General features: G+C 38.9%; 10 protein-coding genes, 1 long non-coding RNA gene and 3 pseudogenes across 24 annotated transcripts; 5 read left to right on the top strand and 9 right to left on the bottom strand.

Moving 5' to 3' along the window:
- Positions 1-3,807: 3,807 nt before the first annotated feature.
- On the top strand, positions 3,808-43,351 carry mapk8ip2 (mitogen-activated protein kinase 8 interacting protein 2). The gene is made up of 14 exons (XM_088339897.1): positions 3,808-4,255; positions 19,048-19,153; positions 29,023-29,262; positions 29,343-29,421; positions 30,732-30,914; positions 31,680-33,810; positions 34,455-34,663; positions 35,930-36,005; positions 36,082-36,254; positions 36,450-36,559; positions 36,628-36,750; positions 39,261-39,331; positions 39,406-39,504; positions 41,402-43,351. The coding sequence occupies exons 1-14, from the start codon at positions 4,191-4,193 to the stop codon at positions 41,472-41,474; spliced, it is 3,738 nt and encodes a 1,245-aa protein (XP_088196023.1). The 5' UTR covers positions 3,808-4,190; the 3' UTR covers positions 41,475-43,351.
- On the bottom strand, positions 21,633-29,394 carry LOC148362467 (uncharacterized). Its single transcript, XR_015850862.1, has 3 exons — positions 29,292-29,394; positions 29,010-29,214; positions 21,633-21,829 (listed from the first exon to the last, which is right to left on the bottom strand). It is a non-coding gene; the product is annotated as an uncharacterized LOC148362467 (long non-coding RNA).
- LOC148362466 (U2 spliceosomal RNA) lies at positions 36,972-37,096 on the top strand (annotated as a pseudogene).
- A 4,099-nt stretch (positions 43,352-47,450) lies between the features above and the next one.
- On the bottom strand, positions 47,451-62,776 carry arsa (arylsulfatase A). The gene is made up of 8 exons (XM_088339896.1): positions 62,488-62,776; positions 60,687-60,927; positions 58,934-59,152; positions 58,692-58,861; positions 54,381-54,505; positions 53,069-53,196; positions 50,705-50,807; positions 47,451-49,366 (listed from the first exon to the last, which is right to left on the bottom strand). The coding sequence occupies exons 1-8, from the start codon at positions 62,706-62,708 to the stop codon at positions 49,071-49,073; spliced, it is 1,503 nt and encodes a 500-aa protein (XP_088196022.1). The 5' UTR covers positions 62,709-62,776; the 3' UTR covers positions 47,451-49,070.
- Positions 62,777-146,674: 83,898 nt separating this feature from the next.
- Positions 146,675-439,285, top strand: shank3a (SH3 and multiple ankyrin repeat domains 3a). Of its 9 annotated transcripts, none has more exons than XR_015850861.1 (26): positions 189,319-189,814; positions 194,265-194,741; positions 230,198-230,401; positions 237,991-238,062; positions 283,424-283,532; positions 287,015-287,166; positions 292,906-293,073; positions 295,169-295,285; positions 303,985-304,062; positions 305,731-305,797; positions 309,431-309,666; positions 313,324-313,487; positions 324,766-324,947; positions 365,447-365,560; positions 391,372-391,447; positions 394,929-395,011; positions 397,979-398,103; positions 399,304-399,439; positions 401,319-401,399; positions 402,637-402,660; positions 407,946-408,073; positions 408,148-408,253; positions 410,632-411,158; positions 412,957-415,049; positions 427,123-431,051; positions 432,320-439,285. XR_015850861.1 is itself a non-coding variant. In XM_088339876.1 (26 exons), exons 2-26 carry the CDS (start codon positions 194,272-194,274, stop codon positions 427,592-427,594), a joined length of 5,859 nt encoding a protein of 1,952 aa, XP_088196002.1. In that variant the 5' UTR covers positions 189,319-189,814; positions 194,265-194,271; the 3' UTR covers positions 427,595-439,285. The 9 variants fall into 9 exon arrangements, 8 of the variants coding, with proteins under 8 accessions (XP_088196001.1, XP_088196002.1, XP_088196005.1 ...); XM_088339876.1 differs by having other exon boundaries at positions 194,265-194,287; positions 194,413-194,741; positions 427,123-439,285; XM_088339879.1 differs by lacking the exon at positions 432,320-439,285 and adding an exon at positions 415,147-415,193 and having other exon boundaries at positions 427,123-427,216.
- On the top strand, positions 292,171-292,287 carry LOC148362463 (U2 spliceosomal RNA; annotated as a pseudogene).
- A 1-nt stretch (position 439,286) lies between the features above and the next one.
- Positions 439,287-445,671, bottom strand: rabl2 (RAB, member of RAS oncogene family-like 2). The gene is made up of 8 exons (XM_088339889.1): positions 445,143-445,671; positions 444,985-445,014; positions 443,536-443,615; positions 443,382-443,461; positions 443,138-443,249; positions 442,963-443,060; positions 442,734-442,817; positions 439,287-441,662 (listed from the first exon to the last, which is right to left on the bottom strand). The coding sequence occupies exons 1-8, from the start codon at positions 445,247-445,249 to the stop codon at positions 441,579-441,581; spliced, it is 675 nt and encodes a 224-aa protein (XP_088196015.1). The 5' UTR covers positions 445,250-445,671; the 3' UTR covers positions 439,287-441,578.
- Positions 445,672-447,941: 2,270 nt separating this feature from the next.
- LOC148362460 (ciliary microtubule associated protein 1A-like) lies at positions 447,942-461,790 on the bottom strand. Its single transcript, XM_088339873.1, has 7 exons — positions 461,634-461,790; positions 460,254-460,332; positions 455,587-455,790; positions 455,400-455,507; positions 451,765-451,886; positions 451,552-451,692; positions 447,942-448,462 (listed from the first exon to the last, which is right to left on the bottom strand). Exons 2-7 carry the CDS (start codon positions 460,327-460,329, stop codon positions 448,346-448,348), a joined length of 768 nt encoding a protein of 255 aa, XP_088195999.1. The 5' UTR covers positions 460,330-460,332; positions 461,634-461,790; the 3' UTR covers positions 447,942-448,345.
- Positions 461,791-467,365: 5,575 nt separating this feature from the next.
- Positions 467,366-477,121, bottom strand: LOC148362459 (ciliary microtubule associated protein 1B-like). 2 transcript variants are annotated; one of them, XM_088339886.1, is made up of 7 exons: positions 476,978-477,121; positions 473,150-473,264; positions 472,484-472,690; positions 472,285-472,392; positions 469,883-470,004; positions 468,754-468,894; positions 467,366-468,170 (listed from the first exon to the last, which is right to left on the bottom strand). In XM_088339886.1, exons 2-7 carry the CDS (start codon positions 473,259-473,261, stop codon positions 468,054-468,056), a joined length of 807 nt encoding a protein of 268 aa, XP_088196012.1. In that variant the 5' UTR covers positions 473,262-473,264; positions 476,978-477,121; the 3' UTR covers positions 467,366-468,053. The 2 variants fall into 2 exon arrangements, with proteins under 2 accessions (XP_088196012.1, XP_088196013.1); XM_088339887.1 differs by lacking the exon at positions 476,978-477,121 and adding an exon at positions 476,620-476,956.
- Positions 477,122-477,272: 151 nt separating this feature from the next.
- On the bottom strand, positions 477,273-490,419 carry LOC148362457 (protein tyrosine phosphatase domain-containing protein 1). Of its 3 annotated transcripts, XM_088339884.1 has the most exons (13): positions 489,335-490,419; positions 488,979-489,184; positions 488,825-488,905; positions 488,627-488,745; positions 485,846-485,983; positions 485,503-485,774; positions 485,069-485,362; positions 482,974-483,177; positions 482,798-482,914; positions 482,636-482,737; positions 482,473-482,553; positions 481,563-481,673; positions 477,273-481,502 (listed from the first exon to the last, which is right to left on the bottom strand). In XM_088339884.1, the coding sequence occupies exons 2-13, from the start codon at positions 489,155-489,157 to the stop codon at positions 481,380-481,382; spliced, it is 1,821 nt and encodes a 606-aa protein (XP_088196010.1). In that variant the 5' UTR covers positions 489,158-489,184; positions 489,335-490,419; the 3' UTR covers positions 477,273-481,379. The 3 variants fall into 3 exon arrangements, with proteins under 3 accessions (XP_088196010.1, XP_088196009.1, XP_088196011.1); XM_088339883.1 differs by having other exon boundaries at positions 488,979-490,419; XM_088339885.1 differs by having other exon boundaries at positions 481,563-481,667; positions 488,979-490,419.
- On the top strand, positions 486,467-486,637 carry LOC148362458 (U2 spliceosomal RNA; annotated as a pseudogene).
- A 1,480-nt stretch (positions 490,420-491,899) lies between the features above and the next one.
- LOC148362456 (ADP-ribosylation factor 5) lies at positions 491,900-497,476 on the bottom strand. The gene is made up of 6 exons (XM_088339890.1): positions 497,275-497,476; positions 496,672-496,752; positions 495,554-495,663; positions 493,776-493,847; positions 493,532-493,657; positions 491,900-493,456 (listed from the first exon to the last, which is right to left on the bottom strand). The coding sequence occupies exons 1-6, from the start codon at positions 497,339-497,341 to the stop codon at positions 493,373-493,375; spliced, it is 540 nt and encodes a 179-aa protein (XP_088196016.1). The 5' UTR covers positions 497,342-497,476; the 3' UTR covers positions 491,900-493,372.
- Positions 497,477-520,567: 23,091 nt separating this feature from the next.
- On the bottom strand, positions 520,568-524,611 carry LOC148362455 (lithostathine-1-beta-like). Of its 3 annotated transcripts, none has more exons than XM_088339893.1 (8): positions 524,515-524,611; positions 522,578-522,629; positions 522,427-522,489; positions 522,288-522,315; positions 522,111-522,196; positions 521,835-521,969; positions 520,891-520,996; positions 520,568-520,821 (listed from the first exon to the last, which is right to left on the bottom strand). In XM_088339893.1, exons 3-8 carry the CDS (start codon positions 522,487-522,489, stop codon positions 520,742-520,744), a joined length of 498 nt encoding a protein of 165 aa, XP_088196019.1. In that variant the 5' UTR covers positions 522,578-522,629; positions 524,515-524,611; the 3' UTR covers positions 520,568-520,741. The 3 variants fall into 3 exon arrangements, with proteins under 3 accessions (XP_088196019.1, XP_088196020.1, XP_088196021.1); XM_088339894.1 differs by lacking the exon at positions 524,515-524,611 and adding an exon at positions 524,354-524,420; XM_088339895.1 differs by lacking the exon at positions 524,515-524,611 and adding an exon at positions 523,869-523,983.
- Positions 524,612-528,934: 4,323 nt separating this feature from the next.
- LOC148362454 (galactose-specific lectin nattectin-like) lies at positions 528,935-531,456 on the bottom strand. The gene is made up of 6 exons (XM_088339891.1): positions 531,394-531,456; positions 531,263-531,290; positions 531,024-531,109; positions 530,778-530,912; positions 529,171-529,276; positions 528,935-529,102 (listed from the first exon to the last, which is right to left on the bottom strand). The coding sequence occupies exons 1-6, from the start codon at positions 531,454-531,456 to the stop codon at positions 529,017-529,019; spliced, it is 504 nt and encodes a 167-aa protein (XP_088196017.1). The 3' UTR covers positions 528,935-529,016.
- Positions 531,457-551,107: the final 19,651 nt, after the last annotated feature.

Here is a 551,107-nt window from a genome sequence, read left to right as displayed (position 1 = left end):
CAGGAGTGCCCTGAGGAAACCCACGCAAGCACGGGGAAAACATACAAACTCCACACAGTAAGGCCGGGAGCTGGATTTGAACCCACGCATGAGGTTCCCACGACCTCAGAACTGTGCCGCACACGCGCTAACCACTGCACCGCCGTGCTGCACCACTAGACATTTTTGGTGCAAATCATAGATGCTTTAAAACACAAGAATGAATAATAATAATGTAATGTCTATTGAAAGTATTGTTAGATACATTAATCAAAACATGACACAAAACTAATGCTGAGAGTGAGCATGGCCAAATTTGGTCACCTTATGCCCGCATCCTTAAGAAAATTTGAAAAATCTATCTCTGCCAACCTTTGCTTAGAAGTTTGCACCGAATTTGCACTAACAACCCGGTCAGGCAAAAAATTCCAAACTTTTGGTATCCTGAAAGAAATAACATTTCCATGCAAGTTGCTGGTAGGTCTAGGCACCTGTAACTTATATCTGTGGCCACGTAAACCGTCAACATGACAGAACTCAAAAAATTGATCAAAGGACACATTGATCATTCCTCGTAGTACTTTGAACACAAAAATTAAATCAAATCGAATTCTGCGGAGCTCCAAAAAGTCCAAGTTCAGCCTTTGTAGTCTTTCCAGATATGACAAATTGTGCATCCCAGGTATCCGCTTCGTATACCGACGTTGAACTCCTACCAGTAGGTTGATGTCTTTGAGTAAGTAAGGGTTCCACACAACGCTATTATATTCTAACCCGGGTCTAACATGCACGCAAAACATTCGAACTAAGAATGCTGGGTCCTTGTTGTAAAAATTTCTGTAAATGTTTGATGCTACGTTATTGGCTATGTTGGTAATTTGGCGATATGCGTGATAAACTTTAGGTTTGAAGTAAGAGTGACACCGAGATCCTTATGTTCAGTAACAACATGCAAATCATGATCGTTAATGCTATACAGCGGAACAGAACCATGAAAAAACGACTGTGCTAAGCATTTATAAGATGACCGTTGTAGTTGCCACTGTTCAGCCCATAGAAAAACTGATTTAATGTCATTTTGAAGAGAATCAATTGTTCCTGCAACCTGGGTTTTTGGTAAGAAAGCCGACAGTTTAGCATCATCGGCAAAAATTGAGATTTCATTACTTTGAATGACCTCGGGTAGGTCGTTCACAAAAAACAGGAATAATAATGGTCCTAGTACTGAGCCCTGCGGTACCCCACTACAAACTTCCGACCACGCTGAAAGAACATCGTCAATTTTTACGCATTGTTTACGATTTGACAAGTATGCAGTTATCCATTGAAGCAGTTTTCCACTAATACCATAACATTTCAGTTTTTGTAAAAGCTTGACATGAGACACTTTATCAAAAGCCTTTCAAAAGTCTAAGTAAACAACATGACCAGCCATATTGCGAACGAAAAACATACTGGTAATATTATTCCAATGAGCTATCAAGTTAGTCATGATAGAATGTCCTGACCTAAACCCATGTTGCTTAAACGTAAAAAGATTGTGCTCCTGTATACATTTCCATATGGCATCTGAAATAATTCTCTCATACAAAGTAAGGAGACTATAAATGGACCAAAACATACCATCTGACATTTTTTTGTCGCGTATTGTTTATATTTTCGGGTTCCTGTGGCAGCAATAAAGCAGACAATTATATGAGTTCCCCCTCGCCTGGGCTCACGTTATGTTAAACGTGCAAATTTGTCGACCTACGACCATTTTAGATATGCCCACCTATGTTGTAGTTCATGTATTTTTGCTTATTGTTTAAATCAATAGAGTTTTTAAACTATTTTTACTGCTAGCAGGTTCTAATTAATACACACCAATCCTTAAAAACACATCTGTAAAACCCATGGTTCGCAAGTCAAATGTGGTCCGCCACATCATTTTGTGTGGCCTCCGAGACAACGCTGAGAGAAGCAGAAGAAAAAAATTAGCTGCATCGTGTCATACGATGACCGGTAATTTTAATCAATTCCACTAGATGTTGCCAAAACCAGCCACCGCTCGCAAAGCAACCACTGTAGCTCTATTTGCTGACTACCATTAAGAACCCTATATTGATACTATTTTACTAAATGAAATACACAGATTTGCTGTTTCGGGCAATATGAAAAAGAAAATAGCACCTTGGTGTGTCTGCAGAAGTTCAAGGACACATTAGCTCCTTTTTATAACAAATATCAAATGCAACAGGAAACACTCCTCATTGAGGTAAAGACCTTCATAAAAACAAAAAATAAAAAGTAGAAAGACTTTTAAATCATTGAATTCGTCATTTAAATAACTGTTGGTGTACTATTTTTGTCACTTTCCAGTTTGCATCCATTTCTCTGAGCTAACCAAATTGGTTTATTCTATTGTGTGTGTGTGTGTGTTTTTTTTTTTAACAGATGCGTCAAAAACAGTTGACAAACGCAACAAGATGTTTAAATATTTACGCTTATAGTGAAAGAAAAAATATTTCATTTATTCATTAATTTCAGGCAATTATATTCTCTATGGACACATGTTAATACAACCTAAATAATAACAGAATGCCTGATAAGGAGTGGAATGAAGACAACTTAATAAATCCCACCCCCTATTAAGAATAAGAACCCCCAAAATAATAGTTTTAAAATCAAATTTTACATCCCTGTATCATCATTTAATTGTGAGCCTGCGAAAAGACCACCAGCCCACCAGCGAAGGCACGCGTTTTGTGTCCTTAATATATTGGTCCGGTTCTAAGAATCTCATCTCATCTCATCTCATTAGCTGCACCGCTTATCCTCAGTAGGGTCACGGGGGTGCTGGAGCCCATCCCAGCAATCATCGGGCAGTGGGCAGGGGACACCCTGAACTGGTTGCCAGCCAATCCTCAGGCCCATTTCATTAGACTGTGTGATGTTTCATGATTTGATGATACAGTTTTCATCTTTTTTAGATGCCAACAGGGCAGTTCTAAGAATGATTTTCCTATAATGCTGCCCAAAGCTAAAATTAGTTTGACACGCCTGCTGTTTTTGCCATACAAAGTACATTTATTATGCATTTTAAGACGTGTACGACGTACAAGAAAATCTGTACGGAAAAACGCAAATTTGTCAATTATGGGTACCATCCGGTATACACCGACTATCACAAAACGGCAAATCAATCAAGGAGTTCGACGCGGTAGCCTCTATCTCGGTATCGTTTTTTTCATTGCAAACGAAGCGAGCGTTTGATGCTACTGTGCGCATGCGTCTGCCACTGTAGTGCCTAATTATGACTCCTCTGGATACCCACGCAAGCGCGGGGAGAACATACAAACTCCGCACAGGAAGTATGGAGCTGGATTTGAACCCACGCAGGAGGTTCCCAAGACATGAACTGTGCCGCACATGCGCTAACCACTGCGCCGCCGTGCTGATAACAATTGTTCCTGATTTTTTTATTTTTTTAATTTTATATTTTATTTTATTATTAAGGATATGTGCAGAATGATATAACGAAACACATGTACAATATAACATGTTAAACTACATAAATAAACACGTTTGAAAAAAATATGGTGTAAGATCTTTTTGTATTTTGAAATGGAAAATACGACAGTTTGTAAGTGCAGGGAAACTTGGAGGTTGACAGATATGTAATACTATTTTATGAGTCGTTTGTGCAGTGTATTTGGATAAAAAAAATCAATAATTTATATCTGATGACAAAAAAAACATCGTGGCTTTTGTTCTGGTGACGTCACTGATGCTAGACTATCCCTCCACTCCCTCTGCGTTCGTCCCACTTGGGCCGCCCCCCAACGGTTGGCGCCCCCGCCCGTCTCCACGCTGTTGCCTGCCAGCTTCCCCCGTGTGTCACCCGCAGCATCTTCGAGTATCTTCTCTCTCTCAACGCTCTTCGTCGCCATCCTCGATAAACCTTCGCCAAACCGGGAAGGAGACACCTTGTCCGACATATTGGAACCTAATTCGGGACATTGTCGTTTGTTTCCATGCAGATTATTTAAACTTGCCTCCTCCCTCCCCCCTCCTCCTGCAACATCCGCGACTGAAGGAGACGGAGAGAGTGGTGAGGTGGAGGGGGCCTTGAAAGGAGAAGAAAATCCACCGCGGACGCCTTTGCCGTGGATGGACTGCCGTTTCTCCTTCGTGTTCGTCTCCACGACATAGCGGGCTAGTCAGAGAAGATGGCGGACCGGGCTGAGATGTTCTCCCTCAATACGTTCCACTCCCTCTCCCCTCCGGGCTGCAGGTAAGATAAACGAAAGAGGGATAATGCGATGTGTTTGTGCTTCAACATGCTAGAAAATGGCGTTTGAAAGCACAAGTTAACGAAATGTAGCTAATGTGCTTCCTGTGTTGTTGTCTGGTGTGGTCGTGTAGACAGGCCCACGCCCTGGTCCTGCTGCTGGGAAAGGGATTGTGAATTTGTGATGATGCATGAAAGTGAGTGAGTGGGATGCAGGCAGGCTGCATCATCGCCAGGGTATCACTTGAGCGGAAATCCATAAACTGTGATGCGCTAGCTCATTTTGTCCTTTGAGATGCTTTTGAGCGCTACACACCGGACACAACGTGAAGGACGCTGCCCCGAGGCGAATTACAACCTAATTTCTGAGCTCAAACCAAATTATAAGCTCAAACGAAAATAATAATAATCAAATAAAACATCTCAAACAGTGATGTGCAGTGAGGGTTATATTTTCTGAGACACAGTAACATTTACAAATAAATGAACCTACATAGTATTCATCATCTGATTGGCAACAAATTACAGCAATTCATTCTTTTGTGGATCACGGCATTGTTTCCCATTGATTTCGCATGTCCTGAAAATAATCTCATCTTTAGAATTTTCAGTATAATGTGAAGTTTAAATCAACGTTTTACCATTAATTCACAGAGGCTATTGTTACTGAGCAAAAATTATACTCATTGACGTGCGGTGAGGTTTGTTTCTGGCGAAGAACAGTCGGATTTACAAATAAATGATCTTGCACCTAACTCATGATTTATTTGTCAAAGACATAAAGCAACAGTTAAACTGTAGTACATAAACATGTTTTATTGTCTTACCTCAACCTATAAATTGAGTATATGCACTGCTCCTTTAGAATAAAGCCATCAATAAACAGATAGTCATCTATTATGAATCCATGCAACAAGAAAAAATACTAGTTGGCTTGAATTACTGTTATCTTTTTAATACTATCACGAATCTTATTGTTTTGGGACGAGGTGTGCGGCAAATCAGAATCTCATGTCTCACTATTGCCCTCTGCCTTGGAGCAAGAGAGGTTTGCGCCTCACCCTTCATATGCAAATGCTCAGCACAGTATTACTGTACATTTCATACTGCTCCTTTTGAATAAGCATCAATAGATAGGTAATCTTCGATTCTGAAAGAAAATAGTCTACTCAACAAGAAAAAAGATTACTGGATGACTTGACTTGTTGTTATTGTTTAGGGCTGAGGTGTGTACCAAATCAGAATCCTTGTTCTAATGCCCTCCACCAAGAGGCAAGATAATTTCATGCCTCACTCGCATCTGCAGACACTGGGCAAAGTAATATTTTCCAAACTAATTGTATCAATGTTATTCATAATATAATGTGCGCCATGTTACTGGGTGGCAACCAGTCCAGGATGTCCCCTGCCCGAAGATAGCTCGAATGGGCTTTAGCACCCCCGTACCCCTAGTGAGGATAAACAGTACAGCAAATGGATGGATAGATAAACATAATGTGGAAATTCAGCTATTTCCAAAAATAATATCCATTAGTGTAAAGTTAAAAAAGAAATAACTTTAATAAAAATAAAATGTGCAACTTAGTTTAAATGGAATCCAAATGCCAAATATGATTGTATAAATGATAATAATATTGTAATGTAAAGTTCATACTCAGGTAAAAAACTATTTGGAGCTAGATAGCTAGCCAAAATAGTAAAAAAAGATAAAATGTTAGCTCGATAGTATGCAAAAAATGTAAAAAGCTAGGTAGATAGCTTGCTAAATAGCTAAAAATCTACGAAGATAGCTAGCTACAAAGCTAAAAAAGTAGCCAGATTGCTAGCTATGAAACCTGCACATTTTTTGCTCATTCACTTTACGAAACCCAATTACTGGATTGAAGTTTTTCTACCACTAGGGGGCAGTAAATATTAAACATGGTCCCTTCAAAGACTAACACTGCTCCAAATTTGACATTTTAAGCGCTCATCTCCACGACATTAAGGTTGATTGTGTCCAAGATTGTCCTTGGACAGATCAGGGTGACCTAAAACATAAGAAAGGAGAAAAGAAAAATGTGTCAATAAAATGAAGTTCAGCGAGTCTCAACGTCACTATATATTTATTTCTTAAAACTAAACCCTGCTCACGGGGGAAATAATCTGTTGCGAAAAAGGGATATTTTTATGTGAGCCTCATACTTGATGGAAAATATTTAATGTTGTTGGTTTTAATCCAGGCTCTGACTTTTTTCCCAGGGAGTTTGTACAAATTGGTATGTCCTCATACACGATTGGGATTTTCTCTTTAAATTTTGGAGAAAAAATATTATTGAAAAACACAGCAGTGACCCTAAAGAGGACAAGCAGTTCCAAAAAAGTGACATATTTAAGATACCCCATCACAAAAGAACTTTTTTGAGAATCACGAATTATGACATTTTTGTTTCTTTGACAAATTATAGAGCGGCGCAGTGATTTGCGCGTGTGCGGCACAGTTCTGAGGTCATGAGATCGAACTTCCTGTGTGGAGTTTGCATGTTCTCCCCGTGCTTGCGTGGGTTTCCTCCGGGCATTCCGGTTTTCCCCCTACATTCCAAAAACATGCATGTCAGGTTAATCGGCTGGTCCAAATTGTCCCTAGGTGTGAATGAGCGAGCGAATTGTCTGTCCCTGTGTGCCCTGGCTGACAATCAGTTCAGGGTGTCCCCTGCCCACTGCCCGAAGATAGCTGGGATGTGCTCCAGCACCCCCGCGACCCTACTGAGGATAAGCGGTGCAGATGACGGATGGATGGATGATAAATTATACGGTTTTGAGAATAAGAAATGATAAAAAAAAAGGAAAAAGTTAATGTATGCTGTACTAATTTTTTTAACTTAGGTTTTTTAAATTTGAAGAAGATACATTTATTTAATTTTATAATTACATATCATGAAATGTATGATAAAAAAATCTGACATTTATTTGAATTAAGATTAGATTTTAATGCTCACAGTTTTTGTGTAATTTTAACGTCACTGCAAAATGTCAGAGTTAAGTGTTACAGTGGTTAAGAAAATAATGTAATGTAAAAATCAATTTCAATTTTACGAACCAGCTCAGTGGCGCCCGCCCAGAGACTGGGTGGTTGCTGGTTCAAGCCTCGGCCGAGTCATACTTCAGACTTACAACATTGGTACTCATTGCCTCCCTGCTTGGCGCTCGGCATTAGGGGTTGGAATTGGGGGGTTTGGTCACCTAATGACTCCCAACAAATCAGTTGGGTTGAGCGAGTGGGCTGGGAATCCCTTCCTCTGTATCAATCTCCCAGAAAGAGTATGAAATGTGAATGTGTTCTTGACTCTTGCCACCTCCCACTAGGGGGATATGGCTCTGGTATATTGTAATACTTGTAAAATGTAATAAAGTGAATACTTTTTAAATGTTTCAGCTTATATATGTCCTTTTCACTTTGAGAATTAACAATCATGAAGATGTCTGTATGTGAATGTATGATCATACTTTATTTAACTACAAAATACTGAGCAAAGCAATACAACCGATAAAAAGAAAAAAAGTCCTACAATTTGACCTTAAACGTTTCCCAAACGTAACCCAAAAGATATCGTATAATTTTATGATACAGATTCTCTCATATCGCATGCAAACACAATCTCATTAGCCAACAAATTATTTGTTACCCGACACGGTGCCTTTTCGAGGGATTAAATTCTTCGCTGTGAAACCAATGCTCCACAAAACCACGTGACTTCGAGGCCTGGCGACAGCTTCCTGGTCGTGTTGCTCTGTGTTACTCTCTGCAGTATCATGTCCCAAAAATGTTCAATAAAATCATGCAGAAAAAGGACAACTGTTGTCATATTATCCCAGTGCTTTGGCCTAGTGCGACCAAAACATGCACCTTCCATGTAATCTGCTTTATGTAACAACTTGTCCCCAAAAATTGTATCAATATTTATTCTGATGCAACGAGATACATTATCGTTTTTATAGTTTTGGCATGCAACACTCAATAACCAGACCTACCCCCAATGGTACTACAAAAATAATTTTTACATTGCTTGGTTAAATATTAAGTTTTTATAAATGTACGCACACCTGAATTTGCCAAAAAATATCAGGAAAAGTCCACAAAATCATCAGAGCTTCATTTTGGGTTAACAAAAGAACCCTTTAAATATGATTGGGTAATCTTTAACCGATTTTTTAAAGAATGAGCCCAATTGTGTGTGTGCATGTGTTTTTGTGCGTATATATATATTTTTCCCCAGTAGAATTCTGTGAGACCCTGATTAGGTGGACAGTCTAGAGGGGTTCTCGGGGAACACTCCCCCCGGGAGAAAATAGTGTAAATTTGAAATTCAACTGACTGACAGATACTTACCATGGCGTTTGCGATCATTTTTACAATATTACAATTTTTGCTATAGATACAAGATTTAACTGTCTTTTTGATTCACTTCACTTTATTTATATGTACAGTATATACTATATATATTTTAGAATATTATTTGTTTTAAAACAATACAATTTTATGAGACTCGTGGGATCAATTAAACTTGATAGTTAAGCAGCAAATAGGTTTACTTCTTCTACAACAATGACTACTATTACTAACACGGCTAATAAATCTATTTGTTCGCGCAGAACATACACAAATATTTAACAAAAAATGCATGGATAGTTTTTATTTTACACCTTGCCCACTGAAGTTTTTTGTTATTCTGCACACTAATAGATGCAACAAAAATCTTATTTTGAAATTTGTGTTTCATATTAATGTCATTATTTTTTATCTCAATGTTTATTTTTTCAAATCCATATCAAAAGTCAAAATTATTTAATTTATCGTGGTGGATAAATAATATTTAGGGTCGGGCAATTGTAGTCATAGTTTTCTTCATATTTAGATTGAATGCACTTTTAGAAATTACAATTTTTAGTTGATTACAAAATTTCCAATCGGTTCAGACTGATCTTTATACTACATATTTGCAAAGTCAGAAAATAAATGGGCAAAATTAACTAAATAAAATTATACTACATGATGACTGTAGCAAAAAAAGGAAAAAAAAGTATGTGTTAATGCACGACTGAGTTCAAAGAGCCTTTATATATTTATTCATCTGCGCTTATATGCTTTGATCTTAATTTTACGGAGCTCATTACTCTGGAGGTAAGGAGGCGGAGGGTTGTGGGGTAGTTGAGTGATTTCACGCGCGTGCTCGCGCATTTCTTTTATTCCAGGATCAAAATGGGGAAAGCATAAAAGGGACTGTTTCAAATACAGTCCGAATGGCTGAAGACGGCGCCAGAAATGAGAATATTTTAAAGTTACGGTTATCCCCTTTGAGATATGCTTTGCTACGAATAATAGTTCTTATTGGTGTGGGAAAATAAAAATATGACTCAGAGTGTGCAGCTAAATTTGAGTCTATTTCAGGTTGTCATTGTGGCATACCATTGCTATTGATTTCTTGAAAAACACTCCCTGAAGTATAGGAAATCCGAAATTGACTTTGGAGTGCCTGAATGCACAAAATGAAAGGAAAGTCACAACATTACACTTGGGTATAGTAGTACAATTACAGGATCTGCTCTTGTCCTCGGTAAAACGGGGTGCGCCTGATAAAAGGACTTCTTCATTAGGTTAAAAGGCATGACTCAAACGTGTGTGTGAGCGTATGTCCGTGCAAATTAGTAGAGAGTGACAGCAGGGTGACAGGCCTGTGAAATTGATCTCTTAAATGACTCACAAAGGAAATGTCCTTGACTCTTTAAAATGATGTCATTGTGGAGCTGGTGCTCTGCTATTTATTGATGATTAAAGCCCTGTTCTTTGTTTGAAGGAATGATTAATATTTAACAAATCACAAAAATGTCGATATTCTTAGAACACCTACCTACCTATCTACCTTAGGTTTTCTAACTAACATGCTTATTAAGCTATTTTTGTTGCATGTCTACATAATTGTCACCCCTGGATGAATAAGGATCATACAGGCCAAGCTAAAACATTGAATTTGCTCTTGAAAATCGTATTGCTTTTGTCTTTGAGGATTTTATTAAAAATGGTAAAAACACTTACTATAGAACAGCACCGACGGTGTTTGTTTTATTCCAACATTGCGCACGGGCATGTGCAAGGTTTTTTGTTCTGGTTCCTTTATGTCAAATACAGTAAACCCATGAATATCACATTAGTCAATTGTGGGGTGGGGCTCGCTAGGTAAAATTGTCTTATGGTGGGATAGAAAGCTATGATAGTTACCTAATGTGCTCCAAACCCCGTTTCCCAGGTACAAACATAATGACCAAAGTATATAATCTTTAGTATGTACTACTACATATGATATGTATGAATATGATTAGGCAGCACGCCAGCTGAGTGGTTAGCGGGTCCGCAGCACAGTTCTGAGGTCATAAGATCAAAACTTCCTGTGTGGAGTTTGCATGTTCTTCCTTTGCTTGCATGGGTTTCCTCTGGTCACTCCGGTTTCCTCCCACATCCAAAAACATGCATGTCAGGTTAATTGGCGGTCCAAATTGTCCCTAGGTGTGAATGAGCGAGTGAGTTGTCTGTCTCTGTGTGCCCTGCGACTGGCTGGCAACCAGTTAAGGGTGTCCCCTGCCCACTGCCCGAAGATAGCTGGGATGGGCCCTAGCACCCCGCAACCCTACTGAGGATAAGCGATGCGGATAATGGATGGATTGATGGATGACTATGATTAGATAACATTATAAATACATAGAAAGTCATTTTTAATTTAGTTTACGTTTGGTGTAACGTGACTTGAGTTGGTGCAATGGAGTAGTGGGTGGATGCGGGGGGGGGATTACAATTAATACTAATTTTAAAACTTGTAAATGTTGTCAGGCTTTTAAAAAGACTTCAATGATTTAATCGCCTCTTTATTAAGAATAATGATTCCCGATTGTCATTGGTTACGGTCATATTATTTTAGGAAGGGTAATGATGCTTGTGCCCTCTACAGATTCCTTTTCATTTTAAGGCTTGTTTTCATGGTTATCATTTTCCCGCTTCTCCCGTTACCATCACCGGAAGTCTTGGGACCCTAGCTAAGTTTTTTACACACGATTCTGAATTGAATTAAGAGGGCACAGCAGCGCCTGTACTTCCTGCGGAGGATGAGGAGAGCCCACCTGCCCCCACCCTCCCTCATCACATTCTACAGGGGCACCATAGAGAGTATCCTGACCAGCTTTATCTCTGTGTGGTGTGGAGGCTGCAGCGCTTCCGACTGGGGTAGTGTGAGGAGGGTGACGAGGACAGCAGAGAAAATCATCGGGACTTCTCTCCCCTCCATTCAGGACATTGGCCAGAAGGGCTGCCTATCCCAAGCTAAGAACATTATCAGGGACCCCTCTCACCCCCTTCATGGACTGTTCACTCTGCTAGCCTCTGGGAAGAGGTACTGCAGTGTGCGGTGCAGGACCACCAGGTTCCACAATAGTCTTGTCCCCCTGGCCATTAGACTGTTAAATGGTCAATCAAACACATAGTAAATTTAAACTGCTGCTAATCTGTACATCTGTTGGTTTTGTTTGACTTTTTGCACTACTGGCAGTTCTTTATAGCTAGCCACTCCTTGCACATCTGTTCCTCTGCACTATTGTACTTACAGCGTTATTGTTACAGTGTTATCGTTACTGTTTACCTGACTTGTTTACCTGACTGCCCTTTTTGGACATCTGGTTAGCTGCTCCTCTTGCACTATTTGCGCTACTGTAAAATACTATACATAGCCATAATTATTTAGTATATTATTAGTACTCAATACTCCAAATCAATACAACATTTTATTTATATCTGTACATTCAAGGAAACTGTGCGGGTCAGATGTATCGACATTTCGTTCTGTATACACGTGTACTAGAATGACAATAAAGTAGATCTGAATCTGAATCTGAATCTGAATGAACAAAAAGGGAGCATTGTTAAAGTTCAACCAATTGTATTTTAGCATCTTCACAAAGCAATGAGGCAAACCAATAGCAGATCAGCATCCTATATGATGTCGACCAACAGCAGACAGTTATCTCAGAGATGTATAAGTAACTTGTCTCCACAGTCATACAAATAAACACCACAAAAGTTTGAAATTTGAAAGTTTATATGCAGACGAAATGGTTGTTTTTTGATGTTGTATGGTGGGGAAAATGCCGTAACGAAGGGTCTTAAAAAAACAACGTATTCCCTGTTATAATATAAAGATATTGTAATCCAGGAACACTGTAACCCAGGGGTCAATTGAAATCTTACCAGGACAGCAAGGAGCTTGGTACATGTCTCATCATTTTGATGGCTTGGTAACACCCTTGTTATCATTGCTACATTTCTCAAGAAACATAACAGTTGTGCAAAATGTATATAGGTAGCTGCCGACTCTGCCTGCTATTCAAATTCAACGCTCTATAAAAAATATATATATCCAATGAGCTATTTTAAAAAGCCTGATGTGTGAACCGTAAGCCATAATTTGTCCAACCCCTATTTGGTGGGATTCCACACTACATGCCATCTTTAATCAATTCTAGGGTTTTAACCAGCAATTATTTAAATAATTGATGAATCAGTCTATTGTTTTTCTGATGAATTGTTTGTTTTAATATTTTTTAAATTTCCTCCTCTTTATTCAAATATTGATAATTTAGACGGATCGAAACAGTTTACAAATAGATAGAATATTATATAAAATAAAACAAACAAAAAAAAACTACAAATGTATGCTACACACCTGCAAATTTGTAAGATACTCTTTTCCGACCATTTTATCTAAACATCATATTACATTTGAACTTATAATACAAAACAAAAATGAAGAAAGAACAATTAACTTTATTTAGTGGTATTTTTTAAATATTTTCAACATTTTTTTTATTTACAACTTTAAATATGATTAACATGCTCCTTGTGTTGAGATAAACATGTCATTGTTATTGTTTTTCTTTTTACTTGATTAATTTTATTAATTCATTTTCTGATTTTCTCCCTCTGTATTTGTCATGATTTGCCAATTGCTCTCACCTGCGCTCACTTGTTTAGCCACTCGTTTCTTAATTAGTTCTACTCCTATTTAAACACGTAATTCTCGTTCACGCTTTGTCAGTCCGTCAGCGAACCTCCGCTCATGCAAGGCAAGCATTTTTGACTCTGGCTCCCTGTTGCTGTTTCCCGGTCGTCTACCCCTGGCTTACCGATCGTCTCTGGTTACCTGACTTGTCCCGATTTCCGACCACGCTCCGTTCTCCCGTCCCGGCTGCCCGACTTGCTTCCGATCTGCGACCACGCTTCGTTCGTGAGGGCTTCCTGCTCCTCCTGCACAGCGAGCACTGGATCTCTTTTGTTTTTTCCCCCACGCCTGGCTTCCCCGATTGCCCAATAAAGCATCGTGTGAAACGTTACGCGTTTGGGTCCACTGCCTGTTCCGGTCGTGACAGTATTTCTTCATCACTCTCTGGTCCTTTGACATATGTTAAGTTTAAAACGGTTGCCTGGTAATGATGCAATGTTTAATAAAAAGCGTTTAAAAATGTAAGATACTGTAGTTTTTTTATCATAAAAATGGCCTCCAAGCGTCCTCTTCCGGACCAAAGTGGTACTCAGTAACCCTCAATGTAACAACAAATAGATGATAAAATTCATTGCCAACGTTTTTACTAATCGATTTTAATCAATTTTATCGATTAGTTGTGTCATCCGTATTAAATTTCTTCCTCTACTTTTGGCACTTTGGCTAATTAGTCAATAAAGCTATATTCATTGCGCTGACTGATTTCCTTTTAACAGCCTCTCAAAGTATCACATAGCAGTTTTCAAGAGTTCTCAGCATGTCTTTTTGCACACACACAATGAGAACAAATAAGGCATTTGTTAGTCAGTTTGTGCATCCCGCAGAGTCTGAATCGACACCCAAACGTTGGCAAGCTTTGAAGCCAAACAAGAGTTTTGATCCAACGGCTTGGAAAGAGTTTTGTTGACCAGTGCTTTGATTTCACTTCCCAGCGAATATGCCAGAGTTGTATCTAAGCGTGGATTTGACATCGTTGTTATCGTTGTGTGCTCGGTTTGAATATTCAGTAGTGACATCTCGGGCTGCATGATTAACTGGAATCTATTCAATAGCTTTGTATCATTTCAATGAATATTCATATGAATTGTTCTCGTCTTTTTTCTTTTAATGATTAATTAATTCCCCCCAGTTTAACTATTTTATGCTCTCCCAGTCTGATGCAGACATTATAATTCATGCGTTTTTTTACCTCCCCTCTTGATTACTGTAATGTACTATTTTCCGGTCTCCCGAAGTCCAAAATCAAGAGCCTGCGGATGATACAAAATGCTGCAGCAAGTCTTTTAAATAAGACAAGAAAATTTGATCACATTACCCCGACTTTAGCTAACCTGCATTGGCTCACTGTTAGCTTAAGCTGTGATTTTAAGGTTCTGTTGGTATTATACAAAATCATGCATGGACTTGCTCCCTCATATCTTTCAGATTTAATCTCCCCCTATGTTACTGTCCGGAGCCTTCGCTCTGAAAATGCTGGTCCACTAGTGATCCCAAGAGCCAATAAGAGATCTACATGTTCAAGAGCGTTTTCTATTCGGGCTCCGGTGCTGTGGAATGCTCTGCAACCTCAGTAGAACTGTTTAAATCTAGGCTTAAAACACACTTCTATTCTATATCTTATGAATGACCTATATTTCAGGTTGACAATTATCTGCCTACAGTGCATTTTACCATGCTGCCTCCCTGACAATAGTAACATTTCAGTCTTAGAATAAACAAGTAATTTAACACTATGTAATGATTAGGAATTCTAAATTTTTACTGTATGAATCTAGTTAAAAAAAAGGAAACTATTCCTTACAATGGACTATATGACATGGCAGATTACACTCATAATAATAGCGTTTATATTTTTGGGATAAAATCCTTTATTAGTTTTGTAGTATTATTTTTTTCTGTATAAAAAATAATACAACAAAAGCACAACGTCACCTCCTAAATCAAGATTATGCTACATAGAAGATGGAACTCCAGACTTGTAGTTTGAGATATCTTATTTTTTAGGTAAAATACAAGCTGACATAGTTTAGTGTTAGTTTTTTTCTCGAGCAAAATGGGAAAAATCATTTCAACAAAAGTGCAAAATTACCTGCTAAATAGGTCATGTTCAAATTATATATATTTTTTGGGGCACCATAGCAGCTTGATATATGTTTTCCCCAACTTCCTTTCCCCGTCCAGAGAATTTTAAGGGAGCAACCAATGTCGTTTAATGTACATTAGGAAAAGTGAGTAACAGTGCGCGATGCACTTTTAAAGATTGATATACAAAACAACGACATTAATCAAAATCTCCTGTAGGCCACTACTCATGCCTAGACACTCACATGCACTCCAACAAACATTAAAATTTTATGATGTTATTTCAAAGCTGTTCAGTCGATATTAATATAGTATGTTAGGTACTTGAATTAATGATATAACATAATGCCAATTTATTGTGTCATATTTTTAAAATTTCACTATTTTGTTTATGTTAGTCTGTCTTAGTTGTGCATTAACCAGTGCTTCTCAATTATTTTCTAAAAGAACAAAAAAAAGCATCTTATCAGCATAATTGGGGTGTAATGTCCTGAAGTGACAGCTTCATTTATTTGTCTTCATCTGGTCTGCTGCCAACAGTTTTAACATAGCAACCAATACGGTCTTTTTCTCTGAAGTGGCAAATAACGGAAACGGTCCTCTACGTCAAACTTCCTCATCTCGGGAGGAGATTGTTTTTTCCGTCTTTACCCCGTCTCACTTCAAATGCCTCCTCATACGGGTTAAACACTTTTCATGGGGTCACTTGAGGGTCTGCCCATCCTCTACTCAATGCTCATACTCTGCCATATGCTATACAAAGGCAAAATGTAAGCAAAACATTTACCAAGAGAAACCACTACTCCCCTAATAAAGTGGATATGCAATTGCACTTGATTCAAGGACTCGTGCCCCACCTAAATGAGCGCACCCCACTATTTCAGAACCACCGTATTAAACCGACATCATAAAATTGACCAACTTTGACATGAGCTTAGTTGCTCTTTGATGTTGTGCACAAAATCGGCTTGCCAGCGTGCTCAGTCCTCGCTATGTCCTTTCCCCTCGATTACAAGTACTGCAATGCAGCATTTCCTTGTGACACATTTGCAAGCTGCTGTGGAAAACGAATGCGGGGCACAGCTATTGGGACACCGTTGAATTTGAAGCTAACTATGCAAACTTTACGCGGCTCATTATGCACTGCTTCAACTTTATGGACTTTACCTGCTGTGACTTGTGAATGCGAGGTGGCACACTCTGGTTCTGGATCATCCTTTTAGCTTGTGCCAATCTAAAAATCACGGCAGAGAGTGCATTTGCATTAAGATAACGTTGTACGACTACATTGCAAAATAGCCATTTTTTATTTTTATGGAAAAGTTCATTACTTGTCCCCAAAAAGGTTTTTTGACAGAGAGTTTTGCTAACTTTAAGCATTAAGTTTGGTTTATTATACAGCGTGTTATACTCCATTTGCCCCCAATTCCTGACTACAACCTATGTAAAAAAATATTATTAAAAGGAACCGATCAATGGTTGGACAGACAGCTAGAGGGATGAATAGATACAGTGGGGCAAAATAATTACTTATTCAACCACCAACTGTGCAAGTTCTCCTACTTGAAAAGATTAGAGAGACCCGTAATTTTAAACATGGGTAACCTCAACCATGAGACAAAATGTGAAAAAAAAAATCAATTTTTTTGATTTTTGAAGAATTTATTTCCAATTTAGAGTGGAAAATAAGTATTTTGTCATCTACAAAAAAGCAAGATTTCTGGTAGTCACGAGGTCTACCTTCTTCTAACAAGGTCTAACAAGGCTCCACCCATTACCCGTATTAATGGCACTTGTTTTAACTCTTCATCAGTACAAAAGACACCTGTCCACAAATTTAGTGAGTCAAACTCCAAACTTCACTATGGCCAAGACTAAAGAGCCGTCAAAGGACACCAAAAACAAAATTGTAGACCTGCACCAGGCTGGGAAGACTAAATCTGCAATAGGTAAACCACTTGGTGCAAAGAAATCAACTGTGGGACAAATTATTAGAAAATGGAAGACATACAAGACCACTGATAATCTTTACATCTGGGGCTCCATGCAAGGTCTCACCCTGTGGCGTCAAAATGATAACAGAACTGTGAGCAAAAATCCCAGAAACACATGGGGGGACCTAATGAATGACCTACAGAGAGCTGGAACCACAGTAATAGAGGCTTCTATCTGTACCACAATGTGCCGCCAGGGACCCAAATCCTGCACTGCCAGCCTTGTTCTCTGCTCAAGCCTGTACACATTCAGGCCTGTCTGCGGTTTGCTGGATTTTTCAGAAGAGGACTGGTAAAATGTGTTATAGTCAGATGAAACCAAAATACAACTTTTTGGTCAAAACGCAGGTTTTCGTGTTTAGAGGAGAAAGAATACTGAATGGGGGCAGCACGAAAGTGCAGTGGTTAGCGCGTGTGCGGCACAGTTCTGAGGTCATGAGCTCGAACCTTTCTGATTGGAGTTTGCATGTTCTCCCCGTGCTTGCGTGGGTTTCCTCCAGGCGCTCTGGGGTCCTCTCACATTCCCAAAAAAACATGCATGTCAGTTTAATTGGCCGGTCCAAATTGTCCCTAGGTGTGAATGAGTGAGTAAGTTATCTGTCTCTGTGTGCCCTCGACTGGCTGGCAACCAGTTTAGGGGGTCCCCTACCCACTGCCCAAAGATAGCTGAGATGGGCTCCAGCACCTCCGTTACCCTACTGAGGATAAGAGGTGCAGATGATGGATGGATGGATGGATGGAATATTGAATGGTCTCTGAAGAACACCATAACCACACTCAAGCATGGGGGTGGGAACATCATGCATTAGGGCTGTTTTTTTGTTTTTGTAAATGGACCAGGACGACTGATCTGTGTAAAGAAAATAATTGGGGCCATGTATTGAGAGATTTTGAGTAAAAATCTCTTTTCATCAGCAAGGAAGTTGAAGACAAGACATGGCTGTGTCTTTCAGCATGACAATGATCTCAAACACACAGCCGGGTCAACAAAAGAATGACAGGAGTTGAAAGTCTTTGTTGCCTAATGACAGCCCCAAAACATCACTGCTTTAGAGGAGACGTGCATGAAATAATGGGCAAAATTATCAGCAACAATATGTGAAAAGCTTGTAAATAGTTCAAAAACGTCTGACCTCTGTTATTGCACACAAAGGGTGCTTGAAGTATTGGGATGAACTTTTGGTATTGACCAAATACCTATTTTCCGCCATTATTTGCTAATAAACTCTTTAAAAATCGAACAATGTGATTTTATGTTCTTTTCACATTCTGTCTGTCATGTGGACAATTACTTGGCCTTTCCATATTTATAAATGGGAGAACTTGCACAACAAGTTGTTGATTAAATACGTATTTGCCCCACTTTAGATAGCTAGATGATTGACAAACATTCAAACAATACTACCTTTACATAAGCAAAAATGAGCAAAATTACCTAATATTACAAATAAAATATATTTAGATTACTTTAAGTACTTATTTATAACACACAAATTTAAAATTTGGCATGACAGTCCTTTTCAGTTGTTGTTATCCTTCCCACTCCCCCCTAAAAACCAATACAATACAGTAAATGTAAGGGCTAAATGTATTTATTTTTCTTTGTGGTGACAATCGTGCGTATGCTGCATTTCTTTAGGCCGGCCCACGACATCAGCCTGGAGGAGTTTGATGACGAAGACCTCTCCGAAATCACAGATGACTGCGGGATTGGTCTCAATTACGACTCGGATCCCTATGAAAAGGTAAGGATACTGTGTCTTTAAACCTGATGTGAACCACTGGACAACTCAGAAGGTTTTGTTCTCATGTCATGATATTAATATGAACTGTAGATTGTTTATTCAGTTTCAATTCCCTATGGTAGGGGTGTCCAAACTTTTAAGAACGCGGGGGCCAGATTTGGTAAGCTGAAAATGTGTGAGGGCCGACTATTCAGCCTGGCATTCTTCGAAGGTCTTTTAAAAATTCACCTTCCGTGGAAGATTTGCAGTGCTTAGCGATCAGCATGGCGACCTTGTAGCTCACCATAGTATCCTTTTCATTGGACTCACTGAGTCCTGTGAAAATGCACTCCTGTGCCGTTAAAACAGCTTCCAGTTGCTTCACCTTTTCACAAAGATAATTTCTAGTTAGCTTTCTATAGTCGGCACGTTTTGTGTGGTGGCCACTGCCTCTTGGCAAATCAGGCAGACACATGTCCTTTTTTATTTCGGTAAAAATACTCTCTTGACCTGAAAGTGGCGGCCCCCGTAGTCAACTTTCCTTTTTTTATTTACATTCTTAATGTCAGAAATAGGGTGGGCTAAAAATCTAAATCGTTTTCTAAATTTGTTAATATGAGCTTTTTAATTCTTAAAATATTTTTACTTTACATTAAATCTTTTTTTCAACTCACCATTCTCCCAAAACATTTGTTATAAATATGTCTCTTTCCATTGGTCTGAGCGTTCACTCGTCTTTTTGTGTAACTACAGCAATCAACATCAGTCCTGCATGTGGAAATCAAATTATTGTCACACTTGTCCTAAACTTAACATCCAACTACATTGGCTTTCTGGCAACAGGATTTTTTTTTTTCTTCCAATTTTAATGAATTGGCTATTTTACTATCGGAAAGGCTCCCCAACTCTGAAGCGTTTGTTCACAACAACTTAAAAATGGGGTTTTAAAGTAAAAATTACGTGTCTTTTGCTCTATTTTTGTGTAAGTACAGCATGGTCATGGCATACAGACTTAAAATATGTTTGTTAAATCATTAATTGTAACATGAAATTTCTTTGGAACTTACAACCTAAGAACATTTTAATGTAAATATTTAATTTTATATACATTTTTTGTTTTATATTGGCTCAAGGCGGCAGCAGCAGCCCAACTACTCATTCTCCTGTGACAATTTTGCTCCTTTAAATCCTACATTCAATAATTCTAATCAGAGCCTGCCAATGATAATGTCTTTCTTTACTTGTCCCCTCTGGCTCAAATTGCCAGATGTTTTGGCATGGTCGTCGTAATTGTGCAATGAGGACATGAATGTGTGCATCACTTTTTAACTAGGGTTGTTCTTATACCTCCATTTGCTCATTTCAAATAACTATCTTCTCATATCCTAACTTCCTTGCTCTTTTTCGAATCAATCATGCAGTGTGTAAATGTTTTATGACGGTGGCCAAAAAGCCATGACTGCAGGAGTGGCCAACTGACCACTGATGCTAAAATATAAATCCTTTGAATAAAAATCTCTTCTCCGTCTCCCACTGTTCATTTAGCTTCTTATTCTCTTATTCCCCTTCTTGCGCCTTCTTTTTTTCCTTCCTTTTGTACATTTTTCCTGATCTTCTTCTACATTTCCTTTCTCTTTTCTTATTTATAAAAAAAATCTATTGTAAGATAATTTTCGTATTTATTTTTCTTTTTGCACAATTAATTATTTAAACTAGAATTTCAGGGAAAAAATATATCATAAAAAAATAATTAATAGTAGGTAAACTACGCCAAATTTTATGCAAAAGGGAAATGATCATTTTATTTGGAAAGGTTATTCCTCTGTGCATGCTTTTGCATTGTACATTCTTTTCAGCCGCTTAATTCCATAATTTAGGGGTGCAAAACAATTCAGGGATATTAGACCAAAAAGAGGAACAATTCTATTTGGTTTAGGTCGGTGGGATCGTAGCTCAAATGAATAAATTATGGTGACAGGCATTGATACAGTTGATTTTAGTTGGATTTACCTCTAACCTCCATTACTCCTTTAAAATCCTGAAAACCTTCTTCTGTACTCTACTCTATCCATTTTTTATCATGCTTCTGTAGCTATTTGTCTATTTTATAGCTTCCTCTTGTCCTTCTGTTCTTTCTTTTGGTATTCAACTGCCTCATAGTTTTTTTTCTTCGTTCCTGATTCCTTTGAATCATTTTCTCTTCATTCTCATCCTTCTATTCACTTTTTTGTCTGCAAGCATTGTCTCTCTTTCCACTTCTTCCATTCTTTTTAGTTTCCCTCTGTTTTGAGCTCAATTATCAGTTGAGAAAGTTTTAGCTAACGTCTTAACCTTCTGAATTCCAGGATTCGTATAGGTGCTTGATACACTTAAAAATGCTTGAATGTTAGTGCCTTTTCAATGATTGAAAAGTGGGTGAAGTGCATGTAAATGTTTTAATTGATGCCATATTTCTCAACAAGTACGTTTAAAAATGACACCAACACTCCTTTCGGGTGGCTTCACTTTTTCTTGTAATTGATGGTAGCTGGCATTAGCTTTGATGGTGTAGTCATGTGAAGTATCAGAGCCCCCTTGTAAAACTGGCTTCGAAAGTGTTTTTGCTAGAGGGACAGGATCCAGCGCAGAGTTGAAGGTTTCAATAACGGGGCAGCAGGATTGAACATAGGGTGCTCCAAAGAGGAAGGAATGAAGAAACTAAGAACAGAAAAACACAGTCCATTCAAAAACATGCTGGTAATAATGCAAAGTCTTGCATGACACAAAAGGCGTAGCTGGAGTACTTTGGAGGGGTATAACATCGGACGAACCAATGTCTCTCACAGCTTCCTTTAACCCCTATCGATCCGCCGTTGGTAAATGCCTAAACTTGCCCCGAGAAAAATGTTAAAGTACAATCTTTAGTTTTTCAGATTGTGATCATTATTTGACAAGGTACCAGGTAAGGCTTCAGGCTATTGTCTCACATGTTTTCCAGCTAAAATGCCTATGCTACACTCATCTGCAGGCATTTAATTAAAAAAAAATCAGGTGACGAATACTTTCTATTTCTGTGTCTTCTAACTCAGACTACCTAATGTTGGTAGCACTTACAGTTTGGGACAAAACTTCAGAGTCTTTCATTTTCAAAATACACCAAAACCGTCCATATTCTCCAAATGGTTCAAGAACAGCATTCAATACACTTTGGACACGTTTTGGATTGGGATTTTTGGACAATTTTACAGGAATATTAAGGAGTTAAATACTAAAGCCAGTATTAGCACAAGGTGTGCCCAATCAGTACCTTGACACCCTCTGGCTGTCGTAAAGTCGAAAGTCCTTAGAAAATGCTTGGATTTGGCCATAAATAAGGTGTACAAACCCTGGAATAATATGTGCTACTTAATAACCCCACTAAAGCCTACCAAGGCCCCAGAGACTTTTTCCTGATGCACAACACATGTGCTGCTCGTCCTACGAACAAACAAAAAATACAGATGTACCTGCAACACAGCTTGCCCGAGAGATCCATCTCGCTGACACGAGTTGGATCAGACTCGGACAGCAAAACCCGTACTAAAGGACACTGAAAGCGACAAAAGCGAGACAGCAAAATGCATGAGACATTTCAAGTTGGATTTGCAATTTTGGTGACACGATTCCCCGGCGGCAGTTATTTCACCGCACACCGACTCTGTAAAGAGTGACCGTCATAACAAGTTGTGATGTTTTTGGGTTGACAGAAGAGCCAACCTTGAGATTATCCTTTGGCCTCAATCCCTGGACCTGATTAATTACAATTAGTAAGAGGGGTTCTGTTTTTAATCCGTGCATGGCTGCTACTTTGAAAGCAGCATGTAAAAAAACACTAATGAACAAATGTTGAATAAAGACCATTTTTTTCCTTTCAATATTATTATACATTGTTCATGATAATAATTGATGATTTAATAGAATTCAGGAAAGATCTGACATTTGCTTCTCACGGATAGAGTACGTTTTTTTACTTCATTTACTTATTTTTGTTTTTCGGGTAAAAATGTGACTAAATACTGTAGCTCTGACAAGTAAGCGCTGTTTTAACCTAAGGAATTGAGAGGTAATTATTTTTCTTTCAGGTCATTTTCAAGAGGTCAATCTTCAACATTTTTCTTGTCTGAAAACATATGTCTTGACAAAGAAAACGTCACCTTCCTCCATTCTTTTAAAGTCTGCATGTACATAGCTTTTGTGTTTCTGTCAATAAATTTTGAAAATTTAGGAAATTATTTGAAACTACATCACACTAATCTAATGCATTTCACGGTTGAGGGACGTAAAAAAAAACAAAAAAAAAGCACAAACAAAATCTATTGTCATGGACTTATTTGCGTTCCTAATAGGATAAACACCCAGAACTCAATAAGCATACAATATCTGCTGATGGCCGACAGTTCAAGTTCATGTTTGGTGTACCTGATTTGCTTGTCTTATTCGCATAATTACAAGAAGCTGACATTCTTAATTGCTCTCAAGCTGCCAACAAATGACCCTTTAGACTGCAGCACACGCATAAAATTAGTCTTGCTGGCCCACTAATTGGGAAGCTAAAAGTTGTCCTGACTTTTTCCTTTTCCACTGTGCCTTGAGCAATTTGATCTCTGTCCATGGATGCTATCCTATCGAAGTACTTTTGAAGGCCACACATGAACAACCCTGTCAAATTATTAACTAGCATGACAGTGAAGCCATCTTGTTGTGCTTGTGTGATTTCATATAAATGACCTACCTTTGGGGTACCGTTATTGACTAAGGAATTTACTGTAGATTACTCTGTTTTAGATTGTGATCAGAGTTAAGATTTTTGAAACAATCCGAAAATCTTGTTTGGATTACAAGTAACAAACAAGAAACTGCCATTTACATGCCTTTTTATCGTCACGAAAATAGACATCCTTCCCACATTTAGCTTTTTATATTGAAAAAAGGATAGGTTAATTCATGTTACTAACCAAAATCAACAAAGTACTGTGCTTGCTTGCTCCTTGCAATAATAGTGGGCTAGAATTCTATGTTTCGTCTGTTGAGGAGCTGTATATACTGTATATATATATATATATATATATATATATATATATATATACACACACAGATGTAATGATTTAATGATACAATTGCGGAAATAAAATGGAAATGTCCCGGAGAAATCAACCAATACACACAAGGATTGTTTAGCGAGTTTGCAGCAGTTTTTGTGTAATATTAGTCTCTGTAGTACAAGTCTAAAGTGTTTTGCGGTAGCAATGAAGAAACGTAATATCCCTGATTGAAAAAAATGTGCACGCACAAAAGTATAAATGCACGATTAATCTGAAAATGAAAGGACTATTGTTTTCACCAGACTTAGGACATAATTGCATCAGACTTCACATTTACATAGCTTTAGATCATTTGAATGGTCCGATTTTATGAAGGGGCAACCAATAACCGATATGATCGTCCGAGAGTATTCGTTAAGTTGACCTGATGGGGCGTTTTGTTTTGGGGTTTAATTATGGATTACAGTTAAAATTTCAAATAATGTTTACTTTACAATCCAAACCCGGCTTCGTCTAAATTTTCAGCTATACTTAAATAAAACCGGCTTTGTTGCGAAATATCAAATTTGATGGCATGGCAAGCATGTACTGAATGTACTTATATTTCAGAAAATTCCAAATTCAGTTTCCATTTATAATTAGGCTCTTTGTGTGGCCATGCAAACAGATGCACCCTGACAGAACCCATTACTGTTATTTTGATCACCGTCCTCTGGATCACTGGCACGTTTGCAATGCAGCTGATGCTTGGAGATTTGTTGTGGTCCCAGTGGCTCTTATTGGAGGCGCATTGAATAAGAATTTCAACAAGCACAAGCATGCTAATATCAACTGAGAGCAAAGATTTGTTACTGTCCTTGAAAAGGATCGTTTATCTGTGCGGCATGTAAAGCCGGTGTCAGCAGGATTGTGATGTGAGAGATTTTGATTCGGCCATTAAAAGGACAGCAGTGCAAACGTTAGAGAAAACTGCTGTCGTGCAGATGCCAAACGTGATCTATCACGTCCTGTGAAAATAGACATCAAACTAAAAATGTTTGTAAAGTTGAATCTGTGTTTGCTTTGGTCGTGTTGTGCTGGAGCCCCCTCCCTGCCATCTTCAGGCAGTGGGCAGGTGGACACCCTGAACTGATTGCCAGCCAGTCGCAGGGCACACAGCGACAGGCAACTCACTCACTCATTCACACCTAGGGACAATTTGGACCAGCCAATTAACCTGAAACGAAAAGTTTTTGGAATGTGGGAGGAAACCACACAGGAAGGTTTGATCTCATCTCACCTTAGAACTGTGCCGCGGACGCGCTAACCAGCCGCCGTGCTGCCTTGGTCGTGCATGTTACCGTCAAAAAACAAATGTATTTGTCGTCCTGAAGGTTTTAGAGGTATGATGTTTATGTGTCAAGTATTATAATACAAACTGTCTTCTTAAATCTTATGATTTTATTTTAATTTAGTGCCAAAAGGCAAAGTGTCAAAGTCAAATTGACTGAAGGGCTGAATCACATAATTGACTACAAGCTGAGGGCCTTGATAATGAAAGAAGCTGCAAATGGTAGTTGCTAATGTTGTGCAGTTAACGACCCCTAAAGCATTGTTCGAGTATACTAAATCCAACATCTAACCGCTAAAGCTAAATATGTGCTCATTTCAGGCTGACGACAGCCCAAAATCAAATAAAAATAAAATCTTAATTTACAGTGCATTGATTCTCAATTTTCAAATTTTTTAATTGACCAACCCTAGATGCCAATGCTAGTTGTTGGTTCCAGTTGCTAATGATAATACAGCTAGTGATGGGATCTGTAATGTCAACTGAATAGCGAAGCTCCTTGCTAATGTTTTAATTGTGAAAGCTTGCGAGTAAAGACAATACAGATACTAAGGCTAGCAGCTAAATATGTTCTCACAATTTAAAATAATCATTTGCATCCATTTTCAATTTTCCATTTTTTTAATTAAGAAGATAGGTGGTAGAAGCTGTCTCATCAAAAACTGGCTTCTGCGATTCAAGCGCCATCACTAGCCTTCAGTTTCTAATTTAATAAGATTTGGCCAAATTTACTCCCCCCCCCCAAAAATAGCAGTTTTCTTTCATTTACTCAACTGAAATGGATTTTAAAATATAATAGGATTTAAATATAATCAAGTGCAAATATCTATTGATCAAAAACAAAACTTTTTACAAGAAGAATTAATGTACAGTAAATAAAAAAAATACACAAATATTCCTGGTGTATAAGACAATAACGTCTCATACATCTCATGGGCTGTAGAAAATCTTCTCGCCAGACATGTGCATTATATTATCCCTATTTCACCAATTATTGCAAAAAATTACCAATTTGAATAGTACATTTAATTCCCTTTTGCACAAAAATGAATGTTTAAAATAATGTAGCTATTGTAGCTATTAATCTCCATGCACATTTTCTTTATATGGGATTTAATCAGTGGCAATGTACCATTACTTCAATTCTAGGTTTTGGGTTTTTGAATGGCCCCTAGAAACCAGTTCTAACATCCTGAGTACGAATACTCCCTAAGAAGCTGGTATTTGCTCTGATACTAATAGGAGGCATTGGAACTCGTCATTGCACATGCAACTGATAATACAACAGAACCAAATTATCCAAATGTTGTTACATTATGACATTGTTGCTGCACTTAACAAAAAATGGAAGTGTTATCATGTTTTGATAGGAGAGTGCACGATTATAAGCTAGTCACTTGTTGGAGACAACACAAAACAGTGCAGCTCTTTCCCACTAAATCTGAATAGACTGTCTACACCAATACGAAGGAGAAGGTGTGGTCTTTCTTTCCATCCTTCCCGTAAAGCTTGTGAAACTTGATCAGTGTGTCAGATTGATCCACGATCCACCCTTGTCGGCTCTTTTGTTTTTAACTCACATTCTCTTTGGTCAGTAAATGCATCATTCTCAATGACTCCACGTAGTGTAGTCCAAGGATGGACAAACTTTTTTTAGTTGCATTGGGTTAAAAAAAGGAGGCATAGGAGCCAGGCTAGGAGCAAAAATATGATGGACTTAATATTTTTTTTGTGTGTCTGCCAATACAGTGTCAAATCTGATAGCTGTGCAGTACCTGATGAAAAAAAAGTAGACTTATCCAATTTTTCTAGTTATGAGTAAATATATATGCAGACAGCTACATATACATGTTATATTTCAATTACGTTTTGTTTAGAAAAATATTAATTTCATCAAATAAAAACGTGTCCCTGTATTTAAGCACTAAATGTGATACAATGCAACGACACCTCATAGGGGACGAAGAAAGAGACAAGAATAGCACCAAAACAACATTTTGTATTTGTAGTACTTTACTCACAATTGCATTTATTATCATTATATATTTACCATTTTCATATGGTGGGCCAGATTAAAAGGCCTGACGGCGACTGTATGTCGCCTTAGGCCATAGCTCGGTAGGCTAGATGGTAGGGCGCCCGCTCTGAGACTGCGAGGTCGCTGGTTCAAGCCTCGGCCGAGTCATACCTAAGACTTACAACATTGGTACTCATTGCCTCCCTGCTTGGCGCTCAGCATTAAGGGTTGGAATTGGGGGGTTTGGTCACCTAATGACTAAAATGGCTGCGGCCTGTTTGGCTGCGGCTGCATCGGCTCGCTACAGTTTAACTGTACGGGTCTGGTGTATCGACATTTCGTTCTGTGTGCATTGTTACAAAGAATGACAATAAAAGTAAATTCTATTCTATTCTATTCTATTCTATTCTAGTTTGCCCACTCCTGGCTTAGTCCAAGGATTGACAAACTACAGCCCGTGGGCCACACATGGCCAGTCGGTTTTCAGTTCGGCCCGCCGGAAAATTGTGAAGTTGTAATGATAATATCAATTGTGGTAAAAAAATAATACTATAATAAAAGTTTTTAATGCCACTCTTGTCCCCAGTGTCATAAAAGTATATTTTTCATGTAGCATTAATGTGCACTACTGCAAACATTCAAATAGCTGGCAACATTTTGCTGGACTTGCTATTATTTTATTATGTATTTGTTTTTGTCTGTCTGTCAGTCTAGTCTATCTAAAGACATTGATCAAATTTCATGGAAAAAAAACATTTGTTGCATTGTGAGTTTTTTTATGCATATTATCCAATTTAGTGCCTAAAAAAGGGACATCATAAACTATGTAAATTACCACCTGGGACGTGGCCAAGTGTACTCCCTCTCCAGGCCATTTTTTTAGGGTTGGTGTTTGCTCCACCAGACAAAAGTACTGGTTTCCATGGTTCCCAGTAGCAGGTGAAGCATCATGATCTGACTCAGATAGAGCACATGCATTATCAGGTCATTGTTGTTTTTTAGTTTGTAGCGTTATAACACTATGACCTCAGAATTGACAGGTATTGCTTCAATTGGAGTGGTTCAAAACCAATTGTATTATCCATAATCAAATTAAAAATACAATTTATGTGTATAAAGCTGTCCGTATGTATATTATAAATGTATCTCAGAATTAGGTCTACATTATGTTTTTTTTTCCTCAGATTCAATCAGATTCAGTACATTATCAGCAGATCCAAACAAATCAATCCATCCAGCTATCCATTCATTCGCCTGTCCATTCGTCTGTCCATCAATCAGTTTTACCAATTATTTGAACTAATGTGTTCTGGGACTCAAAAAGGATGCCCACCTTTGGCTTTGCTGAACAAAGTCGAGTACTATTTTACAGTTTTTGTTGTCTTCAAGAGCAAAAAACATGAGCCATAATGACTACAAAAGTGCAATTGTAAAACTGTGGACTGAATACAAATTCAAATGCAAACTAACTTATGCTTCACAGGACTCCCTAATTCTGGAGAAGAACGACATGCACCACGCGGTGTGCTCCTTCCAGGATGACTTTCAGGAGTTTGAAATGATTGACGATGAAGACGAAGAAGACGAGGAGGGTGAAGAGGAGGAAGAGGAAGCAGATCCCGATGCACCGCCGTCTCCCTCAGCGTCGCCTCCCCCTTCCCCCATTCTCGGAACCCTGAAAAGCAGACCCACCACGCTAAATCTTACCACGGCTGTGTCACAGGTACCTCCTATTGCCATGAAGAAGCATACGTTGTCTCCAAAGTTATCTCGATGAAGGTGGTTCTCCTTTTTTGTCTTTAGGATTCACTGAACAACAACAGCAGTCTGTCACCAAAGAAGGCAAGCTTGCAAGACTCAGTGCGCAACCCATCTACACAGGGTAAGACCATAATTTGTTTTCGAGAAAACCTTGGAAGAAAAAGAAAGCAAAGGGCGGGGTTTGTAACTTAGACTAATGTGCTTCTATTTACGCCGGGCCATTTGCTTGTAGGAATGCAAGAACAAAATTGTAGAATAATAATTACTATTAATACTTATTATTTTTTTAATTTTACCTATTTTTAACAGCAAAAATAACTGTAAATATAGTATAATGAGAAAAATAATAAACACAACATTTATAACAAGATTTGTATTGATTTATTTTTACCTACTTATTTATGCAGCTTGGAAACTCTTATTTATTCATGTATAAGGTGGACTCTTGCTTATAAGGCGCACTAATAAGATTGAATTCAATTCTTATTTTTTATTTTTATTAAAATGTATTTTTCTCATCTCCAACATTACATTGTAAGAGACATACATTGTTAAATACTTGCGCCCATGATTAGAATAAATTATTGACAATGTAAACTATGAACACAATACCTAGATTTTATTTATTTAATGTCCTTCAAAGTCTTGTTTCATCATCAGAAACACCAAAGAGTTGTTTCCCTCGTTGTGATGTTTTTGAATTCATATCTTTCAGAACAACCTTTTGTTTTCTCTATTCTCTAAAATTAGCCTCTGATACTATGAACACAAATAGTGTGAAAATGAGATACAATGTAATGCCTTTTTATATGGCATCTATATCACTGGTGGTCTAGCGGATTCGACGCTCACACCGTCCTGTTTTAGGTTTGACGCCAATTCTGTCCAATGTTTTGCAATTGTGGTCAATCATTGCACGAATACAGTAAAAACCTATTGTACAATGTTCACCCAAACTTTGAGTTAATTTTTTAGGTGATAAAATGCGTGTTATACACATGAATGTGGTAGGCTTGGCTTTATAGAACGGTGACTGGAAAAACACTGAAACGATAAGACCACCCAAACCTCACCCCGTCTTGTAAGTTGGAGTAAATAATCTACCATTTTGGTTTACTGAGGGCATGTGCCATAGTGGCCATGTGTTCTCATGTGTGTTTACATGAGTTGTGAGTGTACAGGTCTCCGAGACTAATGGGCAACCATTAATTGAGAAGCTTTAGATGCTTACAGAAATGATTGTGAATCGGTGCCATGTTTTAAAGCTTTAGCGTCCATTAGTTATTGCATTCATTTTTATAATCTATTTATTTAGTTTGGAATGAATGTTGAATTGAATATTAGCAGTACTTTCAATGCATTACGAACATAAATTCTTGCTGTGAAATTAAGTTAATTTCAAAGTGTGTTTTTTAATTTATTCCTCTACAGGACTCACTTCTCCAAACCACTCATATCAGGAGGATGGTAGCCATGTGACAGGCCAGTGTCCTGCCTTATCACCCTCCCAGCCGCCAGGGTCCCAAAGTCAAGGTACTCCACCAAAACAAGCAGGGGAGGTTGGCCCCCTCCTCTGTGACGTGGAGGGCAACAGGCGGGAAAGGCATGAATACGGTAATAAAAAGTGAGACGTACCAACAGATTTATTTCAACAATCAAAAACAGTTGGGTCAAAAATAACCCAATTTGGATCAAGAAGAGATTGATCCATTACTTGAGTTACTTTGACTAAGTATTTTGAGTTGTTTTACACAAACAACTTCCAATATGTGTCATTTTGTTTAAAACACTCGCCAGTCTTAATACAGTTTATAAAAGGCAAAACAACGAACTAGAATCCTATGCAATCTCAGGTGTCCAAATTTAAAAACAGAATAAACTTATCAATAACTAAACAACATTTGGTCATTTGATAACACCCAAAAAGTGTTTACTTATATCTGAGTGTTGGATGGGTCTTTTTTTAACCTAATAATCGTAGTGTTGACTCAAGTTTTTTATAGCGATTTTTTTTTCCCATTTAATTTCATGGTACCACCTATGGCTAATGAATTTTTCATTTAATGTTTGATTTTAATGAAATGAAATGATCTGCATTTATATAGCGCTTTTCAAGTCAATGACTTCCCAAAGCGCTTTACATTGTGCTTCACATTTCCCAATAGCGGCCGTGATCTGTGCAGCCATGTAAGGCGCTAACCTGCTTATTGGGGGTAATTGGGGGTTCAATGTCTTACCCAAGGACACTTCGACATGTAACACGGACAAGCCGGGATTCGAACTGGGATCCCTTAATCCTAAAACGATCGCTCTACCTCCTGAGCTACTGCCGCCCCATTTTAAGTAATTTGTTTTTCTATACTATTGTTATATTTTCAGGTTCATTTGGTCATCTTAAGTTGCGTCCCTGCTCTGGTGATATCAACCAACCAAAGATTGACTCTTCAGTCAACACCAACAGAGTACCTTCCATTGATGAGCATTCCCAGTGTTCGGACACAGAAGTGGACCATGACCTCAACAATGGCCACAACCACAAACATTTACACCGTCTGGCCACTGACACGTACACAATCACAACTGAGTCTGCAATGGAGGCTGGAAACGACCTGGATCCCGATGGAACCAGCCACTGCTTGTCCTCTACTGCTCCTCTGGGAGGCAATGACGGGACTGACACCCCCTTGTCCGAAGAAGAGTTGGACAGGGACTTTGAAGTAGAGTTTATGCATAAGGAGACGTATGATATGGTTTGCAAGGAGAACCCACTGTCGTATGTGGAGTTCCCATGCATTGAACCTTATGAGCAAGCCACCTTCTCCAACTCTGTATCTTCTAGTCACTCAGATGCTCATGAAAGCTCCAAACGTTCTGATTCTCCACCCCTGGCAGCTCTAGCGGCTGCGGCACCGGATTCCCACTCTCCGTCGTCAGATCCCGGAATTGCAGACATGAACCAGCAAGCTTACGTGACTTCGGACCTAGATAAAGAACTGAGCTCCCCGGGTTCTGACTCTGAGCTTGACGGGGAGGTTGAAGTGGCGTTTGGTTGCGAAGGAGGCCGGACCCACTCCAACATGATATCGTCCATTTCAGAAACGGAGCTGGACCTGACTAGTGATGAAAGCAGCAGCGGGCGCTCTTCTCATCTCACCAATTCTATCGAAGAGGCCAGTTCACCCACGTCCGACCAGGAATTGGACCCAGAACAGGAGTTGGAACAAGACAGCGGGATCGTTGGACTTAAAGCGTCTCTCTTTCTGGGACAGCCTGACCCAATTAAAGAAGGTTTTCTTTTACCATCACCATCACCATTACCCTCCCCAAACATCCCCACCCCAACCCCTGTCGATTCCCCGATATTGCCATCTAAGGCTTACAGTACCGATCAGGCCGTGATTGCGTTAAAGAATATGGATGACGATCTCTCAGGAGAGCACCAAGCTGACCCAGATGAGACCCTTCCTCCTCACCAGTGCGAAGATAGCATGTCCAGACAAATGGTGCTCAAAATAGAACCCGACCATAGCCTTGAGTGCTTCAAACGCTCCTTCTACCTTCCAGTAGAACCCGGGCTTATGCCAAGAGCAGATGATTTTGACGAAACTAGTGAAGGAGATTCAGAGTCTGAAAGTGAAGACGACCTGAGTGAAAACTCAGACTCACCCTGGCTCCTCAGCAACTTGGTTAACCGGATGATCTCAGAAGGGTCCTATCCAATCAGCTGTCCAGAGGAGTGTTTCAAAAAGGAGGTGTCTGTGTCTGATACCATTTCACCATCGTCAGAGATTGGCGAGGGAGATTGTTTCGCTGATGAGGATCAGGAAATGGTTAATTCAGAGAGGGATGGGGAAGGTCCCCGAAAAGTCAAGATGGAAGAAAATCAGAGAATGAAGACGTTGAAGAATTCAGCTGAAGGTGTTGTCATGAATTCTTGTGTTTACATGTGTAATCCCACCAATGACACCATCAAACCGCTGAATCTGGATCACTGTGCTGACAACTCAGGCCAACCTGCAGTTTACTCATCATGTGACAGCAGGTTCTCAAAGTTCTCCAAGGAAAACGGTGAACCAAATAATGAGTGTGACAAAGAAAGCGCACATGAGTCCGAGCCCCGAACGACAGGCCGCTCATCTGCCTCACTTGAACGGATCACTGAGGTCAAACATAGCCTGACCCTAGATATACCTAGCGCTCAGACAAACCGTTGTTTCAGCCTGACCTACTCCACAGACAATGATGAAGAAGATGATCAAGGAGACGCTTACCCATTTTTGAACAACTTGAGTAGACAAGCCCAGCGCGGTTGCGATTCAAAGCTCGACGGTTCACCCCTTACCAACTCCTGCATGCCGGACCAGCCCTGCCCGGAGCGTAACCTCCCGCCATGTGAAAAAGACCTATCGCCTAAGCCATCTAGCAAAGATGATGGACTGGCTTATGACTCCATGAAGTACACACTCGTTGTTGATGAGAACACCACTCTCGAGCTAGTGAGCTTAAGAAGGTATGTAATGCCAATGTCAAATAAGAACAACAATATAGAGAACGATATGCTCTGCCTGTCTGCCTGTGTCTGTATGTCTGTCCCCTAGTGGGAAGTGGCTAGAGTTAAAAGCACACTCACATTCATTCCCCTTTATTCTTCCCAAACTGAAACCGAACATTAAGCCCACAGCACAATGAGGGTTGAGTTTCTGTGTCATGCAACCCTTCATCAGCAGAGAGGCCTGACAGAATACACTGATTTACTCCCTAACAATCACATCCATTCGTACATCCATTATCTGCACCGGTTATCCTCAGTAGGGTCGCGGGGGTGCTGAAGCCCATCCCAGCTGTCCTCGGCAGTGGGCAAGGGACACCCTGAACTGGTTGCCAGCCAATCGCGGGGCAGCATCATCAGTCATTCTTCTCTTTACTTCGCCATTCACATCCACCCCTTGCATACATTCTTGCATCCATTAAGTCACCTGACCTCACATCCAGAGCACGTTTCACCCCATGCATCCAACCATATTTTGGCCTTCCTCTAAGAATAATTTCTGTAAAAATACACATTTATAAAAAGTAAAATGATCTGCCAACAGAAGGAGAAAACATAACGTTGCAGCCAGTGGGCTTATTTTTAAAAACCCTTTATCCTTTCAGGTGCACTTCAGTCCTGAGCGATGACAGTGAGCTTTCCACAATATGCGACGAAGAGCCTTTGAGGACGGGTCAGGTGGATTATTATTGCGATGAAGAAGGAGTGCAACCGGAACTGCTCAGCTCTTCAGAAGACTCGTCCCCAGAGGCCGACTTACCCTTTTCTAAGAAGTTTCTCAACGTTTTTGTCAACGGCACGTCACGATCATCTAGTGAGTTAAAAGCACACTGAGATTTTGTTTACTTAACTCTTTCACTGCCAAGTTCATTGAATGGAAAACAAAGGTTAGTCTTTACCTGTTAATGGCACTGAATGTGTTGAGTGACCATTGACATTGAATGCCCATGTATTGGTCAGATGGAAAGTTCCAATAATAAAAATATTGCAATACAGCGATCTTAAAATAGATATAATGTGAGTTTATTTTCTTGGCACAACAATATTAATGTATACACAGTATAGTTTTTAGCGTAATCAACATTAAGATTGTTGAAAAGACACAATTATTTAAGCAAAAATACATTTTATCCTTCTTAACATGAACCTTATATAAGTGGGGCTGACATAATTGCCTTCTATCTTGCTGTTACGCGTACCCAAAAACCTCCGAAAAGCGGGGCAAAAACACGAAAACTAAAATAGTGCATTATGGTCACTTTGAGTCTCAGTAGTCTGTATTCTTCCTTGTGCTTTATAGCATTTGTTTTCAGTTTTACTAAACTATGTTACTGTTTGCCGCAATCTCCTCCCTTAAATTCATGATCACAGCTCATTCAACAAATCTGTGCATTTCCTCAACGCGCTTGAAAAAAACTCTTCTTTATTTCATCTTTCTTTGTAGTATTTGAAACAGGTCTTTTTTTATTTCATGCTACACTAACAAAAAACTGATTACAAGCATAAAGTCCCTCTCCATTGCCATGAACTACGTCCCTCCTTTCTGATTCCTAATGCATTGCGCGTCCTTGAACAACTAAATGTAAGATAAAAGCAGATAGGTGTGGTGGAAAAATATATATAAATTCTCTTTGAACTCATTGTCAACACACACTTAATAAATAAAATATTACACTTATAACTTTTGAAGGAGACCTCAAACAACAAACCCCACTTTTAAGTCTTGTGAATCAGCTAACTGGCCCTATAACATTTTTTCATATTAATATAATCTGTCTTGTCTCGAAAGATGAGGATTTATTCCATTTTTGCAGTTCTAGAATCCTTTGGTGGCCAGTTTATTTGTGTAGTTGTTTTTTAATTGTACATGTTTTGGCACTCCTGTTATGTATAACTAAACATTATCGGGAGCTGTTTTTTATTTGGTCACCCTCCCCACAATATCCTCGGTTACATCCCTTTTTATTGGTATTTTTTAATTACATGATACAAGGGAACTTACTCTACTATATCAGTATTAATTACCGGTAGTTGTTTTTACACATTTCAAATAATTGCTGAATTTTCTTTTCTCTCATAGGCACAGAATCCTTTGGACTTTTCTCCTGCACCATCAACGGCGAGGAAAGGGACCAAACACACAGGGCAGTATACAGGTGAGCTACAATCCTCATCATCAACTATTTACTTTGGTGATTATGGTGTCATGATCCCTGAAACTCCGTGGTATAGGTTTATCCCGAGACATGCAGACGAGCTTGAGCTGGACGTGGACGATCCTCTTTATGTGGAAGAGGAAGAAGACGACTACTGGTACCGGGGCTACAACATGCGCACAGGAGAACGAGGGATCTTCCCAGCTTTCTATGCTCACGAGGTCATCGGTCAGTCCAAGGAAATGATGGGTGAGGGCAGAACTTTTTCTTTAGTTTTCAAGTTTTATTTTTCTTCAAAACAAGGCCAAAGAAAATAGGAGGAGATGAGGAATTGAATCGTGTCCTTGATTGTTAAAATTTGGAGGGGTTTTGAAGAAAAATCATCATAGAGAATTGTTGTGCAACACGCGAAAGCCAGATTTGATGATTTCTCCTGCCCTTTAGCCATGAAACGTAACCCAGCGTGGATCGAGACCTTCGACGTGCAGTTTTTAGGTTCCGTCGAAGTCCCTCAGCATCAAGGCAATGGGATACTTTGCGCTGCCATGCAGAAGGTAAGCAGCATTTTGAAACACTGCTTTTTCGTTATTTGAAGAACTTATGACTGTCTCCCGTGTGCAAGATTGCACTGTCCAGGAAACGGACTGTGCATGTACGGCCGCCCTCCCTGTGTGAGCTGGAGATCAGCTTGCAAGGAGTGAAGCTGATCATGAGTTTGGAGGATGAATATGACTGTCTTGACGAGGTGAGAAAAACAGATAATACCAAACATGTTTTACATAATTGAGACAGTATGTAAAACCATATAGTATGGTATGCTGTGAGCAAGCCAGCAGCCAGAAAAACCTTACAGAGCTCATCAATGCAGTCTAGAAAATCATTGGTTGCTTTCTGTTATGTCCGGAGGACATTAACAACTTCCAATACAGCAGCAGAGCCAACAACAATATAGCTGACGGACAGGTCATTTCTATAGTTTTTGAATTTGACAGTACTGATTTTTTGCAATCCGGAGATGGAATAAGAGCTTGCTCTGTCCACTGCACGCATCGGCCCAGTATTGCAGTACCTCCGGGAACGGTGCAATCGCACTGATCAGTGCATGGCTCTGTGGCTAGGACCTTGACTCGGCCTCTTGGCTGAGAGCAAGCGTCTCAGCCTCTTGGCTTTGTAGTGTATCATGATTTGACCGTTAACGGATAATGGATAATTGATTAAGATTATAGAACAATAAACCTCTACAAAATCCCCCTACAATCGTGGAACTTACAGCCTGGACCGGGTCAAACTTGTGACTGTGTCGCAAGCTTGACTGCGAGCGCCTGCGGCTTATACATGGGTTCGGCTTGTGTAAGAACAAAAGTGTCAAATCACTCGAAAAGTGATGGGTGTGGCTTATAATCAGGTGCGCTCTATTGTCCGGAATTTACGGTAAATAAAATGGGCAAAAATAGCTGAAATGGCACATGGTAAATAATCTGCTCATTTTAAGTTTTACTTTATCGCTGTCGTCCAAAAATAAGATACCTCCCAAATTAATTTTGGTTTTTCATTATCTAAATAATACCTCAATGACTTATTAAATGTCAACTGTTCAAATTGATTGTAGTGTTGCATCTCTAAAATTCATGTTTGGGTAATAATAGTGTTTTTCCATCCTACTGATGAACAAATTTTAGAGATCCCGTAAGTATTTTTATTTTATACTAATGAAATATTAGCAAAATTATTAGCCATCTGTTATATGAGTTGATGTTGCAATATTTTTTCCTTTAATTACTATTTACTAAGCATTTTTTAGGTGGTTAAATAAAAGCAGCAAATACAACAAGCAGAAATATATGATCTAATATATTGGCGTTAATTTGCTATTTTTAAGTGTTGTTTTTCCTATTTTAGTAAAAATGATTGAACTTACCATATTATCAGTGTCTTAAATACTGTCTGCCCGGACGCCCTTGGTGTGCATCTTTTACGTCGGGCGTACAACTTACAAAACGTCTTCGCCTGTTGGGCCGACAACTTTTTCAAGAAAAAAAAAATCTTTCGTATTTTTTTTACATTTTTTACACAGGATGGAATGGTAGCTTGTTACAAACGTTTGCTCTATTCCGATTTCGAAATGTTTTGTTCGGTTTGGAAATTTTGGTTCGTTTGGCAATTTGCATACTCTGCAGCCAATGAGAAGCCTGGATTGACTAACTTTGTGCTTCCGGACTTTCCCGAGCCTTATACGGTCGTGTATTTGCCTATCATTTTCCAAAGTAGACGCACAGACAACACAAGAAAAATGGTAAAGTGGTTAGGAATCAAGCCAAAACCTCAGCCCCAGAAGAAAGATTCAAAAGAAGCTAACAAAATTGATGACGCTCATTTATACGTACATTTATAGCATCGTGGAAAGAGGAGTCCACATGGTTTGTAGCAGACGACGCAACGCAAACATTGCATGAATGAAGATGAGTAAATACAGGTCCATACTGATGGCAGATGGAAAACAGCGATGTCATATACATGCAATGGATGTTATAAGCAGATTTATAATAAACTTAAATTTAAAGTTTTGTTCTGTTATATATACTGATTATTAATCCTTAATACAACGGGTTTTTTTTTGGGATTAGTCATCTTATTGCATTTCAAGTTGTGAATAATGGGGCAGGCAACTTTATGGCTGGGCAGGCAACTTTTCTGCCCTGGTGTCCGGTAACTTTTTGTCATGAGTTTCACAAACTGATATTTAATTTAAATTGAATAAATAAATTTACATAATTAAATGTTAAATGTATTTATTTTAAATAATTTTTGTCTTATTTTACTTGACATATAAAGCACAATTATTATCCATTTTAGGATTTATTTTCTTCTTTTAAAGTTATATCTGTAGTAAAATAAGATAAATTATATATCTTAAAGGTAGGTGGGAAATTGACAAAAAAAAAAAAAAAATTTTCTTTCTTTTCGGGGGGGAAGCAGTGGACAGACAAGAAAATTCCTCTTCAATATTATGAAAAAAGAATGTAATAACATGGCGTCGTGGACTTTTAGCTGGATTTGAAGGATGCCTATAATAGATTATTTTTTCATGTTATAATGTCAATCATGATTGCAGAAGAATCAATTTGACCTTTTCGTTGTGATGAAAGTGATTTATACAGGCGACGGCCATAAAAACCGAGATCGTATTATAATTTGGATTCCCAATTCGTGATTCATTTCTAGAAAATAATGCTTTGTCTCTCCCCCTTTTGTCAGTTCGACAGATGCAGTCACTTTTTCCAGATGAAGAACATTTCATTCTGCGGTTGCCATCCCAAAAATAACTGGTAAGCGAATATGCCTCGTCTTCATAAGTACTCCAAAGTAATTTCTAAAATTGTCTTTACTTTCTTTTTCTCAGCTACTTCGGCTTCATCACCAAGCATCCCATGCTGAGCAGGTTTGCGTGCCACGTCTTTGTCTCGCAGGAGTCCATGCGGCCTGTAGCTGAGTGTGTTGGGTGAGTTTTTTGTATGTACACGTATTTAAAATATAATATTTTGTGCAAGTTACCTGTACTTGTCTAAATAAATACATTCACAATGGCAACATCACAAAATAATTTTGAGCACCACTGCACTAGTACATAAAATGTAATTTCCCCCCAAACAGGACCAATACATAGTCACAATTACATGAGTTTTCCTAGTCTGTTTTATTTGTTTTCATCTGTTTTATTGTCCTGAAAATTTCCAATGAAACCGCTCAACTCCAGCTCTTGTTTTACCTTCACGTCGCACAACATGTATAATTAACGAACATGCGGAGAGGAAAAAAATTCTCCTTCACACGTTAATATCCCTTTAAATTCCAATTTCTAATTCCTTGTTTTTAAATGGAAACTCACAGCTCACTGATCCCTTAACCTCCGCTTCCTGTGGTGTGTCTTGGGCAAGTTCAGCCTGGCTGGGTTCAACCCTCTCCAGGCCAAATAAATATTCGACGGCAATTAATAAAATAGAAAGGAAAAGAATAAAATAGTCTTTATTGTCGTTTATATCAACGTGGTGACACATTGTATGCAACGAGATTAAACATGAAAATCAAAGGCACACATGTAATAAAGACTTTAGAGAAAAAAATAGGATACAACTATCAGAATAAATAGGCAAATGCTTCTACTCGGCACGTTCGCGAGTACCAATGATGGTATTGGCACAGTACCGACATCGGAAGCCTGCTCATTTAAGTATGCGAGCTACTTACAAAATGACAGAGTCAAAAACTGTATATAAAACTATACCACTGTTGTAGTTCAATGAATTGAAAAACAATAAATCAATACTCAAATGATGCAAATATACACATTTGTGCGAATCATTTAAATTCCAACATATACTGATAGTTAATCGATTTAATATGATTATTTTTCATATTCAAGGCATACTAACAAACTCCAACATCATAATTTTACGGTGTATAACTGTAGCTGCAAATGTATGTATAACATTTTATTTGAACTCTTAATCATCAAGTACTTATTACATCTTAAGGAAAACATTAATATTAACAACATATACATGTGATCAATTATTATATTTGGAAACACAATTTAAGACTCCTTGTGATTAAGGGAAATACAATTAAACATGACTTGACTTGGGGCAGCTCAACGGCGCAGTGGTGCATGTGCCGCACAGTTCTGAGTTCATGAGATCGAACTTCCTGTGTGGAGTTTGCATGTTCTCCCCGTGCTTGCGTGGGTTTCCTCCGGGAACTCCGGTTTTCCAAAAACATGCATGTCAAAACATGCATGGCCAGTCCAAATTGTCCCTAGGTGTTAATGAGCGAGTGAGTTGTCAGTCTCTGTGTGCGACTGGCTGGCAACCAGTTCAGGGTGTCCCTTGCCCACTGCCCGAGGACAGCTGGGATGGGCTCCAGCACCCCTGCGACCCTACTGGGGATAAGTGGTGCAGATAATGGATGGATGGACTTGACTTGAAATTTGGATGCGTGATTTGTTGTTTGACCTCCCCGCTATAATATTGGATTTGACAGCTAGATGGCACTATGTCCCAACTAATAGAAAGCACTTTCCCCACTCCGTTTCTTAAAAGGAATAAATTGAAGGCTAATTACACAACTCTAGCATGAACCCAATCCTGAGTCAGAAATGGTTATATGTCAGACTGGCTACCCTGTATGTCAATCAAGTTACTTATTTTACACTCAGTATAAAATATGTCCGCTTATTATATTGAGGAGATGATGGACTGACATTTATTTTGTTGATGCTATACAATCTAGCCACACTGTCGTTGCGATCGACCGGTAGATCGCGATCGATGCATTGGGCACCCCAGTCTTAGTCAATATTTACCAAACCGGCAGACAAAACCTTTCTGTCTTCTGTGCAGGCGGGCCTTCCAGGAATATTACCAGGAACATGTGGAGTATGCCTGCCCCACCGAGGACATCTATCTGGAGTAAGACGAATTGCCTTGTACCCTCATCCACTTTTCTCATCAAGAGGGCTTCTTCTTCTTTTCGCTCCTCTGAAACTGAGCTCTTCGCTTCAACAGCAAATCCATCTCCTCTGTATCTCAACGGAATGGTTCCTTTGACCGTTTTCTATGAGACAAACTAAATGCGTCGAGCTATCTGAAGGTTTCACTCACCTACCTACTTACTTACCTACCTACTAGTGACCATTCTCCCAATGCATGGCTCCTAGGATTTACCGCGCACAGCGACATTATTCAGGAACATGGGCGAGGTTTGTAAATATGTATTTGTTTTCTGTGTTGAAGACTGCTTGGGTTTCTACTGGTAGTCACGCAGCAGCAGAGTAGTGGCAGAGAGTGCAGTGAGCTTAGCTCGGTGTAACGTACAATACGGTGTGTTGTAAATATGTGTACAGGAAGTAGACATAAGAACAAGCGCCTCATTCCCACTCACGAGACAGTTTTACGGTAGTCCAAGGCTGAGGAACCTATCTGTAATTTCATCAACTGCAATCAAGTTAGGCTTAGGTGATATTTAGTTGCCAGGATTAAAAAAATCAATCAGAAAATACTAAGAAGGTAGTCAAAGGCTTACAAGGATCAATTTGTTATGTGATTGGACAAAAAGGTGTAATATTACAAGGGGAAATATCACAAACTACGTAGCAGGCAAACTGCGGCCGGAGGGCCACATACTTTTTAATCCGGCCCACTAAACACAAAAAGTATAAAAATAATGATAAAATATACAATGGATTAAAAACAACTGTTGTTTTGATGCTGCTCTTGTCCCCAGTGTGTCCCACACTGATAAATCACATTAATTTGAAATTAGGTTCTTTCAAGGCCAACATTCAAATAGCTGGCTACATTTTCCCGTAATTGTTAATTGATTTTATCATTTAATTTGTCAAAATATTCATCAAGGGCGGCATGACAGCTGAGTGGTTAGCGCGTCCGTGGCACGGTTCTAAGGTCGTGGGTTTAAATCCAGCTACCAGCATTCCTGTGCGGACTTTGCATGTTTCCCGGGCATTCTGGCTTCCTCCCACATTCCCAAAACATGTATGTCATGTTAATTGGGCATTCCAAAATTGTCCCTAGGTGTGAATGGGTGAGTGTATTGTCTGTCTCTATGTTCCCTGCAACTGGCTGGCAACCAGTTCAGGGTGTCCCCTGCCCACTGCCCAAAGATTGTTGAGATGGACTCCAGCACCCCCTCCTGAGGATAAGTGGTGCAGATGATGGATGGAAAATATTCATAACATTTCATGCAAAAAAACTATTGCAATCAGAGTCAATGCATATTTTCATACCCAGTGCTTAAGAACATTACATTCTGAGTGTTTGATAAGTTTAAAGTTAAGTAGATATTCAAAATAATGAGGGAAGACTTGAATGGATTTTTAACTTGCAAGGACAACATGGGAAGCCCAAACGTCAGATAACAAAACTCCAAACTGTTCTAAAAGCCCTCCCCTGAACCCTTTCTTTTGTTAAATCTCCTAGGTGACAAAAGTCGATCTGCCCGACAGGCGGTGGAACATGATTGGCCGATAGAGACAATGATATAAACAGTGCTTAATAGGCAAAACAAAAGTGCACGATAATAGTCAAAACAACAAACTGACATCCTATCTCCTTTGCTCAGTGTCCAATGATATATATATATATATATATATATATATATATATATATATATATATATATATATATATATATATATATATTGCGATTGGCTGGCAACCAGTTGAGGGTGTCCCCTGCCCACTGCCCGGAGATGGCTGGGATGGGCTCCAGCCCCCCCGCGACCCTAATGAGGATAAGCGGTACGGCTAATGAGATGAGATATATATATATATATATATATATATATATATATATATAATATAAAATAAAATAAAATCACAGACAGACGCTGCCTGGCCTACAACAAGTTACGTTTCAGACGATCGTTTGTCAGTTGACTTTGTTTGTAAGTTCCTTCAGTGCTATATTTTGTATGTTTAACGTGCATACAAGTATGTTTAAGGCTGGTATAAGTACCCTTTATTGTTTTATACTAAAAATTTAACATTTCATAAAATAATATGCTCAATGAAGATAAACAAAGCTGAGTTTAACTTACTTTTGGGAGATGCGCTTCAAGAGGTCATCCTCCGTGGTAAAAAGTGTCCGAAAAAAAGCGTTCCGACCATTTTCTCATCCGCATCAAGCTTTCCTATTCCACTTTCGTTTCAAAAGAAACAGCTCGCCTCTTCTTTACACCAACCACATTGAATGGATGCACAAGATATGAAACAATAAAAACGTCAAAGTTCTTAGTGCTCAAGCGATACAGCACACGTTGTCATTATTACACACGAACCAGGAAGTAGAAGCCGGATTTCTTCTTCGGGGTGGATGCTGGGTGAACTCTTACAGCGCCACGCGGCGGAAAGAAGCACGACAGTACTGTCCTCTTCTCGGAAAAAGGTGCACACAATACAAAATCTGATTTACAGAAAAAAACGTTCGTATTTAGCGTTTTGCGTAAGTCAAATGGTCGGGAGTAGGGGAGCGTCTGTGTGTATATATATATATATATATATATATATATATATATACACAGTATGTACAGTATATGTGTCTGGATGTATATTGATTGATGAATACATTGAATAAAAATTATAATAGTCAAAATAACATACTAGCATCTATGCATCTCCTTTGGAGTTGCCCAATATTACAACAAAATAAACCTGTTACTACATTCTTACATTTTTCTTGCCCAATAAACAAAACTTTATTTTAATAAAAAAACAACACTCCACCCCCCCAAAAAATTGATTGTGGTTCTAGTTTTTTTCCTCTCTGGCGTTGCCCCAAATCAATTTGGTACGACAACACAAAATAGACTGCTCGTGTCTTGATGCAATTGTTTGGTTCCTTGATTGTCAGCCAGGCAAGAAGCCCACTGAAAAGCCATACTCTCACACCCACGACTGTTCTGGAAAATGTCATGTCTGCGGTTTTGCTTTGAACAAGCTACAAAATATAAAAATGTTTAAAAAAACTGAGCAGGTTTATTTATGGTATGACGGTTCGACTCATACTATCATTTTTATTTCTTGCTTTAATCGTGGCAACAGAGGGAACCTATTATCTCCAGTGTGCGCAGTTTTCATTCTCCAAAAAACAAGCAGGGGGCACTCTGATTAAGTTTGAGCTTTTATTCTGCATCAATCATATCCACCTCAAGGTCCATCTTAAGGTTATTAATGAAATCATATGAATGTTCAAGCAGAATTGTTTTGTCAGGATTTTACCAGAGCTTGGCTGTTACTTCCATCCATCGCATTGCGCTAGTGTATATAAACATAGAAGCCTCAAGTAGTGATGTGTCCTTCTTTGTCTGTTTTCCAATTACTGAGTATGTCATGGATTCATAAAAGACTACAAATGACAAAAAAAGCTTTGATCTGCGATTATTGGACGTTTTACCGATTTCTGGGACGTAAAATTCTTGTTGGAGATGGAGAGGGGTGCTTATTGGCTAGGTTGTTTGTGTATTCTACGTACATTAGAGGAACAGTGCAGTATGTGACTGAGCGGCATATCGTATCTTTTACCTTTCAAAACCTGTACAACTCAAGGGAGGACAGAAAAACGGAACTTGCTTTGTCATGAATTTAGTCTTAGGAATAAAACATATGCTTGATGTCTTAAAATGTTGTTGTGGTTATTGTTTCGATGCAACACATTGAGCTACCATTATGTTTTTTTCACAATATCAATTTAATCACAGTGGTGTTTTTCTTAAAACTCTTTCTTAATTTTTGTAACAGTACAAAACATATTTAAAGTATTTTGCAGTACAGTATACCATTTTTTTTTCATTAGTAATTTACAACTATGTTTTAATAGAATTATGTTCTTATTTGACAACTACATTTTCCTGCTTTGTCTGTTGGAATATGCTTATTTTTCCTGGAAATTTTAGTACGAAGTGGATAAAAAAGGAAAAAAAAATACGTTTTGCAGGAGTTTTTAAGCTTCATGGTTCTCTCTTAATTTTTAGATTTCTCCCCTTAAAGAGATGGCGTGTATAATTTGTTGCGGAGTGGTCGTAAAAAAACCCAACAAGAATCTTATCAATTAAAAATGCACGGCGGCGCAGTGGTTAGCGCTTGTGCGGCACTGTTCATGTCATGGGAACCTGTCGTGGGTTCAAATCCAGCTCCAGACTTTCTGTGCGGAGTTTGTATGTTCTCCCCGTGCTTGCGTGGGTTTCCTCCGGGCACTCCGGTTTCCTCCCACATTCCAAAGACATGCATTTCAGGTGAATTGGCCGGTCCAAATTGTCCCTAGGTGTGAATGAGCGAATGAGTTGTCTGTCCCTGTGTGCCCTGCGATTGGCTGGCAACCAGTTCAGGGTGTCCCCTGCCCACTGCCCAATGATTGCTGGGATGGGCTCCAGCCCCCCGCGACCCTACTGAGGATAAGCGGTACGGCTAATGAGAGATGAGATGAGATTAAAATAATAAGCAAAACCATATGATTTGTGGCAGGAGGCCCCGGGGGCGGCCCAGGACACGTTGGAGAGACTATGTCTCTCGGCTGGCTTGGGAACGCCTCGGGGGTCCCGTCGGATGAGCTGGAGGAAGTGGCTGGGGATAGGGACGTCTGGGCTTCCCTTTTAACGCTGCTGCCCCCGCGACCCGACCTCGGATAAGCGGAAGACAATGGATGGATGGATGGCATATGATTTGTGTGGATAGGTTATTTTAGAAATGGCGGGAATGTTTTTATATTAAACTAATTTATCATGTAATTTGGTGAAATAAACACAATATAACTAAACTAAGTAAAATTATCTCATCTAACAAATTATTTTTAACTAGACCTCCTATTATAGCAGAATTTATTTTTTTAAATATGAGAACAGACCTAAACTTCAAAATATTCTACTTGCTGACGCCATCTTCTGGCTGAAATTGTCATTGCAGCCTCTGTCAAACTCCTTTGCCCAGTTAAACTATTCCTTCATTATTTTTGGGGTTTGGGTTGGCATTTGGACTATTTTAAGCAGTCCTTTTCTTACTTTCACAATTTTCATCCTAGAATGAAAGAAAACCATGCGAGTGTGCTTGAAATCACTCTCCTCCCCGATCTCTCACACTGACATCTATTAGTTTAACAATACACACTGTCAAGTAAGAATTTGGATTTTATATTAAGAATAGTAATTTGTTATCCTACTGATGTAATTCTAAAGTCTTAATCTTGGGATTAAAGTAAAAAATATTTCCCATTTTAAACAAGTCAAAACTCAGCCAAAACAGTCATGATTTTCACAGCAAAATTTGAATACATTTTAAAGAAAAAAGCAAGTATGATCAAGAAAAACGGACAAAACGCATACTAAGATGGTCGTGATTACTCATTGCACTCACCTGTGCCCGGTAGTTTGGCGCCAGGTGCTGCTGGTTACCTGATTGGTTCCCCCTCCTATTTAAGCTCACTGCTGTCACTCGCCCTTTGTCAGTCCGTCAGGGAATCTCTGTTTTCACAAGGCAAGCATTTTTGACTCTGACTCCCGTCGGTCCTGTTTTTTTCATCCGTATACCACTCGTCCGTCCCTGATTCCTCGTTTGTCTCCGGCTACGACCCGTTTTTGACCACCGACCACGTTCTGATCTCCCGTCCCGGCTAATGACCCTTTTTTGACCACGCTCTGATCCCCCGCTTCTCCCGTTTGACAAAGCTACGATCTCCCGCTCCGGGAGATTTACTTCGGCATTCCAAACATGATCCGATCCCGTGAGCGGCTTGCTTCCCTCATCCAGCGAGCACCGGATCGCTGGCGTTTGTTTTTCCACTATATCTCAATAAACTTGTGAGTAAACGTTACGCATCTGGGTCCTCTTCCTGTTCTGGTCCTGACAAAAATAATTGTTTAAAAAACAAACCACAAACAATATTACTTTAAACATTTATTACTGTTTCACAGTATCACAACATGCAGTGTTAAATTAAGAAAATTGATGTCGATACAGTAATGTTATAATCTTACTATTATTTTAAAAACAATCCCGAGGCACATTGGTCATAAAAAATATGTTTTAAATGTCATAATAGTCAAAGGTTCTTGAATATGAAAAAAAAACATTTTTGGTAAATAATTTAAAATGTAATTAGTTTTTTAAATTGTATTATGTTCATTACATTATATAACATTCTTATCAAGTAAAATGAAGATCATTTTTGAATTAAAATTGTCTTTATTGTCATCGATAACAATTTTGTGAACATTTTTTTTACAGCGACATTAGACATGACACTCCAGGAAAAACATGTACAGGTAATTAAACCCCCCCCCAAAAAAACAAAGAAAAAGATTAAATAGAATTTGAGGGTGGTCAATATTTATAAGGTGGTTAATCTAGACTGTAAGCGGACCAAAAATAGTGCAAATAAAATAATAATACCTAAAATTAGAATACCTGACAGTGAAACGAGACTTCTTCTTTTTTTTTCGTTGCAAGCTTGGCTGCCACCTACTGTTGCGGAAGAATATTGATTACTCCAATGATAATAATAATAATAATAATTTACTTGTATTGTCATTCTTTGTAACAATGTACACAGAACGAAATGTCGATACACCTGACCCGTACAGTTAAACTGTAGCGAGTCGATGCAGCCGCAGCCAAACAGGGCGCAGCCATTTTAGTCATTAGGTGAGCAAACCCCCCATTCCACCCCTTAATGCTGAGCGCCAAGCTACCATAACCTTAAGAACAGCACTGTTTTTGCAAAGAAATATCAATTTGTTGTTACCGATCAGAGTAAAGTGGACGACTCACACCAGACAAGGATTCAGAGCAGACTAGTATTGTTGTGAAACACGACAGAAAGTGTCCTCGAGCAAGGAACCGAACCCCGAATGGCCCTTGGATGGCTGATTCCGCTATTGGTGTGTGAGTGTGTGTGAATGGGTAAGTCTTTAGTGACTTGAAAAGCTCTATGCAGACCATTTATTATTTACCACAGATTATCATAAAGTTGGGGGCACGACAGTTAACCCGCAGTCCCACGGTGCAGAGGTTCAGGGTTTAAGTCCAGCTACCGCAGCCTCCCCGTGTGGAGTTTGCATGTTCTCCCCGTGTCTGCGTGGGTGTATCCTCCCACATTCCAAAATCATCCATGTCAGGTTAATTGGCTGGTCCAAATTGTTCCTAGATGTGTGAAAGTGAGTTGTCTGTCTCTGTGTGTCTCTGTGCTCTGCGACTGGCTAGCAACCAGTTCAAGGTGTCTCCTGCCCGAAGATAACTGGGATGGGCTCAGGCACCCCCGTGGCCCTACTGAGGATAATCGGTGCAGATGATGGATGAAAAAATACTCTTAGATGTCCCACTAGTGAAAGCCAGTATGCAAAAACAGTGCTTTTGCCGCGCCTTCATACCGAGCAAGTTAGGCACAGGCGGCCGATACACAAGAAGTGATTGAAAATAGCTGATAGAAATACTGCAAAATAACTAATTATAATTTAAATACTCCTTCATTGATTCTTACATTCCTTTTTTTTTATAACAAGTCCTCAACATCGACAGCAAAGAGGTTTTGGATTGCACTGCGGACTGCAGCAAGGTTCCAGCTGTGGGTCGCTTCCTTTCCCTATCTGACTCTCCCCAAATAACATGGAGGCTTCAAAGCGCTCCTTGACGGTCTTGATCCTTTCTAACAGCGCCGGGATGTCGGTTTCGCCCCCCGGCGCTAGCGGGTAGCGTTCAGACGGGTCGCATTCCAAGTCAAAGAGCAGAGGCGGGTCGTGCGCGGTAAGGGTGGTAAACATTGAGCATTCTTTGTCGGGTGTGGTGCTGCTGTGGGTTGAACCTGGTGGGTAAGGACGAGATTGAAGATTACAAAGTCAGGACACAACATTGACTACATTTATTTGCAAGGAACAGTCCGATTGAAATGCGGTTATATAAAGTCATATAAATGCCAAAAGAAATCTGATTAAACCAGGGGTACCAAACATACGACCCATGGGCTGGGTCAGGCGTGCCAATGGATCGATTCTGGCCAGTGAGACCATGCTGAGAGAAGCACAAGAGAAAAATGAGCTGTATCAGATAGATAGAAAGATAGATAGATAGATAGATACTTTATTCATCCCCGTAGGGAAATTCACACTTCTAGCAGTCTACCCTGTTGTTTATTAACAGATTAACATGATGCCCTAGGGGTGCTTGTAGCGGAGTGGATGACGTCACACGCTAGTCCAAAAGTTCGACATCCCTGCGGCAGATGGAAATCTTTTCTTTGTGTCCATGGATACACCACCTCGTGTTAGTGAGTCCACCTCCTCTCCGATTCCAGTAGGCTTTCGTGTCTCTGTATAGCGGCGCTGAAGCTGGATAGCTCCGGGTGGCTACACGTCAGCGTCCGGGGTGCTAAACGTGAGCCACGTATCCGCAAAACACAGCAACTGCGCTCCTTGTGCGCTTCGATATTTTCCACCAGCACTCGTTGGTCTTATTTGGTAGTGAGTTCACATTTACCATGATTACGGATGGTAGCGAAGACTTATAACGCCGCTAGCTGCTTAGCTAGCTCTGGCTCTTCTTCCACCATAGGCCCCTTCATCACGCCGGCACGAGAATTCTTCAGGGCAGGGAGTTGATTCCTCGAATAAACGCATTTTTGTGCGCTAAAACCCATGTCCATAGGATAGGAAGTCATCCAAAGTGTAGTTGTCAAACGGGAAGAAAAACACAGAGGATAGGAGCAGACAATAAAACAATAAATGACAAAAAGTGAGAGATAACAGGGGAGCTGCTGGAAAGGCAGCCGAACAACGACCTTCCACTAAAACTAGGCACCACTTTATAAGAAAACCACCCATTGTACCTGTACTTGCTGACTAGCATTTATCAACAAGAGAATATTGAGGAAACCCCCTGACCGATAACGGATAATGGATAATGAATAAAGAAGATAGAACAATAACCCTTAAAAAAATGCCCTTCCCCTCCCCCCATGAGAAAATATCTGTTAGTGTGATGACATTGCTCCAGCCCTTGTAATCGGAATACTCGCAAACGCCATGTAACTGTGGTTACATGATTATTGAGGATTGATTCGGATTGGTCCGAAAATCCATATTTTGATCCCAGTCGGAGTACTCCCTGCATATAGACTTAGTCGATCACCCTGGAGAACGCTTACCTCGTGTGTAGAAGTGTGCCTTGTACTTCCCGAGTCGAAGAGCGAAGAGGCCGAACTTTTCACTGGGATCAGTAGGGTAAAACATCATTGATTCCCTTTTGCCCTGCAGGGACAAGACGACAAACGTTTACCAAAAGGTAAAACAGCGTCTTATGTTTTGGACAGAACTTGTTACTCGGACAAAAGAGTTTTAGCTTACTATCTTTTTTTTCCAATACAAAATTGTGAGTGTTATCTGTGATAAAATTAATTTTAATTGTATTTTGATTTTTATATGACTTAAATATACTATAAATACAAGTACAAATACAGACGCTCCCCTGCTTACGACCATTCGACTTACGTGAAACAATGGATACAAACATTTTTATCCGGACATTGCTTTAAGTGAGATTTTGTATTGTGTGCACCTTTTTCCCGAGTGCAGGACATTACTGAAGTGCTTCTTTCCGCCGCTACCGGCGTGTGACGCTGTGAGAGGTCACCAAGGATCCACCCGGAAGAAAAAAAATCTGCTTCCTCTTCCTAGTTCGTGTGTAAACATTCTATACTGTCTATGTCTCAACTATCTCCTAGAACTTTGACATTTCTATTGTTCAATATCTCCTGCATCCATTCAATATGCTTGATGTAAAGTATAAAGAAAAGGCGAGCCGTTTCTTTTGAAACGAAAGTGGAATAAGAAAGCTTGATGCGGTTGAGAAAATGGTCGGCACGCTTTTGTTCGGCCATTTTCTGCCACGGAGGAGGACCTCTTGAAGCGCATCTTCCAAAAGTAAGTTAAACTCAGCTGTATTTATCTTTATAAAGAATATTATTTTATGAAAGGTTAATTTTTTTAGTACAAAACAATACAGGTTACTTTTACAAGCTTTAAACATACTTATATAAACCTTAAACATACAAAATATAGCACTGAAGCAACTTACGAACAAATTCAACTTACAAACGATCATCCAGAACTCGTTGGTAAGTAGGGCAGCGTCTGTAAACATTTTCTACTTCATTCTAAGGTAAGCAATTATCAGTAGTACAGTATGTTCCCCTCAAAATCTACTGTTTAGCCAGTAGAGTTAGAACACGTTTTAAAAATGAAAAAAAAAAGTTATTTTCATTTTTACTCCAAAGTTTGATACTCGTCTAATAATAAGAATACTGACATTTGTTTTCATTAAAGATATGTGTCAAATAAATACCTGCATTATTTTTTTGTGATAGAAAATTGTTCAGTCTTCTTACTAGTTTTTTAATCGGAAGACGTTGTTTCCATAAAAAACAGAGTTGACGATTCTGTCAACAAAATATCAATTAAAAAAAACAACAACAATTTACTTTTACTTCCTCCCAAAAATAGGAATATTCTTATCAGTCAGTGAAAAAGACTAAAATTCCTAGTAAGATTACAAGCCGTATATTTAATTTTAATTATCTTTAAAGTAAACTAATTCATATTTTGGGGGGAAAATTGTCCATCCTTAGAAAACACGAGGATGAACTAATAAAAGATAGACAAAAACACTTCCAGTATTTTTACCCTGAAGTCATTTACTGCTAAGCGGGCTTTATATGTGAAAAATTGTGTTTTGACTGGGTTGCCAGTGAATAGGTTAAAAGCATAGTGTGCATTACTTAGCACCTCCTAGTGGTATTACACGAACTATTATAGAAGTGCATTTTTAAAAATTCAGATTCAGATTCAGATTCAGATCTACTTTATTGTCATTCTAGTACACGTGTATACAGAACGAAATGTCGATACATCTGACCCGCACAGTTTCCTTGAATGTACAGATATAAATAAAAGTTGTATTGTATTATGGCTACGTATAGTATTTTTACCATAGTGCCGATAGTGCAAGAGGAGTAGCTAACCAGATGTGCAAAATGGGCAGTCAGGTTAACAAGTCAGGTAAACAGTAACATTAACACTGTAACAATAACGCTGTAAGTACAATAGTGCAGAGAGCAAATGTGCAAGGAGTGGCAAGCTATAAAGAACTGCCAGTAGTGCAAAAAGTCAGATTAGCAGCCGTTTAGATTTAGGTTAACTATATGTTAGATTGTTAACCTAACGACACTTGTAGGTGGAGAAATTTGCATTTATTTTACATAACATGAGCCTTACCGACAGTCAACTGACATAACTGTCTCGCAGTTTCCTGGTTTGGGTCCCCCCAAAAAACAAAAACTGGGAGGAAAATAAAAACGGCGCATACTTGGTCTTCTTCCTTGTGCTTTTTAGCACTCCTTTTTGGTCACACGACACAAAATAGTGACATCTAGTGGTCTAATAATACACACTCTACCTTTGATAACATTTGATAAATTGTCAGATCACCAGAATTTGTCCAGTAATAGGCTTACCTTTCCACGATTTATAAGGATTTCAGTCATATCCACGCCATCCAGCTCAACCGGCGGCATTCTAGCTCCTGCTAGCTTGGCAATTGTGGGAAGGATGTCTAAAGTGCTGGCCAGCTCCTGTGTCACACCTGAACGCATCAAAAAGAACACGAAAGCTTTGTTGACGGTGTAACATTTTCATGCTTTTTCATGCTTTCTATCTGAATTTTTTCAACAAGATAAAATGTCGGAGTGAGTACAGTAGAACCTCGGTTCTCGACCATAATCTGTTCCAGAACCCTGTTCGAAAACCGATTTGTTCGATCACCGAAATCATTTTTCGCATTAAAAATAATGTAAATCGTTTTAATCCGTTCCAACACCCTGAATGTTTACCTTAAATGTTTATCGTAAACTAAAGCTAACCCAGGCTAATCGTATGTTCGCGTTATCGTAATCTTACGTACGAAAGATTACGCTAACATGAACGTGTAAAAATTAAAAAATCAGGTCGTTTACAAGTCAGTTAGCACCCGGGTCTCCACAACAAGTGGCTAGCGGTTCATTGGAAAGGGGGCTTCGTTCCAACACCCTGAATGTTGGGCTCCGTTCCAACACCCTGAATGTTTAACTTGAATGTTTAACGTAAACAAAGCTAACCCAGGCTAATCGTACGTTTGCGTTATCGTAATCTTTCGTACCAAAGATTACGCTAACGTGGAAAAATAAAAAAAAGGATAAAGAAAATAATTATGCATAGGATTTCTTACATTTGTGGTGGTCAGCAGAAGGCGCAGGTGGATGGTGGGGTATTCCCTAGCAAGATCAGCACACCTTCTTCATAATTTGCTATTATTTTTTTCTTAAATGCAATAGTTGTACGTACTACTCTTCTTTTTTCACCTGTAGCAACTTTGCTGCTTGCACTGACTTTCTTCGGAGGCATAATTAGGGGCTAAAACACTTGGTACACCTATATTAAAACAAAACAAGTACGCACGCGATAACAGTTGGTCACAAAAAGAGCGATCAACACTCGTACGCCGCTCAGCATCGCACCCTAGCGTACGCACTCACGCATTACCGGCGTTCGAACTCCGATTTTTTGACCGAACAGCGAAGCAAGAATTTCTCGAAATTTTTCGTCGGACCCCGATTTGTTCGAACTGAGAGGCGTTCGAAAACCGAAGTTCCACTGTACTTGTCTATGACTGATGATTCCATACTTTTTGCTAGGGGTTATATATTACCTGCACAGCGGCGGCAGTCAGGGGAGGCTGGTGAGGCACAGCTTCATAAAAATAAGTATAAATAGAAAAGAAGAATTGCTGACCTGGGGCGATGGTGCCTGGCCAAAAGGCAATGGCTGGCTCCCGCATGCCTCCCTCATAAGTTGTGCCTTTGCCGCATCTCAGGGCGCCGGCGTTGCCGCCACGGGTCATTCGCATCAGGGAAGGTCTGAAAAAACAAAAATAACAAATGTTTGATACCATATTTTCAGACAGCCAGCGGTACTCAATTCTTGATTATTGAACGATACGGATATCGTAGTACCTTAAATTCTCTGCCTTTTCAACAGACTATAATTTTAATTTCTTTGTAAGTTAAAATACATTTCCATTCCTATGATATATTTTCACGTGATATTGATTGGGTAAACAATCCAATGCTTGGTGAATTGTGCTTCACAATAATAGGAAGAGCAAACATGGAAACCGAGCCCCAACCACGCTTAAGGCCCCACAACCACGAGGGGAGCCCCAAGAGTTGTTATCTTTTTTGGTGCCAACGTTCTCACTTTGCGTGTCCACTCAAAAATACTTCTACAGAAATACTACACAATAACTACAAAACTAAATATCAAATAGAGTGCTGAAAAATAAGGACCTGATTTTGCTTTCATTCTGAAAAGAAAAAATAGTATAACATTTCTATAAAAATACTACTACAGTAAAACTATAACAAAATACTTCTACATAATTGTTTACTCCAAAATACTACAAAAAACAACTAAAGTAATATTACAAACATACTAAAGAAATATGACAAAAATACTACTATGGAAATACTACAAAAATTCTACTAAAATACTGCTTTGGAAATACATCAATTATACTTCTACTGAAATACTAAAAAAACGCCAATACATAAGACAAAAATACTACTACAAGAGGTTTACAAAAGAAATTCTGCAAATTACACCTATAGCGATACTACAAAAATGTTCCTATGGAAATAGCACAAAATTACTACAAAAGTAAAACTACAGTAACACTGTACTACAAAAATATACAACAAACATTCTTATATGGAAATACTACAAAATACAACAGGGATAGTAGAAAAAATACTAAAAAATATATATACTAAAGTGATACTCCCCAAAAATACTATAATGATAAAACTACTGTAATAATACAAAGATACTATGAAAATAACACAGATGTACAAGACAAATAAGTTAAAAATAACAATCGAAATACAACAATAGTACTATAGAAATCCGAAAAAAAAAAAATATATACTTCTATGGAAAGAAAAAATTGCTTCAGAAATACTACAAAAATAAAACTACAGTAACACTACAAAAACAACAGAACTTCAATAAAAATCCAACTTCAGAAATACTAAAAAAAAAAACTAAAAAAACGTCCAGTAATACTTCAAAACTAAATAACAAATCAAGTGCTTAAAACAGGGACCTAACATATTTGTACAATTCGATGGAAGTACGTAATCTATTTCAAATGAAGTATAACATGTCACATGCCGCCCCCGATTCCATATAGTTGCCCCCCTCCTTGGAGTAAAACAGAATGAGTTCTAGTAGGAATGCAAATTAACAGGTAATAGTGGGGCCCAAATCTAATTTTGCTTAGGGCCCCATGAAGGCTTGGGCCAGTTATCCTGGTGTATAAATTTCTGACACCTCCTGCTTGAAACGCTTTCAAGATTGAAATATATCACATATACCACATTTAGTTATGATCAAATACTTTCGTCAATTGTAACTTCTTTATTTATTTACTGGTAATGATGTAACTTCAGTTGTGTTTTATTTTATAATATCCTACTTCTCTGAGTGGAAACACAACGGCAGGTAGGAGAGATCAATTTCAGATCGAGAGTAGATGTTTAAACAAGCACATTCCTGAGAAGATCTCAATAATGAAAGTCCAACTCTCGTCCGGTTTTAACAAAATACAATTGATTAAGCCAATGTCAAGCAGTTACTATAACCAATAGACCATTTGAGAGTTACGAAAACAGATTAGCCCCAACATGCTGTGTTTAATTGGGGCGATTCATTGAGCAATTTGGCCAAAATGCCAGTAGGGCGACAGAGGTTTGGGTTGCGAGACGCAACTGGCACCCCATCTCATTTTGTGTGTTTTATTGCCTTTTTTGCAGATTGTAATTCATTCCAGGAAAGTTTTTGATAATGAAATGTGGAAAACAGTGTCAACAACATTTGAGTCGAAAAATGAAATGAATGTGTAATAATAGTCTGTAGTCTGTCATAGTCTGTGCATCCCTTTGAGACTTCTTGAGATTAAGGGCTGTACAAATAAACTTGACTTGAGTTTTCTCACCAAGGAGAGCAAGAGGAGTAAAGCTTCCCCAAAATAATGCTTCATTCAACTGTATGTTTGACTTATAATGGATTTTCAATCACCTAATGGACTGCCCTTTTTTGTAAAAGAATCATCTTAAAACAAGTCAGCCTTGGCACAAGTGAATTGCTACAACTGTTGTCCGCTAGTTTATCAATGCAAAACAATATATTCCGTAAATAAAACTTTCAAAGGAACTGCTTATCCGTTTTCAGCCTCTATTTTGAAAATCTGCTGCAAACACGCTGAGGGAAAAAGACGTTCCTCAACAAAACCGCATAATCTAGGATTGTGAGGCCCCGCTTTCACACTCTATACTTAGATTGGCTACTGTAATTGTTTTTGTTCGCTATGTAGAATTAAACATTAGTGGGTTATTAGGGTGTCACCGAATGGTTGCGTCGCAGTGGGTGTGACGGGTTTTTGTGCTGCCCATTGTTGAACTGACCTCCCAATAAGGACAGACAAAGGCTGAGTTCTCCAAGCAGTAAGAACACTGGACCTGGGCTAATGCTGTGGATACTGTACTCAAAATGCAGTCATTGTCATGTCCTGCTCGGTTGTCATGGCGCCCAGCTGGCCCCGCCCCTTGAGACCAGCTGAGACGCATTGGACTGATTGCTTTTGGAGTACTTAAACGCTCCTTTTGGGACTGCCCATTGCCAGACCATTGTTTAACCCTCGTTGAAACCCTGTTCATGCCTGTTTGATCTGAGTAATGCCTAGTTTGTAATTTCAATTGCCTTTGAACCTGTTTTGTTTTGTGTTTGGTCCGTTTGTGTGTTGGACAACTTTTCTTTCCTAATTAAAGTGACAGATTGTCTACGCATATGAGTTCCGACATTTTGCTTCTCGGTCCGTTTCGTGACAATCATGTCCCGTGTGGTAGTGATTGGCTACCTTCTCTGTACTACGGACCAGTTCTATACATTTCTCGTGGTCAGGCCCACCAATAACACTAGTAATAATAACAATAATAAAAACAGTAGCAATGAAAAGCATAAATACAATGTGTTATCACTAGATCACCAGGGATCTAAATGACACTGGAAAAGGCTAATTTTCTATCCTCATACTCCTCATACTATGTTTAGTCACTGTAACACGTTGTCTCGCCTTTTTCATCTTGGAGGCACACGTGATTGCGATTCAAGCCTGTTTTGCGAGTACCATTGATAACACGGGAAAAGGCATTTGATTTTATCTCATCATCACACTATTCTTACTCTTAGTACCACGTTGTATCGCCTATGTTGTTTTGGCTGAATTCGTTCCCATTAAGCTCCATTAAAACGTTCTAGAATGTGGTATTGCTCCATTACAATGCCACGTTGTAGAAAGTTTTAACGGAGCATTATGGGGATCTGGGGGTCTCCAAGGTGGCTGTCCCCTAAAGAGAACCTAAGACGCCCGCAGACTGGTTCTAAAATATGCTCACCAGGGGTGTGTCATCGTGATTTATTTCTAACTGGCATTAATAAACCATTGACATCATCAGTGTTTTTCAAAACAATGTTTCAGTGGTTGACTTTGCTTATTTTAACACTATTTCTAATACTTACAACCTAGTAATAACTTAATAATAATATTGTAACAACATAATAATAACATAATTTGTTATTATAGAAATGCAACTCAAAGGGGTAGCCCTTCCCGCTAATCAGTAACAAAAAAAAGCTCCTGGGTTCAAAAAGGTTGGCGATCCCTGCTCCAGATGGCAATTTTTGTCTAAATATACTCTGATATCTATTCAATTAGCCTTTGTGTTGAACCAAGAGCACCATCTAGAGGAAAAAAACTAACATTGCTGTATTTAATTTTCGATTTTCATAGTTTCCATCACACGTAGATAGTAAACGAGACAAGATTAGTAGTATTTGGTAGCTCTGTTAGAATATTTGGTTTCTGTATCTTGATCGTGAAATAGCCACAAGTCTATTAAATGATACCAGGTTTCCTCCCTAGTAGAAAATGTAACTTTATAAGTATTAAAGTGAATTCATACTTTCTCCAATAAAATCAGAACCAACCCATTGTCTGATGTGAAGAAAACAAGCGTATTGTTTATCACTCCGCTCTCTTTCAAGGTGGCTAGCAGCTTTCCGACAGTGTTGTCGAATTCCAGCAGAGAGTCTCCAAACGGGCCTCGCGACGTCATCCCGGCGGCCCCAGTGCCCGCGTACTGGGGGTAGTGGGTGTGCTGATGGGATGCACAGAAAAACTGTTGTCTTACCCGCCTAAAAAAAACAGTGCACAGGTGACAGCCACCTACATGTGATGAATAGTAGAGGAAGAATGGCCGCCTCTTCTTTGCCGAAGCGGTTATGAAGCTGGTTGAGAAATCGCTGTACGCTCGTTCAAGATCCAGAAAGTTGACGGGTTGTTCCTTGATGACTTCATTGTGCAGCAGCGGCACCAGAACCGTGTTCAAGTCGCACTGCCCAAAGCATTTGATGTCCGGAGGGAAGCAGGTAAGGTTGTGGCAAGGGCCCTAAATGGGGAGAGCGACACCTATATGATTTTAACACTGAAAGAAATTTGTAGTCAATTATGTCTTAAAACCTTGATCAGAAATAAACAAAAATACATTTGCTTGAATACAGTTTTGTGCTTAGCGCTTGGTTGGTACCAGGCCACACAGAAAGAAAAACAAGTTGTATTTTGATTATTTTTTTTTGCTTATCATTGTTTTGTTGACTGCTACGGTCGCACGGAACGTGGCACGTTTTGAGGTACTGCGTTTGAATTAAATCTGTGTGATTAGCATGGGCGGGTGCAGTCACCTGCCTTATGGTGCATTGAAGGCGCGGATCCCTAACCGTGTAATATAGAATTAAATCGATTATCGCAGTTAATGGGGGGTAGCAGCACTATTACTTTCTCTCCTGACGCTGCCTCAGTCCCCTCCCGGACATAACAATCCACGTAGCACCCTCTGGTAAACACCATTATTTTGGGCTCTTTTGACTTTCCTCAGAGTCCGATTTAATCGATTAATTTCTTCAAATGTAATGAATTGCTGAAATACCAGCTAAAACTGTTCTTTGCAGTTTTTAGGTTGCACACATTGACTTGTGCGCCGGTAACCCTGACTGTTTGACTGACGGCATACACCAGCCTATCACAGTCGCGCACACAGACAGTCACGCCCACCTAATACACACACACGCACACAGCTCCAAAGACAGCATTCGCTGTGTGCTATATGCACAATGGACGATAGGTGACATCAATGACAACAAAGACAATTGAATTCAATTCAAAATCCGCAGTTTCAAAACTGCCAAAAAGTAAACTGCAAACAGCGGGGGATGTACACAACATGCGATAAATCAAACCAAATTACTTTACTTGTCGCCAATTGAAATCAATACTGTTGTATTGCAGTTCACAAAGTCACATTAGAAATATAGTAAACTTTTGGCAATGGAGTTTACAAATGTGTTACCCTCCCCCCTTTGCACTCATTCTGTGTAGCACAAAATTTGGCAAAGACCTTTGTGTCATGAACCGGAACTGGACGAGAACCCAAATGCGTGTCGTTTCTCACACAAGCATTTGATTTCATGGGAACTGGTGAGTCATGCACGTTAGGCAGTAGTCAGGCGTGGAATGTCAGGATTGATATCGAAACAGGATATCGAAAATAAACAAGACAAACTAGATGGGAATGAAAACTGGAGCGAATAATAAACAGGACAAAAATTGACTGGAACGATACCGGACAGAAAATGCAGGCAGGAAACCGGACAGAGTCAAAACCCACGTCTTGCGGGGCAGAGGTTTGTTGACGGACTGACTGAGTGAGAGCACTGAGCTTAAATAGTAGGAAAGCCAATGTGTCAACGAGCCGCACCTGCCGCCACACGGGTGGGGCCAATTGGGCGCCATGGCAACCGTGACACTTTGCCTTGCCTAAATCATGTTTTGTAATGTCATCCATTATGTAAAGAAATGTTAAGTAAATTTACCAACTCCCTTTTAACATTTATCTGCAACTTTCAGTCCCTTTTCTCAACACTGACCATGTCGTGCGAGTACGGGATGCCAAGGTATTCGTCAAAACCCTGCCTGGTGGGCAGGAAGGTGCCGTTGGGCCCAAATCCGAGATGCCACTTCCCCACGGCCGCTGTGGTATATCCAAGGGGCTTCAGCACCTCAGCGATGGTGGTCTCGTTGAGGGGAAGGCCGCCGATAGAACCGGGATACAGCACGCCCGGGTAAATGCCGGAACGCGTCTGATAGCGCCCCGTCAACAGCGATGCCCTGAACGCATCCAGACAGATAACAAGAACATGTGTTTTTAGCCACTGTGTTAATTCTAAAGAGAGTAGACCTTATTATAAGAATTAAAAAAATATATAAAAAATGTAGTGAGTACAATAGGTCGTAATTTGTGATCAAAAATATGCGTATGTTGTGAATTAAATACATGTGACCAAATAGATGCTTACAAAACCTTTCCACCCAAAACGTGGGCTAAAGCCTTGAATAATTAATAAAAACAAATGCATTTACAAAATGAGAATAAAGTAGAATAAGACACTGTTATAATTAAGTTGCAAAAGTGTACACACCCTCTTAAACTGTTAAGTAATAATTTAATATTTGTTGTTTTGTTTTTCGGACTGTAAAACTGCTTATATTTTCTTTGTATGAGGTAAAAAGGGGAAATGATAAGTACATAATTTAATGTGTTTGGATTTGTTGTATTCAGCTTTTTTTTTTTTTTACCAAACACCTGCAAAGAAGTTTTCTGAGAGTGCCACGATTGTTGGTTATTTTGACTGTTATGCTGCTGTTATTCATAATTTTGACTATTATGTGCTGTTTACATCATTGCCACTTTTGACGAAGCATGTTGCGATTCTTTAATTTCCACATCCATATGGGCTGATCTGATTTTTGTAACCTTAGAGATTTAATGCATTTATGGGTACAGTCCTCTCCTTTTATCCTTAAAAGTTCAAAAATCATTGATGTCATCACTCCTTATTTTGAGTCTTTCCTAAACTGCAAACTCATTATATCCCATTCCAAATTAATGTAATTAAAGTCTGCATCAATTTATCCAAAAATAAAAAATATACATATCGGATATATTTAGTTTATACATATATTTGCACATTGCCTTTTTATATTTTATAAAATCCATTACAATAGGGTATTTAGCATTATAATATCTTCAGTTTCCTCATGTTGAGGTTTTTCTGTTTTTTCTTGCCCTTATGTAGGTTTAAGATCAGGGGATGGTGTAGTAATAGTTTGAAGTTTGCATGGTCTGTGCAGCGCTTTGAGACTCCTTGTGATTAAGTGCTATACTGTACAAATAAACATGACTTGACTAATAGTAATAATAACAATAATAATGATAATAATAATAATGTCTGTCCCTGTGTGCCCTGCGATTGGCTGGCAACCAGTTCAGGGTGTCCCCTGCCCACTGCCCGATGATTGCTGGGATGGGCTCCAGCACCCCCGCGACCCTACTGAGGATAAGAGGTGCAGCTAATGAGATGAGATAATAATAATTACGTCACGTCCTATCTTAAAGAGTCAATGCGTTAACACAAACAACAGCAACAGAAGTAACAGCCATTCCAATATTAGGACTCTAATATGTAATCATGAACTATTATTATGTTAGTACTGTCATCATTATGACTACAGTGTGTAGTGTTTGTGTTTATTACAATCATTTTACATTTGTTTTTGTTTCACTAAGAAAGGAGATATTCATAGACACAAATGTATTACACAGAAACAAAAATACGTGATGTACACACCAATGTTTATCTATATTAACCTATAAGAAACGACATTGACCTGGAGGGGCTGCAGACGGGGCTTGTGCAGTAAAAGTCCGTAAAACGGAGCCCCCCGGCTGCAAGTTGGTCCAGATTTGGCGTATGAGAGCTAGGGTGTCCGTAGCATCCCAAATCCCCAAATCCAAGATCATCGGCAAAAATTAAGACGAAATTGAGCGGCGAAGTGGCATGTGCGAAAAGGCATAAACAAGAAACAAATCCCAAGCGTGCAAACTGCATTCCGAAATCTTTCACTTACATAACAAAATCAAAACAAACACAAACACACAAAAACTCGAACGGTAAAGTGTCGTAGGAATATGACGTATCAATATGCGGAAATGTAGTCCACTCGTTTAAACTACAAAATCAACACAAAGTGCATTTCTCCCACAGCGAAAACGATGTTTTCTTAAGAAATATATTCCTGCTCCATTGTTGTACGTTGGAATAATATCTAAAATTTTAAAACACGTTCTTAAAAATGTTAATTGAGTAATTATTTCATTTTCTGATTCACGTCAAAAATCACAAACTGGCACGTGTTTTACATGGTAGCACTCATTTATCAATTTATCGATTATTTAAACGTTTTCTTCCTGCAACGTCCATTTTGACATTGTGGTAAAAGTAATGTTGAACACAAGAAGGCCACATTGTTTTAAATATCGCTGAACTAAAGAAATTTGGATCGACGATGTCAACTGGAAACCTGGGATGATGGTGAGTTTAAGTTTCTCCTTTGTAATCCAGTAAAAAATGGATGAATAGAAGCAATATTCTATAGTTGTAAATAATGCATTTTTCTTTTTATTGTCATTCTTCTGGATTTCAACTCTATTAGTTTGTTTGGATGCCCTAATCCGGGTTTCAATCTCCAACTCTGTTAAAACCTTTAATATAGACAAATTTGAAACTAACTGCAAACCTAATTTCAAGAGATGTCGTTATAAACCCTAAACCTGTAAATCAATAATCCCCAACTTTTATAGCCTGAGCATTCCCCTATTCCTAAATTCCAATCAATCCCTATAATACCACTTTGTTGACATAACCATAGCTACAGAGAAGCAGACCACCTTATTTAAAAAAACAAACAAAAAGTGCATTGAAACCCCGATCTAAAGCTATCCATCCATTCATTATTTGCACGGCTTATCATCAGTAGGTTCGCGAGGGTGCTGGAGCCCATCCCAGCCATCTTCGGGCAGCGAGCAGGGGACACCCTGAACTGGTTGCCAGCCAATTGCAGGGCATACAGGGACAGACAACTCACTCGCTCATTCACACCTAAGGACAATTTGGACCGGCCAATTAACATGACATGCAACTCCACACAGGAAGGTTTGATCTCATAACCTCCGAACAGTGCTGCACACGCGCTAACCACTGTGCTGCCGTGCTGCCCTATCCAAAGCTATTCAACTGATATAAGGTTTACCCAGCTACAATTATTTAATTTACAATTGTTGAGCTATTGTAAGTATTGTCTGTTCTAATATTATCCGATCCAATACCAGCAAAATGTATTAATGCTGTTTTGGGGATTTTTTTTTTTTTTTAAATCAAAATTGGGTTCATCACAATTTCAATTCTGAGGATTCTAGTTCCTTGAGTAAGTGTCCAACCTAAAAAAACTTTGACATTGATGCTTAAAGGGACAATGTATATTTTTTTAAACAAGTCAAGTCATGTTTACTTATCTAGCCCTTAATCACACGGAGTCTGAAAGGGCTGAACAAACCACAGACCATCACAGACTACAGTCTAATATTACACCATCCCCTGATCTAAAACATACATGAGGGCAAGGAAAAGTTCAAAAACCTTAGCGTGAGTAAAATGAAGGAACCTTGAGAAGGCGGCGCACATGAGGTAAATACCTCCTTTCAGGATGACCAGGCTGAAATGGATGAACCATTAACGAACAATACACAGATATTGTCAACATAAAATATAGGTTATTAATATGCTATAGAATAGAAGTGTTTTAAGCCCAGGTTTAAACAGTTCCATTGAGGTTGCAGAACAAATTTCAGAGGACAGAGTATTCCACAACACTGGGACTCAAATGGAGAACGCTCTTGAACATGTGGATTTCTTCTTGCCTCTTGGTATCACTAGTAAACCAGCATTTCCAGAGGGAGGGCTCCGGACCGGAACAAAAGGGGAAATTCAATCTGAAAGATATGAGGGAGCAAGTCCATGCATGATTTTGTATGATACCAACAGAACTTTAAATTCACATCTTAAGCTAACAGGGAGCCAATGCAGGTTAGCTAAAATCCGGGTAATGTGATTAACTTTTTTTGTTATAGTAAAAGCCTTGCTGCAGTATTTAGTGCCTTCTAGTGGTAAAATGGAAATTCAATAATACAAAAACCCAGATTGATATGTATGAATATTAGGCAAAATACTTGAATTATAAAAATGTATTTAAAAAAAATGCTTGTTGGTCAAGAAAGTGTGATTTATTTTACAAATGTGGGGCTCACCAAGAAGGAGCTGGCATGATTGTCCGCCATCTTGCCACTAAGAATACCCAGAAACCTCAAAAAGGCTGCGCAAAAAATGAGAAGTAAAATGGTGCGGTTTGGTCACTTTGAGTCACTGTAGTCCTCATTCTTCCTTGTGCTTGTGATTGATTTTGGTTGCTCTACACTAAGGATCAGGAACCTTTTGACCCAAAGAGCCATAAAAGCAAAAAATGTTTTAAAAAGAAATTGAGAGAGCCACATCATATATTTTCAGACAAAATTGAAAAAACTGCCAAACACGCTCTCTAGACAAAAGCTATCTCTTCAGCACATTTTATTTCACTGTGTGTCATTTGATGATTTAATCAAATGTATGAAATGATAATAATGCCAAATCCTTTGTCCCAAATCAATGTAAATATGCCATTTACAATTTGTCTTCCACCTTAAGTTAAGACTGTTGAGGCAATTTTTTTCCATGAAAATTGTCCTTAATAACGGTTTCAAAACAATGTACATGCAAAGTTTTTTTGTAAAAATGTCACAAATTACTGCAAACGATAAGCATATTGTCATATTCACTTTCGGTGTAGACTGCACTGAGCAAGAGAGAGAGAAGGAAGTGCCTTGCGCTGTGTGCAGGGATCCGCCCACCCGTACTGCTCACCCAATCAAAGTCGTTTGCCAGCGTTTTTATTTATCAGTTTAGATGGTTTCACATCAGACTTCTGCATTAAGTTTCTTCGGCTTTCTATGGACCAAAATCGGGATGAAATCGCTTGACTTTGGAACGCCACGGATAGATGTGCAATAGTTACATTTTATTTCGGAGCCATATGTAGTCATGAAAAGAGCCATATATGGCTCCCGAGCCATAGGTTCCCTACCCCTGCTCAACACCGTGAAGCAATATCTATTGGTAAAATAATACACACTGTCCCTTTGAGCAGGAGTAAAATGGAATGGATTATTTGTATAGTAACCCCAATAGGGGAGATTTTGGATGGAGTCGAATAGAATTTAATATTATTTTTTGGTATACTATCCAATTAGGACACCCATTTTCTGCTACTTAAACCCCACCATTTGAAATTTTCTGGGTCATAGTGATCTTTAAACACGTTAAATTCAAGAAATTGGTCACGTCTTGATAACCTCACTCCTCCCTCTAAGTGTCTTTTGTGGCAACCTTGGCCTTGTCACCATGATTGGACCTGGCACTCACTCCATTATGCCAAGATGAGCAGAAATAAACGGGTGGCGAGACAGAATGTCACTGCTGGTTTTGGTGAAGACGACGGCCTGCTAGTGCATCTGCCCATCCATTTATTTATTGCAGGACATTCTATTCCCCTTTTTGGAAGTTCTGTGAGATGACATAATGCATGCTAAATTAGTCAGACAAGGCTGGGCGTGTAAATTAGTAGTGAAAATGATGCATTTTTGTCACTTTGAGTCTCTGTAAATTGTATTATTTCTTGTCACACTAATTTTCTTGTTGCGCTAAAAACTACAGCAACATCTAGTGGTCAAATATTGGAGGTGGCTTGAGTAAAAAAAACACTCATATTCACCAATGAGGCATACAACCAATGTTCCCTCTAATTTTCCACGGGTCTGAGCGTTCACACAAAGTCGGTGAGCAACGCTTGAAACAACAGCGAGCAACCATAATCCCAAGTGTGGCAAGAATATTAATTATCAAACATGTCCAAAACTTGACATCAAGTTACATTTTGCTGAGTTTCAAAATTATTTTTCTCTTTTGAATGAATTAACTCATGTGCTATTGCTTGCTTGGGTGTTGTCCATCGATTCGATGATGACCATCTTCTTTTAATTGTGAGTCTCCTGATGTTTGAAGAGTCCGATCCTGGATCCACAGATGCGGTTACAGACAGAGCATGTGAAGGGGGTGCTGGGGGGAGCAGGGGTGGCCTGGAGAGCATGTCTCTTTGCACGCTTTGCTGCACGGTGTTGCATGCGCTGTTCCTCCATGTAATCCACTCCCTGTGAGCAGTGGGAGCACCAGAGGTCTCGGCAGGAAGCAAGTTCCTCCAGTGAGGAGGGGTTTATCCGACATCTCTTCAGGATGTTCCTCATTTGGTCTTTGAACCGCTTCTTCTGCCCACCAGCACTGCGTTGGCCTAGATGTAACTGACCATAGAGGATACGGCGTGGCAGTCTGTGGCTGGGCAGTCGAACAACATGTCCCAGCCACCTAAGTTGGCGTTGGGCCATAATGGATTCCATGCTGCAGCTGCCTGCCCTCTCCAACACCTCTGTGTACGGCACTCTGTCCCTCCATGTGATGCCAAGGATCTTCTGAAGACATCTTACATGGAAGGTCTCGAGGCTCTTCAGATGGCGGCTGTAGATAGTCCATGCCTCACATCCATACAGTAATGTAGTGATGCATACAGCTCTGTAGACCAGCATTTTGGTGTGGAGTCTAAGGTTGTTGTTTTGAAAGACCCTTCTCCTTAGTCGACCGAAAGATGCTGATGCTTGGTTGAGACGGCTCTGGATCTCATCATCCAATGAGCAGGTGTCAGACACTATGCTCCCCAGATATTTGAAGGTGGGCACCATGAGCAGGTGTTGCCCTGCTGCTGTGAGGATTATTGGGTTTGGTAAGAGGTCAGCACTGGACTGACAGAGTACCTCTGTCTTCTGGGTGTTGATCGTCAGTCCCATTCTGGTGTATGCAGTTACAGCTGCCGAGAGAATGTTTTGCAGAGCCTCCGGTGTATGGGCAACCAGGGCACAGTCATCAGCATACTGTAGCTCAATGATTGTCTCTGAAGTCAGTTTGGTAGTTGCCTGTAGCCTCCTGATGTTAAACAGGTTACCATCAACCCTGAAGTTGATGGTAACTCCAGCCTGCTCCTCCATCCTTCTACGTAGCAGTGTTGTAACACAGACGAGGAAGTTGTTGAAGAGAACTGGAGCCAGCACACAGCCTTGCCTCACTCCAGTTTCGACGCCAAAGGGCTCTGAGCTGTGTCTTCCAACTACCACTCTGGCCGTCATCCCTGAATGGAACTGTGCAAGAATGGTGAGAAACTTGGGTGGACACCCAAATCTCTTCAGGACTTGCCACAGTAGGTCCCTGTTCACTGTGTCAAATGCCTTTGAGAGATCGACAAAGGCGATGAACAAGTCCTTGTGCTGCTCCCGGCATTTCTCTTGGAGCTGACGTGTCACAAAGATCATGTCGACTGTTCCCCTGTCCTTTCGAAAACCACACTGTGACTCTGGGATGACGCGTTCCGATATTTTGGAGATGAGTCTGCGGAGCATGACCTTGGCAGGGACCTTTCCAGCAGTGGCCAACAAAGAGATACCCCTACTGTTGGAGCAGATGGATTTATCTCCTTTATTCTTGATGATGGTCACAATGTTCGCATCTTTCCACAGTTGCGGGACACACTCTCGTCTCCACACCTCTGAAATGTATTGAAACAGTGTCCGTGTACAGAGGTAGCCTCCTACCTTGAGAAGTTCAGCTGGGATGTTGTCAGGTCCAGGGGATTTATTGTTTTTCAGGGTTTTGACTGCATGCAGGATTTCATTGAAAGTTGGCGGGAGGTCGAGGTCTGGCAATGTAGGATGTTCAGGGAGCTCTGAAAGGACAGTTGGGTCCACTGGGGTGGGCTGGTTGAGCAGGGTGTTGAAATGCTCAGCCCACCGCTCCACTATCATAGCCTGATCCTTGATTAGAGATGTTCCATCAGCAGATCTAACAGGTGCCAGGGAGCAGTTTCTGGGGCCATAGATGGTTTTTACTGCATCATAGAAACTGTGCATATCGCTTCTATCAGCGTGAGACTGGATTTCATTGGCTTTTGAGATCCACCACTCATTTTGCAGTTTTCAGAGAGTTCTCTGGGCCTCGGAACGAAGGGCTTGCCATAGTGTTTTATGGAATTGAGATTGTGGGTTGTTCAGGGTGGCTCTGTGCGCCTTGTGCATTCTGTCCAGGAGGGTTGAGATCTCTCCGGCATTCTGGTCAAACCAGTCCTGGTGTTTTTTAGTTTTAAAACCAACGGTTTGGGCTGCAGTGTCAAAGAGGGTGGTAGATATATAGGTCCACTTCTCATCCATCCCAGCCTCTGACATGACCAGCTGCTCAATGTTTGCCAGCCTCTCAGCTAGAGAGCAACGGACGTTGTCAAGGGTGTCGCTACTGGAGAGTTTGGCACAGTTGAGTGTCTTCCTCTTTGAACCACCCTGACGTGCATTCTGACCTTTGTCAGAATCATGCGGTGGTCGGTCCAACAGTCTGCCCCACGCATAGCTCTTGTAATGAGCACGTCCTTCAGGTCAGCCCTCCTCACGATCGCGTATTCGATCAGGTGCCAGTGTTTGGACCTGGGATGCATCCAGGATGCCTTATATTTATTCTTTTGTTGGAAGATGGTGTTTGTGATGGTAAGGTTATGTTCCGCGCACAGACTAAGAAGTCTCATGACATTGGAATTAACTTTTCCATTGCCATGGGCACCAATCACACCATTCCAGTTTTGCAAGTTCTTTCCGACTCTTGCATTGAAATCACCAAGCAGCATGATTTTGTCATTCCTCGGGATGTGACTGAGGATGTCATCGAGTGCCTGGTAGAAGCGATCCTTCTCTTCATCATTACAGGGAGTGCAGAATTATTAGGCAAGTTGTATTTTTGAGGATTAATTTTATTATTGAACAACAACCATGTTCTTAATGAACCCAAAAGTCTCATTAATATCAAAGCTGAATATTTGGGAAGTTGGAGTGGGGCTTTTTTAGTTTTAGCTATTTTAGGAGGATATCTGTGTGTGCAGGTGACTATTACTGTGCATAATTATTAGGCAACTTGACAAAAAACAAATGTATACCCATTTCAATTATTTATTTTCATCAGGGAAACCAATATAACAGCTCAACATTCACAAATATACATTTCTGACATTCAAAAACAAAACAAAAACAAATCAGTGACCAATATAGCCACCTTTCTTTGCAAGGACACTCAAAAGCCTGCCATCCATGGATTCTGTCAGTTCTTTGATCTGTTCACGATCAACATTGCGTGCAGCAGCAACCACAGCCTCCCAGACACTGTTCAGAGAGGTGTACTGTTTTCCCTCCTTGTAAATCTCACATTTGATGAGGGACCACAGGTTCTCTATGGGGTTCAGATCAGGTGAACAAGGAGGCCATGTCATTAGTTTTTCTTCTTTTAGACCCTTTCTTGCCAGCCACGCTGTGGAGTACTTGGATGCGTGTGATGGAGCGTTGTCCTGCATGAAAATCATGTTTTTCTTGAAGGATGCGGACTTCTTCCTGTACCACTGCTTGAAGAAGGTGTCTTCCAGAAACTGGCAGTAGGACTGGGAGTTGAGCTTGAGTCCATCCTCAACCCGAAAAGGCCCCACAAGCTCATCTTTGATGATACCAGCCCATACCGGTACCCCACCTCCACCTTGCTGGCGTCTGAGGCGGACTGGAGCTCTCTGCCCTTTACCGATCCAGCCACGGGCCCATCCATCTGGCCCATCAAGACTCACTCTCATTTCATCAGTCCATAAAACCTTAGAAAAATCCGTCTTGAGATTTTTCTTGGCCCAGTCTTGACGTTTCAGCTTGTGTGTCTTGTTCAGTGGTGGTCGTTTTTCAGCCTTTCTTACCTTGGCCATGTCTCTGAGTATTGCACACCTTGTGCTTTTGGGCACTCCAGTGATGTTGCAGCTCTGAAATATGGCAAAACTGGTGGCAAGTGGCATCTTGGCAGCTGTACGGTTGACTTTTCTCAGTTCACGGGCAGTTATTTTGCGCCTTGGTTTTTCTACACGCTTCTTGCGACCCTGTTGACTATTTTGAATGTAACGCTTGATTGTTCGATGATCACGCTTCAGAAGCTTGGCAATTTTAAGAGTGCTGCATCCCTCAGCAAGATATCTCACTATTTTTGACTTTTCAGAGCCTGTCAAGTCCCTCTTCTGACCCATTTTGCCAAAGGAAAGGAGGTTGCCTAATAATTATGCACACCTGATATAGGGTGTTGATGTCATTAGACCACACCCCTTCTCATTACAGAGATGCACATCACCTGATATGCTTAATTGGTAGTAGGCTTTCGAGCCTATACAGCTTGGAGTAAGACAACATGCATAAAGAGGATGATGTGGTCAAAATGCTCATTTGCCTAATAATTCTGCACTCCCTGTAGATGGCAGTGTTAGTGCATAGGCACTAACTAATGTGACATGTCTGCATTTTGCAAGTGGGATGCGAAGAGTCATTAGTCTTTCACTGACACCCACTGGTGACTCTGTGAGCTTCAGCAGTAGGGTGTTCTTAATTACAGATATTAAGATGGTGTCTGCCCATGGGGTATCCCTTCCAAAAGAATGTATAACCCTCCCCCTCTTCATTGAGTGAGCCTTCCTCAAGGAGTCTGGTCTCGCTGAGCGCTGCCACATCCACATTATATCGCTTCAGCTCGTTGGCATTGAGTGCTGTTCTGCGCTGTGGTCTGTCCAGACTGGTATCCAGGAGTGTCCTTATGTTCCATGCTGCAATTCTAAATGCTATTGTTTTTCGGCCGCATAGTGGAATGTCCCGACAGGCGCGGTTTCCTGTCCGGGTACTGTGCTGAGTGGGCAATCTTTAGGCCACCTTTTCTAGGCCTTTACCCAATTGGGGTGAGCAGTGCGGCCACTAAATAGTGCTGCTCAGACGCACAGGGGTCTGCCGGAAACGGCTGCCACTCAATCCCAGCTGCTAACGACCCTTGCCCTGTGCCACTGACGTGCAGAGGTCCAGCTAAGAGCTTCCAGCTCATTCAAACCTGCTCCCGTCACTGGATACTCCATCGCCGCCAGACTTTTGTGGTCGGAGACTCAGGTAAAAGAGGATACCTGCGCAATGATGGTTTTTAAAGTGGCGTAAGGGGTGCGCTTTTCCCAACGCCACTATCTTGATCGTAAAGAAGATGGTTCCAGTGGCAAGGGAGACCCTAGACGACCGGCATCTTCCTACAACTGCAGGGGGCTGCCGGGATCCAGGTCTGTGGGAAACCGCCTCAAAGCGTGCCGCCACCAGCTTTTGGGATCAGTCTTAGTCTGGACTCTACCCTTCGACCTGTTCTGCTTGGGTAACCCTGCCAGTAGTACGAGACTCCCACCGACATAGCTTTAGGGGTCATGGAGACGCACAAAGTGCCCCACCACGATAAGGTGGTGATCCGTTGGAAGGTGTTACGGCCTACAGACATTGTTTGTTCTTACAATTCTTTCACAAGATATCCATTTATTTTTGTTTCCTGATATATTTTGTCGCATAATATTAACATTTTTGGGGGCTTATTTAGTTGGTTGTAAGATACAGAACTGTACCTAATCACATTTTTAGTGGAAGTACAATGTTGACAAGATTCACTTGATATAATTGGAAATTATTTGAATGCAACACAAACTTTTTCTTCTTTTTTCCGTGTTTTTTTCCCCACTTTTTTTTAAATTCCTTTAAAAAAAATCTCATTGTGTTTATTTTTTCCGAGCTGTTACGTTTTTCTTTTTGTTCTCTATTTACCTTTTTCCTACATTTCTTTCTTTTCTTTTTTTCTGTCTTTTTTCTAAATGTTTCCTTTTTTTTTTCTTTTCTTTTTGTTTACTTTTTCTCAGCTTTTCACTACTTTTTCATTTTGGTATTTTTTTCTTTTTTGTTCTATTCACCCCTTCCTTTAAGTCATTTTGTGCACAATTTTCCACATTTGGTCATGTTGGGATTGATGAAGCAAAAACAACCTGAAGAGCCGTTTAGGACCCGAAAGAGCCGGTTCGTTTTAGTGGGCCGAGCCAAAAAAGCCGTTTCTCGACAAACTCTACTAACTTTACTCATGTTCGTTCTACTTCGACTCGACTTCAAAATACCGCATTTAGGACACAACGTCAGGGGAACCCGTGTATATTTACCTTCATGCACTGTAACTTTGACTTAAGTCGCTTCTTGATTAGTAATTTTGACCCCTCATTTTTGTGCGCTGGCTAGATTTTCTTGTGCGCTGAGAATGTGCGAGCAGTGCGCAATTGCGCACGCGCGCAGCTTAGAGGGAACACTGCATACAACATACACTAATAACCTCAACAGAAGAATAGAACCACCGCTTTTTACAATGGTGATTCATTGCTGTGCCAACCAACAAGGTTCTTTGCCGATTTGAAATTTTATTGTATCCATTTTGATGGAGACAGATGACGGCCATGTTTATCTGCAAATAAGACAGAGGGACTCGCGGCCCTCAAGTTACTCCAGGATTTGAAGCATTTTTTACACGGTATTTTTGATCTGATTTCAGATCAATTTTATGTTAAGTAGGTACACGTGTTCGGGCGAACTTCGACTTCCCAGTAGAAGTGTCTCACACACTTGAACATGAGCACGCACTTGGTTTTTCTTAATGCTTCTTAGCGCTGCGTTTTGACAGAACAAGTGTCAAGATCGTAATCCGTACAATGTGTTCATTAAGTAATATTGAATGGCGCAATTTAAACAAAAAACGAGTGCGCATTCGCGCGAAAGGGGAAATCAGAAATTGGTCACAACGAATCATGCCAAATACACTTAATGTAGCTACTACTAGCTAAAATATAAACAATTTGAACAGCTTCCAGTTTTCATGGCACCATGGATAAAATACGTCAGTGACCAACAACCGGTAATCCGACCAGCTACAAAGCACCCAGACTTTCATAACCTTTTACATCAGCACTGGTGTATGGGGATACTCTATCTACAAAATAGTGGTACAGGTGGTGTGGACTGAAGTCAGGCAGACCGGACGATTTGTTTAGATGTTTGACTATGTCAGGAGGAAGACTGTATAGGTCGGTAGTTAGCATTGCTAATGCTATCCTACATTTATCTAAATAGCACTTTTTGTTCGTTCCGAAACGTGAGCTGCCTCATCTGACAGCTGCACAATATTCGTTTGACGAGTAATTTCCATTGGTGTTTAGTAGTATAACTTTGTTGTTGTCTGTTTACTGGCCTCGTCCACTGTTTATAATGGGCTACCACCGTCCATCATGGAGTCGTCACGTGGTTAGGTCAGGAGTGTGCAGAGGGTCAATATGAAAGCTAGATGTAGGCAAAACACTACCAAGAGAGCACCACTGCTCCCCTAGTGTAGTGGAGGGGGAATTGCACTTGAAAAAATTAAAAAGAAAAAATATGTCCCCTAATGTCAAATGCGTCCGGCCACCAGGCGCTCGCCAGCGGACCCCACCTCCCATTTGAGAACCACTGCTTTAAATCATCTCATGTTTTAATATGATTCAAAATAAAGGGCTTTTAAAATAAAGTTCCTTTCTTGTTTAACACACACACACACACACAAGTATCTTAATTGCATCGAACTCCAATGAATATATTCAGGATAATGTGAGTAGAGTAGAAATATGCCAGACTTTCCACTCTGTTACAAGGACTTGTGATCAAAATGACCCTTTTGAAATCAATTAAATGCAAATTATTAATATAATCAGATATTTTGTACATTAAAGACATTGTTTTCTCTATTCCGGTAGGGTAAGCTACACTGTTAAGCAGAAATAAGAAGCGGTTATCTGAACTATGATGATGAATTTTAGATAATTTCAGGAAAAAAATAGAATTAAATTGTCTTTACTGTCTATGATATCAATGTATCCTTTGTATTCTGAGCAGACAGCAGAAAATGCCATTACAGGGGCAGGTTGTGTGTTGGGTGGGTGAGGCAAATGACGCAAATTAAGTTGGTGCCTCATTGTGCTGACGTAAATCAAAGACACACTTGCAGACTTGTACACATACACATTGGCACAGATCGGTTGGTAAGTCTGGAAGCTTCAGCTTTTTGGCTTCTACTATGGGCATCCTTTGATAAGTTGGCAAGTCTTCTGATTCTTAATTCCCTTGATAGAGTCTGTGAATCTTGAGTAGCTTTGGAACTGTTCATAACATCTGCTTTCACAGTTGTGTGAGCATGTGTGTGTCTGCGTGTTCATTGGCTTGTGTCTGCCAGGCAGTTGAATGCACTCTACAAAAAGGATGTGGAGACTAAACGATACGTCCTAACCGACCAACAACAAAATCATCCCTGGCTGTCGTTTTGTAGGGTTCCATTAGCGACAAAAAAACAGTTTATGTATAAAATCACGTTCCATTAGTGCCAAAATTCTACAGATATGCTGTTTGACGATGACACGCGACTTTCGTTAGTGATGCGCGTTGTTGCCGTGTGCACATGTCCTTGCTCGTTTTGACGATAACATTAGCGATCTGTGGGCTTGTTATGTGACATCCCCACGAAAACAACATGAAACACGTGCCCGCATACAGTATATGCTAACATAGGCAATGAAGCTTGACGTATGCTCAAAGCAACAACACGCAACATTAACAGCACGGCATGACATCGGCAAAGTACAGAATTTTGGACCTAATGGAACGTAGCCAGACGCGTGCAGGATACAAGTGCATATACACAATGGCAGCTGACATCAACATGAGCAACAACACTTATCATCTGCACACAGTAAGTACATCATGTGTGCAGAAGCCATGTCATTGGGGGCATGGACAGAATTTTGGCACTAATGGAACACCATATAGTTTAAAACCACAACCCTTGTTATTACCTCAGTTCAAAACCCTATCCCTTTTTTGAAACCCAAAGTTTGCTTTGGAATTCTAAATCTTGTCCCAACCAATGTGGCGAAACCCACGATTGAAACCACTATAATAATAATAATTTTCTCAAACTACCCCTTTAAAATCCTAACTCAGTTTTAAACCTTATCTACAGTATCTGTTAGCGCTCGTCTTGGGACCAAGAGATGGCAGTTCGAATCCCGGCTCCTCCGTGTTACATGTCGAAGTGTCCTTGGGTAAGACACTGAACCCCTAATGCCCCCAATAAGCAGGTTAGCGCCTTACATGGCTGCACGGCCGCTATTGGGAAATGTGAAGCACACTATAAAGCGCTTTGGGAAGTCTTGACTTGAAAAGCGCTATATAAATGCAGATCATTTCATTTATCTGAAACACCAGCCCTGTTTGGAGACTCTTTGTTGAAATATTTATCCTTAAATGTACAGTAAAATTATTAAAAATCACACCAATGAAGCAAACAATCACAGTGCATGCGAGATTTAAAAAAAAAAAAAAACAACACATTTGCTCACAAAACACAACTGTTTTTTTTTTATCACTGATTTATGTAGAGAAAATGGCTTTGAATTATATTTGTGTGGTTCGAAATCTAATTTGGTGGTTACCGATTCGTCCAGCAGGTGGTGCTCCAATTTTCTTACATGAATTAATTATGGCCTCATATTGTAACTATTGTGTTTATCATGAAGGAAGCAATGTTCTAAACATATTTTAACCTTAGCTTTTTGCAGTTAATTGCTATGGATAATGATCAGGGTTGGGTAGGGTTACTTTAACTAGATTACTTTCAATTACTTTTCGATTACTCCAATACCAAGTATGCTAATAAAAGACAAAATAAACTAAATATGAATAAAATTACTAAATTTTGTGCAGGTTTGGGGAGTAACGGAATACATTGAACGGGAAAAATGATGTTGGCAAGCTGTTTGGATTTATTTTCATTTTGTTTTTGTCTCATTTTATGTTAGTTTTGCCCTTGATCAAAGAGATCAAAGCCAGGAGAGAAAGCTTACCACGTGTTGTGAGTCATAATTGTATTCATATTTAGTTTCTTTTGTCTTTTATTAGCGTATTTGGTATTGGAGTAATCCAAAAGTAATTGAAAGTAATCCAGTTAAAGTAACCCTACCCAACCCTGATAATGATTGATCATTCACACACAAATAAATAATGCACATGGGTTGATTCTCACTATGTTTTATTCACATAACAAGAAAATTTGAATCAAAAGAAAGAATAATGCACATTTTTGACACAAGCACTGGAAGTGTTAGCAAGGGGGGAAGGAATTCTGTAATAGGTTAATTGTACTGATCAAAAAACTTGGTTTTAGGATAATCAACTCATTTAAATGTTTAGTACCGTATTTTCAAGACTATAAAGCGCACATAAAAAGTGGTGTCTTTATTTCAAAATTTTCTAATTGCTTGCCATCTTCTGGCTGAAACCATCACTTCAGTCTAGCATTGTTAACACATACTTAATAGAAAAAATATTTAATTTGATCATTTTTAAAGATTTCTCTAACAACGCACCAAATCTTTAACTCTGGCGGCCCCCAAGTAAATTGAGTTTGAGATGCCTGGGTTACACCATTATTCCAAATTTGAAACCTTGTCACTGGTTAACAATGCCTTAGTCTTTCCTTAAAAATCAATTTGCCTGTTTGCCACAGTCCGAAAGCTGTGAGTACATCAATGTCATGTTTTAACTGCTTGGCTGTGCAAGAGCAAATGAATAATTAGATTGAACACAAATATACCATCTACAAAAGTCAATTCCATTGAAGTTGGGAAAAAGTTTAAAATGTCAGTAAAATTAGAATAGAATGACTTGCAAACCTTTTCTAACCCATATTTAAATGAATACACCACAAAGACAAGATTATCCATGTTCAAACTCATAAACTTTATTTCCATGAGCAAATAATGATAAACTTAGAATTTTATAATTGCAACAAGTGCCAAAGTAGTTGGGAAAGGGGCTTCTTCACCATTGTGTTACATCACCTTTCCTTTTAATAACACTCAATAAACGTTTAGGAAGTGAGGAGACTAGTTGTTGAATCGTTGATAGTGGAATCCTTTCCCATTCTTGCTTTATGTACAGCTTCAGCTGTTCAACAGTCCGGGGTCTCCTTTGTCTTATTCTGCGCTTTATAATGCGCCACACATTTTCAATGGGAGACAGGTCAGGACTGCAGGCAGGCCAGTCAAGCACCCGCACCCTCTTACTACGAAGCCACGCTGTCGTGAGACGTGCAGTGTGTGGCTTGGCATTATCCTGCTGGAAGAAGCAAGGGCGCCCATGGTAAAGATTCTGTTTGGATGGCAACATACTTTGTTCCAAAACCTGAATGTACTTTTCTGCATTAATGGTGCCTTCACAGATGTGCAGGTTACCCATTCCTTGGCCACTCATGCACCCCCATACCATCACAGATGCTGGCTTTTGCACTTTGCGTGCATAACAGTCTGGGTGGTTCTGTTCTTCTTTGGACCGGAGGACACGACGTCCACAATTTCCAAACACAATTTGGAAAACTGACTCATCAGACCACAGAACACTTTTCCACTTTGTATCAGTCCATTTTAGATGGGCTCGGGCCCAGAGAACCCTGCGGCGTTTCTGGATGTTGTTGATGAATGGCTTACGCTTTGCAACATAAAGTTTTAACCCACACTTACGGATATAGCGTCGAACTGTATTGACTGACAGTGGTTTTCCAAAGTGTTCCTGAGCCCATGTGGTGATGTCCTTTACACATTGATGTCGGTTCTTAATGCAGTACCGCTTGAGGGCTCGGAGGTCACGGGCATTCAATAATGGTTTACGGCCATGCCGTTTACGCACAGTGATTTCTCCAGATTCCCTGAACCTTTTCACAATATTATGGACTGTAGATGATGATATCCCTAAATTCCTTGCAATTGTACTTTGAGGAATGTTGTTTTTAAACTGTTCAACAATTTGCTCACGCAGTTGTTCACAAAGAGGTGAACCTCGCCCCATCCTTGCATGTGAATGACTTAGCTTGTTCGGGTCTCCCTTTTTTATACCCAGTAACAACTCTCACCTGTTGCTAATTCATCTGTTCACCTGCAAATAGTTGGTTGATTTCCATTCATCCACTTTCTGAGTAGTTATTGACACCTGTCCCAACTATTTTGGCACGTGTTGCTGTCATCAAATTACAGAGTTGATGATTTTCTCCCAAAACAATAAAGTTTATGAGTGAAGACAATAAATATGTTGTCTTTGCTGTGCATTCATTTAAATATGGGTTGAAAAGAATTTGCAATTTACTTGGATCAATTTTTATTTGCAATTAACACACTTTCCCAACTTCATTGGAATTGAGTTTTGTACCTAAAGAACACTAGTGGGCGCCAAAAGATAGCAATAAGCAATTAGCAAAGGCTTTCTGCTCAGGAGGTAAAAAGCCCGACATTCAAACAGCTTTATTCTAAAAAAAAAAATGCATCAGACATGGAAATAAAACGCTCTTTTGAATGCAGAACACAAATGCAATGTGTGAAAACTATTGGGAATTTTGTGTTGCCAAAAATAGCAAATCGACCACTCGAATATGCCAAAACAGAAAACGAATGCTTTCTACTCTTTATTTCCCCCAGGAAATGGACTCGTTTTTATCTCCTTGGACAGTTATATTACATTGACCACACACCGATTTTATATTTTTAGCATTAACGAGTGGAGATAAGCATTTTTTTTTACTTTCCCACCAGTTTTGTAAACTATATTGGGTACTTTACTTTAGAAAAGTAATTGGTTATAATTACGTAGTACTTCTTTCAAGTAACTGAGTTAGTAGCTGAATTACTTTATACTAAAAGTAACTAGTTACCAGGGAAATTACTTATTTCCATTACTTTAAAAAGAAGTTGTCTGTCAAATAATTGAAAATGTTCTGAGAAAATACGAAAATCCTCGTTTACTTGTAGAGACGGGAATTACGAACATTTTTAGAAAACCGTCTTTTTCGGCTTGGCTCACTATAATGAGCCGTCTCTTTCGGGTCCCAAGAGGACAAAAGACAGAAACGGGGGAAGGAAAGCAACAAGAAGAAAAAATACTATAAAAAAAGAAAAATTCACGTAAAAGGAAAAAAAAACTTTTACATTGTATTTTCAGCACGTTAACAATGCAAAACCTAGGAAATGCAATACATTTTTTTTAATATACAAAAACATTTTGACTAATTGTAATATATCTATGTTCAACAAATTTAAAGTAAATAACACAGAATCCCCCCCAAAACCACATTGATAAATTTCTAGAGAAAAAAGGCACCTCGGTAGGGAACAGGGTTGGGTAGGGTTACTTTAACTGGATTACTTTCAATTACTTTTGGATTACCCAATACCAAATATGCTAATAAAAGACAAAAGAAACTAAATATGAATGAAATTATGACTCACAACACGTGGTAAGCTCTCTCTCCTGGCTTTGATCTCTTTGATCTCCGGCAAAACTAACATAAGATGCGACAGAAACAAAATGAAAATAAATCCAAACAGCTTGCCAACATCATTTTTGCCGTTCCATGTATTCCGTTACTCCCCAAGCCTGCACAAAATTTAGTAATTTTATTCATATTTAGTTTCTTTTGTCTTTTATTAGCATATTTGGTATTGGAGTAATCCAAAAGTAATTGAAAGTAATCCAGTTAAAGTAACCCTACCCAACCGTACTAGGGAACCAGGTGTTGATTGTTTGGGTGCCGGATCCCTCCTTTCACTTCCAAGAGCCGCTCATAGAAACGTTTCGTTTGCAAACGACATGAGTTGTGTGCCTTGAAACATAGGGCTCACATTTTTCGCGACTCAGCCCTCATTCGCCTTTTATTTCGGTGCATTAGTGAATACTACATTTGGAATTGTATCTAACTATATGGGAGTCGCTATTTTAAATGATGACACGATCCAAAAAGACGTGACGTAAACAACTCGGAGGAGAGCGGAAAACAGCGCTACGATTGCCGCTGTCGGCGTTCTGCAGCCAAAGTGACGCACCACTTTTGACCGTCCGTAACAATAACGGCGTTGTAACAGGGGGGGAAATAATGCTGGCCCCTAACCGCATTATTTATAACAGTGCTAGTCCAATAGTGGCAATCAGCAGAGCTTTAAAAAAAAAAAAAAAAAGCATTGTGAATGCATCAAAAAAAATTCAATTGCTGTAGCTGGACAAATTTAATGTAATTGGAACGCTATTATTCAAATAAAATTATAAATATTTGAGAATTGGAGTCAGCAGACACTTGAGATCCAATTTTTGTTTTTGGTTAACCTCCACTAAGGATTATGTTATAATGAAGCTCCTAGTGTAAAGGACAAGTTTGTCACCAAATTACTTTCATTAATTTATGTGTATATATAATGTATAGATAGATAGTTACTTTATTCGTCCCTGTAGGGAAATTCACACTTCCAGCAGTCTCCTTTGTTGTTTATTAACAGATTAACAAGATGCTCTCAGGGTGCTTTGTTGTAGTTTAGCCACAGCGTAGTGGATGAGGTCACACGCTAGTCCAAAAGTTCGACGTCCCTGCAGCAGATGGAAATCTTTGTGCCCAGGGATACACCACCTCGCGTTAGCGAGTCCCCCTCCTCTCCGCTTCCCGCAGGCTTTCGTGTTCTCTAACAGCGCTGAAGCTGGGTTGTTCCGGATAGCTCCGGGTCGCTCGACGTTAGCGCCCCGGATGCTAGACGCGAACCAAGTTTCCGTAAAACACAGCAAACTGAACTCCCTGTGCGCTTTGTCGGTCTTATTTGGTAGAGAGTTCACATTTACCATGATTACGGATTGTACTGAAGACTCATAACGCAGTGATTGTCTGAATTCATGACACTTCGTGTTTTCGTTCAGCAAAATAGTAACGTCTACTTCGTATCGATGACATGCAGGTCGTATGTATGGGTTTTGAGCATTCACACATTCACATTCCAAAATATCAGATATGTATCGGATCACAGCATTGATACCACTGACAATAAAAACAATTCTAATTCAAATTTAATACCACATATGAAAGTGGCCTGCGTCTAGTGCAAAATATTCGTATTTGTGCCGATCAGACGGACTTTAGCGGATCGAATACAGGTCGCGTCCGTGCTCCGATTTCCCTGCAGCATGAACATAGCTTTTGAGTCGCTGTAGTTTGTATTATTTTCGTGTGCTTTTCAGCGGACATTTTTCCATTGCACTACACAATACAGTGACATCTAGTGGTTGAACAATACACACTGTCCCTTTGAGGTCCCAATAATGGTAGATTGTAAGGTTTTTCTAATGCGCCCTCCGCCTGACCTCCAACATGTCATAATCAAATCTGCAACAACTAGGTGAACAATGCTACTGTTGAAGGGATAATGGGTTTTGTGGAAGTGAAAGTAATATGCCCGGCATAAAATATTAAGTGTTTTATCTATGTTAGAGAATCAATACACTACATTGTCATTCCAAATATTTGCTCCATTCTCTTTTTGTGGCCATCACTTGTTTGAGTGGAGATCAAGCGGTCCTTATAATGAAAACAGTCATGCGTCTGGCTTGTGCATCAAGGGACCGGTGACTGAGAACGTGCTGGCAGATATGGCGGCGTTGCTATCTGGCACAACAGACGCTGCCAGAGCGAGCAAGTGGAACCATGCGATGAAATCTAACAGGCCTCGGCGGAGCAACTTGAGCCCAGGAACTCATTAATGTTTGAAGAACAGTTGGGCTAATATTGACATCATTAGCTCGCACATTCTCTCGCCATGGTTCCAAACTCCGAAGGCAAGCTGGCATCACCCACATATTTGTCAATGAATGTTGCAATTGCTTTATAAGCATTTACTGTGGGGATTCCAGTCGCATGATTTGACTCCAGACAGACTGGTGCACAGAATGCTCTGCCCTCTGAGATTCGATCTGCAACCTCGTTGGAACTGTTTGAATCTAGGCTTAAAACACACTTACAGTTTATTCTATAGTTTACGAATGACCTATGTTTTCATGTTTCATGACTTTGCAACATCCATTGCTGCCTGTTCATCCTGACTCAAGCAGGGGTGTCAAACAAATTTTACCTCGGGGACCACACGGTAGAGAAAACATTCTCCTGGGGGCCGGACTAGGAAATGAATGGCAAAAATATTGTGCCCTAGCTGGAAGGCTACAATTTATTTAACTCAGGGAAACTCATGCAGACGGGAAAGTGACAAAACTAGCATAAAAAGTCTAATTCAAATGATTGATTTAATACAATTTCTTATTCTTTTATGAGATTTTTCACCTGTTATAGGAGCTTTGTTGTTAGATTTCATATCTATAAATGAGCTAAAGTTTCGTTAAACTTCTGCAAAGACACCCAGTTGTCACGAGGCGTGGTGGGGTCGAAGGAGTGATCGGACCGGAACGGAGGCAGGAGGCAGGAAGGGAGAACTCAATTGCGTGATGGTCCATAAGTTTTATTTAACAAAATAAAAGTTGTCCAAAAGTCAGGGACAAAACAAACAAAAACATTCTTACAACAGAATGGTACAGAGTTCCTCCGGCACGAACTCAACAGGACAGGGCTTAACAGACGGAAAATGTTTAAACCTAAAACAGGACAAGGCATAACAGACCTGGGATTGTGTAATGAGCCAGCGCCCGCCAAACCTAAAATCCAGCCTTAAATAGCAGACCAGCAATCAGCTGATCTGCTGCAGCTGAGTTCGGGGGCGCGGCAGACTGGTAGCCATGGCGACCGTGACAGAGCGCCCCCTTTAAGGGACAGCTCCTGAGGTCCCCAAAAAAGGAAAAAAAAAATAAAATACTACAAAACTCAATTCCAATGAAGTTGGGAAAGTGTGTTAATTGCAAATAAAAATTGATCCAAGTAAATTGCAAATTCTTTTCAACCCATATTTAAATGAATGCACAGCAAAGACAACATATTTATTGTCTTCACTCATAAACTTTATTGTTTTGGGAGAAAATCATCAACTCTGTAATTTGATGACAGCAACACGTGCCAAAATAGTTGGGACAGGTGTCAATAACTACTCAGAAAGTGGATGAATGGAAATCAACCAACTATTTGCAGGTGAACAGATGAATTAGCAACAGGTGAGAGTTGTTACTGGGTATAAAAAAGGGAGACCCGAACAAGCTAAGTCATTCACATGCAAGGATGGGGCGAGGTTCACCTCTTTGTGAACAACTGCGTGAGCAAATTGTTGAACAGTTTAAAAACAACATTCCTCAAAGTACAATTGCAAGGAATTTAGGGATATCATCATCTACAGTCCATAATATTGTGAAAAGGTTCAGGGAATCTGGAGAAATCACTGTGCGTAAACGGCATGGCCGTAAACCATTATTGAATGCCCGTGACCTCCGAGCCCTCAAGCGGTACTGCATTAAGAACCGACATCAATGTGTAAAGGACATCACCACATGGGCTCAGGAACACTTTGGAAAACCACTGTCAGTCAATACAGTTCGACGCTATATCCGTAAGTGTGGGTTAAAACTTTATGTTGCAAAGCGTAAGCCATTCATCAACAACATCCAGAAACGCCGCAGGGTTCTCTGGGCCCGAGCCCATCTAAAATGGACTGATACAAAGTGGAAAAGTGTTCTGTGGTCTGATGAGTCAGTTTTCCAAATTGTGTTTGGAAATTGTGGACGTCGTGTCCTCCGGTCCAAAGAAGAACAGAACCACCCAGACTGTTATGCACGCAAAGTGCAAAAGCCAGCATCTGTGATGGTATGGGGGTGCATGAGTGGCCAAGGAATGGGTAACCTGCACATCTGTGAAGGCACCATTAATGCAGAAAAGTACATTCAGGTTTTGGAACAAAGTATGTTGCCATCCAAACAGAATCTTTACCATGGGCGCCCTTGCTTCTTCCAGCAGGATAATGCCAAGCCACACACTGCACGTCTCACGACAGCGTGGCTTCGTAGTAAGAGGGTGCGGGTGCTTGACTGGCCTGCCTGCAGTCCTGACCTGTCTCCCATTGAAAATGTGTGGCGCATTATAAAGCGCAGAATAAGACAAAGGAGACCCCGGACTGTTGAACAGCTGAAGCTGTACATAAAGCAAGAATGGGAAAGGATTCCACTATCAACGATTCAACAACTAGTCTCGTCACTTCCTAAACGTTTATTGAGTGTTATTAAAAGGAAAGGTGATGTAACACAATGGTGAAGAAGCCCCTTTCCCAACTACTTTGGCACTTGTTGCAATTATAAAATTCTAAGTTTATCATTATTTGCTTATGGAAATAAAGTTTATGAGTTTGAACATGCATAATCTTGTCTTTGTGGTGTATTCATTTAAATATGGGTTAGAAAAGGTTTGCAAGTCATTCTATTCTAATTTTACTGACATTTTAAACTTTTTCCCAACTTCAATGGAATTGACTTTTGTACCTCACGCCCCGGAATGGTTCGACGCTCGGCAGGGTTGGGGGGGGCCGGCAGGCAAACTGGACCGGCAAACACAGAGGACAGACAGGGAATCAGAACCGGCAAACACAGAGGACAGACAGGGAATCAGAACCGGCAAACACAGAGGACAGACAGGGAATCAGAACCGGCAAACACAGAGGACAGACAGGGAATCAGAACCGGCAAACACAGAGGACAGACAGGGAATCAGAACCGGCAAACACAGAGGACAGACAAAATTGGCAAAAACAGGCGAGAGTCAAAATCAGGACCAGCAAAACAGGAGAGAGTCAAAATCAGAACCGGCAAAACAGGAGAGAGTCAAAATCAGAACCGGCAAAACAGGAGAGAGTCAAAATCAGAACCGGCAAAACAGGAGAGAGTCAAAATCAGAACCGGCAAAACAGGAGCAGCGGAGTCGGACTGGCAGGCAGCGGAGTCGGACTGGCAGGCAGCGGAGTCGGACTGGCAGGCAGCGGAGTTCTCCCCAAATCGCGCTGGGATCGTTCGCTGAGTTCTTGTCGTGGCTGGCTCATTCTTACAATCAGAACAGAACGGTACAGAGTTCCTCCGGCACAAACTCAATAGGACAAGGCATAACAGACGGAAAATGTTTAAACCTAAAACAGGACAAGGCATAACAGACCTGGGATTGTGTAATGAGCCAGCACCCGCAACGCCCAGAATCCAGCCTTAAATAGCAGACACAATTAGTTGAACTGCTTCAGCTGTTGCCCAGAGGGCGGGGCAGACTGGTCACCAAGGCGACCATGACACCAGTTGCCATTGAATTCTTGTGTCTGTTTTTGTGTCGCCTTAAAAGGCTCGCCCATGACTTTTATTCAGGTAAAAAAAAAAAAAACGGGATGGGATTTTTTCAATGTTCTTTGGTTGATTAAGTGAAGTCAGCAACTACAGGTACAGTGGGTGGTTTGCAAATGGCACGTGGCTTTGGTGACATCCACCTGACATACCACCATACCGCCATGTAACATTATGTGGCAAGACACATTCGCCCAATCGATCTTGACTGACACATATGACCTAAAGGATTTCCAAAAATGTGTTTTATGGAACTGTGCTAGTCTAAAAGCATAATTTGAATTTGTATTATATTTTTAGAATTTGGGCAGCCATTTGGATAATCCTGTCTAGTGAAGTTGATAGTGCAAACTCAGGTTCTAGGGCTATGTGTTAATTTAATATGTTTACTCCTTGCAAGCTGATAAGCTAACGATGACCTAATGTTGAAGCTAAACTCATGTAAACCTGATGCTGAGGTAATCTGAGGAGGTAATCATTCTGAGGAGTATAAAAAAAGTTTCCGTTAATTATATTGTTAATGTACTCAATGTTTCTGTAAATATGGAGAAAGTTTGCGTTTTTTCTGTGTGTGTACGCCTAGTCAGATAAGGAAGCTTCTCCTGCTAATGGTAACCATTGAAACCAGTGCTTTCTGTTTCATGTGGGGGATCAAACCCCAAACCCCCAATAAATTGGTCTGGAGAGGGATGGGCGCCGCCAGGCTGTACTTGCCCAAGACACACTACGTGATGGACAAATCTGTACTCATGTGATATCAATGACCTAATTGACTAATTGACTGAGAACAGGATTTCCAAAACTGATTTTCTCTCGTCCAGCACACATGATCCAAACAGTTTGTCCTAATTTTTTTAATTCTTTTCTGAGCTTGTCAATTATTTTATTATTTGAACATGTGTGTTAGTTAAGTGTATATCATAACATGCAGGAGCTCGAAAATGAGCACTTATGACTTGCACGTTTGTGACTTACTCCCCCTTCTGTATTTAACACACTGCCAGGCAAAATTAGCTTTCAGTGATCCATTGACCATCTCCCTTTGGGCCTGCCTGGCAATATTAAAAAGCAAAGCGGCCCGAGTCTCACATTCTCTGCCAGGCATCCAAGTTCCAAAAGTGATTTATTCCTTTTCAAACTGACTTGCATATCTGCCCTTATGTCTGAGTAATTGACAGTGACGGGTTCCCATGGAAAAATGAGTTTACTCACATGTAGATATATGATAAGTAGATTTATGCCCAAGAGCAACAAACTTAACATGGGTTAAATCGTAAATGTGGGATTTGAGTGTCATGATTGATGACAGACGTCACTGTGAGATTGACCTGTCCTCAAGTGCTTCAATTGTACCATAAACTGTTTTGTCACAACTGATCATCTTTTGCAATGAGTGTATCATCGACAAGACTTGTGTTATCCCTCCATGTCCAAAATACCTCTATTTTTAGAAGGAAATTGTTGGATCGTCTAATTCTTGCTAGCATTTGCTAATCAGGCTGGCCAACTGGTTCATTTCAATGAATGTGGCTATTTTGAAGCAAAAATACACACTTTTTGTGTTTTGTGAGAAAGATCCATTTTATATACAGCAGTAATGTTTTTGTAAATTCTTTATTTTTCATAATTCTTACTGGATTGGACCTGTGTACGACCATACCACCCAGAGAACACCTGATCTTGGGAAGCCAAGTAGAGTCGGGTCTGGTTAATAATTGGATTAGATACCGCCTGGGAATACCAGATGCTGTGAATCGGTCATTTGGCGCGTGTTCTGCTGTGACGGCACTGGCTGTACCTGGGGCCTAGGCGATAATACGATAATGATAAATATCGTCACCTAGTTTTTTCCACAATAAATAAGAAAAAAGTTTTGATGAATGTCAATAATTTAAACTGTAATTACCACCCCACCACTGGAGAAAATGGATGCACGTTCCAGACTATCATTTAGAAGAAGAAGTAGATGAGCAGGCCCACCCAATCATTTCGCAGGAATAGCAACTCACTCAGTAGAAGCAAAAGGACTACAGGTTGGTTCAAATGAGCGATAAAGAGACTGAGAATAACACCCAGCATACCCACTCAAATCATGCTGAAAGAGTCGTAGACAGAAGAGGCCCTCCATTTTCTTTTTTTTAGAGGTACTTTAGCCCAATTATAACATACACAAAATAGTGCCACTCTTAACAGTCCCCCAAAAAAGTGACTGTAGCTTTCAACCAGGAGAAGATGTCATCAGGTGGTGTCCAACCGTCACTGGGCGTTTCGACCCTGAACCATAACGCCCTCAAGTTGGCGGTCCGGCAGTGATGGCCAGTCACTGCCCATCTTCTCCTGGTCCCCATCTAAATTTCTCCCTCCTAATCCAGAGCCGGCTTACCCCTCCAGGGTTGTGTAACATGGGACTCTGTGGTCGAGGGGTGCGGCAGTTGCGGAGAGGTCTCCTGTACTGTTGGGTGCTTCCTGACTGGAGTCCTCCTACGTCTCACTGAGTGTTTCCACCATGTGCTGCATCTGCTTTCCCCTTTACCACAGATAGTCCTGGGTTGATGTATCTTGAGGCGCCATGCATTTTTGCTGATTTTCCCACAGTGGCACTTTGCTTCTAACAGAGCCCCCGGTAGTGTGGTTTGGGTAAGCCGTCTCGTCGTCTGTGTTTGTGCCATAGCCGTTGCCATTGAATCCGTCCTCCTGAGTCTCTCATCCTCACCCCCTCTCGGGAGACTCTGGGGGTATTAAAAAAGAAAGTGTCACAGCATTTGATGTCAACAAAATGATTTCGAACACCAATTAATACCTGCAGATATATTTACCGGTGGAAGATGTAAAGTTTACCAGGGCCCTGATTAGCAGCTTCAGCTCTTTGCTCTTCAAAGTATGCAAGCAGATCACTCTAATGATTACAGAGACGTGCAATATAATAAATGTAAAATGCAAGAGGAATTTTTGTGATTATTTTTGTTAGCGTAAGAGGTTATCTGGATCAACTGCTTGTTAACACCGCCAACTTTGTCGCTCATTTTGGAATTATCCTTTTAAAAGGGTATTCCGTCCAAAAGCCAATTTGTCAATCTGTGACATGACTAAATCTGCCTTGCCTTCCACAGTGCCAAGAATACAAATAATTAATGTCTTGCAAAACCACAGCTTCAGTAATATTGCTTTTAATGTTTGTTGCAAAGACAACTCTGTGGTTGAAATTAGACGTTTACGTCGGTAATAACTATAAAAATGGCTGTACGGCATCAAACCAGGGTACATTTTTTATCATGTATTTTTTTTCATTCTTTCCCCTAAATAGTGAATTAAATGCTAATAATCTCGCCATTAACTCCGGCAGAGGATTGAATTAGTGATGAAATTTCCATATACGAATTCCTCTGCTACATTACAAGACTCAGTCAGTGTCCCCGCTGACTCAAATAGCGTAGAAAGGCAGCTCATCATTCTTGTTGCAGTTTCCGGCGTCGGCCCGGCTTAATCACATGAAATTCATTTGGCAAGGAAGCCGGCAGCTTAATGAACGTAAATGAATTAGCAAGTATAGCATCTCAAAGTGTCTAATTGCATTCTTGACTCTGAATTAGCATGGCGGGCTATTAACCACGGGGACTCACCGAACAGCTATTCAGGTCATCGCAGTGCTTGTCAGCTGCCATACTTTGAATCAATTAGTAATGCCGTGCCCACAAAGTGACATCCTATGTCTTTGTGTCCCGCTTAATAACATCTTGGAACATTGTTTGTGTTGCGTTGCTGAAGCAGCTTCTCGCTTGTCTCACAGAGCTTTCGGGCACAGTCATTGTCACGTACTATTTACAAGTCCTGTGCGTTGGTTATATAGGACTGTCTCAGGAAATCCTAGTATTTTGATAGTCTCTGAACCAAAATGTCAATAGATTTTAGTAGATTCTTTATATATCAAGCTACATTTTCTTTCCACCATTAATAGTCAAGGAAAATGCTGACTGATTTCTGTCCCAGTTATTGTTGAAGAATCTTATCATCCAGCCTTCTTTTTGAAAGTGAAAAATGTGTGTTAACAAACATGTTTCCGTTCAGGTTTAGTTGTCGAAAATGACAGTATTGTTACAATACGTCTGAGTTCTGACTTAACAAATATTCAGGACATTCTTTTATGCCTCCTAATTTGGGTAGTTTGGAGTCAGGTCCTCTACAGGTTCTCTACATCTTTTCTAGTTATTAGGGGGTTTAGCATTCGATCTGGGGTCTCCGTGGGAACCATGTTACCTCTGAAGTGTTCCTTAGGTTCGAGAGCGTTCTCCATTTCGGGCACCGGTGCTGTGGAATGCTCTTCCCCCTGAGATCCGCTCTGCAACCTCAGTGGAAATGTTTAAATCTAAGCTTAAAACACACTTCTACTCTATAGCATATGAATAACCTATATTTTTGTTGACAATATCTCTGTACTATTTGTAATTGCAACATCCATTGCAGCCTGGTCATCCTGAAAGGGGGATTACTACATGTGCGGTCCCTTCTCAAGGTTTCTTCATTTTCCTCATGTTGAGGTTTTTGAGTTTTTCCTTGCCCTCATGTTGGTTTCAGATCAGGGGATGGTGTAATAATAGTCTGAAATAATAGTCTGTGCAATAACCTGTGCAGCCCTTTGAGACTCTTTGTGATTAAGGGCTGTACAAATAAAAATAACTTGACTTAAAGACAGCGGAGTTACCCGCCGACCTGTCCTGAAAATAGCTCACCCGCCCTGGGTACTTGTTATTTTCTAGTACAATTATGTTTTTAGTGGTTTACAGTGTCTGTTTAACCCTACATCCAACAATTAACTTGATAATTACACAGCAATAACATCGTAATAACATAAGTTATTATTTTAAAAATCTATACTAAACTGTTTTCCCTTTGCGCTAACAAAATGTAGCTTTTACATTGAAAAAGGTTGGAGATCCTTGCGTTAAATAATAGATAATAACGTCAAGAAATATTAAATTCATCTCTGCTGATCACAGTGAGCCTGATTGTCCTCTTTCAGTGTGAGAAACAACTCCTTTCTGATAACGTCCCACGTCAGTTTAAATATGCCGCTTCTTGACATTTTCAAACAAGAATGATCAATTGGCGTCACCACCAGAGAGGGCTGCGGCCTGGATAACTTTCTTCTGGGCACAGAGGCTACTATTGTCTTCTTTAGTCATAATGCAAATGCAGGCCTCTTCTTTTCGGAGAACATAGGCTTACTCGATCCCCGGCAAGACGGACTGAAATGTGCATCAAGTCATGTGCTGTCAAAAATATAAAAGCGTCGCACAAAATAACTGGAAAGTGTAAAAAGCTTCACAAGGGGATAAAGTTGTGATGGTGTGAACAATACAAGCCACTGAACAAAGAGCTCCATGGAGAGAGGTTGTGCTTTGGCACATTCGTTTTAAGTACAGCATTTTGCCTGAGAAAATCTTTTTACGACCACATACTTACATCCATCCATCCAATTTCAAGACTACTAATCTTGGTCAGAGTCATGGCCTATCCCCTGTAAAAAAAAAGATCTTGGCTTTAAAAACTACAAACTGTGGTGGGTGTCAACAGTGTCGTCCATGATCTTGACACCGAAGCTGCAGACAAAGCTTTTGTCAGTTAAGGCAGAAGTTTTCAGAATAATGGTTGGGAGCCTGATATTCTCCAAAGGCTTTTCAAAGTATTACAGTTTCAGTGCACATTTTTCATTATACAGTATGTGCTACCTGGTGTGTAATATCCCATCCTTTCTGTTTGGAGGCTTTCTCCCTTAAATAATTTGGAGGTCCTCTGCATTTATTCCGGTTCATGAAGCTTGGCTGAGCCTTACAGAGAAAATATCCTGTTATTTTAAGCCTGTTAATAGTGAACGATTGGCAGTGACATGCGGTGAGGTTTGTGTCTTGCAAGGCAGAGATTTATACATAAATTAAACCCATATCTCACCATTTGTATGGCAGAGAAAGAAAGCCCTTTATAAACTGTTTAATTGTCTTACCTTAAATCCTCCATTATGAAAAGAAAAATGGAACAAGCAAGTTTTTTTCCTCTATATATATTTGGTGGCAGACTCTCAGACAGGACGCAATGACAGGAAGCAATGTCACATTGGGGGCAATATTAATTCAGTCCAATTTAGACATGGAATCATCACCATCAACAGCCATCTGCTTCTGTAGTTGTGCCTTCAACTTTTCTGTGCCGCTTATCCCCACAAGGGTTGTGGAGGTGCTGGAGCCAATCCCAGGCATCTTCGGGCAGTGGGCAGGGAACACCCAGGGTTGTGGAGGTGCTGGAGCCAATCCCAGGCATCTTCGGGCAGTGGGCAGGGAACACCCAGAACTGGTCGCCAGCCAGTCGCAGAGTAAACAGAGACAGGAAACTAACTCGCTCATTCATACCTTGGGACAATTTGGACAGGCAAGTTACATGTGGCATGCATGTTTTCGGAATGTGTGAAAAAATCCGAGTGTCCGGAGAAAACCCACGCAGGCTCAGGAAGAACATGCAAACTCCACACAAAGAAGCCGCGGTGGAATGGAATCCCGTACCTCTGCACAATGGGGCTGAGCAGTAACCACCCAGCCGCTGTGCCGCCCTAAAGATATACCTTTGTTGATAAATATTTTTCATGTATTTCATTGAAATTGAGAATTGCTTCATCCATCCATTATCTTCCGCTTATCCGGTGTCGGGTTGCGGGGACAGCAGCCTTAAAAGGGAAGCCCAGACGTCCCTATCCCCAGCCAGCTCATCCGACGGGATCCCGAGGCGTTCCCAAGCCAGCCGAGAGACATAGTCTCTCCAACGTGTCCTGGGTCGTCCCCGGGGCCTCCTGCCGGTGGGACATGCCCGGAACACCTCCCGAGGGAGGCATCCAGGAGGCATCATGGATGTTATCAATTGTTTGTGGTATGGTGAAAAGCTGAAACAATTAGTCATTGTTGTTGACAAAAATATAAATATTTGAAAATGAATTCTACTGTCACAAGACATGTTTTTCCAACATGAATATAATCTCTGGTGAGAGTCACCTGCAGAATTGTTGGCGTCAACGTCAAGTACGCGTACCAAAACTTGTAAAGTTCGGGAGCATTTGAGCTTTGATAAGGTCAATAAAAATACTACTTGCAAAGTTTACAAAGTAGACTTTCCGTATAATGGTGGTGGATTAGTGATGCACAAACAATTAAGGACCACATCGGACAGTTAAATGAAACAGTCTGACTTAAGTTACATCAAAGACTGGCCTATATGGTTTTGATGTTGTGGATTGCGCATTTTTTACATATATATTTCACTAGAAAGGAAATATTGAGCGTTATCCCACTCTGTGCCTGACAAAGGTATTAGAGATTACATGCATGCAGTCCGGAAAACAAACGTAAGTTTTCGAAACATTAGAAATGTCCAACATAAGTTCTCTGATTGAGGGTCGTTAAAAATCCTTAAGTAACGTACTTTTGTTTCAGAATTTAAGATGACTTCTGAATATAGCTCACAAAATTAACACAAGTATATGTTTTGTTTACTGTTCTACTGCTGCTAAGAGCTAGGCTAATAGACTATTAAAATAGTCTTTAGTTGCAGCCTCAGTGTTGTGTTGGTCACTTTGTATTTTTTCATTGTATGCTTCAGTTTTACTCTGTTTTGGATATAAGTGGAGCTCGGACACTTGAGTCAGCGCTTTTTTCTAAGAGGAGTGGGGCTATTGCTAAAACACAAAGTGAGCAGAACACTGCTATTTTTCACGATACCGGCATTTTAAAATGGCTAAAAGGTTGATTCCTTAGAAAAAAAAAAATCTCAAACCTAGCAGTAATCAACTTTTCTTTAAAGGTGACCCTTACCACAGCCATGAATAAGTTATTTATTGTTTTTGTTTTTCGAGGGAGCTCAATTACAGGGCATATGAGTTTGGAGGAGGGCTGAATTGCAGACTGTTAAGCAGCCTCATTGCCATGAGTGGCAGGCTTTGCCCTTCTCAGGAGGGAGAGTGAGATGAATAATTGGACCCGATTGTTTATGTACGTGCACGCTTGTGTATTAAGTGTGTAACGGTGCTGATAACAATGTCACGCCATCACTTAGAGGTGGTAATTATCAGACGCAAATCCTTATCCCCTTAATTCGGATCTGGCAGACTGCCAACAAAGACGATAGATTTTGGTGATTTTTTTCTGTTACTGAACTACACACAACTGAGTAAGTGTGGGCGTATCGATGCCCAAATTGATATTATCAATAGTAAGCGAGTATATGAATTGAGTCAATACAATTGTCTTAAGATCGATTCTGTTTTCCCTTTTTAACTATCACAATGTTGTTAGTGGGTAATAAAATTTTCGATCCACTAGTGGTTCCACTTTATTTGCACTTCTGATTTTATTTAAAATATCGTGCAATTAAAGGTTCCATATTTTCCCAACTGAAAGGCGCACCTGATTATAAGACGTACCTTCAAAAATACCCCCTTGTGAATGATAATTCATATATGAGGCTCATTTGGTTTCACAACTAAAATGAATCAATTCATTCATAAATGGTTACTATATGTGAAGCATTTTATTATTTTTATGACTTTACACATGTTTTATTGAATTTACAGCTCTATAAAGGCGCACTGCAAATTTGCTGCTTTATGATTCTTTGAAAATACAGTATTTTAGTTGTCTTGTTGACATTGTTATAAAGTATTTGTATTTTTGTTACAGTGCTTCCTTTTTGGTTTGACTTTTGTTGTGAAACAGTTGCTGTCATTGACATTTGTATTTTATATACTGCTAAAGGGTTTTAGATCGCATTGTTTACACTATTTGTACTTTGACTTTATTTTCAGAAAATAGTGCAATGCAAGGTATTTGGTTGTCATGTTGCCTTTGTTATAGTATGTATTTTTTATGTTTGACTCTTTTGACTTTTGTTGAGAAACATTTGCAATAGAAATATTTATACTTACTTTTATACTGTTGAAGCTGGAGTGCATTGTTTAAGGTGTCCCGAAAAAGTTGAAAGTTAAATACTTTCTCTGTTCGAGGCAGAACAAATTAGGTTCGAGGAATGGGGCCTGGGGGGGAGTGCTGGAGAGAGACGTCATGCTTATCCCTGCAGTTTTTTCTATTGATATTTGTCAGATTAGCATGAAAATGGTGAAAGTAAGAAAAAGCCTGTTTCAAGTAAAGTACACTCAAACTCAAACCCTCAGAAAGGATAAAAAAAAAAGAAATGAAATGATCTGCATTTATATAGCGCTTTTCAAGTCAATGACTTCCCAAAGTGCTTTACAATGTGCTCCACATTTCCCAATAGCGGCCTTGCAGTCATGTAAGGCGCTAAACTGCTTATTGGGGGCATTAGTGTTCAGTGTCTTACCCAAGGACACTTCGACATGTAACACGGACGAGCCGGGATTCGAACTGGGATTCCTTGATCCCAAGACGAGCGCTCTACCTCCTGAGCTACTGCCTCCCCCCAAAAAGGGTTTATTTGAACATGTCTAAGAAACGTATGTACTTGCATACGCATTATAAATGAGCTGACTGAGGCTGCAACAATTTCACATGCAATGGGGAGAGTAACAAAGTTCCGAATTCCAAAGTTTAAATTTTGCGTTCACTTTATTTAATTCTAGTCCCAATTTTATTTTTTGTGTGTTTTTTGCTACTTTTTTCATTTTTTATTTTCTTTGCTTATTGTGTATGTGTTTGTCTTGCTGTTGGTCACCCCTCTCGAGGGATATGACCAGGGTACATAGACAGTAAATTTTTTGGGGGCGGTTTTATCATAATAATACACTCAAGGAGGTAGGGGTTCAATTATTCAATAATGATGAGCTTTCCAAGCAAAAGCAAACGTATCAGGTTCAATCGATGGTAATCTGTATTTACTTGGATCAGAGTGATACCAACACTCCCAGTTTCCCACCACTATCACAGAAAAAAACAAACTTGGTTTGCACATGGACATGCTAAGACACACTAATCAATTATTGAGGGAGGTGTGGATAACTTCTGCCTAGTGAGGGAGAGTTTACACAATGGTTAAAAATTGATCTCTTCATGCTGTTTACTCAATTTCCTTCAACTTTCATCTCCAAAAAGACCATTCTTCACCCTGTATGACCTCTGAACCTGCAGCGTAATATTGACGGTTATTATTGAAAGGTTGGTCTTCTGCACAAGGAAGGTGTAGTCAGTCAACACACACGCACACTTTTAATTGAATACACTGTCTGGTCTGTTCCAGACCAGCTCAGCATGACTCAGATGTGTGTTCGACTCGGTGAATGGCCCGATATTATTTCACCTGCAGGATCCTCTTACTGTGGATAACAAGGCCTTCTTACACACAAAAGCATGCACACACCAAACCAACTTCGGGTTTGCAGCCAGAGAGCAGCAGTTACATTTTGCACAGTTGTTCATCAGGGAAACTTACTTGCTGACATTGTAACTTGTACCTCTATTCCGGTAATTAAGAATAGGCAAAAACAATAATGTTTTCTTTTCTTTTCACCTGATGTACATTTTCAGCCAAGACTCAGAAGCTCTCTCGTCTTTTGATGTTCAGCTCTGCAGGTAAGAACCTGTAAATTCTTGATATTTCTTTATTATTCAATTTGTGAGTTCATTTTTTTTTACCTTAGGTTGACATGTGATCACCATTTCGAGGCAATGCTTTAGTAATATCTTATGGATCCGTTTCCGTTTCTAGCATCTCAGGGCCACAATGTTCATATTCTTATGTCATAATCAATATCGTTCTTATTTTTAAGATATTTGATCTTGTTCTCTTAATAATGCAATACTAAAATAACCAAAAATGTTTTACTTAGTTGATGGCAGATCATTTTGCTTGTTTTACTTATCATATTTTTTCATATCTCTGCAAAACATCTCCTTTATTTATTCCATTGGATCAGTAACTGCAACATTCATCTCTATCAGTAGGTGGCAGCAGGTTACTATTTTTTTTTCATTTTTATTTACAAGTCTGCTTTTTTGTTTGATGAAGCTGTATAAGCTTGTGCTACAAAAATAATAAAATGTAGTAAATAAAAGTAAAATCATCATGAATTATTTTCTTATTCTACAGAATAAAGGAAACACGCTAGATCTAATGTAACATTTTTGTTTTCTACTGGCAGATAAGGTTTGCTTGTTTAAGTAGTATTTGTGTTATTTTCATTTGGGAAAAAATAGATGAGAATATAGTCAAATTAAAATAGATATTTAATAATGTTGTGAAATCACATATTACTTGAGAATCATTACCCACTATTAATGTTAACTCCTGAGCCATGGTGATCACAAGCAGATGATCAATTTAGGCAACATGGCTATTTAAGCTTAAAACATGAAACTGGTGCAAGAAATACATGTTTAAATATTTTCAACCAGTTGTGTGCCTTGAGATTTTTTAAGGGATAAGGTGAGCCCTGGCTTAAAAAGGTTGGGAAACACTATGCTTGATAACAGTTCTGCCAATCTTATGTTATTTGAAAAATACCTATCTTAAAATGAGGAAAAAAGACATAAAATGAGTACAATTATCTGACAATGTAAGCTTTCATTTCTTGCACCGTATAAACAAATTATGTTTCCTATTGCATCAACAATATGTGATGCATAGATATACCTTGAGATAGCAAGTTGGTAATGAAAGTGCCAATATACAGTGTCAGAAGCCTGCAATATTTAAACAGCTGCTAAAGGATGCTGTTGAATGTTAAAGTAGCAGATGAGATGGACGGTGTTTGAGAAGCTGTGGAGAGACCTCCAATTATTTTGTCTCAAACAGGACCTGTTGACTGTTCCTGTGATATTGAACTGTATGAAAGAGAACCATCAATGGTTTCGTTTCAATACGTTTCGATTGGAGCAGTTCTAAGGTGGCAAAGGGTCTTGTTAGTTTAACGATATTGAACCAGTCTGGTCTCTAGGCTGAAGTAAATGGAGGGAGAGTCAACATTTGAAAAGGGGGAGGGTTTTGCGATTCCAGTAAACCCTAGAAAAATATATTGTTAGATGTTTCTTATTGAGTTGGATTTGAAGCTCTGCAGGCACAGAATGTTTTCCCAAAAAGCTGCAGATTGCATCGGCAAGAATTGATTTTATCATTGTTTTCAGATAAAGTCAGACACACACACACACACACACACACAGATAGATGCTGTGGTTTGTCCTGTGCAGATGAAATAACACAATTCAAGCATTCAAAAGGAAACAAACAACAAAGTGAAAAGAGAAAACCCATTCTTTCCGAATGAGTTTTTAATCAAAGTTTAATATGAAGAGACACTGTTATAATTACCAACATTCTAGCTGGAGTGTATGTATTAGGACAACTTTTCAACACAAAAAAATGTGGTTGTATTAGTTGGGTTTAAAACCCAAATGTTTGCTTTTTGCGAGACTTTGGATGGCTTCCAAAGATGCTCTGGTATTGTACTATGCGGGGATGTGCAGTCAGGGGATGCTGTGCCTCACCTGTACTCATGGAAATATAAAATTATAAATATCTTGTTATTTGTAGTCCGTGTTAAAGTTCCGTCTTAGATTTACTTTTTTAAAGTTCTGAGTTTTAAAATTACACAAACATTATTCATACAATTAGTATGTACCAATTACTGGGCTTAGGATCTGTAGGTGCAGAGTGAGTCACACAAGTTTCTTGTCTCATGGTTGAGAGCGATAGCGAGACGAAGAAGTTTGACATGGCACACACCTCAACTGAAACAATAGAATTAATGATTGGGCGCCAACAGGCTGTACTTGCCCTAGACACGCCACAGTAGATGGTGCCCATATGACCCTAGTGGTTAAGGGATCCAATACACTAATCAATACTTAGTCAAGAGCAAGTCAAGCCACCCAGTTTTTGTTTTTTCTTTGCATGCACTTGATGGTTTTATTCAAAACAGCACAAAATGTCATTTCTTCAATAAGGTAAGACAATCATACATTTTTTTCAATGATACAGTTTGTATATTGCTTTCTTGCTCTGTTAATCAAATGACGAATAAGATGTAGGCCTTTTTTTGTAAAACTGACTCTGCCTAACCAGTCACAAACCTTATTGCACATAACTGCCATATGTTTATTGTGAATGGGCTTAAGATAATAGGATATGTACCCTTCAATGCTCTAGTAAGCTTCATGAACTGGAATACATGCTGATAGTGATACTGTCGAAGTCTTGTTAATACACTTTCATGACATATTTTCAGAATTCTCACCAATTTAATTTCATTATTGTCAGGGTTGGGGAGGTTACTTTTAAAATGTAATCTGTTACCAGCCACCAGTTGAAAAATGTAAGCAGTACATAATCCAAATACCATGATATTGCAGTAATCTAATTGATTATTTTCAATTACTTTTGCATTACTTCAATACCAAATACATTAATAAAAGACAAAATAAGCATCATGCAAATAAAATTACTACACGTTGTTTAAGATAAAACAATGTAACCTTTAAAAATATGAGGAAACCAAGGTCAGGTAGTTGTAGTCCTACATTTTAACCGCATAGTATAGTGAATTGAGCAAAAATAAAACTTTCTCTTTCACATGGCAGATCAGATATGCTCTATTCTAGTCTTCTGTTAAAGGCGTTGTGTCCAGTACAGAACTACTGAGGCATCTGTACGCCAGGTAGATTCAGGCTGACTCGGTTGAGTGGCGTTATTTTACCTGAAGTGACTGGGGAGATCATTATTGTTGACATCGAGTGTTGTAGAGTTAAGGACGCTCTGAGCAATTGTCTTCATTCTAATGAATGTCCTTCAAACGCAGAATCTATCTATCTACCCTGGTCATATCCCTTGAGAGGGTTGACTGACAGCAAGACAAACACATGCAAAAACAAAAGAAAAGAAAGAGGGAAAAAGTAGCAAAAAACACACACAACATTTTTTGGACCTTGGCCAACCCAAATGCCCAAACATCCAAACAAGTTAAGCACCTCGGCACCCACGTTGGTCATGCCTTCGTCCCTCAAGATGAAATGGGACACAAGAAAGCGGCCATGTCACTTGGGTCAGGGTGACACAACACACTCTTCTGTTCAACAGCAGGGCCCGACAGCTTTCACTGGTTTAGCCCTGCCGCATCATACAGGTGCCCTGCCCATCCCTTAGAACGCGTCTAAACATCCCACTATCCTTTTACAATACCTCTTCACTCATTCCTATCACCAACAAGAGCTCTAGCTTCCACTATATTTAGACATCTTTCCTGCAGTGCACTCATAACACCATACAACGGATAAACAAGTCCAAGAAATAATCAACTAACAAGTTTGGCGTAGCGTCCTCGCTTAGCGATATGGTGGTTAAAACCCTTCCAGGATCGGATTCCTATCCGACAACACAAAAGTTCCTTCTTTTACACAAATTAATGTGCGCCACCCAATGGACTAAACAAGAATAACTTTCAATGAAAGAAATACATTTTGGCTCCTACATATACATTAAGATCGGAATAATACACCAATTGTATGGATCTTGAACAACAATATACTCCAACAAGCATTCAAATTAGCTTAATGACCCTTACACAGTGTGACAAACATGCAATCCGTTCAATCTGCGCAACAGATATGGATGTTACTACGATTCACGTGCAGGTCGTGTTTAACCCTCATTTCTCTCTGTCTCTCTAGTATCAGTGATTAAAATTATGATGGACACATCTCGCCTGTAGGGCAACATGTATATGCAGTGTTGGGAAGGTTACTGTAAAAATGTAATCCAAGACAGATCCTGCCCTACTTATGAACAAGATAGGTTCCGGATGATGGTTTGTAAATTTAATTTGTTCATAACTTTCTTCAGTGCTATATTTTGTATGTTTAAGGTTTAGATAAGTATGTTTGAGGCTTGTATAAGTAACCTGATTTGTTTTGTACTAAAAAAAAACATTTCATGAAATAATATGCTCTATAAAGATAAAATTAAGTTGAGTTAAACTTATTTTTGGAAGATGGGCTTCAAGAGGTCCTCCTCCTAGGTAAAAAGTGGCCGAAAGAAAGTGTTCTGACCATTTTCTCAACCGCACCAAGCTTTCTTATTCCACTTTTATTTCAAAAGAAAAAGCTCACCTCTTCTTTACACTTTACACAAACCATATTGAATGGATGCACGAGATATTAAACAATTTACATTAATAGGACATTGAGAACCAAATATTGTTTTAAACACACCAAGTGTTTTTACTTCCTTGAAGTGGTGATGCTAAAATAGTCAATTCTTCTCACAACATAACAATACAGTGGTCAAAAAGTGGATTTAAAAAAATAATTAAAGGCAAAATACAAAAATAAGATGATCAAATGTATTCAATATCCCTGAACGCATCACTAGCGCTGTCAAATACACAATACCCACACGTTAGCAGCCTCACGACACTGCAGGTGTACGCCAAAGTAGAAACACATTACAGACAAAAAGAAAAGTGATTTTACATGCAACACATTCTGACAAACACGCCAGTCTGTGCAATCTGTAACTGTAACAGAATACAATAAAAAAAGGATCCTGATTCCGTAACGCTGCTACCTGTATTCCCTCAGTCTGTATAAAAGTATATAGACATAAAATAAAATAACTAAAATAGAATTGTAATCCCGCAAGGTAATCCTTATTTTAAATAAGTGTACCTGCAATTTGATTGTCTTTTTTCTGTAACTGTATCAGAATGCGGCGGCACGGCAGATGAGTGGTTAGCGCGTCCACGGCACAGTTCTGAGGTTATGGGTTCCAATCCAACTACCAGCCTTCCTGTGCAGAGTTTGCATGTTCTCCCTGTGCCGGCGTGGGTTTCCTCCGCGTACTGCAAATTGTCCCTAGGTGTGAATGAGAGAGTGAGTTGTGTTTCTGTGTGCCCTGCGACTGGCTAGCGACCAGATCGGGGTGTCCCCTGCCCTCCGCTCGAGGATAGCTGGGATGGGCTCCCGCACCTCTGCAACCCTAGTCAGGATAACCGGTGCAGATCATGGATGTAACTGAATACAGTTGATTTTTTTGTGTCCTAAATACGGAGCGGCGTTACCTGTATTCCATTACTCTCCAAGCCTGATTATAATAGACGGTCCACCCAGAAGAATGCCTTTCGTACGACCAATTCCCATTCTGGTTCCACCAAAATAAAACAATTGTGAGTGTCAAGGTAATTTCACCAAATGACTTCTGATTGAAGCATTACTGCGACACAACTCTACCTCACGGGGATCGGTCAAATGCTAAGAACACCTGATTTCTGTGTGTGTGACAATGATTGATATTTTAAACATCATTGGGTTTTAATGGAATTGCTTAACCCAATAAAAACTAATGAATAACTGGATCAATAAGCATTAACACAGATGCAGTCAGCTCAATTTTCATTAGTTCCCATTCAAATTAAAGTCAGACGAGTGCCGATATTAGCTAATGATATGTCTGTTTTATTCAATCCTCAATTAGAAATAAAATTCCCATTTGTTGAATCTAATTGTATTTTGAGCTTGAATTATACAGTATTAGTATTGCCTTTTAAAATGTAAAAACAATCATTCCTAAAACTGTGTAAATGAAGGAATTTGAACATATAATGTAATTTGTCTCCTTGACTTGGAATGACATTTTAATTATTTTTGCTAAAACATGAGCTGTTTTCATTGGGCAAGTTTAGATGCAGGAAAGAATAGTCCAATTGAAATCAGACTTTTGGCATTGCTTCATTTATGTGTGGTCTGCGAATAGTCCAACTGTAATGGTTGCGTTAGTCCTTTAGTTTTCTGATTACTCGTGCATATATACAGTGTCTGAAACTCATGACAAGAAGTTACCGGACACCAGGGCAGACAACTCTGAAAAGTTGCCTGCCCAGCCATAAAGTTGCCTGACCCATTTTTCACAACTTGAAACACAATAAGACGACTAATCGCAAAAGAAAAAAAATGTAGCAAAGTATTAAGAATTGATAATCAGAATATGTAACAGAACAATACTTTAAAATTAAGTTTATTATAAATCTACTTATAACATTCATTGCATGTATATGACATCGCTGTTTTCCATCTGCCATCAGTATGTACCTGTATTTACTCATCGTCATTCATGCAATGTTTGCGTTGCGTCGTCTGCTACAAGCCACTTGGACTCCTCTTTCCACGATGCTTTTAGTGTACGTTTACGTTTTGTAGCTTCATCAATTTTGTTAGCTTCTTTTGAATATTAAATATTTAGTTTTTGGCTTGATTCCTAACCACTTCTCCATTTTTCTTGTGTTCTCTGTCTACTTTGGAAAATGATATGCAAATGCACGACCATAAAATGCTTGGGAGAGTCCAGAAGCACAAAGTTATTCGATGCAGGCTTCTGATTGGCTGCAGAGTATGCAAATTGACGAACAAGCCGAATTCCGAAATTTCTGAAAATTCCGAATAAGATTTCGAAATCCGAATAAAGCAAACTTTTATTTTAAAGTTTGTTTTTTTTTTAACCTTGAAAAAGTTGTCAGCCACCTGGGCGGAGACGTTTTGTAAGTTGTACGCCTGACGTAAAAGATGCACGTCCCGGGCGTCCAGGCAGACGTTATTTCAGACACTGATATATACCCGTTCGATTAATCTGTTTCCTGGTGCTCATTCCCAAGTATGAGCGGTTTTCCTTATCTGGGATATTTTGTTTCTGCATAGAATTGAGGACTTGGAGTTCAAAAATAGATGTGCCAAAAAGTGCCAAAAAATAATTGAAATGCACTGGCTTAAAGTAAGACAAAAGGTAATAGGTGCCATGGAAAATTAAGCATAAGGACGCTTTGAACTCAGTTGGTCATTGTTAACACTTAATTAATAGAGAAATATATTTACCTTGTTACATTTACCTTTTTGAAGGACACTCGAAACGATGTATCCCACCTTTAATTTCATAGATTAACATTTTTGTGCTTCGCCACATCAGATTGTCATTAGTCGTGTATCTAATTCCTTTAAATTGGTCCTAAAATCCAAATTCTGATCCCATTTGGACTATACCTTGATATGTAACCTCCCAACAAGTTCTCGCCTTTTCTTCTATCACTGTCCTCTGAAAGGATGTCCTCAAAGAATGTCCTCCTTTCGGCATCTCTGGTTCCTCCATCTGTTTCAATAAGGTTTGGTACAGGGTCAAGCATAGAGCTCGATAGCACGTGAATAGTAAGTTTTTGTACGCGCCTATCTGATAGGGCTTCACTGTTGGTTGTGGCTGAGTAAAACAAGGCAGCTGCCACAAATGTTTCCAAAATCCTAAAGGTAATTTGGGCCCACCGTGACAGGCAGTCGACTGCAATCTCCATGCAAGACACTCGGATGCTTTATCTGCTGCCTCGCTCACTTACTGTATCTCATTCGAGTTTGCCAGCTTCTCTTTCGTTCGTGCTGGACTTCTAATCCTTTATCGGTGCATTGTTGTGTGAGAGTGTTTTTCAGCTAGGTTGCCCTCTTATTGGATTAGTGGTAAATGTGTTGCCCAGAGCTGTATTCTGTTGTTACAGTATTGCCAATTAGGAGGCAAACGCATAAGTTATACAACACAAAAAGCATGCTCTGTTGGTCTTAACCGGCTAAATGAGTCTAGCTTGGAATATTTTTACTCCTCTTTTGCCATTTTCGTTTTATTTATTGTTGTGAAAATGTACAGTGTATGTAAATTTGTAGTCTCAGTCGAGAAAAAAGATGAGCGGAATTGACAGTTTTTTACAAATGGTATGTTAACTCCAGGGCGGCACGGCGGCGCAGTGGTTAGCGTGTGTGCGGCACAGTTCTGAGGTCATGATACTGAACCTCCTGTGTGGAGTTTGCATGTTCTCCCCGTGCTTGCGTGGGTATCTTCCGGGCACCGCGGTTTCCTCCCACATTCCAAAAACATGCATTTAAGGTTAATTGGCCAGTCCAAATTGTCCCTAGGAGTGAATGAGCGAGCAAATCGTCTGTCCATGTGCGCCCTGCGACTGGCTGGCGACCAGTTCAGGGTGTCCGCTGCGCACTGCCCAAAGATAGCTGGGATGGGCTCCAGCATCCCCGCGACCCTACTGAGGATAAGCGGTGCAGATAATGAATGGATGGATGGACGTTAACTCCATGCATTGTAGTTTTAACGTGTTTGCTCTATTGTGTATATTGTGTATATTGTTTTTTTTTTTTTTGCATATAGAAATTCAACCATCTGACGTTTATTTACACACTTAAAAAAAAAAAAACTTTTATTATCGACAACTTCCCAGAACTGTTCTATTCTTCTACTGCCTCTATTTTCAAATTTTAATCGTGCTTTGTTGATTGTCTCAGACATAGAGGCGTCACTGCCAACTAGTCTTTTTTTACTTTTTAGTTTAGGGTGCTGGAGCACATCCCAGCCATCTTTGGGCAGTAGGCAGGGGACACCCTAAACTGACACTGACACATGAAGGGAAACAGGATGAGATTGGCACCATATCAACATGTTTTGTAGTAAAAACGACTATAATTTTCACCATTTTCCTTTTGCGGGCCAGATTAAGAGTCTGACAAGTCCCCAGCCTGAGTTTGCCCACCCCTGATCTGGAGGAATAAAAGTATTTGTGACCTTAAACTACAATAAATAAATAAAAGGTTGACATATAGACAAAACTTGACGAAACAAAAACCTGGATGAAGGAAACAGTGTTATAAAAACAATGGTAATAGTTACATTGGAATAAAACTGGGACAAAACTTTAAAAAATGGCTAATAGAGTTAACGCTAGCCTTAATAACATTATGTGACCGTGTCTGTACTCAAAGAATAAGCAAAACAGGGCATGTGCACTGTGTTTTTAATTAAAGCCAGGCCATTGTAAGAAATATATCTTAATACAGCAAGTAGTTTTTGCTGGTGTTGTGCTAGTGTAGCAAAATGCAGAAAACCAAAATTGACACTATCCTTCATTTTGTAGCAACTTCCTCTGCGCCGAGAAGATGTTCACGCACCAAAATGGAATCACATCAGATTTATGTATTTGACTTTTTGCCCTTATCCAGTAAAATAAACCAACTATGGCCTTTTTCCCACAAATTTATTTTTACATATGTGGAAAGCAAAGTGGTCCTCGGACGTTGGGAAGACCAGTACGTGTGTTCGACGGCCCAGAAAACAGAAAGAAAAACAGCTGACCTCTTCTTTTCAATTCCGACCTCAGCTCTGCCGGGTTACCTCCGTAAATGAATGACGACGTGGACGGAGAGCAATAGTAATAGTAATGACGTTCCCTAAAGGAAGGAACGGATATGGAATAAAGGAACACTAATGACTTTACTTCTCTGGTCACCCGCTTGCCTGCCGACAGCTTGTTAAATATCACAGTGGAGGCGACTGGAGGCAAACATGGCACAGAATCACTGCCTCTGCTAGCCATGTGGGTGCCCCGAGCACAAATGCTTTATTGGGCTCTTTTGGTGCCCACCTGGGAACTCGATGCCCTACGCAGTGCTTGTTATGTGCATTTGCGGGGCTACGGCTCTGCACAGAATATCTGGCAATTAAAGGACAATTTGAACATGCATATCTTGTAAATGGGAAAATTTGCAACAGCCTCACTTGCAAAGCTTGTAATGATGATTGGATACCGTGCTTGTTTAACACTCATGGCATGCAGGTCCATATGATGCATATTTTCATGCTTTTTGCATTTTTAATCTAAAAGATAACATTGAAAACACTTTGGAGCTAAAATGTTCCCCTGGTTGTGAGAACGTGGAGATGTTCAAAATGGCATTGTCCGATACTACACACAAAACATACTATGTACATTATTTTGACGTATAGGTATTAATTGTAATCCATAATATTTGACATAACACAAACTTGGTGTATTTCAATGATTTTTCAATTTTTCTATTTAGTGCCATTGAGTCAATATTTGTATTACTTTTGTTGAGTTTTAACACCACTACACCAGGTGGTGTGGCCAAAGCCAAAATAATAGTGGTTTGCAGGGAAAAATACCTTCTAGAGTTTTTAGGAATATGGCCATTGCCAAAAAAGATGGGCATGCATTGAAAAAAATGTCACCACTTTTTGACTAATTCAAAGCTATAATTAGGTAATTATGTAAAATATGAATCTAGAAATGTTATGTAATGCATAATGTATGTAATGCAATGGATAATTTAATGTTACAAATAGTTACAGTTACATATACAGGGATCCCTTGGTTTTCGCCGGTAATGGGAACCAAAACCACCTGCAAAAAGGGAAAATCTGCAAAGTAGGGTCACAACTTCATAAAAGTCCCCAGAGGGTTAAATTTTCATCAAGGCTCAGGGTATACGACTAACAAAATAACAATTATAAATCTACAAATAATAACTCGCAACAAATAATTGCAGTTAAATAAACGGTTTTATTCTTATTATCCAAATTAAAAAGGATCGGAGGGCTTTTTTCGGTGTAAGAAAGCAATTAAGAGAGCAGCCGTCTAGCTGCAACTTAGCATAGGGTGTCCTCAAATGGAGACAGAGCTCCACAATGATTAAAATAAGACTGTCCCAAATGTGGCGGTTTCCCACAAACTGTTGCACCATGTGAAATGATCTGCATTGAAATGATCTGCATTTATATAGCGCTTTTCAAGTCAATGACTTCCCAAAGCGCTTTACATTGTGCTTCACATTTCCCAATAGCGGCCGTGATCTCTGCAGCCATGTAAGGCGCTAACCTGCTTATTGGAGGTATTGGGGGGTTTAGTGTCTTACCCAAGGACACTTCGACAAGTAACACGGACAAGCCGGGATTCGAACTGGGATCCCTTAATCCTAAAACGATCGATCTACCTCCTGAGCTACTGCCGCCCCATCAGCTCTTTCATGGCGAATAGACCCGGTGTTGGCAAGATTGAGTCTGCAGCAGTGACTTAGGAGAATTGTTAGCCTAGCCGTAGCAGTTGGCCGGATCTGGAACCTCCGTATAGCTTTCCTTCCAGACACCGCCTCAATCGATTTCCAGACCTGATAACATTCTATGGGGCCCCCGGTGGTTTTTTTGTATTTCCTCACTTTCAGAGTCAGATTTAATTGATGCATTTCTTTTCAATGTAATGAGCTCCCTAGAGCTAACTGTAGCTGTAGCCCTGTGCAAAGACCCAGGCTCTGCATGCCCACCCCGGCTGTTTGATTGACAGCACACACGAGCTTATCTGACTCAGGCACACAGATGGTCCCATCAGCCTATCATAGCCAGACAGTCACATCCACAAACAGAGTGCCCTCTGCGCTCTCTCTAATACATGCACGATACATTGATATTAATAACGATGAAGACACAATGAATTCATTTAAAAACCTGCAAAGGAGTGAACAAGCAATAACCGATGTACATAGTAGCCAGGGTTCTCTGTAGTGTAATATACGGTTCAGATATTTATTTTTTATAGTTACCTTCACAACTTGTACTGTCGCAAGGAGGCATGGGAATAAATGAAAAAGTATATATAGGTCTGATGTCATGGTACATTTTCAGTGTTTGGAAGTAAAAAAAAAATCATAAATGACTGGGTTATCACAGTTATAATTCAAGTCCAAACAATGTACACTACCATGAGTTGTGTGCGGTTTTAGGGGAAATTGCTATAGTTTGACTGATTCAAAGCTTTGATTAGGCCTCATCAACTATTCACCTTAAAATTGTATGTATACCAGTGTTCATTTTACCTCTGAAAAGTGATGGGTCCCGGGGACTCGTATGCTCAAAAATCTATGGGTCCCAACAGAGATCTATGGGTCCCCAAAATTTAGTGTGCTCCATGCCCTTACAAACTGTCGTATTTTCCCTTACAAAATACAAAAAAATCTTTTTTTTTTCAAGCATGTTTATTTATGTAGTTTAACATGTTATATTGTACATGTCAAGTCAAGTCAAGTCATTTTTATTTGTATAGCCCTTAATCACAATAAGTCTCTAAGGGCTTCACAGATTAGTACACTATGTTACACAGACTATTTTTCAGCCGACAAGAAGAGTAGGTTATTATTCATATGCAATGGAGTAGAAGTGAGTTTTAAGTTTAGATTTAAACATTTCCACTGAGGTTGCAGATCGGATCTCAGGGTGTTTCCTTATATCATATATATTGTCAATGAACATTTTGTTGTGAGACACTGAGTTGCTCAACATGAATGAGGTTTATCATAAAAAAAAGTTAAAAAATGAAGTCGCTTGGACATTCACTGTAGAAGAAAAAAATACATGAAAATATAATTAAGTAGAATAATACATTTTCTTATTCAAACTATTAATTCATATTCTGCATTAAATTATTGTTGGTAATATACTGATTAAAAGGGATCACCACAAACCTGTCTTTTCATTTTCTCCTTTTATACTTCCTTTTCTTAACTTCTTTATACAACATAATCATTCGTAATATAATGCATCAAAGCAAGTGATCTGTTTGAGAGCCGACTCTCTTTAATGAGTTCTCTAAAAAGAAATGGACTTTCTCTACACAACTCGAACTGGAGATCGGCGTGCAGACGAAAACTCGAATCGCGAGACCAAAACAACAATGGCGGATCTGCCTCTCAAAAAGTTTGGAGTGCGGTAAATCTTTGTTAAAAAAAAAGATAATGACAATTTCGTGTCAAAGAAGTTGTGTCCCGGGGACGCACGTTGATTTGACACGATGCGTCCTCAGCAAAAATAATGCGTCTAGGACGCAGGGACGCGGGCAAACGAAAACACTGTGTATACTTGTATACAGTCCAAGTACCGGCAGTTTTCTTTATGGGCACTTTTGGGACTTGTACTTTCCTAAGGGGTAATACATACATAAATGAAAAGCTATATATTTAAAGATAGGTCTGATGCAAACCTGTCAACCTCCACGGCTCCATGCCCGTACATACTGTCGTATTTTCCCGTACAAAATACAAAATAATCGTACACCAATTATTTTTTTTCCGGAATGATGCATGATGGGAAATCCCCAGGCAGCAGACGCATGCGAATGACAAATTTGCGTTTTTCAGTACAGATTTCCTTGTACGTCGTACTCGTCCTAAAATTCATAAAAAAACGTACTTTGTATGGCAAAACCGTACAGGTTGACAGGTATGCTGATGCAACCAAACATTTTGAATGATTGGAAGTCAACAGATTTTTATAAATGGCCTTAGTTATCACACTTTATGTTAACGTCCAAATGAGTTACACTGACATAGTTTGTTTGAGGTTTATGGGGAAACTGCTATTGTCAAAAGAAATTGGCATGTATTGCAAAAGAATATGGACACCACTTTTTTACTTATTCAAAGCTCTAATAAGGCCATATCAAACCTTTACCTGGAATTGTTTTTTATATGTACAGTATATACAGTTCAGTTAGTTTTCTCTACATGCGCTCTTACAGTTTCTTACAGTCCTAAGGGGCGGAGGGTGGCGGGCGGGAGGTAATACATAAATGAAAAACTATACGTCTATGGATAGGTCTGATGCCACCCAACATTTTGAGAGGTTGGAATTTAAAAATAAAATTGAAAATTCTTGAATGGCTAAGTTATTACACTTTTAAGGTCACGTTGAAATATTGTACACTGACATGCATTGTGAAACAATAGAAAACTCATACCATGAGGGTTAAGAGACATACAGTACATGTAAACCAGTGACTCCTATCCTTTTCAGTGTCACAATATCTTACAAATAAAAACCATGGATGCGATCTGATGTAGGATAATGGGTTGGTATTTAACTAACTCGGTGCCATACATACGTTTTCTGAAGCATTTTCCTTGAGTGCCAAAATGGAAAAATGCGTAGTTGTTGTTTTTTTTTTTAAACCATATTTAAGACTCCGGCACACCTTCTCTGCTAGTATCAAGCCTTTGTGAATGATATCATCATGATACATCACCATTAGATGGCAGGAGTGGCTTTGATCAGATATTTGTCAACAACAGTTCTGAGGTCTTGGGTTCAAATCCAGCTCCAGTACTTCCGGGAGCGGTGCATTCGCAATGATCGCAGCAAGGCTTTGGGGCTAGGACTTAGCTCGGCCTTTTGGCTGAGACAAGTGTCCCGGGCACCTTGGCTTTGTAGCGTATTATGAATTGACCGATAACGGATAATGGCTACGTAATAAAGAGAGTAGAACAATACCCCTTAAAAAATCCCTCCCCCCTCCCAGCCTTCCTCTGCGGAGTTTGCATGTTCTCCCCATGCTTGTGTGGGTTTCCTCTGGGTGCTCTGGTTTCCTCCCACATCCTAAAAACATGCGTTCAGGTCCAAATTGTCCCTAGGTGTGAAAAAGCGAGTGAGTTGTCTGTCTCTGTGTGCCCTGCGACTGACAGTTCAGGGCTCTCCCTTGTTGGATTGATGGCTTCTCTCCTTATTTTGAGTGTCTACTAAAATTTTAACTTAGCAGTTAAAGAATTAATACCTTGAATGTCAGTGAACTGTGAAATATGACATTTCTTTTAACAGGCAAGAAACAAAGTTTGATACAATTAAACTGATTCACTCTTGTGAAGAGTGACATATGGTCTTGGTTTTGACACTTATGATGTCAGATATCTTGGGTTTATCAAGATAACCCCTTAGAGCCAGTCCTGATGGACAGCGATGCGATAATGTCGGTGCCTCAGCTGGCTGGAGGTAATAACAGTCTTTATATAACACACTCGAGCAATTTTGTAATTCCCCACTTTCAGTTCCCTTCAAACCATTTTTGGGGGACATTTGTCCAAACAAAAGTGGTGGTTAAGTCACAATGATCACCTCACAGGGCTGCTGTTTGCGGTCCGGGCTGTTGGGTGTCCTCACCTGTCCCGCTAATGCAGCCTTCACTGTAATGATAGTGGTGACTTTGCCTCTGGCTCTATTTCACTCCACTTAGATGTCACATTTTCCCCAAAATATTTTATCGATTGTACTCATTTCGGAGCTTCTATTATCCTCTGTGATTTATCTGTAGTGAATAAAAAAGAGACTCTGCATAATTAATGTTATGATTGTATGAGTTTAATAACATGTTTTTCTTTCAATAGTTTGTAACTCCTTAACTTATTTGGTTGTAATAAATGCACTTTATGATCGTTCATATATTTAACCTTTTTGATCATTTACCTCCTTTATAATCTTATGACTTTGTGATATATCCATTAATTTGATTGTTATTCCGTCTCTGCGTTGTTTGAAGAGTTGTTTATAATTTGCAGCTATGGGAAGGCCTGGAGTTTCTCTGTATGTGCCAGACCCGGTCCAGACAAAAGTCTCGTGTGAGGTAGAAAGTATAGTTTTTGCCATAGCACGCCCTCTTAGTATAGAAGTGATTGTGTATTGAGCTTGTTAAAATCGGCTCACACGCAAACCGGTTTCTGGCATCCTTTTCAGTGTCACAATATCCTTAACAGAAATACCACGGATGCCGTCTGATGCTTGGCGTTTAATATTTTTCAGTGATGTCACATTGGAATATGTACTGGGTGTGAGCAAACTTTTTAACATACTGGTTGCTAAAATTTGGAGCTATAGGGCAATCACCTTTTTGCCTGCTGATTACAATGATTATTCTTTCAATGCTTTATGTATCCATTCATCCTGTTAAGGTCTGGCATAACTCCCACCACCAGAGGGCCCCAACTGGCACTTTGAACTGGGCACGCACAGCCAATTATTACACATACCTGTGGTCAATCATCTGGAACTCTTTAAAATGGCATTTTAACAACATATGATGGGTCATTTTGAGTTCTCCTGTCATCTTCCTTGTGTCATTTACACTTCCACATTTGTTACTTTGTTTATTCGATTTCCATTTCCAGTTTTGGTCGCTTTTCTTGTTTGAAAATTCTCGAGTTTGGTTTTTGGTTCAAGTTTCTATTTTGGACATCTAGTGAGTTGCTTCTTGCCCACTTATTTGTTTGGTACTTTGATCTTGATTTTTGTTAATAAACACTGTTTTATATTGGAGAACCTCAACCTGCCTCTACCTGCAGTTCCGGTGAAATAAAATGTGCTGAATAAACTAGCTTTTGTCTGGAGAGCGGGTTTGTTGAATTTTGTCTTCGAATATATTATGTGCCCCCCTTAAAAAATCCAAATATCTTTGCTTTTTTTGCTCTTCGGGTCAAAAAGGTTTCCAAACCCTGTTATGGCCCTTAATCACAAGACGTTTAAAAAAGGCTAAACAGACTACTACTACACCGAGTGATGTTTTTTGTTTACAAGTAAGAGAAGACCTTGAGGTAAACAGTATTTTCCATACCTGATGTAAAGTAGGAAGTTTATTTTATTGTCATACTCTTCCCTCCTGTTATAAAAGTGGTTGTCTGACATTTGTGAAACCATACAGCTTTGTTTCATACCTCACGTTGCCCAGTTTTAGGTCTCTGTTTAGTAAAAAGATCAGCTGTACTGCTCAACTCTAGTGCTTATTTTATTGTCAACACCTGGATGTTAAACGAACTCATGGAGGAAGATAAGTCATTCCTCTTGAGACCCACTTGACTAAATTTAGTTATTCCGTGCAAGGGTTTTAGCCGGGAGGTGGAAGCATATTCCTTCGAGAGACAATTGATTTGACTGTGAATTGAAATATAGAAAAATGTGCTGTCACAGGGCAGCATGGCAGCTGAGTGGCTCGTCCGCGGCACAATTCTGAGGTCATGGGTTCAAATCCAGCTTCCAGCCTTCCTGTGCGGAGTTTGCATGTTCTCTTCTTGTGGGTTTGCCTCAATTCCTTTGCTCTCAATTCCTCCCACATTCCAAAAACATGCATTTCAGGTTAATTGGCTGGTCCAAATTGTCGGTAGGTGTGAATAAGCGAGTCTCTGTGTGTGCTACGAATGGCTGGCAATCAGTTCAGGGTGTCCCACTGCCTACAGGTTGCTGGGATGGGCTGCGGAGCCCTCGTGACCCTATCGAGGATAAGCAGTGCAGGTAATGGATGGATGAATGTGCTGTCTCAATGTTTGGGGTGCAGCAAATTGACAGAATATCTTTTACATGACACTGGCACAACTGAAGATTTGACTGAGAATAGTTTTGTAGGCCAATTGAAATTAGGTCTGTCAAGAGTTCCAGAAATGTTAACTTTTGTGTCCTATTATCATCAACAATAAATAATTTACTCCAGCTCTATGAGTTGGTTAAATGCCATGTGGGTCTATTATAATCAGCGCGACTGTCTCAATAGCAGCCGAGGTTGTGGAAGATCAACTCTCAGCCACAACCTGCTGTTTACATGCAGGAACTCATTAGCATCTACGTGGTTGGCCCCGTCGATAGAAGATGACACAGTTGGACATTGATTGAAAATGTGCAATTTAAGCGCTGCTGAGGTGTTGAACAGGTTCTCTCTGTAAACACATCTTTTAGTCTTCACTTTCAGTCAAACACGATAGCTCCCTTTCACTGAAATGGCCTCAAGGGGATTGCTTATGACAGGGCAGAGAGATTTTTGGAATTTGCTAGCAGATTCTTAGACTGTTATGAGACCAAATGTGACTTGACACGGATGGTGATCCAAATATACAGTACTAACTATGATAATAATGATAATAATAACTATAATAGTGTCTATATAGTATAGGCGGCACTGCAGCTAAGCGATTAGCGCATCCGCAGCACAGTTCTGAGGTAATGGGATCGAATCCAGTTACCAACTTTCCGCAGTGGTGTCCGACCCCATCCCAGCTGTCCTAGGGCAGTGAGCAGGGGACACCTTGAACCGGTTGCATACTCAGAATAAATGACAACAACAAGACATACAGAATGCATGAAAACACCAAACAAGGCATCAATGTTGACCAAATCAACATAAAAAGAAATTAGATACGGATGATGATTAGTATGGCAAAGGATGAGTGCAGAAATCTGGATTGAAACAGGCATTTGGACTTTCTTTGTATTTTCACCACATGCTCCTCTTTTCTGGTTGCATCTATCTTTAATGTATATGCACATGTTTAATAAAACAAACAAACAAAAAACAAATATAACTTCCTTAGTCTCTTAAAGGCCCGATGCTATCAAAGATACGACACACTCACAGAACATCCTAACCATAAAACAATGACAGCACAAATTTATTTCTTTACTAGTTCAAAAGTGGAATATAGATGCCAACTATGAAAGGATTATCCTGAAATGGTTTTGTGACCTTTACAAATTAAATTAAGTCATCTTGTTCCAAAATTTGAATTGCAACTTCTTGCAAAACTTTTGGGGATGCATGACCATTTGAGTCAATCTCAAGGGGACTCTTCTGCATTTTGTTTTCAATTTGCTGAGCATAAGACTGATATTTTGACCATTAATCACTATTTAAACTTGATAAGGTATGTGCATTTGAAGACCCTGTCAGTGAATCATGTTTATATTACCACAATTTTTATTGATTACTCCAAAATAACTTTTTGTTATACACTTAATTAGTAGACCTTTTACTTTGCCATGCAAAAATAAATAGATAGAGTTATAGCTTATTTGCAAAAAGTTTTGCTCTTTCTAAGCGTTGTTTTTTTTTTACTTTATAATATATTATATTGAGTCTTTAGTAGTATTAGAAATATCCTCAATTAGCATATATACTTCTGATAGATTTGCTTACACAAAAATGGGAAAAGAAAAACGCACCAATGGCCAGGATTTCTGTGTGCTGGTCATTTTTTCGTAATTGTTATTCGATTCTAAACAGACTTCATTTTGTTTCTTAACCGTACCCTATGTGAACAGAACCAGGATAATTAAAACCAAGCTATAAACTCAAAGCTAACAGAATTATTATACCATCCAAGAGATGCATGGTGGGAACCTTGAGGGAACATTGTGTACTACTTAATGCTTTGCTCTTGGTAAAATAAAAAATCATTAAAAAAATCCCAATACTTACTTGAATACTTAGCAAAAATAAATCAACTACTATATGAACATGCATTTTTAAAATACTTTCAGGTCAATAAATTTGTATGAATTTTACATAACATTAATCCCACTAAGAAGTAGCTGTCATAACTTTCCGCCTATGGTTACTCCCAAAAAAGAAATCTTTGTAAAAGGCTGAGCAAAAAAATGAGAAGAAATTGGTGCAGTCTTATCACTTTGAGTCTCCGTAGTTTGTAATCTTCCTTGTGCTTTACAATACTTGTTTTCGGTTGCAGTACAGGATACAATGACATCAAGTGGGTAAATATTACACAGTGTCCCTCTAAATACCAACCAAGATCTGTACTTTACTTGGGGTCATGGTAGGCCACAGACAGCCAGGTACTAATGGAACCAGGCATAATATAAAGCGTCTTGCATTAAAGGAACACATGAACACACAGACACACACACAAAACATATTGCTCTGCCATATTGCACTGTTGCGAATTGGAGAAAATAACAGACTGCATTCAGTCAATACTGCCTTGGTAATGTGTGATTGTTGCATAGCTTGTGCCAGATGGCGAGTCTTGTGCCCAGTAAACAATGTGCCACCTTTCACGCTTTTGCCCATCAAGTCACTGTTATAGTCAGCTGTTGGGCGAGAAAACTGAGCATTTCGTTACTTTTTGGGGGGCTTTCAGAGATGATCTCTTTTCCGAGAGTGAGTTGGGGAAATGTTGCTAAGTAGACACTAATAGTTTTTGTTGTAGAGCAAAAAATAGACTATAGCTCAACTCACGAGTGCAGAGAAGTGACTTAACAGGTTGTTTATAGGTTTGGTTGAAATCATTCCAATGTTGTTACCAACATTTTCTAGTTTAATAAAGAAGCTTTACCTATTCACAAGTTGATTGCTGAAAGTCATATTGTGCATTGCGGTGGCAAAAGATGGTTGGACGCCCATCAGAAGGACATCTTACATGCTGGCTATAGTTGACTCAGTGGGTTGGAAGAAAATGTTTTTTTTAGTCAAAGAACAAAAAAGAATAATGTGTCTCGTAATAGGTGTGCTAATCAAGAGTTTCTTAAGGTTTGTATAGGTTATCAATTTTCCTTTTTTATGAGCTGTCCCATAAGACAATGCAATCCATCTGTTTTTGGTTTCAAGATACCATCCGCATTGAGTAATAGACATTAATTACCGCCTCACACTGGAGGCAGACAATAAGACCACACTGGCCAGTGGGAGTGCTGAGATTCTGGAATCTTACTTGGCACTGGAATTTTGGCAGGACAATGACCAGATCCCTTAAGACTATGTCTCACGTTTGCTGGAATTCCAGAGAGGAGAGAGGACAAAACGTTAAAGTCTATGCCCAAAGTTCTACTGTGCAGAGAACACACACATTTCAAAAGTTTTTAAATGCAGAGGCAAGTGATTCTTATCATGAATCTGCTGGGGAGCACATAATACAATCATTACTCCCTGAAACTATCTTGTATTTAATTTTTTATCGCTAAGTATGTTTCTAAATTCTTTACAAGAAAACTTGGTCACAGAGGATTTTTAATTGTATACAACTTTTGCATTGTAATGAAATATTCGCTAGCTCCGGCCTATCGTCAAAGAAAAGCCGGAGCTAGCGAAGCGGCTAGCGGCGTTATAAGTCTTCGGTACCATCCGTAATCATGGTAAATGCGAACTCACGACCAAATAAGATCATCGAGTGCTGGTGGAAAACATCGAAGCGCACAGGGAGCGCAGTTGCTGTGTTTTGCGGAAACGTGGCTCACGTTTAGCATTCCGGACGCTAACGTGTAGCCACCCGGAGCAATCCGGCTTCAACGCCGCTAAACAGAGACACGAAAGCCGGGGGGAATCGGAGAGGAGGCGGACTTGCTAACACGAGGTGGTGTATCCCTGGATTTTCACAAAGAAAAGTTTTCCATCTGCCGCAGGGCTGTCGAATTTTTGGACTGGCGTGACGTCATCCACTTCGCTACAAGCACCCCGAGGGCATCATGTTCATCTGTTAATAAACAACGGGGTAGACTGCTGGAAGTGTGAATTTCCCTACGGGGATGAATAAAGTATCTATCTATCTATCTATCTATTAATTAAAAAACTACTTCATTTTAAACCAAGGACAGGATGTACTTTGTGAAACAAATGTTTCCAATTTATATGAAGCCTGAAAAGATATTGAGAAGTGAATACGCCAAAACTTGAGCTTGGCCTGTCCACAAAACTCTTTGTCATAAATCATAAAGAAGTTGTGATCTTAGTAAAGCAATGAGCAAGTTGTTATGTAACAGTCTTACTCCATTTAATGATTTAATGTCTCAGGTTATGTTTGATTTCAACTGTTCCACTGTAGTTTACAAATTGCTTTAATTGCTTGACATTTTCAATAAAGCATACGGCGTGAATGTGTTCTGCACTAAACATTATCCATATTCAGATCCACCATTTATTGCGAATTGACAACAACTCTGTCTTTCTCACTCCTTTGTGAGCAAATTGTTAGCACAGAGCAGGAGTGATTAAGTTTACTGTGTGAGAGAACTTTATGTGCTTGTCTTTGTGTGAAATTGAAAGGCGTCTCGGCCTCACTGAGCCACCGTGGCCCTTCCTCAAAGAAAAAAAGATTGCATTTGGGTGGTGTCCCCAACCTTATTACAAAAATGATCCCCTTTGGTTAAAGGTTACACATCAAGATTTTTGCCAGGATTCTCCACGCTGATATTCCCCTGGCGCAATTATGATGGCGGCTGTTGGTGAGAGGCTTTAGGAAGCCTGTATGCACAAATGTTACTTTGACTTTACAATGGGCTTTCCTTGCGGTACAGATGCTCTGGGGAAACTTAAAATGCCTGCTTACTGTAGGTCACTGCATCTGTGTGTTTTATTAAGTAGCTTCCCTCAGTTTCTGTCCGCTACCTATTCCCCAAGCTCTTAGACAGTAAGGTTAATGAATATTGAAATAATTGTTTTGACTTTGCTAAGTTTTTCTTTTGCAAGTAAGTGTAGGTAGCTGTTTTCAGTCGTTTTTTTCTGTGCCTTGTTCTGTACTCACATGCCACCCATTATCTGTGCCACTTATCCTCATTAGGGTCGCGGGGGTGCTGGAGCTCATCTCAGCTGTCATCGGGCAGTGAGCAGGGGACACCCTGAAATGGTTGCCAGCCAGTCGCACGGTACACAGAGACAAACAACTCGTTCATTCACAGCTAGGGACAATTTGGACCAGCCGATTAACCTGACATACATATTTTTGGAATGTGGGAGGAAACAGAAGTGCTCAGAGGAAACCCACACAAGCACAGGGAGAACATGCAGTTACCGAACAGGAAGGCTCGTAGCTGGATTTGAACCCGTGACCTCAGAACTGTGCCGTGGACACGTTTACCACTCAGGAGCCATGCCACCCTAATTTGAAATTTCAGTTAAACATAAATATTTAAAAATCTTAAAACTGGGAAATGTTGTAATTTCAACCCGAGCTCTGATAATTGGATAAGACAGACCTGCATAAAATCCACTACTGTCTAGGAGCAATGAATGGTTCTTTTATTGCCTCTGCTTGATTCATGATTGCTTAATCACTCATACTAGTTTTTAAAGGGAGTCCATCATCCTGAGTTTGTATGCTGGTCCAGCTTGACAATATCCCATTTCTTACTTTGACTTTGGTTGAGTTGTCAACTGGGTTTTGATGCAGGTTTACTGTATGCCGTCCATATTAACAATTTAACAGGCAATAAAGCAATACAGAAAAGTTTTGAACAAGACATAATTACAGTGACTACATTTGCGTGCAGGCAATAATACGATTGGAGACAGAATATTGGATTTCTGGAGCAATTTGAATGAATAGTTTACATGCTTAAAGACAAACAAATAAACACATAAATCATACTACTTTTTGAAATCTATTGTCATCGGCTTGGATATTGAGTCATTAGGAACCTATTTATAGCAGATAATGTGGGACATAATTGTTATCGCAAGAGTTGGTGTTTTCAATTGAGTCTGCCTCACACATTTAACATCAGTGCAATACCAAAAATCTGGTTTACAAAGTGGCAATAAACTGACCATGACCCAAATTTAGTGTGTGGCTATACCAATATTGGAGCGGCCTTCAACTCAAGAGCTCTGATTCATTAGTCTGTCAATACTAGTTTCTATTGCTTGTTAATCATTGAAGAGTGTTCCATCAAATGCCAAATTTGTATTTCAAGTCCTTCATTAGGTCTATGCACAATCATATTTCTTCCTTTGAGTTTACTGATTCGTAATCTGCGTTAGCAAGCTCGTTATAAACAACCTTGACTTTGATACATAGGTAAAAACAGAAAACGGGATGTTGGAAAAGAGGAAAAGAAGTGTTGAATCTGGTGCAGTAGAGCTAGTCTTGGCAGGAAACTAACATTACCATAGCGACGAGCAAAACCTCTGCAGCAAATGAGAGAGGAGAAGGGAGGGGGTACTTTGGACCTTGACGTTTTGTGTCCCTCTCTTTCACGTGTTGTGCTGAAGCGAGTGTTGTAAGATTGAATAAAATTAATTTAAATACAAAGGCTTTGTGTTATAACCTCATCCTGTTCATTACATGAGAGAAGTCAAGTTAATCAAAGAACATTTAAGCCCATCATTGCTTGGCTTCAATTAGTGACAGCCCCTGCTTGGGAGAATAGGAAGTAGCACAACATTTTTTGCATGAGTGTGCTGTATGTAACGTGGACCTTAATTGGAGCTTTTGATGCTCAAAACTCCCAAGAGATCTTCCTTTTTTTTATTAAGTCTTAAATGAGGTTAGGCTTTGCTCTGTGCATCGGATGCCTGGGATTCGACTTGGTTGTTCAACAAACAGTTTACAATTAACAGCATACAAATACAGCAGCAGTAGTCATTTTTATGATATTGCCACAAAATATGGTTTAACTGCCAAGTCAAATATCTTTTTGATTAGAATAGTCTCAAAGTGCTGTAATAGTAGATAAATAATTGCAATATTTTAAGCTATAGTGTTAAGGAATTTACTCACAAGTGGGTACACAAAACAGAGCAATGGAGAGAAAACCTAGCTGCCAGGCCATTTTCCTTGGGCATTGTTCAATCCAGAACAACAACAGACACTTAAGCTTGAGTTACGAAGGCAGGAGGAGAGACATTGTGCATTTACACTCTCTCATCCATTTTGCAGCTCTCTGTTTTTTTTTGGATTACGTTTAAACAGACGGCACACAATTTCTTTCAGATTTTAATTGGGAAACAGTATTTTGCATATCTTGGCCATCATATTAGCTAAAATTTTGCTTAACTGAACATTATGAGGAAACCCTAAAAGTGCTGGAATCAGCCCCTATTGGCCCCCAATCAAATTTCAACCCATCTTTAGAACATCTCGCAAAAACATACCAAGGATAAACAGACCAAGGGATGGATTGTATGTCTCAATTTCCAAGACCATGGTGCAGTTATTGGCGCCACCAGGCTGTACTTGCCCAAGCACCATTTTCTGTGGTGTGTCTTGGACTACGAGTTTAAGGGATCCAACCAACCTACCAACCAACCATTTTAAGTATATACATCTGGATAAAATTAAAAAAAAACAATTAATCCTAACCTTATAAAAAGACAATTCAATATTCATACAAATCATTTTCATGCACCCACATATTTTTAAATGAAACCAATTATGCTATACCTTCAGAAATCTGATAATTTATTGCAAGCTTTTTTTAAAATCCCCCAATTTGTAGGGCCAATTTCTTTTAATTTTTTGGGCAGAAACAGTAATTTAACAGGAAAAGTAAGGTGTTTGACATCTTTTGGTTTACTTTCTATCATTGTCCATCACCAACCTTTAGATTTAACACATTTTTTTTAAGAGCCGGTTATAGATAAATTAACTGATGAAAAACTTTACAAGGACAATTGGGACCAATTGATCTCTGCATATTCTATCCACACACATTCCCGTCTGGAGTCGTACTTATTCTTATGGTGTCACTTTGCAATAAAATCCGCTCTTCACATCATCGTGGATGTTCTGACACTAGCCAGAATCTGGTGGGCATTGCGGTGTGCGCCAGTCTTTGTGAATTGTCATCCAGCACCATAAAGAAATAAAAATTCAACTTTCTAATAAAAGGGTCTGTCCATCACAATCTTTGTTTGTCACATACGCAACAATTCTGACAAAATCCCTCAGAGGAAATACACACAAACTTTCAAGATTGTGTGAGTCAGGGTTTAGAAACTGAATGTCTGACTCCCCTGCAGACATTGTCTTTATATTCATCGCAATGTACCTCAAATTCACATTTTGTAGTCATTGTATGTTTGTGCAATTGTTCGAAGACATGCAATGTTGTTATGCTATTTGGAAAACTATCTCAAATTGCGGTGAAAGAAAAAGCTTTCATTTTGGTCTCCAAGGTTACCAACTGACACTTTCTCCCTCTCCTCTCCTTGTTGGAATAAATCAACAGTTATTCTTTCTTCCCTCTCGGCTGAAACAAAACCTTATCATCTCAGAACTGTCCACCACTTTTTTACATGGTGCTTTTCCTCTTTGGAAGCTGTCCTTTTGCCGGAAGGAGGCAGAAATAATGCACCAGTGCACTTCAGTAGAAGTGACCTTGAATCATAAGTATGTATTCATGGAGAACCTGGGCAAGCTTGAAACCTTCATCACGAGAAAAGAAATAAACACTTATGGGACAGTGAGACTGGTAACCTAAGTAATTGGCGGATTATTTTTCATAAACATTTAACACAACAAGGGTTACACCAAATGAGACAAATGACATGCATCAATTCAACACTGCTGGTTAAAAGATATGAACAGATCATTATTTTACCCACAGAAGTCTAATCTTGTAAACAATGTTCACTACGTTGTTATCAATGACAATACAGACAATTCTAATTATAGTTCTGAACGAACACACCAAAGAGATGAAAGAACATTCTCCCCAAATCATACTGAGGATCCCGGACTTGAAAATACAACATCGGTTTGGTTACCCCCAAAGAAAACACTCGTGAGATTGATGCACTTTTTAAGGATAGAAGACTAAAAAAAAAAAAATGCAGATCGATTGATGCAATGTATTTTTTAGTAACAAGCTAGCTGTAAATTACCATATTTTAGCACTATAAGACACACCAGATTATAAAACGCACCCCCCAAAATAGTCACACTGGACTATAAGGCACATGGCATTAAAACAAAAGAGTTTAGTGGAGGTTGGATAAAAAAAAGCTAAATTTGAAACAATTTCTTTCATAGAACATGAGTTAACAGTATGACATCTGGTTTTACAGCTAAAATTATTTCTAGCAACAATATGCATGTTAACCTCAAGAAGGCAATCGAAGACCTCTCTATATGTTTCTCAAAGGGAGAAAAATTATACTGCGTAGAGTAACCTAACAGCAATTCAAACAAGAGTATGTAGTTAAGTACAAAACTTTACCATGAACAAAAATTTCATTAAAGTAATCATAATATCTTTCATACTTGCAGAAAAGTATTGTCCAAAACAATAACAAAAGATGATTTGCAATTAGTGTTCGAAAGTTGTCGTCTGAGCTGCGGTCGGTTATGCGCTTCTCTATTGTTTCCTTTTAGCAACAAACAATTAACATGTTAACCTCAATAGGGCACTTGAAGACTACTCTATATGTTTCTCTAAGGCAGAACAGTTACCATATGCAGTATCATTTATTTCTAACCATGCCTCTCCAATTGTAGAGTACTCTTAAATTTCTGGCCAATTTGGGGTTTATAGGTGTGCCTTATAGTCTGGAAAATAAGGTCAATTTAGATTCATTTGCACTTTGCTTTTGTGTTTTTTTTTGTGTGTGTGTCTGCGAGTGGGGGTGCACGTGTGTGTGTGTGTGTGTGTGTGTGTGTGTGTGTGTGTGTGTGTGTGTGTGTGTGTGTGTGTGTGTGTGTGTGTGTGTGTGTGTGTGTGTGTGTGTGTGTGTGTGTGTGTGTGTGTGTGTGTGTGTGTGTGTGTGTGTGTGTGTGTGTGTGTGTGTGTGTGCAATGGAACAAGTCTAGTTCACCATGTTCAGGACGTTTAAATGCCTGCATTTGCACTCTGATAGAGCACCTTCTAATTTGGTGATGAGATTTAGCCAAGACTATGGTTTGGAAGTGGTTCAAGTAATGGTGCATTGTTTGGAATTGACATTTTGTAACTGTTATTTCCAGATACTATGGTGAGGGATACATATGGTAAATGGTCTGCATTTATATAGTGCTTTTCAAGTCAACGAAGACCTCCCAAAGCGCTTTACAATGTGCTTCACACTTACCCATTCACACACACACTCACACACCAATAGCGGCCATGCGGCCATGCAAGGCGCCGACCTGCTTATTGGGGGCATTAGGGATTCAGTGTTATATTGCATGCTTCTTCTCACTTTTCTCCACTAAATGCCATTTGTTTTTGTTGAAGCGCCAAAGTATGTAAATGTCTTTTTCCCAAAGTATTTCCACAAAAAAGGGGATTTTTTTTTTGTAGTTAAATACTTTTGAGACGGAATCTTCCAAAGGAGGGAATATCTGACATCAAACGTCATACTTGTGTATAGATAACTGTTCTAAATTATATATATTTGAATTTTCTGTCTCCGTGTGCCCTGCGACTGGCTGGCAACCTGTTCAGGGTGTCCCTTGCCCACTGCCCGAAGATAGCTGCCTACTGAGGATAAGCAGTGCAGATAATGGATAAATGGATGGTTCCAAATCTAGTTCTTTGGTTAGTTATTCATCCAGCGGGTGGGGCTGACTACTCACCATCAGAATCAGTTCCCAAAATATTCTGTTTTGTCTCTTAATTATTAAGAAGGTAGCAATTCTCACTAAATATTGATTTTACTTTTAAGTGATACATTTTGCAGTTCATTGATGTTGATATTGATTAATCAGTCCAAAAGAATAATCAATATAGACCAACAAATTAATAATGCAAACAGATTAATTCTAAACAAACTACAATTTATTTACATGCCATGGACAATTAAATCAAACGAAAAAACAAAGGACATTGTTGACACAGGAACTCAATGTGTTAGAGAGGGGCAGGGGTGGAGAAATTCTTAGCAGCAAAATTAAATACTGGTCAATAAACCAGACCATTTAAATGATCAGGAATCGTTTGATAGAGTGTCAGAATAAAAAATGCCCAACACCAGGACTTTTCCTGCGTACGTTGGTCGGTATAGCATTACGTGGGGATGGCGCCCCCCTCCGCAGAATAGGCTCTCAATCTCTTTTCACTCTGTCGTCCTTTTTTTCAGCCCATGGACAGGGAAACAGGGGACTATGGACAAATCCAGGCCTTGTGGCTGGCTTTCGCCAGGCGCCTTACCCTAGAAGCCAAAGCCGTGGATCTCGGCCATGTTTGTCCCCATTTCCCAATGGGGCAAAGATCAAAAAGGCCCTCTTTGGGCTGGCTGTCCAAAAATAAAGTGTGAAAAAAGAAGAGAAAAATTGTTCATTCCTGGGCTTTTAAATGCCACTAATGTAATACGTCACTGGGGGCGTGTCCTGTGACAGGTTGGAGTTCCTGTTGACGCTTTTCAAAATAAAGTTCTCCCATTGTTTGATTCTAATAATTGTTGATAAAAGGCGAAATTTTATTTGGACAAGCAATGAAATAAATCTCTGCACCGAAACTACATGACACACATGCAAATCATTAATCTTTTGATTACAAATGAACATTCTGTGGGTTCAAAACTTTATTATACAGCTGGAGAGTGTGATCGTTTCATGTAGATAAAGGGCCCTGGTGTGCACTTTAGGAAAAAGGAAAGTCTTGTGACAAATGGTTGGTCTTTTGTTATGTTGGCAGTCTGTGGTTGGAAAATGGATTTGTGGCTTGGTAGTTCCTTTACACATGAATTGAGTCAAGTCATGTTTATGTGTGTAGCCCAAAAGCACAATCTCACAGTCTCAAAAGGGCTGCACAGACCACAGGTTAGTACAGATTACAGAGTATTATTAAATGATCCCCTGATCTAAAACATACACGAGGGCAAAGAAAAGCTCAAAATTCACTTTGAGGAAAACAAAGAAACCTTGAGAAGGAACCACACATGAGGTAATCCCCTTTCCAAGATGACCAGTCTGCAATGGATGTTGCGAGGGAATCAATTTACAGCACACAGGCCTTGTTAGCATGAAATATAGGTCATTCATCAGCTATAGAATACAAGTGTGTTTTAAATCTATAATTAAACAGTTCCACTGAGGGTTCAGATCAAATTTCAGAGGGCAGAATATTCCACTGCCCCAAGGCCCGAATGGAGAACACTCTTGAACATGCATATCTTCTTGGCTCTTTGGTTCACTAGTAAATCACCATTTTCCGAGTGGAGGCTCTGGACCGGAACATAGGGGGAACTAAATCTGAAAGACTTAAGGGTGAAATTTCAAACCTTTTTCTGTTTTTTTTTTATGACAAGAAAGCAATAATTGAAATAAGCAAAACATACTTCACTACATAGAATATGATATTTAATATATCTTCCTATACTACCTAATAAGCCGATAACAAGTATAAAAGATAGAAGTAATCTGCTGCCACCTACTGACATGGATGAATGTTACAGTTACTCAGTTTATCACTGAAAGAAAGAAATTACATGCCTTTTTCTGCAATGATTAAGTTTTGCAATTTCCTTGCAGCACACTAGAGTCCCCCGAAACACTGGATGAAACACACTGAGTTAATAATTAGTGGGACTCACCTAATTGTGTAATTTTTTCTTTCTTTTTTTTGTGGCCAATGGTGTGCACACACAATTTCTTTATTCCTTCTCATCAAAACATGATTGCCTTTTCTTCCTAAAGTACCCATTATAGTTTTTTTCTATCGAACCTACTTGTAAAGAATTCCGACATCAACACATTACACTATTCCTTGCTCGTGTCATGACTTGTCAACCTTCATTAGCGTCACTCCCCTTTGTGAGCTGGCAACACCCTTTGCTCCTTGACTAAAGAGAATTCTTTTAAATTATGCGCTATAAAAATTCAATTTGGGTAGGACTCTTGTGGAGCTCCTGTGCTTCTTTATTGGCTCGGGGAGCTCTCTTGTCATTTCCATGTTGCCCCTTAACCGAAGATTATAGGTTAAGCCAAAGGATAATGGCCTTTTTATCCATAGGGAACACTCGAACACAGTTTTTCATTTTATTTCGGTTGGAATATGAAAACTTTATTGCCATGCAAGGTCCATCCATTTTGAATAAAGCTAAATAATATGTGTCGAACTCTTGGATCACGGACCAAATGTGGCCAGCCACACAATTTTATGTGGCCCGCGCAACAATCTGAGAAAAGTGCAAGAGAAAAATGAGTTTAAAACAATGACAAACAGGTTTATATGTGTCCTTTGGATGTTGCCAAACCCAGGCTCCACTTGAAAAGCACTCACTGTAGCTGTAATTTCTGTTGACAATTAATCAACCAAAAACAGTTTAATTATAATATTTAATAAAACAAAACTGAAGAAACATCACGTTGACACAATTAAAAGAAGTATATAAACAAAGGTCTTACTGGAAAGATATCCTATGGTCTGTTGAGAAAAATATTAATTTATTTGGCCCAGATGGTGTGACGCATGTGTGGGGGAAACCAGGTGAGATTTACAAACATGTTTGTGTCGTGCCTAAAGCATGGTGTTGGGAATCTCATGGTTTGGGTCTGCATGAGTGCAACTGGAATTGGGGGGTTGCATTTGATTATGGGAAACATAAACTCAAGCATGTTCCAGCCGGACAGTGACCCCAAATACATTTCTAAGACAACCAAGGTTTTTTAAAGGGACTAAAGGATCATAGGTAAAGCGTGTCTCCCGATCTAAATCCAATAGTACCTATTTGGGGCGTCCTCAAGCGGAAGGCAGAGAAACACTAGATCTCAAATATCCCCAACTCAGTCATGTTCTAATGGAGGAGTGGAAGAGCATTCCAAGTGGCAATGTGTGGGGCTCTGGTGAAATCCATGGCCAGGACGATTAAAGTGGTTCTGCAAAATCATCGTGGCCACACAAAATATTGAACTTCAGGAACTTTTACTTAAAGGTGCACTCACTTTTGCTCCCTGGGGTTTAGCTACTAATGGCCTTATTTTGAGTTTTTTTAAAGGGGCAAAGTAAATATACACTTCTACTATGATTTATTGTGGCAAATCAATGTTTCTTTAGTGTTGTTCAATTTAACATTATGATGACATTTCTGCAGAAATGTGAAGGGTGTTCTCATTTTTGTGACATACTGTATAGTGGGAATAACCTATTGTTGTTAAGCTTTTTAAATATATATACACACACACACACACACACATATATATATATATATATATATATATATATATATATATATATATATAAACTACATAGCACGGCGGGGCAGTGGTTAGCGCTTGTGCGGCACAGTTCATGTCATGGGAACCTGTCGTGGGTTCAAATCCAGCTCCGGACTTCCTGTGCGGAGTTTGTATGTTCTCCCCGTGCTTGCGTGGGTTTCCTCCGGGCACTCCGGTTTCCTCCCACGTTCCAAAAACATACATTTCAGGTGAATTGGCCGGTCCAAATTGTCCCTAGGTGTGAATAAGCGAATGAGTTGTCTGTCCCCGTGTGCCCTGCAATTGGCTGGCAACCAGTTCAGGGTGTCCCCTGCCCACTGCCCGGAGATGGCTGTGATGGGCTCCAGCCCCCCCGCGACCCTAATGAGGATAAGCGGTACGGCTGATGAGATGAGATGAGATGAGATAAAAACTACATGATATTAAATCTCGACAAAGGAAAAATAATTATTGAGGGAAAAAACCTCAATAATTGTTTTGTAATCTAATGGTACAGCCTTGAATTATAATTTATTGATGCGCCTCCGAAAAGGCCGCCCTACACTCAATTGTTGCACAATTTTTATGCCTTTAATTTACTAGTCCGGCCCCAGTGAGAATGTTTTTTTTCCACCATTAATCCCTGAGTTAAAATGAGTTTGACACCCATGAGCTTAAATGAATCTTGGACCCAAGAATTTGAGGAAATAATTAGCTTGCTGTTTACTTTATCAAGGGAGCAAGTGGACAGATTTTTATGAATTTTTAGGTTTAAATGCATGCAGTTTCTTGCAATTTTTTTTTCTAAATACTTGCATGAAACACAATGATGGACGAGAGAATGAAGTGCACCGTTGTCTAATATCAGGTGTTCCAGTTTAGAGTCAGAGGTGTTTGTTCTTCGACTTAGTTATATTGCTATTTCTCTGTTCTGCATGGCCAAACCCCGAGCTCCACAGTTCTACTTATCTTCTCTGCTGCTACTCAGTACACACAAGTACACACACAAGCCGAAAAACACACACAAACACAAAAAAAGGCTTCCAATTTTTTTAACACGACCAGCTGTTTTGACAAGCAAAACCAGTTGCAGTTTACATCTGACATAAAGCAACCAGAGTTTGTAATCATGTATTTTATGAGAAGTGTAATTGTTAAATTACTAATTGATTTTTTGGGGTTATTTTACCTAATCAGTTACTTTGAAAATGACAACGAAAATAAGGTTGTATTGATAAAAACCTTGCATTTTCAAAGCAACACTGAATTAAAGTCTACTCCTCTTTTACTGAAAAAAAATACATTTTTGATGGCCTCTTTTTGTGATACCAGTTGACTTCAAAGTTGTATTACTGCAAAACAAAATGTATGTAGATTTTGCCACACGCTGTACAGATGCTACCTTATTTACGAACAAGATACGTTCCGGACAATCGTTCGTAAATTGAATTTGTTCGTTCAATGCTTCAGTGATATATTTTGTATGGAATGTATGTTTCATGTTTAAGGCTTGTATAAGTAACCTGTATCATTTTTTTACAAAAACAAACATTTCATAAAATAATATGCTCTATAAAGATAAAATTAAGTTGAGTTTAACTTACATTTTGAAGATGCACTTCAAGAAGTCCTCCTCCTAGGTAAAAAAAAAAGTGTTCCTACCATTTTCTCAACCGCATCAAGCTTTCTTATTCCACTTTCATTTCAAGTGAAATGGCTTGCCTCTTCTTTACACCAACCATATCGAATGTATGGATGAGATATTAAACAATTAAAATGTTAACGTTCTTAGCACGCCGGAGATACAGTACAGTATGTTTACACACGAACTAGGAAGAGGAAGCCGGATTTCTTCTTCGGGGTGGATGCCGGGTGAGCTCTCACAGCGCTACACGCCGGTAGCAGTGGAAAGAAGCAAGTCCTGTACTCTGAAAGAGGTGCGCAATACAAAATCTAACTTACAGCAATGTCCAGATATTTTTCAACATCCCGAAAAAAATGTTCTTATGTATTGTTGTTCGTAACTCGAATGTTCGTAAGTAGGGGAGCATCTTTACTGCTTTTTATTTTCTTATCATAAGCACAATTTGAGAATGGGTCAGGAATGCTTTTCGTACAAAATACTTTTGTCAAATGTTGTAGTATGGAAATAAGTCCCTCTATATATACTCATAATTGTATGAGTTCTCCAGAACTTAGTTTAATTATTTTAATCATCACAGTATTATCTTGATTATTTTATTCATTCATTATGATTAATGCACTTTATGATGATATGTGAAAGAGTTATTTTCCTCTTGTTGTATTCAATTCAAGTCTCAATGTATTGTTTCATTCACTACATAAGTCTCTACATTGTTCAAAGGGATACCTGGTTTCCTGTTTGGGAGAGGTCTAATGTATTACTTTGAGTCTTGCCAGACAGCCAGTGGAGGGTTCGAGAAGGAATAGGGTTTCAGAGATATTACATTCGAGTCTCTGTTCTTTTTTTAAACCACGCCCATTTCCTATTAAAAAATGGTCAGCTATTTTTTGATGCTTTTGTGAAGTACACCCAGCTCTGTTCTCTATTCACAATCCCAGACTATATTCTGTTTATTTGCTTTATTTGTTTGATTGTAAAAAAAACTTCAAAATGGAACTGCTTTGCTCCAGTGTAGTCTCGCAACCCGGAAGTGTATTTGAATGTGTGAAAGAAAAACATTTTTCCTTTTTCACAGTACTGACAGAAAGTCTATCGAGCAGTCTAAACATTTGAAAATAATTCAAGAGCTTGAATTTTTGTTATGGGAACATCATTTTGACGTTATCATTTTACAAGTAGCTCTCGTAGTGACAGTGTGAGCACCACTGACTTAGAGTTGTTATGTTTTTGGCCATCTGTAGCAGTCATTGATATTCATTGGATATAATGCTATTTTTATGATCAAACCTCAGCCATCATATTCTGCTATTGACTTGTTATATATATTTTTTTTTCATTTTTGCAGTTGCTGGCAACCAGTTTAGTGCTTACCATTGCAGACAAGGAGGAGGGTGGTTTCAAATTGCACTGGTAGCAAAGAAAGTGAAAGTAGTCATTGAGGCCATTGTCTTTATTTTCAAATTTTCTCCCTCTGTCAAATGGCATCAAATCAGGGGTCTCAAACTCAATTTACTGGGAAGCCGTTGGAGTTGAGGTCTGGGTGAGAATGTACCATAACTGCCTTTAAACAAGAAGAGTTCCGTTAAAGACATGTTTCTGTTCTAAAATATATTCTACACTAAATAATACAGTATGGAAAAAACAAAACAAAAAAGAAATATTAATAATTGATAAGAAAATCAATCTGTAATAAATAAGAAAAAAAAGAAATGTAGCAGTAGTACTATTAAGTGTACTCAGTGTCTCTACACTGCTCCTCCGCATTAATAGGAGAAAGCTGAGACGGCTCAGGCATATGATAAGGATAATTTCTGGACGCCTTACTCGGGAGGTGTTCTGGGCATGTCCGTCTCTAGGCTGGCCTGTGAACGCCTCAGGATACCGTCGAATGAGCTGAACAAAGGAGCTTGTGATACGGAGGTTTGATCTTCCCTGCTGAGGGTGCTGCCCTGCGACCTGACCCCGAATAAGCGGAAGATAATGTATGGATGTTTAGTTTTTCCCACCTGGAAGTACACTTGACATTATGCTCTAAAGGTCCATACCTCTCAAAACACTCACCAATAAAAGCATCAGTGTTATATATCAAAGTGTCCTTGGGCAAGACACTGAATCCCTAATGCCCCAAATAAGCAGCTAGGCGCATTGCATGGCTGACACCCTATTGGTGTGTGTGTGTGAATGGGGAAGTGTGAAGCACATTGTAAAGCGCTTTGGGAGGTTTTCATTGACTTGAAAAGCGCTATACTGTATAAATGCAGACCATTTACATTTACATTTAATGCAGAACATGCCCATGCCCCTTTTTTAGGCTTTTTTTTTCCAATTATTTTTGGCCTGTCATAGGTGTGCATTGACATCACAATGACTTCCAAGCTTTGACTTAATAAACATAAGGTGAGATGACATCATGGCCATTTGAACGTTGGCATTTTCCTTAAAGTGCAATCAATGATTCAACACTTTAGTTAGTAAACAAGCCGTTTGTGTGCTTTCTCATCTCACTTTTTCAGCTTGTGTGTTCAATGCACACACATAGCAGCCTGGCAGCAGGGATGTGGGAACAGTTGATGATGGATTAACAAGTGAGGACACTGGGCTTTGTCTAAAGCTGGGAGATGGGATTTTGTAATGCTTGTCACTCTGTCCAAATCTCCTGTTCTTCTTCCTACAGTGTAGGAAAATAATAACAATGTTTTATTTTTTTTTACGTACCGTATTTTCCGCACTATTAGGCGCACCGGGTTATAGGGCGCACCCCGAAAAAATAGTTTTTGGTCCTATATTTGACATACATAAGACGCACCGGATTATAAGGCGCTACAATGGGAACGTCGACAAAACAGTCAGATAGTTCAGTCAAACTTATTACCCCCTTAACATTCCCAAAGCTTGCAAAGAAGCAAATACGTGTCGTAGACACGTGCGGATGCGGTCTCCGTAAAATGTCACTCAAATGCATCGTTCCAAATATCATTCGGAAGGTTAAAGTCTTGGGATTCAAGAAATGCCAACCATTCCTTAGTTTCTATTTTCTTTTTCACTCGTAATTTTACTGTGCATATGACAATAAACACTTGGAATTGAGTTTAATTTAAAAATATACACTCCATTCCATCCATTATCTGCACCGCTTATCACAGAAACATCGAGTTCCGTCTGAAACAAGATACAGGGAAAATATATAGCCGGAGTAGCTCACCGAAGTCGGTGTGTTCAATAATAATGTGCTACCATGGTACTCTTATATCCGTGAGTGTATTAAATCCTGGAGAGTAAAATATTTACAAATACAGTACAGAATAGTAAAATACTGTTTTCTTTATGCCGTCAACCCAACATGCTATTCACATTCATCTTTTTCGGCCAATTGCAGGCTTTGTTTTGCCCCTTTAGCCTATGCGAGCCTGTAAATGATAAAAAGGATCCGCCCCCTTTACCTCCGAATAACTTTAGCCAATAAGTGATCGATTCAAATGATGATTGACACATTGGTTAGCCAATGAAACGCCGGTAAATAAATCCCAGCATACACCGAGGACTACTTCGCGTTCGGGGGAAAATCTAGTTGGCGGGTGCTGCATTAGTTGCAAGACTTTGCAACTTAATATTGATCCATAAATAAGGCGCACTGTATTATAAGGCGCATGGTCAGCTTTTGAAAAAAATAAAGGCTTTTAGGTGCGCCTTATAGTGCGGAAAATACGGTATCTTGGAAAAAAATTGGAAGGAAAACATACTTGAGCCACATTAAGATAAAGCATATTACGTAATATAGGATCTATAGGATCAATAGGATAAGCGGTGCAGAAAATGGATGGATATATGTGTTCTTCATTTTCAACATTTTTATTAATTTAGTCATTTATAACTCCTTGACTTATTTAGTAGTAATGAATGCACTGCATAATTATTCATATATTTGAGTCTTATTATTTACAGTTTGATATTATTATTTGATATCTTGATATATCTATTAATTCAGTGGTTATTCCTTTACCACATTGTTTGAAGCGATGTTTTTTCAAGTAGTGTTTAAAGTTTTAGAAGGCCTTGAGTTTTATCATTGCTTACCAGACCTAGTATAGACATATGGTTGGTGTGAAGCATGGAATTTTCCACGACCTCTAAAGCCTGACCTCCTGATACAGAGTGATGGTCAGTCGTTTTTTCTGTGCCTTGTTCTGTACTCACATTCCAAGAATCCATCCATCCATCCATTATCTGCGCCACTTATCCTCAGTAGGGTTGCGGGGGTGCTGGAGCCCATCTCAGCTGTCTTCGGGCAGTGGGCAGGGGACACCCTGAACTGGTTGCCAGCCAGTCGCAGGGCACCCAGAGACAGACAACTCACTCGCTCATTCACACCTTGGGACAATTTGGACCGGCCGATTAACCTGACATGCATGTTTTTGGAATGTGGGAGGAAACCGGAGTGCCCAGAGGAAACCCACGCAAGCACGGGGAGAACATGCAAACTACAAACAGGACGTTCGATCTCATGACCTTAAATCTGTGCCGCACACACGCTAACCACTGCGCCGCCGTGCTGCCCCATGCCAAGAATATCTTGTTAAATAGTTTAATAATGAAACTTGGAAGATACTGCTCTTTTCACCTACTATGCGTCTCCTATGTGAACGCTAAAATTGTCACGCATGTGCAGAAAATAACATGTGGCATCACATTACTGTTGATTATTTGCAGAAGTAGTCAAGTCATGTTTATATGTGTAGCCCTTAATCACAACTAGTCTTAAAGGTGCACAGACCACAGATTATTGCAAACTACAGACTATTATTACACCATCCCCTGATCTCAAACCTACATGAGGGCAGATAAAAACTCAAAAACCTCAAGATGAGGAACATAAAGAAACCTTGAGAAGAGACCGCACATGAGGTAATCCCTCTTCCAGAAGACCAGGCTGCAACAGATGTTGCAATAACAAATAATACACAGATATTGTCAACATGAAATATAGGTCATTCATAAGCTATAAAATATAAGTGTGTTTTAAGCCTAGATTTGACAGTTGCTCTTAGGTTGCAGATCGAATCTCAGGGGGCAGAGCATTTCACAACATCGGCGCTCGAAAGGAGAACGCTCTCAAACCTGCGAATATCGAGTACGCTAACTATAAATGAAGGTTACATGGTGGGAAAATCAGAGAAATATCAGGAGGAATTCAGCATCCTCGTACTCCTATATGCTTATATCTCGAGTAATTTGAAAGTTGTTGAACTACTGGAGGCTGGACAAAGTTGTGCCCCCGGATATGAATTCAATCCAAAAACTTCACTTTCCCTCCTTTGAATGTTTTCCGTGTTTTTGTCCGCCATGGTGTGTTGGTTTTTCCGCTACGTGGCAGAACATGGAAACCGAGCATCCGCGAGAGAATTAAGGATGAATAAATCGATGGTTTGCAAATGGAGAAAGCTGAAAAAAGAACTCTGACAAGGTTTTACCCGCGTGTTTTACTTTGTGATCAATACCTAATCAAACCACAAGCAAACTCAGTTTTGCTCCCACTTTATTTTTAAATACTCACACTTGTATGCTTATCTGTGTTATTGTAAAGCAAGAGCAGTTGAGGGTACCTGCGCCCTATTGTGTGATGCGCCCTCTGTATGTGTTATATACAGAAATAGAACCAGCTATGTAGAATGCGCCTTTTAACACTGTAGCCCTATGGTTGGGAAAATGTGGTATATTAAAATAAAACATTGTGACCGTTATCATAGCTAATGGATTTATGAAAGATCACTTGTTTTTTCCAATGATACACTTTTTAATATTGCTCTCTGGCTCACCAGAGAGGATCATTCACTCGGGAAAACTTTTGTCACACCGACATAAGAACCACTATCCTGAATTAAACCTTATTCGGGTTACAAGTCCTTGCATAGTGAGATGCGGCTAATGGCTCTATTAATCAATGCGTAACCATGTTTTTTCTTGTAATTTTGCCTTTAACATTTTGCTTTTATGTCATTTACCACTTAACTTCAGATGTTAAGATGCAGACTGTTTTTCCAGTGGTTGTTAGTGAATCCTCTTATCTTACACTTTTTTTCTGTTGAGCTCACATAAAATGATCAATGTTTTTACTCACACCGTCCAAGTGTAATCGGTCTCCGTTTGTATACAGACTTTGGCTGCTCAATAACAATTAACGCCTGGTAATTTATAGGCACTGGCCAAATAGCTCTAACTAAATTTGGTCAGAATGGTTGAAAAGTTTAGAGAAAGGGCAGCTAATTAAGTACAATTCAAAAGACTGTTTTTATTGATCTCAAATTGTTTCAAGAAACCTATGATGTAATTTTAGGAACAGGAAGTAAAATGGCTAATCTCGCATGAAATTAGAGAAAGGCACAGCCGATCACTTTGGACTTATGTGTCAGTGCTTCAGCATGTATATTTCTTAGGTAATTACATATTGTTGGTGAAGAGAAGACAATAATTGCTCAATATAGTTGGGGACATGGCCCTTACGTCCATGCCAAATCTACACTCATATGGTCCAAACCCCATTTTAAGAGGGCACGTGTCAAATCCCAATATAAGTACTTCTAACGTTTGTTGTTCTGATGGGCTTTTCCGGCCATTTAACTCATATAGTTCCTTCCCAGTTATTGATCTTTGATGTTTATTTCAGTCAATCGCACATAATTAATGACTTTGTAACTGAAACCTAAAACGTTTGGTTCTCATCACAATTTGAAACTATGCATAAATCTCTTCACCTTGACGAGTAAAAGGAGCAGTAGTGTTGGAACTAGACATACCAGAATTAGGCGCAAAATTCTTCCAAATTGTTTTGAACAAACCTAACATATTTTGGTTAGTCTGAACATTTGACGTTTCAACAACTTTTGGCATTCTGTTTTTTCTAGCGTTAATTACTACATTTACATGAAAACAACATTTGGTCAAATATCAGAATCTGGATATTTTGACCAATTTGAATGAACTCTTGACAAAAGTAAACACAGTTTATGTAACATACGCGGATAACCCAAATGGATGGGACCCATTACACCGGATGTCATTATACAAACAGACATTACTTACACATTTAAATGTTTACATAAAATGAACAATGCTTTTATCTATGTCGCTCACCCCAATCAATGAAGACACATCGTTGTTTCCTGCTCACTACAAAATGGTGCTTTGTTGCTGTGTCTCCTGAGTTATTCATTATTATGCATTGATTGACTGACATTTTATCTTCGTGACGAAAATAAAATGAAAAGAACAAATTCTCATGAGGCATGTTTAGTGAATTAGCTTCTACAATTTGCTCTAATCTCAAAGGACTACGATTTCTTGGGTGAACGGAAGAAGAAGAAAGAAAAAGCTGAACAAGAAATGTAGCATGCTAAAAAGTCATTGGAAAAAACAAGACCAATTTGACAGAGTTATCAATATGTATTTATTTTTAATTGGATACCGTTCTTTCTAAGGTAGTCAACGGAAATGCAAAAAGGATCAATAAAATAATTAAACTAAAGGTGGTCTATCCCTTAACAACAAAGAAGGGAATTTATTTTGAACAACTTAATTCGGAGAGCACAGCAGACTGCACCGGTTTCTTAAGACTCCAAACAATAGCAAGTAAAAAGACTGAATAAGAAAAAAAGAAGCCCAAGGAAAGAACACAACACACAAAAACAGTAGCTGTAGACATATTAAGGTAATACAAAATAGCCAGGAAGCAATTTGTATTCAGTTGCCCTTAGTTTAAATAACACTCCAAGCAAGACTGCAAGTTTTCTCCCCTTTATGGAGCTTTTTCCAAAACATGCCGGGAAAAAGTCCATCAGAGGCCTTGAGGGATGGCGACAGCGGGGGCAAGCTGAATGCAAAGGGGTCCATCTGCCAAGGCGACACAGAGGACAGCATCAATCCTCATCTGTTTGCGTTAGTGCAAACGTCGCGGTGCCGCATCACACAGCCGCTGATGAGGCGTTCGCTGCCAAGATGGCAGCCGCACACACTCGTCTTTATAAAAGCACTCTCGGTGCTCAGGCAATACCCATCCGGCTTCAGTTAACCCGTTCAAATTACCGTATTTTCTAGACTATAAGGCGCCCCTAAAAAGTCCTATTTGGCCTCAAATCTGTAGATAGATAGATAGATAGATATATAGATAGATACTTTATTCAGCCCCGCAGGGAAATACACATTTCCAGCAGCATCCCTGCGCTGAGAACAATACAATAATAAAGCAAAAGGAACACAATATACAAATACCCAATGTGACGTGCTAATACCCACTGTTCCGTGTTGTATAGAGTATTTAAATAGTGCTACATAAAAGACACACTGCAATAAAAATACGGTAATATGCAATGTAGGGGGTGTGGTTTAATGTGGGCCTTTACTCCGCCGGGTAGAGTTAAAGAGCCTCATGGCATGAGGAAGAAAAGATCTCTTCAATCTGTCCATGGTACAAGTCAGTGACAGCAGTCTGTCGCTGAAGCTGCTCTTCTGTCTGGATATAATGCTGTGTAGTGGTTGTGATGAATTGTCCATGATTGACCGCAGCTTTTTCAGTGCCCATCTCTCAGCTACTGTTTCCAGGCTGTCCAGCTCTGTGCCCACAACAGAGCTCGCTTTCCTCGCCAGTTTATTGAGACGAGAGGCATCCTTCTTCATGACGCTGCCTCCCCAACACGCTGCCGCATAGAAGAGGGCGCTTGCCACAACAGTCTCATAGAATATTTTCAGGAGCTTTTTGCAGATGTTGAAGGAGGTCAGCCTTCTGAGGAAGTAAAGTCGGCTTTGACCTTTCCTACATAGAGCTTCTGTGTTGGCAGTCCAGTCCAGTTTGTTGTCCAGCTGCACACCCAGGTATTTGTAGGTCTGGACAAATTCTACACATTCTCCTTTGATGGTTACGGGAACCGGGTTAGTTCTAGTTCTCTTGAAGTCCACCACCATCTCCCTGGTCTTGGTGGTGTTCAGGTGCAGGTGGTTTGCATCTCTCCATTGGACAAAGTCCTGAATCAATTTCCTGTACTCCTCCTCCTGCCCACTTCTGATACATCCCACGATCGCAGTGTCCGATCGCAGTGTCGCAGGCACGCCTTATAACACATTGCGCCTTATATACCTCAAAAAAAATAAAATAAATAAATAAGTAAATAAATAAATAAATATATATATATATATATATATATATATATATATATATATATATAAAATGGCGGAAAAGATTTAAAATGCATATGGTAATTATAGGTGAGCGTTACCATAGAAGTGTCTATGGTATCCTACCAATTTTAAGCAAAGATTGCACAATAATTGACCAAATTGATAATCATCACTGCCCTACATTGTAAAACATTGCATGCAACAGTAATCAAACCCGAGTGGTGGCGGTGAGATCGCTGGCACTTTGCCACTAGACCAGAGCTACAAATGACAAGGCATTACACCTTTTCTCTCTATCACGTGGTTTTTACTCACAGTTCCATGAACACTGATTTGCGCTAGTTCATTATGCTAGGTCAAACAGTCACTCCAGTTCTTTACCAACAGATGTTGCTCTTTTACGTTTGTATACATATTTAACCGAGAGGTTATTTACACACAGGTGAAGAATGCTGTAGACTGCATAACCTTGAATGCACTATGCAAATCAGTTGTATGGCACTGTAAAAATAAAGTGGTAATAGGATAAGCTCAAATGTCTTTTCGTATGTCTTCCAGGCCACTGGTGTGATCTAGTGGTAACACATCAGCGCTCTCGCTGCCACTATTCGGGTTCGATTCCCATTGTATGCAGTGTTCAGACAATTCGGTCAGCAGAACATATTAATGTATTGCAATAATATGTACTTGTACACACGGAAGCTTTTACTGGAGTCTCAATTTCAAACTGAGTATGTCAGCCCTGCACTACATGATACAGTGCCCCTTTAATGAAAAAACAAGTTTTTGGCTGCCTCAAACAAGTTGAGAAACAATCTATAGTTAACGTGTTTTTCGCTTTGAGCGTTGTTTACTCAACATTTGTGATGAGTTAAGAGTTGTGTGCCTAGGTGTATTGTTACATCAGGAAACATGCCAACTTGGCAGCAGTAATCCAAATAACCCAAACCCAAGACCCCTTGGGCTTCGCTCAAGGTCACACACGCTCATTTCAGTAGTGGCCGTTTCAAGATTGCGCATAATATTGTTATTACGGTGGTTTATCCCGCTTTGTTGTTTCAATGTTCTGGACACTAACAACAAAATGTATTCAGAAGCATAAACACACGCTCACACAAGCATTTTTGCACACTTGTGCCAGGATATTCTAGCACACACTATTGCGAGAGGCATGATTTTCGATTTCGGAAGTGTCAGAGTTAATTTTTCATCAAGACAGGCCTTGAAAGTAAAGCAGGATCTTCCGTCTTTTTTTCCTTCACTCTCCTGAAAACACTTGGCACTCATTTTCCCCTCCAGCACTCATCTCATACAGTTCAGTGCACTAAAAGATCCCCCCTCCTTTTTTTCTGCAGGATTTTATATTCATGTTATCTGAAAACCTGCATATTTTGGACTCTATTGTCCATTTATATGCAGAACACATCAAAAATGTGTGACCATAAATGACCAAACAAATCCAAATAGACAATCAAGGAAAAGAAAAGAAAATTGTGGAAAACTGACAATGCATATTTATTTTTTGATAAAAATTGTCTGAATAAAGGTTGAAAAACACTCATTTACGCAGCTTTGATTGAATAAGTCTACAAATTTGAACCTTTTTCTTGAACCGTTTTAATTTTTTTATTTTTACCAATAAATACAAACGCTGAATCTGTAAAAATATTTCCCCTTTAGGTTAATGCACACATTTAGCTATCCATGTGATTTGTAAGACAAAAAAGTACATATTTTTTTACAGTACAATGCTCAACAAAGCCATATAATTTCAACAAAACCTTCTCAAGTATTTTCTGTACCCTCCTCGGAAGAAGAAATCCTCTTGCACCGAGACGTCTGTCTTCCCATCAAGGTTAATTATTTAATCATGCGGTCACTTAATGGGTATGCTTCATTTTGTATCTAAACTTCATACTCAATGCTTATACTTGTGCTATATGTTCATCATAGAGGTTAAATGTAAACAAAACACTGCCAATTAGAGCATTGCTGCTCCCTAGTGTAGTGGAGGTCCAATTTTCCTTAGTTCTTTGGAAATTAAAACAAAAAAACAAAATTCCCATAGGTCAAGCGCGCCCATGCCCCTCCTTGACGGAACCTTGCAAAAATACAATGAACTTTTATATAAATATGTTTTTTTAATACTCATATGTCAATAAATGATTATTTATACCTTGAGGCTCACATAAAACGATTGTCCACCATCTTCTCCACCATCTACCCCAAATACAAAAACCTTGTGAAAGGCTAGAAAAAAAGAGAGAAAACTTTTTTGTCGTTTGGTCACTTCCAATCTACGTAGTTTGGATTATTTTTAGCACTTGTTTTAGGTTCCAATACGCAGTAACGCGACATCGAGTGGTCAAATATAAGTGTCACTGTAATATTGAATTTATTTCTTAACTTCTTAAGATGGCTAACGTTGAGCTTGCAAATATGTTACGATAATTATAACACATTAAAACCAAGCATTCACAAATAATCACAGAGCTTTTGTCTTCCAACTACTAGGAAATATTTTTGAACAAAACCATGAACCTTGTTCAAAAACGCTACAACTGCACATTTACTGTAAATCACTTTCCAATTAGAGCTACTCGCACGTTAATGGTGTCATTCAAACGTTGGCTGTAATTGTTAAATACGTAATTGATGTTTTCTGTGCAAACAGTTAATTTTGCATCACCAATGTATAACCAACATTATGACAGCTGTGACTAACGGCATCTGTAAGTAACGCTTTGATAATGAGCCTTTCAGATATCAATGTAATTAAGCCTGACACTGTTATAACTGTCAAAATGAAAGCCAGATGTCAGACATATTGCGGCATCCTGTCACGAAGCGCCACAGCTAATTAGGATACCCCTAATGTATTCCATTTCATGACTTCTTCCTCGGCACCAGTTCATTGACACGTGTACGACATTTCGCTGCGTACTCAGCGCAATTTTAGGTTTTTGCATCTTTCGGCTTGCAGCTGCGAATGCAAATCTCTATTCATTTTTAGTTTTAGCTTGGTTTTATTTGCAGTTGAAAATGGACAGGTCGATGTCTAATAACTTCACATGTGTGTCCCAAAATTGTCTTTAAAATGCAACAAGTGAGGAATAAATGTCATCTGCACCTCTACCTGATGATGTAGTTCTGTTCTATTTATTTTAATTTGATTTGGGCAGCCATGATTCTTTTTCATCTATTGGAAACACTACCGTTGTTTTATCGTTGTGTTTTAACCACTACATAAAAAATGTGAACGGAAAAGAAATCTGAATTTAGCCATAGTGTGGAGCCGTCAGGAAAAACAAGGACAAAAAAGATGAATGATAACGATTTATAGTTCAGCAGACACTCAAAACAAGAAGAGAAGACAAACATGCATTTCAAATCTGCATGGAGAACAGGAGCGGACTGTACAAAAAACTCTCACAATACAAAATTCCAAATCTGTTCTAAAGGCCCTTCCCTGAGCCATTTCTTTTTTATCTCCTTGGTTTCACATAGGAGATTTTCCCTAAAGGGATTGGAAATCCAAAAACAGTAATACTATTGGACAATAAATGTGAATAATACATACTAGTCAAAATAAAAAACAACAATAAGCAATAATAGTCAAAATAATGACCAACCTACCAACTGTCAATTGTCTTTGTTATTGGTAACAACGTAATGAAGCACTGTATGCAACGGGATTAGACATGGTACTCCAAGGTAAACACATAATAAAGATATTAAAAAGAAAACATACTATAAAAGACTGTCAGGATAAATAGGCAAACATAGATACAAAGTAGTGCTTAGAGACTGGTCTAGTGCAATAAAAAAGAATTCATCGTAACAATAGTGCAGTGAAAAGTAGTGCAAAAACTTTTAGCAGCAAGAAAAAAATCCCCGATACGATATTTCTTTATCACTGGTTTGCACGCTTGTTTAGGTTGGTTTTGGCCCTGTGGAAGAAACTGTCTCTGAGCCTATTTTCCCTTCTTTTAAGAAGCCTGCAGCGGTTACCAGAGACAAACAAATCAAATAGATGGTGGCCGGCGTGAGAAGAGAAATAAGCAGAATAAACTTATGAATAAAAAGAAAAATAATCATCTATAATGTTACCAAATTAGTATGTCCCATGACTTTAATTGTAAACCATTGTATGTATTTTTAAGGGTAGTGTTGGAGGGGGTATTTTCCATTTTTTCTCACACAAAAGAGCAAGTCTTCTGCATGCCGTCTGTGATTGATTGCCTTTTGTGGTTGTTAGCTCTCTCAATGCGCTCCAGCTCACATTTGCCATTCTTTGTGTGCAGACCTTGTTATCCTCTTCCTATGGAGGCAATTAGCATTGGACACGCTCATACACAGACCAAAAGGTGTGACAGCATTGTAGATCAAGTGGTTCCCTCAGCATTAACTCCCTCTTCTTTTTATTTGTTTTTCTGAAACACAAGATAAAAACACCTATTTTTTTCTGACTCTGTAATGCTCACCAAAAAGCAAGCGAGTGGGTGTTTTACTCATTGACATAGACTCCTGATGCATCTTGACGGCTGTCAGTGTAAATATGATGGACGTGAGCGCGGCTAGCATGCGGTAAAATCAACCACAGACTTCTGTAAGGATGCTCCACTGCTTTCAATCATGAATCCACATGATCCCAAGTAGGATATTGCTGGATTAGCTATAATAGCTGTGAGGGTGGTCTATTTGTTGATAGATTAAGTAGATTAAGTCAGCTTTGTTTACGCTCTTGTAATGGTGCAGGTAAACTTGTACCTGTATTGTGCATCGGAAGAGAGGAGGAAAACAGATTTTGCATGATTTTAACCTCTCGAGAATCCAAAAACCTTAATTCTTTGTAGAATTAAGACCAATTGGTTCTCCGGGGTTAAAAGCTTCAAACTTACAGACATCGTTATTATTTTTAGAATATTCAATCCATCCATCCATTTCCCGCACCTCATTATGGTTTCGGGGGTGCTGGGCCACCAGACAGACTCACTCGCTCACTTATACCTATGGACAATTTGGACGTGCCAATTAACCTACCATGGATGTCTTTAGAATGCGGGAGAAAACCAGAGTGCCTGGAGGAAACCCACGCAGGCACAGGGAGTGCATGCAAACTCTGTACAAAGAGGCCGGTAGTTGGAACTGAACCCTGTATCTTTGCATTGTGGGGCTTTGCGCTAACCACTCTGCTGCTGTGCCACCCTTGTTCAAACATTGTATACGAAAATGAAAATGGTGGTTTAATTTTTTAACCCTCTTTAACCCTGATGTGGCCAATTTGTGGCTAAACTTAAAATTGGCAATATTGTCATTCATAACAATGTGAACATAGTTTACAGCAAGATTAGACATGCAACTTCATGTAAAAAAAAACAAAGATAAAGATAAAGATAAGATAAACAAAAAAACCTAAAAGATAAAAATAACATAACAAAAACGCAGGGATAAATAAGCAAAAATATTTACAAGAAAGTGCTTGGAGACTAGCCTAAATTTGACGTACATTATAACAATAGTGAAATGAAAAATAGTGCAATAACATTCAACAGCAACACAATCCCAAAAATAGTCAATTATTAGACATGGATACTCAAAATAGACTCTGCAACATGAACTACATCAGATATGTGTCATTTACAAAGAGTTATAATACTTTAAATTAGGAAAGCTGGACCATTTGAACAAGAGTTATAGGTAGCCGAAAACATCCCTTTGACAAATAGAACGGCACCGACATAACGACCATCAGAGAGTACTCTGACTACATGAAAAAACATCAACCTGGCCTTTTAGTATCTTCTAGTGCCCTGAGTGCTTTGTTACTGCCACATTCATTGAAATTAATTTGGTTATTTCACTCTTTAAAATAAAATGATAAGTTTATTCTGTTTTTAATATTGAACAAAGGCAAACGAAATTTCATAGGACGTCAGTTCTTCATCTTGATCGATATTTCGCTTTGTTATTTGTTGTTTTGACATCATTGTCACGTTCGGCCAATCATGTCAACAATCAACAGAGCACATTAATCAAAATAAGGAACTGACATCTGGAATGCTCTTCCCCCTGAGATTCGATCTGCAACCTCAGTGGAAATGTTTAAATCTAAGCTTAAAACACACTTCTATTCTATACCATATTAATAACCTATATTTTATGTTGACAATATCTGTGTATTATTTGTTATTGCAACATCCATTGCAGCCTGGTCATCCTGGAAGGGAGATTACCTCATATGCAGTCCCTTCTCAAGGTTTTTTAATTTTCTTTATGTTAAGATTTTTGAGTTTTTCCTTACCCTCATGTAGGTTTAGATCAGGGGATGGTTTAGTAATAATAATAATAGTAATAATCTCCTTAAGTAAAAACAGAAATAACGTATCACAAAACAAAGTAAAAACTTGTGTCGTCTGTCCCCAACCAACAGTAATGAATGACAACAGTCAAAATATCAAATACATAGGCTTAGCAAAAAAATCTCTACATTAAATTAAAGCAGGGTTTACCAAACAACTTCCTGCATCTGTTTCAACAATTGTGTTTTGAAGCTTTTTAAATGCAAAATTAGATTTTGCAATCGAAATTGTTACAAGCAATGATAGGAAAGAAAACTGTGGGCTTTATTTTTCTTGTCAAACCAGATTACACTGTGGGCACCTGCGTCTTGTAGCCTGGTACAGTTTATGTTGTATAAAATTATTTTTCCTTTACAAATGTAATGGGTGCATCTCTCAGTCAGGTACACTTTGTGGTCAACGTAGCATTACATGTTCTTATTCTTCTTTGCAATTACAACAACACAGCCCCGGTAAACATTTGCCTTAAATGTAGTATTGTCGAATCTACAGCTGGACTTTAGCAATCAATACCTACTAATCAAAAAAACTACAACGTTGATATCAATGACTATAAATATGATTAGATTCAATGTACTGTGACGTCTATATTAAACTATTTTGTTATGAGCTGCATGATACTGACACTGTATAGATAATGCAAAAGGAAACATTTTTGAGGAGATTGGTCAATATTACCTGAAAATTGAGGAGATTAAAACTGCAGGACCATGCTGAATTTATGGGGATTAAATAAAGTTGCTGGAGGACAGTACAAGCCATCAATGCCAGATAGCATAAGAAGAGAGCTAAGCTGCTATTAACTTAAATGAATGTATATGAGTGACATCAAAGTGGTATAAAATCACAGCGGTCTTACGTTTACCGATTAACATGAATAATAAATTATTTGTATTTTATTTTATTCTGTGCTATTAAAATGATAATATATCACATGTCTCTGGTATTTTGGAACATCCCCTTTACTGAAGAAGCTGAAGGTGTCACTGTGAAGTGTTAATGCGAGGCCAGCCGGTCAAGTTGGGGCAGAGGCAGACTGCCAGGTGTTGTCTGCCACATTATTGCAGTGGTTCAAAAGTTCAATCTTAGCGGTGTTCATCTACTGTAATATATCACTCAAGCACTATCGAAGACTATTGGCTCTTCATTACAACCCCAAAACACAATCAAAGGCTCATAAAAATAACGTCAGCTAATAGCATTGTTAACATTTCTATTTATAGTTTTGTAACGCGTGTAAGCAATGAGGCCAGCTGGTCAGCTTGTGATCCTATTATGTCTTTACCTCTCGCGGTAGGAGAAGCGTTACTTTTTACAAACTGTACACGACAGACTCATCCATTCACACAGAAGCACTCGTGAGCGGTGAAATTCACAACTACTGGTGTTGACGAATGCTTCTCAGTTTGGTAAGCTGGCAATAGTATTTTCAATTTTGCATTCTTGCTTTTGCTTCGGAGTCTTGATGACAATGATTTATTGTGCTTATGATACTAAAAAGTAGAGTGGGTTAAACAACAAGGGTGTCAAACTCATTTTAGCTACAGGGCCACATGCAAAAATGCATTCTCACTGGGGCCAGACTAGTAAATTAATGGCATATAAAGTGTGCCTGAGCTGGAGGGGTGGAGGTCTTTTCGGAGGCTCACAATTAAATTATGATTCAAGGATGTAACATTTGCTTATAAAACGATTACTGAGGTTTTTTCCCCCTCAATATTCAATCTCTTGTAATGTTTATCATAGATAGATAGATAGATAGATACTTTATTCATCCCCTAAGGGAAATTCACATTTCCAGCAGCATCCCTGAGCTGAGAACAATACAATAATAAAGCCAAAAGAAAAACAATCTGCTCACGTGTGAAAACGTGTGAAAACATACAATATATTTCATTTCCACTACAGTTCATTTAACTCAAAAAGTGACAAAAGTAGCATATAAAAGACTATTTTAAGTATTTTATGCTTTTTGTTTTAATTTTAGAAATGTTACCCGGATAAGGGAAGTTTGTTAGAGCAAACTGTTGCTAGATTTCATATGTATTATAGAAGGGAACTAAAGGTTTTTCAAACCCAGGGTGCTATTTTTTTCATTTTGTATTTTTTCATATTGGCTTGAACATTGCCATTTACTTTATGTGAAATAACATTGGGGTGGGTTTCCTCATTGTTCTCTCGTTAATTACTAATAGTCTGCAAATACAGCTACAGTGGACATATTTAAAACTGCAGGTTAACCTGGCTTATTTTCTCTTGTGCTTCTCCGAGAATTGTCTTGTGGGCCACACACACCATAATCTGGCGGGCTACATTCGGCCCGGGGTCCATGAGTTTGACACATGTGCAATCCGTGAAGTTGGAATACTCTTATGACATGGTGATCTATAAAAAACGAAACACTTGTTTTTCAGCACAGCAACAGGGGATTGATTTGTTTATATTCTCAGGTTTGTGTTTCATTTTTTAAATCTATTTAATTAGAAAAAAATATTGCTGTGACAAATGGTTTTCGTGTTTGCACATACGGTGCACTCATTATTCTTTCACACTCATTCTGTCATTTCTACAACAGTTAAGTCAACAACAATGCGTTATAACCTATGAACATAAAAGACATACTAACCAGATCCTCAAGTCCAGTCTTTTGTTCCACATGAAATTGCCCTATTTTATCTTTGCAAAAAAGCATTTCCATGTTCAATATCTTTGCTTTTTTTCAGTGATCAGATGAATAACTGTAAGTTTCATCTATATCGGTAGATTCATTCATTCATTATCTGCACCGCTTATCCTCAGTAGGGTAGCGGGGGTGCCGGAGCACATCCCAGCTATCTTCGGGCAGTGGGCAAGGGGCAGGGGACACCCTGAACTGGTTGAATGCCAGTCGCAGGGCACACAGAGACAGACAACTCACTCCCCTCATTCACCCACTAGGTACAATTTAGACCGGCCAATTAACCAGACATGCATGTTTTTGGAATGTGGGAAAAAAACATAGTGCCTGGAGTAAACCCACGCAAGCACGGGAAGAGCATGCAAACTCCACACAGGAAGGTTCGATCTCATGACCTCAGAACTTTGCCACACACGCGCTAACCACTGCGCTGCCATGCTGCCTATATCAGCAGATAATTATCTTTAATTATTACTTATTTGTTAATGAGGTAGTACAGTGTATGTAATACCTTATTTTGTCTTGCAAAACTGTTTACGATTGCACTGCAAAACAATCAAAAAATAAATCAAAATAAGACATTTGCACACTTTTTGCTGACTTTGATTTTTATTGTTTAATTCTAGAAGAAACATATTTATACAGTAGTTTAAATTTAGTAAAACATTTTTGTTTCCCATTTTAATTTACTTGTTACTATTTTTTCTAGAAAAATAATATAAATATATAGTACACTTGAAAAACGGATTAAAATATTGTAAAATTAATAATTCCAACGAAATAATTTAAAGGATTAACCTGTATTTTCTTCCTGAGCCGCGTTGACTACAAAATAGAAAAATCCAACATCTAATCCATCTGTTTGGAAAACATAATAAGTTAAGAAACTGGTGAATTTTTTTGATGAATAGGTTTTTTTAATGTCTTGGCTCAAAAAAGTTTGGGAAAGACAGGCATAGGGATCGCTGAATGGGAATTTGAGCAGAATACAATGTTTACAAGTTTTGCTTTTGATTAAATTACTTAACTATCTTAACGATTTTTAAAAGAAGGAAATGTATAAATCTATTTTATAAATACATTATTAGAACAAAATGTCAGCATACGATTTGGGGATTATTGTTAACCTCCATGCATGTTGGCATGTTTGCACTATTTAAAGAAACACCATTTCCGAAAGCAAAGCTGACTTAAGGAAGGAAAACACTCAAAGGTAGCATATTAGAGCAAAAAACAATCGTGATTTAATTGAGGTTGGGATTTTTTTCTTTTAAAAAAAAATCGTGTTCGATTTCACCATGTTTGCCGCACTTATGGATGTTATTCTGTATTCCTACTGGAAATATTCAGCTAAAGTAAGTCAATTCTTACATTTTTGGGTGAGTCCCTTGTGGAAACTTTATCTTTGTCATTATCTGTAGCACCTTAAAGGTAGACACACATTCTAAAAGATGCCAAATGTGAGAAAAATAGTACATGTTTTTTTGCATATAATGTAATATATATATATATATATATATATATATATATATATAAAGGAAAAGCCATATAAGTATATTTCATCAGCATATTCACATTTTTTTCTGAGATAGCAACCTACTACCATGTGGTTTACGTGTTTATTAGTGGAAGAGGTTATGAGTGTTTAAGCCAAACTTTGGTAGTTTTTGAGGAGAATGCCTAGGTGTTGTTTCGCAGGTGTCTGCAGTAATAGTACAACAAAGGCTGAGAAACCAAAACGGGGCTAGCTGGCAAAAATAACTCATGCAGAGCTAAAAGCGGCTAACCCAGCAAGGAATAAACCATGAGACCGGCTAGCTAGCTGCTAAAGAGGGCTAACCAGGACCGATCGGCAGAACAAAAGGAGGCCCGCCAACCAAAAACATTCAGTAAACAGCCTGGCTAACTGGGAACCAACGACGGTTACAACAACAAACATAAACCAATCTGGGAATAAACCATGGACAAGGCAGGCTAATTACCTTGCCAGTTTCTTACAGGGGCTAACTACGGACCAAACAAAACTGGAACCCTTCGGCAGCCTCAGCGTCAACAGGGAGCTAGCTAGCCGGGTAATATCATATCAACCGCGTGACATGTGGCGATAAACACAAAGGAAAGGCCACGATGGCCTACATAAATAGAGAAGAAAGCAAAGAAGGAATGCACGACGCAACGGCGAAAGGTAAACTTACGCCGCTTTTGGATGTTTAAGCACGCAACTCAGACAAAAGTTTCAATTTCTCAAAGCACAAATGAGTGGTATGCAATTGCTGTTCACTACAAAGGCCGTCTGTTTCGGAGCTCCTTCATATGTTGCGTCAACGGGATCCGCCATTGTTAAGTCATGCGATGATGTCACAGCTCTAGAGGTTATGAGCCAAATCGGTCAACTTTGAGATTAAATTTCCTGAGTCCCCCGGTGCGTGGAATATTTTGAAACATATCTGCCTGATTGTGGGGAGGAACACTACTTGTTCTGTGGCTAATTGAAGAAAAAAATCAACGTTTTTTTTAAATCCCTTTCAACAGCAGGAAATAACTTGCTCCTTTTGCTTCATGCAAGTCATTTCCAAACAGAGCGTCTCAAACAAATAAACCCACTGACTCCTCAAGTGAACTTGATTGCCAGCTGCGCTCTTTGCATCCATGCATGAATGAAGAGGAACTGCTAGGTTTTACGGCACCATTGAAAAGCAAAACGTGCATTTAGTGTCTTGTTCAAAATCCCATATAAAGATGCCATTCGCTAGTTAAGGCATGACAGGTGCAGACGGTCGGGGACCTTGACTGAGCAAATGTTTATTGTGTGTAATTAGGCACTTTACCTGAGGAACAGCCACTTAGATCCTCATTGGGGAGATGGATCTGTGCATATCAGCTGCATCGGGTTGTTGATGCGCCACTCTATCACTAAGACCTTTGATACTGACGTATAATGTGCCAGTTTTGGAAATGATATCACCTGAATAAGAGGATCAACATAAAGCGTACTGCAGGGATCACCAACCTTTTTAAATCAGCAAGTATTTCTTAGTTGCTTATGAATTTACTCCACCAGATTACTGTATTTGCGATATCGTGGTTTGCTATTTAGCGGATTTTAAACTTGCATTGTGTTCTGTATTCTGAATGACTACACAGACACTCCGCATCTTCTCTCCTTGTGTGTCAATTACAATGCGGTTTAATATCAATATTCACGTACGTAAAGCAGCTTGCCGAATTTACATTTCGTACGTGCAAATTGTTTTGCTCTCTCATGTGTCGTGAACTTCAGCAAGTTGCTCAAGAACGTGACCCTGAACTAACAGTTTTCCATCGTAAACGATAGTGACATATAGGCAAGGTCATAGATTTGGCATGGACAGAGGTGACGTGTCCCCACCAATATTGCGCAATCATTGCTTTGTCCCTATCCAAATTATGTAATAAAAAGATTATATCGATCGATACATTTTCACCTAGTAGCGCAGAAAGGGTTAAATCAGATTTTCTGCTGAGATGTTCATGCATAGGACCAATTCTATTGGTGATGCCTTTCCCCAATTTCTCGTGAAACTTAAGATTTGGTCCCCACCAATGCCAACCCCAAAACACTTGCCATGCATGTCAGTGTACAAGTATTGTTTTGCCAAGAAAAAAAGCAACATTCTCATTGAATATTTTTTGTTTTCCAATAATGAACACATCATGGTGACAAAATATCATGTGAAATACAAAAATGGTAAGTGTTCAATATTTTTTTTCAAAAGCAACAGCACAATATTATTCGCAAGATTATTTTTAAAATTATAATTTGACAGTACAGAAGTTATTTGTAAAGAAAACGTTCATAAAAAAACAGTACTCTTTTTTTTTGTTAAACAAATAATAAGGTTTGATCTTTGCTTTTATCCATAATCGAGTATTTAAAAAAATAAGTAAAGCTATTGTAGGTCTACCCATGTGCTCTTTGGAGGCTACCCGGGGGCCGCAAGTACCATATTGTCTTTTTAATAATAATAATAAGACAGTTTTTCAATTATAATAAGAAAAAAACAATTGAATTGCAAACAAGCAAACAAGGGGGAGCATTTTTTTTCAAGTAAGTACCTAAATCAAGCACTGAGACATCCTGTAAAGTACTTGGACCCAGCAATAGGAGTGATTTTTAGACTGTTATATTGTACAGAATACTATTGATGACAAATGTGCAATTATTGTCTAATCTAGCCTAGGTAAGCCAGAGATGAAGTCATATTTACAGTGAATATTTGAATGTAAAACTTTAGTAAGCAAATATTAAATGGTAATGAGTATTGTTCAAGTGAATTTTATCTTGTTTTATTGCCGCTCTTTACTGTTGTATTCCTCCCATATAGACAAAATGGAGTGAAAACCAAAACACAAATGTCGCTCTTATCCTTACTGATGACTGGGAATCATTTTGGTTACTTAACAAATTAAAATGGCAATACTACTGCATTAAGGTCATTATAACATCTGTCAATGTTTTCATCCTAAAAAGGGAAAATAATTGGGCCATATTGTATCACCATAGCATTGCAATGTTGCAAGGATACGAGTGTAACTAGCAAGTGCAATTTCTACCCAAAGCCTCTCAAGTGTGTGGGGACACTTGGGGAGCAGGCATAACAACTTCTTGTGTTTTAATAGTCTTTCTCTCTTTAAGATTTACAGGAACAGTTCCAAGTTTAAAATGAGAAAATGCCAGCTACTGTAGACATTGCAACTGTTTGGAAAGAGCTAATTTGTGTTTTTCTGCCTGATGTCATCAAGCATCTTTGTCTCCATTTTTATAACCAGTCTGTTGACACAAAGGCATTTAATATTTGTCGAGGTGCAACCCTACTTTTGTTTGTTTGGAATTTGTCAAGTACCTGCGAGATGTTGGGCGTTCCAGTGTCCCTAAACCATTTGTTATAACACAGTCTTGCCAGAAAGGACAAAATTAAGGACGGAAATGGATTCAACTTTAGATTGTTATTCTAAATTGTGTTGCTCTTTTTTACAATTTCAAGGATTTTTCTGGGCACACTCGGATAAATTCTGAGCTTCACAAATGTGTGACGGACAGCCTTATATTTAATAAACAGATATTCATATCATAATGAGCACACAGACAGTTTCAGTCAGTAGAGGGGTGTGGGTGGCTTGTGTGTTCGAGCATGAAGTGGGAATAAGGAATGTTCTATTGAGTATCCCAAATGTGACCTTCCCACTTAAATATAATAAGGAAGTGAAGCGAACACGTTTTTTTTTACAGTTGAATCAATGATTAGGCTTTACTTAAATGGTAAATGCATTTATATAGCGCTTTTCAAGTCAATGAAGACCTCCCAAAGTGCTTTACAATGTGCTTCACACTTACCTATTAACCCACACACTCACCCACCAATAGCGGGCTTGCAGCCATGCAAGGCGCCGACCTGCTTATTGGATGCATTAGGGATTCAGTGTCTTGCCCAAGGACACTTTGACATATAAACGTTCACTTTGAGACAGCTGCCATTAAGGGTGGTCCAGTGGAAAAAGGAAAAAAAAAAATGTTTTTTTTTTTAATAACAGATTGCTAAAACTCCCCCCCTGAAAAAATGGGGCAGACACAAAAATCGAGTAAAGTTAACTATCTTTCATTTTTTTTAATAATTGATAGGGGTGTTCAAGATCAATAATAGAATTGACTTTTCCAAACTTTTGATAAAAATAAATGATGCCCATTTAAATTGGATAAATAGTAGCCATTTTTCATTAAAATTGTCAATTGATTTTTTTGATTATCACTTGTTTTTCATGATAAATAGTGCACTCATTCCCATGTTCTGACAACGAACCTCACAACCAAATGGATGACAATAACCCCTTTGTTTTAGATGTCTCAGTACACCACCAAACATAATATTTTTACCAAAATAAGAGTTATGTTACTCCATCCCGTAAACACTTCACCACCTTACTCTTCACCATCCACTTCATACATTACCATCTCCCGCCACAACGCCTTTCTGTTGACCCTGTCATATGCCTTTTCCAAGTCCATGAAAGCCAAATAAACATCTTTACCTTTTGCAAAATATTTCTCACACACCTGTCTTACTGCAAAAACCTGATCCACACTTCCTCTTCCTTTCCTGAAAACACTCTGCTCCTCCATCACAAGCTCATTCTCTCACTCTCTTAAACAAGACTCTTCCTTCCAGCTTACCAGGTACAGACAACAGACTAATACCTCTCGAATTTCTGCATTCCTTCTTATCACCTTTACTCTTATACAATGGTACTACACCAATCAACAGGAACCACACCACTTAAAAAGCATACATTCAAAAAGCGTACCAACCAGTCAATCATAGCCGTGCCACTTTTTTTTTCAAGCATTCAGCAGTACAACCATCCAACCAAGGTGCCTTCCCCCTTTCATTTCTTTCATTGCGTCTTGCACCACCCACAAATCTTCTCTGTCACAGCCTCTGAGACCTCAACATTCCACTATTCACTTCCTTTTCTCATCCCACACACTTCTTTCACACTCCTCAACACTGCCTCTTGAAACCACTTAAATTCCATTTCCACACTTTCCACTTCCCTTCTACTAATCCGTTCATACTCTTCCCCTATCCTCTCTTTAAACACTCTCTCCTTTTCTGCCTTATTCAACTCTGATATTTTCACCTCATCCCTCACACTCTTCCTACAACTAGCCCTCCTCGATCAATTTATTCTCAGTGTTCCTTCCACATAAAAATGATCAGACGCACCACTCATTTCACCTCTGTAAACATGCACATCCAACAATCAACTTAACATCCCTTTCCTAACCACTACATAATCCATCAGCACTCTGTCCACCATCTCACTACCATCCACTCTGACAAAAGTATACTTTTCCACGTTGCTCTTTTTAAACAATGTATTTGCAATCACCAAGTTATTTTCCGCACATAACTCATTCAATTTCTTCCCACTTTTATTTCTTCCTGGCACTCCATATCTACCAACCACATTTTCAACCATTACATCACCCACTCTAGCATTCGAGTCGCCTAGTACATCAACTTTCCACCCCTCTTTCGCATTTGCCACATATTCAGACAAATCCTTCCAGAACTCCTCTCTCTCTCATCAGCTCTTCTTTCTGAACTAGGTCCATATGCACCTTTAAATATCCATACTTCTACACCGCATTTCAATCCCAGCCACATCAATCTCCACGTTGTGCCGCTTTGCCGCAGCCAAGACACATGGTCAAGACACACACATTTTTCATTCACATTAATATATCGGTAACCATTTTTTTCCAATTGTCATGCGCACTCACCTCTGCCCCTCTGCTCCCTCTGGGAGGTCTGATTATTAATCTCTGCTGCATTGATATATTTCTTTTTTTTAGGTTTTATTATATTTTGATTGAATTGAATTTTAAATTGATTTCTTTAAAACTTGCATTCACAGTGATGATCTAGATTCTAGATAGATGGATAGATAGATCTAGATAGTTAGATAAATATATATTTTTTCATAATTTTTGTGTTTTATTTACATCACTGTGAATGCAAGTTTTAAAGAAATCAATTTAAAATTCAATTCACTCAAATTTTACACATTGATAGTTCATCATTTCGTCTATAATGGGCATGTGATATGGCGACATGGGCACCAGGTTGGTAACCTCTGCAGTATTCATTGTGCATCTTGGGTTCATGGGCCAGGCATAGCGAAAGGTCTATAAAAAAAATATATATTTTTTAAACAAGACGAGGTAATGTGTTTGACCATGAAATGATTGTGTAGTTATTGTACCACATTTGTCACTCGCTATGCAGTTGCTATGGCCTAGTATTTGTCTCTCCTATGGTTATTTTCTAGTCACCACCATATTTTTATTTGGCATACAATTGAATACATATGTCCCTTCCCTTGTTGTACAATTTAAATGTCACTTGTGATGTGAATCTCTCAGGTGTTGTGCAGTTGCCATGGTCTGCTCAGACTCCATCTGTTTTTATTTGATTTTTTTCCCTAGCCCGACTTAGCTGACTGTGACAAGAAATGTATTTGTTTCTCAGATAAAGTCAATGATATTCACCACTGGTTGACATAACATCCACCTTCTTATATGATACCCACAGAAAAAAAGCCCAATAGAGATACAGCGATATCACCTGAGTATCTCATCTTGTTTTGTTCTTTCTGCTTAGGGTTTTTGTTTTCACTCTAAAAACAGTGCTAAATAACACTATTTGGTTTAGAAATGAACTGAGTCGATACTAGATTTAAACCTATGTCCTGTGATTTTGGAAGAAACAACCCCCATACAAATGTGTAAAGTCTTGTTTTTTTTTTGTACAAAAGATTTGAGCCAAAAATAGTAGTTTTGTTTAAAATAAACGAACCCCCCTCCTAGCCACAATTTGCAAATTTTATACTGAACAGCCTTGTTTTATTGAGAACTACAATGGGATAATTTGGTGTAAACGTACCCTGAAAAATTGATCAAATTGTTCCAAGCATTGAGTTGTTCCCATTTGTAATCTAGGTGATGGTTATGTATGTGTAAAAAGTTGTATTCGAACAAACTCTTACTCGTGTATTGAGCTTGGTTAGTGAAATATTTGATTGTGGAAGCATTTTCTAATCTTGGTCAACATATCTGACTCAGGAGAGAGGCTCTCAGTTTTGCATTTCTTTGCTTATTTAAGTGTACTTGAGTGGCTATTATCCTTTCAATTTTCAGCCAGAAAAAGTAACAGTTTATGTGTAGGAATTCTCAAGACTGTCTGGAATAGTCGTCTGTATCAGTGTTTTTCAACCTTTGTTGAGCCAGGGCATTTTTTTTTACATTGGAAACATTTTGCGGCAAACCACTAACCAAAAATGTTATAAAATGAAACAGTATGTTTAATTACAATATGATTTATTATACCCCCAGTTTTTACAGCACAGACATTTGACAATGACATAATATAATACATTCAATGATCATTATTTCAAATCAGTTTTAAAGGCAAGTGAGTTGCTGAGGAGATAAATGTATGCATATTAAGGGATGCTTTTGCATAATGACTCAAAAACAAAAATAAAAAACATTAGATTGGAAGGAGAAAAACAGACTGGCTCTATTATACTTTGCAGTGATACGTTGGCATCGAAGGGCAAGGCGGCAGCTAATCTAGCTCCCGAGCAACTGTTGAAGGATGATGAGCTAATTTCATAGGATTCAACCATTTGAAAAGTGTGAAATGAATTCACTGTAGAGTCAGCGATATCGTGCCATTATCCCATTCTCTGTTTTCTCGACGATACACGCTACATTTCGGCTTTGGTAATAGGGCAGAAATGGATCCATTGTCAAGAGTGTGTTGGCCTCATTTAATCACTATGGAAATGCTAACATGTTTACACAGTAAACATCTGTCTAAGTGGCCGCTTCTTCTTCATTGCGAGGTCAGTGCTTTTATTCTGGCCTCATTGTAAGCTGCCTGCCTATACGAGTAGCTTCGCTTTCTCCCTCTCATTATTCAGTCACTTTTATCTCCTCGTCCACTTTTTTTCCCCCCACAGAACCTTTGTTACATTTATTTCTCAGGAGAAGGGGAATCAGATTTCCCTCTCCTTGCTATTCGGCTGAAGGAGGCCAATTTCGAATGCAGCGCATACACATATTCAGGCATTCACTTGAGCTTGCATACAAATGTATACAGAGAAAGGTACCTTTTACATCCCTCCAGACCTTGGAGTTTTGTGGCATTATTGTAGCTCTGAAAAAAGGGACCACATTATTTGTGTTCTGGCTAGGTTGTCGAGCTGATTTTCATATTCACTGGGGTGTTTTTAGTATCGCTAACAGTGATTGGGAAACTTACAACACAAAATAACACCTCAGAAAAGGATCCATAAAAAATAACATGACGCAATATGTCAAAAGTATTCTTTTATATATTTTAAAATCTGTTTTTCAATTAATTTGAGTTTTACAAGCAACACATAATGACTATGTTTAAACACTAATGTAAATTCTCTAAGATACAGAAAAATACAGTTTGGAAAGGTTCCTCCCAAAAGAAGACCATATAGACAATGGCACCAAAAGACTTAAGATATACAAAAACAAATGATTGAAAACAGAAATTACTCAATGAAGTGTGTGGCAAAGAAAACCAACGATAGAAAAATATAGAACAGCAACACACAACAAAGCAAACAACAGGTGACAGCAAAATAAACAAGATAAGGCAAAACAAGAATGCTGAACAAATCTGTGAGCAAAGCTCCCTAACCTTGTGATAATGATGTGCCTTTGCTGGTGTGCCAGAAACCATGCCTCTCTAAACTGACAGCAAAAACCACCAATTGAGGTCACAAATATAACTTAAAAATATATATATATATATAGTTGTAGAGAAAAATACTTTAATTTATATTTGATTCTGAATCTAATTTGCGTTACCAATTTGGCCAGCAGGTAGTGCTCACGATTTCCCACCCAAATTGATTTGAAAAAGCTTTATTTAGTTTGCAGCATTTCACATAAAGGAGGCAATACTCCAAACATATTGGAATGACTATTGATAATCAATAATGCACTCAGTTGATGATTACGTCTCTTTGCCAATTTAATCAGAAAATAACTGGCGCTATACACATTTACGCAAGAGCTACTGCTAGTCGCAACCCACACTGTTCATGTGCACTCACAGACAGACATCAAAGAACAGTACTTTAAAGCACAAGATTTCCGCTCCGTCACCGCCCTTGTGACACATCCTTTCATAAAGGGACAATGCGTTAACACAAACAGCAACAAAGGTAACATACATTACATTATTTTATTTTTAGCTTTAAATGATCGAATTTGCATTTCATTTCTATGGCTAATGATCGATCAGTCCACAAGGAGAATAATATGACACACAAATAAATAATGTTCTTGTTTTGATTCTAACAAACTACATTTTATTTACATAACAAGGGAAATTGGATCAAACGAAAGAATAAAATTACATTGTTGACAAAACTAATCGCTGTGTTACCAAGAGGAGAAGAGGAAAGAAATTCTGGAGCAATAATGGAAGTACTGATCAAAAAACCCGGTTTCAAGATCAACTCATTTACATGTTCAAGAATATTTTTCATAGCGTTTCAGAAATGAATGATTATTTTTCCTGCACCAAACGGTCTGTTGCTCGATTTTTTTTTTTCCCTCTGTGATCAAGAGAAGGGCCTCTTTGAGTCGAAGGGTGTGACCTCACAGGAGTTGAAGAGAGCCAGGTTTGTTTTCAATTTTGGCGGTGGACTTTGCGGCGGTTGTCCGTATCCAGACGACAGGGACAGCCAGAACCACAGGCTCTTGCAGCCTCCTAGGTCGGAGACCCCCGTTGGCCACCTTGATAAACCTTTTCTTAAATGAAAGGTGCTTAACAAATTACAACTGTGGCAAAAGTACGAATTATAATTCCTTATTTATTGCGGCCAATGAGAACCAGATTTCATGAGGTTGGGGATAATGGATTGCTACTGCTTAGAGTGCACTTCATTTTAGGTAGCTATAACTACACTTCTGATCTGCTTGCAGCAATATGTGAACAGTGATAGCGGATTGCAGTTGCAAATGTGCAGTTTAATGTTTGTGGACAAAATGGCATGAAAGAACCGCTATGCTCTGCAAAAAGCGTTGCGTTGATCTCTGCTCACATCAAAATTAAATTGGGGATAATGGATTGTGGTCACTTATTGGTGAACAAAACGGAAATTAATAGCTGCCAAACCTGAAAAATGCCATCTGCGGGCCCCCAATTGTGGAACATTTTTCAACCTGCCATGCACTAAGTGTGAAAAAGTGAGGAACTGCAGTCATCAGTGATTGTGTTTACACCTAAAAAATCACAATTGGTAAGACACATTGAAAATTACTGGCGTCTAAAGTGCTGACTAAAATCAAATCTAGGACACCAACATAAACCATAAGGATTTGCCAAATTATATTTATTACTTCCTTAACCCATCCACAACATTCCCAGCAGGCAGAACGTAAAATGCTCAATTGGATGGTCTGAAGTTTGGTGTGTAAAAAGAGCATGGGCGCTTTTTCATCACTGCAGCTAAACTAAATACAAGCAGTTTAGAGGCCTTGCTAGTTTTCTTTCAACTGAGGTCGTTACAGAAGTGACAGTCATTGATTGACCACAATAGGTACAAAAGCAGAAGCAGTAAATGTGTAATGGAAAAGTACATTTAAAAAGGCTTTGAGTCCCTGTGTTACTATATTACTGCCCCATTGGCACAAATAGTGTTTTCTTCATAAAGTCAGAGCCCAGGAAATGTGACAGTGTACTGCTCCCGTCGTTGCCCTTGTCTTATCTTGTCAAGCGGATTCTTAATCCACGACACTGTTGTCACTCCGAGGCGGACTAGATAACAAAGTTATTTTTGAGTGGGGATATTTCCAAAACATCATAAAACATCTATTGCTTTGGGCTTTACGCCAATTATGGTGTAAATAGCTAATACATCAACACATGTTTCTGTGTGTGTGTGTGTGTTTGCAAGCTTGTGTGAAATGTTGTAGCCACTGTTACTGTGTTTATCTTTGCACCGGCAATGGCATCAAACCAATTTGCTCACAGGATAGACTGCTATTTTAGTTATTACCTTTGTTTTCTGTTTTTTTTTTTGTTTCTTGATGTTGACTACATTTTGTGTATTGTTACTCAAACAAAATCCATTGCAGCCTGGTGATCCTGGATGAGGGTTTAGCTCTTGTACGGCCCCTTCTCAAGGTTTCTTACTTTCCTCATGTTTTTTTCTGTTTTTTTCTTGCTCGTATGTAGGTTTTATATCTGGAGATATTGCAATTGGGGCCTGCACAGTACTTTGAGAATAAGGGCGAAACAAATACTTGAATTGAATATGTTAGGGGTTGCCAACCTTTTCGAGGTAATTATTAGAGTTTAAAATAGGCTCAGTCAAACCAGTGTCTCCGCCTCTCCCTCACCCCGCACACAACAGCCAACCTTGTCCACAGCCTTGTCACCTCACGCCTCGATTACTGCAATTCCCTCCTCTACGGTTTACCTCAAAAATCCCTCTATAAACTTCAGCTGGTCCATAACTCTGCTGCACGCATCATCACAAAAACCCCTCTCCTGATCACATCACCTCTGTCCTTCAGCAACTCCACTGGCTACCAACCTACCATAGAATCAATTACAAAATCCTGTTCTATACCTCCATGGCCAGTCATAACCTTGCCACGCCATCCCGCACCCTCCGATCATCTTCCTCCCTCCATCTCACTATACGCCCTGCCCGCCTCAGCTCCATGCGGAGCAGAACCTTCAGCCGCTCCGCCCTTCCTGCTCTGGAACTCATTTCCACCTGACATCGAAATTCTGCGACCCTGTCCACCCAAAAATCCGGATTCCAAACTCACCTCTTCAGTATTGCCTTTTCGTGACCATCTGCCTCACATACCGCCCCCTGTTATCTCTAATGTGTTATTTGCTATTTATTACTTACTTGTTTTACTCTTGTTGTACTCTTGCTTTATTGCTGTGTCCTACTATAAGTAGAGAGACCTTCGGTGTCCTGAAAGGCGCTTTGAACTACAATGTATTACTATATTATAAACATCATGCTAGTAAGAAATCAATTTTCCTCGAAAATAACAATGATATAATCTATTTTTAAAACCGGTCCACATGGTAGTTGTGGTCATAGCAGGCACCACGTTGGAGACACATGGCCTATGCAAATATATCTAGACACCTAGTCTTTACAAAATTATTTGTAGTGTTTGTTTTGAACTAAACAACAAAAAACTTTTTGACGTTAGAAACGGTAAAAAGTGACAACTGATATAAGTTTTTATGAGATGAATGATTTGATTAGTGGACTTTTCAAGATTCTTGCTGTATTTCGAATAGTAAAAGATGGCCTAAAACATGGAAACTTCTTGACAATCCAATACAACAAGGACGGATGGATGACATTTATTTTAATCATGCTAATTGACTATTAAAAAAAACATTTAATAAAAATTAATGGAATATTCATATCTGTCATTGTTTGATTTTGTGAATTGTAATCACAACTGGTAAAAAATGTCTTAGTTGTTGCAATTCAGGCAGCTTGTATTGATGAGAGATCTAAATCAAGAATTGTCCTGTGACTTGCTTACAAATTGAATGCCTTGGGTGCTGTAAGACAGACTCACGTACAACATCCATGCTCTACGCTGTGGTCTTCAGTGACATCCACTCAGTCGCATGTTACCGAAATATAAAATTAAAAATAGAATAGAATATATACTTACAATTAACCTAACAATTTTAAAATTTTCTTTTTCAAAATCACTCAATTTTTATAAATGTTTTTATGGATATTATTAATACTATTAGTATGTAACATATTGCTGTAATAAGCGTCTACAGTTGCAGAGTGAGGCACGGAATTTTCTTGCCTCATGGTGGAGGGCAATGTTTAGTTTATTACTATAGCAAGCTAACAGCAAGTCAAGCCATCCAGTATTTTTTTTCTTGTTGCGTGGACTGTTTTTTGTTAAAGAGATTTACTTTTTTATTCATGTTTTATTCAAAGGAAGCAGTTCAATAGACTTTATAAGTGCAGATAAGACAATAAACCATTTTTTTTTACTAGAGTTTATATATTGCTTTTTTGCTCTGCAAAAAAAATGGTGATTAAGATGTAGGTTCATTTATTTGTCAATCAGACTGTGCTTCACCAGACACAAACTTCACCGCAGATCACTGTTGGTCATCCTACAGGTTTTTTCTTTAAGAATGATTCCAGTATATTTAAAGTTATTAATTTAACCTTTTTTAGAGTGTATGTTGTAACAATATCCAATCCACCTTCTGCGCTGGCTGCCAAACTGTCACCGTTTTTATGAAACTTTTCTATGGTTAAAGCTCGCTGTTCCACTAATCGGTAGTTTCTAAAATGAGTGCTCGCTCAAGGTCACTCTTTCAGTGTTGCCACTTTCTCCTTTCTAGTAATAAGCACTTAAAGAATTGTATGTAAAGATATTTTTCAATACGGATTGATCTGAATTCAAACTTAACCGTAGTCGGACATTTTGCAGATTGAAATCTTTAGACTAGCAGTGCTGAAATTAACATATATTTTATATTATTCCAGTTACTCCTCACAATTGGACTAAGAGACTATTGTGGGATAGATAAGCCATGAAGTTCACAAAGTATGACATGTTTTTAGCTTCTGTTGCGCGCTACTTGATATGTGTTGTCCCACTTTATAATGACAGTTTTTAACTGCAAGTTTAGATGCAACAACCGCATGCCACTGCTTTTACACCCCTCATCAAAGTGTCCTATAAACATGAATATTTTTACATCTACACGCAGTGACGTCTCTGAGGCTAGATTGAGCAGAGAGTGCCTGTAGTTTGCATCAGCTCACATCTGGTCTCTCCACAAGCACGCTGCTGCTGCATAGGGCCGCCACAATTATCCCGCCCGTGTTTCGGAATAGAAACGCTGAAAAAAAAAAAGCCAACAGTCAGGTGTTACCAGCTGTTGCAAATTTTGTTTGTAACCAGCTAAACCAGCACAGACTTGCAGCACAGTGCCTCTTTTCATTTACCAGTCATTTAAAAGCAACACTGAGCACATTTTCTTAACGTTCAAGAGCAAGCTGACATTGACGTAAATCCAAGGAGTTTTTCAGAAAATCCAGATCTGGAAACTTTCTCTCATTTAATATACAGTCGTATGAAAATGTCCAGCGCATATTCTTCTAAAATGCAACTGGCGTGTCCAAATATGCTTTAGCATACCTCAAGCAGACTAATAAGACTAAAATTGAGTTATTTGGACATAACAAGTATACATACCGGAATAGGGACACAAAATTCCAAGACAAACACTTGCTATCTGCAGTAAAATTTGTGCAGGTACTGGTTATCTTGTTCATGATGAAAGTTGAACAGACTCCAGTTTGCGTCAGCAACTCCTTGCGAACAATGTTCTAGAATCAGTGACAAAGTTAAAGTTGCGCCGAGGATGGATTCTCCAACAATACAAAACCCCTAACACAGCTGAATCTCTAATAAGGCATTCATGCGGAGAAAACGTTTTAGCCCTAGTCCACAGACCTGAAAATCATTAAAGATCTGTGTTGTGATTTAAAGCGAGCTGTCCATCCTTAAAACCGTCATACCTGACTGCAGCGGAGATGTTTTGTAAAGATGACATGTTAAAAATACCTTCAAATAGGCCAAGATTGGAAGTTATCGGAAGTGTTTAGAGGCTATTATTTCGGCAAAGGGAAGATCTACGAAATAATACTGTCATTTTTCTGTTGGGGCGTTGCATTTATGCATCTGCCTACTTTAAAAAAAAGACAAATACTGCACAATTTCTGTAAATCATATAAACCTGATTTCACTTCTCAAATATCACATTTTTTCTCCTATGTGACATATTTACCTGAACTTTTTATACCACTGTATCAATCTTCACAATTGAATATTTAGTGCATCAAGATATTTTTATGCAAGGCCTTCAAAGTGTTATTTCATCAAATAAAATTAAGTATATATAGCACTTTTCAGCCAATAAATTGCAACTCAAAGTGCTGTATAAAGACATTGAGTGTACAATAGGAAAATAAACTCCCCTTCTGTTTCCCCAACTAAAAACCTGGAACAACAAATACACAAACACAAATAATGGTTAAAATACACTGAAAACAAAATAAATCATAATCCAATTATATAAAAAAGTATGGCAAGGCACAGATTAACAATGCCAAGAAACGGGCCTGAGAGAGGCTCATTCACACTGATTGGGATGGCAGCAGATGGCCTTACAAAAGCATTTTCAGCCAACAACCACACCTCACCAGTGTGGGGGGCTGCCGCCACTAGGGAAATATTGAAATAATAAAAAACGAAAAGAAAAAAACAACTGCAGAACAAAAGCATAAAAAAGTGAATGTTAAAATAATAATAATAACAAATAAAAGTCATTAAATATGATCAATCAAAAGCTGGTCAAGTTGGTCTTGAGCCTGCTCTTAAAACTATCAAGTTCCCCGCAGAGCTGATGTCCTCTGACGGATCGTTCCATAGGTGAGGACGAAAAGGAGCTGATTACTGCCTTATCGTTGGTTTGGGTCCTCACCCTTAAAACCGCTGCCAGAGGACCTTAGGGATTGCGATGACTCATATAATAAAAAAAGATCAGAAAGATAAGATGGCCCAAGACCATTAAGACATATAAAAACTAGTAAAAGCACCTTAAAATTGATCCTGTAACGCCCTGCAGCAATTTTACAACTGGTGCTATGTGATCCCTTCCCACTGCCTCCATAATCACATATGGTGCTGAATTTTGCAGTGGCTGTTACTCTATCACAGTCCAAACATATTAAACCCAGTGACCAGAGAAAAATAAATATACAATTGTTTTGAATTATTCTCCAAATTCTGGTTTCCTTTTTTCGAGCGTTCGGGCTGCTTTTTCTATTCTTCCTAAACACATTTTCCAAACTCCATTATCCCGCTCTCATCTCATTACTCCACTCCCTGCACCTATTCAAATTATTCCTTTTAACCAATAAAACCTTTCTGTTGGGTGTCACATGCTCCAATTATACAATTACAGTAGTAGGTTTTGATGAATATATTTGATTAAAAAAAGCTTTTTCCAAGGATATTTAAACTTGCATTTTTCCACACATCCTAAGAACCAGCATCATTCCTTTCTTGATATTTGGATTTCCTCAATGATGCATCTAAAGGACTGATTTGTCATAGCATCTTTGTTCCACATACAGAAAATGTACCATATCTGTCAACTTATACGTCTTCCGTATTTTGTACGTTTTTGATCATTTTAGATTGTGTTCGCCATATAACATTTTTTGTATGGAAAAAAATAGAATTAAAAAAGTACAGTTTTTTGTTATACCGCCCATTTCGGCTTTAATCCGGATCGTCTCCGTCATCTGTAGCACACCACAACGTCATTGTAGATTTATAATATTGTCCTAGTACTCTACATAGTCTAACTTTCTGTGAGTGAATAGGTTCCACATTGTGTTTTTAAGGTTTATTATCATTTACCAAGAGCAATTGCAGTCATTATTAAGGGGAACAATATGCTGAGGTTGACAGGTATGAGATGCTGCCCTACTTCCGGACGATCGTTCGTAAGTTGAATTTGTTCGTAAGATGCTTCACTACTATATTTTGTATGTTTAAGGTTTATATAAGTATGTTTGGGGCTTGTATAAGTAACCTGTGTTCTTTTGTACTAAAAATAAACATTTCATAAAATAATATGCTTTATTCAATTAAATAAATTTCAGTTTAACTTACTTTTGGAAGATGAGCTTCAAGAGTTAGGCGACTTCCTCCTCCATAAAAAAGGTGGCCGAAAAAAAAGTGATCCAACCATTTTCTCAACCGCATCAAGCTTTCTTATTCTACTTTCATTTCAAAAGAAACGGCTTGCTGCTTTTTCAACACCTTACACAAACCATATTAAATGGATGCACGAGATTTTAAACAATACAAATGTAAAAGTTCTTAGCACACTGGAAATACAGTATACAGTAGTATGTTTGCACACTAACTAGGAAGAGGAAGCCGGATTTATTCTTCGGCGTGGATTCTAAGTGAGTTCTAACAGGGCCACACGCCAGTAGCGGCGGAAGGAAGCACTATAGTAATGTCCTGTACTCGGAAAAAGGTGCACACAATACAAAATCTAACTTAGAGCAATGTCCGGATATTTTTTGACATCCCGAAAAAAATTGTCCGTATCTACCCTTTTTCGTAACTCGAGTGTCCGTAATTAGGGGACCGTCTGTACAGTGTGTAACTCATTCGGTGATAGGTGAATTAATTTTTTGCTTCTTAGATGTACCAATAGGATTGTTACAAGGCTGAATAAATAACACAAGACAATCAATTTGAAAATAAATTTATTTCCGGACACTAGCTAACTACACAGTTTAATTAGCAAATATTCATAACACAAAACAATGAAACAATCATGCAAAAACTACATTTTTTTTATCAAACCGTACACCAACCCTACACTAATTACAAATTCAAATTGAATATCAACTATTAATTCTCTAGCAATTGCATATGACAAATTATTTTGTTTCTGAAGGTAAAGGGTGGCTACCCGACATATTTTAAAATACTCAACTAACCTTATAAAAAGCTATAAAGGGACATTGTGTATCCCTGAGTACCTTGTAGTAGTAAAATACTTGATTTATAAATAAATATATATATATATATATATATATATATATATACAGTATATATATATATATATTACTAAGCACAAATACAATAACTAGGCTCGCCTATGGGGATCGGACATGATGGTACGTCATTTTGCTGATGAGGGTAGCACCCCCCCAGAAAAAAGCCCTCAACCACTTTACTGAATGTGACAATCAAATGAAAACGTGTTGTCACCGCTGCAACCCATCGAGACTTCAATTCAATCTATACAAGGCCAGAGTTTCAGACCTCAAAAATAACAGCGAATTATGATACTAGTGAGCATGTCTGCCATAATCGTAACAAATTAACACATTCAGTAGCACCACTTTCTGAAAGTAGTATGAGTACATCTCATACGTTACTTTTTGACTGCAATATCAGAGTGATGGTATCAAGAGAGGATTAGGTTGTAAATACATGGCCCACTCGATCTAACTCTGATATTCCAAGGTCGTTTTCACCTTGCACAAATGACCAATCAATAGTTCTAAAATGCCAGGAGTGGATGACTTAGCAAACGCTTATTTTACCGTTTAAGAGATAAACAGAGCAAATCTTGAAGTAATAATGTGCAGCCTAGCTTCTTCCGTTCCATGTTATGGTAATTAGTGACAAAAGCCCTTTTAGTTACATCTTCTCATTAAAACGCCAATTCCCCTACTGCATACTACGGTAATTATTTTCATGAATTTTGCATGAAGGCTAACGTAAATTTGGAGCGCAATGTGCTGTTTTGGCGACGTTAGAGCAAACGATGTCAAGTATTTACATGCAGGATGTTTGCAGAATACACTAGACACGCAGGATACAACATTAGTCACGTGGATCTCCCGCGAGAGCTGCTCTTAACACCTGCACCACAGAGAGGGTTACGCGGCCACTTACAGAGGAAGCAGCTGCCACGGTTCTGTCTAAACCGGCAAAAGTCGTCCTTTGCTGTTCGTGTTTCTTGGCCCTGGAACGACCTGCCTCAAGAGGTCGTCAACAAGTCAACCACCAACCAATTCAAGGGGGCGCTAGACGTATATTCGGCTGCACCCTCTATCTGAATACCACCCCACCCCTAGCCCGTCCCATATCCCTCCCATGTTTTTCTCTTTCTCACAAATTATACATAGCTCAGGCTAATTCCGCTTATTGTATTGCCAATAAATGTGATTGATTGATTGATTAATTGATGAATTGAACATAACCTTGACCTTAACATAAAAATAACACAATTAATAATTCCGGTTGGGTGAGGCTCACTGGTCAATTATTTTTCTTTGTTACATAGAACAAGGAGTTTCTTAACCTCATCATTGAAAGGGGTCCATCCACTTGTATAGATTGTTGTCTCACCCTGAGTCTTTGTAGATTAATCGACTCATTATTACTTTCTCTACCGTTGTTCGGTTACAGCCTTATTGGCAAGGGTTATGGTGTGTGTGTTTCTTATTTATATTACTATCTTATCCCAAACTTTGTTTCCATGGTTATCTTGTTTTTGCTTCTCCCGTTATCATTACCGCAAGTCCTGGGACCCATCACTAATAAATACAGTACAAAATATACACAAAGCACACATGATTCTGAACTAAATGACAAGAGAGAAAGGGAGCATTATGGTTGTAGTTAAATCATTAGCATATCGTAATGACACTGTGACGGAAACCAATAGCAGCGTCTTATATGATTCAGATTCAGATATACTTTATTGTCATTCTAGTACACGTGTATACAGAACGAAACGTCGATACATCTGACCCGCAGATTTTCCTTGAATGTACAGATATGAATAAACTGTTGTATTGAGTTGGAGTAATGAAGTACTAATAATATACTAAATTATTATGGTTATGTATAGTATTATACAGTAGTGCAAGGAGTGCAAGAGTAGCAGCTAACCAGATGTGCAAAATGGGCAGTCAGGTAAACAGGTCACTGTACAGTAACAATAACACTGTAGTACGATAGTGCGGAGGAGAACAGATGTGCAATGGAGTGGCTAGGTATAAAGAACTCCTAGTAGTGCAAAAAAATAAAAAATATATGACATCGTCCAATAGCAGCTAGGTCTCTGAGAGACGTATGAATCTTCTAACTGACACACCAACACCACAACATTTTTGGGCACGCAAAAAAATTCACATGGTTGGGAAAATCCCATCAAGACGGGCAAAAAAACCCCCATCCTATCCCACTTCGTGACATAAAAATAGCAAAAACCTGGGGGTATACTATATAATGTGTTATTGTAACCAGATTTAGTAAATGAAATCAACAGATCACAAATCTTCCTGTAAAACCATTTGGTATCCACAAGTGTCTGGCGTGTCCCTGTTTATATTGTGATTGATCATCTGCATCTCCAGCCCTAATTTGATCAGAGATATTATGATGATTTATCCTTTCATTTTATTAATTTTCTATCACTCTGTGGCTCTGGAAGCCTCAAGAGGGATTTGTCAGGAGATTGCGTTGTTGAATCAGCTTCAATTATCTGACTAAGGAGCAAGACCAATTTGGGAGTCAGATCGAGTTTTACTGACAAACAACAATTTGTGCTACGGCCAAAATGTTTAAACTGTCAAGTCTCAGTTACAAAATGCTGGAGCCCATCACAGCTTTCGTCAGGCAGTGGGCAGGGGAGACCCTGAACTGGTTGGCAGCCATTCGCAGGGCACACAAACAACTCACTCGCTCATTCACACCTAGGGACAATTTGGACTGGCCAATCAACCTGACATTCATGTTTTTGTAATGTGGGAGGAAACTGGAGTGCCCGGAGAAAACCCACGCAAGCACAGGGATAACATGCAAACTTCGCACAGGAAGGCTGGTAGCTGGATTCAAACCCATGACCTCAGAACTGTGCAGCGGAGGCCCTAACCACTCAGCTGCCATGTCGCCAAACTTGTTCTTTCCATTAATAATAAAAACATAATTGAATAGCAACACCAATATACTGCATATTCTGACTTTGTGTGACTCTCTATAGTCTTTGTTGTTGTTTATTATACAAGTGTGCCGAGTATTAATTTTGACATTCAAGAGGTGATTAGTTTAATTGAATTAATTCTCTTTCTTTCGCTGCAGTTGAAAACAAAACGGTTAATGATAATTAATCCGTAGACACTGATATTTGAATGAATTACAGGAAGCAAATTAAACGAAAGGAAATTCAACCATGTTGTTTTATCCACTATTTTGCTTTTAACGTTTTTTTTCAGTCCAGACTCAAGAATACAATTGTTCTCATTTTCATAATTATTTTTCTTTTAATAAGGAATATCAATTCATAAATGAGCAAACATATTCCGAAATTATTCATATATTTGATTATTTTGGTGTTTTTGTTGGTTGGATGTTTTTTTTTTGCCATCGCACTTGGCAGATAGATTCATTTATATTACCGTGATATTCCGAAATTATTCATATATTTGATAATTTTGGTGTTTTTGTTGGTTGGATGTTTTTTTTTTGCCATCGCACTTGGCAGATAGATTCAATTATATTACCGTGGTTTCCATGATAAGAAATACGATTTTTGATCATTCCCTAAATTGTAAATAATACATTATAATTTTATATTTTTATTGAGTATTTATCTCATGGTCTGTTTGATCCAAATGATTGTGAATTACTCATTTTGCTCAAGTGGCAGGAAACTAAATCAGTGGTGTGCCGGACGACATGGCTGAAAAGCTAGCGCAACATACGACGCATTTTCCATTCTCAATGTAAGCAATTTGACATGATAGAAATATCGTGCTCCCACTTCTGATATTCTAGTCAAGGAAACCAAAATAGTCCACATACAACAAAACTACAGTACTCCCTTGCCGTTTCTTGGTTCAACTTTTTTGGTGCATTAAGGAGTTTCTAAATTAATAGGTTACATACTGTAGATAAATGAAATGAAATGAAATGAAATGATCTGAAATGAAATGATCTGCATTTATATAGCGCTTTTCAAGTCAATGACTTCCCAAAGCGCTTTACATTGTGCTTCACATTTCCCAAAAGCGGCCGTGATCTGTGCAGCCATGTAAGGCGCTAACCTGCTTATTGGGGGTATTGGGGGTTCAGTGTCTTACCCAAGGACACTTCGGCATGTAACACGGACAAGCCGGGATTCGAACTGGGATCCCTTAATCCTAAAACGATCGCTCTACCTCCTGAGCTACTGCCGCCCCAAAACATTTGCGGCAGTGGAGGTGATAGAGTCGCCTGCAGAGAAAACAAGGTCCCTTAAATCCATACTTAATGAAATTACAGCATCACTTCAAGAACGCCGGTATGCTCAAGCTATTTGGAGAACTGCTTTCTGTGTCCTGGAAGCTCTTTGAAGTGTTCCGAATAAATCGTTCACATGACCAGTGACAAACGAAAAACCCTATGTAGAAGCCGCTTGCTAGCAATACGATGAGGGACAAGCATGGGTGATGTAAATAGGCAACTATTCTGAATTTGATTTTGACAATAAATAAAGAATGCTTTTGTCAATGCACCTCAAAAAAAAATCAATGAAGTACCCTACTTGTTACTTGTCCCTTCAAATGTGTACTCATTGCTGTGTCCCATGTGTTTGCAAACTGTTCTTGTGCGTCGCTTGCCAAAAGCGTGGACTTGCCTTCCGTTTGGATGAATAGAACTATGGCATCTTTGCCTTAGGGGTGGATAATATAACAGAAATGTCCCAGAGAACTCAACCAATCCATCCATCCATTATCTGCACCGCTTATCCTCAGCAGGGACGCGGGAGTGCCAGAGCCCATCCCAGCCATCTTCGGGAAGTAGGCAGGGGACACCCTGAACTGGTTGCCAGCCAGTTGCAGGGCACACAGACAACTAACTCACTCATTCACACCTAGGGACAATTTGGACCTACCAATTAACCTGATATGCATGCTTTTGGACTGTGGGAGGAAACGGGAGTGCCCAGAGTAAACCCACGCAAGCACGGGGAGAACATGCAAACTCCACACAGGAAGGTTCAATCTCATGACCTCGGAACTGTGCCTCGCACACGCGCTAACCACTCATCTGCCGTGCTGCCCCACAACAAATACACATGATGCTTATTTAGAAAGTAAGGCCGCTTTTACGCGAATCACTCGTCTCTGTACTACAGCAGTGCTTTTCAACATCAAAATAACTTGGATGAAGTAAACTGCATGAGCGCATTACGACTGTATATCCGTGTCGTACCGATACGTTGTCTACTCTAGGGTTCCTATCTAGCTAACATTTACTTAAAACAGTGTTTAAGGAACAGATACATTGTGAGCATGGAGGAATATTGTACCGAATTACTAAAGCTAGATTGCCATTGACTGTTTCCTTTGCAAACTGAGATGTGGAAAAAAACATTTTAGCTCAACCATCTTCGCAACAAAACAATGAAAAGGCATCTAAACGTGATGATCAATACAAATAATAAAAATGGTCAAACTCAACCTGATATTTAGTATATATGTACCACACACTAATTGTCAGGGTTATTTCATTCTTTCCTGAGAGATTCGTTGATTATTAATAATAACACTGCATCGAAGAGCCAACTGAGTTTGAATTCATGTTTTCCTTTCAGGTGCACAGTTTGCCATTCTCTTTTCCGCTTTCCATTTGCACATGAGCTTCACATGTCAGTCGTGTGTGCATGTGCCACATGCTGAGTCAGAACATGAGAATCGGATTGAAAAAGAGGATTCACTACGGCGCTTTGGTTACTACAGAATATTGATTTCAAAGGCTTTTAGCGCGTGGCTAATTTTCTGTATGTGGTGTGCTTCACATGAGGCCCCAGGGTTGTGGATGGAAAAGGCAAGGCTTATAGGGCAAGGCCGGGGATAATCTTTGGGTCTTAGATAAGTGTGCAGAAATTCATAAAAAGCTGATTGCAATTTTTAGCTGATTCTAGGGCATATGTGTTCCACCATTTTGCCTTTTATTGTGTTTGTGAAGTAACAAAGGGGAAATTGTGAAATACTAAACGCAAAGAGAACCAGATGAGTGTAAATGGTTATCTTCTATAAATACTTACACAAAGCACACGTGGCCAATTTAATTTATTTGTCAAAATTAGAAAAGACATATTAAACTGTTTCATTAATAGATCAGAATCCAACAGTCTTATTGTCTATTGATACCTCAAATACAAAATTATACAACTTATGAATTCCAATGGTAGCAAATAATTCCTAAAGTTGACCATTTTTAAGCCTTGTGTATGAATTCTCGGTCAGAACTTTGTTCGACCAATTGTGCAAAATCCTAAGGAAACCGCCTTTCCCCCCCCCCAACGGGTTCCCCCTCTACTTACCGAGGCTGCAAATTCAAAATAAAAGACAGGTCAGTTAGAATGACTCCTTTTTTCTCTGGGCTCATCTGTTGTTCTAGCCAAAATGTCACCTCCCTGTCATCAAGTTTTTGGAATAGCAATTGTTCACTGGTACTTTTATATTCAATTAACTGGTAAGTGTTAGAAATGGGATGATTTAGCCCAGTAATTCTTAACTTTTTTGGTAACTAGTGTGTGCGGTGTAAAATGTTATTTGTTTTAAGCCAAATATTCCTTAACTACTGCAAACCATTTTTGGTTGGAAAAACAGAAAACCCAAACAATCGCAAGTGACCTTCTCGTGTGATTTATCAAAAAGAGAATTTGTTTAGGAAACAAAATAATTGAAATAAATAATTAAATTTGATTGAAATACTGCAAGAAACATGAAAAATACATTCACACCCTACTTTTTTCAATAGAGGCAATTGTAAAGTTATGTTCTCAAAACAATTCAGTAGTGTAGGTTTAAATAAAGTTCTGAAATGATTGTTGTATGCAATGTTCCCTCTAATTTTCCACGGGTGTTAGCGTTCACACAAAGTGCGCTTGAAACAGCAGTGAGCAACCATAATCCCAAGTGTGGCAAGATAATTAATTATCAAACATGTCCAAAACTTGACACCAAGTTACATTATGCTGAGTTTCCGGCAATGCAAAATTCATTTTCACTTTTGAATGAATTGACTCATGTACTATTGCAAAGGTTGTACGACCTACAAACGTCGTTTGTTCTTACAATTCTTTCCCAAGATATCCATTTCTTTTTATTTCCTGATATATTTTGTTGCATAATATTAACATTTTGGGGGGCTTATTTAGTCGGTTGTAAGATACAGAACTGTACTTAATCACATTTTTTAGTGGAAGTGCAATGTTGGCAACAAGATTCACTTGATGTAATTGGAAATTATCTGAATGCCACACAAACTTTTTCTTCTTTTTCCCGTGTTTTTTTCTACTTTGTTTTAATTCCTTTAAAAAAAAATCTCATTGTGTTCATTTTTTCCGAGCTGTTACTTTTTTCTTTTTGTTCTCTATTTACTTTTTTCCTACATTTCTTTCTTTTCTTTTTTTCTGGCTTTTTCTAAATTTTTCCTTCTTTTTTTCTCAGCTTTTCACTACTTTTTCATTTTGGTATTTTTTTTTCTTTTTTGTTCTATTCCCCCCTTCCTTTAGGTCATTTTGTGCATAATTTTACATAATATTTGGTCATGTTGGGATTAAAGAAGCAAAAACAACCTGAAGAGCTAGGACCCCAAAAAGCCGGTTCCTTTTAGTGAGCCGAGCCGAAGAAGCCGGTTCCCCGACAAACTCTACTAACTTTACTCAACTTCGTTGTACTTCGACTCGACTTCAAAATACCGCATTTAGGACACAACGTCAGGGGAACCCGTGTATTTTTACTTTCATGCACTGCAAGTTTGACTTAAGTCGCTTCTTGATTAGTAATTTTGAGCCCGCATTTTTGCGCGCTGGCTAGATTTTTTTGTGCGCTGAGAATGCGCGAGCAGTGCGCAATTGCGCACGCGCGCAGCTTAGAGGGAACACTGGTTGTATGCCATGTTGGGTTGCACCATTTTACTAGGAAGGCCTTCAGATTCAGATGTTAGAAGAATACAAGAAATAAAAAAACAAATGTAAGGTAGGTTTTACATGCTAGTAAGTTTCTGAAAGATTTATATTAATCACACCAATGTTTTACAACCTTTTTGATAAAAGGCATACTTATTTTTATTTAAAAAAAAGAAATTGAGGCACACTATCAGTCTAAATATTCAAAAATTAATTCCCAGCACCAGTTTTTTTCCCATGCTTAGATTATATTGCCCAACACTTCTGTTATTACCATGGTTCAGGATATAACACAATTTTGCTGTAATTTGGGATTTTACTACACTTTTAACCTGTTTTTAACGTTTCACGACATTATATCCTGTTTTTCCCTGAAAAATATTAAAAAGAATAATTCAAATGAGAAAAAATGATCTGCCTGTTTTTATTCAAATGATGGAATAATTAAAATCAGCAAACCGCCCAAGTGTTCTCCCTATTTGAGAAATTCTGCTCTAAAAGACCACATGAATTTATGCTCGTGCGTGCTCGGGGTTCAAACAAGATTTCTGCATGGATGGTATAAATAAATATTTAAAAAAACTACCCTGGGGTACAAAGAACAACTTGGTGTTATTGAAATCCCAAAGCCATGTGATAATGCACAAGTAAACCCATCTCCATCCTGCTGGCTGAGGGTGAGTTAATTGGATTCCATCAGCCTGCAATCTAGCTGTTGATTATATATATTTTTCCAGGTCAATCATTTGGACGTACTGTATGTAAACATACGTTTGCAAGGCACGCCTACCACACCTCACAGTCAATGACTTTACATGGTGTCACAGACCAGGAACAGAGACAGGACCCAATAGCGTTCGCTTTACTCAGTTTTTATTAATAAAGAGAGCAGTGCTTGCATCCACGATCCGATGATCATCGGTCATGGGTAGCAGATGGCAGGAACGCGGAAGTGGCACTCCTGTATCGAGCGAGGGTAGTCGTTGACAGCGAGAAAACAGGTCGATGGCCAGGACGGGGGAGCAAAACAGAAACGGGTCCAGAAAAGAGGTCGGCAACAGGTATCAGGCAGGAAACAGGGCAAAACAGGTTGATGGCCGGGACGCAGGAGCAAAAGCAGAAACGGGTCCAGAAAAAGGTCGGCTACAGGTATCAGGCAGGAAAACAGGGCAGCATAATGTCGGAGAGTACAAAAGCTTGCCTAGCTGAGAGCATAGGTTCGCAGACGGTCTGACGGCCAATTAGCCAATCAGGTCTCGTGGCTGTTGGCGCCAAAAGGGCAGTCGCAGGTGCCCCGACTCAGCAATCATGACATACGGAGCAACCTTTTAGTTTGATAAATACCTCTAGGTGCCCTGTGATTGGCTGACAACCTGTCCATGGTGTCCCCTGCCCATTTCCCAATGTCAACTGGGATGGGCTCTAGAACACTCAAATCAAAACTCTAGTTAGCATAAGCGGTTCGGGGAATGAATGTATGATTGTAGTTAATGTTGTCAATTGTCATAAACTTTTCAATGCAGCTTTGATTTGATTTAATAAATAACACAGAGAGTATAACTCCATAGTTTAAATGTAAAATGTTGACCTATTAAATCTGGGTTAATTTAACAGAGACGTTCAAATACTCCTCATTGTTTCATTATGTGGCACTCCAGTAGCGAACTGTAATAAAATCAAGAAATATTATTCAACACGCTTTCCGAATGGCCTTCACTATATAACAAGTTAGCAAAGTTGAATTGAATTTCAAACTGAGCTCATCTAAGGAGCCATAAAACACGAACTGAAAATAAGCAAAGGACGCCGCTCAAAATACACATTGTCCCTTCGTGTCTAATACTTTGCTACTTGTATAATCAATTACCAAAAAAGCCCTTAGTGGAAAGGGAAATGGCACAAACACGTTTGAGAGCGTTAAAAGAAAAACCCGTCCCGGGAGGTTCTAGAGTTGATGAATGTCTGTGACATTTGCTTTACAAGGTGTGAAGTAGCATGGAACACGTTGTCTGCTTTCTGTTATCACATTTACTCACTGCTTCTCCAGCTCTATGCTCGGTTACCCGTGAGGGTCCTGTCGCCTCCCTCAGAGAACCATTCCCCTTGCACCTGAACATCAGAGGTTCTGACTCGGCACTATGCATTGAAGGAGCTCAGTGCTCGTGCAGCTTTGTATGCCTCTAAATTATTCACTTTGTTTCTGTTGTGCCGGAGTGCAAAATATGGGCTGAGGCGGAGGTGCGATGAGTGATCCGAGCTAACGGGAGGTGAGGCGCTGGTTGCTCACAGATGCATGGACGATAACCTTGTTATTCCAATGTTCACTCGTTTAATTTCCCAGGTGGAGTGGCTGGGGCACTGGATCTGGATTCATAATTGATTCAATAAAGAATATTAATAGGGACGAGTGAGTACAATACTATAACAACAATCTCAGTGCAAATAAAACTCATAATTAAGGTATCAGTATTTGTGATATCTCTGTACCAGTATTGACTGCCTTTTAGTTGCCATTCAAAACTCAAGAACCTGAAATCAAAAGAATCTTACAATATTTAAAAAAAAAACAATATTAAATGGACACTGTGTAGAGTTAAGCTGTGTGTTGCGGACTTTTTTTTTTACTGTGGATTACAAAATATATATATTTTAAAGGTTTTTATTTTTTTATCATTGAAAAGTTAATATTGCACTATCACAACAATGTAACTTAAAAAAAAAACAATTCTTGAGGCGGGTGCTTGTCATTTTACTCACTAAAGGAATTGGCAAAATGTGTCCATCCATCCATCCATCCATTATCTGCACCGCTTATCCTCAGTAGGGTTGCGGGGGTGCTGGGGCCCATGCAAAATTTGTGTTCATATTCAAATCATAAAATATTAAAAAGACACTGTCTAATATTTGACCACTGTTTGTCCCTGTATAGTGTAGTGCAAATAAAAATGAAGAATACAAACTATGGAGACTGCAAGTGACCGATCCGCACCATTTTTTCTTTCACAAGGTTTTTGTTTTGGGGGGTTAGCCTTTGCAGCAAGATATCAGACAACCATGTCAGTGTCATGGTTGCCATGGCGCCCACTTGGCCGTGCTCGTGTATGTCATGGTTGCCATGGCGCCCACTTGGCCGTGCCCGTGTGTGTCACGGTTGCCGTGGTGCCCAATTGGCCCTGCCCTTGTGTGTCACGGTTGCCATGGTGCCCAATTGACCCCGCCCGTGTTGTGCCAGCTGCGGCTTGTTTAGAGATTGACTTTCTGTGTATATAAAGCTCAACGCTCTCTTGCTTGAGTGTCAGCCCGTCAACGAACTTCTGCCCCACAAGACGTGGGTTCTGTCCTGTTTTCCTGTGATATCTGCAGTCCGGTATTGTTCCCGTTTATTTTTGTACAGTTTTATTTCGGGTTCCAGTTTTGTTTTTGGTCTATTCTTGTCCTGTTGGTTAGTTTCTCCAGTTTTGGTTCCCGTCTAGTTTCTCCTGTTTATTTTCGTTACCCTGATTTGTTCTCAATCTTTTCGGTCTCTGGCGTCCTGTTCTTCCACGCCAGACCGGCTTCCTAACGTGCATGACTCCACATTTCCCATAAAATAAAAAGCTTGTGTGAGAACGTCACGCGATTGGGTTCTGTATCTGTTCTGGTTCTGACAGTCAGTTCCTTTTAACCTCATGTTATGTAAAATAAATACACATTGCTTGTATTTAAATAATTCCAAGTTTATATGATAATTCATGTAATTTCTGCTCATTATTCCAAAACAACAATGTTTTTCTTTACCGCATTTAGTATTTTTACAACTAGGAGGTGCTGTTTAAAAGACAATGTGCCTTTAATGAAAATATTTTGTGGGGTCATTCTTTAAAAACATTAAGCATCTCCTGCTTAAGGATTTCAATTTTATGGGCTAATGGTATCTGTTTATGGTAACATTTGTCAAGTGTTGGTATTAGTCTGGAAAACTGTTGTATAAAAAAATATATATATTATCTTTGAGGCCTCAATTGGAGATTTTTTTTTTTTTTTAAATGTCAACATAAGCTAATAATGATACTCTATATTTAATTTTTCCCCTCTAATAATGGCAAAAGTGGATGAATGAATGGATGCATTTCTGCTTCAGACAAAAGCACTGTTGTACTGGACAAAAGACAATTACCGAGATTCCTACACATACAATGCATATTCAGACGAACAGGAAAAACTGTAATCCAAACGGAGAGCCATATTCCATTTTTTCATTATACATCATAACTTCAATCCAACAGCTCGTTTTATGGACTTCTGTGTCAGCCTGGTTTCAATTCCCACTCAGGTATGGAATCAATGTGAGTGTGACATGTTGCCTGTTTCTGACTAGAGAACAGTTCCAGAGCGTAAGGTTGTAGTCTTCCCTTTGACCGACATCCACTTCGATTCAGCTCCTCCTGACAGGATAAGCGCTATTAAAAATGGACGGATAGCAGTTCAAAGACTCTCTGTCTCAAGTGGCAAATTCCCTTTGCGTCATGATGCAAGTCCGTTGAAATGAACCAACCAACACATTCCAATATACCAGTCGAACCCCCGGATACATCATTCATTCGTTCTGAGGTAATATTGAAAGTATGGTAATCAGTCAATGCATTACCAACCCTTGCACCCCCTGCAAAAATAGATTAAAATTGTATACACACACCAAACATTAGTAAATATATAGTATACTGGACTGTCTCAGAAAATTAGAATATTGTGATAAAGTTCTTTATTTTCTGTAATGCAATTAAAGAAACAAAAATGTCATACATTCTGGATTCATTACACATCAACTGAACTATTTCAAGCCTTTTATTATTTTAATATTGCTGAATTTGGCTTACAGCTTAAGAAAACTCAAAAATCCTATCTCAAAATATTAGAATATCATGAAAAAGTATACAAGTAGGCTATTCAACTAATCACCTGAATCATCTAATTAACTCGAAACACCTTGCGAGGGTTTCCTGAGCCTTAAAAACACTCAGCTTGGTTCAGTAAACTAAATCACAAGAATGGGGAAGACTGCTGTCCAGAGGACCATCATTGATACCCTCCATCAGGAGGGTAAGACACAAAAGGAAAATTCTCAAAGAGCAGGCTGTTCACAGAGTGCAGTTTCAAAGCATATCCACAAAAAGTCTCTTGGAAGGGAAAAATGTGGCCGGAAACGCTGCACAACCAAGAGAGATGACCGCAGCCTTAACAAAATTGTGACGAAGAGCCGCTTCCAGAATTTGGGGGAGCTTCAAAGACAGTGGGCTGAAGCTGGAGTCCAGGTATCAAAAGCCACAGTTCACAGACGTGTCCGGGAAATGGGCTACAATAGCCGTATTCCCATGGTCAAGCCACTTCTGAACTCAAGACAACGGAAGAAGCGTCTGACTTGGGCTATGGAGAAGAAGCACTGGACAGTTGCAGAGTGGTCCAAAGTCCTCTTTTCAGACGAAAGCAAGTTTTGAATTTCATTTGGGAGTCAAGGCGCCAGAGTCTGGAGAAAGGCTGGAGAGGAGCAAAATCCAAGTTGCTTGAAATCCAGTGTGAAGTTCCCACAGTCAGCAATGGTTTGGGGAGCCATGTCAGCTGCTGGTGTTAGTCCACTGTGTTTCATCAAGTCCAGAGTAAATGCAACTGTGTACCAAGAGATTTTAGAGCACTACATGCTTCCATCTGCTGAAAAGCTCTATGGAGATGAGGATTTCATTTTCCAGCATGATCTGGCACCTGCCCACAGTGCCAAAACCACCAGTAACTGGTGCACTGACCATGGCATCACTGTCCTTGATTGGCCTGCTAATTCCCCTGACCTGAACCCCATCGAGAATTTGTGGGGTATAGTTAAGAAGAAGATGAAAGACACCAGACCTACAAATGCAAATGAGCTGAAGGCCGCTATCGAAGCATCCTGGGCATCAATAACACCTCAGCAATGCCACAGGCTGATTGCCTCCATGCCACGCCGGATTGATGCAGTAATCCGTGCAAAAGGATTCCCAACCAAGTACTGAGTGCATCAATGAACATTTTCAAATGTTTGATTTAGTTTTGCTGTTATAAAATTATTTTTTCACTTGGTCTGAGGAAGTATTCTAATATTTTGAGATAGGATTTTTGAGTTTTTTTCAGCTGTAAGCCAAAATCAGCAATATTCAAATAATAAAAGGCTTGAAATAGTTCAGTTGATGTGTACTTAATCCAGAATGTATGACATTTTTGTTTTTTTAATTGCATTACAGAAAATAAAGAACTTTATCACAATATTCCCCCTCGGATGGGTCTGGCCTTGATGCGGCGAGGGGGCTTGCGTGTTCCAGTGACCCTGGAGAGCGATACCGTCGGGAGCTTGCTCCTGGTAGGGTCACCCATGGCGGGCCGGTCTCCGGGGTAGGTTCCAGACAAACAAAGACCCCAGCGTGTCGGTACGCTGTGAGGTGGCAGCCCCACCAACCGACTATCCTGCGGAGGGCTAACAACTCACCCAGGAGAAACACACTTTGTTACGAAACTGACCAGAGAAAGAAGCCGGACTGACCAACACGGTAACGGACCCCAGCCTGCCCCTGACCAACGAGTACGGATCGATCTTCGTCATAAGACCCGTGTCGCCACCTGGAATGTCCAGACACTCCTTCGCCCCGGAGCTGCCACCCTGCTGTCCCGAGAGCTCTGTCGCTATAACATCACCATGGCAGGGCTCTGTGAAGTACGATGGCAAGGCAATGGTGAAACAACAGCTGGCAACCATTGCTACATCTGGAGTGGCCCCGAGAGTCGGACCGGCCTTTACGGTGTGGCTCTTGCCATTCCAAAAGCCCTCCGGAGGTCCCTCATCAGCTGGACACCAATAAGTGACAGACTACTGTCTGCTCGATTCCTCCACCATCACGGCAAGATGACAGTGATCGTCGCCTACGCCCCCACCGATGTCGCTGATGAGGATGCGAAGGACGCGTTCTTTGACCAACTCCACCAGGCTGTCAACCAAGCCCCACCACACGACGTCACCATCATCCTCACTGATGCCAACGCCACTCTATCCAGCATTGATCGGTCCCCCGGCTCACCTGTCGGCACCACCTTCGTTGACAGCACAACAAACGACAATGGCAACCGCCTCCTCCTCCTCTGCCACCAAAACAACCTTTGTGTTGCTGACACCTGGTTTCCCCGGAAATGCATCCATCACTGGACGTGGTACAGCCCAGATGGCAGAACCAGGAAGGGATTGGACCACATCCTGATATCACGACGCTGGAAGTCGTTTGTAACCAACTGCCGGGTGTTCAGAGGAGCACAGCTTGGCAACACAGACCATCGTCTGCTGGTGGCCCAGCTCAAGCTAAAGCTCCGAGCCAACCAGCACAAGACTCTGCCTCGCCCCGACTCCTCCCGACTCAGCGACCCCAACATCGCCAGAGACTTCAGTTGCTCCATCCGCCGCTCTCTTGATACCCTGGCTCCTGACAAGCTGACAGACTGGGCGGCCTTCAAGGAAAGTGTCCTCCAGTCTGCTCACAATGTCCTCGGACGCCCGCGATCCTCCCCGAGAAAGCCCTGGATATCAGAGAGGACACTAAACATCATAGACCAGCGGCGTGAGGCCCGACTCCGAGGCGACCTCACAGAGTATCGGAGACTGAATCGCCTGCGCAATGTGGCCATTGCTGAAGATAGGGAGAGGTTTTGGCAGGCAGAAGCCCAACAGCTTGAGTCCGCGGCCAACAACAACAACATGAGCCGCGTATTCAGTCTACTACGCCAAGCCCGTAGCGGCCCACACATAAAGACAGCCCTGGTAAAGGACTCAGACGGCAACCTCATCATGACAGAAGCCAACTGCCTCGAGCGCTGGAAGGAGCACTTTAGCCTCCTCTTGCAGCACAGCACCATCCCGGCTGATCCCACCCTCCTACGGGCTGCGAGCACAGCACCTCCTAACGACACCTGCTGCACAGACCCCGTAACACCCGAGGAAGTGAGAGCTGCTCTGAAGAAGCTGAACACCAAGAAAGCCCCCGGCATCTGTGCCATTACCGGCGAGATGCTCAAGGCCGGCGGTGATGGCATGGTGGAGTGGCTAACCCGCCTATTCAACCAGGTGTGGGAATCGGAGCAGCTGCCCACCGACTGGACCAGAGGAGTCATCTTGCCCTTCTGGAAATGCAAGGGCGACAGGCTTGTCTGTGGAAACCACAGAGGCATAACCTTACTCTCCATCCCGGGCAAGGTCTTTACCAGGATCTTGCTCAGCCGTGCCCTTCCAGCAATCAGAAGCTGCCGCCGTCCCCAGCAGGCTGGCTTTATGCCCAACCGCTCCACAACGGACCACATCTCTGCCGTCCGTTTGCTGATAGAAAAGACCCGTGAATTCCGTAAAGATCGCCATCTATATATCGGATTCATTGATCTGAAGGCCGCCTTTGACACCGTCTGCCACTCTTCACTGTGGAACATCCTCCAAGCTCTCAGAGCACCACCCAAGATCATAGCCCTGTTCAAGCTGCTCTACAGCAACACAGAGAGCTGTGTCCGTATCAACGGCATTGACTCCGACTGGTTTGCTATCTCCAGCGGCGTTCGCCAAGGCTGTGTGGCTGCTCCCGACCTTTTTAATTGCATCATCGACCATCTGATGTTCAGGGTTAGTGAGCGCATCCCCGGAGTGTCTTTCGGCAACTACCACCTGACTGACCTGGAGTATGCTGACGACACCATCATTCTCAGCACTTCCTACAGCCAGCTGAGAGACGCTCTGGGCATTTACAGCGAAGAGGCAGCGCGGCTTGGCCTGCAAGTGAGTTGGACGAAAACCAAGTTCATGTATGTCGGTGATGGACCAGATCCACCTCCCATCCAAATTGGTAGCGACATCGTAGAGCCTGTCAAGAGCTTTGTATATCTGGGGTCCATGGTGACAGACAATGGGGACCTAAAACCAGAGATTCTCCGCAGAAGAGCCCTGGCAGCATCTGCTCTGCAGTCTCTCTGGAAACCACTCTGGCGGCACCAGACCATCGCACGCAAGACGAAGCTCCGCATTTACAACCTCGCCGTACTCCCTATCCTGCTTTATGGCTCAGAAACATGGCCCCTGAACGACACCCTGGCCACAAGAATCGATGGTTTTGATAGCAGGGCTCTCAGAACCATCGAGAACATCAGGTGGCCCCAGCGAGTCTCCAATAAAGAGCTCAGAGCCCGCACGTGCCAGCCCCAAGCATCTTCCTTGGTCGCACAACGCCGCACCCGCTGGTTTGGCCATGTCCTTCGTCTACCACCAGACCATCCGACACGAGCCATTCTCCAGTTTGACCCAAAGGCCGCAGGCTGGAGACGACCACGAGGGAAACCCCGCACTCGATGGCTCGACGTCGTTGCGGGCGACCTCCAACAACACGGAGTTGCCGTAGAGGATGCAGAACAGCTGGCACAAGACCGCCAGCATTGGAAAAACCTGGTTCATCTGGTCGGCTCAACGCACAGGGACGGGACCCCCCGACCTTCGCTGGAGCAATAACAACAACAACACATCACAATATTCTAATTTTCTGAGACAGTCCAGTATAGTATGTACTACTGATATGTAATACATATGTATATCATTAGAAAATCATATTAATTCAGTTGGAAAATTAAACACATGCAATTGAAAAATAACATTTAATTTACCTTAAGTTCGATGTGACTTGAACTGGTAGAGTGGATGAAGATGGATGATGAGACGGTAGATTGAAATAGATATTTTAACTTGCGAGGATTGTCATGTCCTGAGTAAACTGTGTTGCTTATTCTTAATAATTGTCTCGATTATTGATTGGTTATGGTCACATTACTTAGCGAGGCTTACATTGCCTGCGTCTTTTTCATACTGTATTTTGTCATTATCCCAAGCTTTGTTTCCATTTTTATCATCTTCTTTCTTCTCACTTTACTGTCACTGATAGTCTCGACACCCATAGCTAAACTTTAATGATGCCTTTGCGCAAGCCAATGGCAGACCAGAATCTTACACAATGTTGACCAATAAATAGCATATTCCAGTTTTACAAGGCATGTGGTTTGTACAGCCATATGCAGGATGTTGTTGATGTTGTATGGTGAGGAAAAATGCTCAACTAGGGGTAAAAAAAACATTCAATTCTACATTTTCACATGGAAATAATTGAGTTAGCTATGCTGTAACCTGGGGATCTCCTATATTGAACAGCCCGTCTCACCACTTGCACAGTGTTGATTAAATCATCCCTGATTCTCAAGGCGTCATATTTGCCTCGCTCACAAAAATCTGGATTGAGACTGAAGTAGATGGTGAATACAAATAATTTAGAACACAACGATGGCGGCTGAGTAAATCATGTTCGCCTTGTGGCAGAGTAGAGCGTTCACTGCTGAAGTGATATGCTAATGCATTAGGGCTATCTGTCATGCTCTGTTCTTCATCTACATTCAGCTCAGTGCACAGCAATGCTGATGCATTGAAATCTCTCTATATGGCAGTGAAAATAAGCTTTTAGTTTCTTTTGGGAGAATCTTATTTTCCTTTTTAAATGAGACAGCATGACATATTTCGGGTAAACCTGAGGAGTAAACTGTTTGAAACAACAAAAAACAAACAAGAGGCATTGCCAGTGAACAGCCTTAACCGACAAGGACAGTACGTAGGTCACTGTCACCGATGTCACCGGTCTATCGATTTATTTTGGACTTGTGTCTCGTTCGCAGGCTGGTTGAACATTAATGAAAGTTAATGAGCACCAGGAGACCTAGAAAAACATTCCAAATACTTCCCTATTTTGGCTGTTTCAAACTCTTGTGCATCTTGTTTTCAGCACAGCACGGACGGCTGTAAATCTAAGCTGCAACATTCTTTGTGTGTTTGCTTGTTTGTCTTGGTTTTCCCTTTAGTTTGCTCTGACCTCAAACTATTCTTAGTTCTACTGAATCCACATAAAAAACACAGAATGGACGGATGCATCTTTTTATTTTAAACGTGTGGAGTTATACCATATAGTTTTTAATGCATCTGTGAAACTTTATTTAGGTGTGAGTTCTGTGGCTGTTATTTCAACTACTTAATTGAGACAAAATTTGCTGTCTTGATGAAAATATCCAAAGTGCATGAATGCTTCAGGGAGCCTTATTAAAACTTGATTTCAGTAGCTCTACCTCTACCAGATTATCCGGGGTTCCTCCCAGCCCAGCCTACTTTTGGGTGTGGAAAGACAAGTACTGTAGAGACTACTGAGAGGGTTTCTTGGCACAAACATGGCAGCTAGCAAGATTTCACACTGTTTTAAGTTAACTTTGAGAGCTCCAGAGTTTACCCATACTTAAACTTCACAGTTCCTTTTGTATGTTAGCAAGCAATTAGAGTTGAGATGGATCTTTCTGTCAGCTGTGACAATTTATACCGCATACTAGTACAGTAGTGACTGCGTGACATTTTTTGGAACAATGATCCCACCATCCATCCATCCATCCATTTCTGGCGCTGCTGATCCTCACTAGGGTCATGGGGGTGCCGGAGCCAAGCCTAGCTGTCTTTGGACAGTAGGCAGGAGATACCCTGAACTGGTTTTCAGACAGTCACAGGGCACATAGAGACGGACACAAATTCACTCTATCATTCACCTCAGGACAATTTGGACCGGCCAATTGAACTGACATATGTTTTTTAAAGATAGAAGAAGATCCATCCATCCGTTTATCCATTTTCTGCACTGCCTATCATCAGTTGGGTCGCGGTGGTGTTGGAGCCCATCCCAGACCTCTTTGAGCAGTGGGCAAGGAACACCCTGAACTGGTTTCCAGACATTTGCAGGGCACAAGGAGACAGACAATTCACTTGTTCATTCACACCTAAGGACCCTCCAATTAACCTGACATGCATGTTTTCTTTGGAATGTGGGAGGAAACCCGAGTGCCCGGAGTAAACCCACACAGGCGCAGGGAGAACATGCAAACTCTGCATGATGATTCTGCGGTCGCTGGAATTGAACCCTGGAACTCTGCACTGTGGGGCTGCCATTCGGCTAATTTTTTGCTTGTGAGGAATAACTTTTCCCTGTAGCTGCCAAGTCATCAATGTATATACATATATGTATATATGTATTACTGTGTTTTTATTTTGGTTTTCGGGGTTAGGTGAATTTCTTATGTGATTTGATTTGTGAGTTGGTCACCATATGTTTTGTGTGTTACAGTATTTTGTACGGGGTGTTTTTGTTAATCGAACCATTTGCCTTCAAGCAATAGTAGCTATTGTGTGCCTTTTTTCTCGCAGTTGGCTCCACTTCTTTGTAAAGACGTGACACAGATTCCGTAGACCAGGTGTCCGGAACGTTTCACCATGACATCACCTGCACTTTTCTTTGGCATTATCTTTAATGCCACTATTCCTAAAAAGGAAACAGCGAGACAAAGTGATTCTTAAAACAAGAGTAAAGGGCTTGATCAATGGCTCCTATTTCTCTGGTGTCGGAGTTTAAATGTGAGACTTGTCAGTTTAAAAGGAAATAATTCCGCATAGGGTGCTGTAGTGAAATGACTTCATTCGATCTTTTGACAAATGTGGTCAATCAGAGACTGGCTGGCTAATGGACGATATTATTTTTAGAACTATTTATGGAGACTTAATTTATTATCGTCACCTTCAGGTTACTGAGGATATTTTCATGCAAATAGAGAAAAAAACAGCTTGTTGTAGTCAAAGCACAATCCTCCACTTTCAGGCCTATTGTTTACAAGATTAAAAAAAGGTTTGAACAAGCAATTAAAGAGCTGCTTTTTCTTATCTGGTTTGGTAAGAGTGAACTCTGAATTTGGAAAATCAAACAGCTAAGTGACTTGTTAATGTGGCTGGCTAAAAGATTCTGCAAGTCACCTATGCAATTGTTGGGCAGCAGGAATGATTGATTCCTGACACACTCCCTTTTGGCTTAAGGGATTGTAAAATAATTCACACACTTTTCAGATTTGTCAGTGTTTTTTATTAGCTTCACAAAATCAAGTTGTTTTGTATTAGCCATTGTATTTCATGTTTGGTACTTCTAAGTCAATTATTTTGACGGTGCCTTTGTTACTTGCTTTTTAATGTCAATGGTCTGCATTTATATCACACTTTGCAAGTCAATGAAGACCTCCCAAAGGGCTTTACAATGTGCTTCACACTTTTCCCTTTTTTCACACTAACTAACCGATAGCAGCGTCAGCCATGCAAGGCAACTACCTGCTATCGGGGGCATTACGGATTCAGTGTCTTGCTCAAGGAAACTTCGACATATAACACGGAGGAGCGGGGAATCAAACCAGCGACCTCTTGATCCCTAGACGAGCGCTCTACCTCCTTAGCTAATGCTTTTTGTGTACCTCTGTCATTTTCTCAATGGACTCATGAGTAATTCCAACCACATCGTGCGGTTGTATCACTCTGCTTTTGACATGCGTGTTTAAAATTCCGACCAATCATAGCAATCTTGTCCTGAGGCTGCAGGGTCAGCGTGAGCATGTGACAGTGTCGGTGAATACTTTAGAGCACAGCACTGACTTAAGATCACACTTAATAATTCAGGAACCTGCCAGAAGTGTTTTATGGCCCATTTTCCTCCCATCACAGGCTCCCCCGTTCAACTAGCGATGTTACAAGTAATAGTCAAAGCCTTAAAGTATTTATTTCATACAAGGCGGAGTTCAAGTACCGATCCCTTCTCTTGAGTCTTTCGGTGGATGTCTAAATGCAGTATTCCCCGTCATTTTGCGGTTCGATTTTCCCAATTTTGGTGTAACTCAGATTTTTTTTTAATGAATGGGACACAGATAAATATGTAAATTGTGGAACAGCATCATAACTTTACAAGCACCAGTGCAGTCAAACCAATCAAAAAACTTCCTTCCGGTTTCTGGGCACAATCAAAATGAATTATTTACTTGACAAGTAAATAACCTCATGCCTTTTCCAAAGTTGTTTTCACATTTTTAGCAAATAAAGGATGATGTCATTTATGACACTTACGTAGTACAAAGTACCACACCTGTTTTGCCTTAAAGGTGTACATCACTGCTATGTCTGTTTACAAATTTTGCTTGTTAGAAGCACAAACTTACACTATGAGTGAATACAACTGTTCTCTTTTGCCCAGGGAGGAAGGAAAATAATTTGAAAATTTTCTACAGGAATCATATTTGATAAAGTTTGCGTTTATAATAAGTCTTTACGACAAGTCCAGAGTGCTTTTCAGCATCAAATAATGAGGGGGGAATATAAAAAAATAAAAAGATATATGGGCCAAAGCGGGGCCAAACAAAGTCTGCAGTTGGTTGGCTGAAAAAGATGTAAATCAAGAGTTAGGTAGCTCTAAGGCCTTGAGAAAATATTTTTTAACTCGTCTGTATATGTAAGAGTTATGGGGCTAAACAGACAGCTAGCGAGATGCAACGTCCATCTATGCACAGATGCTTCTCGGCTGATTTTTTTCTTTTAGTTGTCGGCATTATTGTGTTTTGCAATTTGTAAATATTTTACACGGTTGGATTTACCACCATCACGGATGTAAGAGGACCATGGCTGCGTATTATTATTGAATGTGATGGCTGCAAGATGACTTTGGTGAGCTACCCGGCTTCATATTTTCCCAGTATCTTGTTTCAGACTGATTTTGATGTTTCTGTGATGAGTCTATTTTTCAATTCAATTCAATTCAAAGTGTTTATGTACATATATATATATATATATATATATATATATATATATATATATATATTTAGGTCATGGTTTTGGCCACTACAGTATTTCATATTTGCCCACTAATGATGATTAAAAACTCAACGTCCTTAGTAGAAATAAGAACCGACACACTTTAAAAATTAAAATCTCCCACAAAATTGTATGTTTCATAGATATATTTTTTTTGGAGCCAAGCATGTCGGTCACAACCGGTTCTGTATTGGTTAGAGCAAACACACCCTGCCCCTCTTTCCCTTGTCCCTACGATCTCACATTGGAGCGACACTCCTGATAACTGAAGAGAGATAATCCCGTGGGAATTGCAGAGTGAATCCATTATTATCACAAGATGTGTCTAACAATAACAGTAGCATACATGTGGTGAAATAACACATTGAAAGGATGCTCGTGTTTTATACTCATGTCACACTACTAATTAAACCACATAATTTAAAAACCTTCCGTTTCAAATTCTGCAGAATGGCACCATGTAATTCCTGCTGAGTAGCAAGAATAAATCCACTCCAAACGTATTTGAACAGCTAACTGAATTCCTTTGTATGCTAATAAACTTTATTTTCAGATCAAAAGATTAACACTATAAAAAAGTTCAGACTACTTTTTTGTGTTACAGGGTAGTTTTCTGCTAGCAATGCAACACCTTTTGTTTAAAAGCACCCACTTTTCTGTTGAGCTAAGGCATTGTTACAGGCATTAAATTGGGTAATACTTTTTAATACTTGGTACTTTAACTGTTACTTTTTGTGACTTTGCACCGACAACAGACTTACAGAATGCATCATTCTTTCAAAATGCCTTTCTGAGCCTTAATGATCAGTCTGTCAGTTCCTGATTTGTTCCAGCGTTCTTATTGTCCGGTTTTAGATTTTACTTTTTTTTTTTAACCTGATGATTAGTGTGGTATTCTATGATGATCTTCCTTCTAATTACTTTTGATGCCTTAATTATCCAACAAAACTTTTAAAGAGTTTTAAATGACTTCAGTAGCAACAATCCTGAGTTACAAGTTACAAGTAATGTTGATTTTTTCTTTTTTTTTGAGAGCAAAAAAAAAACAATCTTGCATTTCTAATCCTTTTGCAGAAGCCTGAATATGCCTGAAAATACTGCATCGTTTTATACTGTGTTTGTCCGGGTTGTTGAAATTAGTATTGTGTTATTGTACATGCTATGCTGCTTTTTTTTAGCACAATTGGGGCATTCCAGTTTTATGTTTACCGTTATGGTAGCATATTTTTATTTAATGATACAGAATCATATTTGGTAAAGATATGTATTAACATATTTTTATAATGTGACTTAATTTTCATATGTAACTTGGATCCAGCCAGAAAAGAAACACCAGAAAAATGGTTCATTACCAGTTGCCAGCCTCCCCGTGCAGAGTTTGTATGTTCTCCCTTTGCCTGTGTAGTTTTTCTTTGGGTACGCCGGTTTCCTCCCTGCTGCATTCCAAAGAAAACATGCATGTTAGCGGGTCCCTATGTGAGAATGAGCAAATTAATTGTCTATCTCATTGTGCTCTGCAACTGTCTGGCAACCAGTTTAGGGTGTCCCTTGCCCACTGCTAGAATATGGCTGGGATGGGCTCCACCATTCCTGCGACCCTACTGAGGATAAGTGATGCAGAAAATGGATGAATGTGTATCTATCTATGTATCTATCTATCTATCTGTCTATCTGTCTAACTGAATATCTGTCCATCTGTCTATCTGTCTGTCTATCTGCAATGTATGAGTGATAATATTACTCTTTATTATTCATATTATAATAGTAATTATATTCACTCAATATAGTATAGATACAAGTGTTTTTGAAAAAAAAAAACATTAAAAAAGGAAGCTTTGTTGGTAAAACGTTTGATTGGAAGTGGCTGGGTCAAACACATTCAGAGAAAATGTTAAAGGAAACAAACTATAGTTATAATTGTATCCATCCCTGAGCTCGACCACTGTGTATTTCTTAGTGTTAAACATATAAGTGCTGTAGAAAATAAGAAAAAAGTGAAATGTGGGATTTTTATTTCCCCCAAAATCATGAGAACAAAATGTAAGTGCTTACATAATATTGGTGGGAAAAAAAATTGCTTTTTGCAGAATATGTGGTGCTGTTGGTTTCCTCAAGCGGTGTTAGGTCTATCCCTTTTATCTTTGAATACAAGAAAATACTTTACTCAAATTTAAAGTTTCTGTAATGTCTATTATTTGTAGTAAATGCATTATACACAAAAATTTGAAGTGGTAACATTTAGCTTCTACTGAACCAATATGCAGCCGAGTGTGAAGCAGCTAGGAGGAAAATCAGCACCTCCAAGTCGGAAATCATGGTTCTGAGCAAGAAAAGGGTGGCATGCTTTTTCATAGTTGAGGATGAGATACTGCCCCAAGTATCTTGGGGTCTTGTTCACAACCAAGGGTAGTATGGAACTAGAGATAGAAAGACCGATAAGTGCGGCATCTGCGCTCTTGCGGACCCTGTACTGGTAAAGATGGAGCTGACAGAAAGGCAAATATTTTAATTTACCAGTGAATCTCATTCCTACCCTCACTTACGGTCACGAACTGCTGGTCATGACCGACGGAACAATATCCTGGATACAAGCAGCTGAAATGTGTTCCCTGGGCTCTTCTTTAGATAAATGGTGAGAGGCTCGGTCATCGGAGAGGGACTCAGTGTAGAGCTGCTGCTCCTCCGCGTTGAGAGGAGCGAGCTGTGGTGGCTCGGGCATCTGTTGAGGATGCCTGCTGAAGTTCTGACCTTCCCTGCTGAGGCTGCTGCACCCACGACCCAACCTTGTATAAATGGAAAATAATGGATGGATGAACAAAGTAATATCTACTTGATATAGGTGGGGAAATGTCCCCTTCCTCCATGCCAAAACCATGCTTGGCTCCATCCATCTTATTACTTGTTTTGTGCAAAATGAAAATAAACAGTTGCGTTGTGCACAAACCCTCCCTGAGTGAGGTTAGCTTCGCAAGGCTCCTCTCATGTTTGACAGGACCAATGTTTCCTCTAATTTTCCACGGGTCTGAGTGTTCACACAAAGTCGGTGAGCAATGCTTGAAACAACAGTGAGCAACAGCAACCCCAAGTGTGACAACTAAATCATTATCAAACATGTCCAAAAATTGACATCACGTTACATTTTGCTGAGTTTCCGGCAATGAAAAATTATTTTTCACTTTTGAATGAATTGACTAATGTACTATTGCAAAGGTTGTACGGCCTACAAATGTAATTTGTTTTTACAATTCTTTCACAAGATTTCCATTTCTTTTTTTTTTCCTGGTATCTTATGTCGCATAATACTAACATTTTTGGTGGCTTATTTAGTAGGTTGCACGATACACAACTGTATTTAATCACATTTTTAGTGGAAGTACAATGTTGGCAGCCAAGATTGACTTGGTATAATTGGAAATTATTTGAATGCAACACAAACTTTTTCTTCTTTTTCCCTGTTTTTTTCTACTTTTTAAAAGGTCTTTAAAGAAATGTCAATGCGTTTTTTTTTTCTTTGCCGTTACTTTTTTTGTTCTCTATTTACTTTTTTCCTTTATTTCTTTTCTTTTTTTCTGTCTTTTTTCAGATTTGTTCCCTCTTTTTCTCTTCCTTTTGTTTTTTTTTTTCTCAGATTTTCACTACTTTTTCATTTTGGTATTTTTTTCATTTTTGTTCTATTCCCCCTTCCCTAAGTCATTTTGTGCATAATTTTACATAATATTTGGTCATATAGGGATGAAAGAAGCAAAAACAACCTGGAGAGCCGTTTAGAACCCGAAAGAGCCGGTTCTTTTTAGTGAGCCGAGCCGAAGAAGCCGGTTCTCGAAAAACTCTACTGGCTTTACTCAACTTCGTTCTACTTCGACCTTGACTTCAAAATACCGCATTTAGAACACAACGTCAGGAGAACCCTTGTATTTTTACCCTCATGCACTGTAACTTTGACTTAATTCGCTTCTTAATCATCAATTTCGAGCCCTGATTTTTGTGAGCTGGCTAGATGTTCTTGTGCGCGGAAAAGCTCTGGGTAGTGCGAAATTGCGCGCACACGCAGCTTAGAGGGAACATTGGACAGGACATGATCAAAACACTGTTTTTGGTACCTTTGTTTCATTTCATTTTTGGGCCGAAAAAACAAAAACCTCAGCTTTCAGGGAATCTTTTTGTCCTCCTGGAATATTTAAACGTGTTGCGTCGAGTGCTTGAACACTTCTGATCCGCTTGTATTTCCCCCTTCTGTGTCCCCTTCTGTTGTCTTCCTTCTTCACCCCTTCCTCTTGCTACTCTCTTTATGTGTCTTTCCCAGGCGAGAGATGCATGCTTCAAAAGGTGTGTGCGTGTTCCATGTGCTTGCCAACCAAAAGGGCGTGTGTGTATCTCTGTGTAAAAGTGAGAGAGAAAGAGAGAGACATAGTCCAAGTTGGTAACACAGAGCATGCCTCTGCGTCCGGCAGCCGGCAAACATGAGCCAGCCAGCCCTCCACGGCAGGACCAGGAGCAGGCGCAGGACCAGGAGCAGCAGGCGCAGGAGCAGCGGCGGCGCGCGCACACAAACCCGCGCGCGCACTCCTTTTGCGCACACACTGGGAACGGCAGCCAGGGAGCCAGCACCGACAGCGGCGGCAGCTCCCTGGAAGAGGACGTCGGCAGCGTCACCAACGGCGACAGCGGCGTTCCCCTTGCCGTCGCGCCGGCGTGCACGCCCGGCGTCACTGCACCCATGGAGGAACCCTCGGGCAACACGGTCGTGATCCGCATCGGAATCCCAGACCTGCAACAGACGGTAGGAGATAGACCGTAGACTGGCCTCTCCCCTCTGCGTGATGACTTTTCTTTTGCCTCATCCGTCCACTCATGTTTAATGTTTGCCACTTTCTTGCCTGTCACTCTGTTCTTTTGCCTTTTCTCACTAAGTTGATCCTCAGACTGCCTTCCAAAATCTGTGCTCAACAATTCAGGTCTTTATTAACTGGCTGACTTTGGCATCTGGCCACTGAACCCTTATCATTTTTATGCACACAATTTTGACTGGGTCGTATCATAAATTGTAAATCTAACTTTATCAACTGCCTTTTTATAGTAACAACATTAATCATTGTATTTACTTTGATCAATTCATTATTATTGGATTTTTGATTGAATGACCAATAAGTGCATGATTCTGAGGGAACCTGTCCAGATGTGCAAACAGCTTTCAAATTATTTCAAGCCTTCCTCTTAACACCGCCCCAACTATACACCATATACGTCTTGAATGCTTCAATATTCCATTTCCTTTGACCTGATAACACATGGGATTTCATATTGTTGCCATACTTGTCAACCCCAGAGGACTAAATGTGCTCATTTTAAGTTAAAAAGTCCGTAAAATGGGCGTCAAACACATGTGTATTACTTTTACATTGCGGAATCCATACCTATAAGTTGCCGCCATGTTTGTCGGACATCTTGCTGTTATACTGTGCTAATTTGGCACTGGTATTCAGTCGCGTGAGACAATACAGTGGCATCAATTGGTCAAATAATACACATTGCACCGTTAAGGGAGGCCAAAAAAAATAGTTTTTAAAACTATGGTATTGAATTAATATTATTTTATGTTTTTAACAAAAATTGTATAAAATACTATAATATTGTTTTAGGTTGACCGGTATGCTGTCGTAGTAATGTGATTCATAATTATCTCCAATATTTTTTTTTTTCCTGAGGCATGGATAAAATACAATCAGTCCCATAAAAAATACATTTTTAGAATAGTTGTTTACATAAAATAAATAAAATAATTAATATAATTACTTTTTAATGTCTGCCCGAAGATAGCTGGGACGGGCTCCAGCACCCCCGCGACCCTACTGAGGATAAGCGGTGCAGAAAATGATGGTTGGAAACTTTTTAATGTACTTGAAATAAAAATTGACGATTTTTTTTTAGGCAGCACGGCGGAGCAGTGCTTAGCGCGTGTGCGGCACAGTTCTAAGGTCATGAGATCGAACCTTCCTGTGTGGAGTTTGCATGTTCTCCCTGTGCTTGTGTGGATTTCCTCCGGTTTCCTCCCACATTCCCAAAACATGCATGTCAGGTTAATTGGCCGGTTCAAATTGTCCCTAGGTGTGATTGAGCGAGTAAATTGTCGGTCTCTGTGTGCCCTTCGACTGGCAGGCAACCAGTTCGGGGTGTTCCCTGCCCACTGCCCGAAGATAGCTGGGTTGGGCTCCAGCTCCCCTGCGACCCTACTGAGGATAAGCGGTGCAGATAATGGATGGATGGATGGATTTCTATCATTCTGGCAGAAAAACGACAACATTTTGCATTCCCGATAGCCTTTCACACTGCAGCCTTCAACAACTTGCCGGATAACTTTAGGAATTAAGTAGATAAGCAATTCTGACACTTACTGATTTTTTTTTTCTGGTGCACAACCCCAGTTAAAGCAAGAGCTAAAGGTGAGGAGGAAAAAGAAGGAAGCAGTGGCTAGGTAGTGTGACCAGAGAAGTGACAGCGATGAGAAATGTCATAAACCTTCAAGGGAGGCGGTTGGATGCAAGGCGGACGTGTAGAAGTAGTTCAAACCCGAATGTCAAACTTTACATTCTTCTTCATAAAAAGGTTCAATCCATTAGCTAGTGGCATCGATTACTTAAAGTATCTCGTAAATGCACACACGGGGCATTTTCTTCACATTCAAGGACAACATGTTCTAATGTATAATCTGAAATTTGCACAGATGGCACATTTTTAAATACCTTTAGCACACAATGAATGCTGTTTTGTGGCAGTAAAATTCCTTGGCATCACACAAAATGGTATCAAATTCAAGCTTCGATTTTGATATTCTATTTCATGTTGTATTACTTCGAGAAATGAAACACTGGCATAAGGAATAAGAGTTGTTAAAGTTCTATAAGCAATGGCTATTTAATCACAAATGATGAAACAAACGGCCTGTAATCATAACATAATAACATTTTCATCTTATGTTAAATTAAAAGCTGCACTTTCCTATTTTGGCAAGTGACTGGAAATACATTAATGGAGTAACTTTTTTCCATTCAATAGTAGGGCAGAACGATTTTTGAAAAAACAAAAAAAAACAAACCCCCAAAAAAAAATAAACAAACAAAAAAAAAACACCCATTTGAAATATTTTAGACCAACATTGCACTTTCAATTTTAAAAGAAAGTGCATTTTCTGTGCTTGTTTTGATTTTTCATCCGGTATATTTTAAAGGAAAAACATACATAAGTCGCACCTGACTATAAGCCGCATGTCCTCATATTGAAGTATGATATATTTACAAAGAAATACCGTACACAGAAATATTTTTCATAGTGTACAGTACCACTGGTTTGTATAGCCCTTAATCACGAAAAAATAATCTCAAAGGACTGCACAAGTTACAATTACGATCTGATTTTAAACTAACATGAGGAAAAAGAAAAACTCAATACCTCAGGACAAGGAAAATAAAAAAGCATTGAGAAGGAGCCTCACAAGTGGTAATCCCCCTTTAGGGATGACCAGGGAGCAATAGATTAAGCATTGGGTAACAGTACACAAAACATAGTAAACATCAATGAAAGAAAATGTAGGTAATATGTAGAAATTTGTCCAGAAAGTGCATGACAAACAAATGATAAACAAATACGTGTCAGTGCGATGTCACCAGTCACTGGAATACATCATGCCACATATCATGGGGAAGCTTAAACTCTTGGGAATCAAGATTTTAATATAATAATATTCAATATATAAACAATATATTCATCAGATAAACATCACCATCAGTCTAAAAGAACTATAAAGCTGGCGTAACTCACCCTTACGCCCCCTGGCCTTCTTCAACTTCTTTGGATGTCCGTAAAAATGGCTTTGTTACATCAAGGACAATCCATAGAATCCAACCATGTAAACGTTTTACTCCAAAACATATTATAATGCAAACAGCCTGGATCATTTCTGGAGTTGTGTCTTTCGCTACATTCATTCCGTTTACAAATCAACATAATTGGAAAATTATTCCCAATATGGTAGTTAGCTCTTCCCTTTTAATTGACACCTCTTCCAAGATGATGGTTTGTTTATGCTAGATTCATTCAGCACAAAAGCAAAGTTACATTAAACTTGTGTCTTCCTTGACACTTATATTCCACCTGTCTCACTCTTACATTTACTATTCAAGCACCCCTGACGGCCGTTAGTAAAACAAGCATAAATAAGCCGCATCCTTGCAAAAACTGCAGGGTTAAAAGCTTGGGAAAAAAGTTGCAATCCATAGTCCGAATTTAACGGTAAAATTAATGACATGCTTAAACCTTAAGAAAACAGCGCCCTCTTTTGGCGACTTCTATTAGGTTTGCAGTCTGCTGACCATTAAATACTTTTTGATCCTTAATCGATGTTAAGTACCTCGAAGGCACAAAGGTTAAACTTACTTCAATATGAAGCTCATTACTGACTGTGAGTATATGTCTGTAACAAGCTGTGATTATACTCTTAGGGATCATTTCTATTCGCAATGATCGCAGCAAGGCTTTAGGGCTAGGACCTTAGCTTGGCCTTTTGGCTGAGAGTAAGTGTCCCGGCTCCTAGGCTTTGTAGCGTATTATGAACTGACCGATAACGGATAATGGATAATGAATAACGAAGATAGAACAATAACCCTTAAAAACCCCCGCAACTATAAATCTACAAAAACAGAATACAGAATTGCAGTTGAAAAAAATGGCTGTCTTTAAACAAAAGTAGAACAAAATTGGGGGCCTTCTCCTTTCAGAGTAAGAAATACTTCATCCTCATACAGATGTAAAATTGTATTCATACCTATGCTTACTTTGCACATTGTTGCCTATTTGCATTACAGCATATTGCACTACTACGATCCCCTGTTAGTAAACACCCAACGTAAATATCTTCTGCTTTTACATGCCCACACTTTCTTGTGTATTTTGTGCTCATGCATATCCAAATTCTTTATACATATATATATATATATATATATATATATATATATATATATATATATATATATATATATATATATATATATATGTTCTAAATATTTTATCTTGACAGTCTATATGTGTAACTGGAGTGCAGTGCCATGCCCAATTTCGTTGTCACAATATGTTCAACTAATTTTAATGATGATAAAGGTATATTCTATTCTATTCCATTCTAAATTGACTTAGGGTTCGGTTGGCTAGCTGAACGCTAGCATCAGGTAACTGTGACTTCAGCAAGGTATCCGTAATGATTAAAATACAAGTCACAAATGTAACAATTTCCCACAATCTGTAGCTCATCCGTTTCATGGGCTATGTATCTGACGTAGGTGTCTAGCCAGTACCCTGAGCAGACAGAAATGCGCTGTGTGCGTAGCCCTGCCCACTTTTACTGCTCACCTAATCAAATAGCTAGGTGTGCTTGGCTGGCATATACAATATAATAATAATATATGTGTTTTTTTTTGCTTTAGTGAAAACAGCAGTGGCCATCTAGCCTAGACATGCCACCTTCTAAAGCCAACACCCCTTAAAACAGATTGATCCCCTGCTATTGCACGGAATTACATGGCTCAATTAGGAAAAGCAAAAGATACGTTTTACAAGCAAATTTCATGGGTAAAATGAAATCAAACGATCTAAGTCGTGCACGTGTAAAGGTAATGAGTTACATTAGGTCACAGGTTAGGATGTGCTCAAAAGAGTATATATCATATATGAAGTTAACACTGTCAGGCTTCAGACTTAATTGTTGGCACAATATTTAATCTGTTTTTGCCAGGATAGGTTCTGTGTGTCAAAATTACATGACATAAAATGCATCCCAAACTAATAGAAACTGGAAGGTTTTTGGATTTTTAAAAATCATTTAATTGTTTCAAATCTTCTAGTTTGACACATTTCATCTAAGGAAAATTCCCAAATTAGCCTCTTCAAATAACAGTAACAAAATGGCATGCTTTTATACTTCAGGGTTCCCTCGGATCTTTGAAAAGTCTTAGAAGGCATTGAATTCATTCTTCTAAAAATTAGGACTTAATTGACATTAAAATGTCTTAAATCCAATTTTCAAAAGCCTTAAAAAAATATCAGATTTAAATTTACTTGAACTAAAAAGTTTTAGTAATATAATAGTAAAATATGATTAGTGTGGTTTTTTTTTTTTTGCCTGCTGGGTTTTCAGTCCTCAACCATCGACCTGATTTGACCTGCAATCATGTCCATCTGCTCAAAACATGAATACGACATAAAACACTATCCAAGGTTGTTGGCCACAAAAAAGCAGCGGCTGCTATTCGTCCAGCTCAGTCCTCTTCAAAACATAAAAACTTAGGAAATAAATTCTCTGATGCTGAACTGCCTGTTTAGAAGGGCATCACTTGTAAAGATTCTTGTTAAAAATACAGTAGTAGTTTTACTGTGATGATAGAACAGCAGGTACCTGGTTTATGGTAGCCCCATGTCCCATACCAAGTGATGAAAAATACATTTATAACTAAGCTGCTAGGCGATGTTAACTTTACATCATATTAAATTATTTTCACCAAAACATTTTAAGACTATAGTATAAAACCACAAAAAAGAAAATACTCAAAGACAGCAGAAAAACAAATACAGACGCTACCCTACTTACAAACGAGATCCAGACGATCGTTCGAAGGTTGAATTAGGTCAAGAGTTGCTTCAGTGCTATATTTTGTATGGAACGCATGTTTAGGGATTATATAAGTATGAAATTAAATTCATTTAATTTCATATAAGTATGTTTAAGGCTTGTTTAAGTAACATGTATGTATAGGTTTGTTTTAAAACATAAACATTTCATAAAATAATATGTTCTATAAAGTTAAGTGAAGTGAAGTTTAACTTACTTTTGGAAGGTGAGCTTCAAGAGTTAGACGACTTCTTTGTCCGTGGTAAAAAAGTGGACCAAATAAAGCGTTCCAACCATTTTCTCAACCGCATCAAGCTTTCTTATCCCACTTTCATTTCAAAAGAAACGGCTCGCCTCTTCTTTACACAAACCATATTGAATGGATACACAAAATATTTAACAATAAAAATGTCAAAGTTTACACCTGAACTAGGAAGAGGGAGCTGATTTCTTCTTCGGGGTGGATGCTGGGTGACATCCCACAGCGCCATACGCCAGTAGTGGCGAAAAGAAGCACTACAGTTATGTCCTGTACTCGGAAAAAGGTGCATACAATACAAAATCTAACTTACAGCAATGTACGGATATTTTTTGACATCCCGAAATGAATGTTTGTATCTACCGTTTTTCGTAAGTCGAATGGTCGTGAGTAGGAGAGCGTCTGTAGTAGCACTTTCCTCGAGTCATTGAACTCACATGTAGCTATTCAGTGGCGTTCAATGCCCAACAATAAAGAAAAAAAACAATGACAAAATTCCACTATATTTTACAAAAAAATGAGCTTTAAATTCTAGAATCTGTCACAGTAATTTTCAAACCTCAATTTATAGGGTATACTTTGGTACAATCCCATTACTTCCCTGAATTGTGTTCTTTACTCTAGAAAGGCATGTGTTAACACAGAGACAAAGGCAGTCCCATTCCTCCACTATACGTAATGGGAAGAGTAAGGGACACAAGTCTTCTTTCTCTAAGATAGATCGAGGGTGCCCTAGCTTTACTGACCGGTTGGGAGCAATTGTGGGTAGGACTGAACCAATTATTTGATTATGTTGTCGTTGTCTTCTGTTATTGGACTAAAATACCTACAGATGGTGCTGCAAAGGGAAGTTCTGCCTAGATTATTATTTATAATAACACAACAGTTTGTTATTGTAACCATCTCCAAAGTGGCTGTTTCGAGTTTAGCGAATTGTTAGCGTATGTTAAGGTAGACGATAAAAAATAATACGTTGGTTGGTGAAATGAAATGTAATTGAGTCTTTTTTGTTTTGTTTTAATTTGTTGTGTGACATGGTTATACGTCCAATAAACTGTAACACTGTGTTATACAGTGCCAGGCAAAAGTATTGATTTTTTTTTTTTAGTAGTGCAGTGGTTAGCGCGTGTGCGACACAGTTCTAAGGTCTTGTGAACCTCCTGTGTGGTTTCAAATCCAGCTACCAGACTTCCTGTGCGGAGTTTGTATGTTCTCCCCGTGCTTGCGTGTGTTTCCTCCGTGCACTCCGGTTTCCTCCCACAATCCAAAGACATGCATTTCAGGCGGATTGGCCGGTCCAAATTGTCCCTCGGTGTGAATGAGCGAGTTGTCTGTCCCTGTGTGCCCTGCGATTGGCTGGCAACCAGTTCAGGGTGTCCCCTGCCCACTGCTCGATGATTGCTGGGATGGGCTCCAGCACCCCCGCGACCCTACTGAGGATAAGCGGTGCAGCTAATGAGATGAAATGAGAATATTACAGTGCTAGAATGGGCAACTTAGTCCAAACCTCAATCTCTTGGATAAATTGTGGAAAGATCTGAAATTTTCTGTGCACAAACAAATATTTGGGTTTCAAGATGTGCCAGACTTATAGAGACATACCATAAAGGTTTGTGGCTGTGATTGCGGCAAAAGGAGGTTGTAGTTAGTAGTAGTGGAAGTCATAGTAGTAGTAGTAGTTTTTGCACTGCTTACTTTTCTTTAATAAATGAATGTTTTTTTACGATTGTGCCTCTCAGAAAATGTCATGAGTTTTTTATGTCTAAGTTTGAAGCCTAAAATATCGCAATATGTCAAACAGATCCAAGGGGGGGAATAATTTTGCAAGGCACTGTATCTATTTAACCATCATGTAGTGTTGCAATATTGTAATGATTACAAATGTTTCTCTTAGTTTATGGTCTTGTCGCCAAGAGGGTGTTGCTTAAAAGTCACGGTTAACAGTTGACACTTTTTGTCTGAATTTGCATCGTTCACTGCACATATTAGGAAACATATCTGTTATGCACAAACACAAAGTCCAACATACAGTGAAGAAAACAAGTATTTGACCACTCTGCTACTTTGTTATTTCTCCCACTTAGATCATGGAGGGGTCTGAAATGTTCATCGTAGGTGCATGTCCACTCTGAGAGAGATAAACTAAAAAGAAAAATCCAGAAATCACAATGCATGATTTCTAACAATTTATTTGTGATATAGCTGCAAACAAGTATTTGAACACCTCAGAAAATGAATTTTAATAGCCTTTGTTTGCTATTCTAGAGGACAAACGTTTTCTGTAGTCTTTCACCAGGTTTGCACGCACTGCAGGAGAGATCTTGGCCCATTCCTCAACACAGATCTTCTCTAGATCAGTCAAGTTCCTGGGCTGTCGCTGAGAAAGACAGGGTTTGAGCTCCTTCCAAATATTTTCATTCGGTTCAAGTCTGGAGACTGGCTGGGCCATGCTAGAACCTTGATATGCTTCCTACGGAACCACTCGTCGGTTTTCTTGGCTGTGTGTTTCGGGTTGTTATCGTGTTGGAAGACCCAGCCATCTTCAATGCTCTGACTGAGGGAAGGAGATTTTTCCCCAAAATCTCACAATACACAGACCTGGTCATCCTCACTTTAATGCAGTACACTCATCCTGTCCCTTGTGCAGAAAAACACCCCCAAAGCATATCACTACCCCTATGCTTCACAGTAGGGATGGTGTTCTTCGGATTGTACTGTTCATTTGTCTTCCTCCAAACACACTTAGTGAAATTATGACCAAAAGTACTGATTGTATGGGGTGAACAGGTCTCTTTATGCAGGGTGAATTAACAGGTCTTTCAGGGTTAGAATTCGAGATGATACATAGGTGTTCAAATACTTATTTGCAGCTGTATCACTCAAATACATTGTTAAAAAGTCATGCATTGTGATTTCTTTTTAAGTTTTCTTTTTAGTTTATCTGTCTCACAGTGGACATGCACCTACGATGAAAATTTCAGAACACTCCATGATTTTAAAGTGTGAGAAATAGCAAAATAGCAGGGTGTTTATTATTTTCACTGTATGTACCCTTTGCATTTTGTATCCTGCACATGAATGGAAATTGGTGGATGAATACCAATCTGTATTAAATAAAAATCGTTTGAATAAACACATATATTTATTTATTGTAATGGGTACGTGTTGTACGTCCTCGACTCAGCTTCTCTCCCGTTTCCTCCGGAGACCTTTATCCACTAATGGTGGCACAAAATGCAGATAGACCTCTTTTACAGGGCATCATTGTACCACACGCAACTATTTTCACTGTGTTCCTCTGTTTGCATTTGGTTTTCTTTTGTGTTTATTATTGTCGATTATCCATCCGTGGTGGGTGACTTTTGTAAAATTTGTGCAAAGGGACTGAAAGGAGCAGCAGTAGAAGGAGTTGAAAAGAAGCATAGAATTCCCCAAAGGTGGTGCGGAATCACCGTCTGTGAACCAAAAACGATTTTCCTCTAGTGGTGGCTCTCACGAGCAGTCACACATATTTCACACATCCTAGTAAGGAGCTTGGCTTTGAAATTATGATCACTTTTGCCCCGCATAATATAGAGTGATAGCGTGTTATGTCCGTTCAAAGTCTAATAATAGCGTGAGCCTTGGTATACTGTAGTGCACCCTCAGGGGTGTGAAAGATATTAGACTTTAATTTACACTAAATATAAGGGTTAAATGTTGGCTGTTCCTCCAGTTATCCGTGGAGGAATCCTTAATTTTAGAGTGTTTCATCCAGACATCCAGACTGGAGTTGGCAGAGATTTTTTACTGCTATGAGAGGTACAGAACAAGGCTCTATGGTTTCACTAGGTTCCCCATTAACATAGACAGTGTCTTTTATACTAAGAGGGTGGCTGTGACAAAAACTTTAGTTCCGAAAAAAGTCCATACTTCACACCATCCAATTGTCAGCTCTTTGACCTGGTCTGGCAAATACCTCCTTTTAACTCCTAACTAAAAACACTACTTGAGAAGCATCTCTTAAAACCATGTAATGACTGGCTACAACCTGAATAAATGGATATATCAAGAAGGCTAGATATGTGTAGGAATTACACATGTCTGAAATGGCAATAAGGTGATATATTAAGTATTATTGCAATCAGGGTTGGGTAGGGTTACTTTAACTTGATTACTTTCAAATACTTTTGGATTGCTCCAATACCAAATATGCTAATAAAAGACAAAAGAAACTATATATGAATAAAATTATGACTCACAACCCGTGGTAAGCTTTCTCTCCTGGCTTTGATCTCTTTGATCTCCGGCAAAACTCACATAAAATGCGACGGAAACAAAATGAAAATAAATCCAAACAGCCTGCCAACATCATTTTTGCCGTTCCATGTATTCCGTTACTCCCCAAGCCTGCACAAAATTTTCTAATTTTATTCATACTTAGTTTATTTTGTCTTTTATTAGCATATTTGGTATTGGAGTAATCCAAAAGTAATTGAAAGTAATCAAGTTAAAGTAACCCTACCCAACCCTGATTGCAATCATATCTGTAAATGCAGTGACAGTGCAAAAAATAAATAAACCTCAAGCTCAATTTCACACATTTGGACATTCTCATTTTATTTCTGACAATGGCACAATGAAACACAAGCCAGATAGTAAAGGCTCTCCATTAATAGAGAAGTAATGTGGGTCTCCCGATATTTCACTAGGATTAAAAATATGACAATGGCTGTCAGTGAAAGAGCGGATATTGAACTGTGCACACAACAGTGAGAGTGAGTGGAATCCACCAGGAATGCTTGAGAGTTAAGTGGTTCTTGCTTTGATATCGCACTTAAGCCAGCCCTTAATGTGATCGAGCGGTCACTGAAGAACCAACGTAAGGATCAGGCTATCTTTTAAACTGAAAGTTTAACCCCGATGAGCTTTTCCTATGCTACTGAAAAGTCAATGCGTCCCTGATGTCCTCCTTGCGTGTTGACCATTCTAAACCCTACTTGCGACACAGCAGGAGACACGTGCAGTAAGCTTACTTCAGGACAACATTTTATCTGTAATCTGAGACTCTGGGTACAGTAAGTTAAGTTATCAGAAAATGCTTCTAAAAAAAGTCAAAGGTTTTAATATTTAAAATAATAAACAACAGTGCGAAATGAGCCCCCCCAAAAAAAATATTCATCCATCCATTCATCCATTACATGCACCACTTTTCCTCAGTAGGGTCGCGGGGGTGCTGAAGCCCATCCCAGCCGTCTTCGGGCAGTGGGCAGGGGACACCCTGAACTGGTTGCCAGCAAGTCGCAGGGCACACAGAGAAAGACCATTCATTCTCTCATTCACAACTTGGGACAATTAGGACCGGCCAATCAACCTGACATGCATGTTTTTGGGAATGTGGGAGGAAACCTGGAGTGTCTGGAGGAAACCCACGCAAGCACGGGGAGGACATGCAAACTCCACACAAAAGGGTTTGATCCTCAGGACTGTGCCGCACACGTGCTAACCACTGTACTGCTGTGCTGATTATTTTATATATATATATATATATATATATATATATATATATATATATATAATTATTTTTTCCCATTTTCACATTTGATAGCATTTTATTGATTCAGATATTGTAGTTGGTTATTTTTTTATTTTAAATTGCCACGTTTTCACATTCATCACCTCTTACTCTACAGAGGACTCAATTCCAATGATTGGGCCAGAAAGAGAAAGCTTCCCAATTCTGCTAATGGCTGCCATTCATCTCTCAACACCGGCAAGTGAGACATTGACAAAAACAATGTCCCAATGCTTGCTAACTGCTACATTGGTATTCTCGCTTTAGCCTTCATTTAACCACATTAGCACGCTCTCTTTCATAATTTATCCAATTTTTACAAACGCACTGATCGTCACAAGTTGAATTTTTAACTAAAACCGCTCAAAAGCTTTTTTTAATATCTGCATGAAAGCAGGTACTATAATGAGACGGCTTTTCCAGCGTCTGCTCTAGCTGGGAGACCCAGGGGTTGCTTGGTGATGTAATCATTGTGGAGTAATTGCAATATTTAGGAATGCACAGCAAGTAATGGCAGCAAGAAAAATGTTGTTTTCTCATAATATCGTAGCGAATGATTTAGCAATGTTTTTTCCCTGTTTTTTTTTGTGTGTGTTTTTTATCTCTGCGTTGTGGACCTCGTGACTATACACCAGCACTCATGGAACAGTTTCCTTTTAATGTGCATTTTTTTTTATATATTGTGCACAAGACACAGGGTTCTTAAGGGGGCTTATATTTTATTGTTTTGTTTTTAAGGTTTGAAAAGTGCTTGAATATGGGGTAATGTGCTTGTTAATGCTTTAAATCGTTGTCATGTCTTTAGGAAGTCTGACTCGATAGAAGACGCATAAAATAAGGAAAAGTAAAACACGTCTGCTGAAATATAACACTGACACTGCTCTCTAGTGACTTTGCTTTGCCATTGCATTTCTTCTTCCCTCGTGATTAATGTCAGCTGGCATTGGTTTGTATGATGTTGTCATGTGAAGCGTCATTGCCCCCTTCAGGACAGGTGCATCGACAGAGATACTGGTAGCCTGCCGCTTATGAAAGATGGCTAGAAAATTGAACAATACAATCAATGACTAAAACATGGAAAAAATCCACGCACAGCATGCTGCAAACTATGCAAAAAAAGAGATCCAACTCTTTATTTGAAAGTTAATTCACAGAGATGACCTGTGATTTTCTCTTTGGTAACCTTGTGCTGTGTTACACCTAAACAGGGCACTAAGAAATGATAAGATGTGAATTAATCCAAGGATTACGTTGCAATTAAAGAGTGGGATATGTAAAAAATTAAAGTAGTATTCCCCAGTGGTGGATTGTAATGGGTAGGAACTCACACAACTGAAAATATAAGCTACATATTACCATAATTTTTACCCAACATTTATATTGGGAAAGATTAGTCTCCAAAATATTAACAAACACATTGTTCATATCCATAAATATGTTTGTGATTTACACAAGAACTTAGTAATATATGTCTTGATAAATGCTAAAATTCTAAATGTAAATTGCTTTCATATTTATGAACCTGAAAAACACGTTTAAAAATTGCGAACATATTTGAGGACTTCAAAGACACATGTGTAAATTACAGCTTTATTTGTGGATCTGCAAAATACATTATGAACACTGGATTTATTTGTTTAATGGTACCAGATACATTTTATAATAGCCTTGAAAGCTCTTTAAAAAAAGGCTTGAATTTGGCCATAAAAAGGTGTATGAACCCTAAAGACACATGTGTAAATGTATTGTATGTACTTGCATTGTAGCATCAGTTGGAAAGCACTAAGCTTGCCTGCATATTTTCAGGTTAGGGCGGCGTGTGAAGCTTACTGGGAGTAAACTAAGGTGTTCATTTACCACATAGCTTGGCCTAGTTGAGTGACAGCTTCACTGATAAGTTTATTAATGATTTGAATGCAGTACGCTTCCCTAAACTGACCAAATTTGTTGTATACTTAATGAGTTCTGCAGTTGCCTTTGGACCGTGGTGGCCGTGAAGGTAACAGACAGTGGGAAAGGGATGAAATGACAAAGATAACTGCGCACTGGTTAGCCTTTTTGTCTTTATCCTGACGTTTAGTGACTCATCAAAAAACAAACATGTTGTATGTATGACGGCATTGGTCTCCTATGCTAGGATTTAAAATGATATATTTTTATTTTTTTAGAGTGCAGTCTTTGTCATTGTTCTTACTTTTTCAGGAGAACAATAATGTTGTATCATCTAGCATGGAAGTAAGAATTTGCTTAAGGGGATTCAAAGGTGTTGCGAAGATCCATGGCTAAGGATTCTTGTCATACTGTAATTTTTAGTATATTCTTGTAGAATCGTTGACTCTTATTGATGGAATAAAAGCATGTATGCCTAAAATTCTGTTCATAACTTTTATGGATAACATTTCCAGGCACAGCCTTAGTGGGGAAGGAGTCCAGTGTGGGGGCCTCAGCATTGCAGATTTTTGCAGATTATTTGGTGATGTTAGCTTCCTAAGGCAGTTATCTTCATTTCTCATTGGAGCAAATCGCAGCCGAGTATAAAGCGGCCGGGATAAGGATCAGCACCTCTAAGTCCGAGACCATGGTACTCAGCCGGAAAAGGGTGACATGCTCCCTCCGGGTTGGGTTTCAGATCTTGCCCCAAGTGGAGGAGTTCAAGTATCTTGGGGTCTTATCCAGAAGTGAGGGTAAGATGGAATGAGAGAGTGGGGCGGCAGTAGCTCAGGAGGTAGAGCGCTCGTCTTGGGATCAAGAGATCGCAGTTCGAATCCCGGCTCCTCTGTGTTACATGTCGAAGTGTCCTTGGGTAAGACACTGAACCCCTAATGCCCCCAATAAGCAGGTATGCGCCTCACATGGCTGCACGGCCGCTATTTGTAAATGTTAAGCACATTGTAAAGTGCTTTGGGAAGTCTTCATTGACTTGAAAAGCGCTATATAAAATGCAGATAATTTCATTTTCATTTCATCAGGTGGGTGCAGCGTCTGCCGTCATGCGGGCCCTGTACTGGTGGGGCGTGGTGAAGAGGGAGCTGAGCCGAAAGGCAAAGCTCTCGATTTACTGGCCGATCTATGTTCCTACCCTCACCTACGGTCATGAACTGTGGGTTATGACCGAAAGCACACGATCCTGGATACTAGTGGCTGAAAGTTTCTTCTGCAGATCTGCAGAGATAAGGTGAGAAGCTCAGTCATTCGGGAGGGACTCTATCTAAAGCCACTGCTCCTTTGCATTGAGAGGAGCCAGTTGAGGTGGCTCGGGCATCTGGTAAGGATGTCTCCTGGACGCCTCCTTCGGGAGGTGTTCCAGGCATGTCCCACCGGCAGGAGGCCCCAGGGACGACCCAGGACACGCTGGAGATACTATGTCTGTAGGCCGGCCTGGAAACGCCTCAGGATCCCGTTGGATGGGTTGGAAGAAGCGGTTGGGGATAGGGAGGTGACCTGACCCCAGATAAGCGGAAGATAATGGATGGATGGATGCCTTAAAAAATTGAAAAAGTACACTAAAAGTAACTCATAACATGTCATTCTAAATCTGTAAAAGAACCACAAAACAGACAATTGCAGTAGTCCATTTACTCAAAAGACCAATAATTTCAGTGACCCCATATATTTTAAACTCTGAATTTTGCTCCAAAAAAACCCAACACTTGTCCATCTTCAAATTTTGAGCAAAAACATATTTTGCACAATTAGTTGTATTTTTTTAGAAGGTACATTTCTCTGCTGCTACATGATTTCCTTTTGGGAAGCATTTTGGTACAAAAGATATAATCCAGTAGGCATGATCACGGTATACATTTTGGTTTTGCTTTCAACAGATGGAAGTTCTTGTGTGACTGCGACACTACACTATGGCAGGCTCCTGACTTACTAGGTTCCCAACATTAATTTTTTTTTCTTTTTAATTCTTGGCAGCGTTGTTGAAATTTTCTGCTGCAGTCTGCAAATCATCGTCCTGCGCTCAAGTCTGATTGATTGTGCCGTGGAGGAGGTCTTAGAGTTCATTGTTCACCCCATTTTGGGGAGGGTGATAAAAACAAATTTCAGATTTTAATTGTCTTTATCTGAGGATCCTAAAAGATCACTATTGTGTGAAGATTAATTGAGATGTGTTAATTGTGACAAAATTATGGTCCCAAGACCATTATTTCTTTACAGATTAATGATGGGGTTGATTTCTCTTTTTTCATTTTTTCTTATAATTTAACTATTTCAGCATTAAAGACTACCTTTTTGGTTGTTTCAAATGAACTTTTAAGTATACCTCAAAAAGCCAGCGATTGCTTTCCACATATTAATTATTTTGCAAACTTGACCCGGAGGGGTGAATATTTACTTCTCACTTTTAATATTTACTAAAAGTTTTCACAAGGCTACACTAATGTAGAAATGTTTCTTGATTTGTTGTGTTTAATTTTCTTATTTTTCTGGAAAGCAAGTTCATATTGACACTGCCCCTGGATATGATGGTAGCAAAATTTGTAACTAGATTTGCATAATGCAAAGCCATCACACAAGTACGGAGTGATTAAGACGAATAGGTCTGTTTATATTTGCTCATGAATTTAGGAGACTGATTAAATTGTGGAACTCCCATTCACAAAGTATTTTTGGGACTTTTGTGACTTTTTTGATTGAAAATAGGAATGATCTCAAAGGAAAGGACCACATAAGATGAAACAAGTCAAGCCTAAATAATTGTGGGTACTGCAGTATTTATATTTCTATAACACATTTTTTTTCTCCACCTAAAAACATCTCAAAGTTTGTTTGCGTGTTTACATGAGGTTTAATTTTTTTTTCAATAATTTATCAGTAAAAAACATCGCTGACCACAGTCGTCAAATGTTGGAACCCGGGTTGCAGTGGTGAGAGTGGCGATCATAACCACTGACCGCCATATAAAAATACATTAGGTTTTTCTCATTATCACACTATTTTCAATCACAGTACCAGAGACAAATGTTAGAGAATGGTGAAAACGGTAAATCGTCCTGAAAGATACAAATAAACACACACACAAATAACGACAGAGGAAGCAACTCTTTGGTGTACCTGATGTTGAATCGGACTTTAAAATACATTAAATAAATGCATCGTAACTTTCCTGTTGCAGTGTGAATAAAAATGGGGTGATGATGAAATAAAATTGAATGCCTTTTTGTATGTCATCTTTATCACTGGTGGTCCAGTGGTTAGTATTTGGCGCTTTCACCAACGCCATTTATTTCATTCCAATTCTTGGGGGGTACATGTTACACATGATTGTGCGTCACGCATGAATACACAAGGTATGCTACACTTTGACCTAAACTGCTATTCTTAAAAACAAACAGACCCTGTTTATTTCCTTCATAAGATGTCAAACTTTAATTTTTATATTTTTTATCTGCCCCGCACCAAAAATGTTTTTGCTGCATGTATTCATGTCACTTTTGAGCTTCATTCTCGCTCACATGTTCAGTCCCTCTCAGGGAAGAGTTGAGTGTAGCGTAACATCCTTTTTTCCGAGTGTCCTTATCTAACTCATCCCGCATCCCTCTTCTTCTCCCTGAGCATCTGTTTTTCCCCCTTTCCCTGAAGAGTGTTGAAGCAGAAACAGAAGTCTCATGTTTTTTAAATATTTTTTTGCCTTAAGCTAAACTTAAAAAAATGGCACAAACTCAAGCCGTTTAAACTATTCCGTGGATAGTTTGAGGTTCAAGCAGAGGTTCAAGATTAAAAATACTGTAATACCATGCTACTTCGAGCTTTGTACTCTGTGGCCTGAGTGGATTGAAAAATATTCATTTAAAAAATGTTCAATGGAAATCTTATATTGCAGCTAAAGTTGCCTAAATGGCATGGAAAAGGAAAACTTTTTTTCCATTGTTGTAAACAAAAACATTCATAAATAAAACCACAAACAGGCTTCCGGAAGAATAATCATGTGATGACGTTTTTTTTTTTTTGCACACAGAAAGAAATGAGATGGATATCAAAGCAGGAGCTTTGCCAAGCTATTACTAAAAAGAAATGTTGATAAAGTTCGTGTATCCCTTTACCGTAGAACCTCGGTTGTCGACCATAATCCGTTACAAAACCCTGTTTGAAAACCGATTTGTTCGATCACCGAAATCTTTTTTTCCATTAAAAATAATGTAAATCGTTTTAATCCGTTCCAACACCCTAAATGTTTTCGTTGAATGTTTAACGTAAACTTAAAGCCAAACCAGGCTAATCGTACGTTCGCGTTATCGTAATCTTCCGTATGAAAGATTACGCTAGCATGAACGTGTAAAAATAAAAAATCAGGTCGTTTGCAAATCATTTAGCACCTGGGTCTCCACACCAAGTGGTGAGCGGTTCATTGGAAAGGGGGCTCCGTTCCAACACCCTGAAATTTGGGCTCCGTTCCAACACCCACATAAAGCTAACCCAGGCTAATCGTACGTTCGCGTTATCGTAATCTTCCGTACGAAAGATTACGCTAACATGAACGTGTAAAATTAAAAAAAAAAGATAAAGAAAATAATTATGAATAGGATTCCTTACCGGGCAGCACGGCGGCGCAGTGGTTAGCGCTTGTGCGGCACAGTTTGTGTCATGGGAACCTGTCGTGGGTTCAAATCCAGCTCCAGACTTCCTGTGCGGAGTTTGTATGTTCTCCCCGTGCTTGCGTGGGTTTCCTCCGGGCACTCCGGTTTCCTCCCACATTCCAAAAACATGCATTTCAGGTGAATTGGCCGGTCCAAATTGTCCCTAGGTGTGAATGAGCGAATGAGTTGTCTGTCCCTGTGTGCCCTGCGATTGGCTGGCAACCAGTTCAGGGTGTCCCCTGCCCACTGCCCGGATATGGCTGGGATGGGCTCCAGCCCCCCCGCGACCTTAATGAGGATAAGAGGTACGGCTGATAAGATGAGATGAGGATTCCTTACCTTTGTGGTGGTCAAGCAGAAGGTGCAGGCAAGATCAGCAATAGTTGTATGCACTACTTTTCTTTTTTCACCTGTAGCAACTTTGCTGCTCGCACTGACTTTCTTCGGAGGCATAATTAGGGGCTAAAACACTTCGTACACCTATATTAAAAGAGAAAGCAAAACGAAGCACGTCCGCATGCGATAACAGTTGGTCACGAAAAGAGCGATCTACACCCCTACGGCGCTCAGCATCTCACCCTAGCATATGCACTCACGCATTACCGGTGTTCGAAATCCGATTTTTTGACCGAACAGCGAAGAAAGAATTTTTGGAAATTTTTGGTCGGACACCGATTTGTTCGAACTGAGAGGCGTTCAAAAACCGAGGTTTCACTGTACTTTGTTTCTGTCAACTGCTAGGTGGACCTTGGATAACGTTTACATGCTTTCACTAGAGGCCTAATAGTGACAATCAACCCCAGGCTGTCCGACTAAAAACGTAAAGTAAGCGGCTAGGCTAACTGGAAAACAATAATGTAAAACGGCTATTGCAACAAGCACAAACCCAGCCGCGTAAAATCAATAGACACAGCAGGCTAGCTGGCTGCTAAGAGGGTTAACTGGGACAATCAACGCCAGGCTGGCCGACCAAAAACATGCAGTTAGCGGCAAGGATAACCGGGAAACAACAACGAAAAGCGGCAACCTTAACAAAACAAAATCAGTTTTGAAGGACCAAAGGACACAGCAAGCAAGTTGCCTGGTAAGAGGGCTAAGTGGGGCAAACAATGGCAGGCTGGCCTACCATTAACACGTAGTAAGCAGCCAGGCTAACCGTGAAACAACGCCCAAAACGGCTACAGCAACAATCACAAAACCAGCTGGGAAAAAAACAATGGTGATGGCAGGCTAGCTAGCTGCTAATGGGGGCTAACATTGAGCATTTATGCATGGAAGCCTTCTGCAACTGCGATGCTAACTTGGAGCTATCCGAACAGTATTATACCTACTGCAAGACATGCGGTGAAAAACCCAAAGGAAAGCTACAATTGCATACCTAAAAGGAGAAAAAGGTAAACAAGGAATGCACGCTATAACGGCGACAGAGAAACTTACCTCACAACTTAAATTCCTGTTTTTTTATAATTTATTTAAGAAAATAATTTAAAATCAACAGCTGGTATTATTCCACCCCAGTATTGATAATTGTATATTGTACCTGTTAAGAGAGTCAGCGCAAGATCTTTCGGCTGAATGTTACAGTCCCAAATTTTCAGTCAGACATTTTTAATTTTGGTGCATTCTTAATTGAGATATTTGTTTTCTCTCTCCTTGATCAAAATAAATGAGATTGGAATTCCACTAACAGTTTACTTGAAAGTCTGACTTCTCGTATGTAGTGTGTTAGATTGATAACATTTTCCCTTAACTTGTTCAGAGAACCACAATTTTCTCTTACTTTTTAGTTTACAAAACTATTTCCCCAGAGACGGACGGAGTTGATTGAAACGGTAATATTGGCTTCAGAATTTTTCTATGCTTGGTAAGGGGGCAATATTATCCCCACTACTTGAATGGAGATGGCACCAAACGCGAGTATTATATGATTTCTCTTCCTGAATGATGATGATGAGGTCTCCGCCGAGAGATGCAGTCAGCCCATTTGAAGTGTAAGGTGAAATTGCATGTAAGGTGCTAAGCTTTTTCCGTGCGCTTTATAGCCCATTCTGAATTACACCCTTCTCCAACTGTCAATTTTCTGCATTACAACTGTCATTCGCTTTACTCGCCTGCTTTTGTTTCTGTATTACAAAGATTGCTCTTAGCCTTGGCAGTTTCTCATATTTTTATTTTTTTTATCATACATTCACATACATCAGGGGTGTCAAACTCATTTTAACTCGGGGGCCACACGATAGAACAAACATTCTGTCGGGGGCCGGACTAGTAGATTAGAGAGAAAGAAAAAGAGAGATAAAGAAATAAGAGAAAGAGGGAGGGAAAAGGAGAGAGGGCAGGACAAAAAAAGAAAAAGAGAGAGAGGGAGAGAGCATGAGAAACAATAGAGATAAAAAGTCATGAGAAAGGGGGAAAGAAAGGGAGAGGAAGAAAGAAATCCAAAGAGAAATAGAAAGACAGAAGGAGAGAAAAGAGAAAAGAAAGCGTGAAGGGTAGGAAGAGAGACAGAGAAAAGAGAGAAAAGGAAAAAAGAAAATTAGAGCAAAAGAAGTTAAAAAGACACAGAGAGAGAAAAAGACAGAGCAACAAAGGAAGAGAAAAAGAGAAACAGAGAGTGAAAGAGTCAGAGAGAGAGAGTGGGAGAAAAGGGGTGGAGAAGAGAGAGAGAGAGAGCGAGAAAAAGAAATACAAGTACAGTGTCTTTGTTCAAGGCATCTGACTTTGGCAACATCAAGTTGACATTTTTCTACCTGCAGCTCGTTTTTCTCTTGCGCTTCTCTGAGTGTCGTCTCGCGGGCCGGATTCAATCCCTTAGCGGGCCTGATCTGGTCCGCGGGCCGCCAGTTTGACACCTGTGACATACATTATCACATGCTGTATTATTCTCTGAAAATGATTTTTTTTTCAAAAGACTGGGAAGATGGAATAAGAATTCTATGGTAGCAAAGTTTTCCTAGCAAATATGCAGTCATATATATATATATATATATATATATATATATATATATATATATAGTCCCTGTATTATATATGTTGTTTTGATCATTCCAAATTGTGTATGCAATTAAACAGTATTTCTACAGGTAACAAAAAAAATAATACATACATATTATATAGTATATGATCATTCAATAATCAATATTTAGTATTTGTCAACCCTATTTTATAGTTAGGTTACACTAGTACCAAATAGAGCGAAGCCATGTTTATATTTTAAAGTATATGAACGATTAAAAAATATTTTATATTTGAAATTAAATAAAAATGGCAATGAAAAACAACAACCTGTGGCCTACATACCTGTGACAAAAGGTAGCAGAACACGTCTGTCGCGGTTGCCTATTGCCCTCACTTGGGCCCGCTCGTTTGGCACCACCTGTTGCTCATTGCCTGATTGGCTCCCCTCCTATTTAAACTCAGTGCTCTAATTTACTCCTGGTCAGTCCGTCAACAAACTTTTGCACTTGCAAGACTTGTGTTTTGACTCTGTCTGGTATCCTGCCCGTGTATCCAGTATCCGGTATCAATCCCATCTGTCTCGTCCTGTCCGGTATCTTGCTCCATTATCCGTTATTGATCCCACCTTTCTCATCTTGTCTGGTATCTTGCTCCAGTCTCCAGTATCAGGTATCGATGCCGTCTGTCTCGTCCTGTCCGGTATCTTGCTCCAGTATTCGACATTGATACCATCTGTCCAGTCCTGTCCTGTATCTTGCTGTTGTATCCATTATCCCGTATCCAGTATCCATCCCGTCTGTCCCGCCCTGTCCGGTATCTGCCCGTGTATCCTGTATCTGGTATCGATCCTGTCTGTCCTGACCAGTTTCGATCTCTTCTGCCCAGCCGATCGCCGAATCGCTTGTGTTTTTGTTCCCGCGCATGACTTCCCCTCTTCCCGTAAAATAAAGCTTGTGTAAAAATGTTATGCGTCTGGGTCCACCGTCTGTTCAGGTTCTGACAAGGTCTTATTTTCCTGCACAAAATATTTAGTCGGCGGCTTCCCGCAAAATTAACCATGTTTTAAACAAATGTTACTTGTTGCATTTCCGTTTTAAATAATTTCAGTGTAATTATAATTTTTTATCAGAAACATTGTCCAACATTTTTACACAATCACAACATTAGGCCTTGTCAGATTTACTTGTGGCAAAGTGTCTGGACCCGGAACTAAGCTGCTGCCTAATTATTTGCAACAGCATCTTAGGAACTACGCAGGCAGTTTACTCACATTAAAATCGCGACACACTTGTCTGCCTCGATGTTTTATCACATTAACATGGCGACTCGACCATGACAACTGTGACCACAACCTTGAAGTAGTAGAATAAGGACAACTCAAGATTAGTGCTAATGTTAGAATTAACCAAACAGGTGTCCTGGCTGGTTCACCACTGCTCACGCTACATAACAAAAATATTTTCTCTTTATGTGCTTTTGCGACAATAGCCATTAGAGCAACAAATCTTATATTGTCCATTTTTTAAGAAAATATTTTGAAGGTTTCTACCCCTACCTCCGTGTTGTCTTGAAGGTTGGGTCATTAGAGGTTTCCTTAAAATATGTTCACTATATGTATGTGTTAACAATGCCCAACTGAGTTCAAACAGCACTTTTTTTGTTACCACGCCTATCTGCATTTATCTTACTTTAAGCAAAGCTGCTCTGTGTGGAACACTTTAAGTAAGGAGAATGGGACAACAGTGGAGAGTAAATGTCGTGTTTTGACCCCATAAATATTTTTTCCGTTTCTATTTGTTAGTGTTTGACGGATGATTCATTAATTGTTTTACTTTTGCTTGAAGGATAAGGTCATTTAAAACAGTACCCCCTGGAAAAGAACAAGTACAACAGCAAGCTGTTAGCTATCTAGGTAACATTATCAGTTGTGTACAATTTAGGAGTTTGCGGTAAAAAAAAACACAATAATTTGAGAAAAGTAATGTCCTCACCAGATAGGTAATTTCTGTAAAAAACACCTCAAAACGTGTTTCCTCGCACTCCAGTTAGATATGAAATATTACTTTTTGGTGAAAGCACCAACGGCTCTAAGCAAAAGTAATAAAACATAACGTAATTTCATAACAAGAATGACAAGTACCTTATTTTCTCAGGGGGGGATATCCATCAAATGCTCGTGTTTAATTCAGACTGGCCTTTTATCAATCGTACTAGATGTCTGAATGTATCCACACTTATCCAAAATTTCGTCATGGAGCCCTTTTCTAATTTCCCAGTTCAACGCACATTTAGTTTGGCAATCCTGTCTTCGTGTTTAATTTATTACGATACGAATGCCTGTGTTAGGCATGTTTGTCCCTGTCCAATGTTGCTGTTTTGTTTTATGTTTTTAACAGGCAATAATGCAATTACTTGCATATGCATCACGAACAAGCGTTACAGATGATGCAATTATGACCCTAGCCAGAGTTGGCGCCAATGAGTAAAAACAGTTCCAAAATTCATACAGCTCCTTTAGGATAGACTCTTGGCTAATAGTCATGAGGAACATTTTGTCAAAAATAATCTTTTTTGCATCTTTTTTAAACTTTGATTCCAAAGCACTACATCACTAAATGAAGAGTCAGGTGGCGGCTTTAGCGAGTTAAGCTAATGATAACGTGCTGTTTTGTCAGCTAATATTTGTGTTTCAGGGATTTTTTTTTGTTTATCTTAATTGGTTAAAAGCATTTAGCTTAAAATAGAAAATAGGACATGTAAATAATACATGCTTTCAGCCTGAACATTAAGTGTCCTTTTATTAATGTGTTGTTATTAGTCTGGAAGACCGTTCAAATGCAAGGGTCTGTACGGTAGATATAGCATTTGGATTTGATTCAGGACACTGGCAGATATATCAACATTTTCAAGATACATATTGCAATTGTGTTATTTTTGAAAAATTTAAACAAAATACCTTCTCATTTTCTACTTTGACGGTTGCAGTGGGCATTTTTATCTACTGTATTATTAAATGTTCGAGATCATTGAACAAGTATCAATCATAGCGGGTTCCAGGATTTACTTTAACTCATTACTCTTTGGTAGGAATGATCAGTGTTGTTGTTTAACACATTTCTTCATATTTTTGTGCCTTCTGGAGCTGAAAAACAAAACAAACAAAAAACAATCAACTGGGCAGCATGGCGGCACAGTGGTTAGCGCGTGTGCGGCACAGTTCTCAGGTCGAGAGATCGAACCTTCCTGTGTGGAGTTTGCATGTTCTCCCCTTGCGTGCGTGGGTCTCCTCCGGGCACTCCGGTTTCCACTCACATTCCAAAAACATACATGTCAGGTTAATTGGCTCGTCTAAATTGTCCCTAGGTGTGAATGAGCGAGTGAGTAGTATCTCCCTGTGTGCCCTACGACTGGCGGGCAACAAGTTTAGGGTGACTCCTGCCCACTGCCTGAAGATAGCTGGAATGGGCTCTAGCACCCCCGTGACCCTTCTGAGGATAAGCGGTTCAGATAATGGATGTGTAAATGGATACAATAAACAGTGTTAATCCCCACTCATATCCGTAGATTGAGACTTTGTTGTTTTATTTCCCTTGATCATCGTACAGGTAATTACTTCCTAAGGTGTTTTTGCTTGATGTTTAATGTTCATGTTTTTTTTCGGAAAACAAATTATTTGTTTCTTGTTAACTGTCAAGCACACATGATTCTTGCTTAATCATGCTCGGCTGAGCAGGGTGAAAGCCCACTTTCAGCATTTTCAGTATAAAGTATATGTTCAAGTGGTGTTTTTCAAGGTGTCTGATTTTCGGCGCTAGACCATTAATCCAAGTTAATTGAATCAATGCAGTTTCCACAAGCTTGTCTCTTGGGTGCGTCGCTACGGCTCAGATGTTAACCCTTTGGTGAAGTCGACCAGAGAGGGAGTGTGACTGCATGCTTTTTGATTTAAGTCAAGTTCATTTGTGTTCATTTAAGTGTTACGGTTTCTCTGTGAACTGTTCCCCTCAACATAAACTCACGAGTGCCAGAAGGGGTCTGGCTGCATTATCGTTCTTCTGCAAGATCATTGTGCAGATGATGATTATCACAAATAGAAGGCGTGCTGCGCTGTATTAATTTGTCTGGAGCCAGAAGTGTGCCTGTTAAAGCAAGGTTCAGTCTTGGTGAGATTTGATCAAAGGAGAAGAAATTCAGAGCAGCTGTTGTAGGTGTTTTGCCAGTCGCAATCTGATATCCTATCCTAGTCAAACCCAGCACCCCTGGTAAGTTTATAGTTTAGCCGACACTCAAAATGAGGAGATAAGACATGACTGAATTTTGAACTTGCAAGGAGAACAGTAGGAGATTTTACAAGAAACCCTCATAATACCAATTTTTAAATCTGTTCTAAAAGCCCTCCACTCAGCCCGTTCTTTTTATAAAATCTCTGAGCTTACAAAAAGCAAATCCGCCCTACAGTGTGTGGAATTCAGAGAACAGCAACATTATAGTGAAGATCAAAAACTGGCATCTGAAAAAAAAAATAATTTTATTTATTTCAAGTGTAATCTTTATGGTTTTAACTTATTTTGAATTCATTTTTCGGCAAAATCAGAACATTCATTCCTAAAAAAAATCCTTGTCTAGCACATGATAAGTAATCTAGCATCTATTGGATACGACAGATTTGCTTATTCTCGGTATGTTTTTTGGGAATTTATTGCAAGGTTTGTCTTAAAACAAGAAAACATATACATAAAATTACCATACATTTCTACCGATTTAGCAAAAACTGCAATTTACAGCCTGACTTCTTGCCCTATGCCCTCATCTGTGCCCCCTCGTTTCGAGCTAGTTGCTGCTCATTTCCTAATTGGTTTCCCTCCTATTTAAACTCAGTACTCTCATTCACTCCTGGTCAGTCCGTCAGCGAACCTCCGCACATGCAAGGCAAGCACTTTTTGACTCTGGCTCCCGTCTCTCCCGTCCCATCCTGTTCTATATCCTGCTCATCTACCCCTGGCTTCCTGATCGTCTCCGGCTACCTGACTTGATCCTTTTTCAGACCACGCTCCAATCTCCGTCCCGGCTGCCTGACTTGAATTTTTTAATCGGATAGGTGGAAGTACCTAATACCAGGCATCATTACCTATGCCGGTACCAGCCTTTTTTTTAAATGTCTTTACTCGCAATGGTAGCTGTTAGCAGTATGTACTGCCATAAAAATACAGGAGAGGAAACATATTTAAAAAACTGGTATCAAAAAATATTGTCAAAAGTAGATTCACCCAAATCAACGGAACACTACATTTTACAGGAATTATTTGGAGTGTCTCATAACTATTCATGTTTTTTAAAATTTTCCTTTCCCAAACTAATGAAAAACACACTTTACACTTATATTTGTCAGTGCCATTAAGTAAATTGACTCAAGTTGATCTCTATAATGGTTCTTTGCAATGACTTAGGTGACAAATGTATTGGATCAGCACTTATGTAAGGTTTAGTTGACAGATTTTCTCAATGAACAACAACATTGGCTATTATGGGTAGTTTAAAGAAAGTAATTATTTTCCAATCCCCTTGAAGTGCTTAACTTCTCTTATAATCTAATATGCTTGTCTTTGCAGCAAACACAGCCGCTTTGTTTTCTTGTTGGAATGAAACCCGAACAGAAATAACGTCAACATGCCTGCTGGACATTGCATAGCCGCATGTAAAAATCACAATAACCGTAGGAGTGACTTGAAATATCCCCTTCAGGGCTCCCGATTCTGTCCTTCCCTAGTCAAACACTCCTGGTACTTAATTAGCAATATGTCATGCGGCCAAGGCGGAGTTATAGCGGTGCATTCAAGCCATTATACTTCATCATCCTAACGCTCTTATCTTCATTCTTCATTCTGCAAGACAGTGTGCAGTGCTCTTCCAGTGTCCTGCGTCCCTTCTGTAACTCTGCAGATACAGGGCTGTCCTCCACCTCCATGCATCACCTTTGATTGCATAAGAACACAATAATGTGTCCCAATTAGCGAGAGCTTTTTGCGAATTCCAAATATGCTGTGACATAATTACCTATCATCGTACATTTGTTTCCATTAGGTCCAACGGTAGGCAATCGAGTATGTTTGTTCCACTTAAGTAACACCATTAAAATGACTGTACAGCCCAGAGATGAATAACCTGGAGCATGCTTCTTCTGTTTATTAGTATGCATATGATGATTTCCCCAGCTCAAGGCCGTTCGGTCTATTTGAACGGAGGCGCATGAAGTATGGGATAAGAACACCCTGTTCGGAATAACTCCCCATTGACTGTTACCGCCTGTAACCTTTAAAGTGAGTTTGCCATTTTGTAGTGCCGTTAAAATGTCTGGTGGGTTTAGTTTATTTACTCTAGTTCTTTTCAGCATCATATCACACTTACTCCCAGGTGAATACAGAGCTATTCACCAGTAAAAAAATGTCTACAGTTTTTCATTTGACCAAGCTTTGAATGATGATTTGTTTGAGTTTTTATGTGTTCTTCTCCTGAACTTTATCAGTTAAAAATAAGTTGCATAATGCAAATTAATGACATGAAATATGACAATAGTTAAAGCCTGAGTATCTTTACTAGACAAAAAATGTCACCAATCATTAAGCTATAAAGCACCACCCATCTGCTTGCATTGAAAAAGTGCAATCCCAAATTGAGGGGTAAGGGTCCAACAATAGTATATATTATTTGAGTTTCACTTTATATTATATAACGTTAGATACATTTTATAGTAATATAAATCATAACAAAAAATAACTACAGGAATTCAAACATTATGGTCAAATAAAGATCATCAGAAAAGGAAACTGAGAAAATGTCTTCAAATGATTTTGTGATTCACGCAATTCAGGCAAAATATTTATTAGAGTTTTAATATGTTTCATTTTAGATTGAGTATGTACTGCATTGTCTCATCTCATCTCATTAGCTGCACCGCTTATCCTCAGTAAGATCGCGGGGGTGCTGGAGCCCATCCCAGCAACCATCGGGCAGTGGGCAGGGGACACTCTGAACTGGTTGCCAGCCAATCGCAGGGCACACAGGGACAGACAACTCGCTCGCTCAATCACACCTAGGGACAATTTGGACCGGCCAATCCACCTGAAATGCATGTTTTTGGAATGTGGGAGGAAACCGGAGTGCCCGGAGGAAACCCACGCAAGCACGGGCAAAACATACAAACTCCGATAGTCCGGTAACTGGATTTGAACCCACACAGGAGGTTCCCAAGACCTTAGTACTGTGCCGCACACGCGCTAACCACTGCGCCGCCGTGCTGCCCGTGCTGTATTGTATTTATTTTTAAAAAATGGATAGAACTATAAACACTTAAAGCATTCATCATAGACTGATTGCCCCACAAAAGGAATGAACGCTATTATCTATATAGAACATCATTCAATAAAATAGACTAGAATAGTCTTTATTGTCATTGTTAACAACGTAGTGAACATTTTTTGCTACAAGATTAGATTTGGCGCTCCAGGATAAACAAGATAAAGGAGTAATAAATACTTAAAAGAGAAAAAATAGATAAAAGACAAATAGGAAAAGTACATATCAGGTAGTGCTTGGAGGGTTGGGTTCGGTTGGATCCCTTAACAAAGAGGGCCGTAGGCGCACCATTTCCTGTGGTTTGTCTTGGGCAAATACAGCCTGGTGGCCCCCATCACTCCTCAGGCCAACTATTGTTTCCACCCGGTCTCCAACTGGGTACCTTTCACAAACTGTCCTTACATTTTAAGGGCAATTTTCTTTCGTAATAATAGCGCAATTAGAAATATGTACATATGGAAGTATGCGGTAAAATGTGATCATCTTCTTTCTATCTTTGATTTTTTTCCTTTGTAGTTTTTTGAAACAGAATAGAATCCATGCTAACATAACCTATGAGGCTCGGCTTGAAATATTATAATATTATTTGCACTCTGACTAGAGTTTAGAATCGTTAAGATAGCAATCACTGCAAACTGCATGGACAGGATGATATGGTCGTTAACATTATAGCTAATCTGAATGTAAACCAACGATCCTTCCAGTATCTAACGTCATCTTACCCCATGGGGAGCCTTATGCTAAATGATTCGTAGAGGACCTGATTAAGAGCCAGGATCCCTCTGTACAGCACAGCATCTCCTGCCCTGAGATTTATTGATTGTTTTTCTAAAATTTTAAGATAAGACCCTCTCATACATTTTGTACAGATCTGTTAGAAAACACTTTCAATGAACTCAATGAAAACAATTTGGTGTCTGCCTCTTTTGTAAGTGGTTACTCACCCCCTAGGCTGGCTTGCAATCTTCTTTTATAAAGTATTTATGATAACCACTAGATTTAAGTCTTCTGTACCACAGGTTCCTCTGTATCTTTATTTTTCTTACGGGGAATTTCTAAAAGAGATGTTGAACCCCTCAGGGAATTTTTTGCAGCGCACCATCAATACAATATGTAGGCGTGTTTCATGTTTCTCAGTTCAGAATCCACACTTTGTGGTAACTTGAAGCTGTGTAGTGGAGTTTTGCAGTAATACTATGTATTTTCAAAAGTATGAACTGCTGATGGATACCAAACAAATTATATACTCAATCCCCATACATGTTTCACAGTTATGAATCAATTTTATGTTGAAACTTAAAAATCACAACACTGAATGCTAATTGTATTCTTTTTAATATTGAATCCTATGCAAACGACATCGCATATGATGCCAGTCTGTTATGTTGACTATTATTGCGTATCACCCTTTAGGGCAGATCTGCTTTGTAACCTCCATTTAATAAAGAAGAAAGGGCTCAGTGTTGGGCTTTTTTACAAATTGTATTTTCTTATCTGAGGTTTTGGCTTGCTTCCATTTTCTCTTTCTTTTGAGTGTCTACTAAACTTTAGACTAATCACTGATGAACATACTCGGCCCAATAAAATAGAGGAAAACTCCAAACAAGGGGAAAAAATATCTTAAACATCTTTCTGGATAATATTACATGACATATGTGTCATATAATCTATAAAAAAAAAAAAAAAACCTTGCACTGTAGCTACTCAAAATGATTCGCGGTCATAGCCCAAATCCCAAAGTGTGACTAACCAGAGTTTTGGGAAAGCTGCGTTAAGTTCCACAGGGCACACCCAAAGCTGATTGCCACCACCTCTATTAAATTAAGAAATCTATTAGACAAAGTGACGTAGGCCACAAAATATCAAGAATACAATTGACATGCCATGATCCAAAGAAATTCCAGAAGAAACTGGAAAAAAAACGTTTTTGAAATCTATCAGTCGGAAAAAGGTCAACAAGCCATTTAGAAGGCTGTAGGGCTCCAACAAACCACTGTCAGAGCCATTATCTACAAATGGAGAACACTGAGAATAGTGGCAATCCTTCCCAGGAGTGGTGGACCAACAAAGATTACTCCAAAAGTGTGATGACGACTGCTCAGCCAGGAGGTTAAAGAAGAACCTTGAAAAATATTCTAGAAACTGAGGCCTCACTCGCTTCAGTTAAGGTCAGTGTTCATGAATCCACAATAGGAATGTTATTGTCCAAAAATAGCACCCATGGGGTACTTTTCTGGCAAAAACCCCTGCAGTCACAACAGAACCCAGAGTCTGGGGCTTCTTTGCTGCCTCAGGACCAGGACAACATTTTGTGGTCGACGGAATGAATTCTGGTGTTTACCAGAAGATTTTGAAGGAGAACGTCTGGCCATCGGTTTGGGCATTCAGACGCAAGAGCTCTTGAGCAGGAAGACAATGGTCAAAACCACACCAGTAAGTCCACCTGTGTATGGCTCAAAAAACAACTGCATGAAGGTTCTGTAGTGGCCAATTCAAAGTCCGTATTTAAATCCAATTCAGATTTTGTAGTGACCCTTTAAAATGGCAGATTTGAAACCATTTTACAAAGAAGAGTGAGCAGAAATTCCTCCAAAAGCTTGTAAAGTTTTGTAAACGTTGGATGAGTTTTGATATTTTTTGTACCTTGATAAATAGAATCATCCTTTTTGAAATGTAATTTAATTTTGTATTTCCTTGGGCTGTCTCCGTGTAATATTATTATTTATTTATTTTTGTCCCTTATCATTCAATGCTGAAAAGCACTCTGGGCTTGCAGTACAGACTAATTATATACGCACAGTTCATCAAATTAACTAAATAAGCCCCACGCGAGGTTTTTTTTTTTTAATTTCTTCGGGACATTTTCAATTTATTTTCCTTCCCCACAGCAAAAGGGAGGCAGCACGGCGGCGCAGTGGTTAGCGCTTGTGCGGCACAGTTCATGTCATGAGAACCTGTTGTGGGTTCAAATCCAGCTCCAGACTTCCTGTGCGGAGTTTGTATGTTCTCCCCGTGCTTGCGTGGGTTTCCTCCGGGCACTCCGGTTTCCTCCCACATTCCAAAACCATGCATTTCAGGTGAATTGGCCGGTCCAAATTGTCCCTAGGTGTGAATGAGCGAATGAGTTGTCTGTCCCTGTGTGCCCTGCGATTGGCTGGCAACCAGTTCAGGGTGTCCCCTGCCCACTGCCCGGAGATGGCTGAGATGGGCTCCAGCCCCCCCTCGACCCTAATGAGGATAAGCGGTACGGCTAATGAGATGTGATGAGATGAGACAGCAAAAGGGAATGGGTGTATTCATCCACATATACAGTAATGTAAGTTTGTGCTTCTAGCAAGCTACTTACCGAGCAAAAATTGTAAACAGACACAGCAGGGGAGCACACCTTTGGGGCAAAACAGGTGTGGTACTTTATTTCTGTGAGTGTCATGAATTAAATCATCCTTTATTTACTGAAAAAAAAAAGTGAAAACAACTTTGGAAAAGGCAGGATACAGGGTTTTTTGTTTGTCATATGTCAAGTAAATCATTCATTTTGATTGTGCCGAAAAACTGGAAGGTTAAGTATTTTGACTGTACTGGTGCTTGCAAAGTAAAGTTGTTATTCCACAAATTACATATATATCTGTGTCCCATTCATAGAAGAAAGTATGTGATGGACCAAGATTGCAAAAATGGAACCGCAAAATGGCGGGGGAATACTTCATTAAGACATCAACCGGAAGACTCAAGAGAAGGGATCGGTACTTGAACTCCGCCTTGTATAAAATTAATACTTTAAGGCTTTGACTATTACTTGTAACATCGCTAGTTGAACGGGCGAGCTTGTGATGGGAGGAAAATGGGCCATAAAACACTTCTGGCAGGTTCCTAAATTATTAAGTGTGATCTTTCGTCAGTGATGTGCTCCAAAGTATTCACCAATGCTGTCACTGCTCACGCAGTATATACAGTACAGTATATATATAATATATATAATTACGTGAACAGGAATATATTACCTGTAGTTACAAAGGCGTTTCAGGATACAAAGCCAAAAATTCAGTACAGTACGCTCTGCCATTCAACGCTCCCAGAGTTCTACCTGGCAAACCGGTGCATATGCCTGAATCCCGGCATGCTCTTCGTGTCCCCTTCCCGCTCTGTAAACAGTCTACTGTATGCAGGGTTGGGTAGGGTTACTTTAACCGGATTACTTTCAATTACTTTTGGATCACTCTATCAGCACAAAATTAAAGACATTTTGCCAAAATTCCACAAAGTCTCAGAATTTGTGGAAAGGAATCACCCAGAAAAAAGTGTTGACAGGTCGCTCATTATGATGGCATCTGCCCCGCACATTTCTGAGTGATTGTCAAAAGCTGGCAAAAGCAGACGTCATTGGACTTGTTTTTTAAGAAAAAAACAGTAAAAATAAAAGCCAGTTAAAAGGTATATGAATATTTCATATGCCTCTCGTTCATGTTTATTTTATGGTAATCTAATTTTAATATGTATATGTTTCATGTTCTAAAGCTCTTTTAGGATTTATAAAAAAGAGATCATACTTTTGCTTGGCTTGAAACGGATTAGGGCATTTATATTTAAAAGGTGTCTCTACTTACAAATGTTTCAGGTTGCAAAGCTACTCCCTGAACAAATTATATTTCAAAGTAGAGATACCCCTGTATATACACACCAGCTCGGTAGCCTAGATGGTAGGGCTCTGAGACTGGGAGGTCGCTGGTTCAAGCCTCGGCCGAGTCATACCTAAGACTTACAACATTGGTACTCATTGCCTCCCTGCTTGGCGCTCGGCATAAAGGGTTGGAATTGTGGGGTTTGGTCACCTAATGACTCCCAACACAGCAGTTGGGTCTAAAAAAAAATGGCGGCGCCCTGTTTGGCTGCGGCTGCATCGGCTCGCTACAGTTTAACTGTACGGGTCAGGTATATCGACATTTCGTTATTTGTGCATGGTTACAAAGAATGGCAATAAAAGTAGATTCTATTCTATTCACACTCAAATGGTATTGCCACTGTGGTGCAAGGCGGGACGTGATTTTGAGACCGGGCACTTCTATCTGCCGCCAGAGGGGCATGCACTTTTATTTGCAGGGCTGTTTCATAGCTATTGCAAGGTGGTAGCTATTTGGTTCCTACGAGGAGGACAATGCTTCGTGGATGGCCGCACGATGACCAATAAACCTTTATTCCAACCATGCAAAGTTTTTGCCCACATGTTTGATTTTTACCCATAGAAGATCAGACCAACTCCCGCCAAGACCTTTAGAAATACACTTTACACTGGATGGAGGAGTACTGCCTAAGAGAGCTGGACAAGTCCATAGAGGATTCTGAAACTCTCAGAAGGATTGGTTTATGCTTCTTTTGTTCTAGGAGGAACAGGATGAGAACTATAAAATTACATCCTGTTGGCCACTAGAGGAATTGTTTCTTAAGATCTCTTGCCTAGTTTTTACTGTTTATTGCAACCTGCTGATTTCTCTTAGAACACATTGTGTATATATATATATATATATATATATATATATATATATATATATATACTGGGGCGGCGCAGTGGTTAGCGCTTGTGTGGCACAGTTCTGAGATCGAACCTCCTGTGCAGAGTTTGCATGTTCTCCCCGTGCTTGCGTGGGTTTACTCTGGGCACTCCGGTTTCCTCCCACACTCCAAAAACATGCATGTCAGGTTAATTGGCCGGTCCAAATTGTCACTAGGTGTGAATGAGCGAGCGAATTGTCTGTCCCTGTGTGCCCTGCGACTGGCTGGCAACCAGTTCAGGGTGTCCCCTGCTCTATATATGCAGATGATAGATGGATATATATATCCATATATATATATATATATATAACTATCCATTATCTGCACCGCTTATCCTCAGTATGGTCGCAGGGGTGCTGGAGCCCATCCCAGCCATCTTCGGGCAGTGGGCAGGGGACACCCTGAACTGGTTGCAGGGCACTCAGGGACAGACAATTTGCTCGCTCATTCACCCCTATATGTATATATATATATATATAATATATGCATTGTAGATGAGGGGGGCAGACAGAGAGGATAATACCACAGCCCAGCAACTTTCCACGGGCGTGTGAACTTGTCTGACACGTAGAGACGCTGATTAATACACGGGTCAGCGAACGCAGAAGGGTGAGCATGTAAACAACGCCGTGACAGGAGGAGGGAAGCAAGGGAGTGAGTCAGCACTACTCCTCAAACATCGGCACGTTGGGTCAGGCCATTCAAGTGAGGAAAACAGAATAATTTCTTTGCATCACAACAAATGCGGGTCTACTATTGGACCTGGTTTTGCATGGCCAAGCTACTGTGCTATAACTTGCAAATGTACTATGGTCCAAACCATTGGATGTTTGGAAATACAGTGTTGGGCAAGTTACTGAAAAACATGTATTTGTTACAGTTAGTAGGTACTTCATTTAAAAAGTTTAAAATGACCGTAAACACTTGCATAGAAGCTTATTTCTATGTGTGGGTTTCCTCCAGGCACTCGGTGTCCTCCCATATTCCAAAACATGCATGTCACGTTAATTGACCGGTCCTAATTGTCCGTCGGCGTAATTGAGCCAGCGAATTGTCTGTCTCTGTGTGCCCTGCAATTGGCTGGCAACCAGTTCAGGGTGTCCCCTGCCACTGCCTGAAGATTCCTGGGATGGGCTCCAGCACCCCCGCGACGCTACTAAGCATAACCGGTGCAGGAAATGGATGGATGTTCTAGAAACTTCAATTCATTTTCCTTCTCAATTAAATCATATTCCACCAATGTGTGCCCTTCTATTCCTCTGAAAATCACCATGTGTTTTCTAAGGAAAACCTGACAAGTGTGACTGAGCCTGCTCTGTGATTCTTCCAGAAATGCATGAAATTCAACGTGGACGCTCCCATCTGGCGCTCCAAGCAGCGGATCCTCTGCACACTCAACCAGAGTCTGAAAGATGTGCTCAACTATGGCCTGTTCCAGCCAGCATACAATGGCAAGGCTGGCAAGTTTCTGGATGAAGAAAGACAGCTGAGGGAATACCCCTTCCCCTCCATCGCCCCTGTACCTTATCTGGAGGTAGGACATACATGATTATGGATGACACTTTGCCAGGAGGTTGAGTGACTGAATGGACAACGGAACAGACATGTCTGCGAAATGTATGCAATGAGAGAGGGACTGATTGTTAGCAGAGATGGAGAGTGAATATACAGTAGATATGTATCTTAGTATTTCCTATAAACTCATACATGATGTGAACCCCTATTTTTTTATTACAAATTGGTATGACGTTTTGTTTCACTTTCCTCAAATTAAGCATGTAAGTGACAAATGTGTAACAAAAGTGCAACCATGATACAATTCATATATTGACCACGTAAAATATGAGCATAAGAGTAAAATAAGAATATTTTCGAATCTGTATTTATTATATCCTTCAAAGTCTGATTCATCACCAGATACACCAGAGAGCTATTTCTCTTGTCATGCTTTTTTGGTTTTATTTATCTTGCAGGATGTCCCTCGTCGTGCTTTATTGGTTGTTTTTATCCCTCAGGATGTCTTTTTGTATTTCCCATTCTCTAACATTAGTTTCTGGCACAGTGAATTTTCAGCTCTCGATGTTTGTGAATTTCACTTTGATAAGAAACTTTAGGCTTAAAAGAGGCATCATATGCAGAATTCTTCCTTTTGGCAGCCCGAATTGCCATCTAACTATAACTCTAGATATCAGTAATAGGCCTATCACAAAAAAGCAAAGCTTCACTTACATTTCAGTGTGGGCAAGGCGAGGAAAGCCATTGAGAATTACTGTATTTATAGAAAAACGTCCGCACACATGGTTTGGTGTCTTGTGGTTTGACAGGTGGTTTTATTGAATGTGATATTTTCGACTGATCAATAATTGCAAAAAATACCGTAATTCCTTATATAAAACACGCAGCCAAACTTTTCTAGGTAAAAAACATTCTGCATTATAACCAAATATAAGCAAATACGGTATGTTCGGGGCTTTGGTCGATCTTGCTGCGCCATATTAGCTGTTAGCATTCATGCTTATAAAGAACATTGTTGGCTATGTATTTCTTAATAGTCGTATCAGTGACATAGCAAGATTTTTGTTTTGCTTTTGTAAAGCTCAACTTGTGCAGGATTGATTTTTGGTGGTTGACTGCTGTTAGTTGTAAATTATAGTGGCCCTGCTACGTATGAGAATTGTTTGTTCCCAGATCGAGCTTCTATCTAAAATCTAGAACAAAGGGGCATTATGCTTTATTTAACATCTCCTAGGGGTAAAAAAACAAATTTAAAAAAAACACATTCATTAAAAATACCTTAACTGTAATAATAAGTAAAACTATATCAACTATAATATAGTTGTTCCTTTTTTCAATACTTGTAGGTCAATACATTTGTATTTATTTTCTATAAGATGAGTCGCACCTTGAGGGAGCTGAAATATAATTTCCACTATCTTGCTGCTACGTGTAACCCTGAATACCAAAAACATTGTGAAAGGCTGGGGGGGAAAAAATAAAGAGAAAAATAGTTTGGTGTGGTCACTTTGAGTTTCCGTAATGCAGATTCTCCCTGTGCTTTGTAGCACTTGTTTTTGGTTGCACTACAACATTCAGCAACTTCTAAACAATCTTACACAGTGTCCCTTTAAGATGCATATTTGCCCGAACAGCAAGCATGGTGGTTTCTCGGAACAAATCACAATGCTCGTCCATCACAACGGGAGACTTAGCTGGCATAACGATGTGTCACGACTGCGCCATAAAAACGTCCCATGCTTTTCTGAGCGGTTGTCTGGCTTTCTTCACATTTTTATGACCAGGGGCAAAATCAAAATGAATGTCTCTCTCAGCATGTTTAGGAATATGATGCAAACAAATAGTAATTCTCCGTTGTACTTATTGTACGAGTTCTGGGCTTGCACTTCAAAGGCGGAGTGCGTAGTTTGAGGTATTCTTAAAAATTAAAAAAATAAATATTTTCTCTATTGTAAGTATTTGTTAAGAATGCAGAACTGAATTTTTCTATATAATTTATTCCACCACACCTGTCTGCTTACTTTTATCCTCGATGTTCCGGCCACGGAGCCCCAGGGTAGGAGGAAAGGAGACATGGGGAACATGGTGGAGGAAAGAGATTTCATGCGCGTGCTGGTGTTTTTCTTTTATTCTACGATGAAAATGGCAAAAGTAAGAAAATGACTGTTTCAAATACAGTCCAAATGACAACCCAAACCCCAAAAAGATGAAAAAAGTGGAGTTTATTCGAGCCCATACTTGCACATGGACCAAAAGGAAATTGACAGGGGCTGCAATGATTACTTCAACCAGGAGATGCCGTTAGCAAATAAACTATTTTGAAGAAATAGACAAGATATTTTACTTAAAGACTCATTTAGATTAAAGCAGTTTTTTTCCTGTCAAGTAATCCCTAGCTTCAAAGCTATTTCGCTACTTTGCAGATTTTCATCCTTCATTGTGTTCTGCATTCTGATTTTCAAAGTGGTCATCCTGCCTCTTTTTTGTGGTCTAAATTGTACACATACGTAAAAGAGCTTGACCAACCTGTGCGCAATTCATTTCCAATGTTGAGTTTCTTTAAAAGCCACTATGTCAACATAATGCTCTGAAACCACAAATGCATTAAAATGCAAAGGGAGATGCTTTTTATCGCCAACAAAATTGGACTCCACATGCTAAAGCAAGGTAAAAGCTATCCACGCTACATTTTTGTTTTCCCAATAACTTCCACAGGATGGCAACAGAATATGATCTAAATTAAATTGGATAGTCTTGGAACGTTTAGAATTTATCATTAATTATTTTTTAAAAAAGGGAAGCCAAGCCCCCCACTCTAAAACAGGCAAACATATAATGAAATGATAAAACGGTATATTGTCTCATCAATAAGTTCATAATTCACATTTTTAGGCCAAATTAAGATTTTTGTCTAATTCAGGTTCCTATAGAATGGTGCTTTATCTACAAAAATGCCCAATTTGTAAACCAATCATATTTCACAAACCAATACTACAAGATGGTAGCAGTTTTATTTTTAAAACTCTAAATGGTCAGTGCAAAAGATATTCCAAATTGGTTGCTTTGAACATATTTTCCATGCTACATTTTTTTGTCGTCCACATAATGGTGACACTATTTAATTTTAAGTAAGGTGGATTGCGTCTTCAACGTAACTATTTCCTGTGTGGGCCACATACATTTTCCCTTCCCTTATAAGGGGGTGAGGTCAGTTTGTAACAGAAAAAGTGTGATAATTGCATTGCTGCCTGAATGGAAAATAAGTATTGTTTACCTGAAAGCCAAAATTTAAACCCTTCTTGAGTCTCTGGAGAACAAAAGTCAGAAAATAAATAATAACACAATTTATGAACTAAAAAAAACAAAAACAAATAACACTCAGTGGGGTCTTCACAGAAAATAAAAAATATCCATGGATTAACTTGGAACTTGGTTATTAGAGCACTGGACTACCAGTGGTATATATTACTTGCAAAAATTTGTAAAAAAAAATAAAAATAAAAAAGTAAAAATAAAAGTTTCTTAATGACAGTATTTGTACAGTTTCTTAAACAAATGATTGAGCATGTATTTTTTTTTTCTTTGGTTTCAATGTACAATGAAATATTTAACGCATGAAAAAGTACGACTTGCTAATTAGTGGAACGTTTCATAAACGTGGAAAACAAGGGATTACTGTTATTGTTTGGTTTTTGTGACTGACAAATGGCTTTATTGAGCACTAGTGTCGAAGCGGGTGGCATGACATTCTCAAAAAAGCTGATACTGTGAAATGTGTTTTTTAACCCCACTCCGGGTTACTGTCAGTTTTTCTATCTCTGCTTTGAGTGGAAAGAAAGCATCAATTAAGGCCCAAAAGCTGCCAATGTGTACTTCTCGAGTGCTACTGTGTTGCCGTGCTGTGTTGGTCATTGATTGACCCCCACTCGCTTCCCTCAGGGGGCGAGCTGACTGACAGGATGAGATCAGTTCAGCGCTATTCCTTTTCCACGGAACTTTTTTGCTAGTGAAAAAAGAATGGAGGTGGCAAAAGTAAACACAACGGTCACATCAATATTCTAACACATATTTTAATGGGAAAACACTGATGAAAGGAATGTTGTTCAGCTTGTACAACAGTGTCAATTTACCGCTTGTGTCAGGAGTGGGGAAAATACAGCCTGCGGAACAAATCCGGCCCACAAGAAGGTTTTCTACAGCTCCTGAGATGATCCTGATTCACTATTGTATTGTACACCAATAATCCTTGTGTATTTTTTACTGTATACAATTTAAAGACAGTTTTGTTTTTGGTCTACTTATTCAGTATGAATACATTTTCAGAATCATGGTCTTTGAGTGCCAAAATGTAAAAATATGTTTGTTTCTAAAAGCTTTGGCACTGTTCAGTAAGTATTCGATCTTTTTCCACATATCAAGTAGTCTGCACTTCCTTGTGTGGCTTCCTGCATCCAGCAATTGAATTGAACATTTGCAGGGCCACCTGCAAATGTGACCAAATTTGTAAGATGATGTCTCCGGAAACATCAGGCACTTAAAAGTTCCTGCAATGTTCATGCATCCTCCATGCATAAGTTCAGCATTCTTGAAATAAAATGTTGAAAGCATCGAGGCAAGGAGGGATGACGTTTTGTCTATGTCTGCATGAAAGCTGTTGCCTGAGGGAACATGATTGACATGGTGACCGGAATTGTGTGAAAGTTTTTGCATTAACTCAGTGTTCTTGAAAAAAAATGTTGCAAGCAAATTCACTTCTGTTTATGAAAAGCATCACCAAATTAAAAGTTGTGCTTGAAATGCATCCTTAACAAAAAGCCTCTTTTCTTGAAAACGAGTTAGTTCCAGAAACATAGCAATGTTCAACTGTTGTTTACTAAACAATGGTAAAATATATAAAAACAGACTTCTATGTCTAATGAAAGATATGCCTATACAACTACAGAACAACATTTTCTGTATGCCTTCAAAAAGTAGTCAAAATGGCAGAAATCGGCAGGCCCTGACACCTTCCAGTGACAGAAATGTCTGGCATTGAATTAAGTTTTTTCTTTGCATTTTTTGGGATTTCAATCCAATTTTATTTTAAAAGGACATGGTGTATTTTTTGATAAGTAGATGTCTCTCTATTGTATTATACAGGGGCTCCTAATGTGGGGCTCCGTGGGCTCCAAGTAGCCCCCTAACACCCGGGAAGCTCTCGTACTGTTTTTGAAAATATACTATCAGTCGTTTTGGTTTTCAAGACAATTTGATTTTTTTAATTGGCATGTTTAGTGGTTGACTAATCATGTCTAACCTCTTAAATTACATTTTGGTAATAACATAGTAATGAAAGAGTAATAACCTAGTACTAAGATGTTGTTTTTGAAATGCATATTAAACTACTTGCCTTGAGAAACAAAAAGAAGCTCTTACCTCCAAAAAAGGCTGGAGCCCCCTGGTGTAGTCCAACTAGAAATGAGTGGAAAATAGCACAAGGAAGAATACAAACTACAGAGACTGAAAGTGACCAGTCAGCACAATTTCTTCTCATTTTATTGCCCAGGCTTTCATGAGGTTTGGAGTTTTCTTTGCTTTTGGTAGCAGCAAGATGTCCGACAATGTCAGCCTCCTTTAGGTGAGGCTAATGTTATGTAAAACAAGCAAATATTTAGACCTTTGAGTATGTTTGCCATGGGTCATGTATTTTTGCATATTATTTTAAATCAATATTGTTTAATTCATTTTTTAACTCAATGTGGCCCTTGACTCAAAATGTGTTACTACCCCTGGTCTATGCTTTCCTTACATGTGGAAATGTGCTTTCATACTTTAAAGTAGATGTTTTCTTTACTTTTTTTGTCTTTCAGACACATTTTTATTCATTGTGGACTACATAGCACTGAACCAGAAAGCTACATTAGCATCAAAACAACCAACATTGATAATTATATCATTCAGAAGAAGACAAAAACATTGTACAACTCTTAAACATCAAATAAAACTGTAAACTTACAACCAAACATTTTCCAGGGCTGGAATAATAAACGTCAAAAACTTGACGTGGATGGATGGTGTTATGAGTGTACTGCAGGAAAGAGGTATAAATATAGTGGAAGCTAGAGCTCTTATTGGTGATAGGAATGAGTGGAGAGGCGTTGTAAAAGGAAAGAGGGATGTTTCTACGCGTTCTAATTGGCAGGGCACCCGTATGATGCGGCAGGGGTAAACCAGTGAAAGCTGTCGGGCCCTGCTGTTGAACCGAAGAGTGTGTTGCCTCACCCCCAACCCGAGTGACATGGCCGCTTTTTTGTGCTCTGTTTCATCTGGAGGGACGAAAGCATGATCAACCTGGGTGCCGAGATACTTAACTGGTTTGGGTGTTTGGCATTTGGGTTGTCCATGGTCCAAACATTTTTCTGTGTGTTTTTGCTACTTTCTCCTTTGTTTTGTTATTTTATTATTATTATTATTTTTTTTTTGTATGTGTTTGTCTTGCTGTCGGTCACCCCTCTCGAGGGATATGACCAGGGTAGATAGATAGAACGATAGGAACAGTAAACGATATGATTCAGATTCAGAAAATGCAGGCAGCTTTCCAACTTGCTCCTCCTGAATTTTTACCAAGCTAAATCAATCAAATGTTATGAAGAAAAAAACATATGAAATGAAATGATCTGCATTTATATAGCGCTTTTCAAGTCAATGACTTCCCAAAGCGCTTTACAATGTGCTCCACATTTCCCAATAACGGCCTTGCAGCCATGTAAGGCGCTAACCTGCTTATTGGGGGTTTAGGGGTTCAGTGTCTTATCCAAGGACACTTCGACATGTAACACGGACGAGCCGGGACTCGAACTGGGATCCCTTGATCCCAAGACGAGCGCTCTACCTCCTGAGCAACTGCCGCCCCGGAAACATCAGGCACTCAAAAGTTCCTGCAATGTTCATGCATCCTTCATGCATAAGTTCAGCATTCTTGAGATACAATGTTGAAAGCACCGAGGCAAGGAGGGATGACGTTTTGTGTATGTCTGCATGAATGCTGTTGCCTGAGGGAACGTGATTGACATGGTGACCGGAATTGTCACCATGTCAATCGTGACAATTGACACTATGTCATAAGCATAGTGACATATACCGGGCAGATGGTCGCTCAGTGGCGACAACTCGTGTAACCCAATGTTACTAAGCTATAACACAACACTTTTTGATCAGAACAAACCTAACAAAAGTTTGAAATACATATCACAAACTTGATATTTTAAAATTTCAGCCAATGCTGCCATTTGTACAGTTACTGTTTATTTCCATTGCTGTTTAATTATTAAAATTCAGTCATTTTGACAAGTTTTTTTAAATAAACATACAATTACTATTACGTACAACATTGTCCATTGTTTAGGTCAAAACATGTTTTGCATGTAACTGTTCTAAATCTGCTGCTGATGACACATTTTCTCCTATTTCCACACAAAGTGATTGATTCAGATTTGTAAATCCAGTTTATAAATGTCTTTTTGCAGCCTGACTCATGACATCCTAATAAGAATGTAAAATATTTAAAAAGCTACCAAGATGTTGGCTGTTAGGTACAAAATTGAGTTACCTTGTTTGTGTTTGTTTCAGTTCCGCTACAAAAGACGTGTCTACACTCAGTCCTACCTGGATGAGAAACAGCTGTCTAAAATCCACACAAAGGTAGGAGAACAAAAGAATGTCAACAAAGCTACTGCAGATTTTCTGGAAATCTTGCAACTGTAGCATTGTTTAATTCATGATGCCTCACCTGCCTCCAGGTTTCGCTTTTTGGGTACTTTTTGTTAATTCATATTTGGAAGATCATATATTCCATGTTCTTCTCTTTTCCGAACATACCATTATCTCTGTATAATGTAAGTTTGCAGTGTAAGTCAAGCCCAATCCACATAATTCTGCATTCATTCAAACGTATACAAGTACTTGAATTATTTCCAAGCATGCCAATTAATTTGTTTACATTCTACTAAATATGTGTTCTCATTTAGCCTGACATCAGGCAAACGGAACCTCCCCCCTCACAGAGAATATGGATGGACTGACACAGCGGGAAATATTTCAGTCTCAAATTAATAGTTATTTTAGCCACAAAATGGGAGCAGAAGTCAATACCAGGCAGATGGTCGCTCAGTGGCGACAACTCGTGTAAACATTTTGGGTTAAGTTAAGTTAAGGTTTAAGTTAAGAGCAGGAAATAATAAATTGTTTTTATAAACAGTGCTTGCTCACTTTAATTTGTAGCCAGCTCATTCATATTGTGTTAACAAAGAAGCTGTATAATTAACCGTAATGCACATTTTTAGCTCAACAGGAATCCATCAATTATATTCACTCATTCCTGGTCGGTCCATCAGCAAACCTCTGCACTTGCAAGGCAAGCATTTCTGACTCTGGCTCCCATTTTGTTCCCGACCTATCCTGTGTCCGGTGTCCTGTATCCTGTATCAATCCTCTGTCCCTGGCCATCTCCGATTACCTGACTTGTTCCGATCTCTGACCACGCTCCAAACTCCATTCCCGATTACCTGACTTGTTCCGATCTCTGACCATGCTCCAAACTCCAGTCCCGATTACCTGACTTGTTCCGATCTCTGACCATGCTCCGATCTCCAGTCCCGATTACCTGACTTGTTCCGATCCCTGACCACGCTCCGATCTCCCGTCCCGGCTGCTTGACTCGTTTCCACCCTCCGACCATGCTCCGATTTCTTAGGCTTCCTGCTTCTCCTGCCCAGCGATCACCGAATCGCTGGCATTTGTTTTCCCGCACCTTGTTTTTCTCGCTTTTGCAGTAAAGCTTGGTGTGAAACGTTACACGTTTGGGTCTACCGTCTGTTTTGGTTTTGACAACTATATTTGACATGACACGCCAGGAAAAAAAAAGATTACCAATAGTAAAGTCTTAAAAAATAATGAGATCGAAAATGTCAAGATGAATAGGCAAAAATATTTACAAGGTAGAGAATAAAGACTGGCCTGATTTTTAATGTAATGTGATGATTGCAATAGCTCTTGTAAACAAGAGCTGATGCAGAAAATCATTTTTATCTTTTTGTATATGTCTCAAAATTGCTGTTCTTAAATGCTGGACTTGTTTGCTTTTTGGCCATGCTATGGCAGAAAGTAACCGGAGGAGGTCCAAAATGTTGATTTTTAGATTTCAAATTACACTCGTGGACACCCCTTCATTTTTTTTAAAACCTTTTGCCACTTCACTTATAATTGCAGCGAGATACATTTAGCAGCTGGAAGTAAACTCTTACAAACCACAGGAGTCGCCGGAGTTGCAGCACTTCTGCACATTTATTCCCTCATAGAAAATATAAATGCCATAGGGTAATACCTTTAATGCGGCAGCGCAGTATTTTGTTTAAATGCTTCCCTTTAAAGCTGGGCTCTTTTGCATCCATCACGGGCTATTTTTGTTTTGTTTTTTTTAGGTAGGAAGTACAGGATGAATAGACTATGCAGCTAAAATGTCCGTTAAAAGCTGACCTTTTGTGCCGGTGGCTCAGAAGTTACAACGCGTGACCGCGCAAGTTTACTGTTGGGAGCTGCGGCATTTTGCAGCATGGCGGCATTATGTGGACCCGTGAATTAACAGACCGGAAAGATATGGCGTTTCGGTGGTGCACTGGACCATCTTCCTCCCAGAGTCACTCTTTTTGTGCGCATGAGTGTGTGTACCTGCATACAATATCTGCATGCAAGTTGTACCGATGCTAAGATTGTACATTGCTATGAAGCAGTGTTTCTCAATTGATGGGTCGGACCCAGAAGTGGGTCAGGCCTTTACCTTAGCAAAATAATAGTATGAAGAAAAAAACAAGGGTCAATTAAAGTCCTTAACACTGGATGGCGATAATGCCCTTCTCAATCTCTTATCTCCTGTTCAGTCAATCGGCACTGTCCTAATGTGTTTGAGGGAGACCACATCTCATTTTATTATGATTATGTTAGTTTTCATTCCTTTTACTGCTTATAATATTGGATCCTAACAAAGTTCGTGAGAAGGGGAAGGAAAAGTGGAAAAAACATTTATTATCTTCATATATAGATATTTACAATCATATATTATCATTGTTAGGTTACACCTTGATTTACAATTTATGGAATTTTAGTATTTTAGTATGTGGATATTTTAAAGTAGTTTTAGGGGTCGGCTCTAATGCAATGAAGGCGTATACGCCAGTATATAAGGTAATTCAAGTCTTTTTGGTTTTTCTGGTAATTAGGTTTGAAAAAAGTGAATTTATTCTACTACATCTGATTTAATCTGCACAACCCTTTAATTTCATAATTTGGACAGATGGAAATTGTTCTCAGAATGGGTTTTGCTTAGAAATTAGGGTGCAATAGTGGGTCTTGAAGTCAGACCAGTTGAGAACCACTGCTATTAAGCAACCTGCTATAAAGCAACCTTACTTTATTTATCAAGTTTATTTTCCTTAGATGACTGAACTTTGATGATTAAACTCTCTTGCACTGATGGTATAGATACAATTAGATAAAAACCTAATCCTGTAAAATGTTTTTGTATGTTCATTATGTAAATTGTCCCGTAATGGTTTATTTAAGATTAATTTAAAGTACTATAATCCCTCGTTTGTTGCATTTAACAGGGACCATAAATCCCTTCGATATGCGAAAATCAGTGCATACCATTTTTTTGCAGACACACAGACAGTGTTTATTTTAGGCAGAATGATTATAAAAAAAGGGATGCTTGCATGAATCAAATGTGCTCTCTCGGCCCTCTGCACTCAGCAATAGTTGACTGGGGATAATGGTCCGCGGCCAAAATAGTTTAGTCCAATTTAGGCAGGCCACAATGGCATGCTTAAATAAATGCGCTGTGCTGGCCTCGCTTGCAGCAATACGCGATCATAAGTACCGATTTAGGAATTGTTTCAACCTCCACTGAGGCCACAAAGTATGAACTGTGAAGTGGGAAGATTATAATATTATAATTATTAAATTCAATAATAAATGTACAGTTTATTTAATGTAAAAAACATTTTTTTTCATCATTCCTAAAAACACACTTAGGGATAAGTGTCTTTCACACACGGGTGATTTATAGCTTTTGATACAAAAGGCCATGAGTAAGGAGTCTAAAGTGTTCATCATGTCAGTTTATTTGCTGCTCACGACTATGCTGATAATCACTCTGAATTATCTCCTATTGTTACTCCCACATGTGCTAGTGACCCCAAAACAGCAAAAAAAAAAAAAAAAAAGAAAACAGACTCAACTTCACAAAAGCAAACATCTGTGGTCTTTGTTTAACTGTCATAAGTACTTGTCGGTAAAGGAAAGGATGAGCAGACGCAGCAGCCGTTATAGACTTAAATTAATCGGCATACAGTTCACATCTTGGCTGACTTGTTATTGTCTGCACTGCAGTTCATTAATTAAAACATCACTGGCTTACCTAATGGAACAAACTCAGACTTTCCCATCCATGCTTGTAATTACAAAGTCACATAAAGTTACAAAAAAAATCAAAATACACAACATAAGTTTGGAAAAAATAAATAAAGTACCCATATTTAGGAGTACAAAATTTGAAAAATAGAGTATTCAAATTATTATTCTCTCACACAATATTATACATAATATAACATAGGACCATTATCTTTATATCTATACGTTTGTGATTTTGACTGTTATTTGCGCAGATGATGTACTTTGATAACCGCACTTTTTAGGGCTAATGTGGGTTTAGTAACCTAGACGCTTTATTAAAATGAAAGCTCTGTTCTCCTTGCAATAAAGACAATTTAATTCAAGATCAAAAAATCATTGAAGTGGTTTTTTTACATATTTTCAGTCTTCTTAACTATAAACTTATCAACCCCAAATGATTACTTTGTCACATAATATGACATGACATACAGTCCCATTAAATGAATAACCTTGAGACTAGCAATCTTCGATTTTTGCTATATTGAATAATAGGAGATGTGAAATTGTAAAAATATCAGAAGCAAAGAGACAGAAGAATAGTATCGATTTGTGAAAAAACAAATTAAAGAAGCGACAATATCTGATGTATAGTATTTTAGCTCAGCAACATTAATAGTAAATGATGAAAATTGCCCTTTGATGAAATATGAAATTCTATTATACTTGAGGCGTAGTGTCGGGCGCGTTATGGAAAAAAACAGTAATTAGTTACAGTTACTATACAGGGAGTGCAGAATTATTAGGCAAATGAGTATTTTGACCACATCATCCTCTTTATGCATGTTGTCTTACTCCAAGCTGTATAGGCTCGAAAGCCTACTACCAATTAAGCATATCAGGTGATGTGCATCTCTGTAATAAGAAGGGGTGTGGTCTAATGACATCAACACCCTATATCAGGTGTGCATAATTATTAGGCAACTTCCTTTCCTTTGGCAAAATGGGTCAGAAGAGGGACTTGACAGGCTCTGAAAAGTCAAAAATAGTGAGATATCTTGCAGAGGGATGCAGCACTCTTAAAATTGCCAAGCTTCTGAAGCGTGATCATCGAACAATCAAGCGTTACATTCAAAATAGTCAACAGGGTCGCAAGAAGCGTGTAGAAAAACCAAGGCGCAAAATAACTGCCCGTGAACTGAGAAAAGTCAAGCGTACAGCTGCCAAGATGCCACTTGCCACCAGTTTTGCCATATTTCAGAGCTGCAACATCACTGGAGTGCCCAAAAGCACAAGGTGTGCAATACTCAGAGACATGGCCAAGGTAAGAAAGGCTGAAAAACGACCACCACTGAACAAGACACACAAGCTGAAACGTCAAGACTGGGCCAAGAAAAATCTCAAGACGGATTTTTCTAAGGTTTTATGGACTGATGAAATGAGAGTGAGTCTTGATGGGCCAGATGGATGGGCCCGTGGCTGGATCGGTAAAGGGCAGAGAGCTCCAGTCCGCCTCAGACGCCAGCAAGGTGGAGGTGGGGTACTGGTATGGGCTGGTATCATCAAAGATGAGCTTGTGGGGCCTTTTCGGGTTGAGGATGGACTCAAGCTCAACTCCCAGTCCTACTGCCAGTTTCTGGAAGACACCTTCTTCAAGCAGTGGTACGGGAAGAAGTCCGCATCCTTCAAGAAAAACATGATTTTCATGCAGGACAACGCTCCATCACACGCATCCAAGTACTCCACAGCGTGGCTGGCAAGAAAGGGTCTAAAAGAAGAAAAACTAATGACATGGCCTCCTTGTTCACCTGATCTGAACCCCATAGAGAACCTGTGGTCCCTCATCAAATGTGAGATTTACAAGGAGGGAAAACAGTACACCTCTCTGAACAGTGTCTGGGAGGCTGTGGTTGCTGCTGCACGCAATGTTGATCGTGAACAGATCAAAGCACTGACAGAATCCATGGATGGCAGGCTTTTGAGTGTCCTTGCAAAGAAAGGTGGCTATATTGGTCACTGATTTGTTATTGTTTTGTTTTTGAATGTCAGAAATGTATATTTGTGAATGTTGAGCTGTTATATTGGTTTCCCTGATGAAAATAAATAATTGAAATGGGTATACATTTGTTTTTTGTTAAGTTGCCTAATAATTATGCACAGTTATAGTCACCTGCACACACAGATATCCTCCTAAAATAGCTAAAACTAAAAAAGCCCCACTCCAACTTCCAAAATATTCAGCTTTGATATTAATGAGACTTTTGGGTTCATTAAGAACATGGTTGTTGTTCAATAATAAAATTAATCCTCAAAAATACAACTTGCCTAATAATTCTGCACTCCCTGTAGACCTCATTTAAAAAGTGTTGCAGTTACCATCATGATTACAGACAACCAAACATAACGTAACGGAAACTAACTATCTTGTTGCACATAAGAGTATGTACTCGCATTTAAGCTGACCCCCCCAAAAACTGTTTTAAAATAGCCACATGATAAAATAGAAGAAATCGAAGAAAATGTGCACACGTCTCTGTGAAGATGGCAAACCCTTTATATTTTTTGGCTTGTGGGATCTTAAGAGCTTGCAAACTAACAGCCAAGACACTACATATCCATTTCGTCTCTGGTCTTCAAACCACTTGAAGATTTCCTACTCCGTTTTTGGGTACTGGCCATGACGTTTTCTTTTTTTCTCTAGGCATGGTTTGTTGCAAAAACAATATTACAAATAAAACAAACACAATTCAGCTCACTTCTACTGTCAATGGTGTGCTTACGTTTGCCTACTTGATTTTGTTATTCCTGTATAAGCCGCGCCCCTCCCTATGCGCTGCCTTTCATTTGTTACTGGTAACACACAACCAATTATCCGCATTTAAACCGCCCCCCTTCATTTTAGTATCCGATTTTATACATGTAATTACTGTTTAGATGCAAGTCTATATGTTATGGAGAATATCTCCCGAGGAGAAATCCAGCGCTTTTGTACTCCATGCTTGCAATAACACTACTGTAACTATTCCGTTGTACTTTGTAGATAACTCTAAACACACCGACCCGTCATAAGCGCTCGCTGCTGACGGATTGAGTGTTGTATGTTAGATCGTGAGAGAAGGAGTAAGTTAGGGACCAGAGGACATTGTAATTTATGATCTGCTGTAATAAGTAGTTGAGTAGCGCACCATGATGTAAACATTTTTGAATTATAGAATTTTATTAAAAATGCGTGACAGAACATGTTACAGAGAAAAGTAATTGATTGCATCCCTTTGTAACGCGTTAGTCCCAACACTGTTGAAGTGTGACTGTTTTACACAAAAAGCTCCAACAGTTCTTCTGGTCGATCCGCCTCGCAATAAATCTTTTACGGTTTGTCATGAGAAAGTTTTATCTCACTTCGACCAATCAATGATGAATGAATCGTTATCAATTGGTGGATGCTCAGTTGGCCTTTCGCTTGCCAAACGTCCAGCCTTCACGTCCGCGTATGCAGCCACCGTCCGAGCATTTAGCCTACTTTGCCCCCATGGAGCAAAGTTGCCGCTGGCCAGAGTTTAAAATCAGGTCATAATTAATAGGATTTTTCTCCCCCCTTCCCTTGTCCGCCTCTCTTGTCCTGATTAGCCAGCAGGACAATTGCATGGAATATTTGCCCACCACAAATCCACATTCTGTTGATATGCTTAGCTTGCATTACCACTCCAAGTGGGTGGCGCATAAAGTCAAACGGAGAGAGCCTTTTAGTAACGCACTATTTGGCAATGTGGTCATGACACCGCCTCAGCCTGCCCTTGCTATACAATATGCTTGTATCATTTCCACTGCTTACAATAATTAGCCCCATCACAGCCTAAACAAATACCGTAGCCATGCTGAGCAAATAAAAGGCAATATGTTAATTGGACGTCCTCATATTTCACTCATGCTGTGTCTCCTCCCACATAGTTGAATGTTGTAAGCGGCTCATTGTATCTCTGAAAGGAACGTTTTTCATTGCTTGCAATATACCACAGAATGCGGTTTGTCACATGCACTATATGGTAAATGGGAAATTTGCAAACGCAGCATCACAGATGGTTTACAGTTCACACATTGGCATGTGAATCTCTAGTGCAACAAACAAATGTTTTAGTGTGTGACAGTACATGGGGAAAAATGCAGATAATTACTATGGAGGTTCAAGGATTCTGTCTAATGACAGCATTATGTAAATGAACCGGGTTGCGCCTAAAGTATAATTTTTGGGTGGGTGTTCTACTGCAAATTCCACTGAGTAAATCGTGTCGACTTTTGGTTGGTTAATATGCTGAGTCTGCAAGAAAAATAATCAAATATATTGAATCCATTTGCATGCGACTAATAGGCTCTGAAATGGCTAAGCCGATTTTTGTAAAAATGTACATAGTTGTATTCTAGCCCTCCATGGCTGTCTTGTGGTTTGTGTCGAGGCACCCCGATAAATACTAACAAAATCAACAAACATCTGTTTTCGTCTGGTCTGCTTTTATGGTGTCTCCAACACCCCTGGTGGCCAAATCGGGTACTGCGGCTCCCAGCCACCGACCACTCCAAGCAACAAAATACAATCTTCTTTCGGCCCAGCAATCATGTCATCTTAAAAAAAAAACCTCCTCACATTTTTGAAGCCCCAATGTGTAGTATTATTATTTATTTTTATCATTTGTGGTTGCTGTGACTCAGGACTTAATACAGGTTATTCATTTTGTCTAATAATTACTCTGTATTATTGAATTATCTCATAGTTTTAACTTGTTTTCAATTGTAATTATACACATTTTCTTTGTAGAAAAATAAAACTATAGTACTTAAAGTGAGCAAAAATTATGGAACAAACTTACACATACAAACATACACATTGGTTGAAAAACATTGGATTATTTGATCATCTGTCGCCATCAGTGTGAAGTTAGAAAATATCGTTTCTCGATGTGATTGATTGACAGTACAAGGCATTTGAAAAGTTATTTAACCCCTTTTTTTCTGGAACAGAATGGGATAGTAAACAACAATTCAAAATAGTTTTATATATTTATATATATATATTTTTTTTTAGCAAAATAGCACAGGAAGGAAAAATAAAGGATGTGTTTGGGGTGTCCTTGAAAAATGTGAGAGTTAAATATTTTACTTTTTAATTGGGTGTCCAACTAAGCCCTTGGGTTTTTTTCCACTGTGCCAAACTGGTTTTAGCTTACCTTTTGGACAGCCGTTTAGGGCAAACTCATTAGATAAGAGGAATGGTGGTGACAGGGGGGTTGGTGAAGACATATTTTAGCTGTGCCACTTTCGTCCTTCCCTAATTATTCACCTATTTCCGGATCATGTGACCATTCAAAATGGCAATTTCCAAGCCAAGCACATGCAGTATTTACATCATCTTTCATTTGCTTGTCATTGTTCCTCGTGCATTACAGGATACACCGGCAACCTGACATGGACACAGATGATACGGAGGGAAGTGTAGCGTTTTTGATGGATTACTTTAACTGGTGTTCTAGTTGGGTGTTTAAATTGCGGACTTGATTTGTGGGTGCTTAAGTCAAAATATAACAGTGTCCCTTGAACTCAGCGCTTCTCAATTATTTTCTGTCATACCCCCATTGGTGAAGCAATCCTCTCACGCCGCTCTGAGACAACCCCTCTTGAGTATAATTTGTCGAGAAATATGTTTTTAGTACACCTCTGCATTACACCGTATCGTTGTTAACATATATGAGAAATAAAAAAATAAAGACATATGGACCAACATACCAAAATTAATAGCTTTATTAGCGGTAACAGAAAATATTTAAAGTCCATCTAAAATTAAAAAGTAAAATAAAAATCATTCGCCTATACACATTTTTGACTGACCATCCCTCACTATATTCGTAAAAATTAGATTACATTATATCAATCAATAATAATGCATTCAAATCAATCACTAGCATTAACTCAAGATATATATTTTTTAAAACTTGCAAAAAAATACGTAAATAAATAAACAAGTAAAACAAAAATTAGTGCTGAGTTGCTACGCAGTGAAGTGAGGCAAGACCGAGCTACTCTCCGCTCCTGCTCAATGATATCATACCAACAACGCTCGCTGGTGTACTGATGTAAGAGTCACTGAGCGGGATGATTGTTGGCAACATTCATCACCAAGGACGCTGGTTTGAGGTTGGCATTATTGAGGACCAAATCATAACAAAACACAAATCTTACCTGAAATATGGGAATGGCACCACCAATACATTTTTGTTATGCATCAGCGTTTCAGGAGAGAACATAACCTAAACATTTCTGCGCTGCTTTAATCAATGGACCATTAAAAAAAATAATCATATAATATTGGCGGGGAAAAAATACCAATTGTTCAATATTGGTGGTAACACATCACGTCCGGCCACACTAAATCTTCTGTCACGGCTGCCCATTGCCCTCAATTGGTCCCGCCCGTTTAGTGCCAGCTGTGACTCGTTGCCTGATTGGCTTCCCTCCTATTTAAACTTGGTGCTCTCATTCACTCCTTGTCAGTCTGTTAACGAACATCTGCACTTGCAGGACTTATGTCTGGTATCCTGCTCGTGTATCCATCATCCGGTATTGATCCCGCCTGTCTCGTCCTGCCCGGTATCTTGCTCCAGTGTCTGGTATCGACCCCGTCTGTCTCGTCCTGTCCGGTATCTTGCTCCAGTCTCCAGTATCCGATATCAATCCCGCCTGTCTCGTCCTGTCCAGTATCTTGCTTCTGTCTCCAGTGTCCGATATTGATCTCGTCTGTCTCCTCCGGCCCGGTATCTTGCTCCAGTCTACAGTATCCGATATTGATCCTGTCGAGCTCCTCCGGCCCGGTATCTTGCTCCATTCTACAGTATCCAATATCGATCCCGCCTGTCTCGTCCGGTATCTACCCGTGTGTCCTGTATCAATCCCATCTGTTCTGTCCGGCCTCGATCTCGTATGCCCCTAACTTGTCTGTCTCACTTCATCCGCCTAGCGATCACTACATCCCTGGTGTTTGTGTTCACGCGCATGACTGCCCCATTTCCGTAAAATAAAGCTTGTGTGAAAACGTTACGCGTCTGGGTCCTCCATCTGTTAGGGTTCTGACATCTTCTGACAAACATCCCTGGTGTTTGTGGTCACGCGCATGACTGCCCCATTTCCGTAAAATAAAGCTTTAGTGAAAACGTTACGCGTCTGGGTCCTCCATCTGTTAAGGTTCTGACATCTTAACCCTTTTTGGGCACCTTTCGGCTAAAACAAAACTCAAACATCTTATCAACGTGTTTGGGAAGTGATGTGTTCATGTGATGACTTGTTTTATCTACTTCATGCTGTCCGCTTGCAACAGTTATAACATAGCAAGCACACCGGTGTTATCTTGTCTCTCGTCGTGGTCCCAGTGAAGCGCTATGTACGCTTTGTCAAACTTCCTTGTCCTAGCTTTTGGGAGGAGACTTTCTCTTGTTTTCTCATCCGTGTTAAATATTTTCTTGGGGGTCAGTTGAAGGTCTTTTGCAATTGGACTTTTATCCTGCAAACTTAAATCAAATAAGTTCCCCTAGGGTTGAACGTGCGCGCGTCCCCCTTTATATAGCCTCTCGCCCCACTATTTGAGAACCGCGGCTTTAACTATAGCTTATTGACTCTTCTTTGTGATTCACTTATGTTTATTCCAAACGTACTGCCCTAGTGGTCAAGTGATCCAACCGACCGACCTACTGACCGACCAACCAACCAATCAACCAACCAACCAACCAACCAACGAAATAAATAACTCAACCAAGAGTTTGTACAAAGGTTGTTGGGACTTACCAGCTTTGATTATAGACGTTACGTTTCTGATACGCCAACTCAACAACATTTGATGTTGAGGGTCATCAATGGAATTTGTGTTGGAAGTAGGCCAGTATCTCATGCCTCGCTTCTCTCACATTCCACTTTGAGCTTTTCCTCCCTCTCTTTTTCCTCTTTTCAGCATCCCGGACACTACCCCCTTCGCCACTTGACTGCGCAGCGCATGCGTCCGTGCTTAGGAGGGTGTGTGTTCGCGTGTATGTGTGAGTTGCACCATGTGAATGTCCATGTGCTACTTTGACAAGCCCAGTAAAAGAAGTGGGAGTGAGAGGGGAACAGGTCGAGAACGGGAGGACGCGGCATACAAATATGCGTGCCACGTCAGGGCTTGGGGGGCCCAGATGACCTACGGGGTTCCGTGTGTGGCCTCTAGCAAGTCCGCGTGCGAGATGGGTTCTGCTCTGGGCCGAAGACGAGCCGCTGATAAAAGGGAAAGGGGAGCCGCGGATGCCAAGAAGGCCAAAGTCAATAGTAAGGTAGACCAAAGCTCTTTTTTAAATGTCAAATATGCATGCTGAATTTTCACACTCTTTCCTTCAGTTGTTATTTGCAGAAACTCACCAAGCATCTCTGCAACCTGTCATTTGCGGTTCTCAAACTCCCTCCCTCCTCCTTGCCTTGCTTTGGCTTTTCCTTCTGTTCTGCTCTGCTGCATGTTGGCAGTGTGTGGAGTTGGTGCAGTCCCTTTTGAAAGGCTGCCAGAATTCTAATGCACCTCTGTGGGTTCACTTCCCAAACCACGAGCGTAGATCACTGAGGATTTGTCTCCTGAGTTAATAACAAGTGCAGATAGGCTCAGGATGTTCGGCATGTTAGAGAGGGAGAGTCCCTTGGGGTTAAAAATGTTGTCACTGTTGGCTCGGGTGTGTGAAATTCCTGCCGTCTATGTCACATTTGACTGAAGGAAGAAACTGGCTTGCACTCGTCTTCGTTTACAGTCTGTCTTGTAGGTACAGAATTGCCTTGAAATGTCGACAGCGTGACTAAAGATTGTTTTTTCCAAATATTTGTTTTGCTTTGGCTTGTGAGGTTAACTCTTAGGCAGGAGGTGCATTTCCATTGCCCTCGTTTCTGCCCTTTGTTTTTAGAATTGCTGAAAAACAACACAATCTATGGCAGTGTTTTTAACCAGCGTGCCGGAGCACATTAGTTTGCCATGGGACCTAGTTTAATGAGTCACGGGAAATTGACCGGTTTGATCTTGGCAAAAATACATGACGTTCACTATCTTTGCTTTCTTCCATTGAAAAGGCCTTTGTTTAAGTGATCACATATAGTATGGTTGGTGGGAAACAAACAATAATATCTCAATGTTGGTGTGAACATAACTCATTTTTTAAGTGATCACATAATTCTGGTGGGGGCAAAACAAGGATTGCTTGATATTGGTGCGGAAACTTCGCCTCCGTACATGCCAAAATAATGCCCTTGTCCATTGATTATCGGTAGGCGTCAGCAGTTAACTATTTATTATATTTTTATATATTAATAATATGCTAATTATCTGGTTATACAAGGAAATTAGTATTGATGAAGCTGTTCAAGATTGCACAGCAAAAAATAAAAAATAAAATAAACCCAATAAATTAAACGTTTTGCTGATTTGAATCATTTTCTTATTTAAAAAAAAGTTAGTATGTAATAATTCATTGTTGTTTTGCCAGCAGATGGTTTTCCTCATTATCAATATATAACCCTAACTCTCGAAAAACAGGTTAAAAAGATAGTACAATAAAAAATAACATAAACATTATTGACCAGCATCATTAATTTGTATTACTTGCTGAGCCACAGTGACCACAAATGATATAAAAAAAACTTGATACTGTGAATTTAAGCAACATGATAATTTAACCTTTTAAAATGAAATTGGAGCCTGGAATTTATTTTAAATATTTTCGACGAATGGTGTGCCTGAATATTTCTTGATCAAAAAAGTATGCCTTGGCTCGAAAATGGTTAGGAAACACTAATCTATGGAATACTAACATATAGTTAACTTAAATCTAAACGGCTGTTAATCTGACTTTTTGCACTACTGGCAGTTTTTTATAGCTTGCCACTCCTTGCACATTGCTCTCTGCACTATTGTAATTACAGCGTTATTGTTACAGTGTTAATGTTACTGTGTACCTGACTTGTTAACCTGACTGCCCATTTTGCACATCTGGTTAGCTACTCTTCTTGCACTATCGGCACTATGGTAAAATACTATACGTAGCCAAAATACAATACAACTTTATTTATATCTGTACATTCAAGGAAACTGTGGGGGTCAGATGCATCGACATTTCGTTCTGTATACACGTGTACTAGAATGACAATAAAGTAGATCTGAATCTGAATCTGAATCTGAAAATAGCTGTGTCTAAAAGATTAGTAAAATAAGATCATTATCCATACTTATAATGATTAGTGTGTTTTAAAGTATCCCCATTAGCACACACATACAAAGAGTTTGATCTAAACACAATACAAAAATGCATGGTTTCAAATGTATTTCTTCCGTCTTATTTATAAAATAAGGAGTTTTAGGCTCAATCCCATTACTCCACCTTCCCCTAACTTTTTCTTATTGTTTCTAGCATATCGTGTTCACAATAAGGGTAAGAAAGTCCAAATCCCCAGCAAAGCATAAAGTAGGGTGCAAGGGTGAATGACACAAGCCCAGTTTCATAAAATCAACTGTGTAATTCCTTGCTTCAACGTAGTCACACCCCTTCTACGTTACTGTACATCCAGCTTGAAGCAATCATGAATAGACAAATTATATGTGTTTATGTTGGTTTGAGTTATGAAACTTAAATTCCTAAAGAGTGGTCTGCGGGACACTTTAAAGCACAAGGGTAAAATGTAAGACTTATCTGGCTAAATATGTTTTTAAATACTACAGTTTATTGTTGTAACTAGTTTCAAAAACGTAAATGAACAATTGTCGTCTACTGAATATTACATGCAAAAAATGCAGCTCGAAATGATGACATGGTAAGCAGGAAGTATGTTCCTAATTCCTAAAGGAAGTATCCCCTCACCAAATAAGTGGAAGGAAGAGGAATATAAACAATTTGAAGTGGGAAATTGAAAGTGGAAGTATTAGGATCGTGCCCTCCATTGCTAAGGAATACTGTTTAATGATATTACCATTTTTAGTAGGATAATTTGAATGCCCTTTTTTGAAACGGTCTTATTTAAAGCACCATTTAATTAACTTATAAATAATTTTTACCAATTTTGGTTAACATCGTAAGTGTTATCAATGTTACCCTTCTAAAAAAATAATGTAAAATAAAACTCGGTCTTAAATATATACTTTAAAATTAGTTGATACATTTTATATTGTATAAGCGTAACAAACAAGTAGTCTTAATAGTTCCTCTCTTTTTTGTTTTGTTTTTAAACTGTTTGTTTTTTAATCGACCATTGGCCCTAGCTTACCTAACCGGCTATAAACACAGGAAACCTCGAGCAATTCAATAAAAAATACTAATCATAATGGTTGCAAGTTCAGTTCAAGTGCACAGAATTAGCAGTGTGTGTTGTTTGCAATATATTATGCTTTGAAATGTTCACAGCACCACAAGGCTTAAGTCCTGTTTAAATATGTCACTTTAGTCGTGGTCAGGGGGCATGCGAATGAGTATATTTGTGTGTGAGAGAGTAAAAAACGGAAATTGATTGTTTGTTCACTACTCTCTGGAACCAGGCCATATGGAAAATAAAGCTCCGGGTGCTTAATGATACATCCCAGCCACGTCCCCAACTCTTTTTATTTATTTTTCATTTTTATTTTTTGATCGGGATCCTAGCTTAAGCGGCCGTCAACCACAACCAATCAAAATGTTTTATGGTCCTTTCGAAAGGAAAAATGTTTTGTAACAATGGATTACTATGACAGTGAAGGGTCATTCATCACAGAGGTTATGCTGCAGACTCTAATAAATGGAAATGTGCCATCTTGCGAAAACAACTTAAAGTTTTTGTTTTGTCTTGTTTTTTATCCCAAAAGCATTTCAACTCATGTAATCACAAAAGAATTAATCTAAATCATTCACTACCGTTGACGTCAACAGCTGTCAATAGCAGTGAAAAATTTAATGTCCAAAATGTCTATGGCCGTCATTGGCAGTAAATTAGCTTATGCCTTTGGAAACCTAAATAACTATTTTTTTAAGATTGGTTCATTTCATAAGGGAACAGCAAATTATAAATCAAATGTTATAAGTCTATTTGATCTTACCAGAAAACATTAAACGGTGTGTTATTTATTAATTAAACATCACATTCAAATATTTATATACAGTACAGCCCCAGTATATGAGATTTATCAGTTATGAGTTGGGGATCATAACGTGAAATTGTTGTATAGTGGGGGACAGAAACCAATGTTAATGTGTAGCTAATATTTTCCAAACCTCTGGTACCCCAGATACAAACATTTAAATATAACTAGTTTATAGTATGTACGACTTAGGTGTAATATACATTCATATGACGGCGCAGTGGTTAGCGCTTGTGCGGCACAGTTCATGTCATGGGAACCTGTTGTGGGTTCAAATCCAGCTCCAGACTTCCTGTGCGGAGTTTGTATGTTCTCCCCGTGCTTGCGTGGGTTTCCTCCGGGCACTCCGGTTTCCTCCCACATTCCAAAAACATGCATTTCAGGTGAATTGGCCGGTCCAAATTGTCCCTAGGTGTGAATGAGCGAATGAGTTGTCTGTCCCTGTGTGCCCTGCGATTGGCTGGCAACCAGTTCAGGGTGTCCCCTGCCCACTGCCTGGAGATGGCTGGGATGGGCTCCAGCCCCCCCGCGACCCTAATGAGGATAAGCGGTACGGCTGATGAGATGAGATGAGATGATTAGATACCATTATAAATATAAATACATCTATAGGAAACATGACATTTTATTTACCTTTGGGGTGATGTGACTTGAGATGGTAGAGTTGCGTACTGGGTGGATGCAGAAGTGGGAAGAGGCCAGTGATGGAAGATTTAAAGAAAAAAATAGGTTTTCAAATGTCCGCTTGCTAGGATTGTCATACCATTTAACTATTTGCTTGCTTTAATTGCCTTCCTATTTTTTATCATTGTCCCGATTGTCCATTGGTTATGGCTATGCAATTTAGCAAAGGTAATGATACATGCGTCTTTTGTATCTCTTTATTTCTAATCCTAATCCTTGTGACCCATAGCAAATAAGTACAGTGAAGAAAATACAGTATTCTATTGCTGACTTGCTAGGTCTTTAGAAAATGCATTAGATTCTGCACTGAAGTAAGAGAGAGACATTTTTATTATACTGGGTTACTGGCCAAATGCAACCCAGAATTTAATATGACAGGCATCTTGGTTTCTTTACTCTACATACACATAAAAACCGTAACGTTTTTGTTGTTGATGTCGTACAGTGGGGAACAAGCTGTAAAAAACGCTGAAAATACATCCGTAAAGTGAACATTTCAAAAAGTAGTGTCATCCTATCCCGGTGGTCTACTCTACTTACACATTTAAAAAACAAACAAAAAAAAACATCTCAAAGAATATTGTACAACAGTTTTCACCCCTTTTATGTATATTTCCTGAATTTAGAGGGCAATTGTGCTGCACACATCTCCTGGCCACCGGACAGTAGTAAAATACACAAGATGTAATACATTAATGTTGTCATTTTTTGCAAATAATAAAGAACAATGGTAGTGTCATTGAAAGCAATTCATTTATAATGATGCAATTTTGCATCCTGTAGTCTGCTATAGAGCATCGTTCAAAGCATTTTCCAGTACATCGTGGTAACTGATAAGCTAGCTTAACGGAGCCAGACCCAATCAGTAGTGATCCACTGCTGTACTTTTGTTTTAACCACTCATCCACTGTGCCGCCCTGCTTATCCGTTCCAAGCCCCACAAAGCTTCAATTCATGAAACGAATACATGTTAAGATTAGATTACTGCACAATAAACATAAAACAAGAAGCACATAATGTAAAAATAAACAAATAAAGGAAATAATAAAAATATCCATGTACTTTTTTGCCTTGCTTTTCTTGAAAGAAGGATTTAATCATGTCTGATTTTGCCGGCTTTTAAAAATCTGTCGAAAATGCGCGAGGCAGACGTCATCATAATGAGTGATAACCCGACTAGTAAACACTTTTTCTGGGTGTTTTTGTTCCACAAATTCGGGACTTCATTGGATTTTGCTAAAATGTCTTTGATTCTAATTAAGCTTCTCCCCGCCATCTTGCTGGTACCCCTCGCCCTCCTCTTATCTGAACTGTAACGGTGACATAAAGAGCATGCTGGGATTACACATGTGCACTGGGTTGCCAGGCAGCTTTCAAGCGATAGCCAGTTTGTTTACGTTCAGGAAACTGTGAGCGGCTATTGGCAGCTCATACCGTACTGTATTTTTTACTTTGTATCCTGAAACGCCTTTGTAACTCGAGGCTTTATCTTTCCGGTCACGCACTTCGTAACCTGAAACGTTCATATGTAGAGACATTCGTAAGTAGAGGTACGACTGTACTGCATCAATCTAGGGATCCATCATCGCTCATCAGTCTGTCATTCTATCAAACGGGCGATATAGGACTTGATGTTTGGACCTGAAAGTCTTATGCCTTGTGGCCCAAGTCGGTCTCACATCATTCACATCATAAAGCTCCGGGCACATCGGCCCATTCGCATGAGACAAGATCATTCTGGGTCAGGAAGTCCGAATAGACGGCAGTGGAAGGGGATGCCACTGGCGCACACATAGCACAATGGAGTTCTAATAATCATCAGGCCATAGCAATAGACGACACACATCGTTCCTCTTTCAGTCGACCGTCCTCTTGTGTCGCCCGCAGCCCCCTTTGTATCCCGGGTTTGATTCGAGTGGATCATAGATTTTCCAGCCATTGTGTTGCATCTGCTGCACTGCACCCAATGTTGTTTTCGCGCTTTTTCTTTGCAAGTGCAGCAAAAAAACGGAACACGTTCACTCTGTGAAAGGATTGTCTGATTAATCACGCAACCTATCGCCCCGTAGTTAAAAATCTGCAGTTAACATCGTGTGGTACATTCAGGCTGGAAATTTGCAAGATCAGTTGTTTTGAGTAATCGTCAGCCTTTATCGCTTAATGTACTACATTTAGCATACTGTATCTTTATGGGACATTGTTAGTTATGTTTTAAGGCAGGGTTTCTCAACTGGTGCACCGCGGTCCCATTTTAATGGGCCTTTGCCTTGGCAGGATAATACTAAGAAAAAAATTCTGAGGGTCAATTACACCTCCTATCAGTAGATGGTGATAAGGCCCTGCAAATGTGATTTGAAACCCGCCATTTCACACGACAGAAAAAGACTGGAAACATTCGTTATCATAGAAAGAATAATAGAAAGAAAAGAATTTACTTTCATTGTCATTCTTTGTAACCATGCGCACAGAACGAAATGTCGATACACCTGACCCGTACAGTTATACTGAAGCGAGCCGATGCAGCCGCAGCCAAACAGGGCGCAGCCATTTTAGTCATTAGGTGACCAAACCCCCCAATTCCAACCCTTAATGCCGAGCGCCAAGCAGGGAGGCAATGAGTACCAATGTTGTAAGTCTTAGGTATGACTCGGCTGAGGCTTGAACCAGCGACCTCCCAGTCTCGGAGCGGGCGCCCTACCATCTAGGCTACCGAGCTGACTCCTTAGGAATCAAGCCAAAACCTCAGCCCCAGAAGAAAGATTCAAAAGAAGCTAACAAAATGTATGACACTACAGAACGTAAAGCACCGTGGAAAGAGGAGTTTGCGTGGCTTGTACAGACGACGCAACGCAAAAATTGCATGAATGAAGATGAGTAAATACAGGTACATACTGATGGCAAAACAGCAATGTCATATACATGCAATGAATGTTATAAGTAGATGTATGATAAACTTAATTTTAAAGTGTTGTTCTGTTATATATTCTGATTATCAATCCTTAATACTTTGCAGCAATGTTTTTTTTGCGATGAGTTGTCTTATTATGTTTCAATTTGTGAAAAATGGGGCAGGCAACTTTATGGCTGGGCAGGCAACTTTTCAGAGTTGTCTGCCCTGGTCTCCGGTATCTGTTGAGCATGGCAAAATGCAGAGGCAACCGGAAATAAATGAGATATAGATTATACTATTTAAAAGACAACGTTTTTTTATTTCATTAACAATGCAACTAATTGAGCATTAAAGAGACATTGTGTATGATTTGACCACTGTATGTTGCTGTATTGTGTAGTGCAGAGGTTGCCAACCCTTTTGAAGCTAAGAGCTACTTTTGTTGTAACTGATTAGGGCTACCAGAAAGGGCTACCAGTTTGATACTAATTTCTAAAATAACCAGTTATTACTATGTTTTTCTTATCATATTACCAGCTTAAAATTATTAGATGCTCAGTCCACCACTAAACATCATGCCAGTCAGAAATCAAAATTGCCAGAAATTCACAATTGCCCATGATCTATTTTCAGAACCAGTCTGTGGGCTACTCATGTGGTCTTAGGAGGGCCACCTGGTGCCCACAGGCATCATGTAAGAGGACCCTAGTGTAGTGCAACCAAAAACGAAATGCTAAAAAAGAAGATTTCAAACTACAGAGACTCAAAGTAATTAAACTGCACAAAGTATTTTGTAAGGTTTTTGTTGTTTTCGGGTAACTGTAGCAGCAAAATGGCCGACATTTATGGAGAGGCTTATGTCATGTCAAATATATACACATTTTTCAATGTACTATATGTACAGCAACCTTGGGTGTCCTGAAAGGTGCTTGGAAGTACAATGCATTATTATTCTTATTATTATTAAGTATGTTTAGATGTATTACATGCATGTATTTCCTAAAATTCAGATCATTATGTATATTTACTTTAATACTTACTTTAACTAGTGCTATTTTAATATTCACGCCTCATGGATCCCTTAACCACCTGGGTTGTAGGGGCACCACTTCCTGTGGTGTGTTTTGGGCAGGTACAGCCTAGCAATGCCCATCCCTCGCCAGGCTGGATTTTGGGTAGGTGGTTGCTCCCGCACATGAAACAGTACTGATTGCAATCTTTACCAGTAGTAGGAGAGTCTTCTTGATTTGACTCTGATACAGCACTTGCATCATTTGGTGTCCGATTTCTTTCGTTGTAAATCACCATCCCACTCTTCAGGGATGAGCCAGATCTTGGCATTGACAGGCAGCGGCGTGTGTGTGATAATACTGATACAAAATCATGACTCACTGAGAGAAAACGTTTTTTTGGGAAGTGTTAAGTATCAAATCATACAATATGCATTGCATCACTTTGCGTTACGTATTTTGCTTTTGTGACAGATTGGGAGTTGCTAAAGTATACACACTGCCCTTTTAGGAGTATTATTTGTTGAAGTTGTTCTGATTTTGCTGGTTATATATTTTTTGAAATACATGGTTTAAATTGCACAATCTTGTTCAATACATTTGAATACTGTTTGTTGTTGTTGTTGTTTTTGCTTGGTTTGGTTTGTTTCTTCGGTTAGGTTTGGATGGAGTGTCCTGAAGTCAGACCAGTTGACAATCACTGTTTTAAGGCAGCGTTTGTTAAGCTTTTTCCATTAATGTTCCTGCAGTAATTTTTGTTTTCAAGTCAAGTCAAGTCACATTTATTTATATAGCTCTTAATCACAAAAATGTCTCAAAGGACTGCACAGGATTACAATTACCTGATCTTAAACGGACATGCGGGCAAGGAACAACTCAAAACCTCAGCGTGAGGAAAAAGAGAAACCTTTAGAAGGGGCCTCACAAGTGGTAATCCCCCGTCCAGAATGACGAGGGTGAAATAGATTTACAATTACAATACACAAACATAGTAAACACTAGGTAACATGTTGAAAATTTGTCCGGAAAGTCCATGAGAGCAACGACGCCACCAGCCTGTAAACTAGTCCAGAAAGTCTATGACGGCCACGACGCAGCTTCCCATCTCTGCCAGCTGGTCAATGCAGGCGTTGACATGCTTCAAGGTCAGACGCTGGTCCACTAACTCATCTCAAATCGTCCTTCTTCGTATCACCACCAGGCAGGGAGTCGGAAAAAGACAGGACAATACAAAATATGAGGTGGGCATCAATCATATGCTTTTGCGTGTGTCTTAAGTCGAGATTTCAAAACTTCCATTGAGGTTGCAGATCTTATCTCCGGTGGCAGGGCATTCCATAGCACCGGGGCCCGGATGGAGAACGCTTTCAAGCCTGCAGACTTTTTAGCTCTCGGTGTCACAAGTAGACCGGCATTTTCCGAGCGGAGGCTCCGTGCAGGAACATAGGGGGAAATCAAATCAGAGAGATAAGAGGGTGCAAGTCCATGCAAACATTTGTGTGCTAATAAGAGAACCTTAAAGTCACATCTTAAGTGGACTGGGAGCCAGTGCAAGTTGGCCAATACAGGAGTAATATGTTCAAACTTTTTGGTATTAGTCAAAAGCCTGGCTGCTGCATTCTGAACCAGCTGCAAACTTTTAAAGCTAGACGTCGGGAGACCAGAAAGCAATACATAACAGTAATCAAGCCGAGAAGTAATAAACGCGTTAATTAAAACCTCTGCATCTGATTGGGACAGCATCGAACGAATCTTCGCAATATTATGGAGGTGGTTTAAAGCTATTCCAGTAATATTTTTCACGTGTGACTGAAATGACAGATTAGGATCAAATATAACACCTAGATTTTCGACCGAGTCACTATGGGTGATATTACATTTGTCTAGGTTCAGGGCAGTGTTTGAAACCAACTCACAACAATGAGCTGGACCAATAATCAACATTTCATTTTTTTCTGGGTTAAGGCGCAAAAACTTAAGTGACACAATTTTGAATCTCAGTAAGGCAAGCCTCCAGATTTCTACAACTTAACTGTCCAGTTGTCTCCAGTGGCACATACAGTTGAGTGTCATCTGCATTGCAGTGGAAACTAATATTATACTTGTGGATAATGAAGCCAAATAACCCCCCCCCCACCCCCCCTTTCACTGAGGATGTTTAAAATAAACTCCATCCAAAATTAATTCGGTAAGAAAGTATAAATACGTTATTCATTCAGTCATTTTCTGACCAATTGTCCTTAATTTGGGACACTCTGGACTGGTTGCCAGCCAGATGCAGGGCACAAGGAGACAACCATTCACATGCTCCCTCGAACTTAATGTGGACCTGCCAATCAACCTGTCATAAATAATTTTATTGGACGTAGTAGGAAATTGAAGTGCCTGGATGGTGAGAAAATCCTTAAATGTTTATTCGCACATTTTCTTTTATTTTGCTGTCTTACAAGGAAGATTGCTTATGATGCCAGGGTTGGGTTATTTCGACTATTATTGACTTGAGATCTTGTGCACTTTATGCATCATAATTTCTAGAACTTTTAGGATTTTTCTGCATGTTTTAACTTTGGAGATTTGATGAAAAGAGAGGGCTCGAGTGGACTTTTAGAACAGGTTTGACTTTTAAATCTTGAGGGTTTTGTACTGTCCTCTCCTGATCGTCTTGCAGGTTCAAAATTCATTGATATCTTCTCTCCTTATTTAGAGTGTCTATTAAACTAGATACGTATCACCGGAGAAAACCCGCTTAGGCAAGAAGATAACATGCAAACTCCACACGGGGAAGCCAGTAGTAGGAATTGAGCTTGGGACCTATGAACTTTGAGATGGGGTGCTTACCAGTCACCCACTGTGCCACTGCTACAAACCATAAACCAGTTTAAAAAGATTGTATCATGAGCAGGCAAATTTGGTATTTATGTTTCTTATTCATTGATCTTTTTTTAATCTGCAATTTGATTTCTTTTTAAAAATATAGTATTATGTTTTTATGTTTTTACTTTTTATTATAAAAGCATTGAAATAGTTTCTTTCTTCTTTTTTTTCTTTTTTTTACCGTTGAAATTTGATTTTTAAAAAAGCAAAGTAAATCAGAAAAAATAAACTTTTGCATTTCATTTCACTGGAAATTTGAAGTGAACAGTCAAACAAAATATGAAATGTCCCAAAATAATGCATTAATTCTGTTAATAATTTTGGACACCGTTAGAGGAGAATGTATAGAATGCAATTATTATTCATCACTGTTGTTCGTTATTTTGATGATTAGGCACATTGCACATCATTGTCACTTTTGGCCAATCATGTTGCTATTCTTTGAGCACACCCTATAGCGCGGATCTGCTACTGTAACCATTTGTTTTTGGAGGCTAGGGCTTCCCTGTTCTTGCAAGTTCAAGATTCAATGATGTTTTCTGTCGTTCTTCTGATTGTCCCCTAAACTTATCAATCAGAAAACGTAATGCTAAAATACTTTAATAAGAATGTATACACGTAATTAAACATTTTTGGGTTTTTTTAAACTTAGAATCTAGCTAAAATGGTAAGCTTTTCACTAGGAAATTAGGTAAATTGCAAAAGACAAATGTTAAAAAACAATAATAACCCCTAAAACATGTCAATATATCAATTTTTGTAGTACATTATTTTAAAATTTCAAATACATCAAAGTGCCTTCACGCACACACTTATGTTTATGCACCTCTATTGTGAGAACCAATATTTTAAGCAATTAGCTTGTTTTATATGACAGTACTGTTCACAATGGCGTCCGAGTGACCAGACATAGTACCCCAGAGTGCCACTAGATACTGGACTGTGCTGAGCTTATCTGGATTTCTCAGCATAGAAAATGCCTCATGTTATTGACTGACAGTGTTCCACCCACTTATTATTCGTTATATGTGCGGCTGTCTTGTGTCTGTTAAATAGTTGGCGTTTGAACGTGAAAGCTTGTAATTTCTTTGATATATTGTAAACAACCCGAGTTTTTGTCTTTGCGTGTGTGTGCGAGAGCACCTGACCAGTCCTGATTCAGCATCCTCCTTTCTGTTGATTGTGATGACAACATGCATTCTCCTCATCTTTGCAGCCTTTATTCGAATGCATTGTGTTCATGTTTCCCGAATCACTATAGAACCATAGTTTCAATCGTTTGTTTTTTTTTCTCAGTAAATCACTCAGCATCTCAATCACTCAGTTAGTTAGTTAGTTAGTTACTCTTGAAATCAACATTTAAACCCACCTTAAATTTTAATCAAAATAAGACCCAAAGCCTTAACTTCTTTATTGCGTGAGAAAAAAAAACAATATTATCGGAATTACAATATATACAGATGATGAGACTGATTCAATATGTCATGGTTACAATGGCGCCCAATTGGTCCCCGCTGTGTGGCGCCAGGTTCTGTCATGGTTGCCACGGCGCCCAATTGGTCCCGCCCAATGACACCAGCTGAAACGCGTTGACAGATTGCTGCCGGACTACTTAAACGCAGTCTCGTGAGTTGCCTGGTGTCAGAGCTTCTGCGAAACTTCTGCTAGACTCAGTTTGATATGCCAAGTCCTGTGAATCTCCGTTTTTGCCTCTGTTTTGATCCTGTTTTATTTTTTGCCCGATTTGTTTGATTTGAATCTACTTCCGCGACCATCTTAACCTGGATCTAGTGTGCGCGCATTCCTCTTCTCCCTGATAAATTGTGAGTAACGTTACGCGATTGGGTTCTCATTCCTGTTTCCTGTCCTGGTTCGTGACACAATATCAACTGTTATCATTTAGTTTTAGAGGTAACACTAGTAATAGTAGTATTTATGTCATCCATGAATAACACAAATTCCATAAAATAAATAAAATAATTAAATCTGAGAAATGTGTGATGTCATGACTATTATAATTTGTGTTTAAATAAAAATGTTAATCAAAATAATAAAGACATTTTAAAAGTGAATTATTGGTAAATGTTATTTTTTACAAATAATACAATTAAACATGATGGGAATCATGCAAAACATGTTCTTTTCATTTAAAGTCTACTTACCATATTCGAGGAGTTGTTTACCTGTAAGAGTAACACCAAGGATGAATATTGTATTGAATTTAGTATTTTGAAGTGAAGCTGATAGTTTGGTAAGCATGTTCTCTATGCTTGAGGTATCTATATAATCTCAAAATAATACGTCGTTACTGACATTACCAGACATGTCCACTATGTAATGTTAATATACTTTACACATTTTCAGCCTGTAGTTCTCTATTTTATCTTAATTTTATATTGGTTTTAAAATTGACATGTATGTTTTGGTGCTGAATTTTATGATTTTTATTTTTTTATATATATATTTTTTTGTGCGATTTGTACTCCAGGTACGACATAAATGTATGTGCTTCCTTTTTAATTATGTCGTTTTTGTCTAGTGCGACTTATACTCTGGATCGATTTTTAATCCGGAAAATACTGTATGTAAAAACAATTTCATATCTTAATGGGGAAAGCCACAGTCTGAAATATGAAATTGGCAAAGCTGTCTATTTCAGTTTAAGTAACCCCACAAACGTAATGTACAACTGAGAAATTATGACAATCAATAAACAGCTTTTTCAAAAATGTGGCAGAGCTGTAGTGCAAAAGAAGGCTAACATGTATCGACTCCCCTCAGTATTGGAAAATCCAACCCTGTTTTGCACATTTTTTATTCACCCTTGTTCATATTTCATCTGTTGACGTGGTATTGGCCAAGTGAGCCTGCATCCGAGCCAGCCTGTTTGAAAGGACACAACAAAGCTGTCCTACCCTTGCTGCTACTCGGGTGGGTGGAATTAGTTGTGAGTGTTGACCAGAATGTGTATTTTTTTGACATACAATACAATCAGCTTGTGTATGCGTAGCTCTGAGTGGCATCGAGGCTCTGTGCTTTGTTGTGGCCTCTAACTAAGCCAACACTGCCAGCTAACACTGGACTCCCTGCTGGAGTCGCTCAAAGAAATATATGCATTGCAATTTAGACTGTATGTGTACATACCACAGCATTTTCTGCAGCACTTTCTTAAAAGGATCAATCGCCCAGGGACATTGTAATGCTGCGTTTGGATGGAGCTGCAAGGAGCAACGCCACCGAGGTTGGAATTTGAGCTTTCTTATGTAATTACATACTTTGCCGCTGAACTTATTGTGCTTCGTCTTCCGCTTTGGCTGTCCTGCTTTCTCAGATATTGGGGATAATTATTGGCCAGCTTTCAACCTCCTTTTGGAAAAGTCAAAACCTATGGAAGATTTTCGTCTGCAGTATTGGTGTTTATCTGTATATTTTCCTCCTTTGTGCAAGCAGTTGGGGTCATACAGCTTTACTCTTGGTCTTTTAAAGCCACAGTGTGTATTTTACAGCGACATCCTAGTGGTGTGAAAATACTAAATTTAAATAAAACATCATCAATTCAAGTAATAGCCAAAAACCAAGAACGTATTTGAAGAGGCAAAGTCAAATTTACAAATAAATTAATCTACATCTTATTAATAATTTAATTGTCAGAGCATGAAAGCAAGTGTAGCATATAGAAAACCGTGTTAATGTATTACTTTAACTTATAAATGAAGTCTGTGTTGCTCATTTTGAATAAAAGCATACGTAAATAGGTAATCCTGCATTATGAAGAAAAAAAATGCATGAAAAACGAAAAAAAATAAATAAATACCGGATGGTTTGATTTGCTGTTTGGGGCTTGAAGAGTGTGCCGAATCAGAATTATTGGTCTCACTTTCGCCCTCTGCCATGGGGCAGGGGAATTGCGTGCATCTCATTGCATCTGCAGATGCTCAGCACAGTAATATGTATTTATATAATTTCCAATATTCATAACATATTATGGAAATACAGAAATACATAGAAAATCCCCAAATTTTGAAGATAAATTATAAAGAACTTAAACACTGAATAAATATAACAATTTCATATATTTTCAATTTATTATTACCATGTTGACAGGTGAGGCTGCCTCCCCTGACTTTATGCCATTGGGAAAAACACATGTATAACTTATAAACATGGATTCATTTGATAGAATCAATATACATCTGCAATTTTATTAAACAAGTTGTTGTTTGGCTGATATCTTACTTCCATAAAAGTCTGAAGACTTTTGCAAGCTAGTTTGTCCACGTGGTGCTTTTAGGAGTTAACGGCTGATTACTGTGATTGAGGCATCCGGTGCTTTTTTTTCCCCTAGTTCCCTTTCTAGCCACTCATGGTCACCACTGTGTTGCAAGCTATGCCTCACCGCTAGTTTTCATTGTTATTGTTAGCTGATCCTTGTAGATAAAGCTTGTTTTGTCTTTCGACAGCTGGTCATGCAAGTAGTTGCGTAATTCAGGGTCTCTATGCTTGACAAATTCAGTTTTGCTTTTTAAATCTTGTATGAGCTTTTTTAGTAGCTTCTCCTGCTAGCCACTAACACTAGCCACTTACACCAGCTCTGACCTACTCCAGCTCACTCAGGCTTTTGTTGTTGCTCGTAGGAATTAAAACCAGCTTTCATGTCCTGTCGCTGGCTAAAATTCATCCTCTCTCACCCAAGAATATAAGAAAGTAGGCTACCGTTATGGGATCTCAGACGGACCTAAATGCAGGACAAAAGGAGACGTAAAACGGGGATGTGACTAAACCCCAATATGGGACGTGAATTCAATAAACCAAAACAGAACTCATGAATGATAAGGGGAAGTTGAACCGGGACAGCTGATGAGGGAAAACTTGAGAGGGAGAGTCTTGAGAAGGAAATTTGGCAATTCCTTTAAGATGATGCCTGGAGTGGCAGATCTTGGGACAAAAAGGGAAGCAAAGAAGAGAGTCATGGGAGGACAAGCTTGTCATCTTGGCAAGAGCATGTCTTGAGTAGCATTCAAAACAAATCAACAACATAAGGTGAGAGCTCAGGGTATTTACGGTAGAGGTTGGCTAATTAGATTTGGAAATGGGGTGTTGCTGCCATCTCTTGGAGAAGGGGAAGGGCCGCAAGCACTGGACCATGGCAGCTACTGAAATTGTTGTATAAATGGTTTCCCTCAAACTTCCATAGTGTGTTTCATTCTAAGCTACCATGATCAATAGTGTTAAAATATTACACACTGTTACTTCATTTTTTGAGATTATTTATTCATATATTTTGAACATTTTCCATTATTTCCTCACCTCAGTTAAGTGAATATTAACCTAAATTTTGCTTAACAAAAAAAAAAAAAACAGAACAAACATTTTGACAAGAATATTAGTCACATTTTGAAAATATTTTTAAATAAGCTGTATAAAATGTGATTTAATTTATTTTTTCTTCATTTTTCAGAGAGTAAAACTTTACAGTGAGTTATAAAATAACTGTAAACATTTTTTTTTTGGTTTGGTTGTTTTTTCCAAATCACTCGACAAACGCTTTATTTGCATTGAAATGTAACACTTAGCGATGCCATGGTTGTTGTTGCTATAGTAACACCACTCTCTTTTTTCTTTTCACATTAGGGAATGTTTTCCTTCTGCACTCATGAATGATACATCCAGTATGTTCGTCTTAAATGCAATGAATTATGAATCATGCGCACGTGTGTGAGGGGCTGGAATGTGAAACAAAAATGTCATAAAGTAGCTTCCAGTGCTTTGGTATAAAACTGTATTTAAAGCTTTTAGTGCAGTAATTAAAAAGCTGAAAAAGGATAAGATTTGTTTAGAGACATAATCTATTACAGGATAAAGGTTTTTCGTCAGGAAATAAATCCTTCCACTCGAGGTAGAGTCCGTAACGTGTGATAGTGTCTTGCCCTTTTTTTGTAGCAGGGAGCTTTACATTATAATCTCGTAAGATATGGATACAGTAACGGGGATTATAGTAGAGAGGGTGAGCCAGAGAGCAAAAGAGACACACAATCATGGAAAAGCTCCAACTCTGTATGTGTGTGCGTTGGTAATGAAAGATCTAATCACACACTTAAACATTGTATTTAATGTGGTCCTTATTAGGGCAAGAGTAATTTAATGCGCAGTCTACCCTCTTGTTCTATATTGACTGTTAACAGTTGTAATGTAATTATTGTCGCATTATTTTAAAAATACAGTAAGTTGTTTTAAGTAATGTCGGACATGTGACCCAATTTCAATTTGCAGCCTTTCTGTTAACATTTTAGAAGGACTGGTTTTTTCCAAATTTTCACTCGACATGCTTTAATTTCATTGAAATGTCACACTTAATGATGCCATGGATGTTGTTCTTTTTGCTTGTTTAAGTATTCTTCTTGTTATTTTTCCTAAAACAACAGGGAACAAATTATACTACAACTTGAAAAACACATTATAAATCAAGCAAAATCAAAATTTACAGCAAACCTATTAACCAAAATTAATAAACCATCTCACCTCCTGAGCCACAGTGACCTCAAATGATAGGAACATCTTTATACTGTCAATTGAGGCTACATAGTAATTTAAGCTTTAACCATAAGGAAACTAGTGTTGGGGATTCATATTTAAACATTTTCAAATACAGATGAGCCTAGATATTTTTTTAATGAAAAATTTTGCCCTGGCTCCGTGAAGGTTGGAAACTACTAACATAAAGGGTGTGCAGAGAAAGACAAGGATGCCTGAGTTTTATAGTTCGGATTTGATTCTGTCTATTTTTTTAGACTACAGGTATGTTTACTCTGGCTTATAGCTTGTTTGGCAATTTTAGAGTGCCTTATTACAAACTGCGAGTGTGTGCACATCAAAAGGATGAATCGGGAAAAAAATGAAAAAATAAAAAAGGAAATGTAGAGGGAAAACATGGAGTGTAAAAGGCCACCAGGTTGTCTGTGCGTGAGCATCTGCCTGTGAGCGGTGGCCTACATGAGCTAAAGTGTTTGCAAGTCAGGATGTACCGAAACAACTTTTTTCGATTTAAAACAAAAATGTGAAAAGTCTGGATGAAAAGAATAAATTGAAACACTGAAATAAATGAACGAATAAGTAAGAAATACATATATGTTCCACAAGTTTCTAAAAGTGCACGATTTAACATTAGGAACAAATAACTGACATCAGACATGCTGTTGATTTAAGTATATTTTTTTGTTCAATTTTCCTAAAACAAATAAGACACTTATGTGCTTTAAACAATTTCCTGTCCGACAACGTGCAACGGATAAGGTAAAACTAGTGAAGTATCTAAAATGCAAATAAGGACGCTCCCCTACTTATGACCATTTTTTATTGTGTGCACCTTTTTCCAAGTACAGGACAGTACTGCAGTGCTTCTTTCCACCGCTACCGGCATGTGGCGCTCTGATAGGTCACCCAGCATCCACTCCGAATAAAAAGATCCAGCCTCTACTTCCTCGTTTCTGTGTAATGTAAACACACTGCATTGTATCTCTAGCACGCTAAGAACTTTGCCGTTTTTGTTTTTTTAAAGTTTGTGCATCCATCCAATATGGTTGGTGTAAAGTGTGAAGAAGAGGCTTGACATTTCTTTTGAAATTAAAGTGGAATAAAAAAGCTTGATGTGGTTGAGAAAATATTTCATGTTGAAGATGTCTGTATATTGTTTGTTTATGACCCTTCCTGAAATGGCAACATCCATTGCAGCCTGTTCATCCTGGAAGGTGGTTACCTTAGGGGCCGGTCACACAGACATTTGCGGCTGAATCACGGCTAAAATTTTGCGGGTTTTTTTTGCCCGTGCTTGCCCGCGCTGGAAAATGCGCAAAATTGGCCAACCCGCTGTTCATCGGTGGTATGCCCGCAAAACACGCCGGCCACTGTTCCGCTTCCTCATCGTGTCATTTCTGCGTCATTTTCTCGTGTGGACCACGGGTATAAAAGCTCCCGAGTCGGTGTTAAGCCCAAATCCGACTCCTACGCAACACCCCCAACCAACCCCCCACTCAGTTGTGCTCGGCAAATCGCGCTGTATATACGCAGAGAAAGGCGTTTGACTGTCACACGCATAACACGCTAATTTCACGTAATAATACTGCGATACAGGCGCAGAACACGCTATTACCATGCTCCACCCACGATTACCCGCTGAAATTTCCCGTCCTACCCATGTGTAACCACGCCCTGGCCGCGGCCAGAGCACGTCGTTCCGCGTCATTTCTGCGTCATTACCTCGTGTTGACCACGTGTGCGGCACGCGGTTTTACACGTGCTCAAACTTTTGAGCAGCTCAAAAGTTTTGAACGCGGCCAACCACGTGAAAAATTCCGACCGCGAGTAAAGCACTGCTGTATCTCGTCTATATGGCGGTCTCAAAACGTCCAACAGCGCCCAACGGCATCTGGTTCAGCCTCAATATGCTCGTGAAAGGCTGTGTACCCGCGCTCTGAAGAATTGAGCAGCGCAAAACTTTTTCGCGCTGCCACCCGCGCGCGTATTTCCGACCTCGTGTTAAGCACCGCTGTATCTCGTCTTAATGGCGAACTCAATGCGTCCAATAGCGTCCGCCTCAAAGGCAGAAGTTTCTGGCCGTGATTCAGCCGCAAATGTCTGTGTGACCGGCCCCTTATGTGCAGTCCCTTCTCAAGGTGTCTTAATGTCCCCGTGCTGAGGTTTTTAGTTTTTCCTTGCCCTTTTGTTGGTTTTGGATCAGGGGATGGTGTAATAATAGTCTGTAATTCATACAGTCCTTTGAGACTTCTTGTTAAGGGCTATACAAATAAACCTGACTTGACTTTACTACTCATGACCATCATCTCCTGGCTTTAAGTCATGATTGCATTGTAAGATAGCCTGTTCATGATTTGCGTGAACTAAATAGAAATTAAAAAAAAATCCTGCAGGGACAAGCATGACATATCTCTCCTAAACCACTGATGTGAGGGGCGCCTCACAAAACTTTAAGGCATATTTTTTTCTCAAAACTTTGGTCAGATGGTTGTTGTGTAATCATAGTCTGAATTGTTCTCGCTGGATGGGCAGCAGGCTTTTGTGTATCAACCGGCTCACACTCAAATCCCGAGCTCATCCCCACCAAATGTTTAGTCTGCCTCGCTGCTTCTTGAGGCAACGTGCCTGTCCTCCTGCACTCGCAATTTGGCCGCTCGCCTCGGAGTAACACGCTCACAGACAGTTTCGTAATATGTGTTGACGGGCACCGGGGTACTTTAGGAACTGGCAGAGTTTAAGAATAATGCCAAAACTTGGTAAAGGAAAAGGCTGTAAAGTTGACTGTTTTTGGATGTGTATTTCTCAGCCTTCCATGCTATGAAATTAACCTGTTTTTATATTTAGGAATATAAAATCATCATCACACACATACACATGGTCACGTTTCAAAGATCAGTCTAATTCAATTTTCTTTGTAAATACGTTTCTCAATTTTATTTCATTTTCTTGTCACGTCGCGCTTATGTGTGACTTCATTTCCTGTTTATGTGTCAAGAAAATAAACCACGCCTACTGACCGATTGGGGGGAGTTCGGTCGGGGATTCTGGGATGATGGCTGTTCGGCCGTGCCCGTTCCATTCGCGAGAGAGGTTAAAATCTAAATGAGTGTTTTCATCTGAGTAATTCTGCCAACAGAGAGTTTATATCTTGTATATCTCTCACAAAGGCTAAAACACAGATTTTGTTTTCCTTCAGAAAATCACTCAAAGTGTATCTTTGGTTTCCTCCAAAAAGAAAAATTTGTGATCATGCCATAGCAAACGTGGGACAAACCTCAGGAACCTGGCTTTGCCTAAGGAAGGTTTATTTACAACGCTACTGCTTATTTTTTTGCACATAAGAAGTAAGAAGGGGATGGTGAATGCTGTCAAAATGTTAGCGCTTCCAAGCTTTTACCATTTCTCTAAAATCCATGTGTCTATCTGCTCCAATTACTTTTAGCCGCTAGCTGGATTTTGGCTAATCTTTACACGCTAACACAACAGAGTTAATGATCTGCAGTTCAGAAGTCTAAATATAAGCGGACATAATGCGTGCGACATTCAATCTGGTTGTCCCCGAAGTTGATTGGTTAGTGCTAAATTATGTGCTCGAAGAATTTTGTGAATATGATTTAGTTGGTTTGATACTGGTTTCTTGCATTACACTGTGCCAACTACTAGGTTATAATTTAAAGCGTGCTTCTCAATTATTTTGTGGCCAGGAAGATGATAGATAGATAGATAGATAGATAGATAGATAGATAGATAGATAGATAGATACTTTGTTCATCCCCGAAGGGAAATTCACATTTCCAGCAGCATCCCTGAGCTGAGAACAATCGAGAACAATCGAAAATAACACGGGAGCTGCTGGAGTGGCTGCCATTCGTGACGGCGCCGGAAGAAAAGATTCAATTTGAATCATTTACAAACAAACAAACAATTGAATCATGTACAAACAAACAAACAAAATATTCATGTTTCAATAAGTGGAGTGTTAATAAAATATTTCTGATACTGATATAACCAGATAAAACTAATTTTAAGTTACCTGTCCAAATGAATGTTGTGCCATCTCACCTTTCCCACTCTCTCTCCTGCAGTTGACTTGCTGCTGCTCGCTCCTGAAACTAATACTTACCTCTTTGTGTATTGCCTGCATATGGCGACACCCTCTTTCAGCTTGTCTGTCAGAACCTTGATCTGAAATGCTCTCTGCTCAATGATATGATGCCAACCATGCTCGCTGGTTTACTGATGTTAGAGTCACAATCCGCACTAAAGATGTAGATTTAGGCTTGGCATTAGTCAGGACCAAATTATAAGAAAACAAGTCTCATGTGAAATACGGGAAAAGTGCCTCAAATGACAAATGATAGCTTAATACATTTGGTCTCATGATGTCTGCTGCCAACATTTTTAACACAGCAAACATGCCGATCTTTGTCTCCATCCATGATCGCAGTAAAGCCTTCGTGCGCGAGCCTCAGTGTGCCTCAATCTTGGACAGGGTTGGGTAGGGTTACTTTCACTTGATTACTTTCAATAACTTTTGGATTACTCCAATACCAAATATGCTCATAAAAGACAAAAGAAACTAAATATGAATAAAATGACTAAATTTTGTGTAGACTTGGGGAGTAACGGAATACATGGAACGGCAAAAATGATGTTGGCAAGCTGTTTGGATTGATTTTCATTTTGTTTGTGTCGCATTTTATGTTAGTTATGCTGGAGATCAAAGAGATCAAAGCCAGGAGAGAAAGCTTACCACGTGTTGTGAGTCATAATTTGATTCATATTTAGTTTATTTTGTCTTTTATTAGCATATTTGGTCTTGGAGTAACCCAAAAGTAATTCAAAGTAATCCAGTTAAAGTAACCCTACCCAACCCTGTTCCTGGAGAACCACTAAGTTACAGTAATCCCTCGCTGTATTGTGGTTTACTTTTCACGGTTTCGCTACTTCAGGGATTTGCATCGTGTATTGTGTTCTGCAATAGTATTGGCTAAACAGTCTCTGCGCTTATAAATATTTGAAGGTGGCTATTTGTAAAAAAATTAAAAAAAACAGTTTATATCATACTTCTAATAGTTAAACCAGTTAAGAATATTTGTTCTTAGGTTTCAGACAGCGTTTTTAATTGTATAATAATTGTAATAAAGGTTTCTCTTTCACGGATTTTGCCAATCATGGGTTCATTTTGGGACCTAGCCCCTGCGATAAACTAGGAAATACTGTACTACCATTCATGTTCCTGTCTCTTAAAAGCTAATAAGCCCCCTAAACACGTACTTATAAAAAATAGGGAAATATACTATTCAGTGCAGCAACTAAGACCACTAGTACTTTTTGTTCAACATAACAGTCCACTTTATTTAGAAAACAAAGGCAAAATTAACTTCACTCAAAATACTAAGTGAATATAACTTTGATATTTTGATTGGGATTTTGTTTTTTCCCCCAGTTTATCAAAACTTTGGTTACATATGAACAATATCAACTTGTATATGATTGGTCAAAAGGATTTACAATTTTCCTTATCTGCAGCACCTTCTCAAAGTTTCTCAATTTCTTAATGCTGGGATATTGAGTTTTTACTTGCCCTAATGTAGGTTTTAGACCAGGGGGTGGTGTAATAATAGTCTGTAGTCTTTACAGTCCTTTGAGAATCCTTGTCTTTAAGGGCCGTACAGATAAACATAATTCGACTTCAGTTAACTTTGACTCATTTTTGCTTTGTATTTTTTGGAAAAGTGACAGCCTGACAAGTTTCTCAAGTCATCCTCGAAGCTATTCCACGATTGTGGCCCATTTAGTTTGCATTTTATTTTGAGTGTTTTAGATCAGCATCCTTTTTTTCCATTTATCTTGCTTTTTTGGAATTTTTGAAATTGTTTTGGTTAGATTTACATTGATATAGACTGCTTTTTCTCTCAAATTTGTACTGTGTTTTAGAAGGGCAGGCTAAAAAGTGTCCTCGTTTGGGATACGTAAGTCGAACACTTTCTTTTGTCATTTGCATTTTTTATCTTGTGAAGTTTGATCTTTAAGCAGTTTTAGTTCATCTGGTCTATGTGAACTCAGCAGCTCTTAATTTGCCAGTAAGTTGTTTGTCATTTTATCTAGTGCTTTTTAAGTAACTCAGGGAAAGGGGAAGTGATACAGCTCGGTTTTGCTCTTTTTGTATTCAAGCCAAGCGTTACACAAATTTGGTTTTCTCTTTCAGGCCCGTATTGTCATTCCAGCGCATCCCTAGCCAAAACTGGCTTTTGTGTTTTTCAGCTTGTTGTTGCAATTGTGCCGTCTCGGTCAAAAGACCTCTAGCAGAGTGATCGGTGATATTGCAATCTGGATGTATTGTGTGGTATGACAGTGAAAATTACTCCATACGAGCAACCTCGCCAATGACTACTCAACTGTACCGACCAGCTGCGAGCCACCAGAGGCAAAGCGGACGCCCCAGTAATGATTGTCAATATAGGCCGCCGCGAGTGTTTGACACACTTTGTGTATGTACGGCACATGTACGGTACGTGCTGCATGAATGCACAGACCCATATACAACTGCCCATGGAATAGACAACAATAAGTAAAAGTAAATGGCTGCAAGCGTAGTTGATAAACCCTATCGCTTGTTGCTCTACAACTGTCAGCATCACCAAGTGTTTGTGATGCCTCCCGTTTATAAAATGTATTCACATTCACACGCAAAAAACGGCAACACATGAATAGGTTAAGGTTTATATGATGCTATGGTCTTTCTCAAACATTGTCTGGTTTGCTGTAGGAAAGTGTAAAAAAAATACGGCATACTCGAATAATCTGCCACCTGCCGTATCAGACTATGTCCCTCATTATGTTGTGTTATTATGTTGAAGGATTTTCTGCTCAGGTGATACTACAGGTAATATTTTGGGAACAAAAATTATATATTCAGTGTACTGTGCAAACAAATGGAAAATCATTTTGCAACTTCTCTATTATTCTCCCGATATTTCTAGAAAAAAGGGAAAAAATTATTTAGTAATATATTCATATTTTAAATTTGGGCTACATTGCCTATCTTGATTTAAATTTAAATGGTTAATGTTTAAATTTTAACTTATTAATTTAAACATTTATATTTAGCGCCTCCTAGTGGTAAAAAAAACATATTCATTTCAAACAATCAATACGCATTTGAACAAGCAAAAATACAATACACATTGTTTTAGTAGTCATAAGTCGAGAAATATATATTTCCATCTGCTTATCCTCTATAGAGTCACAGGGGTGCTGGAGCTCATCTTAACTATTCCCCCACAGTGGGCAAGAGACACCCTGAACTGGTTGCCAGCCAGACACTCAGAGACAGACAACCATTCATCTGCTTACTCGTACCTGGGGACAATTTTGACCTGCCATGTATGTTGTTGAAATGTGGGAGGAAACCGGAGGCACGGGGAAGATCGTGCAAATTCTGCACAGGAAGGCTGGTAGCTGGATTTGAAACCTTGACCTCAGAACGGTTCCGCAGACACGCTAACCTCTCAGCCGCTGTGCCACTGAAAAACATGTCTTTATTTTACATAACATGAAGCAAGAGCTGACAATATTGTTTGCCAGTTTGTGCCTAAGGGTATCCCCAATTCCCCAAACCATTTTGAAATGCATTGGGAAAGAAAAATACATTTTTTGTTTGGCCACGTTGATTCACGGTAGTCCATTCTGTGGATTGTAGCACTTACTTTTGGTTACTCTACGTAATAGAGTAACATCTAGTGGTCAACTATTACACACTGTCCCTTTAATTCAGTGCATATCAATTATTTTCTGTCACGCCCGCCTAGGAAGAAGAAAACTTCTTTTGAGAATGCTTCCCCGCCCTCTTGTGTAAAGGAGTCAGTTGAACTATATTCTAGGGAAGTTAAAAAGTTTAAAAACTGACAAATGTCAATAGCGCTCACTTTGAAAGAGCCTCTCGCCCTTCTCAGGGAGGCCTGCCCCTTATTTGAGGAGCACTGCTTTAATAAATCCCAAATATTTTTCTTAAGAGCAAAGAAGTGTTCTGCTGGTTCGAGACCGTTCTCCATCCGTGCACCGGTGCTGTGGAATGCTCTTCCCCCTGAGATCCGATCTGCAACCTCAGTGGAAATGTTTAAATCTAAGCTTAAAACTCACTTCTACTCCATAGCATATGAACAACCTACTCTTCTCGTCGGCTGAAAAATAGTCTGTGTAATATAGTGTAATAATCTGTGAAGCCCTTTGAGACTCTTCGTGATTTCGGGCTATACAAATAAAAATGACTTGACTTGACTTGACTTGATGACGCCGTAGGTGAAACGTGTTGTTGGCTCAGAGTGAATTCGAGGAAAATAGACTTTTTTTTTATTGGGAATGTTTAAATGAATGCATTTTACATGTTTTATTTATTTAGTATTTGTCAAGTCTTCACTGTCGCAACATGAGAACGTTGAAAAAAATGGTTCTTAATTTGAAGGCAGGGATGATTTTGCATTATTTCCATTCACAGGATATTGTGTTCCTGCGTCACAGTGCCCCCTGTTGGCGAAAGACACTCAACAAGCGGGACAGCACATTGTTTATTAAAAACAACATTGGGTAACACTATATGAATGTCATAATTTAAGTCGTAGTAACATTGGATACTTTTATCATATACACCTTTCTATGTTTTATTTCTTCATTTACTAAATATAATAGCTTTTGTTAAAATCCATTCATGCTTTATTCCACAGACAAAATCATCCCTCTAAATATGTGGACGTGTAATCTTTAATTTGTCTTCATGAAATATTTTTTTAAAAGATATCTGGGGTGACCCGTTGACAGCCATCTGTCCTAAGAACAAAAATAAACTATCAAAGCCAGCCTGCCTGAAAAAGGTACTGAAAAAGGTACTGTCATTCATGAAGCAGAAGAACACATAATAAAAAAAGCACTACTGTCAGATTAAAAAAAACTATGCTAGGCTAGGTGAAGTAAAATGAAATGAAATGAAATGAAGTGAAGTGATCTGCATTTATTTAGTGCTTTTCAAGTCAAGACTTCCCAAAGCGCTTTACAGTGTGCTTCACATTTCCCAATAGCGGCCGTGTAGCCATGTAAGGCGCTAACCTGCTTTTGGGGGGCATTAGGGGGTTCAGTGTCTTACCCAAGGACACTTTGACATGTAACGAGGAGGAGCTGGGATTCGAACTGCAATCTCTTGATCCCAAGATGAGTGCTCTACCTCCTGAGCCACTGCCGCCCCCAGTAATTAAATTCAGCATTATCAAGCAATAAAGACAAACTAACACATTACCATTTGCTGATGAGGTGCCGCTGGCGCGAGTGAAAACAAGTCACATTTCTATTTCCTTCTTTTTGGGGGGAGTAGATGGTTGATAAAATGTTCGAAATTTCGGGGTTCCTGTCAGAAGAGATTACAGTAATCCATCGGTTATCGCGTTTAATGGGGATCAGAACCCCGCGTGAAAAGTGAATACCTGCAAAAAAGTGTCGCAAATTACCTCAAGATGTTCTTTTTACAGACTAAGAGTATACAACTCTAACGAAATAACAAATAAAAATTAACAAGACTACAGAATTACTTTTGAATGAATGGTCTTTATTGTCATTTTACAAAAGAACAGCAAATGAAGGGCTTCTTATTTAGTGCAAGATAGCGTTTTAGATCGCACCTGGCAAGCTGCACGTTAGCATTAGGTAACCTCAAATATTGCCAGTTCTCCGCGATTATTTCAACGCAAATGGCCCAAATGTGGCGGTTTCTCCCGAGTTGTAGCTCGAGGTCATCTGTTTCATGGATAATGGAACTGGCATTGGTGAGATACAGGCTCGGCAGTGTTGGCTTGGAAGAGTTGTTGGCCTCGCTGCAGTGGGCCGGACCTGCATTCTTGCTATTGCCTTCTCTCCCAACGCGGCCTCAATAAATTCCCGGACCCAATAACAATCCACGGAGCACCCGCTAGTAGTTATTTATTGTGGCTCTTCTGACTTTCCCCAGATTCCTCAGAATTGATGAATTTATTTTCAATGTAATGATCTGCTGAAATACTAGTTGTAGCTGTAGCCGTGCTCTGCGGTCCCTTTTGGGGTGGTGCGCACATTGACTTGTGCGCCCGCCCACCCGGCTGTTTGACTGACAGCATACAACAGCCTATAACATTGGTAAAGAAAACACAATTTAAGGGCTATACAAATAAACATGACTTGACTTGAAAAAAAATGACGTTATTTAAATAATAAGCAAAAATGCATGAACTATCTCATTGATGTTTTAGATACTCGTAGGTCGAGGAATGTGTATTTGTTTTATGTAACACAAGGCTCACTAGAGGGACCTGACATGACTGTCCTCCATCTTGCTGCTACCCTCATAACCTTGTGAAAAAGCCAGGCCTAAAAAAAAGAGAGGACAAATAGTTTGGTCTCATAGAATGTCTGTACATGTATTGTTCCTCTTGCTTTGTAGCACTCATTGTGGGTTGCACTAAGCAATACAGCGACATCTTGTGGTCAAATATAACACAGTGTCCTTTTAAAGTCCAAATTGGACTGTTATCAATTTTCTTTTCCACACCGGAAGCTCAGTACACAGGAAAATTATCAGGGGCTGCTCATACAAAATTGATTTGTTCCCTAGTGTAATAAGATCATGTATACTCTTGCATGGTTATTGATACCCTCCACCTTCCTGCCCTGAAGCAACACGCTTTTATTTATTTTGCTTTCTTTTCATGTTTAGGCTGCCGCAGTGGTTAGCGCGTGTGCGGCACAGTTCTGAGGTCGTGAGATCGATCTCATGAGGTTCGAACCTTCCTGTGTGGAGGTTGCATGTTCTCCCCGTGCTTACATGGGTTTCCTCCGTGCACTCCGCTTTCCTCCCACATTCCAAAAACATGCGTTTAAGTCGCGGCAGATCGCACGATGTTGTAACAATATTGAGTATAAAAAAATTAACAATGACGTGTCACAGTGCTCGTTACAGAGAAAAGTAATTGCGTCCACATCCGGACCTTCATGTGAGACTTTTCAGAAAAAAATTGTGAATATCCTCTAACTTTTTATCATGATGTGCACACACTCAAGTCCCATAGTGAGGAGCTTTAAAGCCAGAAGTTGATCAATAGTCAAAACGGGCTCAGGTGTTGTTTGTTCGCTGTTTACCGCTCTCTCCATTCACGAACTATCTTTCCATCTCATCGCCATAACAACAGCATTTGGCAACATCTGAAGACAGAGAGGAAGGAGGAAGGCGTATTTCTTTCACTGTGAGATAGTGTGAGTGGCAGTTGCTGTCGAGGTGGGTGGGCAGGGGGAGGCTTACCAGGGTACGTGCGTGTGGAATCAAGCAGGCAGGCGGGAATCGGCGTGAAGACGTGCGCTGCTAGCGTGAAGGGAGAGTGCGTGCAATATAGGATGCGCACAAGGTGAGCGCTTTTTTGACCCACACTCAATCCAAGTGTGAACGTGTGTGCATGTGTGGCAACATTACGTAACAGCTGTAAGCGAGAGTGCATTAGTTGTGAAAGTTGCACCAATTAAAAAAGTATTAGCTCAGTAATGGCAACAAAGTTATCAGTTAAAAGACTTGACTTGTGACCTGCCTCACAGGCTGGAGATCTGGATTTTCGCTACCATCATTGGGTATTTTTACACACAGGAATTAGTCGGATTAAGATGAGATATGGGCAGCACAGCGGAGAGGTGGTTAGCGCGTGTGCGGCACAGTTCTGAGGTCATGAGATCGAACCTCTTGTGTGGAGTTTGCATGTTCTCCCCATGCTTGTGTGGGTTTCCTTCAGGCACTCCGGTTTCCTCCCACATTACAAAAACATGCATGTCAGGTTAATTGCCCGGTCCAAATTGTCCCTAGGTGTGAATGAGCGAGCAAATTGTCTGTCCCTGTGTGCCCTGCGACTGGCTGGCAACCAGTTCAGGGTGTCCCCTGCCCACTGCCCTAAGATAGCTGGAATGGGCTCCAGCACCCCTGCGACCCTACTGAATATAAGCGGTGCAGATAATGGATGAATGGATGGATGGCTGGAAGATGAGATATGGAGTTTGGGAACTAATCCGAATAATTTGTTAAAATAACTAGTGACAAGAGTATAGGCTGTGTACATGGTGTTTGGGAATAACAAGATTGGGTTGTGCAAAGCATGAGCAGCATCATTACGCTAGTTTGGATTGTTTCCACATTTAATTTTCCCAGGCAAGGTTTAATAAAAAGACACGGTTACCGTAATTCTTTTGCTTATGTTTTCTCCATTGATTTTCCGTTTGTTGTCCAAACCCTCCGCACGGGCTGCCTACCATTCCTTACCGGTGACACACAACCAAACTCGGGCATTTAAGCTGGCCCTCTGAATTCACGATCTTATTTTATAGCTGTAAATATAGCTTAGATGCACGTGTATATGGAAGTGAGGATATCACTGGGGGGAAATTGAATTTCCTCACAGGTGGATGGTAACGAGTACCATTACTCCATTACTTGAGTAAGTTTTGGGACCTTTTAGGAATATTTTAAATCACTATAGTTTTTATTCCACTCGGGTAGATTTGTGGAGAAGAACCTGTACTCTTACTTTGCTACAATTGGCTATATTAAAGCCTATACTTGGATCATTTCCACGTAAGTACGCGTCTGTACGTCTCAGTGGAGGACCATGCGGTTTACACTTCACTTCAGTCTGAATTAGTGATGTGTCATTTACGAACAAACTGGATTTTGTGTTGTTGGCTTTAAATTTGTTGAGTATAAAAAAGGGGTTAAACATGTTTTTTATTTGATTTTTTTATGTAAATATGTTATCTTTCCTGTGTTTTTCATTCAATATTTTTTCCATTGGAAATATATCGTTTATACTTGTAATACATAGTTTATTTGTTGTTGCACTGAATAGTCAGTATTTTCAATTACCATTGTGTTGTGTTTTTCAGATATTCTGAGTTGCTTGAAGTTGACAATAAAGTTGCTTATTATTAAAAAAATCAACATTTGAATGAGTTACACAACACAGCGATTTGTTGGCTTTAAATTTGTGGAGTATAAAAATGGGTTAAACATGGTTTTTATTTGATTTTTTTTGTAAATCTGTAAATATTTTATCTTTTCTGTGTTTTTCATTCAATATTTTTTCCATTGGAAATATATCGTTTATACTCGTAATACATAGTTTATTTGTTGTTGCACTGAATAGTCAATATTTTCAGTTACCATTGTGTTGTGTTTTACAGATATTCTGAGTTGCTTGAAGTTGACGATAAAGTTGCTTGATATTAAAAAAATCAACATTTGAATGAGTTACACAACACAGCGATTTGTGATAGAGTAAAAATAAATGTGACTGTTATTTAGTAGAGTAATAGTTTTTTTCTATATTATTATTATTTCATTCTGTGCATAATATTACATTATATTTGGTTTCATTGATTTACTGGGTCTTGTTTTTGTTTTCTCTTTTTTCCCTTTTTTTTCTTCTTTTCACTTTTTTTCACACAGACAGAAACACCCAGACACACACAATTACAGAGTCCACGAGCTAGCTTGTTTTTCTGCTTGCAGAGCCTGGAAAAAAGAGTACTGTGGCTTAAAATGTGCTTCTTGTTCTTATTTTATTTTTGGGGGGACAATTTTACAGGCTCAAGGCGCGGTTGCTGTCATTCACTACCTGGACATTATTTTTACATATTACCTATGTTTTATTTTATTGATGTTTACTATGTCTTGTGTACTGTACCCAATGCCAAAGCTATTGCACCCTGGCCATTCTGGATTACCACTTGTGAGGCCCCTTCTCAAGGTTTTTTATTATCATCACGCTGAGGTTTTGGGTTTTACCTTGCCTGCATGTTTTTTTAGATCAGGGGATGGTTTATTGGTAACATGTATAATCATTTGAGATTATTTTTGTGATTAAGGACTATAAAAATAAATTTAACTTGACTTTCTTTTAATTAATACTATTATTAATGTATTTTTTATTAAAATACTTGAATTCTTCTTAATTATTCTGATAATCTATATTTAGAATAAATGTAATTTATTGTTGATTTGAAATTTGATGATTTCATTATCTGATTGAATGGTTGTTTATTTGTAAAGTTACTTCGTACTTGAGTAGTTCTTTTACCATGTAAGTTTTACTCAAAAATTAATTGGATGACTATTTTTTACTTCTACTTGAGTCATATTATTCTGAAGTCACGGTACTTTTACTTGAGTAAAGGTTTTGGATACTCTACCCACCTCTGGGTTTCACGAACTGTTTTTAATAAGTAGCGTTAGCACCATTTTGTATTGACAGTTGTCTTTCAAATTTATAATTATGTATTATTCATTTGTAAAAACACTACTTGTTACCAAGAAAAGTCATTACGTTTTTTTGTAACGCGTTACTTTCAACAGTTTGGATCACACACCCAGTATGTGTTGTGTCATCAGGATCTCGTAAAACCCGGGGAAGGGCCAAAACTATAAAGCCCATGATCCTAGTCGATAAATTATTATATAAAAACTGCATGTTTCAAGCATGTTTTTTGATTCAACGGAAATAATGGAGCCCTTGAAACATTTATCATATGATGAGTACTAAACACGTAAATATATTATAACTAGCGGTAGAAAGTCTTTGATAATTCTATAAGGCAGGGATACATTCCTGGTTTACTTTCTATCTAGAGCAATAGTGTCAAACTTGAGAGGATACAACTTCTTTAAACTTCTGCAAAAACATCTTAGTGCTTTTTTTTTCATAATGCCTTAACCAGCGCGTCTGTGGCTTTTTTTCATTTAAAATGACACCTGGGTGGGTTCCCTCAAAGTTCTTTGGTGCGTAAATGGTAGTCAGTAGAGTGGGTGTTGTGCGGTTGTTGCCTGACTTTGTTGACATCCAGTGGACATATTTAAAACTGCAGGGCATTTTGGCAGGTTTTTCTCTTGTGCTTCTCTCAGCAATGTCTTGTAGGCCACATAAAACGATGTGGCGGGTCACATGACACAATGAGTTTTTCATGTGATGGGGTCCATCCTTATTGGTTGCCATGCATACTAAAAAAAAAGCACAAAAAAAACTACATTAACACCTATGGACAATGTAATTCGTTGAAATGTGAAAGGAAGCCTGAGTGGAACCCTAAGGCAGCAACTCCAACGAGCATAGTGTTCCACCTATTTTTCAACATGTAAAGTGTAAATACATTTCGATTCCAACGTAAACTCCCTAGACCTTTTCCCCCTCCTCTCGTCTTAGTTGCTAGCTTATCTACAGCTCCACGCTCCATTTGTTTGATATGATGACGAAGGAGACATGAAACCTTCACGCGCCAGCAAAGAGGAGCATGGCGAATTAAGCTTTCATCTCGACGCTGCATTATTAAACACCATCAGCCCAACGAGTTTTCCATGGGCCAATCACATCTCTCTTTTTCCTCCCACCCTTTTTTGTCTCTTCTCCCCTTCGCCTTCTTGTCTCCCCCCATTAGGCCAACCTGAAGAAGTTCATGGAGTATGTGCAGCAGAGGAGTGTCGAAAAGGTGTCGCGGTTTCTGGAAAAAGGCCTGGATCCCAATTTCCATGATCCCGACACAGGAGGTGAGAAAGTGGGAATAAAAATTACTGTCATGCCCAGGTCCATTTTGATGATATTTTACATTAAAAAGACAAAACATAGTCCTCATGCTGTCCATTAGATTGGCTGTGCGCCATTAGAAACCCATTCGCATTGAGACGCAAAACATTTTTGGGTGGACCTTCCCCTTTTCTTTTTCTCTTTTCTTCAGGATCAGGATTATATAATTTATATATCAAGGGTCAGCAACCTTTTCGGCGTGGAGTGCCACTTTCAAATTTCCTTGTAAATCAGTGTGCCACACCAGGATTAATGACTTGCACAACATTTTTTTAATATCCAACAGAGCTGCCATTTTACACCAGTCCAAATATACAACATGGATATACATTTTAATCGCATAATTCAGTGTTTTTCAACCCTTTTTGAACCAAGGTACACTTTTACTTATAAAAAGGTTCCAAGGCACACCGTCCGTCGAAAATGGTTGAAAATGAAGTTACGTCAAACATTTCCCTGTACTACCGCATAAGCAGATAATTAGTATATAAAAAGAAGAAGAAAATAATACTTAAAATAAAAAGAATGATGTGCTCTATATTTTTATATTTTACAGTGCAATCTTAAACCGCTTTGTTAAACAAATTAAGTTATTAAATGTACTGTGCTACCTCAAGAGCAGATAATTAGTACATAAAAAGTATATAAAAATCTACTGCCACCTACTGATATGGATGACTATTACAGTTCCTCGTCTGAAGATAGCAAAAATACTGAATAATGGCCTGATTGTTTTGGGAAAGATAAAATTGGGCAAATTCCACCGGCACACTAGACAAGGTCTCACGGCACACTAGTGTGTCTAGTGTGCCCCAGCACACTGGTTGAAAATCACTGGTATGACTGACCAATTTGTCTTCCACTATTCTTGTTCATCAATCAACTAAAAAAGGAATGTGAATAACAAGTGGAAAGGCCTGTAGACATCCATGACTTCAACTTTTTGCCACAAGAATTAACCAGAATCCACCATTCTTCATCAACAATGAACTCCAATCAAAAACAAGTGCTATGGACAGCTAGCATACCATTCATCAATTGTATCTTGTTGCAGAAAATATCAAAACTTGAAATCACAGCAGCACGCACGCGCGTGCTCACATGCACACACGCTTTTTATAAATATTCGCCATCAGTAAATGGTTTTCTGTGCTTTGTAATGAGCACAGCTTGCTTCACTGGTGGTGTGTTTAGCAGTGACAAAGGTTTTCAGGGTCTGTGTTTGTTCACTGCGCGTTTTAAAGCCTCCGCCTTAATTTCATGTTGATGTTTCGTCTCGTAATGATGTTTAACACTTGATGCGCGAGGTACATCGCTCTCGGGGCATAATGCACAAAACAGCACGGTCATTTTTTGCACAAAGCCCCAGTCATCTCTCCACGCTGGCTGGAAAGATTGCGATGTTTTTGTTTGAGGAGCCGTCGTGATTCGTTCATTTATAGCGCGCGTGTGTTTCGATGGCTGGGTTGAAACACAGATCTCTCCTCTGCGAGGCGCCGCGCAAACACACACTGACACAAATCCCACGCAAAGCCTAATCACACGGCGCACGACTGAAAATGTCTATATTTCAAGTAAATATGCGCATTTTTAAAGTATAATCATTATTATTTTGCCGTGCGCTCGCGTTCCACTGGTTAACCCCTCGCTGGCATGCGTGGCACGCGTAGCATAGGTTGCCGACCCCTGATTATATATATATATATATATATATATATATATATATATATATATATATATATATATATATATATAGCAGCACGGCGGCGCAGTGGTTAGCGCTTGTGCGGCACAGTTCATGTCATGGGAACCTGTCGTGGGTTCAAATCCAGCTCCAGACATTCTGTGCGGAGTTTGTATGTTCTCCCCGTGCTTGCGTGGGTTTCCTCCGGGCACTCCGGTTTCCTCCCACATTCCAAAAACATGCATTTCAGGTGAATTGGCTGGTCCAAATTGTCCCTAGGTGTGAATGAGCGAATGAGTTGTCTGTCCCTGTGTGCCCTGCGATTGGCTGGCAACCAGTTCAGGGTGTCCCCTGCCCACTGCCCAAAGATGGCTGGGATGGGCTCCAGCCCCCCCGCGACCCTAATGAGGATAAGCGGTACGGCTAATGAGATGAGATGAGATGAGATATATATATATATACATATATATAGTGAAGACAATACGTATTTGAACACCCTGCTATTTTTCCATTTCACCCACTTAGAAATCATGGAGGGGGCTGAAATTTTCATGGTAGGTGCATGTCTACTGTGAGGGATACACTAATGAGAAAAAAACCGGAAATCACAATGCATGATTTTTTTAACAATCAATTTGTGTGGTATAGCTGCAAATAAGTATTTGAACACCTGTGTATCATTTAGAATTCTGACCCTGAAAAAGCTGTTAGTCCGCCCATTAGAAGTCTACATGCACTCCATGTATCACACTGCATCAGATGCACCTGTTTGAGGTAGTTATCTGCCTAAAGTCTCCTGTCTACCCCATAAAATTACTATGACTTTAATTTCTAACATGGCAAAGACCAAAGTGCTGTCCAAAGACACCAGAAACAAAATTGTCCACCTCCACAAGGCTGGAAAGGGCTACGGAGCAATGCCAAGCAGCTTGGTGAAAAAGGTCCAATGATGGAGCAATCATTAGAAAATGGACGAAGCTAAACTTGACGGTCAATCTCAATCAGAGTAGAGCCCCATGCAAGATATCACCTCAAGGGGTCTCAAACTTTAACCCAATCAAAAATCTTTGGAGGGAGCTCAAACTACATGTTTTTCAGCAACAGCCCAGAAACCTGACTGATCTAGAGAAGATCTGTGTGAAGGAGTGGGCCAAGATCCATCCTGCAGTGTGTGCAAACCTGGTGAACATTTACAGGAAATGTTCGACCTCTATAATAGCAAACAAAGGCTACTGTACCAAATATTAATATTTATTTTCCAGGTGTTTGAATACTTATTTGCAGCTATATCACATAAATCTGGATTTTTTTTTTTAGTTTATCTCTCTCACAGTGAACATGCACCTACGATGAACATGTCAGACCCCTCCATAATTTCTAGGTGGGAGAAAAAGCAAAAAAGCAGAATGTTAAAATGCTTATTATGTATACATATTTTCTTCACTGTATATATATATATATATATATATATATATATATATATATATATATATATATTTTATAGTCATAGGTCTGGAATAAAATCGAGTCATATCAGTAATAAAGACTCTACATCACCATAATCTGGGTTATTTTCTTTTGAATCAGCAAAAAACTTGTGTAAAAAAGATTTAACAACTACCAGGTGATGTCTCTTATTATAAAGGCATTGAATTATTTTCTGACAAGACAAAAATATGCCATTTTATAGCCAGATGTCCTCTGAAGAATAAAGTGACATCAACATTATTTTTCCGTCTGTTTTGTGTCCATTTGATGCAGAAAGCCCTTTGACGCTAGCAGTGCAGCTAGAAGGATGTGCAGAACTCATTAAGGTGCTGAGGAGTGGCGGTGCACATCTGGACTTCAGGACAAAGGACGGGATCACCTCCCTGCACAAGGCGGTGCGGAGCAAGAATCACACGGCTCTCATAGTGAGTGTCACAATTTCTTTCTTTAGGTGAGGGTATTTTTCCTGAGAGGTCCCTACTATGCAGTGGTCATCAACGCAGGTAGACCAAAGCAGCTTTTTTCATTCTCTGCACAATGTGTCCTTACTGGAACCCACCCAGGCAGTGGGCAGGGGACACCCTGAACTGGTTGGCCATGAAACAAAATATTACCTTATATTTTAAGATAATATTCAACAAAGCCACAAAAACCTGATCACCAGACAAAAGCTAACTCTTCAGTGCATTTTTTTCACTGTGTGACATTTGACTATTTCCTAAAACATATTTTAAAATCTCTCTGTCTCCCACAGGTAGGTACTAAGGATTGTTGAGGTTCATTTTGACTCACTTTTGCTGTAAATGATGTTTCAAAACAAGGTGCGAACAGAGTTCTTTCTTATAAATGTCACTAAATATTGCAAAGGAGAAGGACATGGAAGTATTTACCATTAGCTATTGGACATTGTCACATTTCTAACCTTATTAATTTAGTGGTCATTATTTACCTATTTATTGTTGGGACACTTTATGATAAAAAGCCACGGAACAAACTTTAACCCAAACCCAACGTTTTACCCAAAACCACTAGCGAAGCACTTAGAGTAATTTGACTGGGTGAGAGGTAATAATGCGCAAAGCCATACACAGGGCCCAGGACCGTTTGCACTGAAGGTAAATACGTTGGTATCCTCGTTTGCAGTATTTTGTGCCACTTTTACAAAATAACTTTGCTCGCACCTTGTTTAAACCTGACAGTCAGAATGGGCCTCAACGCTTTAAGTATCTGCGGGAGGGAGACAATTTTTAAGTAGTATATTTATATTGAAATGTCATTATTATTATTTGTTCATAGATTTTATTAAATCATCAAACATCACACAGTGAAATAAAATGTGCTGAAAATTTAGCTTTTGTATGGAGAGCGGGTTTGTTGAATTTTGTCTTCAAAAGCCCCCTTAAAAAAATTAAAATATCTTTGCTTTTATTGCTCATTGCGTCAAAAAGGTTTCCGACCCCTGCCATAGATGTAAACTTCAAAGCGAAGATTTGAGAAAAAGATCATATTACAAAAAAATATTTGATTTTGGATGAAGTACAGAAAAAGACAAAGTTTTTTTCTGAATTATCATTCATCAAAGTAATCAAGGTTACATCAAAACAGGCTCCAAGTCCAATGTCTGCTACAAAAATAAGACCACTAAAAAGAATCAAACCGATCAAAAAAGAACACGAATTGGCGCAGAATATATACTCACATGTAATTGAATAAAGACGAGAGTACGATAGTGCTGAGACCATTAATTACTGGATTTGACAAAAGGTTGTCATGTTGGCAAGTGAGCAAGAATCAAAGATAATAACATTACAAATAAGTGAAAGCTGTGAGTGCTCTTGTATAATACTCCCTACAAGTCTTTGATCCGTCACAGCTTTGAATTCTTTGTGACATCCCCTCACCAGAACATGACAAGATCAGAGAGTCTTCTCGAAAAAGTTCTAAATAATGAATGGTAAACATTTCTAACTGGCATGCCAATGATATTTTCCATCATATGTTAAAATGATGTGGCAGCTCATTCTTATGAAATGAAAATGAAATGATCTGCATTTATATTGCGCTTTTCAAGTCAATGAAGACTTCCCATAGCGCTTTACAATGTGCTTCACATTTTCCAATAGCGGCCTTGCAGCCATGTAAGGCGCTAACCTGCTTATTGGGGGCATTAGGGGTTCAGTGTCTTACCCAAGGACACTTCGACATGTAACACGGAGGAGCCGGGTTTCGTACTGCGATCTCTTGATCCCAAGACGAGCGCTCTACATCCTGAGCCACTGCCGCCCTAAACATTATTGCATCATGTATTTGTTCAAATACACAACATAAAAAAACCTTATTGTATTTTATGGTTTGGAACATTTCACTTGAGAGTGAAGGCTTTTTTTGGCGAGGGCCACACTGGTACATACTGGAACGAGGGCCATTGTACTGCCACCATTAAAATAAATAACTTGAATTTTGTTTGGAGTTGTCTTAATGAGGAAATATAGGGTCAAATATACTGTTGTCCAGTATTTTCAAGTACAGTAGACCCCTGAGATACTACATTATTCTATTCTGAGGTTGGGATTGTAAGGTGAAATTGTCTACAGTAACCAGTTGTGATTGCCTAATGTGTTCCAAAGCTTCAGTACCCAAGGTAAAAGCATTTCATTCGTTCATTCATTCATTCATGATCTGCACCGCATATCCTCAGTAGGGTCGCAGGGGTGTTGGAGCCCATCCCATACGAGCCAGTTGCAGGGCACAGACAGACAACTAACTCGCCCATTCACACCTAGGGATAATTTAGACCGGCCAATTCACCTGACATGCATGTTTTTGGAATTTGGGAGGAAACCGGAGTGTCCGGAGGAAACTAGCGCAAGCACGGGGAGAACATGCAAACTCCACACAGGAAGGTCCGATCTCATTACTTTAGAACTGTGCTGCACACGCGCTAACCACTGCGCCGTCGTGCTGTCCGCAAAAGCATTTAAATCGTACATATATATTAAACATTAGTTACAAAATAGAGTAATAAGTCATATATAAATATACTTATATAAATAATGTTTCCCATTCTATTGAAAGTCTCTGGCCGGTTTCCAAGGTAATTTTTAATATATATAAATGTGAAGTTTATCAAAATAACTTTAAGAAATTTCAATATATAAAAGATAGCAAAAGACATGCTAGCTTTTTTGTCCTCTCACTCGCTTTTGGGTTAATTGGTTGATTGGTTATTAAGCATGTTTATGTTCCTTGGGTAAAGGAGTGAGGGATAGTTTGTGGGCAACACAGTGGACAAAAAGAAGGAACGAAAATAGTAATAAAACAAAAATGTGCCAAAGCAGGAAAAGTGATCCTTATTTGGACCCATTTTTATGGCTCCAAATCAGTGTCCATTGTCTATCCCTGACAGAAGAATCCGAATCCGTCCCTTAAAGCTGAGCACTTTGTGTTCCTAAATAAAAACATTCAGTAGAGACAAATAATATTTTTGTTTTTGTTATACACATTTTAATAGATATGTTTGCGTGGTTCTGTATTTTTTCAGTCTACATTGGTCAAAAATTGAATAATAAATAGTTAGAAGTTCTTGTATTTAAATGTTTTAAACCACTGAAGAGTTAATATATCTTATTTATTGTGTAGTTTATTTTTCGAGGATTGTGTGGTGCTTGAATTTAGAGTTGCTTAGTATAGAAAAAGTTTCAATTAATTAAAAATTCACTGAATAGTGGAAATTTAAAGGTTTGTTTAATAAAGTAGTGTAATACATTTTTGTGCATTCATTTCATGCATAATGTTATTTTCTTACCGGTAGTTTTGTATATCGTTAAAGATAAGCCGAAAGAGCCGGTTCCCTAAACAGAAACAGAATTTGCGCTTTACCTGTCAAATTTAACATTTTCTATATTCTATACGTTTTTTATTTTTTTTTATTTGCCTTTGGTTTTATGTGACTTAAGATGGTTTAGTGGAGTAGTGGGTGGGTGCACAGGAGGGATTTGACAGTGGCTTACAATTAAAAAATACTTCCACCACATTGTTAATAATTGTCCTGATTGTCGAATGGTTACAGCAATACTCCATTGGTAGGGTAAGAATGTGTTTGCCTTCTTCATATTTCTTCATTATTGTAAACTTTTTTCCACGAGTAGTGATTTTTTGCCTCTACTTTTATCATCACTGCAAGTCTTTGGACCCATATTTAAACAAAATAAAGTTTATTTTGAACTGAAAAAGGAAAAAGGAAGGGAGCATTGGTGGAGGAATTTCAGCCCATATCTTATCAGCATCTTCGTGATAACATGATGCAAACCAAAAGCAGATAAGCGTCTTGTATGAATTTGACTAATAGCAGGTAGGCGTCTAAGAGATGTTTGAGGCACGAGTCCACACGGACATACGCACGAACACCGTACAATTTTAATTTTGTTTGTTATGGGGATGTTCTCCGTGGTTTTCCTCCGGGCACCCCAGTTTTCTCCAACATTCCAAAGACATGCATGGCAGATCAATTGGCGACTCAGAAATGTCCTAAGGTGTGAAAAAATGAGTGTGTTGTCTGTCTCAGGAGTTTGCATGTTCTCCCCGTGCCTGCACCGGTTTCTTGCGGGAACTCCGGTTTCCTCCCACATTCCAAGGACATGCATGGCAGGTTGATTGGTGACTCCAAATTGTCCCTGGGTGTGAATAAGCGAGTGAGTTGTCCGTCTCTGTGTGCCCTGCGACTGGCTGGCAACTAGTTTGAGGTGTCGCTGCCTACATTCCGTAAATGGGTGGGATGGGCTCCAGCAACCCGCGACCCTACTGAGGATAAAGATAAAGGTAATGGATGGATGTTTTGAGCAATGCAAAATAAATTGTGGTCGATGTCATATGGTGTGAAAATGCCGTAACAAGGGAAAAAAAAACATTGCATTCAACATCCAAACGTAAAAACATTATAAGCAGGGGACGCTGTATCCCGGGGTCTACTATTTCTTATGTGATCTGGCTCTCACGAGCACCCCTTGCCATGAACTCTTAGTGTATTATCCAGCAGAAAGGGTGACTCAGCTCTGTCGTTCACTCCTCGCCACAAGAGGGCCAATTTGGCACAAGAGGGGCCCCTGCTACGCTGGAGCCCGCTTAAGGAAATCTGCTCCGTATGGATGATGCAACCCCTGAATGATACAACATTTACTGACAGCTCTCTTATCGCGTTCGTCTAAGCTGGCTCAGTTCGCTTGCATGAGTCACGTCATTTATTTCCACAACTACTTTTCACCGTTTGTTTGATCTATTTTGTTATTTTGCAATAAGGATACGAGCTCGCTTTTATTCCGGCCGTTTCTATTGTGTATTCTTAATGGATGACAGCTAGACTGGCCCGGGTTAATCATGTGACCGTGATGTCAACTGTGGTTCCGGACCTGTGAACTATCTAGTTGTGAACTAACACTATGCACCATGCTCAGTTGATTTTTGCAAGTGGGAGATGGAATAAGAGCTTGCTCGGTCCACTCCACGCATCGGCCCGGTATTGGAGTACCTCCGGGATCGGTGCATTCGCATTGATCGCTGCTTGGCCCTGTGACTAGGACCTTGATTCAGCCTCTTGGCTGGGAACAAGTGTCTCAGCCTCTTGGCTTTGCACTGTATTATGGTTTGACCGATAACGGATAATGGATAATTGATAAAGAATATAGAACAATAACCCTCTACACCCCCCCCCCTTTTTTTCTGGTTAATTTAGCATGAAAGAACATGAAAAGCTGTCAAAATGCGTTTCTTGAAAATATGGTGGACCTTATAACACCCAAATTATATCATTATAATGATTGTCTTACTCAAAAAATGGGATGTTTTTTAATATGGCTTGTGAGGTTTTCAGGTTTTGTGCAAAAAGAAAACATGGAAGGACACGCCTACCATATAGTCACAGTCGTATACATCTTTGTCTATTACGGTATTATTGTACTGATAAAATAATTTTTAATTGGCCCAATAATGAACATTGGCCCTTTAAATATTTATGTTATTAAATGTTTTGTTTTGTTAATTATGAGCTAAGACATATTTTTCAAATTTTGAAATAATTCTTTAAAATACAGTAATATAGGAAACAAGATATTCAAAGTAAGCACAATTATATTCTTCTAGAGACTCATGTCATGTTCTTTTCCCTTTAGACACTCTTAGACTTGGGCGCATCTCCTGATTACAAAGACAGCCGGGGGCTGACCCCCCTCTACCACAGTTCGATGGTGGGAGGAGACCCTTACTGCTGCGAATTGCTGCTACACGACCACGCACAGGTCGGCTGCATGGACGAGAATGGCTGGCAGGAGATACACCAGGTGATATTTTTTGCGTATTTTCTTTTCTTGTTGTAAAATAAGAACAAAATTGTCAGAACCAGAACAGGAGGAGGACCCAGTTGCGTTTTGTGTTCACACAAGCTTTATTTTACGGGAATCGGGCAGTCATGCGCGTGAACACAAACGCCAGTGATTCGGCGATCGCTAGGCGGAAGAAGTAAGACAGAAGTCCGGCGTGGAAAAACAAGAAGCCAGAGGCCGACAAGATCGATACTAGATACACGAGCAGATACCGGACAGACGGGATCGATACGAACAGGACGGGACAGACAGGATCGATACCAGATACACAAGCATATACTGGACAGGACGGAACAGACAGGATCGATAACAGATACTGGAGACTGGAGTCATATATCAGACAGGACGAGACAGAAACGATAGATACCGGATATTGGAGACTGGCGCAAGATATCGGACAGAATGAGATATGCGGAATCGATACCGGATACTGGAGACTGGAGTTAGATATCAAACAGGACGAGAACGACGGGATCGATACCCGATACTGGAGACTGGAGTCAGATATGTGACAGGACAAGACAGACGGGATCGATACCAGACACTGGGGACTGGAGTCATATATCAAACAGGACGAGATAGACGGGATCGATACCGGACAGGATACACAAGCAGGATACAGCACAGAGTCGAAAAACACGTCTTGCGGGTGCAGAGGTTAGTTGACGGACTGAGAAGGGATGAGTGAGAGCACCCAGCTTAAAAAGGAGGGAAGCTAATCAGGGAACGAGCCGCAACTGGCGCCATACGGGCGGGGCCAAGTGAGGGCAATGGGCAACCGTGACACAAAATAGTCATTTAAATTATCATTAACATATTTGAAAAGTTAAACAATAAAAAAGAAAAGAACAAGGGGCTGTAAACATGTTTTGTGTGAACGTTCAATTAAAGTTTCAGGAACTCTAATTTTAAGTGTATATTAAGTGCTTATGCATGATCAACAGTGTCTAGATCTCATACCTGTCAACCTTTGCTGATTTCTCCCCGTATTTATGGTTGCTATTCATTCTATTAGGCGATAATAAACCTTACGAACACATTGTGTCGCCTTTTCTCTCACAGCGAGACAAACTATGTAGAATACAGCGACAATCATAGCAATCTACGATGGCGTCTTCATCTGCTACCAGTGACCAGGATGATCCGGATTAAACCCAAAATGGGCCAGACAAGATCTTTTACATCTTAAAGAAAAGCTTTCCCCGAATGGAAATTGTTATATGGCGTAAACATTTTGAAATGATCAAAAAAACGTATGAGTCGACAGTTATGCCATCTCAATCATGCCACCTTACTAAAGACAACTCTCCCCCACCCCTTCGAATCTTAGACCCCCCTTTCAACGCCACCCCCTCTATGACAAGTGCTCATTATAAACTCTGATTTCTTTTATAACTGTATTTTTTATTTTTAGTTACTATGTGAATATAGGGTGGCGCGATGGCTGGGTGGTTAGCGCACAGCCCCACAGTACAGAGGATTGAGGGTTCGAGCCTCCTATCGCAGCCTCCTCGTGTGGAGTTTGCATGTTCTCCCCATGCCTGCGTAGGTTTCCTTCGGTCACTCCGGTTTCCTCCGGTCACTCCGGTTTCCTCCCACATTCCAAAAACATGCATGTCAGGTGAATTGGCTCGTCCAAATTGTCCCTAGGTACGAATGAGCGAGTGAGTTGTCTGTCTCTGTATGCCCTGCGACTGGTTGGCAACCAGTTCCGGCTGTCCCCTGCACACTGGCTGGGATGGGCTCCAGCACCCCCGTGACCCTACTGAGGACAAGCGGTGCAGATAATGGATGGATGGATAGACTATATGAATGTGTTTTTAGTGATCAGGCTATTCAGGGTTCAGGGACCAATTAGTTTTTAATTATTTCATATTAGAAAATTCGCTCTTTAATTGAGCAAATTGAGCTATGAGCATGATCCTGTAATGCATTAAGCTCCTTTGAAGAGGTACCACTGTACTCAAAATGATCTGTCTGTATCAATTTTTTTTCATCTTCTTTTTGGTTTACCTAGCATAAATCATCCATTGATGGTCTTTTCTATTTGCAGTCATGCCGCTACGGTCACGTACAGCACCTGGAACATCTTCTTTTTTACGGAGCAGACATGAGCGCCCAAAATGCTTCTGGAAACACTGCCCTACATGTGTGCGCACTCTACAACCAGGTAACTCTTTTTACTATTGATTACTACATTTTACTTTCAACAATAACAATTTACAATGATCCTCGAAAAAAAACACACACAGATGTCACAAGTGTTGGTTTCGTTGATACATTTGTCACGTAATTATTTTATCACATTTGAATTTAAATATTTATCTTACCCAAATGAGTGGTCACCTATGTGGTGCTTGCAGGCACCAGATAGCCTCATAAGAACACCTGAGTGGACCTTAGACTGGTGCTGAAAATAGGTCACCAGAAAAGGGGTCACTGGAATTTCCTAGGAGATTTTATTTCTAACTTTCAAGAAAAAACATTGACATGATTAGTGTATTGAAATATATGATCAATTTTTCACATTAAAAAAAAAGATATCCCTTTATTTATGCTGTATAATGAAATTCCTCAGTGCCCTTATTTAAGGCCAATATTTTAGTAGTTTGTTGTCTCCCTTAACCACTAGTGTCGTAAGGGCACCATTGTTTGTGGTGTGGCTTGGGCAAATACAGCCTGCTCATGCCCAGTCCTCTCCACGCACTGCAAATGTGTCCACCCAGTCTCAAACTGGGAAATATTCGCGTGTTAAGTGAATGTGCCATCCACTGCACCACTTAAACACAGAACTGATTCCTACTTCTGATAATTACAACTTAGTAATAAGATAATAACTACCGAGTAAAACATTATGATTACATGATTAGTTGAGATTTTAGGAATTAATGGAAAAGTGGTAGCTCTTTGCGCAAAGTATTGACAATAAAGTAAATTATACATTCCCCTTAAACTGCTTTAAAATAACCACATACCAAGTGAAATATATACCCAAAATATTATCAAAAAGGCCAACGTGCTGAACACAAGGCCGCAGTGCCGGTCTGCACGGCCGTGCCATGCGGTCGATGTGCAATGGGTCAGTCAGATAGGAGAAAATGAGAACGGCTATCGCTCAGCCAATTCTTTTTATATTGACCAGTGAAGCTCGACCAGATCATGCCTCTTTGGGCGTGGTCTCAGATATCTGATACTCTCAGTATAGGGTGACGCTGTTTGAAATTGCTAAACTTGTTGGAAAGCCAAATAAATTAGACATTTGCGTAAAGTTCTGTACCTGAGAATGTCCTTCCAATCGACATAATTTAATACGGTGAGAGCATTATTTTATTAATACAGAGTTTTGAATGTTTTGATGACATTCAAAACTTCATGTTATCAGATTTCATTATGGTTCATGGTGGATTGGTACGTCCGGGAACTGTCCAAAAGGGGAACCAGTCGTTCCATTCATTCCAAAGTGATTCATTTGAAACAAAGTATGTGGAAATCATTTTTGTGCTGAGCTTATTTACTCTACATCTGCAAACTGTCTAAAACGTTTTCTGTTTTTTCTTCCAGGCATAGTGCATTTCAATTACATTTTTACAAACAAAAACTCCAAAAGGCAGCACACCTTTACTGTAGAATTTGTGCTTACATTAGTCTCAAAACTGTACAGTATACTTTGACCGTTATTTTCAACGGTATTTCTGCTTTCTAACTTGAGTAAAAATGAGGAAAAGCTTGGGGAACTTTAGTGTCCCACTTTAAAGAGAAGTCGCTGTTGTTCTTTCCCTGTGGAGGCGAAACAAGGAGAAGAACGGATTGATCTGTGATACTGACGGCTTTAGCAGTCACGGGGGGTACGATTCAATTCCGAAAAGCTCTAAAGTCACCCGCAATCATGCAGCCGAGGGAGTAGGTGTCTTCTTAGCTGCAATCTGAGATCAATACACCCATAGACGGGATCCAGGTGGATCCCAAAGCGTGAAAGATGAGAGATGTTCTACATCTGCAGAAACAGGACTCGGCTTTGATTAGCGGGCGACCGCGAGGTGTTACTGTCTGCTCACGTAAATTCGATGGATGTTTGAGTTCCCAGCCGGGTTCAGCAAGCGGCGTCTTGCAGTTTCTCAGGGAATCATTACGTCTTGCACGGGCACATACACACACTTTTTACTTTATTGGGCGATATGGTATTACTGATCACAAAAACTGACCATTAAAATCAGTAAAGGGACATTGTGTGTTATATAGCACATCCTAGATGTAACGATAAATTAATTCATTAAGAAAACAATATTGATTTTGAAAAATAAGCAAAAATGCATGAACTGTCACATAAACGTGCATTTATTTTAAATTTCTTAGCTATTTTTAGGGACCATTTTTTTTTTTTTTTTTATACATCTTACATTTTTTTAATGTATCTACTGTTGTGACCAATGCAGGAACAGTCATAACATTTAAATTTAAATGAAATATTATTTAGGATATTTTATCTGGGTTTTTAACAACACAGTGGCGGGTCATTTTGACTCGAAGACCACACCAAGGTTAAGTAGGATAGTATTAAATAGCTGATTCCCTTTTCAATAAAAGGAGCATTCCAGCTGCAAAGTGCCTCTACTTATTTATTTATTTTTTGTTAACAGCTTCATTAAAACCAAATCATACTAGTTTTAATATCCTTTTTCAAAAATCTCATCTTCGTTTACATGACAAATTTTGTTTATTTCTCATGTCAAATGTCTATGGAAACTATTTGCGTGTTGTTATAATTTTTATTTTGCCACACTGTCAGTTTTTATACAATTTATATGAATAATCTTTTTTACCAGGCATTAATTTGGTTTTAAAAATTGTCAAGAAAATGGGTAAATGAATCATACCACTTACAAACAAGGCTGTGACAGGAAGCATCTGTCTTCTTCTTTAAGCATGACGGAACATGGTCATTAAGTGTCTGCAGTGTAAAAATCGGCTTGTCTGAGTCGAAATGAAAACTGTGTCTGCCCCCTGTTGTAAAAATGAGAATAAATTGAATTGCTGAGTCCAGTACAGTATATTATTATCTTCCCTACGATTTCCCACTTTGTGACACTCATAGTAAGCACAATTGATAGGAATAACAACGTTTCTATAAGATTTCCAACTGACAAGCAATGCTAGCTGTGGATTATTAAATTTATGTTTCAACCATGTGGAGATGTAATTGTGCAAGATTTTCCAAAGTTATCTTGCTTAGTTCTTCTTCACATTTTACTTAACTCTATATTTGTAATCAAACTACTAGATGATGGTTTGACTTAAACCCTGCAAGGTCAAGGCTTGGTTAGCTTCAGAGAAATGCTGCATTCCACAAAAGCGGGAAGTCGGATTTTCCACTTGGACGGTGCCAGATCCGACCTCAAAGCGTTCCAAGCGTATGTAAACAGCAAAGATGGCTGACAGCGAAAAGGTGTTCTTTATTTTGCTCGTTTTAAGACATTTGGACCTCCAGCAAACCTGCCTTCTCGCAAGCACCCAATTTGTGGAGGAAAAACGGTGGCTGAGGTCAAAAGCACGCAGATAAATATATTTTTCGAATTGTGTAGATTAGGTTTTACCATTTACGTGTGTTTGTCGAGTGATGTCAGATTTGAGGAAGGAAGGAAGGAAGGAAGGAAGGAAGGAAGGAAGGAAGGAAGGAAGGAAGGAAGGAAGGAAGGAAGGAAGGAAGGAAGGAAGGAAGGAAGGAAGGAAGGAAGGAAGGAAGGAAGGAAGGAAGGAAGGAAGGAAGGATACATATTTATATTTAATTTATTTTTGATGAAAGAAGGCTAAACTACATGGATCTAAAAAAACTCTTAAAAAATCGACTAAATGATTGATTAAATAAAATATTATGAGTGGTAGGGAAGAGAAGACAGATACAAACTTGAGGTCTGTTACTCTGGTAACTGGTCCAGATTTTTTTATTGTTTTATTAGAGTGCTGCCAAATAGTATGAATTCCCTGTAGTTTACTCAGTCAGTTTATGGTAAATTATGAAGTATGCATTTTCTATTACAAAAAATGGTTAAAAAAAATCAAGCAATTCTTATTTTTGTATTGACAATATTGATTGTCACTTGGTATTTTATGGTGCACAAGTCTTCCCTGCTGGACATTTACAGTAACCGCAGGTTTGGTGTTTAATGCTACTCCCCAAAAAAAAGAAGAAAATCTGAAAATATTCCTTGTTTATTCCTAAATATTATTTTCAAACTCTGACAGCTCTGTTATTATGTCCATGCTTTTGGTTTTTTTGAAAAACATTTTTTTTAAATGTGTGTATAGGTTTTGTATATTCAATCTTAATTTTTGGTTTTAATAATGCTTTTTAATGAATCTTTAAGTTTATCGTTGCTATGCCTGCGTTCATTCAATGGGCAAAAACATGGAAAAGTGTCTCTATATTAAAGAAAATATAGGCCTACACAAATAATTGAGTTGTTTTTTTAATATTGAAGGGGAGATAAATTATTTATTTATCAAAAATATATTTGCACATGGCCACAATATTTAAAAAAAAGAGAAAAGTGATTCAAACAACCCATGGAATTCCAAAAGAAAGAAAAAAATAGACAAGATAAAATATTTGACTGCTTAGAATTTTAAACTCACTGGCCAATTCACCGATTCCAGTGTCACTCGAAAAGCAATATACCGTACATATCCATATACTTAGATAACTGTATGTTCCTAATGTAACTTTATAACAAGCTTTTTAATAAACGCAAAAGATACCATTATAAGAAGTCCGACTTATTTAACTTATTTTCTGCAGTCATTCACTCGATCATTTTCAAACCCGTGACTGCATCGTTGTCACGAGTCGAGTTCTTTGCTTACTTGCGGAGCAAAGATTGTCCTGTTCATTCTGCACTCACTGGTAAATTGCATATCGACCACCCCCCAACCCTGAAGCAGAACAGCCTGCCCCCGCACATGTGTCCGTCAATCTACCTACCAGTGGATTTTGCCTTGCCTTAGGGGACTGTGTACTGTTACACTAAGTACACTGCAGTGAGTTGGGGGGAAAAAGACAGCTCGGACTTTTAGTGCACTCAGTAACAGTATTTAAAACAGTATATAACACTCTTTGATAGACACATTTTCCAAGGATGTGTTGCAGAATAGGGATCCGTTTGAAAAAGAAGGTTTAGTGAGTAGTTTAACCCTCAAATACGAGAAATGCTGAGTTGTTTGTCTTACAAAGCAGTGTGCAGGGTTGATACAAGTGCTTAAAATCCTTTAAAATGCTTGAATTCTAATGTTGTGTTTTCAAAGATTGAAAGTGTTTGCGTTTTAGGTGAAGTGCTTGTAGCTGCTTGGAATCGTTTCCATGAAATCTCAACAAGTCTGCTTAAAAATGACGCTGACACTGCTCTCTAGTGGCTTCCCTTTGCAATTGCATTTATTTTTCCGTAGTTTTAACTGCAGCTGGCATTAGTTTGTATGACATTGGTATTGTTTTTATGGGCCACAGGTCACCCCAAAGAGGACAACAAAACATGGCACCATCAAATTTCTATTAGTCAATTATAATCAATTATCTGCACGTATCAAAGGCCATGCAAAAATTCAAAGTAGCGTTTCCAAGTGGTGTCTCAAACAAACATATTTGCGATTTACTCAAGATCACAAAATTGTATGTCTTGATAAAAAGACATGCAAGATTAAAAACTGCATATGTAAATCACAGGTTAATTTGTTGCTCTGCTAAATGCATGATACACAATGGATTTCTTATTTTCAGGGTACTAGAGAAATAGGAAAATTGGTCCCTGAGTGTAACTCAAATAAGAAAATTAGGGGTTTCCCCTGTATGACAATTTCCCAAAGAGAAGTCACATGTGAGCTTCGCCAGTTTCTACAGGAAAAGGGTCCTCAAAGCTAACCTATTCCGTAGCAGGTTTTTTTTACCCAAATAAACCTCAAGTTGTTCTCTGTCTGCGCCCCCTTTCAGCCCCACACACAATTATTTTATTATTTTATTCAATGGACACCAGCCTGTTGTTGGAGCTCCATTTATGGTGGATTTTATTGAGTGCTTGTGAGCAAGTAGTATCTACACTCTCTTGAATTAACTCAGTCAAACACTCGCCTCTATAACTGAAACCCCAGGAAGTCTTAGTTAGATTAAGCGCTTGCTGAACCTCCTTTGTGAAATTGACCCCAGTACATAACACAAATATTCATAAATGGCATTGTTTGGCAATTATTTAGCCTGGAATCTCCAAAAACAAACATAAACAGAAATGTACCTTCCTGTTTGTTAACCTTTATAAAATGAGTCACTTTTTAATATTTTATGTATTTATTCTATTAAAAAATGCTGGAAAAATGAATGAGAAACAAGCCAATTACTTCCCACAACATGAGCAAAACTTAATTTTGGAGGAATTATGATTTTTACAATAAATAAAGATATTTTTACATACATTTTGAAAATTAAAATACAATACAATATGAACTTTAACAAGGATTTTCTTTTTTTTTCAGAAAAAATAATACAACTAAAAAGTCCTTGTCAGAAGTTATTTTAATTATAAGACTATAACATTTTAAATATAAGTTCTATACATCTCACTAATCAGGTCGAAGTCAAACAGACAAAATGGACAAACAACAAATTAAGCTACACATCTAGGGCCAGACTGATGCCATGTTAAAAGGATATTAAAATCTAATTGAACCTACTGAAAAGCCAACCTACAGTGGCTTGCGAAACTATTTGGCTCCCTTGAACTTTTTGACCTTTTGCCACATTTTAGACTTCAAACATCAAGATACAAAACTGTAATTTCTTGTGAAGCATCAACAATAAGTTGAACACAATCATGAAGTGGAACACACTTTATTGGATATTTTAAACTTTTTTAACAAAATTAAAAAAAACATAAATGTGGGTGTACAAAATTATTCAGCCACTTTACTTTCAGTGCAGCAAACTCTGTCCAGACAGAAGTTCAGGGAGGATCTCTGAATGATTTAATGTTGATCTAAATGACTAACGATGATAAATGGAATCCACCTGTGTGTAATCAAGTCTCTGTATAAATGCACTGTGATAGTCTCAGAGGTCTTTTTAAAGCGCAGAGAATCATGCAGAACGAGGAACACACCTGGCAGGTCAGAGATACTGTTGTGGAGAAGTTTAAAGCTGGATTTGGATACTAATAGCTTTAAACATTAGTCGTATACTGCACAAATCTGGCCTTTATGGAAGAGTGGCAAGAAGGAAGCCATTTCTTAAAGATATCCATAAAAAGTGTTGTTCAAAGTTTGCCATAAGTCACCTGGGAGATACACCAAACATGTGGACGAAGCTGCTCTGGTCAGATGAGACCAATATCTAACATTTGGCAACAATGGAAAACCTTATGTTTGGCGTAAAAGCAGCACAGCTCATCACCCTCAACACACCACCCCCACAGTGTGGCAGCAGCATGGTTTGGGCCTGCTTTTCTTCAGCAGGGACGGGGAAGATGGTTAAAATTGATTGGAAGATGGATGGAGCCAAATACTGGACCATTCTGGAAGAAAACCTGATGGAGTCCGCAAAATACCTGAGGCTGGGACAGAGATTTGTCTTCCAACTAGACAATGATCCAAAACATAAAGCAAAAGCTACAATGTAATGGTTCACCAAAAAATATATCAAGGTGTTAGAATGGCCAAGTCACAGTCCAAACCTCAATCCAATTGAGAATCTGTGCACAGAACTGAAAACTGCTGTTCAAAAAAGCTTGCTATCCAACTTCACTGAGCTCGAGCTGTTTTGCAAGGAGGAATGGCCAAAAATATTAGTTTCTCGATGTGCAAAACTGATAGAGACGTTCCCCAAGCGACTTGCAGCTGTAATCACAGCAAAAGATGGCGCTTCAAAGTATTAACTCAATGGGGCTGAATAATTTTGCACACCCACTTTTTTGTTTTTTATTTGTTAAAAATTTTGAAATATCCAATAAAGTGTGTTCCATTTCATGATTGTGTCCCACTTATTGTTGATGCTTCACAAGAAATTACAGTTTTATATCTTTATGTTTGAAGTCTGAAATGTGGCAAAAGGTCACAAAGTCCAAGGGGGCCAAATAGTTTCGCAAGCCACTGTATATATTTCAATGTATGTTCAGTTAAATTAAGCAATCTTTTTTTATGGCTCTGCCAGTAATATTTATTTTCCAAAAGGCACGAAAGACAGATTTCCTTGAAAATAATAATAGCAATTTTCTATTATTCACTAAAGTGCAAGGAGAAGTAACATACAGTGGAAACAGAGATCCCTGTTGTATGTTTTGATAATGAATGAAAATCTTCTCAGGGGCCTCAGAAAACCTTATTGGGGGCCAGATCGGGCTTGCAGTCCTTGACTTAGACTTAAGTGTAATACATCATGAAAAAGGTATAGAATAATTTGAACACAAAAGAAAAGTGTTCACAAGTTGTGGTAACTGTATTCAATTTGTATATAGATAAATTAAATACTGGACAAACAGTTATGGTTAAGCATCTGAAGTCGTGCTCACTACTTGATTTTGTCGTAGACGTAAAAAAAAAAACATTTCCCCAAATGCCAATTCTATCCCGATGGCCACATTGCCCCAGACCGCCCCTCTCGGGCTCTCCTCTTTTTATGCTCACTTGATGTTTTTGTGAGAGCTCGTTTATTGATCCCTCTTTTTCCCCAAGTGTTTTTGGCTCTCCGGGTTGACTTTAGTGCTATTTGTAAAAGGTGACATTTAAAAGTCAGCACACACAGGCAGCCACCTGAACACCGCCACAGCCGTGTTATAAGCAGACCGATTCCAAGCTTTGTAAAATGATAGAAATGACATTATTATCCATTTTGTCATTCAGGACAGCTGCGCTCGGGTTCTCCTGTTTCGGGGGGCCAACAAAGAGATCAAGAACTACAACAGCCAGACTGCCTTTCAGGTATGAAACTTCTGTTTACACGAAGTGTAATTTGTTAGAAATCATATAGTAAATATGCTGACACGGGTCAGTCAAGTCAGGTCATGTAAACCTTAATAACAAGAAGTCTCAAAGGGCAGCACAGACCACAGATTATTGCAAACCACAGAATATTATTACACTATCCCCTGATCTAAAACCTACATGAGAGCAAGGAAAACTCAAAAACCTTAACATGGGGAAAATGAAGAAACCTTAAAGAGGGTCAGTATGATTCAAATTCAAAACATGTCCCTCAATATCTATCCTGAGAATTATTCTGCTGTGTTTGGTTAGTAATGAGACATACCATCATCCCCCTCAAGTAATTCAAAAAATGATTGGCAATTTTTAATGTATACCCCTTTAGTATGTACAATAATGGAACCTGAAGCAGAATACATACATCACAACGCTTGGAAGTAGCAATTATAAATAAAGATATCTTGGGGTAATTGTTAAGGAAGTGTGATATTTTTAGGGGTTGACAGGTGAGCCAGGGTCATCATAATCCCTCACTACTTTATGCACGTATTCTGCGGCTTCAATGCTTTGCAAGTTGGAAAATATCCTGAGATCCATTATCCATATCGTATATTCCTGTGCGTGGCAGAAAACATTACTGTTGCGCCTTGCGGCTGTTTTTTCCATTCTCTCCACCAAAAACTCTATGTGGCTGTGATCCATTATCCCATGTAGCTTACTGCTGCAAGCATACACTGGCAGAACACACTTTTTTTTAGCCTGGAGGCTTTATTTTAACCAAAAAGCACTGAAATTGTGTAGCTCCAATCCATTATTCCCAAATACGTAATTGCCGTTTTGGCCTGCCTAAAAATGACATGCACTGTTTTGATCACGATCCATTATGCACGGTCGACTATTGCTGAGAGGGGGAACAGGACTTCAAATTTGTGTCATGGGTGGCAGCTATTTTTTCTGTTCACCCCACCTAAAATGAACAGTACCCATTATCCATTAAACCCGGGATACGATTGATGTGAGCGTGGGCTGCGAGAACGCATGTTAAAAATCTGGTGGGGTTGATTAAATCAAATACTTCACATATTTTTGTATATTGTATGGGGTTGTAGTCCCAATTACCTATGATAAATCGGGGATTTTTTGGGTAATGAGTGCTATGATTTTCACTCTCCCTGTCTGTTCAGAAAAGATTTGTTCGCCCTTTTTTTTTTAATTTGATGGTGTTAAATCTTTAGAATCTAGAGTACTGGAACGAGGCAAAATGCTGATTTATTTAACAATTATTTCATATATGTCGGCCGCCATGGAAATCATTTAACGATCACAGGATTTTCGCTCAAGATCATTTTTCAAAGACATTCGATAGGCGAATTGTGGAGAAACTTAATTGGCCCTCATTCAAAGTCAGTCACCTTTTATCAACGATAAAGAAGATCTGTTATGAGTATCTCAACACATTTTCTGAACACTTTTGGGGAGAAAATCAATCACTGGCCACATCACAAAATATTCGCTTAGGATTATCTATTCGAGACATCCCACAATCAGGCCTTTGCCAACTTTGATCCGAGTCATACTGACTACATTACTTAAGGACTCTAATAAATGTGCTCTTGTGTTGAACTCAACACGATACACTGTAATCTTTCTGCTGTTGCCCTCTAGGTGGCTATTATAGCAGGAAACTTTGATCTGGCAGAAATCATAAAGGTCCACAAAGCATCAGACGTCGGTGAGTGACTCGCCTTTTTTCCAGGTTTAAAGGCTTTGGATAGAAAGATGCGGGTAGAAAAAAATCAGGGAAGATGAAGAACATCAGATTAAAGCATTGTGGAGAAATGGGGTTTAAGTGGATTCATCATAAAACCCCTGCTGGTCTAAACCACTAGACATAGGAAAACTCTGCCATCTAGTGTACAAAAGTAATACAATTCATTGGTAGACACCTTTAACATTGTTGCAAAGTAAAACAATAGCCTGGAAAATATTCCTATTGTGAATTGTCCTGAAGGTCTTGTACGGCCTTAATGGACAAGTTATTTTTGCCCTGTTGTTTTGTCCTTTTTTTGTTCCACAGTGTCACACCGTTTTGTCAGGAAAACTTTGCCAAAGAGTTGATGACATTTGAACAGCAGTGACACATATTTTTACTTGTTTTGTCATTTGTGATGTCTTCCATATTGTTCCATTATGCCATCCCGTTGTGTCCAAATGCGGTCTCATTATGTCCCTTTTTTCAGTGATGATCCATACACTCCATCCTTCCAGATATACTTTTTTGTTCCACTGGAAGATAGCTGAATACTTTGTATTTTGTATTGGATATTAATATAAATTAATTTTGTTAGTTTTGTTTGTAAAACAAGAAGGATATACTTAAAATACCCTAGATCAGGCGTCCCGAACGAGGTGCCCGCGGATCTGTTGTGAAAATAGCTCACCAGTGCTGGGTCATTGTGATTTTCTAGTAAAATATTCTGATATTTTAGAAATGTATAGTTTAGAAATGTATATAATACTGGGTGCCCTTTGTACTAATTAGTAACAAAATCTCTCAGCTCGAAATACACTGGAGAACCTTGCCCTAGATCAGTGATTTTTAACAACTGTGCCGCGACACACTAGTGTGCCGTGAGAGATCGTCAGGTGTCCGGTGAAAAATTATCCAATGTCACTTTCTAAAATTTAAAATAAAAAAAACATTTTTGAATCATTTTCTGCAAATATTATGTCATTGTCAAGTGTCTGTGCTGTAAAAACTGGGGGTATTCTAAATTATATTGTAATTAAACTTACCGTTCAGTGTCATTTTATAACATTTTTGGTTAGTGGTGTGCCGTAAAATTTTTCCAATGTCAAAAACATGCCTTGGCTCAATAAAGGTTGAAAAACACTGCCCTAGATAAATTGTAAAACAGGAAAATACAATACAATACTATTTTTATTAAATAACAGCGACTCCAGTTAACGCAATAATTTAACTTACATAGCCCTCAATTGTGGTGATTGAGTTTTTTTTAAGTTATTTTTCCATATATATATATATTTTAAGAAATTTCGTAAATTAAGATCAGTGATCTTTCTGTAAAACAAAATGATCATGTAAAATGAGTTTATTTTTAAAACTCAGTAATTATTGAGTTTTTTAACACTTTTCCATACAAAAAAATAAAATAAAATACCACCCCAAACTCAAAGCAGAAAAAAAGAGCCATTCAATATATGTTTTTTGCAATATACTCTATTGGAATGAAAGGGGAAGTAATGTCCCGCTCAATAAGAACTCAATCTAGTTCGGCTTTGTTTCCAAACTAATGTTCTGCATGATTTAAATACTATTGAAAGTATTAAGCTTTTTTGTATTAATCAACTGTTTCCTCAATATCTGGAGATAATTATATTCCTCATATATCATACCTTTTGAGAGCCATGTCTCAAAATTATACAAGCGCAGGCCATGAGTTCAGTTTTTAATATCTTGAAAGCAGATGTGTTCAAGTGGCACACGACAGTTCTGCATCAAAAACACAATCTCGGTGATATTATCTTATCTTTTTTACTAAGGTATTTTCCTTCAATATTTGTAATTACTTTTCTTACATTGTATTCCAAATATTGCACAGTATCTTTCATTATCTAATACTCTAATCATTTAAATGAGCATAATTGTCTGCCAGTGGATCAAAAAATGTAATTAAACACATCCAATATCAAAGGTTTCTCTCAAATGGGAAGAGCAATTGTTGCCAGTTAGACTCATTTTTGAATGTCTACAGAAAAGTTAGTTCTCTAGCTTTATACAATATGTCACATATGTAAGTACACACCCTATTTCATTATAATGTTTAATACAACATCACTGAAGAATAATTGCTTTGACACAATGAAAATAAGTTTGTAAAAAAAGGATATGGCCTCTGGTCTGATGGGACAAAAATAAATTTATGTTACTCAGGCTGTGTGTAGCATGTGTGCCGGCAACCAGGAAAAGACTACAAACATGTTTGTGTCGTGCCAAAAGTCAAGCATGGTGTTGGGAATGTCATGGTTTGGGGCTGCATGTGTGCAATTGGAATTGGGGAGTTGCATTTCTTTAAGGACCTACGGTGAAAAATTGAAGCAGCGAATGATCCCCTCCCTCCAGAAACTGGGTCGCAGGGCAACTATCCAGCCTGACAATGACCCCAAATACACTTCTAAGATGACCAAGGTTTTTTGAAAAGGACTAAGGGTAAAGGGGACAGACTGGCCAAGCATTTCTCCAGATCTAAGTGAAATAAAACATATTTGGGGCATCCTCAAGCCGAAGATGGAGAAGCACAAGTTCTAGAATATCCCCAGCTTAGTCATGTTGTCATTGAGGAGTCAAAGAGCATTGCAGTTGTAATGTGTGAGGCTCTGGTTCTGCAAAATCATATTGGCCACACAAAATATTGAACTTAAGGAACTTTTACTTTAGGGTGTACTCAGTTTTTAGGGGGGAAATACATGTACACTGTTGTATAAGCTTTACATAGAAGACCTTTCATTGTGTAAAAGTTATGTTTCTTCAGTGTTGTTCAATTAAACATTATGATGAAATCTCTGCAGAAATAGGAGGGATGTACTCACTTTTGTGACATACTGTAGGCATAGGACATTCTGAAAGAAAGATAAACCCTCATCATTCAAAACAAGTATGTTTCTAGCTTTTACCATTGGTTAGTAAACAGCAGTTGAACATTGTCAGGTTCACAATTTTAGTCACCATGTTAATCACGTTCCCTCAGGCAACATTATTCCTGCGGACGTGCACAAAACGCCATCCCTCCCTGCCTCGACGATGACTAGGGGCTTTGTCATCGTTTTTAGAGACAAAACACTCTGTTGAAGTGTTAACTGTCTGTACTTATCCATATCTTTGTAACTATCATCACACCTCTTCCCTATGCCTACTTTTCAAATAGGGCTGCATACACACACTTATTCGCCTTAAAAAAATTAAAGAAGTGGGGGCTTCTTTGAAGTGTGGGCAAATATGCCATATAATGGTGATTTCTAATAATGACATCAGCGCTGAACGTTTGACAATTGTTTTTAGAAATAAAACAAAAAAAATGTTTTTTTTATTTTATTTTTTTTCCCGTTTTGGCACTCATGGACAAAGCTTCTGAAAAGATTTATAAGTTGATGAGTTGATAGATGAATATTTCACCTATCATTTTTACCCAATAATCTATTGTAGCTTCCCCCAATTTTCGTAAAAGGACTTCTCATTTCATTCCATAACCAACCACAATGTGCTCCTTTAATTCCCCTTTCTATTAATGTTTTATACTTTGCTTGCTTGATAGAAAAATAAACTGATTCGGTTTTGTGTGGTCAGTGCCTTTCCGGGAGACGCCTTCCTACACCAACCGCCGCCGGGTGACGGGCCCCACGCCATCCCCACGCTCGCTTCTACGTTCGGCAAGCGACAACAACCTCAACGGCAACGATAACGTCCACATCCTTCGACAAACGTCTCGAGAATCCCGGGGCCGGCACAAGGGTCATTCCCCCGTGCCGTCGTTGCGAAGCCTGCCGGCTTTTGGCCAGCCCCATGGAGGCAGCCTTGGGGAGGTAAGTCCGACTCTTGTTTGTTTTTATTGTCCGTAATAGTATGAATGTAAAGACTGAGTTAAGAAGTTTGGGTGGGCAACTATTTGGAGTCGCGGGCCTCAAAATTCAGATTCAGATATATTTTATTGTCATTCTTGTACACGTGTATACAGAACGAAATGTCGATACATCTGACCCGCAGTTTTCTTGAATGTACAGATATAAATAAATGTTGTACTGAGTTAGAGTATTGAAGTACTGATAAAATGCTAAATAATTTATAGCTATGTATAGTATCATACAGTAGTGCAAAGAGTGCAAGAGGAGCAGCTATCCAGATGTGCAAAATGGGTAGTCAGGTAAACAAGTCAAATTGGGCCAAGGGGCCAATCCTGGAGCTCTATCCAATTGTTTCATGTATGAATAAATGTACCTGCAAATATCTACATGTATTACTTATTTTCTAATTAGATTAGTTTAATAAAACTTTCACTCACAATTAAAGCAAAATAATATGTTAGGTCCCTGTTTTAAGCACCAAATTTGAACTAGATAACAAATTTAATTTTGTAATCTTACTACAGTTGTATGTTTTTAGTATTATTGTAGTATTTCTCCTGAGTGACTTTTGCAGTAGTTGTGTCGTAATACTCTAGTTTTTTTTTTTTTTAGCATTTCTGCATTCGTTTTTTTGTAGTATTTCCAAAATGAGTATTATTGTTATATGTCTTTGATATTTTTGTAGAATATTCTTAGTACTCCTATTTTATCTCAGAGCCATATATATACTCATAAAATGGCTATATATGGCCCATGCAGTATATTGTCATTATATTTTGCCAATTTTTGTTTGGTGGGCCAGATGGCAAAGCCTGACAAGCCGCTTCTGGACTGCATGATGGAGTTTGCCCACCCCTTTTATAGAGGTTTGAATGTTTTTTGGGGGTTGGGTGACCCAACAGTGTTAAAGTAAAGCTCTTTGACATAGTGAACACACACTGATTATTGTTATTAAAATTGACTTCAAAGTGCCAGCGGTCTAAAAACTGGTAAGCATCAACTGTCAGAATGAGGCAACGATTTGTATCAAAAGAAGTTCCATCAAAAGCATCAAAGCTGTGGAATAAAATGCTTTAGGTCAGTCCTTCTCAACTGGTCTGACTCTTCCTTTTCCTTATCACTAACCTCCCTGGGACCCATTATTATATGCAGAAAAAGAAAATTAAAAAAATATATCAAATTAAAATAAGCTCTCCCATTCAAACACAATTATGACAGCGCTTATTGACTCAACAGGAAGAAGAGATCGAGCAGGGCATAATCGCCATCTACCCTCCGTTTTTTTTTTTTTAGCAATATTTTGACATGGTAAAACCCAGTGACACACTGAAGACAGGTTTGCAACCCACTTTTGGGTCTCAATCCAAGTGAACACAAGAAGTGAATGCTACATTCAAATACGTTAATAAGCTCTATATACATCAATACATGTGATTATCAAAGTCGTGATGTGATAATTAAACAATAAAAGGAATACAGCTGAAACAGTCTCGTAATCATGTCTAAATTTTAAGTAACAGCTTTTAATACTCTAGCTAATATATTTAGTTAGAACTTGCTACAGTAGATTGCTAGCCTGCTTGCTACCTTGCTTAATGAATGGCTTGATGGGTTTAACCAGATTTCAGTTGTATTTGCATGGTTATGCCATGATATCATGAGCAGAGGTAGGTAGAGTAGCCAAAATGTTTACTCAAGTAAAAGTAGTGTTACTTCAGAATAATATTACTCAAGTAGAAGTAAAAGTAGTCATCCAAGTACTCACGTGAGTAAACGTAAAAAAGTACTAGGGGAAAAAATGTACTCAAGTACCGAGTGACTGTAGCGACGTCGTATTTATTTATTTTTTGAACAACCAATCAGTTCATCAAATGATCGAAGTCCACAAAGTCAACAAAAAATACATTTAATTTAAAATAACCGTATTTTCCGCACTATAAGGCGCACATAAAATCAGATTTTTTTTTAAAAAGCTGACTATGCGCCTTATAATCCGGTGAGCCTTATATATGTATCAATATTATGCGCTGTGCATACTGGGAAATATTAAACAACGATTCTCTTTTATTTGTGCATTTGTATAAAGACCCTGAAATGACTCCTAATAAGAGACACGCTTACAACGCAGAGTTTAAACTCAAGGCGATCAGTCACGCAGTAGAACACGGAAATAGAGCAGCAGCAAGAGAGTTTAACATTAATAAATCGATGGTGTGGAAGTGGCGGAAGCATGAGGATGAGCTGTTTACGTTTTACATTTTACAGTTATTATGTTATTGCTTTATTGTTATTGTTTTGCACTTGTTATTGTTTTTGCACATTACGAGTGTCACTATATTGCGATTGCACTAACGTTTAATTTACCATAACAGTATCAGACGGTTTTTTGCGTGTTGACTAAATGGAGGGAAAGTAAAATGTTATGCCTTGCTGTTGTTCAAAGATGTTAAAGATGTGTCATGAAAATGCTTTACCGCAGAGAAAATAATAAAACAGCTGTTTATTCATTTTGGGAGGGAATACAATTGTGGAAAGCTTGTTTGTTATCTATTAATAAGGTTTGAATGACCTATCTGACTGTTTTGTTGACATTCCCTTTAGCACGGCACCATCTAATGGTTGAATAATGTAACTACAGCCTCTACTGTAGCCAAGTCAAGTCAAGTCAAGTCACATTTATTTATATAGCCCTTAATCACAAAAATGTCTCGAAGGACTGCACAGGATTACAATTACAAAATTGCACAATTACCTGATCTTGAACCGGCATGCACTTATAACGCCTTATAATGCGGTGCGCCTTATGAACGGAAAAAGTTTTAAAATATATCATTCATTGAAGGTGCGCCTCATAGTGCGGAAAATACGGTAGATTAAAATAACCAACATGAATTCAAGTGCTATAGTAAACAATACAATAAAAATAGTATCAATCAAATAAATTAATGAAGTACATGTAGCACCAAGTAGAACAATGAAGCCCTAATACTTAGCTTAACAGCCTCTGCAAGCAGAACAAGCTAGCCCAATAACTCGAACAAAGGAGACATTGCGTATTGTAGCTGGTGTATCGCACCCTTTTTAAGGGAAACATGCTTTTGATGTGAGGCTAGGGGTGCTCCTCCTTTTCTGTGTTTTCATAGTCGTTAAGGCTAAGCGACATTTTCGATCTGTTTCATCCATAAACAACTTTTCACTCGCTGAAATTGAATATGGTCACAATGAGGCGGCTACATTTGATTGGTTAAACATGGCAGAGCCTGGCAGAGTTCTGCGTCAAAATAAATTAGTCTTAGCGGAGACAGACAGACGCGTACCAACTTGGAGGAGATTTATTAAGTTACGAAGTAACGACTTCAATGTTGCCTAATGTAGCGGTGTAAAAGTACCGTTTTTTTTTTCCTTAACAAATTTCAAGTAAAAGCATTGGGATTTAAAAATACTAGAAGTACAAAATGTCCAAAAAATTACTCAAGTAAACATACTCCGTTACTACCCACATCTGATCATGAGTTATCATGTTATGTCAATTGACAGATGGAAGCAGACAGAAAACCTTAGAAATAACCATCCAAATGAATTTGAATTGACAAAGTAATCGTTTGCTTTGAATTCCAGGGTCGCCATGTCGAGTTTCCTGACAGCAGCCTCCAGAGCACAGGCAGCTCCAGGTCTTCTCATTCTCGCTCACCTTCTTTGCATCACTCGCACGATGACGACAGGCCGGTGCCCAGACGCTCACATAGCCACGGCTATCCTCATGGAGATCGGGGAAGGCTCAGGTCCGTCATGCTTACTTTGGCATTTCTGGCTGAAGATATGTGTTTAGGTGCGCATGTGCATGTAAAAGTATTGCCTTAATTGTTTTCGTGTCAGTAAGCGCCAGTCATGCATGAACTACCTCATCTGTGTTGTACACTCTAGTCAGGAGCAATTTAAAAGGAAGGCAGGATTTGGTCAGGCTTAGCACGTTAGCCGCTACCTGGCCTAATTGGCCTGATGTATGCGCAAAAGTGAGACCTTGTTTGTTGGTTAAGCTTTAGAGAATAGAAGACCAAGGTCAATGTGCAAACAAGGAATTGCTCTTTAAGGCCTTCGTGCATACCATTGAATATTCTCTCCCTTGTTTAACTTCTTGGACTGTTGGCCCGGTTTGGATTGGATGCTTTCGTTAATTCTTTACGTGCAGTGAAGTTCATGTCTGTTGAGGCAAAGTCAGATTTAAGAATACATTTATCCTTTTGTTTAGCAAGAGCAAGAAGAAATTTATGAACTGTGGCATGGAAAAAAAGAGCTTTATTATCTTACCTTGACTAAGAAATGAAGTCTCGAAGGTGCTTCTTTTGAACAAAAGAATCAAAAGATAGGTAGTCTTTCAAAAAAATCTATGCAACCAGGAAAAAATGCAGGGTTTGTACAAGTGCTTGACATTCTCGAAAATGCTTTAACTTTAATGTTGTGTTTCCAAGGTTTGAAAAGTGCTTACATTTTGGGTAAGCGTGGGTATATTGTGTACACTCTATTCAAATTGTTGCCATGTTTCTCAACAAGTCTGGTTAAAAATAACTGCAACACTTTTCTCTGGTGGCTTGGCTTTTCCATTGCATTTCTTCTCCTCCCATGATCAACTACTGCTGGCATTAGTTTGTATGTCATGCCCTATGAAGCAGCATCGCCCCCTAAGGGTCGTGCCCTAGAGGACACGTGCATTCTGCACCTTAACAGGGCACAATGATATGTGTACTAATGCAAGGATTACGTAGGCCATGATTATTATAGGCCATGCAAAAAATGAAGGTAGTGCTTGGTAATTGTAATGGGAAGAACTTCTTGCAACTGAAAATGTAAGCTACATATTATTTCATTTTAACCCAATCTGTCTGGGGAGAGATTTGTCACCGAAACACATATATTTGCGATTTACTCAAACTTCCAAATATCATCATGTCTTTTTATTAATGCATACTGTATGTAAATTGCAGATACATTTGTGGCTCTGCAAAATACATGATTCACACTGGATTTCTGTTTTTAATGGTCCTGGAGAAATTGGAAAATTGGCTTTGAAAGACTTTAAGAAGTTCTTGAAATTGGCCATGAAAAAGGTGTATGAAGCCTGAATATTACTGGATGGCTCGACTTACAATTAGCTTGTCAATACTACGGCTAATTCTATTGCTTAGGGCAGAGGTGTGTGCCAAATCTGAATCTTTGGTTTCACTACCGCCCTCATCCATGAGGCAAGAGAATTGCATGCCTCACTGTGCATCTATAGACCCTTAGGATATTGCATACTAATTGTAATAATTATACAATATAGGATACTCCGTGATTCTTTTTTAAATAAAGTTAAATGAGAAAGAATCTTTGATGAGTTTATAGTTTAGTAGACACTCACAATTAGAAGAGTCCACACCAATTAATTTTAAGCTGCAAGGAGAACAGAAGACGGTACATAAAACTTTCACAATGCCAACTTCTAAATAATGATCACAGGCGAGGCACTGCCTCACTTGCTTTCCCTGACTGCACATCACTGGTACGGAGAGAAGCCAACATATTTTCATGTGAGCGTAGCTAAAAATAGTTTGATGGTATTCTGCATCGCTGTCCTTTGATTCAAGTATCTGGACGCCTGCTTGAGTACTCAGAGTGAGGATTCTAGTCACCTGCTAAAGCAAAACAATTGAACATTAAAAAAAGATAGCCGTAAATGCCATCTTGTGATATTTTCACATTGAACATTGGGTCATGGCCGTTTGCGCTAGGGCGACGATATTGACTCATCTGTGTGTTAACCTGTCGAGCGCCCTCTCCTATCCAATCAGGCGCATTATCATCCGTGTGTGATAGGACTCATTTATTTGTAATTGTTAAGTCAATTCTGATACGTTCTCGAGACTGAAATAAGAGAGGATACTCTTTGGTCACGCCTGTCGCGTGTTTGGCAGACAATAGCGTCCTCGGCTTGGTAGTAATGCACGTGTGGGTAGCGCTTACCTCGAAATAATTGGCATAATGGGTTTAGCTTTGCTTCTTCAAATGGTGTGGTCAATGTAGTGTGAAAAATGTACCATTACACTACTTCAGTCAGATAAGTCCGTTTCACCTTACTTCCTGAGCTGTAATAAAAATAAAAAACATACAATTTCTGTTTTTTGAGCACACCCAAACCCACAATTTAAAAAAATAACCCAAGTCAATTTGTTTTTTTGTTTAAACTATATCTTCCGAAACACTTCTCATCTTGTTTTAAACATTTCCCCAAAATGTAATTGTATCGTCATTTGCTACTTCACGCTTTGTACTTTGCGGCCTCAGTACATCACTTGTTAAGAAAGATCCTGCGATTCATTACCCCTAATCGCATAGCGCTGCAAAGGAGGGCCGGCAGAGAACATTTTTGTTGGTCCTATAATTTTGGTTAAAATAAACTGCACTCATGTGCCTCCAATCCATTAATCCGTATCATATATTGATGTGCAGTTCTAGCCCACCCAAAATAAAGTGCAAAGTGCTATAGTAAACAATAAAATAAAAAATAGTATAGCCGCATTCCATTATCCCCCTTTACCATTGCAGAGCCTATTGTTTTTTCCCATTCAGGCTGCTGAGGTATGCCATTGTGGCCCGCCTTAACTGAACTGTATTGTTCTGCCCATGATCCATTATCCCCAGTCGACTATTGCTGAGAGTGGTAACCGAGAGAATAAATTCTTGTAATGCGTGGCCTTTTTTTTCTTCCCGCTTAATATGAACTGCACCCGTGCGGCCACTATCCTTTTTCCCTAGTGGACCACTGCTGCGAGCGTTGGCGGTCAAAGCCCATGTAAAAGAAAAGGTGGGGTTTTTTTGCAAATCTGGTCCCATTTATCTGTGTTAACCCACATCAAAAGTGTCCTGATCTTGCAGATCTGCCAGTCTCTATCTGTTACCAAGATTTGGTATAAAAATGTTTAAGTAATTGAGAATGAAGACAAGGCTCTTTAAGTGGATCTTGTTTGGTTTGTGGGTTGTTATTAAAAAAAGGGCACCAAGCAATAACTTTGGGTGCTTCTTGGAAACTGCAATCTATCTGGACCTTTAGAGGAAATTTAGCTCCAGCTAAGCAATTCCTTACTTTGCAGTTTCCATTAATGTTGCTCATAATAGCATCATAACATAGTTGCGTCACTTCTGACGAATTTTGTCACTTTTTCTATGGTCATCGACTTTTGCTGTCATTACAGAGGCAGCACAGAATGTTTTTGTGAGAAACTCACAAAAAGCTGTTCATACATAATGGATCTGGTACCTTCCATTGTTCATTTTCAAAAAAGAAAGGTGTGAAAAAGGAGGAAAAAAAATCACTTATTTGGTTTAACTGGACCTACTGTCAATAGTTTTTGCTTTAACCTGAATCCACTGTACAGGCAAATGTCAAGTATAAGTGTAAAAAGTAATTTACTTAATGGATTCAATCCAACAGAGTTTGGATTGATTTGCTAGGCATTTCCCCACTGATTTAATTTGATAAACTCCATTATAAGCCTGTCACGGACCAGAAACAGACACAGGACCCAATAGCGCTAGTTTACTCAGTTTTATTAATAAAGAGGGACAGTAGGGCTTGCTTCCACAATCCAATGGTTGACGAACAAGAGTAGCAGGTGGCTGGAAACGCGGAAGTGGCACTACCGTGTCGAGCGAGGATGATTGTAGATTTGCAGGAATACTGGTCGTTAGCCGGGACGGGAGAGTGAGGGCGGTAATCGAGTTCGGAAACAAGGTCGGCAACAGGTGTCAGGCAGGTAGCGGGGCAAAACAGGTCGGATGTCGGGACGGCAAAACAGGGCAGAATCGCGTCCAGAAACAGGTCGGCAACGGGTATCTGGCAAAGGAAAACATGGTAGGAAAAATGTCTGAAAGTGAGAGCTTGCCGAGCTAGGAGCAACGATCTGACAGTGTTCTCTTGAAGGCCGGGGTTTAAAAAGAGTCTCTTACCCAATCAGCTCTCCGGGCTGTTGGCGCCAATTGGGCAGTCACGGGTGCCTTGAATCAACAATCATGACATAACCACAATCCAATAATAGAAATGTAGTTCCACCTATATTGTAATAGAATGCTGTAGTCCTTCGCTACTTTGTGCTTCATACACTGCCACCTCAGTGCATTGCAGGTCTAACAATAGTAAACGAGCAGGGGCCCGAAAAGTGAATTTTTGTCTGTTCTGGTAGCTCTTTTCTTACTGTTACTGTATTTCCGCCTAAAAAGAACTGCACTTGTACAGCCGTAGTCTATCATCTCCAATACCATATTGCTTCGAGTGGAGACCGGCAGAAGACACTTTTGTTCTGGACCACCTAAGATGTAATGAAGTTTTGGTCACAATCCATTATTTCTGGTCTATGATCCCTGGTCTATGATTACTTAGAGAAGGGGCAACATAGCATTTTTTTCAGTTCAGCCCACTGAAGCGTTCCACTGTGGCCCTCCTTAAATCAACTGCACTGTTTTGCCCGCTATCCATTATTCTATATCATTCATTATTTTTGACTAAAACGACAGGCAACTATGCAGTCTCAATCTATTATCTATTTCTGCAGAAGACTATTTTGCGGATTTTCATGTATTGCGGGAAAGTTCTGGTCCCCATTGACTACGATAAATAATGAATTACAGTGTCACAGTTGTAATACAAAACTTATTAATAGATACACTTTAAACATTACAATGTTTCTCGATCGTGTTTTCAGTTAAGTACTTTGGGATTCTTAAATGCTCCTGAATTTGAGACCATGCTACCCTCTGTTGCCATCTCCTGGCTTTAAGTAATGATTGCAGCCTCAGTCAGCTCATTCAGGAGTACACAGATTTCTCAGACACGCTAAAATACTTTCCTTTTTCATCTTTTTGGGTGTTTAGGTTGGCGTTTGAACTGTATTTCAAACGTGCTTTTTCTTTTTTTGTTTTTTTACCATTTTAATGCTACACTAACCAAAAATTGCAATGATGAGCATAAAGTCACTCATCACGTCCCCCCCCAATTCTTCTACCTAATGTTTTGCACGCCCCAAACAGTGTTGCTAAAAGTACGATAAAAGCACATGGGCTTGGAGGAATAAAAATTATAAAGGTTCTTTGAACTCAGTTGACATTGGTAATACATACTCAGATGAGAAAATATTCTGATTTCAACCTCTTAAGGATGCTTCTAATGGCACACTCCACCTTTAAATCGTAAAATAAAAAAAGAATAATGGAAAATTTGAATGATGGCATTTGACATTTTTACATCCATGTCACATTCTTCACAGACGTTTTGATTCAAAATACAGTAGATTAATCGCTTTATTACCATCTTGTCCCCATTTATTTTTTTTTGCTTAACACTGAAGCAAATTGTATAATTTATTTGAACACTGTACTAAATGGATAAATAAACACAACAACAAAAACTACAAATGCTGAAATACTGATTTAATTAAACAATTAACTAATTAAAATACTGCATCTTTGGCATTAAAACTCTCTTATTGTGACACTTACACCTTCTTTACCATATCCCTGCCAATGTGCAAGTTGGATTTAACACCAGAATGGCAGAAAAACGAAAACAAGCACTCGGCAAAGGGATTCACTTCCAAAGGCTGCCTATGTCACATTGCGCATCCTGGTGTCCCCTGCTGCCTCCCGTCTCGCCTCACCCTCCTCTCCCACGATTCCTACATTAACATTCGGCAGGCGTCCCACGTTGGTCCCCCACTCGTATACCCCTCCTCAACCTCCCCTAGTAATTGGAAAGCCATGAGCAAGCTGTTGCTGTTCATAGACCGACAGGCAAGAAAGCTCGCTGTGGCCATGTGGGAAGTTGCAGTCTTCTAGAGACTGGAGAAAGGGAGTAATCAGTAAATGAAAGTCATAATTTCAGTGATGCCATTCAATGGATGCGCTGACAAAACGACAGATGTGCTTGAAATACAATATGTTTTTACGTTATGTCCTCATTTAATTCAATTTTGCATACAAACATCACAAGAATATGTTTGGGACTTGGCATTTTGTTGTTAAGTCACATTTATCTGTATATCCCTCACTCACAAAGAGTGTCAAAAGGCTTCACATAACACCATTACTATATAAGAAAACCCCCAAAAATCTTAGCATGAGGAAAATGAAGAAGCCTAGAGAAGGGGTCGCATAGGAGTTAATCCCCTTCCAGGATGACAAGACTCCAAAGGCTTTTAAATGGGCGCCCATAGACAAAACACACTCCAAGTGACAGCAATGACAAGCCTCCAATCTCAAAATCTTTGTTCAAATGATTTCGCTTAAGATTTATTCGAAATTTAAACGCCATTTCATTTTTAACCTGTCAACTCTTTGCTAAAAAGAAGAAGAAAGAAAGGAAACATAATTCCATAGTAGTTTTGACATGCTTAAGGCTCCTTTGTTGAAGGAATGGTCGCAATATCAAAGCAGCCCCTCTCTTTCTCTTTAAATGCAGAGTGGGCACTAGAATCTAATGTGAATCTAATGTGAACAGTACTTGACTGAATCCATGTCACGTAACAAGGATATAATTATGGTATCAAAAAAAAATGTATATGAAATGTTTATAGAGCAAATCACAATCTGTAAGTAAATGTTGCCCAAAAATCTGAAAAACACCATATTTCTGTCTGAGATGCTAATTGTGAAAGCATTCATTCGCACACAACCACAGATGGCTTTTGCTAGTCATTGTTGGCTGTTCCAAAAAAAAAAAAAATCTGAAAAGGAATTGGAAAAAAAACAGTCATCCATCCATCCATCCATCCATCCATCCATCCATCCATCCATCCATCCATCCATCCATCCATCCATCCATTACCTGCACCATTATCCTCAGGAGAGTCACGGGGGGCTGGAGCCCATCCCAGCTGTTCTCGGTCAGTGGGCAGGAAAAACCTTAACTGGTTGCCAGCCAGTCACAGTGCACACAGAGACAGACAACTCACTCGCTCGCTCATTCACACCTAGGGACAATTTGGACCGGCCAATTAACCTGACATGCATGTTTTTGGAATGTGGGAAGAAACCGGAGTGCATGAAAGAAACCCACGCAAGCAAAGGGAGAACATGCAAACTCCACACAGGAAGGTTTGATCTCATGACCTCAGAACTGTGTCGCACATGCGCTAACCACTGCGCTGCCATGCTGCCCAGAAACAGTCATTCAACCTTTAAAATAAAAGTGCACACAAATAAGCTAAGCAAGATCCTAATTTATTTGATAACGATATAATTTTTAGTTTTCTTTATTATTCTGTGCAGCACAATTGTGACCAAATAAAACAAATTGTTTTTAATAAAGCTGGCACCGGCAGAGTGTACTTTTGTCTAGCCTGGTGGCCCTTTTTTTCTGTTCTCTCCGCCTAAAATTAACTTGTGCAGCCGTGATCCATTATCCCCAATTCCCTTATCTGGTGAGCAGGGACCTGTAGAAGGCACTTTAGTCAGGAGAACACTTGTTTTTTTCAATTCAGGATGCTGACTTGTGCCACTGTGTTGTCTGTCTAAAATGATTTGCACTGTTTTGGCTGTGATCCATTATTCCCAGTCGAATATTTCTGAGAGTGGGGGCGGGGAAAAAAAATATGTGCCATGTGTGATGGCTCTTAATTTCTGTTATTTCCACCTTAAATTAACATGACCCTTGGGACCACAATCCGTTATCCCCAGTTGACTATTGCTGCAAGTGGGCTCCATAGAGTAAATGTTGAAAAGGAGGGAGTTTTACGTATTTTTACATAATTTGGGGGGTTGTGGTCCCCATTAACTGTGATAAGTAATGTATTTGACTGTGTTTAATGGGCCTCTAAATTAAAATAGAATTTCAGACAAAGTTGTGCTTTCACTGTTCTCATGACACTGATTTCATAGCAAGCATTTCACGTATTCAGATTATTTTGGGGGGGGCGTTTTCCGGATAAACTAGTTATTTACCCCCTTCTCATTTTCTGTGTTTTTTTGCATATTCATCACTCACAAAGGTGTCAGATATTCAAACCAATTTCAACGACACATAGAAAACCCAAGGAAATACTAATAGCAGTTTTGAAACGTTGATTCATTTTTTTAAAGCAAAAAAAGATCAAAACATATCTGGCTCTATAAGAAGAGGGAATTGCCCCCTGGACCTAATAGCGGATTGGGCTACCTTTGGCAGCAATAATAAGAATGAAATGTTTACGATAGTTGGTAATAAGTCCTTCGCAATGCCGTGGAGTAATTTTGGCCAAGTCTTCTTTGCTAAATTGTTTAAAATCTTCCATATTGGAAGGTTTTCTACCATAAACTGTCCGTTTAAGGTCACATCACATCACATCATCTCAATTGGATTTAAATCCGGACTCTGACCTGGTTACTCCAGAAACTTGATTTTGATATTTTTCAGCCATTCAGAGGTGCTCTTGCTAGTGAGTTTCGGATTGTTGTCCTGCTGCATGTTCCAAGAGCGCCTGAGTTTGAGGGCACAAACCGATGGCCAGACGTTCTCCTTCAGAATCTTCTAGTAAAAACCAGAATTTATTATTCCGTCAACCACAGCAAGTTGTCCTTGACACTTCCGTCATCATACTTTACTGTTGGCATCATGTTTTTTTAGTCAGATGCTGTGCCATTTTTATGCCAGATGTAACAGGCTGCACAATTTTCCCAAAAGTTAAATCTTTTTTATCCGCTTGTAGAAAGTTCTGTAAACTGACTGATGAGTCAAAAATTGAACAGTGAAAAGTACCTTTTGAGTACCATATCTCAAAATACTCAGGACTTAAGCATTTAAAAAAAAAAATGTTTTTGACAACAGAACAGCTTTTGTGTTCATCGATCCATCCATCATCTGCACCGCTTATCCTTAGTAGGGTCGCGGGGGTGCTGGAGCCCATCCCGACTGTCCTCAGGCAGTGGGCAGGGCACACCCTCAACTGGTTGCCAGCCAGTCCCTAGGTTTGAATGAGCGAGTGAGTTGTCTGTCTCTGTGTGGCCTGCTACTGGCTGGCAACTAGTTCAGGGTATCCCCTGGCCACTGCCTGAAGATAGCTGGGAAGGGCTCCAGCACCCCCGTGACCCTACTGAGGATAAGTGGTGCAGATAATGGATGGAGGGTGTACACCAACCCTTCATTTGTTTTGCCTTGCGCAATTATGAGATCTTGCAAATGACTTAGCAAGACACCATCATTTTTTTCTGTGAGCTGCAAACCACCTGTAGGTGCTATCCAAGACGTTATATTTGTTTCTCCAGGCTAGGTCTATTGCATAATTTTACAAATAAAAAGACCAAAGCTCAATTCACTTTTACCGTAAATGATGTTCTTCCGTTTGCACCACTGATTTAGTTGTTCCTATATAAGCCACGCCCCTTCCCACATGCTGCCTTCCATTTGATAATAGTGACACACAACCAAATATGTGCATATAAACTGACCCCTGATTTTATTATTTGTTTTTTATACAGTGGGACCTCGCTACTTCGCGGTTCCACGTTCGCGGGTTCAGAGCTTCGCGGGTCTAAAAAATTATAATAATAGAATTAAAAGAAAAATATATGCGCATATATATATATATATATATATATATATATATATATATATATATATATTTTATATATAATTTTAAGCATTTTTTAAGGGGCGTCGCAACTTCGCAGATTTTCCCTTTTCGCGGGTGGTTTTGGTCCCCATTAACCGGGTCTAAAAAATAATAATAATAAAATAAAATAATTTGAAAAAAAAAAAATAATAAGCATTTTTGAAGGGGCGTCGCTACTTCGCGGATTTTCACTTTTCGCGGTGATTTTGGACCCCATTGACCGCGATAACCGAGGGATTACTGTAGTTGTAAATACATTTTGGATTAGAGTATATACCGTAGTTAGAATTTCTTCTTGTGAATGGCCTACTCTGTACCTCAGACTGTGCCACCGTAACCGTATTTAGTTTTTCTTTGTTAGTTGCAGGCGGATTGAGAGTTGTATGTTATATCATGAGCGAGGGGGGCAGCTGGAAATCAGAGATTGTTGCATTTCATGTTCTGCTTTTAACAAATAGTGGCGTAACACACCATGTTGTAACAACAGCTACAGCACTTGTTACGGAGATAATTAATTGTGTTCCAGGAATATGTTGTAATGCATTATTCCCAGTACTGACAGGGATTTAAATGTAAACATTTTCTATTAATATTACTGATCGACAGGATTATCAATTCTTTTATTCAGGGTCCCTAATTTTGATCATTTTTACAGTGAAAAACCCATTTGAGGAGAATGCGGAGAGCACGTGGTCAGGCTAGTAGCGACGGCAGAGGGATGAATGAAAACTGTAGGTGGAGCTCTGCTTTCATCGTGCATGTAAAGAGATGCTTAGAAGCAAAAGGGATGCCCGGGGAAGGGGGGTGAGGAGTATCAGTTTGACCAAATGGCTTCCAGTTTTTTAACTAGACCCCATCATCCATCCCAGTCAAACTTACCAATATTCACCCACACCCAATTGTGACCACCATTGGAGTGTGCAAAAGCTAGTAGTGCATAGAGAGGACAGGGGAGGGACACAGCGGCAGGGGCAGCAGTTGTAGTGGAGGGATTGGCTGGGCGCTTGTGAGTGAATGCATGTGTGTGGAAGAGGAGTGGCGAAGGCTGAAGAGGAGGAGGGGAAAGGAAGGACGGAAAGAGGCTCCCGAGAGGAAGGAGAGAAGGAATCCAGGCTCCCCCCACCACTGGAGGGATCTGTAGGACGGCCGGCAGGGATACGCCTCCCTCCTCGGAGGGGGCTCCTGCCAACTCGGGATGACTTAGGGGGGGATTCCGATGGGATCTATCGCACCTGAGCGTCTCGGTTCTGCCTCGGATGCTGCCGGGTCCTGTCGGGCGGAACGCTGACGGCTGTCGTTCGAACCTTTTTATGAATCTCTCCCTGTCTGCCACCAAGACCGGGGGCCGGCCACCGCCGGCTTCCCCGCAGACCGTCATGTCCGTGACCACGGGCTTCGGATACCCGCTGCCGGGCATCACCACGGTAACCTATGTGTTTGTTTACAGCCCTGGCTCGGTGCAGCGGGACCCCAGCCCGCCCCACCGCGCGCTGCCGGCGTCGACGGGCCCCCGGGGGCCCAGGAGGAAACTGTACAGCGCCGTCCCGGGGCGTACCTTCATTGTCGTCAAGCCCTACACACCGCAGGGGGAGGGAGAGATTCAACTCAATCGAGGAGAGAGGGTCAAAGGTAAGATGACTCAGACGGTGTGTGTTTTTTTTTTTAAGCTTGCTTGTCAGAAGGGAACAGAGCAAACCATATAAAGTCATATAAAGTGCTGGTTAAGAACCATCTAGCTCAGGGGTCGTCAACGTTGTGCTAGCGGGCACCAGGTATTCTCCTAAGGACAGCTGAGTGGGCTGCGCACCGGTTCTGAAAACAGTTCATTTGGATTTTCTAGTAAAATTATACGTTTGACCTAGTCTATTTAACCCCATTTCCAATAAATACCCTAGTAGTGACAAAGAAACAAGACAATAATAACATGATAGGTTGTTATATCCCAAATGTATATCAAACAGTCAGCCCTTTACGCTTGGTGGAGACAGCTGATCAAGTTTATCCGTCTGTCGCTAAACATGGATAAATGGATCGAGGAATGTAAATTCCTCTTTCCCTTCCACTTTTTTCAAACCAGTCTTTTTTTCAGAAATTTTTATCTTGGTACTATTAAAGAAAAAGTCCAGTGAAATATAATAAAATCAGTAAATTACTATATTTTCATAGGCTACACGGCGCACCTAAAATCCCCAAATTTGCCAGGAATTGGAAAGTGTGCCTTACAATCCGGAATTGCATATTAACAATAAATATCTACTACATACAGTAACCATTCATAAATAAATTGAAAATAGTGGTGAGATTTCATAATCAATCATTTCTATTAAATATGTTTTCTTTTGATGGAACCCTAGCTTAGTAATTTTAATTTTAGGTGCCTTAGCAATTACTTTTGCTATTTTAGAATATTAGTAATCTCCAAAACATTATCTATAAGATTAATCCTAATATCAGAATATTAAAACAAATAATAAAACACCTTTTATAGTTGACTTTAAAATAATATAATATGAATGAAATGCAAAATATAAGTTGAACATAAACTCCAATTAAACAATAACACATACAATTATGAAGAACACAATATCTTCAAGTAAACTGTTTTTGTATTTGCATGTAATTGTCGTCTTTTAAAATGTGCAGTATTTCCCCTACTCTTACACAATAAATCATGAAATACATCAAATATTATAAAAAACAATTATTAAAAACATATTATGTAATTTTGTCCTCCTTTTTTACAACTCATATTAACAACATATTAAGTGAAAAATGTGGACTGCTATCAGTCAAAACTCAACAGGCATGGGAGTTGTTTTATTTAAGTAGAAATGTATGTACATGTATATAGTGTATTCATTTTTCATGTGGATGCTGGCATGCGAAAAGCATATTCGAATCAACCTTACACGAATATTCATGTGGCTGTAAAGTCCCACTTTCCCTGGAAACAAAAGGGTCTGTCCCTTTTGCTGTAAAAGAAAATCCAAGAACTAAAATCTGAATTAAGAACACAAATAGAAATGTTCATTGTACCAGTATCATGTAATAATATTTCTGCCTCATTTTAAGCTCCACTCATGTTATAAATGTTTTTATTTTATTTCTGCTTTTCATCTGTCTGTATGTCTATGTGTGTGTGTGATTTTTTTTGTCTCCATCCATGCCTCACTCAAGACTTTGACAATAATGACGTAGAAGGTAAACTGTTTTTCTCCACCTTTCCACTGTTTTTACATGTTACCCCTTTGTGTGCACCACATTGTACACTTGCCTCCCTGTTTGATAGGCTGAGAGTTTTTTAAAGCGAGGTAGTCGGGATAGGCATCACACTTTTGTTAGCTAGCAAGAACTCTCACTTGAACTTGAGGGACCATCCGATCTCATTGTTTAATTATTTGACATGATCAGAGTGCGAAAAGTGATGCTGCCTCATTTCAATTGGTAGCATTATTTTGTCTCTCTTTCACTGACTCCAATTAAGTTGAGTTGACCTGACCAAAGCTGTTTCCGATGTACATTTTTCGCAGTTGAGGTTGTCATGATAACAGAGGTCAAAACAGGAAGTGCGGAAGATTTGATGTGATGATCATATAATTGCAGTTTTTCTACAAATCAGGTTACAGAGGATAGCAAATATTTTACTTGTATAAATTTCAAGCGTATGATGTGCATTCAACTGAGGACATTTGCTCTGAGCCTAAGCGAGTGGCAACATTAAAATTTGCAACAAACCCTCAATTGATGAACGAGTTTTGTTCCTATGATTGTTCTCACAGGTAAATATGTAAATTTATTGAATATTCTTAACATGTACGTAATAAATTACTTAATAAAAGACAGATATGCGTAGTACTATAGGTAAAATTTTGAACTCTGTAAATGTTTCACTTTAATCACCATACTCTGAACTTTTAAAAATATATTACCCAACAGAACACCGTAACAGAACACCGTAATATTTGACCACGTACAACTGAAAATAAGTGCTACGAACGACAAGGAAGAGTACAAACTAGAGAGACTAGTGACCAAACCCCACCATTTTTCTTGTAATTGTTTGCCCAATCTTTAATAAGGTTTTCTCTTTTTTGTGGTAACCTCAGGAACAAATGGCAGACAATCATGTCAGCTCCCTCTAGGTGAGCTTCAGGTTAACATAACATAGATGCCAATTTCTTATTAAAAGACCCCCAGCCCTCCAGCTATGGCACACTTTTTATGCCATTAATTTATTACCCCGTCCCCTGTGAGAATGATCGCCACACTGCAAAAATACTCGTCTGTTGGGTGCATTTTTTTTTTTTTTGAACATAACATGAGGCTCATCTACTGGAGGCTGACATGATTGCCCACCATCTTTCTGCTATGGATACCCCCAAAAAACCTTTTGAAATCCTGTACGGAAAAAAATAAGAAGAAAAATAGTCAATTTTTCTCATTTTGAGTCTCTGTAGTTTGTATTGTCCCTTGTCTTTTGGAGCACTTGTTTTCCGCTGCACTACAAAAAAAAGCGACATTTAGTGGTCAAATATTACACAATGTAGAGTACAGTAAAGAAGAATTTTATAAAACATGTTGGCCTGGAAATGGATAGGCGTCACCAGGCGGTACTTGCCCAAGACACACCACAGGAAATATTGCCCCTACGATCCTAGTGGTTAAGGGATCCATCAACCAACCAACCAACCAACCAATTTGCATTAAACACACATATGTCACACTGAAGTTGGAGTTGCTTTTTTTGCAGCATATAAGTCAAAATGATTGAAGAAACATCTCTCAGCGAAAAAGACTGTCCTTGTTTTTTGCTAAGGGGAGGCAAATTTTAGTTATCAAGACGTCTCTCATTTGCAGGGCAGTAGTGAATGTACGCAAGTTTTTCACGTGCTCGATGCAATACGTAGCACAGCACACAAAGGCAAAATACTGTTTTCATTTTTCTTCCACAATGAACTCACATGAGTCCAAAATATCATTTTGGAATTAACTTCCAATGCCCATCCCTTGTAGGAGAACAGTGCATGAAGATTCAAACAGGCCCTGTAAACTTGTCTAGTGGTGCTCTCCCACATGAGCATGCTATCTCCTTCCCTGACTCCCTCCTCACCTGTCCCAGTCCGCACTTACCCACACCCTACTTTGCATCCATCACCGTGGTTCATACATTACATTAGCTTAATGAAAAGGCTTCAAAGCAAGGTACTAGATCACCCAGGTTTTTTTTTCATATATGCCAGGTAGCGTAATATGAAAGTACTGCATTAGATATGTTACACTGTCCTTTGCTGGCGACTGATAGATCCTGATTGGGAAAGTCTACCGAAATCCCCTTAGTTGATTAAAGAATTAAAGTTTATATTTTGATATAGAACAATACTCATTCATGAAATATCAGCATGAACTTGTGGCAAAAAAAATAACAAATATTGTCTGAAAAAAAAGAAAGAAAGAATACCATAAAACAAGAAAGAATCATTCTTCACCACTGTTCTCGTCATCGTAGAATTTGAGTTGTCTATCGAGTCTTTATAATGTTTGCTTTATCAAACACACCTCGAGTGACATTAGTTATCGATTTTCTACACGTTTTTCAGCACCCCAATCCCCCACCCCCGATACAAAACCACACTTCCTGTTTCTGACATTTGTCCCACTGTACATCCTGCTGATCTCATTCTAAATGCATTTCGGCTATACAATGACATTTTTGGGCATTAAAATGTGATTTCAGGATATAATTGTGCAGGAGGGAAGGTGTTAAGTCAGAGACACTTTCTTGTGCAATAAAAAACGTGAAAGTCCTTAAATGTAAAATGTAAAATGTAATTCTTGCCCCATCGGCAGAGCATGTTCAATAAGTTTACACTATTTTTCTTATAAGGTATTCTGTCTTGTTTCCGAGAAAAGAATAATTCTTAAAATAAGTAACATCTTCTTTTCTTGTAAATTGTGAATTATTTTACGATCTTAAAGAAATATTTAATAAACTTGATTGTTAAAAAAATACTTAAAATGACCAGAACGATATAGCATCTGCTAGATAAGCTAATTTTGCTTGGTTTTTTTTTTTCTTCTTTTACTGGATAAAAATACAAGTTAAACTAGTTTAAAACAAGATGAAATATATTAGAATTAGCAATATTTTATAGAATAGAATGGAATGCAATGTATTGTCATTTTAGCATGTCAAATGCTCAACACTATTGAAAAGTGCCATTTTGATGGTGCAAAAAAAATCTAGTTTAAAATACTGTGCCGTGGTTTCAAAGTGTATAATCTTCAAAAATGAATTTAGAAGAGAAAAGTTACTTTTTCTTATATTGAGATATTTTATCTTATTTTCTACAAAAAAATAAGACAATTTAAGATAGGCAACATTGTCCATTAGATGCTAGATCAATTTTGTTATTTAGTTTTTTTTTTTAATTCTAATTTTGGTAGATAATATTTCTTAAAATTAGAAATACTGTAGACAGCTTTGCTATTTTTACAAACATGTTTTCTGATCCCAAAAAAATCCTATATTAAGAACAAAATAGTCATAAAGCGAGCATAATGTGCTGTCAATGGGATAAGAATTTATATTTCTGCAAGTGTGGTATCAAATGAAAGAGTAATCTTTCTTGTAGGCTGTGTTTCTGTGATTGATAGTGTATTGAGTATTACAGAATCATTTAGCAAGTAGAATTGAGTTCTCTATGTTTTATATTTTGTTTGACAATGTTGTTTGGCGAAACTGTTTTTCGAGTGCAAGTTACATTAAATCAAAATTTTGGTTTTGAGTCAAAACAAAACACAGTTAATCCGTTTCACAAACACTTGAAGAGCATATACAATTTAACACGTAAAACAATCAGTTTACTTGTGCGCATTACTGTGAACGCTGGGGTTCTGTCATTCAGAATATTTTGATACGTTGAAGTATTGTTGTAGAACAGAAATGTATGATACATGCCAACCCTGCCTTATTTGCTCGAAACCCTCATCGGTTATGGTTAATTTCCGCGACATATCCATTTTATTTTCTGTCCTGATGGCAAAAATGCAACAGTTGTATCCATTCATGTAGAGTGTAATCCAGGCTTCTGGTAAGCCACGTACAAACACAACTTGTAAATAGGACACAGCAATGGATCACACTATTAGAACAAACAAACAAGGTTGTTTATTGATTTTAGTGAGTGACATGACTGGAAGCATACTTTATGAAATGTCAAAGCTAATGGGAAAATGATGTGTTTTTGCATGATAGTGTTGCTTGTGTTTTCCCGTCCTCCCTCCAATTAGAATACTTCATCCTATGCGGCATGTACACGGGGTTATTTGTATGTAAGTAGAAGTCTAAACGATAAATTCAGATTGCTCCAATCAGTGCCCAAGAAATAAGGCAGTTTTCTGGTTTGAGTTGGAAATAATATCTTGAGCCTGGGCCTGAACCCGACTCAAACCCGGGATTAAAATGTCAATCATTAAGTCCCGCCGTTTTTTTTTTTTTTCTTCATCGTGAAGTATCTTCACAGCATGTACTCAAGTAATAGCTTAGATAAATAAAATGCTTACCAAACTATTACTAAATCCAAAGCATATTTCATTCTCTGTGTTGGGGTAGAAGACGCGCCGCTTCCTCCCTCCACTTCCCTCACGTCAGACTTCATTTCTGCTTCTTGCCAATAGCTTACTCGTTTTACAAACTTTACTTCTGCTTTTTTGGTCAAATATTTCACTATTTGCAGATTGTAATCTGCAGAATATTATTTTTTTTATGCGGTGCCATTTAGTCCAGGTTTCACTTTTGTTTGCTGTACGTCAACACAATGCCCATTTTGGCGCCAAACCGGTCATTTTGCCGCTGAACTGGCAGTGCACACTTGATTTAAGGGACTCAGCCCCAGGAATACCCCAAGATGCGTAGTTCAACCGAAACGCACATTTTGGCGCTAAAGTACGCATAACCAAAAGAGTTTCCTGCCTACTTTGGCGGCAAATGATAGCTTTGGGCTTATTTTGGGCTTGTTTGTCAAATCAAAGTTAGTCCGTCGGGTTTGGGCGGGTTCAGGTTTATATACCCGCGACTCTGGTTGAGTCAGGCTGAATTCTTTAGGCCCTATCTTACCTTTGGTTAGAGCGTACTGACTTTGTAATTTCATTGCACTGAGGACGCAAAGTTGATCCACGAAATAGTCAGGAAATACTGTCGTGGCCAAACGATATATTTCATTGGAAAAAAAAAATCATCCCACCGATTTTGCAGGCTCGTTTCCGTTTTGTAGATCTATTCAGGAAAAATATTGAAAGACGCTTTCTTCACAGGCGTGTGATTGCCAGTGTCTTGGCAGGCCTTCGCAGCAAAACCATCTGGCTGTGTTATACAACATGCAGCGTGCCACTTTGCGGCGTCTACGTCATCACTCGCGTGAACATTCAAATTGCTTTTGAAGTTGAGGTAGATTTTGCACTCTCATCTCTAAACATAGCCACTAAAGCACAGCTGCTACAAAAGCTTATGAGAAGAGCAATAGCATATCTTTCTTTGTGATGCCAAATGAAGCAATTTAAGCTGATGTATTGTGTTGAATGGACTTTTTAATTGTTTGTCTGCAAATGGTTGTGTCTTTGAGTCTCTGTCTCTCTGCCCACTATATTTTGAAGCGGGGAAACCAAGTACATCTTTTAAGAGCTGCCTCATTTCAAGTCTCAATGAAAAATTGGCCTCTAGTGGAGAACTGCTTTGACGATAAGTGACTGATTTTTGAGAGCAACATCCCAAATTTATGGGGCTTATTTTTTTATATCTTTTTAATATTAAAAGTATTATAAGTATTTTAAACAAACAACACTATAAATTACTGAACATCAAATGAACAATGTTTTAAAATAACAAAACAAACAGGCAGTGTTTCTTATAACCACATTGTGGTAATCAGCTGTTTTTCTGTCCAATAGAATAGCTAAAAAGTAAAATAAACAATGTTTCTAATTTAATTTCAAGAGCATTGTTTTAATTGACCCTCCAACATTTTTAATAAAAACTACGACATAGTAGTTAAAAAAGCAAACAAAAAAAAAAACCTTTTTTGCCACACTGCAAATCAAAAGATATATTTATTTTTATGTCCGATAGAAAAGTGAAATAATAAAATCAGGAGTGATTCTAAATGTTATTTTGAGAGCATTTATTGTCTTAACCCTAAAAACAAAATTATATATATATATATATATATATATATATATATATATATATATATATATATATATATATGTATAGGGATTTTTTTTAATATATATTTTTTTGATTATTTTATTATTTTTTTACTGAATGCAAATCAAAAGTTATGTTGGCTCTTGTTGTGTTAAACTTCAAAATTAAAATGAAACACAGGAACCTGGGGAGAAATAAATAAAAAGCTTTACAATTACCGGTATCATAAATACTCCTTTTACTATACTGCCAAAAAAAAAGAACAATTTTTGGCTCTGTTTTTCTGTCCAATATTAAATCTGTGCAATTTAAAAAAATGTTCCAATTATTAACAAAAGGCATGATGGCTGTTTTTGGGCCAATATATGGTATTAAAATATTAGTTAGTAGAGTCAATTTTGTTTTGACCACAAAGATTCCTATGAATATTTTTTTACTGAATGCAAAAACAAAGTTATGTTGGCTGTTTTATTCTGTCTGAAAATGAAAACAATATAAAAATAATTTTTAATGTAATTCCGAAAGCATTTGTTGTGTTGACCCACAAATAATAATTAAAAAAAAAACAGGTTACTGGAAAAAAAAAATATATTCTGCAAAACAAAAGATCTGTTGGCTGCATTTTTCCGTCCAATATAAAATATGCGTAATTTTGAGAGCATGTATTGTATTAATCTCAAAAATCTAAATAAAAACATAGGATGCTTGTAAAAACAAAAACATTATAGTTATCATCAATGTGTTTTAACTATACCACACACAAATGTCTTTTGGCAGATAATATTGCTCAAAGTATTATTTTTCTTATTTTAGGTTATATCATCTTGTCAACTATATATTTTCCTCAACATTTGATTGGATTTTTAACAGTGGGGATATGCGAGCATTGAGAAAATAAAATAAAAAAATATATTCGAAAAGAAACAATCCAATTTCACATGAACACAGTGATATTTTGCATTAATTTACTTCTTTCTTCTTTTTTTTTCATTGTTGGGGAAAACTTTATTTGCTATTTAGCTGTACCCGTCTTTAATCAATCCATCAACAACTTTGTTTATGAAAAAAAACATGCGAGTCATATCTTTATTTGTTTAATTTATCACAGTTTAGCATGTAAGATTTTTCCTGAAATATACGTTACTTTAAAGACCGCCACAAATGCATTGATTGCTGAGCAACTCTGAGTTGTGTTAAGGCTGACAGTTACTAGCTGAAGCCCGTTGCTAGCTAGCCGGTGCAAGTGGCACAAGGTGACTACTCATAGTGGGTCAAATCAACCAAGCTTATTATATGGGCTGCTACATTTTACTTTGCAATATATTTCAAGGATATATGCAAAAATTGTCTGTAACATCTATCTGAAACCTTGCTTTTCCTTTGAAAAAATAACTTGTGAATAGGCGCTTCTGACCTTTTAACTAATGTGATGTAATTTTATGATGCAATTTTGTTCAAATCAGTATGTCAGTATTTTGAAATTCTAAGCTGATCTGCTGTGTTATATTGGCTAGCATTATTGTGGAGCACAGCACGTTGACATCTGTTCACGTTTCCATTGCTACAGTAATTAATATGTTGCATTAAGTGACAAGGTGAGGAAGTGCTCAATCGAAGAATGAAATTGCAATACATACGTAGTCTGTCTTCACTGTAGTGTAGTTTTTCTTTTTTTCCCTTCTCGGCTGGTCCAGTCGTGGGCAAACTATGGCCAGTGGGCCTCATGCTGCCCGTGATAGTAAAGTATATACATATGATGAAAAATAATGTACAGTGAACCCTTGCTTATCGCTTGGGTTACATTCCATAAGTAGAGATTGGCAATATCAGTGAAGTAAAAAAATTCTACTTTTTTCAATGATTTTACAATCAGATACTCGATTACAATGAAATGAAAGAACATATCCCCTTTACAGGAACAAATATTCATTCAACAATTGAAAAAACTGTACAATGTATATCTTAAAACATTTCATCCATCTATTTATTTTTACCAATGCCTACACTCTTAGGGACTGTTTAGCCAATCAGGATGCAGAACACTATGCATGATGAAAATGGTGATCTGCGAGGGATTAGTGTTAAAATGTTGTTGTTGTTTCGATGCCGCGGTTGTCCTCAGTGACCATTCCTATGCCTCAGAGCCATAAAAAATGTTTTTTTCACCAGCATCAGTTTGCACTGTGCTCAAGGCCAACTTTCAAAAATTTAGTTACTTTTTTTATGGATAAGTAATTTTTTACCACATATTTATTTCATGTATCAAGAAAATTGAACCCTTTTTCTAAAAGAAAAAAATCTCAAATCCAGTGCTTGAAAAGGGAAAAAAACAAATATCGCTTGCTTATTTAAAAGGAAAACGTAGTTTATTTATTGAATTCCATGTGTCTCCAGGAAAGAATGACCAGTCTCGAGCCCTTAAGGCTTGAGAGAAGCTATTTTAGACGCCTCCTTTGATTCATAATGCATTTAGTCTCATCTGCATTCATAAATGAAAAGAGTCGTTAATAGTAATAGTGCTCATTTGCCAGGGAGGATGGAAAGAAGTCAAGCAGCTTTAAACGCAAAGAAAGTATTTGACCACAATGCAAAATGCAAGCGGTACCTAATGAAATGTCCCATGTCTGTATTTGAAATATTAACACAAAGGGCTGCTTGTACCCTGAAGCTAACTGTCGTACTGCTTCGCATTGCAAACATGACAGTGATTTACTGAGAGGTAATTTGTGTCTCAACATCATCCCGGCCCGTTCAAGCACTTACACATTCATCAGTCTGCTTTGTTAACACCTTTGTTAATCACTAGCGTTGCTTGAGGAGCATCCTTAAAATGAGATCACAATCTAATTGTTGATTTTCTGTTATGGACAAAATCAAGGTATCATCCGGAAGAAGTATACTTGTTTTGTTCTTTTGCCAACAATTGTAAAAGCTTGAAGTCTTGGTCTTGGACATTTGTATTGAGATAACCTTTACTCTTCCCTGTTTTTGTGGTGTGTTTTTATCGTGAAGGACGAACGATCGGATTTGGAGGGTAAATACAATAGCTACACTTAGGGCCCGGTCACACAGCCGTTTGCATCTGTATCGCGGGTAAAATTTTGCGGTTTTTTTTTGCCCGTGGTTGCCCGCGATGGAAAATGCGCAAAATTGGCCAACCCGCTGTTCATCGGTGGTATGCCCGCAAAACAGACACCGGCGACTGTTCCGCTTCCTCATCGCGTCATTTCCGCGTCATTTTCTCGTGTGGACCACGGGTATAAAAGCTCCCGAGCCGGTGTTGTGCCCAAATCCGACTCCTACGCATTCTGCTGCGATCGCTTTTGTTGGAAGCGTGCATTGACGTTGGTGACTTTTTCATCTGCGTTAACAAACGCATTTTGTAGAATACAATCGCACTTTATTGTTTAAATAAACGCGTTATACAGACTAGGATCTCCCAATTGTTATAATTAGCTCGCTTTATTGTTTTAATAAGCGTTTTATATAGAATACGATCACTTTTGTTGGAAGCGCAGCAGAATGCGCGTTCACGCGAGGGGGGGAGGATTTTATATACGGTGTGCATTACCGTTCGATTACGTTCACAACAAAAACAAAGACGGAATGGTTTAAGTCGTATTACATTCCCAACAAATGCAAGACAAAGTGGTTTTGGTTATATGTTCGCCATTACATTCCCTAAAAGTGATATAAAAGTGAGATAAAACGAGGTAAAAGTGGTTGTAGTAGCGAGGGGATGCAAATCTCGGCAGGGATGCATTTCTCGGCATAACACCGGGCTGTAGAAATCATAACCGCTCAAGACACAGTCCTGTGAAGATCAAGATTTCAAGCTATGGCACCGAAGAAGCCAATATGTTATTATTAATGTAATAGTTTTTCATTTTGATTTTATTATCTTGTTATGAATTGAAAATAAATGTCAAGAAATAAAATTGGATTAAGACGAGGTCACTACGGTGACGGAGATCCATGTCCACCCCTTGACTGACGTGTGCTCGGCAAATCGCGCTGTATATACGGGGAGAGGCGTTTGACCGTCACACGCGTAACACGCTAATTTCACGTAATAACACCGCAATACAGGCGCAGAACATGCTATTACCATGCTCCACCCACGATTACCCGCTGAAATTTCCCATCCTACTCATGTGTAACCACGCCCTGGCCGCGGCCAGAGCACGTCGTTCCGCGTCATTTCCGCGTCATTACCTCGTGTGCCGCCCACGGTTAACACGTACTCAAAGTTTTGAGCAGCTCAAAACTCTTTTGCGCGGCCTACCGCGTGTGAATTTCCGACCGCGAGTAAAGCACTGCTGTATCTCGTCTATATGGCGGTCTCAAAGCGTCCAACAGCGCCCAACAGTGTCTGATTCAGCCTCGATACACCCGTGAAAGGCTGTGTACCCGTGCTCTAAAGTAGTGAGCAGCGCAAAACTTTTTCGCGCTGCCAACCGCGCGTGAATTTCCGACCGCGTGTTAAGCACTGCTGTATCTCGTCTGTATGGCGATCTCAAAGCGTCCAACAGCGTCTGCTTCACAGGCAGAAATTTCTGGCCGTGATTCAGCCGCAAACGGCTGTGTGACCGGGCCCTTAAATACAACAACTGTAAAATCATAGCTAGCAGTTAATTAAATGCTCTGCGTTTATATAGCCTTATTCAAGTCAATGAAGACTTCCCAGAGCGCTTTACAATGTGCTTCACACTTTTCCCTTTTACACACTAACTAAACGATAATAGCGTCAGCCATGCAAGACAGCTACTTGCTATCGGGCGCATTAGGGATTCAGTGTCTTGCCCAGTGACACTTCGACACATAACACGGAGGAGCCGGGAATCAAACCTGCTATCCCCACTTAAGAACCCTGACACATTTGATGTTTTTTTGTTCATATTCTTAGGATTCTTTTTTCAATTATTTAGTTTTTATCATTTTGGATCTAAACATATTTGTTTAGCTTACTGAAAAGAAGTTTAAAAACATAATGTCTCACAAATTGACACTGCATAATATATGACCACTAGATGTTGCTGTTTTATGTCTTGCAACCGAAAACTAGTGCTACAAAGGACCAGAAAATTTTCTTTTTGTCCGGCCTTTCACAATGTTTTTGTTTTTAAAGGTACCTGTAGTAGCGGAAAAACATGTGGGCTTCCTCGGTATAATCCTTTTGTTATGTAAAATGAATTCAATTTTTCCAACCTACAAATATTCTTAAAAATGGCTCATTTGTATAATAGTTTGTGTATGTTTACCGATGATGTAAGGCATTTTTTTTTAAATAGAATTACATTGGTTTTACTAATAGGGACCACTATGTTATACACAATGTCCTATTAGCTTCATTTCAACATGGCTGACTTCCTCTTTAAATGCATTGAATATTCCTTTAAGTTTTTCAAAATTGAATTAAAGTATAGTGTTTTACCATTAACTTGATATTTTTTTAGTAGGCTCCTGTTTCTTTTTCCTTTTTCCCCTCTTAAACACTCCTAAAAGCTCTTACAATGTGGCTTAATGTCGCCAAAGTTCATAGAGAACAGATGCAACTTGCAACTAAAAAGATTTTGAAAAGAAGTATTAATAGAAGAAGTGGTCGTATTACCATAACTCCCAATCGTAGGTTGTACAATGTGTACTCTTTTTTTTCTATAAGAAAATGTTCAATGAAAAGTACTGCAAGTACTCTGTTTTGATTCAAGGTTTGTGCTAGATTTTTTTGTTTTACTTTTATGTAACATAAACACTGATTTCAAACCCAATTCCATGTTAAATTAGCATAAGTATGCATTTTAACATCAATCGCAGGGTGCATATACATATATATAATATATACATATATATATGTATATATATATATATATATATATATATATATATATATATATATATAAATATATATATATATATATAACAATATTTATAGTTGGGCAATTGCTAGACCTGCAATCTGAAATCAAACTTTGTTTCCTTTTCATGAAAATCCTCAGTGAAAGATGACTAAACGTTTTTTTATTTCTATTAGTTAATATTTTCCTCAGTAATTTTAAATATATTTTAAAATATTTACAAGGTTTTCACAAGGTTGGAATCATAATATGGTCCGAATTTCTTTTGGTAATCGAATTTGTACGAATTGTGGACAATAAGTTTTAAATTGAATCATTGAAAGTACATTATTATTATTAAATATATTCAAATGTATTTGGATACTCCTGCCATAAAAAAATACATTTTTTGTCTTGAGGTGAAAGAGGATGCTGGCAGAGGCAAAAATGTATTGTTGAAATGAACCCAGGATGGCCAAGTGCTTTAAAAAAAAAAAGTCAATTGTGAGGCAGCACCAGTTAATTAATTGTGTGCCTCAGGATACAATATGCCCTTAATAGCCCTGAATAGTGAATAAATAAATAAATAAAAAGCTCATTTGAGCTGGAAAAGGAAGCTAATTTGACTTAATGTCATCTCTCCTTTGTGTGGATGATTCACGCACAAATGCCATTGTTGCGTCATTTCAAAGTGTTTCCGGCAAAATTGTTGATTTTTTTTCCCCTTCACATTTTCTCTTCGTTGTTAAGACTGACTGAGTAGGAAAAGCTCCAGCTTTGAGAGATCAATGTGTGTAGTTAGCCTTTGTACACACAAAAAGCATTAAGAAATGTGGGATGGTCCGTAAATGGCTCACAGTCTCGGGTAATGAGCTCTGCTTGCCTTTGCACATTGGCTGACCACCGCTGGAGAACAAAACTAGCATGCGCGATTTGACTGTGAGGTTTTGGTTCTTTTAAATGTTTGTGTGTTCGTGCAGTGGTCGGCAATCTTTTCTGTATCACGGACACACAGCTCATTGACAATATATTCATGACCTAGCCCAGGGGCTGCATAAAACATATTGTACTTTTTCTAAAATAATACCGATAATAACAACAATTACAGTACGACATATATTAGAACAACCAAACTGGCCAAGCATTACAAGCCTGATAAAAAATTGGATTCGGCAGCTTGGAGTGGTTGGTGGTCTGGAGCTTCAGTGGCTAATTTGGCCAACAGTGGGTGTAAGTGACCCAACAAAAGCCGGTGTTTATCAATTCTGCTGGTATTCATTTGGGGCATCATGACAAGAAACCTAGCTAAAGACACTCCCAGAGGCCTAAAGTACAACTGTGTATATTTTCACAAAAAATCGTCCTGCCGTTTCAGAGCATATGAGTCACATACAAACACACATACGCATGTGCACATACACACACATACACACAAACACACACATTTATAGATATTTAGATACAGTATATACATAGATAGTTAGATCGGTAGATAGATGGAGAAATAGATTGGCGAACAGACTGATGAACGGACGGACGAACAGACAGACAGATTTAGAATAGACAGACTGACAGACAGGCAGGCAGACAAAGTTAGAAGAGACAGGCAAACAGAACTTCAGAATACACAGGCAGGCAGGCAGGCAGACAGACAGACAGACAGACATACAGACAGGTTTAGAACAGAAAGACGGGTTTAAAATAAAAAGACAGGTTTAGAATATTCAGACAGATTTTGAATGGACAAACAGACAGACAGACATATTTAGAATGGATAGACGGGTTTAAAATAGATGGATAGATGGATGGATGGATGGGTGGGTGGATGGATGGATGGATGGATGGATGGATGGATGGATGGATGGATGGATGGATGGATAGATAGATGTGTTTGGGTGGATGGATTGATTGATAGATGGATAGATTTTTAGAACCGCTTACCTTAACAAGGTTCACTGGGGTGCTGGGCCACGCGGATATCATGAAACGCACCTGTGCTTCCCAGTACCTATCCACCCAAGTCCTGGTACCGGCCCGCGACCAGGTGGTTTTCCACCACTGTTTTACTGCACTTCCCATTTATGTTCATCCGATAGCCTTCTGTCTCGTATATCCTCACGCTAACCGCGTTTCCCGATTCCCGCCTTGCGCCTTCCCATTCTCTCATTACTGATCTAATCTCTGGGTCGAAACGGTCTTTTCGTCTGTAAGGCGACTCACTGTCGCCATGGCAACCGGCACCATTGCACACAATCGCCATGACCCGGTAAATTCGGCAGTTTGTTTGTCATTTGTCAGCTGGGGCAGCACTCATGTAGCACTAGTTAGCATCACTAATGCAATGAGCAGCTGTGTCATGTTTTTGTGTGTGGGTTTTTCCAACTCACAAAAGGGTGAAGCTTTTATGGCCATGGCATCGAAAGTCTCAGATTTTTTTTTTTGTTTAAGATATGTTTTTAAACATTTTAAATGCCATTGATGGCTATACACATCAATGATGCATTCCTGATGTGCTGACAGTGACTGATGTTTGAGACTCAAAGGGACATTGTTTATTATTTGACCAATAGCTGTTGCTGTATGGTGTCTTGCAACCTAAAACGAGTGCTAAAAGTCACCAAGAAGAATACATACTACGATGACTCAAAGTTGACCATACCACACCATTTTCCTCTTTTTTTACCCAGCCTTTAGCAAGGTTTTTGGTTTGCGGGTACCGATAGCAGCAAGATTTCTGACAATGATGTCTGCTCCCTCCAGTGGGGCCTCATATTATGTAAAACGAATACATGTTTCTCAACCTACGAGTAATTTAAAAAAATGAATGTCATATATTCATGTTCATTTTTAAAATCAATATACATTTTTAATGAATTGCATTTTTTACCACTGGGAGGTGCTACATTTTCCACACTGTTCCTTTAAGTCACGTGACTTAAGAGGAATCTGAAAAATGATAACTCAGACTCTACCTTTGACTTGTACGTCGAGATTCTAAATGTCTGGTCTGTTTTTTAAATAAGATGTTCCATGTGCAATTTCTTCTAAACTTGAAAGAATGGCTAATTTTGGGTCCTGAAAACCGATGAAAGGTTTGCAGTGCTGGCGATGGGCATAACGACCTCATAGCTGGCCTTCGTAACATTTTTATTTGACTAGCAGGATCTTGTAAAAAAAAGCACTGCTGTAACGTTAAAAGAGCTTACAGTTGCTTCCCTTTTTGTCATCAGCATGTTTCATCTGGTAGTTTTAATATTATATTCTTTGAAAACCGCCAGTCTTTTGACAAATCAGGTGGACGTAGTTGTTTTGCATTTCAGTGAAAAAATACTCCAATTTCCACTTCTCCTGCAAGTTCGGCCCTCACAGTCAACTTTCCCTTTTTTTTTTTTTTTTTTTTTTTTTTTTTTTTTTTTTTTTTTTTTTTTTTTTTACAGTTGCCATGTCGAGAATAGGTTGGGCTAAAATTTTTACATATAGCCCAGGGCATGGTGGCTAAATGGTTACTACAATCATCTGATAAAATGGCATTTTAATGATTTTTTTTTGGTACAAGTTTATTTTATACTGCAGTCGACCTCACTGGGGGGGGCATAATATTAATTCTATGACAGTAAAATATTAGTATGAGCCATACCTGATAAAGAAATTCTTTGTTGGGTGAATGTATCACAAGCATTTTTTTTTCTTTGGTCCATTAAAGGAGTCTCTTCGTTTTTATAGGTCATCCGACATGTAATAAATGTAACTCCATAACTTTAGTTGCCTTCTTAATCTTAATAATTGTACCAATCATTGTTTGATTACTGCCGTATTCCGCAGCAAGGGTGATGTAATTGTCTGCTTCTTATTTTGTATTTTCTTAAGCTTCATTCCAGAGGTTATCATCCTCTTGCTTCTCCCATTACCAGCGTTGCAAGTCTAAAGACCCATGGTTAACAAAAACAATATCGCACTAACTAGCAATAATCACATATTTACAAAGTACAAACGATTCCGAACTGAACGGAGAGAAAGGGAGCATTGTGGGATGGAGCTCAGCCAATACCATATTGGCATTTACATGATGCTGTGATGCAAACCAATGGCAGACAAGCATCTTCAAGACGTCAACCAATTGAAGACAGGCATTTCGCAGAAGATCGAGGCACTTACATTACACTCGAACACAGAAAACTTTATATTTTGGGGCACACAAATATTTTTGTTGTTGATGTTGTACAGTGGGGGAAATAAAGGGACAGAAAAACTTACATATTCCACAGAGTAGCGTCAAATATATCTTAATATAAGAGGTCCACTGTTTTTTTATTTATTTTCATTTACAAGTCGTTGCAGCGCAAGAACTAATAATAATAATAATAATAATAATAATAATTTCCTTGTATTGTCATTCTGTGTAACAATGTACACAGAACGAAATGTCGATTGCACCTGACCCGTTGTAGCGAGCCGATGCAGCCGCAGCCAACAGAGGGCGCCGCCGACCACTTTTTAAGTCTTAGGAATGACTCGGCCGGGGCGCGAACCACCGACCTCCCAGGTAATGAAAATCAAGAATAATTTTACAGTTTTTATTCTATTTCACAATTCATTTTAAATCCAATACGTGAACTTTATTCTGGGCAAAGAAAGAGAAAACAACTGTAAAGTCTTACACACTTTTCATCTAAATGAAGGCTGCCAAGCAAAGGCGCAGAAACAATTACATGCATACAGCAATCAGTCTCCGTATCCATTCCTGTAAATATTACACAGCGGGCGTTCACTGCGGGTCTCGCCTTGGAGCTTACATATTATCATGGTCATTAATTTCGGGCCGACCTTTAAGCAAGTCAGACAAAACAGATCAATATTTCTCTTTTCATATGTGGAACTTTTGGAAGCAGAAGAATGAGGGATTTATGTGATTGATCATAAGAACTAAAACATTATTGATAAAATAACCCTTAATGATCGATGCATGGTCACAAATTATTCTAATTTTTTAGTTAAAACGTTTAAGTCAAAGGTTTTGGAATTGCTAACTGTAAATAAAGGATTTTGCTGTCTTTCATTCAAAGTGGCAGAAAATTTCAAATTTAGCCTTGACGTATCATTAACCATCTACCAATTTGTAATCGGAAATGTTTAAATGTATAAAATTGTAACTGATTAAGGGATGGACATGAAAAATACAAGGTACTGATCTATATTGGGCTGATACTGAGCATATTTTTAAAGCTTTAGTGCCCGGCGCTGGTATTCTCTAGAACAGGGTCTCCAACCTTTCCCAAGCTGAAAGCTACATTTTTCTTTACAAATCAGCACAATGGGCACCCAGTTTAATATGAATTTCTTAAATGGCTAAATAGTTAAAAAGTAGCTTTATAGTTAGCGAGAAAAGTAAATAGGTAAAAAAGTAAAAGTGAGGTGGATAGAAAGCTAAAATAATAAAAAGCCCACTAAATAGCGGGATAGAAAGTTAAAAAAAGTAGCTCAATAGCTAGCTAGAAAGGGCCAAAATGTAGCTTGAAAACCAGAAAAGTAAGACGAAATGTGAGCTACATAGCATGTGAAAAATGTAAAAACCTAGATCGATACTTTGCTAAATAGCTGAAAATGTAGTAAAATAGCTAGCTACAAAGCTAACAAAGTATCCGGATAGCTAGCTAAAAACTCATTTTTTTTGCTCATTTACCTTATGAAACCCATAATTTCAAATATATTATGTTGTATTTGCTTTAAAATAAATCAATAAATATATGAATTAATAAATGTGTTTAATAAATAAATAGATTGGCATTGTATTATCTTAATCAATTGCTTGAAAATAATTATCAATACTTGAATATATTGTTTTAGTCCATAAAGCATATGAACTGGAATTTATTTATTTCAAATTCTAAAACAATAATTCATGATTTATTATTATGTTATTATTAAGTTAAGTAAAGATCCGGTTAAATAGACTCAGTCAAACAACAAATAAACATTTTACTAGAAAATCACAATAACCCAGCATTGGTGAGCGATTTTAAGAACATGTCCACAGGTACCTCAACTGGCCTTAGGGGGCACTCTGTTGTTGGTCAAGGAATGCTCAATGTTGATTGTTTCTTGATTATTTATAGTGTGTTAGTACCATCTTCTGCACACTTGCAGTATAATGTATGATGTGTGGTTTCTTTTTGTCTAGGAACCACTTTCCACTTTTACTGGTAAAAAAAAAAAAACTTAATTCCTTAAAAAAACATATTGATTTGCATTTATAAAAAAACTATATGAACATGCATGATTTAAAATACTCGTAGGCAGTGTTCCCTCTAAGCTGCGCGCGTGCGCAATTGCGCACTGCTCGCACATTCTCAGCGCACAAGAAAATCTAGCCAGCGCGCAAAAATGCGGGCTCAAAATTACTAATCAAGAAGCGACTTAAGTCAAACTTGCAGTGCATGAAAGTAAAAATACACGGGTTCCCCTGACGTTGTGTCCTAAATGCGGTATTTTGAAGTCAATGTCGAACGAAGTTGAAAAGTAAAGTCAGTAGAGTTTGTCGAGAATCGGCTTCTTCGGCTCAGCTCACCAAAAGGAACCGGCTTTTTCTGGTCCTAAACGGCTCTTCAGGTTGTTTTTGCTTCTGTAAATCCGAACATGACCAAATATTATGTAAAATTATGTACAAAATGACTTAAAGGAATGGGGGAATGGAACAAAAAAGAAAAAAAATACTAAAATGAAAAAGTTGTGAAAAGCTGAGAAAAAAAGAAACAAAAGGAAGAGAAAAAAAGAAAAAAGAATTTAGAAAAAGCCAGAAAAAAAGAAAAGAAAGAAATGTAGGAAAAAAGTAATTAGAGAACAAAAAGAAAAAAGTAACAGCTCGGAAAAAATAAACACAATGAGATTTTTTTTAAAGGAATTTAAAAAAAAGTGGGGAAAAAAACACGGAAAAAAGAAGAAAAAGTTTGTGTTGAGTTCAAATAATTTCCAATTATATCAAGTGAATCTTGTTGCCAACATTGTACTTCCACTAAAAAATGTGATTAAGTATAGTTCTGTATCTTACAACCCACTATATAAGCCCCCAAAAATGTTAATATTATGGGACAAAAGATATCAGGAAATAAAAAGAAATGGATATCTTGTGAAAGAATTGTAAGAACAAACGACGTCTGTAGGCCGTACAACCTTTGCAATAGTACATGAGTAAATTCATTCAAAAGAGAAAAATAATTTTGCATTGCCGGAAACTCAGCAAAATGTAACTTGATGTCACGTTTTGGACATGTTTGATAATTAATTATCTTGCCACACTTGGGATTATGGTTGCTCACTGTTGTTTCAAGCGTTGCTCACCGACTTTGTGTGAATGCTCAGACCCGTGGAAAATTAGAGGCAACATTGCTCATAGGTCAAGAAATCTGTATTTTTACATAGCATTATACTCATCAGGAGGAGCGGACATGATTCTTGCTACTAAGGGTACCTTGCAAAAGGCTCAACAAAAACAATGGAAAGAAAATTGGTGCGGTTTCGTCACTTTGAAAGTCCGTAGCGTGCAAGCAACATCTAGTGGTCAAATATCAGACAGCGTCTCATTAAAATGAGAAGATCTATTTTCCAAATGGTGAAAAAGATTTTTGTGGTTTGGTCAAGTACAGGAATAACACACCAAACTTAAGCTAACAATTGTTTGTACGATTGTAATCATAAACCTCAATAAGTTTGTGATAACCAGCTCTGATACTCCGATCATTTCTTTAAATAAAAGAAAAAAAAATCATCATGGCTGCACAATCACGGCGAGGGATTTTCCCTCTTCAAGGTGAAAGGCTAGCAAGTGTTCCCTCACTGGCTAGCTAGCGCTCACTCAGAACCGTACACACTTTTACCATTATGTGCACCTCTCCACCCAAACGCCATTATAAATCTCGCAGACAGCCGTGAAAATGAAACAGCACTGCAAATAACGTTGCGATTAGACATTCACAAACATGATTAATGGGCTTACTTTGCGCTCTGGCAACGTGTGGAATATTAAAGCCGCCGCTACGGCCGGCAACACATGTGTTTTCTTTGACTTTTGCTTTTCCTTCGCTTGGATTGCTGAGGAAAAGATTGCGCCTGTAGCAACTGGCTAATGTTGCAATACAGGCAGGGAAGAGCTAAAACAGATTGTTTTCTTTTCTTTTCCGTTCGCCTTGCATCGTGTATGATTTTGCATAGAGTGCCCCATGCACTGTAGTGTACTGTCATGTGATAAATAGCCAGTGTACAGTGCAAATGAATAATAACTGTCATTATTTGGCGTTTGCAAGTTATTGTTTAAACATACTGTAAATGCTTATGCATATACGGTATTAAGAAGCGACCGGCACACAGCTAACAAATCAATGTTTTTTTCTTTTTGTTTTTATTTTTATTTTGCTGCGATTTCTAACCTAATTCGCAAACTGGTTTTGATTTTTTGATAATCTGCCTAGTAATTGTGAAACAAGATACCCGTCTTTATGTATGACAGGGTTATGCTGACTTTGACCACATAATGTACTATTCTATGTTTTGCAATGCTTGATTTGAAAAAGATCCTATTAAAAAAAAAAAAAAAAAAAAAAAATCCCATTTTGACAAAAAAAAATCCAATAGTCAAGTCCCCCTGGCAGTTTTTTATAGCTTGCCACTCATTGCACATTGCTCTCTGCACTATTACTAATTACAGCGTTATTGTTACAGTGTTAATGTTACTGTGTACCTGACTTGTTAACCTGACTGCCCATTTTGCACATCTGGTTAGCTACTCTTCTTGCACTATGGTAAAATACTATACGTAGCCAAAATACAATACAACTTTATTTATATCTGTACATTCAAGGAAACTGTGGGGGTCAGATGCATCAACATTTCGTTCTGTATACACGTGTACTAGAATGACAATAAAGTAGATCTGAATCTGAATCTGAATCTGATAAACTCTGTAAGATGCAGCAAGTCTGTTTAGTAGACGATTATGAAAATAGCTACATGACAATTCTGATAGATATGTGTGACTATTTTTATTAGTTAACATGCATGATCCGGGTTAAGCTCAATACACAATTCTACTCTAAACATGCAATAAAGGGACCGTGTGTAATATATGACCACTTGATGTTGCTTTATTGTGTCATGCAACCGAAGAAGACTTCTAACGAGGACATGGAAGAATACAAACTATCTATCTATCTACCCTGGTCATATCCCTCAAGAGGGGTGACCGACAGCAAGACGAACGCATACAAAAACAAAGAAAATAAAAAAGGGGAAAAGTTGCAAAAAACACGCACAAACATTTTTGGACCATGGCCAACCCAAATGCCCAAACACCCAAACAAGTAAAGCACCTCGGCACCCAAGTTGGTCATGCTTTCGTCGCTCCAGATGAAACGGGACACAAGAAAGCGGCCATGACACTCGGGTCAGGTTGACACAACACACTCTTCTGTTCAACAGCAGGGCCTGACAGCTTTCACTGGTTTACCCCTGCCGCATCATACGGGTGCCCTGCCCATCCCTCAGAATGCGTCTAAACATCCCACTATCCTATTACAACACCTCTCCACTCATTCCTTGTCCTGTGGTGAGGGGCCCTCTCCCCCTAGAGAGGTGTGAGAATTCTCCCACCGTGGTCCGCTGTGTGTCGTAAGAGGCGACTAAGGTGGAGGGAGTGAGGGGACTGAGGATCCTCTCCTCTCTATCTCTATCCCTAAGAGACAGCAACGCAAAGAAAGGGGGGCGGGAGACCCCAGTTATAGGGTCACTAAATGTGAGAGGATGTGGAAGTAAAGCGACTGAGTGGAATCCAAACTACATGAACTAAAGTCACCAAGCCTCTACTATTCACTTGTTTGCCCAGCCTTTTACAAGGTTTTAGGTGTGGAGGGCTACACGTAGCAGCAAGATGGCAGGGAATCTTGTCAGCTCCCTATATTATCCCATAGTTGAGCCTCAAGGTATGGAAAATAATTGCACATTTCTTGACCTACGACTATCTAAAGCAGGGGTGTCAAACAGGTGGCCCGCGGGCCAGATCAGGCCCGTTAAGGGACTGAATCCGGCCCACGAAACAACGCTGAGAGAAGCGCAAGAGAAAAATGAGCTGCAGGTTGAAATATGTCCACTTGATGTTGCCGAAGCCAGGTGCCTCTCACAAACGCTGTACTTGTATTTCTCTCTCTCTCTCTCTCTCTCTCTCTCTCTCTCTCTCTCTCTCTCTCTATTCCCTATTCCTCCCTTTTTCTCTCACTCTCTATGTCTCTCTCTTTCACTCTTTGTCTCTCTTTTTCTCCTTCTTTGTTCCTATTTGTCTCTTTCTCTCTCTGTGTCATTGTACCTTATTTTGCTCTCTATTCCTTTTTTCCTTTTCTCACTCTTTTCTCTCTTTCTCTCTCTCTCGCTTTGCCCTTCTCTCTTTCTCCCTTTCTCCTCTTCTATTCTTATCTTTTCTCTCCTTCTCTCTTTCTCTCTTTCTATTTCCATTTCTATTCTATATCTTTCTCTCTCTCTCTTTCTTTCCCCCTCTGTCGCTTTTTCTCTTATCTCTTTGTTTCTCACATTCTCTCTTTCTCTCTTTTCTCTCTCTCTCTTTCTCCCTTTCTGTCTTTCTTCGTCCCATCCTCTCTCCTTTTCTCTGCCTCTCTTTCTCTTATTTCTTTCTCTTTTTCTTTATTTCTAATCTACTAGTCCCGCCCCCGAGAGAACGTTAGTTCTATTGTGTGGCCCCTGAGTTAAAATGAGTTTGACACCCTTGATCTAAAGAAATGCACGTTTATATGATAATTCATGTATTTTTTTTTAATTCAAATTAATATTGTTTTTTTAATGAATAATGTTATGTTTTCCACTCGTAGGGGCTAATAATGCACAATATCCCTATAAGTGTTTTTTCTTTAATTTAAAGCATATTCACAGTCACATACTTTTTCTGGTGAAATAAGAAAAACAACTAGTCAAAAAATGCTCTACGTCCGCCTGTTTTTTGAAGCTGTGAAGTTGTCAAGATGTTATTGATAAAGAAGTCTCATCTAAGGTAGAAACTAGTCGTAGATGTCGGCTTACATGGGAACAGGGGACTTAAACGCATGGCCAGTTGGCCATTTGGATCCCCTGCCTCAATGTTAGTGTGGCCCACCCAAGTTTTACATGGATGCTATCTCATCGCATCCTCAATTATAGTGCTTTTGGAAAAAAATCTTTGCAGATGGAGACCTTTGTATTTGTTTCACACAAGCAAAATGTCCCCGCAATGAAGCCGATAGAAGATTGCATTTGGCTGTTTGGAGTGGTCGGTTTTTGGGAATAGCAGTATCCAATTCAGCCAGGGGGCGGTAGACACACCACGAAAGCAGATGTTAGTCAACTTTTTGGGTATTTGTTGCAGATGCCTTAACATGAAACGTAGCTAAAGACACTCGCGGACGCCTGGAGAACAGCTTTGTAAGTTTTCACGAAAATTGGTTCAGCTACTTCGGAGACACCTACAAAATAACACACACAAAAACATGGCGATTTATAAAATATTTTAGATAGATTACATTTAGATATATTCCGTTATATTAAATATATAAAACTATATATAATAAAAGAATAGATAGCACAACGCTGTGATAGAGGGCTGGTTCATTCTGTCACGGAGCCGGACCAGGGAGGCAGGAAGGGTGAACTCAATTGCGTAACGATCAGTTACTTTTATTTAGTAAATAAAAGTCGTCCAACACGCAGGGACAAAAACAAAACAAAAACAGGCTTGCAGGCAATCAGAAACTTAGACTAGGAAATACTCACAAAACAGACTTAAAGGCACTAACTCAAATAAACGGGCATGACAGGTCTTCCTCGACTCAAACAAAACAGAACAATACAGAGCAATGCAATGCAATGAACCAGCAACCGGCAGTCCCCAAACCAGCCCTTAAGAATCCCAAACGTACTTAGGACCTGTGTCAGCCGGTGTCAAGGGGCGGGACCAGCTGGTTGTCATGGCGACCATGCAGGACATGACAGCTACAGGACCCCACCCCAATTATTTCTTTTTTTTTCTCTCTTCTTTTTTCTTTTTTTTCTCCAACCCTTTTCTTTCCCGTTTTTCTCGTTTTTCTTTTTTTTTTCTTTATTTTCTTTCTTTTTTTGCTTTTTTGTTATTTCTTTCCTGTTTTATCTTTTTTTTTTTTTTTTCTTATTTTCTTTTTTCTTTCTTTTTTCTTTCTTTTTGCCTGCACTGCACAATAACGTCTAGCGGTCAAATATTCCATGCTGTCTCTTTAAACCTGCGCTGCACTGTTCTTTTAATCAGGTGTGCTTTGTCGTCCGGAATTTACGGTAAATTGAATTTGAGACGTCTGATGTAGAACAAATTTGAAATCTCAATTAGTTTTGACTCAATCAAGCTTTTTCCCACACAACAGACGATTCATTGCAACCGTTTTCACTGACATTGTGATATTTCCAAATATTTGCTGGAATAAACATTAGCAATCGTTCTCAAAAGCCCTCAGGCAAGGTCACCAAAGTCACTGCTGACCATCTCGCTGTCCGTCCGTGTTCTCGGCAGGGTGCAAAGTTATGCCCACGCATTTCGCAGTTCCCTGCAGATCTCACCACCTGTTTTCCCTTCCTGTCCTGTCTTTCTGTTTAGCCACACATTTGACTGTGACTGAAATTAAAACCATAGCTCCCGGAGCATACTATTTTTTTTAAGTAAATACGTATCAGCCATCTCGCTCACCCACAGGGTTCCTGACATAACAGTCCAAAAAAAACGAGCATTTAGTTGATGAATAAATTTGTAGAGGGAGAGCATAATGTTAAATCATTAGCTGATACAGATGGAGCCAAGGATGCTCTTTTGACAGCGTGACAGGACAGCACTGACCAGATGGTTGTCAACAACAACCATTTATTGCCTTTTTTTCAAAATGTGCTCAGGAAGTCATTACATGTATTTATTGGGTAAAAGAAACCGATGTTTTGAAAAGTATGTCAGCTTCCGAAAGGGGGAGGAGTCCAGAAGAGGAATCCCCTGATTCATCCTTTTGCGTTTTCCTCTCCGTATGACATTCCCGCCTTCCTTTGCTTTTCGTTTTCATTTCACTCCCTCTTCTAACTCAGGTCGTCACTCACAGAAAGCTTTTTGTCTCCGCAATCGCCTGCTTAAGATTTATCAACCTGTCTGCTACTCCTCCTTCTCCACTCTTGTGCCGATGAGGCTGCTCCACCTCTTCATCCTTACCTCTTTGCTTGCACCAACAGAAGGGAGATTTGCATATACACCGTATTTATCCTCGTATAACGCTAACTTTTGTATAACTTGCACCCCTGATTTTTGATTAAAATCAGTATAAAATATTGTTTTACTTTTTCTTAGCTCAAACTGAGGAGTGTTAGTGATAATGGGGTTGAATACTTGCGACAATTACTAATAAAATTTATTAAAATGTAAACTAATAACACAATCTCATCTCATCTCATCTCATTAGCCTTACCGCTTATCCTCAGTAGGGTCGCGGGGGTGCTGGAGCCCATTCCAGCAATCATCGGGCAGTGGGCAGGGGACACCCTGAACTGGTTGCCAGCCAATCGCAGGGCACACGGGGACAGACAACTCACTCGCTCATTCACACCTAGGGACAATTTGGACTGGCCAATTCACCTGAAATGCATGTTTTTGGAATATGGGTGGAAACCGGAGTGCCCGGAGGAAACCCACGCAAGCAAACAAACAAACTCCGCACAGGAAGTCTGGAGCTGGATTTGAACCCACGCAGGAGGTTCCCAAGACATGAACTGTGCCGCACATGTGCTAACCACTGCGCCGCCGTGCTGCCCGAATAACCCAATACCAACAAAAAATTTACAGTATATCTATCGAATGCCCTTCAAAGTCTGATTTGTCATTCGATACACCAATGTTGTTTCCCTCGTCTTGCTCTTTTGTGTTCATTCATATCTTTCAGGATGACTTTCTGTTTTATGCCATTCTCTAACATTCATCTCTGGTACTGTAGAAATATTGCGATAATGTGATAAAATCCATTGCATTTTTGAATTTTCATCTTTAGCACTGGTGGTCTAGTGGTAAGGATTCAGCGCTTTCACCGCAGTGACCCGTCTTCGATTGTAGTTGCATCCGATGTTTTGCAATTGTGGTCAGCAACGTTTTTCGACTGATCAATCATTGTACAAAAATGGTGATATACCCCCGTATGATGTAGCGTATATCACGCACCCAAACTTGAAGTACTTGTGTAGGTACTAAAAAAATGTTTGTCCTACATGAATACATACGGTAGTCACAATAAACTCTCTATAAAAATAAGAGATTTTTTAAAAAGATAATTAAACAAGGAGAGCCTAACGCGAACCAGTTAAAGATACACTGTGTAATATTTGACCCCTAGATGTCACTTTACTGTGCAGTGCAACCGAAAACAAATGCTTAAAATCACACAAGAAATAATACAAACTACGGTGACCCAAAGCAACCAAACTGCACCCTTTTCGTCCTCATTTCTTTAAACCAGCCAGGTTGTTGGTTTTGGAGGTTACCGGTGGCAGCAAGATGGCGGACAATTATGTCAGCTCTCCTCTTGGTAAGCCTTATGTTAAGTATAATAAATAAAAATTCCTTGTTTACAAATATTTTTAAAATAATAATAATAATAATAATAATAATTTCCTTTGTATTGTCATTCTTTGTAACAATGTACACAGAACGAAATGTCGATACACCTGACCCGTTGTAGCGAGCCGATGCAGCTGCAGCCAACAGAGGGCGCCGCCATTTTACCAATGTTATAATTCTTAGGTATGACTCGGCCGAGGCGCGAACCAGCGACCTCCCAGTCTCAAAGCGGGCGCCCTACCATCTAGGCTACTTGCATCATTATATGATAGTTCATTAATTTTTGTTTATTATTAGAATAAGTGTTGTTGTTTTTTACCACTAGGAGCCGTTGAATAACACATAATGTCCCTCTAAAGTTTTGATTGATTGAGCTCCATGAGGTTAACTGTAAAAATGCATTTTTAACCCACTAGCAGAAAATGTTGCTGACATTAAATTCATTTTTAAAAATTTGTTTTAACTTGTATTTCAAATAAGGGAGACATTTAAACTTAAAATTGTATCATGATAAACATGATCAATTGTTTTGCCGAATTTATGAAATATTTTTTCCATAGATTAGAAAAAAAAAATACTTGAAATGAGCAGAGATATTTACAATCTGTTCATATATAGTATAAAGTACATTTTAATTGTTTTGACGAAAAAAGAAAAAACTCAACACTTAAAGTAAACTTTTCTTGAAATTAGCTCGATTTTCAGCAAATAGGGTCATTTATTTTTGGGAGTGTGGTTATTCATGTCTTGTTTTAAATATTTTCACAGAGATGATTTCTTAATTTCAGAATATTCCATTTATAAGTAAAGCTGTGTTGCATTGTTTTTTTGGGGGGCTTGAAAAAAAGCTCGTTTGACTTAATTTCAAGATTTTTGTTTATTTTTAAGACTTGTTGCTGTTTAAAAGGGACTCATTTTTAAGAAAATGTTTGAATTTTTGTTTACCCAGTGGCAGATTTTCTGCTTAAAATGAGGATAATATACCTGATTTGAGGTATGTTTTTTTTTATTTGGAGATTTTTATTTTTTCAAAGCAGTGTGGAACATGAAAGACAGAGTATACACTGCCCAAAATAAAATGGTGGCAGAAAATTTTGCAAATATTAAGTATATATTATTTAAAAACATTTTTTTTAATTTCTCTTAAAAAAGAACATTCAATAAAAGAAGTTTAAATGTGTGTAGAAATATGCCTGTATTTCAGATGGGTTTGGGTTTTGCTCATTTTAAGAATTTGTTTTCACCATCATTAGTTAAAACAATTAAAATGTGCAAAATGATCTACGTTCTGCTAGATCCGACACTTTTGCTGATTTACCTTATAGATAAATGGATAGATAGATAGATAGATAGATAGATAGATAGATAGATAGATAGATAGATAGATAGATACTTTATTCATCCCCGTAGGGAAATTCACACTTCCAGCAGTATCTTTGTATTGAAAATAAAACAATAATAAAGGAAAAGGAATATAATACATAAATACCCAATGTAATGTGTTGATATATAGTATTTAAATAGTGCTACATAAAATACACACTGCAATAAAAATAGGGTAATATGCAAATGTAGGGGTGTGGTTTAACGTGGGTTTTTACTCCCCCGGGTGGAGTTAAAGAGAATCGTGGCATGAGGAAGAAATGATCTCCTCAGTCTGTCCGTGGAACAAGACTGTGATAGCAGTCTGTCACTGAAGGTGTTCTTCCATTTGTAGATGATGCTGTGTAGTGGATATGATGAATTCTCCTTGATTGTCCTTGTTAGAGAATGGTATAAAACAGAAAGTAGTCTTGAAAGGTGTGAATAAATACGAAAGAGCATGATGAGGGGATACAGCGTTGGTGTATCGGATGACAAATCAGACTTTGAAAGACATTCAGCTACAGTTGTCAGGCTGTCCAGCTCTGTGCCCACAACAGAGCCCGCTTTACTCACCAGTTTATTAAGACGACAGTTTATTATCTTACCTTAATAAAAAATTGCATCTCTTCACCCCATCAAGCACCAAATTATTTCTAAAGGACCAAAAAAATAGGGGAAACTCTATTTGCAATGTGTGCCTGGTTAAAATCCTGTTTTAAAGTTAGCCCTGATGTTGCTTTAATCGGCCTGAGCTATTTTTCTTCTTGGCGGAGTCCCCCAGGGTTCAATTATTAACCCACTGTTTTTGAACTGATCTGTCTATTCACTACATTTATGTATTCATATTTATTTATATGGTGTTTATTCATTTCTTTATTGAATCTTTTTTTTTCAAGTTTGTTTTACCTTTACTGTGATGGAGATGCACATTGAACCATGCTATGTTAGCAGAACATTGAGACATATTAGCTCAGTTATGACATCATTTTCTGATGATGTGTCCGGTTAGGTCCCGCTAAAACGTGACACTGCTCAGTTGCACGTGTGTTTGTGTGTTTCACACTGACTGGAAGTGAAGTTTAATAAAGAGAGCAGGCAAGCAAATCTAATAATTCCGCTTATTGGATTCCGCTCTTTCGCTCAAGTCTCTCACACACTTTGTTTCACACGAGCATGAGGCGACAAAGGAGAAGCCATGTACCGCTAATGGAGAACGGCCTGACTCGGCAAGTTTTGCTCACGTACAAAGATGAATGATAAAAGTGCAGTTGTTTCCGTCTTTTCACAGTGTTTTTCCTTGTGTAATTCTTTCACATGTCAGGTCATTTTGAAAAAGTGTACGATTTTTAGTGATTCTTGAAATTAAAATAGCCCGAACTGGGCTTCATTAAAAATTGGCCGGTTATGGACATATTCATTAGGCAATAAAACAATGTGTGTGCCATCTTTCTTTATAATTTGAAGCTTCTTTTCCATTTTTATCATCTTCTTTACCATCACTGCAAGCCTTGGGACACATAGTTAAACATATCCAAGTATCTTAAATTAAGTTCTTAAATAAGCTAAGAGAGTAAAGGGGAGCATTATGGGAGGGAGCTCAGCAAATATCATGATGGCATTTTCATGAAACCAATAGATGACCAGCATCTTATATAGCGTTGACCAATAGCAGACATGCATCTTAAAGACGTCTGAGGCACATGACTGATTTTGTCATGACTGTTTCCGTCATAAAGTTTTGTTTGATGTATTTTGGGGAAAAAGGCCAAAACTAAAGGCTGAAAGAAATGGCTTATTTAACATTGTAACAATCATATCCAGAAAATTGTGTTTTTTTTTTGTCTTGAAAGAATCTCTAAAGAATTATCTTTACGACACATTAGCTTATTTAAGGGATGTGAGCTCAGTTTTCTTTTCATTTTTCAATAAAATGAACTGTATATACTCATACTTAAGCCAACTTCATAAATATGAACACAATACCGAAACCGAGCGGTCAGCTCATATGCGCATGAAACAAATTGAGCACAAGGGGGCAAAAGACAGACAGAGCCACTCAAGTCAAGCTCTGTCCTCATGGATCCCCTAGCCTGATCTTTTTTTCCAGTTCAATCAATCGGTGTTGTCACAATTGTGTTTGTGAGGGACCACATCTCATTTTACATAGTTTAATGTGTTTTTATTGCTCTTTTTGCTCTTTATTATGTGCCCCGAGAAAGTTAGTGAACAGGAAAGGAAAAGTGTAAAACAGTGGAAACAACAATTGGGTCGAAGAAGGGCACAATAGTGAAATACGAAAATCGTGTACGAGTCTCTGCCATTGAAGGGCTGCTTTAAGGTACAGGAAATGCTTTAAAATAAAACTCTTGATTACCTGTTCATTAGTCTTTGTTAAAAACATTTCAATGTCGATTTTCCAGACTATAGATCACTCCGGGGTTGCATCAGCCAAAAAGGCTAAATTAAGAAGGAAAAATAATATCAAAGTCTCATGTTTGGGGAAAGGTATCTGATAAAATCACCACCAACAGATTCATCGTCACCTCAGCTTCTTGTTATTTCCAAATGTTCTCTTTGCCGCTTGCATACCTTTCCCAGATGCATATTTCACTATCTGCTTAATTTGTTTTTCTTTTCAGTGTCATTGTGTTCAGCTGTTTTCTATGAAATAACTGTGTTAAAGAAGATTTTGTATCTTCCGTATGAGCAAAACCTTACTGCCAATCAGGTATTTCTCTTTTGTATTTAAATTTGATTCCAGTGTGGCTTCTTAATGATTTTGCATTTTTGCCCATTTGCAAGTGTTTTATTGTCTGGAAAACTCAATTATAAAATGAAGCATTTGTATATGACATGCAGTTGATTTGGCCATGATGCGTAGTATTCACAATTTTGCATCTTACCTATAGTGACTTCAGCCACTATAGAAAATATACGAATACAAAACTTCTGCCGAAATGAGCCACTCGCATTCCTTTTTTCTGTCAAAATTTCCTCGAGGCATATCCTGCGTCATCACAAACTTGTCTCCAGTGATCTTACTAAGACGTTACATAAAAAAGGACAAGGTTAAGTCGGTTCGCCCGGCGCGGTTTCTGTTTCCGTCATTGTACTGTATGACAGACGCAAATGTAAAGCGTTTGACTCTGGCCTATTGTAGTATGGGGAAATGTGTCTTTCATTCATGCAAGGCAATTACTCTGGCATTGTGCGTGTGTGCAAGAGTGATGCAAAGATGCTGAGACTGCGGAGAGTAACCGGGTGACTCAGCCTGATGCAAAATTGAAATGAGCTCCGCCAGTTTAAAACTGAATACAATCACTCACACACACACTCGTGGGGGATGCATTGATGGCCGCTGCAAGAAAGAGTGTGTGTTATATAAATAGTTGCGCAAAGAACCTGCAAAGAGTCGTGACTGCTTTAAGCAAGGGCAAAACTCAAAATAACAACTCGGCACCCTTAGAGGAATACCTCACTTAGCTTATCACCGCACCCGACGAAGATTCGTATTTTATTAGAAATGTTTTCCTTTTTGTCTGCTGGCGTCAGTCTTAATCAAATCGAGCATTCTCCTTTGTCACGGTGCTATTGAAGCTTGGGTCACATTTTGTCTCTTTTGTTTAATTCTCGGGCGGCACGGCAGAGCAGTGGTTAGTGCATCCGCGGCACAGTTCTGAAGTCATGGGTTCAAAACCAGCTACCAGCGTTCCTGTGTGGAGTTTGCATGTTCTCCCCGTGCTTGCATGGGTATCCTCCGGGCACTCCAATTTGCTCCCACTTTAAAAGCATGCATGTCAGGATAATTGACACATCAAAATTGTCCCGAGGTGTGAATGAGCGAGTGAGTTGTCTTTGTCTGTGTACCCTGTGACTGGCTGGCAACTAGTTCAGGGTGTCCCCTGCCCACTGCCTGATGATAGCTGGATATGGGCTCCAACAACCCTGCGACCCTACTGAGGATAAGCGGTGCGGATAATAGATGGATGGATGGATGGATGTTTTGTTCTCGGAAGAGATTTTCTCTTTTGTGCCATAGTTGCGATTTACTATTAGAATGTTTGCTCCCTTTTTTGCCATTAACTTTACTTTGAGACTGCACGTTTTATTTTCAATATGTACGGGGCTAAAAAAATAGCACATTTTCATGTGTGTTCATCTGATTTTTTTTTTTCAAAATGTTGCATTAAATTAAGAGCAAACATTGTAGCCATGAGTACCCTCTATTACCAGTGTACTGTTTGAGTGGCTTCAACATTTTTATTGGCACTCCTTAATGAAGTGTACTTACAAATTACACACTTCAACAAAATACATAGTAGATTTGCCTTAATATTTGTCTGTTAAACGTAATGCTATCAAACAAACAAGGAGAAAATTCCATCGATGGATTGTAGAAAGGCATTTGAGTGAGAACGTTATGACAAGTAAAGCAATATATGAATACAGGAACACATAGCAATTCAATACAACGGTATATGATGTTGACTGTGTTTCGTCTATTGGTTCCCATTCAACATCCATTGCATCCTAGTTATCCTGGAAAGGGGATTACTTAATGTGCAGCCCCTTCTCAATGTTCCTTAATTTTCCTCATGCTGAGGTTTTTGGAGTTTTTCCTTTCTTAGGTATCAGATCAGGGATGTTGTTATCTTGGTCGGAGCAGCCCTCTCAGACTCTGTGATTGAGGACTAATCAAATAAATGTAACTTAACTTCACTTGACTATTCTGTATCTTTTGCAAAAAATTACTAAGATATATGGCCGGGGAGAAGGAATTAACTGTGTTTCTCGGGAATCCCGTAAAGGGTTGTTCAGTATAGTGGGGTCTTTCAGGTAATGCAGTCTAAAATCTGGCACAGGTCAATCAGGGACAGTCTGATCCAGAATGGTAACCAGCCTAGCCCCAAAACTTGAGGATCAGCAAGCTCATAAAAAGGGCTAGTGGACTGTTGGCGGGAATCAATTATAGGGTTCACCTTCACTGTCAGGTTAGACGAGCGGTCTAGTGGGGAGAAGTAATATAAGTGTTTACTGTAAGAGATTAAAGCTTTTGGAAAGGAGGGAGATAGGAATCCTCCCAGGAGACCACCACGCTACAATTGTGCTAAGCTGAGATCACACAGGTCGGACTTTTCTTGTTATTGTTGTCGATAAGCACCCTGCTGTGCTTTTCTCGCATGTCTCCATTGAAGGAAACACTTTTCACTCGTCAAGTGTAAATTTTCAGATCTCAATCTAAATGGCCAATGTACATGCTTATGGTTCCTTTGTCACTAAAACGTTGTTTCTAATTCAAGGGGTGGCATCTCGTGTTTGTAATGCAAGCATGTTAATCACTTTACAGAGAATAATAGCAAGGTACCACAGAGGGGACTGTTATTAAAGTATTGACATTTTCTCGAAATGGCCTCGGCGCCCCTTCTGTCCTATATTGTAAAAAATTAATAAAATATGTAGAGAGAGAGAGAGATAAAGAGAGGGAGAGAGAGAGAGAGAGAGAGAGAGAGAGAGAGAGAGAGAGAGAGAGAGAGAGAGAGAGAGAGAGAGAGAGAGAGAGAGAGAGAGAGAGAGAGAGAGAGAGAGAGAGAGAGAGAGAGAGAGAGAGAGAGAGAGAGAGAGAGAGAGAGAGAGATTCGGTAAATTCGGTAAATTTAAGTAGAATCCAATTTGGAGAGATTAAAACAAGTTTCCTCAAGAAACAAAGTGTTTGGTAAAAATAAAAAACTCGTGTTATCTAGCAAATTGTTTGTCATTTTGCTCATATTTTTCAAATATTGAAAAAAAAAAAAAAAAAAACACTTCAACTCATTTCCACTTCAGTTTATTTAACTGGGGGAAACTCGTGTAGACTGGAAAAAGTCAAAAATAGCATATTAACAACTATTTCTATTCTATGATTGATTTAAAATCATTTCTGCTTTTTAGGTTTATTTATTTATTTATTTTTAATGAAAATGTTTACCTGAATATAGAAAGAATTGATGTATATAATAGTAAGGATCTAAGCTTCTTTAAACTTCTGCAAATACACCCGGGTGCTATCATTATTATTATTATTATTATTATTATTATTATTATTTGTATTGTTTGTGGTGCCTTAAACGGCGCGTCTGTGACTTTTATTTAAGTAATATAACCTGTGGATTGGTTAGTTCAATGTTCTCTGGTTGATTAATGGTAGTCAGCAAATACAGCTGCTGTCGATGCTCTGAGAGTGGGGCCTGGCTTTGGTGACATCCAGGGGACACATTTGAAACTGCTAGTAAATGTTTGACGTGATGCAGTGCATTTTTCTCTTGTGCTTCTCTCAGCATTGTCTCACAGGCCTCATAAAATGTTTTGGCTGGCTTCATTTGGCCCGCAGACCTTGAGACACTATGATATACCTGATAAGAACAATTTGCTTTGTTTCTGAGAAGTCACATTTGTTTGGATTGTATTTATTTGTTTGCCACTTACTCCACTAATCTGGTCAGTTTATCTCCATATTTGCAATAAGATGCAGCACTTAATCTAATCCGTCATCGTCTCATTTAACCTTATCATAATGACGTTTCGAGTTAAAAGAATCCGTACAGGTGCTTGAAACACTTGAAAATGCTTGAATTTCAATGTTGTGTTTCAAGGTTTATAAAGTGATGGAATTTAAGGTTAGGTGCTTGTAAATGCTTGAAATTATTGTCATTTCCATGTTTCTCTGCACTCTGACCCGATAGACCTCGGATTTAATAAAACAAGTCTGCTTTAAAATGATGCCAATACGCCTGCTATGGTGGCTTCATATCATGATCTCTACAGGTCACAGTCAATGAGACAAGTGCATCAGACTAATGATGGGAATTTCAGCTCTTTTTAGAAAAGCAGCTCTTTCCACTTTGCTCACTGAGGTTCTGAGCGGCTCTTCCCATTTAAAAAAATAAATTAAAAATGAATTATATATTATCAATAACTATAAAACATTATGCACCAAATTTATTAAAAATATGTACTATTTTTTCATATTTTTTCAATTAACTTTCAGGTTGTTTGTAATAAGCCACTTTAAAGTCAAGCAACAAAGAATCCTTGAAAGACACAAAACAACAAATGGTAAATACAAATATTTAATTTTCTGTGAAACAACAAATAAAATATGAAATAGAAAAATACACTTTTAGCTTTTTTAACAGTTCATGGATCCTTTGTTTTAGTATTTTTTACAGCCTTTGTTTTGTGACCTATTAAAAGCTCTTTGTCCAGGTAAAGGATTTTGCATTTGCTGTATTTTAAATGATAATTTATGTATTTAATTTGATTGAATTTAAAGTGAAAAAAACATTGAAATGTAATTTAAAATATTTACAGATCTACCAAAAAAGTTTTAGCTTTTAACACTGAACAGATTTAAAGCCTAACAACAACACAGAATCCCTGAAAATGCATAACAATCAAATATGAATCGAAAATATTAACGCTTTCAGTGACATAACTAAATGAGGAAATAATGAAAAAAATATTTACTATTGTATTCTAACCAATTTAGACACAGATCCTCTGAAAAACACACAAAAAATATAAACTGAAATAAGAACAAATTCAAATAAAAAAGATCAGGAGTCTCTATGGAAGATTGAATGCACTCTGCTTTGGACCCATCATCAAAATTAGTATGAATTTTGCTTATGTTCCTGCTTTTTATACATACAGTACATTTTTTGTCCTCCGTATTGAACTCCATTTTTCCGACTATTGAGCCTTTTTCCTGTCGGTAAAGGCAGAATGGCAGAATTCATGTCAGTTTATTGAAATACAATTATCGTAGATCATAGATAGGAACATCTCAGATAAACTCAAAGTATGTGCTAGCAGCAAGATAGTGACTTTATTTTGTGATCAAAGTCAACAACAACAAAAACTGTTATTTTGATCAGCGCTGGATTTCTTCTTTTAATAGTCCCAAAAATTGGAAAACAAGTATTTAAAAAGTGCTTGAGTTTGGCCATTAAAAATGTGTACAGACTTTGAATTATGCGCCGGGCTCGGCTTGCATCACCACGCCAGAGGACGTTTACCGCATCGTTTAGCAAGCTGTCCAGGGTCCCGTTGCAACTTCATACAGCCGTATCCTAGCAACCGAATGGAAGGAGGCTTCATCGGGCAAAGATTCACTTCCAGCTGTTGTGTGTATCAGCTCGCTGGCTGAGTCCTCCATGGGCGATCAATATCAGCTCTGCATTTATCTCTAATTACCATGGTGCAACTTCTCTCCTTTGCCTCTAAGCCCTGCGAGCACCTAGCGGCAGCCTCATTCGGCGCCGCTGGCCAGTGGCGGTTCTACACTAAATTACTTCCTGGGTGAGACCACCTCTAAGCGCTCAAAAAAAAGGCTTAAATAATAAATACAAATACACTACATACATAAAATGGTAAATATGAACAGTAGTTTCACCCGTGGGCAGCATGGTGGCACAGTGGTTAGCGCATGTGCGGCACAGTTCATGTCTTGGGAACCTCCTGCGCGGGTTCAAATCCAGCTCCAGACTTCCTGTGCAGAGTTTGTATGTTCTCCACGTGCTTGCGTTGGTTTCCTCCGGGCACTCCGATTTCCTCCCACATTCCAAAAACATGCATTTCAGGTGAATTGGCCGGTCCAAATTGTCCCTAGGTGTGAATGAGCGAGTGAGTTGTCTGTCCCTGTGTGCCCTGCGATTGGCTGGCAACCAGTTCAGGGTGTCCCCTGCCCACTGCCTGATGACTGCTGGGTTGGGCTCCAGCACCCCCCGCGACCCTACTGAGGATAAGCGGTGTAGCTAATGAGATGAGATGAGTTTCACCCATTTTAAAATTGCAGAATTTAAAAGTTCATATCTGAGATATATTGCACAAAACACATAGAGGTTTCTGTCCTTTTTAGATAATAAAATCCACATCTCATATATTCTTTGCAATTTCTGTGTTTCGCCATGCTCAACATGTGCGAACAAACTTTACTAGTCTTTTTTGGGTGTGAAATTTCAGATGCCAAATCACATTTGCGGTGCATCTAGTGTTCAGGCGTGTACATGACCCTCAGTTATTCTTTCTTAGTATTATTTTGCCAAAGCAAAGGCATGCGACCCACTGAAAATGGGACCCACTTTTGGGTCGCAAACCACCATTTTTAGAAACACTGCTCTATATGTCTGCTTTTGAACAGACAGTCTGGCAACAGGTTGTATTTTGTGGGGTAGTATGCTAAGCACGGCAGCAGACAGAAAAAAAACATAAAGAAAATGTTTGGGGGCCCTCTGGTGGACATGTCCAGCTTACCATACTGCAGTAGAGCCAATAACATAATAATAAAGGACCTTTTATGACACAACGTACGTCAGTGGACATTATTTAGACCTGAACTTAAAAGTATGATAACTTAGCCGTTTATAAATATGTTTGGACTTCCAACCACTCAAAATGTTCTGTGGCACTAGACCATCAAACATATATAGTTTTTCATGTATTTACTTTTTCAAATGACTTTGGAGTAGTCAGAAAGTGGCGCCTTTTTTTTTTTCTTTTGAAAATATGCCAATTTTTTGACAATAGCGGTTACACCAAAAACCTCACGTGTTAATTTTGTCTGCAAAGCACTAATATTTCTGCTTTAGTGCCACCAGGCGGTGTATCTACTCAACAAAAAAATGTACTTCGCATACAATTGACTCTGGCACTGAAGAGAAAAATAACAAAATCCTGGGAAATGCACTGAAATACACAAGGTTTGTGTTATATCAAAGATTATAACGGATGTCTATACGTCCAAATAATGTACATAGAGTGTTTTGTGTACAGTTTGTTGTTATCTCCCGAATGCAATATCGTAATAATCACAGCACAATGCCATTTTGGACATCTTCATGTTCTCATAACCCGGAGAACTGGGAGGTCGCTGGTTCGCGCCTCGACCGAGACATACCTAATTGGTATAATGGCGGCGCCCTCTGGCAGCGGCTGCACCGACTCGCTACAACGGGTCAGGTGTATCGACATTTCGTTCTGTGTACATTGTTACAAAGAATGACAATACAAAGGAAATTATTATTATTATTATTATTAAAATGTGTTTACTTTTCAATGTTTTCTCTTTGATTGAAAATACAAAAAAAATGCTTGAGGCTGTTGGAAAATATATAGCGTATGTACTGTAAATCACCTTTTTTAGGGAATTTTGTGGCTGTTAAATGGTTTTGCACTATTTTATCATTGCACTATTGTTACAATGCACTATTTTTCATTGCATAATTGTTACTTTCGCCAGTTTCCAAACACACCCTTGTGAATATTGTGCCTTTTAATCCTGACATTTTTTTGCGTCTTAGTTTCGTCTTTTAACTCTTTACTACATATATTCTGTTGTTCCATGTTTAATCCTGCGCAAACAATGTTCAATTTGTTGTTATCATTGACAACAAAGACAATTCTATCTTTTATAAATGAATGAAAATCCATTTTGTTTTGTTTTGGGGTTTTTTGGGACAAAAGCGCGGCTGGAGTACTCTGAGTTAGTTTCAATTGAGACACATGGGAAAAATACATATTTTATTATTTATAGTTTTGATCATCTTTTTACTAAGGATGAACAGATTTATCAGCCAACTAAATTACCACACTTACCTTAATTTGAGGAAGCATTCGTAGGCCAATACCTTATAAGGCAAACCATTTTCACCCCAACCGTCTTCCCCTTTTCATTGTTCTTCTTCTACTCAGTTGATTAAGTGGAGAGCAGGGAGAAAATTACTTCTTGTGCCATTTAAACATCCGTTTTATTTTTGTACAGTAAAACAAGATTGGAAATGTGAAGTAAAAAATGGGATCCCTAAAAATTAATAAAGAAAAAAAGCTTCTAATTATTCCCCCTAAAAATGAAACTTAATTTCATAAACAGTCAAGATTAGTCTTTGAACCCCTAGCCCCGTTATAGACCACATGTTCAATCCGCCATTGAAATGTCCTTCCTGGCTTTGGTTTTCCGCATCGTGTTATGGTCCGCCTCCCAAAGGCTCACGTCAGCTACAAAATTTTACGAGCACCCGTTTGCAAATCTAACTCTGCTTTCTCGCCGTGCTTCCAGTGCTGAGCATCGGTGAAGGAGGCTTCTGGGAAGGCAACGTCAAAGGAAGGACGGGCTGGTTTCCTGCCGACTGCGTGGAAGAAGTTCAGATGAGGCAGTTTGACCCTCGGCTAGGTAAGTCACACGTATCAAAGATCTTCCACGTGTTTGCAGTTAAAGAAATACATATTAATCTATTTTTAAATTTGTCATTGATATTGTAGTTGACCTAGATACATTCAGGGTGTCCACCAATGCTCTTTAAGGCTGGTGGGCCATCAGGCTTTATCTTCTCTCATCAAGCTATCTATGAATATTATTGGACAACCTTTGTGTGCAGTCTTTTTCCCCAAAATGCAGAACCACTGACTGCTATATAGGTCAAAGATGTATTTTGACTTATGTTGAAATATTGAAATGTGTCATGGTGATGATTGCATGAGTTATTCATTTTTAATAATGGTATTCGTTCTGTCATTTATAAATCCTTCACTTATTAAGTCATCATTAAAGCACTTCATGATTATTCGTGTATTTTAGTTAAAGTATTTACTTCTTGATATAAGACCTCAAGTTCTTAACATATCCATTTTTCCTTTTTTTTTTCAGTCCATACATGGTTTTAACCGGTGTTTTTTAGTTTTCAGTCAAGAGATGGCTTTGAGTTTTATCAGTTCTTGACAAAACTGATTTAGACAAAGGTCTGTTGTAAATTAAGGATTTTTCCAACTACCTCTCAAGTTTTGTTTTGCCATAACCCACCCACGTAGCATAACGTAGATAAAAGTGATTATCAGCCATGTTGGACTGTGTGATTGCAAATCAAACAGTTTGATTCTGTGCCATATTTGTTCCTGCAATATTCTGAAAAACCTTAACCACACTACTCAGCACTTGTTTTACCCGTTACTCAACCTTGATGTAAACAAACACGCGGAGGAAGTAAGAGCTGCTTGTCTTCATGGTTAATGCAAGTGTATTTTTTCCACAAGTTTGTGTGGCTGCACTTGTGTTTCTTCCTAATGAAGCTAGGTAAAGCGAGAAAGGCTTACATTTTATTTTTTTACCTGACAAACTGGGTTTAGACTAAAAGCTGTGGTTAAATAGGGATTGTTCCATTAACTTTTTGTTCCTTCTTCTTCATGGAGCGCTCTCCAAGTCTAAAAGTAATTGTCACCCATTTTGATGACACGCTCGTGAAACTCACCCATCGGTGAAGCATGACCGCATGTCGTGCATGTTTTGGAGATTTTCTTCTCCAACTGAGGTGATGCAAATTTTCAGCTTGTTAGCAAGCTGTGCAGGAGCTTGAGAATAATAATCCAGGTGATTCGACTCACCTGGATTAGAGCAGAGAAACTCCCAAAACATGCAGGGAATGCGGCTCTCAAGGACTGGGTGCGCGGCACAAGCCATTGTCCTGTTGATCATTTGTGGCCAGAATATTATGTTATCATAAAACTTACAAGAAACGAATAAGCTGCTCGTCTTAGTCTAGTGCTGTTTTTATCAAATCACAACGCAGTTGTCAAAAACACACGGAAGAATAAAAAAGCCTCTCTTCTTCAGTTATGTTACTAGAATTGGATGAGTTAAACAAGCTACAAAATGTTAGAATATAGTCCTTTGTTTTTCTTTATATTTAGACTAAATGTTGGTAAATTTGTTGTTGGTTACAACTTTAGCTGAAGCTTATTTCCCGACAGGTTATGTTTCAGATAGAGGTGTGCAGTTTCCTCCTTTGTTGGGTGTCGACTAAGAGCGATGAAAAAGGGCAGAATCCCTAAATACTCAATTTAAATGCATTGACGGCTAAGGCAAAGAAGAAGAAATGAAGAAAAAAGAAAGGAGGAAAGCAGTGAGACATATGGCGGCTCCTACGTTAAGCGAATGCAGCCAAGTGGCACTTTGCACAGAGGGAGGTTCAGCAGAAACCCGCAAATGTATTACAATCCACTCACTTATCAGTGGGGATGCATCAAACACATTATTTGACTTCATATTCAACATCTTTATCAGGGGGGGTATTATATTTGAAATAAATGCCTTTCATGTTACATAAAAACAAGTTCTCACTCCATTGGCTTAATAATTTACACCTTTGAAGAATTTTTTTCTTGCAACGTTAACTGTTCCTTAAAAAAAAACATAATAAAAAATAAGGAACACAGGCAAATCTTCTATGTGGTAGAAGATTTTACAAATTTTAAAAAACATGTTCTATCAAGATGAAATATTAAACCCACCTACCATGTGCTAGTGAAAATAATTTTGCTTATCTTAAGTAAGTATACATGTTCTTATTTTTATTAAAATATGATTGATGTTCAACTATCTGAAAACAGGGAATAATTACTGTTAAAAGTTTTGTGTCAATGGGGTAACATTTGTTTTTGCAGTGTAACAAAGTTCTCGGGCACAAATAGGAATATTTTACCATTTATAAAGAAAAATGACAGTAAGTAGATTTTTTTGCATTGCGTGTACAATTTTCAAGGCTAAGTCCAGTCACATTTTTTGGATAGCACTTAATCACATTAGACGTTTGTCTAGTGTGTTGATTCCTATTGAAACTGAAGAGATACATATTACAGGCGACACTTAAGTGTATATTTAAATACAAGGGTTTAGCAAGTATCAATACCATGTATTGTATACTGTATGTGCAGATATCATGTTCAAAGGTATGGGTTCTCAGGATATATAACAGTATGGACTTCCTTATAGTTGCCACTTAACAATCATTAACCACAAATTAAAGGAGTTCTATTTTGCCATTACCTAGATGCAATAGTAAGGAAATGTTTTTCGTTTTTTTTTATTTATTTATTTATTTTTTTTTATACAGAGGTTAAGGTAATTTATGTACTAAGATCGGTATTTGGAATTAATATTAGCGTTACTGGGGCAGCACGGCGGCGCAGTGGTTAGCGCTTGTGCGGCACAGTTCATGTCATGGGAACCTGTCGTGGGTTCAAATCCAGCTCCATACTTCCTGTGCGGAGTTTGTATGTTCTCCCCGTGCTTTATTTTTGTATTTTTATGAGGGTGTTGACATCATGCTCGTTAAGAATTGAATTAATATTAAAATTTTAACTTACAATGAATATTCTATGAATATTTGGCTGCCAAGAAAATGTTCAATTCTTATCCGTAGTATCAGTTTTCATCGTATCACTTGGCCTCTAATTTGTAAAGTCCTCTTTCATTTCCCCCAGTGATATCTATCATTTCCTTACAGCACGAGACCGTAAATTGTGGATTTTCTGCCATTTTCTCCCAATTAACGGGAAGCGACTGCATAATATCCACTTGTGTAACCTCATTACGTTCCATTGAGCCAGCAGTGTGGGTTCCTGTACAAAACCATGGGAATGAAATAGCAGCGTGATCTTTTTACTGAATTGCATGCTAATTTGTGAGCGATACTAAGACCGGGAAATTAATCTCTTCCCCAGACTAATGAACTTTGAGCCAATGTACACAGACGCAGGGCTTTTGTTTACCTAAGCATGCAGGCGTCATCGACAGTTAGGCCGATATCGAAGCGGGCACACAATTGCAACGAGGACCCGTCTTCTCGTTTTTTGTAGCCCTCTGTGTCCTTTTATCAGTCATCCCTCAGAGGGCTCCATCATTCTTCTCTCAAAATGGACCATGGAAAGTGGTGGATGAAAAAGAAAAAAAGAATGAAATGATTGCTTGGTCCGAACTGAGCGGGCGGACGTTTATCTTGGAGCAGGTGAAAAATGAACGCAGCCACAACACGGGGAAAGAAAGGACGAATGAAGGCGTGAAGGACCTGATAGGGAACATGAGGCAGAAAAACAAATTCTATTGATTGGAGTCATTAGGAATAGAGTTGGGGTGAGATTGTTTTGAGTTGGCTTTGTAGAGCATTCCGAAGGCACCTTGCCGAGAAGCTGATGCTTTATCGATCCCACAAATCGTAGATTATTCAGCATGGGCAAAATAAATTTTCCTAGGCTAATCGGTCGGCTCCAAAACTAACTATCTATTTTATTGTATTCATATATAACTAACTGTGTTATGTAATAATGTTATTTTCTTTTCACATCAGGGTTTCTGTCAAGGTTTGGCGGAGAGGGTCAAAACGGGGACACATGAGCAGAGTTGATAGCTTCATTGGGGAAAAGGGAATTACCAAAAAGCACTCCTCATGTGAAGGGAAGGATGAAAGGGCAACACGAACACATTCAAAAATTCACGACTGGAAGAAGAGAAAAGTGTTTCTAGGGTACAGTATGGGTGTCACAAAGGTCAGGAAACAAGCACTGGCAGGCGGAAACGGCATTGGCATTGAGAGCAAAGATCCAACAGATGAATCTGTTGCCACAGTCGTTAATGAGATTTAGGTGGATGATCGGAGGCAAATGTGGGGATTCTCCAGTCCATTTGTGTGTTGTCACCATCTGGTGAAGAATTGCCGTTCTGGATCATGGCAGTTGCTGTCACTTTAGATTTCGGGAAGTGCTTTCAGGCATAGAATAAATAAAATCAGACTGTTTGATCCCTTTTTATAGACAGCAAATTAAAGTTGCACCGTTGTGGGACTGAACACAGTAAATGCACCTCTATGCTGTTGATGATATTCATTTTTTTTGCCATTAGACAGCAGTAAAAAGCATGTGGATCACAGTCCACAACAAACACATACTGTATTGATCAGCTTATGAAAAGGCAAAGGCTGATGGGAAACTTATGCAAACTTTGCCACTGCCAATTATTTTATTTATGTCTATATTGTTTGTTTTTTCGATACAGATGGCATTTACATTCTAATATTTCTGTATATACAAAAAGTTGACAAATCAAAACAAAAACATACAACAAAGACCCAATTCAAATGACCTTGTTGTCCAACAAAGCAAAATAGATTGGATGTCAGCAAAAGTACATTTACGCTGCAAAATGTCCATGTGGGAAATTGAGGGAATGTAGTTTTAAATGTCAATGTCCATACTATTCGGACTGAGACCTGGAGGCAACCTGGAAACCTGGATTGGCTTTTAAGCCTTGACGCTTTCTGGAAGTGTTCTGGCTCTTGGGCCAGTTTAGTGGAAGTGATTTTAGTGCTTGTGTCTGTCGCGGGAGCGATGACAATACTAGTAGGAGTGTGAGAAGCAAACACTTTCTTTGAAGATCAGGAAATAAGATGAGGACATCCAAGGAGCTTGACAAAAGCCGACTGACTACCATGTGGTCAAAAAGACAAATGCCTTCTCAAATCTGGGAGGGAACAACCCTTAGGACCCCTGCACAATATTGGGCTCTTGCAAATAATATATGAAGGATGGCAAATTTCAGTCTTAGGTCATTTTAAAAAAAAAATGGACACTGTTGCAAATAAACTCATACATTTTTGGGAAAACAGTTTAGATTATAAAGAGAGTGGATGTCAAAAATGTTTTACCATCAGAAATGTGAGTCAACTGAAGATTCATATTTGCAAAAGTTTAGACTTTCAGTTTCTCGGCTACATTTCTTAAAACAAATGTCGGTCATGTATAACTACGCATTGGCAAAATTAATAGTTTTGACACATCAAAGAGAATAGACATAACATGTCATCATACTGAACAGTGTTCTGTTTTAAACACTGAGGTTTTTCAGTGTCTTCTTTTAAATCAACCTTGAAGTGATACTGCCCCCTGCTTGCTTGACTTGGGAGAGGTGTAGCAGTGACACGCCTGCTTCATTTCAAAGCTGACCTATTCTTATTATCACACTATTTTTACTCACGGTACCAGAGACCGATATTGATTTTTTTTTATGCATGTTACATTACAATTAGAATAGATTATAGATGACGCACAAAAGGCATTAGATTCTATCGCACTATCACACAGTTTTTATTTACGGTACCAGAAACGTGTGTTAATTTCGTTGTGCCTTTTATTTTACCATGACATAAGATTTGTAAATTACAATGCTTAGAATAGAGATGCCCAATGAATAGGCATTATGTTCTCTCGCATTACCACACAACTTCTTTCACTGTACCAGAGACGAATAATAATTTCATGGTGCATTTTATGTTTCACTGACACTAAATTTGTCACTTGCAATGCTTGGAGTAGAATCGATTTATAAATGACTGACAAAAAGGCATTGGATTCTATCGAGCTATCAAACCATTTTTACTCACTGCACCAGGGACGAATGTCAATTTTGTTGTGCCTTTTATGTTACCATGATTTGTCACTTACAGTGCTTAGAATAGTGTCATAATAATGAGATAAAATCTACTGTCCTTTCGCATGTCATTTATATGACTGTTAGAATTAGGCACTCTCCTGGCTGTGATCTGTGTTAGCTTACTGTTGCAGCTAACTGCAAAGTTTGAACTTAGGAAAAGTGCAACAAAAATTCATACCAATTTTTATAATATAAAAAATAAGGGGTGCACGTTTTACACAAATAAATGGAGTATTTACAATATTTTTTCCTACCTTTTTCCTTAAACCTAAATTAAGGATTCTTGGTTAACATCTATGCTTTTTCTGTCCCAGTAAATACAAATATGCAGTATATAGTACTAACAGGTATTGGTTACTGATATCACTATTTTTTTTTTTTAAGTTTATCTTATATAATGAAATTGTGAATATGTTTGATTGCTAATAAGATTTTCGAGAAGGGTTGTTCAAACCTCACATTGTGTTTGCTGTTAAAAACGTCATATTGGAATATAATATTGTGAATGTGCTTAATTGCTGTTGAGATTGTCATGATTGTTTTCTGTTATTAGTGTCAATAAATTTGTTCAAACCAAAAAAAAAAAAAACATGGTGTTTGATCAACTTTGGCAGAGGTCAGGGACACTTTTGACCCAAAATCTACCAAACCCACTCTCTAGACAAAAGGTAATTCTTCAGCACATTTTATTTCACAGTGCATCATTTTATTTGATCAAATCTATGACTTAAAAATAATAATAATAAGCCTCTGCCCTATAACAATGTAAATATACCTCTTAAAATGTGTCTCCCACCCTCACTTGAGTGTTGAGGTTGAGGCTCATTTTGACCGTCATTTTTGTCCTGAATAATGGTTTCAAAATCAAAGTTATTTTGTAAAAATGTCACAAAATACTGCAAACGATAAGGATATTGGTGTGTTTACTTTCGGCGCAGACTGCACTGAGCGAGAGAGAGAGAGATAAGGAAGTACCTTGCGCTGTGTGCAGGGATCTGCCCACCTCTACCGCTCACCCAATGAAATTGCTCTGAGTGGTTTGTTTGATGTTCTTATTTATTTACAGTTGATCAGTGGGTTTTCATTCCAAAGTATCTCAACAGTTATCATACATAATTTAATGAACTTCCAAATTTAATTTCCCCCTATGTTCCAGTCCGGAGCCTTCGCTCTGAAAATGCTGGTCTACTAGTGATCCCAAGAGCCAAGAAGAGATCCACAGGTTCGAGAGCATTGTGGAATGCTCTTCCCCCTGAGATTTAATCTGCAACCTCAGTGGAAATGTTTAAATCTAAACTTAAAACACACTTCTATTCTATACCATATGAATAACCTATATTTTATGTTGACAATATGTTTATTATTTGTTATTGCAATATCCATTGCAACCTGGTCATCCTGAATAGGAATGACTTCATGTGCGGTCCAATCTCAAGGTTTCTTCATTTTCCTCATGTTGAGGTTTTTGAGTTTTTCCTTACCCTGATGTAGGTTTTAGATCAGGGGATGGTGTAATTATAGTAGGTGGTTTGCAATAATCTGTGGTCTGTGCCTGGGACTTCCTGTGATTAAGGGCTATACAAATAAACATGAGTTGACTTGAACTTCAAATTAAAAGGTTTCTTAGCGACCTACTACTAAAATGGCCCATGTTGGTGTGACACCCTGCCTGTAAACTGTTGTTGAAAATGTGCCCTATATAGACTGGACTGAACCATAATCAGGATGAAATTACTTAACTTTAGAATGTCACTTAGTAATGTGCAAGAGGTAAATTGTATCTCCGAGACATTATGTACTCATGAAAAGAGCCATAAATGGCCCTTAAGTATTAAGTTCCCAACCACTGTTCTATTGGGAAACTATCCAACTGCACACCTGCATTCACTTTTACAATAAATACACTCTAAGTAGAATTACAGATACTAGAATTTAAAAAGAAAGAGATAAAACCCCAATTTTAAAAGTAACTTTTTCCTTTGATGAAAACAGACGCTTTCTACGGCAGTTTGACTACAAGAGGCACACACTTTTTCATTCACGAGTGTGCACTTGAATGACTCAGAGCCGCATGAATCAGTTCAGTCGTGCCAGGCTGGGGCTATTTTTAGCACAGCCATTAAGAAGTTTGGAAATGTGTCTGCACATCCGCGGAATACATAAACATCCGATAGGTTGCTGCAGTACGGAGAGAGAGAATGATGCAATGGACTCGAGAGGGAACACCTGGTGAAAAAACTTGACGGACAAAACCTACACCTACATGTGCACATGCATTTGAGTTGGAGAAGTCACTGGATGTGCACAATACAGATTATATTGACTCTAGCAGATATCTTTACAAACTTTTTAAAATGAGCATGTTGTGAAGGGGTGGGGCCACTGCTCACCCTAGTCGTAATTTGTTGGAGGGTGTCGTTTCAGTAGGCCTAAATAAGTTGAAAGTTAAATAATTTTCTCTATTAAGTACTCTATGTGTTAACAATGTTCATAGAGCCATTATGCCAGGGATATTCACATTGTGCCTGCAGGCACTAGGGTGCCCACAAAGAGCAGCTAAGGTGCCCTCAAACCTGTTGGAGAATTAGCTCAACAGTGCCAGGTCATTGTTATTTTATAGAAAGATGATTTTTTAAGTAGTTTACAGAATTTATTCAACCATACTTCAAATAATTAACCTAGTAATAACATGTTTTTTTTGCATACTAAACGAGGTGACCTTTGCGCTAATTACTAACAAAAAGTAGCTACCAGCTTGAAAAAGATTGGAGAACTCTGCATTTGGCTTTATTTTCCATTGTGCCTATCTACTTTTATCTTACTTTTATTAGACCTGTTCAAGATGAATCACATTTGGTTCGAGGAAAGGGGGCTAGGGGGTTGCTGGATTAAGACATTATGCTCGTCTCTGTAGTTTTTTTAATTATCATTTTATTATCATTGTTGACAACCGAAACTCGCATTTCTAATTGACCAAGGCGAAACTCCTGGAAGGAAGTTGGATAGAGTTGGTAATGTTTTAGTTAGGTAGAGAAACACAGGATTCTGTATAATTGTGCCTAATTTGAAAATTGTACCTAACCAATGCGTAGTAAACTACCCCAAATCCAGACAGCATGGGGCCATTTTGTGCCCAAATGACAAGTGACCTTGATAAATGAGGTCCGGTTGGTGGGTCAGATTAGGAGGCATTGTGGCAAATGTTTTGGATATATATGGTGCGTGGTAGGTTGCTGTGTGCTGTGCAGTTTTTATGAGGATAGTAGAGCTTGTGTGAGAGTGGGGAGTGAATTGATGGAATGGTCTCTTGTAAGAGTGGGTCTAAGGAAAGGCTTTGCCATGTCGCCTTGTCTGTTCAATTTCTATATGGATGGAGTGGTGCTTGAGGTGGATGTAAGTTCAGGGAGAGAAAGAATAGAGTGTGATGGTGGGTTGGATGTAAGTCAACTGTTGTTCGCAGATGACGGATGGTGGCTGACTCTGCAGCTGGACGGAGTGCTTTGGTAGAGGGGTTTGATAGAGTGTGTAAGAGAAGGAAGCCAAAGGTGATTTCAGACTGGAGCAAGGTATTGAGGTGTTCGAGAGTTGGTGAGGTCGGCTGTTTAGAGATTTTGTTAAATAGAATAGAATAGAATAGAATATACCTTTATTGTCATTGCTACAAATGGGCTAACATATTGTGACAACGAAATTGGGCAATGGTGTAAAGCTGCAGAAGGTAGATGCTTTTTAGTATTTCGGTTGGTATGTGGTAGCAGGTGGAGGTTTCAAGTAGTATACGAAGAAGAGGGTGGGCAAAGTGTGCAAGGAAATAGGTGTGCTAAACGGATTGTTCACATGTAGAGATTTGGTAATGGATGGTGAGCGGGGATTGTATGAAGGTCTAGTGGTACCAACAGTAATGTATGGCTCAGAGGCGTTGGGTTTAAGGGTAAAAAAGCAAAATATGTTAAATGTTTTTGAAATGAGATTTTCGAGTCATTTTTGATGAGACACGACAGGATAGGTTAAAGAATGAGGAAGTAAGGGGAATAACTGGTGTGGGGAGAGAGCTTGCTGAGAGTTTTGATGAAAATGTTCTGAGATGGTCTGGACAAATGGAAAGAATGGATGAAGGCCATTTGACTAAAAGAGTATGTAGTGCAGAAGTGGTGGGAAATAGAATGAGAGGAACGCCTAAATATGGTTAGATGGATAGGGTGAAACGTGCTCTGGATGTGACGTAAATAATTTAATGGATGCATTAGTGTGTGCTAGGGATAGATGTGAGTGGCAAAGGATAGTTGAAAACGACTTATATCTACGCATATGATGAGGAGTGTGTAAACCAGTGTATGCAGACGGGCCTCTCTGCTGATTAAGGGTCGAATGGAAAAGCAACTCACCCCTTGTTGTGCTGTGGGCTTAATGTTCGGTGTCAAGTTAGGAAGAGGTCAATGTGAATGTTTTTGATCATAGGCACCTCGCAATAAGGGGATATGGCTTTGGTATATGGATTAATTTATTCACAATCATTTGAAATGAATGTAAGAATGTGCTGACTATTTATTTACATTAATTAATTTGTCAACTAAACATTTTTATTGAGAAGAGGTTCTGCACAACCGTGCAACCGTATATATATATTTTTTTTTGCTACAGCTTTTAGAAAGGTATGTTGAACATGGACAGATTGTTCTTCCTCCACGTGTTCGTTTAACATCCGGCTAGCGAAATGCGGAATGAAGCAGTTCTGTTGAAGTTTTTATTGCAATAAAAACAAATACCCAAAAAATTAAATAGTATAGTCTGGGCTTGTAAGAACAGAACAAGGCTGCAATGCTTACAAAGTTGCCGACAACCATTTATATACAGTACCAGGGGATGGATCTAAGGGGGCTTTGACAAAAACCAAACATAAGTCAATGGATAATTCCCCCAATCCCAGTTTTACATCAGTCTTTTGTCTATCCTGCAGGTGTTTTGATAAGACTCTAGGCAAGACTCAGGGCTTCCCCTAAGGGTAAATCAAAACATTGCTCAAAACAATGCAGGGACTGCATAACGACTTCATAAATTGATACATTGAGAATTCACGTGAATAAGACAAGAAGTAAATAAGTAATTAATTACATCAAAGTACATGAATAATCATAAAGTGTATTAATTACTTCAAAAGTATTATCATGATTAAAATGTTGATAGGATTATTGATTTTATATGAATAAAATAATGTAAAGGATATAATTGGAAAACTCATACAATTATAACTATATGCACTGACACATTTTAATATTGTAACAAAATGTATTCTTTTTATATATACCATATCTACTCTGTATATTGTGAAAAAAGGGAAAAGAGGTAATTGGATAAACAACACCACATACCAATTGCTAACTGTTTTATCCCAAAATGGAGACCGAGCATTGTTTAGTCAGCCAACCTCATCATTTGGTTGCTGTGTCGTGCTCACATGTGACAAAGAGCCGGAGGATAATGTCGTTTCATTGCAGCGTAATCACTACTTTGCACGCACACACAATGAAATTTTTGTTTTTTCGGGTGACGGGTTTAAACGACAAACGCTCAGTGACAAAATATGCCATGGGGGTTTAATTAGCAAAATGATGGGGTGCAGACAAGAGCTCATCAAGCCTGTAGCAAGACAAGATTGTTTTCCTTGCCTCGGATTAAATCTTAAATTGATAATATTAAGGCTAAAATGTGAGCTTCCTTTTTTTTTTTTGCAAAATATCTGGTATGAATACATATGGTACCACATATGAAGTGAAATTTAAAAAATAAAAGGACAATCGAGCTGTTCTGACTTTCATAAATAAGACAGATAAAGTTCGCATTAGGGCAAAAACAAATTGATTTGAACGTATTTAAAAATAATTTATACCAAATCATTTATATATATATCTCATCTCATCAGCTGCACCGCTTATCCTCAGTAGGGTCGCGGGGATGCTGGAGCCCATCCCAGCAATCATCGGGCAGTGGGCAGGGGACACCCTGGACTAGTTGCCAGCCAATCGCAGGGCACACGGGGACGTACAACTCACTCGCTCAGTCACACCTAGGGACAATTTGGACCGGCCAATTCACCTGAAATGCATGTTTTTGAAATGTGGGAGGAAACCGGAGTGCCCGGAGGAAACCCACGCAAGCACGGGGAGAACATACATACTCCGCACAGTAAGGCTGGGAGCAGGATTTGAACCCACTCAGGAGGTTCCCACGACCTCAGAACTGTGCCGTACACGCGCTAACCACTGCGCCGCCGTGCTGCCCATATATCTCATCTCATCTCATCTCATCTCATTAGCCGTACCGCTTATCCTCATTAGGGTCGCGGGGGGCCGGAGCCCATCCCAGCCATCTCCAGGCAGTGGGCAGGGGACACCCTGAACTGGTTGCCAGCCAATCGCAGGGCACACGGGGACAGACAACTCACTCGCTCGCTCATTCACACCTAGGGACAATTTGACCGGCCAATTCACCTGAAATGCATGTCTTTGGAATGTGGGAGGAAACCGGAGTGCCCGGAGGAAACCCACGCAAGCACGGGGAGAACATACAAACTCCGCACAGGAAGTCTGGAGCTGGATTTGAACCCACGACAGGTTCCCATGACATGAACTGTGCCGCACAAGCGCTAACCACTGCGCCGCCGTGCTCTGCCTATATATATATATATATATATATATATATATGTGTGTAAAATATCCTCCTCACTCATTATCAGACTTCCCCAAGTATGTTTCTTGGTATGGCATGTGCAATTTTGAGTGCTTACAAACACTTAGCTGAGACACCCTATGTCCATTTTGTCTCTGGGCTTCAAACCACTCAAATATCTCCTCCATTTTGAGTACTGTCCATGTTTGGATCCCCTGTTCGTCTGACATTGTTTTCATTAACGCCAAACTTTCTTCCTGCTTCGAGGTTGCTTGTTTTCCATGGGCCTTTATCACTTTTGGCTTGAAGTCAACAATATATGATATTGTCTTTTTCTCTAGGCATGGTGTATTGCAAAAATAATTTCATAAATAACATCATCAAAATTCATCACACTTCTACCATAAATTATGTGGCTGTGTGCTATCCTTTGCCTGATTGATTACCCCTTGGTTCCTTCCTTCGCGCTCCCTAAGGTTCTCTGTTGGTGACAATTAAATATGTGCATACGAGTCAACGCAATGATTTCAGTACTCTTTAGTTCTAAATTTGGCTTATATGTGAGTAAATACGGTATTTATCCAATTTTATTTAAGATTCAAACTATTAGTAACATTGATTTTCATTATAACCCAACAACTTTAGACACATTTAATGTGCTTTTTCAACTACTGTCTTTTCCAGGGTCTTAGTAGCACTTAGCCAAAAATGCAAATTTTGATAAGAAAAACATACATTGGTCGTGTTGAAGTACTAGGAGTATTTTTTGCAACTTATGAAACGATGCCACTAAATTATTGAACACTACGCCGCTAGTTTTGAGCCTCACAGAAGAAGCTAGAATTCAGAGTAGAAAAGACCATTATAGGTTTAATATAAAAGAAGAAGTTTGTATGATGGTAAGAGAATGATATGAATAATTAAAAGATATTGTTTTTTTGAAGAAGCTACTCTTTGGCATAAAGGATTAGGCTTTAATCTTAAGCAAGTGCTTTTCAGATTTTTCATGCCAATTAACAATGAAAAAATGGCTCCAATCTTTTATATGCTAAATATAACACCGACAAGGTCTGTGTCCCATTTGCTTTACCTTCGATTTTCCTTGTTGTCACGGTATCGCACAGGTCCAGTCTTGCCCTTGGCACTTCAAATGTCATGTTAACACATCTGACATGAAAGCTGTTTCTTGTATGTGCATTCTCGGTCTGGCTGTCACTTTTCTTATCGTAGCATGTCACTACTGAAACTGCTTTTTAAAGAGAAATTGCATACAGGTTTGTTGTCCATCCAAATTTTCAGGTTGTACATTTGTAAGGTCAAAGAGTAAATCCGCCCTAAGGGACTAAACTAGTCACAACAAAAACAGTTACACACATCCCTGTCCAGAAACAAATATTGTGTTCTCACAGAGATACAATATTCCAAGGCTTTACTTGTCCCAGACACGTTTAAAAGTTTAAAGTTATTTTGCAGAGAATACATTTTAGTGTTTCCTTTTGTGTGAGGCCTTGAATATGGCATCGAGTATGAAATACAGTGGGGCAAATAAGTATTTAGTCAACCACAAATTGGGTAAGTTTTCCTACTTGAAAAGATTTGAGAGGCCTGTAATTGTAAACATAGGTAAACATAAACTATTAGAGACAGAATGTGGAAAAATACAGAAAATCACATTTGTTTGTTTTTTTTATTATTTCCCAATTAGATTGGAAAATGAGTATTTGGTCACCTACAAGATTTTAGGCTGTTACGTTAACTGTATTATTTGGCACCTGTTTTAAATCATTAACGGTATAAAAGACATCTGACCACATCCTCAGTCAGTTACACTTCAAACTCTGGTGTGGCCAAGACCAATAAGTTGTTGAATGACACCAGAGACAAATTTGTAGACCTGCACTAGGCTGGGAAAATGGAATCTGCAAAAGTTGAAAGGTTGGTGTAAAGAAATCAATTGTGGGAGCGATTCTAATCTACCTCGATCTCAAGCTCCATGCAAGATCTCACACCGTGATGTCAAAATGATAACAAGAACGGTGAGCAAGATCCTAGAAACACACAGGGGGATCCAGTGAATGACCTATCCGGGCACTGGTGCTGTGGAATGCTCTTCCCCCTGAGATCCCATCTGCAACCTCAGTAGAAATGTTTAAATCTAAGCTTAAAATACACTTCTACTCTATAGCATATGAATAACCTATAATTTTCTTGGACAATATCTCTGTATTATTTGTGATTGCAACATCTTTTGCTGTCTGGTAATCCTGGGGGGATGCCACATGTGCGGTCCTATCTCAAGGTTTCTTCATTTTCCTCATGTTGAGGTTTTTTAGTTTTTCCTTGCCCTCGTGTTGGTTCCAGATCAGGGGATGGTGTAATAATAGTCTGAAAAAATAGTCTGTGTAATAACCTGTGAAGCCCTTTGAGACTTTTTGTGATTAAGGGCTATACAAATAAAAATGACTTGACTTGACTTGACCTACAGAGAGCTGTGACCAGAGTAACAAAGGCTACTATGAGTCACACAATGCCGTCGCATGTAATGAGTTGTATTTAATATTATTGTTGATAAACACAGAAAAGATGCAATCAACACGTGAAACATAAAATACACACATACTAAACGATTATGTGTGTAACATGTATTGTGTGGAGTCAGCAGACTTTAGCATATCAGACTAATCCATCTTATTATGAGAAAGGCAAGCCAAGGTGCAGACTGTAAAGCACCGTTTGGAAGACGGGTCTGATATTAAAGCCGAGCTGAGTCAGCAATATCGGACAGATGGCTCAAAAAAGGGGAAATGGAGAGGAGGGTGCTACTAGTATGGAGCGCCCCGTTGTACGAGTCTACGCGAGTGTGTGTCGTCGCTTGAGCGAATCTGTTTTTCATCAGGTGCGACGCGAGACGTCTTTCACTCGGCTGAGGAGCAAGCCACACGGAAGGGTAATAGAAGGCGACGGCCTGATGGTAAAAAAATGATGGCAGGGATGAATCACCGTGGAGCTTCTCCACTCGAGAAGACATATCGCGCTTGACAAGGAAGCCTGATTGGAGGACAGCAGGTCACATGCACATAAACGCGCACATTCGCCTGATAACATCAAGAGTGCGGGCGCCGGTTCACTGCAGATTTCCTCCATTGCTCTCCTTCGAAACCGATTTTGTACTATCGGTGTCCAAACGTTGACACCAAATCTGTCTTCACAAAAGCTGAGCAAAAACTCTTCCAAATCACTTGTACAGGCGGATTTCAAACTTTTTTGGGGTGATATACACCTTGTGCAATATACAGAGATCTTTCAGTTCATGGGGAGCAGAACCAACCGCAAATTCATTAAGGGAGAGAGAGAGAGAGAAAGAGAGAGACAGAGAGAAAGAGAGAGAGAGCAAGTAGAAAACCGTTTGATTTTAAAGATAAACAGTATTTTAAATTAGTCCATGTTTTTTTTCCTTGATGCGCTTCATTGAAGCTGACTTGCCACATTATCAACTGAGAGTGAGTGAGAGAGAGAGGGAGTGAAAGAGAGCAAATAGAAAACAGCTTGATTTTAAAGGTAAACAATACATATTTATATACATTTTTTATTTTTTGGGGGGGCGCACCTGTATTAAAGTCCACTTACCGACAGAAAGACATAGATAGAGAGAACAAATACAAAATCGTTAGATTTTAAAGGTAAGCAGTACATATTTATATATATTTTTTTAGACTTTTGGATGATTAAAGCCAACTTACCAACAGAAAGAGAGAAAACAAATAGGAAATGGTTACATTTTAAAGGTAAAACGGTACATATTTTAAATTAATTTATGTTGTTTTGTTATTAAAGCCCTCTTAACATCAGAGAGAGAGAGGGAGAGAGAAAACTGAAATATTTTAACAGTAAACCCGACATATTATAGATTAATCGATGCTTTTCTTTTTTGGAATTGGGCACACATTCATTAAAGCCGACTCACCGACTGAGAGAGATAACAAATAGAAAACAGTTCGATTTTAAAGGCAAACAGTACCTTTTTTATATTAGTTGATGTTTTTTTGTATTTTGGGGGGAAGGCGCACCTTCTATAATGCTGACTTGCTGACAGAAAGAGAGAGAACAAATAGAAAACTGTTACATTTTAAAGGTAAACACTGCATATTTTAAATTAGTTTGTTATGTTGTTTTGTTTTAGGGGGGCGTACCTTAATTAAAAGCAGACTTAACGACAGAGAGTGAGCAAGAGAAAGAGATAATAGATAGAAAACTGTTAGATTTAGATGTTAAACTTTACATATTTCATGTTTTCCTTTTTTGGCGGGGACACTTTTATTAAAGCCGGCTTACCGACTGAGAAAAAGAGAACAAATAGAAAACAGTTTGATTTCAAACTTGTTGATGTTTTGTGTTTTTTTGGGGGGGTAGAGAAAAAAATGGTTAGGCAGATTTTACGCATCGTTTAGGCTGCATGACAAAGGGCGCTGGACAAAAACTCACCGAGACAAAGAGAGAAAAGCAGAGCAGGTGTACATTCACAGTACGGTATGAAAAATGCTACAATATAAATTGGGAAATCGGCATTGAATTTTTCAAGTCAATGGGGTGCTGGCCAATCGGCATGAATCTTGGCTGCCGAAATGTTGATGCGAATGCATCCGTTGGATTTTTTTTTTTCTGCAAAAGAGTGAACCAACAATAACCAATGCAGCAATTAGGGAGAGGGTCTCTGTATATGCAAATATATGACATGCAGTCAGGAGAGGCTGTGCCTCACCTGTCATTGTGGAAATACAATATTTCAAATACAGTGTATTGAAATGATTATATGTATCCTGTGTTCAAGTTATGTCCATTTTAATTTCACAATTTTGTGTTTTTTTTTTTTTTTAATTGCTGAATCTTTATAATCCTATCATGAATTTGATTGCCAAATGAAAATCATTGGTCTCTCTATCACACACATGAGACAAGAGAATTGCATGTCTTACTCTGCATCTGCTCAGCTCAATTAGTTGCATACTAATCCTGCGATTCAATTGACTATGACTTAAAAAGAGAAAATCTTAAATGATAATACTCGGTATAGCTAAACAAAAAATATATAAACATTTAATATATTTTTCAAGTTGAAATTTAATGGTCATGCCTCTCCTGCATCCCCTGATTCCACCACTGACCAGCAATGAGTTATTGCTGGTGCAGTGTTCTTCCCATTTTGCTCTCTTTATTCTAAAGCATTGGTTGGCAACCTCTGGGATGTGCAGCGGTACCTGGTCTTGGATCAATTCGTACATGGTTGCACACAAAGAAAAGGAAAAACAAAGTCAAAATTTGGGTGCACATTATACCGAGGTTTTACGATAGTATATTACCGTAATTGATCAGTCCACGATTGCTCAGCATTGGATGTACCGGGAATCAAACTGGAATTGCGACCGCGACATCTCTGGAGCCAAACCACTCTCCCACTACGATTGTAAATAACAATGGGAAAGGCATTCCATTTGATCTCATCGCCACTCTATTTCTACTCACATTGCTACATTGTAATCCAGCATTATGGGAACGTGTTCAGCCAAAACAACATTTTACAATGTGGTACTGTGAGTAAAAATAGTGTGATGATGAGATAAAATCAAATTTGTTTTACTTTGTCATCTAAATCCCTAGCGGTCTTTTAATCATCCAGTGAATTTGAGTGTATTATTTTTGTTGTTATTGTTACTAATGTTTTTGGGCCATGAGAAAATAATAAGACATTAAACTGGTCTGTGGTACAGAAAATGTTGCCAGCCAGCGTTCTAAAGTCACTCATATGTCAAAATGGCGCTGCTGTTTGTAATATTCTTAATTTTTGGCGAGATCGTGAAAGGTCATCACAGTCCAACTTGAACCTTCATGTAACTGTTAATGCGTTGGCATTGTTGTTGCCTTCTGAAGCATTTAAAACTGACAATCTCACCAAGTGTTTGTCAACAAGCGTTTGGCTGTTGTAAGCGCATTGGCACTGAATTATTCAAAGCTTCTTCCACTTTGACGAGTGCCGAGGTATTTTCGGTCGGTGACGAGACCCAGGCGGTAACGAGGAGTTCTCCAAAGGCTCTTCGAGCAAACCCGCCGAAATCTGAGCAAGCGAGAGAGGGGATAGGGAGAGAGAGATTGTGAGGCAATTGTTTGCTGGAGGCTCGAAGACTCTGACACACTTTTTGCTGTTGGAAAAGGAAAGAAAATGCAGCTGAGGCAAGCAAGGAAGGCGGCCGTCTCACGGTGGGATCGTCTCAAGGGACAGACCCCGGTGTCTGAACCGTAAACGGGATGTAACATGGACTGGCATCCCGTTATGGTGTCCGAACTGCCTGTAGTGTGCAGCAAGATCAACGGGGCAGTGGTAAAGGTGGATCAAGATGGCACAATATGGTGCCATGTTTACTGGGGTAAGTCCAGTGGTAGCTGTTGAACAAGGTTTCAGTAGGTGCCCATAGGAGTATTTGCCAGGTGTATTTACTTGAGTGTTTAATTTTTTGGGACGACGTTATTACTGTTATAGTTAGTTCCAACTCTTTAGGATGACTAAATAGGGTCATACTTTTTGTTTCAAATTCTCTATATCTGGAAATTATATGCCTTGGAACATACATTGGAGTCTGGTCATCCTGAAGGGAAGATTATCTCCTTTTGAATCGCTTCTCAAGGTTTCTTACCATATTTATTTGTATGTAACATGCACTCATGTATAAAAAGGACCACTATTGTTTTTTATATAAAATCTGTATATTTTCTTATCTCAAAGTAGACATTGTGAGTGACAAACATTGTTGAATACATGTGTGAATGATTGAAATAATTTATTGACAACGTGAAATATGATCAGGATACCAAGATAAAATTTACAATGTATTTATTCAATATCCTTCAAAGTCTGATTCGTCATCCTGTTGTTTTGTATTTATCAAAATGTTTCAGAACATTGTTCTGTTTTCTCCATTCTTTTACATTTGTCTCTGGTACCGTGACTGAAAATAGTGTGATAATAAGATGAGATCAAATACCTTTTCATAGAGCAACCGTAACCGGTGGTCTAGTGGTGAGGAATCGGTGTTGCTTTTGTAAAAATGTCACAAAATATTGCAAACGAGGATACCCTTGTATTTACCTTCAGTCCAGACAGTGTTGTGTGAGAAGGAGTGCACATGTCTTGTCCTGTGTATACCTCCACTCATTTTTAACGCAAACCCAATCAAATTGCTCTATGTGCTTTGCTAAAGCTTTAAAATGTGTTTATTGGCTTTTCATCATAAAGTGTCTCAACAGTGAACATAGATTGTTCAATTAACTTTCATATAAATGATTATTTAGCAATATACAGCCACAGTGGGGTCTGTTGGTGTGCCACCTTCACTGTGAACTGTTGTGAAAATTGTGTTCTATATAATACTTGACCGAATCTCAGCTTTGCAGGCGTGTTTTTATATATATATATATATATATATATATATATATATATATATATATATATATATATATATATATATATATATATATATATATATATACATGTATCAAGTTGTTGTACTGGTTAAGTCTCCAAGCCATATGTACTCATGAAAGGAGCCATATACTGTATGTTGTATAGATTTCAAACCCCTGCATTAGAGGATTTGTGCTGGCATTTCTCCAATTTTCTTTCTCTCACCTTATCCCATTGTCAGTCTGCTAAATGTATCCAGAAATAGGCAAGACTTTTAGTTGAGGAAGTTTTCCTTTAAATGATTTAAGGAGCAGGGTTGGATGAATGAATAGTTTTCTTTTGAGAGGCATGGATACTAGCTGGATTTTTCTTTTTTAGTTTACAACCCTACTTGAATGTAAAGAGGCTCCAAAAAATGATAAGCATAAATAAAGTTGGTAGAGCCAAAATAAAAGAATCATTTTGAAAAAAAAAAACAACTTGTAACTCACTTCAACTTTCAATACATTTTCATTGTGCAACTGATCAAGTTTGAAAACTAATTTTACAAAGATAACTAGTACGTCTTTTAAACGAGGAAAAACATCTAAAAGAAAAATTGATTGGGAAAAAAATGACTTGCTAAATAATGTCAGTTGCTGACATGCTTTTGAAATCTGATGTGTGTATCAAGATAGAACTGTAAAGGGCGACAAATAGTGTAAAAAAATTCAATGAAGAATAAATGAGATGCTAGATTAGGGCTCTATCCCATTGCTTCCTCTTCCACCGTCCCCTTTTGCTTTGTTTATCTTTCTCCTGCCCCCTTCACTTCTTTGGTGAGGTTAAGTTTGTCTCAGAATTATATCTTATTGTGTGTTGTGCCATGTGCAATAGTTACTCATTCTTTATCATTTTTGTGTTTTTTTTAAATCTGACTTTCAAGATTGTAACATTGGAACTTATTACAACGATAAATTGAAGCGTTCATTTGCAAAAGACTTAAGTATGCCAGAAAATGAGTACTGTGCTTCATTCTTTATTCTTCCTTATCCCGTAACCCCTTTACTGTGCCTCTTTGATTTTACTAGTGCTATAGTGTCCTCTGTAGGAATAATGTTCAATAACACAACACAGTATAAACACATCTAATTGGTTCATTCCCTCCCTTGATTGCTTCTAGCTGGTCGGAAATACTTAGGGGGCGTGGCAAGGAAGAAGCTCGGGCGCTCCTGTACTGACTTTGTAAAACTTGGGTTCCACACTGCGAATGTGTTTTGCAAGAGTGAGTAAAATTGAGGGGAATGGGGAGTGATTGGGATCGAGCCTAACTCTTGCTGGAAAGTGTGTCTGTTCTGCTTCACATCAGAATCGGCCCAATAGAGTTTGATGAATTAAACTATTTTGTGGGAATTGTGAAGAAGTCATGTCAAATGTTCCCGAATTAATCACATTGTTCTTATATGTTGTAAAGAAAAAAAAATGAAATTTGGCGTGATTATTGCACAGTTAAAACTAAAGGGTAAATATTTGGGTTAGTTTTGAACTTTTAAGTAAGTCCATTTTTTGTTGACTGTCCACATAGAAAGGGAACATTTTTACAAATTGTCGCTGTGGTGAATCTTCTTGTGGATGTGCTACTATAAATCCTAAAAGTTGACTCATTTGGACTTTTTTTAAGGCTGGTTTTCAAGTAAATAAATGAGTGTTATTTTAGACACGTCTGACTTTGTCCCCCTGGCCGGAGGCCACAATTCACCTAGTTTAGGAGGTTAACATTCTCTGCATGAGCGGGGAGAATCCGATGAGTCAGGGTGTTGGAGCAAAGATTTACAAAGTCAATGAGGCTTACTCGATAAGTGTGCGCGTGTGTGCCTGTACGCGTGTTTTTCGGCAGCTCTTATCTATCAGTAGCAAGACAGCGTAGGTTAATTCCTTTTTCAGCGATGTTGAGCGACTGTGCGAGGGTTGCCACATGTGCCCTTCAGACAAGGACAGCAAAGATGTCTGCGTGTCCACCAGAGGATCCGTCATAAAAGTCGGCTGCCGCTGGAACGACACCCGTGCTGCTCGCCGTGACTCTCGTGCTAAGCAGGAAACGCGGGTGTCTTTTTATCACGGCACCAAAGCTACCGTAATTGAAGGAAAATTTGGGACTGTTTAAGAAGTTTTGTCTAGATAATTGCTCTGTCTGTCCTTCCTTGCATTATTCTTCCCAAGCGTCTTTCCTTCCACCTTGCCTTTCTATTTTCCTTCTTCCTTTCTTTATTCCCATGATTCTTTCCTTCCTTACTTCTTTGAGTAAGTGTGAGAGGCGTCCTTTTCTCAAGAGACTTCGGAATAAGACGCTGTTGGTGTTCTTGAAGAGCAGCTTCAGCGACAAACTGCTGTCACTGTCTTGTACCACGGACAGACTGAAGAGATCTTTTCTTCCTCATGCCATGAGGCTCTTTAACTCCACCCGGCGGACTAAAGGCCCACATTAAACCACACCCCCTACATTGCATATTACCGTATTTTATTGCAATGTGTATTCTGTGTAGCACTATCTAGATGCTCTATATAACACGCTACAGTGGGTAATAGCACGTCACATTGCAAATTTGTATATTGTATTATTTTTGCTTTATTATTGTATTGTTTTCAGCGCAGGGATGCTGCTGGAAATGTGAATTTCCCTGCAGGGATGAATAAAGTATATCTATCTATCTATCTATCTATCTATCTATCTATCTATCTATCTATCCTATCTTTTATCTATCTATCCGTCCTTCCTTCCTTCCTTCCTTCCTTCCTAAACCTGGGGCGGCAGTAGCTCAGGAGGTAAAGCGATCGTTTTAGGATTAAGGGATCCCGGCTTGTCCGTGTTACATGCCGAAGTGTCCTTGGGTAAGACACTGAAACCCCAATACCCCCAATAAGCAGGTTAGCGCCTTAGACTGGGAGGTCGCTGGTTCGCGCCTCGACCGACACATACCTAATTGGTATAATGGCGGCGCCCTCTGGCTGCGGCTGCACCGACTCGCTACAACGGGTCAGGTGTATCGACATTTCGTTCTGTGTACATTGTTACAAAGAATGACAATACAAAGGAAATTATTATTATTATTATTATTACATGGCTGCACAGATCACGGCCGCTATTGGGAAATGTGAAGCACAATGTAAAGCGCTTTGGGAAGTCATTGACTTGAAAAGCGCTATATAAATGCAGATCATTTCATGTCATAAACCTCCCTCCCTTCCTTCCTTCCTTCCTTCCTTCCTTCTTTCCTTTCTTCCTTCTTTCCTTTCTTCCTTTTTTTATTTCTTCCTTCCTTCCTTCCTTCCTACCTCCTAAACCTCCCTTGCTTCCTTCCTTCCTTGAATTTATATTTTTATTCTTCTTTCCCCTCACCTTGGCTCCCTTATTACCTCCTTTCTTTCCTTATTTCCTTCTTTCTTTCCTTATTTTCATGTCCACCTCCCTTAGCAATTAATAAGCCTTGATTTAATAATCCTTTCCATGACCTGAAGCCTCACTATTGTCCCGTTCACCAATCGTACAGCTAGGAACAGATAGTGTGCTTTTAAGAATGTTCTGTGTAGTTTGAGTGTGCTTTCCTTTGGGGAAATGCAGAAATTGCAGTAAAAGGGAAAAAAAGTAGTAGTACTTTTTGCAATATTTTAATTTTACTATTTTTGTTTAGCGGACCGGATTCAAAAGCCCAACAGGCCATATGTAGTTTGCTGACTGTATTCCTGACCTATAGTTTCGTACGTCAAATGAATGCTCAAGAGGCTGATAAGTGAAGGCCTACATTTTATTCTCTAAGGGTTGATACAGCAAATAGAAGTGACTGTCAAACACAAGAGTAAATACTACTTACCAGCGAGTGATGGATGATGTGTCAGATTAGAGCGTGAAATGGAGAACTCGCAGCATGGGCAGTTCATAGTATGTCACATAACGACACTGAAATGCACATGCAACACATGACAAATCAATTCAACAGCATGTTGGCTGACAGTGCATCACTGTCAGTCAGTCACACACGTAAATGTGCACACACAAATAAGTTATGTGTTTCAAATGTCACTTGCTATTAAATCCGCTTAATGACTTGATCCATCTATCTATATACCACAGCCATATCCCCCTAATGGGAAGTGGCTAGAGTCAAGAACACACTCAAATACACCAAATATTCATTCCACTTCGCTCTTCCCAACCTTATTACCAAACATTAAGCCCACAGCACAACAAGGGTTCAGTTGTCGTGCCATGCAACCCTTCATCAGCAGAAAGGCCCGACAGCTTATACTGGTTTATCACTTCCGCATCACGTTGTTCCTCATTCCTTAACCTATTCAGTCATTTCACTCCACACATACTATGCAAACATCTCATTTCAAAGAAATTTAACCTATCACGCTCATTTTCTCTCAAACCCCATGCCTCTGAGCCATACATTGGTACAACCATACCTTCTTACAATCCTCGCGGCAGTAGCTCAGGAGGTAGAGCGCTCGTCTTAGGATCAAGAGATCGCAGTTCGAATTCCCAGCTCCTCCGTGTTACATGTCGAAGTGTCCTTGGGTAAGACATTGAACCCCTAAAGCCCCCAATAAGCAGGTTAGCGCCTTACATGGCTGCACGGCCGCTATTGGGAAATGTGAAGCACACTGTAAAGCACTTTGGGAAGTCTTGACTTGAAAAGCGCTATATAAATGCAGATCATTTCATTTAATTTCATTTCAATCCATTCGCAGATCTCTACATTTTAACTATCCGTTCAGCACACCGATTGCCTTGCACCCTTCCCTCAACCTCTTCTTAACATCCCCCCCCAAACCATCACCTGCTGCCACATACAAACCCAAATACTTAAAACCATCTACCTTATGCAGCTTTACACCCTTCATCAAAATCTCTACTCCACCTATCTCACCACCTCTCGAACACCTCATTACCTTACTGTTGTCTGCATTCACCTTAAGCTTCCTTCTCTTACACACACTCTTAAACTCCTCAACCAAAGCACTCAGTCTTGCTGCAGAGTAAGCCACCAAATCAGTGTCATCCACAAACGACAGCTGACTTACATGCAACCCACCCTCATGCACAATACCTGCTCTCCCTGCTCTTCCACGCTCCTCACGCTCCAGCCGTATACAAATTTAACATTCAAAGTGACATGACACACCCTCACCTCAAACCTACTCTTACCGGAAACCATTCGCTCACTTCACTGCCCACTCTCACACAAGATTTACTATCCTTATACAAGCTTTGCTGCACAGCACGCAGCAACCTGCCACCCAATTGTTATATCCTCAACACTTGCCACAATGTCTATGATCTATCCTGTCATATGCTTTCTTTAAATCCATGAATTTGAATGTTTTTTTTTTGTCTCTTATTGTCCGTCGAGTGTCAAGACTGCATTCTACCAATTCACTAAAATAGACCCACTAACTCACTGCTGCCAAAATGCTGTACACAAAGCAACTTAAAACAGATGCCTGTTATTACCGTCTTAAAATGTACGTGAATAGTGAAATGAGTTTTAAAAATGTCGGAATGTTGTGACAGTGTAGCTAGGCTTTGTCACCTGTGTTTGTAATATTGCGTTGTTTTCTTCTGTAGAGACTCGAGAGGACCGCACCAAAAGACTGTTTAGACACTACACTGTGGGATCCTATGACAACTTCACCTCGTACAGGTAAGACCCTGTCCTTGCTCATTTGTGCCCAAATGTAGTTTTATCCTTTGTCGTGACCACAACTCCCAAAAGAGTCGGTTTGTCAGAGCTACTTGGACAATAAGATTGTTGTGGTATTTAATGACATCTAAAGGCATTATGCTGTTACTGCACTGATAAAAGATTTGGAGACGTTCTCCACTTCACCCACAGTAAAGCTGAACTATTGATATTAAATGGATATGCTTGATTTTCTGTTATGTGGATTCACAAAATTCCCTGCTTTGAAGATGGAATGGATGGATGGAAAAAAAATTGGAGTGATTTCTGGCTTGGTTGGATAGATGGATGCACCCATCCATGAATGGATCGATAAATGATCTAAGGAAAGCTTGGATTGATGGATGCACAGGTGAGGGGATTTTTGTCTTGAGTTGGACGGATGAGTGAGTGGATGATTCCGTGGGTGGGCAGGTGAGTAGTTAGGTAGGTAGGTTGGTAGGTTGAAAAAATTGAGTAATATTGAATTTGGTATTTTGTTAAAACGCATAGATTTTCTCAAATAAATACATTCATTATTCCGTTCATTTTTAAATGTTTAATCCAAATATTAAGTTCTTAGTTTCCAAATTCAAAGTACAAAAAAGAATACGATAAAATTTTACGAGCGCCTTCTGGGCAAGTTAATGTCTTATCTGGTTTTGCAAAAGAGACTGTGTTCACCCTAGGCTTGTCAGTGTAATCGAAATAGAAAATGTATAAAGAGGTCTATATACGTTAATAAATACAGTGTATTTCCCAAGAAACTATAGCCAACAAGCATCTGAACTAAAAGCTGAAAGTCATATTTTCATCCTTATTTGTGGCACAAAACTAACCATATTCAAACACTCATCATCCGAATAGTTGTAAGTATACTGTAAATATTTATGAGTGTATCCAAGCTCTCAATCTTAATCTAAAAATGTATTCCCGCATTTGCTTTCTTTTGGTTTGGAGGGAAATGCAGTATGTTGCAATTTTAGTAGGCCTTTGAATGTGACTGCTCTCATGACGGCCATTGTTTCCTGAAACTTCCTCAGCCTTTCTTTTAAATGTCAGCTTTTCATTTTTATTTATGCTTTTCGGTTTTCTAAATGTCATTTGTGTCGCCAGAGTCCCGGTTTTATGGAATTTGCCAAAAGCATGCTTCATCTACTTGTCAGTAGACAAAAATATGCAGCCTGTATGTTGCCATGACCATACACCAATACAATAAAATCTGAACCTAAAATGAAATTGTTCTTATTTGGAGGTCAAAAGTATTCATAGGGCTTGCTTTTTTGATAATTTCATGTTAACAGTTCAACTACTCACCTCTTACTAAAGACAATAAAATTGCATTTGTTAAATTTACCTTTGCGGAAGTTACATGTGACTTAATAAAGACCACTTCTGGCCTCGCGCCTAGCAGAAAAGTTGGTTTCCGAACAGCCGCTTGCACCAGCACGAGCTCCGTGTTGTATTGGTAAGTGCTAAGCGTTTTGTTGCTAAACTAACACAAGAGCGAGCACAATAGCAACTGACTCATCTCGAACAACGTTACTAAAAGGTTTGCTTTGATGTCAGAGTGGGCTCAAAATTACCGTGGCAAGTGTGTTGTGTTTTGACCTTAAATACACCCAAGAAAGCTTCTTGTGTACAGACGCTGCCCTACTTATGAACGAGTTCAGGACGATCGTTCATAAGTTGAATTTGTTCATAAGTTGAATTTGTTCATAAGTTGCTATGTTGCTATATTTTGTACATTTAAGGCTTGTATAAGTAACCTGTAATGTTTTGTACTAAAAGATAAACAATTCATCAAATAATATGCTCTATTTTATTATTTAATATTCAGCCAGTATTAACCATCAACATGATATCTACCGGAAATCATTTTGTCACGCGAAGCTATCGACGTGACTCGTCGCCTTCGATCGGCGCCGGGTTTTTAGACCCAACTGCTGTGTTGGGAGTCATTAGGTGACCAAACCCCCCAATTCCAACCCTTAATGCCGAGCGCCAAGCAGGGAGGCAATGGGTACCAATGTTGTAAGTCTTAGGTGTGACTCGACCGAGGCTTGAACCAGCGACCTCCCAGTCTCGGAGCGGGCGCCCTACCATCTGGGCTACCGAGCTGCTATAAAGAAAAATAAAGTTAAGTCCACTTACTTTTGGAAGATGAGCTTCAAGAGTTAGGCGACTTCCTCTTCCGTTTTGGAAAGTAGCCGGAAAAAAGCGATCCAACTATTTTCTCAACCGCATCAAGCTTTCTTATTCCACTTTAATTTTAAAAGAAACAGCTTTCCTCTTCTTTACACTTTACACCAACCATATTGAATGGATGCACGAGATATCAAACAATAAAAATGTCAAAGTTCTTAGCACTGTAGATACAATATAGAATGTTTAATGAGGAAGAGGAAGCCTGTGACCTGTCACAGCGCCACACGCCGGTAGCAGCAGAAAAAAGCATTACAGTACTGTCCTGTACTCGGAAAAAGGTGCACACAATACAAAATCTAACTTACAGCAATGTAATAAACATCATGATGAGTGTGAAACAAGATACCCGAAAACTATAAAGCTGAGGTAACTCCCTAATACCACCTTTGGCCGTCTTCAACTTCTTTGAATGTCCACAAAAATGGCTTTGTTACATCATGTACAATCCATAGAATCCAATCGTGTAAAATATTTTCTCCAAAACACACGATAATGCCGACAAATGAATAGAAATCGGCCTTAAACGTTTCTGCTTCGTTGGAGGTTGCTTCTCGCCACATTAATTTCGTTAACAGATAAACAGACTCATAAAATGATTCCCAATATATTAGCTAGCGCTCCCATTTTGATTGACACCTTTTCCATGATGAGGGTCTGTTCATGTTTTATTCATTCACAAAGCACGAAGTTACATTAAACTTGCGTCTTCCTTAACACATGTATTCCAGGTGTCTCACTCTGACCTTTACTCCTCCATCGCCCCTTGCAGCCACATCATTGCATAAGCCGCAGGGTTGAAAGCTTGGGAAAAAAAGTCGCGGCTTATAGTCCGAATTTTACGGTATTATTACTAATATTATCATTGGGCCGGGCCCTGGGGAATATTTTCATACATTAGACCTTAGTACAGGAAAAAATTGGGGACAATCTTAATAGCACATGTTTTTGGTTGCACTACATAATGCATTGACACTAGTCAAATATTATAGAGTGTCCCTTCAGTACCTAAAAGCATATTTTAAAAGGCTCGAAATGGGACATATGGTGGTGTTGAGAATTTTCATCTTAAACTGGAATGAGTCTGCGATTATTTGTCTGTTATTAGCATCACCTCCGAGTCGCTTATGTCCGTCACAACTGTGGTTGAGTCTTGGATCGCTCTTCAGATGCCATATTGCTCAAACCGCCTTATGCCAATGTGTGTTCGTGCACTTTAAGAGTACGATTTTATTCTCCTCATCTGTTCCCTCCTTAGTGATTACATCATAGAGGAGAAGAATGCAGTCTTACAGAAGAAAGAAAATGAAGGCTTTGGTTTTGTCCTGCGCGGAGCAAAAGGTGAGCCCTATTATTAATGTAGTGTACTTTAGAGCAATTCAATGAATTAGGAGTTGAGTGGTTTTTATATTTCCGGCACGGATGCGAGAGTGTGTGTGTGGTTGTGCTTTTATAAATGTGTAAGTGACCGCGGCCACATCTGCTGCTCAAGCATGACACTTACATTTTGCAGACACCGCTGCGCTCTCGCTTGTATTTTCTTTCCTTTCCTGAAAGGTTTAGTGACAGTTACCATAGAAACCTACTGTCAAGCCCTTTGGCAGGACTCTACTTTTACTTCTTGATCATTTAGTAACTGTGGAATTGAAAGGCCCACACTCACGTTCAAGTGTGTGAGTGTTTTTTAACGTTGTGTGCTTGTCCAGAAAAATGCTCAAGATCATATAGTAAAAGTGGTAAACTTAGTTTAGATGCATGCTTCTTTTGCACTCCTAAGCAATTCAGCGTGTTAGCGTCATCAAATACTCAAAATATAGAGTTGAAAGTGTGACCATGAATGATGTCACGCAGTAGAAAGTCTATATTCTTCATATTTTTAGTTATATTTAAATTCCCACCTCTTTCTGACGTTTTGAAACCGTCCGAAATTGCATTTTCTAAAAGTATGAGATGAAGATTTCAGTAATGATCTCAAACTCGAACAGTTTTCCTTCGTCATTTTGCAGTTTGACTGTCTCGTTTCACGCATAAATTTCTACTTTGGAAAAAAACACGGTATCATTTCACAAGCACCTTTACACTGAAACCAATAAGCAAACTGCTGCATGAATTGTTCAAATAAAACACAATAAAAGTATGGAGGAGGATGACAAAAAATAGAATCGGCTCAAATATAATAGAACAGTCTTTATCTCATCTCATTAGCCGTACCGCTTATCCTCATTAGGGTCGCGGGGGGGGCTGGAGCCCATCCCAGCCATCTCCGGGCAGTGGGCAGGGGACACCCTGAACTGGTTGCCAGCCAATCGCAGGGCACACAGGGACAGACAACTCATTCGCTCATTCACACCTAGGGACAATTTGGACCGGCCAATTCACCTGAAATGCATGTTTTTGGAACGTGGGAGGAAACCGGAGTGCCCGGAGGAAACCCACGCAAGCACGGGGAGAACATACAAACTCCGCACAGGAAGTCTGGAGCTGGATTTGAACCCACGACAGGTTCCCATGACATGAACTGTGCCGCACAAGCGCTAACCACTGCGCCGCCGTGCTGTCTTTATTGTCATTATTATTGTCATAACAGCAGGTTTCACTTGATCGCGTCGGGCCCTTGTACCCCACTCTTAACCCTTTAACGTTAAAATTCTATATATATGTATCTATATGTATATGTATATATATATATATATATATATATATATATATATATATATATATATATATCTAATTGGAAATGTATATGGCCGTTAACCTCTGACCTTTTGATTGACACCACTCTGAGCCAATAACTTTTTTCATGGTCCACAACCTGTATTAGCCAATAAGGGCCTGTTTTAATAAAACAGATATCGCCTCATTTAGCTTCGAATATATTTAGCCAGTAGCAACGGATTCAAATGATGATTGACACATTGGTTAGCCAATGAAATTCTCAAAAGAAAGATACTCAGATGTTTGGAAGATATTTAAATTAGACCTTTAATAAACATGCGTAACGCCAATTGTGATTCATTTTTACGCACCATTATTACGGCCAAATGTGCACAATCATTGAATGACTTCTGGAAAGATAAGTCAAACATTTACAACTTTTTCAAAATGTCTAAAAATTTGGCCAAAGTAAAACACAAGGTCGCAGAGGTTTTATAACCATAAACTTGTCGTCTCCAAATGGCCACTTTTGGAAACAGCTCGACCTAGCCTTTAAAAAATGTGTAAAATGCAATGTTTAGTTTTTCAGATTTTGATCAAATCTGGTAAGGCTTCAAGTTATTGTCTCACCTGTCTTCCAGCTAAGATGCCCACGCTACACTCATCTGCAGGCATTTGTTTGTTAAAATGTGATCATTTGTTTAAAATCTTTGATGTAAGAAGCGTCTAAAATTATTTTGTGGGCGGGTTTCTTATAAGCCTTTTGCTTCAACCTGTCATCCCTTTTCTCTTTTCATGTAATTTTTTGTTTATTTTGTAATGTATGTTGCACGATTGAAAAAAAAAACAATAAATGAGAAATACAAACAACAGCATAGTGTACATTGTTTACAATGTAATTACACCAACAAACAACTACATATATGCACTGTTTGTTAGCAATCCAATGAGGTCGACAATTATGATCTATGCCATTAGGCAAATAGACGTTATTACTGCATCTAACTTGACATTAAATAAAAAATTATATCCTTCGTGTCACTCACCAAAATCAGATAAAGTGCCATGGTTCTCCAAAAGTGTGCTAGTTACTGCTTTTACTTAATGTGGCTTTCCAGACTTACACTCTATGTGAATGGATAAAACTGTGACATCATTTATATATATATATATATATATATATTGATACAACTATAAAATGCTCCCTTTTGGTCACAGACAAATAAATGTGCCTTTTAGAGAGTAAGCCAGAGTTAAAGTGTCTTTGTAATAATCATCCAGAAGTATTTTTAGCATTAAAATATCCCTGATGAAGTAGTGTGCACAATTAAACAGATATATCGTAGTTGTATTAGTACAACAATTCAATGTTGCTACTTTTTTACTCATTTCATTACTTTGGATCGTCACAATGTATGATTTGAGCAGCGATCCGCAGAATTTTCCATAAACAATCCCTGTGAACTTGATCATAGCAACAGTTGCCAGGGTAGAGTTTAAGAGCTCGAATGACATTGGTTCATTGCACTTCCAGTACCGCTGGTATAGGTATAGGTAATATTGGCAATAATGTCATGAGCCGTGGAGTGCAATGAAAGCTAACAGTGGAAAGATGAAATAATTTTCCTTTTTATTCTGGATCTTCTCATATAGCTGAGACGCCCATTGAAGAGTTCACGCCAACCCCAGCATTTCCCGCTCTGCAGTACCTGGAGTCGGTGGATGTGGAGGGCGTGGCCTGGAGGGCCGGACTGAGGACGGGGGACTTTCTGATCGAGGTAGTCCAATTTCTCCTTTGCTAGCATGATGCAAATGCCATTAATCCAGATTTGCTACTACCCCACTTGTTTCTATATGTTCCGTGTCACTGTCGGAAACGATATCAAAGATATGTTTGAAAAGAATGTCCATAGCGAATAATGACAGTAAGTACTTTGCAAAGAAAAATAAAAGAAAATCTGCATTTACTGGTTGTCAAGAGTTACTATTTTAAAAGAATCAAATCTAATACTTTTAGCCAAATACTGTATGTTAGTGCTTTACCTAATTCCATAGTCCCTGTTTGTTTTTGTTTTATCAAAGTATGGCAATGCTTTATGTAGATGAAACTATGGAGCAACCACACAAACCTGTGGATATGACACTTACGTTGACCGTAAAAATGAATGACTGTTTGAATGGTCTGTTTTTTACATCCGGGTCGTGAGAAAAAAAACGTAAAGCAAACACCATAGAACCATTCCGTTAAGGTTTTTATGTAATATATTCCGGGCACAACTGAGCTACAGAAGAAAATTGCTTGATTCACAAGAGTGAGCTCTAACATGGATGACAATCACTTTTATCTTAGGAGGGTGGGCTATGACAAAATGAAAGGTACAACATAATGGAAACATCTGTACTTCACAACTGCCCTTTGTGTAAACTGGTTTACTGATAAAACTCAAGGTCTTCTCCTAACTGCAAACTAAAAGCACCACTTGAAACAATGTAGAAACTGAATAACAACTGAATAAATTGATATATCATGAAGTCAACTATTTATACTTAAATGAATTAATAATCGTGAAATGAATGAATTATGACTAAGTCAAAGGAGTTTTGAATGACTGAAATAATAAAAAGGTTATAAATTAATTAGAAAAAAAATCATACCATCATGACTGTAAATGCAGTGACAGTTTTTAGTATTACAACTGCACGGAAGTTTTGGGAGGATTTTAATTTCTGCAATTTTGTTCTGTTGTACCTGTGAGTTTGTGAAATTTAAAAAGTTAGTTTTATAGTACACTTTCACTGTTGGTCGTGAAAAAAAATACCTGGTTTTTTTCAGCGCTACCTTTCTTGGCACCTATAGTTAGGAAAACAGATAAATCTATAACGTAATTATTCACATGTTTGCTTGTTACTCAATGTACTCTTACTTAATGTAACAGCAGTAACTGCTTGCTGTTGTGTGCTTGTGTAACGGCCATCAGGTGAACGGCATTAACGTGGTGAAGGTGGGCCACAAGCAGGTGGTGTCATTGATTCGACAAGGAGGCAACCGACTCCTGATGAAAGTGGTGTCCGTCACGCGAAAACCAGAGTCGGAGGAAGTTGTCCGCAAAAAAGGTAATCACTGCTAAATGAGGTAGCACAAAAATTTGATGCTGTTGAAGCTGGTTTGTTTTGCCACTAGCGGAGATAGAGCATATGGGTAGCCCATGGCCTGTAGTTCTGAGTTTGTTTGTTTTTTAGAGTGTATAGGCAATTCTAACCTTAATGCTGACAACTCTTGAGCAAAGAAGAAAATCCTTTCATTGAAGACAATATTTCTGGCTGCTCCTCAAATTCCTCCGAGACATTAGCGCTCAGCCATTTTGCACTGTAACGGAATGCACAGAGATAACGCAAAGTTGCTGCATCTCTGTATCTTCCGTGCTCTTCACTACCGTTGTCATGGCGACTACACCGCAAGTTTTGAATTCGGATTGCATTATAGTAACAGCATCTCTCTACCTACCTCCCTCCCTGGGTTCTCTCTCTTGCTTTTCCTTTTTTTATTTCCAAAGCTCCTCCGTCTCCACAACCCTACTAGCATTCAGACCTCAATGGTTTACTGGGGACTTATGCCGCATATGGAGAAGGCGTATAATTGTTTTTTTTTATTCTTGTTTTTTTCACTGAAAAACTCAAACAAGGTGTGCTAACTTTTTGACTGCAGGCTACATTTTGTGGGCTTTTTTTTTACCCGTACACTTCCTGCAACAAGTTAATCTTTACCCCAGTCCTGCGATTCTTGGAGGCATCTTTTTGGATCGACAACATTGCAACAGTGGACCTTTGGATAAGGATTACGAATCTCCCGCAAATTTGGAGGTGTCATGTCTGTTGCAGATTGTTCTGGTTTCCCGTGAAACCACTGTCCTCTCTCCATGTCAGCGCAGATGTCATATCGTCCTCCTTGGGGCTGATTGACTAAAACGGATGCACGTGCAAGAATAGGATCTTGATTCTTCCCTCAAATAGATGTGAAAGCCCATTCACTAAGCGGGCACGCTAAGGCTGAAAAACAGAAACAATTGCTACGCAGTTTTTCTTTGCTGCTCTGATGTATCGTCAATTCAGCACCCCTTAGACATACCTGTAAACTTATACGTTCTCCCCATATTTCTTTTGCATTTTTTTATTCGTTCAAATTGTCTTCGCCATGCAACATTTTTTATACAGGAAGTTTTTTTAACTACTCTTTTGGTAGCCTGATATCATATTGTCCATTTCGTCTCTAACCCTGGTTGTCTTGGTCACTGGTAGGGAACGACGTCATCATCGTAGATTGCTTGTATTGTCGCAGTTTTCTACACAGTATGTCTTGTTGTGATTATATAAGTACGGTGTTGTGTTTGGAAAGTTTATTAGCGCTTAATAATGGGAATCGCAATAATTAATGAGGGGAGCAATTGGCTGAGGTTGACAGGTATGCTTAGAGATTTGGCAGTGATCTATGAATGAAATTGGAGCCAATCACAAGTAGGACTCATACTACATCACCTACAAATTAACATCCCCTTGCGTCTGGTTCATTTTAGCAAATAGAGATCCAAATTTTTTCCCATCTGCACGGTTACCACTCACTGTTTCAATTCCATAACTTAAAACTCGTTTGCACATGTTCTCTCCTGAAATTGTACAAAAAAAAGGTACATTTAGTTTCTTCTTCTACGTTGATGCATTCCAAATGACATTGATGGCCAACAGATTCCCCCGATGAATGTGAGAAAGTGACCAAGAAAGACCATCTCCAAATTAAAAGAGCCTTGTTAGGCAGGTAGAGTCATGGAAAAGTCTCAACATAACGTTTCATCGGAAACGGATTTCTTCCGAAGAAATGCGACAGTGACGTGGACCCTCCGACTGCGGGAGGCCCGGAGGGCCCTGATCTGCAAAGCATTTCCAAGACACTCGTCAACGCCAAGGCGGTCTTCCTCAATGCCGTGCTTTTCCTCCACAGCGCCCCCGCCTCCAAAAAGAGCGCCCAGCACCACCCTCACACTCCGCTCCAAATCCATGACGGCCGAGCTAGAAGAATTGGGTGAGTGCTACTCATTTACCTTGTCTGCTCTGTGTTGTTGACCAAAATGCATCTTATCCGATTAAAGGCATGTGTTTTTAATGATCATTTCCCAATAGAGTTCACGATATTCCACTTGTTTTCTGACTTGAAAAAAACAAAAACTTGGACACAGACTTAATGAGGATATTAAGCAGTATGGCGAGGTTTGTGTCTGGGGAGGCACAGTCAGATTCATAAATAAATGAACCAACATTTTATTCATTTTTTTGGCAGAGCGATAAACCAATATTAAACTGTAGCATAGAAAAACAGGTTCTACTGTCTTAAATTATACATGAAGTTCATACACTGATCGTTTGGAATAGAAGCAACAATGGTTAATGAAAAAGTCCATGCAACAAGTAAAGAATTACCGGATGACTTGGTTTGCTCTTAGCTTGCAAATTCTATCACAAATTCTTCTGCTTGGATGTGCGATGTGTGAAGAATCTGAATCCTTGCTCTCACTATTGCCCTCTGCCATGAGGCAAGAGAATTCCACGCCTCACTCTGCATCTGCAGGCATTCACCCCATCATATGTACATACTAATTGAGTTAATGATATTGATTGATTAACGTTTTTATTTTGTTCCACTGTTCACCGAATACAAGGTTACAATTCATTTAAAATCTAAACTTTATAAACAATTGAAAAAAAAACTAAAGAAAAAAAGGCTGACGGGAAAAAGCTTAACAAACACTTTTAACATTAATCAAATAACCTAACCATTTATTGTAACAAGGTATTATATGTAAAATTAATGACATCTAATCATCATTTCCAAAAAAAAGAAAGTAATAATGAACACTTAATATAAATTCAGATAACTAATATCGGATTATAATTTTGCATCATTCAATTCAAAATACTCACACACAAAATTACATTAAACAATTTCGATATTTATAATACAATTACTATTACAAAATTTGGCAATCTTGAAAAAGGAAAATCCCAAAATTGCAAAGTTTGTAAAGGAAAGAACTTTAACGCAGAACAAACATAACACTTTAATGTCTTTTTATTTTTAAATTTCCATGTTGGTGGATAAGCCTCACCTGCCTCCCCTGATATAAATAATGTTGTATGAACAACTATCCATAGACTATTTTTCAATTTTCTGCTTTTTTTCACTAACCCTGACAATAGTTGCTTCTCTTTGCATGTGTTTGTGCTTTTTCTCTTCTATCTTGATGCTTTCATTACCTACCAAGCTTCTGCTCGGAGGAGAAGAGGAGGTGAGTCTGAGGCAAGAAAAACAGCTGTTTTATCACTGCTCAGTCTCCTTTGTTGGGCAAGGAAATGTTATTGCTAACATTGTCACATTGCCTTGTACAGTATACAGTCGCCGGCGAAACTATTTGCCCTCCTTGAACTTGGTGACCTTTTGCCACATTTCAGACTTCAAACATAAACGTATAAAACTGTAATTTATTGTATGCCCGAAGATAGCTGGGATGGGCTCCAGCACCCCCGTGACCCTACTGAGGATAAGCGGTGCAGATAACGGATGGATGGATGTTTGTTTTGTTAACATCTATTGCAGCCTGGTCATCCTGGAAAGGGGAGGACCTCATGTGCAGTTTTTTCTCAACGTTTCTTCATTTTCTTCATGTTGAGGTTTTTGAGTTTTTCCTTGCCCTCATGTAGGTTTTAGATCAGGGGATGGTGTAATAATAGTCTGTAGTTTGCAATAATCAGTGCAGCCCTTTGAGACACCTTGTGATAAAGGGCTTTACAAATAAACATGACTTGACTTGACTTGGAGAATCAACAATAAGTGGGACACAATCATGAACGTTTGTTACTTCCCTTTTTGATTACTGTAATGCACTACTCTCCGGTCTAAGTCCAAAATCAAGGGCCTTCAGCTGGTACAAAATGCTGCAGCAAGGCTTTTAAATAAGACAAGAAAGTTTGATCACATTACCCCGATTTTAGCTAACCTGCATTGGCTCCCTGTTAGCTTAAGATGTGATTTTAAGGTTCTGTTGGTATTATACAAAATCATGCATGGACTTGCTCCCTCATATCTTTCAGATTTAATTTCCCCCTATGTTCCGGCCTGGAGCCTTCGCTCTGAAAACGCTGGTCTACTAGTGATCCCAAGAGCCAAGAAGACATCCGCAGGTTCGAGAGCCTTCTCCATCAGGGCCCCGGTGCTGTGGAATGCTTTTCCTCCTGAGATTTGATCTGAAACATCAGTGGAAATGTTTAAATCTAAGCTTAAAACACACTTCTACTCTATAGCAGATGAATAACCTATATTTTATGTTGATAATATGTGTATTATTTGCCCTCATATGGGTTTTAGATGAGGGGATGGTGTCATAATAGTGTGTAATAATAGTTAGCAATAGTCTTTAATCTGTGCAGCACTTTGAGACTCTTTGTAATTAATGGTGATACAAATAAACATGACTTGACTTGAAGTGGAACACACTTTATTGGAAATTTTAAACTTAAACAACAAAAAATGGGTGTGCAAAATTATTCAGCCCCATTGAGTTAATACTTTGTAGCGCCACCTTTTGCTGCGATTACAGCCTCAAGTCGCTTGGGGCATGTCTCTATCAGTTTTGGACATCAAGAAACTGCTATTTTTGCCCATTCCTCCTTGCAAAACAGCTCGAGCTCAGTGGGGTTGGATTGAAAGCGTTTGTGAACAGCAGTTCTCAGTTCTTTCCTCAGATTCTCAATTAGATTGAGGTCTGGACTTTGACTTGGCCATTATAACACCTTGACATGTTTTTTTGGGTAAACCATTTCATTGTAGCTTTTGCTTTATGTTTTGGATCAATGTCTTGTTGGAAGACAAACCTCCGTCCCAGTTTCAGGTTTTTTGCGGACTCCATCAGGTTTTCTTCCAGAATGGTCCTGTATTTGGCTCCATCCAACTTCCCATCAATTTTAACCATCTTCCCTGTTCCTGCTGAAGAAAAGCAGGCCCAAATCATGATGCTGCCACCACCATGTTTGACTGTGGGGATGGTGTGTTGAGGGTAATGAGCTGTGCTGCTTTTACGCCAAACATAACGTCTTGCATTGTTGCCAAAAAGTTTGATTTTGGTCTCATCTGACCAGAGCACCTTCTTCCTCATGTTTGGGGTGTCTCCCATGTGGCTTGTGGCAAACTTTAAACAACACTTTTTATGGATATTTTTAAGAAATGGCTTCCGTCTTGCCACTCTTCCATAAAGGCCAGATTTGTGCAGTATACGACTGATTGTTGTCGTTTGGACAGATTATCCCACCTCAGCTGTAGAACTCTGCCGTTCATGCTGAGTGATCACGCGCCGCTTGGCTGCATCTCTGATCAGTTTTCTCCTTGTATGAGCTGAACGTTTAGGGGGATGGCCTGATCTTGGTAGATTTGCAGTGGTCTGATACTCATTCAATATCAATATTATTGCACAGTGCTCCTTGGGATGTTTAAAGCTTGGGAAATCTTTATGCATCCAAATCCAGCTTTAAACTTCTCCACAACAGTATATCGAACCTGCCTGCTGTGTTCCCTGTTCTTCATAAGGCTCTCTGCGCTTTAAACAGACCTCTGAGACTATCACAGTTCAGGTGAATTTATACAGAGACTTGATTACACACAGGTGTATTCCATTTAGTCATTTAGATCAACATTGAATCATTCAGAGATCCTCACTGCACTTCTGGAGTTTGCTGCACTGAAAGTAAAGGGGCTGAATGACTTTGCAAACCCACTTTTTCGTTTTTTATTTGTTGAAAAAGTTTAAGATATCCAATAAAGTGTTTTCCACTTCATGATTGTGTCCCCCCTTTTTTAGATGCTTCACAAGAAATTACAGTTTAATATATTTATGTTTGAAGTCTGAAATGTGGCAAGAGGTCACAAAGTTCAAGGGGGCCAAATAGTTTTGCAAGCCACTGTACTACTGTACAAAAGGATGTAAACATAATGGTTGAATAAAGACGTATGTATTCATCTGTTTCGTTTTTAAAAGAAGACATAATAACTGTGCCTATTTTTTAAAACAGTCAGGAAAATGAAAGGAAAACCCATTGTTGCCAGAGACTTAAATACTCCCAATGGTGGGTACAGTCACTCAAAAGAAGACAATTTATCGAGGAAGAGTAAATACGTTTTCAGTGAGAACTAACTCTACCTAAGCACTGAAGAATTGGTAAAACTGCCAAAATCCATGGAAAGTAACAAATAAATCATGCTAATTTGCTGTTGTTTTTTTTGGGGAGATCAGTGTATCTGATCCATGATAATTTCTCATACCATCATTGCTCCCTTTTTTTATGGATGCATGTGTGCGCGTGTGTATCCGTGCTTTTCTTTAAAAAAAATTATAGAAGAGTGTCCATTCTCGCCTATTTTGACTCTTAGCTGACTCAAGTAGTCAGGGAACCAGCAGAGGTGAAAGGCAGATGTAGCGTTCTGATACTTCCAGACAAATAACTGTTCTAAAAAAAAGCACACATAAAATAAGAAACAAAATAAAAGCAAAAATATAAAAAGACACAAAAGCTTTTGGGGGAGTTGAGGTGGTCCTCACGGGTTTGCCACTATTAGTATTACGTTTCCTGGTGACAATTTATTTTAGGATTTTTTTTTTTTGTAATTAGAATTAAAATTGTAATTCTCATTTTTAAAATAATAAAATGTGTTGTTTTTTTTTAAACTAGATAATTCCTCCAATATATCAGGTTATTTTAAATATTGCTCCATTAATAGTACTTTATTTTATTGGGGAAAAAAATGTAAATTAAAACAACGGTAGTAAAATAATGAAAATAATGATCTCCCAATCAAACAAGAATATATTTTTGCAGTCAGGTAACCTTGATTGTCTGTTTGTCATCAAAACCAAAACAATGAATATTATTTAGAAGATCAGACAATGTCCACACACTAAAACAAATATTAACATATTAGTAATCTAAAAAAAATCATTGCAAACAGCTTAATTTGAATTTGTTGCATTAGTTCAAATAAATCTAGAAAATGAAAATGTTTTCCCCTGTAGAATTATATCAGTCACTTCATCATGTTGTCGAGCTGGAACCCGTCTCGACCCCTAAGAAAAAAAAATAATAATGAGTTTCAACTTACAAATAACAAAATAATAACACATACTCAATGCGGCATAGTGCAATGCAGTTAGGTTTCTTTTCATAATATATAATCATAAGGTCGAGTAAAAATAGACTACTGTATTTTCTGCACTATAGGGCGCACTGGATTAAAAGGCGTAACCCACAAAAATGGTATTTTGTCTTTTTCTTTCCATACATAAGGCGCACCGGACTATAAGGCGCTACAGTAGGAACGTCAACAAATCAGTCAGATAGTTCAGTCAAACTCAATTATCCCCTTAACATTCCGACGGTTCGCAAAGAAGCAAATAAGTGTCTCAGACACGTACAAGACACGGTGTTTGTACAGTGTCACCAGTCACTCTTAACGTCATGCCACATATAAATTGTAAAGCGCGAACTCTTGGAATTCAAGATATGATTTCAAAATACACTCATCACAGAAAGATCTCGATCAGTCTGAAACAATATAGAGCTGGGGTAGCTCACCAAACACATCGTCATGCAGCCATCATGTTAGATGATAATACGCAACCATGGTCCCCTTACATCCGTGAGTGTAGTGAATCTCATTGTGTAAAATATGTACATAATCCATAGCACGCGATAATGCCGACAAATTTAAAAAAAAATTGCAAAGAAACAAATAAACAGACTATTATCTCTAGGCCTTAGAGCAACCCAACTTGTGATTCACATCTTTTTCGGCCAATTGCAGGCTTTGTTTATCCCACTTTAGCCTAGACAAGCCTGTAAGTGCTAGAAAGGACCCGCTTCCTTTACCTCTGAAAGACTTTAGCCAATGGTGACCGTTTCAAATAATGATTGACACATTGTTCAGAAAATTAAACACCAATAAATATATCCCAACATGCACTGCACACTACTTTTTTCTGGGGGAAAATTGAGTCGGCTGCTGCTTACAGTAGTTGCGAGACCTATTGCAACTCAATAATGTTCCTTATAAAAGGCACACCGTATTATAAGGCGCATGGTTCAGCTTTTAGGTACGCTTTTAGGTACATAGAAAATTGAGTATAAACAAGTACTTAAAAATTGAAAGGAATTTCATGGAATTGTTCTTATTGTCATTGTGGTAAACATTGTATGCAACAACATTAGACATGGCACTCCAGGGTAAAAATGTAATAGAAAGTTTTAAAGAGAAAAAAAATGAAAGACTATCAGGATAAAAGGCAGATACTAATGACGTCCTGAATGCACAGTTATTGTATTTAGCACGAAAAGGAAGCATCACTCTCGTCACAATGCGGTATTAAATGGATTAACTCTAAATGTCAGTCTTCAACTCATCTTTTGTATTCCTTATTGTATTTAGTAGTGAAAAGAAATTATGCGACCGTAGCCCCTCCCTGGTGTGTCTAATTGTTTTTGGGGGGGTTTTTTGACTTACTTAGTTCCGGCTCATTTGCTTTCTCAATAGAGAGACTCGACGAGATGTTAGCATCCCAGGAGTCCATGTTGCGTTCTCAGCCCCCGGAGGTTGATTACAGAGCAGCCACTGTCAAACAGCGGCCCATCAGCAGGAGAATCACACCAGCCGAGATAAGTGTGAGTGCATCAACTCAAAGATCAGCACCTCGCCTAGAACAAGTTCCAGAATTCCATGTTTTCTTGGGCTCCAGTCGCTGTTTGAACGACAAGGGATGACACTACATGGAGGTTTTCACCCGGCTTTGGAACGAGGTCACATGGCGATGCCTAAAGAGATATCCAGGACCAAGTCGTTTGGTAAAACAATCACCTACCGTATCTCATTGTTATCTTAGTTATCCGTGTGTCAGTGTTGGGCATATTATTTAAAAACGGTAATCTGTTACAGTTGCAAGTTATTTCATTTAAAAAGTAATTCAATTACCCCCTTAAATCCTGAAACCAAAGATGATGAGTTATTGTCTACTACTATCTAGTTGTAAATTAACTTTTATATACTCATATATAAGCATACATCAAATATAAGCCGACTGTCATGATTACTGATGTGACTCAGCTGTGTCCGCTCATTTAGCGCCAACTGCCGCGGGTTCTGATTGGCTCCCTGTCACTATTTGAACCCAGGCCTGTCAATCCCCTGGTGTCAGTCCGTCTGCGAACCTCAGTGAATACTAGGCAAGACTTTTTTCGACCCTGACTCCCACCTTTCCCGTTTCTGCTCCCGTCTGTCTCCGGCTACAACCCGTTTTGATCCCGACCACGTCTGCTCTCCCGTCTCGGCTTACGACCCATTTCTGACCCCGACCACGTTTTTGCTCTCCTGTCCCGGCGATCTACCTCTTTTTCCGTCCTTGACACCGCCATCGCTCGCTACGGAAGATCCACTTCCGTGTTCGGATCACAATCCGAGTACGAGAGCGACTTGTTTCCCGCGCCTAGCGAGCTCCGGATCGTGGGCGCAGCCCTTCCTCTTTCCTTTGATAAAACTTGTGAGAAACGTAACGCAATTGGGTCCTGTTCCCGTTCCGGTCCTGACATCGACCCCTTAAAACTGATTTAAGATTGCCACATACTAAAAGAAGATGTGTACTCTAACCTGTAGAAGCAGTGAACCCTTTTCATATTCGTCTTGAGAGCTTGCAAACAAACACAAACAAATCAAGACTCTCCATCTCCAATTTGTCTCTGGGTTCCAAACCACTCGAAAATGTCTTTCATTTCTGGGTACTATCCATGTTTTTTTCCCCGTTCACAAGTTTGGCCTTGCAGCTCCTAGTGATGTATCATTTTTCTATCTTCTGATATTGTTTTTATCTAAACAAACTTTCAGGTTGCTTCAGTTCCCTTTTTTCAATTTTAGCTTGATGTCAGCAGTATAGAACAGACGTTTTATTTTCTCTCCAGGCAATGTGTATTGCTGACATAATTTTTACAGATATTAACATCAAAATTCAGCACACTTTTACCATAAATTCTGTGCTCACGTTTGCCCCATTGTTCTTCCTGTATAAGCCACACCCCACGCTCCGCCTATCATTCACTACTGGTGACACAAATACAGTGCAAGCTGACCCCCTGATTTCAGTATTTTATTTTATAGTTCTAAATATAGCTTAGATGGAGAAAAATATTTCAGGGAGAATATCTCTATGAGGAGAAACTCAGCATGCTCACATTAATACATAAAATCATGCTGTAATGTGCCATGTAGTAATAAAAGGTTAATAAAATGTTACAGTATTTCACGGAGAAAAGTGATTGCGTTCCAGGAATTCCTTTGTAACGTGTTTCTTTGTAACGTGTTAGTTCTACAACACTGCCATGTGGGAAGTTTATTCCCAATGACTAGTGTGTTCCTATGATGAATCATTTGGTGTGGCAATTATTAGGGTGTTGATATATGCAGAAGCACGGATGAAATTAGTAGATAGCTCCAAGTGGCCACTCCACGATGGCCAAGTTGACATCTCTCCAAATTAGTTATAATGTACTGTACTTTGCACATGCAGGAGAACTTTCCAAAGGGCAAAAAAAAAGTTTGGGCTGCATTTTCTACCACAGCAGTGCAAAACAAACAAATAGACTTTCTTCGGCTTGCGCCGGAAATTTTCACTTGCAACCAGAATATAAAGCCAACTATAATTACTTTTCTATTATACCTAAATAGTCTTCTGCAATTTGAAATTTCCATAATTTGGACTTGCATTTAGGACAAAGAGGTTGCCAACAAAGGTGACCATGCACTTTCATTGATTGCCAATGAGACTGAGACAGTTTTAAACAGAAGATAAATGTACTGTTTGATCGTTCTAATGCAAAGTCTGTACATACCCTTTATACTCACATACAAGCCAAAATTAGAACTATAAAAGACAATACTAAAAGCAGGCAATCTGCTTGTATCCGGAAAACCGAAATGAAGACAATGGAGTGTTACCGGTGGTTGAAGTTCAATGCTCTCACCTCAGCAACCCTGGTTGGATTCCTATTAATTTCAATCTCAAAGTATGAGCTGAGGAAAAGTGAGAATTTTTTAATACTGTTTTTTTTTTAATTAAAACTTGTGGTTGCACGTTATATATGAGTATGTGTTGTACACGAATGAATACTGTAGCATGGAGCTGTTAAAAGTTATAGTAACATCACCTTTGTCCTTCATGTGGCGTTCTCCATAGGTGCCACGGAGGAGGACCGCTTGTCTGCCCTGGAAGGTGAGCACCGCTTCCCCCGCAGTTCCTCCATGACAGACAGCCTCCGAGAACACCAACAGCCTCATCCCATCCCACCTCCTCCTCAAACAGCACCTCCTCCACCCCCCTATTACCTAGACACAGGACCTCCCCCGGCTTTCTGCCCGCCACCACCCCCATCGCGGACCCAGAGTCAAGGCCAGGAACCTGGGGGACGCTCCAGCTTTAAGCCTTCCTCCCTGGATCTGCCCTATGAGGCGGCACAGCGGCAGGCTGCCCAGATGGAGAGACAAAAGAAAGCCCGCTCCATGATCATCCTCCAAGACTCTGCTCATGTACCCGTTGAACCCACTGACATCCCCCGACCTTCTGCTGCTACTCCACCTGAGCGAATCAAACGAAAGGGGCGGATCATTGACAACCCCTACGCCAATGTGGGCCAGTTCAGCATTGGACTGTACACACCAACCAAGCCTCAGAGGAAAAAGAGCCCCCTGGTTAAGCAGTTACAGGTAAGTGCATTTGCATGTCCGTAAGCTGTTCTACATACAGTGCCGTGAAAAAGAATTTTGATTTCTGTGTTTTTTGCATATTTATCACTCACAAAGGTCTTAGATCATGAAACCAATTTTAATATAGTACAGAGACAACACCAAGGAGTCAAGCCAAAATGCAAACTTGAGATAGTGATTCCATTTATTTAAAAAAATCCAATATCCAAAATTTGGCCCGATGTGAAAAATTAAAATCCTTGTAGTGAGTTGGGCCAACTTTGGCAGAAATAACAGAAATCAAAAGTTGACGAGAATTGTTAATGAGTTTTTCTCAATGCTGTAAAGGAATTTTGTCCCACTCTTCTTTGCAAAATGTATTCAAACCTGCCATATTCGAGGGGTTTTCCAGTTGTACTGCCCGTTTAAGGTTACATAATATCTCAACTGGATTTTAATCCCAACCTTAACTTGGCCACTCCAAAACCTTCATTTTGTTTTTCGAGCCATTCAGAGGTGCTCTTGCTGGTGTGTTTCGGATTGTTGTCCTGCTGCATGTTCCAAGAGAACTTGAGTTTTATAGCATGAAGTGATAGCCGGAGGTTCTCTTTCTGGATCCTCTGGTAAACACCAGAATTCATTATCCAGTCAACCACGGCAAGTTGTCCTAGTCCTGAGGCAGCAAAGCAGCCCCAGACAATCACACTACCACCACCATGCTTTACTGTTGGCATCATGTTGTTGGTTTTTTTTTGTAAAATGCTCTGCCATTTTTATGCCAGGTGTAACAGGCTGAAGGCCGTCCAAAAGCTCGATTTTTGACTCATTCGTCTACAGAATTATTCTCCCAAAAGTCTTGAGGATTATCAAGATGCTTTTAGCAAATATGAGGGGCCTTTATGTGTTCTTTTGTACCAGCAGTCGTTTTTGCCTAGAAACTCTCCAATGGATGCCAATTTCTGGCTAGTGTCTTTCTTACAATGGAGTCATGAACACTGACATTAACTGCGGTCTGCAGTTCCTTGGATGTTTTTCGAGGTCCTTTTGTAACATTCTGGGTGACCTGTTATTGCACTCTTGGAGTAATTTTAGTTGTTTGAAGCACTACTGAAGAGGTTTGCCACTGTTCCCAGTTTTCTCTATTTGTGGATAATGGCTCTGACCGTGGTTTGCTGGAGCCTTACAGTCTTGGAAATGGCTTTGTGACCTCTCAAAAACAAAACAAAACAAAATAAAGGTTCGAGTTTGCATTTAAAACAAATTGAAATGCTGTGGTGTGATCTTAGTTGGGCAGTTCGTGCTACAGAATAGGAGATTTAAAACAATTTTGCAAGAGTTGACCAAAGTCATACAAACCAATTATTGTAAATGTTTGAATTCTGTTATCGCTGCCAATGGTGGCCCAACTCGCTGTTTAGGGGGCAATTACTTTTTCACATTGGGCCAGACAGGCCTAGATTTTTTGTACCCCAATAAATAGAATCAACATTTCAAAACTGCATTTTTATTTCCTTGGGTTGTCTCTTTTTGATATTAAAATTGGTTCGATGATCTGATGATACCTTGTGGGTAGCAAAAAACACAGAAATCAGAAAGGGGTCACATACTTTTCAAAGCAATGTATGTAGAACAGCTTGCCAAATGTACCTTACGTATAAAACCACAATGTTATTGACGCTCTGGTAGATAAGAGATGGAATGAGTGTTTAGCCAATTAGAATGCAGAACATAATTCACGATGAAAATCTGTGAAGTAGGAGAACCAGGAAAACAAGACCGCATTATAGCAAGGGATTACTATATATCACCTTTGTTGCAGGTGGAGGATGCACAGGAAAAAGCTAATTTGGTTTTAGTAGCCGCCCACTCCCGAGAGAGCTCACCCTCAGGACGACACCCGCACGGCCACACACGTGCCAGCCGTGCCGACTACTACCAGCAGCAGCTAATGGCAGAGCGGGAGCATTTGCGCGCCCAGGGCGAGGCCATGATTCAGGGTAAAGGCCCTTTTGCCGCCGCCATTGCCGGAGCAGTGAAGGACCGTGAACGCCGCCTGGAGGAGAGGCGAAGATCAACGGTCTTCCTTTCTGTTGGCACAATGGAGGGGGCATCCTCCGCTGGAACGGAGGTCCCTTCTCTGACTCAGTCACACTCGGTTGACGAGCGAATACTCACCAGGGAGCTTGGCCAGCTGCCACCTCCTGCCTTGGCCTTGAGCCCCTCACCTAGCGGGACCACCTTTATCCATCCACTGACTGGAAAGCCACTGGATCCCAACTCGCCTCTGGCTCTTGCGCTGGCAGCAAGGGAGAGGGCGCTGACCTCCCAGACCCAATCTCCAGCGAGCAGCCCAGAGCCACGGACTAAACAGGAGCGGCTGGGCCAGGGCGTAATATTTGTTGACACTCGGACCAAAGAGTCTCCACGTGGAGAAGGGCCACCCTTATCTCCTCCTTTCACATCACAAAGCGCCAAGGGGACGGGTTCTGGCCTGGGATCCATCCCAACGTCCGTGTTAGTCCCTCATCCCACCAAACCACCGTGGTCACCTTCAAGTGTAACATTGCTCCAGGAAATGGATGCAAAGTTTGAGGAGAAGAAAGATGCAAAGACACTCGACGATAAGAGTGGGTTGATCAGTGTAATGGACACTTCTCAGCATAAAACAGCCGGACTGATTATGGTCCACGCTACGAGTAATGGCCAGGTTGGAGGCGGGTCTCCAGAAAAGGAGCAGACAACTGTTTCAACACCCAAAGAGCCTAGTATCTTGAGTCCACGGACAAAGTCCCCCATTCCCACAGTATCTTTGCCCCAGCTTCAGAGTCAACGTGCTGCAAGTCCAGCTCTAGGAAAGGTTCTGATTCAGGCAAGCTCAGAGGAGGACACTGATGCATACACGGTGACGCTACCTGCCGCTATGCTATCCTCCAGTGATGAGGAAACACGTGAGGAACTGCGTAAGATTGGTTTCGTCCCACCACCTGATGAGTTTTCCAATGGGTTGCTGGCACAGGCTCAGGGGAAGGGGATTTTACTTTCATCAAGTAAGCCTTCTGTCCCTTCGCCCACCACTCCAAAAACACCCACACCTCAGACTCCCTCGACTCTGACTACCCCTACCGCACCCCCCACCCTGACACAGCCTCCGCTGCAGCTTCCAACCCCAGCCAGCGTTCCGCTCAGTGCAGCAACCGTCTCAGGGAAAGGCCCCTTAGAGCCCCCGCCAGTGAGCGAGTCTGGCTCAGCAGCCGACTCAGGCGTAGAGGAGGCCGACACGCGCAGCTCCAGTGAGCGGGAGCGAGACCACCACCTCGAGACCACCAGCACTGTCTCCACGGTTTCCAGCATGTCCACGCTGTCCTCAGAAAGCGGCGAACCAGCTGACACGCACACCACACACACATCCTATGCCGATGGGCAGACTTTTGTGCTCGACAAACCACCAGTGCCTCCCAAGCCCAGACTCAAGTCCCACTTAGGAGGCAGTAAAGGCCCCGTCACCTTCAGGGACCCGCTGCAGAAGCAGAGTTCTGATAGTGAGCTGCTATCTCAGCAACAGGCTGCGGCGCTGGCGGCGGTGGCCAGAGGAGCCGGGCTGCCCGCTGGCGGCTCTGCCTCTGTGTCCGGACTGGCCCCTGCCAAGCCACGCTACCTCTTCCAGCGACGCTCTAAGCTATGGGGTGATCCTTTGGAGACCCGCGGGCCAGGAGTGGGGCTCGGAATTGGGAGTTTGGGCAACCTGGGTGGGCTCGGACTAGGGCTGTGTGCCGATGAGGCGACCAAACCCTCCGTGATGGGAGAGCTCAGTTCCCGACTGCAGCAGCTAAATAAAGACACACGGTCGTTGGGTGAAGAACCATTGGGAGCCTCGCTCGATCCTGGGAGGAAATCTCCTGTGGCAGGTGCCAGGTAAGCCTTTCCTCATAATACTTTGTCAAATGTGGAGCACCGTTGCAAACTGTGTTTATCCGGGAAAATCCCAACAAAGTGCTTTTTATTTCTGCAGATGTGAGGACACTGGAGAGAGTAAACCCTAACATTGTATACAATAGGGTAAACTTTTTTTTTAATCACTTATTTCCTAACCAGCTTGTCAACTAATCCTGCTGAAGACTAGTCCCCAACACACCTTTACTTGTCTTTGTTTCCTCTGTACTGTATTTCCTCACATAGCAGCCTTGCCTTAACACCTCAAAAAACTAATGTTTTGTCTTCTTGACATGTTTTATTAAATGTATTAGGACAGTGCAAATAAAAGTCTGTGTAACAATTTTATTTTTAAAAGCATGAAATGTTTGGCATTATGGTACAATATTTTGATTATCTGAAAACATACTTTAATCATAAATGTGTTGATCTTTTTTGAATAGTTAATTCTCCCGTTGAATATTACAGTTGAGTTTTAAGTGAATGATCCATGAACGGTCCAAATATAATGCTTCAAGGGACACTGTGTAATATTTGTATAGTGAGGCTCATGTTGTGTAAAGCAAATTTAACAACCTATGGGTATTTTAAAAGAATACACATTAACATGATAGTTGGTCATTCTTGCCAATTGTTCAAGATCCATCCAGCCATCCATTATCTGCACCGCTTATTCTCAGCCGGGTCGTGGGTAATTGTTCAGAGTTTTACTTAATTGGATTATTTTCTTTAAGAGGATAGTTTGTAGTATTTGACCACTTGATGCCGCTGTATTATGTAGTGTTGCTGAAAACAAGTTCTAAAAAGCACAAGGAAAAATAAAACTACAGACAGTCAAAACGCACCATTTTGCTTATAATTTTTTGCTCAGCTTTTTGGAGGTTTTTGGGTTGCCGTAGAAGCAAGATGGCGGACAATTTTGTCAGCTCCCTTTAGGCAAGCATCATGTTATGTGAAACACATGCTAACTTCTCAACCTACAAATATTTTTAAAAACGAATATTTATATGATAGTTCATGATTTTTTTGTTTATTATTTATAACATCAATGGTTTGTTTTTTTTGAATGAATATTTTTTTTTACCACTATGCAGCACTAAATAATACATATTGTCCCTTTGAACAGCTTCATCACACAAAATAAGCTATAAAATATAGTTCGCTGTACTACCTAATGAGCAGATAATTTGTGTACAAAAAGGGGGAAAAAAAATTTAAGATATTGAACCATGGCGTGCTTTTTTGCAAAGATAGAATTGGGCAATTTCCTGCAGCACACTAGACACAGTCTCACAACACACTGGTGGGAAAACAGTGAATCAAGGGATTTACCTACCCAAAAGAAATGAAATTGAGTTTAAGACCAAAACTTTGCGTTACACTGGGGAGCACCTGAGTCATTAACACCCCCCCTCGCTGCTATTTTAGGAAATAAAATGCATTGGTTACTCTGTTTGCATCACTTGTTCATGTCCTAATACTATTGTTGAACAGCTTTTAAGCCTATGTACCAAATGTATGCAGAGAAACACCTCGGCAGTGGCGTTTCAGTTTCTATGTTGGCGAAATGCCATTTACAGCTCAATTTGAGCGTATTGCATGATCATTGGATGCAAACTAGGAAATGAGCCTTGAAGTGTCAGCGTGTACACCTGTGGGCTCCTCTACACACTCATACATATATTACATGCACACAGAATCTAGAAGAATAAACGATCACTCCTTCTTCCCCTTTTTCCTCTCCTTTCCTAAACTTCACCCAAAGTCGTGATTTAAATAATACCTTTTGTGATACATCCTAAGTGCCGTTGACCTCCCATCTATACGACTGCAAGGATGTATCTTCTGATGTATTTGAAGAGGACTGAATTCATTAATGGTGTGTGCTGTTTCTGCTGAAAAGCCTTTGCAGATTGAACTTTGACATACACTATCGAGAGAATCTTGAATTCATTTCAAGGGATAGTTTGGATTATTTGCTTACTACATGTTGCTGCAATGTGTATGAGGAAGTATACAACTACGGAGACTCAAAGCGACCAAAATACACCATTTTACTTCTTGTTTGTTTTTTGGCACCTGTAGCAGCAACATGGCAGAGAATTATATTAGCTCCTTGCAGGTCAGGCTCATGTTATGCAGAATAAATAAATTTCCTGACCTATGAGTATTTGAAACAAAAGTACACTTTTCAATGAAAGGTGATGAGTTTAAAGTTTAGTCGACACTCAAAATTAGGAGGAAAGACATCAATGGATTTTAAAGTTGCAAGGACATAGATAAGAAATTCCGCCCTGTTTTTGAAGGCACTCCCTGAGCCTTTTTTATTAAATATTATGGGTTACATAGCAGATCTGCCCTTAAGGGTGTGGTCATCAGAAAGCTGCAACATGTTTGGCTAATAGTGACAATAATGTAAACAGTTCCTACGAACCAAAACAACTATGCGCAATAATAGTCAACCTCACATGCTGGGATCCTATACAATCTATTTTGCAATTGTTCAATATTAAAAACAGTTCTTAACAATTATCAATAGTTCAGGTATTTTTGTTATAGTTTGAATTGAATTTTTTACCACTATGCTAAAATACTAAATGACATACGCTGTCCTTTTTGGCAGGAGTCCGGCCCCCTGTACTTATTTGCGTTCAAAACTGGAAGAGAAAATATGAGCTGGGGAATTGGTCAGATTCTTATGAGGTCTGATAAGAAATCAAAGATACAATTTTTGTGCTTTCTTTGATATTAACTGACTGAAATAATAAGGTTTCGGCTTCATTCCAGGCTACAATACCCTCTTGTGGCTTTTAAACTAAGGAAAAAAAAAAAGAAATTTGTATCAACAATAAAGACAGTAAGATGAACAAAATTATAGTCAAGTCCTGTTTATTTGTGATGCCCTCAATCACAAGTAGTCTCCAAGGTCTGCACAGGCTACAGATTTTTTCAAACCACAGACTATTATGACCTCGTCTCCTGATCTAAAACCTACATGAGGGCAAGGGAAACTCAAACGTATGGGGTGGAACCAAAACTTGCTGTTCCCTGGATTTTTTTCTACCTTTGACAAATCATACAGTTCTATTGTAAAATAGAACTTAATACCTAAATTGACAGGGTGTATTATTTACCGCCTCCTAGTGGTTAAAAAAACTTAATTCATTAAAAAATATATAAAATAAATATTTTTTAAAATATATTTAAAAAATATATATATGAAAAAACATATATAGCACGACCGCGGCATAGTTCTGAGGTCATGGGTTCAAATCCAGCTACCAGACTTCCTGTGCGGGGTTTGCATGTTCTCCCCATGCTTGTGTGGGTTTCCTCCAGGCACTTCGGTGTCCTCCCACATTCCCAAAGAAAAACATGCATGGCAGGTTAATTGGCCAGTCCACATTTTCCCTAGTAGTGAATGAGCCTTGATTGTTTGTGTGTGTTTGTTTTTTTTTGCTTTTTTTTCTCCCTTTTTTATTTCTTTTGTTATTGTATGTGTTTGTCTTGCTGTCGGTCACCCCTCTTGAGGGATATGACCAAGATAGATAGATAGATAGATAGATAGATAGATAGATAGATAGATAGATAGTAAATGAGCGAGTGTATTGTCTGTCTCTGTGTGCCCTGCAATTGGCTCGCAACCAGTTTAGGGTGCCCCCTGCCCACTATCCGAAGATAGCTGGGATGGGCTCGAGCAACCCTAATGGGGATAAGCGCTGTAGATGGCGGATGGATGAATATTACGCAACAATACATGAACTATCATATAACATATTTTTAAATACTCGTAGGCCAAGAAATTTGTATTTATGTTCTGCTTCACATACTGCCCCTTTGAACTCTAATGATAGATAGATAGATAGATAGATAGATACTTTGTTCATCCCCGAAGGGAAATTCACATTTCCAGCAGCATCCCTGAGCTGAGAACAATCGAGAACAATCGAAAATAACACGGGAGCTGCTGGAGTGGCTGCCATTCGTGACGGCGCCGGAAGAAAAGATTCAATTTGAATCATTTACAAACAAACAAACAATTGAATCATGTACAAACAAACAAACAAAATATTCATGTTTCAATAAGTGGAGTGTTAATAAAATATTTCTGATACTGATATAACCAGATAAAACTAATTTTAAGTTACCTGTCCAAATGAATGTTGTGCCATCTCACCTTTCCCACTCTCTCTAATGTGTTGTTTGCTCATTTTTACTCCCTTTGAAATAAAATGTATTATTATTATTTTTATTATTACATAACATGAGGCCAGCGTAGTGGAAGATGACATGATTGTCTGCGATTTTTCTGCAAACGGTACCCCCAAACAACCCAATAACTTTGTGTAAGGCTAGGCAAAAAAAGAGAAGAAAAAGGGTGCAGTTTGGGTCACTTTGAGTCTCCATATTTAGTATTCTTCCTTGTGTTTTATAGCACTCATTTTCGGTGACACAATACAATACTACCACATCTGGTGGTCAAATAATACACACAGTCCCTTTGACAAAACCACATAAGACTTAAAGTATTTTTGAAAAATCAAGATGAGTCCAGGTGCCTCCATTTCACTAAAAGGAATACATTATTAAAATAAAATAAAAAAAATAATCAAGTCCAAAAAAATAAGACCCAGCAAACCAAGTTCCTTTTTTCTTACAGTCATTAGAGATTTTGTCTTTCTATGAAAGACATGTCATTGAATATTTTGTGTTGTTCGGTAAAACTCATTCGCTTCTACATCCTTAACAAAATCTACATTCTGATTCAAGTGTAATCTTGCGTCGCATTGCCATTTTGTAAAAACTCAAATCTAGTTTCCATGACGACTATTCATTTGTTTCTATCATCCTTCAAATGAAGGAAAGGATAACATGTCCCACAAGGAAAAGGATTTGCAGTGCTAGTATTACTTTATACTTTAGTTTGCATTTTGAAACGGACATTTCTTAAGTCTTATGAGTGTTTGGATGGGGGGGAAAGTGGAGGTCTCTAAAAACTCAAAAGAGGCATAAATCTACCCTTGCCACAATTTTCCACTAATTAAATAAATAAATCATCCATCTACAACTTTGTTTCCCCTATTCGTCAGAAGTGTACATGGTGCAAGAGCTCCATCCTCTTGCCATTGTCAAAAGTTTTTGTTTTTTGTTTTCATTCTTAAAAATAAGTAAGAAACAATTCAGGCCTCGCACAGGGTAACAGGTTAGCACATGGATAGGCAAACTCTCTGACCCACAGAATTGGGTTACTGTATATACTTGCGTATAAACCGTATATTAGAACTAAAAAAATACAACACCGAAATCAGCGAAACGGCCTCTATATACATGAAACAAAATGGGGTGTAAGGCAGGCGAAGCGTAGGAAAAGTGAAAGACAGTGAAAACAACGGTCAAGTCGAAGAAAGAAATTAAGACGAAATAAGAGAATTTTGGACGACCTTCTGCCGTCGAAGCGCTGCTTAAAAGGTACAGTAGTAGTTTTAAATTGTTTTATTACTATCACTGGTAGATTAAAGGGACAGTGCCTCCTAGTGGCACCAAAAACTTTAATTTGAATACCAATAAAATACATAAACTATCCTACCAGTGTTCATTTTTAATTAATAAAAATAATAGGTTGAGACATATATATTTCTTTTCCACAGTGGGTTCTGCTTTTAGACCACCGCCATGTTTGTTCGGCAGCCTGCTGCCACGCTGTGCTCTTTGGAATTGGGCCTCGCTCGCACCAGACAAAGCAGAGCCATCTAGTGGCCAAATATTTCACACTGTGCCGTTAATCTTATCTAAGCAATTAAATAGTCCTTGTTGCTTAGTTACATGTTTCAACATTTAGTTTGTTGCGATTTTGAAGCAATTTTAGCTGGTGGTTGTATATGCGATGTAGTATTCGATGCCTTTTTCTATGGTTGCTGTCTGCTCATAATTACATATAATTAGCAAGTAACATACGAGTAAAAACGGAGAAAAACATGCGTTCCACACTGAAATAATCCAATCAAGTAAATTAAAATGGGCTCAAGTGCAAATGTATATATTAGGTCAAGGATCAAAACGCACTCCCTAGCACTACTATTTGGAAAGTTTATTTGTTTTGGCTGTAATATTCAGTGTGGCCCATTTTTATTCCTTGGCTTTTGAACCTTTGTTATTGTTATTAGTTGGGCCTGGCTTTGCAAGGCACAACTCATTATCATTACATAGTGTAATAACAGTGTTATTACTATGTCATTACTTTAGATTTGATTTTTACGTGTGAACAACTTCATGCTAATGGTTATTTGCTAATATCTTCCAGATCCAGCCCCAACTCTCACAATTGCCGAGGGAATCGGCTAGTTATTTCATTGTTTTATACGTTTCAAATACTTTTAGTATGGTATTTTATAGTCTATTTAAGGTTTTTTGTTCCTCTTTTTTATTTGTGTCTTCAGCTGTGGCTGTTTTAAAAGGGCTTAAGCAAAAGTTGAGTTGAGGTTATAGTACATTTGAGACTGGGAAGAAGCAGCGGAGAAGATGGGCTTGCAACACAGACCATTATGCGCACCATTACTTCCACTTCACTCTTCGCTTTCCATGTGTTTGTCTTGTCCAAATCCCACCAATCATGTGGACAGCACATGCTCTCATGTAGCAGATGTGTCCACCTGGTTGGTCATGCTTTCCATGTTTTAGTCCAGTTTTGTTGTCCTTGACCGTCTCTCGTCCACAGAAACGCAAATGAAAATGCATCCACGCAATTTTCAAAATACATTGTGTACATGGAAAAAAAGCCTTGGGGCAAACCTTTTTGGGGGTTTGTTTTTAGGTTTTAGCAATTTCAACTTGAATGCAAATGCAACGACATTTTTCATTCAAGTCAAAAAGAGACGAAAGTCATATTTGTTATCATTTTTAATACGAAGTGTGTGCATTCATGTGTTTTCATTGTGCTTTTGTTTTGAGATTGTGAAGCTTGTGTGAAGGTCGTGTGTGTACTCATTTTTCTCTCATTTGGTCCATGAATGATTTGGTGCTCATGCCAACTCTTCTGTCATTTGTGTTTTCTCAACATTTTTTGTTCCTGTGCTATACGTTTGTTTTCTAATTGCAAAGGGACCTGACCTTGTGTAATTGAATTATAAAGTTGTTGTTTTTTAATCAAAATAAACATTTATTCATGCTATATTTAATGATGTAAGTATGTTTTACCTTCATTAAAACTAATCGTTAAGTCCAATCAAGGGATCGCATACTGTAAGTCTCACCATAATTACGAACATTCCCTCCCTATTTAACTGAATAATGGAATTTTAAATTGAACAAAATAATTACTTTAAATCTTAAAAGAATAGATTTTTTTAAAAACAAAGGCTTCCTGAATGAGAAATTTAAATGTGTCCTGTAGGCATTGAATATATTTTTTTCATCATGATTTATTTTCATATTTTATTGTTGATTTACAATTAAGTAATAAATATAAAATTGTATTGTGTTATGTACTAATTTTATATTTTATCTGACGTATGCTTGATTTTCAATATTAATAAAAACCAAAAATAATAAAAAATTTCTAATTTAACTCCCAATTTAACTTTTCTAATTTAACTTTATGTTCCAAGATGAACCCACGATAGGTGAAATCCGTGAAGTAGAAACCGTTATTTATTCATTTTTTTATGATTAAAATATTTTACACAATAAGTTACTGTACTATTCATGTTACAAATAAAAGTACTTTGTAAACTTTTCTTTTATTCATTTATGTATTTACAGATAACTATTGTACCATTAAATAGTAATAAGCATGTTTGCATTCATAATCCAGGACACAATGCACAATCCAAATACTTGAAGGAGCAAAATCTTGAAAAGTAAAACGCGTTATAGCTAGGGATTACTGTAAGTTTTTTCTCAGGTTTTATTGAGTCAGGATAAATCTGGTAACCAATAACTTCAAGTCCCATTATTATTAGATTTAGAAAGTTGGTGTTAAATTTTGTTTCACTCTTTCTCAACTTAAAATTTGCGGTTAAATAAGATGGAAATTGAACCAGCGGCGGTGAATGTTCCTGAATCCTAACCACTTGACCACCAGTGATGCATGTGATACATTAAGAGGCATCGGTTTTAATGTCATCATCACACTATTTTAAAGATATCACAGTGAATGGCAGCGAAAAATAGTGTGATGATAAGATAAAGTCTAATGCCTTTTCACGTGTCATTTATATCACGTGGCGTTCTCACTGCCGCAACCCGGGTTCGTGTCCCATTGCAACCAATGTTTTGCCAATATGGTCAGCGATATTTTTCCAGATAAAACCTTGGCCATTACGCACACTCAAACTGTCATCTGGGGGTAAAAAATGTTCATTATAAATAAAAGAAATACTGTAAATAAAAATGTAAATGATGGAAGCATCTAGTTTATTTTAGATGAAAATAATATATAATTATGCACCCGTGAACGACGGCAGAGGGTACCTTCCGCATCACAACGGGAGCGTTGCTAACATTCTCTCCATTGCTCTCTCTTTGCTCGCCTTGCATGTTCCACCCCTGCTGCTCTCTGATTGGTCTAGAAGTGACTGTGCGCCCAGGAGGGCACGCCCACTGTGTAAGTGTGCATGGAGTGTCCGTCTGCCCCCTTTCGAGTCTCCCCCTCAACTAGAGGTTTGGGGTTCCACCTTGGCTCTAGTGCAAACCCTTTTTCCTAAACCCGACCGAGCCAAACCATGTACAGTTTGTACCTCTTCATATGAGCTTAACTCATTCCAGGATCGTGCTCGTAGCTCAAATTGCCCGTGTAAAAAGCTAAATTTTCCCGATATATATTAATTAAATATTAATTTTTCTTTTTCCGTCCTCCCAAAAGCATCCAAGTGAACCCCAAATAGCTATAAAACACATTGTCCTGATCACTTAAAACACATTCAAAAAGTAATTAGACGTAAAAGAATACATCAGTAAGATAAATAAAATAAAATAAATGAATTAAAATACTAGTTTATGATGAACACTTAACATGGAGGCAGTTGCCTTAGCAGAGGTGTCTGCGTGGTGCAGGGGACTGGGGGTGATCAACATATTTTATGTACGTTTTTTGATCACTACAAATTATGTACGCCTTATAACATTTTTTGTACAGGAAATTAAAAATATACATATACTCACTTTTTCTTAGACCAATCTCGTCTATTGTCAACATTTTCCTCATTTTTTATCATTTCAATTTGTGTACACAGTATACTGTAGCATTTTTTGTCGAGGAAATTTGAAAAAATATCCATTTCGGCTCTTATCCAGATCGTCTCGGCGAAATTTGTCATTGCATTCCGTAAAGTCTGTCTTGTTGTGAGTAAGAAAGTGCCGTCTCGTGGTAGTATGGTTGATCATTGAGGGCATTGCAACCATTCATACGGAGAGATTGCCTGGTATGAGATTGAGAGACTGTTGATGATACGTAAGAAATTGCTGTACACTTAAACTTACTGTAACTTTTCATAAAAGTACACACATAGCACAATTTATTTTTACCTATTATTGCTGGGACCATCTGATGCTGGGGTTTTGCAGTCTCAAGCAGTAAATGGTCTCTAGTGGTAAAATTATGAATGCTCGTGACCTTTATTTTCCGGCGTAAGCAGAGCAAGAGTTTTTTTTTTCTTTTTTTCCCAAAACTTGCATATCGAAATTCGCGTGTTAAGAGGTGCTTGTATAAAGAGGTACCACTGTACTTTGTGTGACAACCCCCCCAAATAATTATATTTGTGTGGCTAAAATCCTTAGTCACAGTGGTTGGGAATGATTGCTTTGTAGGACATATTTCACCCATATTGTTGCTGGCCAATGAAAACGGTTTTCATTGGTGAGCAAGACGTTGCATGCACATATACTTGTCTTCTCTGCTCCTTCCTCTGTGCCTGCAACAAGCCAGTCAAAAGCTTTCATATGATTTCGTGCTCCAATCTACCACTTTTCTATTTTTACCAGAATCTAAAATATTTTGATATCAAACAGACGTTTTTAGACGATAACGTAATGCTACTGGCAGGACATTAAAATTGTGCTTTCTCAAAATGATTATTTTAGACCTAATTTAAGGATTTAAACATTACTTTGCTAAAAATTTTACACACTTTTTATTGACAGAGCACACAAAAACGATAACAATCCTTCGATGGAAGACGGAAGCTGTCATTGACTACACTGCAAAAACATACATTCTTAGCCTATTTGCAGAAAATATTTCTCATTTTGAGTATTATTTTCCTCAACAATGATAGCAGACCCCCGGGATATTAAATTAATCCACTTTGATATGGTAAACGATTAGTTTGGTGAAATTGTTTTATGGCGTGGGATAGAGACCTATGATAATTAGCTAAAGTGTTCCAAACCCCTGGTACTCTAGATAAATTAAATATACAAAATTAATCAGGAATTAAATCTAGGGACACTAACCTTGGGAGTCCACTGTATTTTACCATGTATTTCTCTCGTAATCAGGAGTGAAAAGTAAGATATTTTTCTTGTTTTTGAATGTATTTCTTTTGTAAAATCTGAAAAAATAATCCCTACTCATTATTCAAAACAATAGAGTGAAATGCTCTTCGATCTATCAAATTAGAACGTTTGTTTCATTTTAAAGATTATTTTCTGATTTTCCTAAGAGATAAAAAATATTAAAATACAATGTTCTGCCAATGGGTGGGAATTGTATTTTTTTGCAGAGTCACACGAAACTATCCAATAACAAACTTTCAATTACAGTATTTTTGAATGAAAACAAGAAATAAGCATTCCAGTGAAAAACACATCTAAATGGGGCTTCTTGAATTCCCTCACACAATTATATTTTCTGACATGTGCTTTGTTCCAGTTCAGATTGCTTGTTTTTGGGGGGGTATTGAAAATGCATAATAAGTACTTTTGCTGTTTGTCATCTGATAATTTTGCTAATTATTTGTGTTAATCATCCGATTTGACTAGGAAAAACAAGTAAAAAGTATAATAAAACAAAAAAAAATCATACTTGGAAAATTAGGATTCACAAAGTGATCTACTATTGGATGGAGTTTTTGTTTTTCAGTGTAGCAGAAACTAAGTCAGCCTTGTATTTTTCCAGATCGGTTTGTAACCTTAAGACCTCCATTTTCAACAACCGACACAGGGATGTGTATTCACAAGATCAAATAGGCTTAAGTGACTCCGATGGGATGTTTTTTTTTTCCTTAAAACTTAAACAGTGAAATCAACTGAGTCTGCACTTTCAGGTGGAAACCGTACACTCAATGATTTTGCTGTGATTTCTTGAAAGTTCCCCTCTGCCTTTGCACTAATCTCAACTTCTGACTGCAAGAACAAGTTTGCACCAAGCAAGGGGGTTGCTTTAGATTGAGCCAGTCTTTAAACTAGCGGGGGATTCGAACCATCAAACCTTTTACGTTGGTATGAGTACATGCAGGGAATAGTCTAAATCAGATCAGAATCCAGGTTTTAGAACGCATCACTTGTGATAAGAGTTAAACTCATTGTTCGGATATAACCTGATTAAAAGTGTTGAGGCACGAGTCACACCCCTAACTATAGTGGACAAATATAACACAGCGTCCCTATATGGTATGTTTTGCGACTTAGCATGCATAATTTGTTCCTGTCCTACAAGCCCAAAGTCCAGCACCAACAAAAAAGAAACAAATGAGAAGAAATCATGCACACAAAGTATCAGATAAAATGAATAGGTTTACTTGAACTGGTAATTTGAAAATGAAAGGACTAACCCATTGCTCTTAATCAGACTTGTTGCAGTCTCAATATTCTGATGTATTTACGCATTTAGATGGCTTTACATAATTGGATTATTGTAAATATTCAGAATCTGACTGGTGCCGGTAAATGAGGCAAGCATTTTCTGTCTTATGTCAGTTTGTTCTAATCTAGCTCAGTTTTAGGACCCAGCTACTACTTGTGAAGGGAAAGAAGTGCTTGGTGCAAACAACGCTGTTTCTCTTGCTAGCTCACCTTAAGCCCTTCTTCTTGTATGTCTGCTTCTGCTGCTCTCCTTCAGACTTTTCAGCAGCCTAGGCGAACTCCACACCATTTCTCAGAGAAGCTACGGCTCCACCTACACCACGCGCTACCCGGGCTACCCGCCCAGCGCGCCCACCGCCACCATCCTCAAATCGTCCAGCCTGAGCCTGCCGCAGGAACCCAAAGAGGTCCGCTTCGTGATGCGGAGCTCCAGCGCTCGTTCCCGTTCGCCTTCCCTGTCGCCCTCGCACTCGCCAGGGTTGGGCTCGCCACTGCTGGCGCTGCGACCGTTCCACCAGAAACCGCTGCACTTGTGGAACAAGTACGATGTGGGCGACTGGCTGGAGAGCATCAACCTGGGCGAGCACCGTGCCGGCTTCCAGGAGCACGAGATCGAGGGATCGCACCTGCCGGCTCTGACTAAGGACGACTTTGCTGAGCTGGGCGTAACGCGGGTAGGACACCGCATGAACATCGAGCGGGCGCTCAAGCAGCTGCTGGAGAGCTGACCCCCGCCCAGAGGAACGCAGCCCTCTGATTGGTTCTCGCGTTGAGGAGGAGGAGCCAGCATATTGCGCTCCAATACAACATGTTAATTTGTCTATGGCCCGTTCTTTCCATTTTTAATTGAAAATCATTGCGGAAACCCTATTTTCCGCACTAAAAGGCGCACCGTAATATAAGGCGCACCCCCCAAATTTTTTTTTTTTTTCAGATTCTGATTCAGAATATGGATTATCATTGTCAGATAGACCCAAAAAAACTTTGGAGCCTCCATTCATCTCATAATTAAAAGGAAATACACGCTCAGAATAAATATCCATTATATAACCCAAAACCCATAGATGAAAAAAGAGAAGAGAAGAAGAAGAGACCCAATGTAAACATTAAAAGTGCAGATATGGTACTATGAAAACTTAACAGCAGCATAAGTCAATGTTAAGGTGCAATTGTGTCAGATGGACACTCTTTTTTCACACAGGAAGAAGGGTGAGAAAGTGGTGAGTAATTATATACAACAACAATGCAACTAGTTTAGTTATTTTTTGGTCGGTGGGTGTGATTGTTGTCGTTAGTGGAAGGACCCTTACAGCCTTTGAATACAGACTGTTGGCCAGTCTAGAGGTTCTAACCTTTATGGACTGATATCTTCTGTGGGCAGCAGGTTTTCTCATACATTTTCTATACGTAAGACACACCAGATTATAAGGCGCATGAAATAATTGATCTGTTAAGAGTTTGCGGTGGACCCAATAGCAGGAAGCAGGAAAATACAAGGTGCTCAAAAACAGATGGCATTTAATAACAAAATCATCCACAAAGTAACAAACAAACGGCCAAAAACAACAATAAGACTGCCAGAACCAGAAAGAACCAAACCTAGGATGACACTGGAAACAGGTGATGGTGTCCTTGACGGTGAAAAATGAATGTGGAAAATGAAAATGACCCGACAACTGGTGCTGTCCAAAATGTCCTTATAAAGGATTAGGCTGATAAGGGACAGGTGTGGGGTGATTAGACACACCTGTCCCAAATTCAAATCGATTAAGCGCCTTCTGGTGGACAGAGACGGAGACACGCCAATCCTTAACATTATCAGCTGATAAGTGACACTAACTAAAACCCACAAATGATTGTTTTTAACTTGAATCGATCCCAGGTCGCAACAATGAAGGCGCCAACGCCTTACCACTGGATCGCAAGTGGTACAGGTGACATATGAAAAGGCATTAAAACACCATTTCTACTCATAGGGCCAGATAGATTGATTTGTATACTGCATTTTCTCCTGTATTTTGATAGGTTTGACAGTATCTTCACCCTTTTGCCTGTGCGTCACATAAACCCAACCAATGAAACTTTAAAATACAATTCAGTCTTTATTTTATTCATTTTTTTGTATTTCATATTGGATCAGAAAAACAAAATCACATATTTTTCAATTCTAAATGGAAAGAAAGGAAAATCCAGGGGTTGCCCTCCTCCCCCCTCTACCTCTAAACCCGCCATCCACCTGGCAAAGCCTTTTTTTGAGGTTTTCGAGTAAACGAGGAACGAGTTCTCTTTCTAATCAAGAAAAAAAAAGCTCAGTTGCCTTTTGACAATATTTCTACACAGATGGCGGCGACGGCGAACACAACGGACACTCAGTGTGTCAGCTCTATATCTGCTGTCCAGAAACAGCTCCACAGACCACAGGAGAAGCCTTGCTCTACCCAAACTGTGCTATCCATTCCTTTTGGAGAATGTTTAACCAACACTCGTGGCTTTTTTCTTAAACAATCGTTTGGGTTTTCCAAAGGGAATATCATTTATATGCAATGGTGATAGGAAGTCTATACACCCTCAAAACAACTGCTAAGTTTTTCGTTAGGAAATCAAATATCAATAATAAACCACTTTATGCTTGGAAGATAGATTACTGTTCAATGGGACTTTCGCAGCATAATGTTTTGGACTTGGAATTACCTACGTAGGGCAAATTATGAATAGGGAAAGAAAATATATCCACGAAAAGACTAAAAGGGCAGCATTACTGTATTTTAAAACGGGTGTGGAGACTTTTGACGATCCATTGTATATATAAATAGCTGTTATATAACAATATGAATATGTGTCTAATTGATTGTAGCTTTGACAAGACCATTGAGGAAAGGGCGAAATTAATCTGCACCTCTATTTTGTTTGTTTATTCTTCACTTTTGATAGGGAAAATACTTTATTCGGATGGACACGATTCGTTTTCAGGTGTCAGTCATCTCCTTGACAACTTGTCAAACTGTAGCATGAAGGGTCTTTTGTTTAATAATCATTTCTGCTCGGTACAGTATCCCTTCATACTAAAAACCTCCCCAGAAATGTAAAGAAAGACCCCTGCCACAAAATCTATTCAGGACATGCAAGCTGCATCAATTCTGCTGCATCAAGATAGAAAATCAATAGAAGCGGCTATTGTGCCTTCCAGGGATGGAAGTTTGACGCACTTTTTGCAATCGTTAGCATCAGGCTTTATTGGATTCTTTTCACGGTCGTGGTTAACTGTACACCACACCACAGTTGATCTGAGGTGATCTCATTCAGAATTATTTATTTGAGGAACACTTGTTACCACGAAAACTATGTTCTTACAATTAGAATTGTCTTCTTGTCCTTGATAAAGACGTTGTAAACATTATTTACAACGACATTAGACATACCGTTCTAGGTTAAATACGTATTAAAGCCTTAAAAGAGAGGAGTAAGATTATGTCAGGATAAATACTGTACACAGATCAAAATACAACATTGTGCTTAGAGACCGGCCCAAGTTGTGATTGCATCAGAACAACATTGCAATAAAAATAGTGCAATAGCAGAGAGCAGCAAAAAATCCAAAATAAAATTGATAAACAAGATATGAATTCCCATTTTTTACATATTTGCAGGATATGTATATTTCTTAAGCTCTTGTTTAAGATGGTGATGGATGGCAATTCTGACGTATTTACATGCTAGCAGATGTTCCAAACATGTTTTGGGAAAGATTTTATTACCATAGGCATAAAGTGTGCAATAAAATAATGCCTACATCGTTTACAACAGAGGTTTGACCGCCATTATTAGCCAAGTCGTACCATGTAGAAGCAGAAAGCTTTCCTAAAAATGCTTTGTGTCCCCGACTAATCTTAATACAGAATTTTATTTTTTTGTGGCATAAGCGATAAGAAGACAAATCCACTTGAAGGCAGCTATTTAAACAAATCTGTCGAGTAAGGGATGACATCACAAACACATCAGTTCGTGATCAATCATGGCTTTACTTTAGAATGAAGGTAGCGTTAAAATGGATGAAAAATAGGTGGCTAATGTTTCTTAAAAATGCTGCAAACATCAAAATTCCGTGTTTGCGCAACATTTTTTTTGTTAGGAAATCCTTGGGGTTGACTTCCGCTTCGAGACTCTTGAATTTCTACTATAAACAAGGTAGTTCTTAACCTAGTTTGGAAGTGTTTACCATACCACCATTTTTGTATGATAATCGTCAGACCCTTATTTATAAAAAAAAAAAAAAAAAAACACAGTTTAATTCCAGACAAATTGTACTCTGGTCACTCTCAGTCTCCTTTACCTTCTTTATGTATCTATCATCTTGTGCTGGATGAGAATTTCTCACCTGAACATTGCAAAACAGTAATGGTTGTGGAGTCGTACCAAACCGTATGATACAATAGCACTTAGGATATAATCATCCATGCTCAGATTTGTAACAACAGTACAGTAGACCCCTATTTACGGCGCTACTAGCTTACGTTGTTTTTACATTAATATGTGGAGTATGATGTTTTGTCTCCTCGTAACGTCGTTTTCCCCGATATCAACAACAAATTATTTTACGTACAACAAAACTTCCAAAATTCAAACTCTGCGGCTTCTTCCGTATGACTGCAAGACTTATGTGCCTCATAAGTTTTTAAAAATACTATATGCTATCGGTTGACGTCATACCAGGAGCTGATCTGCTATTGGTATGCATCACGGCATCATGTAGATGCCGATATGGTATTGGCTGAACTCCCTCCTACAATGTTCCCTTTCTCGCTCTTCGTTTAATTCAAAATCTTGTGTAATAAACTTGAATTTGTTTAGCTATGGCTCTGGGACTTGCAGTGATGGTAAAAGGGACAAGCAACGTTAAAATAATAAAAAATACAAAGAAGCACAAGCATTGTTGCACTTACTAATGAAAATGGTCCAAACTATTCATAGATCAGGTAAATTATTAGGAATAAGGAGGCGAAATACATTGTGTACAACCAAGTCTTCTAAAGACAAGTTTTAAAATCAGTTTTAATTTTATTGCGGTGTCCGCTCCCAATTCTGCATTTACCCTTTAACTCCACTGTACCAGCTCAAGTCACATTACACCAAAGATAAATGCACTTATATTTTAAATTTATATTTGTTACTCAATCATATGCACACTAATAACTTTTAAGCAGTACTTACTATATACTATTTTGTTTCTAATGTTTAATATGTACATAGAGTTTTAATGTTTTTATCTGGGGTACCCGGAGTTTTGGAACACATTGCAAATTACCATAGGTTTCTATTCCCTGCAGACAATATTACCTTGCGATCCCCACGTCAGAATGGAATGTCATTACCTGAGAAGACAACTTTACATGGAATGCTTTTAATAAACAAACCCATTTAAACTTAATGTTAGCATTTTTCAACTGTGATTTCAGAGGCGCAATATACCTGAAGTGGTCCAATGAAACTTCCATCCCTGAGATTGCCAATGCCGTGCCTGAAAGCCTGAAAGTCGAGCTCAATAAGCTGGCGAGCTCAAAGCATCGCGACTGGTCCATTGGTATCGCTGCTATCCAAATGGTAACCAAAATGTAAACTGTGAATGGTGACGATAGTTAGGTTGCCCTAGGAATAGTCAGCCTGTTTTTTGTGGGGCCACATTCTAAAGCATCTAAATTTAGTTCTCTTGTTTTTTCCCTCTTGTGTTTGTGGATTGTGAATTTGTGGAAGAGTAGCTAGCGCTCACTTTGACCTCACACACACAATTAGAACAGCTCGTTTTGATTTTTCTTACATGACACTGTGGCTCCATTTTTATATTGTGTGAAATATAATACTTTAAAAAAAGAACACATTCTAATCCTACAGTACTTGTACATACAATAAAAAGAAAATGTGTTATTTTAAATCAGAAGCAATGTATATAAGATAGATTTCATATAAATTTTTGGAAGACAAAACAATATATATATAGATCTATTTAAATATATATACATACATATATATGGCATACAGTATGTATATATTTGGCATACAGTATATGCATAGTTGATAAACCACCTGTAGAAAAGGTGAGCAGATTTTATTCTTTCTATGATCTTTTCAACTATAAACTTTAGGGGATGATTTGCACAAAATGTAACAGGTGACAAGGTGCTAACATCAAAGCGTCCCGTCGTCCAAGTGCACGTTTGCATCTGTATCACAAGACCCCAACCCTTAAATCCTTCGCCTACCGCAACCCAACCTTGCACGTGTGTTTACTAGTTTACATTCATCAGTATAATGAGTCCAGTAGAGCTTTACTGTGTTATTATTATCCGATTCCAACTCCACCCATTTTCATGATGAAGAGAGAGTTGCTCAACAAGGGAAATGATGATTGCACTATATCAGGGGTCGGGAACCTATGGCTGGCGAGTCATAAATGGCTCCTTTCATGAGTACATATGGCTCGGTGATCACATGGAATATGTATAATTATTGAGCACATTAACACGTGTGGTGGTGACTGACACACATGCAAAGCCGGATCTAAACTGACTCGAAGGAGGTTCGGTCCAGTATATATATAGAACACAATTTTCACTACCTTTTACAGTCGGAAGTGTCCCACCAACAGGCAACGGTTGTAAATCTGTGAATCTGGCTGTAAATCACTAAATAATCCTTTATATGGAAGCTCATTAAACAATCCATGTTCATTGTTTAGACACTTTATCATGAAAAGCCATAAGACAAACTTGAACCCAAAACAAGCTTTCTACCCAAAGCACGTAGAGTAATTTAATTTGGTGGGTGTAAACAGGACAGGACGCATAAACTCCTTCTTCCCCAGCTCCATCTGCACTGAAGGTAAAATACGTTGGTATCCTTGTTTGCAGTATTTTGTGACCTATTTACAAAAGCGCCTTGTTTTGAAACCATTATTGTGGACAAAAATGCGTCAAAATGAATCTTAACACTCTTAAGTAATGGAAGGAGAAAGACACGTTTGAAATAATATATCTATATTGATATGGGACACAGGATCTGGCATTAATGTTTGTTTTTTTTTTCAAATCATCAGACATAACACAGTAAAACAAAATGTGCTGAAGAATTAGCTTTTGTCTGGAGAGCGTGTTTGGCGGTTTTATTGAAGTTTGTCTTAAAATACATGGTGTTGCTCTCTCGAGAAAAAAAAAATCAACATATTTTTGCTTTTATGGCTTTTTGGGTCAAAAAGGTTCCCGACCCTTGCACTATATGGACAAAAGTACTACGAAAAGCAAGAGTGGATGGATGCTTAAGAGATAGAAAATCAAAACAACAGGCGAATTTGTAGATTCATTGATTTAACCAGTTGTCCCATCAACGGTTATAAATATCAATCTTATATTCTGTGAATAATACCAGCTGGATCTAAAAACAATACATTAATAAAAAATCTGAGTGCACTGCAAAAAAAAATAACATACCAGATTGTCAAGACTTATTTTGAGAATATATTTTCTTATTTTACTATATTTCTCTGGCTAAATTCTTTTTTTTTTTTTTTGCTAACTGTAAGATATTTTATCTTGTTTTTCTCGTAAGAAGATAAAATTGTCTCATCTATCAGTATTTCTGAAGAGACAGTGTATGTTATTTGACCGTTAAATGTTACAGTATTGTGATGCACAAACAAACAAATGCTCAAAAGGAAAAATACAAACTACAGAGGTTTTTTTTTTTTTTTTGCACATTTGTTTTGCTGAATTTGAGGGTTTTCAGGTACGCCAGAGGATGCTAAATAATAGAAAATTTCCTTTTTATTTTTTACAAGGGGGTCGTTTAAGTATTTGTTTTTCTAATCTTGGCTAAAAATATGAGCAAAATATTGCACCATGTCATAGATGAACTGCCTTGTTCAAGGATGACTTGTGATTTTATAAGATAAATAACAATAAATATATTTTTGAAAGCAATATATACACTTGACATTTTCTGACAATGTATTTTTGGCAGTACAGTTCAGAGAAAGAAATATATATTTTTCTTTTGAAAATCCCTCAGAAAAGCAAGTTAAACATTTTAGGAGAATAAGATAAAGAAATCTTTCAAATCAGCCAAATTATCTGATATGCGTAGCACATTGTAAATTATTTTTCATATGTTTATGAATTATGTTCTATGTTCTACCGTGACTTCAAAAATAATGGTGCAATTATTAATTACTTTTATATTTTTAGTATTACTGTTGAATATTGCTGAAAACTTCAGCTAATAGAGCTAGGCCTGGACGAAAAGTGCATTATAGCGTTATCGGAATTTCCAGCATGCAAAATTAAAAATATTTACCAATAAATGTTTTTCTTTTTAAAATGAAACACTTCTACTGCTACTTGAAACTGAGTTGCAATTGTAAAACATTGTCAGAAAGTAAAATATGATCAAGTTAATCGCAAAGTTGCGCAGGAACACTCTAACCCTTTAAAACAGATAGATTTCATCACAATGCAGGTTTCTCTGCTATGGATCTTTTTTTTAAAGCCCATCCAAATTCTCCAAAATATTCCAAGATGAACCTTTTGTCCAAATAGTGCACCAGTAAGGAGTGACAACTCTGCAGTGTAAACGATTTCATCTTTAAGCTTTAATGGGTTTTGTTCCTACCAGTTCCATTTCTTATGCCCTTGATATTGCATCCACTTTAAGTTGATCTTACATGGGACAAAAAAAAACGTGCCAAAAAAGAAATGTATATTTGTCTTAAGGACGGACTCATCGTTGCAGCATTTTTGGAGCTGTTGAGACTCAATAATATGGTGCCATCTCCTGAAAATCTTGAGAACTGCATTTGACTTTTGATAGTTTGTTCACTACTCGATCACCACACAAGACATGCAGTCATGCCACTTTCGCTTAATGCACACTGCCTCCGGAACGGATGCGGTCTGTTGCAGTTTTTCTGCCGTGGACCACTTCAAAGTATTCTATTTGCCGCACGCAGGAACTCACATAATCCAAGGGCCACGGGTACTTTTTTTGCAGCCTGTCTGTAGCTTGGGAGGGGTCTCGCATCTCCAAGTTGCAAAAGACACTTCTCTACACTAGTGACGTAAAGGTACACAAAAGTAACGGCTCTGTGAGCTGGTGTTGTGCCTATTCCGACTCCCCTGCAGAATCTGACTTTTTCCCATGCTACTTAACGCTGCGCTTCCAACAGAAAGAGTGTTGCGATCGCAGTCTGTATGTGTTGATTAAGGAATATTGATAGGCGTGGTTGAAAAAAGCGATCATAGTCTATATAACGACTTTCCAATCATCTATCCCCTTATCTGCACCACTTATCAGACAACTCACTCGCTCATTCACACATAGAGACAATTTGGACCGGCCAATTAACCTGACATGCATGTTTTTGGAATGTGGGAGGAAAACAGAGTCCTCAGAGGAAACCCTAGCAGGCACAGGGAGAACATGCAAACTACACACAGGAGAGCTAGTAGCTGGATTTGATCCCATGTCCTAAGAACTGTGCCACGGACGCACCAAAAACTCATCCGCCGTGCCGCATATAACGAGTTTATTAAGACATATTAATGCAAACGCTCCCTGGCAGGCCACAAGCGGTACCGCAGATTGCTAGGTGCATTTTAAGCAGCTGCGGGTTTACCTACCGCAGTGCCTACCTAGCGCAGAGGTAAAATAGGGCTTAAAAATTCCAGGCCGACCTGACGTGGCCCGAGGGTATAATAGCCAGAACCAGCCCAAGCCCGAGAGAAAGAAAACAGACAACATAGAAAAAATCAGAGAGAGAGAGAGAGAGAGAGAAGCCCGGTCCTGCCCGACTTCTTGATTGACATTTTAAGTCCAGAAATTTGACCGCCCCACCCCCAAAAAAAGATTTTTTTTTTTTCAAATCAAACGTTTGCTCTATTCAAATTTCGAAATCTTCGTTCGGTTTGGGAAATTTCGGAATTTCAGTTCGTTTGGCAATTTGCATACTTGCCAGCCAATCAGAAGAATGCATCGAATAACTTCGTGCTTCCGGACTCTCCCAAGCATTTTAAGGTCTTGCATTTGCATATAATTTTCCAAAGTAGAAGCACAGAGAACACAAGAAAAATGGATAAGTCGTTAGGAATCAAGCCAAAACCTCAGCCCCAGATGAAATATTCAAAAGAAGCTAACAAAATTTATGACACTACAAAATGTAAACGTACATTAAAAGCATCGTGGAAAGAGGAGTTCACAAGGCTTGTAGCAGACGATGCAACGCAAACATTGCAAGAATGAAGATAAGTAAATACAGGTACATACTGATGGCAGATGGAAAACAGTAACGTCATATACATGTAATGAATGTTATAAGTAGATTTACAATAAACTTAATTTTAAAGTGTTGTTCTCTTATATATTGTTTATCAATCCTTAATACTTTGCAACAATGTTTTTTTTTTGCCATTAGTCGTCTTATTGCATTTCAAGTTGTGAAAAATGGGGCAGGCAGCTTTATGGCTGGGCAGGCAACTTTTCAGAGTTGTCTGCCCTGGTGTCCGGCAATTTTTTGTCATGGGTTTGAGACACTGCTAATATGTCTTAATAAACTCATTCAATCAACCCAGCAGCTTTTTTTTTGTTCTAATCACGCCCATCAATATTCCTTAATAAACATTATACACACTTCTATCACAAGTCATTTTGTGCGATGCGCAGCGCTGAGAAGCATAAGAAAAACTGAGTGCACGTTCACGTGAGGGCAAGTCAGATTCTGCAGGGAAATAAGAATAAAAGAAGCCAGCTCTGCACCTATCAGGCGCTGGTTCCCTTTATTTCTCTCTTGCTGTTTTTCTATTAAGGGCGAACAAGATTGGTCAATGAGTGGTGTCGTCTGTATCTAGAGAAGCGAGAGTTTAATATGCAGGACAAAAACAGTAATTCAAAAAGTAATGAGTCAAAGCAGGAAAAGGAGACACATTTGGACTCATTTGAATGATAATTAGACATTTGAATTTATATTTTTTGCATATTTTGGGGCTTCTGTGTCGTTCCAGTCCAAATTGTTAAAAAGTTGAACTAAACGAAGTATTAAAAGTTTATTGTAAAGTTTCTTCATAGAACTGAAGTCAATCATTTGGGTTTTTAGGGTTACTGTGCTGCTTGACTTTGAAGTCGTTTAGTATAAAAAGCTTAGTTTAAATTAGTTAAAAGTTTGCTGTTGAGTTAAAAAAAAACTGTTACAATATGGTAGAATCTATTGAAATATATTGATTTCAAATAAATCATTATTTCATTTTGTGCTTAATGTAACATTATTTTTAATAATATATGGATGAAAGAAACTAAAACATAAGAGCCGTTTTAGGGAGCCGAGCTGAAAGCCGGTTCTCTAAAAAGAACCATCACTACCAAGAGGAGTTAACCATTCTAGCAAGGGGAAATATGTGTAACTGAGGAAAGCTTCTCCCTACAAAAATAAATTGCAATGCTCACAAAAATAGATCTACTTCCCTATTAAATTTTTAAAATGTCGTTTGACATAGTCATTACACATAAAAATGTCATATTTGTGCGAATACAAGTACTTAGTCTACACTTGCTTTATCCTGAAGTCAGACCAAGTGTTTGTGCTTCAGCGAATGCTTCTCATTTTCTGTTTGGGAAAAGTTTGATACGGATTGTATTTTGCGTGTAAAAAAAAGTGTAATGGTTGGCATGTATTCTCGAAACACACCGCAGAAGCAACAAATGCGGGGTGCACGATCGTCTTACCCATTCCGTGCGGCATCCATTTCAGATGCAGTGTGCATTAAGTGCTACAACAAGTACAAAGGCGGACATAAATGCATCTATGTGTGTGTAAATACATTAAGTCCGGGCCTGTGTTTTATCGACCTTTGTACCTTTTCCTTTTCTATGAAGTATTATTTGCAGAGTGTGAACACAAGAGTATTGTCAGAACACACTTATGAGTCGTGACACATCATTTGGGGCTAATCAAGTGGAGTTTTTTTTTTTTTTAATGAAGTGGATTTGAGGGGGTTATTGTCATCTTTCTCTCCTAATCAACAAAGCACAATCTTCATAGAAAAAGAGTGCCGCGACCTTTTTAAAAGGCTCAGCGGCGGCCCCGGTCACCCACTGATCGTTTATTATGGAAAGGTTTTTATTTTTTTTCTCTGTCAAGTTTGGTTGCTCTTTTTTCCTTTCCTTGTTTGCACTGTGAAGTTTTTTCAACGACAGACATGATCCTTTGCAACGTCTGAGCCTTGTTCCGTGGCGGTGTTGAAATCGCAAAATCGGCGATGTAAAAAAGCTGATGCACGGCAGTGGGCGATCGCAATGTTTTTGAGACGTTACGGGGGATATTGTCGCCACCGAGATACATTTGTTATATTATGTAGGACGTTTATAATTAAAACACGAACTGCTGAGTCAGTGTCTCGGTTCATTTATTCGCACATACACGCCTTATTGACACCATTGTATTTAAAAGGGTTCCATTCTTGGTCTTCCAGTATGAAAATGTCAATGCCGATGAGTTGTGTAAACGGACGCTGAAAGAGTTTGCGAAAGCAGGGGTCTCCAACATGGTGCCTGCTGCCTCTAAGGAGGTGCCCATGGACCTGTTCTGAAAAGATCTTACCAATTCTGGGTCATTGTGATTTTAAAGTGAAATTGATTTTTTAGTGCTTGACTAAGTCGGCGTAACCCTACCTTTATTAATCAACTTGATGGAAACATATGGTGGCCTGGACATGGATGGGCACCATTCAGGCTGTACCTGCACAAGACACACCACAGGAAATTGTGCCCCTACGACCCTAGTGGTTAAGGGATCCAACCAACCAACACACCAACTAAAATAGTAATAACATGATAAGTTGTTATTTTAAAAATGCATATCCAACTCCCCTTCGCGCTCGTTAGTAACGAAAAGCAGATCTCAGACCAATAAAGGTTGGAGACCCCTGACATAATGGATGCGGCTTCAGGCTTTGCAACCAGAGAAGAATGCTACCGCGAATTTCTGCATTCGTTTCAGCCTGCAGAGTCTGTGTCTACATCAGGACTTAGAAATGATGACAATATTTCCATGGGAATTTCATTTGGAGAGTTTTTACTGCAGTGTGAAAATGGGGAAATAGACGAATTGCATTTCAATCATTATTTAAAATAAGATTTTTGTGACAAAAGCTTGACCGCAAGAAATAAGCTTAAATAGTTTGGTACAATTAGTGCTTTGGTAATATGTTGAATTACACCATCAAGGAGCTATGATGAAGTTAAGGAACATTGTGTACTCTTAGAAAAGAAGCACTAAAAACCACAAGGAAGAATACAAACTACAGAGACTCAAAGTGACCAAACTGCACAATTTTTCTTTTGTTTTCTTTCTCCTGCTCAGCGCTTTGTGAGGTGTTTGAGTTCCCGTGGCAGCTGGAGAGCGGAAAATTATGTCAGCTCCCACTTTTTAAGGTTTAAGTTACATAAAATGAATGCAAATTTCTCTATATGAGTATTTTTTTTTAAATGCATGTTTATATGACGGTTTGTGTATTTTTGCTTGCAATTTAAATGAATTCAAATCACATTTTTATCACTAAGAGGTTCTAAATGATGGATAGTGTCCCTTTAAAGGAGAGCGGTAAGCGGTTGGTAAACACAAAAAACATTGGAATGTGGAAGATTAATACCTTTTTTTTTAAACAGTTTATACACCCTTCTCATCCATAAAATATGAAAAAAGACATAATACCATTGTATACTAGTTAGCCTCTGAGGCAAATAGTCCTTGAACCAGTTTATAAAAAATCTCACATATCTGATAACAACAAGACTGTGACTTTGACTTGGTTGGTTGGATCTCTTAACTACTACGCTTGTATGGGGTACCATTTCCTGTGATCTGTTTATGTCAGATTTATGGATTAATGTATACAGCCCTAGCAGGAATTACAAATTGAAGAATGGCAACTGTGTTGCATTACATAGTCACTATGGAGTATACATCTTTGGAAATTGTTCTATAATGCATCATTAGTGCGCTCTAATTCCCGCTGCGGCTAGTACCCGAAAATGTAGGCAGATTTCTGACTTGACTTTTTAGGTCAAGGCATTACTGTACTAGTTTGTTTTTGGCAGGAATATGCTATTTATGTTTTCAAATAAGGACCTAACCCTTCGTTTGAAGCGATTTCTTACAATAAATCCGCAATTTTTATGGAAATTTTCAGTTTTTAAAATTCGGCAACCCCACTGGTAACATATTCAGTGCTAGATCCTAAAGCTCGAAAACATTAAATCAATCTTTCGAATACAATAGAAATTAAATTTGTACATATACATAAACATAAATTCCCTTCTATGCACTGTTCACAAATGGCACATGCACTCATCACAGACAGCTAAAAATAACCTGGACATGTAATGCCATCGACATATAAATAAAAAGGGCCCCCAATCAACAATCTCAGTATCTTAGCTCAACTGTAAAAAAAATAAAATAGAATAAAAGCAACACAAGATGGTTGCCAACTGTCATTGTTTTCTAGGCATCCTGGGAAAACTCAGCAACCGCCATATTTGTCTTAGTCTTAGCTAAGGACTTACAAGAAATCGAGCTTAAAAACATTGTAAACCGGGGATACGTTTTGATTCGAGCGGTCATGCAGTGGAGGTCATGTAACGTCTCTTCTCAGGAGAAATGAAACCTGAATAAATTGGTCACGGCAACTCTGGGCTATCTTCCCTCTCTGTATCTCCGCCTTGCATGTTCACATGAGCTTCTTTCTTCTCAAGCTCAAACGTCTACAAAGGAAAAACACCATAATTGTTTTAAAATATAATGTTTTTCATGCAAATTGTAATTGGTGTGGTTAAGACATCTTGGATTTGTGGGCAACTTCAACTCTACTGGTAAAAAAAAAACGTACTTACTGCCATTGACGCATATATTTCATTGCTAGGGAATCACTTATTGCTAATATGGTTGAATGAGGTAATCAGCACTAAATACAAGCCAAGCTAGTGTGTTTTGGATGACAAAAATGGTTTCAGATTAAATATCAGTAGATCATGGGTTGGGAACGTGTGGCTCTTTTTGTGAGAACATTTGTCTCTGACATAAAATTCCATTTTAAGTGCATTTAGGGTGTGCAACACGCTAGCGCTGTAGCCATTTTCTACTTTAAAGGCTACTAGAAAGAAATGTCATTCGGATTTTTCAGTGTCTCTTAACAAACAAGATAAAATACACGTGTGAGGGTGACGTATACCATCTACCATTTCCTGGATATTTTTTAAGCGTATTTTATTTTTTCGCAGTTTATGAAAAATAATTATGAATGATTAATGAGTTGCATGACGAATGTTTGTAGATTTCAAAGATGTTGGAAGATTCAAATCTATAAAATGGAACGGAAGAATAATGGCCACTCAGTTCCCAACAATAGAACAGTGAACATATCACGGGGCTGAAGGTAAATACTGTACATCCTGACCCTTCTCGGGTATTCTGAGACATTTTTACGAAATAATTCTGGTGGCACTTTGTTTTAAAGCTATTATTTATGATGGTCAAAACTTTAAATGAATGCAGGAGGAAGAGAAATTCTAGGAAGGATATTTGTCATCATTTCATATATTCTATGAAATCATCAAACGTCACACAGGGAAAAAACGCACTGAAGAATTAGCTTTGGTCTGGAGATCAGGTTTGGCGGGTAGTTTAAATTTGTTTTGAAATATACAGTGTGGCTCTCACTAAAAAAACATCTTAATGGTTTGCTTTCATGGCTCTTTGAGTCAAAAATGTTGCCTACCCTTGCACTAGATACAACTGCTAAAGGGCACAATCAATGATCAGCGCTAGAAACTTGCCTCCAGTTCTTGCATGACTTCGTCCATGAAGTCACATGGGTTTTGCTTGTATTCTACGGCTCGCTTGATCATCTCTCGGAACATCTGTCAGGGACAATGTACAAAAAAAAATTGCCACAACTGATGTGGAGGAGGGGGGAGCAGCCTGCGTTAGGCTCGCTAATAATTTGCTAAAGTCATGTGGATCACATGAATGCAGGTTAAAACCACTGAAAACAAAAAGGCATACCTTAACAACATTGATACCATTGGCTGCAGAAACAAAGTAGAGAGGAAGTCCTTTCTTCTTGGCAAAGTTGAAACTCCGCTGCGTCGCCTTCATGTCAGCTGCAAATGAAAATAAATTGCCGTCCATCCCTTGTGTCACTTGTTAGAGTAGAGTTCAAAAAACCAAGGTGACCTACCGTCGATTTTGTTGGCGACCACACAACATGGAATATCCGGTCTGTACTCTCTCAGTTCCTGGTACCAGTTCGCCAAATTTTTGTAGGTGATCCTCCTCTGGATGTCGAAGACCTCAAGGGTACAACATGATGAAAGAGATGTTTGGAATAAATTAGGACTGGATTGAGACCTTCAGTGTTAGGGTAACATCAACATAAGTAAGTGTATGTATGTTAAATGATCCTCCCCATGCACATGTCTTACCATTATGCAACCATGCGCTTTGTGGTAATATGTGGGGTGTATGCTATTAAACCTCTCTTGACCAGCCGTATCCCAGAAATCTGTTGATCAAATCAACGTTAAACTGCCGGGACCAGAAAAGATGATGAGGTGTGTCTGTGTGGGAGTGTCATACCCACTGCCACTGTTTTGTTGGCCAAAGTGGCTTTGTGTTTGTAGAGCGTCAAAGCAAACGTTGACATCTGTTGTGGGCAACTGGGGGCAAAATTAAGGATTTCTGAAACTACTTTTACCGAATGAATTGCAGTCGTCATGCCTTGTCATGATAGGTAAGTAGGTAATGTGGACTACTACAAAAGTCACTGAAAATTCTTATCGAACCACCTCCTGGTGGTAATGTTCTATCTTACCAATACTGTAACTACAATCCTGATAGTATATAATGAGCTATATACTAAGGTTATTTTTTTGTAAATATTTAAAAGTGACTGTAACAATCAAATGTTTAGCATCCAAACAAAAATACATTTAAAATCAGTTCAACAAAAACTGGAACTTTGTTTTTTTTTTATATTTATTTACTATTTCCTAAATCAATGGCTTTGTTTTATTTTTACCTTCACCAATGATCTTACGAAAGGCTCAATTCCCTTCCGAAAAATAAAAAAAAACAATAGTCGAAATTCACTATACTGACATCTGTGAATACATTGTTTTGCTAGTATTCTGAAAGTATTGTTCAGTTTTTGATTGTCTGATTTTAATATGTCATTGCAAAGAAGGAAAATAAAAGAATGGCAACAAGTTGGTTCTGGTAGAACGTTCTGGCTAAAACAGCCTTATTTATAATCAGTTATTTTACTATTAATGAAATGAATCGACCATTAAATGAAAATGAAATCTCAGGCTTCAAAATAATAAAATAAAGATTATGGCATTTATAACAAACGTTTTGTGAAGAGATGTCAGACGACCGTGCAACCTGCAAGGTTATCATTAACTGGCTAAAACGTTCGATGTAAGTTTGGATTTTACTTACTTTCCAACCTGTTTTTCAAGTTTCCCTGTTTTTATCTCAATTATTAAGACAAATAATTATAATGAGTAAATAATTATCTGCCGGTTGAACAAACCTTTTTTGACTATGTTCTAACTTTCGTGATGATTTTTTTTTTTACTAAAATAATCAAATAATGAATATGAGCAAAAGTATGTGTATTAGTGCAACTATTTGAAATGTTTTATTATTTTTTGCAGTGCAATCTTAATTTATCTTTACTACCTCATAAGCAGATTAGTGCATAAGAAATGGTAATCTGCTGCCACCTACTTATATGCATAAATGTTACTTGGCTGATCATTGGAAGAACGAAAAGACTTAACAGTGGTAAGGTTTTGAGGCACACTAGACAAGGTTTCACAGCACACTGCTTGAAAACCACTGCATGAGCCGACGAGGCTTGGCGACAGCGCCCCTCTCTGTTGTAATGTCAAATTGCAATGTTTATTAAATCTCCGTTTGAAAACAGAATAGAATTGATTTTAAAAGCCAAATGCATGTACTGTACAAAATATATTTGTCTTGGCAATCAATAAAGAAAACAAAGCATGCAACAAAGGATACTATTCGTCCATGAGAAACCTCTCCATCAGCCTGTAAGAGAAAAACCTTTTACAGGATACTTTCACCAAGAAATAATTCAATATACTTTTTCCCGTTTTGCTTTGGGGTTCCTGAACAGATAAGCGCCCATTAAAATGAATAGTTGATAGACACTTTACTTGGATTTTCCAACGGCACTGTCCCCGAGACAGATGATTTTCACTTGTTCGTCGGCGTCGTACTTCTTTTGGTCGAGCTCGGGGATACTGTTATCGTCGGCCGCCATTTCCTCACCTCCTTTTCCTCCTTGGTGCTTTGTTTGACTTCACTTTGATTTAAGATTTCGACATTGCAAAATAACTAACCAAGCTAAGAGATTAGCCAGTCGGGCGGCAGACACTCTAAAGACGTAAGCGAGTTATTTTGAAATGAATTTGTGTCAGTCGAGGTCGTCTTCAACTCACGTAGATTCCACGGGGACGTTTTGTCGAATATGAAACTAGCGGATTTTGTAACAGCACAGTTGTGCCTGCTAACTGCTCCGAGACAGGTGACAAAAACTATTTCTTTACGGGCCGTGACCATGTATAACATATATATAGGTTTATATCCAAACAATGTCCTGTTCTCAGACGTTATCAAAATAAACACATCGTATGTGGCTGTTAAAATCTGTGTTGGTGGTTTCTATGCGACGAGGACGCTCAAAGGACCTTTTCCGGTTTCAGCTTAGGTGCCCCTTATACCGCCGGTCAAAAATTATCAGTCACACCTGTTACCATGGCAACTTTCTTTAAGCTTCGAATGGTAGGGTATTTGCATACTGGTCAACCTGTACGTTTTTGCCGTACGAAGTACGTTTATTATGCATTTTAAGACGTGTACGACGTACAAGAAAAACACAAATTTGTCAATCGTGGGTACCATTCGGTAAACACCGACTATCACGAAAACGGCAAATCAATCAAGTCAAACGAGTTCGAGTTGTGTAGTGAAAGTCCGTCTCTTTTTAGAGAACCGACTTTTTCGGCTCAACTCATCTAAGAGAGCCAGTTCTCAAACGGCTCACTTGCTTTGATGCATTATATTACGAATTATTATGTTGTATAAAGAAGTTAAGAAAAAAAGGAACTATAAAAGGAGAAAATGAAAGACACGTTTGAGGTTATCCCTTTAATCAGTATATTACCAACAATAATTTAAATGCAGAAAATGAATTAATAATTTGAATAAGAAAATGTGTTATTCTATTTGCATGTATTTTTTCCTTCTGCAGTGAACGTCCAAGCTACTTCATTTTTTAACTTTTTTTTATAATAAACCTTATTCATGTCGAGCAATTTAGTGTCTCACAACAAAATGTTAATTAACAATATATATGGTATAAGGAAACACATGTACAATATAACATATTAAACTACCGGTACATAAATAATCACGTTTGAAAAAAAAAATATGGTGCAAGATTTTTTTGTATTTTGTAAGGGAAAATACGACAGTTTGTAAGGGCATGGAGCCCTGGAGCTTGACAGGTATGAGTATGCCTCTGAAAAAACAGTTAGTATTAGGTGAAAATCAACACAAAATTGGTAATTTCTTCAGTTTCAGTAATAAGTCGAAACATCATGCAGAAAGTGGTAACAACGGCAATAATTCTGGCAGAGAAATTCTTCGGAAGATCGCGGAGACAAGGAAAACACGTGTGTTGAAGCAAACGATTCGACAAAAGAAAATAAACAAAATAATATAGATTAATATAATTATTTCAGCAATATTATTTTGTATAATGTAAAATATTGTTGTGAACTGAAAACTCTTGAAGTGATAACTGATTTGTATTACCAATAAACTTTGATTAAAACTGAATGAATATATAGATTTATATTATATCTTTGTCGCTGATTTACAATTTCAACCTCGATAACACTAAATTTTGGGGACCCATAGGTCTCTTTTGGGACCCATAGATTTTTGAGCATGCGAGTCCCCGACCAATCACTTTTCAGAGGTAAAATGAACACTGATATATATTATATATTATTAGTTTTTTCTTTGTGCGGAGGGCTTCTCTCTGGCTTACTTTATTTTTATTTATTTTTAATTATCTAACCGGGACTGGGTGTGTCCGCGTTGTGTCGCGCGAAAAGGGAATGGAATCCATCACACATGGATCCTCCGCAGAGAAGAACAAACTCTGAACCATGACAAAATAATGACATGGATACTTTTTTTTTTAAGTCAGAAGGAAAGAGGCAAAGCTCAGCCCGAACCCGAAGTAATGATTACATTTAAATCTTGACCAGAACCGGATTTCATTTCAGGTTAGGATCGGGTTAAAACTTGGGTTTAAGATTTTACCTCTTGCGCATTGATTGGCAAAAATATATTTTTAGAGTGGAGGTGGCTATATTCATTTAAGTACATGTTGTGTAATAATTTTTTGTCTGAATACCATTTAACCAAATTGGTTTTGAATCACTCCATATTACAGCAAAGTAGTAAATGATGTCCCTTTATAATATAAAACTTAAAATGCAATACTATACTATATTTTATAGTATAAATTATATTTTTTCCAATTAAATATGGTAAATATATTGATAAATAAGATACATGATGAAATAAAAAACGAAAGTAAAGAAAGATGTAACAATCTTTTTGAACGTTGGGGAAGAAGAGTGGCACCAAATCATTTTTTACCATTTTATCCATGTTATTATATTGTTTTAATATTTGCCAGGTCGGATTAAAAGCCCGACATATAGCCCGTGGGTTATAGTCTGCCCACCCCTGACGTAAAGGGACAGTGTATTGTATGACCATCATTTGTGTTGTGATACATAACAAAAGGAACTACATGCCTAGGCTATTTTTTTTGGGGGGGGGCACATTCCATTTTGGATTGGCTACACATTGGTGGTATCTATGAAATCATTTTTATACCAATATGCTTAAAAACAATAATTTCAAACACACAATTGAAGATTGTTTCTCTTTAATATTGTATTTATTTGATAATATTTTAGAGCAGTAACTCACAAGATTGAAATGGCTAGGTGGTATCAAACTTTCTAAAAATTAGATGTGTTTTAAAACTTGCAAAAAATATAAATATCTGACATAAAAATACTCTATATAAAATACTTTGTAACCATGTCGTTTGACTCTCTGCCTAACAGTTCTGGAACTTGAAACTAGAATCTTAATCACGCAAAATAAACTTAGATATATGATAAAAGTAAAATGCTATCTCGTGGTTGCTAAAAAGTATAAGACGTTTTGCCCTATGTGAAGTGGGGTGTGCATTTGCCTAAAGTGGTAAGTGTATTTGGTGTCATTCAATCCTCCATAATTTTCATCCTCAGCTCTTGCCAGTATAGAATTAAATCAGTGCTATTGAGCGTTGGCAACGATCCACATCTGTAAGGGGAATAACGGTGGCTTCTGAATGATGTCTTCCGAAGCTAAAGGATGGAGCTTTGAGGTGTGAAGAAGTCACCTAGAAAATAAAAAGGCCTTTGGTCAAATACAGTTCTCTTGCTGTATAACTTTTCGAGGTTTTGCTACTTAGCGGATTTTCATCGTGCATTGTGTTCTGTATTCTGATTGGCTAAAAAGCAGCCCTGCTTCTTTTCTGCCTGTGTCTGCCTGTGACTCAACGATGTTGCAGTCCATATTGTATAAATACTTAAAACAGCTTGACTAACTTACATTACGTACGCCAAATCTGTTTCAAAATTGAGTTTCTCTGAAAGCAATCTAGTCAACAAAACGCTCCGGACTGAAAAAAAAGCACGAAAAAGGCAGAGGGAGATGCTTTCGATTGCTGACTGAGTTGAATTTCTTATGCTAAAGGAAGGTCAAAACATTTTTACGGCAGATTCTTGATTTCCAATGACATCTACATGATGGCGACAAAATATCGTCTTAAGTAAAAGTGTACTGAAATAATTTCAAACTATTTTGGAATCAGTAGTGCAACATAGCAGTAAGATTATTTCTAAAATTATAATTTGACAGTACAGAAGTTATTCGTAAAAAAAAAAGAAAATGTTTATAAAGTACATTATCTTGCTTTTGGCCTTGAGATTAGATCTGCAACCTCAGTGGAAATGTTTAAATCCAAGCTTAAAACACACTTCTACTCTATAGCATATGAATAACCAATATTTTGTGTTGATAATATGGGTATTATTTTCCCTCATGTAGGTTTTAGATGAGGGGATGGTGTCATAGTCTGTAGTTTGCAATAGTCTTTGATCTGTGCAGCCCTTTGAGACTCTGTGATTAAGGGCTGTACAAATAAACATGACTTGACTTGGAATGTTTTATTCCAATTTACATTTTTACAGCACATTTTTTTTCTCATAACGTCCCCATGATAGCAAAAAAATATAATCTGAAGTAAAATAATGGCAACCGATGTTCCCCCTAAGCTTCCACAGGTCTGAGCAATTACACACAGTATCTGAAATATTGTATCAATCCAACTTGTGGCAACTAAATCATAATCAAACTCACCCAAAACGCGAGATCAAATCAAGTTACAGTTTGCTGAGATTCCAGCAAAGGTAAATTATTTTTTTTATTATTTTTATTCTGTCCCTTTAGGGAAATTCATCTTCACTGATTGTACCCCCGGTATTCCCAGGTGGTCTCCCATCCAAGTATTTATCAGGCCAGACCCTGCTTAGCTTCCAGAGATCAGGTGTTCTCAAGGTGGTATTGCCGTAAACTGTTTATTACAACTTTTACAAGGGATTTACTTTTTAAAAAGCATGTTTTGTTACATCATGCTAACATTTTGTGGATTTATTTATTCGGTTACACAATACAGAACTTTATTTAATCACACTTTTGTAGTGGAAGTAGCTTTGGCAAAAATATTGACTTGATATATATAAATGCTAATTATTTGAATGTAACACCAGATTTTTCAGCAACCTATAATCTATAAGAAAAATCATGTTTCATGTAAATATGAACAGTCAAGACTCCTGACTGTACAACAGAAGCAAAATATGTCAAGTTATTTTATAACCATGGTCAAGTGAAAATAAACCATTTTTTAACAGATTGCGCAAAGGCGGAAACTTTTACTGAAAGTTGCGTAGAAGGTGCATCCACCACTTCAACTGCGGGGCCGATCCGCTCATTAGCCACGCTTCTAAAACCACCCTCCTCTTCCTCACGCTGGGGTTTTGAGTTTTTCCTTGCCCGCATGTTGGTTAAAGATCAGGCGATTGTGTGATTGTAATCCTGTGCAGTCCTTTGAGAAATGTTTGTGATTAAAGGCTATACAAATAAACGTGACTTGACTTGACGCTAGCTCCAGCTCTCAAGCGCACTTCTTCAATCTTGTGTTGATCCCGACTTTAAAATACTGTGTTTAAAACACACACAGGAGACCCGTGTGCACTGTAATTCTGGCCGAATTTTCTAGGAAAATCTTTTTTTATGCCCTGGATATTTTTTCTTGAGCACAGAGAATGTCTGGGAACTACGCAATTGCGCACACATGCATCTTAGAGGGAACATTGGTGGTACCCCTTAGTAGAATCAGTAGTGCGATACAGTAATTCATCGCTGTAACGCTGTTTACTTTTAGCAGTTTCGCCTCTTTGTGGAATAACAGTCACCCTGACCCTTCATGCCTGTGTCTGCCTGTGTGTCAATTACGTTACAGTCTAAATTGTACTCATACTTGAGATAACCAATCAACAGTGCAATATAGTGGTAAAATTAGTTTCAAAATTATAATCTGGCAGTCAAGTAGTTATTAAAAAAACTGTATAAAGTGCATTTATTTTGCTATTTGGAATGTTTTCACGCATTTTTTGGTCGTCCACAAAATGGCTACAAAACATCATCTGAAGTATACTAGTAGTATACAGTAGCAGAAAAAAATATTTATAAAATTGTAATTTGACAGTGCAGAGTTATTTGTAAAAAAATAAAACGTTTTTAAGTACAGTAATTTCATCTTAGAAAAATGCTTTAGCCTGTATGTAGGTTGTTGTTCTTTGATTGCATTGTATAATGTATCCAATAAATACATTAATGAATTTTTCTACTTGAAAAATTTTGACTATCGCAAGTCCTTTTTCGGAATGATAACCCTGAGAAAACTAAGTGATAACTGTACTCAAATTTTAATAGCGTGTCATTTGCTTCAATGCAAAACACCGACTTTCCTTTTTGCTCAGACCGACACCACTTCAAAAGGATTTTTGAGATGGAAAAAATGCAATTCACCTTAAAGGTGGGGTGCAGCATTTCAAAACGTAAGGCAGTAATCAGAACTCTAGGGCATGTGATGACAGCAGAGTAGCACATAATGTGGGCGCATTTTTAAGTCGCGCTTGAATAAACTCTTCTACTTTCCATCTTTTGGGGGATTTGTTCCGCCCCGAAGAGGCGTGACAAAAGATAAAAGCAGATAGGCTCAATGGAAAATTAAGCCTAAGGGTTCTTTGAACTCAGTTTGGCAATGTTGACACATACTTAATAGAGAAAATATTTAACTTTCAACTTTTTAAGAACACCTCAAATTTCGTACCCCTCTTTAAAAAATGTCATGCTTCCTACCCTTTCAGGACAGTAGACTCCTGGTGCAGGTGTCTTGGTTAAGCATGCAGGTAGGAATTTCCGAGCTGGCATGCTGTATTCAGGGGATTTCTTCAGGTATGTTTTGGGGTCCACAGCTTGATATGCTGCAGGCCCGGGAGTCTGCAGGACCACATTATCAATTCAACTGGGATTGATTCATAAAATCTAAAATGGAGTCTTAAATATTTCTACCTGAGCCAAATCATTACAAAAGTTGCCAAGTTTGCTGCGACCACAGATTGTGTGTGAGGGCACTGAAGGAATGTTCACAGTTCTGGATCCTAAAACTGGAGGCAGCATGTTGGATGCCGGACCTGCAGTGGAATATGAAATACAGTATCACATACATCGTATCGTTAAATACCAAAGGATGCCTTTTAGAGCATGATTTCTCATCCTTTTCTTGAGCCTTGGTACACTGTTTTTTCATGAAAAAACACCATCCATTGTAAATGATGAGAAATTCATTCCAGTTTTATGTGTTTTGTTGCCTAAATTTACAGTATACTTTTTTTCCTTATCATTTACGGTCACTGTAGCTCAGAAGGTAATAAAGGTCATTCATGTTGGTTGATAATTTTGCTATAAATGTGGATCAAAAGAAAAGATTTAACCTGTTTTTCCAGATTTAGCTATTAATTGTCTTTCTAGTAAATCACAAAAATAGATAAATTTGTTCCTGGATCGTGCTTGAGTCTAGAATTTTTTGTATCCCGAGTGAATGTTTCCGATATGAAATAACTGAAAATCAATTAACCGTTAAAGGCCTCACACAATCATCCAAGCTAACCTGTTTTGGTGGATGATTTTGCTGTAAATGTGGATTAAACTATACGTTAAACTTGTTTTTCAAGTTAAACTATATTTTTATCTTGTTTTTCAAGAAAAAAATCACCCAAATAATACAGTAATTCCTCGAGGTCAATTCGTTCCCAGAGTGTCCTGGTATCTAGGATAGCTTGAATCTTGAGTGAATTTTCCAGATATGAAATAACTGAAAACCTATTAATCCGTTCCCAGCCTCCCCAAATAATTAAATTTGGCCCGAAAAAGCAATAAAACAAATTTCCTGGTTACGAAGAACATATTCAAATAGTAATTGAACATGAAAACAGAGGAATACAATAAATAAGATAATACAATGACATTTTTAATTAGTCGTTAACCCCGACAGCAGTGGATTAGTTAAGTATTGTAAGTAGGGTAAAATAGACTTGGTCAACCTCCAAAGACATCATTTTACTAGAAAATCACAATGACCCAGTCCTAGTGAGATATTTTCAGAACAGGTCCAAAGGCACCTTAGCTGTCCTTAGGGGGGCACCCTGGTGCCCGCAAGCACCACGTTAGAGACCTCTGGACTAGAGATTGTGATTTTTTTTTCTATGGAGTAAAATTCTCTTTATATTGTTTCATAGTTGACTTTTGTTGTGAACAATATCCGTGAAGTACAGTATCATGTCTTCTTGACCAGCTGTGTCAGGTTGTGAGAGTTGGATTTAATTCATTCAACTCACTTTACACTGTTTACTGCTGATCGGTATTTTATTATATGTGAGGTGCAATGAATATTATTTATTCTACTGACTTGAATACTGCTTGGAAAATGTCTAATTCTTTGACATACAAACATTTATTTTTAAAGTAAAGAAAACAGTTATTTTCCCCGGTAACCAGTTATTTTTACTAAAGAGTAATTCAGTTACGAACTAAGTTTCTTTTTAGAATAAGGAGTGAGTAACTATGGCTAGATAATTGTTTTAATCTGGTCATCTCAATGATATGGAAGAATGTTAGTTACTAGCCTGATAACAGAGAGAAAGCAAAGAAACTAAAAAACGTCACGCTTTTTTGCAAGGATAGGATCTAGTAATTTCCTGCGGTACACAAGAAAAGGTCTCACGTCACACTAGTGTGCCCAGGCACACTGGTTTAAAATAATGCTTTTGAGACAAAAAGATATTAGTAATAGCGCCATTAGCAGCGCTGACCAGCCATTGCACGTGGGCTTCTTTAATGCATTAACTCTCTTAGCTATGACAAAAATATCATTGCTAAGCTAACCTAAGGCTGACTAATACTAATTAGATGCAAAAAAATAGTGTTTGGTTAAGACTATACCATTAATATTTAACACATTTATTTTGCTTTCCATTCCATTATCTACACCACTTATCCTCATTAGGATCCCGGGGGTGCCGGAGCCGATCCCAGCTATCTCCGGGCAGTGGGCAGGGGACACCCTGAACTCGTTGCCAGCCAGGTACAGACCACATGGAGACAGACAACCATTCACTCGCTCATTCATACCTAGGGACAATTTGAACCCGCCGGTTAGCTGGACTTGAACCCTGAACCTCTGCACCATGGGGCTACACGCTAACTGTCGTGATTACCTAAGTGGAGCCACCTGGGGTAATCATCTGGCGCACTTGAGTGCGCTTCCTGATTGGTTTATGTTCCCTTTTTAAGCACACTACGCCGAGACCTCTTCGTCTGAGGATTACTTTTGTACCCCGTTTGACTCTCCTGATTACCCATGCCTTCTTGACCTGTTACCTGATTCTGCCTGCCTCCGATCCGACCTGCTTCCGTCCCACACTACGATCTTCTCTCCAGTCCCGGTAAACTCGACCTGCTTCCATCCCACGCTACAATTGGCTACGTGTTCCGAAGTAGTCTTCACGGCTTTGCTGGTGACGTCCGACGGTCAACGCGTCTCCCGCTAACCCTTTACGCTTCCCCAAATAAAGATTTGTACGAACGCTCTGGGGTCTCCTGCTCTGTTCTGGTCCTCCTGACAGCTAACCACCCAGCAGTCGTGCCGCCCTATTTGTTTATTTATTTTTGTTTTGTTTTTAATTTTAAGAAATGTTTATAATCTAGTAAAATAAAAAGGCAAGTTTGATATCATGTTTTATTGGAATCTATATTAATGCTGAAATTTTGAATAGTCGCTGATCCTGAGACTGAGGGAGACTCAAGTGAACAAACTGTAATGTTTCTTTTATTTTTATCTGTCCAGTCTTTTGCTCAGTTTTTGGTTTTTGGGTAACCGTAGCAGCAAGATGGCGGACAATCATTTCAACTCCCCCTCGGCGCAGCTATGTGATGTAAAATGAATGCAAATTTGTCAACCTAGGAGTTTAAAAATAAAAAAACAACACACTTATATGAAAAGTGACCAAACATGGATTTTTGCTTATTATTCAATTCAATAATGTTAATAGAAGGCATTATATAATATACACTTTCCCTTTCAATAAATACCTTGAAATCTCAACACATTTTGTAATTCATCAGGAAAAAACAATCTTGATTTAAAATATAAGCAAAATACTTGAACAATCATACAAATGTGCATTTTTCAAACAAATACGTCAAGAAATGTGTGTTCATTTTGCATAACATGAGGCTCACGTAGAGGGAGATAACATGTCTGCCATCTTGGTGCTAAGGGTATGCTCGAAATATACGAAAAAAAACCTGGTGAAAGGCTGCGAAAAAATAAGATACTTGGTGCAGTTTGGTCACTCAGTCTCCGTAGTTTGTAATTTTTCCTGTGATTTGTAGCACTTATTTGCTGTTACACTACAAAATACAGCGACATCAAGTGGTCATATATTGCAGTGTTTCTTTAATAATGAATTTACTTAAAGTAATTTTAAAATTCTTTTTATTTTAGCTTCTTGGTAATGGTACGGATCTTTTTAAAAGGCTTGTGATGGTTCGCACCCATTCCTACTTTTTTACAAAATTTTAATTGGTAAAGAGGGGAAACTGGCAAAGTAATGCAATATTAAGACATATTGTTCATAAAATGTTACCGGGTGTGAAGAGGTAGCTTGGTGCAGCTTGTTTCCATCTCGCAGACAATGTATATGCTGGAGAAGCTCGAAATGTGACTTTCTCCGCATTTGCAATGTGGTAGCAGTCTAAAACAAACACAAGAAAAGTATACAATTGGGATCACGTTTCATCCTCGCAGAGAAATCCCGATGAGGTTTTTCTCACTGGGTGCAGGGATTTCTTCTCGTGCCTTCTCCCTTCGACGTCTCCCAAATGAAAAGGCTGGGGTCCCATCGCGGCCTGTTTTAGTTATGTTGGAGGGAATAAAGTGGGCTGGTCCAGGTGAAATGTATGTCTTACTCTTATGGCAAGTCTGGCCAAAAGAGTAACTTGGCGCTTTGTTTTTTGTCGGGTCATGGTTATTAGCACCTAGATGAAATGGGAAGGCACAGATCTAACATTAGCTACATCTTGTTGCTAGAAACAATGTTTTTTTTCGACATTTGCTAAAAGTAGCTAGCCTTTAAGTGAATCAAGGAGGCAAGGTTTTGGGTGCTCTGAGGAGAGTGATGAGCAACAACAGTATGAGTATGGATGTTAAGAGGTGTGATTGTGCCGACTTTGTTGTATGGTGCAGAGACTTGGAGACTGAACGCAGATTTGAGAAGGAAATTAAATGTTTTTGAGATGAAGTGTTTGAGGAGTATGTTAGGAGTGACAAGATTGGATGGATTGAAAAATGAAATTGTGAGAGACAGAACTGGAGTAGTAGTGGAACTGAGCAAGCGTGTGGATAAGAGAGTACTCGGTTGGTTTGGACATATGGAGAGGATGGATGAGGAGCGGATGTTGAAGAGGATCTACAGAGCAGAAGTAAATGGAAGGAGACCATAAGGAAAGGCCGCGATTGACGTGGATGGATGGTGTTCTGAGTGCACTGCAGGAAAGAGGTCTAAATGTAGTGGAAGCTAGAGCTCTTGTTGGTGATGGGAATGAGTAGAGAGGTGTTGAGAAAGAATAGTGGGATGTTTGGACGCGTTCTAAGGGATGGAACCTGTATGATGCGGCAGGGGTAAACCAGTGAAAGCTGTCGGGCCCTACTGTTGAACAAAAGGGTGTGTTGTGTCACCCAGACCCGAGTGACATGGCCGCTTTCTTGTGTCCCGTTTCATCTGGAGCGACGAAAGCATGACCAACTTGGGTGCCGAGGTGCTTAACTTGTTTGGGTGTTTGGGAATTTGGGTTGGCCATGGTCCCAAAAATTTTGCGTGTGTTTTTTGCTACTTTTTCCCTTTTTTATTTTTATTTTTTGTGTGTGTTCGTCTTGCTGTCGGTCACCCCTCTCAAGGGATATGACCATGGTAGATGGATAGATAGATAGCATGTATTCAGTGGGTTTGGCTTAATAATATGCAGTTCGATTGTGGTGTATTTTAAGTGATTTTATCCCTAATTCAAAAACATTTAAGTAAAATATGGCAAAAATGTGTAGTCATATGAAAAATATAGTCTTGATTATACGGTCTAACAAGGTTTTTTTTTGTATTTTAATCAGATATGGAAGTAAGCTTTGGTGGATATGCTTTTTTGTGCTCAATCTGAAACAGATTCAATTTTCTTCTGTATGGACTGTCCCAGGAACAATGTTCCCTCTAATTTTCCACGGGTCTGAGCGTTCACACAAAGTCGGTGAGCAACGCTTGAAACAACAGTGAGCAACAGCAACCCCAAGTGTGGCAAGATTTATTTTATTCATTATCAAACTTGTCCAAAACTTTACATTTTGCTGAGTGTCCGGCAAATTATTTTTCTCTTTTGAATGAATTGACTCATGTACTATTGGAAAGGTTGTACGGCTTACAAGCGTCATTTGTTCTTACAATTCTTTCACAAGATATCCATCTTTTTTTTTCCTGATATATTTTGTCGCATAATATCAACATTTTGGGGGGCTTATTTAGTCGGTTGCAAGATACAGAACTGTACTTAATCACATTTTTTAGTGGAAGTACAATGTTGGCAACAAGATTCACTTGATATAATTGGAAATTATTTGAAAGCAATACAAACTTTTTCTCCTTTTTTCTGTGTTTTTTTCTATCTTTTTTAAATTCCTTTAAAAAAAATCTCATTGTGTTTATTTTCTCAAAGCTGTTACTTTTTTCTTTTTGTTCTCTATTTACTTTTTTCCTAGATTTCTTTCTTTTCTTTTTTTTCTGGCTTTTTTTTCTAAATTTTTCCTTCTTTTTTTTCTCTTTCTTTTGTTTCTTTTTTTCTCAGCTTTTCACTACTTTTTTATTTTGGTATTTTTTCTTTTTTGTTCTATTCCCCCCTTCCTTTAAGGCATTTTGTGCATAATTTTCATATTTGGTCATGTTGGGATTAATGAAGCAAAAACAACCCGAAGAGCCGGTTCCTTTTAGTGAGCCGAGCCGAAGAAGCCGGTTCTCGACAAACTCTACTAACTTTACTCAACTTCGTTCTACTTTGACTCGACCTCAAAATACTGCATTTAGGACACGTCAGGGGAACCCGTGTATTTTTACCTTTATGCACTGTAACTTTGACTTAAGTCGCCTCTTAATTAGTAATTTTGAGCCCTCATTTTTGTGCGCTGGCTAGGGAACACTGCCCAGGAAATGAGAATATTGTGATGAATTTATTATTTTCTGTAACACAATTTTTAAAAATCCAGAATGCGTAGCATTCTTGATTACAAATCAACTGATAAATTGTAAGTATTTTATTATTATAATAATTGTTAATCATAGATTACAACACATACATCAAATCAAAGGCAAGGACCGCGGGCCACCTCCGGCCCTGCAGTTTTCTTTGGCCCTTGGGATAATCTTGATTCATTATTTTATCATACACAAGTATTCAGTGTTTATTAAGGTACATTTCTACTTCTTGAAGAAAGAGTATCACATCTGGCGCGGTTGCCATGACGTCTGTTTGGCTCGCCACTCCGATTCGTATGCCGGCCACACCGACTCTTTGACTCGCCCGTTCGACTCTCCTGCAACGCCCTATCTGTCTGAGGTTCCCGCCTGCTTGCCTGATTTGCCTGTCCGTCCGTCAGACTCGTCCATCTGTCCGCCTGCCATGCGTGTTTGTCGACCTGTCTGCCTGCCTGATTCACCCGTCCGCCTGTCTGATTCTTCTGCTTGCCACTGCGATTCGTCTGCCTGCCACTTTAACTCTTCAACTCGCCCGTTTGACTCTTCTGCAACGCCCGATCTGTCTGAGGTTCCCGGCTGCTTGCCTGATTTGCCTGTCCGCCTGTCAGACTTGTCCGTCTGTCCGCCTGCCAGGCCTGTTTGTTGACCTGTCTGCTTGCCTGATTCAACCGTCCGCCCGTCTGATTCTTCTACCCGCCGGTCCGACTCGTCTGCTTGCCACTCCAATTCGTCTGCTTACCAGCCCGGTTTGTCCGCCCGCTGCTCCGATTCGTCCGCCTACCAGCCCTGCCTTTCCCCGTTCCTGCGTTTTCAGAGGCTGGAGTGAGGCCGCCCTCTTCGGGAGCATCGGCCCATTCTGGGGGGTGATGTATTTGGTTTTTGTTGGGACTTCAGGAGCCGTCCCTTGAAGGCGGGATTCTGTGACGTCTGGCGCGGTTGCCATGGCGCCCAGTTGGTCCTAGCCGGGTGGCGCCAGATTCTGGCGTGGTTGCCTCGGCGCTCAGTTGGCCCCGCCCATGTACACAGGCTGAGACGTATCAGACTGATTGTTTCTTAGAGTACTTAAACACGTTCCTTTTAACTGTGCTTTGCTGGAGCGTTTGTTATGCTTGTTAAACTTTGGTGAAATCTTCTGTGAGATTCCTGCAAGTTCTGTTTAACCCTGAGAAATGCTTAGTCTGTAAATTTGCCTGCGTTTGATCCTGTTTGGTTTTTGGTCTGAACCGGTTGTTTGTTTTTGACAACTTTTCTTTTGTTTGGATTTCTAATCCACCCCGCGACCATCGATCCCCGGATCGAGTGTGTGCACCCTCCTCATCCTCCCCCAATAAATTGTGAGTACATGTACGCAAATGGGTCCTTATTTCCTGTTTCCCGCTCCGCACCGTGACAAAGCGTTGTTTTGGTTACCAGAGGTTTGCACTTCATTTGAATCAAACTGTATTTGAGAAAAAAATTTGGTTAAGTAAATTATAGAAAATTGCCATTTTATTTTCTCCTTTGTAATAAATCTAGACCACTTTTGCTAGAATATATCCTGATGGCAACTACTGATGGTGCCTAACTAATATTGGCTTATTCATTTAATGTTTATGTTATGATTTTTAGATAAGGGATATTTCTCTTTTGTGCACGTTAAAAATGAAACATTACTGATGGAGCCATAATAAAATATTGCTGTATTTATGTGATCATTCATCCATTATCTGTGTTGCTTCTTCTCAGTAGGGTCCAGAGGGTTGCTGGAGCTCATCCCTGTCATTTTCAGGCAATGGGCAGGGACACCCTGATTATTGGAATGTATTTTTTAGGTTTCCAGTAGTTTCGATTAGATTCGATACACTAAATTGTATGTGCCATTTTCAAAAATTTTAAAATTGAAAAGCACTCCTAGATTACCGCTAGTAAACTATTATACTTTTGCATGATATTCTAATATTTTACATCATTTAAAAATACATTTCGCAATAGAATGCAATGCATGTTTAGCCTGATGTATGCTGTGATTGTCATTTTGAATTATGGGCCATGGATGAACAGACTAAAGGTTAACAAGCTCGAGCAAGTGATATCTCTTAATTTATCCGTCTTGTTGTTTTTTCCTCAAATTGCTATGCAGAAATTAACCATTTTGTAGACGTTTTATTAAAAATAAAATTCCAGTAGAAAATATAGAGAAGCCCCCAATTTGAGGAAATAAAATTCTACCTGTGAGTGATGGAAGTGCATACAATGACCTGATGGGCCTCACCACCCCGCCAGTGTTGGGCTTCTCGCCAGGCATGACCTAAATAAACAAGACAGTAGACATTTGAGTTTATCCTCTTTTTTACTGTATTTGAACATTTTCAAAAACTCTTAATCAGCTTAAAACAGAACAGTGAATTTATTCCATCTTATCTATAAATCTTACCAAGCTAAATAGACAGATATAAAACGAGAAATCTTCATTGAAATGCTTTATCATTAATTTATAAACGTTTAGTGAAGTGTTTTTGTTTTTTTTTTACAATGTGTTTTCTTTAAATATCCTAATTTGCTCTGTACGTGCTACAGTATATTTAATTACATTTTGTCTGATGAAGCGGTTTAAAAAAAATAAAAAACAATGCTTTATTTTCTCGTTTTACAAAAAAGGTTAAAACACGGTTAATCTTATTTTATTGTGTTCAATATTAGCGACTTTTTGCGGATTTGAAGTCTTATTTTTAAGAAAAACGAGGCTGTTTAGGATTGAGTGGGGAAAAAATAACAAATCCAAATAATAAAAAAAATCTTACACATTATTTATGTCATATTATTTTCTTGCACATCATTTAGCTGTTTTAAGCTTTATTTCCTATGATATGTTTTATTAAAAAAATTTATTTGACCATGTTTACATTACAACCTTAAAAATGTTGACAAGGTCTCCTATTAAGAAAATTGAATAAATAAATTGAAATAATAATAGTAAATAAAATCATTTTAAATAGATAAATAAAATTAAAAAAAAGGAAAAGTCTTAATGTAGTCAAATAGGATCGTCACTAGCAAATTATGTTATACATTGCAAATGTTATTTTTGTCATTTTCCAAGAAAAACAAAATGTATCCATCCATCCATTTTCTGTGCAGCTTATCCTCACTAGGGTCACGGGAGCAAACAAAATAAAACTTGAAAATCAGGTTAAAAATATTGTAAAATCCTAAATTGTAGCACAATTATTAATCCAAATGGATGACTTGTATTTCTTCTGAGTCCTGCTTCAAGGTAACCAGAAATAATAAGACCACTTTATAGGGTCAATTTAGGCACCATGATAATTTAAACATGAATCTGTTGACGGGAATTAACTTCTAAGCTTTTTTTTTTTTTTCAATTATGGCAAAAGATTTATGGAAAGAAAGTGCACTTAAGTTTAAAAATAGAACATCTGGCTTGCATAAAATAAAAACCGTATTTTAAATGACAATTTCACAGATAAATCACTGGCTTTTAATTGTTGTATTAAAATAAAATGGATGAACTGAGCATGCAAAATAAACAATGCATTTGGTAAAAACAGGAACAAAAAAAGAACAAATATTTTTATGCATTCGACGAACCTGTCACGGGTCTCCTGAACTTCCGGTAGAATTGAAGAAAGTCGAACGTTATGAAATACTGAGCCAAGCAAATAAAATCGAACATTTTATGCATCCTGACGCCGCCCCTTGCGTTCGACATCATTAGAGCTTGAATGTCGTGATGTTTTGGGGATTTGGGTGGCGTGTGCGCACAAAACAGAGCGCCCACACACTCTGTGTGTGCCCATGACGTCATCACACGGTCTCCACCGATAGGAGAACCAGTTGGATAAGTTTTTCTTAACTTTTTTATTTCGATTAAAACTCAAATTGCTGTTAAAAATGTCGACAAAAATTGTTCAAACCTCATATTGTTAGAAAATGATATAATGAAATTGTGAATATGTTAAATTGCTGTTAAAAGTGTCGAGAAAAATTGTTCAAACCTCACATTGTTTATTTGCTGTTAAAAGTGTCAATAAAATTGTTCAAACTAAAAAAAAACTACATTTTATGTGTCATGCTTGTTTCCTGTTTCTTAAAGTTAAAATTATCGTGTTGCCTTAATTGACGGTACAGTGTGAATTATTTTTTAATCTTTAGTGGTCACCGCTGCTCAAAGAGGTGTTTCAGGTCACACTGTATATTTTTGGTTTTTAATTATGCTGTAACTTTGAATTTCACTATGATTTAACCGTTTTACTACATTTTTTTCATTTTTTTTTGTAGAAAAATAACAAAAAAATATTTAGAATGAGCGAAATTATATATCAGTTGAACCATTTATTTTTTTATTTTTTTTAAGTTAAACAAAATAATAAAAGGCACACTGTCCAATAAAATAATCAAAAATGATTTCATGGCACAGCTTTCATTTTTTTAAATATTATGTAATAATGTTGCCGAAATTGACAATATCATGTTTTTTATCTAGTGTGCACACCGCAGCTCTGGCTTATGAGGTGACAATGGTTATGTATCTTGGTAAATAATATTGCTCTCATTTTGGATTTTCTCTATATTTTAACCGGTTTTTCAAGTATTACTACTAAACACTTCTCCAATAATCTGTGGTTCTAGCAGCCCTTTGCGACTCCCTGTGATTAAGGGCTATACAAATAAACATGACTTAGTCTGCCGCAGCCTACATATATATGGATGAATGTTGGTTTCTCAGCTGATCCCTGGAAGAAAGTGAATACATTGAACAATAGGATTCTATTTTGCAATCATGAAATAATTGGGAAAATTTAACTTCAGCACATTAAACAATTTCTCAGGACACAGTGGTTGTAAAACACTAAGCTTGATTCACTTGTGGTTGGCTGCCTACCCTGGACATATGTAGTTGAAGGTTCAATTCCAGCCTGAGTTCTATTCAAGACTTGCAATCCAAAAGGTTCTCATCTCTTCCCTGTAGCATCCAGGGTTGGAATCGGGTGCTAGGTGACCTAATGACTCAAACAAAAACAAATTAAAAATGAGGAAAAGGACATCACCGCTTACAGTGGTATAAAGTTATCAAATATCTGGCATGAATACAAGCCCAGCATCTTCATGGAGTCATTTCTATTTTGAAATACGGTTTAGAATAGAATAGAATTTACTTTTATTGTCATTCTTTGTAACAATGCACACAGAACGAAATGTCGATGCACCTGACCCGTACAGTTAAACTGCAGCGAGCCGATGTAGCCGCAGCCAAACAGGGCGCAGCTATTTTAGTCATTAGGTGACCAAGCCCCCCAATTCCAAACCTTAATGCTGAGCAATGAGTACCAATGTTGTAAGTCTTAGGTATGACTCGGCCGAGGCTTGAACCAGCGACCTCCCAGTCTCGGAGCGGGTGCCCAACCATCTAGGCTACCGAGCTGGTATAGATAAGATAAGAGATAAGTTGTCTCTCAATTGTAGTGTAGTTGCAGTCTGATAAATCCAATATTGTTTTTAAAAAAAAAAAATCAGAATTACATTTTTGACTGGAAAAAAAAATCACTTAGTCATTGCGCATTTACAAGATAGACTAGATCACCTTTTGCCATATCTGCTAGGGACAAGTGTTTATAAGAGAAGCCAACATAGAAATAAATATATTTTGCCTATCAGTCGGTAAAGCACCTCTGAGTTTGCTGACTAAACCTTTAAAAATAGGTACAGTGAATTCAGGACAAAGTTAAAAAAAGGGGTGCATCTTTTGAGGTGTCCTTTAAAGTTAAAAATAAAAGGTTTTCTTGATCAAATATGTGTTAACGTTCCCTGAGTTCAAAGAGCCTTCATATACCCTTTTCTCATCGCGCCTATCTGCTTTGATGTTACTTTTAGCCTCGGTGTTCCAGACCTCTGAACGGATTACGCTGGAGGAAAGAACGCGGGGGTCATGGGGGATTTGGAGTTAATTCACGCGGTTGGTTGGGGTTCCCTTTTATTCTTGCATGCAAATAGTAAAAGTTAGAAAATTACTGTTTCAAATACAGCCCAAATGCCAACACAAACCCCCAAAAATATGAAATAGCAAGTTTAGTCGAGCGTGTCTAAGAATTTCACATACTTGCACATGCAATAAAAGGAGCTTGGCAGAGGCTGCAATGATGATTTCAGCCAGAGGACACCGCCTCTAAAGATCTGGTTTTGCGCGGATTTGTTCTCCACTGGATGTCCCTGTTGAGTCACTAGTCGGTGACATTTGGGAATTCAATGAATGAATACAATTTAACTTTGCTGAACAATTCCATCAAATGAGGCAGATTAATCCTACACAAATATGGGTCAGTACAATCGGCGTTAATTGCAGGCATGAAATGTGTTTTTTTTTTTTTTGTCTATTTTGTGTTTTGGGGTGGTTTTCTTGTTTGGATTTTGAATATGTTGTTCCTGCAAGTAAAACTTGAAAAGGGATAGGCCCTTAAAAGCTGCTTCAGCCCATGGTTACAGTATGAAGTATATCATTGTATTCTACAGCTGTTTGTGTGCAAAACTTTTTGTTAATTATTGTTTGATTTAGCTTTTGTGCAAACATACATGAGCTATCATACCTGTGTTAAATTGATTAGGACATTTGTATTTCTTTTACATAGTGGAAACACTACCTAGAACTAGTTGCCACGTTCGTCTGGCATCTTGCTGCTACGCTGTGCTCTTGCATTAGACAACACAGTGCCATTTAGTGGTTAATAATAATAATAATAATAATATATTACACACTGATACTTTAAATGCATAGAGTAATATTTCATTAATTATTTTACTGTTTTACAAATTAAAATTAATTCCTGTCCTTACAATTTATGAGATCATATTTGTATTTGAATGAATCAAGTCTGGACTGGGATAACTAATACATACTGGGATGTTAGGTTTTGCAAGTTGGACGCAAATGCAGGGCACAAGCAAAATTGTACCAGTTTATTGGTGGCAACAGGGATGACCAGAAAACACTCTGTATGCGGGAGAGGGAGAAAAGTGTTAAAAGAAAACAGTCCAAACAGAACTAACAGCAGGAAAGCTACAGGAAGTCTTTGGTTGGATCCGGGCAGGAGCTGGCAATAGGCTTGACGTCTACATTTCGTGTACAATTCGACAACTGATGCTGTCAGTTAAGTCCTTAAATACCTTGGTGGTAATGATGGCCAGTTGTGCGTGATCAAGATGATAATCCAGTGACTGGTGACTTCTGGAGGACATTAGCATACTGGATCTTCACACTAGGAGGCCAAACTGTGGCAACTAAAATACGTGTTAGTTCATTACGTCATTTCTGAATTTAGGGAATTTCAAAATTGGACTCATTCGCTGAGTAAAAGTTTATATCTAAAAGGGGAAACTGCTAAGAAATAACCTTCTTTACTATGTTGCTTCAACTCGGGATTTAATTTCCCCCTATTTTCCGGTCAGGGGCCTTCACTCTGATAGTGCCGGTCTACTGGTGATCCCAAGAGCCAAGAAGAAAATCGCAAGTTCAAGGGCGTTCTCCATTCGAGCCCCGGTGCTGTGAGATTCTCTTCCCCCTGAGATTCGATCTGCAACATCAGCGGAACTGTTTAAATCTAGGCTTAAAACACCCTTATATTCTCTAGGTTATGAATGACTTATATATCCTGTTGACAATATCTGTGTCGTATTTGTTATTGCAACATTCATTGCAGCCTGGTCATCCTGGAAGGGGGATCACCTCATGTGTGGTCTCTTGTCAAGGTTTCTTAATTTTCCTCATGTTGAGGTTTTTGAATATTTCCCTTGCCCTCATTTAGGTTTTAGATCTTGGTATGGTGTGATAATAGTCTGGTTTGCAATAATCTGTGGTCTGTGCAGCCCTTTGAGAATCCTTGTGATTAAGTGCTATACAAATATTTATAATGTTTCAAAAACTATTAACATTAGTAATATTTGCAAACGACACTAACATTTGCTATTCAAATGATAACTATATTGATTTGGTAACTTGCATTAATCGTGAATTAATTAACCTAAAACTATGGATGGATATAAATAGTCTTTACATTTAAATAAAACCAAAGTAATATTATTTGGTAATCGCAAGGTAAATCAAGATTTAGAAGTAAACATGGATGGTGCTGCAATAGACATTGTATCAGAAATTAAGTTTTTAGGGGTCATAATAGACAATAAATTAAGTTGGAAAACACATCAGACACATACAAAGGTTTCTAAAAGCATTTCAATAATTAATAAAGCCAAATTCATTTTAAACTGCACTGCATTGTATTTATTATATTGTTCTCTAGTTCTGCCATACTTAACATATTGTGCAGAAGTCTGGGGCAATAATTAGAAAAGTTCACTACAGCCCCTTTTTATTCTTCAAAAACGTGCAATAAGAACCATACACAGGGTAGGATATCGGGATCATACTAATATTTTATTCAGGCAGTCCAAATTATTAAAACTGAATGATTTAATAAAATGTTTCACTTCACAACTGTTATTTAAGGTCAACAAAAACAGGTGCCAGAAAACATCCAAAAATTAAATTATAACTTGAGGGGCTGTAGTAAATTCAAAATCCCAATGGTGAGAACAACCAGGAAAAGTATGTGTGTTTCTAGGTGTGGAGTCAAACTTTGGAATAATTTACAAGATGAGATCAAACAATGTCCAACTATTCATGTGTTCAAATTCAAATACAAAAAAAGACTGGGATGAAGAAAATGGGATATGAGATTGGAAATACTGCGTTTAAAACTATGATTAACTTTGTTATTGTTGCTATTATTATATCATAACTGTTATATTATTTTTATTGTTATATTTGGTGCCAGTGATGTTTGGTAACTAGTGGCATTATGACTTTGAGGGATGGGTATTACGAAGATTAGTGTATAAAATATGTGATTATTGCAATTATTATAATTATTGATATCTGACTGATGTAATAAGTATATCCATGAGATTTTGTTATATTAGACACAAAAGAAGAGGATTTGTAAAATGTATTTAATAGGGAATATAAAGGGGTAGTGAAAATAAGCATCTGTTTCTGACTACCCCGTTTCGAATAAGTTATGTAACAATATTTTGTTGTTGACTCATTGTTTTTGTCCTGTTTTGAATTTAATGTTTGAAATAAAATTTTCATTCATTCATTTATTCATTCAAATAAACATAACTTGACGTCTAGAGTCAAATATTCAGTAAAGGCTAAACATAAATCTATATTATAGGATTTTTTTTCACTAAAAGGATTTAATACAATCCAAATGAAATATTTTTAAAAACTTAAAATAACACATTACTAGAATTACATCACAACATACTCATTTAAAATACTGTATTCATTTAATCAGCATTCTCCACGATTCACTTATGCATGACATATATAAATACACATTTCTATTTGTACAATCCAATATACAAAAAAGTACAATTTCGGTTATCTCAGCGCAGTACTTATGAAGCACAAAATGATTCATAGTCTGGCCTAATTCTGAATTCACATGACTTTACTCTGAGTCGTTGCATTTGAATATTTATTGACAAGAGGCATTACCGAATCCCATATTTGCTCATTTTTTTCACAATAGTATTTTGAATAACTTTTGCAGAAAATCACTGAAATTTAATGTCAGTACTGTAACACTATGACAAAAACAGAAATATTGCACAACTTGATTGAAAATGAAATTATTATAACTAGAGTGTACTACCAGTAAAAAAATAATTACTCCTATTTTTTTAAGTTAAAAAAATTGCTGAAAATATATCTGTGTAGTTAATATCAAAGACATCAATGAGACAGCATGCGCCCACAGCAGAATACATTTTGGGGATGCTTAGTCTTAATTGAAGAACCGCAGTAGGATGGAATGGAAAGGTCATTCCCCTAATGTGTAATTGTCCAATTGACCGCATTCCTTGACAACACAGTAATTCAGGTATCTCCTCAGCGATTCCCATCGTTGACCGCTTTGATCCAGCTGACGCCATTGAATCGAAATTTTAGTCTCAAAGGAAGGATAGGGAATGTTGGTATCTATCCGCATCCATTATGGGGTTCACAGTGTAATGTGAATGACGCAGTCCAAAAGTGAAGGCTGGAGCTTTGTTGTGTGTACTCTTGACCTGCACAAAAATAGGAACATGCAGCTTTAATTCACACTTAAAATATTGTTTGGTTTGTTTTTATTATAATCTGCTATGGTGAGCAGATTATGGCCCGCAGCCTTTTAATCCAACCGCCAAATGTTAAAAATATGATGATATTATGAATACAATTATTTGTAAAAGTACTTCGCTTAAAAAAATCCATTTATTGCCACTCTTGTCCCCAATGTACCCAACATTCAAATAGCTTGCTACATTTTTCTTTATTATAGTGATATGAGTCAGAACTTTCAAGGGAACGACAGGAGCCGGCTCCCCACCAATCAGGAACCTGCTCCCTTCTGGGCACTTTTTCTTCTCTTCCTCGCTTTGGTTTCTTGCTCCAAAATTTACATTTTGTGTTTTTTAAATTTTTGAGGTATCAGAATCAAATCTTTGGTATTGGTACATTTTTTTTCTTGTGGCCCAGCCAGTTTACCATATTTCTTTAATGCGGTGCCACCAACAAGTCCAAAAACATTTGGTTTGAATAGTATTCGAGGTCTTCAGGGCATGTGTGTAGTGTTTGAATATGAAGAAAAAGAAATCTCCGCTCTCCAACCTTTTCAGGACGGTAGACGCCAGGCGCTGGAGTCCTGGTTGCGCTTTGAGGAGCGAATTTTCGACCTGGCATGCTGTACTGAGGAGCCTTGTTCAGGTATATTTGGGGATCCACAGCTTGATATGCTGCAGGGCCAGGAGACTGAAACAAATACAAGAAGCATTTCTTATGAGTCTGTTTAACACTTTGAAGAGAAACTTCCATTCACATTTAGCATTTTAATGGACATCAGACAGAAGAATTTTAACTACATCTGCTGCCTGTCTTTTTATGTTATTTGCATGTATTCAAATTGTGCAGGAAACGAAAATTTCAGTTAAAAGTGAACTTCCTGCAGCAGCCTTGCTGTTGGTGCGCTTTTGGGGCCCTTTGGAAAAGGCAAGGCGATGCTAATGCAGTTGGCAAAAAACATAAAATTGCAAACATTCCGTTATTCATATATCGATCGCGTTAAAAGTCCTCTTTGATCTAACGCAGGTAATATCTGACTCACAACCTGTTCAACTTACGTCTACCCATACTTATGACAAGAGCCATCCATCCATTATCTGCACCGCTTATCCTCAGTAGGGTTCGGGGGTGCTGGGGCCCATCCCAGCTGTCTTCGGGCAGTGGGCAGAGGACACCTAGAATTGGTTGCCAGCCAGTCACAGGGCCCACAGAGATGGACAACACACTCGCTCATTCACACCTAGGGACAATTTAGACCGGCCAATTAACATGCATGTTTTTGCAATGTAGGAGGAAGCCCGAATGCCCGGAGCAAACCCACGCAAACATGGGGAGAACATGCAAACTCCACACAGGGAGGCTGGGGTAGCTGGACTTGAACCCTGAACCTCTGCATCCTGGGGCTGCGCGCTAACCATGCAGCCGCTGTAGAGCCAGCAGACGCTCATACATTCAATCAAGTTACGCCCTGCGTAGCAGCCTGGCAGCACTTACAAAAAATTTAGCAGCTAGCGGGCACAGCATTTTACCACTAAACTCTACCTCTGCAGCAGGTGGCGCCATTCTTATGGATTAATGACTGATTCTGGTCATAATTCAGATATTACCTTCTCTTTAGGTATGTGTGAGTTGAGTGAATTGCTGGTGATTGTCTGGGTTTCCTGTACACAACATATACCTTTGAGGAGTCTTCCATGAAGTTGCCATGTTTACCACGACCGTAGAGAGAGTGCGCGGGTGCAGCACGTATAGTGACAGTTTTGGGCCCGAACACAGGAGGTAGACTGTTGGATGCCGGACCTGCCAAGACATTAGGTGGAAACGTGAAAAAAAATAAAAAATAGGGAACACGCATACAGGTTTTTTTAAAATTGCCAAATATAAACATTTTTCAACACGTTCTATCATAAGTTAAAACAGGCAAATATTTATGCTAAATCCATGCATGATCAACATTTACATAGAGACAGTTGTACCAACTCAGGAATCTTGTTTTATGTATTTACACGTGTTAAAGGAGACTTGCATTATAAAGTACAATTCACACTAAGATCAAAAGTCAGCAAAGGACAAAATACCACTCTTATTTCCAACATTTGTATTTCAACATATTATATCCAAAACTACTGCCCTTGTATAAATATCTAAGAAAAAAATGGCTGTACAGTGATCATTCAAATTGCATAAACTGCATTGCATTCAAAAGATTGCACAGTGGCCAGGCCAGCAGGGGAAAAAATGACTCATAGATTGATTTAATTTTTTGCATAGGCTGATACTGTCTTGAATAGATACCTCGCCAATAGATGATTAAATAAGAGATTGTAGGCCTATCCAATTTATCATGCTTTCATTTAAATCCACAAGTTATATTTTATTGTGTATTTGTTTACAAATGGACAATTTCATTTTAATATGAATACATTTTTTATGCATTTAAAAAAATAATTGAAGCAAATTAATACAATAGCTGTCCTTTTTAAGCACAAAATTTGATCATTGAAAAACTCAAATTCCAATAGTGCGGGTAATAAGTGTTTTTATTGCCTGAAATGTGAAACATTTCTTCGTAAAACCATCATTGTAGTAACGATATAAATGAATAAATAATATAAAGGGAAAAAAACATTCTGGTCATCAGGGTTACTTTGTAGCTACCATTGATTGTGACTTACCCTCTACAGGACATGAAATTTTTTTTTTTTTGAAATTCAGAAGCCTTAGTAATACAAGGTGACTTGCTATTTGGTCAAATAAAAAATTGTTTCCCAGTAATAATTGCTTAAATGTGGGGTGTGTAGTTTGAGGTGTCCTTAAAAAGTTTAAAACTAAATATTTTCTCTATTGAGTATGCCTTAACAATACCCAGTTTCAAAAGCCTTTATATACAGGGTTGGGTTGGGTTGCTTTAACTGGATTACTTTCAATTACTTTTGGATTACTCCAAACCCAAATATGCTAATAAAAGACAAAAGAAACTAAATATGAATAAAATGACTAAATTTTGTGCAGGCATGGGTAGTAACGGAACACATGGAACGGCAAAAATGATGTTGGCAAGCTGTTTGGATTTATTTTCATTTTGTTTCTGTCGCATTTTATGTTAGTTTGGCCTGAGATCAAAGAGATCAAAGCCAGGAGAGAAAGCTTACCACGTGTTGTGAGTCATCATTTTATTCATATTTAGTTGATTTTGTCTTTTATTAGCATATTTGGTATTGGAGTAATCCAAAAGTAATTGAAAATAATCCAGTTAAAGTAACCCTACTCAACCCTGTTTATACATACATAATTTATTACCCAACCTTACTGCTTTTAATTTACTTTTGTCGTCTGTGTTCCAGCCACGGACCGCATTAGGCGAGAGGAGGGCGAGGGTGCGTGCTTACGGTTTACTTTTATTCTAGGATGAAAATGGTGAAAGAAAAATACTTTCAAATACAGTCCAACTGCAAACCCACACACCCCAAAAGATGAAAAAAGGAAGAGTTTATTCAATCACTTCTAAAAGAGGCATGTACATGCACGTGCCATACAAGCAGCTTAACAGAGGCTGCATTGATGATTTAAAGGTAGTGTTTGTAACTTCAAAATATTGTACTTGCCGATGCCATCTTCTGGCAGAAATCATAATTGCAGCTTCCATTAAGCTGCTTGTGCTGTCGGGCAGGTAAGTGTTTCTCTTGGATACGTTCGAATAAACTCTTCTTTTTTTACTTTTTGGTGGTCTGGGTTGGCATTTGGACTGTATTTGAAAAAGTTAATTTCTTACTTTCAACATTTTCATTCCAAAATTTAAAAAAAAAAACCTAAGCATGCGCGTTACTTCCCTTGACACCCCTCTGCCACCCGCCTTGCTTTCCTCTGGCCTTATCATCTCCGTGGATAGAACACGATGAATAAAAGTAAGATTAAAGCAGATTGGTGCGGTTAAAGCATACAACAACACCCTTAGATTGTAACTTAATAAATAAGACACATAAAACACTGTCTGATTAAGTTAAGACAGTAAGAATTTACACTAGTACACTGCAAAAAAAACGACAACTTTGCAGGATATGTCAAAAAGAGACAAGTTACCTGGTGTAGTCTGGTTGCTCTGTAATAGTTGTTTACCCCTTCCGGAAAGCGTGTAGGAAGGAGCAGAGTAAAAGGCGACCTTGTCTGCACTTCCAAGGTTGTAATGGTCTAAAAACAGTCATAGAAAATCACTCTCAGGCTAACTGAGATGTACTTCTAAGAAATACAACAAAAACAATCAAGTGTTTATCATGCCCACTGGGTGCAGGGACTTGAAAGCGCACTAGGTCCTTGGGACGAGTGCCGAATGAAAACGCTGGCGTCCCGTCTCGGCCGGTTTTGGTGATGTTGGAGGGAATGAGGTGTTTCGGTCCAGGTGAGATTTCTTGCGTGCTTAGGTCATAGTGTTTGTCTCGAAAACTAAAACTGGGTGCTTTGTATTTTGTTGGATCATGTAACGATGAACCTGTATGACAGGAAACAATTATATTTCTATTATTTAGTGACTGTCGTCAGGATAAGCAGTGACAACATTTATGACATCCATCATTTATCTGCACCGCTTAATCTCAGTAGGGTCGCGGGGTGCTGGAGGCTATTCCAGCTATCTCAGTGGGCAGGGGACACCCTGACCTGGTTGCCAGCCAGTCGCAGGGCACAAAGAGACAGACCACTCATTTGCTCATTCACGCCTAGGGACAATTTGGACCAGCCGATTAACCTGACATGCATGTTTTTGGGAATGTGGGAGGAAACTGCAGTGCCCAGAGGAAACCCACGCAAGCACGGGAAGAACATGCAAACTCCACACAGAAAGGTTCGATCTCATGACCTCAGAACTGTGCCGCACACACGCTAACCACTGCGTCGCAGTGCTGCCCCATATATGACATAATTATAATAATTTTTGATACAACTACTGCACCTGTCAGTGAAGGCAGAGCATATTTTGGCCCTGGGCTGCCATAGAGAGCAGCAATAGGCCCTCGTGGTTTGTGGGGCCTCCATGGTCCAATCCAAGGCTCTTCATCAGGCATTATCTGTATTAGTAAAAAAAAAAAAATCACATACATTAAAGCATATTTGTCAAACTCACCGCCCGAGGGCCAAGAGTGCCCCAACACATGATCTTATTTGGCCCCAGAGAGTTTAAAATGTCAGAGCCTCCAAAAAAATAAAGGGTCAAAAAAGTGCTTTGACCCAAAACTACATTTTCCCCGATGCCTGCCGACTACGATATCCGTGAAGTAATGGCTCAGCGCCACTAGACGCTAGTATTTCCATATCAATGTAAATTGAGTGGAATTGAGAAATAAATGTTGCTAAAATATCCAAAATTATTTATTTTGTTATACAGTGGTACATACGAGATTTATTTTTTCCCGGATCATGCTTGTGTCTAGATTTGCTCGTATATCAAATTTTCCCAATGGGAAAAATTGCGGAAAACAAATTAATTCGTTCCCCTCCAAGTTAACCTAAGTAGTTATAAAACGCATTTTCCTGATCACCCAAAAACATATTTCTATAAATGACTTAAAGCCCCGCTCTCTAGTGGTAACATCTGGAAATTCTCTTAAGTGGAAATTCCTCTCGTATATCAGGCAATATTTTTGCTCAAAAGACAGCTCATATTTCAAATTTCTCAAAACTTTTATGTAGAGGGTAATTTTCAACATTATACTGTATATGTGTGATGACATTTTTAGTGTCAAATAGAATGCAACTGTAAAGGGCATCTGAAAACCGCAAATTGGCCAAAAATTTTAAAGTGCCCTCATAATTAGGTGCGCCTTTTATAGCGGAAAATACGGTGGACAAAATTTGAAATAATAGTTACAATTAAATGATATTCCATCTGGTTACGGTTCTGCCTTGGACAAACATCAAGTAACCTCTTGTGTTCACCATGTTAATTGTTTGTTGCTAAAATTATTTTGTGGTGAAACCAAATGACATAATGGTAATTTATGTTCTATGAAATAAATTATTTTAATTCAAAAATATCGGTATACATTTATTTTTTATGCAACCTTAGCTCTAACTGTAGTTTTAATTCCATGCGTCTTAAATATGAAAATTATATTACAAAAGACTATTTTGGGGGTGCATGCATTCTGAAGCACATCCATAAAGGTATTGACTTAAGATCAGAAGGCCTCTACCAATTACCAGAAATTTATTGCTATGATCGATTGAGCAGCCTAATAATCAGGAGTAAGCTGGAGCAGAAAAATAGCAGCTAACAGGAAAAGCTAATTAAAACAACCCTGTTCAGGGCTCAGGGGAAGAAACAAATGTTCTCCCCTTCCTGGTGCCAAGACCAAACCTATGACCTTTGATGTTCTTTTTCGTTTGTTTTTCTTTGTTTGATGGAAGTCAGTTATACACACGGTCCCTTTAAAAATGGAAAGGAATCTACATTATTTGACTCCAACAGAAATCAAGAGTCTTGAAAATCATACATGCAAACCATTCGACATTAAAAAGGCGGTGGATTTTATGGCGCACTCTATTTTCACGCCCAAAACACAATGAGTCTCCAGAACATTAAAAACTTTTACCAGGACGGAAATCGCGATTAATGGAGCAGTTTATTCACACACAAAGACTTAGTGTGGCTTCAAAATAAAGCAGCCAAAGACTAACATACAATACTAGTTTTGAGTCAAGATTTGTTTAAATTTGAATTTTTTATTGAAAAGCAGTAGATGTTTCATTGGCAAAAAGGGGTAATCTAACTAGTAAAGCTGAGGTGTTGGTGAGTATGTCTTTTTTGTGTGTGTGTGTTCTACGACAGACAATTTTACACACAGTCCCTTTAAAAAATGGAAAGGAATCAAGATGATTTGACTCCAACAATCATCGATCTTCAAAAGTAGTAACAACCAAAATTTATGCTATTATTGAATTCATGCTATGCCCGTTATTTGCTTGGAAAATGGGATTTTTAGACTCAAATATCAAACATTTTCCATCAAATTCAGACCTGTGCATCAATGTAGCAATACAATGAAGACAAAACAAAATTACAATGTGCAATAAACATAGTAGACTGAGGGTTTAAAGACAATAAGTCTTAATTTGAATTTGCATTCGTCCTTTTCAGAACGTGGAAGTTAAAGGGACAGCGTATAAAATGTAGTGCTTCATTGCGGTTCAAAAAAAACATTTATTTGAATACTAGGCAAATATACATACACTTTATCATACCTGTCAACCTCCACGGCACCATGCCCGTACAAACTGTCGTATTTTCCCGTACAAAATAATCGTACACCCATATTTATTTATTTTTTCGGAATAATGCATGATGGGAAATCCCCAGGCGGCAGGCGCATGCGATTGACAAATTTGCGTTTTTCCGTACAGATTTCTTTGTACGTCATACTCGTCTGAAAATGCATAAAAAACGTACTTTGTACGGCAAAACCGTCCAGGTTGACAGGTATGCTATGTACAAATGTTTTTTTTTTTAATCTATGTCAATAATTGTGTATTTCTTTTGCACAGTGAAATCCCCACTTAGGTCCCTGGCATGTATGCCCGGCATCCTGCTGCCATGCTGTGCTCTGAGGTACTGGAACTCGCTCGCACCAGACAACACAGTGCCATCTAGTGGTCAAATACCACACACTGGTGCTCTACTACTACCTCATACGAACGTAAAATGGTACTCATGTCTATGTTTCTTGCACATGTTGACTGCACTATGTTTACTGCTTACCTTGCACAATGTTTGACTTTTTTTTTGCACTATGATGACTATTTTTTTGCACCAAATGCATATGTTGACTATTTTTTTGCACCATGATGACTATTTTTGCATCAAATGTATAATTACACAAACCCTTACGATACCAAACTGTACTACGATACCAACAGTATGTAACATCCTACATGCCGACATTTTTTGTGTAAATATTGTGTAAATTATAACTATAACCTTATCCTCCTTGTTTTATAACCTTATCTTCTCTGTTCCTTTATGTTCTTGGCTTTTTTACCTCACTGTGAATGTGTGAAACTGGAGTGTCATACCCAATTTCGTTGTCACAATAGGTTGACCCATTTTGTAACAATGACAATAAATGTACATTCTATTCTATACCAGCAAAGAAACCTTTCCAGCAAGGGGGAAAAGCATGATATCTCTAGCCACAAATATTTTAATCAACAATCCCTGAACCACGATGCAAAGGGACACTAACCACAAGGTAAACATGCTGCACAAAATAGTTAATACATATTTCACCAAAAAAAAAGTGCACGTCTTAGCCACGCGTTTTAAAACAAGTTTCACGGGAAGTGATTTGCTTTTTTTTATAGTTAAGTATTGGTTCGGGTAATACTACAAGAAGGGTTTTGATTTAAAATGATTTTCAAAAAGTATACCTTCTGGGAATTCTAATCGGTTCCTTCTGTAGTCTTCATGTGATCCGGAAATCAGAACGTTTATCGAACTACAATCCAAATTGTTTCGAGTCGGCCCACTTCACTATGACAATGTTGCCATGGCGATGACCGGACATGCTGAACATGTTATGTTAAGAAGCCTCAAGCCAGTGAAAGAATTGTTAACGCTGAGCTTTCTCTGAAACTGGCAACTAGAAGCTTCGAGTAGAGCAAAATCGGCGTTTCTAAATGCATCACACTTGTTTGCAGTCCACGCCTGCAACTACAGTTATTAATGTTTGCAATCTCTGCTCGTTGTTTAGCGCATTCGAACACTTTTCAGTAGCACATAGTTTACCTTTTAGGAGGGGCCTTGATTTACTTGTCGAAGTTTCTCTCGTTGGAGGGAAAACAATTGCTTTCGAGCATTTTGCCATCCTGACGCCGTCATCGCGTACAAACTGCTATGACATAATGACAGCCTGAATGTGATGACGTGGTACACATTTGCACTCTGGTGGCGTGTGCGAGAAACACAGCGCACAAGTGCTTATGAATGAATGAATGGCCTTTATTGTCATTATACAAGTCGAACAAAATTAGAGGACTTTTCCTTTCAGGGCAAGCATAACAAATTCAAAAGGTAAACGTTTGCAAAAGGAGAAGACAGAGCTGTGCCCCTGCACAATAGTATTGCCCTTTACACATTGGTTAACTGCAGGGTTGGGTAGGGTTACTTTAACTGATTACTTTCAATTACTTTTGGATCACTCCAATACCAAATATGCTAATAGAAGACAAAATAAACTAAATATGAATAAAATGATGACTCACAACACGTGGTAAGCTTTCTCTCCTGGCTTTGATCTCTTTGATCTCCGGCAAAACTAACATAAAATGCGACAGACACGAAATGAAAATAAATCCAAACAGCTTGCCAACATTTTTTTTGCCGTTCAATGTATTCCGTTACTCCCCAAGCCTGCACAAAATTTAGTCATTTTATTCATATTTAGTTTATTTTATCTTTTATTAGCATATTTGGTATTGGAGTAACCCAAAGGTAATTGAAAGTAATCCAGTCAAAGTAACCCTACCCAACCCTGCTGTCAAAAGTGTCGATAAAAATTGTTCTCATATTATTAGATTATGATATAATGAAATTGTGAAAGTGTTTAATTGCTGTTAAAAGTTTCGATAAAAATTGTTATAACCTCACATTGTTTATTTGCTGTTAAAAGTGTCAATAAAAATTGTTCAAACTCAAACCGTATAGTGAACCATATAATGAAATTGTGAATATGTTTAATTGCTATTAAAATTGTCGAGGAAAAATTGTTCTCATATTGCCAGAATATGATATGATGAAATTGTGAATGTACCAGCTCAGTAGCCTAGATGGTAGGGCGCCCGCTTTGAGACTGGGAGGTCGCTGGTTCGCGCCTCGGCCGAGTCATACCTAAGACTTATAACATTGGTAAAATGGCGGCGCCCTCTGTTGGCTGCGGCTGCATCGGCTCGCTACAACGGGTCAGGTTTATCGACATTTCGTTCTGTGTACATTGTTACAAAGAATCACAATACAAAGGAAATTATTATTATTATTATTTTGCTGTTAAAAGTGTCGATAAAACCTTATATTGTTAGAATATGATATAATGAAATTGTGAATGTGTTTAATTGCTGTTAAAAATGTCGACAAAAATTGTTCAAACCTTATATTGTTAGAAAATGATATAATGAAAATGTGAATATGTTTAATTGCAGTTAAAAGTGTTGATAAAAATTGTTCTAACCTCACATTGTTTATTTGCTGTTAAAAGTGTCAATAAAAATTGTTCAAACTCAAACTCAAACCATATAGTGAACCATATAATGAAATTGTGAATGTTTAATTGCTGTTAAAATTGTCGAGAAAAATTGTTCTCATATTGCCAGAATATGATATAATGAAATTGTGAATGTGTTTAATTGCTGTTAAAAATGTCGACAAAAAATGTTCAAACCTCATATTGTTAGAAAATGATATAATTAAATTGTGAATATGTTTAATTGCTGTTAAAAGTGTCGATAGAAATTGTTCAAACTTCACATTGTTTATTTGCTGTAAAAAGTGTCAATAAAAATTGTTCAAACTAAAAAAACATATTAACAATACGTTAATGATAGATAGCAGCACGGCGGGGCAGTGGTTAGCGCGTGTGCGGCACAGTTCTGAGGTCATGGGTTCAAATCCATCTACCGGACTTCCTGTGTGGAGTTTGTTTGTTCTCCCCGTGCTTCCGTGGGTTTCCTCCGGGCACTCCGGTTTCCTCCCACATTCCAAAAACATGCATTTCAGGTGAATTGGCCGGTCCAAATTGTCCCTAGGTGTGAATGAGCGAGCGAGTTGTCTGTCCCCGTGTGCCCTGCGATTGGCTGGCAACCAGTTCAGGGTGTCCCCTGCCCACTGCCCAAAGATAGCTGGGATGGGCTCCAGCACCCCCGCGACCCTACTGAGGATAAGCGGTGCAGATAATGGATGCATGGATGGATAATGATAGATAATACTAATGTGAATATTCATAGTGGCGGTACAGTATTTCAGAACATTATGTTTCTTAGTGCTGTAGATTGAAGTTTAGGATAGTCATGGCTTTATACACCAAACGTCTGAAATTCCTGACGCAAGGACACTTTGCTCATCCGGCTGAAAAGTATGGAGCATACATCCTGCCATATGTAAAAATACATGTATAAAAATACTACAAATATATGCTGTATTATCAAAGGTGGTGTCTGCAACTTGAAATTTTGCTATTCTCTGCCGCCATCTCTTGGCTTAAAGTCATGTTCACAGCCTCAATCAGCTCATATATAGTACTGATAAACTCGTCTTTTTTCATCTTTTTGTGGGAGTGGGTTGGCGTTCGCACTGTATTTGAAACAGACCTCTTCTTACTTTCACTATTCTCATGTTACAATAGCAAAAAAAATAAAACGGAACATCACTTTCGATGGATGTTGTTGCCGTGGCTGTTTTTCGTTGTAGGTTTCCGGGTTGCCGGGGTGCTTACGACAGACTTTTTGTCAACTAGATCAGTTTTTCCAACGATCGGTCCCAGTTAGCCCTTTTTAGAAGCCGGCTCACTTGCTGTGTCTTGGGTGGTTTAGCCAGATATCTCTGTGTGTAATATACAGTGAAGAAAATAAGTATTTGAACACCCTGCTATTTTGCTATTTCTCCCACTTAAAAACCATGGAGGGGTCTGAAATGTTCATTGTAGGTGCATGTCCACTGTGAGAGAGATAAACTAAAAAGAAAAATCCTGAAATCACAATACATGATTTTTTTAAAATAAATTATATGTGTGATACAAGTATGATTTAAGTCCTGAAATGTTCACAGTGGAAACACCTCAGTCAACTGCTCTCTGCATTCACCCAACCTTCAAGAACGTGTTCCAGGTTGGGCCACCTGCTTTTGCTACCCCTGATAGCCTTTTTTATTTAACTTTTTTTCATTGCTCCAGTTCTCCCAACTGCCATTTCCAGAATCCCACCATTGATTTATCAATGTGAGATTTACGTGCAGCAGCTTTTATTCCTTCTTTAGGGGCCTTCTTCATTGCTTTTAACTCATAAACGGGGTCATGCGGTTTTCTATTTGCATTTTTAACGTTTATATTAATTTCATGCATGTACAAAACGTGTTACCTGTAAGGGAAATTATAGTTTGATTATAGTTTGAATGTGAATTTGTATGATTTTATCCTCAAAAGTACCTTAATGAAGCCAAAGAAAATATCCAGGAGCAGTTTGTATTCTTGCAGCAATAGAATCCTCTTGGGGCCCGCTGACTATTAATCAAGATGGCCTTCACTTTAGTGCCGGGAAGTCTGGTCACAAGATTGCCTCCGTTTTCTACTCCTCTGACTTCACAGTTACGTATTGTACCTTTTGTTTTACAAAGTTTCACTTTTCTTATTGCTCATTTATTATTTTCTAATGCCATCTACCAACCAGCATTATTCGCTTCATTTAAACATGTGATTTCTGTCTAAAGCAATCAGTTTTGTTTCATGTATTTCATGTCTTTTAAGCCAATTAGATGTGTTGTTATAGGCCTGTGTTTTCAAAAAATGAGCCGGTAGCCAATGGGGGTGTGTGATTCCTCTCTCAGTCGATATTGGAAGCAGATCTGGGAGAAAGCTCAGGTGGAACGCGCCTCCGATGGAAGGGCTATCAAAAACCTAATCCCCGACTAAGAGTGTGTACTTTTCTTTATCCTAATACAATTTTAAGTTTTAATCTTGACATTTCATGCATTCAACTTCTACGTTGTTAATTGGCAGATGTGACTTGCGTCTTCCTAATAAACGGCAACCTAATTTTTGCATTTTCTTGCCCGAGTGCCCCTTTATTCGCCAATCCCTAATTTAACTGTTACAATTTGAAAATGTATGACAATGTAGAGCCAATCTAAATCTTGTGGTTTATCTGTGCAGTTACCTAACCAATAAAGCACATTATTACTCTGAGCGAAAATGGAGACACAATTCCCTTAACAGAGAATCAAATGTAATTCAGAACATGCAATAGTAATCACTAAAACAAGGTAATTAAATCCACTGTAGATAATATATGACAAGAATTCTGGGTCAGAAATACACTTAAGTCATCACATTTAAACGAGATGTTTGTGTTTAAAGAATATATAGTAAAAGCAAATGAAACTAGTAAAAAAAACCTTGCATGCCAGAATGATTAATTCAGTTAGTTCAAAATGAAGTGCCCCAGCTGTTGGCTCTCCTATTATAACTGTTGTTGTGAAAGCTCTTCCTCAAATGGGCCTTCAAGAGATTGAACAAAGTTGCAAGCTTTATAATGTCCTCTTGAGGCCGCTGTTGAGTCAAAAGAACAAACATAAGTAAGGAAGATAATTGGATTATTTATTATCTTACCTTTGTCAAGGCTCTTGCCAAGCGTTGAATCACGGCCTCTTCTCTATGTGGACACAAGTTGGTTACCATGTGGACACAGCTCACCAGACAATAGATTGTGTCCCTCTGTGACTGAAAGGATAAAATAGTTACAGGAAACCTTATGCCAAGAAATTGAAGATTTGGAAATAGTTGTAATATTGGAATGTGTCAATGCATATATATGCATATATATATATATATATATATATATATATACATACACGCTTATATTCATCGTATTAGTTTCTTCTAAGAAATGTTCCAATTTACTGCTGGGGAGGCCTTGAGTCTTATAAGACCCCCAGCAGGATTCAGTCTGAACAAAGGCCTGGGGTGAAGCTGGGATTTTGGTAGTTTTTCACTGATTTAGGCTTTGTTTTTGTCTTACCCTTATATTTACTCACAAGCCCAGAATATTCGGTATTATTTGTCTTTGTTGTCATTAAAACATCAACTGAACTGCTTCACTCCAGTGTTTATTTTACTCTTTCGTCTCGCAAACCAGATATTTGACAAACATGAAAAGGAAGAAAAGTCTGTCCTTCAAAATGCATTAGTCAGACATCAGTTCCACTTAAATCACACATTTTTCTTTAAGGTACTCATAAATTACACGGATTACATTCCAGGTGACTGTTTTGTCCCTGATCTGCCCAGGCTAAGTAATACAAAGTCTTCCAATAAATTCACTAAATACACAATACAATGGTATTTTTTTAAGTGCAACATTTGCCGATACCTCAGAGAAAAAGTATCCCGCCTCACAAACAGGTCTGCAAAAACAACCATTCTTTTAGGCAATACCCCTTTAAAAGACAATTAAATTGATAGTTTAATGTGTGTGTTATTTCCTGTAATTGAGACAGAAGTAAGGTATTTTTTTAAATACCTTCTTGAGCACACCAAATGAGTTGTTGTTGCGTCCAGCACAACTTAATCTTACGATATCCTCTGCACCAAGAACAGGCTCCTGTGTAAAGATGGATCAATTCTGTTGGTTGGAGCAGAATTAATTCTCATGAATGTGTTTTGCCTGAAGTCTACCGACTGACTTTTAACTTCTCCAGCCAAGTCCACAGCAGACATGCAAGAACCTGTGGATCTGTCTCAGTCACCAAGAGAGCCCATCCGCATTCACTGCTGTTCAGCTCCTCCTGTTTGGAGGGTAAATGTCTGACATACTGAATGACGACATGCTCATGTGGGATTCACACCTGTAGAAGAAATGAGCGCTGTAAAACTGTTTCGTCTGGTGGTCCTTGGTCCGCCATTGCCTTGGCAATGGCCCGAGCCACTGAAGTTGGTCGCACATCATTTGTGCTCCTGCACAACTGTGGAACAATAGAAAATCAGAATATTCACACATTTCATCGTGGAAAATGTCATGTACCTCAATGTTAGAGTTGTAGTACATTAATCGATCTTTTTTGACCCCATGTTTGAACTTCGTATAACAGTTGCTGTCTGATTGTTTTCTGCGAGGACGTGAGTGGTTCCTGATCAGGTGTGGTGAAAGTGGGGCCATTTTGGAGGTCAGTGGTCTTAATTTGGGTCCCATCACATCCCATTCACAACAAGAAATCATTTCTAGATCCTACAAGGGAAGATAATAAAAAGGCATTAACGGTGCTACCGAATACAATTTTTTTAAATTGTTTATTATGCCAGTTTATAGCAAATTACAAAATACGCATTTTCTATAAAAACTACAAAAAATGTTCCCAAAAATAATAGCGCACATTATTAGGTGTGACTGACCCTCAAGTCAGTTTTCCTCATACATTCACATCTAAAGCTAAAGTCAACCTTAAAGCCCCAGTGTGTAATATTTGACCACTAGATGGCATTGTGTTATCTGGTGTACGCGAGGGCCAGTGCCACAGAGCACAGCATGGCAGCAACATAACTTTGGATTCCACTGTGTAAAAGAAATACAAATTTCTCGATCTTTAATTCTTTTTTAGAAAAACTAACATTGGTATGATAGTTCAAGTAATTTTCCCTATTCAAATCAATGTTTTTTTTTTTTTTTTACAAAATGAAAGTATTTTTGTATCATTGGCGTGCACTAAATATTACACACTGTCCCTTTAAAGAATCTGAAACAATATTATAATATAATATTGACATTTACGCATCCAAACATTGTTTCAAGTAACAATATCATTTATCTTTATTCCGGATTCGACAGTGGCCACTTTGAGAGTTGGTGTCATGTAATAAAGATAATCAGTGTTGCTTAAAGCCCGAGTTGGCACAACACGTTTAAGAGGAACGCGTTCTTAGAACACAATTACTTATCCCCAAAACAAGTGCTGTAACGTAAAAAAAAGGGAAAATAAATAACTCTACTGTCATTATTTTATGGTGCGTTACCACATCATCCCGCTGCTTAATAAATGCAGGTCTTGATCTAGTGTTCTTGGATTGATTTATACTCCAACATCACTTACATTGATACATACAGGGTTGAGACGTCGTAGCTGTCATGCACTTTCTGGACAAATTTCAACATATTACCTATTGTTTTCTTTTATTGATGTTCCCTATGTTTTGTGTACTGTTACCCAATGCTAAATCGATTGCACCCTGGTCATCCTGGAAGTGGGATTACCACTTGTGAGGCCCCTTCTCAAGGTTTCTTTTTCCTCATGCTGAGGTTTTGAGTTCTTCCTAACCGCATGTTGGTTTAAAACCAGGCGAAGGTGTAATTGTAATCCTGTGAATCCTTTGAGAAATCTTGTGATTACGGGCTATACATATAAATGTGACTTGACTTCATTTGACATACAACCCTTGAGCCGCCAACATTTACTGAAGTGTGGGTATGTTAATATTTACCTACACAGTAAAACTGGATATAGTCATCAAGAACATCTTCTCAAGCACAAAGTATAAGAAAGCTGACTTTACCATGTATACTCACATTTAATCCGATTTTACAACTATGAAATGAAATACAGAAATTGGCTTATATGTGCAATATTTGCTTGTGTGTTACCAGTAGCGAATAGTGACAATGCATGGGGGGGAGAGGCGGTGGTTCCTTGTTAAACTCCCTGCAAAATTGTCTTTGCACTTCTATTGCATTTTTATCAATTGTCTTGTAGTGTAGTATTCAAAATCAATGGAATTGTCTTGATAACAAGGTAGTTTACATTGTTTACAATTAGATTAGACATAGGCGTCTAGGACAAACATGTAATAAAGACTTAAAAGAGAAAAGTAGTCAAATAATACAGTACTTGGAGTTTATAGTGCAATCAAAAATAGTGCAATGAAAAGTGATGTAATAACATTTAGCTGTAACCAACAACAAAATTACCAAATAAGTAACAAGAAGATATATTTTTCACAGTTTTGTTTCACACTTATCCATCTTGGTTGAATTCCCAAAGTCGCCAGGGTTGTCACTAAACAGAACACTTTTAGGATGGTGTATAGGGCTCTGCAAATTTAAGTTTGTAAAAATCATCTTAAATTACCTTCATTTGGCTCAGATCAGAATCACTGTAGCTACGCTTGTCCAGAAGCGAATTGTTCTTTCTCTCCAAAAATCCCAGCTGCTCATCCCAAGAGGACATGGAGCCCGATCCCACCCGAGCCATGTTGTGATTTTCCGTAAACAAGGGCAGGAACTGTTTGGACACCAGAGTCTCTCTCACCACTCTGTTCAAGATCCTCAGTGCTGATCTCTTCTCCAGTTCAGCATTTATCTCCAGAGATGCGGGTAGGCCCATGGACATGTGGGAGAGGTGCAAACACAAGAGATACACCACCTGATGAGGTGGCAAGTAGGGAGTGGGATCAGGGAAGCCATACAGTTAGCAACAAGGGCTGCAACAATTAGTCGGCGTTTTTGACAAAAATTGACAATAAACTCCATTGTCTGCTATTGACGTTTTGCTTTACTCCTGACCTTGGGGATGTTTCTAAGCCTGCGGGCTTCTTGGCCATGCAAAAGGAGTGCCTGGCGGTTGAGGTAGTGCTGCAGGGTGACAGGGGCTCCGTGTCGCAGGCCGAGGTCTGGGTACTTAACCAGTTGTGTGCTTATAAGTCGGGCAAAGTCAAAAACCTGGCTGATCTGCGCCCGAGTTTGGATGGACCGGGGCCTCTTGATGCGAACATAATGCACAGCTTCGCTGGGACTAATACGTAACGTGTAGATCAAATAGCAAGCTATCAGGACACCTGCGGAGCACCGTTTCGGGTTTAGTGCGGCATGTCACGCTGGCTGATACGCTCTCAATGTGAACCTGTACCTGTTCTGCCGAGGCCTGCATGGCAGTGGACAGCGACTCTTCCTTCCTTCACTGCAAAGGCCAGCACTTTTACCCCATCAATTATGCTGACCAGTGAAGACACACCGAAGTCTGGCATGCCAAAGTTGTAAAAGTATACTGCAAAATCAACACACGCGTAGTTCAAATGCTTTGGGTGATACAGGGAGGAGAAACATTCAATCATTTGAATTTTTGCAATAGTGAAATATGTCAGTACATACATAGTCATGATTGTTTGATTTCTTCATTTATAACTTATTTTTATCATTTCAGTCATTTATAACTCTGGCACTCATTTCATTCTAACTAATTCACTTCATAATAATTAATTTATCTGAGTTAAGTAGACGACCTTGAGTCTTATCAGTAATTGTCAGAACTGGCAATGAGAAACGGCTGGTGTGATTCAGGGTTTTTCCACAATGTTTTAAGTTTTGTTTTTGACATAGCCTAGTATAAAATTCATTATCAGCCATTTTGATAGCACACTTACTAAACAAACATCTGTGTTGATTGGAATATTCTGAATAAACACCTCAACTAAACTGCTCAACTTCAGTGCTTATTTACCAGTGTCGTCTCAGAACCCAAGTGTTTAAAAAAGCATGCGGAAGAAGAAAAGTCATTGTATCTGTTCGAAGCGAGTGCAGCTTCTGGTTTACTCAAATCAATCTGGATTTTTTTGCAATCCGGAGATGGAATAAGAGCTTGCTCTGTCCACTCCACGCATCGGCCCGGTATTGCAGTACTTCCGGGAACGGTGCATTCGCAATGATCGCAGCAATGCTTTAGGGCTAGGACCTTAGCTTGGCCTTTTGGCTGAGAGTAAGTGTCCTGGCTCCTAGGCTTTGTAGCGTATTATGAACTGACCGATAACGGATAATGGATAATGAATAACGAAGATAGAACAATAACCCTTAACCCCCCCCCCCTTAGTATCCAAAAGACAACTTGGTACAAAGAACACTCCAAGAACTGGAACTTGAATGAAAATGTTTTATTCCTCTATAACTGAAAAACACTCAGCTTAACTCTTGTGTGAGTAGTTTCATATCAATTTCTACTGTGTATGTGGCAGGGGAGACCAAACGTTCCATTCACTGTTGCTTTTGTTCCATGCTTTTTAATGAGTCTTTCGTATTTAATACTTTACTTTCTTGGCAATGTCCGTTCATTGCAGAGCAGTTAACTCTATTGACACCATGACTAATATTTATTACAGTTTACCCCTTTGCTCAAAGACATCTAGGGAAGACCAGGTAGAGTTGTAATATGGGAAGGTTGTAACATTCAAGGTTTGACCAAATGGAAGAGAGTTTAATTGATTAAAAGTGTGGAAAATTGTTTTCATTGCAAGTTATTTGCCCACAATGGCTTCACCCCAGTCACTGGCTTGTACATTACCTCAACTGCTTATCAATACAAAATGATAGGTAAGATACAAGCACTTTGTTCTGTTCTATGCTCCTCCTGTTACATTTCTATTAGGTAAAGAGTTCTACAGATACTAGACTATCTGAAGCTTATTTCGAATCATCAATCGACGAGCAGTGTTACAAATATACCCAGTAGTCTACTGGGTACGGTTTTAACACTTTGTATCTTTCTGTTTAAGAAGTCTCCCCTAAATGAAGTTTCAGTTCACCCTAAACTCAAAATATAAACAATGCAGATTTTGAATAGACCAATAAACAGTGGTAGCCACTGATCAGGTATGCATTAGGAAGGAAGGACGCAGTATCGGCTCTCCCTGACCGCTTCACACCAGTTAATTTTAAATGTAAGATTTTAAAATTATTTTGGGGAACATTCATTTTGAAATATTAGATAAACTCCCCAAACCTTGTAGGATGCATGGTCGGACAATCAAGTAAATAAGGGATAATTACACAATTATTTCAAGGCTTGGGGAGTAACAGAATCCACGCAACAGCGTATTCAGGATAAAAAAAGTAATCGTATTACGTTACAGATACAGAAAAAAGACATACAATTACAGGTAGGCCTATATTGTGGATTACTTTGCAGGATTAAAGTGTTATCTTGCACACAACAGGGGACAATATTGAAGTGCAGTGTCAATTAGTTTGAACTTATTCCTCTTTTCCACATTCTCATTGGCTTTGTTTACATTTGCAAAGTCCGGTCGCACCGCTCTCTCTCAGCCGTCTCATTCATTCCACACACACACAGCACACTCAAACGTGATGAGTAGTCCTGTTGAATTATATATATATATATATATAATTTTGATTCTTGAAGAAAAATCTTAGAATGAGTAAAAGTAAATCTGCATTTTTTAACTAAAATTATGGAAACTAGTTTTAAAGAAAAATAAGATACTTTAAATGAGCAAATTTATCTCATGGCAGATATACAAAAATGAACTCTTAAAACGATTTTTTTCCATTTTAAGTTTTATTTTATTTAGAAAACAACCTTAATTAATAAAAACTTAACATAGTATTATATACATAGAAACTGTATTTAATATATTTATACATATACATTTTCAACAAGTTCAAGTATGCCACCATAAAAGTCATTAAATCAGATAATTATTACAATATTTCTTTATATATCCCCAACCAAAAAGGGGTAAGTGCACTGGTCAAGGGTATTTGCAGAAGAAAAAAATAACTGTTGTTAAAAAAATATGAAAACAAATTCTAAACCAAATAACCAGCTTCCAAAAATGTGTGTGCAAAATCATTATTTTAGACAAGCAGTACTAACAAACTAGTTCTTTGTACATCTTACTGTCATTCTCCATAAAGGTCTGCGGCGAGTATGTGAAGCCACTTTCTGCATCAAGGAGGGGTCCACAGTGTGCATGCTCACCTGGCATTTGCATGTTTATGATGGATCTAATGTTTAATCTAGGTTAGAAGTTGCAAGTGAGAAGAATAAAATGCCACCTGACACCAGTCTGTACATTATCCAAACTCCAGGTTGTACCGTTGAAATTGTTCAACAATGCTATACTTCTCAATCAAGCATTTGGACGGGCGTGCCATGGCAATGATGTCATCAGTCACCCTGCGAGTTCAGCGAGATTAAGTCACAATTAAATCCAAATGTTCCTGCTAAAGAAACAATCGTTTCGTATTACCATGATGAAAAAATGCCACGTATGACCTGCTGGCCTGCTTTCCAGCACTCTGGTCCTTCATAGCGGCAGTCTACTCCACCGCAGGCCAACAGACAGAGAAACTTAGGCGGAATCGCCTTGACCAGGTTTTCCCGTGCCTGGGAGTAAGCGGGTCGTGGAACTGGAACATGGCACTGCATTCTATAATAGCTTCAGCTAACTTCAGCCTGCCCTAGGTCAAAGAGTCTGGTTAGTCGAGATCACTCAACACTTACCTCTGTAAATGTGATGAATAGAGGCGCTATTATTTCCATCAATCGTATTTAGAGTAGAGAGTAATAAACTAGTCGATTGAAAAACTCCTGTTCACTACACACCCATTATGCAGGCATACAGATCTGACCCATCTGTTGTAGACCGGATTAGCTGTCATAAATGCATTACACCAATTAAATAGTGCTTATACACACACATGCTGTGCTTCCACGTCCTTTTTGTATTTCGCTTGCCAAAAGCTTCATGAATGGTTTTGTTTATAGTCCCAAGCTAATTGTAAAGCCCACTTTTGTATCTATAAACATGCATTAAAATTAACCCTTAAGTTTTTCTTAAAAAATGCAGAACAAAATGCTACCATTAATACCGGACTACAGAATGCATTGAGTTAAAAGCTGTATTTTCAAATTTAAGAAACTCAATTTATTCTTTGTACAAGCTGAACCAGATTTTGGGCCACAGACTTGAACAGCCATAGTAATGAACTAAATCGAGTAAATTTCTTACATTTTAAGCCTGGGGCACACCTGATGCAATTATCAGATGCAGTTTTCAGATCTGCCCTGAACTGTTTACGTCATGTTTTCGGATCATCTGGCAATACAAGATGGCAATTACTAACACAGGCGAGTATTTATTATTGGTCTGAAAGAGAACCCGAATGAGGGATTCGGAATATGTGAGCCCTATATTTTAAAACGACAGCACCAGGGAAACCATACAGTAGAAAATAGTGCCAGATCGCAACACAGACATGTCTGTTTGTGTCGTCATTAGTGGTTGCAGCAGTAGTGAACCCAATTATATTCACTTGTTATTGCTCCTCGAGGATTAATGGAATATTAAGCCACTTGACTTTGACGCCGATAATCAGGAACGAGAAGCGTTGCCTTATTGATAACTTCCACTACTGTTCAATTTGGATGTATGAATTGAGGACTTCGCTTTTGGGTGAAAAAGTTGAAATATTGTAAATATGTTGTAATAACAGTATTGAATTCATTACTGCCAACTCTCCTGTTATTTTTTATATGATTGATGTTGGCAAAAACATGGATAATTTCTTTTAGGGCATCATAAATGTTTCCGGACGTCACCGCTGTTTTTTTTTATTAAGAGCACATGCGTTGTGGAAAAGAGCAGCTCGCAGTCGCCTTGGTGCCGCCTTGAAAAATGTAAAAGAAGCTGCACCGAATTAAGAGTTTAAAATAAGGCAAAAAAGTATCGGCTCATAATCCAGGATTTACGGTGAATGTATTTTGGGGGCTGGCATCCACTTGACCCTGGCTAAAACCATGGCAGAAATAAGCAGTTCAGAAAGTGACCCTAAGAATGTTGAAATCTTTATTGTTAACCTGTTTTAAAACACGTTAAAGCAAATGTTTGTATTAACAATGGCGAATTTGTGATTGACCTTAATGTACACGCTGTTTGCTTTTATTCGAAAAAGGAAAAAAATAATTAAGTATATAAGTTTATAGTGATAAATATAATGCATTTGCTAGCCAGCAAAAAGAAGAAACAAAACAAAAGCTATAGTGTCATGCAAACATTTTTCGGAATGAGTACACAACTTAATTTTGGGGTTCAACAATGGTTTGATACAAATGCAGATTTTAGTTTATTTTTTAAACTATATGAGTAAACCAGTAGCGACAAAGCTGCACTTACAAAGCCATTGGAAAAAATTAAAGTCACAAAATTATTTTTGAAGGGTTTAAGCAAAAATCAAGTCTGCAAGGCACAGTGTTCCATTTTTGGATCCATTCAGCGAGAGGCAATGCGGTGGAAGCAAAAAGACATATCACTGACCACGGCAATCCTGGTCCATATCCATTGACCAAAAATGTCACCAAACCCAAGTTAACGCTATAAGACTGGAAAAACCATATTTTCACGACTATGAAGCACACATTAACGTATTACATTTTCTTCAAAATGTGTGGCACCCCTTGAATAAATTCAAAAGAATACGTGTGTATTCATATATGCTATAAGAGCCAAGGGGTAAAGAGTACAATGTGTTTACTAGTGTGTGTGCAACAAAATGTGTGTAAAACGTTTAATTTCACATGTGTACAGGTAGTGAGCAAGGGTGTGCTATGGATAGGCGTTCGGCTTTAAATACAGATAATGAAATAAACCACGTTTGATCCATACTGACCAATAAAATTGCCTTGATCAGGCCTCAGACACATATGAGGTTGTTTTATAAGCATGTGCCCAAAAGAACAGCCTTTGCCTTTTGGGGGATTGTGCCACATTCCTTAGCACCAGTGATGCCATGACAAAAATATTTTTCATTGTATCTTGCAGTCTTTTACCGTGCATTTCATCTCAAATAGATACCCGTGTAAAAAATTGTTTAATGACGCCGTGAGATCACGAAAATATGCCATTTCGGCATAAGTGGAAGTACATTGGTAAATGGCTGGAAATAATATCGAAAGGGAACAAGATCCCCTGATTTACCGGAGCAAAAGCAAAGCTTTATATCACCATATTTACAAGCTTGCAAAATAATTTCTTTATTCCCCTAAACGCTCAGTTCTATATGAGCGTGTTTCCAAAGGCTGAAGAAGTTTTGTCCAAAAGACAAAGTCGGTTAACTTCCACTGCATTCCAGTTTTCTTTTAAAACAATAAATAGTGGTTTGTGAAACTATGTGTGTGCATTGATGTCTTTATTAAAAGATTCAAACAAGTTTTAAACAGGTAATAATGATTCTTTAGGACTCCTTTGCGATGAATACAGCTGAATGAAACAGTGAACCTTTAGATGGCACATTAAGGCTAATTGCCTCACTTGTTAATGGGGTTGCACTTATTAATGAAAGATTGGCTTACAGGGTTGTATTTGAGGAGACTAGGTATTTCTCTTACATATGCATAACACCTTCTCTGTCAATCTGTGACTCTATGCGTGCCCATGTCACAGGCCATGTGAAAAAACGAGTGGAGCAAAGTAGTTTGGAACTTGATGTCATTCTGGGAGGCCTAAAAAAGGAACTCCAACCACTGGAAACCGGTGTAAACCTACCCATCTAAGGAAGAAGTTGGAGCGATGGATGATCGAAGGAGACCGTTGTTTAGGTAAGAGCAAAAAGCAGCCCCCGGCGAGTTATGCCACAATTTGAGATATGGGTTGTTGCTGCTTGCACTAATCTGTCTGCTCGTACTCTTGTGCGAGCCTTTGCAAAAGCCAGCCTCATTACCAAGGACACAGAAAATGACTGCCAGTGGACAAAATGAACCCGGGACGTTTGATTTAGCTCAGCCGTTCAATTCTAAAACAGAGGATGAGAACTTCGATGGGTTTGATTGGATGATTAACATTAAAAACTGTTTGTTCACTCTATTTGTGTGCTTGTTTTCTCAGTGTTGTTTGTCTAAGTGTTAAAACTTCGTCATCGATACTTTATAAAGCACAACCAAACTCAAGTTTTTGTCGGATAAAACCCAACTAAACTCAGTTTCGCTCAGCTCTAATTTTAAATACAAATGTGTTCTTCTACACATGCTTGTGAATGTGTGTTGTTGGTGTAAGGTGGACGTAGTAGATGACACCATGAGTTAGAGGGTGAAGTGTTGGCACTTAAGGAGGAAGCCTTGGCCTGTTGCTGTATTTGTTATATGCACACATGTGTGTTGTATATTTGAGCGAGAGTTTATGGTATGTAGTAACGGACACAATGAGTCAAAATGGTTTTCTGTGTGATGTAAAGGAAAACAAGGGGAACCCAGCATGAAGTGTTTGTGCATGAATTTTCAGGAAACCTGCACCCTATTGCCAGGTGTACCTTGTGCGTGTGCTAAACGCAAAAATGACATGCGTATTTGGAACCGTCCTTAAGTGCATCTTATGGTCGTGAAAAATAGGTATCAAGGGGGTTTAACTGCATCGTTTTCATAATAATTCCTATCGAGTCAAAGATTATTGGTCATACAACGGAATGAAAGGAGTCTGACACCCCCACCCACCTCTACCCATATCAAAATTAAAAAAAAAAAAAAAAAAAAAAAGAAAAAAAAAAAGAAAAAATATGTACTGGCCACCAGCCACATCCTTTGCAGCTGGAGTACCAAACGTTAAATGTCCGTGTTAAAGTTCACACTTTCATTTGCCCGTTTGAGTCACATCTACTTGGACAATTCTGCAGACAGCCAGTCCAGTCCTTCATATAAGCCGGTGCCTTGTGTGGCGCAGGTCGCCTGAATGTGCCACTGCAAAACGCAAGGACAATAAAATTGATGTTTATGCAGCTAAGATTTTTTTTTTACAATTACTAGATGACTCACTTCTTTGCTCCTCAGCTTGTTGAGACCGAGTCTCTCTGTGACCTCGCTGATTGGCAGGGCGTTGGGGAGGTCCTGTTTGTTGGCAAACACCAACAACACAACATCTTGCAACTCCTTCTCGTCCAACTGAAAGCACATACATCAAAGACCTAGCACCTTCAAGCATTGTCCGCTATTTTTTCCCCACACATTATTAATAATCGTCTGCACGCGGTCTTGTTTTTTTTCCACAAACAATACGCACCATCTTTGATAGTTCATCGGCAGCTTCAGCTACTCTTTCTCGATCATTGCTGTCAACAACAAAGATGAGGCCCTGCAAGACACAAGCAAAGTTTATGATAAGTTTATCATTGACTACATCAGGACAATATGTTGACATTATCAACCATTTCTATAAATGAAGAGATTTTTTTAGTAAATGACCTGGGCTTTTTAAATGAAGTTAAAACAATGGCAAGACAATAATGAAGACATCAAGGCAAGTGGAACGTTTGGTCTTTCTCACTTAGCAAATTCACCCAAATGTGCTGTAAAGGTAAAAACACTCAGGTGTGTACTTTTTGATGTTTTGCTCATCACTGTTTACCAAAATGTGGTGACAGGTCAGTTTACAAAAATGTATGTTTGTATTAATTTTTGGGTCCCTAAGCCAACCATAAAGTGTGGCTACTTGAGCAATGACAAGTTAAAACGGATGTGTGTAAAGTTGTCAAGGAGTCGTGAAAATAATTTTGCGGGTTATTCAAAATTGTACAATAAACAGTGACTACTTTTTATGTAGGAGCTCTACTTATTTTTTAATCGTTCCACTCTTATTTTTTTATATTCACGATGTTCTACTTTTTGGTCACGTATACTGAATGGTAAATAACCATTAAAGTGAACAGTTTTAAATACCATCTATTATTAAAATCAAAAAAGTTTTAAAATTAAAAACATGTTTAATTCACTTCAGTACCAGTATTGATTGCAGGGCCCAAAAATTGAAACAACCTTAGTGCAACATGAATGTGATTTTGCTCACTGTTTCTTTTTCCTTTCTTAAAAGTAATTGTTAAATATTGTTAAGCATTGCTGACAATTAGTGCTGCCAGATTGATATGATGCTCAATATAGAAACTTTGACGGATTAGGAAGTGACGTCCACATTTAAATATAGACAGCTACCTATTTGTGTGTACATACACCAAACCTGTGAAGGGAAAAATATTGTGGGGAAAGATTACCAACCATCACATTAAAGCATTTCCTGAATGCATACCAGTATTGTATTTAGACATTTATGTTAACACTGAGTTTTGAATTGAACTTATTGTTATGTTTGATCTGACATTAATGTAATACAGAGGATTTACAACCAAAATTCACCCCAAAACATTCCAAACAAAGAGCATTTGCCATTTGGAGGGTTGGAAACTACCTTTTCATCTTTAATCATTTAGCATTAACAACAAAAATCTACGGCACATGTCAAATTCATGGCCGTCAGGCCACATCAAGCACTGCAGAAGGTTTTCCAAAAACCAAGATGATATTGATTTATTATTATACCATACACCAGGAATCGCTATATATTTTTTTTTGCTGCACGTTACTTTTCCTTGAAGAATCTGCAGTTGTTTGGCTAATAGATTTGTTGCATTTCTTTTATTTCAATTTATTGATATTGAAATAGATATTTCAATTGAGGGAATGACAGAAAATGTCAATCACGTTTACCTTGCAGTAAATTTAGCCAATACACGTTTTTTTATTTAATGTTATGGATAGTAAGTAAAATTGTCTTTTGTGCTTGATGACAATTCAAAATACTGACAGAGCCAAAATGAAAATATTACTTTATTCATGTCATCAAATTGGACTATGTTTAGTTTTTAGTAGGTTCAGTAAGGTTCATCAGACAGCCATGAGTCGTTTTAAAGTTTTCAACATTCAATCAGTCTGGCCCTTCGCGTGAAGTCCAATTTTTTATTAGGCCCGATGCCCTTGGACATTAAAGTTATACAGTGATTCTCATACCTGTGTGTTCTGGAAATAATGTCGCCACAGGGGTCTGATCTTATCCTGACCACCCACATCCCACACAGTAAAACTGATGTTCTTGTACTCTACTGTCTCAACATTGAAACCTAAAACCAAGAGAAAAAAATGTCAGTCCTTGGAACAACAATGATGCAACTGCTAAAACGTTGTATGATTAGAATTAGAATTGTCTTTATAATCTTTGATAACAATGTACAGACGCTCCCCTACTTACGACCATTTGACTAACGCAAAACATTTTTTTCCGCTGTAAGTTAGATTTTGTATTGTGTGCACCTTTTTCCGAGTAGTGGACAGTACTTTAGTACTTCTTTCCGCCGTGTTGCGCTGTGAGAGGTCACCCGGCATCCACACAGAAGAAAAAAATCTGTTTTCTATTTCCTGGTTCGTGTGTAATCATAACAACGTGTACTGTATTACTAGTGTGCTAAGAAGTTTTCCATTTTTATTGTTTAATATCTCGTGCATCCATTCAATGTGGTTGTTGTAAAGTGTAAAGAAGAGCCGAGCCGTTTCCTTTGAAACGAAAGTGGAATAAGAAAGCTTGATCCGGTTGAGAAAATAGTTGGATCTTTTTTTTCGTCCACTCTCTACCGTGGAGGAGGACCTCTTGAAGCGCCATCTACCAAAAGTGAGTTAAACCTCACCTTATTTTTGTAGAGCAGATAATTTTATTTAAGGTTTATTTTTAGTGCAAAACAATACAAGTTACTTATAAAAACATTAAACAGATTTATATAAACCTTAAACATACAAAATATAGCACTGAAGCAATTTACGAACAAATCCAACTTACTAACGATCGTCCAGAACCTAACTCGTTCGTGGCAGCGTCCGTAGTTCGAATTTTTAAAGCAATAAGACATGGCACACTAGGATAAAGATGTAAAAGAGACTTAAAAGACAAAAATAGAATCTAAAATGTCAGGATAATTAGGAAAAATGAATTATAAAGTAGTGCTTGGAGACTTTAATTACATCACAACAATTGTGAAAGCAGAAACACAGTTCCAAACAAGTGATTAAGATAGAAATACTCTTGTGTGCGCTTGTTTAGGGTGGAGATGGCCCTGGCGAAGGAAATAGGTTCCTACCTATAGTTGGAATGGTTGTTACAATTTCACCCAGCTTCAACTTGTATAGGATAGTAGTTTTCCCAGCAGCGTCCAGTCCAACTATGGGGGATAGTTGATAAATGGAACAGTGGTTACGACGGCTGAATAACAGCTACACTTGAGTAGTTACATAATCCGACAAGCCCAGCTAGCAAATCGTGCTGGTTGCTACAGTCAACAGGAAAGAGATCGGCTTTCTGTAAAAAGCAAAAATGAAGCAGTCTGGAAGGGCGTGAACGCATCATGAAACAATGCCAGGAAGACATTTTTACAAAAAAAAAAATGTTTAATTGGTTAGAGAATGTGAATTGTGTTGGCCAAAAGGATACAATACAATTGATCAGATATCTAAATTCCAAGGGATTTAAAATTAGCTTACTTCCTTGACAAAACAGTCAATCAGAGTGACTTCGAAAACAACATTTATACAGTCATTTGATGAATTTCCCTATTATAATTTATAAAATGCTAAAGCAAATTCACATTATTTGACACAACTTGAAATCAAATATTTTAAGATTCTCTTAGATTACTTCAGCTAGTGGATAAGCTAACATTCGACGGAGGGCTTTTTCTACTCACCCATTAAAATTCTCATTTGTTTTTTGCCAAAAAGTCGACTGAAAATAGAAGATATGGTGAGCCCCATCGCTGTTAGCTTGTTTAATTTGTTTACGGATAGCCAAAGCTTTCAAAAGCGGCGAATTCGTCGCAGCTTTTCGGTTTGCTTCTTCGCAACACTACGGAGCGACTGCCACGTCCGGGCCAACGTGGAACGCGTGACGTCACCGCTGTCTTTTTCGAATATGTTAGTTTGCGGCTGTCAATATTTCAGAGTATTTCACTGCCGCTATCTGGACTGGAGTATGTGTGACACGCACAAATATCTATATCTACCCTGGTCATATCCTTCGAGAGGGGTGACCGACAGCAAGACAAACTCCAGGGTTGGGAAGGGTTACTTTAACTGGATTATTTTCAATTACTTTTGGATTACCGGTACTCCAATACCAAATATGCTAATAAAAGACAAAATAAACTAAATATGAATAAAATGATGACTCACAACACGTGGTAAGCTTTCTCTCCTGGCGTTGATCTCTTTGATCTCAGGCAAAACTAACATAAAATGCGACAGAAACAAAATACAAATAAATCCAAACAGCTTGCCAACATCATTTTTGCCGTTCCATGTATTCCGTTACACCCCAAGCCTGCACAAAATTTAGTCATTTTATTCATATTTAGTTTCTTTTGTCTTTTATTAGCATATTTGGTATTGGAGTAATCCAAAAGTAATTGAAAGTAATCCAGTTAAAGTAACTCTACCTAACCCTGACAAACACATACCTGTCAACCTGTACGTTTTTGCCGTACAAAGTATGTTTATTATGCATTTTAAGACGTGTACGACGTACAAGAAAATCTGTGGGGAAAAACACTAATTTGTCAATTATGGGTACCATTCGGTAAACACCGACTATCATGAAACGGCAAATTAATCAAGTCTAACAAGTTTTCCGCAGAGGCCTCTATCTCGGTATTGTTTTTTTTGTTGCAAACGAAGCGAGCGGTTTGATGCTACTGTGCGCATGCGTCTGCCACCTGGGGATTTCCCATCATGCATCATTCAGAAAAATAAATAAAAAATGTATTTTGTACAGGAAAATACAACAGTTTGTACGGACATGGAGCCGTGGAGGTTGACAGGTATGCAAACACGTACAAAAATAAAGACAATAAAAGAGGGAAAAAATAGCAAAAAAACACACAAAAATGTCTGGACCATGGCCAACCTAAATGCCCAAACACCCAAACAAGTTAAGCACCTCAGCACCCAAGTTGGTCATGCTTTCGTCCCTCCAGATGATACGGGACACAAGAAAGCTGTTAATGTTACTGTTTACCTGACTTGTTAACCTGAATGCCCATTTTGCACATCTGGTTAGCTACTCCTCTTGCACTATCGGCACTATGGTAAAATACTATACGTAGCCATAATACAATACAACTTTTACTTATATCTGTACATTCGAGGAAACTGTGCGGGTCAGATGTATCGACATTTCGTTCTGTATACACGTGTACTAGAATGACAATAAAGTAGATCTGAATCTGAATCTGAAAGCGACCATGTCACTCGGGTCAGGGTGACGCAACACACTCTTCTGTTTCAACAGCAGTGCCCGACAACTTTCATTGGTTTACCCCTGCCACATCATACAGGTGCCCTGTACATCCCTTAGAACATTTCTAAACGTCCCACTATCCTTTCACAACACCTCTCCACTCTTTCCTATCACCAACAAGAGCTCTAGCTTCCATTATATTTAGACCTCTTTCCTGCAGTGCACTCATAACACCATCCATTCACGTCAATCGAGGCCTTCCTCTTGATCTCCTTCCATTTACTTCTGCTCTGTAGATCCTCTTCAACATTCGCTCCTCATCCATCCACTCCATGTGTCCAAACCAACCGAATACTTTCTTATCCACACACTTGCTCAGTTCCACTACTACTCCAGTTCCTTCTCTTACAATTTCATTTCTCAATCTATCCAATCTGGTCACTCCTAACATACTCCTCCAACAGTTCATCTCAAAAAAATTTAATTTCCTTCTCAAATCTGCGTTTAGGCTCCAAGTCTCTGGACCATACATCACGGTCGGCACAATCACACTCTCATAACATCCATACGCATACTCTTTCTTGCTCATCACTCTCCTCAGAGCACCCAAAACCTTGCATCCTTGATTCACGTGCAATACCTCGCCCTCCATTCCACCAACTGCAGCCACATCACAACCCAAGTACCTAAAGCTTTCAGCTTCTTCCAGCACCTGTCCATGCAACCTTATTTCTAACGCCATGCCCACTCCATTACGTGAACACTTCATCACCTTACTCTTCCAAACATTCACACATAACTTACGCCTATAACACACTCTTCCAAACTCCATTACCAAACTTCTCAATGTTGTCAATATTTAAGAATGACAACTCCCAACAACACGAGGCCCCAAAGCTAGCATTAAAATGTTTGTTAGCTTGGGTTTGACATCCCTCCCATATGTGTTAAAAATTTTTAATAGGGTATATTGATATAAAAGTCCTTGTAAATGCTGGGAAAATACCGTATAATGACAGTTTTAAACTTTAAAGGAATAGTGTGCTATTTGACCGCTTAATGCCACTGTATTGTATAGGGAAACCGAAAACGAGTGCTCCAGAGCACATGGAAGAATACAAACTACAGTGACTAAACCGGATCATTTTTCTTCCGTTTTTTCATAAAGCTTTTGTTTTATGGAGGCTACCTGTCTTAGCAACATAGTTTTTTTTTTAATTTATGAGGGTTTTTATGCCACTAAGAGGCGCTAAAAAGTACACAATGTCCCTGTAAAGGGGCCATCCAAACAACACAACAACCACGATGTGGCCCGCAACAAAAATGAGATCCACATCACTGCTCTAGTTTGTCATTTTTACGAAGAAAATTTGACTGACGTTGCATTTTTATTAATACCCAATAGGTCTCACGTCAACACTTTTCTATGAAAAATGAATACTGTCATAAATAGGTAGAAATGCTTATTTCTGGTTCATGGTTCACGGATCCCTTAACTGCATGGGTCGTAAGGTTGTTTAATTTGTGAGGTAAAATTGGCCTTTCCATTCCTTAATGTTGTCGGCCCAGTTCTTTTTTTTTGGTCTTCCTCTCCTCCTGTCCCCTTGGACTATACCCTGGACAATTATCTTAGTCAGTCCTGATGATCTTGTGACATAACCATACCACTGAAGTTTCTGTTTGCACACAGTTCACAACAATTATTTGTTTGGTCCAATGTGCCCTCTGATGATGTTTCGCACTGTTTGGTCAGTCACATGGGGTAAGTAGCTGATGCTTAGAAGTTTCCTGTAGTATTGCATCTCAATGGCCTGGATTTTCTTTTCCAGTTTTGCTGTGAGATTCCATGTCCGGCAAGTATAGATGAAGATGGATGTAACCAGCACTTGCATGAGTCTGATCTTTGATTTCACTGCTATGTTCTTGTACCTCCAGATTGGTTTAAGTCTGACAAGTGCGGCTGTGATTTAAGCTGACCTGGCCATGATTTCTGGTTCTGACCCCTCTTCTGATATGACAGCTCCAAGATATTTAAGTTGTATGACAGGTTCTAGCTCTCTGTGGTTGGTGATGATTTTTGTGGTAATAGCCTAGGGATTGTCATTTGCCAGGCACGTTCTAATATTGGTACTAGCACAGCCCCATGCAGGTATAAAAAGAAATAAATAACAGTAGTGTCTACCAATTTCAAAGCATGTTTGGGTGTAACTGTATGGGGTCACTTTGAGGCTTTGGAACATGTGTAGATAGATAGATAGATAGATAGATAGATAGATAGATAGATAGATAGATAGATAGATAGATAGATAGATAGATAGATAGATAGATAGATAGATAGATAGATAGATAGATAGATAGATAGATAGATAGATAGATAGATAGATAGATAGATAGATAGATAGATAGATAGATAGATAGATAGATAGATAGATAGATAGATAGATACTTTATTCATCCCCGTAGGGAAATTCACACTTCCAGCAGTCTACCCCGTTGTTTATTAACAGATTAACATTATGCCCTAGGGGTGCTTGTAGCGGAGTGGATGACGTCACGCCAGTCCAAAAGTTCGACATCCCTGCGGCAGATGGAAAACTTTTCTTTGTGAAAATCCAGGGATACACCACCTCGTGCTAGCAAGTCCGCCTCCTCTCCGATTCCCCCCGGCTTTCGTGTCTCTGTTTAGCGGCGTTGAAGCCGGATTGCTCCGGGTGGCTACACGTTAGCGTCCGGAATGCTAAACGTGAGCCACGTTTCCGCAAAACACAGCAACTGCGCTCCCTGTGCGCTTCGTTGTTTTCCACCAGCACTCGATGATCTTATTTGGTCGTGAGTTCGCATTTACCATGATTACGGATGGTACGAAGACTTATAACGCCGCTAGCCGCTTCGCTAGCTCCGGCTCTTCTTCCACGATAGGCCCCTTCATCACGCCGGCACGAGAATTCTTCAGGGCAAGGAGTTGAAATTCCTTGAATACACGCATTTTTTGTGCGCTAAAAAACATGTCCCATAGGATAGAAGTAATCCATAGTGTAGTTGTCAAAACGGGAAGAAAAAACACCGAAGATAGGAGCAGACAATAAAACAATAGGGCAGCTGCTGGAAAAGGCAGCCGCTCGTGGCAGCGCCGCTTTGATGATGTGATGATGTGTAGGGTTGTGAGACATTATATTGAAAAAGCACAACTAAATTCCCTTACAGGCAGGCATGAATTCATAAGAACCATCCATCCATCCATCCATCCATCCATCCACCCATCCATCCATCCATCCATGCATCCATCCATCCATCCATCCATCCATCCATCCATTCATCAGAGCCCAAAGTAACAGTTACGTCGCGTGCATTTGGCGCTAGGTGTGCGCGGGGCTTTAGTCACACATCTTTGATGCAAACGTATACGTTCAAGTCTGTGCAGTCCACAGTTTGCCAAAGTTCATTTTTGAAAGAGCATTATTTTATCAGTTGACTTTTGAATGTTTATTGATTTTGGTGACCACTCTCATCAACTTCGACTTAATTACCAGTACTGCTATTTGGCTCTGAATGTGTTACTGTATATCAAAAGAGCAAAAATTCTCATCGGAGCCATCAGTTAGTATTAAGTCATAATCCTGGAAGTCAAACCAATATTATACAAATTCAAAGTGGATTTGATTTTCCATTAAAATTGCTACTTTAAATGGTTGGAGTTCGAAGGATTAGGTCATGCGACTGAACTCTTACCAGAAAAACACAGTTTCACAACTCAAAACTAAGTCTTGAAATAACATTATTGCCTCTCACAAAATACCCCACGCAACCTTTAACCTCTGATATGTTAACTGAAGATGCTCGTACGTTATTTTGACTATTATACATAACTGCAATTTGCCATTTTGACTATAATGCACTGGTTGCACCATAGTCACTATCGGACAATAATGTTGCTGTTCTTTCATACCCACACCCTTTAGGGTGAATATGCATTTTGTAACCTTGGATGATTAATACAAAGAAAGGACTGAAAGGAGCGCTTTGATAACAGATTTGGAATTTGGCTTTCTGAGGGTTTTCGGACAAATTATTCTCCTTGCAAATTTAAAATTAATCTATTTGGTCTTTTCTTATTTTAAGTATTTACTAATAACAATATAAATATACACTTTCGGTGCATCTTAAGACACATCATTAGTGTTGAGACCTGGGTTCACTGGATGTTTGGGTCTCAGACACTCAGGGGACCCAGCCGGGGTTTATTAAGTCCCGGCTTATGTCTGGGCGTCTTCTCTGCTGCGTTACTGATGTTTCTAATGGCTCGCTTGTTGTGCAGTCCCTTCACTCCCAGCATCTTGAATGCCCTGATGAGTGACTGACAGGTGCTTATCCGTAATCTGTCAGAAAGAGGGGGTCTGGGCAAGCTATAATCCTATTGGGAGGACCAAGTCCATGTGGTGGTAAAAAGAAGAGGCAGTGATAGTCCTGTTTATGAGGTGGTACCGGAGACAGGTGGCAAATGTTGAGTGCTGCACAGAAATCTCCTACTTCCATGTGACAGCTTACCCCTAGGTCACACCGAAGGAGACACAAAACAAAAAAGAGCAAGCTCCACACAGAAGATAAAAAAAGACAGAAGATTGTTAAACAATTGGAATGCTCTGACAGTGACAGTAGTGATGAGGGTGGGTTGGTGTGCCATTTCTCTACCCAACCGCAACAGAGCCAAAGGGCTGGATACCTAAACACTGAAGTAGAGCTTTTCGTGCCAGAGATTGAATATCTACATGAGGAACCTGCACCACAGGACATAGGACAGGACATTGTTGACCACATGCCCGCTGAGGACAGAGATGTCTGCTGATCATCTTCTAGAGCCATCATTAGAGTATCCAACGTCAGTGGAAGATGAGCCTGCATCACCAGCCGTGAGTGCATACCCGCAGAGGGAGCGACGTCACACACGACTGCTAACCTATGAGACCCTGGGTGAGCCATCGGTGGCCAAGGTTGGAGTTGATGGCCTGCATGTAAGTACGCCTTCAGCCCGCAAGAGACTGTGGAGACCTTGGGCCATGCTGAAACTTGAGGTAACATAGACATTCAGACAGACATTTGAAGAAATTGATCTACCTCCAAAGACACTTAGCACTGAGAATACAAGGTAAATATATTACCTGAGAAACCTGTTGGATGGATCCTGTAAACTGACAACAATAGTAACAGACTAATGGAATTAAGTTGCCGAAAATTGAGTTCTGTTACACTATGATATTTATCTTTAAAAATAACTGGTTTACTGAAATTTGAACTGCATGATGTATGTGATCTAGTAAGGGGTTACAACATGATTCATGAATATTAATGTTGGGAGTACGGAATGTTAATTTACATGGCATATATCAGTCCAGAGCAACACCATGTGGGATTTCAGAGGGAGAAGTCAATGTGTGTAGTAAAGTTGCCTTTTTAATTAAATGTCTGGAGACATTTAGGTTTGAGTAGGAGAGTGTGGCGCAACTAGGTTTGCTGACTATTTAAAATGTTATATTTTGGGATTCATGTTGTGAAATACGTATTTGACTGTTGGGGAAAGTTTATCATTTTTTTTAAAGGTATTGAGTTTTGTATAGAAGAAAGGGTAAGAGAAGTACCAGTATATCACACAGGTAAGAGAATGATGATTGGGCCAAGTTTCACGGGATCTCACGGGATATAGTGAGATTTTCTCAATAAATTAACCTTAATCCCAACAAATACATTGTGTCGTGTGAGACTGACATTTATCATCTATTTTGCAGCTGTGATGTATATCCTGGGAACACACTTACTGTGAGGATGATGACATGTGAAAATGAAATGAAATGATCTCCATTTATATAGCGCTTTTCAAGTCAATGACCTCCCAAAGTGCTTTACAATGTGCTTCACATTTCCCAATAGCGGCCGTGCAGCCATGTAAGGCGCTAACCTGCTTATTGGAGGTATTAGGGGTTCAGTGTCTTACCCAAGGACATATGTGTGTAAAGGTTTTTTTGTGACCATCTCCGGATGTTGATTTGTATATTTTGATACCAAAAAACACGAGGTGAGTAGTTTTGGAAGGTACAGTTAATTGATTCTTGAATAGTAGCAATTAATGGAAATGTTATTTTATATTTAGATGTTAAAGGGATCTCACGTGATTTTGTGAGTCTTGCTCAATAAATGAACTGTAATACCAACAATTAAATTGTGTCGTGTGAGACTGACATTTATCATCTATTTTGCAGATGAGGTAAAAAAATCTGGGTCCCGTTACACGTGACACAGATAAGGGTGACACGGTCTCTGTTGAGTAGGTCGTTTTGGAATGTCTAAGGTGTACATTAGAATGAAAATGCCACAAAGAAAGTGTGATAGCAACAAGAACAGAACCAACTGTTAGTCAAGAATGAACCATGACCACAAAGTAGGGGGGATCTTTTTTTCATGAAGGGTTTATATTTCCATCACATACAAAAGCCAAATGATCTAAATGTCATACAGTTGTGTACCACTAGATGTAGCTAAGCTCTTAGAGTGAGAGCTGAAAAGGTTTACGTCATATTGGGAAAACCAGTTAAGTGCACTCTGATGTTAGTGTTAGGGTCTAGTGAGGCTCCTTCCACCAGAGGGCCCCAACCGACTTTGGAACTAGGCACAGGTACGTCCAAACTCCACACACCTGTGCCGAATGATCGTAGCCCTTGATATATGACTCTTTTGGACATCATACTAGGTTAGGTACTTTTTATTTCTTCTGACATTGTCAACCTGGTTTTCATTTCATTTTCAATTCCACCACCACAACACCAGGTTTGTCAATGTTTTAGTTCTGGTTTCTGGTTTCTTTGTTAATTTACTCCTTGCATTTCTAATTTAATTTCCAGGATTTTGTTTTTGTTTTTGTTTCTGGCCTTTTCTTTGGACATTTTGTTAGTTGCTTTGTTCCCACTTTGTTTGGTACTTTTGTCATAGTTTTGTTAAGAGATACCGTCATTGTTTTGAGCACCCCTGCTTTTGGTTCCTGCCTTCCCCACATGGGTCCATTACACCCAAAACTATAGAGTTGGCTGTTCCACAGATCCTAAAAAAAACAAGTGTTCATCTCCATGAATGAGTGAATTTAAGACATGGTGTCAAAAGCCACTCTTTCACCCTAATGACAAGACTGAAGCAAAATAATGGCTAGGTTCAACTCTCCTGAACCGATCAGGAGGCGGCATTTTTCCCGTTTTTGTGTGGCGATGAGGATAATCCAAGAAGATGAGGATGTCCAAATAAACACCCTGTTGTATGCTATGGGGGAAGAAGCAGAGGGAAAGACACATGAACAAAATGCATGTCCAGCTACTGCAACAAAATAAGAGCATTTGGAAGTGTAACAGAGTTGAAATTTGATTGTTTTGAGTTTTTCTGAATTCTCACAAAATCTGTGTTTTTTGTTGCATTACTGTTAAAATTCTGGTACCGCATTCATTTGTCAAGCCATGGCCGTGTGCGACTGTCTTTTTCGTTTGGCACTTTATGGGCTTCTGCGCTTGCCGTACCTTCAGCTCTATCACCTTGTGCTGAAGGTAAGCCGTGCCCAGTTCAGGTAAAAGTTCACATTTTGCTAAATATAGGAGCTGCTTTCACGAAGTATTTTTGTATATAAATGTATATAGGTTGTGCTAAATGATGCATAAAAAGCAGTAATTAAAAGTAAAGTAAAGTAATGCAGCTTGAAACGGTGATTACCACGATGTGCGGCATGTTGATTGATGTCCCGTTTTAGTATTTTTGGCTCTTTTACTCCACCCAACAGAGTAAAGGCCCACATTAAACCACACCCCCTACATTGCATATTACTGAATTTTATTGCAATGTGTATTCTTTGTAGCACTATGTAGATACTCTACATAACACGCTACAGTGGGTATTAGCACGTCACATTGGGTATTTGTATATTGTATTCATTTTGCTTTATTATTTTATTGTTCTCAGCGCAGGGATGCTGCTGGAAATGTGAATTTCCCTGCGGGGATGAATAAAGTATCTATCTATATCTATCTATCTATCTATCTATCTATCTATCTATCTATCTATCTATCTATCTATCTATCTATCTATCTATCTATCTATCTATCTATCTATCTATCTATCTATCTATCTATCTATCTATCTATCTATCTATCTATCTATCTATCTATCTATCTATCTATCTATCTATCTATCTATCTATCTATCTTTTGTTAATGTTTTAGATGTATGCAGCCGTGCTCAGACGCCCTGACTTATTTGTATTGTTTATTGAATGCAGGCAATAAACCGAGTGACTGTGAACCCTTGTGTCACGTACGATTGAGGGTCGTTACAGAAGCAATGTGTAGAACAAAGATTGTGAATGCACTTAATACTACTGAATGGGACAACGATGTGTGCAGTGCACGGGTGCTTGGAGTAGTGGGAAATGACAGTTAATGTGACGATGACAAGTGGCTAGCAATTTTCAAATTTAATGGCACCACTGTTTCATTCTGAATTGTTACAGGCGCTGACGTAACAGTAATTCCCGAGCTGGTGTATTTAAAACCGTAACAGCTTCCTCCCCTGGTGAATTCAAACTCTGCCTTTACAAGTTCAGGTGGAAAGCTTGTGTGCAGAGGCAAGTTTACCGCGCACTGTGAAAGACAGGGTGAAATAATTCAATTTTGAATTCAAGGCTATTGAAGGCCTCAGAACCCTCAACAACAAGATGAAGGAACATTCTGGTGTAGATGCTGATCTCTGGGCTCGCTTTATGAGTTATTTTGGTCGCTATAAAGACCTGGTGACTTCTGCTACAGTTGCTTTGATTATTGTATTTGCTGTTTTGGGATTATGCGGTTGTTGTGTTATTCCATGTATCAGGAACCTTATGTCTCGTGCCATTGAGAGAGCTGTTGTTCCCTTGAAGGGCCAATACCTCCGGCTTCCAATGGAAGAGCCAAAGAAGGAGCCACCAGGCTTCCCTGTGGGACTGCACGAGGACCATGATGGCAGTTTAGATCCAATTGTGTAAGAAGGGCATTTTGATAGGGCTTGAAGATTTTAAGGAAAAGGTTACTCTTTGCAATAGCAATTTAACTTATGACATGATGGATAGTCCATGCACTGGAAAAGAGGGAATGGGACTTTTTGATTTTGGAAATTGTATTTCTTTTTTATAAATTTTATCAACTTTTCCATTTGTTGATTTTTACGTCGCTTGCTTTTAGCTTAGCTTATTTCACCTATTTCTGGAGGTGTAATGAAGTATATTAATTTTTATCTTTTATATTTTTATATATTTTGGAAAGTGTATCTTCACTATTTTTGGGTATGTTTGTGTTATAGTAATTGATTTTGGTTCTGGTCTCTTTCTGGTGGACTGATTTCGTTGTTCCAAAAGAGGGAATGAAGTTATGTTCTATTTTATACGCTGTTTTTTATCTTACTTATTCTCAAATATACTTGTCCTGACTAAAGTTGCATTTTTTATCGAAACTCAATAGGGCCTCGTGTCACCGGTTTTCTATTTTAAAAAAATTACTTCTCTAATGAATAAATAGGTTGGAAAGCTTTTATTGAATCGTAACAAAGTCATTCTCCAAGCCCACTGTAATTTTAGAACTAGCATAGCCCCATGCAGGTATGTAAAAAGCAAATAAATAACAGTCCTGTCTACCATTTTCAAAGCATGTTTAGGCATGTGACGGTATGGGGTGACTTTGGAGCTTGGAAATATTTTTTGGGTTGCGAGCTATTATATTGTAAAATACAACATACTAAACTTTCAGGGAGTAATGATGTCATAACACAGTAAAAGAAATATGACCACATATTTATCAATTATTAAATCTTATTTTTTTTTATATGTTGACAGATGTATTCTCTTGTATTGACTAACTTGAATTGGTCCATGATTGAAAAAATAAAATAAAAGGGTCGGCTGTGTGTTCTTGTGTTTAATTAAATGTCTACTGAAAAAAAACGTTTTTACAGAAAACAGTGAAAACAGATCATGACTAACAAACACAAACACAATAATTATCATAACTAAGCCAATGCAACCGGATCAGTTGCATGCCGAAAAAATTGGTGTTGTTGACGTATCTGTCGCCACTAGCTTTTCAACATTTTGTCCCGGACCATCCTATAGAATTTTTATGGTGGAGGGTGTGCCAACAATAATAAACTCACTAGAGCCCTAGTAAATTGCCTACAATTAGTTTGTAAGGTCTCAATGTGGGAAAATGTTGAATATGCATATCTTCAGAAACCAAGCACAAAAATACAATGTATATGAAGGACAAAACAAAGACAAAATAAATTGTTTAAAATTCAATAACTGGATATAAAAAAATCCAATGTTGGAAAAATAACTGAAATAAATGTAATAATGTATCCTTCAAGGTAATTAAAGTTAGATTTAATTGCTAGAAGACCCCTATTGAAAAAATGTACATCTAGGGATGCCTGGTAAGTTAATTGTATCTAACGATAACAAGAATTGATAAAATCGTTGTTCTTGAGACCAATATGGATATTGTTTCTTTTTAACTAAATGCTATATTATATTAAAAAAACAATAACAAATAAACACACTAAATCAGACGTAAAATCCAATGTTATTTTTATATGAGTGCATATTTTGGTTTACAATAACATTAAATAGCTCTGGTAAGAATGTCCCTAAAAAGTTATAACGGAAAGACTTTCTTGTGTCCCTCCAGGTGGAACGGGACACAAGAAAGCGGCCATGTCACTCGGGTCAGGGTGACACAACACACTCTTTTGTTCAACAGCAGAGCCTGACAACTTTCACTGGTTTACCCCTGCCGCATCATACAGCTGCCCTGCCCATCCCTAGAACGCGTCCAAACATCCCACTATCATTTTACAACACCTCTCCACTCATTCCTATCACCAACAAGAGCTCTAGCTTCCACTATATTTAGACCTCTTTCCTGCAGTGCACTCATAACACCATCCATCCACGTCAATCGCGGCTTTCCTCATGGTCTCTTTCCATTTACTTCTGCTCTGTAGATCCTCTTCAACATTCGCTCCTCATCCATCCTCTCCATGTGTCTAAACCAGGGGTGGGCAAACTTTTTGACTCCAGGGCCACAATGAGTTCTAAAATTTGACAGAGGGGCCGAGCCAAGAACAGATGGATTGAGTATTATATAAATTACATACAGGATTTGACCTATTAATGATTCTCAGCTGTAGCTCCCCGTTCTTGCGCCGACAGCTTGCTGGCATAATTGGAATGATTCGTAGCAAAGTGATGGCTAATATTGTACTCCTTAAAAACTGCGACACTTTCTTGACATATCAAGCATATAGCCTTTGATCAGACTTCTTTAGAGAGATATTTTGTTGTCCATTCTGTTTTAAACACTCGGCAGTCACTGTCGACTTTTCTTTTCTTTGATAAACTCATGTTTGTTTTTAGAAGGGGGAAAGCTTTACCACCGAAACCGAGAAGGAGAGTGCTTCGTCTGGAAAAAGTTTAACCGCGAAGAATAGGGGGCAAATGCTCAAGCCCGCCATCTATTGGGGAAATGTGGGCATTACAGTGGAAAGTAAATGAACAAGGTTTGCCGGTATATTGTGATATAACTGGGAGATGTTTGGCGGGCCGGATTAAAAAGACCAACGGGCCGTATATGGCCCGCGGGCCGTAGTTTGCCCATGTCTGGTCTAAACCAACCGAGTACTCTGTTATCGACACGCTTGTGCAGTTCCACTAGTACTCCAGTTCTGTCTCTCAAAATTTAATTTCTCAATCTAGCACACTGCGTTCAGGCTCATCTCAAAAACATTTAATTTCCATCTCAAATCTGAATTCAGGCTCCAAGTCTCTGCACCATACAACACAGTCGGCACAATCACACTCTCAAAACATCCATACGCATACTCTTTGTTGCTCGTCACTCTCCTCAGAGCACCCAAAACCTTGCTTCCTTGATTCACTCTGTGCAATACCTCACACTCCATTCCACAACTGCAGCCACATCACAACCCAAGCACCTAAAGCTTTCAACTTCTTCCAGCACCTGTCTATGCAACCTTATTTCTAACGCCATGCCCACTCCATTACATTCACACTTCATCACCTTACTCTTCCCAACATTCACACATAACTTACGCCTATCACATACTCTTCCAAACTCCATTACCAACCTTCTCAATGTTTCCTCACAATCAGCCACAAGCGCTGTGTCATCTACAAACAACAATTGACTTACCTGCCACACCGTTCCACTGTTATCGATCATCTCTACACCTCTGCCAAATACTCTTGCATTCACCTCACTAACCACCCCATCCATGTACAAATTAAACAGCCATGGTGACATCACACACCCCTGTCTCACACCAGTCAACACAGGGAACCACTCACTTGTCTCACTCCCAACTCTTACACAAGCTCTGCTGTTCACATAATAACTCCTCAATGCTTCCAACAACTTTCCACCCACTCAATATATTACCATCACTTGCCCCAACGCCGCTCTATCAACTCTGTCATACGCCTTTTCCAAGTCCATGAAAGCCAAATAAACATCCTTACCTTTTGCAAAATATTTCTCACACACCTGTCGTACTGAAAACACCTGATCCACAAATCCCTTTTCTTTCCTGAAACCACTCTCCTCCTCCATCACCACCTCATTAGTTCTTTCTCTCATTCTCTTAATCAAGACTCTTCCATACAGCCTACCTGGCACAGACAACAAACTGATACCTCTCGAATTGCTACATTCATACTCATCACCTTTACCCTTTTACAATGGCACCACACATGCACTACACCAGTCAACAGGAACCACACCACTTAAAAAGCATACATTCAACAAGCGTATTAACCAGTCAATCATAGCTGTGCCACCTTGTTTCAAGCATTCAGCAGTACAACCATCCAACCCAGGTGCCTTCCCCCCTTTCATTTCTTTCACTGCCTCTTGCACCTCCCATGTTTCCACAGGCTTCACATTTAAATCACCCAACACAGGCATTCTCTCATACCATTGATCGCCTCGACTCTCACTTCTCTCCCATCCTCCATATTTAGCAACTCCTCAAAATACTCTGCCCATCTTGTCCTGACTGCACTACCGCTAACCAGCAATCTACCATCCTTATCTTTCACTTTCTCTTCCTTTCCCGACTCACTCTTTCTTACTCTTTTCACTTCTTTCTGGAACACTTTTCTCCTTTCCTCAAAGTTCACTCTTATCTTTCGACACCCGTCATCCTTTGCTTTTCTTTTCGCTGCTTCCACTGCCGCTTTTATCAACATTTTCTTCACTTTATATCTTTCATAGGCATCACCACTCATCTTGCAACCACTCCTCAAAGGCACATCTCTTTTCTGTCACAGCCTCTGATACCTCATGAAATGAAATGATCTTCAAGTCGATGACTTCCCAAAAGCGCTTTACAATGTGCTCCACATTTCCCAATAGCGGCCTTGCAGCCATGTAAAGGATCCCCAGTCCCCTTGCTCCCTCCACTTAAGTCGCCTCTTATGACACGCAGCAGACCACGGTGCGGTAGTTAAAACTTTGTAGTGCCACCTTTTGCTGCGATTACAGCTGCAAGTCGCTTGGGAAATGTCTCTATCAGTTTTGCACATCGACAAACTGATATTTTTGCCCATTCCTCCTTTCAAAACAGCTCGAGCTCAGTGAGGTTGGATGGAAAGCGTTTGTGAACAGCAGTTTTAAGTTCTTTCCACAAATTCTCAATTTGTTTGAGGTCTGGACTTTGACTTGGCCATTCTCACACCTTGATATGTTTTTTGGTGAGACATTACATTGTAGCTTTTGCTTTATGTTTTGGATCATTGTCTTGTTGGAAGACAAATCTCCGTCCCAGTTTCAGGTCTTTTGCGGACCCCATCAGGTTTTCCTCCAGAATGGTCCTGTATTTGGTTCCATCCATCTTCCCATCAATTTGAACCATTTTCCTTGTCGCTGCTGAAGAAAAGCAGGGCCACACCATGATGCTGCCACCACCATGTTTGACTGTGGGGATGGTGTGTTGAGGGTGATGAGCTGTGCTGCTTTTACTCCAAACATAAGTGTCCAAGATTGTTGCAAAAAAGTTTGATTTTGGTCTCATCTGACCAGAGCACCTTCTTCCACATGTTTGGTGTGTCCCAGGTGGCTAGTGGCAAACCTTAAACAACACTTTTTATGGGTATCTTTTAGAAATTACTTCCTTCTTGCCACTCCTCCATAAAGGCCAGATTTGTGCAGTATACGACTGATTGTTGTCCTATGGACATATTCTCCCACCTCAGCTTTAGACCTCTGCAGTTAATCTAGAGTGATCACAGGCCTCTTGGCTGCATCTCTAATTAGTTGTCTCCTTGTATGAGCTGAAAGTTTAGGGTGACGGCCCGATCTTTGTAGATTTGCAGTGGTCTGATACTCCTTCAATTTCAATATTATTGCTTGCACAATTCTCTTTGGGATGTTTAAAGCTTGGGAAATCTTTTTGTATCCAAATCCAGCTTTAAACATCTCCACAACAGTATCTCGGACCTGCCTGCCTCGTTGTTAATGATGCTCTCTGTGCTTTTAACAGACCTCTGAGATTATCACAGAGCAGGTGCATTTATACGGAGACTTGATTACAAACAGGTAGATTCAATTTGTCATCGTTAGTCAATTAGATCAACATTGAATCATTCAGAGATCCTCACTGAACTTCTGGAGTTTGCTCCACTGAAAGTAAAGGGGCTGAATAAATTTGGACACCCACTTTTTTGTTTTTTATTTGTTAAAAAAGTTTAGAATATCTAATAAAGTGTGTTCCACTTCATGATTGTGTACCACTTATTGTTGATGCTTTACAAGAAATTCTAGTATTATATCTTGATGTTTGAAGTCTGAAATGTGGCAAAAGGTCACAAAGTTCAAGGGGGGCAAATAGTTTCACAAGCCACTGTATGTAGACATCCGTAGGCTGCTACTGGGACCATAGCTGAGGCGTGATCAAAATAAGCTAGATCGCCTGGCGAGAGTGTCTGATCATGCGAGACCCGAAACATTCAATCAACGCAAAATGCATCCCCGATGATGCATCCCAGTTGCATCCAGGATATGTTTCTTTCAGGTTACACGCTGATAAAGCCAGTGACTCCTACCAAGAAACTAGGTGGCAACCAGTGTTCCCTCCAAGCTGCGCGCGTGCGCAATTGCGCACTGTTTGCACACTCTCAGCGCACAAGAAAATCTAGCCAGCGCACAAATATGAGGGCTCAAAATGACTAAGTAAGAAGCGACTCTATTCAAAGTTACAGTGTATGAAGGTAAAAATACACGGGTTCCCCTGACGTTGTGTCCTAAATGCGGTATTTTGAAGTCGAGTCGAAGAAGAACGAAGTTGAATAAAGTTAGTTTGTCGGGGAACCGGCTACTTCGGCTCGGCTCACTAAAAGGACCGGCTCTTCGGGGGTGTTTTTGCTTCTTTAATCCCAACATGACCAAATATTATGTAAAATGATGCACAAAATGACTTAAAGGAAGGGGGAATAGAACAAAAAAGAAAAAAATGCTAAAATGATAAAGTATTGAAAAGCTGAGAAAAACAAAAGGAAGAGAAAAAAGAAGGAAAAATTTAGAAAAAAAGCCAGAAAAAAAAAGAAAAGAAAGAAATGTAGGAAAAAGGTAAATAGAGAACAAAAAGAAAAAAGTTACAGCTCGGAAAAAAAGAAACACAATGAGATTTTTTTTAATTGGATTTTAAAAAAAAGTAGAAAAAAACACAGAAAAAAGAAGAAAAAATTTGTGTAGCATTCAAATAATTTCCAATTATATCAAGTGAATCTTGTTGCCAACATTGTACTTCCACTAAAAAATGTGATTAAGTACAGTTCTTTATCTTACAACCGACTAAATAAGCCCCCAAAAATGTTAATATTATGCGACAAAATATATCAGGAAATAAAAAGAAATGGATATCTTGTGAAAGAATTGTAAGAACAAAAAACGTTTGTAGGCCGTACAACCTTTGCAATTGTACATGAGTCAATTCATTCAAAAGAGAAAAATAATTTTGCATTGCCGGAAACTCAGCAAAATGTAACTTGATGTCAAGTTTTGGACATGTTTGATAATTATCATGCCACACTTGGGATTATGGTTGGCTACTGTTGTTTCAACCGCTGCTTACCGACTTTGTGTGAACGCTCAGACCCGTGGAAAATTAGAGGGAACATTGGTGGCAACCATGAATAGTTTGACAGCCTGGAAAGACAACACCTAGGACAGGTTGTTGTAGCACCCCAGCCTGTATTTGTTGTGAGAAGGAACTGCAAAAGCTACAAAAAGCCCTTAAGACAAATACCCCTAAGAGATCCTTAGACAGGGGGAGGACGAGATCTCCAATTAGACGCACTAAAGGTTACTGACCCTTGCAAACGAATAGTCTATGATCATGACATGTATCTGCGGCAAGGTACCACTGCCCAGTCAGACCACAATGAAATGTTTGAAGCGGTAGAGTGAGGTACAAAACACAGGTCCTGGATCTGGTGAGACGCAGGAGGAAGCCAGTACAATAGGCAACCCACAAATCCCAGTCCAGTCTCGTGCCAGCAGAGTAGTTCCACAACAGCAGATGAAATGGCCCCCAGTGAGCATAGGGTGAGGGTCACGGTAGTTCGATGAAGAAGTGGCCAAGATTGTCCAAGCCACTGCCAAAGAACATGTTGACAGCAGACTTCAAGCTATGATCACCACTATCACCAGCTATGAGATTCAGCTCGACTGAAAAAGACAATACCAAGACCACGTCCTACACCATTAACCGCTGAGCCCAAAAATTATACATCAACTGCGCGTGGAGCTTTATACAGAGCTACTGAGGAGGGGAAGCAACCGTTGGCAAAACTGCATAAGATCCTGAAGACATAACTGAAAACTCTGCAGAAGGGCACAAGAGACGGGGAGGAGAGCGAGCTAGGAAGAAGGCGGCGTATATTGCCAATCCCTTCTGCTTTGCCAAGTGGTTGAATGGGTACAAAAACAGTGGCCAGCTTGAGTGCTCAAGAGAAGAAGTGAACCACTTCCTCAAGAACCCAATGGCTGATCCACTGAGGGAAGAAGAGGTACAAAGCTCTTGTCAGCCCTGCCCCATCAACAGTTGAGACCAATGATTCAGAGCTGAGTCGGAAGGAGGTTGAGGAAGTCATCAAGGTGGCCCGGTCAGCCTCTACACCAGACCCCAGTGGTGTACAATACCTTGCTTACAAGCACTGCCCAGACCTTCACTGACACCTGTAGAAGACATTGAAAGAAATCTGGTGAAGAGGGAGAGTAGCTGCAGCATCCCCAGCAGAATGATGGTCATACTTTCAAACTGGTGCTTCACAGTGATATATTTAAAGAACCATTCTCATCATACGCACAATGTGGCAACAAAAAAGCTGTGAGAAAGTAAATCAAAATTCAAAGTTATCCTTCTGTATGTTAATTCCTCATTTATAACGTTACCACTTTCAAACAATGAATTGAAATGTTATATTTATGTATATTTAACTAATACTACTCACAAGATTGATCTAACGATCATGAATAAAGTGAACATTATAAACTGAATGAAAGCCTCCAATGAAGTATGTTGTAATATTTAACAGAAGATAAACATTTTAACTGCTAACCTTTAATCACACAACTGTATGAAGTGGTATATAATATGCACAAGCACATTTGTTTTTGCTATCACAACAAATATATAAACGGAGGTCCAATTATTTCAAACACCCCCAAAAGAATGTCCTCTAATGCTGATTAGAACTCAAGCAAGCAATATATTACACACATTACAAAACCCATCGAATGCATGCTGCACAACAGTTGATGCTTTTTTACTTCATAAAGTTTTCTAATCCTTGCTTAGTTGTGTTTGCGGACTTTTCTAACTAGAATGCTTTTGGCAAGATGCCTTCAAAATAAAAGCATAGTCTGACCGAGTTTCTCCTCAATAACAACAACATCGACACTTTCTTCCAGAAGCGTGGTATTCCCGGAACTTCTGGCTGCCTCGGGCACACTGGTGTGGTCACCCAGCTCAACAGGGAGGCCCATGTAAACAGAGATGACCTTGCTGTGTTGTGGTTGGAGTTGACTAAAGCCTATAGGTCCATTCAGCACAAACTAGTTGAGCTTGTACTACACCTCATGACCTGATCCTGGATTACGCCAAATTCAGGCTCAGGTTCACTTCTGGTTCAGTAATGTCAGACTGACATTGCCTTATACAGTATTAACAAGTTGTACCATCTTCGTTATCCTTTTCACATTGGCAATGAACTTGGTGATTAAAGCTCTGCATGTGGAATGCAAAGGGCCCCCCATCCAGATCATGTGTTCACCATACGCTCATAAGAGCCTACATGGTGGACCCCGGCAGAAGAGGTCATGGACAAGGTGGGAGAGCACGTTACAGCACAAAACGACCAGGTCAAACAACATGCAGGCTATCTTTCACCCTGTACAGTTACTTGTACAGGCAGCTTACAATGCCCTCCTAAGACCAGTGAAACTTCATCTGTGGGGGAAGAGTGAGACATCCCCCTGCCCCCTTTTCTCAAAAAGTGTTTCTTTAGAATATCTCCTCAGTTGCTGCCCAAGATCCCTGGCTAATGGTCGCTATCGGCAGTGCCATGACCAGGTTCTAGAAACAGGTGCTGAGAGCATAGCCCAAGCAACCAGTATAAGCAAACACAATTAAATCCATTTCACCAAAGCTGCAACTGCAAGTCGACCTGGGAAACAATTAAAAATTCCCGCAGCACATCACAGTAACAGATTTCTGGCTAGACATGATCAAAACACCTGATTATGCTGGAACCCACAGTGCTCTGCGAAGAGCACATAAAGCAGGGGTGTCAAACTCATTTTAACACGGGGGCCACACGATAGAACAAACATTCTGTCGGGGGCCGGACTAGTAAATTCAAGAGAAAGAAAAAGAGAGACGAAGAAATAGGAGAAAGAGCGAGGGAAAAGAAAAGAGGGGGGGACGAAGAAAGAAAAAAGGGAGAGAGGGAGAGAGCGTGAGAAACAAAAGAGAGAAAAGGAAAAAATGAAGTTAGAGCAAAAGAAGTTAAAAAGACACAGAGGGAAAGAGACAAAGAGCAACAAAGGAAAAGAAAAAGAGAGACACAGAGAGTGAAAGAAACAGAGACAGAGAGTGGGAGAAAAGGTGTGGAAGAGAGAGAGAGAGAGAGAGAGAGAGAAAGAGAGAGAGAGAGAGAAAGAGAGAAATAAATACAAGTACAGTGTCTTTGTTCGAGGCACCTGGCTTTGGCAACATCTTCAAAGAGACGTTCATTTTAAGTTCTTGCCTTCAACAGTAAATTTAGTACTCTAAAAGGGTCTGGAATAGGGATAGGAATTACAGCTTTTTTTTTGAATAACCGCCTCTTTCGGCATGGCTCACTAAAAGAGCCAGTGTTTTTTTACTATTGTGTTTTTATTGAGTCTTATTTGACAATTTCATTGCCTTAAAATACTGTTTTCTAAAGCAACTTTCAAGTCTGACGTGTTTTTCTATGGTAGTTAAGCATTTCCCTCTGTAAATCATACCACGTACATCCACCTAGGTAGCCTATTTGTCAATAGCTCGACTAGTTACAGGTTGGAATGAATCTGTAAGAAAATAAAGTACCGCTTGAAACAATGACAGATTTATTTTTGGTTTGGATGGTATGCAAACAATTCAGCTTCATGGTTTGAGAAAAGATGTATTCAATGTATTTTTGTTAAGATTGATTGAGTTGTAGTAATTACTGAAAGTTAGATTGGTTAAAACAAAAACACTGTGTTGAGTCATCCATGTCAACCCTGAGCAGTGTTGGGCACAGCACTTTAAAATGTAATTAGTTATAGTTACTTACTACTTCTCCCAAATAGAAAGTGTGTTAGTAACTGAGTTTCTCTATAGTAAAAGTATCCAGTTACCAGAAAAAGCAACAATTTCTGTTACTTTGAAAAGAAGTTGTATTTCAAAGAATTGTACATTTTCTTAGCAGTATTCGAGTCAGTTGAATAGAGAAGAACAGGTAGAAATATTTATTGCCTCTCACCAGCAACGGATTTATCCTACACTTAAGGTGCAAGAAATAAAAACAGTAAAATATAATCAAATAACAATCAGCAGCAAACAATATAAAGTGATCGATTGATCTGTTGTAGAGAGGGGAATTCCGACTCTTTTTGAGAACCAGCTTTTTCTGCTGGGCTCACTAAAAAGAGTTGTCTCTTTCGGCTCCCAAATGGTTCTTCCGTTTTTTTATGTTTTTTGATCCATATATTACTATTTATTATATATTGTTATGGATGACCTAAAAAGTGTAAAAACAAAGTAAAATCAACCCTTAAATGTTACCACTGTAAAAACAAATGAAATATGAAATAAGATATTTACAAATCAACAAAGAAAAATATTAAATACAAAACAATTTTAACCTTTTTTATGCTCAACAAATTAATATTCAACAGCACAAAATCTCTGAAATTGCATTTTTACGAATCGAGAAAAGCACCGTCTCAGAGGGAACTGGCGGGTAGCCGACTCCCACTTCCAAGAGACGGCTAACAGTGCCGTTTCGTTTCGAGAGAGACACGAGTCGGTTGACGCATTCACCAATTCCCCTTTTCTATCGGCGCCAAGTAAATCCTGTGTCTGTAATCGCTATCTAACTATATGGTAGTAGCTATTTTGTAAAATGTAAAATGGTACTCACGTCTATGTTCTTGCACATGTTGACTGCACTATGTTTGTTTACTGCTCAAAACAGACACTGTACAAAAAAAACTGAAAAACTCTTGCAAAAACACTACCTCACACGAATGTAAAATGGTACTCATGTCTATGTTCTTGCACATGTTGACTGCACACCTTGCACAATGTTGACCATTTTTTTCTGCACTATGATGACTATGTTTGCACCAATGCATATGTTGACTATTTTTTTGTACTATGATGAGTTTTGCACCAAATGCAAAACTGCACAACCATTACGATACCAACTGTATGTAACATCCTACATGCCGACATTTCTTGTGTAAATATCATGTAAATTATAACTATAGCCTTACCCTCCTTGTTTTATAACCTTATCTTCTCTGTTCCTTTATCTTCTTGGCTTTTTAACTCACTGTGAATGTGTGAAACTGGAGTGTCATGCCCAATTTCGTTGTCACAATATGTTAACCCATTTTGTAACAATGACAATAAAGGTATATTCTATTTTCTATTCTATTCTATTCTATTCTATTCTATTCTATTCTATTCTATTCTATTCTATTCTATTCTATTTTGAATTACATTATCCCAAAAGACGTGACGTAATGAATTCAGAGGAGAACAAAAAACCACACCGCTGATAATAGCGCCAGGTCTGCGGGGACATGCCGTTGTTGGCATTCAGCAGCTAAGTAATGTGCTGCTTCCCCCCCAAAAAAGAAACCTATTTTCCTATTTAAAGAAGGCAATAATGCGGGGTGGTGGGTGGTGGAAGGCTATTTTTTGCTTAGGCGGCATTTTGCCCAACTTGTATATCGTGATTCCACAACCCGCTGTAAAATTCCAATTTAAGGCCTATGAGAAACCAATCATCAGTGTTGAAACATATACTATATACAGGTATGAGTGAATATATTAGTTTGGTTAGACACAGTACTTTTTGGGAAACAACGAAAGAAACATGAATATTTGATGCACACCAATACCTTTATTTGCTTGAAATCTTCACTTATGTTCCAATTTTGTGAAAGAATAATGATTAAAAAACAGATTACAAGGAGCATTGAAAGTAAACGCTATAGTAAACAAACTAGGTTTCCAATGAGTCTTCATAACAGAAGGCGGGAAGATAAAATGAAGGATCAGTGGCTGATAATGTGCGCGGCCTTCTTGCAGACATACTCGTCAAGGTCTGCGCACGCGGCAGTTGCCCAATCCCCACCTATAAGGAATAGAATTTCACATATTAGTTTTGTTTTATGGTCACAAGTTGGTCATTGATATCACTTACTTGTCTCAGACATTGCTACACAGTCTCCAGTAGCGGTCATGGGCTCTCCCGAGGCAAATGAGTCGAAATCTTCAAGTGTACCATCTGTCCAGATGTAGTCAGCTTCCTGGAACCACAAGTGTTACAATATAAAAATACATAAAAAATAATAACCCGAGGGGTTGGCAACCCAAAATGTTGAAAGATACCATACGGGACCTCAAAAATATATACATATTTTTCAGCCGCACAAAATGAAATCACACACACACACACACACACACACACACACACACACACACACACACACACACACACACACACACACACACACACACACACACACACACACACACACACACTATATATATATATATATATAAATCATCTCATCTCATCTCATTAGCTGTACCGCTTATTCTCATTAGGGTCGCGGGGAGCTGGAGCCCATCCCAGCCATCTCTGGGCAGTGGGCAGGGGACACCCTGAACTGGTTTTATATATATATATACCAGTATATATATATATATATATATATATATACATATATATATTCGGGGTATTCCCAAAGCCCTAGGAGAAGGACTGAGCCAATGCTAATGACTACAACTTTGAAAGAGCCATAATAATAAAAGAAAAATCAATGTCTTGGGCTGCAAAAAATGAAAATGCCTCATATAAGTGTTATGAAGAAAGCAACATATACTGTAAATACATTGGAATATATTATCAATGTTTGTGTCATGTTCGTCCTCTAACAGGTACCATATCATTTTCTATTATTAAACATTTTTGAAAAAGTGGGAGAGCCACAAAAAGCCGCTTATTGCTGACCCTGCCCGCCTTAACCCAAGCAGTTAACATTTCAAAGTTTTTAAAATAATTTTATCACAAAACTGAGTCAAACTAGATTTCGAGGTATGAGTTTGAAGCTTGATAAGGTTATTTTCTGGTCAGTGTCTCACCAAAACTGTATCATGGAGTCCAATCCAGGCATCGGTATCCCCATTTTCACCCGCCACAATCACTTGTTGAACGACAGCGTTTTCTATGTCATTGTGGATAGAAACTAGATTTCCGCCTAGGATGTTGCAGACAGCCTGATGGAAAGAAGGAAAAAAGTAAAGACCTTGATCTCACTCGGGCAAAAATGCCAGGCAGTTGGCAAAATATTTACACGTTGGACTAAAACATTCATGTAAAATGTTCAGTATGATTGATTGTAAATGATTCTTCTGTACCTCTGCATCTGCAAAACCCCTCGCTTCCTCCTGGTAAATATAACAGTAGCAATCCAGTTGAGTCCATCCATGAGGGCAGATTACATCTGCAATACATTCATTTTATAGTGTTAGAAAAAAAAATAAGGCATGGGAGGGTTTTTTTTCGCTAAACATTACTCAGTCAAAGCTACTTACCTTTGGTAAATTTTGTTGGGAAAGACAACTTCAAAAGAGAAAACATTTGGTTAGAATAATATATTATTATTAAGCAAAAAGACCTCAGAAGTTGTCCCCAAAAATTTTTTGGGGGACAGGTGTAAATATTTTGACTTACGGCTCCACTAAACAGTCCACTGATCCCGCAAAGGAGGATCACCAAGCGAAGAGCAAATGCCATCTGTAGAAAATTAAGAAAGATAGTACTTAGTGTACTTAAAATCAGCCTTTGAATGGTTATCAATGTTCTAAATCAGGAATACACATACCGTTAAAAGAGTGAATTTAGTTCGTAGCCCTCTTCAGTTACCTTTGCAGATGCTGACAAAGACAAAGTCAATTGCTTTTGTACACTTGGAGGTCAGGTATGGAATGTGTCATGTGACACAATTGGAAAACAAACAAGTTTAGCAACTTCATCCCATGGAGACATTTTAAAAAAAAGAGAACCTTAAGAACATTTTATTTATCGAATATTTTCTTCAATCAACATTTAACATTGCTCCCTTTAAATATTCTAAACTCCTGATTCTTTATTATTCTTTTTAAACAACTTAAGCGATTAGGAATGAGAGTCACCATTTGTGTTTGGATTTTGCTTTCGGCGGATAGTGAGCAGGGGAACTTTTTGGAGGACAATGCCGCGGTACTAAAGGCGCAAGTATCAAACACGCTAGTATTTTGGTGTGAGATTGCCTAATTTGGTTCATGTGTGTGGGAACAGGGGAAACAGCATGCTGTTTCTTGCCATTATAGGGTTGGGTAGTAACCGGATACATGTATAATATAAAATATAATTGTATTTCGTAACAGTTAAAGAAAAAAATATGTTATCAAATTACAGGTACATTTAGCTAAAAAAAGGATAACTTTGCAGGATTACAATTTTATTTACAATTATATTTTGGGTACATAATGCGCCAATAGACAAATTGTGTCATAATTTCAATCACGAACTTGAGAGAGACACAGACAAAAATTAGGTTTACACACAGCACGCGAGCCTTATCTGTTCTGCAGATTTACGGATCTGCAGCTTATCCACAAGACAGTGTCAGAATGTGTTGCAGGTGAAAACAATTTTCTTTTGGTCTGTATTTTATTTCTCCAGCACTCATTTTGTCAATTTGGCACACTTCTGCAGTTTTCGTCAATAGGCAGCAAGATTCTCGCGTGTGATGCAATCAGGGACATTCAGTAAATTTGATTGATAATATTCTTTTTGTGTTTTGCAGTTCATTGTTGTTCAAAACCCACTATTTGATCACTGTATTGTTATGTTGTGAGAATTATTAACTTAGCTTGGTAAATCTATATACTTTCAAGAGGTTTGGCATCCCCACTTCAGATAAGTTGAAAATATTTTCTGCAGCAGTTTTACCTGCTTTGTTGCGAGTTGGTTAAGCTTGAGCATATCTAGTAAAGTGGTCTACAACTACTAAAATGTATTGGTAGCCCCCCTTGCTCGGTTCTAAATGCAGAAAATCTATTGAAACTACTTCTATGGGTGAACTTGAGCTAATGCTGGACATTTTTGTGATCACAGAGTCTTGGCTTCACCTGCAGATCCCCAACGCTGCCGTCCAACTAGCAGGACGCATGCTACACTGGCACGACCGAGACAGACTCCGGTAAAAACAAGGGTGGGGGTCTATGCGCTTACGTGCACAACGCGTGGTGCAATAACAGCAGAATCATTGACACACACTGCTCTCCCGATATAGAGTTTCTCGCAGTATCGTGTAGACCCTTCTGTCTACCGAGAGAGCTAACTGTGGTCATTGTGATAGCTGTTTACGTTCCACTGGATGCTAAGGTTAGCATAGCGCTAAATCTTTTACCCGCTGCTATCAATAAACAACAGATTGCACACCCCGACGGAGCTTTTATCGACGCCAGCGACTTTAATCAGGCATGCTTAAAAACGCGTACAGAGTTTCCCCCCTCCTCCACCTAGCTGAATCCGATCACCTCTGTCTGTCCCTCACCCCCTCATACACCCCCATCCGGAGAAAAACAAAGCCTTTAACAAGAACAATACAAACATGGCCTAAGGGAGCTCTCTCTCAGCTACAGGACTGTTTCCACCGGACTTGCTGGGAGGTATTTGACCATCATGACCTCCAGGAATTCACTGACACTGTATTATCCTATATTCGACAATGTATGGATAACGTCACAGTAAAGAAAAAAAATCAGGGTTTACCCAAACCAAAAACCCTGGATGTCCACCGAGGTGTGCACCCTCCTCAAACACCGCAACACTGCCTTCAGGTCTGGAGACAAGGCTCTTTACAGCATGGCCAAGGCTGACCTGAAGAGAGGCATTGAGGATGCAAAGGCAGCCTACATGAGGAGGATCGAGCACCTCTTCGCTGGAAATGACTCGAGGAGGATGTGGCAGGGTCTACAACACATCACAAACTTCAGAGGCAACAACCTGGCAACTGTTGGGGCTGATGCTTCACTAGCTGTGGAGCTTAATCAGTTCGTTGCTCGCTTTGAAGTTTGAAGGCCACAAACAGTCACATCACACCCACCAAAAACCAGCAGTAACACACTGACACTTCAGGAGCATGAAGTAAGGCGAGTGCTGAAAACTGTTAACCCCAGGAAGGCAGCTGGCCCGGATGGAGTACCAGGCAGGGTACTCAGCGACTGTGCCGATCCGCTGGCTGCGGTGTTTACCACCATCTTCAAAAAGTCCCTGTCGCAGGGTACCGTCCCACCCTGCTTCAAAACCTCCACCATCATTCCCACCCCCAAGAAGTCAGCAGTGGAAAGCCTCAACGACTGTGGTCATGAAGTGCTTTGAGAGGTTGGTGTCCCAGCACATCAAGGACTCCCTGCCACCCACACTGGACCCCCACCAGTTTGCCTACAAGGCAAACCGCTTCACTGACCACGCCATAAACACAGCACTTCACACCGCGCTGAGACACCTCAAAACCTCGGCATGAGGAAAATAAGCAACCTTGAGAAGGGCCTCACAAGTGGTAATTCACCTTCCAAGATGACCAGAGTGCAAAAGATTTAGCATTGGGTACCAGTACACAAAATACCGTGAACATCAATAAAAAGCAAACCCAGGTAATATGTAAAAAATTGTCCAGAAAGTGCATGACTGCAACAAAACTTCGAGCCTAAAAATTGTCCAAAAGGTCCATGACAGCAACACCCGCAGCTTCCCATCTCTGCCGGCTGGTCGATGCAGCCACAGTAGAGAGCATTCTGGTCTATAACATCATGATGTGGTAAGATGGTAGCATGACAGCATGGCAGCAGAAAGGAGAACCTTACAGAGAGCCAACAAAACTGCCCCAAAAATCATAAGTGGGTTTTGCCTGGTCTGGAGGACTTTGCAGGTGGGCAATACCGTGGCAGAACCAAACAAATCATAAATTACTCCTTAGCCCTGGCCATCACCTCTATGATCCACTGCCCTCTGGCATACGCTACAAGTCCCTTAAAACAAGAACAGACTCAGAGACAGGTTCTTCCTCTGGAGCATCACAACCCTAAAAGGTGCACAAGACTGTGGAAAAAATATGTATCTCGCCTATGTAAAGAAAAATGATAATTACAATCTTATTTCTCAAGTTCTATTCATCCATCCATTTTTTTCCACTCATCCAGGTTTGGGTCGCAGAGGCAACAGCCTCATCAGGAAAGCTCTTCACAGAGTCCCTCCCGTATGACCATGTTTCTCACCCGATCTCTAAGAGAGAGACCAGCCACCCTGCACAGGAGACCAATTTCAGTCGCTTGTATCCAGGATGTCTTTTAGTATGCAAATTGCTAAACAAACCGAATTTCCGAAATTTCCAAACCGAACGAAGATTTCAAAATCTGAATAAAACAAATGTTTGATTTGAAAAAGTTGTTTTGAAAGTTGTACGTCCGACGTAAAAGATGCATGCCCCGGGCGACCGGGCAGACGTTATTTCAAACACTGCCATTACTATCAACTTATTTTGGAAATATGTTACTGGTAATTGTCATTTTATGAAGAAAATTCTAAATTTAATAAATGGCAAAAGGAGGCTCTGATCTTCAAAACCACACTTATTTATTTTGTGCACTATGAATTCTATTGAATATTTTTGGTCAAATATCCCTAATTTGAACATGCTTTCTGTTGTCAGGTTGTCTGAACAAAATGATTAATTGTTCAATGTGTTGCTCCCGCAAATTTTATACGTGATTTTGTCACCCAGTTTACTAAACAAGGGTTCAGTAAAATAAAATCCAATAGAAATGCAAGAATGAACATTGCGTAAAACTGGGTGAGTCAAACAATAAATTGTTCAACTGCATAAGTTGCATACCACACAAATAGGCATCATTGCAATTATTGTCTTTGAAGATCCATCATAGTGTCTCTGGCCCTATGGAACACTTTTAACAATGATAATGATAGGTGTGTCTTCAATTCTGAATTTGAAGGACAGGATAATTTCTTTTTACATTTTTTATAATAATTTCCTGGTATAAATTAGTCAGCCAAGGCTTGAGTATGAAAACACACTAAAGCAAGTTGTTTGTTGTGTTTGTTCAATAACTTTGTTCTGTGCCTCTAAACAAAGAGATATAATGACTTTGCTTGGGACGCAATTTGCAAGATTGATTGCAGTATCAAACAAATGTATTACTAAATGTGTGTTTCTGAATTGATTGTCTTTTTCTCATAATTGCAATGACTATGCCTTCTAGTAGATGCACTGACTAGAGAAATAACAATTACAGCTGTGATATTTGCCTATGCCAGGGGTTGTCAAATCAAAATTTTGAAAAAGCTATACTGAACTTAAAAAACCTAATCAAAACAATTGTCTGGTCCCGCAAAAAATTAAAAGCCTTATATAAGCCTTATAAGGAAGGCAACAAGTACTGTATATTAATTGGAAAACATTAAGAATGTTTTGTCATGTTTGTCCTCAAATAGAAACCCTATCTTTTCCCATCATCAAACATCTTTGAAAAGCGCCAGGGAATCACCATAGAGCACCAAAGAGAGGGCAGGGATCTGCAACCAGGGGCTCTGGAGCCGCCTGGTTGCAGATCCCTGCCCTCAGCTTTTTTGATAGGGTTCTTTACCAGAGAAATAATAATTCAAATTGTAATCAACTACAGTATGAGGGGATTTCCCTACCTAATCTGGGTACTGGCGCACAATCTTTGAAAAGAAACAACAACAAAAACAGACCATGTAACGGTGAAAAACAAAACATAAAAGAAAATAAATTGATTTTATCATAATGCCAGGAGAGGCTACTTTTGTAAACGTAATTAATCATATTCTGTAAAAATATTGCTGAGTATGAGTGTGCCAAGGTACAACAGATATCTTGCATGTATGAGCTCTAAAACCTAGCATAATTTTAACTTTATGCAAAAACAGAAGGTCCTCCCAGCTAGTTTGCCGTTTGTCATGACTTCAAATAATTTTCAGTCGATAAGAAGCCCAGGTGCACCACACCTTGATTATGGCCATTAGATACTCAAACTACCATGTTTTATCAACTTTGGGCACCAAATTGGCCAAAAATGTAAAAGGGCGCCTTATAGTCTGTTGCGCCCTATATACTGGAAAATGGATAAAATTGGAAATACTGCTTTACAATTAAATGATACTGCTTACGGTAACTGTTTGTGCTAGTGAAAGGTCACTGTTCATCCAATGAGAAACTTATAGAGTGCTCTTGGACGGCACTCTTTTGGTTAACATGTTGATTGTTTGTTGCCAAAAGGAAAAAAACAGAACTTTGACGGCAGACTTTCAAAAGCTCGTTGCAAATCCTATTTTGTTGTTGCACATCGTTCAACAGCTGTCTAGCTGGCGCAAAAGGCGATGCTTCGGTGTGAGGAGCGCAAACGTAAACATTTATGAATGAACAAATTAAATTTAGTGCTGAAACCACATGTCATAATGTTGATTTATGTTCTATGAAATAAATGATTTTGATTTAATTGTATTTATTTATTCTTTATTTACCAGCTCGGTGGCCTAGGTTGTATGGCGCCGGCGCCAAGACTGGGGAGCTGTGGTTCAAGCCTCAGCGGAGCCATACTGTACCTAAGACTTAAACATTGGTACCCGTTGCCTCCCTGCTTGGCGATCAGCATTAGGGGTTGGAATTGGGGGGTTTGGTCACCTAATTACTCCCAACACCTCAGTTGGGTTGAGCGAGGGGGCTGGGAATCCCCTCCTCTGAATAAATCTCCCAAAAAGAGTCAAAAATGACTCTAGCCACCTCCCACTAGGGGGATATGGCTGTGGTATATATATATATATATATATATATATATATATATATATATATATATATATATATATATATATATATATATATATATATATTTAACCTTAGCTCCTACTAAGTTTTATTTCCATGCGCCATAAATAAAAAAATATATCACAAAGTATGATTGTTGAGCCACTGAACCTTACAGTGTGGAAAAGACATTACATTGAAGTTGGCAATTTAGAATAAGCAGTGCAACTATCTCCCAAGGATTTTTATGCAGACAGACTCCTTTATTTAATTCAGGCAAATGATTTGATTACAAAGTTCCCGTCAATCACAATTAAGGAAAAGATAAAACAAGAAGCATTCATAGTTAGCCATTTCAAACGTAGAAAAGGACAAAGTTTGTTCATATTTTTCGCGTTAAGTCATCATGAGAGCAGGCCAAGAGAGAAACAGACTAGAAGTTGCGTTGGAAATGGTGTGCTTTCTTGATGCAGACATATTCTTCGGCAGTTGAGCACAGGTCAGTTTCCCATATTCCAACTTTAAGAAGTACATTTAAAGTCTTAGAGAAGTTTTCTTATATGATGTCAACTAATGAGTTTACTTACTAGTTTTATTAAGTGCCGTGCAGTCTCCAGTAGCAGTAAGGACCGGGTCATAACCAAAGTTAAGGAAATCTTCAATTGTGCCGTCAGTCCAGATGTAGTCATTGCTCTGAAATTGATTTTTATTGAGTTATAATGAGCAGAGACACAACATTTTTCCAATGTAAAAAAACATAGCCTGGCTCAAAAAAATGTTGAAAAACACTGATCTACTGTATGTCAGTGTTTCTTGACGTTTTTTTGAGCCAAAGCACAGTCTTTTTCATCAAAAATCTCAAAGCACAACGTCTATTGAAGGTTTAAAAAAGTAATTCCTGGTGCCATTTTTATATTGTTAAACCTTAATTTTCCATGTAGCCAAAATTTTCAGTACAACGTTTTTCTCATAATTTCTTGTCACTTTGGTTTAGGATGTCATGATGACTGATTAATTTCACCTATGTCTGCTCGTTTGACCCAAGCCGCTTCTGGCTTCCTGAATGGCTCCCCGTCCTACTTATGCTCCATCCTTTCACTCGCCTGTTGTCAGTCTGTCAGCGAACCTCTGTTTCCACAAAGCAAGCATTTTTGACTCTGACTCCGTTGGTCCCGCTTTTTCAGCCGTTTTCTACTCGTCCGTTCCCGATTTCCCCTTTACTCTCCGGCTACGACCCGTTTTTTGACCCCGACCGCGTTCTGCTCTCCCGTCCCCGTTATCGACCTGTTTTTCCGTCCACTACACTACGATCTCCCACTCAGTCATATTTTTTGAAATCACCAATTAATTAGTATTGATACCACCTAATGAGTTTGTCAGTAATTAATTTTGAAAAATGGCAGTGTGATAGTGGCCCAACTGTTTCCCTATTGCTCATGCAATATAGGTCCTACCAGCATCTGATGAATTTGTAGGAAACATTAAATAAAAAAATCTTACATTTCAAAATTATATCAGATGTGATAATGGCCTTACAGTACATCAGTATTTGAGGCAATATCACATGTCTACAGAAAATTACGCAATTTAGAATTTGAATTTCGGAAAGTTAATAAAAATATGAATAACGGACACGGTCCTCCTACTTTCGTAACATGAAACGAAAAAAAAAAAAGAAAAAATGTCACTCGTGCCATTTTTGCATAAAGTTAGCACATTATGCTGCAATTTTGTATTTTCCTGTATTTTTGTCTTGTTTTCTAAAAATAAAACGAATAATAATACTTAAAATGAGCTAAACTTGTCAGGTAGTGGAACAAACATTTTTTACTAGATTCTAACTTTTTAATTTTTGTAAAACAAGAAAATGATAATTAAAGTAAGCCCCAGAAACAACTTAATCTAAGAAACAAGGTGTTTGATATATGTTCCTGTACTAGTTCATGAGCAGATAATTAGTATGTAAAAAAAAAAGGAATCAGCTGGCACCTACGGATATAGAGGAATGTTAAATTTACTTGGGTGATCACTTGAAGAAAGCAAATTTAGTAAACAGCTATTTTTTTTTAATTTGGCCAATTTACACGGTGCCCTTTCAAACTGGTTGAATTGTATTGATAGATGTGGCATAGAAATATTTCCATCAGACAAAAAAATAGGTTGAACAGTACATTTGTACTCTTAAGAACATTACCGAAATTGTGTCATGAAGCCCAATCCAGGTCAGATTATTATTATTGTTGCCTGCCAAGATTAGTTGTTGGACAACTGCATTTTCCAATTTAGAGTGGATGGACACCAGATTTCCACCCAAAATTTTGCAGACCGCCTGTTGGAGGAAGAACACCAGCAGAGAACTTCATATCACTTGAAAATAAATTTGATACTGGGGAATCAACATTAAAATACATAACTGGGATAAAACTATAGCCTTCTTTACCTCTGCATCCGAAAAGTTCCTTGCCTCTTCTTGGTAGATGTAGCAGTTGGAGTCAAGCTGAGTCCAGCCTTCCGGACAGTATACATCTGCACACGGGCAATTAGGTATTTTGCTCATGATGAGATGATATCAAATAATTTCAATGTGAATGTAAAATAATAATAATATGTGAAATAATAATAAGAAAAAAAAACAATGACATTGAGTAGAAGGAGTATGACTGAGTGATAGCTACAAACCTTGGAAAATACTTGTAGGGAAACACCACTTTGATGAAAAAGCAAATTATTAAATTCAGACCAAACAGTGAAACAAATGAAATGACTGATACAATAAACAACATTGTCATTCAGATTTTACTCAGACTTACGACTCCGGTCAGAAGTCCAGTCATCCCACAAAGGAGGAATAAAGAGCGAAGTCCAAATGCCATCTGTACAATATTGGAAATAAATAGTGTTCACAATTTTAAAAAAAATCTGTATATCTTTGTAAATTGACTCTGTAAATGAAAACTACGGTAAACAAGACTCAGAATAGCTTGAAATGATCTATTACTCTACCTTGGTGGATGTAAAATTCTGTACTGATTGTGACCTTGGCCACCACTTTTATAAGTTGGCTTGATATAACTTAGACGTTGAGTTCCTGGTTACTGGATAAACGTTTAATAGGAACAGGTTGAACAACCCGATTATTAATCTATCTTTAATCGGTCTTTAAGTTTGGCAACTCTGTATCCAACAATCCAAAAGGCTTTGAGTGAGTGCTGCGGGCAAAAATACTTTCTAGTTGATTGATCCAAAAGTCTTTCGGCTTATGTTTGAAAAGGATCTAGCTTGACTCTTCCTTTAGTTTAGCGGTTAAACAGTTTCTGGCTTTAGTGCCTTGTACAGTAAAAGCTATTTGTCCAAAAAGGGAACTATACCCTCACTAAGAACCTGTGGGATCTGTTGAAAGCATTAATAAATAAGCTTCAACTGTACACATTTAATGACGTTTTGAAAAGATAAATTTTTTGGGTTCTTCAAACTAACACAATGATGTGACCTAATGGACTTCTTATCTAGAATTGAAACCGCTCTATTGTAAATCATTTGTAGTCTATTGTCTGTGACTGGGAGCAGATGCAGTAGTTTATGTGTGAGTCAAGTCAAGTCAAGTCATTTTTATTTGTATTGCCCTTAATAACAAATAGTCTCAAAGGGCTTCACAAGTTATTACATAGAAGAAGTTTAGGTTATTCATATGCTATAGAGTAGAAGTGAGTTTTAAGCTTAGACTTAAACATGTCCACTGAGGCAGCAGATCGGATCTCAGGGGGGAGAGCATTCCACAACACCGGTGCCCGGATGGAGAACGCTCTCGAACCAGCGGAACACTTCTTGGCTCTTGGGATCACCAGGAGACCGGCGCTCTCAGTACGAAGGCTTCGGGCCGGGACATAGGGGGAAATCAGATCTGAAGATATGAGGGGGAAAGTCCATGTATGATTTTGTATAATAATAGGAGAACCTTAAAATCGCATCTTAGGCTAACAGGGAGCCAATGCAGGTTAGCCAAAATTGGGGTGATGTGATCGTACTTTTTTGTCCTAGTTAAAACCCTCGCTGCAGCATTTTGTACCAGCTGAGTCTGGTCATCGGAAGACCGGAAAGTAGTGCATAACAGTAATCGAGACGGGAAGTAACAAACGCGTGAATTATGATTTCCGCATCCGACTGAGAAAGTATAGGACAAATTTTAGCAATGTTACGAAGATGGAAGAAAGCGGTTCTAGTAATTTTCTTCACATGTGTTTGAAAGGACAGATCGGGTCAAATATGACACCTAAATTTTTAAGTGAGTCGCTCTGTGTGATATGGCAATTGTCGATGTTCACAGCAGTTTTAGAGAATAAGTCATGGGACTTAGATGGACCAATAACTAACATTTCCGTCTTTTCAGAGTTAAGACGCAGGAAATTGAGTGACATCCACTCTTTTATCTCGGTGAGGCAGGCCTCCAAATTTCCACAGTTTAGTGTGGCAGATTCCTCCATCGGGAGATAGAGTTGAGTGTCATGAGCGTAGCAATGGAAACTGATATTATACTTGCGAATAATATCACCTAGTGGAAGCATATACATGCTGAAGAGAAGGGGGCCAAGCAATGAACCCTGCGGAACACCACAGGTAACACTGAAGGGCTCAGATGTCAATTCGCCATATTTAACGCAGTGTGTCCTATCTGAGAGGTAGTATCTGAACCATAAGAGGACGTTTCCTGAGAGACCAATCCATTTTTCCAACCGTTCTAGCAAGATATTATGGTCCACTGTGTCAAATGCAGCACTAAGGTCCAGCAGCAGCAAAAGTGATTATGCGCCAGAGTCCATTGCCCGTAGGAGATCATTGGTTACCTTAATCAGAGCAGTCTCAGTAGAGTGATTAGCCCTGAATCCTGATTGCATTGATTCAAAGAGATTGTTCTCGGACATGAAATCATTCAGCTGCTGTGCCACTACTTTTTCAAGTATTTTAGAAAGAAACGCTAGGTTTGACACAGGTCTATAATTACATAAGTTTTCTGGATCAAGGTTGGGTCGTTTCAGTGTGGGTTTAATGACGGCGGACTTAAAAGCCGCTGGAACTACACCTGAGGAAAGTTATATGTTTAAAATATTTAGAACTGAAGGTGCAAGAACGCCAAAGAGACCTTTAATAAGTGAACCTGGAAGCGGGTCGAACTGGCAAGTCGTCGGTTTGGCCGTATTCACCATCTGTTTAAGATTATCGAGTGACAGTTCACTAAAATGGGACAAAATCTCTGGACAGCCACCATGTCGTGCATCTATAGATTTCAGTGCTTTAGTATGTGTTGAATTAATACTGTCTTTAGCGATTTCTTCCTGTATGCTTTGGATCTTCTTAGTAAAGAAGACCATTATGTCGTGGGCAGAATGAGTGGAGCTATCTGGGATAGTCTGTTGCCTTGTAAGCGATGCTACAGTGTCGAAAAGGACTTTGGGATTTTTCTTTTGTGACGCAATCACCTTCGAAAGGTAGGCTGATTTTGCAGAGGCAAGGGCCGCTTTATACTTCAACAAGATCGTGCAGTGCATCTTTCGGATTTTGATGGTAAAACTGTGAGTGCCAAAAGCTCTTTAAAATGGTTTAATCCGTGTGCTTTACTTTATAATCAATACTTAAATTAAACAACAACAAAACTCAGTTTCGAGTCCGTTGTATTTTCAAATATGCACACTTGGATGCTCGTGTTTGTTGTTGTAACACGGCCACAAGTAGAGGGCCTTGTGTATGTGTTAAATACAGAAATTGAATCAGCTACAGAGACTGCGTCCTTTCACACGGTGCACCCTATGGTCTTGAAAAAACGGTGACAATTTTGTGTTCAAATTCATACAACTCAAGTACGATGACAACCAAAACCAGAACAATCCGCTTTTGGAACATAGTTGTAATGATACTGATTACTGTCAATTGTTAAAGGTAGCAGAGGATCAGGTGCTCCACATATTGTTGATGTCCATTGGATAATTCCTATTCTTCAGTTAAAGAAAGTACATTGTATGGGCAGTATGATTATCCAAATGAATGAACGGCTGCCGGACTATCATGGTAAAAAATGAATACAAAGACACATATTTTGATGCAGACAGATTTTTTTCATTTGCTTGTAAGACGTTACAATTTTCCTATCAGAAAATAAAGAAGTAGGACAGGCAAGGAGTGTTTAATCTGAAACTTAAAACCAAAGAAACCATCAGGGTTTGATAATGTTTTTCCATTGAGTCGGCAAAGATCAGAATCAGAGGTTGAATTGGATCACATTCTTGAAGCAGATGTATTCTTCAGTGTTTGCACATTGGCTAGTTTCCCAAAATCCAGCTTTATGATATAAAAGTTCAAGTCATACATCTTGTGGTCTTATCAATAGCTAACCAATATGTTCACTTACCAATCTTATTGAGTGCTACACAGGATCCACTAGTGCTATTGGGCTGTCCTGACCCAAAGTTACGGAAATCGTCAAGCGTGCCATCAATCCACACGTATTCATCAGCCTGAAATACATAACCATTTTTCATTGATTAACAATAAAAAGACACAACAGTTTCTCAAATTTGCTAATCTTTGCTTGACACTATAAAATCCAAATTGTTTAAATTCCACCATTATATGTAATTAAGTCAAACTAGTTTGAGTTAGAAATGTGGTAAAAACCCGTTAGGTGCATTTTTTAATGAAAGGTACCTCAAGTCAAAAGGTTGAAATTTATTGTACCCTTCGTAAGTTTGAAAAATGTCAAATTCAGGAGTGTTTTTCCAATATGCCATTTTCCGTGAGTTTGGAAAACTTATTTTTCTTTTTGCCAAAAAGACTCCACTCAATTATATTGGAATTACGCACACTGTTAAATGTCATTTTATAACATTTTTGGTTAGTGGTGTGCCACAACATTTTTCCAATGTAAAAAAACATGCCCTGGCTCAAAAAAGGTTGAAAAACACTGATCTACTGAATGTCAGTGTTTCTTGACGTTTTTTAAGCCAAAGCACAGTCTTTTTCATCAAAAATCTCAAAGCACAACGTCTATTGAAGGTTTAAAAAAGTAATTCCTGGCGCCAGTTTTATATTGTTAAACCTTAATTTTCCATGTAGCCAAAATTTACTGTACAACGTTTTTCTCATCATTTCTTGTCACTTTGGTTTAGGATGTCATGATGACTGATTAATTTCACCTATGTCTGCTCGTTTGACCCAAGCCGCTGCTGGCTTCCTGATTGGCTCCCCGTCCTACTTATGCTCCATCCTTTCACTCGCCTGTTGTCAGTCTGTCAGCGAACCTCTGTTTCCACAAGGCAAGCATTTTTGACTCTGACTCCGTCGGTCCCGCTTTTTCAGCCGTTTTCTACTCGTCTGTTCCCGATTTCCCCTTTACTCTCCGGCTACGACCCGTTTTTTGACCCCGACCACGTTCTGCTCTCCCGTCCCCGTTATCGACCTGTTTTTCCGTCCACTACACTACGATCTCCCACTCAGTCATATTTTTTGAAATCACCAATTAATTAGTATTGATACCACCTAATGAGTTTGTCAGTAATTAATTTTGAAAAATGGCAGTGTGATAGTGGCCCAACTGTTTCCCTATTGCTCATGCAATATAGGTCCTACCAGCATCTGATGAATTTGTAGGAAACATTAAATAAAAAAATCTTACATTTCAAAATTATATCAGATGTGATAATGGCCTTACAGTACATCAGTATTTGAGGCAATATCACATGTCTACAGAAAATTACGCAATTTAGAATTTGAATTTCGGAAAGTTAATAAAAATATGAATAACGGACACGGTCCTCCTACTTTCGTAACATGAAACGAAAAAAAAAAAGAAAAAATGTCACTCGTGCCATTTTTGCATAAAGTTAGCACATTATGCTGCAATTTTGTATTTTCCTGTATTTTTGTCTTGTTTTCTAAAAATAAAACGAACAGTAATACTTAAAATGAGCTAAACTTGTCAGGCAGTGGAACAAACATTTTTTACTACATTCTAACTTTTTAATTTTTGTAAAACAAGAAAATGATAATTAAAGTAAGTCCCAAAAACAACTTAATCTAAGAAACAAGGTGTTTGATATATGTTCCTGTACTAGTTCATGAGCAGATAATTAGTATGTAAAAAAAAAAAAGGGAATCGCCTGGCACCTACGGATATGGAGGAATGTTAAATTCACTCGGGTGATCACTTGAAGAAAGCAAATTTAGTAAACAACAAATTTTTTTTTTATTTGGCCAATTTACACGGTGCCCTTTCAAACTGGTTGAATTGTATTGATAGATGTGGCATAGAAATATTTCCATCAGACAAAAAAATAGGTTGAACAGTACATTTGTACTCTTAAGAACATTACCGAAATGGTGTCATGAAGCCCAATCCAGGCCAGATTATTATCATTGTTGCCCGCCAAGATTAGTTGTTGGACAGCTGCATTTTCCAATTTAGAGTGGATGGACACCAGATTTCCACCCAAAATTTTGCAGACCGCCTGTTGGAGGAAGAACACCAGCAGAGAACTTCATATCAATTGAAAATAAATTTGATACTGGGGAATCAGCATTAAAATACATAACTGGGATAAAACTATAGCCTTCTTTACCTCTGCATCCGAAAAGTTTCTTGCCTCTTCTTGGTAGATGTAGCAGTTGGAGTCAAGCTGAGTCCAGCCTTCCGGACAGTATACATCTGCACACTGGCAATTAGGTATTTTGCTCATGATGAGATGATATCAAATAATTTCGATGTGAATGTAAAATAAGAAATAATAATAAGAGAAAAAACAATGACATTGAGTAGAAGGAGTATGACAGAGTGATAGCTACAAACCTTGGAAAATACGTGTAGGGAAACACCACTTTGATGAAAAAGCAAATTATTAAATTCAGACCGAACAGTAAAACAAATGAAATGACTGATACAATAAACAACATTGTCATTCAGATTTTACTCAGACTTACGACTCCAGTCAGAAGTCCAGTCATCCCACAAAGGAGGAATAAAGAGCGAAGTCCAAATGCCATCTGTACAATATTGGAAATAAATAGTGTTCACAATTGAAAAAAAAAAATTCAGTATATCTTTGTAAATTGACTCTGTAAATGAAAACTACGGTAAACAAGACTCAGAATAGCTTGAAATGATCTATTACTCTACCTTGCTGGATGTAAAATTCTGTACTGATTGTGACCTTGGCCATCACTTTTATAAGTTGGCTTGATGTAAGTTGGCTTGTCTCTTAAACGTTGAGTTCCTGGTTACTGGATAGGCGTTTAATAGGAACATGTCAAGCAACCCGATTATTAATCTATCTTTATTGGTCTTTTAGTTTGGCAACTCTGTATTCAACAATCCAAAAGGCTTTGAGCGCTGCAGGCAAAAATATTTTCTGATGTCGGGGCCGCAGTAGCTCAGGAGGTAGGGCACTCGTCTTGGGATCAAGGGATCCCAGGTCGAATCCCGGCTCGTGTTACATGTCGAAGTGTCCTTTGGTAAGACACTGAACCCCTAAAACCCCCAATAAGCAGGTTAGCGCCTTTCATGGCTGCAAGGCTGCTATTGGGAAATGTGGAGCACATTCTAAAGCGCTTTGGGAAGTCCTTGACTTGAAAAGCGATATATAAATCCGGATCATTTCATTTCATGTCTAGTTGATTGATCAAAAAGTCTTTCGGTTTATGTTTGAAAAGGATCTAGCTTGACTCTCCCTTTAGTTTAGCGGTTAAACAGTTTCTGGCTTTAGTGCCTTGTACAGTAAAAGCTATTTGTCCAAAAGGGGAACTATACCCTCACTAAGAACCTGTGGGATCTGTTGCAAGGATTTATAAATAAGCTTCAACTGTACACATTTAATGAAGTTCTCAAAAGATTATTTTTTTGGGTTCTCCAAACTAACACAATGATGTGACCTAATGGACTTCTTATCTAGAATTGAAACCGCTCTATTGTAAATCATTTGTAGTCTATTGTCTGTGACTGGGAGCAGATGCAGTAGTTTATGTGTGAGTCAAGTCAAGTCAAGTCATTTTTATTTGTATTGCCCTTAATAACAAATAGTCTCAAAGGGCTTCACAAGTTATTACATAGAAGAAGTTTAGGTTATTCATATGCTATAGAGTAGAAGTGAGTTTTAAGCTTAGACTTAAACATGTCCACTGAGGCAGCAGATCGGATCTCAGGGGGGAGAGCATTCCACAACACCGGTGCCCGGATGGAGAACGCTCTCGAACCAGCGGAACACTTCTTGGCTCTTGGGATCACCAGGAGACCGGCGCTCTCAGAACGAAGGCTTCGGGCCGGGACATAGGGGGAAATCAGATCTGAAGATATGAGGGGGAAAGTCCATGTATGATTTTGTATAATAATAGGAGAACCTTAAAATCGCATCTTAGGCTAACAGGGAGCCAATGCAGGTTAGCCAAAATTGGGGTGATGTGATCGTACTTTTTTGTCCTAGTTAAAAGCCTCGCTGCAGCATTTTGTACCAGCTGAGTCTGGTCATCGGAAGACCGGAAAGTAGTGCATAACAGTAATCGAGACGGGAAGTAACAAACGCGTGAATTATGATTTCCGCATCCGACTGAGAAAGTATAGGACAAATTTTAGCAATGTTACGAAGATGGAAGAAAGCGGTTCTAGTAATTTTCTTCACATGTGTTTGAAAGGACAGATCGGGTCAAATATGACACCTAAATTTTTAAGTGAGTCGCTCTGTGTGATATGGCAATTGTCGATGTTCACAGCAGTTTTAGAGAATAAGTCATGGGACTTAGATGGACCAATAACTAACATTTCCGTCTTTTCAGAGTTAAGACGCAGGAAATTGAGTGACATCCACTCTTTTATCTCGGTGAGGCAGGCCTCCAAATTTCCACAGTTTAGTGTGGCAGATTCCTCCATCGGGAGATAGAGTTGAGTGTCATGAGCGTAGCAATGGAAACTGATATTATACTTGCGAATAATATCACCTAGTGGAAGCATATACATGCTGAAGAGAAGGGGGCCAAGCAATGAACCCTGCGGAACACCACAGGTAACACTGAAGGGCTCAGATGTCAATTCGCCATATTTAACGCAGTGTGTCCTATCTGAGAGGTAGTATCTGAACCATAAGAGGACGTTTCCTGAGAGACCAATCCATTTTTCCAACCGTTCTAGCAAGATATTATGGTCCACTGTGTCAAATGCAGCACTAAGGTCCAGCAGCAGCAAAAGTGATTATGCGCCAGAGTCCATTGCCCGTAGGAGATCATTGGTTACCTTAATCAGAGCAGTCTCAGTAGAGTGATTAGCCCTGAATCCTGATTGCATTGATTCAAAGAGATTGTTCTCGGACATGAAATCATTCAGCTGCTGTGCCACTACTTTTTCAAGTATTTTAGAAAGAAACGCTAGGTTTGACACAGGTCTATAATTACATAAGTTTTCTGGATCAAGGTTGGGTCGTTTCAGTGTGGGTTTAATGACGGCGGACTTAAAAGCCGCTGGAACTACACCTGAGGAAAGTTATATGTTTAAAATATTTAGAACTGAAGGTGCAAGAACGCCAAAGAGACCTTTAATAAGTGAACCTGGAAGCGGGTCGAACTGGCAAGTCGTCGGTTTGGCCGTATTCACCATCTGTTTAAGATTATCGAGTGACAGTTCACTAAAATGGGACAAAATCTCTGGACAGCCACCATGTCGTGCATCTATAGATTTCAGTGCTTTAGTATGTGTTGAATTAATACTGTCTTTAGCGATTTCTTCCTGTATGCTTTGGATCTTCTTAGTAAAGAAGACCATTATGTCGTGGGCAGAATGAGTGGAGCTATCTGGGATAGTCTGTTGCCTTGTAAGCGATGCTACAGTGTCGAAAAGGACTTTGGGATTTTTCTTTTGTGACGCAATCACCTTCGAAAGGTAGGCTGATTTTGCAGAGGCAAGGGCCGCTTTATACTTCAACAAGATCGTGCAGTGCATCTTTCGGATTTTGATGGTAAAACTGTGAGTGCCAAAAGCTCTTTAAAATGGTTTAATCCGTGTGCTTTACTTTATAATCAATACTTAAATTAAACAACAACAAAACTCAGTTTCGAGTCCGTTGTATTTTCAAATATGCACACTTGGATGCTCGTGTTTGTTGTTGTAACACGGCCACAAGTAGAGGGCCTTGTGTATGTGTTAAATACAGAAATTGAATCAGCTACAGAGACTGCGTCCTTTCACACGGTGCACCCTATGGTCTTGAAAAAACGGTGACAATTTTGTGTTCAAATTCATACAACTCAAGTACGATGACAACCAAAACCAGAACAATCCGCTTTTGGAACATAGTTGTAATGATACTGATTACTGTCAATTGTTAAAGGTAGCAGAGGATCAGGTGCTCCACATATTGTTGATGTCCATTGGATAATTCCTATTCTTCAGTTAAAGAAAGTACATTGTATGGGCAGTATGATTATCCAAATGAATGAACGGCTGCCGGACTATCATGGTAAAAAATGAATACAAAGACACATATTTTGATGCAGACAGATTTTTTTCATTTGCTTGTAAGACGTTACAATTTTCCTATCAGAAAATAAAGAAGTAGGACAGGCAAGGAGTGTTTAATCTGAAACTTAAAACCAAAGAAACCATCAGGGTTTGATAATGTTTTTCCATTGAGTCGGCAAAGATCAGAATCAGAGGTTGAATTGGATCACATTCTTGAAGCAGATGTATTCTTCAGTGTTTGCACATTGGCTAGTTTCCCAAAATCCAGCTTTATGATATAAAAGTTCAAGTCATACATCTTGTGGTCTTATCAATAGCTAACCAATATGTTCACTTACCAATCTTATTGAGTGCTACACAGGATCCACTAGTGCTATTGGGCTGTCCTGACCCAAAGTTACGGAAATCGTCAAGCGTGCCATCAATCCACACGTATTCATCAGCCTGAAATACATAACCATTTTTCATTGATTAACAATAAAAAGACACAACAGTTTCTCAAATTTGCTAATCTTTGCTTGACACTATAAAATCCAAATTGTTTAAATTCCACCATTATATGTAATTAAGTCAAACTAGTTTGAGTTAGAAATGTGGTAAAAACCCGTTAGGTGCATTTTTTAATGAAAGGTACCTCAAGTCAAAAGGTTGAAATTTATTGTACCCTTCGTAAGTTTGAAAAATGTCAAATTCAGGAGTGTTTTTCCAATATGCCATTTTCGTGAGTTTGGAAAACTTATTTTTCTTTTTGCCAAAAAGACTCCACTCAATTATATTGGAATTACGCACACTGTTAAATGTCATTTTATAACATTTTTGGTTAGTGGTGTGCCACAACATTTTTCCAATGTAAAAAAACATGCCCTGGCTCAAAAAAGGTTGAAAAACACTGATCTACTGAATGTCAGTGTTTCTTGACGTTTTTTAAGCCAAAGCACAGTCTTTTTCATCAAAAATCTCAAAGCACAACGTCTATTGAAGGTTTAAAAAAGTAATTCCTGGCGCCAGTTTTATATTGTTAAACCTTAATTTTCCATGTAGCCAAAATTTACTGTACAACGTTTTTCTCATCATTTCTTGTCACTTTGGTTTAGGATGTCATAATGACTGATTAATTTCACCTATGTCTGCTCGTTTGACCCAAGCCGCTGCTGGCTTCCTGATTGGCTCCCCGTCCTACTTATGCTCCATCCTTTCACTCGCCTGTTGTCAGTCTGTCAGCGAACCTCTGTTTCCACAAGGCAAGCATTTTTGACTCTGACTCCGTCGGTCCCGCTTTTTCAGCCGTTTTCTACTCGTCTGTTCCCGATTTCCCCTTTACTCTCCGGCTACGACCCGTTTTTTGACCCCGACCACGTTTTGATCTCCCGTCCTGGCTATCATCTCGTTTATTTTTACGCCGACCACGTTCTGCTCTCCCGTCCCTGTTATCGACCTGTTTTTCCGTCTACTACACTATGATCTCCCACTCAGTCATATTTTTTGAAATCGTCAATTAATTAGTATTGATACCACCTAATGAGTTTGTCAGTAATTAATTTTAAAAAATGGCAGTGTGATAGTGGCCCAACTGTTTCCCGATTGCTCATGCAATATAGTTCCTACCAGCATCTGATGAATTTGTAGGAAACATTAAATAAAAAAATCTTACATTTCAAAATTATATCAGATGTGATAATGGCCTTACAGTACATCAGTATTTGAGGCAATATCACATGTCTACAGAAAATTACGCAATTTAGAATTTAAATTTCGAAAAGTTAATAAAAATATGAATAACGGACACGGTCCTCCTACTTTCGTAACATGAAACAAAAAAAAAAAAGAAAAAATGTCACTCGTGCCATTTTTGCATAAAGTTAGCACATTATGCTGCAATTTTGTATTTTCCTGTATTTTTGTCTTGTTTTCTAAAAATAAAACGAACAGTAATACTTAAAATGAGCTAAACTTGTCAGGCAGTGGAACAAACATTTTTTACTACATTCTAACTTTTTAATTTTTGTAAAACAAGAAAATGATAATTAAAGTAAGTCCCAAAAACAACTTAATCTAAGAAACAAGGTGTTTGATATATGTTCCTGTACTAGTTCATGAGCAGATAATTAGTATGTAAAAAAAAAAAAGGGAATCGCCTGGCACCTACGGATATGGAGGAATGTTAAATTCACTCGGGTGATCACTTGAAGAAAGCAAATTTAGTAAACAACAAATTTTTTTTTTATTTGGCCAATTTACACGGTGCCCTTTCAAACTGGTTGAATTGTATTGATAGATGTGGCATAGAAATATTTCCATCAGACAAAAAAATAGGTTGAACAGTACATTTGTACTCTTAAGAACATTACCGAAATGGTGTCATGAAGCCCAATCCAGGCCAGATTATTATCATTGTTGCCCGCCAAGATTAGTTGTTGGACAGCTGCATTTTCCAATTTAGAGTGGATGGACACCAGATTTCCACCCAAAATTTTGCAGACCGCCTGTTGGAGGAAGAACACCAGCAGAGAACTTCATATCAATTGAAAATAAATTTGATACTGGGGAATCAGCATTAAAATACATAACTGGGATAAAACTATAGCCTTCTTTACCTCTGCATCCGAAAAGTTTCTTGCCTCTTCTTGGTAGATGTAGCAGTTGGAGTCAAGCTGAGTCCAGCCTTCCGGACAGTATACATCTGCACACTGGCAATTAGGTATTTTGCTCATGATGAGATGATATCAAATAATTTCGATGTGAATGTAAAATAAGAAATAATAATAAGAGAAAAAACAATGACATTGAGTAGAAGGAGTATGACAGAGTGATAGCTACAAACCTTGGAAAATACGTGTAGGGAAACACCACTTTGATGAAAAAGCAAATTATTAAATTCAGACCGAACAGTAAAACAAATGAAATGACTGATACAATAAACAACATTGTCATTCAGATTTTACTCAGACTTACGACTCCAGTCAGAAGTCCAGTCATCCCACAAAGGAGGAATAAAGAGCGAAGTCCAAATGCCATCTGTACAATATTGGAAATAAATAGTGTTCACAATTGAAAAAAAAAAATTCAGTATATCTTTGTAAATTGACTCTGTAAATGAAAACTACGGTAAACAAGACTCAGAATAGCTTGAAATGATCTATTACTCTACCTTGCTGGATGTAAAATTCTGTACTGATTGTGACCTTGGCCATCACTTTTATAAGTTGGCTTGATGTAAGTTGGCTTGTCTCTTAAACGTTGAGTTCCTGGTTACTGGATAGGCGTTTAATAGGAACATGTCAAGCAACCCGATTATTAATCTATCTTTATTGGTCTTTTAGTTTGGCAACTCTGTATTCAACAATCCAAAAGGCTTTGAGCGCTGCAGGCAAAAATATTTTCTGATGTCGGGGCCGCAGTAGCTCAGGAGGTAGGGCACTCGTCTTGGGATCAAGGGATCCCAGGTCGAATCCCGGCTCGTGTTACATGTCGAAGTGTCCTTTGGTAAGACACTGAACCCCTAAAACCCCCAATAAGCAGGTTAGCGCCTTTCATGGCTGCAAGGCTGCTATTGGGAAATGTGGAGCACATTCTAAAGCGCTTTGGGAAGTCCTTGACTTGAAAAGCGATATATAAATCCGGATCATTTCATTTCATGTCTAGTTGATTGATCAAAAAGTCTTTCGGTTTATGTTTGAAAAGGATCTAGCTTGACTCTCCCTTTAGTTTAGCGGTTAAACAGTTTCTGGCTTTAGTGCCTTGTACAGTAAAAGCTATTTGTCCAAAAGGGGAACTATACCCTCACTAAGAACCTGTGGGATCTGTTGCAAGGATTTATAAATAAGCTTCAACTGTACACATTTAATGAAGTTCTCAAAAGATTATTTTTTTGGGTTCTCCAAACTAACACAATGATGTGACCTAATGGACTTCTTATCTAGAATTGAAACCGCTCTATTGTAAATCATTTGTAGTCTATTGTCTGTGACTGGGAGCAGATGCAGTAGTTTATGTGTGAAAAGATCGTGCAGTGCATGAAAGTGTGAGTGTGTGTGTGTGTGTGTGTGTGTGTGTGTGTGTGTGTGTGTGTGTGTGTGGAATGGCAGGTAATCTCTGATCAGTCTAAATGTATACAAGTTTGCTTTGGCAACTCTGCAAAACTTTTTAACATGGCTGTCAACTCTAAGTTGAGAATCAAGTACAAGTCCCAGGTATTTGTTTTCTAAGACCTGTTCAATTCTATTGACCATTTATTTGTAAATTTAATTTTTCGGTTATAGACATGTTTTTCGAGGCAAACAGACATGGTCTTTTTAACATTTAAAAACAGCCCTGCCTTTTGAAACCACTCTGTCACAGTTTGTCAGTGTTCAGACCGTTGATCAGACACTGCACAAGCGGTCTTCCCTTTCAGATGAATCACTGCATCGTCAGCGTACATCTGAAAACCTGCATTTGGACATGAATCTGGCAGATCATTTATATACAATGTAAAGAGCAAGCCCAAGAATGGACCCTTGCAGTACACACATTTTTTTCTCTCTTCTAAATATGATTTGAACCACTGTAGCATATTGGTTGATAAGCTTGATAGTTTAAGGATCAAGATATCATGATTTAGCGTATCAAATGCTTTTGGGAGATCCAAAAAGACAGCGCCAATTATTTCACCACAATCTATTTCCAGCTTGAGTTTTTCCACAAAAAAGAACAATTTGCTGTTTCAAAGGAATAATGTGGAGGGAAACCAAATCGCAATGGGTGTAAGATGTTATGTGACAGTATAAAAGCCATAAGCTGATTGGCCACCACCTGGTCAAGATGGTTCCATGCAAGGTTGTTGTTTGCTGGCAGCCACTTCACTCTCTCTTTTGGGGGTTGGGCGCCTGGGGTAGTGTGAGGGGGGACCCTATGGTCGAGGGGTATCGCAGATGCCGAGAGGTCTCCTGTACTGTGGGGTGCTTCCCGATTGGAATCCTCCTGCGTCTCACTGAGTGTCTCCACTATGTGCTGCATCTGTTTTACCCCTTTCCCACAGATGGTCTTGGATTGATGTATCTTAAGTCCTTTTGCGTTTTTACAGATTTTCCCGCAGTGGCACTTTGCCTCAAACACGTCCCCAGTCAGTGTGGTTTGGGTAAGCCGTCTCGTCATCTTTGTCCTTGCCGTAGCCGTTACCAGTGAATCTGTCCTCCTGAGTCTCTCATCCTCCCCCCCTCTCGGGAGACTCTGGGGGTATTGCTCATTGCTGAGAGATGTTATGTAACTGTATAAAAGCCATAAGCTGATTGGCCACTATTTTTTTCCATCACCTTTTAGAATACAGGCAAGATACTTACAGGCCGATTATTTTCATGCCTTGTCTGGTGTGTATATATATATATATATATATATATATATATATATATATATATATATATATATATATATATATATATATATATATATATACAGTGGCTTGCGAAACAATTTGGCCCCCTTGAACTTTGTGACCTTTTGTCACATTTCAGACTTCAATCATAAAAATATAAAATTGTAATTTCTTGTGAAGCATCAACAATACGTGGGACACAATCATGAAGTCCTTTTTCAAAGTAGATAAAAACATGACACAGACATCCATCTGGGTATTTGTTCATATTTCACCAAAACAGTCTCATGTCATCCAATCCAGGCTCAATTGTCGTCATTTTCACTCGCTAGAATCTCTTGTTAGACAACTTCGTTTTCAAGGTCATTGTGGATAGAAACCAGATTTCCACCAAGGATGTTGCAAACAGCCTGATGAAAAGAAGAACAAATAATACTCTTGATTTCACTCAGTAAAAGTTTGGCTATTTTTCTTCTTTGTCACAATGTTTATTCAAAGGGAGATTGGACATAGACAGTAACTTACAGTAACATGCGGCCAACTCGGTCGTCTCCGGCAGGACATGGGGCTCTCGAGGACCGGGTTGGCCACCCCTGCTCGAGTAAGCAGTCAATTTCCATACTTCTACATCTGCAAAGATCCTCACTTCGTCTTGCTATATAAAACAGAGATGGTCCACCTGAGTCCAGACACCAGGGCAGCTTACAACACAATCATTTATCATTTTCTATTTTCTGCAATATAAAATAAAAATACTAGTTGGTTTTTCAGGAAAAATACATTATATTCAAATGGACTAACATTTGAGAATTTTCGAACGGAAAGACCACTTTGATCCCCCCAAAAAAGAAAGAACATGCAGTTAATAGAAGACCGAAAAGTGCTACAAAAGAAAAAAACTGATTTTTTGTTTTTCGTCAGCGTGTAAAGATTTAGACTTATGACTCCAGTCAACATTCCGGTGATCCCACAAAGAAGGAACAATGAGTGAGCAGATTCCATCCGTACAAAATTGAGAAATACATATTAGTTTGTCCAATTTTCTTTTTAAATTTTAAGTTTTAGTCCAAAATAGTAAAAAAAAAATAGAGTCATAAAGTTGATTGTTACCTTTGTATTGGTGTTGTATGGTATTGAAGATGATACGAGTAATTGCCAATATACACGATAAGTTGGCAGTCATGGAATATTTAAGCTATTCGTGCAATATGTGAGGGGTGATTCTGTTTTCAACAGTTCATGTTTGCATCTTTCTCTTACCCTATTTTTTCTCTAAAATCTGAAAAACATATCTAAAATGTACTTTAAATATTCACTTTAAGTGTTTGCAATCCTTCAACCTGAAATAAAATGCATTTCAAATATTTGGTATTTTAGACTTTTTGGTGACACAAATACTCAATTTGATTTTTTTCTGCAGTACAATGAAATCAGGCTGTATGGCGGCTGAGTGGTTAGCACACAGCCCCACGGTGCACATATTCAGGGTTCAAGTCAAGCTATCACAGCCTCCCCGTGTGGAGATTGCATGTTCTCCCCGTGCCTGCCTGGGTTTCCTCCGGGCACTCCGGTTTCCTCCCACATTCCAAAAACATGCATGTCAGGTTAAATGGCTGGTCTAAATTCTCCTTAGGTGTGAATGAGATTGTAGGTTGTCTGTCTCTGTGTGCCCTGTGACTGGCTGGCAACTAGTTTAAGATGTCCCCTGCCCACTGCCTGAGGATAGCTGGGATAGGCTCCAGCACCCATGCGACCCTACCGAGTATAAACTGTGCAAATGATGGATGGATACAATGAAATGAACCTCCTCAAGAGGCATATGTCATAAAATTCTAAAATCATTTTTTTCCCCATAATAATTGAAAAAAATATACACAAAACTTAATTTGATTTTGCAATTAAATGTTATGACTTTATAATTTAAAAGTCATTTGTACGAAATTCTACATGTCCCAGTAGTAATTTTCCACCCTGTGAGACAGGTTAAGTTAATATACGGTCACACAGGTATCAGTTAGACTATTTTGAAATGTTTTGGGCTTGACAGGAGTGGTTTTACAACTTTTATCTAAATAATTTTAAACATACTGTCATTTAAATTATTTGTTGCTTGGTTGTTTACGTGAGTATTCCATTCATCAAATCCAATAAAAAAATATTTTATTCATCTTACAGAAATTGTTCTCGAAAAAAGTATGTACCAGGTTTTTTTCTTTCTTTTTTTTCAGAATTATGGTTGAGAAGATAAGATAAGTGGTGCTGATAATGGATGGAGGATGCATGTTTAAGAAGCTTGTGGGTAGAAGCAAAGGAAAACAGGGCTAAGAGTTAAACATCAAATATAAACACCAAAAAATAAAAAATAAAACAAAACAATTACATATATATATATATATATATATATATATATATATATATATATATATATATATATATATATATATATATATATATATATATATATATATATATATATATATATATATATATATATATATATATATATATATATATATATGGCCTTGAAAATACGGTAACAATTTTGTGTTTAAATTCATACAACTCAAGTACGATGACAACCAAACCAGAACAATCCGCTTTTGGAACATAGTTATCATGATACTGATTACTGTCAATTGTTAAAGGTAACGGAGGATCAGATGCTCCACATATTGTTGATGTCCATTGGATAATTCCTATACTTCAGTTAAAGAAAGTACATTGTATGGGCACTATGATTATCCAAATAATGAACAGCTGACGGACTGTCATGGTAAAAAATGGATACAAATATACATATTTTGATGCAGACAGATTTTTTTCATTTGCTTGTAGGACGTTACAATTTTCTTATCAGAACATAGAGAAGTAGGACAGGCAAGGAGTGTTTAAACTGAAACTTAAAACCAAAGAAACCATCAGGGTTTGATAATGTTTTTCATTGAGTCGGCAAAGATCAAATTCAGAGGTTGAATTGATTTACATTCTTGAAGCAGATGTATTCTTCAGTGTTTGCACATTGGCTAGTTTCCCAAAATCCAGCTTTATGATATAAAAGTTCAAGTCATACATCTTGTAGTCTTATCAATAGCTAACCAATGTGTTCACTTACCAGTCTTATTAAGTGCTACACAGGATCCACTAGTGCTATTAGGCTGTCCTGACCCAAAGTTACGGAAATCGTCAAGCGTGCCATCAATCCACACGTATTCATCAGCCTGAAATACATAACCATTTTTCATTGATTAACAATAAAAAGACAAAACAATTTCTCAAATTTGCTAATCTTTGCTTGACACTATAAAATCCAAATTGTTTAAATTCCACCATTATATGTAATTAAGTCAAACTAGTTTGAGTTAGAAATGTGGTAAAAACCCATTAGGTGCATTTTTTAATGAAAGGTACCTCAAGTCAAAAGGTTGAAATTTATTGTACCCTTCGTAAGTTTGAAAAATGTCAAATTCAGGAGTGTTTTTCCAATATGCCATTTTCCTTGAGTTTGGAAAACTTATTTTTCTTTTTGCCAAAAAGACTCCACTCAAACACAATCAGAACATTGTACTTGTGAATGATTCACATCACGGAATCCTGTCCAGGTCCGATTATTATCATTGTTGCCCGCCAAAATCAGTTGTTGGACAACTGCATTTTCCAGTTTAGAGTGGATGGACACCAGACTTCCACCTAGAATGTTGCAAACAGCCTGAAATGGAAAGAAACATAAAAAGAGAACTTGATTTTTCAGTCGGCAAGTTATTTTGACATTGAGCTAAAATTTTAAATCATAACAAGAATTTAACACTTGCTGCAAACTATCACCTTCCATACCTGTGCATCAGAAAAGTTCCTCGCCTCTTCTTGGTAAATCTAGCAGTTAAGGTGCAGCTGAGCCCAGCCATCAGGACAGCTTACATCTGCAAAACAAAGATTAATTTTTGTTTTGGTCAAAAGACAGACACAGCATACCAACACCCAAAGAAGGTGTTAATGTTAAAGAAAAATCGTGAATACAGTGCTGTGAGAAAGTATTTGGTCCGTTGATGATTTCTGTGTTATTTGCATTTTTAACCGTCACAAAGGTTTGAGATCATCAACCCAGTTTTCAGGCCCAGGACAACTTGCTCTGGTCGACGCAAAATAAATTCTGGTGTTTATCAGAAGATCCTGAGGGATAACGTCGGGCCATCAGTTTGTGCCCTTTAAACCCAAGCGCACTTGGATCATGCAGCAGGACAACAATTCGAAACACACAAGGAAGTCCAACCCGTATGGCTCAAAAAAGCAAAACAAAATGAAGTTTCTGGAGTGGCTAAGTCAAAAAAACACTAAGATGCTGTAGTGTGACATTAAACGGGTATTTCAGGCTAGAAACCTTCCAATATAGCATATTTGAAACAATTTTGCAACGAAGAGTGGGCCAAAATTCCTCCACAGTATTGTGAAAGACTCATTACCAATTAAGGTAAACGTTTGATTTCTGTTATCGCTGCCAAAGGTCGCCATACTCACCATTAGGTTCAGGGGCAATTACTTTATTACATAGGGCCAGATAGGATTAAATGTTTTTCTGCCTTAATAAATGGAATCAATATTTTAAAACCGCATTCTGTATTTCTTTGGGTTGTCTCTGTGTGATATAAAAATTAGTTTGACGAGACCTTTGTGAGTGATACACATCGAAAAAAAA

Source organism: Urocampus carinirostris, chromosome 7 (genome assembly GCF_059441175.1).
Source record: "Urocampus carinirostris isolate Australia breed hairy pipefish chromosome 7, RoL_Ucar_1.0, whole genome shotgun sequence".
NCBI lineage: Eukaryota > Metazoa > Chordata > Actinopteri > Syngnathiformes > Syngnathidae > Urocampus > Urocampus carinirostris.
This window is presented reverse-complemented; position numbering and strand designations above follow the sequence as displayed.

Excerpts from the sequence above, each read along its gene's own strand:
- LOC148362455 (XM_088339893.1), bottom strand. The coding sequence starts at position 522,489 with ATGGCATTTGCTCTTCGCTTGGTGATCCTCCTTTGCGGGATCAGTGGA. Across the intron at positions 521,970-522,110 it reads GGGGTTTTGCAGATGCAGAG|GCTGTCTGCAACATCCTAGG; the intron begins GTACAGAAGAAT and ends TCTTTCCATCAG. Across the intron at positions 520,822-520,890 it reads TGTAGCAATGTCTGAGACAA|GTGGGGATTGGGCAACTGCC; the intron begins GTAAGTGATATC and ends TATTCCTTATAG.
- shank3a (XM_088339875.1), top strand. The coding sequence starts at position 194,394 with ATGCCTCTGCGTCCGGCAGCCGGCAAACATGAGCCAGCCAGCCCTCCA. Across the intron at positions 401,400-402,636 it reads GGCCGAGCTAGAAGAATTGG|CTTCTGCTCGGAGGAGAAGA; the intron begins GTGAGTGCTACT and ends TTACCTACCAAG. Across the intron at positions 415,050-427,122 it reads TCTCCTGTGGCAGGTGCCAG|ACTTTTCAGCAGCCTAGGCG; the intron begins GTAAGCCTTTCC and ends GCTCTCCTTCAG.
- rabl2 (XM_088339889.1), bottom strand. The coding sequence starts at position 445,249 with ATGGCGGCCGACGATAACAGTATCCCCGAGCTCGACCAAAAGAAGTAC. Across the intron at positions 445,015-445,142 it reads AGTGCCGTTGGAAAATCCAA|GCTGATGGAGAGGTTTCTCA; the intron begins GTAAAGTGTCTA and ends TTTCTCTTACAG. Across the intron at positions 442,818-442,962 it reads ATGGTATCAATGTTGTTAAG|ATGTTCCGAGAGATGATCAA; the intron begins GTATGCCTTTTT and ends TGTCCCTGACAG.
- LOC148362460 (XM_088339873.1), bottom strand. The coding sequence starts at position 460,329 with ATGCCTGGCGAGAAGCCCAACACTGGCGGGGTGGTGAGGCCCATCAGG. Across the intron at positions 451,693-451,764 it reads TTTGTAATGATTTGGCTCAG|ACTCCCGGGCCTGCAGCATA; the intron begins GTAGAAATATTT and ends GTGGTCCTGCAG. Across the intron at positions 448,463-451,551 it reads GAGTCTACTGTCCTGAAAGG|GTGACTTCTTCACACCTCAA; the intron begins GTAGGAAGCATG and ends TTTATTTTCTAG.
- LOC148362459 (XM_088339886.1), bottom strand. The coding sequence starts at position 473,261 with ATGCCTGATGAAGAGCCTTGGATTGGACCATGGAGGCCCCACAAACCA. Across the intron at positions 472,691-473,149 it reads TGCTCTGCCTTCACTGACAG|GTTCATCGTTACATGATCCA; the intron begins GTGCAGTAGTTG and ends CCTGTCATACAG. Across the intron at positions 468,171-468,753 it reads GCGTCTACCGTCCTGAAAAG|GTCAAGAGTACACACAACAA; the intron begins GTTGGAGAGCGG and ends ATTTTTGTGCAG.
- mapk8ip2 (XM_088339897.1), top strand. The coding sequence starts at position 4,191 with ATGGCGGACCGGGCTGAGATGTTCTCCCTCAATACGTTCCACTCCCTC. Across the intron at positions 29,263-29,342 it reads TTACCACGGCTGTGTCACAG|GATTCACTGAACAACAACAG; the intron begins GTACCTCCTATT and ends TTTTGTCTTTAG. Across the intron at positions 36,751-39,260 it reads AATATGACTGTCTTGACGAG|TTCGACAGATGCAGTCACTT; the intron begins GTGAGAAAAACA and ends CCCTTTTGTCAG.
- LOC148362457 (XM_088339883.1), bottom strand. The coding sequence starts at position 489,157 with ATGCAGTGCCATGTTCCAGTTCCACGACCCGCTTACTCCCAGGCACGG. Across the intron at positions 482,915-482,973 it reads ACTACAACTCTAACATTGAG|TTGTGCAGGAGCACAAATGA; the intron begins GTACATGACATT and ends ATTGTTCCACAG. Across the intron at positions 481,674-482,472 it reads CATTTGGTGTGCTCAAGAAG|TCACAGAGGGACACAATCTA; the intron begins GTATTTAAAAAA and ends TTATCCTTTCAG.
- LOC148362454 (XM_088339891.1), bottom strand. The coding sequence starts at position 531,456 with ATGGCATTTGGACTTCGCTCTTTATTCCTCCTTTGTGGGATGACTGGA. Across the intron at positions 531,291-531,393 it reads CTGGACTTCTGACCGGAGTC|TGGTGTTTCCCTACAAGTAT; the intron begins GTAAGTCTGAGT and ends TTTTCATCAAAG. Across the intron at positions 530,913-531,023 it reads GGAACTTTTCGGATGCAGAG|GCGGTCTGCAAAATTTTGGG; the intron begins GTAAAGAAGGCT and ends TTCCTCCAACAG.
- LOC148362456 (XM_088339890.1), bottom strand. The coding sequence starts at position 497,341 with ATGGGGCTCACCATATCTTCTATTTTCAGTCGACTTTTTGGCAAAAAA. Across the intron at positions 496,753-497,274 it reads ACAAATGAGAATTTTAATGG|TTGGACTGGACGCTGCTGGG; the intron begins GTGAGTAGAAAA and ends TATCCCCCATAG. Across the intron at positions 493,658-493,775 it reads CCGATGAACTATCAAAGATG|TTGGACGAGAAGGAGTTGCA; the intron begins GTGCGTATTGTT and ends ATGTGCTTTCAG.
- arsa (XM_088339896.1), bottom strand. The coding sequence starts at position 62,708 with ATGCAGTTTGCACGCTTGGGATTTGTTTCTTGTTTATGCCTTTTCGCA. Across the intron at positions 59,153-60,686 it reads TCCCGTACTCGCACGACATG|GGCCCTTGCCACAACCTTAC; the intron begins GTCAGTGTTGAG and ends CTCCCCATTTAG. Across the intron at positions 49,367-50,704 it reads GGCACACTTCTACACACGAG|GTTCAACCCACAGCAGCACC; the intron begins GTAAGCGTTCTC and ends CTTACCCACCAG.